Consider the following 576,716-nt stretch of genomic DNA (forward strand, 5'->3'; position numbering starts at 1 on the left):
AACTTAAAATAGAAGTTAAATATTAGCTAACTCTACATTTTCAAAAGTGGCTAGTGATTTGGGGTACTCCAGGTTTTGGGTAGCCATCTTAAGAACACTTTAGAAGGTCTGATTATCAAAGTGCTAAGATCTATCCTATGAATAGCAGATCCCTTTGATGTGTTACACCCAAAGTGAGCACCCCAAAATTGAGGCACCAAAAATCACTTATCACTTCTGAAAATTAATACCTCTATTACTTGCAGGCATAACTGAATCTGTCTGGGAAACATGAAGGACAACTGTGCATATAATATTAGAAATTAATTATATGTGATGGTTAGTATAGTTGCATACTCCAGGCACAAATGACTTTGGGAAAGAGCTAGTTAATTTTGTTTTTAGTGAAGTCAACTTTCCTAGAACCTTGCAGTCAATAAGTAATACAAGTTATTACAAATCTGCTGTATAATAAAGCTCAGGGCCCAGAAAGGATTTTCACCAGGCTTTTCAATATAATTTCAGGATTATTGATCCAATATTTTGTGACATTTTCAATTATATTTTCAGCATCTGGGAACTATTGCATGTAACTGGCTAATACTGCACTCATTCTGAAAAAAGTGCTCTTATTCCTGCAGATCAGAAAGAACAACCTCCATTCTGAACAGTGGTTTCCAAGGTTTAGCTTTAGTCTTTACAAATACAGTAGAAAAGATCATTACACTAGAATCTAACACATCAGAAACACTAGAAACATATATAGAATGAGACAGATCCAAACTAAGAGGCCTGCCTGATGAGTTTTTAGTTGGTTTAATCCAGAGTTGGAGACCTTTGCAAAAAGAAAGAATTTTTGTTGGAGTGGATGCAAGTAAGAGGAGTACTAGATTCCAGTAGGCCAATGAGTGCCTCTCAACTAGCTCCTAGTTAATTTCAGGTACAGTGATGGGCAACAGTAGAAACCCTAATGATAGCAGTAATCTACCAAAGTGCACCTGGAAGCAACAAAGAAGGCATAAGGCTAACAGCATACCCATTGTTTTCAGTCTAATTTCCAAGAGCGTCACTGTATCTATGCACTCCGCATAGATTGATATTTAATTGGAAAACAATGGGTGAGCCTAGGCATAAAAATGTTTGTGTACACTAGAGCTGGGTGATATTTTTCCAGCAGAAGATTTTTTTTTTAGTTTCAAGTATCAAACCCACCATTTTCACTTTTTTAAACCAAAAATATTTAAAACTTTTCAGGCTAGATTCACAAGGGATTTAGGTACCATTCACTAAAGGAAGAGAAGAAAGTGATGATCATGTTCCCTTCCCCCTTATACTTAGTAACCCAGTGTCTTAGGACTGAGAAAGCAAAGTAATTTCTTATTCCATATTCAGAAGGGCACAGAAATCTGGAGTTAGTTTAAGATTGGCAGTTTCAAGTGTGTCCCTGTGGTAACTCCATACAAAGAGACACTCAGCCCTGATTACCTTTATATCTGGAGCTAGAGATAATAGAATTCACCTGCCAACATGAATGAATAGTTATTACCTTGAATTGTAATGCAGCATTTTAACCTAGGATGAACCAAAAGAAGATTCCTATGTTGCTATATGCTGCCATAGTTTGCTTCTCTGTCCATTTTTCAAGTGTAATTAGAATGTTTCTCCACAGAAGAACTCGTCCTTCCTTCTAGGACCAGAAAACAACAATGCAAAATAGACTCAAGATGCCTAAGAATAATCAACAAATATGTTCATAAATAAAACAAAACCAAGCATCAAGAATTTATCTGAATTATTAATGTCACCATTCACCCATAGATACATGACAATTAAAAAAGTGATCATTATGTCTATTGAAGAAAAAGACTGGCAGACTTGATAGTGAGCTAATTAGACCATATGAAGTCTCTTAGCAAACATCTATTTGGCTAAATATTATAGATGTTTAATTGAAATATATCTTTTAATGTGTATTAGCAGCATAATATAAGCCTAAAACATATAGCAGTCAACCCCCAGCTTATTTTTGCAGTTTTGTTTAGAACTTTAAACTGTTTTCTTCTCCTTCCTAATACCCAGTGCATACCATACAGCAAGTAACTGACTAAACTGTATTCAGCAGAATGATGTGCAACACTAATGTCACCTCTGGAAATCTGTCTCCGAAATTTTAAAAAAAGTTTAAAATTACCTGCCAACTGGAAAAGAGGAAAATTGAAGTCCTCTGTCAAGTTTCAAGAGCTAGCCACAAAAAGTTCCTATAAGAGGGGGAAAATCCTATTCACGTGAAGAGTTAATTAACAGTATGTGTTCACTAAACAGTGGATCACTTGATATGAAAATTCAGGGAGTGGATGATGCCAATATGTTTCACCATAAAGCATAAGGGGGGGATGATGATGTTAACTAGTGGAAGTGATTTGAAGAGAATCCACTATATTATTTGTTTCAAATACACTTTAAAATAAAAAGAAAAACAAAATGTTTTTTAAAGGACTGTATAAAGGTTGGCAAGTATTTATCCTTGGAAAATATAAAACTACTTGCTCAAGGTTATGCATCAGCAAATCAGTAATAGAGAGAGAGAGCTTGACTTGGGTTCTAATCCTATCTAATTGCTAGGTTTCCCCAAAATATATTTGCTTAACTTTCATAGCTTTTCAGTGCTTGCATTTGTCATGCTTCCTGATCTCAAATTACTCTGAAAAAAGTAAGTGGACTTAGTGCTTTTGCAAAATAATACATTTGTATTATTTATGCATAGATGATGTGGTATGGGGAGCAGTGTCACCTTCACCACTTGGAAAAAATTTAGTTTGTTTTAATCTTTATTTGAAGGACTATTCCTTAGTTGAAGTACCTTTTATGATTATTTAGCCTATGGTCCCTAGAAACACAATTTACTGGGCAGTCAGTTTTGTGAATCCACTATGACTTAATTATAGAGGGGGTGGGAAGGAATACTTCCTCTGAATCTTGTCTCTCGGGGAGGGAAAACATTGTATTTGGCCCACTACGGAGAGGTATGACAGAAACTGCAAAGAAAATGAAAGAGGGTGGGGGGGTCTGAAGCTTTTTGGGACTCAAATGCCTACAGTGCTTCTCTTGCTGCTGAGTAGCCAAAACAGTTGTCTTAGCGGGTGCAAAGCATTGGGAGTTGTTCTGTCTCCCTACTGGGCAAGCAGAAGGTTGCAGCTAGCTCAGCTTCTATTTCTAGACTCCTTCCTTGGTAGTTCAGACAGATGGCAGTCAGGGGAGGGCCCCTGCAGCAGTCAGCCCAGACTGAGTGACTCCGTGAGCTTTCATACCCTCTGTGCCACGTGGAGCACACACTGCAGCACTGGCCTCCCCCACCTTTTGTGCCTCCCCCACCACCACTGCCAATGGTAGGCCTGGCTGCAGCTAAGAAGCTTGTCTGGGCCATGAAGCAGAAGCAATTCCTCCCCCATCCCCGTTCCTCTTGACAGAAAACTTTGCAGGGGGAGGGAGAGGGGGAGGGGAAGAGTCAGACATGGGTGGGAAGTCACAGAAGAGGCAGAATGGGGGATCCTAGGAGAGGGGGATGCCACTCCTAGGATGGGAATGGCTTTCAGAGTCTGCTCCAATTGGGCCTTATTTGAATGGGTAATAGAAGTGAAAGATTCCATAACATTTGTCAATGTCTAAGCCGTTTTAAAATGTCATTTAGACTTCAGTGTTCTGTACTCAGCATGTGGACAAACATGATCAACTGACAGACTCCAAAGCTAGAAGGGCCAATTGTAAACATCTAGACTGACTTGCCAGTGGTGCTGGAAAAAATTTTAGAGTGAGAATCCTGAGCTCCACTCCCCTTATTATTGTCCACACCCTTTACTGTCCCATAGCTGGAGAACTCTCTGCTCCTATTCAAAATTATCCTGTTTATGCATCCCATGACCAGATTAGCTCTTTTGGCCCTGTTGAGGAGCACGCCCCCTCGACAGTCCCAAAGTCCCCAAAGTGGGTTATTGTCCCCCTTTCCCAGGCAAATATGGCCCAAAGGCCTAGTCCAAAGGCACAAGGTATATCAGGGTATATACGGCTCAATGGCCTAATTCAAAACACAGTAACCCCTATCAGGGTACATACGGCCCAGAGGCTGAGTCACAAAGTACAGTTCCCCCATCCAGGTATATATGGCCCAGCAGCCTAGTCACAAACACAGTCCCCTCTATCAGGGTATATACCGCCCTGGAGTCCTAGTCCCAAAGGACAGTTCCCTCTGTCAGGGTATATACAGGCCTGAGGCATAGGGAGCAGAAATGTGCTGGGGTGGGAAGGAAGGGGGACATGAGCCCTCCAGCTCCACCGGGTCTCAGCCCAGGGCCCTGTTGGCAGTGGAGGATTTCACTGCCTGATTGGAGGGGATTCCTGGCAAAGTGCACTGAGCTCTCGGAGACAATCCTCTGCCCTGGGCTACTTCTACCGTTCTTGGGGCTGTTGTCCAGCTCCAAGGGTGGTGGTTCAGCTCCCAGGGCGGTTGTTCAGCTCCCGAGGCGTTGTCCAGCTCCCAGGGCAGTTGTCCAGCTCCCGGGGCGGTTGTCCAGCTCCCGGGGAGGTGGTTCAGCTCCCGGGGCGGTGGTTCAGCTCCCGGGGCATTGTTCGGTGGGTTGGACCCTCGCAGACGTCCTCCTGGGCTGCGGTGGCAGCTGCTGCTGTGGGGACGGATTAGGAGCTCCAGCCTGAGCTCTTTCCCCTCTGGTGGGCAGCCCAGACTGAGTGACTCTCTGGGCTTTTATACTTGGCCACCCTTGCAAGAATGCCCAGCAGAGTCGTGGGGGTGGGGCCCTGTCTGCCAGCAGGGCGAAGGCAACTCTCTGCCGTTCACACTTGGACCTCATGTTCTGCTGGATGATCCACCACCATCTCCTGATCTTTTTAAGCTACTTAGCTGCCTCCCTACCCATTAAAACTGGAAAGGACTTATCTGTCTCCATAGGTATCAATTCTTGTATAGTAAGTTTGATTAGGATTTTTCTTTAAAAACTTGGTGATGACATAGAAGAAACTGCACTAAAATATATTAGCTTTGCAAAGTCAACCATTAAGAAGAGTCAGGACTTCTGACCTTTTCTGCCACGCAATAATCTTTATTGACTCTACCACATACTCTCCTTTCCACAGGACCCAGCCTCTCTCAGTGTGCAGGCTGGAGGGTGCTTGGAGAATAAGGCAATTTCTCAGTGTTCTTTTTCACCCATCTGCGTGCACACTAGCCTTATTTACTGTACACCATCTAAAACCTAAAATATATGTGACATCATTAATTTTCCTTGTGAGTTTTTCCTGTAGCACTCCTCAAATACTTTGCCTCATGAACACACACACATTCATCTCTTCAAATTACTTTCTGATTCCAGATGGGAAGATAAGTTCCCTATCTTACAGCCAAGGAATGGTGATAAAAGCACAATGCAAAAGATGGTGCACTGATTTTTGGGTGGCTCAGTGAACATGAGACAGCAATGGAATGCTTCAATGATGGGGATTCCACAACCTCCCTTGGAAGCCTATTTCACAAGTTAACTGTGCATATAGTGTGAATGTTTTCTTAATTCTCGACCCAAATATCTTCTGCTGCATATTAACCCAATTACACAACCTTCCATAGACATAAAGGACAACAGATAAATAGAACAACATTGCCCACATTGAAAATACACTTATCTCTTCAAATTATGGGTATGTCTAGACTACAGAGCTTTTCCGGGATATCAGAGGTATCCCAGAAAAGTTCTGCCGCGTCCAAGGAACATGTCTGCTTTTCTGAAAAAAATTCAGAAAAGCAGACCTGTTTTTTCAGCATCCCTGTAAACCTCATTTTATGAGGAAGAAGGGATGTTCTGAAAGAGGTTTTTGTCCCAATATTTGGCCCTGCATAGATTGGCCAAATGTTGGAAAAGCCTCTTTCAGAAGAAAAGTGGGAAAAGATACGCAAATTGCTGTTTGCAATTTGCGTATCTTTTTCCAACTTTTCTTTGTAGCATGGACACAACCTACTTTCCAATTCCAGATGAGAAGATAAGTTCCTATTTTACAGCCAAGGAACAGTGATCAAGGGCAAAATGCACAAGATAATCCATTCATTTTGGATGCCTCAATCATATCATTGAAGTGCAACCACTTTTGAAGTAAAAAGGCCAAGAGTTAAGTGTTGTACAGCAACACTAATCCAGTTTAGGATAGCAAATGAATAATTTAATAACTAATTTAAATAAATCAGAGAGTTTAGATAGAAAACACTGAAAACTTAATAATGCCAAAGTTAATTTCTCAACGGATCACCATTCTTCTTATGAAGTCATAACCAGGGCTGTCAATGAATTACAGTTAACTCATGAGATTAACTAAAGAAATTAACTGTGATTAAAAATTAAACATGATTAATTGTACTGTTAAACAAAAGAATATCAACTGACATTTCTTAATATTTGTGGAGGTATTTCTATATTTTCAATATGGATATCAATTACAACACAGAAAACAAAGTGTGCTGTGCTCACCTTATATTATTTTCATTACAAATATATGCATATATCCCACTTGTACCAATGGTGACCACATGTTTATTCACAAATGCATACAGATACAATTGGCCAGGTGGAATTAATTTCATGAGTGCAATCAGTGTAATTACATGTTCAAATTAGGACCAAATCGCATATTATAAGTACTTTAAATTAAGACCTTGTAACAGGTAAGATGGAAACTAAACATGTAGGCTATGTCTACACTGGCATGATTTTCCAGAAATGCTTTTAACGGAAAAGTTTTCCGTTAAAAGCATTTTCGGAAAAGTGCGTCTAGGTTGGCAGGACGCTTTTCCCGGAAAAGCGCTTTTCCCGGAAAATCACTTTTCCCGGAAAAGCGTCCGTGGCCAATCTAGACGCGCTTTTCCGCAAAAAAGCCCCGATCGTCATTTTCGTGATCGGGGCTTTTTTGCGGAAAACACTACTGTGCTGTCTACACTGGCCCTTTTCCGGAACAGTTTTCCGGAAAAAGACTGTTGCCCGAACGGGAGCAGCATAGTTTTTCCGGAAAAGTACTGATGATTTTACGTAAGATTGTCAGTGCTTTTCCGGAAATTCAAGCGGCCAGTGTAGACAGCTGGCAAGTTTTTCCGGAAAAACGGCTGATTTTCCGGAATAACTTGCCAGTGTGGACACAGCCGTAGGGTATTTCCAGGAGGCCATCACGATTAAAAATGAGATCACTTAACAGAAATGGGGTGAGCAGAAAAACAGAATGAAAAGGGAAAGTATTGATCAATGCAAGACATAAAGGTGATAAAAATCGCACATAATTGTCATCTTGTTTACAGTGTGGTAATGTAACTCTCTCCTACCTTACTATATTTCCACATAAACACCCGTCTGTGTGAAGAAGTTTCCATTGCAGTTTATGTACTCTTTGGCAAGGTGGTCAGGTGCCAAGATAGAGATATGCGTTCCATCGATCACCCCACCACAGTTAGTGAACCCCATCATGGAAAAGCCATCTGTTATATCCTGCACATTTCCCAGAGTCACTATTCTTTATTGCAGAGGGGTGTTGATTGACTTGGCTATTTGGATCACAATGGCCCTCACTGCAGATTTCCCCCTCTCCAAATTAATTCCCAACTGACCGGTAGCTGTCTGGCATTGCAGGCTTCTACGGGGCTATTACCACTCACTTCTCAACTGACAGAGCAGGTCTCATTCTGGTATTCTTGCACTTCAGGATGGGGAAAAGCAATGAAGATTCAATGTCTACACCAGCTCGTTAATTCGAGCTAGGTAGGCAAATCAGGCAACCAGAGTTGCAAACTATCTGCCCGCGGCTACGCGTGGCATGGACTAGGTAGTTCGAATTAAAGCTCCTAATTCGAACTATCGTTATTCCTCCTGCAATGAGGAGTAATGGTAGTTCGAATTAGGAGCTTTAATTAGAACTACCTAGTCCTTGCCGCACGTAGCCGCGGGCAGGTAGTTCAAACTACCGGGCATTTAAAAATGGTGGCGCCTAGGAACATGCAAATAAAGCCCGGGATATTTAAATCCCGGGCTTCATTTGCAAGTTCGAATGCCTACATTAGCCACCCTAGTTCGAACTAGGGTGGCAGTGTAGACATACCCTAACAGAGCCCAGCATGTCCTTCACTTCTCAGTACCAGACAGGAACTGTGGGCCATATCTAACCTTTTGACCTCATGCTGTGAACTATTATGATGTAGGGTCCTTTGTGCAGAATCCAATCACATGCAGTAATTTCATCTCTATAGTGTAAGGTGTGCATTGAGGAACCTTGGCAATCTAGATCTATATTCTCCAGCTGTTGTAAAATTAGGTTACTGTGTCTGAATGTGTCAAACTCTGTTTTTCTTTAATAAACAGGAAAATGCTAAGTCATACTCATTTCAAACTCTCCTTTCTGCAGCTCCTTGCTTAAAATATAGCTGATTGAAAACATGTCTGTGAGCCCCCATCGTGCTGTATGAAAATTGGCTTGTGAGTAGGAGTATGCATAAATTGAATATGCTTTAACCAAAATTCCTCATGAAATCTCCCATTTTAATGTTACAGTCTTCTGGAGCTGTATAGACTATTTTCGTGCATGCATCATTCTTGGATGTGAAGTTAGAAATATGAAGGGTGAATCTGTTTATAGTTTTAAAGGTGCTATTGAATGTTATTACTGGTGCCCTGAAAGCTAAATGGCTTGGTGATCAGCTCAACACACATTAAGACTTCCTGCAATTTGCACATCAGACTCTGCAGGCATTACTGACACCAAAAGCTGAGGCTATATAACTCTGTGCTGGGAGACCAGTAAAAATCTGAGATGTCCATAATGTAATTACCCACATCAGGCTCATATAACTGAGTTGTCTGGTAACCTGTTTGTCCTTGTCTGGTCACAAACTTGAAAAGCATAATGGTATTAAGTATCTATATTGCTTCATTTAATGTTAATACATACACTTCACAGTGTTATTAATCACTAGTGTGTCATTAGCTTTCAGAAGAAACCTCACTCTACATACTTTTCATATACAATCATCAGATGAGTTAATAGTTTATCACTTGAAATTCATCTCCCCCATTTTTATAGGCCAAGAAACCTTTGCAACATATCCTTTGAGAAGTAATATTTCTCTCCTTTCCAATCTCCTCCCCCACTTGTTAGCTTGATGGCTTTCTTTAACTAGTATGTAAAAAATGGACCTTCATTGTCTTTGTCTGAAGCTCAGGCTTGGACGAGAAGCAAATACAGTAAACTTCCGATAAACCGGCACCTTTAGGACCCAGGGGGTGCTGGATTATCAGATATGCCGGACTATCGGAAGGGGGGGGGCTATGAAGGGTCTGGGGTGGGGTGGGGTGGATGCCACCCCAGACCCCTCATAGCCCCTCCTTCCAATAGTTCGGCTCTGTCCCAGGTGTCCCTGATTCAGCCGCTGCTGGTCACTTTCAGCAGCGGCTGAATCGGGGACGCCTGCAGCAGAGAAGCTGGGGTGCTGCTGGTTTGTTCCGGTAATGCCGACCCGTGGCGCTGCGAGACCAACCCGGCAGCACCCCAGCTGCTCTGTCCCAGGTGTCCCCAAGTCAGCTGCTGATGAAACTGACCAGCAGTTGAATCAGGGAAGGCAGTTGAATCAGGGAAGACTGGGGGCAGAGCAGCTCCAATGGTCCGGCTGCCCGGAGCACTTCTGGGTTCCTGATGGTGCCGGACCATCAGGAGTGCCGGACCATCACATGCCGGACCATCGGAGTTTTACTGTACACATTCCTCTGTCTAAGACAGACTGAGTTTATGCATTTTTTGCCAATCACATTTTATGTATAATTCTATTATATATTCATGCCTTTTGTGCACACCCAATGCATACATCATGCAATAATATTAATGATCAGTGAGTTGTTAGTTTTACAATGATATCTTACAAGTCTTTTAAATTATCTTGTTAGATGAAGTTCAATGTGAATAGTTTTGAGGAATATTTTGCATTGTAATAGAAGTGGCATAATTTACATTTCAAGTTGCAAAATTGGATACAGTCAATGTCAAAGCCCTCGTAATAGTCTTGCTCTTCAGAAGACTAGAGACAAGCTAGTGCTAGTCAAATAAAATCAAAGAGGTGAATATGAATTTATTATCATTTATACAATAAACAAGGTTGAAGCATATATAATAAATCATTCTTCTGATAGTTCCTTGTCCAGGCACTCTAACAGGGGAAACTTGCCCAGATGTAAACTTAGTTTCTAGAGAGCAGTAATCTGTGTAGAACATAGGAAGCAAATTTAATGTGAACTACTTGTTGCCTATAATAAATCTGTGCAGGAAGTTATAGATGACACTAGTAATTGCATTAGGTATGAGCTGAAGAACGTGAGCACAAAATTATTACCCATAATTGAATCACTTCTTAATTCAGGAGACCTAGAAGATTTGATTTTTGAGTTTCATGTCAGAAACCCCAACCATATCTTAAAAATGGAGGCAGAACTGTATTCGTAGTGGTCTTGGATAAGTGAAATTTAGCTATTCATCAATTGGTAAAAATATTCAAAAGTGTGGATAGCAATAAGGAATTAATATCAAAACTGAAAGGAATAAATAAGATAATATACAAGTGGGTCCCAAAAATAGGACTCCTTCTCTAAATAAAACCAGAGTAACTCAGATTTTGTAAAATAGTGATAGAGATGAAGCCATGTTAGTCTGGTCTAGCTGAAACAAAAGAATTATGTAGCACTTTAAAGACTAACAAGATGGTTTATTAGGTGATGAGCGTTCATGGGACAGACCCACTTCCTCAGATCAATATGTGGAAGAAAATTGGCACAACCATATATACCAAAGTGATACAATCAAAAAAATGAACGCATGTGAAATTGAATATCAAATTTTAGAACAGAGGGGGGGTGGAGGGGAAGGTTAATGTCTGTGAGATAATGACATAGGGGTGATAATAGGGGAAGTTTCTGAGAGGTAATGACATTAGGGGTGATAATTGGGGAAGCTATCTTTGTAATGGGTGAGATAATTAGAGTCTTTGTTTAGACCCATACATAAAGTGTCAAATTTAAGCATGGATGAGAATTCAGAAGCTTCTTGTTGAAGTCTGGAGTTAAAGTCTCTTTGAAGTAATATGCATGTTTTAAGGTCATCGAGGGAATGGTCAGTCTGGCTGAAATGGCAAGCAACAGCTTTTGTAAGTGCTTCAGACATCTCCCCTGATATTCCCATCCTCAAGAATTCCAGTTGAGCAGTGTATCAGAATACTGTCCCTCTTTCCCAGGTTGCCTCCTTGTTCTAAATTTGTACAACAGACTTTCAATGCAATCCAGTAATATAACTAGCAATTAGGCTGCCTTTCTATAGGGTAGAGCACCTCAAAACTCTTCCCAACAAACAGCCCGGTGAATGACTAATGAGTATTGGCCCATGTGGAGATAAGAACTCATTCACAGAAGAAAGATTTACCTAAAATTAATCCTTGCTAGTGAAATGTTAGAGGAGGGAGGGGCAGCACAATGTCAATGCACTATTTTAGTCCAATTCAAAATAGCAGCTGTGGTATATGGTGTTTGTAGGGTGCTCTGCTCAAGGGTCAGTTTCACTCCTGCAGAGTACCTTACTTCAGGGACAGCTCAACTGACCTTGATTGTATCACTTGTGGAAAGAGATGTGATAGAAACTGGTGCTTAGCCAATTCCAACTCTCTTGGACCAGATGGACTGGATGCCATTGCCGCAAACGGTGTTGACTTTATCCAGATGTGATAGTTGGCAACTTTAGTCAGCGATGTATCCAGGATTAGAAGATCTAAGTACAGAGACGTCTTGGCTCCTTGTGCTTTGATTCACTAGAAATCACACATCACTCTGGTCGCCATTTTAAAATGCCAGTAGCCCAAATTAGTTCATTGCGTGTAGAGACGGTAGTCCGATCCATTGCACAAGGAGTAACAGTTGACTCGAGGGTAGGGTTTTGGTTCAGACTACCGTGTCTACAAGTGGCGAGTTAATTCAGGCGACTGGCCGCGAATATGCTAATCAAGCGTGGGATATTTAAATCCTGCACTTCATTAGCAACTTCGGTATGCTTCATTTGCCTCCTTAGTCCGAACTAGGGGGCAAGTGTAGACATACCCATACAGAGCCAGGGAGATAATCTAGCAGGCGGAGGATAATGCAGTGACTCCATCGGAAGAACCAATCCCCCCCCCCCACACACACACACACACACACCGCGGACCTGCCCTGGGTCTCACCGGAGCTTCTTCCACTGCAGTCATGCACTTTTCCTTCCAGGCGCTGGGGCATGTGCACAGAACAGCTGTTAACATCCAGGTGCGCGGCTCCGAATGTTCAATTTGAGTGACAGGCACGTGTCCTTCGCCCTCCCCAATCCCCTTTGCAGGGCAAAATCCCGGACATTTTTAGCCGTTTTAAAAAGCTGGCTGGATGGAGATTAATAAGTGAAAAGGAGGACGTGTCCAAGAAAAAACAGACATATGGTAACCGTAAGCTTTAAGTCTCATTGTTCTGGTCTCCCGATGTTCCTCCCTAACCAATCCATTTTGGAATTTGGCATACAGACCACAGGACAATACAGGCAGTCCCCGACTTACGCGGATCCGACTTATGTCGGATCCGCACTTACGAACGGGGATTTCTCGCCCCGGAGCTCGCAGGCAGCGGTCCCGCCACCTCGACTTCCGGGGCGAGAAAAGCTGCTCCCGGTGCCCCTGGTCTGCTGGAGATGGTCCCCAGCAGACCAGGGACACCAGGAGCAAAGCTGCAGCCGCGGCGGGGTCCCGCGCCTCTGAGGCTTTGCCAGAGCAAAGCCTCAGAGGCGCGGCACCCTGCTGCTGCTGCGGCTTTGCTCCCCGTGTCCCTGGTCTGCTGGGGGGGGGGGCGCAGCTAGTGTGCCCCCCCCCAGCAGACCAGGCTTTTGTTGTGGACCCTGGGGCAGAGCAGCTGGGGCGCTGACGGTTGGTCCCGCAGCACCGCTCTGGGCACTACTGGACCAACCCGGCAGCACCCCAGCTGCTCTGCCCCAGGCATCCTGATTCAGCCGCTGCTGGTCAGTTTCAGCAGCGGCTGAATCAGGATGCCTGGGGCAGAGCAGCTGGGGTGCTGCTGGGTTGGTCCAGTAGCGCCGAGGAGCGGTGCTACTGGAGCAACCCAGCAGCACCCCAGCTGCTCTGCCCCAGGCGTCCCCAAGTCAGCCGCTGCTGAAACTGACCAGTGCTGACTACAGGAAGCTCTGCCCCGGGCTTCCTGGAATCAGCTGCTGATCAGTTTCAGCAGCAGCTGACTTGGGGACGCCTGGGGTTCTTAAGTTGAATCTGTATGTAAGTCAGAACTGGCGGTCAGTTTCAGCAGCGGCTGAATCTGGACGCCAGTTCCGACTTACATACAGATTCAACTTAAGAACAAACCTACAGTCCCTATTTTGTACGTAACCCGGGGACTTCCTGTAGAGGAAAAGGGGATCCTGATGGAAAAAGTCCATATGTCAGGTTCATGGAAAGCTGCTGTGCATGGTGATAATAAAGGTACATGAAGGGGGAGGGTAATAGTGTCCCACGCTTCAGTGGCAGTAGCCTTCATAGCTCTGTAATTGGATGATCTGTTAAACTCTGACATTTGGGAGAAGCTACGCAGTGTGTGTACAGGCATAGATGTTTGTAGGCACAAATAAAGTCCATTTGATTTCAGTGGGAGCTCTTTGGGCAAAATGAATGCAGCCTGTGGAGCCCAATGGGTAAAAATCTCTAGACATGGGTTAAGCATAATCTTCTGAATTCTTATAGTAGATGTTGTTAATTCCAAGCTGCATCTCGTGCAGAAACAGCATTTACACCAACCTGAGTAGGCTAAAGAAAACAGCATGTCACTCTCTAGACCTCACCATATATTAATGGATTTCTATTGACTGTTTATAGTCTCCAAATTATTAGGGGAAAAACTAGTTGTTTCTATGCAGTTATGAAGCCAGTATAAGTTAGATAGGCCTTTATTGTGTGGTGCTGATGAAAATAAGGCTTACATGGAATGAAAGGATAAATGTAGCCTTTTCACTTTGGCTGTCATGATGATCCAATGACTTATTATTGAACAACTCTCTGCCCAGCATGAAGGAAGCGATTCAGCAGTTAAATGGCAGATATTTTTCAAAGTAATGACTACATTTCAGATGTGGCTTTAGGGCAATTAACTTTATGGCTTTAAATATAAAATGGAGGGAAAGACAGTAAATGAAGTGAATGGAAAAAAAATAAGCTTTTCAGCTTATATCCACTTCGTGTCTTGCATTGCCAAGAGTACTTTACAAAATCTGGTATTCAAATTTAACCTTCTATTCTCCCTTCTATTCTTCCTTCTAGTCAAATATAGCTGTTATGTCAGCGGTGGAATTTGAAATTACAAAAGCAAATGTTCATGGAGACATCACTGTCACAGCAGAAGTGGAGATTGTGTGTCTGTAAAGGAAACTATGAAGCAGATGCTCGTAGGAGAACCCCAACAAAGGGCAACTTCTGAAGAGCTGCAGGAGCAACACCAAAAGAGGAAGCTTAGCTATAAGAAGCATCCCAACAAAGGTGAGCTTCACAGATAAAACGCTGCTGGTTTAAACAGATACAATACTGATTTCAGTGAAATTGTGCCCAGCTATTCAAAAGTGAATGACTTTGACCCTAGTACCCACTGAGGATGATACACCTTCAGCATGGAAAGAGTGATTCAGAAATGAACAAATATGCAGTTTGCTATCATCCATCTCCCAGTTAGGAGAACCACTTCAGTCTTAAAGTTTTAGAGAACTGCAGCTGTAGAAAGCATACAATATGTAACCTAGGTGGGTTTCTTTCACTATATTCATGGCCCAGATTTATTTATTTTATTCATAGTCCACCTTTATTTTGGAACAATACACATACAAGCGATGCTGCTTCTAACCCTCTCACTTTGTGCTTTCCTGCCGTGACTTGATGGTAACCCCACTCTCTGGAAGTGAGCACCTTTCTTTGTACCCCTTTACATGGTCTGAGAAGGATCTACAGGGTTTCAGAAACTTTGCCATTTCCCATAGCCTCTATGAAGAGATGATAATTTCTTCTTGTCATCAGCCTAATAAATGTTTAATGAATCTAACAAACAAACAAAAAAGGAAATAAAGCAGTGGCCAAACATATCGGCTACGTCTACATTAGCATCCCTATTACGGAATAGGGGCCAATGTAGCACTTTGGGATAGGCAAATCCGCGGGAGATTTAAATATCCCCCGCGGGATTTGCATTTTCATGGCTGCCGCTTTTTTCCGGCTTGTAAAGAAGCCGGGAAAAAGCGCCAGTCTGGACACGATCCTCCGGAAAATAAGCTCTTTTCCGGAGGATCTCTTATTCCTACTTGAAAGTAGGAATAAGAGATCCTCCGGAAAAGAGATTATTTTCCGGAGGATCGCGTCCAGACTGGTGCTTTTCTCCAGTTTATCTACAAGCCAGAAAAAAGCGGCAGCCATGAAAATGCAAATCCCGCGGGGGATATTTAAATCTCCCGCGGATTTGCCTATCCCAAAGTGCTACATTAGCATCCCTATTACGGAATAGGGGCCAATGTAGACACAGCTATCTTGTTTTACATTTCTCTAACTAAACTGAAAAAGGCATTAGGAGGTTGGTTAGGTGAGAAAACAGGTTGAATCTATAAAAGGCAGTATCTAAGATATACACATTTAAAAGTTTGTCTTTGACTAACCATCTTGAGTACAACCAATTTCTTATTAAACACCCAAACCAATTGGGACTAAAGTCCACAGATCCCCGAGGTCCTTGCTCTAGGAGTACTTCTACTGACTTCAATAGCACCACTATTAGAAAAAGGTACTACCGGTTGAACCTCTGAAAACTGGTACTCTCCGTTCCAGCAACATCTGTGGTCCAGCAGGCTCATGAATGCTCCTGGACCAGAGAGCCCGGGACTCTAATGGTAGGAGGGCTCAAATTGCATAGCTCAAAATGCATACCTTATTTCGAGCTATGGGTGCAGCGTAGATATATCTCTACTGACTTCTTAAACATAACTCTTCCCAAGGAACAACCATGACATTTTTCATTCACCACAGGCTTTCTTTTCTAAACAGATCTTACCTTTTCCCACTGCCTCAATCTGTCTTCTCCAAAAGCCTTCATCCACCCTCTCTACCCTAAACTGTAACAGGCCCAAGTGCTGCCCAACCCTGTTAATTGGCCAAATAAGGAACACTTGATCTGGCACGGGAGGGCCAGGTCTATAATATGTGGAAAGTAACTAAATTAAAACTTTCACAAGTCTTACAAGCCTCAGAATGTTTGCATTACAAGTATAAAGGATATGAAATTAACTTACTTAAAACTTCCATTCCTTTAATTCGATTGGTAGGAGACTGTGGCCATAAGTAAATTTCATCAGAGGCTGTGAAGCTTTATTTTGCTTTATTTAAAATGACAGAACTGTGTGATACCAGTATACTTAGAATGTAAATAACTTTGGTTAACAATTAAACTTACTGCTAAATGAACAATACGTCCTCTTTCTTCTCCTGTGGATAACATGGTGGAAATATAAAATATTTAATTTGATCGTTAGCAATGATATGGTATTACAGTTTAAATTAGGCAGACCTCAAGCTTGACCTATATACAAACAAGAGTTAGTCAATGGATGGGGTGTATACTCAGGCCACTTTTTAGCTGGGCTTCTCCCCTCTTTAGATCCCTAACTTTAGGTACTGACATTTGAAACTTTGGCCCTGTGGGTGCTATTTGTACAATGCTTAATGTAATTTCATGACACTTTCATAATTAAGGGAACTTTTTAAAAATTTCAAAATAAACTCTGATACAAAGACTTGAGCTTACAGAATTGTTCTAGGTGCCCTTATCCATAGATTTTCCTTCATGACAATTAGCAATAAAGGAAATTATGGCGAATTTCCTAACAAACTTTCATTATCTGATTATACGATATTGTCTCAGTAATTAAGACCTCAGTGAGTTTATTGCATTGGAACAGAGAACGGGCACATTCTGCCCTCAGGTGTAACTCCTGATATCGCTGTGTAGCACACAAATATAAGATGTAAGACCTCAAGTAGGCAAGGCATTCCAGTGGCAATGAAATTTGCGTTTTGAATGACATCATATTGCTTTTCTCTTCTTGCCTTTGACCTGATATGTCTAGTTCAACCATTTAACTTTACCTGTTGATTGGGTTTAACCCCTCTGCCATAACTTGTGAGGCCACAGAAAGGACCAAATTAGTCCTGGGGGAGTGAGTGACTGATTGCCTCCTGCATAGAGAAGGCAGAGCTAAGTCACATAAGCAGACTGAAGAAGCTCATTGGGAGAAACCCTCCAGAGAAGAGTTGGCTCTCTGATATAGGGAAGCCCTGGACTAGGGCTTAATACAGGAGAGGGTAAGAGGTGGCTAGTGGACTGAATCCAGCCCTCCAAGCCATTGGATCCAGCCTGCGGCTGCCTCACTGGGACCCTTAAGTACAGTACAGCTGCAGCAGCTTGAAATGTGGCTGCTCTATGCTCTGGATGCTGGGGAGCAAGGAAGGAGGCTTTGTGCTCACCCATCCCACCACAGCAAAATCTCTCAGCTCCCATTGGCCAATTTCTGGCTAATAGGAGATGAGAAATTTTGCTGGAGGCAGGAGCAGCCAATGAAGCCTCCTTCCCCCTCCACCACTCCCACCCAACCCCCGTCCAGACCAGAGCCACATGGAGCAGCTTGTGACTGCAGCTCAGTTTCCTGCAGGGCTGCTGGCTGGGAGCCACCCAGATAAGCATCTCGTAGCCAGAGTCTGCCTCTGGCACCCACCCCTTTTTGTTTCCCCCAGTTACCTAGCCCATGCCACCACCCAAACCCTGTGTACCCCTTTCTCCCAGGTTACAACTCCCTCCCAGACACTGCACCCCTTCTTACACTCCTCCCCTAGGCAAGAATCCTGTTTGGCACCCATATCCGCTCTTTGACCCTGCACCGCATTCCCCTACCCCAGGTCACCACCCTCCTTCTCCACCAAATTCTTCCAAGTTACAACTCCTTTCCAGACCCTGTACCCCCTCCTAAAGCTCCTCCCCTAGGCCAGAATCTTCTCCTGCACCCATACCTCCACCTGGAACCTGCACTCCCAAGTCCCTGCCTCAGATGACAACCCTCTCCTTCACTCAAACTCCCTCTCAGACTCCACACACCCTCCTGCACCCCAGTGCCCTACCCTAAGCTCCCTTCCGCATCCAACCTCTGTCCCAGACCCTGCTCCCTGTTGGTACAAATGCAGCCCTTGTCCACTTGCAAAAATCTTAAGAGTGGCCTCCCATTAAAAATTATTGCCCACCCCTAACTTAATAGCAGCAAGGCCAACAGCCTTGCTGGGCCTCTTGGCAAGGTGGGGGTGCCCTGCTCCACACCCCCCGAAAGGCGGGACCTCAGGTAGAATAGGCAGGGCTGGGGCTAGGCAGAGGTCAGTGCTGCCCAGAGCATGTTGTTAGCTCTCTCGTTGTAATTCAAAGGACCAGGGGATTATATCACTGGAATCTGGAGCAATTGCCCCCTTAATGCCTTATCAGTGGGCCTGATTAATAGGCATACCACAAGGCCCTAAGTCGGAAAAGGGTGAAAGGGCTGTTAACTTGAAGACATGTTTGAATCTTTATTTTTGGACTTAGTGTTATCCCAGAAGTGCTTGTCTGCACGTAGGCTGAGAAAGACTTTTCAGACTAAGGAAGTAACCAGGTGATGGGAATGCAGTGGCAAAGTAATGTAATGCAGCATTCAGGTGCAACGGGACACCTTAGAGGTGAGGACAAGAACTAGATTAGTAGCAACATTAGCTTGTAGGTCTTTGTTTTCAATGTTCTCAGATGCTGCTGGCTATAGGATGAGTCTTCTATGTTTTCATTTGTATGTTCTCACATATCTTCAGTACTTTTTTCTGATGAGCCATTGGTTTAGTATTGTGACACTAAATAATTTCCTGCAATATTATGGGATTTCTCTGGATCTCCACTCATCCATGTTTTACTTTGTGCTAACAGGATCACATCTTGAGGAGTCTAAACTAACATGTAGGTGACTAATTTATGGAGTCTGTCTATACATTTTATGAATTCTGGCTGCTTAGGGCAGATGTTCTTAGGGTAATTATGTTACAGAATGCTTTTGCAAAGAGACAAGATGGGTGAAATTTTTATTGGACCAATTTCTGTTGATGAGAGAGACAAGACTTTGAGCCAGGCAGAGCTCCTTTTCTCTACTATGTTGGGACCCAGACTACTACAGTTACACTGCATATAGTAATCACAGGCTTTTAAAATTGAGTATGGATGTATACCAAACTCACGAAGACAACACATTTTCTGTCTAGGCAGCAGATGGCAGTGTTCTACCTCATTCAGAGCCTGATCTTTTCTATGAGGCTGGGGTTCTCACCCTTTTTCTTTCTAAGGCCTTTCCCAACAGGTTTTAAAAACTCTGCTGTACCACAGCAATTGTGTTTCTGTGTGTGTGTGTATATATAGATATAGATATAGAGAGACAACATGGGTGGGAAGGGGACCAAGTACGGCAACTGCCCAAACCCCATGCTACAGGCTGCCCTACAAAGCTAAGTTGCTTAGGCTTCAGCTTTAGGCCAGAGTGGTAGGATTCAGGATAGGGATATAAAAGGTTCACCACTTACCCGGTAAACATGCACTTTACTGGAACACTTTCTAGGGTAACCAGTTACCCAATGGGAGGCTGCTCTGCCCAGGCCCAGCATGGATTACACAGCCCTGGATTGCGAGGTGCGGCAGGCTCAGCCTGCCCTGGCCAGAGCAGCCTGTGACACAGGACCATGCTCAAATGTTTAAACATTGCGTTTAACTGGTAAACTTGTTAAACAAGATTTTACTTCCCTAGTTTGGGGTTCTGGGCTTCAGCCCCATGCAGTGTGGCTTTGGCTTTGTGCCCTGAGCCCCAGAAAGTCTAATGCTGGTCCTGCTTGGTAGCCTCCTAAAATGCAGCTCCGGGACACTTTCTCTTTAGGAATCCAGAGGGGAGGGGGGTAGATTCAGATGCTGCTCCCATCCCCAGCATAATCCCATTGGTCAGTTTCTGGATAGAAACTGGCCAATGGGAGCTGCCTGTTTAAAAACAGGCAGCCATGAAGCACAACCTTCCAGCTCAGTTACTCACTCAAGTACATGGCCGAGCAGACAAACATTTTAAGCTCTGCAAGCAGGCTGGTTTGGCTGCTGGCTGGTAAGTGTTCTGTCCAGAATCTGCTGCTGGCATCCCAGCCCCTCCCTTCCCTATCCCTCCATCCTCCACTCCTGCCCTGCTTCTCCACATGCACCCATCCCCCCTCCCAGATCTGGTATCCCAGGCTCCTGTCTTGGATCATAATTCCCTCGTACCCCAGGTCACATCCTAAAACTCTGCATCCTAATTCCCTACCCTAGATCACAACGACCTCCTTTACCCAAAGTCCCTCCCAGACCCCATTCTCCTTCCTGCACCCCAATTCCTTATCCAACACACCCTTCAGCACTCAATTTCCATCCCAGACCCTGTAGCTCCTCCATTAATACCATAGAAGAGTGTGGCCCTCAACCACATTCCGAAATCTTGGAATGGCCCTGACAGGATTGGTATATGCCATTGGTAGGTATTGCCATTATGGAGCAGAGTTTAAATCCTAAATCTTTTCCTTTATTACAAACTTTTAGGACTCAAATTATTCTGTTACATAAATTACTCTGTTGATTTTAAAATCCTATAGTCAATGCTCAGCATTGTCTTCAGTAGGTTTGCATTTGTGATGGAGGGCAGGCATAGAAGACCCCTTGGTGCTGTTTCCCGGTGTGCTGATAAAGCCACTGACACTTGCCTTCTTGCTCTCTGGGGCTTCTCACCACCTTGTCGTTCTGGGCCAGATATTCTAGTCTCCCCCAGACAAGGCACAGAGCAGAGATAATCCCCCTTCCCCAACAGCAGTGAACACCCTGAATCATTTTGGCTATAGGACAATGCAGTTCAAGGCCACAGCATACAGGAAACAAATGGGATCAAAGCCACACAAAAAAAATCTGTTTTTCACTGTATGAGAGTTTCACATATTGAAAATTATTCAGGTAAGGCCCCTTTAACAATGAGAGGAAGATGTGCACTGATTGTTCCTCCCAGGTAACAATTATTTACACTGGGTTTGATAGTAAATAAAAGTATTTTTACTAAATACAAATAGTAGGATTTAAGTGGTTGCAAGTGAAAAAATGGCAGATCAAAGTTACAGAATTAAAAAAAGAAAAACATAGAAAAATACATAGCAAGTACTAATACGCTAAAGGTTACTGCAAACTTACCCTAAAACCATTCTATGACTTGAGTTCCCAGCTATCTTTTTGGGCAGGGCTTCTCAACTTCGGAAGCCCTGCGGGCCACAATGATACTCACGACACATACCAGGGACTGCAATTTAAGTGTGGTTTCCATGTATATGCAAATATATGCAAATAGCTTATTTCACACTGATGGACATGGATACAAAGATAAAGCCTTGAGCCATAGCACCGGACCCAAACATGGCCAGTGTGAGCCAGCGAGCACCTCTCAGGCTCTGCCCAAGTAAGCAGCCAGTACTTCCCAAATCATAAAATCATAGAGCTGAAAGAGACCTCAGGAGGTCATCAAATCCAGCCCCCTGCCCAAAGCAGGACCAATCCCAACTAAATCAACCCAGCCAGAGCTTTGTCAAGCCAAGACTAAAAAACCTCTAGGGATGGAGATTTCATCACTTCCCTAGGTAACCCGTTCCAGTGATTCACCACCCTCCTAGTGAAATAGTTTTTCCTAATATTGAACCTAGACCTCCTCCACTGTAACTTGAGACCACTGCTCCTTTGTCTGCCATCCATCATTACTGTGAACAGGCTCTCTCCATCCTCTTTGGAACCTCCCTTCAGGAAGCTGAAGGCTGCTACCAAATCCCCCTCACTCTTCTGCAGACTAAACAAACCCAAATCCCTCCTCCTCTCCTCATAGGCCATGTGCTCCAGCCCCCTAATCATTTTGGTTGTTCTCCGCTGGACCCTCTCCAATGTGTCCACATCCTTTCTATAGTGGGGGGCCCAGAACTGGACGCAATACTCCAGATGTGGTTTCACCAGAGCCAAATAAAGGGGAATAATCACCTCTATAGATCTGATGGCAATGCTCCTCCTAAAGTAACCTAATATTCCATTTGCCTTCTTGGCTACAAGGGCACACTTTTGACTCATATCTAGCTTCTCATCCACTGTAATCCCCAGGTCCTTTTCCGCTGAACTGCTACTTAGCCGTTTAGTCCCCAGCCTGTAACAATGCTTGGGATTCTTCCGTCCCAAGTGCAGGACTCTACTCTTGTCCAGGTCATTAATAAAGATTTTGAACAAAACCAGCCCTAGAACCGAACCTTGGGGCACTCTGCTAGAAACTGACTGCTGTTAATCACTACCCATTGGGCCTGACAGTCTAGCCAGCTTTCTATCCATCTTACAGTCCATTTATCCAATCCATACTTCCTTAACTTGCTGGCAAGAATATTGTGGAAGACCATATCAAAAGCTTTGCTAAAGTCAAGGTATATCACACTCACCGACTTTCTCATATCCACAGAGCCAGTTACCTCATCATAGAAGCTAATTAGATTGGTCAGGCATGACTTGCCCTTGATAAATACATGTTGACTATTCCTGATCATGTTCCCCTCTTCCAAATGCTTCAAAATGGATTCCTTGAGGATCCCCTCCATGATTTTTCTAGGGGCTGAGGTAAGGCTGATTGGTCTGTAGTTCCCTGGATCGTCCTTCTTCCCTTTTTTAAAGATAGGCACTACATTTGCCTTTTTTCCGTCATCCAGGATCTCTCCCGATCTCCATGACTTTTCAAAGATAATGGCCAAAGGCTCTGCAATGACATTTGCCAACTCCCTCAGTACCTTGGATGCACTAAATCTGTACCCATGGAATTAGAGAACGAGGTGTATCGGTAGTTCGAATTAGAGAGCCTAATTCGAACTACCTACTCCATGCCGCGTGTAGCCGCGGGCACGGAGTCCGCACTCACGGGGATTTAAAAATGGCAGCGCCCAGCAAGATGCAAATGAAGCCCGGGATATTTAAATCCTGGGCTTCATTTGCAACTTCGAATGCCTACATTAGCCACCCTAGTTCGAACTAGGGTGGCAGTGTAGACATACCCTAAGGTTGCCAGAGCACTGGAAACACCCTTGATGGCTTTCATTTGCACATTTAAAGCCATAAATCATTCCATACCCCATATTTCTTACTCTACATGCTAAGGATGTTAGATATCGTTTATTTTATTACTACTTGAACTACAGGACTAGGGTTACTACCTTTCCCGACTGGAAGCCATTGCTGCAACTGTTGTCCGGTCTGTCCAGTAGGGAAAGTTGGTAACCCAAAAGCAATTCCCTGGTGTTCTCAGTGTAGTGCTCCTGCTCCTCTTTTGTAATGTCTTGAGTTTGGTCTGAAAGTATTGAACAATTTTGGCAGGCTGCCAAGGTTTTTCTTAGGCACACAGCTGATAAAATGTAATACTTCATATTTCAGACAAATCTCATTGTCCTTGTCCCATGACATTCCAGATTTCCCTTAAATATCACTGTCTGTGAACAATTATGGTGAGAGAGCTTCATAAACAAAAGGTCACAAGATTCAGGCCCATACACAGGAATTTCTGTGGGAGGGGTGCTTTTTTTGTAAATATGGACTGCAAGGGTGCAACTGCACCCGTCCATAGTCTGTGCCCCAGCTGGGAGAGGAGGGGAAATCAGCCCCAGTCTTTCCACAGCCAGCTGGAGCATGCGGGAGGGAGGCTCAGGCAGCATGCTGCTCCTGCCTTCCCCCGGCCAGAACATGCTTACTTGGGGCTTGTGGGGGTTGCATTTGCACCCTTCACACCCTCTCATATAAAGGCCTGGGAATCCTTTACAACAAAAAGTGTTAAGCAACCTACATGTAAGAGTCATTGCCATTTGCCCTACCATAAATACTCTCATGACTTTTTAGAAACTTTGCAGTTTTGGAATCGTAATTTTCCTGCAGTTTTGGAAATGCCAATTCAGCAATATGGCTAATGTATGAGATCCAGACTAGTGTAGCTTCACTGACTAAACCACATTAAGTACCGTGCTCTGTAGGAGAGAGGATGTTAAGAAAATGGGAGAGAAATTCTCTAGTACCACACAACAGGATCCTTTCACTTTACTATTTTACATTTGTTTTAATAGAAGATACCAGAACTATAAATAGGAATATTATTAATAGAGTACAACAGAAAGAGGAGTAAAACAACACATTGCAAATGCAGTAACACTGTTATAGCTGGTATGTAAAATGTCTATACAACTTGTTCTCTGAACAGTTGTGAGTGCTTGTTCAGCTTTATTGGAATATAGCCTTGTCAGGGGGTATGCCCCTAATGGGGGTTGTAGCCCCCTTCTATGGGCCCGTGTCTCAGTCCAGACCCTTCTCTCAGGGCATTTACAGTACCCCAAAGTCCCGGCCCCTCTCTCAGGGCAAATATGGTATTCCCAGAATTAACAGCACATCCAGGCCCCTCTATCAGGGCATATATGGTACCTGCAGCCTAGCTCTGGAAAAAGCCTCTCCCCGCCAGTGCATTTGCCCCGATTTCAGAAATGGGCCCTAATTGGCCTGGGGGCAGAGGAGTGACAGGGCCTCCACGGGCTGATTCAACCTGCTTGGTGGGCCGGATCCGGCCGGGGAAGCCCTTTTGCCCACCCCTGCTCTAAGCTGTGTGGTAGCACAGCCCTGCAGCTGCCTAATGAGCCCTGCTCAGCCAGGGGCTCAGGCCTCTGTACATGGAGCTACCTGGCTGGGAAAGGGCACTTCTCCTTCAGTTACAGCAGCAGCACCCTGCTGAGGACAGAGTAATGAGTATCTCCTACCTGGCCAGGCTCAATTGCAGGGCTATGCTACCGTGCATCTTAGAGGGAACCTTGGCTGCAGTGTAATAGAGAGCGCACCTTGTTTTTTGACCACAGAAGGCATAAATGAGTTTTCTCCAGGCCTGCTCTGAATATTTTTATTCCAAAAAGCATTGAATTCTGGCTGGTGCTCAGAGTACCCTTTTGTTAATAAACTTAGATAACAAGTTGCATGGGAGGATGTGCAATAGGAGGAAATAGCTGTACATATTCTAACTTTTAAGTGGAAAACATGTTAAACATGATGGCTGTGTCTACACTGCACCCCTTTTCCGGAAAAGGGATGCAGATGAGACAAGTCGGAATTGCAAATGAAGCGGGATTTAAATTTTCCCCGCTTCATTTGTATAAACATGGCTGCCGCTTTTTTCCGGCTTGGGGCTTTGCCGGAAAAAAGCGCCAGTCTAGATGGGGATCTTTCGGAAAATAAAGCCTTTTCCGAAAGGTCCCTTATAAGAGGAATATGGCAAAGCCCCAAGCCGGAAAAAAGCGGCAGCCATGTTTATACAAATGAAGCGGGGAAAATTTAAATCCCCGCTTCATTTGCAATTCCGACTTGTCTCATCTGCATCCCTTTTCCGGAAAAGGGGTGCAGTGTAGACACTGCCGATGTGTAACAACAGCAGCATATATGTGCAGACATTCACAAAGCTCTGTTTGTCAAATTATGGGCGTGTTCTCAATGAAATCAGTAGTTCTGTTTTCTTTAATAGAAAACCACTTTCTGCCTTTTCTGAGAAATCCTCACATTTCCCTCAGCCTGTAGTGAATACAAAACCTAGTGGGGTGACAGCCCTGTAGCTATTAAAAGTCACTCTCTTGCACCAACACCCCCCCCCCCCCCCATCTCGGTGTAGATTGCAATAGGGAGGGGAGATAATTCCTTGGGGAAGGAAGAACGCTGAGCAGGGGCAGCTCGGGAATAATCCTGCAGGGAAGGAAGATAATCCCTGAGGAGCTGTGCGGGGATCAGATGGGGGCCAAAGGAGGCAGCAGTGGGGGACGGGGGACTAACCTCTCTCAGGGAGAAAGAGTCTTCAGGAGATGAGAGGTGGCAGATAACCTGGAGCGGCTGGGAAATCACTGGGATCACGGCAGCAGCGAGTGGTCAGTCTGCTCCAGCACCACCACGCTCCCCCACAGGTATGCAGGTATGTGGCTGGGGCAGACTTGCGTGCGAGTGGCTCACACACAGAGCAGCTCGACCCTCTGCCCCCAGAAGGCAAAGGAGCCTCCTTGCAGGGCCCAGGTCAGCTAGCCCCACTCGTCACAGCCTCCCAATTGGTGGGGGCCGGGACCCGCTCCAGGCAGGGCCGGGGGAGAGACCCTGCTCCATAATGGTGGAGCAGGGCCCCCGGCTCTGAGTATTGCTGCAGCACAGGCACCATGAGCCCATATAACTCACCGCCTATCCCTGTTACTGTTTCCCTGGATTCCTTCCTACTAAGCCTCCCACTTCTCTCTTTCCTGCTTCTGGGTTTATCACTTGAGGTTTCTCTATGTACCCCGCGGCTTCTTCACCCCTCCTAGCCTCTTGGCAGATTTCTTGCTCCAAGACATGCTCTGGAGTGCTCATACTCCCCAAGTATTTCCCCCTTACCCCTGACTACCTTCCTCGTCCAAGGGGTGACTTCAGATTTCTTCCCCTGCAGCCCTCTTCTGCTTTTAGCCTCCTGGCTTTTTAGAGTGCTGGCCCAATCCTTACCCGGATGGGTTTCATTCTCAATTAATCTTGGACCTTGCTCTTTGTCATTGAGGAGCCTTTGGCCATTATCTTTGAAAAGTCGTGGAGGTCGGGGGAAATCCCAGATGATTGGAAAAAGGCAAAAGTAGTGCCCATCTTCAAAAAAGGGAAGAACGATTCAGGGAACTATAGGCCGGTCAGTCTTACCTCGGTTCCTGGAAAAATCATGGAAGGGATCCTTAAGGAATCCATTTTGAGGCACTTGGAAGAGAGGAAAGTGATTAGGAATAGTCAGCATGGATTCAACAAGGGAAAGTCATGCCTGACCAATCTGATTAGCTTCTATGATGAGGTAACTGGCTCTGTGGACGTGGAAGTCAGTGGATGTGATATACCTTTACTTTAGCAAGGCTTTTGATACGGTCTCCCACAATATTCTTGCCAGCAAGTTAAGGGAATGTAGACTGGATAAATGGACGGTAAGATGGATAGAAGGATGGCTAGAAGGCCGGGCCCAGCAGGTAGTGATCAACGGCTCGATGACAGGATGGCGGTCGGTTTCTAGCATAGTGCCCCAAGGTTCAGTTCTAGGACCAGTCTTGTTCAATATCTTTATTAATGACCTGGATGAGGGGATGGATTCCACCCTCAGTAAGTTTGTGGGTGACATTAAGCTAGGGGGAGAGGTACATACACTTGGGGGCAGAGATAGGGTCCAGAGTTATTTAGACAAATTGGAGGATTGGGCCATAAGAAATCTGATGAGGTTCAACAAGGACAAGTGTAGAGTCCTGCAGTTGGGACGGAAGAATCCCAAGCATTGTTACAGGCTGGGGACCAACCAGCTAAGTAGTAGTTCTGCAGAAAAGGACCTGGGGGTTACAGTGGATGAGAAGCTGGATAGGAGACAACAGTGTACCCTTGTAGCCAAGAAGGCTAATGGCATATTAGGTTGCATTAAGAGGAGCATTGCCAGCAGATCCAGAGATGTCATTATTCCCCTTTATTCGGCTCTGGTGAGGCCACATCTGGAGTATTGTTTCCTGTTCTGGGCCCCCCACTACAAAAAGGATGTGGACACATTGGATAGGGTCCAGTGGAGGGCAACCAAAATGATTAGGGGGCTGGAGCATATGACCTATGAGAAGAGGCTGAGGGAGTTGGGTCTGTTTAGTCTGCAGAAGCAAAGAGTGAAGGGGGATTTGATAGCAGCCTTCAACTTCCTGAAAGGAGGTTCCAAAGAGGATGGAGAGAGCCTGTTCTCAGTAGTGACAGATGGGAGAACAAGGAGCAATGGTCTCAAGTTGTGGTGGGAGAGGTCCAGGTTGGATATTAGGAAAAACTATTTCACTAGGAGGGCAGTGAAGCACTGGAATGGGTTACCTAGGGAAGTAGTGGAGTCTCCATCCCTAGAGGTGTTTAAGTCTCGGCTTGACAAAGCCCTGGCCGAGTTGATTTAGCTGGGATTGGCCCTGCCTAGAGCAGGGGGCTGGACTTGAGGACCTTCTGAGGTCTCTTCCAGCTGTATAGTTCTATGATTCTATGATCAAGAATATAACTGAGAGGAACTGTCTTCTATGTGATCATGCATCTGATGTAGGTGCATGTTTTCTGCAATATTTACTGTCCCCACTTAGGAGACACTAGTATAAACTTGTCCCTTGAACTAGCCAGCAGCTGGCTCAAACACCCACATTGATGCATCAAACAAAACAAAAAAATCACTCTTCCTAGTTTTGCTCTCATAGTTTTTTCTCCTTTTTCAGTCATTCAATTTTATAACATTTCACAATTACCTTACTTATACATACGTCTGATCAACCTTCCCTTGAGGTCAGTGCCTAAGTCCCCAGTCTTGTTCCCACTACAAAATGAAATGCTTTTTTATTTTTAACATCTAAGAAGTAGAGAGATATAGCTATTATGAAATAGAGATATGCTTATTAGTAAAGTTTAATAAAACAAGTAGTTTCCATTGCAAGGTGCTAAGGAATTGGGAGTAGACATTTTCTTCTTTAGCTGAGAAAACTGGTTATCTTTAAATTGCTACATGATAAACATACTGTGCAACTTTGTATTAGTATGCCTAATGCTTTTGGGCCTAAATGAGGAGAAATGCAAGCACTGTAAGAAAGTGAGGGAGATGTAGTCTGTGTAGGAGACTAAATTATTGGCCAGTCTATTCTGATTCAGGGCCCAATTTTTGGCTTCTGCTAGTATACTGAGAGTAGAAATTCTGGATGCTGAATTTTCTGATAGAAGCCATCACCTAGCAAAGACATGCTTCCATGATGTAGATCTAAAGGATGTGTAGTGAGAATCACTTTGCTGATGCTCACTGGTATTTCACTTCTGCCTTTAATGGAATCAGGATTTGGCTGGACTGCAGCAGGATATACAATAGTATATTACACGATATTCACTGTGGCCTGAACAAGTGAGGACATTTCCCAAAAAGCAGAGCTCCTATTTAACAGCCAGAATAACATCTGCCTTTAGGAAGAGCTTCTACTAAGGAAACAGAGCAATTGGGCACCTAGGACCTCTATAAGTCTATTTTTTAGGTGACTAAATACAAGCTGAGCTGTTAGTTCCAGATTTCTTAAGTGACTTGAGATGGATATATTTCTGTACCCAGTGCAATAAATTGTACCTGTTTAGGAACTGAATTTAATAAACTGAACATCTGAATGACTGAAACATGACCTAGTGCATATTCCTTATGCTTTGCAGATAGATAAACACTAAGGCTAAGGTTCATGACTGGGGCAGGTTTTTGGGATGTGGGCTCCAGCTGGGAACTGCTTACCTCAGGTGGCTCCTGGGTGGTAGGGCTAAGGCAGGCTCACCCCTATCCTGCCCCTGCACCACTCCTCAAAACAGCCAGCAATCTCTGCCCCAGGTCCTGTTGTGCCCTGACTCTGCTTGGTGGAAATAGAATACAAAGTGGGAGAGAAGGCATCCTGACAGCGCCCCCTCCCCTGCCCTGCACAGAAAGCAGGAGGCTCCAGAGGGGACAGCACCAAGGCAAAGGGAAGGAGATATGCAACAGTCGGGGGGAAGGTGGGAAGAGGGAAAGGGGAAGGGCAGTTGAAGTGCCAGCACTTGATAAGTCTCTTGGCCAAACCAGTTAGGATCAGAGACACCAAGAACTACCAGTAGATCCCAATCTACTGGTTGGCGATCACTGCACTAGGGGAAACCTATACCTTGGAAACTGGGCAATAAAATGTCTGCCTGGAGTGACCACTCATGGTTAGAGAATGAGTGGTTGAGTTGTTCTGCCAAGTCATTGTGAGGAATGAGGCTTGCAGAGCAATGTTGTTGGTGATGCAGAATTCCCAAAGTGCCAAAGCTTCCTGGCACAGGGGAGAGAAGTGAGCCTCACCCTCCTTGTTGACACCTTCCTTTGCTGTGGTGTTGTCCGTGAACATTTCCCTGCACATGCTCCCCTCCATGGCCCCCAAATATCTGGCAAGCCAGGTGAATGGCATTCAATTCCCATACATTTATAATGAAGGCCCAGCTTGGCCTGGGACCACAGGCCTTGATTCTGTGGTCCCCCCATCCTAGATGTGTCTGTCACCAGGGACCATGAGGGGTCTAGCTTACAGAAGGGTACTCCCAAGCACACTACCGAGAGCTGCAGGGTCCTTCGCCAGTTTGTAGACCTGTGCCAGCCATGCTTAGAGGGGCCAGAGAGAAAGGCAGGATATGTGCCCCAGCTATGTGCCCGAGCTATGCAGGCTGCCATGTGCCCCAGCAATGGTAAGCATTCCTGGATGATATCATGGGGAAATGCTGGAGGCTGAGGATGAAGGCGCTCAGGGCCTGGAAGCATGTATCTGGGAGACATGCTCTGTCCATCATGGAGTCCAATAAGCTCCCTATGAATTCTATGCATTAAGTGGGAACCAAAGTGAATCTAAAATCAGGATAAAGCCAAACCTCTGGAGCATGTTGCATGCTAACGTGACCTGTCCCAGAGTCCGTTTGTAGGAACTGGTTTTGATGAGCTAATTGGCCAGATAGGAAAACACCTGGACACCATGCTTGCACAGGAATGCCACCACCACTGCTGTGCATTTTGCAAAGACTCTGGGAGCAGTAAAGAGGCCAAAGGGTAGCATCTAAAACTGGTAATGCTGGTCCCAGACCAAAAACCTTAAGAACCTTCTGTGGGAGGGGATAATGGATATGTGGAAAGATTCATCCTTCATGTCAAGGGCAACTTACCAGTCCCCCAGATCAAGGGATGGAATGATGGTGGCCAGAGATGCCATGCGAAAACATGATTTCCTGATATATATATGTTGAGATTCCATATGTCCAAAATAGGCCTGAGACCTTCCTTGGCCTTTGGGATAAAGGAGGAACAGGAATAGAACTCCTTGCCCCTGAACAGCCACACAACTTCCTCTATCACTCCCAAAGCTAGGAGCCTCCCTCCTGTATGAGAAGCTGCTCATGAGGATGGTCCCTCAGGGGGGAGATAAGTGGTGCTGGTATACTCCTGGGTTGGTAGGGCTTGAGCCCACAACCATGGGGTCCCTAGGCCAATCCCCTAACCCCTTAGGCCACTTGAGAGCCCACCACACCTGCACCTTCAGGGCACCTCTTATCCTGCTTTCCTACTGGGGCAACTGGCAGTGACGCTCCCCAGGCCAAGCATGGCAGAAGTGGGACAGACTATTCCCAAAGGGGAAGAGATATTCAGAGTAGGTGCTAGTGTGAGGTCTCCGGGGGCACCGTCAAAAAGCAGGCTTAGGACCCTGCAGTTGCTTTAGGGGGCAGAGCAGAGGTGGATATTCAGGCTCTTAAGCATAGCCCAGGCATCCTTGAGACTGTACAGGCATGAGTCCGTTGCTTCCGTGAAAAACCCTACACAGTCAAAAGGCAAGGCCTGAATGGTGGTCTGTAGCTCAGGTGGAATGCCTGACACCTGCAACCATGCCGAATGCCTTACGGTGATGGCTGTGGCATCCAAATCAACAGAGTGCAGGATGATTTGCAAAGCCATATGGGAAACCACCCTGCCCTCACTGAGGATAGCAGAGAATTCAGAGCAAGAGTCCTGCAGCCGCAGTTCCTTGAATTTATCTAAGGTGCACCATGAATTATAGGCATATGTACTAAGGACTACCTGCTGGTTAGCCACCCATAACTGCAGACCCCTGGTGGCATAGACTTTTCTCCCAAAGAGGTCCAGTGTTTTTGGGCTCCTCAGCCTTGGTGTTCCTTATGATTGGCTGTATGGATCACAAATGTACCGAGCTGCAGATGTGTAAAGAGGTGCTCATCTCCCTTTTGGGGGTACAAAGTTATCAACCACTTTTCCCATGGGTGGGATGGATGCCAGCATCTGCCACAGCACCTTGGTAGTGGTACTGATGGACTTAATGAGCGACAGCACCATCCTGGAAGGCCCCTATGCCAAGAGGATATCCATCATGGGATCTGACTCCTGCATCACTTTCTCTGCTTGTAATTACAGATTCTGTACCACCCTGCATATTAAGTCCTGGTGGACTCTGAGACCCATGGGAGGGAGGTGAAGGATGTACCAGCCACCACCTCATCAGGACCAGAGCCTCCGTATTGATGCAAATTGATGATGGGGACAAGGAAGGGAGGTGGCTCAGCTGTGGGCTTTGCTGCATCTGTGTCAACACCAGGACAGACAGCACCTGAGGTGTTCTTTCTGTGGGAACTGGTACCATGGTAGCAGAGGGAAGGCCCCTGGGCACTGACACTACCGAAGTCAGCTTTGATGACTCCGGTGGCAGGCCCAATGAGTCCAAAAGGGCCAGTTTATGGGCACCTGCCACTGAGGTGGAAAGGACTGTCCTGCTAGCACTTCCTGGTGCTGTGAACGCGAGTGGAACTAACTGCAAGAAGATGCTGATGACTCCTCCCATCGAATATTTGGTGCCAGTCTGGGGGGAGGGGAGGGGAATGGGGAGAACCTCATGGTGCCAGGGAGACACTAAGTCTCTGGTCAGTGTGATCAGTTTGCAGTGTTGTTGGGGTGGTGCCACTACCTGCGCTGGAACTGTCAGTGCCATGGTCAAGGCCACAAGTGTCAATGCTGGTGGCATCTGTACCATGGGGGCTGGTGTCACTCAGTGGCACCGACTGCACGTGTGGCTAATGGTGCTGTGTCCAACAGTGCCAGGGTAACATGTCTGGCACTAACAGTGCCATTGGCACCTGGAGTGTTGATGAGGATCATGGTGGCAAAAGTACCTGCGCCGAAGACAAGATTCCTACCATCGGTGAAGCTATGTGCAGCATGGGAATGTTCTTTTGGTGATGATGAACAAGCCGTCATCCCAATGAGGTCCTTGGCAGCCTCAAAGTTATTCGGTACAGATGAAAGGTTTATGTCCTCTTCCAGCCAGTCCCTATCAGGGGAGATCACAACCACTGGGCTCCACAGATGGTGGCATTGCCAAAGGCAGAGGGTCTTTATATGGTGCCTTCAGCAGTGACCTGCCCCTGTCTGCCGCTTTCCTGGCTGGCATGGGAAATTGGGAGTGGTGCCAGGTGCATGACCCCCACATGATGGGGAGACTGGTGCCTATGGCTTAAATACTTCTTCAGAGCTGGGTCATGCACCAATGCCACTGCACTATGCACCACCAGTGCCAGGGACGGCTGCAGTGCTGCCTCCATTAAGAGGAGCTTAAGTTGGTGTTCCCTCTCCTTTTTGATCTAGGGACAAAAGCGCTACAAATCGGGCACATTTCTGTTAGGAGACCCTCACCCAGACATTTGAGGCAGTCAGCGTGAGGATCACACTTTGGCATAAGCAATCTGCAGCCCTCACACACTTTAAAGTAAACCCTTGGGAGAGTGGCATGACCCAAAGCTGGGGCTACAGTAGGGGGAAAAACCCCTAATCACACAAACTCTGTACATCAACTAAGGAAGTAACTTCTAAACACTAACTAGAACTATGTCAATAGGAGGGTAATCAAGACGTTTGCAAAGCAAGAGATTGAAGCTGTTCCAGCAACTATCATGACTGGTAAGAAAGAACTGAGATGGGCAGAAGAGATTGGCTGTGCCTTATGTGCACCGTTGCAGCAGACAGGCCGGAGGCTTCACAGCTGGCCTTACAGATACCACTTAAAGGGCTGTGTCTACACTGGCATGAATTTCCGGAAATGCTTAAAACGGAATACTATTCCGTTTTCAGTTTTTCCGGAAAAGGAGCGTCTACATTGGCAGGCTGCTTTTCCGGAAAAGCCCTTTTTCCGGAAAAGCGTCTGTGGCCAATGTAGACGCGCTTTTCCGGAAAAGAGCCCCGATCACCATTTTCGTGATCGGGGCTTTTTTTTCTGGAAAAGACTACTGGGCTGTCTACACTGGCCCTTTTCCGGAACAGTGTTCCGGAATAAGGACTTATGCCCAAGTGGGAGCAGAATAGTTTTGCCGGAATAGTGGCTGATTTTGTATAGTAGAACATCGTTGCTTTTCCGGAAATTCAAGGGCCAGTGTAGACAGCTCACAGCTTATTCCGGAAAAGCGGCTGATTTTCCGGAATAAGTGGCCCAGTGTAGACACAGCCCTTGGGTAAAAGCACCCACTTATCGGAATGAACAGGAGCGATCACTGGAAGAAAAAACATAGTAATAAAACTGGTACAGCTCTAACCCTGCTACGTGTACAGATCAAATTAAACATATTCAACTAATTATTTTCACTACTTAGTGCGCCAATCACGTATCAATTTGATAGAAATGTAGCCGTGTTAGTCTGGGGTAGTTGAAGCAAAATGCAGGACAACGTAGCACTTTAAAGACTAACAAGATGGTTTATTAGATGATGAGCTTTCATGGGCCAGACCCACTTCCTCAGATCAAATAGTGGAAGAATATGGTTGTGACTACTTTCTTCCACTATTTGATCTGAGGAAGTGGGTCTGGCCCACGAAAGCTCATCACCTAATAAACCATCTTGTTAGTCTTTAAAGTGCTACATTGTCCTGCATGTTGTATCAATTTGAAGCATTGGAAGCCTCAATTTTCATTTTCCTCTTGGTTAGTGAGAAGCGCTGCCCGGGACGGAAACTCTGTGGCGAGGGTGTTTCTGCGGAGGGGAGACTCTCCTGACATCCGTTCCTCGACAGCTGCGAGGTGTTTCGGCTCCTGTGCGTGTGGTGGCGTCGCAGAGGCCGCTCCTCGAGGATCCGGGAAAGAAACCCCTCGCCAGACGGAGCTGCAGCCCAGGTGCCCGCAGGAAGAGGGCGCCTCTAGCTCCCTCCTTGAGGAAAAGCGGCGAGCGGCTGTCGTCGGGAGCCCGCGTCCGTCCTCCTGCTCGATGTGGGCTGCTCCAACGTGACCACCCCGGGGAGCCCTGCAGGGGCGAGCTGGGCTGCGGGTGGCTCAAGACAACATCTGCCCCCCCTCCCCCCCCCCAAACACCATCCCTCAGCCACCCAACGGCTTCTGCCGCTGCCGGGCGGGCGGGCGCGAGCGGCTCTCGGGGATGCCTCAGCGGATGGCGCGTGGCGAGGGCCGGGGGCCCGAGGGGCTCCCCTGCACGTAGGCGCCGCACGGAGCAGTAAGTGGCCCGGAGGCGAAGCGCCCGGCTGGGGTGGGCTGGCAGGGGAGGAGGGAGGCGGGCCGGGTGGGGGAGGGAGCGGGCCGGGCGGGAGGCGGAGCGGCGGGAGGAGGCAGCGCTTGGAGCCGGGCACTCGGGAAGCGAAGGCGGATTAAAATGGCCACCGGCAGCTCCGGGGAGCGGCCCCGGCAGCTCCTGTCGCGTCCGCTCGGCCCGGCCCGCTCCTGATGGGGACGAGAGGCCAGCGGAGCCTGGAAGCAGCAGCGGCGGCGGCGGCTGAGCGCGGTGCCCGCCGGGCCGCAGCGGGGGAGCCGGCCAGGGGGGTTCCTGCGGGAGCCGCAGCCCCGGCTATTGAATAATCACTAGCCCGCGCGGGCGGAGCGCGGCCCCCACCCGGTGAGTCCCCCCGCAGCCCGCCCCGCTTTGTCGTCCCTTGTCTCCCCCCGTCGCCAGGCCTCGGCGGCGGTTCCGCTCCCTGTTTCCCAGGGATGCGCCGGGAGCTGCCTCCCTCCATCCGAGCTCTGCCGCCGCCCGGGCTGGGAAAGGGAGCGACGCTGGGGAGCGAGGCCTGGCTCGGGGCGAGCCTGGTATGGCCGGCCCGGGGTGGGCAGGTAATCCCAGCTCTGCTGGCTGGGGGCGAGCCCTGGGAGCGCCGGCAGAGCCGAGGCCCTGCAGCGATGAACCCTCTGCCTGTTGCCCTTTGTTGTTCCAGGCCCAGGAGACGGGCTGGACCGCGGCCCATTCTGCCCCGCGAAGCCTGAGGGCAACACCTTTGTGTTTGGGGTGTGGGGCACCGTGGTGTTTGGCTGCGGGATACTCTCCCACTTGGCCTCTCTGGAAGGAGAGGGAGCCGTATTAAAAGCAAGGAGGAGTTTTCTTCATGTTCCTACAGGGGGTGAGAGAAGATACTTTGGAGGGATCATTTATGGGTGGCTGTTAGAGCTGCAACGCTGGGTATGATAAATTACAGATTTGAGGCACATTCGAGGGAAACTTACATTCTAGGCCACAGTCCTGTAAACTGAAGGTCCAGAATGATCCCTGCACTTGCCTGGAGTATTTGCTTCAGTGCCAGTATTGAATCTTCTTATGTACATAGCCTTGAAAGATCAGGGCTTTAGTTTGGCGTCTTGATGGCTTCACAGAAGTGTTGGGAATGTCTGTGTGAGAAACGTCCTAAAAGGCAGAAATAGGGCCGTGCAAAGAAGGAAAAGATCTTCCTTTTGCTCTTGAAATGTTTCACAGCTAATCTAGGTGAAGAGTTTTCACCAAATAGCATGGTGGTCAAAGACTTGAATGTAGAATTTGCATCATGTCTTTGCGAGTTAGTTCCAAATGGTGTTGTATAATTTTGAGAGAACTTACATGATAGCAAGAAGAAAACTTTTCACTTTTAAGAAAAAAATACAGCTGTATTATATGAAGAGTATCTTTAGTGTCTTCTGTGGCATGCACAGATAGAAAGAAACAGCAGAGCACCACTGACTGGGATTTTGCAGGGTAGTATGTATTGTGTAGGAATTGGACAAGTTCATCTGCACATGCACCTTAACATGCAGTTTTAAATTTTTTTCTTTTGTTGTCCATAGTGGGTTTTTTAATGCATTGAAGCAAATTGGAGGATTGGGCCACAAGAAATGTGATGAGGTTCAACAAGGACAACTGTAGAGTCCTGCACTTGGGACAACAGTGTGCCCTTGTAGCCAAGAAGACTAATGGCATATTAGGTTGCATGAAGAGGAGCATTGCCTGCAGATCTAGAGATGTCATTATTCCCCTTTATTTGGCTCTGGTGAGGCCACATCTGGAGTATTGTGTCCAGTTCGGGGCCCCCCACTACAAAAAGGATGTGGACGCATTGGAGAGGGTCCAGCGGAGGGCAACCAAAATGATTAGGGGGCTGGAGCTTATGACTTATGAGGAGAGGCTGAGGGACTTGGGTCTGTTTAGTCTGCAGAAGCGAAGAGTGAGGAAGGATTTGATAGCAGCCTTCAACTTCCTGAAGGGAGGTTCCAAAGAGGATGGAGAGAGGCTGTTCTCAGTAGTGATAGATGGCAGAACAAGGAGCAATGGTCTCAAGTTGTGGTGGGAGAGGTCCAGGTTGGATATTAGGAAAAACTATTTCACTAGGAGGGTAGTGAAGTACTGGAATGGGTTACCTAGGGAAGTAGTGGAGTCTCCATTCCTAGAGGTGCTTAAGTCTCGGCTTGACAAAGCCCTGGCCAGGTTCATTTAATTGGGATTGGTCCTGCCTAGAGCAGGGGGCTGGACTTGATGACCTTCTGAGGTCTCTTCCAGTTCTGTGGTTCTATGATTCTATGAAATGCAACTTAAACATGTGCTAAGAATGTTGCTGAATCAGGGCCTACATTTTGCCTTGACTTGTTTCAGTTAATGTTTGTAAAATGATGGAGAAAATGATAGAAAGTTCAGGCGTATTTTTCTTCAGGTGTTTGGATGATAAGTTTTAAGCTTTTCAACACCTGAAAGGCCCTGAGAGCTTTTGTAGACATGCTTAGGGTGAATAGTAAAACATTTTGGTGTAGTAACTAGTGATGTGAGTAGTTGAGTGGAGTACTCGACTACTCGCTTTCCACCTCCTGAGCCAGAGGTCAACAGTTTGAGACACCTTCTCTCCCCCTTCCCCTCCCGGAACAGCCACCACCACCTTTGTGATGGATGGATCAGGCACCCTAGGAACAAAGGAAGGATAAGGGACCGAGAATGTAAGGAGGTTGGGGGGCTCCTCCAGTGGTGCAGTGGATAACGTACCTGCCTCCAGAGCCAGAGGTCATCCAGACCTCGCTGTGTCTGTATGAGAGGCAGCAAGGGGCGGTGCTGGGGGGAGCTGGCTTAAAAGGCAGTGGAGTGGGAGAAATGAGGCTGTTCCAGCAAGCAGCCCCTGTCCTTGGCCAGCCCGGACCGCTGTGAATAGGAGCTGCTGAGATGTAGCATTCGTGGCTCGCACCAGTCTGGGACCACTGCACCTCTGCATTTTAGGTGTGGTAAGAGTGCCAGGCTCTTGGTATATTTAAAATGCAGAGGCACAGGGGTACAACTTGTATCGACTCCATGATTAGCCAATGTTAGTAGTAACATTTTCAGTTTTGCTTTTTAGCTGTTTAAAAACATGAGACCCTTGTTAAATGTTCTAGAACAGGCATCATTTATAAACATCTCATTTTATATAAGCTCAATAAACAATGGTAATGCGCACTAAGTGTTAAGTAAAAACATCCAGAATTGTGGCATAAATATTATAAATCTGGGGTGGAGAACCTTTTTTGGATCAGGGGCTACACACAATGAAAAACACCAAATGCTTACTGAAGTGGCCTCCGACTGAGAAGGAGAAAAGACACTCCCTACATTCCCCTCGTGCACCAGAGCCTAGTGGGGCCCAGGCTAGTAGATTTTGTGTGCTCCAACCTGGCAGCCTTGGGAGCTGGAGGCTGCATCTGGCCCTGGGACCTTAGGTTCCTTGCCCCTGCTGTAAATTAACAAGACTTGCTTCTTACAGTGTTTCAAGGATTAGTCTAACTAAATGGTATAGGGCACAGGTGGGGAACCTCCAGCCAGAGGGAGGTTCATCATGGTTAGCTTCTGGCAGGCTGCCAGATGCTTTGTTTACCTGAGTGTCTGCAGGCATGGAGCCCTGCAGCTCCCAGTGGCCATGGTTGATTCCTGGCTGATAGGAGCTGCGGGAAGTGGTGGCCCAGCCTGTGCTGCTTCCCATAGCTCCCATCGGCCAGGAATGGCAAACCGATACTGGGAACTGTGGGCTCCATGCCTGCAGTTGGTTAGGTTAAAAAAAGCATGTGGTAGCCCACCAGTGGTAGTTAACTCTGACAAAATGCTTGCAGCAGGTACGTTAGGGGTTCCTTACCCCTGGTGTAGGAAGAATAGTTTATATAAGTATTTCTGTCTCCTGTGGGTTATAAGCCTTCAAAACATGATCTTGGGGAGCCCTCACATGATTATCCTAGTAAAACCAAGATAGTTAAGTAATAATACAGTTATATGCAGGGCTTGCCGAGCGGCGGCGAGCCCTGCTCGCCAGCTGCATGGTTCTGCTCATGTGCAGATCGCTCTGCGCCGGCTCTTCCACGGGCAAGTAGATTACACTATTTGTCAAGCCCTGGTTATATGTAACTTTCTTAACTTTAAGTGTACTGTGCTATGAAACACATATCCGAAGAGTCTTTTTGTTAAGGAGAACTGAATAATCAAGTCTTATGTTGTAGCAGATGTGGCCATATTGCATCCTCCAGTGCAAATATTCTGCAAGTCTTCCAGTTTATATCCATTACCAGCCAAGAAGAAGTGCTGGTTTCATGTTCTTCTTCAGAATGTGTACACTTAAACAGAGACAAAACAAATGTCTGTTGTTAAAGTTAGATAACAGGAGTATGTAGCAGCAGACAGCAATAATGAGGCACTATTTGTATACACAGCTAAAGCTCACAATGTTTAATTGAGTATATGTAACAGTTAAGATGATTACTACTTTTGAAAATTCCTAGCATAAATCACATCACTTGAGTCATAATTCCAGAGCCTTTGTCTTCTCCGGAGTGTTTTTTACCTATTGAAAATGTGTAGTCTTGTGGCACCTTAGAAACTAACAAAAATATATCTCTAAGGGTATGTCTACACTACCCCTCTAGTTCAAACTAGCGGGGGTAATGTAGTCATCAGCAGTTGCAAATGAAGCCCGGGATTTGAATTTCCCGGGCTTCATTTGCATGAAGCAAGCCGGCGCCATTTTTAAATGCCAGCTAGTTCGGACTCCGTGCCGCGCGGCTACACGCGGCATGGACTAGCTAGTTCAGATTAGGCTTCTAATCCGAACTAGCTGTACGCCTCGTGGAACGAGGTATACAGCTAGTTCGGATTAGAAGCCTAATCCGAACTAGCTAGTCCGTGCCGCGTGTAGCCGTGCGGCACGGGGTTCGAACTAGCCGGCATTTAAAAATGGCGCCGGCCGGCTTCATGCAAATGAAGCCCGGGAAATTCAAAACCCGGGCTTCATTTGCAACTGCGGATGACTACATTACCCCTGCTAGTTCGAACTAGCGGGGTAGTGTAGACATACCCTAAGATGCTGCAGGACTACTCATTGTTTTTAAAGTTACAGACTAACATGGCTACCCCTCTGAGACTTTCTACCCATTAGTGTGCCAAGCATCAGATCTCCGCTGCAGAGAAGATGTAGTGCAGGGGTGGGCAAAAAGGCCACTGCAGGCCGGATCTGGCTCACCAAGCGAGTTGATTTTGGCCTGCAGAGACCCTGCCACTTCCCCCGCCCCCAAGCCAATGAGCCATGCCTCTGGTAGTGGGAGGAGACTTCCCATGCTCCTCCACCCCAGGCCAATCTGGGCCTGGGGGTGAGGGAGTGTGCGGTGCTTCAAAGTGCCGTGTGCTCCTGGCAGGGCGGAGGAAACTTTGTGCTCTTCCCTCTGAACCCTAGACCCTAATCTGCCTGGGGGCAGGGGAGTGGCAAGGCCTCTGTGGGCTGGATCTGGCCTGCAGAGGCCCTTTTCCCATCCCTGACCTAGAAGGAACCTCCAGCTGTTCAGAATAGCTGGTGGTTCTCTCTTGGGGTGGGCAAAGACTTTGTACTCTCCCCCAATCAGGGTCTGTGGGTGGGGAAGCACGGAAGTGTCCTGACCCCGCCTCTTCTGCCTGAGGCCCCACCCCTTCCAGAGGGTTCTGGGGCCACTTAAAAAATTTCTGAAGTGGCCCCAGTCAAAAATTAATTGCCCACCCCTGATGTAGTGAGTGTGTCCACCAGAGAAAATAAACCCTCAGGAAAAAGAATAGCATCTTATCTGCTATTTATTTGTCCCCTGATCCCTTAACTCCGTTTATCTGAAGAAGTGGGTTGTTCCCAGGAAAGTGCATGATACCGTCTACATTTTTTTGTTAGTTTCTAAGGTGATGCAAAACTATTTGCTGTTTAAGTTTATTCAGTTACAGACTAACCTGTCTACCCCTCTGAATCTAATCTAGTATCTTTCAGAGGTAGTTTTTTACGTCTACTAAAAGTTCTTAACATTTGACACATTTATTCCATTTCCCAACAGTTAGTATTTTGATTGTTTCTGAGGCTCATTAATAGTTCACTTCTGAAGATTGAAAAGGGAGCTGCTAATTTACATGCAGGTTCAGACTTCTAAATAGTAGAGAAAGGATGTTCTTCTGGAGTCTAGAATATTATGTTGTTCTTTTTTTAAGAAGAGCTTTAGGATTCGAAGATACTGGTCACACTAATGTTTGATAGCGTTTTAAGCTATGCATTAAGAACAGACTTGTAAATATTTTTATTTTTGAATCGTTGAATTTTATTGAAGAAATATTGAAGCATTGATGTAAGTTAATAATACTACTTTGTAATTTTATTAAATAATTTAATACTAGCTGAGGTAGACTGAAACCTTATGATATAAATAAAAAGATCCTTCAGGATTGCTGATATCTAATATCATTAGTTGATTCATGATGTTTTTCAGTAATTAGTTTTAGTGTTTAGTGTAAGCACTGAGTAGAGAATGGGAAGTCTCCTCCCACTGCCAGAGGCATGGCTCATTGGCTTGGGGGTGGGGGGAGTGGCAGGGTCTCTGCAGGCCAAATCAACTCGCTTGGTGAGCCAGATCTGGCCTGCGGAGGCCTTTTTGCCCACCCCTGCACTACATCGTCTCTGCAGCGGAGATCTGATGCTTGGCACACTAATGGGTAGAAAGTCTCAGAGGGGTAGCCATGTTAGTCTGTAACTTTAAAAACAATGAGTAGTCCTGCAGCATCTTAGAGATATATTTTTGTTAGTTTCTAAGGTGCCCCAAGACTACTCGTTTTCAATAGGTAAAAAACACTCCAGGGAAGACAAAGGCTCTGGAATTATGACTCACGTGATGTGATTTATGCTAGGAATTTTCAAAAGTAGTAATCATCTGAACTGTTCCAAGAATTGAGGAAGAAGGGATCTCTCACAATAGGGGGTTTTTGTGCAAAAAGGCACCATCTACACAGCGCTTTTTTGCGCAAAAACCTCTTCTGCAAAAAGGATCGGAAGAGGATATGCAAATGAGCGCGCCATCTGTATTTCCTCTTCCGGAAAAAGTTCGTAGTGTAGCCATAGCCTTAGGGAAGTGATTATTCCCCTTTTATTTGGCACTGGCGAGGTCACATCTGGAGTATTGTGTCCAGTTTTGGACCCCCATTACAGAAAGGATGTGGATGCATTGGAGAGAGTCGAGCAAAGGGCAACGAAATGGTTAGGGGGTTGGAGCATATGACTTTTAGGAGAGGCTGAGGGATTTGGACTTATTTAGTCTACAGAAGACATGAGTGAGAGGGGATTTGATAGCAGCCTTTAACTACCTGAAGAGGGCTTCCAAAGAGAATAGAGAAAGAGGGTATTCTCAATGGTGACAGATGACAGAATGAGGAGCAACGGTTTCAAGTTGCTGTGGGGGAGGTCTAGGTTGGATATTAGGAAAAACTTCTTCACTAGGAGGGTGGTGAAGCACTGGAATGGGTTGCCTAGGAGGTGTTGGAATCTCCATCCCCAGAGGTTTTTAAGGCCCAGTGTGACAAAGCCCTTACTAGGATGATTTAGTTGGGATTGGTCCTGTTTTTAGCAGTGAGTTGGATTTGGTGACCTCTGAGGTGTGTTCCCTATGATTTTATGATTTGTGGCTATCTTTTTTTAACTTAATCCAAAGATTTGGTCAAAATTCAATTATCTCTAACAAGGAGCCGTTGCTAAGCTAAGTACACAGTCAAATTTGTCTGATTTTTGTTTGATAGCTGGGTTGAAGGTCAACTGGTTGGATAGACAGAAAATATTTAATTTGGTTAAATAGAAGGCAGGTTAAGACCATTTAAGTTTAAATTTAAGTTCATGGAAATACTACTTTATACTTGATCTATATGGGTGGATAAAAAGTTGCAGGAAAATAAGATTTTAATGGTTTTAGTGTATAAGATAAAAATAGTCTAACATATACAATTTCAGTTACTTTAGCATTAGCATTGGCTAAAGCAGAGATGGGGAGATGTTTTGAGAAAAGGCAATATGTACGGGTAATAACTATGCTTTATCTGATTCTCTCCTTCAAGTTAATAGTGGTTTTTCCTGTTGACTTCAGCGGTAGTTGGTTTCTGCTTTTGTTTGGCAAGGCATCTATTTTGAGAAAACCTATGATAAGCTTTTCTTTTCACGTAGTGGTGTTTCAAATTTTTAAAATTTGGTTGCGTGGTCCCTTGTGGCTTAGTTAGCAACATTGGGCTGAGCGCTATATATTCATTCTAAACTTAGTGAACCAGTGTGCCTTGATTTTTGGATTTTCAGTATGCACAGGCTTCTTAACTCCTAAAATGGGCACCCTATTTGTTATACTTGACTACTGCAGTTTTTTTGCATTTTGGAAGACACTTCCTCTTCCTAAATTAACTTTGCTCAGGATTGTAAATATTTGAGGAAATGGACATAGCTCAGTGGTTCTCAACCTTTTGAATTCATCACTCCTTTCAAATACAAAACCGCTTAGTGTTACTCCTTATAAATTAAAAATACTTTAAAATATATTCAATACCTTTGTAAATGCTAGCAGCCAAGTGGTTTTTCGTGTGGAGGTTGACAGCTTGTGTCCCTCCATCATTTAAATAACCTCTTGACCCAATGTTTCTTCTAATTTTTTCCATCCATGTGCAAAATTTATTCTGCATTTTGTTATGCGTACTAAGTCATGTGCAGATGTGCACCGCCAATAGAAACACATGCTGCTGGCTGTGGGAGGTTGTGGGAGCTTTGCTAGTCAGCTGGATGGCATTTGACTTTCTCCTGGGAAATTACCCAAGTGCTCACTTTGCAGTAAATGTTGCTTATGGCATCCTAAGGGGTTCTGACCATGGTTCCCTCTAAGCTGCATGGGACATGTCCCTCCCTACCGGCTGAGAGAGACTCACTGCTCTGCCCTCAGCAGGGAGCTGCTCAGCCAGGCAGCTCCATGCATGAATCCTGAGCCTGTGGCAGGGCGGGGCTCATTAAGCAGCTGGCAGGCTGTGCTGCCATGCAGCTTAGAGGGAACCTTGGTCCTGACTGCTAGCTGAGAACCTGTGATATACCCAGTGCCCTTCAACTGACTATATGCATTATAGTTTCTCTTTGGGTATGTCTAGACTGCATCCTTCTGTCTGCAGAGGGATGCAGATTAGGCAGGTCGACATTGCAAATGAGGCTCCCTTATGCCCCTGCAAGGAGGTTTACAGGATCTGTTGAAAAAGGCTTTCTTTCTCGACAGATCCCCCTCTGGACTGCCACTTTTTGCCAAAAAAGTGCTGAGTTGGCAAAATGCAGTGGCTATTTTTATAGCTAAATTTATAGCTAAATCTCTGCCTCATTTGCAATGTCGACCTGCCTAATCTGCAACCCTCTGCCGACAGAGGGATGCAGTCTAGACATACCCTTTGAGTGTGAGGCATTGATAAGTTGAGACTGGATATGTTGTTAAATAAAAGTCTTATACATACGTATTGGGTACAGAGAAAAAAACCGCCACTTAATTTCTTTCCTCCAGCTCTCCCTGATTTTTTCTTATTTTGTAGCTGTATTAGAAGCTACTTAACCATGGCTGGTGATATTTTTTTTTTTTTTGGTGGGTTGGTCTGAATTTTTATTTCTAGTTTGTATGTATTTTTAAAACTAAGTCATGGAATTCCCTTGAGTTCAACAGCCCAACTAAGCAGTAGGGATGTGATAGTGTAACCATTTACATGGTTAACTGATGAGCCTGGGATCATAGTTTAACATGCACAGTTACATGCATCCCTCCTCCCCCACGCTGCTGCCTCTGATACAGGGGCAGCAGTGTTGGTGCGGGGGGACAGGCAGGAGCTGATATGCATGGGGAACTTATTGCCTCCCCGCTGCTGAAATTTTCAGTATATACACGTTTACATAAATAAATGCTTTTGAACATCCCTACTATGCAGGCAAATGGTACTAAAGGAGGAGGTGGTAGTAGGTTTCTTCTCTAGTGCTACTGACTGCTACTGGAGTGAACTTCCAGGCACTGGGTAGGAATTTTAAAATATTTCTCCATGGTTTTCATTGGTTTCTATTGGGGAAAAAAAATAAAGGACACTTTGTTTAAAACAATGTTGTTGTTGACTCTTGGCACTTCTTGCTATAAGCATGTGACTCTTCCCTCTTTTCCATGACCGAACAGTGATTATTTTCAAATGATTTACTATGACCAATGGGCTATAATATTAATTTAGCAAAATATTTTATAATTGCACTTGCCTTGGAGATAAAGTAGGAAACTCTATTGACAAGTTTGCCATGTGTATAATAGGTTTTTGGCAGCCTCTAAAACTGAGCTATTTTAATCATTTCCAAACTTACAGTTTTAAAAAAATGTGATGAGTTTTTTTACTCCAGTATGGTAAAATACATTACTAGGTAGTATAATTCTTCACAGATTTTTGTTTTCAATATCTTTATTAGGGCTCTCGATTAATCACAGTTAACTCATGCTATGAACTCGAATTGTGATTAAAAATTAATTACGGTTAAACATTAAAATACTAATTGAAACTTTAGATATTTTGAACGCTTTTCTACATATTTGTTATTGATTTCAATCACAATGCAAAATAAAAAGTGTACAGTGTTCACTTTATATATTTGATTGCAAGTATTTTCACTGTAAAAATGTTTTAAAAATAGCATTTTCATGCAAGTGCTGTAGTAGAATATCTTTGCGAAAATGCAATTTACAAATGTCATTTTTTACTACCTAATGGCACTCAATCAAAACAATGTAACATTATAGAGCCTATAAATCCATTCAGTCCTACTTCTTGTTCAAACATTCACTCAGACAAACAAGTGTCTTTACACTTGCAGGAGATAATGTTGCCCACTTCTTAACAATGTCACCTGATAGTGAGAACAGGCATTCACATGGCACTGTTGTAGCCTGCATTGCAAGATATTTACGTGTCAGATGTGCTAAAGATTCACAAGTCTCGTCATGCCTCAGTTACCGTTCCAGAGGACATGTGTCCATGCTTATGACAGGTTCTACTTGATAATAGTCTAAAGTAGTGCAGATCAATTCTTGTTCATTTTCATCATCTCTGCCTGATCCCACCAGCAGAAGGCTTATTTTCTTTTTTGGTAGTTCAGATTCTATAGGTTCTGCATAGGAGTTTTGTTGAGACTTCTGAAAGCATGCTTCCTATCTCATCTCTCCGGTCTTGGAAGGTATTACTTATTCTTAAACCAGCAATTCAGGTCTTTCAAATTCCATATTGAGGCATATATATATTAATGTTGTCTTGGCATAGCTATTTCCATCTGCTCTAAGTGCCATATGCTGAATCATTAATACTATTTACTGCAGCAACTAGCTTTCACTGGGGACTTTGCACCCAGTTCATCCCCTGCTTAGTTTGAGTTAAGATAAAATCGTAAAATATTTTGAATCCATTTAACACTTCATTATGTTAAGCAGTTTGATGCACAAGAATTCTCTGGTAATGTATTTGAACCATTGCACTGTAAAAAGCGCTTTGTTCTGGTTTTCTGTTTAGTGGCTGACTACTAGGGCCTGCTGCGGGCAAAGGACTGCTCCAGACTTGTGCAGAGCCAGAAGGGGCATTGGGGGGAGGACAAGGGGGAAGCCGGCAGCCTCTCCCCATCTGCTGCTTCCAGCCCTGCATGGGGCTACTGACTCTCAGCCTGCAAGCCTATGTGGGCTAGGAGCCGGTTGCTCTTCCCCTGCCCCCTTGCTGCCGCTTCCAGCCCTCTGTGAGGCTGGAAGCAGCTGGGCTGGAACACAGGGCTGCTTCACTCACCTGCCCCCATTTTAACTAACGAAACAGGATTTTACATTCCTAGTGACCTCCTGTTTGGACAGAAATAGGGGAAAACCACACAAAAAATAAGGGGCAGTGCTTTATTTTAGAGAAGCATAATTTCATTTATCATCTTGTGCATTTTTCTCTGACCTGTATAATCTGTTGCCCTCAAGTATATAATCTAATTATTACAAGCTTCAATTTAATATTTAAAGCAATACATATTAGTTTTAATACATGTTAAAATAACAGGTGGGTGATCACACTAAGGGAGAAATCAGTGAAACAAGGACTAAATCCTTAAAATAAAGGATGGGTGAACAGCATAACTATGTAGATTAAGTTCTGATGAAAGGTATGGAAATTGCTTAACCATTGGAAAATACTTTGATGGGTACTAGCAAGAAATCATCTTCACAGGCTATTGATTAAAAAAGTTGAAAAGTTGTATCTGGGAGAGAAATACTGAGTTTGTTGTGAGACTTGGAAAATATATGTGTTGGAGGTGGTTTTTGTATTTTTAACCTGGAGAATATCTGCTTTGCTAGCAACCCATATGTTGTGAGGAATTAACTGTTTTCACATGGTGGGCATCCCTCTTGTTCATCTTCTGTGTTTTAGATAATTGTGGTGTAGGGGTTTGAAAGGTCTTCTCTAGGGAAAAGTTAAGACAACACAGACTCCTAACATCTACAGGTTCATGTAAGAACTGATTAAAAATCTTACTTAAGAGTTTTATTGATACACTGAGTTTCTGGAAGGACATTATAATTAAAAATCAATGTCTACATTGTCAGTTTACTGAGTAATCTTAGTTGTGGAAGGATAGAATTTCATAGAGAAGATTACAAGATGCTTCAATACATGTTGTATCTATTAAATGCAAAAAAAAGCATTACATTACATTAAAGTTTATGTTGCAAGACTACATTTCTTATTCAAAATATATCCAAAAGTTCAGGTGGCTTCAGTAATGTGAACTTGGCCAATTTGAACATGCTGTATGTCTTGCATTATTGATTCATGCTAAGCAGTAAAAAAAGGAACAGATAATGCCATTTAAAAAAATCAACATGTCTGAACAGTGTTGGCTAATCAGTGTTGGAATTTTCTGACTGCTAAATATTTTATTTCTATCCTTTATATTGCTTTGTTGCTGTCTTTCAAAAAAGTCCCCAATCCCTAATCATCCTTCTGTTCTTAAAATTTGTGCAAGCATCTTTCTGGTATCAAGATGCCCAACTAACCCAATATAAGTAACAGAGATGAAATTTTATTTTAAAAAGTACATGTTGGTCCTCTTCTTTTGAATTGCAGCTAATCTGTTGAATCTAGTCTCAGATTTATTTTTGTTTATCCTTCCATTTAATTTCAACTGAATTAGCTCCTGATCACTTGAGCCAAGGTTGTCCCCTACAACCATTTCATCTATGAGGTTCTCGCTACTCACCAAAACCAAATCTAAAATAGCATCCCGCCTTGTTGGTTCAGCAACTCCTTGATGAAGGAATTCATCAGCTATCACATATAGGAAAATCTGAGCCCTATTATTATTACTAGCACTTGTTCTCCAGTCTATATCTGGAAAGTTGAAATCTCCCATGATCACGCAGTTTCCATGAGTATTTACTTAATTAAAAACATTAAAGAGGTCTCTATCCATATCTAAATTGGCTCCTGGTGGTCTATAACACACCCCAAGCACTATCCCAGGGGAGGATCTGATAGTTTTCTTTCCCAATGTGATTTTTGCCCAAACACTCTGTGTATCAGGGAGCTGTGAAGCCTGGGAATTTCCAGAAGGGAGAGCACCAGTTTTTTTCCACCTAATAGAGGTGATGGCTGAATTGCCAGGAGCCTAGAATGGATGCCCTTAGGACCATGGTCACCAACCAGGTGATTGCGATTGACTGGTCGATTGTGGGGGCACTGCCAGTCGATTGAGAGGCATGTTCTCAGCCCCACCTGGCTTCCTCCAACCCCCATGAGGAGCCCATGCTGGCGTTACAACCTCCCCCCCAAAATGGAGCTAGCTCTGGCTAGGTCATATTTTCAAACTTCTCTCCAGAATAGCTAGAAATGTACTTTTATTTTCAAATTAAAGCAGAGATTCTCACATAACAAATGTTGAAGAGCTCTGGGGGTTCAAGAGAAACACCGAATAGATTGAGATATGAACTCTGACAATTTTCATACAACATTGTATCTTACTGATCCAAAACTGCTCAAGGTGTAATTAAGTCCAAAGCAGACTGTGAAAATAGTCTAAAAAAGGACCTCATAAAACTAGGTTACTGGGCAACAAAATAGCAGAAGAAATTCATCGTTGATAAATGCAAATAATGCACAATGTAAAACATAATTCCCACTATTGTGATTGATTGCATTGATGCCAATTTTTCTGTGAGATCAAAATTTGTGATAGGGCCCTGAATAAAAATTAACAACTAGGCTGTGTCATTGACTTCACAATTTTCATCAAGTGCCAGAGCCAAGTATGAAGAATTAGGCTGTGTCTACATTGGCATGATCTTGCGCCAAAGCGGCTGCTTTTGTGCAAAAACATGTGGCCTGTCTACACTGGCGGGGAGTTCTTGCGCAAGAACACTGACATTCTAATGTGTGAAATCAGTGCTTCTTGCGCAAGAACTATGATGTTCCTGCTCAGGAATAAGCGCTCTTGCACAACTGTTCTTGCGCAAGAGGCCAGTGTAGACAGGCAACATGAATTTCTTGTGCAAGAAAGCCCGCTAAAATGGCCATCGGAGCTTTCTTGCGCAAGAGTGTGTCTACACTGGCACGGATGCTCTTGCGCAAAAGCACATGCAGTGTAGACGCTCTCTTGCGCAAATACTTTAACGCAAGAAGTCTTGCGTTAAAGAGTATTTGTGCAAGATCATGCCAATGTAGACGTAGCCTTATTGACCTTGCCTTTCAACAGTTAGTTCAGGTTCTCTGAGATTTCTTCTGTACATCTCACCACAGTTTGCCTTAACAATGAAACACTTTCTTCTTCTCTGGCAGGATATTGCAGCAGAGTCAACCAAACAATGCTTGATAAATTCTCCCTCAGAAAATGATTTGCTGTTTTTGGCAATTTTGTGTGCAAGCATGTAACTTGTTCTTCTAATTCCATTTTGTGCTGTGGATAGTTTTGTGAAAACATTTAGCTCTTTTTGCATTCAAACAACCACTTTTCTAACTTTCTCTTTGATAGACATTTCTTAGATGTGGATGCATGTTTGCTTTCAAACTGCCTTTTCTATTCTTTGAATACTGCCTAACCTTCCTTGATATGTAAGCACACAGCTATCCCTTCCATATTAGTAAAACAAAAATATTTTGAAGTCCACTCTTCATTAAATACTCTGCATTTGGCATCTACTTTCCTCTTCTTTGATTAAACTCATTTTTAAATTCTACCCCTCCACTGCAGTGCCATGTAATAAAATAATTTATGCAAAAACTGAGTGCTGCTATTTGTTCCTTTTGAGTATGATATGATTTCTGAAAGATTCTCACATCATAATAAGTTTGGGGATGGGGAGTGGACGTAGCTGGAAACAAAGGTGAAAATTGAATTACTTATCAACATATAGCAATGGAATAAATAAAATGCCTAATGGCAATTTACTAGCCGACATCATGTCATCTATTCACTATTGCTGACTTTGTGGAAAGAGGGAGTGAGGGAATGTGAGAGAATGCATTTATCTTCTCTTTTTTGGCTTTAAGTCTTCAGTGAGCTCTGTGAGAATGAAGATCTGCTTTTTATTTTGAGTGTTCCCCAGATGATTGTTGCAGGATCACAAGGGCCTTAATTATTATTATTTTCTGGCTACCTAAACCAGAGGTTTTTGTTCATATACAAAATTGGCAAACTTACCAGTTACTATTACTGTGGTCCTCTATTTTCAAAGAGATTAAGTTTAAAATAAATTATTTTAAAACTGTTTACCATTCATGTTAATTGTTTAAGGAGAAAATTGTGGGGCTAATTAAATTGTGTTTGATGCCTAGTTGCTAGTCATATTTCAAGAATCCCGTATGATTAAGATATTATGTATGTGTATTCTTGCATTGTTTTTGTTATTTAGGAAGGTGAGAAAGGAAAGCTGTTTTTGCCAGAAGATCGAACATGTGAAGGTTATTTACACAACTTTATCTTCCCTCTTAAGTACTATTCTTTCAGAAATAGCTGTACCACAGATCGTATTAAGAGCCGTTCCTGACTCATGTTGTGGAAAGGTCCAAAGGATGATGAAAAATTGCAGGTGTCACTAATGTGTTTTCCAGTGAATGACTCTGACCATTTTAGTTGGTCAGCTGCCCTCTCCAAGATAGCCTGGTGTTGGTGTGTCTATTAAAAAGGCTTGTGACGCCAGATGCTGCCAGGATAGCACTGCGACTGGGAGCCGCAAACGGTCTAAATAGGGTGCCTCTGCCTGAGCCACCTCCTGCAAATTCTGAGATACCGGTCTTAGGACATAAATAGTATGTGGCTAGATGCAGTCCGTTGGCCGGATCTATTTGGCGGGCGCACAGTTTGCCTGTAGTTTGGGTGTATGAGTTGACAGGAAGTATCGTGCACGGCTCGAGTGAAATCTACTGCAATCAAAAGTTGTGACACTATAATGAGCCTAATACTAACTTTGAAGAGAGTTGGAGAGAGATTAACAGGGAATGTATATTAAATTAATGTTAGTATTTTGTAAGAGAGAATTAAAGATAAGGCTTTTAAGAAACTGAATTACTGGATTTCAGTACTCAACTCTAAAGTTGAGTAGGAGAAATTCTAATCCTGGGTGAATTCTGTGCCAAAAATTAAAAATTTTGTAAAAATAACATATCACATCAGTTTCAGTTATTTTAGTAATTTATTTCTAAGTATGTCAGCAAGTACATCTCCAGCAATATAGACATCAAAAATATTCTTGGGGGAGCAGAGTTAGAGAAACCCCTATGACAATCCACTTCTTTCTTCTCAGTTATGCTTTTGTTATGCACCTCAGTTTGGGTGTGTAACACATGACAGCTAGGCACATCTTGGAAGAAAATCTGCCCCTATGGTCTCAGGCATCCATACTTCTTTTCCCCTGGGTGTGTCTATACTGCACCATGACTTGAAATAAGATACACAGTTTGAGCTACACAAACTGCGTACCTTATTTCGATGCTATTTTGAAATAGCTTGTTTTGTCATTTGGCGCTATTCCAAAATGTCCCTTACTCGTCGTAGAATGAGGTTTATAGGGACTTCAGAATAGCGAGTCTGAAATAGAGGGCTTGCTGGGATATCTATTTCGGAATACTCCAAACCCATAGAGTCAGAGGGAGAAAGCTTGATGCGGAGTCCTTACCTTGTACAGTTTCTTGCATATTGTCTACTACCTTCAGGACATGTTGGGAACAGCAGCTGCCCAGAACCTTCCAGTTTTTCCTCCCCTTCTCCTCCGTGGTGCCCTCTGTTTGTGAGCTGGAGAGCCTTTTGGTGGCCAGCAGCTCTGCAATATAAGTTTTGTATGGAAAAATGAAATTCTGCATAGATAATCAATTCTGGTCAAATTTTGCATTGTGTCAGGAATTAATGGGCAAGGTTAATTTTGTTGTTCAAATCATGAAGGGTTGTGGTGGTAGAAATTGTGAATGCATATCCTCTCAAAAATGATTTATTTTTCATTTATTTAGTAAGTTTTAGTATTATAGTAGGAAAAGGATAATTTTGTCCAAATCCAAAAAGGAGGCTTGATTTATATTTATCATTTTCCTTTCCTTTCTAAGGAAAGATTTTCAAAAACTATATTGTAGCATTCTTTCTCCCCTCACTGATTATGTTGGCCAACAGGGGTTTAATGTAGGGTGACAGGTAGTCCTGATATTACTGGGACTGTTATGATATACTGGACTTTATATTATATGTGCATTTGTACTGTCTTCCATCCATGGAGGAAAAAAATGTGTCCACATTTTTTACACTTGATTTTGGGTTTACTTCAATTATCAAGGTTACATGTGGTTGTGTGCATTTTGTTTAGGAAGTAGAAACACTAGTAGTGAGAGAAATGTATCTACTCATCAAAAGTAAGATTATACATCTAGGAACAAAGTATGTGGGGGCCGTGATACCGTTAGGGTATCCCCAATAATGATGTTAAATTTAGATTAATCAGCTAATCAAATAGTGGAATTTGCATTGACTGTTAAATTAGTCGATAAGGGCACCTCTACCTTTGAAATATAGTCCCCTGCTGACCCCGTGCTCCCAGCTTTTGAAATGTACAAGGGTGGGGGCTCTTGTACATTTCAAAAGCAGGGAGTGTGGGGCCCACTTGCGCTTTGCTTTTGAAATGTATGAGTGTCCCACTTGGGCTCTTGCACATTTCAAAAGCGTGGAGCATGGGTCCAGCTCAGGTCTGCTTGAGTCCCCCCACTAATCCTGTGCTCCCCTCAGTGCTTCTGCCTTTGAAATGTAGCAAGAGCAAAGCTCTTGCTACATTTCAAAGGCGGAAGCACCACTAGTTCCCGCTGCACCCTTGCCCCCCTCCCCCCAATGGAGATGGTGCTTAAGCTGGCTCCTCCCCCAGCATCGGCTGCTGCTCCCCCCTCCTTGCTGCCTCTCTCTGATAGAGGCAGTAAAAGGGGGGGGGGAGTGACTAGTCGACTCACTAGTTGACTATCTGATAAGCATTTGCGTATCGTATAGTTGACTAGATGATTACATCCCTAATCCCCGAAGTGTCCAGGGTCCCTACCACTGCTTTCAATGTAAGAGAACCCTGTCTGTGCCCAGCAAAGTAATTCCTCTCAGTGGTAATTGGCCACCAGCTCTTCACTCTGGGCTCTGAGAGCCCCACTCATTCCCTTTGCAGGCTAGTAATTAGCACACTGCATCTTGTTATACTTGAATGTTCAGTCTCATATCCTCTGGACATCCATGCTATGAACCTATCTGCTGCCTCTGTGGGGAAAGAGCACCGAAGTTTACTGGCTTCTCTTAAGCTTAACACTCTGCTTACCAAACAGCATTTCAGATATGTAAATCGAGGTTGAAATTTATTTAACAAAGCTTGAGCTAGAGTCAAATAAAAGCAATTAAAAGGATTTGGGAAAACAGGTAAAAGAAAAACATAACTTTCAGTCCGTAGTCTATACTTCTTAACAAGATTATTTTTCTGTCTAATAAGATATTTCTCTTTCAGTGTTCAGTCCTTACAGTGCTTGTCCAGTCCACAGAGTTGAGATCCACTATTAATGAGACACTCATGTGGACTGGTTCTTCTGTAATGGATAACATTTTGTGTTCTTTTTCTTATGATTATACAATTCCAGTTTTTTTGGTCTTTGTCAGCATGTAAGTCTGTATCTGTTTAAGACTTAAACAGCTGGGCTGGGTCAGTGGATGGCAGGTGTTCCCACTGATTGAGTCATCTCTGAGATCCACTGCCTCAAGGGATGTATTTTATGTCTACAGTTCTGGAACCCAACAGTCTACATATTCTATAACTCACAGCTCTGAGGAGCAAAAAGAGTTAATGTGATTTTTAGATGTGGGAGAAATTTAACTGCCAGGAGAGCTCTCCCCCAGCAATAAAGACTGATTGCGCTCTCCACATCACTACAGTGCAGCATTGGCAGAGGAGCAGTGAAGTAATAGCAGTGAAACTGGCACCATTGGCTGTCCACCCAAGCATTTATCTAGGGCAGTGGTCACCAACCAGTAGATCGTCATGCATCTGATGAAGTGGGTCTTTGCCCATAAAAGCTTATGCTCCAATAAATCTATTAGTCTGTAAGGTGCCACAGGACTTCTCGTTGTTTTGGTAGATCTTGGAGCCTGTGAGAGGTGATCCTGACAGGTTTGGCCAGGAAGCTATCAAGCACTGGCACTTCAGTTGCCCCTCCACCCACTGCCATGCTGCTCCTATCCTCTGCCTTGGAGCAGACCCTCTGGGAGCCTCCTACTTGTGTGTGGGAAGGAGTGGAGTGCTGGGAAGGAGAAGAGAGGGCACTGATGTCTGGGTGTCCCTCCTCTCTTCACTCCTGTACCCCACCTCCACACAGAGAAGGGGATGGAGGGAGCTTGGCAATGCAGATTTCTGACACTCACATACTGTGTGTGTCTCGTCAGTTTCACAAACACACACTGCCCTTCCCTCTCATTTCCTGACCCAACACATACGTGAGTGGTTGTCACTCCTTTTGCTGTTTGCAAAGGGGGTTAATTTTGGGTTTTGACTGGTCTGTGCATCTCATCATTTTAATTTCTCTTTTACACTTCAATGTAATTCTTTGAATAGTGAGTTCTAATCTGTCATGCCTAACCTGTTGTGACTAGAGTAATTATCCCCATGTTAATTGCTGCTCCTGGAAGTGGCTGGCATGTCTCTGCAGCTTCTGAGAGATGCAGAGGAGGGGGTCTCCACATGCTGTCCTTGCCTGTAGACACCACTCCTGCAACTCCAATTCATCAATAAGGGGGAACCATGGCCAGTAGAAGTTGTGGGCTCAGTGCCTGTAGGTGAGGGGCAGCACATAGTGCCATGAAGACATTGCTGTATGTGCCAGCTGCTTTCAGGAGTGGTGAAAAGCTAGGGCAGGAGTAAGCCTGCCTTAACCCCACTCCTCCACCACATGGAAGCTGTCTCAGTTAAACAGTGCCCACCCAGAACCTGCTTTCTGAATCCCTGTCCCAGCCCTGAACCTCCTTCTGCACCTAACCTCCTGCCCCAGATGTAAGTCCCCCTTGCACCCAAACTCCTTCCCAGAGCTTGCACCCTGAACCCCTCCTGGACTCCAATCCCCCACCCTGGGCTAAGCCCGGAGCCCCTCTCACACTCCAAACCCCTTGGCACAAGAGCAGAGCCTGCACCCCAACCCCCTATCCCAGCCTGGTGAAAGTGAGGGAGGATGGGAGAGGAAGGGGGATGGCATGAGTAAGGTGAAGTGGTGAAGTAGGAGCAGGGCCTCAAAGAAGGGGTATGAAGGAAGTGAGGCAAGGGTATTTGCATTTGAGGTAGATCTTACATTGCACTTAAATTGAAAAGGTGATCTTGTGGTTAAAAAGGTTAGAGACCACTGATCTAGGCTTCCAGGCAGGAAAGGAATTCCTATAGTGGTCCCAGTATGGAAAAGGTAGATAACCACTGATATTGATGATGCCTGTTTGATTTTTTGTGGTGTACATCTGAAAATTAAAACTTGCTATTTGGGAAAGGATTGCCTTCCTACTTCTGAATAATTGTTCCTTTATTACAAGCTCTTATGGTAGTTAAAGGGTCATTATTAATAACATGTTAACCTTACGCTTTTTTGTATAAAAATGCATCATGCTGGAATGCATCTACTTTCACATGTGATCCAGATCACATTATACCAATGATCTGACTTAGTTACACTCCAAGTAGGGAGCTTAGAGCAATTTTGATTTTTTTGGTTGGCTGGTGTATCTTTAATGTGATGAAAGCAATTTGGTGAGCTTACGGTGTCAGTTTAATGTGATTAAAGACAAATCAGCTTTGGGTATAAATGACTATGTTCATATTAGTTAGGATAACTGAGAACTCAAATCAGTGTATATATTTTAGCAAAAGGAATTGTGAACATAATTCTGGCTGCGTATATGTTTTTATTTTAGCTAAGTTTTCAAAAATTTACTTGTCAGGATGAATTTTATTAGTTTTTGCCAAAAGATGAGCGTTTTTCTGTTGAAAGTTTCATCAAAAACAGGTGGATAAAAATCAATGATTTTAAAAAATCATTTTTTTAAATTACTTTTTATTTTTTATCAACAAAATATTACATTTCTCATTTAAAATGAATTTCAGTTAAATCTCATCACAAACATGCTAAACCTACACTTACAGTCCCATAAAAATGAATTAATGACTCTTGTATGTCTAGCCACAGCTGGCCCAAGGTACAGGCCAACCGGGCTACCACCACCGGTGCACCCCATTGTAGGGAGCGGGGTTGCTGGGCTAGGCAGGGGTGGTGCCACGCATGTGCTGGGCACCGGGGGGCGGAGCCATGAATGTGCCGCACACCCAGGGCAGGGCCGCACATGTGCTGGGTGCCCGGGGGCAGGGAGTACCGCGTGCCTGGGGGTGGCGCTGCGCTCCCAGGGCCCGGGGCGCACAAATGGTTCAGGCCGGCCCTGTGTCTAGACTGTCAGATCTTCTTCTTGAAAGTTCTGGGCTTCCATGTTCTGTTTCTCAGCAGACTAAAGGCACATGTGCAAAGAAAGAAAGAGGCTGGATAGATGTGTTTTGGTTCTGTATTTGTGGTGGTGAGCCTGGGCCACTCATGATAGAGGAGTTAATATATGAAAGAATGGAGGCAGCATAGAAAGGGATAGTGGAGAAGACTGGAAAGAAAAACGGAAGATAGTACTTACTCACTGTCCTTCTGGGTCCTTCAGGGCAGGGTCTTGAAGATGTGGGTAGAGGGTGCAGGAGTCTTGGGGCCAGGGGTGTGTTCTCTCCTCCCACCATTTCTAAGCTCATTGTGGCCTATTTTCTCCACTGCCTCCAGCGCTGTAGCCAAGGATGGAGAGAAGGGTTTGGGGTAGAGGTGCTACTTACTGGTGTACTGGCAGACTAGATGGTGCAGCCACAGCCTTGCTGGCCAATACCTTGGCTGTCCCCTGGGGACATTCTCATAACCTCTAAAAGCAGTCTCTCCCTTCGCATATTACAGAAAACTTTCCCTTTCCTGGAGCTTCTGATTTTCTTGGCACAACCAAAGCATGACCTTGCTTTAAGTTAGGAGAAGAAGCTGCATACTAAATTTGGTGTCTCTAGCTCTTACCATTTAGGAAGAATTCTTGAACAAACCAACTTGCAGACAGACAGATGTACTCTAAGATACATATAATAAATGCCCCTTGTTTTGGAACACAGACCATAATGCTGATGCCATAAGTGTATTCCCTGTTTTACTTAGGAAACCCTATCCCATACTTGTTTTCTCAAAAACCAGTGAGTTCAATGGGGCTTGAACCAAAATTAAGTGCACTCTTACCACAGTGAGTCTTAGCTATTTTGATAAATTGGAATCAAATCTGCATTCTTGCTGTAAAAACATAAATGATTAACTGAAGAATAGTGTGAAGAACTGAGAAAAATGACTATTCAAAATAAGTTTTTGAATTTTGTTTCAGAAGCCCATTTAAGCATAAGCAATGTAGACATCTGTCTGCAACAACTTCAGAGTCATCTGTTTTAACTGCAGTGCTGCAGCTAAACATATTTCAAACTACAAAAAATCAGTAGCAAGCAAAAGATTTCAATCACCCAGTAAAACCACCGCAAGCAATGGGTTTGTAGTAAGGACCAGCAAATTCCAGCAAGACATCATGGATGAAAAGATTGCTTGATTCAGTTATGCAACAAGTTCTCCTTTTTACATTAACAATAAACACCTTAATTGACATGGTTGAGTCCTTATGAGCAGGCTACACTCCACCTGGTAGTATAGATATTGGTGGAAGATTGCTAGATAAAGTGTATAAACAGGAGGCCTGAGAGCCTTGTTGGGCCCCTGGGCAAGGTGTGTGGGGGGTGCAAACTCCATGCTCCCAGAAGGGGCAGGGTTGAGGCCAGCCAGCCCTCAGCACTCCCCGAAGTGCACTGCAGCACTTTCTTCCTCCTTACTTCCCAGGCAGCCCAGAGTGCACTCCCCAGTGGTGATTTAAAGGGCCCTGTACTCTGGCTGCCACTGATGCTGCTAGGGTTGCCAGGTGTCCAGTTTTGAACCAGATAGTCCAATATTTGAGCTTTCTGTTCGGGAAACATTGAAAAAATGTAAATGAGAAAATATAAATGTTCGGTATTTTCTAAATAAGATGTAATGTCAAGCGTGTCCGGTATTTTTGTTAAAACCATCTAGCAACCATAGATGATGCAGTACCAACTGCAGTGTCCAGGAGCCGCAGCCCCTTTGAATCACTAGGACCTGAGGCAATTGCTACTTTTGCCTCCCCTACCAGAAAAAAAATTGTCCAGCTTCTACCCTGCTCCAGAAAAGCTCTGTCATGGGGGGGAAAAAAAAGCTGAAGGTAAACTATTAAAATGTGCCTTGAATTAGTTCTTTCAAGTAGGGATGTAAAAAGGGTTAAAAATAGAATCCTAGCGCTAGAAGAGATCTCAGGAGGTCATCGAGTCCAGTCTCCTTCTCAAAGCAAGACTAATCCCAACTAAATCATCCCAGCCAGGGCTTTGTCAAGCCAAGGACATAAAAACCTCTAGGGATGGAGATTCAACCACTTCCCTCGGTAACCCATTCCAGTGCTTCACCACCCTCATGGTGAAATAGTTTTTCCTAATATCCAACCTAGGCCTCCCCCGTAATGCCAGCCATCTTGTTGAGCAAGGAGGAATGGTCTTTTTGGCTATTGGTAAAGCTACATCAGGTATACTGCTTGGCTGTGTCTAGACTGCATCCCTTTTCCGTAAAAGGGATGCAAATTAGACACATCGCAATTGAAAACGAAGTGGGGGAGTTTAACTGGTAACAAGTCTTACATCTCTACTCTAAAGAGATGTGCCATTGTTGTTAGAAAATAATGTGGCCTATCACCTTGGGAAAATTGCATGCAGTCATGCATATAGGTTTTTGCAATTGATTGTTTTCACATAACTCAGGAAGGGGCAATGCTTGTGTGTGTGTGTGTGTGTGTGTGTGTGTGTGTGTGTGTGTGTGTGTGTGTTTAAAGGTGGAAGGGCTGGTCTTTTCTGTTGCATTCCCTGCTCTCCTTGCTTATTTTTTCAGTTCTTCAGTCATCCCTGGAGTATATACTTCTGCTCTCCTCTTGTCTTTTCACTTATTTTTTTTTCTAATTTCCTTTATTTCCCAGTTACTTTTCATTTTGAACTCATTTTAGCTGGACTCCATGATATTATCTGCATGTTTCACCTGAGTGTCTTATGTACTTCTGCAAAGTCATTTTTGGGTGGCATTCCCACCTATGGTAGAGAAGGAAATGCTTCTGTTTGACTCCATAGTACTGCTTATCTGGATGCTTCAGAGTTGAGGTCAGCTGCATGTTCATAGTTGCACTGTTTTTACCACCTTTTCTCCTCTACACTCCATTGTAATTGCATGAACGGTACTTATCTGCCATTTTTGCTAGGTGTTCTTAGTACCCATACTTTACAAATCTTATGTTCTTATGAAGTATTGCCCTGTATATCACTTTATAATCTTACTATTTGTTGTTTTTTGTCATAGCCTCAAAAATATACATCTTCGATCTACTCTTAGAAAAGGAAAGAAATCTCTCCTCAGAATTGTGTCTTGTTTCATTGACTAGAGGATTGCTGATATAGTCTACTATGGCCTATGCTTAAAATAACTAAATGGATTTTGTGTCAAGAAGAGGTGTGGTGGGTTTTTTTTTTTTTTTTAAAGCAAACCAATCATTCCATTGATTTTACTTTTGTTCTACATATTCCAGAACCATAAGTAAGGGGTTGTTGAACAAGAGTGAGTAAGAATGTGGTTTTTAATATTAATTGAAGGGGAAATATGAAAGTTTCAGCATGCTTCATGGAAACTCAGTTCCTTTTTTTTTTTTTGTTGATGTTTAGAAATAGAATGGTTTCTGATGCACGAATTTGTTTTTAAGTTTTAATGACATTGAAATTCAGAGGACAAATTGGTTTTAAAGTTGAAAATTGTATATTATTCATCTTTTTTATTCATCTGTATTTTAGTAGTCGTATATCAGTGGTTCCCAACCTGGGGTCTGCGGATTCCTGAGGGTCCGTGAGGCTATTGCAGGGGGACCATGAAAAAAATAAAAGATAAACAAAAATGAACATACAACTGTGGTCACCAACCCGTCAATAGCAATTGACGGGTTGATTTTGGGGGCATGACCAGTTGATTGCGAGGCATCCCAGCCTCCCCTCCCCCCGTCATTCCTCCTCACCCCAAGAAGGAGCCTGTGCTGGCGCTACCTCCTGTAAAAATGGAGATAGCGCCGGCTTCCTGCGGCATAAGGGAGAAGTGCTGTAGCTATGCGCCATGTCCAGCATCTCAGGAAGCATGCAAGTGGCTCCTTCCTTCCCCCAAACAGTCGGCACATTTCCTGAAAAGCTGGGGCTGTCGTGCCACCGGGTATTTCCTTCCCCCTGCTTCCTGTCTGCCTTCCTGCTGCTGCTGGTGGTGGTGGTGGGGTGGGGGGGGGGGGGAGGAGTAGGAGTCCCGGGACTGTGTGCCAGCTCCAATTTCTCAGGAAGCGCGCACTCTTCCTCCACTCCCCACGACAGCCGGCACACTTCCTAAGAAGTTGGATTTGGCGTGCAGCAATAGGAGGTCTGCACTAGTGAAAAGGTTGGGAACCACTGTTGTATATAGCTGTCTGATTTGCCTCTCTTTCCACTTTTATAGACTTGAATATACTGTGGTTTCTGTACAATCTTTTGCTTATGACAAAAAGAATCCAGCATGATTTCCTCTGTTGCATTCCCCTTCCTTGATAGAGTCTGGTGAACAGGAAATCAAAGTATTAAGACATTATACAAGTAATTGAAACATTACATTTTTGCTACTTTTTGCTCTGGTTTCTTTCATTAGTTGTAGTGGGGGGATTTCTAGGGCTAAGATCTAATTATTTAGACATTTGCTGTTTGGTGGTGAATGAGTCTCCAGACTTGAAATTATTACATTAAAATGAAATAGGAAGGCGCAGTAGGACTAGTCTTATTGGGTAATCTTGGGTTAATCTTGTGTACTACACGCATTTCCCCCTCCCCTTTGCTGCTGTATCAGAGGCATTAAGGGGATGTGGAGAGGCGGGAACCGCTGTCTGTGAGGAAACAGCTTTTAAGCTGGCTCACCATGAGCACTGGATCCTGTGGAGCCGCCTGCCAGCCCCACTCCCGCGCTGCTGCCTCTGATAGAGAGACAGCAGCATCGAGAGTGAGGGGGAGGCGGGTGCCAGCTTTCAAGCCAGCTGACTGTATATCAGCTCCCTTGGAGCCGCCTGCCTTTCCCCCCCACTCTGCTGCCTCTGGGCAGCAGCATGAGTTGATGGGGCTGCATGCACACTGGCTGCTTGGTCTGCCCCCGAGGACTATTGAATAGTTGTGTAACCGTTAAAATGTGATGAGCGCACACGATTTTCAAATGCACAATATCTAATGTCCCTAAAACACGGCAGCCATATAATCTTACACTCCAGAAATAAAAACAGTAAACTTTCAAATAATGTACCGGTAGTTTTGTAAGTTTGGCATATATATGTATTGGTTGTTTAGAGGAAAAATATTTATTTTTCACGGTTCACTCTGTTGACTAGTAAAGTCATTTCAATTCTCCCTTTAGTGTTTTATTGAATTAAGCAAAATGGATACATATCAGTAGTCAACAGATGTGTGTTTGCAAGAGTCACTAAATAGTTAAACTGGTGTAACTTTAATCTGTACCTAGAGCCATAGCCTTGTGCTTTTTATCTTACTATCTCCTAAGTTGGGAGCAGTATCCCATCCTTATCTGCCTCTCCTTTAAATGCCTCCATAAAACTCATATACTCAAGTTCTCCTGTCTCCATTGTAGCTAATAATGCCTTTACCCTTCCTCTCCTGTTCCAGTGTCTTGTCTCATTTAAGTTGTAAGATTTTTTTCGAGTGAAGAGCTGACTCCAACTATATTTGTAAAGCGTTGTTTTTGACTTGTTTAGATTTTAGAATTAGTTTTCTCTTTTTCAGTTATAACATTGTTGACACTTCTTTAACATTTTAAAGGTATGTCTCACCACAGAAGTTTTTTCTGACAAAACCCGTGTTACGTCCACACTGCAACTGCATTCTTCTGAAATAAAATCAAAAGAACAGAGGGTTTTTTCCGAAAGCAGTACTCCTTTTTCTACTAGGAAGAAGGCTTTTTTGAAAAAAGGCCTGTGTGGACAGAGGGTTTTTTCAAAAGAAGAGGCCTCCAGGAAATAATACAGGTGCCCTGGTGGACACTCTGTCCAAATTAATCAGGACTCTATAGTTCCTGTCTCCTGGCCCCTCTTAAAGCTGCAGGCACCTTGGACAAGCCGCATGGCTCTCCCTGCTACAGGTGTTGCATTTCAAGGGGCTCTTGTGCATTTCAAAGGGTAAGCACCCTCGTGGAGCCTGGAGTCAGCAAGACTTCCTGCTGCAGAAGTGCCTCACTAGGAGGGTGGTGAAGCACTGGAATGGGTTACCTAGGAAAGTAATGGAGTCTCCATCCCTAGAGGTGTTTAAGTGCTGGCTTGACAAAGCTCTGACTGGGTTGATTTAATTGGGATTGGTCCTGCCTTGGGCAGGGGGCTGGACTTGATGGCCTTCTAAGGTCTCTTCCAGCTCTATGAGTCTATGATATGATTCTCGTTGAGTAGTTAATGGAAATTCCATTGACAACTCAACTAGTAAATTACTCGTTTGTTAACATCCTTACTCTAGAATCTATATCCGCAAATAACTTTTCCCCCACCAAATAAGTTTTAGAACAACTTCAACTTCTCTTCGCTGTCCAACTAAAACAAACAATTAGGATCTTTGTTTTTAAAGAGGGGCCAGGATGTTGATGATGATTTACATAAAGAAAAAACAACAGATTTCCCTTCCTTTTTTTTCTAGTCTCTGGCTTTTTCTTTAGCATTGTAAAGTCCAAAGATCTGTCAGCAATGGATCTTGAATCTGTGTTCATATTGTACTGCAAATTTTTCCTCCAGTTACTGGTTAAAAGCTGTATCTCCGCAAGCACAAGCTTCAGCGTGCCCCTCCTCATGCTGCTGCTTCTGATACAAAGGCAGGAGGGGGAAGGGAGGCTGGCGGCACATGTCTCAGCAGTTACATGTTTCTGAAAAAAGCACATTTTAACAACCCTATTCATGACTTCTACTGTATTACTAAAGCTCCAGAGGGAAGTCTAAACACAACTTAATTGTAGCTGTTTAGTTTTTACGAAAGCAAGGGGCTATGTTTCCTCTCAGTGCTTAAATTAAAAAGAATCAAATTATGGAATAAAGATGAATAGAGGTCAAAATGCTCCATTTCAGCTAAAATTGTAGTTAAGATTAGGGAAGTTCAATTGTGGGTAGTTGACTCATTGAGTAGTTAATGCATTTTGCCTTGACTATTCAACTAGTTGATAGGGCGTCTCCGCTTTTGAAATGCAGAAATAGCCCTAGGACTGTTGCTATATGTTAAAAGTGAAAGTGCCACTTGGAGCCCGGGGTCAGCTGGGGACTCTCCAAGCTGACCCTAGGCTCCTTGCCGCTCTGCTGCTTTGAAAGTCTGGAGCCCAGCATCAGGCTCTTCCCAATGTTTCAAAGTGTCAGCTCTGCATGGAGCCCAGGATCAGCTGGGGAGTTCCCACTTGATCCCAGGCTCCATGTGGCGCTGCCGCTTTCAAAAGCTTGGAAGAGCCTGATGCCGGGCTCTCACGGCAACATTTCAAAACAGCAGCACCGCGCGGAGCCCGGGGTCTGGCCCCATGCTCCATGTGGTACTGCTGCTTTTAAGTACTCCCTTCCTCCTCTCCTTGCTGCCTCTTTCTGATAGTGGCAGCAAAGGTGGGAGGAGCGACTAGTTAGTTGACAAGCTTGTCGACTAGTCCTTCATATCCCTAATTAAGATGTACTGTGTTGAGGAAAAACAGAAAGGAATACTGGAACTTAAATTGTTCTCTGTTTTGAACAGCAAGCTCCCTTTCATTTTGATTTGCATTGCCTTGCACCCAATAATTCATGAAGAGGTAGCTGGTACGTTGTTGTTTGTGGCCTTTAAATGAACTAGATTTGTTCCCAGCTGCTTTAGGAAGCTAATGCTGAATTGTGTTACTGTTCACTTTGTTTAGACCTTGATTTTGTATATTTCCCATTCAGAATATTCTCCTGTGGCCTATAAACAATGTATTAGCTCCTCATATTGCTTTGACTGTATAGGCAAACAGAAAACCATTAAACTCTCACTAATAGTGCAACTGCCTTGGATAGTAGATCTTCCTGTCACATGGCTTGATATTTAAAAACAATTTTCTAAATAATATACATGCATGCGCAGATCGCCGGACAGTGCGGCTGGCGAGCAGGGCTCGCCGCGGTCCGGCGAGCCCTGATTATAATGGGTAAGTAGAATTCAGTTGTATATTATCTTTGCACCCAGCATGTCTTAAAATGAAGAACTGGAACCATTTGTATCTTTTTTTTTTTTTTTTTTTAAACTTAATAATATCTGGCTTAGGATGGTCACTTTTGCATCCTTACTAATGGGAATATTCTTATAATTTTAGGGTACCATGTATCCAACCCTTGATGTAGAGAGCTCTGAGTGTAAACAGCAAGTTGTTCTGCTTCAGATGAATTGGACATTGGGATGATGGTCAAAAGGAAGTAGAGGAGAAGGTGGAGCTTGTCAGCTGGCAGATGGGGAGAAGTTTCCAGCATCAGTGAGAGCTGGCTATGGGGTGATGCTAAGGAACACTGTCTTTATGGACAGTGTTTATGTAAATTCCCTACTCTGAAGTGAAACTGGGGAGCAGTAATGTTTTGTGTTCCCAGGGATGAAAGGGAGGGAGGCTGGCATGTTACTTGCTTTGCACATTTCATCTGTTGTACACTGACTATACTATATTAATATAGAATATGTTGGCCACAACTGCTATATTATCTTTTTAAAAAGGGTCATGGGTAGGGATATAAAATTTCAATTAATTAGCTAATCAAATAGTCAATGCAGTTTGCATCGACTATTCAGTTGATTGATAAGTGCGACTCCAACTTTGAAGTGTTGCAACACTTCAGAGAGACTGTTGCTACACTTCAAATGCGAAAGCACTGTGAGGAGCATGGGGCCAGCAGGGGACTCAAGCAGTTCCCCACTGGCCCTGTACTCCCTGCGGCATTTCAAAGCGGCAATGCTGCATGGAGCTTGGGGTCACCTGAGTCCCAAGTGTACCCCGGGCTCCATGCAGCGCTGCTGCTTTGAAATGCTGTGGGGAGACTGGCGTCAGGTTCCATGCAGCATTTCAAAATGGCAGTGCTCCATGGAGTCCAGGGTCTAAACGGCTGCTTGCTCCCCTGCGGTGGCCCTGCAGAGCGGCGCAGAACTCAGCCGAACGCCATGGCATGAGGCAGAGGGGCGGGGCCCAGCTGTGTACATCACCGTCCCGCCCCCTTCCCCTCCTGCTGTGGTGCTCGGCTGAGTTCTGTGTTGCTAAGTTCTCCCCCGCGGCGGCCCAGCTGAGCGGTGCAGAACTCAGCTGAACGCCACGGTGCGAGGCAACAGCGCCCTCCAGAGGTGACTTGTAATGCTATAGCATTACAGAGTCACAGACATTGGGCTATTTTTATTTATTAATGATCTAGAGAAAGGGGTAAACAGTGAGGTGGCAAAATTTGCAGATGATACCAAACTGCTCAAGATAGTTAAGACCAAAGCAGACTGTGAAGAGCTTCAAAAAGATCTCACCAAACTAAGTGATTGGGCAACAAAATGGCAAATGGAATTTTATGTTGACAAATGTAAAGTAATGCACATTGGAAAAAATAATCCCAATTTATATATATAATATGGTGGGGACTAATTTGGCTACAACTACTCGAGAGATCTTGACGTCATTGTGGATAGTTCTCTGAAAACATCCACTCAGTGTGCAGCGGCAGTGAAAAAAGCAAATAGAATGTTAGGAGTCATTAAAAGAAGGATAGAGCGTAAGACAGAAAATATCTTATTGCCTCTGTATAAAACTATGATATACCCACTTCTTGAATACCGCGTACAGATGTGGTCGCCTCATCTCAAAAAAGATATACTGGCATTGGAAGAGATTCAGAAAAGGGCAATAAAATGATTGGGGGCTTGGAAGAGAGATTTAAAAGACTTGGACTTTTCAGATTAGAAAAGAGGAGTCTAGGGAGGAATATGATAGAGGTCTATAAAATCATGACTGATGTGGAAAAAGTAAATGAGGAAAGTTATTTACTTATTTCCACAATATAAGAACTCAGGGTCACCAGATGAAATTAATAGGCAGCAGGTTTAAAACAAACAAAAGGGAGTTTTTCTTTACTCAGAGCACAGTCAACCTGTGGAACTCCTTTCCAGAGGATGCGATGAAGGCTAGAACTTTAACTGGGTTCAAAAAAGAGCTAGATAGATTCATGGAGGTTAGGTCCATCAATGGCTATTAGCCAGGAGCAGTAGGAATGGTATCCCTAGTCTCTGTTTCTCTGCAAGTGGGAGACAGGGGAGGGATCATGTGAGGATTACCTGTTGTGTTCCCTTCCTCTGGGGCATCTGGCATCAGTCACTGTCAGCAGGCAAGATATGGGGCTAGATGGACCTTTGGTCTAACCCAGTATGGCCGTTCTTCTGTTATGTTATGCTCGGAAGCTCTTAAACTGTGGAACTGGTGCTTGGCGCCACTTGCCTCCCAGGAGTGTTAAACGTTACAGCAGATGCTTTCAGTTGCAAATTCTATGATCACCACGAATGGGAGATAAACACAAACCCTCAGCTACATGTTCCGCCAATGCTGGCAACCAGACATAGACCTCTTTGCAACCAGAGCCAATTGCAAATGCCACCTTTACTGCTCCAGAGCAGGCTTAGGAAAGCACTCCCAAGGGGATGCTTTCTCCATCAAATGGGATGCACCATTACTCTATGCATTCCCACCCCTTCCCCTGCTCCACAAGGTCATCAAAATCAGAACAGAACGAGCCCACGTGATTCTCATTGTACCAGCATGGTTGAGACAAACTTGGTTCCCTTACCTGCACAGAATGCCGGTAGCGGATCCATACCTCTTTCCACTTTAACACAGTCTTCTCTCCCAGAGTCATGGCAGAATTCTCCATCTTGAACCATAAGAACTCCACCTCCACACATGGTTCCTTCATGGCTCCAAGATGCCGAAAATACCTGCTCAGAAAGAGTAAAACAAATATTAATCATCATCAGGAGAGAGTCCACTAGGAAAACTTACCTTTACAAATGGACTAGATTCACTGAGTGGCTCAAATGTAATCAGCCTATACCCCCTGAAATCACCCGCGTCCCCCTCTTATTGGACTACCTATTGCACCTAAGGGAGTCTGTCCTGTCTTTAAATACTATCAAGATACATGCAGCAGCTATAGCAGCCTTTCATCGCACTATTGATGGCAACTCTTTGCTGTCTAACCCAATCACCAAGAGATTTCTCACTGGCCTACAAAACACTTTTCCGTCCATTTGCCCACCAGTTCTCATCTGGGATCTGAACCTCGTACTTAGGAGCCTGACGAGGCCACCTTTCAAGCCCATGGCAACTTGCCCTTGGTCATACTTACCTAGAAAGGTCTCTTTTCTAGTTGCAATAAACTCCAGCAGGAGAATAGGGGATTTCGATGCACTAATGGTGGACCCCCCCCTTATAAAATGTTCAGCAAGGACAGAGTGACGCTTTGGCCCCACCCTAAATTCCTCTCGAAGTTCCCATCTCCCTTTCACATCCATGAACCCATACACTTACCTGCTTTCTTCCCCAAGCTGCACTCTGACCTATCCCAAGCTGCATGGCGTACCCTCAGTGTTCACGGCACGCTCGTGTTCTACATTGATTGCACAAGATCCTGGAGGATATCTCCTAGACTCTTCCTATCCTTCATGGAACAATCCAAAGGACAAGCTGCATCTTCTCAGAGGATCTCGAAGTAGATCTCTGTGTGTATTGACACATGCTATACCATCCCCAGCAAAGAACAACCAGGCATCATCATTGCATATTCAACCAGAGCCATGTCCTCAAAAACGTACCTCTCCAGGACGTTTGCAAAACAGCCACTTGGTCATCAAATCACACACTTACACAGAATTATGCTTGCACATCCTCCATTGCATCATCTATGGCTGTCTGGCAGATGGTGCTATCCTCGGTGACAGGGCTCCAAACCTGCCTCCACAATTCAACCACTGCTTTTAAGTCACCCAGAGTGGAGACCCCATGGGGACACTACTTGAAGAAGAAGAGAGAGTTACTCACGTTGTGCAGTAACGGTGTTTCTTCGAGATGTGTCCCCCCATGGCTGCTCTACTACCCTCCTTCCTTCCCCTGCTTTGGAGCCCAATGCTCTACTAGCATGGGTAGAGAAGGAATGGAGGGAGCTGTGCCACACATGTGCCTAACGGATACCACTGGCATGAAGGGGCGCCAAGGTGTGTGTGTTGTGGACACTGCTCAAAAAATCTCTGGTGGCTGGCATGAGGATGCACCAGCACCCAGAGTAGAGCACCTACAGGGACACACATCTCGAAGAACCACTGTTACTGCACAAGGTGAGTAATTCTCTCATACACAACTAACGCTCTCACAGAGGCCGACTCAACACTCAGCCCATGCCGCATGTATCCTGTGGTCCGGTTGTGTGTGGCCAAAACAAAAAAGTAGTCAGTATAATGGTCTTCTGTTGATATACGTTTTAGTACAGCCGGTCCTTGAATTGCAAACGGTCGACTTACGACTGTTCACAGTTCTGACCAAAGCTGTCGTAAACGGCGGACCCCGAGTTACAAACGCGATTCATGCTTACGAACAGCACGGTCGCGTGTAACTCTATGGGGTCCGACTTAAGAACGAACGGAGTTATGACCAATTGCTTGGTCCGTAACTGGTTCGTAAGTCGGGAAGAGGCTGTAGTTAAATTCGTGGACTGTCATTGCTCATTAAAAGTGCTGTCATATGGCTGTAAATGGGGTAAATATTGTATTTTATTAATCTCAGCAGAACTAACTTAAATGGGGCCTGTGTGTTGTGTAGTCTTGCCTTAATATTTGTATTCATGCCTGTCAGCGTGAAAGAAGCAATACAGGCAGTTCCCGGGTTACATGGATCCGACTTACATCGGATCCCTACTTACAAACTGGGTGAGGGAACCCCGCACTAGCTACTTCCCCCCAGCAGACCAGGGAGACGCGAAGCGGCTTTTCTCAGCAGACACCTCAGCTTGAGAATAAAGGACTGAGGGAAGTGAGGTGTGGGAGAATAGAACTGGGCTCTGGAGAAATGTTTGGCTAGAGTTTCCCCTACAATATGTACCAGTTCCGACTTAAATACAAATTCAACTTAAGAACAAACCTACAGTCCCTATCTTGTACATAACCCGGGGACTGCCTGTATATACTTGCTTATATATTTGCAAGTATATGCAGCCACACTTAAGTTGTGGCCCTTGGCATGTGCTATGAGTATCATTGTGGCCCCCGAGGCTTCCAAAGTTGAGTAGCCCTGCTCTAACATGTCATTAGTGTTGCAGTGTAGAATCAACAGCGAGGTCAAGTCCTGTTGTCAGAATGTGAACATAACCTTTCTGACCAACTGGTGAGAGGAGCCAGATTCTCTGTACAAAAGAAAAATGCAATCAAATAAAAATGATTGTGTTAGTAGTTGTAGCTTAGTAATTATGACCCTGTTTTTTGCCCAGCTTCTTGATACTAGCCAGTGTCCTATTTCTTTTAGAGGACTAATTAGGCTAGAATTATCCTTATTGATTCAGCACTTCTACATCAGATGTGCCGTGCCTTCTAATATTCTACATGCGATGTATTTGTGATCTTTCCTGGTTGTTCAAACCATATTTGCCCTATCACTATTATTATACAAGATTTAAATTAGTGCACCATGTACATCCTTTCTGCTGAAAACTGGGCGATCTGAAAACATTCATAAAAAGCCTCTCTTGAATTAATGCTTAATTTGTGTTATGTTGCTTTATTATTTCCAGTTCTGCTTTGTTTCATGAGCATTATTTTTCCAATTGTGTTGTAAATCTCTGTAAACTATCTAAATTTGTCATGAATTACAGTATAGTTACATTTCTGTAAGTTAGAAGATGTACAGTTCTATTTCTGCCCGTCTTCCTTAAAAATAGTAATATGAGCGGAGTTCTGTTGCTGCAGCAAAAGACACACAATGATCCAACCAACCTGGCTGTAGAATCAAGGTGAAGGAAAGTGCTTTATTATTCTAATCTACATCTACAGAACTGGACTTCATTTTTTATGGTTGTATTAGACAAACCTTTTTCCCTTTCTGTTAGCAAATTTTATTTCTAGTAGTGTTCCCTTATTCTCTATTTTCCCGTTCTTGAGGCATGTCTATCTTCTCTTTTTCTCTACTAGGCTTTGTCTTCACACACACAAATGTGCTTCACTCCCCTCTTCCCCTACAACAAGATGACAAACACACAATGCTGTGTTATCACTTCAAAATCCACATTGGAGACAAATCAGTTATAGTGTTTACTGTGAAGTAGCTACTTAAGGTCAGCACTATTTTCCCAGTCTTTAGTTGTCCCTCACCTAGTTTATGTTGTTGTCAACACAAGTGCTTTGTATCCAGCATTTCTACATTGTGATAACTAGTGTGAATTAATAATCCTACAATAATAACAGTTTTTTGTGCCAGTGAAGCCATAGCTTTAGAATCCTTTTGGCTCCTGAGTGACTCAGGTCTGTAGAGTAGCAATTGTCTAGAACCCTGGCAGATACCAAGTTTGTATCCCTATCAGTAAAAATCAGCTGCAGATAACTCATCCAATCTAATGCATCTGAGGATACTGAGAAAGTTGGATGATGTGATTTAGATTTAGTTGAGGTTGGTCCTGCTATGTCCTCCTGAGGTCTCTTGCAATCCTATGATTCTCTGGATGTAAAGTGGATATCAACAGACACCAGTCCCTTAAAGGCTTTCTTCCTCATAATGTTTGAGATTTAATTTTGAAGATAGTGTTGTGGAGATGCATAACATTTTTGGTGGCTTCTGTGCAGTCCAGACAGCATGAGAACTAAGTAATAATGAGTCGCAATGTGCTTTACTACACAGTTAAATGTAGTGCCTTGCATGATGAAAAGTAATACAGAGGTAGCCGTGTTAGTCTGATTTTGGTAAAACAGTAGCACTTTAAAGACTAACAATAGTTATAATTGGTCATGCCACTTTGCTTTAAGAATATGACCTGAAGAAGTGGGTCTACCCCACAAAAACTCATCAGCTAATAAACTAGCTTGTTGGTCTTTAAAGTGCTACATATTTTTTCCCTTTTGTTTTACAAACAGTTGTAATTTCTGGAAACCAAATGAAGGTATAATAGAGTTTGTGCCTCTCTAGTCCGGCAACATCTGGTTTTCAGAGCACAAAGCCCGTGGACAGGGAAGTCTTGTGGTGGTGGGGCTGGCAACTTGGCTGGGAGCCCTGTGGTGGAGGGTGGGGTGAGTGGGCAGCTTGGTGGAGAGCCCCTGTTAGTAGCGCGGTGGGTGATTGCCAAGGATCCCTGGCTTTGGGGAGCCCCACCTGGGCTGGAGGCCTGAGCCTGAACCCAGGAGCAGTGAGGTGGAACATGGGGTAGTGGGACCCAGCATCTGGGAGGGGCAGTGGTCCAGGAGGCCAGTGGCAGGGACCTCCCCTGGTCTAGCAAATCCCCTCATTCAGGACCAGTCAGGTCCCAAGGGTACTGTACTAGGGAGGCCTAATCTGTATTACTTTATGTAAGATGCAACAATTGTAAGTCTAATGCTGTCCTATCTGAATGACCTTATGAATTCCCATCATCCAGATCATTAATGAAGATGTATAACCAAACTGGCTCTAGGACTGGCCCCTGGGGAACTCTGTTTGATACCTGTTGAGGCTGACAATCTAGCCAGCTTTCTATCAACTTTATATTCCATTCATCCAAGCCATACTTCTTTAACGTGCTGGCATGAATATTGTGTGAGGCTGCACATATTTACTGATTATACTCCTGAATGCTCAAGCAATATTTGTTTCCACTTGTAAGCTTCCTTTTTTTGTGTTTAAGCTCATCCAAGAGTTCTCTCTTAAGCAAAACTGGTCATCCGCCATATTTCCTACTCTTTCTGCGCATTGGGATGATTTGTTCCTGCTTCCTCGATAAGGCATCTTATAAAATATAGCTAGCTCTACTGGACTCCTTTCCCCTTCATATTATCATCTGAGGAGACCGTGCCTATCAGTTCCCTGAAGGAATCAAAGTCTGCTTTTCTGAAGTTCAGTGTCTATATTTTGCTGCTCTCCTTTCTTCCTTTTGCCAGCATCCTGAACTCAACCATTTCATGCTCACTGCTACCCAGGTTGCCACCTACTTCTATTTCTACTATTAATTCTTAAATAAAACTTTATTGGTTACGTGGCTAAATATTTGATAGGCTACCTACAATTGTGGGGGCTGCTGCAGCACCCCCTCTTTTAAGCCCATGTTCAGAATTCCAGCTGTCAGCATCAGTGGGATGGCAGAATCCAGATCTCCATCCAACAATGGAGATTATCTGTTCCAATTAGAGGCTAATTATTAAACAGTCTTATTGGTTAGTCAGTTAACTTGTTAAACATTCACATCCCTGGGATGCATTAGGCAAGGTATTTATAATAGAGACAGGGAAGCGTTAGTACTGTTATACAAGGGACTGGTGAGACCTTGTCTGGGTTATTGTGTGCAATCCTGACCTTTCATGTTTAAGAAAGATGAATTCAAAGTAGAACAGTTGCAGAGAAGAGCTGCTAGGATGATGAGAGGAATGGAAAACCTACCTTACGAGTAGACTGGGAATTGGCAGCCTCGTGCGGGGCTGGTTGCGGAGGGTGTGTGGGGAGGTGGATTCCATCCCTCAGTCTGTGCAGGCTTGCGGTCAGGGAGCCAGCAGTCCCCCCACTCTGCTCCCCAGCTGCTGATTTCAGCCCTGTGCAAGGCAGCAGACTGTCTGTACAGGCTGGGTACCGGATGCCCGGTGTGGGGCTGGAAGGAGCTGAGCTGGAGCAGCCCTTGCCGACGGTATAGGGGCCATTCCAGCCTACCCATCCCCCTTTAATCAGTTAACAAATTAAATTTAACTAATTAAATGGGATTTTACATCCCTAATATTAGAGGAGACCCAAGGTGCATCACTTGTTTAGCCTAACCAAAACAAGACTGAGATGTGACAGAATTGTTCTTCTCTGTCTGTACAGGAGGGGAATAAATATCAGGGAGAAGAGTTTCTTAAGTTAACCTCTGATGTAGACAAAAGAATAAATGGATATAAAGTGGCCAGCAACAAACTCAGGTTTGAAATCGGATGGTTGCTACCCATCAGAGGAGTGAATTTCTGGAATGGCCTTCCAAGGGACAAAAAAAGCCTAACTGGCTTCATGCTTATGGAGGAGATGGTCTAATGATACTGCGCACAGTGGCATGTAGTTGATCTGCAACTGCTAGTGGCAAATATCGCCAACAGCCAGTGATGGGACACTAGATGGGGTGGGTTCTGAATTATTTCAGAAAATTCTTTCGTCGGTATATGGTTGGTGGGTCTTGCCCATACTTTCAGGGTCTAATTGATTGCCATATTTGGGAGACAGGAAGGAATTTTTCCTTGGGTCAGGTTGGCAAAGATGCTGGGGGTTCTCACCTTCTGTCACTAATGGGGCACAAGTCACTTGCAGGTTTAGACTAGTGTAAATGGTGAATTTTCTGTTACTTGAAGTCTGGAATCCTCACCCAGTTCTCCTAAATAGTAAAGATGTTTAATGTCGACTAACTGACTAATCGAATAGATGATGCATTTTGCATTGACTATTTGATTAGTCGATGAGGCGCCTCCACCTTTGAAGTGTGGCAACAGCCCTAAGGCTGTTGCCACACTTCAAAGGCGAAAGTGTTGCATAGAGCCCAGGGTCAGCTGATCCTGAGCTCCACACGGTGCCACTGCTTTGACACACCGCGTGTGGCCTGGGGACATCCTAGCTTGTCCCGGGCTGCATGTGGCATTTCGAAGCAGCAGTGCTGTGTGGAGCCTGGGGTCTAGCCCCAGACTTCAAGTGGCACTGCTGCTTTGAAGTATCCCCTTCTCTCTTCCCCTATCAGAAATAGACAGCAAGGGGCGGGGGAAGCGACTAGTCAGCTATCCTGTTGGCTATCCGATAAGCATTTGCTTATCGGATAGTTGACTAGTCCTTCACATCCCTACTAAATAGCAATAGCAAGCAGGAAAATCATACCTTTATTTTCCTAAAAGAGAATTTAGAACAGTGAGAATGTTATATTTAAAGCTTGTTCTATCAGACAGTTAACTTTTTCAAAAGAAAGTCAGCTTTATTTTTTTAACACTGACTAATGTCCAGATGAAGAGGGAGGAAAATATTGCTGTTCAAGTGCAGCAAGACTGACAAGTTGCTGATTTAAAGGCCTTAACTATTCAAAAGCCCTTCTGACAAATAGGAATTAAAATAGAAAAATCTAACAACAGGTTTCCATGTAGAAAGCTATAAATCATCTTTGTAACGTTTTTCTACAACTGAATATAAAATGCCCATACATCAAGAAAATGAACTTACTGCTTTTTTGGGTTATTCTCTGATTTCACAATTCCCTGTGCTGTGTAAAATGCAATTAGCAAATGTAATTATTCTGTGTCCTTACATTTCATATAAATTATAGTGTTTACTTATTTATTCAGAGTGATTCCAAAGATTTCTGTGTATGTTGAAGAATTTTTTCCTCCCTTTATAAACAAAATTGCTTTCCAGTGTCAGTTTAGTCCATTTACAGAGTATATACTAAGACAGATATTAGTGCTTTCACAGAATCTGTAAGCTTTTCTTTTTATTAAACCAAGAGAGTGTGTGTGAGAGAGAGAGGGAGTAGAAGCTAAGGCTTGAATACCTTCTGATTGGACGATTATAACCCTGGCCAACAAGCTTTGTTACTGTTCTTTGTAGAGACAAAAGTTTTATATTGCATATGTGTAGTGTGTCTGTTTAATATGGTGGTAATAATTTGATTAATTTGATTTCTTGTGATATGACTTGTGTGCTTACTGTCTCTGTAGTAACTCAGAGCCATCCCCAGGGCATGATGCTTTACCATGTGATGAGTTATTTGATAATATTAAAGGAAAATATTGCTCATGTGGTATGAAAATGACTGGTCTTGATTGTGGTTCATTCCATTTTCATGCTGATAGTGATGCTGCAAGGCTTTATTAGTTGTAAAGTTACAGAAAGATTAGATAATAAACTCTTCAGTTGCTGGTGCCTTCAATTAAGAACGAGAAGATAACCTCCCTGGAAGACAGGTGATGGTGAGGATGCACAGAGAGAAGAAACACGCGTCAGAAAAATTGGAGGAATTTAGGTGGGAAGGAGAGAGAAAGTAGTATTGGCAACCAGATGCTTGTTTATAGTATTAGAAACTGTCTTCCCCACAATAGTTGCAAATATAATATAACCATGTCTCTATGAAGAGGGAGCTGGAGAATTTACTAGCGAAGTGGGTTAAGATTATGGGGTGGAAGGAGATGTTGTCTAGCAGGCTGGTAAAGTTAATTACATAAGATTGGCTAGCAAGCTGTGCATTGCTGATTGTTGTCCTCCCTGAGTGACTGAGACTGTGTCTACATTGGCAAGATTTTGCGCAAAATCTTGCCGCCTGTCTACACTGGCCGTGAGTATTTGCACAAGAACACTGACTTCGTAATGTACAAAATCAGTGGTTCCTGCACAAATACTCTGATTCTTCCGCTCAGGGATAAGCCCTCACGCACAAGTATTCTTGTGCAAGAGGGCCAGTGTAGACAGCAACGTTAATTTCTTGCTTAAGAAAGCCCAATGGCTAAAATGGCCATTGGAGCTTTCTTGCACAAGAGAGTGTCAACACTGGCATGGATGCTTTTGCGCAAAAGCAAATCTTTTACACAAAAGCACATACCAGTATAGATGCTTTCTTGCGCAAATACTTTTCTGTTAAAAGTATTTGTGCAAAATCATGTCAGTGTAGACGCAGCCTGAGTGAAATCCTTCATCAGTCACAGTGCTGCAGGGATCCTAAATTCAGGGACAGGCAAGCTGCGGCCCATAGGCTGGATCCAGCCTGTCAAGCCACCAGATTCTGCCCACAGGTGCCTTATTGGTACACTTAGGCACAGGGCCGCTAAAACTGCTTTAAATGGCTGGCTGCTCTGTACTTTGGACACTGCACGGGGCTTCATCTACTATCCCTTCCCCTTCCCCCCAGCAAAATCTCCCAGGTCCCATTGGCCAGTTTCCAATAAAATTACTCTCCAGTGTCAGTTTACTATATTTACAATACACATTTACAGTACATTTATTACCTGTAAGACCGATATTAGTGCTTTCATAGAATCTGTAAGGTTGTCCTTTTATTAAACCAAAAGTGTGTGTATGAGATATTCAAACCTTAGCTTTTACTACCTTCCGATTAGATTAAAACATTCCTGTCTCTTTCCTTCTCTTCCCCATGGCTTCTTGTCCCTCCAAAAATCTTCCCAATGTGAGTCCTTATAAAATCTTGGCTTTGTCACATCTGTCTCTTTGGCATGTGTGAAAAAGTATTGTTTATTCTTCACCTTCTTCTGTCATCACTTCTGACTTCTTCACTGAGGCACCTTTCTTAGCATATGCCTTGTTTTTTGCGGAGCATGGTTGTCAAGTTTAATGACTTTCCTTGTCTGTAGTCTTCTAGGTATGTGACCACCCCTGCTCTAGCAATAATTTTCTTGGGGAGGGCACTCCAATAATTTTGGATAGTGATCATGAGCCATCCTTTTTTATTATATTAATGGAGGGTATGTGGGGTCTGGGATGGAGTTTGGATGCAGGTGGCATTTCAAAGAGGATCAACTATGTTGTGCTGCCCTTTGAAGTACTCCCTCCCTCCCCCCCTTTGCTGCCCCTATCTGATAGAGGCAGCAACCGGGGTGGGGAGGGGAGTAGAGTCAATTAGTTGACTGACTATCCAATAAGCAGTCCTTATCTGGGACTGTTCAGTCCTGGTTCGTGCTGCCCTCAGAAGTTAAACCCGCTGCAGCTCTATAGTTTAAATGTAGTAGGAGCTCCCCCCCCCATCACAGTTGAAAATTCCATTGACTACTCCATTAGCTAATTAACCACTACGTAACATCTCCAGCTCACTTTCTGCCATGGAACAGCAATACAATTTGAGACAGAATTAAAAATAATATATTACCTCAGATTCTTACATTGTTCTTATTAATTCTCCATTTTCTACTTTCATTTCCCATATTCATATTATTTTTAATCTCCATATTACTTTTTTGTTGTCATTTTCAGCTCTTCCTCTACAGTTGCTTTCCCTAGTCTTTTTCCATCACTCTTTTCATGTCCCCATACTGCATGTTAATCTGCCTGTGCTTTGGGGCAGATAATGTGTCAGAGTATGAGTTCTTCTAGCCAGCAGTACTGATTGCTTAGAAGTGTGTTCCAAAGCAAAAGGTCTGTTGAAGTCTTGATTTGTGGGACTTCATTACCTTCTCAATGAAGCATCTGCCTTTTAAATCTCTGGGTCAAAAGTATTGTGACAGTGCATACACCTAGAAATCGAAGGGAGGTAACCTAGGAAGAGATTATAATGCTGAGTCTCATTGAAGAGATGTGCCAGAGTACCATGGTTCATACCAGCTTTGTTTGAATTCTGCTTTATAAACTGATTTTTTTTTTTTTTTTTACCCACTGAGCTGCAGAGTAAAATCCACGTTCTATTTTTAAATGAACCTCTGTGTCGGGGGCTCCCATCTTGTTTGGGGCTGCTGCCTCCGTCCAGGACATCATTCTGACCTATCGGGCCTAGTCCCCTTGTGTAACGCCCCTCTATTAGGGGAAATATGGACCACTAGCCTAGTCTCAAGTATACTGCCCCTGTCTTAGGGGGAATCTGGCCTTGTCCTTAGTCCGCAGGCTCAGAAGCCTAGTCCCAAAGTATCCTGCCCCAGTATTGGGGAAAATACTTCTGTAACTGTGATAATGATGTTTTATTGCTGTACACATACTTTTAATTCAGAACTGAATTGTTGAGACAGGATTTTTTGGATGTGTTAGATTCTTAGGCTGCGTCTTGCTGCACCAGAGGTTGATTTTCTGGCATTTGATTTAGCGGATCTAGTTAAAACCAGAGTTCCCTGTAAGCTGCTGAGGCAGCACAGCTTCACAAGCTCACAGAGAATGTTGGTTGAGACCCGCTAAATTGTACTCTGTAAAGGGCAGCTCTGGTTGGCACCAGTACATACTCCTTTGTGTCCTCCCTCTGTGAAGTCAGTGCCAAGCTTGGCTTACGGTAAACTGACTCCACACGTACCTTAACCTAACCTCCCAGGTCTATTGCAGACCTGGCCTTAGTATCTGTAGTAGTAAAGGTTCCTATGTATACACATTGATACTGGGATCTTGTTTAGTACTAATCTCTGCACCATTATTGCTATGAAAGGGTGAAGAACTTGTACTCTTTCAGTTACTGTTTAAATACTTACTTTTCATTGCCCATCTATTTTCTATCTTATCAACTCAATTGCAGATGTTACAGTGCTGAGAAAAAAGATAGCATTTTGGGTAGCATTTCACTTATAATGAAAATTTTGGTGCATGTAAATGTACCAGATGACTGAGCAGAAAGGGATCTAGAGAGAGAGGATGGCAGACTGAAGGATGCTGAACAGAATGGGAGGCAAGAAAGAGAATCTACTCACTTCAGGTTTCCTTCTTTTTGTAAAAGAAGTGGGGAAGTGAGTGAATGCGTGCTGTAATCTTTGGATGGGATTAATTAATACATGTTACCCAGTGCAGGGATCATGAATGGTAATGAAAAAATCCTAAGCAATCAATTGGCCAGTTGCCTGTGGCATCCCAATATAAGTCAACTTTCAGTCCCTGTAAGGAAATTGTAACTTAGTTTTATTTATTTAAACTTAATTACCATTTCAGGGTTGCAGTTGGAGTTAATGGCTGGCTAGCACAGTATATTGATTATATCATTATATGAAAACATAGCAAAGTATGTGTAAACTAAGGGACAAATATTTTACTTATTTTGTGGTAACTTGTATTAAAGTATAAATAAATTAATTAACAAGCCCTTCGATTCAAACATAGTACAATCCTTGCATAGCTCTGCAGCAACAGTGTTCCAGTGCTTGGAAGAACTAGAATACCAGTCAAATCTCAAAGGATTCATCTGACCCTTGGATAACACAGTTTTTGTTTACTGGGGTTCAGATAATCAAGGTTTGACTATGCCCTGTGGCCTAGTACTCATTCATATGGACTGCTAAAGGATGAAAATGAACATGGCATTAGCTTTCTGAAATAAGCAAAAGATCTCCCCCCCCCCCCCCGTTTTTCTTACTTCATTTTTTTTTTATTCAAGTAAAATATTCTATCTGCATTTTTCAGTAAGGTTCATTTTATTAAGCCAGTATCTTCATATTCATAAAAGAAAATATATAAAGTCTGCATTCTTTTAGATTTTTAAATAAGAATAGGTGGGCTGCATATTGTGGACTTAGTATTTGAGCAAGGGCATCTTAATTATCTTATCAATATCTTGCTTTTGGGTACTCATTGTCATATCAGATTTACATGCCTAATTTGAGTATCTGGATTTGGAAAATAGGCACCTGCTTTAAGAAATTATGTCTCCTTGTTTATAATATCCATTGGTGTTTTTTTTGATCTGACAAAAACATGTAAAATAAAACTCTGATTAATTTTAAAAAATCTGATTTTGGAAGTCATAGCTCAAATGCAATACATACAAAATATTCTTGAGAAAACATGTCATAATTAGAACTCATTTGTTCAATTAAAAGATTTTAACATTCATACATTTTTGGAAGATTTATTTTTTAATATTTAATATCATATTGGTTATCAAGAAACCTTATTTTACAAATCTAATTCTTAAATGCAAATTTAAGGTGGGAACTTTAGGAGGTAGATTGTTGTTTTTTAAGTTTTTCCCGTTAAAGATTAATAGTCTAGCAGCACCTTAAAGACTAACAAAACATGTAGATAGTTTCATGATTTTTTGTGGGCACAACACACTTCAAGTCACAAGTGGGTTGTGCCCAGGAAATTTCATGATACCATCCATATGTTTTGTTAGTTTTTAAGGTGCTGCTAGACCATTCGTTGTTTTTAAATTTGGGAAGTAATTAATGAACAGGGTAGTGCTGAGTAAACAGTTGTATTTCCTTGATCCTTTTTCATGCTGATTTTTTTTTTTTAGGGGTTGGGGGGAGAGCTGAGTTTATTTTAGCGACTGCACTGGACTTGTTGGCTGTTAGATTTTCTCCTAGGTATGTCTAGACCAGTGTTTTATTAAACTTTTTAAGACTGAGGAACACCAAACAATTTTTTTTTTTATGGGGAATACCAACACAGTTTGCCCTTTTATCAGGAGATCAGGCATTGCCTTTTTAGGGGCGGCCATTTTTAATTCTGTTCTCCGCAGCACACCTTCAACTGCTTCACGGCACACTGGTGTGCTGCAGAACACTCTTTAAGAAATGCTGGTCTAGTCTACATTTAATTTTCAAAATTAAATTGAAAGAACGCAGGGTTTTTTTTGACATTGGTAAACCTCAAATTATGAGGAAGAATGCCTTTTTAGAAAAAAGAGCTCTTTTGAAAAAGGCATGTTTGGATGCAGAACAGGGACATTTTTCAACAGATGAGGCAATCGAAAAAAGCACAGGTACCCTGGTGGTCATTCTGTGAATAGCAATCAGGGATTTCTTTCGAGAGAGCATCCATGCAGTCTGGACGCTGTCTTTCGAAAGAAGCTTTTTCGAAAGAGTTCTTTCAAAAAGATTCTTTCAAAAGAAGCTTGCAGTCTAGATGTACCCCTAGAGTGTACAAAGGTCAGGCTGATTCTTTTTAGGTTGATCAGAGGTATGATAACATTTTCCACAATATCTTCTCTTACCTGCAGACCTTGACTCCATTAGATGAGATCACTCTTTAGTTCATTCTTTTGCCTTAGTAATATTCCAGTAGTTGTTATTGAGCAGTTTGTTCTTCTGTCTCAAAGTCTAATGTAGGATTCCAATCGATGTGTTTGTCACTGTCTCCCCACTGAGATGTTTCTTCCACTTTGTATCTAAAAGATTTGTAATTTGTAAGTGCTTTTGGCTTCCTGGTTCTCTGAGGGCTCATCTAGACTGCATTCCTCTCTGAAAAGAGGAATGCAGATGAAGCAGATAGAAAATTCAAATAAAGCATGGATTTGCAAACTTCACACTTAATTTGCATGATTGTGTGAGAGTCCATTTTCGAAAAAGGGTTTTTTGGGGAAAAAATAAAATCCCCCCCCCCCCTTTTTTTTTCCCAAAGAACCCATACTCTTGAAAAAAATGATGTATGGGTTTTTTCAAAAAAGTTCCCCCCCCCCCGAAAGAACCCCGTCTAGACTGCTGGGTTTTTTTCCCCCCAAAAAAACCCTTTTTTGAAAAAACACACTCATGCAATTATGCAAATGAAGCGTGAGATTTGAAAATCCACTCTTCATTTGTATTTTCAATCTGCTTCATATGCATTCCTCTTTTGAGAGAGGAATGCAGTCTAGACATAGCCTGATAGTAAACAAGGTGGTTGTTGGTTTTTTTTCTTCAAGTACAGCTAATTTCAGTGGTCATCCATATCTTTTGTGACCAGTTTGAATGGGACTACACTTGGTGACAACTAAAGGACTAGTTCTAAGTTTGGCTTCCTGCCTTCTTTGGAGTTTTTGCTTTTTGGAATTTGTAGCAAGTTCTCTGGAGATGGATTGACTTGACCTTTTAGTTCAGGCATAAGTTGTTTTGCTTTATGCCTATACCTGTCACTTATTCCTAAATTTATATTGCTGGAGATTTTAGGCAGTATATTATCTGTGTGGATTTTTCTGCTCTGGAATATGATTTTATTCATAGCTGGTAATAGAGAATTCTGTTTTGTCATCGGGAACACTGTAAGGTTAATCTGTTCCCCTTGTTTTTTACTAATGTAGTACATGAGTAGTGGTGGTGGTGAGAGAGACAGTGTTATCCGGCCCTCTGTTAACTGGCATTGCCCCCGAGCCACAATACTTCCACATCTTCAGGTGCACTCTAGGGATGTGAAGCACTAGTCAACTATCCGATAAGCAACTGGTTATTGGATAGTCCACAGGCTAGTTGACTAGTCTTCGCGCCCCCCCCCCCCCCACTGCCTGTATCAAAAAGAGGCAGCGGGTGGGGGGAGAGGTAAAAGGGGGGGGGTACTTCAAAGCAGCAAAGATGCTTGGAGCCTGGAGCCAGACTCAGGGCTTCCACGCTGCTTTGAAATACTGTGTGCAGCTCGGGGCCAACTGGGGTGACCCCAGGGTACATGCAGTGTTTCAAAGCAGCAGCGCTGTGTGGAGCCCGGGATCAGCTGGGGATTCCCTTGCTTACCCCAGGCTCTGTGAGACGCTGCTGCTTTGAAATGCTGTGGGGAGCCAGGCATCAGGCTCTTTGTGGCATTTCAAAGTGGACTCCCCTGCTGACCTCTGGGCTCTGTACGGCACTGCCGCTTTGAAATGCCATGGAGAGCCTGGGTTTCACCTAGGGGTGTGTCTAGACTACATGCCTCCTTCGACGGAGGCATGTAGATTAGCCAGATCGGAAGAGGGAAATGAAGCCGCGATTAAAATAATCGCGGCTTCATTTAAATTTAAATGGCTGCCCCGATCTGCCGATCAGCTGTTTGTCGGCAGATCGGGAGAGTCTGGACGCGATGCCCCGACAAAGAAGCCTTTCTTCATCGACACAGGTAAACCTGGTTTCACGAGGCTTACCTGTGTCGATGAAGAAAGGCTTCTTTGTCGGGGCATCGCGTCCAGACTCTCCCGATCTGCCGACAAACAGCTGATCGGCAGATCGGGGCAGCCATTTAAATTTAAATGAAGCCGCGATTATTTTAATCGCGGCTTCATTTCCCTCTTCCGATCTGGCTAATCTACATGCCTCCGTCGAAGGAGGCATGGAGTCTGGACACAGCCTAGGGCTGTTGCTACACTTCAAAGGTGGAAGCGCCCTATTGACTAATCGAATAGTTGATGCAAAATGCATCGACTATTCAATTAGTCAGTAAGTCGATATTTAACGTCCCTAGTGCATGCACTTGACTCCCGCCTGTCCAGCTGGCTGTTGCAGGGCTTCTGACAGCCGGCACCGCCAGCTGACATCATCATCAGGTACTTCCTTCCTTTAGTCAGCCTTGAGCTGCTCGTAAGGGGCAGAGCAATAAGCTTTGTTATCCAGCACATTCAATTAACCAGCAAACCCCAGTCCCCGTATGTGCCAGATAACAAAGCTTTCATTGTATTCTTAGCTTTCTATGTGATGCATTTCTTTTCTAATGCTGTCTGCATTTAAAACTTCTAGTATTCCAGGCTTGTTGTTTTTTAAAGTGTTTTATTATGAAAAGAGAAGTAAAAGTATTGTGTAATGCAAAGGCATATCCTAAATTCAGCCTAAATTGGGTGTTGTCAAAATTTAAACACATATATTTTCAAGTGACAGATTTTGATTATTTTTGCAACTACAAAGTCAATAACCTTCTGCTTACTCAAATATTTTTTCTTTCCAAAAAGTAGGTCTGTTAGATCAAGAAATGGAACTGTATCCTTATAAAGTTGTTCCTTATTCAGCTTTCTTCATTGAAGGGATCACTTCAAATAAGCCCAGATGTGTTAGTGCTGTAGGGCACAGAGAGGTGAAGTTGTTGGAAGAATTTGAGTGAAACGTACGCTAGTAGAAGGACTTACAAGAGAACCACTGCTTCATCTTTCAGTCTGGTAGCAGCAGTAGGAAAGTAGAAGTTTGGTTCATAATGTGGCACAACTTACACTTCCTTTGTAATACAAATACAGGCAAGATTTTCTTTCCTCTTGACATTGGTTATGTTCTGTCATGTTAGTTGCTTTTTTCATTCCCAGAGATGAAGTAATATTTAGATTTGTGTCCTGAAGCCTCATCCAGTTCTAACTGTGATTTGTGCTCTTTTTTAAATTGTAGTACAGAGGGTTGCAAAGTAGTTGACAGCTTTTCCTAAACTTAATATGTAGTTCTGCACTGTAACTTTGACAGAACACTGAGGAGGAGATTTAATGAGAAATCTGAAAGAACACCTGTCAAATGCCCTTTCAGGCAGTGGTGGTCTCTCTATTACAGGGCTACTCAACTTTGGAAGCCTCGGGGGCCACAATGAAACTCATAGCACATGCCGAGGGCCACAACTTAAGTGTGGTTACATATATTTGCAAATATATATATATGCAAATAGCTTCTTTCACACTGATGGGCATGAATACAAAGATTAAGGCAAGACTATACAACACACAGGCCCCATTTAAGTCAGTTCTGTTGATATTAATAAAATGCAATATTTACCCCATTTACAGCCATATGACAGCACTTTTCATGAGCAATGACAGTCCAGGAATTTAACTACTAAAACACATATCAACACATATCATTATACTGACTACTTTTTTGTTTTGGCTCCCACCCGCAGGCCGCACACAAATGGGCTGGCTTCAGGCTGCATGCAGCCCATGGGCCGCGCATTGAGTAGGCCTGCTCTATTAGATACTTGTGCAGTGTGTAGCACAATAAAACTCTGATGCCTAATTGGGAATGTTAATATAATATAAGTAATAGTGGCAACATGTACAGCCTTAAACAAAAATAATCCATCTTCTGAAAAACCACATTGAAAAGTAGTTTGTTTAAAATTACTTCATATTAGAAGAGGGGAAATGCAGATAAGCAGTAGGTCTGTATTACATTATCTTTCTCTTGCTTGCTTTAATTTCTTTCCAATTTCACTGGTCCTGTATACTATATTTAGATCAATACGCTATTTACTGTTTTTTGTTTTTCTAAAAAACACTGACCAGTTCTACTTACAACATGCTACTTGAGATTTGATGTAGCATTTATTGATTATTTCTCTGTACTGAGGGATGTAAGCAATTTTTTTGGTGTTCTGAGGCTTCTTAAACAAAGTGCTGAAGTCCAAGAGGTTTGACCTAATTTATTTTTAAATTATTTTTATTGATAAGGGATCTACAGGAAATAAAGTACAGGGTCCAGAACATGAAACCAATGTATATATTTTAAGTTACAGTATAATTTATGTGGTAGAAATCAGCACAGGAAAAAACAGTGGCGGCAAATAGCAATTATACATTAAATAGTTAATTCTTCTGTCCTCTATACAAAGCACGCCATTTTTGAAAAGTTGGCTTGTGTGAGAAAGTGGGCAAATTTGTAATAGTTTGTGTTTCTGAACAGAAATATGTCTTGAGGCCAAATAATTTATTTCAAGTGTATAAACAGTTGTCAATGTATATTAGGCTATGCCCATCACCAAGATAGGTATGGCGTATTTCCTGAGGCTTAATACTGAATTTGTTTCTGCTTTTGGTTTAAAGGAAGAGTTTTAACACTTTTCCTTTTAAAAAAATGTAATATTACAATGTATTATATGAAAGGGCACTCAATTTGACACAGTTTTGCACGTATCTATCTTTTTCATAAATTTTTCTGGTGTGAAAATACTTCTGTTGAGAAATGAATATATGAACTCTGCAAAGAACTACGGTAGATTAAGACTGTTCCACTGAAGAGGAAAATGCAAGTAGAAGCTGGGTGGAAACTGCAGTGAATTGTCAGATAAATTCACTGTGTTAGAAACTGATATTTTGCTTTGAAAAGATAAAGCTGAAAACTGTGGCATAAGAGGAGCAAAAAGGAGCCTTACTGAAGAGAGGAAAGTTAATTATGTGAGCAATCATTTTTTTCTGATGTTGTTAGTAAGATTTCAGTTAATGTTTTCTGATAAGAATATTTTGTAAAAGTTCTATAACTAGCAATAAAAACAAAATAACAGAGTTGGAGAACAAAAAATGGCTTTTTAATGGCACTGTCAGTCTCTAAAGAGTACTAACTGTTATATCAAATATTGCATGTATGTTGTTGCACATAGGGGATGTAAAATGCCATTTATACGGTTAATTGAAGCTTACTTCATTTTTAACCAGTTAACCAATTAGGGGTAGATGCACCAGCCTACCCTCCATAGCCAGGCTGAAGCAGCCCCTAGCCCCTGCCTGAGGCCCCTAGGCTCACTGTGGGCTGTTTCTGCCTGTGACATGCCCAGGCCCTCTGTGGAGAGTGGCTGCTCTGGATCATCATTGTCTCTGTTCGTTGATCCTCTTAAAATTTCCAATAGACAGGTGAGGCATGATTTCCCTTTGCAAAAGCTGTATTGATGCTTCCCCAAGTGTTCATCTATGTGTGTGATATTTCTGTTATTTACTATAGTTACAATCAAATTGCCAGTATTGAAGCAAGGGTTACTGTCCTGTAATTTCCAGGATCACCTTAGGAGCCCTTTTTAAAAAAATGTTACAGTTCTTATCCTCCAGTCGTCTGGTATAGAAACTAGTTTTAAATAATAGGTTACATACCACACATAATAGTTTGGCAATTTCACGTTTATGTTCCTTGAGAATTCTTGGGTGAATACTAGGGATCTAAAAATGCAGTTAAAAATGTAACTGTATAACTGATAAAAATCACAGTGCTTTCATGTGCTGGGGGCTCTGAAGTATAAAGCTTAAATAAGTTTTATACTGCAGAGCCCACAGTGTAGCCTGCCCGGGAGCAGGCTTTGCTGCCGCAGCAAAGCAACCTTCACAGGAGCAGGGCTGGCAAGGAGGCTTCCTTGTGGCAGTGAAGTTGTCCCCCTGGGAGAGGGACTGGCAGGGGCTGCTGCTGGCACCAGCTGCCACTGCTGGCCCTGCTTCCAGGGAGGCTTTGCTGTGGGCTTTGCCTCCTGGCCCCGCTCCCATGGAGCTAGCAAATTGTAACCTGCAGGAGGGGGGCATCTGGGCACCCCATGGACAGGAGCTACTTCGGCGCGGCTAGCGGGCAGTGAGCTGTTCCAGCCCTCACTGGTTAACCGAAACCAGTTAACCTTTTAACTAGGGATGTAATAACATCTGGTTCTAGTGAGTTCTCTGTTTATCAACAGTCCCTGTCAGTTTGTCCCTGTCAGTGCTCCACCTTACATGTGTGGGTGCTGCTGTGCACTTAGTCAGAGATTTTGGTAGCAGTGCCCTCTGCGCACATGAAGCAGATGACACACACAGTGCCGCTACTATGCATGCGCAGCCAACTGTCCCTTCAGTTCCTTCTCTTCCGCCACTGGCGTCGGTTGGAACCGCAGTACTCTTAACTTTTTTCTTCAAAAGACTCTGTTTGTTTTTGTTAGTGTAGTTTAGTATAATAAGCTGGTCTTCATAGTTCGAATAGTTAAAACAGTGTTACTGTTTTTTTTGTCTTTTTTCTCCTTTTGTTTTTCCTGATAATCTTACCTCTCTGGGATGCCAGGTTCCCTAGGCTTTAAATGCTGCATGTCTTGCAGGCTCTCCATTCCGGTTTCTGTCAGGCACTTGCAATGTGTATGTGCCTGGGGCAGGCCCATGCCACAGCCCACTGCCAGCACTGCAAGCAGTTAACAGCCCAGACGTGGAAAGCCAGAGAGCTACAACTGAAGCACCCTGGAAAACACAGTAGAACCAGCCTCAGACCTGGAGCATTCCACCCCATCTCGACAGCCCTCCCCAGTGCTTAAGTCTGAGAAGGCAGCTCCCTCAGGCTCTGGTGTTAGAGACTGTTCTTCAGACCAGCCCAGGAAGAGATCCCATGCATCAAGTAAGGGTGACTCCTCAAAAAAATGGAGACAAACACCCATTGTATTTTCTGCACCAGCCCCCATTAGGGCACCAGACAGGGAGGTACTTGGACTGTCTGGCTCCAATAGGATTGGGCCACAAGAAATTTGATAAGGTTCAACAAGGACTTCACTTGGATGGAAGAATCCCAAGCATTGTTACAGGCTGGGGCCACCCAGCTAAGTAGTAGTTCTGCAGAAAAGGACCTGGGGGTTACAGTGGATGAGAAGCTGGATATGATCACCCTGATCACTCGGCAGGCGCACAGAAATGGCCCGGTGGGTGCCATGGTGCCTGCGGGCACCGCATTGGGGACCACTGAGTTAAGGACATGTCGTGTGGTGTTTGAAAGCGAAATCATCACAGTTAAATTAGTGTATTTGAATGCTTCATGGAAATGACTAGGTTTGATTAGGAAGGCAAACCCTTCCCCTGAAAATATCTGTGATTACTGAAACTTAGTTTGACTAAAAGTCCTGTATTTTACAGTGCCATAATTGAATGTCATCTCCAAATTTTGCTGAAATAACTCTTTGTAGAACAGTTGAATTTTGTATTTAACTTTTTAGGAAAATACTTAATTGTACAGAGTGAGCATTTATTTTTTTCTCGTTTCTTTCATTTCCTCTGACAGAAGCACAGTGATTCTCAGAGACTTCAGACTGTGTGTGCATATGAACATATATTCTGATAACATCTCTGGCATAGGCTACAAACTTCTATTTACTCCCACAAACAACCACTGTCTCTCTGATTACATCTCAGACATAGGCCACTTCTGAATGAAGTCAAATATTTATTCAAGATCACTTAACTGATTTTCACCAAGAGTATCTGGTGGAACTTTTAAGTTCTGTCAGATACTTCCCTTTTCCAGGATTGTCTTTCTGACTTCCCTGACTTACCCGCTCCACTCCTCTTCATAGTGACCATAGGAAATTATGTTGACTCTGTTTCTTTAGTGTACCCCAGAAGATGGCAGTATAGAGAGATCATTGAAAAGGGAGCAAGGATGTTAGGAATTGGGTGTGTAAAGAGAGCATGGGAGGGAGAAGTGGGCATTGAGCTGTTGGGACTATGAAGTGGAAAATAATATAGTGAAGCTGCAAGTCTAATTAGTTAAGGTAGAACATTTCTTATTATTTAAAAAATATAACTATTTAGTTCTCTAAAATCCACATGCTGACTCAGATTGCCTTTAAATTTGCTGTGCCTTCTGTCTAGTGTGTATGTGCTGGTTTCTGTTGGTCCCAATTTGTCACTTTGACTTGAGCAAGAAGTTCCTGAGATACTTCCCTAAAATAAATCATGTGTTGGGGAAAATCAGATGATTTTGTAATGCTTTTTTGCACACATCAGGGCCTAAGCTATGTCTGTAATCCTCCCTTTGCTGCTTGGAATTTATTTTGGGTAGTGCACTGCACCTACTGCAATTTTGGGTGTACCTGTGTTGTATTGAAAAAGTTATTCATGCCTAATTTAGGTACCACAGATGGGAGCATCAGTAGCTTGAGCCAAAAAGAATGAAAGGCGCATGTGTAGCAAGAGTCAGGTGACATTTACAATGCCCATCACTTAGGATGGCAGGAGTCGTGTGTCTATATATTAAAAAAAATTTTCCTGCAGAACAACAGAAGTAATGTTCTGCATCACTCTGCATCCTGCAGGAAAAGTTTTTGTCCTGACGCCTCCCTGTTGCTGGGTGTGTGTATTGGGGTGGGGGTACCGAGAGCTATGCCACCTCCCTGGTGTGCTGAGGGGAGGAGGGGGCACCTGGACAAGCATCTGCCTATCTCTGGACCCCGACCATAGCCTGCCCAACCCACATGCCTGCTGCGGCTTGGCTCTGGGTAGCCTGTCCTCCCCTCTCTCCACACACACGCACCATGAGGAGCGAGGTGGCGCTGCCTCCTGGCACCTCACTAGTCCCTACATGGCGCTAGCTCCACCCCGTTAGGGAAAGATGGGGGTGTAGGAATGGAGGAAAGAAGGGGGGGTAGGGATAGGCAGTGTGTGGTGGGGAGAGGGAGGGATTAGGGAGAATGGTGAGTGCAAAAATTAAGGCAGGGGGATCAAATTGAAGTACAGGTTGCAGGGGATGGGAGGGGAGAGTCCTGCCTGACAGGAGGACTCGGATGTGGGACGCCTGGGGCTGGCCTGGCCTCAGCCCTGCCCGACGGCCAGGAGAGGAGGGAGGGAGAGCTGGATCTAAGCTGGCCTGACAGCTGGGGTGGAGGGAAAAGTGGGTAGGACAGGGCTGCCATGCCTCGGCCTGGCTCTCCTGGGCGGCTAGTGAAGAGCTGGGGATACCTACCCCCAAGAGAAAGTGGGGTCACTGCCTCCTAGTAGCTCATATACAGATAGTCTTCTTCAAACGGGATTATGTTAATATGAATTTAGGAACCTTTTAAGTTTGTTCCCATATGGGAGAGTTACATTGCAGCAGGTGGGTATGTCTACAGGTACAGGCTCCCCTCAGTTCCTTGTCTACCCTAGTCGGCAGAAGAGACAGTGCTTTTTCTGACTGAAAAAGATAGAGTAGTTAGTTTATACTATCATAAGTAGTTTAGTAAGTTTATAGTTAGCATTAAGTTCTAGTCCCCCCCCCCCCCCCTTGGAAAAAAGTTAACCCTGTGATTTTTTTTCTTTTCTTCTCAACCAAGTTCTGGACCCCAAAGTTTTTTCTTCTTGAAGCCAGGAGAGCCTGGCATAATTAGAAGTGTGATGCTTGCCTTGGACTCAATGTCCATATTAGGGATGTTTAAACATTGATTAATTGAATAGTTGAGTAACCTCATGGATTCTTATTGGTTAGTCGACTATTCTATAGTCCACCGGGGTGGGGCCAGCAGCCAGTGTGCTCCAGCCCCATTCCCAAGGAGCCTCCTGCCACTCTGCACTGCTGCCTCTGTATCAACGCAGGGTGCCAGGCAGGAGCTGGGCCATGAGGGGAGCCAGTTTAAAAACCAGCTCCCCTCATGGACTGGCAGTGCGGGGTGACAGCAGCCCCTGTTTAGGGAGGGTCTGAGCTCCTGGACCTGGCTCGAGCCGGAACTGAGCAAGGCTGCCTGCCTACCCAGCTCCTACTACACTTCAAATGCAGAGCCATAGCGGGAGTAGGTCCTGGACCCGTCACAAGCCAGCACTGAGCCGGGCCGCTGGCCAGCCTGCTAAAAAATGTATTGGCGGAGGGTGGGGGGAATGCGTGTAGTCTATAGCAGTTTTTCCCAACCTTTTTTTATGAAGTACCCCTTTACAAAAATTATGCGTAACCCCAGTACCTACAGTTTTCAGACGCACAAAATTTTTTTCTACCATTGCAACAAGTTTGTTTAAACAACTTAATTGTAGCCGGGTGGGCGATGACATTTTTGGGTGTAAAAAGTACAAAAATAATAAAACACTGTAAAACTTAGAACAAAAATTCAGTTTTCTCCAAATTTCAGTTATGTTGACGTACCCTCCAGACTTCTCTCTAGTATCCCTAAGGCAGGGGTCCCCAACGTGGTGCCCGCGGGTGCCATGGCGCCCGCTGGGGCATTTGTGCATGCCCGCCGACAACCTGGGCCGGCCCCGCCATCAGCGCGGCGCTCGGGAGGCGCTGGCCCCAGGTGCGCGGTACACACCGGCGCCGGGTGCGTGGCGCTTGGGCGGCCCCAGCCCCGGGACACATGTGGATGCGCAGCGCTCAAGTGGCGCCAGTGCCGGCCCCAGGCGCGCGGCTCGGGCGGTGGCGCTGGCCCCGGGCCGGCGACACAAGGCACTTGGGCGGCCTAGGCCCCAGGCGCAAGGTGCTTGGGCGGCCCCAGCCCCGGCCCTGGGGCACGTGCCGGCGCTGGGTGCAAGGGCATCACCGTCCCCTGGTGTGCCCCCGGACGCGCGGCCCCACCCCTGGGCACCCGGCACGTGAGTGGCCCCACCCCCGGGCGTCCGGGAGCCTCTAAAGGTTGGGGACCACTGCCCTAAGGGTACTCGTACGACTGGTTGAGAAACACTGATCTATAGCATTAACCTATAAGCTTTTGCTTATCGGTTAATTGGTTAATCGACTACACTTATTACATCCCTAACCCGTATCTGATGGGCACATCTCCTGCCCAGATATGACTATCCAACAGTCAAGCGCTTCCTTAAGGGCATGCAAAACACTTTCCCACCTGTCAAACCTCTAGTCGAATCTCTGGACCTCAATTTAGTACTTCAGGCCCTCACCAGTAGCCCATTTGAATCCCTGGCGACATGATCCATGCTCCACCTTTCCATGAAGGTGGCCCTATTGTTGGCTGTCACATCAGCCAGGAGAGTGAGTGAAATTGGTGCCCTAATGGCTGATCCACTCTTCATGGTATTCCTTAAAGATAAAGTGGTTCTGTGACCACATCCAAAGTTTTTGCCAAAGGTTTCCACCTCTTTCAACTGCAATGAGCCTGTAATACTGCCCATCTTTTTTCCAGTGCCTCACGCCAATGCACAAGAGGTTACGTGGCACGTGCTTGATGTGCTCAGAGCAATTTCCTTTTATGTGGACAGCACAAAGAGAATCTGCACAACACCTAGACTGTTCGTATCCACTGCAGAGAGATCTCCTTGGGCATGCCAATTTTCAGCCAGAAGATAGTCATATGGATTGTGCAGTACATCTGGTTGGCCTAACTCCTTCTTGAACCAAGACCCTCTATTGCAACTATGCAAGCTACAAGGGCAATGGCGGCTTCTACAGCCTACCTCAATAACATACTTCTTGTGGACATTTACATATCTGTGACGTGGTCCTCCGCCCACACATTCACAAGATGTTAAGCCTTGATACTTACCTATCCTGGGCCATATCTACACTACAAGGTTTTTGTGCAAAAATGTCTGTTTTTGTGCAAAAACCGACAGAGCGTCCACACCTCGAACGCGTTTTTGCATAAGAAAAATGACAGAATAGAGGACTTTTTCCAGTAGAGTTATTCCTTTCCCCTTGAGGAATAACTCCTTTTTGCGCTACAGCTCTTACGCAAAAAGGCAGGTGTGGATGCTCCGGAGGGGTTTTAGCGCAAGAAACCCCTATTGGAAAAAGCTGAGGTGAATGGGCATCAGAGCTTTCTTGTGCAAGACTGTCCATGCAGTGTGGACGCTCTCTTGTGCAAAAGCATATTGCTTTTGCGATGCGCTTTGAGGTCTGGGCGCGCTTTTGCACAAGAAGTTTTTGTGCAAGAATTCTTCTGCAAAAGACTTCTTGCGCAAAAACCCTGCAGTGTAGACTAAGCCCAGGGTACTAAATCTGGGCACGCTGTTCTGACTGTGATCCAGGTTACTGACTAGCCAAAGCATCCACCTTCAATCAATGGGACTTCTCTATAGTCACTTAAGGTGGGGCAACCATAGTGACACTCCTCAAAGAAGAAGAGAGGGTTACTCACCTTGTGCGGTAAGGGAGGTTCTTTGAGATGTTTGTCCTTTTGGGTGCGCCACCACCTGCCGTTCCTCCCCTCTGCTTTGGATATTATTAAATGCTTCTGTGACCGAGAAGGAATGGAGGGGGTGGTTGGCTGCGTGTGTGTAATAGCAGTACTGCGCATGCCATTTGCTCCATGTGCGCAGGCTACCAGAGGGTACTGCTACCTTAAATCTCCAACTAGGCACGCAGTGGTGCTCAGATACTTAAGGTAGAGAACCCATAGCAACATCCACCTCGAAGAACCTCTGTTACTGCACAAGGTGAGTTAACCCCCTCTTTAACCAGACAAGTGACTCTGAGCGTATACAATAATACTTAACTAAGTGCCTTACAAATATTAAGTTTCATAACATCCTTTGAGCTGGTTAAGCTTTATTAATACCAGAGTGCTTTCAAAGCCTTAAAGGTAATGCAGTCATTAAGCTGTACTCTTTTTACTTCCATGCATTCAGTTCTCTGATTGTTTTCCTCTTTCTTTAAGCTATAAATGTGTGTAAAGTAAAAGCAAAACAAATCTTTTTTGAAATGTATTTTTAATTTTTTCCAGCTATTTTAGATTTGGATGACCGTTGCTATGTTTTGGCTTGTTTCTGCCTGTCTCTAAAATCTTAGTCGGGTATCTAATACCCAATTGGCAGATTCGCAGACTGAGATGCAAAAGGTAGTCCAGCATCTTGAATGTCACAAGAAATTGGTGGCAGACCTTGGAAATAGGGCCTGGTTCCCATTTGCCTATTGTAACCAGACTTCTTTTTCTCCCTATATAATACTCTTGCTAGTCACAGTATGCTACTGTATTACTTAAAACAGAAATTTGGGCTTGACAAGTAAGAACACTTTTTGCTGCTTAGGTGTTCCTAGTCAGTTTTATTTTCTTAGTGAGGTCTTGCAGTTCATTTCATGTAGTGATTGTATTCTTCCTTCAAATTCTTGTGTAAAAGACCAAGTAAAAGACCTCTTTAGAGTGTGACCACCCAACTGGTCTTGACAGATTTGTGGTTCCAATAGAGTGCTTACCTTTTTCCATTTTATTTCTGTATTAACTAGTGGGAGCACGGCTTGTTCTTGAAGAAAATCCAGGAAGAGGAATGGACCATGTTTTCATGAAGTTAATACCTGTGACCCAGGAATGCTATAGAGGTCAGTGATTGGGACGGGGAGGGGAAGCTCTCTGTGTTTAAGAGATTTTGCTAGAATTGCTCTGGATTTGTAATTGCCACATGCAGTTGCTTAACTGATTTTTGGATGCAGTTTGGCAGATGCAAGGATTTTATTTGTCTGAGAGAAAAGGAAAGTGTATCAATTTTAAACACAGAAAATCTGAATTGGCTTCCCAATACAGTCAAGTAAGATTACAGTGCTGATTTATTCCTACAAAAGCATTAGAAATACATAGTTACATCTGCAGTTATTCACTTAATATATTATGCTGCATTGAAATGTCTGCACTATCAAAACCAGTGATCCTGGACTATTGTGTTAAACTCTGAAGTTCTTAATTGATAATCAGCAGTGTGAATGTAATACCCTCTATACACATGGTATTCTTTTCTCAGTCTACCAAGTAGTACTAATTCTGAGACGTTTCTTCTGTTCCTGTCTATAATAACCTATAAATAGAAGACAGGAAATGCCCATAATATGGGAATCTTAGTATTACTTTCCTATATTTTCTGTTTGACTTAAGTACGTTTTTTTTTTTTTTTTAATTGAGAAATGTAGGGCTGGTAGAGACCTCAAGGTCATCTAGTCCATTTGTCCCCAACCTTTTTATGCCCAAGATCAGGGGATGTGTGGTGCTGGCTCTGAGAGGGGGTCATAGCTGGAGCCGGTGCTTGGAATACAGCAGGAGTTCTAGGGTGCTGGCTCTGGGAGTGGGCTCAGGGTGGGGATTCAGGGTGCAGGAGGAGGTATGGGGGTGCTGGCGGTAAGTGTGGAGTCAGAGCTAGGGGAGGTGCTTGGTGTACAGGAGGGGATACAGGTGCTGGTTGTGGGACTGAGCTGGTGGTTTGGCATGTAGCCCTCTGCCAAGGAGCACTTATCACTGGTGGCTCCCTGCTGGCCCCGGCCCCATGTTACTCCCAGAAGGGGCTAAGGCACCCCTGTGGCCCTGGGAGTTGAGGGCAGAGGGCATGTGGCTCTGCATGCTGCAGCTGTCTTCCGGAATTACTCCCTCAGCTTGCATTGGCCACAGTTCCCTATTCCCAGCCAACGGAAACTGAGGGGGCAGTGCTTGCAGGCAGGAGTAATGTGCCCTACCTCACATATGGGGCCATGTTGGCTGTCTGCTTCTTTCAGCCTTTCCTCATGGGTCACATATTCTATGTCTACACAGCAGAAAGAAAAACCCGCAGTAGTGTATCCAGGACCCCAGGTCAGTTTACTTGGATATGTGGGGATTGTGCTGCAGGTCTAAATAGGGCAGTGTAGCAGCTTGGGCTGGAGCCTGGGTTCTGAAACCTGGCAAGGTGCAAGAGTGTTGGAGCTTAGCCCAAATGTCTGCATTGCTACTTTCAGTCCTGTGGTGTGAGCCAAAAAATCCATTAAACCCAGGCTCTGAGACTCTTTGCTGTGGATCTTTTCAGTACCCTAAATCTCTTGCCTTTCTTATGCTCTGTTATGGTGACTCTCTAATTTATTCATATCTTTCATAAAGTGCGGTGCCCAAAACTGGACATTAATCATAGAATCAAAGGGCTGGAAGAGATCTCATCAAGTCCAGCCCCATGCCCAAGGCAGGACCAATCCCAACTAAATCAACCCAACGTTGGCTTTGCCAAGCTGAGACTTCAGAACCTCTAGGGATGGCGATTCAACCACATCCCTAAGTAACCCATTCCAGTATTTCACCACCCTCCTTGTAAAATAGTTTTTCCTAATCTCCAATCTACTCCTCCCCCACTGCAACTTGAGACCACTGCTCCTTGTTCTGCCATCCATCACTACTGAGAACAGCCTTTCTCCATCCTCTTCGGAACCTCCCTTAAGGAAGTTGAAGGCTGCTATCAAATACCCCTTCACTCTTCTCTTCTCTTCTGCAAACTAAACAAACTCAAATCCATCAGCCTCTCCTCATAGGTCATGTGTTCCAGGACCCGGGCGGCGGGACCGCGGCGTGTCTGGTCGGACCCGCCGCCCGCGTCCTCCGGGGCGAGAAAAGCCTCGTTTGTAAGTACGGATCCGACATAAGTCAGATCCGCGTAACCCGGGGACTGCTTGTAGTTCCTAACCTGTTCTTTCCCTACCAAGGGCTGTCCACCTCCTTCCCATACTGCGTTGCCTAGTACATTAGTCTGGGAGCTGACCTTGTCTGTGAAGACAGAGGCAAAGCATTGAGTACTTCAGCTTTTCCTACATCATCTGTCACTAGGTTGCCTTCCTCATCTTGGTGAAGTCTTCCCAGTGCTGAGTAAATTGGAACAATAACTTCTTGCGTATTGTGCAGCATTTGTGTTAAGATATGCTAGAATGGTATTGCTTTTTTCTCAGTATCATACTGATTCATAATCAGTTTGTGATCCTCTGACCCTTTTCTTCAGTACTGCTGCATAGCCAATTATTCTTCCTTTTGTGTTTGTATATTTGATTTTCTGTCCTAAATGTTGTTCTTTGAGTTTGTCTTTGTTGAATTTCATCTTCATTTCAGACCATTTTTCCAGTGTGTCTTGGTTATTTTTTAATTTTTAAAGTGCTCGTAGACCCTCCTTGCTTGATATTATCTGCAGATTTTATAAGTATGCTGTCTATTCCAGGATCCAAGTCATTAATGCAAAGGTCCTATTGAGAGTTAAGATCCACTGGAGTTTTGTGTTTAGGTCTGTTTCTTAGGATTCATTGTAATATTGCTACACCTCTAGCATGGACTTTTCTTATGTCCATGTAGTCCTAGTGCAAATAGGTTAGCTCAGCGTTTCCCAAACCATGGGCCGCGGCCCGGTACTGGACTACGGGAAAATACCAGGCCTCAGCGTGGCTGCCAGGGTGTTCTGGGTTCTTGGAGTGTCCGTGTGGTGCCGGGTCCCCAAAGCCCTGGGCTGGGCTGGGCGGAGGATGCAGCCGGATGTTCCGGGCTCCCAACAGAGGCATAGTGAGGAGGGAACGGCGGGACAGTTGCCCCCGGGTGCCACGCTAGGGGGAGCCAGGCTGGGCTACAAGGGGAGGGGAGGTGCGGGGTGCTGGGCTCACCTGGGCTTCAGGAGGAGGGAGGTGCCGGGAACCCGGCGCTGGACTCAAGGGGAGGGGCAGGGGGTCAGTGCTGGGCTCAGCATGTCTGTGCGGTTTGGGGGAAACTGCAGGGAAACGGAGCTCAGCTGGGCTGCGAGGTGCCGGGTGCTGGGCTGAGCTGGGCTGGGCTTCAGGAATGGGGAGAGGTGCGGAGCTCAGTTTGGCTGCAGGAGGAGGGAGGTGCTGGGAACCCGGTTCTAGAATCAAGGGGAGGGAAGAAGGGGCAGGAAATCAGAGCTGGGCTCAGCAGTTCTGTGGGTTTGGAGGGAGGTGCAGGGAAACGGGGCTCAGCTGTGCTGTGGGGGAGCCATGCAGGGAACGAACCAATGCAGGGCTCAACTGGGCTGAGATGGATGGGGAGGGCATAGGGAACAGAAGGGCAGCTCAGCTGGGCTGTGAGGGGCTGCAGGGAACTGGTGCTGCACTCCCTTTGATTGTGGGGATGGTTTGGGGGGAGGTGCAGGGAACCAGCGGGGGTGGGCAGCTCAGTTGGGTTGCCAGGGAGGGAGGTGCAAAGAAGGCTAGTGGGGAGGTAGGGAACCAGGAGCCCTGTAATGACCTCCCCTGGTCCAAAAAATCCCTCATCTGGGACCAGTGAGGTCCAACTCCTACCCAAGTCCCCTCCTTGCATCCTCCCTCCTAGCCAGATACCCTACCCCCAATCTGCTCCTTCTCCCACCTCCCGGAGTGCCCGTGTGGTGTCAGGTCCCCCAAGCCCTGGCCTGGGCTGGGCGGAGGATACAGCTGGATGTTCTGGGCTCCCCGAGTGCCCATGCAGCACCGGGTCCCCCAAGCCCTGGCCCGGGCTGGATGGAGGATGCATCCGGGTGAAACAGTGAAAATGTATTAATTTTTTTTTCTTTTTTCAAATATGCATTTATATTTTTGGGCTGCAAAAAACAGTACTGAAAAAAACTGGGTTCTGACTAAAGTAACAAGTTTGGGAAACCCTGTTCTAGCCAGCTTTCTAGTCATCTTACAGTCCATTTATCCAATCCATATTCCCTTAACTTACTGGCAAGAATATTGTGGGTGATCGTATCAAAAGCTTTGCTAAAGCTGGCACTGGGGGCTTTGGGAAGACCAGAAACAACTTATTTGCATATTCATTATTTGCTTAATAAATATGCAAATGAATGTTACCAGTCCTCCAAAAGTTCGTGAATGGATTTACTGGTCCCCGTGTCAAAAAGTTTGGGAAACCCTGGGTTAGCTTATAGAAGAGCTTATTTTTAAAAGTTGAGTATTTAGCTAGTGTAATTTACATGTTTGAAATATTAAAGGGGATTAAAGGGATATTTCACCAGATGAATTTCTTTGTAACATATGAAGCCAAAAAGAAGCTCAAATAAGCTTAGCTAATCAGTAATGCTTCATTTTTGTTCATGTAAATTAAATATGACAAATCAGATTTGTTGAGAACCTAGTGGGTGTAAGAGTTATGGAATAATAATAAAATGTTCCTGGTCAGATAATTGAATTTTTACAGCTTTTATAAAGGACATGCTGAGAACCGCTAGGGCGGTATTGTTAAAATGTCACCAGTTGGTAACCTTACTCCAGTTAATGGATATTAAATGTTCTCCTTTGAATACTGAAAAAACAACAAATAGTCTGGTAGCACTTTATAGACTAACAAAACATGTAGATGGTATCATGAGATTTCTTATTCATGCCTTTTCTAATCAGGTTTGTGTGCGCCATGTGCATGAACACTGGAAACTTTTCCCTAGCAGCATCCGTAAGGTTAGCTCTGGAGTGGCGCTGGAAGGCATGCTATATATAACCCTGCCAATACAACTATCCCTTGGTTCCTCCTTGCTGTCCATGACGATGTTGGAGCATGGCCCATTTGCTCACAAGTATGCCCTAGCCTATTGTTGGAATTAGTTTGAATTAGGGATGTTAAATTTTGATTAATTAACTAACCGAATAGTCAATGGGATTTCCATCGACTATTCGATTAGTTGATAAGGACTAGTGCAGTGTTCCACCTTTGAAATGTACAAGACCCCCAGCTGGGGGTCTTGTACATTTCAAAGATTGAAACGCTATGTCCCCCTCTGACTCCAGGCTCCACGCGGTGTTTTAATATTTGAAATGCACAAGAGCCCCTGCTAGGGCTCTTGTAAATTTCAAAGTTAGAATACCACCACTGCTCCCCTGTCCCCTCCCATGGAGCTGGGAGGAACCGGCTCCCCCAGCACCGCCTCTACTCCTCCCCCCCCTTGTTGCCTCATTCCGAGTGCTACGGCGGGAGGCGAAGGGGGGCGAGGTGATGATGTACACTGCAAGGCCTCGCCCCCTGGCCGTGTACATCACCGCCCTGCCCCCCTTCCCCTTCTGCCGTGCTGCTCGGCTGACTTCTGCGCCGCTCAGCCGGGCCACCGCGGGGAGCAAGCAGCGCAAGCTGCCTTTTGGGCCCCGCGCTCCCCATGCTACATATAAGATTCAGTTCTGTGGAGATCTGGAAGCCTATTTTCGCCACCTCTGCCTAAAGGAATATTTCCAATACACCAATGTACATCACACTGATCTTGCTGCTCCCCCCCTGCCAGTCGCACAAGAGGAAGGCTTCTATGTGGACCCCTACTAATGGTCGTAACGAGAGTCTTGACTTCTAAATCGGCTGCTTCTGCAAACATGCTCGAGCTGACATAGTCAGCAAACAACAGCATATTACATACGACCTTAGTCATGCAGAATGCAATGCTATACACAGCCTCAAAAACAATTCTAGCATCATAATGAAAGAGGCTGACAAAGGGTGCGCCGTAGTAGTCATGAACAGAACAGATTATGCAGAGGAGGCGACCAGACAACTCACCAACACCAGATTATACAAGCCTCTCTCCTGTGATCCCACTAAAGAATACCAACCCCTTCCCCCCCCCCCCCCCGAAACAATTACTCATGAAGCTCCCTGTTCCTGCGCAGGACCAAATTTACACTAAAACCCGCCTTAATCCTCAACCAGGACTTTTCTATCTGCCACCCAAAATACACAAACCTGGAAATTCCAGATGACCCATCATCTCAAGCATTGGCACACTTAGTTTAGACTGCAGGGTTTTTTTTTTTTTTTTTTTTGAAAAACGTCTGTTTTTCTGCAAAAACTTCACTTGTGTCCACATTGCTATTGTGTTCTTTCAAAAGAATGCAGGTGTTTTTCCGACATTGGTAGACTTCATTCTATGAGGAAGACCGCCTTTTCCGAAAGAGCTCTTTCAGAAAAAGGCGTGTGTGGACACGGAAGAGGGAGTTTATTCGAAAGAATAGGCCTCTAGGAAAAAACACAGGTGCCCTGGTGGCCACTCCATCCATGGTAATCACAGCTTAAATGCAAGATAACATCCATTCAGTGTGGACACACTCTTTCGGAAGAAGTTTTTTTGGAAGGTCTCTTCTGAAAAAGCTTCTTTCGAAAGAAGCTTGCAGTCTAGATGTACCCTTACAGCAGAATTATCTGGCTAAATGGACTCTCTCCTTAGGCCCTATGCTACCAGCATTCCTAATTATCTTTGAGACACCACTGACTTCCGAAGTTACTACAAAACATCAGTAATCTTCCTGAAAACACCATCCTGGCCACCATGGATGTAGAAACTCTTCTCAACAACATTGCACATGAAGACAGATTACAGGCTATCAGGACCACCATCCCTGATGATAGCACTGCACACCTGGTTACAGAGCTCTGCGACTTTGTCCTCACCCATATGTTGTTGGAGTCAGACTGATGAATGGAAACTATACTGTGGCATGGAATTCACACAGTGTAGGTATCATTACTGAGCATGGTGAACTTGCCCCAGAGATCAACTCTTGTAATTTTGAGCTGCATTAGTACCTCTAGTGATGAAAAATGAGGCTAAATAAAAGTTGTTGGTTTTTTTAGTTTGTAGCAGATACATTTTAAATCTTGTCAGGGACAACATCATTTTGGTGGGTAGTAAGGGGGGAGGTCTAGGTTGCATATAAGGAAAAACTATTTCACTAGGAGGGTAGTGAAGCACTGGAATGGGTTATCTAGGGAGGTGGTGGAATCTCCATCCCTGGAGGTTTTTAAGTCTCAGCTTGACAAAGCCCTTGTGCAAAGTCTTTTCCAGCCCTATAATTCTATGATGTTGAAAGTCATGAGCCAGTAGGAAAATGTAGTTGATACAGAACTCTGTAGCATGTCTCCTCTCCTCTACCCCCCACTTTGGCTTCACTTAGAGTAATCAGGTTCAAGACATTTGTCTTTCTCTCCATTTGTAAATAGATAAGTGAAAATATTCTGGACTAAAATGCTAAAATAAAAAGACCCTGCTTCATAGTATATACTTTGTAACTGTTAGTCTGTTCAGAGTAGACATCTACCCAGTTTGTTCAGTTGACTTTTGTGGACATGAGGTTTGTTGCTAGCATACCTTTCCTAACATACACATTGTGTGATTTTGGAAGCTAGGCCCATGATCTAAACATTTGCTACCAACCTGTTTTGCCAAATGCAAGATTGTGAAAACATGAGCAAGAGAAGAAACTTTAAAAAAACATTGTAAAGAGTATAAGAAACAGTAATGGATTTTTACAACTAATAAACTTTAGTGAAAATAAGGTTGGTGAAGGAGTGTGGTCCAGTGTATAGTGCACGAGACAGATTAAAGAGATCTGGATTATTTTAATTTTACCACGAGCTTACTATGTGATCTTTGTAATGCCTGAGAAGGATCAGGCCTTTCTGTTCAGCACTGTACCTAGCAGGGAGCAGGGTCATAGAATCATAAAATCCAAGGGCTGGAAGAGACCAGGACTTAAAAATCTCTAGGGATGGAGATTCCACCACCTCCCTTGGTAACCCATTTCAGTGCTTCATCACCTTCCTAGTGTAACAGTTTTTCCTAATCTACAAGCTAGACCTCTCCTACTGTAACTTGAAACCATTTCTCCTTGTTCTGCCATCCGTCACCACTGAGAACAGTCTCTGTCCATCTACTCTGGAATGTCCCTTCAAGAAGTTGAAGGTTGCAATCAAATTCCCCCTCACTCTTCTTTTCTGTAGACTAAATAAGCCCAAATCCCTCAGCGTCTCCTCATAGGGCATGTGCTCCAACCCCCTAATTATTTTGGTGGCTCTCCACTGGATCCTCTGCAATTCGTCCATAACCTTTCTGTACTGAGGGGCGCGAAGCTGGACACAGTACTCCAGATGTGGCCTCACCAATATTGAATAATCAATAGGGAATAATCACTTCACCAGGTCTGCTGGAAATGCTCTTCTTAATGTACTCAAATATGCCATTAGCCTTCTTGACTACAAGGGCACACTGTTGACTCATATCTGGATTCTTTATCCACTGTAATCCCCAGGTCCTTTTCTGCTGAACTGCTACCTACCCAGTCTGTCCCAGTGCTTAGGATTCTTCCGTCCCAAGTGCAGGATTCTATACTTTTCCTTGTTGAACCTCATCTGATATCTTTTGGCCCAATCTCTGAATTTTTCTAGGTCACTCTGGACCCTATCTCTACCCTCCAGTGTATCTACTTCTTCCCTTAGCCTAGTGTCATCTGCAAACTTGTTGAGGGTGCAATCCATCCACTCATCCAGGTCATTAATAAAGATGTTGAACAAAACCAGCCCTAGAACTGATCCTTGGGGCACTCTGCTTGAAACTGATCGCCAGCCAGCCAGACATCGAGCCATTGATCACTAGCCGTTGAGTCCGATGAGCTAGCCAGCTTTCCAGCCATTTTGCATTTCATTTATCCAATCCATACTTCCTTAACTTGCTGGCAAGAATATTGTTGGAGACTGTCAAAAGTTTGGCTAAAATCAAGGCATATCTCACATCCACTGACTTCTCCATGTCCACAGAGCCAGTTACCTCATCATAAAAGCTAATCAGATTGGTCAGGCATGACTTGCCATTGATAAATCCATGTTGACTATTCCTGATCACTTTCCCCTCTTCCAAGTGCTTCAAAATGGATTCTTTGAGGATCCCCTCCATGACTTTTCCAGGGACCGAGGTAAGGCTGACTGGTCTGTAGCTTCCTAGATTGTCCTTCTTCCCTTTTTTAAAGATGGGCACTACATTTGCCTTTTTCCAATCATCCGGGATCTCTCCTGATCTCCATGACTTTTCAGAGATAATTGCAAAGGCTTGGCAACGACATCTACCAATTCCCTCAGTACCCTCGGATGCATTAAATCCAGACTCATGGATTTGTGTATGTCTAGCTTTTATAAATAATTCTTAACGCGTTCTTTCTCCACCGAGGGCTGCTCACCTCCTTCCCATGCTGTGTTGCCTAATCAGCAGTCTGAGAGGCCGATCTTGTCTGTGAAGACAGAAGCAAAAAAAACATTGACTACTTCAGCTTTTCCTACATCATCTGTCACTAAGGGTATGTCTAGCCTACATGCCTCTGGCGAAAGAGGCATGTAGATTAGGCTACCCGGCATAGGGAAATGAAGTGGCGATTTAAATAATCATCGCTTCATTTAAATTTAAATGGCTGCCGCGCTGTGCCGATCAGCTGTTTGTCGGCTCCGCGCTCGTCTGGACGCGCGGGGGTTGACATCAAAGACATTTGTCGACCTCCCCGGTATGCCTTGTGGGATGAAGTTTATGCTAACATGCCTGTAGAAACCCTTCACCCCTTTTATTACCCTTCTCTTCCCTTGCTAGCTGCAATTCCAATTGTGCTTTCAACTTACTGATTACTCCCCTGAATTCTCTAGCAATATATTTATACTCCTCTCTGGTCATTTGTCCACATTTCCACTTCTTGTAAGCTTTCCTTTTTTGTTTAAATTCACCAAGGATTTCACTGCTAATTCAAGCTGGTTGCCTACCACATTTGCTTTTCTTACTGTGCATCGGGATGGTTTGTTCCTGTGCCTTCAATAAGGCTTCTTTAAAATATTGCCAGTTCTCCTGGACTCCTTTCCTCCTCAAGTTAGCATCCCAGGGGATCCTGCCTATCAGTTCTCTGAGGGAGTCAGTCTGCTTTTCTGAAGTCTAGGTTATGTATTTTGCTTCTTTCCTTTCTTCCTTTGGTCAGGATCCTGAAATCGACCATCTCACGATCACTGCTTCCCAGGTTGCCACCCACATCTACTTCCTCTACTAATTCCTCCCTGTCTGTGAGCAGCAGGTCAAGTTGTGCATGGTCTCTGATGCTAGTGTGTGTATAGGCTGTTAAGAGCAGCGTGTAGACTCCCTGTGGGGTGGGGATCCATGTGCAGTTGGTTGGGGCTTAGTGGGAAGGGGATCTGGGTGCAAGTGGCTTCTTGAGGTGGTCCTAGTGCAGGGGGAATGGAGCTCAAAAGAGGGTGTGCTGAGTGTGGGGGCTGGGTGATGAGACTCGGCTGGAGGGTCTGAGTATGAGGGGTCTTATGTGCAAACTTTGGGAAGATGGGGGAGCAGTGCTGTGCACAGGGATCAGTTTCTCTGTGGCTGAGGAATGATGAATGCAGGAAGTGGGGGTTGAGGAGGTTGCAGATCTTCTACCCTCAGCTTTTTCTCCTCACTGCAGGATCTGATGCATCCAAGGATGTCATTCAGAGAAAGAGGAAGTCTTGTTCTCCTGAGCCCAGCCCAGTCTTCCCTAGTCCCGTCCCCTGCCCCATAGTGATTTACATCTCTGCCAGCTTCCTTGAGCACCTGAAGCATACTGCTCCTGTGGCTTCCCTTTGTTTCCTTTTGAGTCATTTTCTGCATGGAAGCAAAGATCTATGATGGACATAAATTCTGTACGTGGACAGTGGCACAGAATTCCCGCAGGATTATATAATAAACAAGTAATTTCATTGTTAATTATCAGACCTTAGCTAAGGCCTGATGAGGCATTTTTTGTAATACGTTAAACCAGCCAATTATTTACAGTATCTGTTACCTATTTTATTATGTTTTCTTTATTTCTGTTAAGTCAGCCCATGTCTTAATTAAGATAATGCTGGCATTTCAGGAGTCACTACAAGTGTAACACAAACGACCCATCCTTCTCATTTTTATATTTGGTCATATGCTTTGGGCCTACCACTGACGTGTGATCATCCAACCTCAGTGTAAAACATAGTTCACTCAGGTCTAATGTGGCCCTCTGTTCCTAATGTATGTATCACAGAATGATGTGTTTTATGACACAACCCGCTTCTTCAGATGACAGGAGTGTTTCTAGAATATTTGTTGTTTTTTAAGTTTTTCCTGCTACAGACTAACTTGGCTACCCCTCTAAAGATGTTTAATAGAATCATGGAAGTTGGGACAAAGAAATCTAGTCTTCCTGATCTAGCTGTGTAGATGTTTACATGGCTTCCATTACAGTCATATCAGTGTGCCTCAAAACTGAATATATTTGCAGAATATGCCTACGAAGTTGGAAAATTTTATTATTTACATTTTATGAATAAAGTACTGAGGTCCAGAGAGCTTGAGTTACCTAGGGTAACATAGGAATTCTGATAGAACTTGGATTGGAGCCCAGATCTTATGAATCCCTTAAACATAAATACAACTGCAGAAGTGCAGTGTATGATTATTGTTGGCACATCCACGTTCTGATAGTTGTTTGGATTTCTTCACTTCAGTATTTAATCTTAATCAAGATTTCTGATTGACAAGGTTTTTTTCCTCTGTAGGTAAAATATATAGGAAAATGCAAGTCTTACTTTTTTTCATAGCATACTGTTTAGCTAGGTATAGCAAGGCAGTCCAGATACTTTTTAAGCATATCTCAACAGAAAAATTATGTGAAAGGTTCTGCTATCCAGTAAGTCAAAATGCAAAATGCCCAGGGTTGCATCCAAATCTTTCTCTCATGGGTACTAGTTGTCTCTGCTGTTGTTCATCAAGCTTTACTGTCTGAAATTGGTTATTATCTTGTTTAGCATTCTTAATGTTTTCTGATTTCATTTAAAGCAAATAATTTTGGTGCTTTTATTAAAATTAAATAAATGAAATTTTCTGTTCAGTTGTGAACATTTGAGCATTGAAAATTTCCCTTCTCAGTTTGCGGCAGAACACTCTTATTTTGGTGCGTGTTGACTTTGATTTACTATACTAATGACTGTAACATAATTAAGTCCTATTCAAGAGTTCTAGAATAGCTTTGTGGTTTTGACTAGCACCGACTCTATTTCAGTTTGAACAATACTATATATAAATCACTATGATTTAAGCTTTAATGAACTCAATGAATTTATGGACTTTTCATGTCTGTTTTTGTCATACTGTATCTTCACATTCAGAAGCCCGATGAGATGTTCCAACATAGACTAACAATTGCTGACTTGTAGATTTGAAAGAATAGATTGACATTTTAAATTTAATTCCTTGTAAATGTTTTATTTTATATTATCTATAGTTCTTTGTGTCTGCTGAATTGTTTTATATTATCAGCTGTTCTCCATATCTGCTTAAGGAAGGACAAGAAATTACTGGCATAATCAAACAAAAGGGCGATTTAGCTTAGATTTTAGAAAAAACTTTCTAACTATACTGATAATTAAGCGCCAGAATACACGTCCATGGAAGATTGTGGAGTCCCATCATTGGAAATATTTATAGACAGGTTGGATAAAATCCCGTCAAGAATTTGTCCTGCCTCAGTGCAAGAGGGTGCACTAGATGACCTCTCTGATTCCCTTCTAGCCCTACATTTTTAGAATGCTGTGATTGCACAAAATTATTTGCTAACGTCACTTGGTCCATGCCTGATTTTTGGTCTCTTGCAGGTTGGTGGGATGTTGTGTAGGCCTAGCTTGGCTTGTAGTAGAACTATCCCATCTTTAAAATGTCTGACTAGTCTGCAAATCTACATATATAAGAAATATTAAAGGCCTTGCTTATCAAAAGAATATATCAGCTTTCTTTGTTGTACTCTGAAATCTTTTATCATTAATTATCCTGTGTGAAGTGAATTCTAATGGGATGCAGTATTAGTATTTATTTCATATAGTAATTAATGAATTAACATTAGTAATTTGATGTGGATATTTATTTTCTAGACTAAAATCTCAAAATGGACACCTAGCATATGGCATACATGTAGGAAGCAAGTATTGGACTATTCAATAGCATTTTAAAGTTGTAACACAGTTACTTTAAAAGATCTTGTGTTTTAAAACCGACACTACTGAAATGCTATCAACTTGAAACATGAAACATGAAATCCTGTTTTCCCTATCCTGGCACATACAATGCTAATTGTTATAGTACAAAAAATTATAAGCCTTTTTAAAAAAAATCTGGCTATACTATTTGATTATATTGGGAAATTGTATTTTTGAACTTGCTTTATTTTTAGAAAATGTGAAAATATATTTTAATGTTGTTGTTTTATGTGTTTTACTCAACTATTTCACTTTCCTTTCTGAACAGGATAGAAAGATTTCCAAAACTGAGCAAAGATGAATATGGTCAAGAGAATCATGGGCCGGCCCCGGCAGGAGGAGTGTAGCCCTCAGGATAACGCTCTAGGGTTGATGCATCTGCGCCGACTCTTCACAGAACTTTGTCATCCTCCTCGGCATATGACCCAGAAAGAACAGGAAGAAAAACTTTACATGATGCTGCCAGTGTTTAACAGGGTAAGACAGATTATCTGATGAGACTTTTCTGGTGCTGGCTAAGGTCTTATCTGTGTGGGAGAAATGTGCACTAGCCACCCCACACTAACTTATTGCACAGTTGAATTGACACCTTATCTCATGTCATATTAATTTTCCTATGCAGCTGAATACAAAGAGTATATGTGATCTACATTTGGTGGAAATTTTCCTTTAGAATTGAGGACATTGAAAATATACAGTGGACACACCACAGAAATTAGATGCAGATACAGATTTAGTATCTGTTCAGAGCTCTACTAAATTCTGGGTTTTTTTTAAAGCTTTTTTTCCCCCTTATTTCACCATTTTCTATTGATGTCATCATCTGTTCTTTCTCTCAGATATTTTTAATCTGTCCTTTTTGGAATCCTCTCTCCCAGTTAGAAATCTAGGCTATTGCCAAATGTCACCTTTTATTTACATCCTCTCTCAAATCTGAATCTTCTCTGTATGAATGAATAGAACACCTGTCCATGCATTTTGATTTCCAGTTTCTGGAATCATTGATAGCCATTATCAGTCTTCTCCATGCCACCCAGAATGCCACAGCCATAATTTGTTCTTGTAGATCAACCAGACCATGGCACTTCATTTTCATTAATCACTCCATTAATTTTTCACTTGCCTTCAGGATAGGGTTGCCAGGTGTCCGGTATTAAACTGGACAGTCCGGTATTTGCTGGCTCCATCCGGTTTAAAAAAAACCCAGGAAATACTAGACATATGAAATGTCTGGTAATTCCTGTTTCCCTTGGACGGAAGCCTGGCAAGGACAATTTTCCCCTTCCGCGTCTGGCGGGGGAGTGAGGAGCTCAGCAGAGTCATAATGAAGGGGGGCAGGAGGGTGCACTTGCCTGGGCACCACATTAGGGGGGCGCTGGGCTGGGGTGGGAGTGGAGTGCATGCTGCTGTGACCCACGTGACCAGCAGAGACCTGGGAGCTGGCCTCCCTCTACACAGTGTGAGCTAAGGCAGCCAGGCCGGGTGGCAGGAGCAGCCACTTTTAAAGTAAGATTAACTTACCTGGTTGTCCCATTCCTCCGGTGCCTGGCTCTGCGGGGGAGGGGGGATTTGATTGGGGCAGGGTGCTCCCAGTGCTGGGGATGCCTGGTTCAGGGGGAGGGGTGAGTGCATTGGGATGGGGGGGGCGCTAGGGGATCTGGCTCTGAGGCAGGGGTGAGTGCACTGTGATGGGGGGGTGCTAGGGGAGCCTGGCTCAGGGTGAGGGGTGAGTGCATTGGTGGTTAGTGTGTGGGCCCAAACTTGAGGGAGTAGTGCAACTTTTGCTTAACAACTTTGGTCCCCCCTCCCTTTTTTTCCCTCAACAGAATTTTTTCCCAGTGTGGGGGTTTTTTTGGGCAGGGGGGGGAATGTGGGGGAGTGTTCGGTATTTTTTATTAAACTATCTGGCAACCCTACTTCTGGAGTCTGTACAGGTCTAGGCTGGCCTATAGCTCAAATCTGTCTACATTGTGTCTTCTCCCTCACCCCATGACTGCTGTTCTTCCCACTGTCTGCCAAGCCCCATCTTCCCTTCATTTATTTTTAGGGTGACCATATTTCCCTATGCTGAATATAGGGCATCAGGTAAAATTACTCATATTCAGAGTGAGTTCAGTGGCAATCAATCAGAACTATGCAGTACAAATGTTCAAATTAACATCAAGTTGACTGAGCCCCTGTTAAAAATAAATACTGTGTAGCAGGAGTCTATTTACCTTTTTATCTTTAAGGTTTGCATGGGAGAGATGACCGATGCATACTCCTGTACACTATTCTCATATGGGGATTGAAGTGACAAACTGACCTGCCCCAACCCTCCCTGCTCAGTGTTCTCCACTCTCCATGCCTGGCAGCCCCCTCCCCCAGGACAGATCTGCCTCGTCTGGTATTTTGGTACCTGGCACTGTGTCTTCTTGAGGCAACATGTCGGGGGCTAGCAGGCTCACAGGCCTCCCCCACCCTAGTTTTCTGTTAGAGTTCACACCAGAATGTGGCCAGGCACTACACTGGAGTGAAGAATGGGAGCTGCTTTCAGCTGAAGGAGGGATAGAGGTGGGGGTGGAGGGATAAGGATGACCTGACCCATGTTTTTACAGAGGTCCTCTCTTCCCTCCTGCCCCTGGCTCTTCTGTGTCTAGAAGTAACTTGTCCTTTCCTGCCCGCACAGTGTTGAAAGGCAGCTGACAACTCCAACCTGCTGCTAGCCACTGTCATTACTCAGCCATTTCCTGTCCCCTGGCTACCATGCAGGCAGGAAGGGGTTAAGCCCTAAGGATGCCTTGTGCACCAGGGCCCAGAGAACCTGACTGCAGAGACTTTAGCAAACCCAGACAGAGAGGTGGCTCAGCAGGGGAGGGTTCTTAGGGAACAGAGTAGCCCTGCATTGCCTGGGAGCAGGATCTAGGATGGAGGCAGCATGTGAAGAGGAAGCTACGTGCCCCTGCCTGGGGGCAACTGTACAGCCTGCAGGGTTGGGGCTCAAACAGATTGGAAATAGCTTCCTCCCTGCCACTGCAGAGCTTAGCTGAGGGGCAGAGATGCTCCCCAATGCAAGCACAGTGCAGAACAGGGGTGGGCAATAATTTTGGATGGTGGGTCTGGGAGGGAGCTCGGGTGAAGGAAGAAGTTGTGACCTGCAGCACTGGGCTGAGGTACCGGGGTTTGGGTTGTGAGTTAGGGTAGGAGGGGATTGTGATCTGGGGTAGGGGATTTGGGTGCCAGATGAGGGAGGGGATATGGGTGCAGAAGGGGGGCAGAGGGTTTGGGTATGCATGGGGGGGAAGAGGGTTGGGGAAAGGTGGGGCTAGGATGCCAGAGGCAGGGTCTGGCCAGGCTCCTCACAGGCTGCAGCCATGTGCTCTGTGAATAAGTACGAGCTCCGGAGGGGAAGTGACATGGTGCTTCATGGTTGCCTGTTTTTCAAACCCGCCAATGGGACTGTGCTCTCCTCCTCCTCCTCCTCCCCCCGGCTCACAGTTTTTAAAGAAACCGCTCCACAGCTGCTCCCCATAGTGTCTGTGGGCTGGATCTGGTGGCTTGGCGGTCCTGATGCAGAACTTTGACACATGTAAGGCTGGGCTTCTCTTGGCCAGCATTCCAGGCAAGAGGGTGCCAACCCAGCCAGAGGCAGTGAGGAAAGGAAGGAAGGTGCCTGCTATTCAGAGCTGAATGATCTGACCAGGGTATGGTACGCCATAGCGCTAGGAGCGGGAAGAACCCTGCTAGTTGGTATATGGAGGAGCAGAGGGGATAGGATAGGGGAAGGGGCAAAGCAGTGAGAGGGGGTGCATATAAAGGGCCAATTGTGGGCATCAGCGGCTACACATAACCATCCACTACCTGCCTGCACTCAGTCACTGTAATAAGCAGCCAATGAAAAGGAATGAGAGTCTGCTGGCCAAGACCTGGCATGCAGCAGGGACTGTGCTGATGGGCTAGTAGGGGGAGCAGCTGGATTCAGAATCTCCTCACAGGTGTGACTGGGAATTAGCCAGAGCTGGTAGACATGACAATGCTATTTGGGTCCTTCTTTGGCCTGTTCTGAGCAGGACTACTCTCAGCAGCAGAACAATAAATGTCCTACAATGTCATGATGGAACCCAATGCCACAGGAGATAGGTATATGTGGGATCCGCAGTGAGGGCTCTCAGTTTAGATACACATCTGGCCAATGTAATGGCCACCAAGAGGAATACCTTTTAAGACAGGTGTAGTAATGAATACGTCACCAAAGGTTCAAATGGGGGTCCCATAAGCTTAGACAGGGCCAGGTTGAGATCCCACTGTGGGACCAGTTGCCTGATGTGCGGGTAAAGCCTATCCAGGCCCTTCAAGAATCTGTTCACCATTGGGTCCGCAAAAAGGGTCTTGCCCCTGGTGCCCAGATGGAAAGCGGAAATAGCTGCTAGGTGGACCATAATTGAGGAGGACAGCCCTTGCAACTTGAGGTCCGAAAGGTAGTCCAGGACCCGGGGAACTTGGGCACCTATGGACGAAAATCCCCTTTGAGTAGTCCAGATATGGAACCGCTTCCATTTGGCTAAATAGGTAGCCCTGGTGTAAGGCTTCCTGCTACCCAACAGCACCTCCTGCACCTGAGCCGAACAGTGAAGCTCCACTGCTGTCAGCCATGGAGCTTCCATGCCTTGAGGTGCCGGAAGTGCAGGTCCAGGTGCCAAAGCCTGCTGCCGTCCTGTGTAATCAGATCCAGGACCATAGGGAGAGCTATTGGTCTCTTGCATGACAGATTCAGGTGGTTCAAGAACCAATGTTATCTGGGCCATGCTGGGGCCATGAGGATCGGTGACGCCCCGAATTCCTGCACCCACAGGAGCACTCTGTGGACTAGTGGGAATGGCAGGAACACGTAAAGCAGACCCCTGGACCAGGAGACAACCAGCATGTCTCCCTGAGAACCCCTCCTTGTTCCCATGAGGGAGTAGAACTTCTGGCATTTCCTGTTCTATCGTGTGACAAACAGGTCCAGAATGGGAAAACCCCACTTGCAGAAGATCCAAGTGGCCACGTCCCATCTGAGAGACAATTCGTGACAGGTGAAGGATCTGCTCAGCCGATCCGTCAGATCGTTCTGGGATCCCAGGAGATAGGAGGCCATCGAGTGGATATCTGCCCCGATGCAGAGATCCAACAGGTGTAGGGCTTCCTGACATAGGTGACGTGAATGGGCCCCGCCCTGCCTGTTGATATATGAGACCGCCAACGTATTGTCGGATAGGATGAGCACCAACTTGCCCCGAGTTGAGGGAGAGATCGTTCGCGGTCCACATACTTTGTGTCTGTATGTCTCCGAGGTGGGCTCTCTAGCCTGTGTTGGATGCATTAGACACCGGCCGGAGGCTCGGTAGGGGCCTGGAGAATGGTACCCTGTCACAAACCTCCCCCTCCCAGGTCCATCAATCCAGGGATCGAAGGACCTCGGAGGCCATGGTCACCACTTTGTCCCATTGGTGGAGGGACAGGTTGTGAGTGCATGCCAGCCGCATCTGTAGTGGTTGCATGCGGAGCCTGGAGTGTTGGGTGACATATGTGCTCGCGGCCCTTACGCCCAGGAGCTGCATGCAAGTCCTGACCATGGTTATTGGGAACGCTTTCAGATCCCAGATGACCAACTTGATCACCAGGAAGCGGGACCTGGGGAGCGAGGCCCTTGTGGATGTGGAGTCCAGATTGGTGCCCATGAACTCTATCTCTGGAGTGGGTACCAAAGTTGATTTATCCACATTCACAAGTAGGCCCAACTCCTGGAAGAGATCCCGAACCAGGGTGATGTGGGCCCGCTCCTGGTTTGCAGAGCTCTCTTGCAGTAGCCAGTCATCAAGATAGGGGAACACCTGAACTCCTCTTTTTCAAAGGGTGGCAGCCACAACGGGCATACACTTTGTGAAGACCTGGGGAGCCAGGGAAATCCCAAAGGGGAGTCTGACTGGTAGGGGTGTCGGACTGTAAAATGTCAACTGTAGGGTCAAAATCCTCTGACACCCTCTCCTCCTGGAGCCCCAGGCTTTGGGCCAGTCAGCGAAGGAGGTCCTGATGCCCCCTTGGCATGGAGGGGAGAGTGTTGCCCATGGCTTCATCTAGAGAAGAGGACATCCCTCTGAGGGCGCTTGGAAGGTCATCGACGGAGACACTGTGGGTGGCTGGGCCACGAGGCCCTCGGACTCCAAGGGGTGTGGAGACATCTGGCCTGGCAGAAGCGACTGCCCCAACGTAGGTGATTGAGTGAGTGGGATTGCTGAAGGAGGGGCTCTGGACTTAGAGAAGACTGACTCTGGTCGTGGGAGGCCACACCCTGACTCTGGTGGTAAGCCCACGGGGTCCAGAAGGGCCATTGAGATGGAGGTGGTGCCAGTGGGGGCCATGACTGCTGCATCCCCGGCACAGGGGCTGCCTCTGTCCATTGATACTGCCGTTAATGGGCAGAGGTGGTACAGTGCCTTGACCGGAATGAGACCGGTGCTGAGATCGTGATCTTGACCTCCTGGAGGACCACGTGGATTCCGCCTGTGAGTTGGTCTAATACTAAAAAGCCGACCATGTTGTTTCAGAGGCAGACCCAGCCAGCAGCCTAGATGTCGGGGCATACCAGGCCACTGATTCTGGCTTGCCCTGGTGCAGGCAAGGAGGAGGGGGAGGCATGGTCAGTGCCAGGTCCAGTGAGTTTTGGTTGGGCCTGGAATATGCAGTAGCCAGTGCTGTACTCTGTGCCATTCAAGGCCCTTGTCCTGGCACCAGGTCCTGTGCCAAGGCACGGAATGGGGTCGATGTTGCCGCTGGTGCTGGCCCCAACAGAGGTGCTGCTGATGTGCTGGCGCCGGACCAGTGTTTTTTCAACTCCAGTGCTGGGGCATTGGGTGCACTAGCCTCTCATTGGTGCCGACCAGAGTCCTTGTTGTTGGTTGAGGTCGGTGCTGGAGGAGAGGCAGACAACTCGATAAGGTGGCATCAAAGGTCTCCGGTGTTGAAGGCTCTGAGAAATCCCCCATTGGGCCGGGGTCCCAGTGCAGACTGGAACATTTGCCCAACTGAGAAGGTCCAAGCTCGGCACCCGAAGATGTTGTGTGTCCCACTTAAGGGCGCATGGAGGGCACACGCCATGGGGGGTGACCTGCCCCTGCCGGACCTGCTCTTGGTCTGAGGCACCGGGGATTAGTGATGCCTATACAGCGGTGCTGAGGTCTGCGTGGTGCTGGCGGGGCCCGTGAGTGGCTTGATGCCTCCCGCATCAAGGCTGGTGCGCTCTGGGTTGCTAGTGCTGGCCTCAAAGCCGCCTCCATTAGGATGATGTTAAGACACGACTCTCTCTCCCGCTTCATGCATGGCTTGAATACTTTCCAAATTTTACAGGACTCGGACAAATGGGCCTACCCACAGACACTTAAGGCAGGCAGAGTGCGAGTGGCCACAGACCATAGGTCTCTGACACTTCTCACAGGGCTTGAAGCCTTGCAGTCCAGGCATACCCCACCTCTCATACCAGGAGCGTGTGGCAGGAACTAGGGTGGGTCCTTAACTCAGGTAACCACTTAACTACTTAACAAGAACTTAATAAAAATTGTAACTATAACACTAGAACAGTGTTTCCCCATTTTTATTTGGCCATGGATCCCTTGTAAACTCGAGAGAATTTTGCAGAACTCCTAATAACAGTCTTATATATGGAGCTGAAAAAGTAGACCACAAATAAGTGAGGATAATAATAATAATAAACAAAATGCTAAACAAGGTCATGAGATCAACATTTAGTTTAATTGCACATATTTAAAAACAAAAATCACATTTAATGTGTAAAGAAAATAAAGCTCAAACTAATACGCATTATATTGGCAGTTTTCAATGCAGAGAGTGGTTTTTCTTCTTTTTTTGGCAAATTCTTTTTATATTTGGTTTAATATTGGAACGTTGGATTCACATATCTGGTGCGGCATTCAGTTGATTTCTGTAATTTGTTTTTGTTGCTGCGTAATTCGAGAACTCAGTTTCATACAAGTATGTGCTGGTGAAGGGTAACGGCTGACGAATTGCATCTCTTGATAAAGCTGAATATTCTTGACATAAGCCGCCCCAAAATGTAATCAGAGAAACTTATTTCAATTTATGTATTAATTGGCCCTCTGAAGCAAACACATATGAAAATTCATTAATGCTTAAATATTACTTTTTTTTAAAAAATAATAAAATGTTATTGTAATGGAATTTTCTCACAGAACCCTTATTTTCACATTGCGGAACCCCAGGGTTCCGCAGAACACCATTTGGGAAACACTACACTAGAATAAAGAACTGTAACACTAAGTTGCAAAAGGGCGCTTGCTAAGGAAGAGCAGAAGCATGTTCCAACGACCGTCATGGGCTGTAAGAAGGAACTGAGGGGGTGGAGAGTCAGCAGAGGTATATACAGGCCAGTATACCAGCACCACTCCTGGGGGCTCCCGCGCTGGCCCAACAGGAACTATTAGGGGAAAAGTTTCCGATGACACGTGCATGCTGCGTGTGCACACCTACATGAATGAACATGAGCAACACATCTCAAAGAATTACAGTTATGAGGTAAGTAACCGTTCTTTTTCTCCTCCTGGAAGGTAACCAGGTCTCTCTCTTTGAACTACAGGGAGCAACTAACCCTGGTCAGCTCTACTGCTCTTCTTAAATAGTCCTGCCAATTCCTGGTTGGCTGCTACCTGCAGTCCCTGTCCTTTTGGCTGCTTTTTGTGCATCCACTCTAGGGTTCCATTGACCCATTACAGGCCTGTGTGAAGTGGATGCCCTCTCTCAGATCCTCCTCCTTAAGACCAACTGCCCTGCTTCTAATACAGCTGTACTTGCAGGATGTCCCCTCAGATTCTCTACTAGGCTGAATATTCTGGTCTGTGATATACCTGAATTTCCCACTCTGCCTCTGCATAATCTTGCACTATTTGGAAGGCCAGCTCTATGACTTTTAGTTTTTCCTATAACCATTGCCCTTGCTCCATAGGCTCTCCTAGCACTCCTTCTTTGAGAGTCTGAGTTCCCCTGATTGATTTCTGTTGAAGTCCGTACATCATGGGTGGGGGACCTAGGGCCCAGGAGCTGGATGTCTGGATCCGTCTCCCAAGGCTCAGTCCCCCTCTTCCCCCTCCCCCCCCAGCATTGAGGAGGCAGATGCTGGTGCCGCAACCCTCTGCTGCCTTCCCATGGAGCTAGAGCACACAAAATCTACAAGCCCCATGAGGCACTGTGTGCAAGAGTAATATGGGGACTGTCTTTCTCCTTCTCAGTTGGGGGCCATGTTTTTGTTTCTCACTTGTGTGGCCCCCTGACTGATTTTTTTCTGTGGGTCAGCAGCCCTCCCCCCTCCCATGTGAAAAATGCTCCCCGCCCCACATCCTTCAGTTGGGCATCTGAGGGTCTCTTCCTTTTCTATTTTTCTCCCGTTTGCCTTGTTTGACCTTCACTACCACTTTGGTGTACTTGCTGTAGGTATTTGGAACCTACGTCTGGAGTATTGTGTCCAATTCTGGGCCCCCCATTACAGACAGGATGTGGGCATATTGGAGAAGTTCCAGCAGAGGGCAACAAAAATGGTTAGGGGACTAGAACAAATAACTTATGAGGAGATGCAGTGGGATTTGGACATATTTAGTCTGCAGAAGAGAAGAATTGGGGCGGGGGAGGGGGGAGAGACATAGTAGCAGTAGTTAAAACAGGGGTATCCACTTCCATGGCTGATCTTGAGGGAAGGAGGCTAAAAGGCCAGGATTTTCCATGAGTTCACTTGGTGGATTTTCCAGGAAAATTACCCAGTTGGCCACTTTTTGCTGCTGTATTGATCATCTTGAACTTACCCTAATCAAACTTCCATCAGTCCAAGCAGTTGTGGAAATACCTGAATGCAAGCCATAGAGCAAGCTGGTAGCTTCATTGTCTCCATCCCTAACATTTCATTCATCTCATGTCTATATGAATCGCACCTCGGTGTTTTCGTACCTCGGTACCTTCAGTGGTCTGGACTGTCAGTGTCAGCATTGTCTGGTCAGGGTTATCCTGGCACGCTCCTGACAGGACCTCTACTCCATCTGTGGTGATAAACTTTCAGCTGCGTGCGTAACAGTTGGTACTGCCTTTATCTAGAGTGTTCGACCCTGTGCACTTGGGTCAACACAGGAGATCTCTGAGAGGCCCCAGAAACGACAAATGCAGGCAAGGTTTGAAATCAGTTGTGCAGGTTTATTGTCAAATGCGAAGCTCTACCAGTTGGCAACAGAAATTAGTACAATGTTACACCACTGGGCACTATGGCCCGCGTTGACAAGGTACCAACACCGGGCAGGCCTATTGCCATATAACAGATATTAACAGCAGTTAGTCAAAGTTAAGCTACTGTGCATTCTGTAAGTTTAGGCAATGACACCTGCTGTTCAGGCGCCTAATGCGCCCCCCCACCCCCCAAGGTCAGCCGGAGAGCGCACTCTGCGGTGTCCTTTTATAGACAGGTACAAACAACTTACATCATTTCTTTACGTATTAGGTTACCACCCTCTGTTGCCTAGTTACCACCCCTCACTTTACAGAAGGGGGGCTTACTGCCCTTCATGCTGTTAATTTTAACCCAGTCCTGAACCTAGGTCGGTATGTGCATTAGTTTTCAGGAAGTCTTTGTAGCAAGACATTTCTTATTAAGATGTTCCATTACTCCCCTTTGGCTTACAGTTTGTACCCAGTGCCTCACTGTGTCCTTCCATGCTCAACCTAACTTATACAATCACACAATTATTAATAGGGCTTCTTTCTTGGCTCCTGTGTTACTGAACCAAAGTCTTGCTCACTAAATTGCAAGGCCTGTTGCTGTTTTCGTGTTACAGGCCTCTATTTAGGCCTGCTGACTTCATGTTACTAACCCTCAACTTACTACATGTGGATGGCCTAATTCTGGGTAATTCTGGGTACCAAAGAGAGAAGAACAGTACCACAGAAGTGCAATTCTCCATTGTGCTTCTTTATCCAGTGAGAGTTCTGCTCAAGCTGATCTCTTCTACTAAGTTACAGGACAAAGTAGGCCTGAATTTAATATTTTATTTGTAAATTATGTAATTTTGTTAATAAAATTTGTGTAATTCTTGAGGCAAAATTCATCTGCAATTTTTCTCAGTTAAAGATGTAATTATTTAATTAAAGGCTTTAGATTCATCTGAGACTCCTGTATGTGTTGAGGTGTGTCTGAACTTGGGTGCTGAACAATGTTCCCTATTAGCTCTGCACTTGGGCAGCCACCCAGGAGAGATTCAGGTGCCGCCCAGCTGATGAGCAGAACACCCACAGTCTGCAGCATGTGTTTCTATGGGGGGGGGGGGGTATATCTGCATATGCCTCGGTGCATATAACAAAATGTATTCCGCACATGGATGGAAAAAAATAGAAGGAACATTGGTGCAGAATCTCCTTTCTTAGGGCCTGCAAATAAAGAAAGATTAGGAAAGGCTTTGGGGTAGTTCTTCAAGGGATATGTAGTGTTGGCAAAGTATGCCTGCTTATTCACTGGGACAGAAGGATTTTTCATACTCATTTGGCAGAATGAGGTGAATTCAGAAATTTTTGCAATTGTATGCTAAATGCCTATTGGTAAAATAATTTGGTTGCAAGTGGAAAAACTACAATAAATTTTACCCCTTTACCAAAATCTGTTTTCTCATGTTTTTAGGTATTTGGAAATGCTCCTCCAAGTACAATGACAGAAAAATTCTCTGACCTCCTGCAGTTTACTACACAAGTGTCACGATTGATGGTGACTGAAATTCGACGGAGAGCATCAAATAAGTCCACAGGTAGTGCATGGGGTGACAGATTGGGCTTTGTGAAGTGTACGTTATGTATTCTAGGGAAGTCACTGGGTCCTCGTATGCTTATAAAATGAAATGGTTATTGGGAGGGAGCAGCATGTATTTATTTTATTTTTCTCAGATATGTGTAATCTCTAAAGGCAGTTATAAAACTAATTATTAGAACAAGTTAATAGTATGTTCATTCTAAAATAAGACACAAATCTTCATAGTCATGTATTGTCTATTAGGACTCTTGTATTTCAGAAGGTAAGGAGGTAAGTAGCACAGAGTCAAGATCTTGTCCGTTAAATGTTTTAAAGATGACGATCAGTATCTCAGTTTGGATCTAGTGGTTAATGAAGAGACCATTCAGATTGCAAAGGCCAACACTAAATGCTATTATGGTCTATTCCATGTATGAGAGATGGACCAGCTGCAGTTTCTTGGTTTGTTACAGTGGGGGAGGTCTAGGTTGGATATTGGAAAAACTATTTCACTGGAAGGGTGGTGAAGCACTGGAATGGGTTACCTAGGGTGGTGGTGGGATCTTCGTCCTTAGAGGTTTTTAAGTCTCGATTTGACAAAGCCCAAAGTTGATTTAGTTGGGATTGGTCCTGCCTTGGGCAGGATGCTGGACTTGATGACCTCCTGAGGTCTTTTCCAGCTCTATGATTCTATGTGGGAGCTGGACTTTAACTTCCTTCCACTTCTACATTTCTAAGGTTCTATACGTTTTAATGAGTCTGGTACTTCAGTGGATATTGTTTGTTTATCTTAAAAGAGTTTGGTTTGTAAACATGCCTATAAATAGATAAAAAGCTGTTAGTTGTATGTTATTATGTATGTTTTGTGAAAATCTAGATGCTTTGAGTAGAAGAAATTTGAAGAAAAATTTGGTGCCTTAATAGGGAAGTAGAGCGTATTTTGGCAAAGAGTTTTTTAGGTAAAGCTCCATATTAATCTTGCCTTTAGTTAATTGCTTTATCTAACCAAATTTATCCTTTGCACCATGGAATCAAGTATTTGAGTCTGTTTACAAAAGTTCATAATAACTGCCTGTGTACAAAGGGAACCTCACTTATTTGCATACTGCTTGGTTAGTAGATTTGTGTCCAATATTTCAAGTTGATTTTTCATAGGCAATACAGAATACTATGGTACATCAGCAAACTAACACTGATCTACACTAATAACTAAATTTTGCAAATAAGTGAAAAAATACATTACAAGTAGTAGTGAAAGTACCATACTATAATATATACAAATAATGAATTAATAGGAGACCTTACAGTACCAATCTATTTATGTTTATTGTTCAGTGTGGTGACTGCCATTATTTTAGATGGATCATACAGTGCATGGCTCAGTAAAGTGCACTTCTAACATAGTACAGTATGTTTTGGTTTTGGTCAAATGATGACCAACCATGCTAGTCATGGTTTTAGACTCTCAGTTTTGTATTTGGAAGTTATTTACAGAATAGACTTTGATTTGAAATAGGTAACTACATGATAGATTTGACTAAAGACAGAAATGCATCTGACGAAGTGGGTCTTTGCCCACGAAAGCTTATGCTCCTACACTTCAGTTAGTCTATAAGGTGCCACAGGACTCCTCGCCGCTTTTGCAGATTCAGACTAACACAGCTACCCCTCTGATACTTAACTAAAGACAGTACATCTAAGCTCTGTCAGCATTACTACGTTAGTAAAATGCTGTTATTTAATGTTAGTTTAAATCTAGAAGAACTGAGTTGTGGTTAACAGTTTCAGAAGAGCCACTCTACTTCAGACTTCCAATGCATATTTATGATGTTTAAAATTTTATAAAGAGTTAATTTGCAAAGATAGGAATGCCCCTAAACACAGCCAACTATGTATTTTCTCTAAATAGTTTTGATGGACAGTTGCCAGTAAGTTTGGAAAGATTTATTGTCCATGGACATTGGATTACTAGCTCCTTCTTTACAAGTGTTGAAATGAACAGGGAAGTCAGTAGGGGAGACTTAATTAAAAAAATAAAAAGAAATTCGTTAACTAGACTCCATTGTGCAATGCTGCTACACCATTGACATTCACATTCAAAACCTTTCTAGTCACACTGAGATCACATTTACTTTACTCCTTTATTTACTATTATTTTAACATTGCTGCAATTTAGTAGTGAATAGATTCAAAACTGATTTTTTTGAAGGATGGGAGTGACCTTTTTTTCTCCTTTCTTTCAGAGTATGTAGGCTGTAAATGAAATCGAAATTCTTCCAAGATTCAGGAGACCTTGTTTGTTTGTTTGTTTTTTTAATAGTATAAATGAATCTCTCTCTTGGATTCTTGTCACTTACTTTCTTTACTTGACACCACTGCTGGAAGTGTAGAAAAGTACAATAATTTAAGATATTCGCTCTAGAAGTCACATGAAGGACTTGTGTATCGTTCTAAAACTTAGGTGCAGATCCCTAAATGCAGAGCGCAGATGTGAAAATAAATCTGTCAGATAATTATTAAAATGGAAATTTTTCAGTGTTCTTACATGTTTCTCTTTCACCAGTCTTGGATCAGGTAAGGCTTCCCAGTTTGGTTTTGTCCACCAATACCCAGAGACCAAAGATTACTATTTTCCTTCTTTGAGTGATGTCTCTGCGGGTGCTCCACCGTAGGTGTTGGGCTCATCCCGGCACTGAAGATTGGAGATTTTTCCAGCAATATCTGATTGGGGTGCACATGTGTGGTGGGGGTACATGCCATTTGGAGTTCATGTGCTTGCCCTGACTCCCCTCAGTTGTCTATGTACCACCCTCGGTCATAGATGGCATCCAGTCCTCTCCTTGAGTATCTGTAGATAAGAATTCAATTCTCAGTTAGTATAAAGTTCTTGTTACTGTTGTTCCTTACTTCTACTTGTTACTTAAAAAAAGACTTATTCCTCATGTAAATAGTTAGTCTATAAGGTACCACAGGACTCCTCGCCGCTTTTGCAGATTCAGACTAATACGGCTACCCCTCTGATACTTGACCTCATGTAAATAGTTACTGTGTAAACACTGCCACAAAGCAGCACAGTGAAACCAGGCCTGACAATTGCCCTTTCAAAAAGAGATGGAGAGAAAGAAAGGATTGTCTACAAAATAAGCACAAAGATTATGAGAATCTTTTACATATGAGAAACAGGTAGACAGTGCTGAGTCAGGAAGGAGAAAGAACTGGGAAAGAGTCTAACACAGTGGTTCTCAAACTTTTTGGCCCATGGCCTACCTGGCTCAATGTAAACCTTTCTGTGGACCACCAGTTGCCAATGGAAACTTAGCATTAATTACATAATTACACCCAAGCTATTTTTCTAGTGCTGCAGCTAGGGAAAGTGGTTTGATTTAAATTATTAAACAGATGAAGTATTTTAACGTTTTTCATGTTAGTTTATCAAACTTCATTTTAAATAAAATACAAAAATTATGTAGAAGAAAAAAGGCTTCAGTGATTTCTTTATTTATGGCAAAGGGTGGGGAACCTTTTTTGGGTCAAGGGCCACTGACCCGGACCATAATTGCTCCCCCCCCCCCCCCAAAAAAAAACCTCCCCCAAAAACCTCCAACCCTGACTGATATGGCCCCCATTTGAGACACCTCACTCCTCAGGCACTCCAGCCCCACAGGGTGAGGAGAAGGGCTAGGGAGGACTGAGGTTCAGGCCTCCCATAGGCCAGATTTACTTTTCTGGGGTCCTGAAATTAGTAGATTTTGTGGACCCTCTTAGGGTTCAAATAACTGAGTGGCCAACCAGCCGTCCTCCAGGCAGTGTGTTTAAGGTCTTGGTCAAGGGCCTGCGTGACCTCTCCATTTCACTGGTTCCTCATAATCACACGACTTTCCATCATCATCTGCGCCCTTTTTACAACTAATGGGCAACAATAACTACAGATCGTTGGGCCATAGAGATCATAAAATGCGGATATGCCACTTATATCAGTTCCTCCAACCACCCCACCCTCCCTGTCCCTCTTCAGGGACCCCTCTCATGAATAGCTTGTATGTCAAGTTATACGTAGGTGCCATAGAGAGGGTGCCTGAGCAATATTGGGGCAGGGGATTTTATTCAGATTATTTTCTAGGGAGAAGAGCACTAGGGGTTGGAGACCCATTCTTGATCTGAGCCAATGAATACCTCCTCAAACAATGGTTCAAGATGATTACACTCATGTCTATCATTCCGGCACTAGATGAAGGAGACTCGTTTGCAGCCCTTGACCTGCAAGATGCTTATTTCCATGTAGCCGTACATCCAGCTCACAGACACTTCCTCTGTTTTATGGTAGCCTCGGAACACTTTCAGTATCGAGTCCTGGCTTTTGGACTTTCTTCCTTATCACATGGGAGGCTCGCCTTTATTATGCATTCCCTCCAATTCTTTATTGTCAGGAAAATCGAGTTAGGCAACTCCCTAGTCATCCTTATAGCCCCTATCTGGGCCAGACGGTCTTTGTTTCCCTATCTTTACCGGATGTCTCATCAGCCTCCTTACGTGCTTCCGAGTAGTTGAGACCTCCTGTCTCAGAATGCAGGCAAGCTTCTCCACCCCAACCAGAAACGCTACACCTGACAGCGAAGTTTCTCTCTGTTTCTCAGATGCGAAGATGTTCACAGCAAGTGAGAAGCATCCTGATTCAGAGTAGAAGACAGACTACATGCAATAGTGGAACCGCTTTACAGCATGGTGTATTAACATTGGTACTCAACCAGCTGTCACTCCCCTTCATACCATCCTGGATTACATTATGGATCTGAAAGTTCAAGATCTATCACTCTGCTCCCTCAGAGTATATCTTGCTGTGCTGGCAGCTTTCCATCCTCTGAATGACAGGTTTACAATATTTGTGCATCCTATCGCAAAGCGGCTTCTTAGAGGGCTGCATAACCATAACCCTCCATGCAGACCGTTAGCTCCCACATGAGATCTGGACCTGGTGCTCAATACACTAACTAGATCTCCATTTGAGCTCTTGGCCACATGTTTGCTCTCCTTATTAACAGCAAAGATGGTGTTTTTAATAGTAATCACATCGGTGAGATGAGTTAGTGAAATTGTTACTCTCGGCATGACCGCCTTACACTGTGTTTTATAAGGACAGAGTGATCCTCTGTCCCCATCCTTCCTTTCTACCTAAAGTATGCTCAAAATTTCACATTAACGAGCCCGCTGTCCTCTATACTTTCTATCTGAAGCCCCATACTTCTCATGAGGAGGCGGTATTGCATACTCTGGATATCTGGAGGCCATTATCATTCTGTATAGACCAAACACGATCTTTTCTTCGCAAATCACAAACACTGTTTCTCTCCCTTGTGGAATGCTCTTGGGGTATGCCACTATCCTCACTGTGTATTTCCAAATTAAAAACATTATGTATCACCCAGTGTTGCTCACTCCCTACACCCCTGAGAGTGCATTCTACATGGGCTATAACTACTTCACCTGCCTTTCTGAAGGGAGTCCCTCTTAAGGACATCTGTGCGGCAGCTATGTCGTCATCCATCCACACCTTCATGGGACATTACACAATTTCCTCACATTGGAGACAAGTTTCAGTTTCATCTGTGCATACTACGTAATCCAAAGCTCACCTATCGCTATAGAGTCACCAACAGTGGAGCACCCACGGGGACATCACTCGAAGAAGGAAGGGAAGTTACTCGCCCTGTGCAGTAATAACGGTTCTTTGAGACGTCTGTCCCCGTGAGTGCACCACAACCCACCCTTCCTCCTCTCTTCTTCAGAATCCATTCCACGCAATAGGGCATACACACAGAAACTGAGGGGAGTCAGGCCAAGTGCGTTAACACCAAAGGCGTGAACGGTATGCGTCCCCCTGCCGCTCATCGTGGCCTGACCAGATACTGCTGAAAAAATTTCCAATCTGTGGCACCGGGATGAGCCCGACACCAACAGTGGAGCACCACACATCTCGAAGAACCATCGTTACCAAACAGGCTGAGTAACTTCCCTTTCTGACCAGTTTAAAAAATTTGGAATCTCCACCCCCACTCCTACCTGACTCCTAATGCAAACATCATAGATGCAGGTTTCTCTGTATGTATTCTGTGTTCTTTATTCTTATTTGACCTTCATCTTTAATGAAATCTAGAAAAATGTCTTGTCTTTTTTATTTTTCCTTTAAAGTCTGTGTTGACTTCCCTGAAGATGGCTCCACTTTACTATTTTTAGGAGAATTGCACATTCCTCCCAATACCGTAATTTCAGACTAGCTTGATCTTGTTTGTCTTTGAGCTACTAGTCTAGCAGACTACAAATAGTTCTTGTTTTTTACAGGCTCTTTTGTGTCTCAGTTTTATCTTCCCCACCAGAGTTATACCTTTAGCAGAGATACCATTGGGATTTAGGAAATCAGTTGCTTCTTTGATAGAAAGCTATCTTGTTTTTTTTCTTTGACTGGTGAAGTTTTTGTGGTCACTATTCAGCATCATATGTGATTTAAAATAGCCCTGTGTTTCTCATCATCAGAATTTTGCAAATTGTGGAGTATTTTATTTAACTCCTCAGGCCGCCTTTCTGTTTTTTTGACGTTTACAGGCCAGGCTCTTTTTATAGGATTCCCATGGCCTCTCTTGGTTTAGCTAAATAGAATTTTTTCCAGGGGTGTAAGAGAGATTTTAAAAAGGTTACAAGTTTAATGTCGTCTTCTACTCAGCAGCCAAATCTTGACCTAAATCTAAATCTTGGTAAGAAACCCTGCATATGTTGTTTTGTTTTATACTAGTAGGTCTGAATAGTTAGTATACATCTGTATAGGTGTATTGACAAATATAGATTTGTGGAATTTATTGCATTCTTCAATGTCCTGACATCTGTGAGGGTTAGGATGTCTCCTACCATATTCCTCTCCATGGCTTTCTTTCTCTCTCTCTCTTTCTCTCTCTCTCTGGCGACAGAGGCATGTATATTAGACTACCAGGCATAGGAAAATGAAGCTTCATTTGTCCTGGGAGGTTGACAAATACCTTTGATGTCGACCCCCGCGCATCCAGACTACCGCGCTGAGCCGAGAAACAGCTGATCGGCTCAGCGCCGCAGCCATGTAAATTTAAATGAAGCGGCGATTGTTTAAATCGCCGCTTCATTTTCCAATGCCTGGTAGTCTAATCTACATGCCTCTGTCGCCAGAGGCATGTAGTCTAGATGTACCCTCTCTCTCTCCCCCCTCCACTCTGCCCCCAGAGTAATTATCTAATGCCTTCTGCTAATTGTGTTGGTGCATGCAGCAGATTGAATTAAAGAGTTTCACATCTGCTTGCCATATTCTGAATCCTGCTTGCATAACTGATAAGTGAGGTCTGAGTTTCAGCCTCTGCACTTTGGACCAAATTGTGAGCAAGAGCAGATGCACTGGAGCTGTCTAGAGACTTAGAAAGATAGCACTACGGTTGTGCATGTTGAACAATTGAAAGATTTTGAACTTTTTAGAAAGGTTCAGAACCCACTGTCTTTATCCCATTCCTCTTTAATATCCCATATTGCTGTGGAAAGTTCTTCCTGTGCAATGAGTATGTGCAAGTTCATAATCCCATTTAATGCACTTCAGAATCAACATTCTTTCTAGGTTAGCTGCTGAAATGGTCATTTTCCCCTGCAAGGGTTCTCCAAAATATCTCGTACTTCATTTTTCCTATGAAAATCCAGCCATTAATAATAAAAATAATGTATTTTATGGATCTTTTTCATTTGTAGTTCTGAACCAGCTTTTTAAAAAAAGACTAAAATATATCATTATCTTTATTCTTCTGAAGAAGAAACTGATTCACAGCCATATGTGACTTGGCTGAAAGTCACACTGTAGATAATGAACAGAGGAAAATACCTGATGGAAACATGATACCTTACTTTAGTTGTAGTATGCAGTATAATTTTTAGAAGGCTTTTAAATTTTCTTTTGAAAAACTATGAGTTGGAGGATACACTACAGATTTAACATAGTGAAAATTCTCAATTTGCATATTACAAAATTCTTGGCAATACTAAAGCTGGTTTTTGCAAAATAAATTACATAAATGATAAGAAGTTCAATGAAAGCATGACTTTAAAATGAGCACTAAATACCACCTATCAAATCTACATAGTATGTTTTGTAATGTATTATTTTGTTTCTTTACTCACTAATTTGCAGCATTGAGCTTATCACAGTTATTTTGTGAACTACTCAGCATCTACTCAACCAGATTTAACTGAAAATTATGCCCTATGGATACATTTATAGGATATTCTTCAGTTATCTTTTCTTAATATTCCTGTTTTAATTTGTGTACTCCCATGTCTTACATCTCATTTAATATATTACATAGGAGTTCTGTTTTTCCAGAGATAATTTTTAAAGTGCCTATTGTTATGCCCAAATACTTCTGGATTTAACCCAACAAAGCATGAAATTCAGAAAACCATAAACAGGTGGTTTTGACTATATTGAGCCTTTTACATAGCAGTCTACAAGAAGATTATTTGCTGTCTGTTCTGTCTGATAACATTCTCACTACCCTGATGCGATTTAATGTCACGAAACTTGAGTTAACGTAGATATTCTCAGTCACTAGTACAGTACTTAGGCGAAGAGGGGATATAATACAGCAGAATCTGTTGGCATTCATAGAATCATAGAAGACAAGGGTTGGATTCTGCTCCAAGCAGGACCAACACCAACTAAATCATTGTTAATGCAGTGCAAAGAAATCCCCAGTTAGACTGCTGACAACAATGGATACTTTTCTTTTTACAGAAAAATGGTGTGCCCAGCTGGCCTCCAAGGATTTTAAAGGCACAACGCCTTCAGGTAATTCTACTTCCAAGGCGTTATACCACAGCCTGGAAAACACCATTCTTCAGCTGTTAACTGATTTGAGTAGGCGTCTAAAGTTTAAACACACCAATATTTCAAAATCTAGTATTTCCTATGTATTTCATCCCCGTACCCTTTGACAGCTCATATATTTTTGATATGCAACGGGAGCACAGAGAACCTCAGAGACATTTCATAACCTTTCACAACAGAGTGTAAAACCATAATGCAGTCTCTTATTCTGAACTTACCATGGGATCTAGGACTTTTCTCTCTCTAAAAATCATACTTCTGAGACAGAGCTTAGAGAAAAAATATTCTGTCAACAAATAAGTGATGGTATAGCTCTGTGGTTTTCTATACAAGTATTTCTTTGTTTAACATGAAAGATGACAGTGTCATATTACCAAATCTGATACTTATTTGCTAAATTGATGCAGTCTTCATTACCTGTAACTAGCTTTGATTTGGTCCCTTGAAGTCTTTGGAATGTTTCTTCATGCTGTTGCTGATAGAGGACATATGGCAACTGATAAAAAGTAATTAAATCTGTTAGCACGTATTTAGAGGTAGATTTTGGAAGTAGGTACCTAAATACTCCTCTCTTAGTGTTTTAAATTCAAAACAGACTGCTTTTATAAGATTTTTTTTTAATTGCTGTAGGCTGTTAGCATGCAATAAAATTTTACTTTAAATAGTTGAAACATTTCAAGAGCATCCACTTTCTGTCCATTTAGAAATAAATGTTTTCCTTACTTTCTTCTTGGGCGAGTGGAATGATGCAAGCTTTTATCCAGCTAAGGTTATTTTCAAGTCCACATTAAAATGTATCCTATTTTATACTGTATGTTATTGAAGAATTGTGACACTTGGGCTTTGTCTCCACTAGAAATATAAATGCTCATATAACAAGTGTTTGCATTAGTCATTGTTGGTGTGGACAAATCCTAGGCATTTTTAGCAATCTGTAATATTTTCCTCTGAACAGGATTATGGTATTTGTTGAGAGAAAAATCTTGTGGCCTGTGAGCATTGGTCAGTTAGCACCTGTACGGTTAATCTACTGCTATTAGTTGCTGTAACAACTATACTATGGGTTTGTCAAGAAAAACATGCCAACTGATCTAATTTTTTTCTTTGACATGGTAACCAGTCTAGTGGAAGTGGAGTAAGCAATAAACAGATATTGGGATTTTAATAAGGATTTTCATGCAGTCTCACCTGTCATTCTCATAAGCAAACTAGAACAATATGACCTAGATGAAGGTGCACAAACAGTTGAAAAGCCGTATTCAGACTATTTACCAATGACCAGTATCATACTAGAAGGATATACCAAGTCCTCAATTGAGTAATATTCAGTGTTTTCATTAATTACTTGGATAATGGAATAAAGGGTACTCTTATAAAATTTGAGAGGAAAAGTGTGGCGAGAGCTTTGGAGGACAAGGATTAGAATTCAAAATGGCCTTGATAAATTGGAAAATTGGTCTGAAATCAACAAGATGGAATTCAGTAAAGACCAGTGCAAAGTACTGTAGAAAGAAAAATTCAAACACACAGATACAAAATGGATAATAACAAGTAGGCAGCAGCACTGCTGAAAAGGATCTGGGGGTTATAGTGGATCCCAAATTGAATGGGGGGAGTCAGTGTGATCCTGCTGTTAAAAAGGCAAATGTTAATCTGGGCTGTATTAACAGTAGTGTCATATATAAGACACCAGAAGTAATTGTTTCTGTCTTCTTAGCGCTGGTAAGGTCTCAGGTGCAGCACTGTGTCCAGTTTTAGACACCATATTTTAAGATAGATATGGGCAAACTGCAGAGAGTCCAGAGGAAATAGTTTTCTAAAACTCCTTATTTTTGTAAAACAAAAAAAGCAGTCATGTAGCACTTCAAAGACTAACAAGATGATTTATTAGGTGATGAGCGTTCGTGGGGCAGACCTACTTCTTCAGATCATATTCTGAAAGTGAATTGGCATGACAATTATATAACAGAGGGATACAATGAAGAAGTAAACAAATTCTTATTTTTGTATATCTATAAAGAGATGGGCATTTTGAGTCTGGGAGGGAAAATTCTCTTATTAATCAATACACAAGACTCATTTTGTGGAAAATGCTTTCTTATAATGGAACTTGTACAAAAAAAATAAAAAAAGATAGCAGTAACGCTGGAGTGCTTTATTAAAACCTTGCCGTTTTCATAAATTGTGGATCATATAACATTAATTAACTTTCAGAATGAGCATCAATTTTTGCATTTAATTTAAAACTGAAATAAAAAAGGCAAATACAAAAATGTCTTTGCTGTAATTGGTTGCTCTAGCATTGGTTGCTTTGTAGATTTAAGTATTTATAAACCATATATATTTTGAATGATTGGATACAGCATATACTTACTATATATGGATCAAACATATTAAAATAAGAGATTATTGGAATAAGTACTATACAAGAAGAGGTTATTTAGGTGAATCAGTTTTCTACCTCTGTGTATAAGTTTGTCCTTATATCAGTCAGCAGTGGTGTGTACATGTTTGATGCCACAGGTATGTAATAATGTATATACCTATATAATTTATCAGATGTTGTTGACCACATCATATGCCCACTAATTTCTTTCCCTGGATTTTATTTCACTAACTTCAGAGTAGCTTCAGACAGACAGTTCTTAACCAAGTATAACATATCCCTTCAAAAGGCAATGGTCCTGACAAATACCCTGAAGCCTTAAATTCACCATAATTAACCTGAGTTACATCAACTTTGGGAGATAAAAACTCTTGAAGGGAAAGATGACCATAAGAAGATAAGACTGCCCATATTGCATCAGACCAAAGGTCTGTTTAGCTCAGTATCCATGTTCTGACAATGGCCCAGTGCCGGAAGGCTCCAGAGATTATGAAAAAAACCCAGATAATCCATCCTGTGGTGGGGTTACGGGCACGAGCGACTCCCCCTGCTCACTAGGAGGAAGCCTATCCTTCATGAACTTATCTAGCTCTTTTTTGAACTCTGTTGGCCTTCACAACATCCTCTGGCAAGGAGTTTCCCAGGTTGACTGTGTGTTGAAATCCTCCATTATTATTGAGGTTTAAAAAAAATTATAGCTTCTCTAATCTCTGTTAGCATTTGACAGTCACAATCACTAGTCTAGCCAGGCTATCAGTAATACATCCCTTCTGTTATATTTTTTTAATGAAGTATGGAATTACTATCCATAAAGCCGTCCTTCTTCGGGGCGACCCGCACTATTGTGCAGTTTCGTTCATTTAAGTTTTACTTCATTTGAGTCTATGTGCCAGTCCCTCACCGGCATCTTCTGTTCATCTTTATCAGTGCCTTGCATGGAAACAATATTGATGCCTCTGATGAAAACAACTCCAGTGGCACCTTCAAGACTAACAGTTTTATTATAGTGTAAGCTTTATTGAGATGCAAATCACTTCATCAGAGGCATGAAGTGAAAGAAAAAGAAGCAGATAGTAGGGACACAGAAATGGAAATGTTACATCAGAGCCCTTCTTCCATGTACATTGGACAAACCCGACTGTTCCTATATGCAACAGAATAAATGGACACCATTCTTGAGGAAAAAAAATTCAAAACCAGACTGCAACGTGCAACTGCTGAGCTGGAATTCATACACAAATTTGACACCATCAGAATGGAACTGAATAGGGACTGGGAATGGCTCTCCCATTACAATAAGTAAATTTCCACTTTAGATATTCTCTCCTTCTTATCCACACCTATCCTGACATTGTATTTGCAATTCTTTCATGTAGAGAGAGAATATGGATGAGGTAATATCTTTTATTGGACCAACATCTGTTGGTGAGAGAGGCCAGCTTTTGAGTTTACATAGAGCTTGGTTTCAAGATTGTTTTAAATAAAAAAAAATCCTACATAAATTTCTTCATACTCTGGAAATTTCACTTTTTCTGTATAGCTGTGTCATTCTTATCAGTGAACTTTATGCATGGATAAGAGTTGAAGACTTAATTCTGTTGTAAGTGAAAGCGTAGATTCTGGATGAGATTAAAGTGGCCCAGAAAAAATTTCTATTTATCCCAGAGAAGTGGATTTTTAAACTTCTGATTATAACTAACTCTTAGGATACTCTCTTAGGAACATGTTTCCTTCAGCTATTTGGGAAGTCAAGGAATCTGAAACGCTACAGGATTCCCAATGACAGTGGATACTGTCATTATTCCATTTGGTTGAGTTGATCAGATGAATAATTTCTTGGTCACTTGAAAATAAAAGGCTACGTAATGTGCTGGTTGCATACTTTTTATTTCCTCTTTATTGGCTTTTGTTTTGAACATTCTTATGGCTGTCTGTATTTTAACATTTTTCATTTTGTCTTTACCTTGGATGTTTTGTTTCTTAAAGTTGCTCCAGTAACTATAAACACGTAAATCAGTTTGTTTTCTCATAAGCAAAATGTCCATGTTTCCCCTCAGTAGATACAGGTTTTACCAGCCATTTCGTTTATTTTGTTTTCAGTGTAAATAATATTGTTTAATGAATCAGAGTTACTGACATAAGCCCTCAGTTTCAAAGATCTACGCTTTGTTTCTCAGTGTCATTACTAAGAGGAAAGTCTTCAAAAGTATCTAAATCACTTGGGTTCCTTAAATCACTTTTGTAAATGGGTCTTAAAGTCACTTTTGGTACTTCTACAATTTTTCCCTAGTTCTCAAATACTGCTGATGTCACAAATGATGCAACAGTTCAGGGGTTAGATACCGTAACTTTCATAGGTTGCTTTGAAATTTGTATCGTGCCTTTTAGTATTGTTAGTCTAATTATAGGCTTGCATCTGTTCATCTGGCTTTGGATCTACAGTTTTGGGGGACAGGGGAGGGCCTTCATGCTGCTCTAACTGTAGCCTGAGGGTTGAACCTATACAGAGCAGAACTGAAGAGTATAAAGTCAGGTTTTCAATTACTTTACCTTTAACCTATTCTTTAAGCCTTGCTTTGTGCTAATGAATCTCACCCCAGGATTTGGCCCATTGATTCATCCCTCTGTCCATGGAAGCAGTGCTTCCAGTAGTGTCTGTACAGAAACTACAGGAACAAGGCAGTGTGCCAACAGCTTGGATAATAGAGTGCATTAACAGAACAAATGTGAGCACTTAATTTGTCTATTACCTTTTAAACTCACCATGTCTCCTCATTTATTTTAATTGGGGAGGTGGACATTTAGCTGGTCAAACTTTCAGGAAAGATGGCTTCTCTGTGCACTATATGGAAAGAGTTGACAGGAGAGTGTCTGAAGTTGCGGAGAATGTGTTTTATGAGAGTCTAAATAGATATTAGCCAATTCAAAAGTGTTTTGAATCTTTGTTTATAATGACCTATACTACATGCTGGACTTTAACATTTTATTAAGCCAAACATTTTATGTACTGACTTGTTTATTTTATTACTTATTGTTTTGTTGATGTTTATTCTAATGTCTTAGCCTCTTCATTAGAGGTGGGTTGAAACAAAATGACAGATACCAATACTGAGGATGTTAAAGACTAGTCACTATCTGATAAGCATTTGTTTATTGGACAGTAATGTTGACTAGTGAATTCCCCCGTCCCCTTGCTGCCTCTATGGGGGAGGGAAGGGGTACTTTGAAACCCCAAGGTGGCAGGTGCACAGCTGATCCTGGGATCAGCTGTGTGGCAGGCTGCCCCTTTAAAACACTGCCTCTGCAGAGATTCAAAGAGGCAGCCCTGGAGTCCGGGGCCAGCTGAGGATTCCCAGCTGATCCCAGGCTCCCAGCAACACTTCCCTGGAACCTGGGGTCAGTTTGGGAGTCTTGGGGAAATGCCACGGGGAGCCCAGGGTCAGCTGGCCCCAGGCTCCCCTCCTGCCCCTTTGAATCTCTGCACTATTCAAAGGGACAGGGGAGCCCATAGCATGGAGCCTGGGGTCAGCAGGAGACTGCGAGTTCTCCCCCACCCCCGCTCACCCCGGCCTGCATGGCTTTGAAATGCACAAGAACCCCCACTGGGGACTCCTGTGCATTTCAAAACAGGCACACGGCATGGAGCCCGGAGTCAATGGGACTTCCCACTGGCTCTGGGCTGTACACAGAGTTCTGCATTCCTCTGAAATGTACAAGAGCCCCAGGGGCTCTTTCAAAGGAGGAATGTGGAAGTGCCTACCAACTAGTCAATGGAAATTCCATAAACTAGTCAATTAACCGCATTTTAACATCCTTAACAAATATCACTATTTTTGGAAGAGTTGTCATGTTTGAATTTTTTACCTTGAAACCCTTATGTTTTTCAAGAGTTCACTTTTGAAAAACCACAAAACCAAAAACTTAACCACAAAGGAAAACTGTCCATAATAACCAATGAGAGTGGGAGGATAGTAACAAGTTTTAATGATTATAGGAAAAAAATAATAGATTTTCTCCTTTTAAAATAATATAGTCAGGAAAGGGATGGGGGCAAAACTGCTCTGTGTGTGGGGGAGGGGTTGTTAGTGGTTACAGATTGTTGTGTTAAGCCAATAAATCTGGTGTCTCTAAGCCCGTGATTTTTATTATCTAGCAAAAATATGAAGTTAGGCTCTTTGGCTTGTTTTTCGAAGATGCATGTTTCCTCTGAAGATGATGGTCAGATACTGTTTTTGCTTTCTGGAAAGTGTTCACGCACAAGTGATGTGGTGTTTTTCTCTTATCATTTTTATAATCTCTCCAGAGGGTAAAAATGCCATTTGATCCATCTCAAATATAGGATTGATTTTATGGTACATTTGTGGTGTCCCTATTCAGTGCACTCAATGCCCAAGTAGCAGTTTGGGGTGAAATCAGACATTCACTATGTTCTCAAATGAACTCACATGAAGAGTTTAACTTAATTTCTGTGTGGTGTTTGAAAAGAAGATCCACTTTCCATGCTGCATGTGTTTAAATAGTTGGGCTTGTTTTTTGTTTTTGTGTTTTTGTTTTTAAACAGAGGCTGCAAGTCGTGCCATAGTTCAGTTCCTGGAGATCAATCAGAGTGAAGAAGCCAGTAGAGGTTGGATGCTGCTCAATACAATTAATTTATTAGCCTCATCCGGACAGGTTAGTTATTCTTTATTATAGAGAAAACTAAGGCAGGAATACCAAAATAATGTTTTCAGGTGTGCAGCATTCCTTATTAAATAGTACACGTGAAAAGATGCCATGGGAATATCCTACAGTGTCCTAATTTCAAAGTTTACAGTTCATAAAATCTTTTACATCTCCTTCCTATGTTGAGATTTAATTTTATTATACAGTAGTGTCTCTGTAGTAAAGCTGTAGTTATGATTGAAGTTGCTGAAGAGTCCTCTGGGGCTCAAATTTTATCTTTTCCTAGACCACAGTTAAATAATTTTTAGGTAAAGAAGTAATACTTCAAAAGCTGCTTAAGAGAATTTGAGTCTAAAAAGTGCTTTCTACACCTTAGAATTAATTAAAAAACAGCAATAACGAAAAATGCTTTACTTCAGAAACAAAAACCAACCAAACAAACAAACCCTTGTCACCAGGTATTGATGATATTCTCTCTTAGGGACTAAACCCAGTTAAAGATCTAAACAACCACAAAATACAGTTATTTTCTGTTTGTGTATCATTTTTTAATTAATTTAATTTTCTATTAACATTTTCAAATATTCACTGAATAGTTTGTGAACAAATTTTAACCTATAAAGTTGCTTTTGAAGTGTTCGTTTCCCTGCAATTTGCTGTGGTACTATGACTAATTCTGTAAGAGTCTGTTTGAACAGAGTTACTTTGCTGCAAGTGGGGGTGTAAATCTACATCACACTAACTATCCATGTGGACCCTGCTGCTGCATATTAAAAGTTTCTTAGTACACTTCAATCTCTTCCTGTTTTAAATTGAAGTAGGACATGTAACAGGGTTGAGTCTGCGGTACCTCCTGTGGGTCATCTTGAGAATTAGCTCTTCAACCTCAGAGCGCCTTCTGCTGGCAAGTGTCTCGCCCTTACTCGTCTTTTTAGTTACTACTCTGGTTCAGGCACCATGTCCCTCATTGTCCACAGAGCCCTTTCCTCACAGAACTGCCCTGTGGCAGTGCCCCTGCACTCCAGGGTCCTCCCCTCCTAGGGAACCCCTATATCCACCTGTCTCAATGAGCATCTAACTCCTGCCTCAGGGGCAAATTGCAATCTGAAATGGCTACTCATCATTGGCAAGGTGTTACCTGCACAAATTTATCTATCCCTTCCGCACTTTAGGGATACACATCTTTACCCAGTTCCTAGGGCTCAAGATGGAACCCTGTTCCTTTACACACCCATCCTTACTGCTGCTTTTCAGTCTGGCTGCAGAAGAAGGCTTTGGTTCAGGCCTAGCAATATGGTTACAGGCCTTCCAACATAGTTACAGAAAAACCATATTGTTACAAAGGGGTGTGGACTTGCTGTCTTGTGCTGCCCTGGATGTTTCCCTGCAGCCCTAGTCACCTCAGGCCTTGTGAGCAAGGCCTCAGTGTGGGAGTTTGCCTGTCCAGAGCTCTCCGGAGTTTGCTTGTCCTTCCCTAGCCTGCTCAGTCTCAGTACCCTCCTGATGCACAACTGGAGCAAAAATGTGTCCTCCACTCCAGGAGCCTTTATTTACACTACACCAGCTGTAGCCTTAATTTGTTGTTACCTGCCAAAGCTGTGGGCCCCACAATCTCAGCCATTTCCCAGGGCTGGGTTTAACTCATATTAGGCCAGTGCCAGACAGCCACCCTATTACAGGGCACTCGGGAACTTCTAGTGCATATGGACCCTGCTACTGCAGCTAGTAGTGCATGACACACTAATATTATGTGGATTTACACCCCGCCTTGTCATGTACTAACTCACCCCATAGGCAAGCTCCATGAAAAACAGTGGCACGAACGCCTTGTGCTTACTAAGAAAAAATCTAACCACCTATAATGGGAAATGTGTGCTTTGAAAGATAATAGTGAGAAATGGTATAATGATCTTTTCTGCCATACTAAGATCTTACTGTCAGGATGGAAAAAAGTCTGTGTGGACTAGGGATGAAAGCAACTAGTCGACTAGTTGGCTACCCAGTAAGCAAATGCTTATTGGGTAGTTGAGTAGGGACTCGACTAGTTGGTTCCCCTTACCCCCCCTTACTCCTTGCTGCCTCCATGAGAGAAAGGCAGCAAGTGGATAGCACGATCCAGTGCAGGGGGTGAACTGGCTTAAAAGCTGGTTCCCCTCCCCAGCACTGTCTCCGGAGGGGAGGCGGGGAGCAGTGGGGAAATGGCACGAGTGGGGATTGAAACAGTCCCACGAGCGCTGGTCCCACTGCTTCTCCTCTCCCTTTAGAATATACAAGAGCTGCCTGTGACGCTTGTACTTTTCAAAAGAAGAGGCACAGACAGTAACCCATGTCAGCAGGGACTGCTTTGCTCCCTGTTGGCATGGGTTCCCCCTGCCTCTCTCCCTTTAAAATACACATTTCAAAGGGAGAGAAGCAGTGGGCTAGCAAGCGCCCCCCTTATCGACTAATCAAGTAGTTGACGGAAATCCCATCATCTACTTGATTAGCTGATTAATCGAAATTTAACATCCTAGTATGGACATGCATGCAAGAACCCAAGATAATTATGACATATATTAATCTTTGAAATGGTGGCGGCACCTTGATCAGTTGTCCTTGTCAGTTATCCTTATTCTGTGTCCTTCCATACTCCTGAATTATGTATGATCATTAAATGTGTTAATTCTTGTAGGATAATTAAGGGCTATCTATTTTGGATATGCTGTTTCCTGCAGAGCACGTGGAATTTGATTTGGTCCCAAATGGATATCTTTGCAGGCTACAAGACAATAAATTTGGGAATAAATAGTAGTCTCTTTATGGAGGCCACATTATGTAAAGAAATAGCAAAGCCAAGGCAACTATGAGCTCTATTACTGAGGTTCCATTGACTGTCCTTCTGACACATTGGACAATTGCTCCCTGGTTATCTTACCAAATCTTCCCACCTGCTTTATAATGCCAGACTCCACGTCTGAACTTGTCCACTCTTCAGATGTTTTCACATTTTCTTCCATGCCATTCTGTATGAATGAAACACAATAAAGCCAATACTGTCTCTTTGTAATCCAATCACTCTTTTATGATGACTATAATAAATATCCAACTGCGAAGGTCTAGATTAAGGGCTTGAGGGAGTTGCTTATCTTTACATTAATTTGAAAAGCTTATAGTTTGTAATTGCTAAATTGATATAAATGATAATTTCTTCATTTTTTGACCTTCATTCTCTCTTACTGTCCATTATATTATTGTCTTATCTTGTAGAAGGGATTGTGTCTTTCTCTGTGTGTTTATTCTGTGTAGTTCAATTACTCTAATCCTAATGGAGCATTCAGATGCTATTCTAATATGAATAATTAATGCTTTGTTTACTACTAATGGTATATTTACACCTTTCTGAAGGTTGTCTTGTTTTTCTTTGTTTCATGTATATTGTAGAATACATAATTCATCAATACTGCAGCTTTAGCATGTTACATTTATAAGAACGTTATCCATTTTTTGCAAGCTTCTATCTATGTGGCTTCCATTAATGGCAATAGTTTCCATGATTAAATTATTCTGTCAAAGAATACAGAATGTATTGAATGTAAAAGAAAAGATTTTGTGTTTAAAAAAAACAAAACAAAACACTGTTACAATATGGTGAAATGTTGCTGTCTTTTCTGTTTTCAGAAAACAGTGGACTGCATGACTACAATGTCAGTGCCTTCCACGCTTGTAAAATGTCTATATCTGTTTTTTGACCTTCCACATGTGCCTGAGGTAGTTGGAGGAGCGCAGCATGAGCTACCTCTAGCAGAGCGCCGAACGTTACTACAAAAAGTCTTTGTACAGGTAAGAAGACAATGTAGGTGTTGACTATGTAGAACAGAGTTTCTCTCTTAAAAAGGCCAGGGACATTAAAAATGGAAAGGGGAGGTTTTATCAGAAATCTCCAGAAATTGCTGTTGATTTGAGCCAGAGACTTCACACACTGATTTTTTTTTCTTTGTTGTTTTTTTTTAACAGAGACAACTGTTAGCAGCAGAATTGAGATTGAGTGCTATTTTTCCTCACAAATGAGTGTAGCACTTGTAGCAGAATGCTTAAGAGGGATAACATGCAGACCAGCTCCCATTTTTCCCCTTCCCAACTCTGTCTTCTTTTACGTTTTTAGTCATTACAGTCATTGAATAGAGTACAGTAAAAATCTGCAGCACTGCTATTGATCTATTAAATTGTTTAAAAACATGTCATCTTTATTTCTAATAGGGAAATAAATCACCTTCCTGTGGCTGAAAAAGGGAACATCATTTTGATAGCTTCCCTGAATGAGTTAATTTAGGACCTTTTGAGCAGAACAAAATGAATCAGTTAACTTATTGAAGTTACCTTATAAGAAGGTACAGAACCCCTGCTCCCCTTGGATTGCTTCCTTTTATAAAAGGAAAATGCTGGTATTTCAGGAAAATTTGTTCACTAAGTGCGACATCACAACATTTTTCATTACTCAAATTTATCACAAATAAAAATATATTGTACTGATACTTAAATCCATAACAGACTCCATTCTAAATGGTACTATGTTCAAAAAAGAGTTGAGGGAGCACAGCACCTTGCATAAAAGAACATTTGAGCTAATATGAATAGACAGTTATATGAGAGTTGATATATTAGCATCTGATTACAAATTAATACAATCCTTTCTAAGGTAAAAAATATGTTGCCTATTGTCTCCCTTCGATTGAAAAACAAAGTAAAGATAATTGTATAAGATACATAAAATGCAGTGGTAATTTCTTTATTAGGCCTGTCAAGCAATTAAAAATATTAATCGTGATTAATTGCACTGTTAAACAATAATAAGAACACTATCTATTTAAATATTTGTGGATGTTTTCTACATTTTAAATATATTGATTTTAATTACAGTACAGACTATAAAATGTATAGTGTTGATCATGGGCTCCGTGCAGCACTGCCCCTTTGAAACGCCACAGTGGTGTTTCAAAGGGGCAGTGACGCACAGCTGATCCCTGGCTCCCCGTGGCACTGCCCCTTTGAAATGCCACGGCAGTGTTTCAAAGGGGCAGGGCTGCAAAGAGCCCAAGGTCAGCTGGGGACTCCAGCTGACCACAGGCTCTACGTTGTGCTGCCCCTTGGAAACACCGCCGCAGCATTTCCAAAGGGCAGCACGGCAGGGAGCCCGGGGGTCAGCTGTGCAGCACTGCCCCTTTGAAACACCACTGTGGCGTTTCAAAGGGGCAGTACCACACACGCAAAATGCCTGCGATTAACGCGCGTTAATTGACAGCCCTAATCTTTATTCATTCATTTAAAGTGGTCGAGTTTAGAAGGGGGTTTGAGCAGATGATGGAGCAAAGGAATGACATGGCTGAAGGGGAAAGCTTTAGATATACAGATGGAAGCAGGATCAAGGGCCTCAGAGGGGGGACTGCTGGGTGAAGAAAATGGACAGTGGAAGCATGTGACTCAGAGAACTAGGCAGAGGAAAAGATGGGTCAGTGAAGGAAAAATAGAGCTCAATAACAGGTATGTAGAGCTGGAGAATGAAAGAAGGGGTACAGCAGGTAGATAATGAAGATGGAAGGGTAAGGAAGAAGAGAAGAGTGGCTAGTCCCATAGATAAAGGGGAAGAGTTAATGGAGACAACACCAATAATGAGCATTAGGAGGATACAGGATGGGTTAAAGAGGATTACAAGGGAAAACAGGAATGGCAAGGACTTGCAGCCAGAGGAAGCAAGAGATAGACAGAGAATCGCACTGTCACTAGGAAAAGGCAGGTCTACGTGATTGGGGACTCCTTATTGAGAAGAATAGATAGGCCTGTAACCAGAGCTTTGATCCAGAGAATAGAAGGGTGTGCTGTCTGCCAGGTGCTAGGATTCGGGATGTGGAACTGAGGTTGAAGAGGATTATTAAGGGAGTAGGAAGGAATCCATTGATTATCCTTCATGTAGGAACAAATGATACGGCTACATTCTCGCTGGAACGAATTAGGGGGACTATGCTAGGCTGGGGAGGACGCTCAAGGAAATTGAGGCTCAGGTGATCTTTAGTGGGATTCTGCCTGTTCCTAGAGAAGGGCAACTAAGATGTGACAGGATTATGATGATCAATAGATGGCTTAGGCAGTGGTGATATAAGGAGGCTTTGGGATGTATGGTCACTGGGAGGCATTTATGGACAAAGGACTAATCTCTCGGGATGGACTTCACCTAAGTAGGGAGGGAAATAGACTTCTAGGATGGAGGCTGGCTCTACTGATTAAGAGAGCTTTAAACTAGGAATTTGGGGGAGACGGTTGGGAGATGTCCAGGTAATCTCTACGCTGGATTTTAACACTGAGAGGGAGGAAAACGAAGTAAGAAAGGATATAGCTGGGGGTAAGAGAATGTACATGAGGAAGGGTGGATACTAGTCTAATAGGTCATATTGGAGGTACAACGTCCGTGCCAAATTGGGTAAAGAATGTGAGTGAGGCCAAACAGCAAAAATTAAGATGTTTGTACACCAATGCGAGGAGCCTAGGTAACAAAAGGGAGGAACTCGAGCTATTGGTCCAGGAAGTGAAACCAGATATTATAGGAATAACAGAAACATGGTGGAATACTAGGCATGACTGGAGTACAGGTATTGAAGGGTATGTGCTGTTTAGGAAAGACAGAAATAAGGGTAAAGGTGGTGGAGTCGCATTGTATATCAAAGATTAGGTAGATTGTAAAGAAATAAAAAGTGATGGACTGGAGAAGACAGAGTCTGTTTGGGCAAAAATCACATTGGGAAAGAAAACTATCAGATCCTCCCCCGGGATAGTGCTTGGGGTGTGTTACAGACCACCAGGAGCCAATTTGCATATGGATAGAGACCTCTTTAATGTTTTTAATGAAGTAAATACTCATGGAAACTGTGTAATCATGGGAGATTTCAACTTTCCAGATATAGACTGGAGAACAAGTGCTAGTAATAATAATAGGGCTCAAATTTTCCTAGATGTTATAGCTGATGAAATCCTTCATCAAGTAGTTGCTGAACCAACAAGGCGGGATGCTATTTTAGATTTGGTTTTGGTGAGTAGCGAGAACCTCATAGATGAAATGGTTGTAGGGGACAACCTTGGCTCGAGTGATCAGGAGCTAATTCAGTTGAAATTAAATGGAAGGATAAACAAATCTGAGACTAGGGTTTTTTATTTCAAAAGGGCTAACTTTAATAAATTAAGGAAATTAGTTAGGGAAGTTGATTGGACTAAAGAAATTCTGGATCTTGAGGTGGACGAGGCCTGGAATTATTTTAAGTTAAAGTAGCAGAAGCTGTCAGAAGCCTGTATCCCAAGAAAAGGGAAAAAATTTATAGGCAGGTGTGTTAGACCAAGCTGGATGGGCAAGCATCTCAGAGAGGTGATTAAGAAAAATCAGAAAGCATATAAGGAGTGGAAAATGGGAGGGATCAGTAAAGAAAGCTACCTTATTGAAGTTAGAGCATGTAGGGACAAAGTGAGAGAGGCTAAAAGTCAGGTAGAGTTGGACCTTGCAAAGGGAATTAAAACCAATAGTAAAAGGTTTTATAGCCATATAAATAGGAAAAAAACAAAAAAAGAAGTAGTAGGACTGCTAATTACTAAGGATGGAGTGGAGGTTAAGGATAATGTAGGAATGGCCCAATATCTAAACAAATACTTTGCTTCAGTCTTTAATGAGGCTAATGAAGAGTTTAGGGATAATGGTAACATAACAAATGGGACTAAGGATATGGAGGTAGATATTACCATATCTGAGGTAAAAGCCAAACTTGAACAGCTTAATGGGAGTAAATTGAGGGCCCCAGATAATCTTCATCCAAGAATATTAAAGGAACTGGCACATGAAATTGCAAGTCCATTAGCAATTTTTTTAAATAAATCTCTAAACTCAGGGGTTGTACCATTTGACTGGAGAATTGCTAATATAGTTCCTATTTTTAAGAAAGGGAAAAAAAGCGACCCGGGTAACTATAGACCTGTTAGTTTGACATCTGTAGTATGCAAGATCTTGGAAAAAATTTTGAAGGAGAAAGTAGTTAGAGACATTGAGGCTATTGAGGGACAAATTACAACATGGTTTTACAAAAGGTAGATCTTGCCAAACCAACCTGATCTCCTTTTTTGAGAAAGTAACAGATTTTTTAGATAAAGGAAATGCAGTGGATCTAATCTACCTCAACTTTAGTAAGGCATTTGATACAGTACCACATGGGGAATTATTGGTTAAATTGGAAAAGATAGGGATTAATATGAAAGTTGAGAGGTGGATAAGCAACTGGTTAAAGGGGAGACTACAGCGGGTCATATTGAAAGGTGAACTGTCAGGTTTGAGGAAGGTTACTAGCAGAGTTCCTCAGGGATCAGTTTTGGGGCCAATTTTATTTAATCTTTTTATCGCTGACCTTGGCACCAAAAGTGGAAGTGTCCTGATAAAATTTGCGGGTGACACGAAGTTGGGAGGTATTGCCAATTCAGAAAAGGATCGGGATATCATACAGGAAGATCTGGATGACCTTGTAAATTGGAGTAATAGCAATAGGATGAAATTTAATAGTGAAAAGTGCAAGGTTATGCATTTAGGGATTATTAACAAGAATTTTAGTTATAAGCTGGGGACACATCAGTTGGAAGTAACGGAGGAGGAGAAGGACCTCGGAGTCCTGGTTGATTATAGGATGACTATGAGCCGCTATTGTGACATGGCCGTGAAAAAGGCTAATACGGTCTTGGGATGTATTAGGCGAGGTATTTCCAGTAGGGATAAGGAGGTGTTAGTGCCATTATACAGGGCATTGGTGAGACCCCATTTGGAATACTGTGTGCAGTTCTGGTCTGCCATGTTTAAGAAGGATGAATTCAAACTGGAACAGGTACAAAGAAGGGCCACTAAGATGATCCGAGGAATGGAAAACCTGTCCTATGAAAGGAGACTCAAGGAGCTTGGCTTATTTACCTTAACCAAAAGAAGGCTGAAGGGGGACATGATTGCACTCTTTAAATATATTAGAGGGATAAATACCAGGGAGGGAGAGGAATTATTTAAGCTTAATACCAATGTGGACACAAGAACAAATGGATATAAGCTGGCTATTAGGAAGTTTAGACTTGAGATTAGACGAAGGTTTCTAACCATTAGAGGAGTGAGGTTCTGGAACGGCCTTCCAAGGGAAGTAGTGGGGGCAAAAGATCTATCTGGCTTCAAGATTAAATTAGATGGGTTTATGAAGGGGATGGTTTGATGAGATAACATGAACTTGGTAACTAATTGACCATTCATTATCAGTGGTAAATAGGTCAATGGAGGGATGATAGGAGTTACTATAGAGAACTTTCTGGGTGTCTGGCTGATGAGTCTTGCCCACATGTTCAGGGTTTCGCTGATCACCATATTTGGGGTCAGGAAGGAATTTTCCTCCAGGGTAGATTGGCAGAGGCCCTGGAGGTTTTTCGTGTTCCTCTGTAGCATGGGTTACAGATCACAGCTGGAGAATTCTCTGCATCTTGGGGTCTTCAAAGTATTTGAAGGCTTCAATATTTGAGATATAGGTAAGAGGATTATTCTAGGAGGGGTGGGTGAGATTCTGTGGCCTGCACTGTGCAGGGGGTCGGACTGGATGATAATAATGGTCCCTTCTGACCTTGGAGTCTATGGAGTCTATCTTCCTAGTGATTTTTTCAAATCTATTTGAGATAGTTAGCCATTGTGTTGTTACATAGTGTCTCAGAAGTGTTTTATGTGTTGACAGAATAATTTCACTCGCTTTAGAAATATTGTTCTAATTCATTTACTTCGTTTAGCTTTGGTTATTTTAGACTCAGATGTAACATCATTTTGCCAGGGCCCATCTTTGCTTGAGCAATGGACGTAATACCCATGAGTTTAACACCTTGCTCTAATTCAGAGTGTTTATGCTTGACAAAACAAATCTTTTCTCTATTTCATGAAGTCTAAAAACTCAGAGAAATTCCTGGTCTGCTTTTAAGTGATCGTAGTTAGAAACAAGCAAAGGTTCACTAAGTGTGGTACTCTTTACTTACTTACAAGCAATGTATTAGTTGATATTAGGTTTGTTCTGACTCCTAAAAAGGATGTACCTTACATGTCTTAAGATTTCTTGTTTTGAATACATTTTCTTTTGACTTCTTTCTTTTACTCTGACAAGTCCACATGTCTTACATTGATAAGAAAATGTAATAAACTGTTCATTTGCCTAAAATAACCCATATGATTCTAAGCAAAATACACTCTTTGCATATCAGACCTATTTGATTTGTTTCTGTAGTGCCCCTGAGATCTCTTCATCACTCTAAATGTTGAATGATGTGTCTAGGTATCAGCTAATTCAGGGCCTCATTGTACAAGACTCTAAAATGTGGGCATGTTTTCAGAGAAGAGTTAGCCTAGGCTCTTGAGTGCTGGCCAGTCCCCTTTCTGTCCATACTTAAAAACCTCTTTCCTGAATTGAAATATTTCTATCAGACTAGCTGGTATTATTGGATATGAGTTAGAGCCTGAATTCTACTTGTACTGGTGCTGGTAGTCTGCCTATTCTGCAGTGAGGATACAGGTTTAAATCCCTGAAGTGCTGGTAGCTATCCGTTGCCATTCCATAATTCATCTCATGTGCCCCAGGAGAACAGAAAAAGTTCTCTCACCGTTCACTGTGAAAGACGTGTAGAGCAGCTCACTTAGGGTATGGCTACGCTGTTTTTTTTTTTTTTTTTTTCCTGAAGAGGTATGCAAATAGCGCTTGCATACCTTCTTCCATTTTTTCCCCCGGAAGAGACTTTTCTGCCATTTGGCCCCATCTATATGGTGCCAAATGTCGGAAACCCTCCCTCTTTTGAAAGCCCCCTTCTTCCTCGTAAAACGAGGTTTACAGGGGACTTTTGAAAGGGTTTTTTTCCAACATTTGGCCCCGTATAGATGGGGACAAATGGCGGAAAAGCCTCTTCCAGGGGGGAAAAAAAGGAAGAAGGTATGCAAATGTGAGCTCTACTTGCATACCTCTTCCAGGGAAAAAAAGAGTGTAGCCATACTCTCTCTGAAGCACTAATGATCAATGAGATGTGGTTGTAGAAATTCTAGTAACACACAAAAGGCAGCACGATTCACAGATAAGGCACTGCAGCGTGGCTGCTCACCCCTGGGCAAGGCTAGCTCAAGTGCTCAGACCTTGGTGCTGATAATTCAAATTAACTCTGAATTGAACACATACTCATAGTAAATAACCTTACGTTACCCAGTGTTTTGTCTACTCTTCATTTGGTCAAGGAAGTATGGATACTGCTCCCTTCGTAGCCAATCAGTGCTCTTCGTGCATTAGAAAGCATTAGAGTGGTTAGCTTTCCAACACCTCTGTCCCTAATATAAGAGTTGAACATGCTGTCTAGGCAACCATTCTAGTCTCTGGTAGATAGTGAATAAATGTAATATATATATCGACCTAAAATCTGATCCCTAAGTGACAGCATAAAACACTTAAAATAATCTGCTAGTATAGTCTTATTTTAATGGACCTGAGCGGTGGAATAATTATGAACTTTTAAATACCTAATCTTAGTCTTATTTAACATAGTTAAAGTAACAATATGCAAGGACGAGAACTGGACATTACTTTGCTAATAAATATAAGAGTTCTATCGGAATGATCTTTTTTTCTGAGCTATTTGTGTAAAAGTATCAATGAATGGAGTTCTGCTGTTAAATATTTAACTGGCCCTATGCTGTTTTAATAATTTGAATGCCTTATTGTTTCAGATCCTAGTAAAACTGTGCAGTTTTGTGTCCCCGGCAGAAGAACTGGCTCAAAAGGATGATCTCCAGCTTTTATTCAGTGCAATAACCTCATGGTGCCCTCCCTATAATCTGCCTTGGAGAAAAAGTGCAGGGGAAGTGCTAATGACCATATCGCGTCATGGCCTTAGTGTTAATGTAGTTAAATACATTCATGGTACGTATTTTATACAGATAGTGTTTTTTGTTTTTATTCTTCTGTTCCAGTTTCTGTATGACTCTCTTTTCATCATATAGTTTTTGTATATAATATAGCAAAAACTAAAGTACTTAGAGAGATTTAAGAGTATTTGTTCCTAATTTTGTTTTCTCACATTTGACCATTCACAAATTACACAAGACCTTAAAAAAACCAGATAAGTTCCTGATTTTGCTTTCAAACACAAATAATAAGTAAAGGAGTCCAATGGCTTCTTTAAAGGAGCATTTTCAAATATGACTTCAAAGGGGACACATTTGTTCCTAGTTACAACCATAATGTATCTTTTGGTAAATCAACAATGGGTTCTGTGGCACAGATTTATTAGGGCATAAGCAGCATAAGCGTTTGTGGTTAAAACCCTCTTTGTCAGATGAGTTGGAGTGTAAATTTTGGTGAATGAGGCAGAAAAAGAAGGTGACATCTGGGTCTGAGCTTTGATAGCGAGCCCAAGCATCCTCCAGTGCCACAATGTTCACAGTGCTATTTTTTTAATTATATTGTGAGCGTGTCTGCTCAGGTTGGGAGGCTAGTTCTCAGCTGCAGTTTAGTTGTATCCACCTGTCTCCCAGGTGACGATGAGCTAGATCTGGGCTAAATGATGCAATGCACTTGAAATAAAGAATGCACACACAAATCTAGACACAAATATGGGGCAACTGGATTAATAATACCCAGATCTGTGTCACTTCAGGATGGAAAGATGAACTAAGACTTACTGCTTTGGTTGTGTTTAAGGATCAGTCACATTATTTCCCTACTGGAATAGCAATATAAAAGAAGACCCAGGATACTATATCCAAGCATACAAGAGACAATTCTAAGGGCTTTCTCCAGAGACAATCATGTTTTAACAACCTAGAGGAAGATAGATATTTTATAATTCATCTACTGTAATTTGTTAGGACTATTTTCTTTGACATTTTAGTCTAGAATAGTATACATTTAATCTTTGTTTTATTTTCATTACCTTAAAATTTAATGTTCAAATAAATGTATGCTAGGCCTTTCTGGTGCAGCTGCTGGAATTAATTGCATAATGTTTTTTTATCAGCATGCTCAGGATTGGTTGTCTGGACTGTTATATTTTGACTTTATAGAGGAATGCTTCCTTGAGCAGTTTGACTGTTTTGATAAATGCTACATGGAGCTGTTAAACATTTTGAAAAGGCTTTGTTAAAAGTTGTATTATCTAAGATTATTATGATTAAAGGGGTTTTGAGTGAAAAATAAGTTGCTCTACTTTCAGTGTGTTTCCATGGTGTGTTGGACAGTTTAGTTTATAGTCAGTTTTACTTTTTCCTCTTTAGAGCCTGTTAGTTAAGTCTTTCATGCAGCAATAGAAAGGAGGAAAATATGTACCTATTTTTAAAATATAAAAAATATGGTTGTAATGCAAAAGTTACAGGCGGGGGAGAGAGGAAGAGGAGAGTGAATAGGACTACAGTTTAGATATATCCAGAAGTCACTTCTGAAACTGTCTAGATTTCAAGCTCAGTGTCCCTTAAATATTGTGTGATAATAAATGGTTACAGTAACTGTTACTGTATTCCTATGTATATTTTAATAATCCAAAATGATGCTTTTAAATATGTATAATGATGGGGAAAAAACTGTTTCTTATTTGTGTCCTTGCAGAAAAAGAATGTTTATCCACCTGTGTTCAGAACATGCAGCAATCTGATGACCTTTCTCCCCTAGAAATAGTTGAGATGTTTGCTGGGCTTTCTTGCTTTCTCAAAGATTCCAGTGATGTATCACAAACACTGTTGGATGATTTTAGGATATGGCAAGGATATAACTTCCTCTGTGATCTCTTGCTCAGGTATGCAAATAATATATTTCTCAACAGTTTCTCTAACACGTGGAGAGTATATTAATATACATGTATGCATTTTTAGGATCTAACAGAATGCAGCAAGGATATTGGAAATAAGGTTATTCCGTATTGGGATAACAATCCTAACACTATGATGGGTGAATGTCAGAGTGTACTACAGAACTTTTAGTGCTGCAGCAGTGTCTGTATGGGATGTTACTGCACAGCAAGCTACTGTGATACAGAGTTGCACTGGTTTGGCACACACTAACATCCCATGTAGACTAGCTCTCAATTTTAAGATGTTATTCCGGTATCCTGTTCTATATTTTACATTCCACTTACCCCACAATGAATATATGTGATAGTACCTTCCATGAGAGAAAACTTTCATAGCTGAGTGCTGTTGTAACGGTGTTGTTACTGAAACTTCACCCTCTTTTTACCAAATAAACTACAATAAATTTCTAGTACATTAGAACTCAAATTGTCTTCATGGACAAAACACAATCCATTTGCTCAGTAAGAAATTTTAAAAATCTATAATAGCTCAGCCTCCATTGCCAAGGTATTCATAGTTCTGAGGTTCTACAGTATTTTGTGATTATTTTTAGGATAAATTGTAATTTTCATCCTAAAGCTTCTTCTATTCTTAGGCTCCTAATTATGCTGAATTTTTTCCACTTTATAAAGATTATTTTTTACAGTAATTGAATATAATAAAATATATGTGTGTACTAACATTGTTAGTGTTATTTATTATATTCTCAGTATCGTAATACTTTTAAAGAACTACATTTCAGAGCTTTCCTTCTAACTATAATTACAAAGTTTTGCATGTAATGTGGCTGTCTTTGAAGTACTCCTTTTATGTATTTACTCTGTGTCTTAGTCCCTCATTTGTAAAATGATAAAACTTTCTTTCCTTTCTTGCCCCCTCCTCCCCTTGACTTGTCTGGTTAGTATTTTTTTGAGTCAGGGATAATTTTTTACTGTGTATTTAGCATGTTCAGACCCGATCTCAGTCAGATTCTCCAAATATTACCATAATACAAATAATAATGTTTAAGCAATTGAATATTATAACATTTAAAATAAACTTTAAAATATGGAAATGTAGTGTACCCTAGTCTTTGGCTTCAGAATTCTAGGTCACTAATCTGTTCTTCTTAAATTAGCATCTCTCCTTAAGTTTTTTAAAAACGCAAAACTAACTAATTAAAAGGAACCACAGATTAGTTTGAGTAAATGGTTCATGTTAAGTGACTATGTGCTATTGTATGGTATGTTTAGATTAGAACAGGCAAAAGAGGCAGAATCGAAGGATGCTTTGAAGGATTTGGTTAATCTGATAACTTCCCTGACAACATATGGTGTCAATGAATTAAAACCAGCTGGTGTTACCACTGGAGCACCTTTTCTGTTGCCTGGATTTGCGGTCCCACAACCTGCAGGCAAAGGTGAGTTTACTGTTTGTATCACGCAGTGCAGAAGTTTTACTGTGGGGAGAAATTTCTGGTAGAAAACAAGCCATTCACAGTTCATGTGTATCTGCTTTTTCCCCCTTGACATCAGCACTTAAATAGTTAACAATATTGAAGGCATTTTCCTTCATGCCTAGTGTCCAGATGAAAATAAGGGAGACAGTTTTTTCTCTTTTAGTTCAAAATGCTGATTCACTCCTGTGCAAAGTACAAATTAAATAGGTCCTCCATGCATGACTTTTTAGTTATGACTGGCATTCTTCATTATGCTTATGATGTCATTGGGAGGTTGGGGGAGCATATCATTCCAAACTCAGTCTGCTTACAGTATTACAGACGATTGTTACGTGTTACAATTGTTTTCCATTATGGATCAAATATAGGGAATTTACTTATTTGAAAAGCATTTTCTCAACTATGACTTCTTCAGATTCTTAATCACTGAAATTGCATTCTGATCTTTATATTAATTTACCCTTTGATCAATACCCTTAAGTGTATCTACCTCTCCCCCAGCTTAGTGTCATCTGCAAACTTGCTGAGGGTGCAATCCATCTCCTCATCCAGGTCATTAATAAAGATATTGAACAAAACCGGTCCTAGAACCGAACCTTGGGGCACTCCGCTAGAAACCGACCGCCATTCTGACATCGAGCCGTTGATCACTACCTGCTGGGCCCGGCCTTCTAGCCATCTTTCTATCCATCTTACCGTCCATTTATCTAATCCACATTCCCTTAACTTGCTGGCAAGAATATTGTGGGAGAAGAAGAATATCTTCTGCTTTACTCTGTGTTGATTAGGCTTTACCTGTAGTATTGTGTCCAGTTCTAGGCATGACATTTCAAGAATGATGTAGAGAAATTGGAGAAGGTCCAGAGAAGAGCAACAAAAATGATTAATGGTCTAGAAAACATGTCCTGTGAGGGAAGACTTAAAAAATTGGGCTTGTTTAGTTTGGAAAAGAGAAGACTGAGAGGGGACATGATAGCAGCTTTCAAGTACCAAAAAGGGTGTTACGAGGAGGAGGGAGAAAAATAGTTCTGCTTCACTTCAGATGATAGGACAAGAAACAATTGGCTAAAATTGAAGCAAGATACTTTAGGTGGGACATTAGGAAAAACTTCCTAACTGTCATGCTGGTTAAACACTAGAATAAATTGCCTGGAGGGATTGTGGAATCTCCATCATTGGAGATATTTAAGAGCAGGTTAGATAAATATCTTTCAGATATGATGTAGGTGGTGGTTGGCTCTGCCATGAGGGCGGAGGACTGGTTTTGATGACCTCTTGAGGTCCCTTCCAGTTATAATATTCTATGATTTTATGTGTTTGTGCTTTTTGAAATATTCATTTTAATATAATTTGTTTCTACTTATTGTGGGGAGGAGAACAAATTGTTTGCTGAATTCATACTTTTTCTTTAATATGGTCAAGCAAATGAACATAAAGAATTTTGGTTTTCCCCTTTGTTTCCTATTGTAGGTCATAGTGTGAGGAATATTCAAGCTTTCTCCGTCCTTCAAAATGCATTTTTGAAAGCAAAAACTAACTATCTTGCGCAAATTATTCTGGATGCCATTACAAATATTTACATAGCAGACAATGCCAACTACTTCATCCTGGAGTCACAACACACCTTGTCCCAATTTTTAGAGAAAATTTCCAAGCTTCCAGAAGTGCAGACCAAATACTTTGAGATGCTGGAGTTTGTTGTCTTTAGCTTGAATTATATTCCTTGTAAAGAACTGATTAGTGTCAGCATCCTCTTAAAATCCAGCGCCTCTTACCAATGTAGCATCATTGCAATGAAAACACTGCTCAAGTTCACTCGTCATGACTACATCTTTAAGGATGTCTTCAGGGAGGTGGGACTTCTGGAGGTGATGGTAAACCTTTTGCACAAATATGCAGCCCTTTTGAAAGATCCTACTCAGGCTCTGAATGATCAAGGTAGATTGTTTTCTTTGTTTTTTATTTATGATAAAGAAGACTAGATTTGGTTAGTAGGGACTAATTCTGGTTAGGGAAATGGGTAACCAGTTTAACATCACCTTTCTTGGTTAATTCTTACTGGTAACTGGTTAACTTGTGCTCCAGCTCAGCTGAACCCACTGCACCACACTGCTGGGTGAGGGTGGGGGACATACTCCAGTGCCCCCCCCCCCGCCCGCCTGCACTGCAGTGGGTGGTTAACCAGTTAAACATACAGTTTAGCTGGTTAACATTTTTAGTGGGACTTCACATTTCTAGTTCTGGTTAATTGAGCCTTTGGGGTTCTTTTCTCAGCACTGGCAAAAAATCATGTGATTTTTGGAAGCTCACTTAAATTCTCTGTTTCAGTTTTCATATGTAAAATAATGACAATGTTTAATCCACCTTTTAGAAAGTGCTTTGAGGTCCTCTAAGGAATGATGCTGTGTAAATGCAAAATATTTTTAAAAAATATGTAGTAGCTGGAGTTTTCCACTTTCTTTACTTAATGTAACATGTTGTGGTTGTTCTAATAGAGAAAAAATGAGCAACTAGGCGATATCGACTGTATAACTATATATACTGTGTTGATTTTATATTGGCTTTCATCCCAGTTATCACAGTAGTTTACAGTGTGTCCCTAACATAGTAAAGTACTCTTGAAGCACTGACCTTTATTCTTTCATGAAGTCACAATGAGTCTCTTTTTCTCCATGTGAGTAAAAGTTAGTGTTTGAAGAACCCTTTCAAACTTTGTGGGGCTATCTTGCTACAAACACATAAACAAATCACTTTACCTATCTTGGGCACTGAACATCTCTCACCTATACTAAGTAACTGTTTAGAGTAAGTTGATTGTCTTCTGGCATAAACTATATTTTGCTTCTCTCCATTCAAACTATAATATGTCTAATGAATTTTGTGCATCTATTGCTTGTGGCATTTCAGCATAGCTTAATAAATCATTTAAAAATGCGTAAATCATAGTAAGTAACCAGCAAAACAGGCAGTCCCCGGGTTATGTACAAGATAGGGACTGTAGGTTTGTTCTTAAGTTGAATTTGTACGTAAGTCGGAACTGGCGTCCAGATTCAGCCACTGCTGAAACTGACCAGCGACTGACTACAGGAAGCCTGAGGCAGAGTTTCTCTGCCCCGGGCTTCCTGGAATCAGCCGCTGATCAGTTTCAACAGCAGCTGAATCTGGATGCCTGGGACAGAGCAGCTGGGGTGCTGCCGGGTAGGTCAACCCTGAAACTGACTAGCAGCGGCTGAATCAGGACGTCTGAGGCAGAGCAGCTGAGGTGCTGCAGGGTTGGTCCAGTAGCGCCGAGGAGCGGCGCTGCGGGAACAACCGGCAGCGCCCCAGCTACTCTACCACAGGTGTCCGCGAGAAAAGCCTGGTCCGCTGGGGGAGGGGGCGCACTAGCTGCGCTCCCCCCCCCCCCCAGCAGACCAGGGAGACGTGGGCAGCGGGACCGAGACACGCCGCGGTCCCGCTCCTGGGTCCTCTGCGGCTTTGCTCCGCATCTCCCTGGTCTGCTGGGGGCCCCCCCCCAGCAGACCAGGGAGATGCGGAGCAAAGCCGCGGAGGACCCAGGAGCGGCGGGATCGCCCAGACGCGGTCCCGCTGCCCAGACTCCCCACCCCCAGCAGACCAGAGACACACGGAGCAGCTTTTCTCGCCCCGGCGGATGCAGGCAGCGGGACCGCGGCGCGTCTGGGCGGTCCCCGATGCCCGCGTCCTCCGGGGTGAGAAAAACCCTGTTCGTAAGTATGGATCCGACGTAAGTCAGATCCGCGTAACCCGGGGACTGCCTATAGTTCATAATCAAACTCTTGGTGAAAAAATATGCCTTGCAACATGTGGTAGACCTTTGCTAATGTAAATGATGGTTGAAGTCCAAGGTCTGGAGCTCTCACTGAAAAGCATTTCAGTTGTTAGGGGTGCCTATCTAGAGTTTGTCAACAAAATGATCAAATTGGCATTTGGATAGACACTAGAGCAGTATGCCTACTCTTCTGAAAGTACTGTGGGATCTTTAATAACCTCAAAAGCAGATAAGATGTCTCTTTGATCAAGTAAAACAGCACCTAAATACTGTGGTTGGTATTGGTTCAGCTCACATATTTGCTGGGATTTTTCTTGGAAGCTCTATGCAAGAACTGAACAGGACCAATGCTGTACACCTTGAAAAAGATATGGTGTTAACAGCAGGAAGTAGAATTTGAAACAATATAGTAGTGTGTACTGCGCAGTTGTCAACAGTCTTCTTAAATTACTGTTTTCATGTGTTGTTATAATTCACTTATAAAGCAAATTTCTGACAAACTTTATATATCATTTTATAAAAAATGATTAGGGTATTGTTTGTAAGCTAGAGAACAAATGATTTTTTTTAATTTTATTTTGTGCTTCAGATCACTTAGGTTACTGTCTTATTTAAAACATAAGGACTGGGAGAGGGTTTATTTGGTTATTGTAAACTGCTAATTCTTTTCTGTTTTAATAGATTTTTTTCAAGTTGAATAGATTTTTTTTTTTTTTTTTAAGTTCATGCTTGGAAGGAGATTGGAGAGTGCACTCTTTTCCTGCAGTAGAATGAGAGCATGATTCTTTAACATGGTGATAAAACTTTGTTTTGAACATGGTTAATGGTTTGTGTTGACCACAGCAGATTTTCAATGTTAGGGCTTGTCTACACAAACATTTAGTTTGTGGTAAGCTTGAGTGTGAATCTGCTGTACACTAACCTAATGCTCACTGCCTAGGTAACCCCTACTGATGTATACTAACGGTTCATTAGGGCACTTGAATCTAATCTTATTTCATCAGCAGGCTCTATTCAGACAGTGTGCAACACGCTAGTGCAGGATAGATTTACATGCCATCTTGCTGTGAACTAAATATTTGTTTGGACAAGACTTGGGGAAAGTTAAGATGACTTAAGTAAAGTTGTGACATTAAAGCACATTTGAAGTCCTGTGTGGATTAAGCAAACTAAGGTAACTTTACCATGTCTTCAAGATATGTCCCAGTGGGTGCTCCACGTTAGGTTGGTCTGCCGAGCCATACATTGGAAATTTCAGAGCAGTGTTCCTGGGGCTGTGAATGCACGCGTCTGCGGCCACGCGCTTTTAGGTGGCAGACATCGCGCATGCATGATCTGACCCCCACTCCTCAGGTCCTTCTCTACCACCTCCAGCTGCAGACAGATCTTAGCAGTGCTCCCTAGCCTCTTAGCCTCTAGATACTTATTCCCTTCAAAACCAAGTTTTCTTTCCCCAAAAAAATCCCAAAACCTAGATTAGTATAAGTTTTTGTCCCAGGTAACCCCTTCCTGCAGTTACTAGCGTGTTTCAGCGTCATGCCTGGCTCACTGGGTTTTAAACGCTGTTCCCCATGCAAAGAGCCTATCCCCATCTTACGTGGGCACTCACAATGCGTCCGCTGCCTCGGAAAGAAGCATGTCTCTCAGAAATGCCCTCATTATGCAAAGTTGAAATTGCAGATGTGAAAGGACAGAGACCTGTATCCCAAGCTATTTTTACTTGAGAATTCTCTCAGACCAGCTTCCGATCTGGACCGACAGCCCGAGGAACACAAAAAGCACAGAGCCAAAAAGCCCACCAGAAAGTGAGCTTCCTCTTTACCTCAGGGGGCTACAGTACTGAAATGGCCGTCTCCCTCACGGCTGGTGCCTAGAACAGCATCGGCACCACGTCTCAAAAAGTATAATGCTCTGGGCATCAAGGGAAGTGCTAGCACAGCTAACAAAGCCATGTGCGCGAAGCCACGCTCTGAGGCATCAGGCTTTCAAGTTGCCTGCCTCATCATTTGCAGCAGTACCCGGCACCAACACAATTTTGCCAGTGCAGCATAAGAGCGTGGTTCTTACTATATCACCTAGTGCCTCTGCCTCCACCACAGAGGTGCCTGTCACCTCTGCATCGAGGAATGATTTGGTGCCTCAAATAGCATCCAAGCTTCCCACTACGGCACCGTCAACACCAGCTGAGCACTACACTCAGCACAGAGACTTGCTAGTCTCATCTACCTTCAACTCGCCATTTTTAGACCTTGCTATGTTAACATAACATCATTTTCTCAAGATTCTCATCCAAACCTGAAGGTGATTTTTCTAAGGGTTTTTGTCCAGGAAATTCTCCTTACACAGATCAGACTATCTACTCTTCCAGATCTGACTGTAAATTTGGGCACATGCCTCCATATTATGGCAATCCCTGAGTACCCTACCCATTTCAAACCTGCATTGGCAATATTGGGACAGATGGCAATCTTATCAGAAGCACCAACATGGCTGGAAACAATACAAAGTGCAATATTCCCCTCCAGAACAGACATAAGAAGGGTACCCACCCATGTATGATGAGGGTGCCTTTCTGGACCTAGATGAATTCACCCCAGTGGAGGGAGTGTCCGTAACTCCAACTCCCTCATATGATGATGCACGTTTCCAAGAATCAACACAAACTAACTGACCTATTGCGCTCTGTAACGCCATCTAAAATAGCACTGCCGATCAATCCAGCAATAATGGAATCAGCAAAGATGGTGTTGCAAACTCTGGCATCAATCTCTTCTACCACTAAGAGAACAGATAAAAAGTATTACGTTTCACCCAACGGATCTGAATTTCTTTTTACTCACCCAGTACCTAACTCTCTCATGGTGGAGTGTGCACAACAGAAAACCAAGCAGTGACCATTCTGGTCCACACCATCAGACCATGATAGCACTTGACTCATTTGAACGCAAAATATATTCCTCTTCCGCTTTACAATTTCGCATTTCTAACTATGCGGCTTTATTAAGCAAATATGACTAAAGAAATTATACCAAATTTAATGAGTTTATCTTAAATATTCCCGAGGCTAAAAGACAACAGTTCAAAGCATTGGTATCAGAGGGTCACACGATTACCAGAACAGCATTGCAAGCTGCATTAGATGCTGGTGACACGGCTGCACGATCCACAGCAACAGCAGTAGTCATGAGAAGAATTTCGTGGTTTAACTCCACTCTGTTCCCCAGACAGATCCTATCTACAGTAGATCTTCCTTTTAATAGTCACAAGCTGTTTTCAGCCAACACCAACAAAATTCTTCATTCTGTGAAGGATTCCAGAGTAATACTTCGCTCTTTAGGAATCCACAGCCAGGCACCTAGAGGAAGAAAATACAGGTATCAGCCCTATCTGAGACCCAATACCCTCCGAATAAAGGCAGAGGCAGAATTCAACGATGACGACCTTCCTCTACCAATTCTCAACAGTCGTAGCAGTCCAATAAGCAAATTTGAACAGCAGGTTGAGGGTTGTGAGAACCTCTCATCTATTCCAACGCCATCATCACAAGTGAACTTGTTCAATCATTGACTGTTACCCTTTCTTAAAAATTGGCAACATATAACTTCTATAATTGAGAGGGCTCTCTTATTCTCTTCATGTCTCTACACCCTTTTTATTCCCCTTCCCAGTCATTCTTCAGGGATCACTCTCTCGAGATCCTACTATCAACAACAGGAGAACACCTCTTGCACATAAGTGCGATTAAACCAGTCCCTGCACAATTTAGGGGCAAAGGATTTTACTCCCACTTCCTCCTGATGGAAAAAAGATCGGGAGGTTGGAGACTCATCTTGGACCTCTGGGCACTCAACAAATTTGTTCAGAAACAAAAATTTAAGATGGTAACTCTTGCCACTTATATTACCAGCATTGGAATAGGACAATTGGTTCTCGTCCCTCAACTTGCAAAATGCATACTTTTACATTTCCAGCCACCCTGCTCACAGACATTTTCTTCATTATGTTGTAGATCCTCAACACTGTCATTACAAAGTGCTTCCATTCGGACTCTCTACGGCCCTGAGGGTCTTTTCAAAGTTCTGGCAGTTGTCGCAGCATATCTGAGAAAGCAAAGCATCATCATATTTCCTTACCTGAACAACTGCCTCCTCAAAGCTCGCTCACACAATGATTCCTGCCATTCACTGTCAATCGCAAGACACCTATCCAACACCTTGGCCTGCAATTAAACAAAGCCAAATCAACTCTGTCTTCTACACAAAAGATACAATTTATAGGCGCATACCTCGACACTGCATCCCTCCCTATGGACCATTTCAAAAAAATTCTGGCCTCGGTTAGGGAGGTGAACGACTAGCAAATGCTTATCGGATAGTTGGCAGGCTAGTCAACTAGTTGCTTCCTCCCCCCTTGCTGCCTCTATCAGAAAGAGGCAGCAAGAGCGGGGGGTGGGGGGAAGGAGGGAGAAAGAGAAGAGAGGGGCCTGACCCTGGGCTCCATGCGATACTGCCACTTCGAAACGCTGTATGCGGCCTGGGGCCAGCTGGAGTGTCCCCATGCTGCATGCCACATTTTAAAGCAGCAGCGCAGCGTGGAGCCTGGGATCAGCTGGGGACTCCCCTCTGACCCCGGGCTCCACACAGCATTGGCCCTTTGAGCCCTAGGAGGTTGCTACACTTCAAAGGCCGAGGCACCCTATCGACTAATTTAATAGTCTCCAAATTGCATTGACTATTCAATTAGTCAATTACTCAAAATTTAACATCCCTAGCCTTGGTAAACACCTTACACTATAGCCACCACAGAACGGCACTCAAATGCCTTTTGCTGTTGAGGCATATGGCAGCATGCAATTTCATTTTCAACAATGCTTGCCTTCACATGAGATACTTACAGTGCAGGGTGGGACAGTTTTACAGGCCCAGTATCGACCCATTATTCAAATCCCTAGTTCGTCTAACGATAGTAAAGAAATCCCTGCAGTGGTGATTGAGTCCACAGAACCTTTGTCCTAGTTCCATCCATCAGAACCATCCATCTCCATGACGACAGATGTGTGTCTTACAGGATGGGGCACCCACCTACAGCATCACATAGCCCAGTGTCTGTGGTCCAGCAGCGACAAGAACCTGAATCTAAACATCATGGAACTCCATGCAGTAAGGAATGCCTACGTGAAATTCCTCCCATTCATTGTCTACAGTCATGTCAGACTGTACATAGACAATGTTGCAGCACTGTTTTATATAAAGTATCAGGGCGGAGCCTGATGTCGAGCATTTTGCACAGAGGTCATAGCACTTTGGAACTGGTGCCTGAAATACAACATAAATATTACCGCGGTGCATCTTCTAGGCACCCTGAACACAACAGCAGATGCACTCAGCATCAAGATCGAACACGAGTGGCACAGGAATCCACACATATTGGCAAATGTTTTCCGACAGTGGGGGGTCAAGCTACCATATATAATTGCCACAATCCACCAAGAAATGTCACCTTTGCTGTTCCAGGGCGGGCATTGGCAAGGGATCAATGGGAGAGGCTTCCCTCATCAGCTGGTCATCCCACCTAATGTACGCGTTTCCTCTCATACCCCGTTTAACAGGGTAGTCCACAAGACAAGGACAGACAAAGCTTACCTAATACTTAGAGGCCCATCATGGCCATGTCAACCATGGTTCCCCTTTCTAATGGCGAGGTGAGTAACCTCCTTTTTTACAGATGGCTTTATGCATTTTCACTTCACACTTTAGGTTAATTTGTCTTAACTTTCCTGAGTGTTTCTATGTGAATATACTCTTCTTGTGGTTTAAAAGTTTATTAGAGGATAAAAGTTTGCTCGTGGAAGCCAAAGGGGGAGAGGAGAGGGGCAAAACTTTGTTCTTTAAACTTAAAAAAAAATCAGTTTTATTCTTTTCAGTTCAATGAACCTTTGAAATTATTTTCTAGGGGATTCAAGAAACAACAGTTCTTTTGAGGACCAAAAGCAACTAGCTTTATTGGTTATGGAGACCTTGACAGTACTACTACAAGGATCAAATACAAATGCAGGTAATTGGAGAAGTTACATCAATTATGACAATGGTGTACTCTGAAGTGCATACTTTTAAGACATGATTTAAAGGAGTGGTATTGAGTGATTGGGCTAAATGTAAGATTTCATCAAATATAATGCTTTTGACCTTGAAACACAACATATTAATAGCATGGCACTTTATTATTACATTCAGTTTCTATGGTTAAAGACTATTGATGGTCTTATCCCCGAGTCATGTATTAACTGTCATCTACTGCAGAAATTGAAAATATATTTTAATACGTCCTCATGGTTTTTTTTAAATTTAATTTCCTGTTATATTTTTGTATATAATACAGTTAAAACAACATAATCAAAGGACTAACAATTCTGTCCATTTAGTTATAGGCAGGGCTCAACAAACCGCTGAATCTACTCACCCGTGGCGAGTAGATTTCAGCCGGTCGCTCCGTGTACCCCATTCACCGGCGCTTCGCGCATGCTCAGTGCCGGTCTGGTGCATGCGCAGTGCAGGTTGGTCCCGGGCTGCTGCCCCCTCGGGGCTGTGGAACCAACCCTGCAGCACCCCATCTGCTCTGTCCCAGGCGTCCCTAAGAGCAGCTGGGGTGCTGCCGGGTTGCTCCCGTAGCGCCGCCCCTCAGCGCTGAGGGACCAACCCTGCAGCATCCCAGCTGATCTGCCCCAGGCGTCCCCGATTCAGCCGCTGCTGAAACTGACCAGCAGCAGCTGAATCGGGGATCCCTGGGGCAGAGCCGGACTATTGGAAGGGGGGTTATGAGGGGTCTGGGGTGGCATCCCCTCCACCCTACCCCAAACCCCTCAAAGTCCCCCTTCTGATAGTCCGGCATATCTGATAATCCGGCACCCCTTGGGTCCTAAAGGTGCTGGATTATCGGAAGTTTACTGTACTTATTTTTGTGTTACAGTAACATCCAGAAGCCTAATTAGAGTTGGAGCCCTATTGTGTTATGCACTATACATGCATATTTTTATGGCAATCCCTACTATTCACAGTTTATCCTCTCTATGGTTGTGTGTCAGAGGAAAAAATGTGGATCCATCCCACCGCTCTTTGGACTGTAACATGAAAGTCGTGAATAACCAGTATTAAAGCCTTTCTATAAGAGTGACGTGGAAATTCTTAGAACTAGGCTATAAAATTACTCCAATAGTAATTTTTAATATAAAATAATTCAGGGGAGGATATCATTAGAATTCTAGCTTAACTATGATCACCTCATGTTCATATAAAAACTATTGTAAACTTCCATGTGATTGTTGAAAATGGTCACTGAATCTCTGCTGGTGAAGAATGAAGCATTTTATGTTCACTTATACTCTGAAAGTGTGCTTCAAATATTTGAGGTTTTGGCACAGTATTTTAGGAACACCATCTGTTTTTCTTACCCTTTTTCCCCTTTTTTCCCTTTATAGGTATTTTCAGGGAGTTTGGTGGTGCAAGATGTGTACACAATATAGTGAAATATCCGCAATGCCGACAGCATGCACTGATGATTATCCAGCAGTTGGTGTTATCACCTAGTGGAGATGATGACATGGGCACTTTATTAGGGTTGATGCATTCAGCTCCACCTACAGAACTACAACTGAAGACAGATATATTACGGGTAAGTACAATAAAATTTAATACTCTCCTCTCCTAAACTACTTACAAAATTGTCATTTTAAAAATTTAAAATATATAATCTAGAACGACTTTTTTTTATTCATGATGGTATTCAGATACTGAAAGCAGTTTAATGGCATCGGAATTAAAATCATATGCAAATTAGGTCTCCTGTTTTTAAACGAGTTGTTTCACAACTGACAAAAATGAGTCTCCATATGTATTAGCAATGTAAAATCCTGATTAATCAGTTTAACATTTAATTGATTAACAGACTAAGGAGGATCCCTGCCAACTGCAGGAGGAACCCAGGTCTGGGGCTGGCAGGCTTTAGACAGGGGACTGTATGTATTACAGTTATTATTATTACATGTAATAATTACTGGTAGATAGGAAATGAAATTCTAAAAGCCGTGTCTTTCCATCTGGCTTCAAGAAATTATTTAGGTATAATTAAAAAAACAATATACAATACTCCCTCACATACACAAATTGAAGCATATTTTTAACGCCATCACTGAATTTTTTCCTGGAAAAATCAAATTTTTGTAAATGTAGCCAGAATATTAATAAATGAAAAATATATCATGGGATCTGGGCCAAAACCAGATCATGGAGAACAAACCACCACTTTTTAAGCTGGAGCCTCCAATCCATTGTTTATCCAGTGAAAGCTAATGGGCTGCTCCAGTTGGTTTATTTAATGGCTCTGCAGCCACAGAGCCTTGTGACTCCATTGGCTATGGCTCGCTAACGGTGAACTGCAGCCAGTGGGAGACATGAGGCTCCATGGCTGTGGAGCCATTAAGTAAACAAACCGAAGTGGCCCGTTAGCAGCTTTTTCAAAGTGGTCCTGCAGCCCACTTTGAGAAACACTGCTCCAATCTCAGCATGACCTGTGTAGGATTTCAGATTAGAAAGTGAGAATATAGGAAAGCCACGTCTCTTGGCTGTCCATAGGAAGAAGAAAAATCTGCTACTTTTGTAATTGCTTTTTTAAACCTTTAAGTATGTAGTTTTTCACCCTTTGTATCCTTAAATTAATCTTTCAGCCCTCAGGTGGGAGACAAATGTAAGGTCTGGGTGGGCCAACAGTCCCTCAGACCCTTTTTAGCACCTGTTACAATACAGTGGGTAAGGACAATAATATGGTTATATAATTGACAGCATACTGTCATCAACTTTGTACATACATTTTTAGTGGGAGTCACATGGGGAACTCTAAGGTAAAATACTGTTACTATCACTTGTCAAGTCATAGCCTGATCTTTTATTTAAGTATAAAAGCAGTGTTTGGCAACCATTTAGGGTTTTTTTACTTCCAGATATATAAATTACAATTCCTTAATGTGAAAGGTTGTATCTCTACATACCAATGCCTTATACTTTATATACCTGGATCTTACTATTAAAGTCCTGGACTGGTATTCTTGGTCCAATTGCTGACTCGGCCTCAAGGTTTTGGTGTGATCTTGGCTCTTAGTTTCCCATCAATAAAAGGGGATAATGCTTGTTTTTTTCTACTCTTTGTCTATCTTCTCTACTTAGTTGGTAAGCTCATTGATGCAGGAATTTATTTTGTGTTTTCCTGTGTGTAAAATGCCAATTCCTTTGGGGGCCTTTATACAGTACCATAATACAAATAAATCGTTGTACATATCAAACAAAGAATGTTCATAGTTTGCTATAAGGCATTTAATAACTATGCTTTTTTTTCAATATCCATAGGCCTTGCTCTCAGTACTAAGAGAGAGTCATCGCACAAGAACTGTTTTTAGAAAAGTCGGTGGATTTGTGTATGTTACATCTTTACTTGTTGCTATGGAAAGATCCTTGTGCTCGCTACCTAAAAATGGCTGGGAGAAAGTAAATCAGAATCAAGTGTTTGAACTGCTTCACACTGTGTTCTGCACATTGACTGCAGCAATGCGCTATGAGCCAGCCAACTCTCATTTCTTCAAAACAGAGATCCAGTACGAAAAGTTGGCAGATGCTGTTCGATTGCTTGGCTGTTTCTCAGACTCAAGAAAAATAAGTCCCTTCAATGTCTTCCCCTCAAATACACAACCATTTCAAAGACTACTGGAGGATGACCTAATCTCCATGGACTCTGTGGCACCCACACTAAGGCATTGCAGTAAACTTTTTATCTATCTCTACAAAGTAGCCACCGATTCTTTTGATAGGTATGTTGTGTTTTCCCTAACAAATAAGTCGTTTTAGAAATTTGTTACTTACAAGGTTTGATGCTTCCTCCTGTTTTTTTCATCTATAAAGAGGAGCAAGGCATTTTCCTCTACACAGATACAAACTTTTCTTATTGCCAGGGCTCGACAACCCGGAAGAGCCGTGTTCCGGCCATCTGCGGATGCGCAGAATGCCGGACAGCATGGCTGGCGAGCAGGGCTCGCCGTGGCTCGGTGAGCCCTGCTTATTGCCATTTTCAAGAATGGGCAATGTGACCACTAAAGTTGAATATTTTCAGACATGACATCAAGCAAGAGAAAGACATTTAGTTTAAAATCATTTGATGGGTTTAAACTGTCAATAGGGTCATCTCCTTCTCCAGTATTTTTTATTATCTATTTTTGTCGATAGTACCATAAAATTCAAAATATATTACTTTGCTGTACACGCCAACTTCTGACTATCATAAAGATGGGACATGCTAAAACAAGTAATTTGATTGTTATATGACACATTTACTTTGCACAGTGGGGATGTGAACCTTGTAATTGACATTTAGCTATTAAAAATTAATTTAGAATTGGAGATCATGAAGGCCAATAACATCTTGAGATTTTACAGACCTATATAGTATACCTCTTAATGGTCCCTTACAAAGTAACCCTTATTTCTGATGGTAGTTCTTTTCACTTTTTTAAAACTAATAGTGCAGCGATGATTTAAGCGTCATTGCTTAAATCTCCAACATTGCTATCCAAAATTTTCAAAAATAGGTTACTCACAGGTTCCTAGTAATATTTAGACAGCTAGATAAAATTTGATGAAAATGCTAAGCATTTGGCAGCTTCTGATGAAGTCAATAGGAAGCTTCAGAGTGCTCAGATTTTCTTAACTCAGATCTTTGTTTAGGCACCTGAAGTGCTCTAAGTGCATAATTTTAAGCTCTAATTTTTGAAAATTTTGTGTATTACCTTTAATGTTGTAAGAGAACAAATCTGTCTCCCTTTATTTTGAAGTTAGCATAAAAATTACTTAGACTTAAAAACAATTTGAAACATTTTTTATTTAACCAGTTGGTGCTGCATACAATATATACTGTAATACTGGCGTGTCATAGAATCTGATTAATCAAGGATGGATAACTCCATCTCTGATATCATTGTCATTCCTTTCCAATTACCTTTTCTTTTTAATCGACACTTCTTTTTCTTTCTTCCTTAAACCATGTGATGGTCACGTGTTCACAGAATTTATTTTCAGAATATTATTTTAATTCTATGTAACTCAAGTTAATCAAACTTCGTATTTCCTTTTGTCATTTCCTGCTCTACTTCTGCTTTCAGGTTTTTTTAATATTCTTGTTTGACTGTGTACTTCAGCTGAGTAATGAGCAAAATAATTCCCTTCTTATTATAGTGTGGTTCTATAAAATGCTTTGCACGTCTGTTTGTATTACCTCATTCATGCATGTTCCTCAGTGGCCTTTCTTGTTGTCCTTGCTTATTCTGGAGGATGGGTCCAAATGTTTTTATTGGTTGGTGGTATTGTAAAACTAACAAGCTTCTGGCCTCTCCTTTTCTTTTCTAACCTTTCTATCCCGCCCCTGTCTGTTTTGTCTGTAGTCGTGCAGAACAGATCCCTCCTTGCCTGACAAATGAGACTTCTCTCCCCTCTCCTTGGGGTACACCAGCTTTGTCCAGGAAAAGGTACTGATCCTTTAAGAGCAGTTGATCTCTCTTCTGGTTTCTCCTGTCACTTTTCTTATTGTTGTTTTTTTCTCAAACTGCTTTTTGTTGTGGTGTGTGTACTCTCTATCTGTCTTTGTTCTTTGAGGGAAACAATTTGTCTAGTTGTCAAAGAATTAGCTGGCTAGTTGGTGAACAGTTGGCACTCACTTGTGCCTCACATAACATACATTTACAGTTATGTTTAAAAATTGCTTTTAATACATTATTTTAAATTACATGGGATCAGACACAGGAAAGACTTACATACTGAAAGCAGTTAATTTGCACCTCTTCAATACAAATAAAATCTAGGCAGTACAGACACAGATTTCAGAGATCAATTCCAAGAAAAATGCATTAGTAGATAATAAAAAAACCCTAATGAATTTCTCAGGAAATATATTTTTAATTTGTTATCAAGAAACTGAGTACTATGTGACTTTTCTATTACCCACAATTACTGCCTAATGAAAATAATAAACCTTTCTGAACATGTACTACTGACAACTTTGGAGCCCTGTGAAGGTTAAATCTCCTAAATTTCTGTGATTGTCAGTTTCGGAAATCCTTCTCTGTTTTATCCGCTATTTCTTTATCAATACAGTACTTTTATTTGAAGTATTTAGCAATGAAATAATGAGCAATTCTGCATTTTAAACTGTCTTTTGCAATATTTGCCGTAAAGGAGATTACCACAGAAATCCATTTTTATACCTTGCTAAGTGAAATAACATGCTGACTTATTAGTATTCTTCTCTGATGGACTTGGAAAGGACTTTCCATCAAATAACGCAGTAGCTCTGAAAAAGGGGTTTGCTTCTAGATGGTGCTTGGACCTGCCATGAGGGCAGGAGACTGGACATGATGACTTGTCAAGGCCCCCTCCAGTTCTAATATTCCACGATTCTATGATTCTATAAAATAATCTAGTACTGCTCAGACTGTCATTTATTTTCCGATATTAAGGCATTTAAGAGCAAACTCAGCTGTTAATGAAGAGGGAAATGTTTGCTGCCAGATTTGTTTCTCTCTCACAAGTTGAAAGAAAGACCTTTCCTGTGGGACCTTCCAGTTTTTTGCCCTAACATTGATGTATTCTGCTACAGATTGTACTTTTTCCTATTGCATCGTTCTGTTCCTTTAGATGTAAATGGCATTATTTGCCCATATAAACTGAATTTTTAAATACACATTTATGCAAAAAACACAATCTTGTCAGGAGAATGCATTTGATGTCTTCCAAACACAAACCCTTATGGGCAGCTGATGCTAGAGGATAATGACTGTGGCTGGAACAAAGATTTAATTTTTTAAAATATGTTAAACCTTTTAAGTCTTCCCAAAATGAAAATGCAGTAGTCCTTTGGATAGTGCATTGTACAAGACTCCATAATGATCAGTTTATATTTTTTTTAAAAATAGAAGCATCAGGATAGGATGCTCAGTCTATCAGATAGTTTAGTTTGGCAGTTAATATTGAAGATACTTCTTAAGAGGAACTGAACACATTTTCTATAGAAATTGATTTGTACACAAATTTTGCCTTTCTGTTGTTGAATATATTCTGTCTAATGAGTTTAAGAAAAGATTCACAAAGTAGTAATATAATCTTGGATAACAATTTATATAAAAACATAGGTATAAATAATTAAAGGCAAAGTTTTTCAAAGTCTATTTAGGCATCTGCCCAATTTTTCCAAGCATCTCACTCTTGCTGACAAGTAGTAGTTCACTATTTTTTAAATCAAGTTCCTTATTTAGGAACCTAAGTTTAGATGTGTTTTTGTTGAACATTTCCGCCAAAATGATCTCCCAAAAGCTGTATTCTCTCTCCACTTTACATTTTCTTGTTTCCTCCACTGATCTCCCATCTGCCATAGTCTGTAATTCAGCTATCTAATTTAGATAATGTTTTACCTCCTAAATTAACAAAGTAATAAGCACAGAGTATGGTGTTACATGAACAAAAGAAAATGTATTATTTGTAATCTGTGTGCAAAAATATCCAAAAGTTCTGTGTATATACAGGTTTTAAGCTGTCTCATAATTACATACACAAACATTCAGTGCACTTATTTTCAGTCTTTTGTTTACCTAAAAGATGTTGCCACCTAAATATTATTGTTTGTATAAACAGAAAATAGGGTTGCCAGGTGTCCAGTTTTCTATGGGACAGTCCGGTATTTGTGCCCTCTGTCCGGTAGAAAAATTCAGAAAATACCGGACATGTGCAACGTCCGGTATTTTCTGAATTTCTGACTGGGCGCTGGACGGAAGCCTGGCGGGGGCGGGGGAGCGACGGGGAGGCGGGGCCGCGATTGGTGCTGTGAGCCCTGTGGTTGCGTGCAAAAGCCGGGCAGGGCGGGGGCAGTGGCTGGCACTCCCTCTGGTTGTGTGCAGAAGCCGGGCGGGGGGAGTGGCTTCCAGCCACTCCCTCCGCCCCCGCCCGGCTTCTACTAGCAACTAGAGGGAGTGCCTGCCGGGGGCATGGCCTGTTGGACTCCGGCTGTGGCCAGTGGCTGCACCCCCCCCCCGCTCTGCTTCCCGCCCCCCCTTCCTCCTGTCCAGCTCCCCCCAGCTCTGCTTCCTGCCCACCCTTCCTCCCATCCAGCTCCCCCAGCTGCTGATCTCCCACCCAGCTCTGCTTTCCCCCCCCCTTCCTCCCGGCCCCCAACTTCCCCCCCCGCCTCCCACCCCCTTTCCTCCTTGCCAGCCCCTCGGCACCCTCCCGCTTATTCCCCTGCACCAGCCCTGCCTCCCAGCCAGCCCCGCCCCCCTCCTGGCCAGTCCCTCCCACCTGCCCATGATCAAGTGTGTCCAGTATTTTGCGGGGGGGGGGGGGGGGGGGGTCTACCTGGTAATCCTAAATACAGATAACTTGTCTAGTCCAGTGGTTCCCAACCATTTTTATGCTGGGGACCGGAAAACCTATTCACAAACTTTAGGTGGAGCGGTAATGATTTATTTGCATGCTTATTATGCAAATAATGAATATTCCCATATGCAAATAAGTGGTTACCAGTTCACGGTGTAAAAGCACCAGCCCCAAGAACCAGCCCTATCCCCTAGAGCCCCTCACCCCTCCACTACCCCCCAGCTCCAGCCACAGACCCTCGAGTCCCCTGCACTCAACCTCCCTAGTGCCCAGTCCCCCCAGTGCCAGCCTCTTACCCTCAGAGTCCTCTAGTGCCAGGCCCTCTGCCCCAAACACCTCAGTGACAACCTTCTGTTTCTTTACCTTATGTTTTACTATTGTCTTGTTATTTTCTCCTGGAAGACCAGGATAAAAAAATATATCCTAGCCACATCTAGATATAATGTACGCAAGGTTCTGAAGGTGAAATAGAGATTATTAAATGTAGTGAATAAGTTGATAGTATATTTTTCTGAGCTTTATGTATCTTTCCATTCCATTCTTGAACTAGTAATAGTTTTTTGGCTTCTGGAATTATGAATTAATTATAGAGAAAACTGAAAAGAAACATTTACAGATTTTAAGTGGACTCATATCTGGAAATAATCCAATCAGTGATGAGTAGGCTGAGGCATAGACGGGATAGTTCATGTTTTCTTTAGTGCAAAGAAGAAAATTGTATGTTTGATTGCAACCCTTTTCCTATGACTTTGAATGTCTCATTAGATTGTAAGTTCTTTGAGGTAGGGATTGTCATTAAACTAGCATGATGGGCCTGAACCTGACAGGGCCCTCCATACGTTATTGTGTGTCTCTGGGTATGTCTACACTACCCTGCTAGTTCGAACTAGCGGGGTAATGTATGCATACCGCACTTGCTAATGAAGCCCGGGATTTGAATTTCCCGGGCTTCATTAGCATAAGCGGGGAGCCGCCATTTTTAAATCCCCGCTGCTTCGAACCCCGTGTAGCGCGGCTACACGGGGCTCGAACTAGGTAGTTCGGACTAGGGTCCTATTCCGAACTACCGTTACTCCTCGTGAAACGAGGTGTACCGGTAGTTCGGAATAGGCACCCTAGTCCGAACTACCTAGTTTGAGCCCCGTGTAGCCGCGCTACACGGGGTTCGAAGCAGCGGGGATTTAAAAATGGCGGCTCCCCGCTTATGCTAATGAAGCCCGGGAAATTCAAATCCCGGGCTTCATTAGCAAGTGCGGTATGCATACATTACCCTCCTAGTTCGAACTAGGAGGGTAGTGTAGACATACCCTCTCTCTCTCTCTCCCCTCCATACGTTATTCTCTCTCTCTCTCTCTCTCTCTCTCTCTCTCTCTCTGTATATATATAATACAAATTTCTTGCAGGACAACAGAGTGACATCATCACATCACTCTGCATCCCACCTGTCTCCTCCTCCCTCCTCTTCTCTCCCTTCTCCCTGGTGCTCCGGGGCAGAGAGCCAGGGCTGGCATAGTCTCAGCAGTCCTGCTTCTCTCCTTCCCCCAGTAGCCAGGGGTAGAGAACTGGGGCTTATGTGACTCAGCCTGCTCTTTCCCCCCGCCACCAGAAAGAGAGAGTGGGGCTGGTGCACCTTTGCTTGGCCGCCTCCCTCCAGCAACCAGGGGACGAGAGCTGTGGCTGGCACGCTGCAGCCTTGTCCCGGCTCCCCATCCTAGCTTTGGGGAGAGAGCCAGCGTTGCCTACTCCTGGGAGGGAGGGGATGGCCAGCATAGCAAGCAGGAGATGCACCTTTCTAGTCATATAAATTACAAGAACATCAATGACTAAAGAATGGTGTAGGCAGCTACAGAATATGACGGTACTATAAGAAACTATTTCTAAGCAAGTTGAAACTCTGGAATTTTTTTTTTAAATTACTGTGATGGTGAAGTTCAGTTATGGATTCATTCTGAGATACTTGTCAAAGTTTTGATACAGCACAGTTAAATATATGTGGACCTGTAGGCCTTTAGAAATTAAATGTCTATAAATTCTGATACTTGAAACTTATAAGTATTTGCTGTAAAGAAGCAGGACTTTTCCTATTAACCAGAAAAAAGTTGTGTGTTAAGGAATTGCCCGTATTGCTAACCTCAAAAACTCAACCATGCTTTGAGATCTATTATACTGGGGGGAAAGTGCTAGATAAGTAACATTTATGTGGTAAAACTGCCAGCCATTTTCAATTTAGCACTGGTGTACACTGCTGGCTACCTCAGTACAGCTGTCCTGCTATTGTGCATCTGGTGAAGATGCATAATTACTCCACCTCAATGAGAAACAGAAGCTATGTTGACAGGAGAGCACCTCCCACTGTCATGACACAGTATAGATATAGCTTTAAGTCATGGAGAATTGCTTTTTCACACTTCTGAATGAAGTAAGTTATATCAACTTAAGTGCTATTGTAGATTAGTCTAATAAGAAGATACTTGGAAGTATTAATGTGTTTTCAGCCATGACCATACTTGAGAGTCATGGTGTTTTAGAAATGGTGATTGAAGTCAAGATCTGTTAATGAAAATACTTCCAAAAGTGGTTTGGACAGCATTCAAAACTTCTTGGGAGTCTTTGAACTAGTTTCTAACAATACCATAAAATTAGTTTATCACATATAAAGAACTATATCATAGCTTTTATAAATAGGGGTTGAGGAATCCAAGTATTAATAATTTCTTCCTCTTTAAAGGGTCACATTCCAAAACAGAAATGATAAAAAGCTCTTTTTGAAGACTGTTCTGAAGGCAAAATTTAAGTGGAGGCAGCAAAAATATCCTTAACAGTAAGGCTTCTGTTGAAGTATAAAATAGCAGCAAAAAACAACCAATGCTGGATATTGGATTATCCAGTCTACCATCCCCCTCTGACTGTAAGAGTGACCCCCTGCATTGTATTTTTAATGTTGTATATTGCTTTTCTTGTCCCATCCCAATTTTATTTGCTGCTGACTCAATTCTATGCATTTAAAATCAGAATTTTTAGGATAAAATTATTCTTTGCAAAGTTCCTAATATCATCGCCCTTTTTTTCTTTGATGTCGCATTTCTTACAATGAATTTTATAATAGAGAGTGCTTAATAGTATTTTATATAATGTGTAGGCATTTTGAATATGTAAATACATAGCTAGCTAAAGATAAATCTGGAAGATTTGGAGGCAAGGAGGAGAATAGATCATTTCAGATTTTGTGTAGTATTGAAAATATCTAAGAATCCATTTTTCATTGGCTGCTTAGATAGCTATAAAGTAGTAAGAAATACTGTGAGCAGCAAAGAGATTGTTACCTAGTATTTATGCTTTGTGTACACATTGTATTTGACAATGCATGTATACTATAAATATGTTGCCTATTTTTGGTAATGAATATCAGTCTTTTCAAGAAAACAATCCCTACGTGAGCAATATTAGTAGCTAAATTTCAAAGCATCTGTTCTCTGAACTGCCCTAGTATCTAAGCTGCTGAGTCTGCAATTGTCTTGGTGACAGAAACATGGCAACAAACTGATGCTGCTGAGAATCGCTTTGAATTCCAATGAGGTTATGGAACTGTAGACATAAGTGGTTGCTTCTAAATCAATGTCTTCAAAGCATCTGTTCGCTAGTGTCAACATGCTGAACCTGCAGAAGTCTTCTTGGATCACAGAAGCTCCGTGTAATACTAATGTTGCTGAGAGGAACTCATTGGGAGAGTGAGAGCATATGGGCTGCTGGCCTGAGTTTATAGTGAAACAAGCTTCCTAATCTTGGCAGCTAATTGTTTGTTGCCTTCATTTCTGTAATTGTGAGTTTTCAAAGCAGCCATTACATAGGAGAATAACTGGCCAATGAATGATAATTAAATTTGTCCCAAACACTTGTCTAAGCATTATTTATAACAGGGCTGGGGAAACTTTTGGGGGAAAAATCAGTGGAGGTAAATGAGAAGCAACCCCCAACCCACACACACGCACATCCACACTGATGTGGTCCCTGACTGAGAAGCAGAAAGACACTCCCCACATGCCCCTTGCACACCAGAGACTAGTGAGGCCTGAGCTAGTAGATTTTGTGTGCTCCAGCCCTGTGGACGGGCTGGAGGCAAGGGTTCTGGGTTGCCAGCGCGGGTTCCCCAATGCTGGGGGGACCCTGAGCTTTGGAGGCTGAATCCAGGCAAGCCAGGGATAGCATCTGGCCCCAGGGCCTTAGGTTCCCCACCCCGATTGATAGTATTATAGTATAATTTATACTATTGCATGTATTATATTCTACTCTAATATGTTAAAGGAAGTGAACATTTTTATGGGAAGAATGTCTTTTTTTAGGGATTTATTGTCTTTTCTAATGGAAAGTGGTATTAAAGAGCTGGAACATATTATGGAAGTGAAATTCTCACTAGTTCTGGGAGAATATCTACTTGTGATTTTGAGAAGAGGAAAGCATCTGGAATGTTTAATTAGGAATTTTCTGTGTATAAGATAAGTGTTACAATAGTTGTTAGTGAACGGGTATAATAAAATGTCTCTCTCTTATTATAGGCATGCATATCATTCTGTTCCAACTCCTCCTGTGTACCCTCCCAAAACCAGAGCTGATTCCAAGCTGCACACAGGAGCCACGTTGCAGCAAAGCTCTGATGCTGTCATCATTCACCCTGGAGCTATGCTTGCCATGTTGGATCTTCTAGCCTCTGTTGGATCAACTGCACAGCCTGAAGTAAGCAAATAAGCTGGAGTACTTAACATTGAGTCTGACTAGAGGGAGACTTATTAGTATGTTGCTAGTTGAAATCTTGTGTAGGTTTTAGTGAAGTAAATAAAAATGTTGCTAAATCAGAGTTAATATCTGGGAGCGGTTTAGTGCCCATAAGATGTGCTAGATGTAGTCCACATATCGAAGAGTAGGTTAATTTGACCATGTTCATAACTGGCTTGAATTGCCATCTTAATGAAAGAACCAGCAGAGAAGTCAAGGAAATGGGCACAGACTCGACCATCTTTTACTCTCCTCCTCTCCAGCCTAGTACTAGATCTAGTTGCTTCTGGTCAGGGTAAATGGGCACAGCTGCTATCGTTCTGCCCATGTTCCAGTGGTATGTCAGAGGACTTTGGTTTCCAAAACCTGTCAAGCTTGCATTTTTACAATCTCTTTGTTTAAAAAAAAAAAAAAAAGTGAAAAAATAGCTTTTAGTAGAGAGGTTATTTTAGTCGTGCTTTTTGGTTTTGTACAGTTGAGATAATAGGCCAATACACGTGTTCTTTTTCAATATAGCAAAGGCTTGTGGTATTTTAAGAAGTTTTTTTATTTGTCTTTTTTATTATACTTGTGTTTGTGAAATTAATATAATCAATATAGTTATTTTTGGCAGAGTTCAAATCAATGTATTGTTATATTTATCTGTTCTGTTTCAAAGAGAAGGCAAACAATACTTAAGAAACACTGAGTGGACCTGTGGCACCTTAAAGACTAACCAAAATATATAGAATCATGAGCTTTCATAGGCAAAACCCACCTCATCAGATGAACTGGAGTGGAAATAACACACACACCTACCCACACCCACACGCCCCAGAAGTACCTGTCAATTGTAGGGTGGGCTGGGTATGTCCCATACATAGCTTTTGATGTGGAAATGCAGATGTTAATGGTAGGAGAAATTAGATTTGTAATGTGTTAACCAATTAATATCTTTGTTCAAGCCCAGGGTAATAGTATCAAATCTGTAGATGAATTCCAATTCTGCAGACTCTCCTTAATTGGTTGGTGAATTCCTTTGTAGAAGAATGGCTACTTTTAAATCCATGAGTGAGTGATCAGGCAGGTTAAAATGTTCCTCTAAAAGTGTATGTGTGTTACCATTTCTGATGTCTGATTTGTGTCCATCCTTTCTCAGAGAGATTGTCCAGTTTGGCCAATACAGGCAGTCCCCGGGTTACATGGATCCAACTTACATCGGATCCCTACTTACAAACGGGGTGAGGCAACCCCGCACTAGCTGCTTCCCCCCAGCAGACCAGGGAGATGCGAAGCTAGCATTCCCCCCCCCCTCCCTCCCCCAGCAGACCAGGGAGATGCGGAGTGGCTTTTCTCAGCAGACACCTCAGCTTGAGAATAAAGGACTAAGGGAAGTGAGGTGTGGGAGAATAAAACTGAGCTCTGGAGAAATGTTTGGCTAGAATTTCCCCTACAATATGTACCAGTTCCGACTTACATACAAATTCAACTTAAGAACAAACCTACAATCCCTATCTTGTACGTAACCCGGGGACTGCCTGTATATGTGACAGAAGGGCATTGCTGGCACTTGATACCTTATATCACATTAGAAGATGTGCATTTGTATGAGCCCCTGATGTGGCTTATGTGGTTATGTCCTTTGATGGTGTTGCTTCTATAGATGTGTTGAGAGAGTTGGAAATGTGGTTTGTGTAGCCGCTGGCAGTCAGTTCGGACTAAGGGACATGTAAAAATGACGCCCGCCTGGGAACATGCGAATGAAGCCTGGGATATTTAAATCCCAGGCTTCATTTGCAAGTTCGAATGCCTACATTAGCCACCCTAGTTTGAACTAGGGGGCTAGTGTAGACATACCCTAAGGCAGGTGTGGGGAACTTTTTTGAAGTCAGGAGCTGCTGACCCACAGAAAAATCAGTTGGGGGCTGAATGCAAGTGAGAAACAAAAAAACAAACAAACAAAAAAAACCCAACCCTCACTGATGTGGCCCCTGACTGAGAAGCAGAAAAACAACACTCCCCACTTTCCCCTCACAGACCAGAGTTAAGGGGGCCAAGTTAGTAGATTTTGTATGTTCCAGCCCTGCAACGGGGTGGTTGAGAGGCTGGAGCACCAGCACAGCCTTCCCACTGCTGGGGAGGAGAGCCTTGAGTCTCAGGGACCAGATCCAGGCAAGCTGGGGGCCACACCCAGCCCATGGGCCTTAGGTTCCTCACCCCGGTTCCAAGTTGCCACAGAACCACTCATTGTTTTTAAAGTTACAGACTAACACAGCTATCCCTCTGAGAATACTTCAGTAAGATTTTTTTGTCCTCATTTTGAAAACTGCTTTACATGGCATCCCATACTAATGATTTCCTTTCTACTGTGTGGGAATTTTTTATTATATTTTGCAGCATGCACTGGATCTTCAGCTTGCAGTAGCCAATATACTACAGTCTCTGGTGCACACAGAAAGGAATCAGCAAGTCATGTGTGAAGCTGGACTCCATGCACGTCTTCTACAGAGATGCAGTGCAGCTCTTGCTGATGAGGACCATTCATTGCATCCACCACTCCAGAGGATGTTTGAAAGGCTGGCCTCTCAGGCACTGGAGCCAATGGTGTTGAGGTCAGAAAAAGTTTGGTGTATAGACACTAGACCAGTCAGTTTGATTTCATAGATGATTGTGTTTGATGGTAACTGTGTTGGATACAGCTTTATTGTGCAAAACAGTTTTTTTAATAATTTGTCTTGCTGCTGCTAATTAGAATGTTACATTGGGAACTAAGTTCCCCCTAAGCTATATGGCCATGTACGGCCTCAGGGCTCCAGAAGGGGGAGAGATCTCTCCCCAAGCTCTGAAGCTGCCAGGTCCAGCTGGAAGGGGATACCTATCCTTATCCTCCCCTCTCCCCCAATCTCTGAGCTGCTGAAGCCTGGAGGAAGGATCCCCTTCTCATTGTCCTCACTGGGGAGCCACTCAGGTAAATCGGTGCTTCACCCAGAGCACCCCCCCATCCTGCACACCCTCTTACATCCCAAAGGCCTCATCCCTGGCTCCACCCTGGGACCCCTCATCCATGGCCTACACCCTCAGCCCCGAGCTCATACCCTCTCCTGTACCCTAAACTCCTCAACCCCAGCCCCGCCCCAGGGCCTGCATCCCTAGCAAGAACTGTTGCACCCCAACCCTTTGTCCCAGCATTGAGCCTCTCAGCCCCATCCCCACCCCAGAGCCCACACCCCTAGCAGGAGCCTTCACACTTCTGCACTGAAGCCATTTGTCCCAGTCCTGAGAACCACTTAGCCCCACTCTCACCACATGAATTTTGTTATGTGCACCAATATGAAGGTGATATGTCACACATCACTTCCACATTGGTGCACAATTCATTTCATTTGGGAGTGGGAAAAATTAGAGGGAACACTGCTTGGGAAGACAGTGCGTCCTCTGGGGCGAGAAAAGCTGCTCCGGGTGTCCCTGGTCTGCTGGGGGGAGTCCCCAGCAGACCAGGGACACCCCGAGCAAAGCCGCAGAGGCGGCGGGGTCCCGCGCCTCCAAGGTTTTGCTCCGGGTGTCCCTGGTCTGCTCGGGGTGTCCCTGGTCTGCTGGGGACTGTCCCCAGCAGACCAGGGACACCCGGAGCAAAGCCGCAGAGGCGCGGGACCCTGCCGCCTCCGTGGCTTTGCTCCGGGTCTCCCTGGTCTGCTGGGGGGGGAGGGGCACAGCTAGTGCGCCCCCCCCCCCAGCAGACCAGGCTTTTGTTGTGGACGCCTGGGGTAGAGCAGCTGGGGTGCTGCCGGGTTGGTCCTGGGGGGACCTACCCGGAAGCGCCCCAGCTGTTCTGTCCCAGGCTCCAGATTCAGCCGCTGTTGAAACTGATCAGTGGCTGATTCCAGGAAGCTAGGGGCAGAGCAACTCTGCCTCGGGCTTCCTGTAGTCAGCCCCTGGTCAGTTTCAGCAGCAGCGGCTGAATCTGGAGCCAGTTCCGAGTTACGTACAAATTCAACTTAAGAACAAACCTATAGTCCCTATCTTGTACGTAACCCGGGGACTGCCTGTATTGAAAACAGTAAGTTGCATAATTAACTATATGGCTTCTAACAACTGATCAAACCTTCGGATCGCTACCCCTTCCTGCTTCTCCACGTGGGAGCTAACGATACGGCCAAGAATGACCTTGAGTGGGTTACTGCGGATTATGTAGCGCTGGGAAGAAGGATCCAAGAATTCCGAGCTCAAGTGGTGTTCTCATCCATCCTCCCTGTTGAAGGGAAAGGACTGGGCAGGGATCGTCAAATTGAGGAAGTGAATGCGTTGCACAGGTGGTGTCGCAGAGAGGGCTTCGGTTTCTTCGACCATGGGACTTTGTTCCGGGTACAAGGATTGTTAGGAAAAAATGGGATCCACCTAACCAAGAGAGGAAGGAGCATCTTCGTGGGCAGGCTTGCAGACCTGGTGAGGAGGGCTTTAAACTAGGTTAATTGGGGGACGGTGACCAAAACCCTGAGGGGAATGGGAAAGTTGGATACCGGGAAGAAATGCCAAGAGGAACGAGCAAGAAAGGAAGACCCCTGATTCGAATGGAGAAGATAGGATGATCAACTGGTTATCTGAGATGTTTGTACACTAATGAGAGAACCCTGGGCAACAAACAGGGAGAACTGGAGGTCCTGGCCCACTGAAGAAATATGATTTAATTGGGATAACAGAGACTTGGTGGGATGACTCACATGACTGGAGTGCTGTAATGGAAGGGTATAGACTGTTCAGGAAGAACAGGCAGGGGAGAAAAGGAGGAGGAGTTGCACTGTAGGTAAGAGAGCACGATGATTGCTCTGAACTCCAGTATATAGAGGGAGAAAAACCTGTTGAGAGTCTATGGGTTAAGTTTAGAGGTGCAAACAACAGCAGTGATGTGGTTGGTGTCTACTACAGGCCACCGAATCAGGTAGATGAGGCTTTCTTCGGACAACTGAGAGAAGCTTCCAGATTGCAGGCCCTGGTTCTCGTGGGGGACTTTAATCGCCCTGATGTCTGTTGGGAGACCAATACAGCAGTACACAGGCAATCCAGGAAGTTTTTGGAGAATGTTGGGGATAACTTCTTGGTACAAGTGCTGAAGGATCCAACCAGGGGCCGTGCACAGCTTGACCTTCTGCTCACAAACAGGGAGGAACTAATAGGGGAAGCAGAGGTGGGTGACAACCTGGAAAGCAGTGATCGTAAGATGGTAGATTTCAGGATCCTGACCAAAGGAAGAAAAGAGAGTAGTAAAATACACATCTTGGACTTCAGAAAAGCAGATTTTGACTCCCTCAGAGTCCTGATGGGTAGAATTACCTGGGATGCTAACATGAAGGGGAAAGGAGTCCAGGACAGCTGGCAGTATTTTAAAGAAGTCTTACTGAAGGCACAGAAAGATACCATCCCGATGCGTAGCAAGAGAGGCAAACATGGTAGGAGACCGGATTGGCTTACGGGGGGAAATCCATGGTGAACTTAAGCATAAAAAGGAAGCTTACAAAAAGTGGAAACTAGGACAAATGACCAGGGAGGGGTATAAATGTATAGCTCGAGAATGCTGAGGGGTTATCAGGAAGGCGAAAGCGCAATTGGAATTGCGACTGGCAAAGGATATGAAGGATAACAAGAAAGGTTTCTATAGGCATGTTAACAAGAAGGTGATCAGAGAGGGTGTGAGGCCCCTACTGGATGAAGGAAGTAACCTAGTGACAGATAATGTGGGGAAAGCTGAAGTACCCAATGCTTTCTTTGCCTCTGTCTTCACGGACAAGGTCAGCGCGTTAGTCCGGGAGCTAAGTGACGCAAGATGGGATGAAGATGGACAGCCCTTGGTGGGTAAAAAACAGGTTAGGAACTATTTAGAAAAGCTAAATGTACACAAATCCATGGGTCCGGACTTAATACATCCGAGGGTACTGAAGGAGTTGGCAAATATCATTCAGGAGCCTTTGGCCATTATCTTTGAAAAATCATGGAGATCGAAAGAGATCCCGGATGATTGGAAAAAGTCAAATGTAGTGCCCATCTTCAAAAAAGGGAAGAAGGACGATCTAGGGAACTATAGGCCGGTCAGTCTTACCTCGGTTCCTGGAAAAATCATGGAAGGGATCCATAAGGAATCTATTTTGAGGCACTTGGAAGAGAAAAAAGTGATTAGGAATAGTCAGCATGGATTCACAAAGGGCAAGTTGTGCCTGATCAATCTGATTAGCTTCTATGATGAGGTAACTGGCTCTGTGTAGGTGGGAAAGTCAGTGGATGTGATATACCTTGACTTTAGAAAGGCTTTTGTTACGGTCTCCCACAATATTCTTGCCAGCAAGTTAAGGGAATGTGGATTGGATAAATGGACAGTAAGGGTATGTCTTCACTACCACCCTAGTTCGAACTAGGGTGGTTATTGTAGTCATACAGAGTTGCAAATGAAGCCCAGGATTTGAATTTCCCGGGCTTCATTTGCATGATGCCGGGCGGCGCCATTTTTAAATGCCCACTAGTGCGGACTCCGTGCCCGCGGCTACACGTGGCACAAACTAGCTAGTTCGGACTAGGCTTCCTAATCCGAACTAACTGTATACCTCGTGGAAAGAGGTGTACAACTAGTTCCGATTAGGAAGCCTAGTCCGAACTAGCTAGTTCGTGCCGCGTGTAGCCGTGGGCACGGAGTCCGCATTAGCGGACTTTTAAAAATGGCGCTGCCCGGCATCATGCAAATGAAGCCCAGGAAATTCAAATCCCGGGCTTCATTTGCAACTCCGTATGACTACATTAACCACCTTAGTTCGAACTAGGGTGGCTAGTGTAGACATACCCTAAGATGGATAGAAAGATGGCTAGAAGGCCGGGCCCAGCGGGTAGTGATCAACAGCTCGATGTCAGGATGGTGGTCGGTTTCTAGCGGAGTGCCCCAAGGTTCGGTTCTAGGACCGGTTTTGTTCAGTATCTCTATTAATGACATGGATGAGGGGACAGATTGCACCCTCAGCAAGTTTGCGGATGACACTAAGCTAGGGGAAGAGGTAGATATGCTTGAGGGCAGAGATAGGGTCCAGAGTGACTTAGAGAAATTGTAGGATTGGTCCACAAGAAATCTGATGAGGTTCAACAAGGACAAGTGCAGAGTTCTGCATTTGGGACGGAAGAATCCCAAGCATTGTTACAGGCTGGGGACCAACCAGCTAAGTAGTAGTTCTGCAGAAAAGGACCTGGGGTTACAGTGGATGAGAAGCTGGATGAGAGTCAACAGTGTGCCCTTGTAGCCAAGAAGGCTAATGACTTATTAGGTTGCATTAAGAGGAGCCAGCAGATCCAGAGATATCATTATTCCCCTTAATTAGGCTCTGGTGAGGCCTCATCTGGCGCCCCCCCCCCCCCCCACTATAGAAAGGATGTGGATGCATTGGAGAGGGTCCAGCGGAGGGCAACCAAAATGATTAGGGGGCTGGAGCATCTGAGGAGAGGTTGAGGTAGTAGGGTCTGTTTAGTCTGCAGAAACAGAGTGAGAGGGGATTTGATAACAGCCTGCAACTTCCTGAAGGGAGGTTCCAGAGAGGATGGAGAAAGGCTTTTCTCAGTAGTGACAGATGGCAGAACAAGGAGCAGTGGTCTCAAGTTGTCGTGGGAGAGGTCCAGGTTGGATATTAGGAAAAACTATTTCACTAGGAAGGTGGTGAAGCACTGGAATGGGTTACCTAGGGAAGTAGTGGAGTCTCCATCCCTAGAGGTGTTTAAATCTCAGCTTGACAAAGCCCTGGCTGGGTTGATTTAGTTGCGATTTGTCCTGCCTAGAACAGGGGGATGGACTTGACCTTCTGAGGTCTCTTCCAGCTCTATGGTTCTATGATTCTACGATATGGAACTTTTTCCTGTTGAATTGCCCATTTAGATTCAGCTCAGATTAACTGGTTTACAGTTTGATTGTTGATTGGTTGTAACAAGAGGTAATTAGTGTCAGTCCAATTTTTTTTAGTGATGTATATCTGCCTCAGAAACTGTAACTTGAATTGGTATGCTTGTTGGTAATCTCAGCTGAGAGAAATTGTACAGAAAGTCCATTTCAAAGGCTAGAATATATTTGTATTTTAGTAGTGTAGTTATCCAAAAGCATTTAATGGTTTATTTATATTACCAAAAGGTCACATTGTAAATAACTTGAAATCATAACTTTTTGTTTTAATGAGTGAATTTAGCTCTACATTGTATGTGTATGCAAATATGCTGTGCATGCAATAGTTAATTAGAAATAGAAATAGTTTTGAATCAAAATTTTTGGCTGCTGCGAGTATTTGTTTTTGGGATTAATACTTCATTTAAATCAGGGATGGGGGACGTTTTTTGGATTGGGGACCACTGGCCCACAGAAAAATCAGTTGGGATATATACACAAGTGAGAAGCAAAAAACACTCACTGCCGTGGCCTCTGACTGAGAAGCAGAAAGACAGTCCTCACAGTTCCCTTGTACGCCAGAGCCTATGGGGGCCCAGGCTAGTACATCTTGTGTGCTTTAGCCCCACGGGGGGCTGGAGTGCCAATGCGGGCTCTCCAATGCTGGGGGCAGGGGGGCGCGGAGTCCAGATCCTCAAGGCCCTGATCCAGGCAAGCAAGGGCCCACGTCCGGTGCCTAAGGCTGTTTCCCCACTCCAGTTTAAATAGTTTTAATGTTTTCTTCGTGTGTTTGCTTGCAGAATTTAAAAATGAAAACAGTAAGCAACTGGCTTTGTATAATTTTTTTTGTCTGTCTCAACCAGGGAATTTTTACGTTTGGCAAATCCTTTGAATTGTGGTGCTTGGGATAAAAAGCAATTGAAACAGTACCGAGTACACAAACCCAGCTCATTAAGCTATGAACCAGAGATGAGAAGTAAGTGTTCAAAGATCAGAAATCTATTTAGTTGATGTTCCTCTTTGCTTTATATCTAATAAAAATGTATTGGTAAACTTCCAGAGAGACATTAAGACACATAATGAAATAAATGATCCGAATGGTTTGCCAATAATTTAAAAAGTAAGGGGGAAAACTAGCTATCCAATTATAATAAAAAAGCATTGTTTTCATAAGTGTTCTTAGCAACAATAATTTCAAGATAAGATAAATATTATCAATATCACATGCATAATTTGGCTGTTTGTGATAGCCCTTTGTGTGTCATCACCTTTTACTATTTCTGCTGCAATAGTGGCTTTGGCTCCAGCCATGGAAATGATGCACTCACTCAGATCCCCAGGGGGGCTGACAGCTACCACGGGTCCTGGAGCAAGTTGGGGGGGCAGCTCCTTCCTCCGCAAGGGGTGGGGCTTCCGGCAGAAGAGGTGGTGCCGAAGGGCTGGTGCTCAGACCTCGGGGCTGCTTCTTTCTCCCAGCTCTGAGAGACACGTGGGACATTGGAAAAACATTTTTTTCAAAAATGAAGAATGTTATTTGAAAATCCATAGAAATTGGCGGGGTAATTGAAATTAATTGCAATTTAATTTTTAAAAGCTGATTAGTTTTAAAATTGGTGTATCTTCTTAATTGTTAAGAAGCTCAGGAATATAAATTGTTTAGTATTCATTATCCTTAACATAAGAATATGAGACTAAATGGGATATCCTAAGTCATTGAGCCTACTCTGTCCCCCATTTCAGGTCATGGTATCAAGTTCCATTTTAAATATTATTAGGTTTTCTGCTCCCACTACTCATGGGGGACTCTTCCAAAACCTCATTCCTCTGATGGCTGTAGGCCTTCTAATTTCCATCTTAAATATAGTCATGGACAATTTTACCCATTTGTTTTTCTGCCAATATTTTCCTTTATCTGAAATAGTTCTTTACCTCTTTGTTATATTTATAGAAAGCAGTCTTTTCCCCTTCCAGCCTTTATGTTGGTAGGTGAAATAAGCCAAATTCTCTTCTCCTCCTCTCAAACAGGAGGCCGTCTATTCTTTTGATCATTCTAGTTGTCTTCCTCTGCCCTGGTTCCAATTTGAATCCATCTTTCTTGAAGGAGGGTCACATCCTTCCTGTGTTCCAACAGGTGCCAGGTCTATCCCCAACTGTCCTACCTTCAGGGCCCCCTCTTATCCTTCCTGTGTTTCAAGGGTGCCAGTTCCTGTGTAAAATGGCATTAATACTTCCCTATCTCTCTGAAACTTGCTTACCTGATGCATCATAGATGACACATGAAGGATAATAGAGAATGTTACTCTGTATCATTGATTTTCAACTTGTCCAAACCCTTGGCGTACATTAAGAGTCTAAGCAGCTCTAGTACTGGTAAGAATTATAGTAGGTCATCTTGGTGTAATTTGAAAAACTATAGATCTGTAATAATTGTACAATGTGAGAAAATGTGTTTGAGATTTCTTTTAGCAGTATATTATATATTCAGAAGGGACTTCAAGGAGCTTTGAAATTCACTCAGTCTTAAAGTAAAATTATGTTTTGTTTTCAGTACCGAAAATAGTCTGTTAGAACAAGAGCAAGAGAAATTTTGAGAAGAACAAAAGATGTACTTGTGGCTGAGGCATTGGACAGGGACTTGAGATCTGATTTCAGTTCCCATCTCTGCCCCAAACTTTCTGGTGATCTTGGGCAAGATATTTGATCTCTTTGCTTTAGTTTAGCATCTTTAAAATGAGGGCAATCCTACTCACATAAGATTGGGTGAATATTAAGCACTCATAATACAGTTAAAGTGGTATGAAAAGTGTATAAATAAATAAGTGCCTGAAAATATGCTATCTTGTGCTAAGAATTTGTTTTTTCTTGGCTTCTATTATAGGTAGTATGGTCACATCACTGGAGGGTCTTGGCTCTGACAGCGTGTTCAGCTTGCATGATGATAACCACTACCGGATAAGCAGGAGCCTGCTAAAGCCAGCAGAAGGAAGCACAGTACCTCTGACAAGGGTGAAATGTTTGGTTTCCATGACAACCCCACATGATATCAGACTTCACGGATCATCAGTTACTCCAGCATTTATTGAATTTGACACATCTCTTGAAGGATTTGGGTAAGGTCTTGCCCCACTTTCAAACAGTGTATTACAAAGAATAATATCTTACTCCTTTTTTCTTTCGAAAATGTGTGTGCAATTTTTAATGAACAGTTTAAAAAACAAAAACAAATAATCTACAGAAAGAACTACATACTAAAGACCTTCTGGAAAAGGATGCTGAGTTCAGTTAATGAATTGGAAACACTTTTTGTTACCTGTGGAATTGTGGATGCCATTGATAATACCACTCTGTTAGATGATCTTTTCAAATAAAGGAGAAACACAAGCCTATTCTAGCACAAAAAGTCTAGTTGCCAGGATTCAAATGAAGCATGGGTCCCTAAAATTATTCTTACCTATTCTGAATCTTGAGAGGATTTGGCTGAGAGTTATATAATAGAGAATTTTAGGCAAAGTAAAAATAGAACTAAATTTGTTTTGAAGCAACAACTTTCAAAAGGAAGTGAGGTCATTAAGTACAAACAATTTGATCACAGTAATTAGAGGTGTGATCCATGTAAAGGACTTACTTCATCTACAGGGTACAGAAGAAGTTAATTTTTACCCATGAAAGTTTATGCCCAAATAAATCTGTTAGTCTTTAAAGTGCCATAAGATTCTTCACTGATTTTGTACCCTCTAGAATCAATTTCCTTGACATCATTTTCCCATGTGGGACTGTATGTAAGTGCTTAGAAGTTTAAGATCTGGTGTTATAATCTGCATTTTTCTAATAAAAACATTTCTCTTTGGTTGCCTTTTAAAAGATCAAAGACATTTAAAATAATTTTTCATATTTGTCCTGTGGTGATGAATCAGATGTATCCAGAACTACTGTGAATTAATTCAACTAGTTTGTAAAGAAAATGTCGCTTCTGCATTTGTAGTGAACTGCATTTGGCTGGCAGTGAGAGCCATGTCAGCTAACTCAGGCTTAAAAACTCAGACACATGATCTCAAGTCAGATGTTCACTGTTTAGGGTTTCATTCAAAGATAATTATTCAAAGGAAATCAGTTGTTTCAAATTTCTCAGGTGGAATCCTATTTGGAAAAAAGCTTGCCAAGAAGGTTTATAGTTACATGGATAAACAGCTCTCAGAAAGGACTACAGGTTTTCAGGCAAGAGGAGTTGAGAAGAAGGTTAGAAAGAAGAGGATGTGTGTTGGTCATTCTCCTCCACCAAGAGATTGCCAAAGACCAATTGGACCTATTACAGGGTCTTTGTTCACCTTCCCAGCAGGCAGGATCATAGAATCATAGGGCTAGAAGAGACCTCAGGAGGTTGAGTCCAACCCCATGACCAAAGCAGGATGAACTAAATCATCCCAGCCAGGGCTTTGTCACCACCTCCCTAGGTAACCCATTCCAGTGCTTCACCACCCTCGGAAAATAGTTTTTCCTAATATCCAACCTAGACCTCCAACTTGATCTCAGTCCAAGCCTTGCTTCTGCCCTCAGACATAGATTGCCTGAACTGATAAGCTTGGCTACTAGGAATCAAGATCTGAACTAAATTAGATATAGATAGTATCTTTCCTGGTCTCAACATATGCAACTGTTCTGATATAATTTTCTTACCAATATCAAAATAATAGCCACGACAAGAAACCAGGCATTTCAGCTTTTTGGTATTTTTCTCCAGACTATTTAGACCTTATTAAAGACTACTACCCATGTACCAGCATGTTGCTGGTCTTTAAAATACAGCCTCTCCCCGAGTTACGAACAAGTCATGGACTAAATACTTGGCGTAACTCAATCTGTTCGTAACTTGGACCCCATTGAGTTACATAGCGACTGCGCTGTTCCTAAGCGTGGGTTGCGTTTGTAACTTAGGGACTGCCTTTACGACCGCTCCATGGGAGCTTTGGTCGTAAATGCGAACGGTCATAACTCGACCGTTCGCAACTCGGGGACTGGCTGTAAGCTGTGTCTTAAATGCAGACGTCTCTCTCTCTCTCTCTCTCTCTCTCTCTCTCCTTTCTCCCCTGCATGACCTCATATTAAGGGTTCTTAGGTCAGCACTACCATCCCAACCAACAGGTAATTCTTCTCTTCCCTTCCTGGGATCTGCCCACATGTTCTCACATACAGTCCTTTTCAGTCATTGGCTGAAATTCCCTATAATTCCTGCCCATAAAGATGGGCTTCCTGTCAGTAATCACACCTGCAAGAAGGGACACAGCACATTCTAGATATGGGAAAAGCAGTGGACCATCTTGTCAAAACTAGCCAATCCAGAAAAACATTTCATTCCTTTCCTACCATCACAAATATTTGAGCCTGAAGGTGTATAAATCCTTTATAACTCATGAGCCAGATACATCTGTACAGCATTGCTATCTGTAGATAAACTGACTTTTTTAAAGGGTCAGGGACCATTCAACACATTCTGAAAGGTTGTCAGCCACCACAGAGGAAATCTGTAAAGCTATCATTTGTTCATTCATTAACCCTTCTTTTTAAAGCACCCTAGACTTAACTTTCACTTCCCTGCGGAGTATACTTTGGCATAAAGGTGCTCCAGGCATCTGCCATATACTATGTAATTTGTTCAGGTGGGTATAATGGATTTTAACAAAATAAGGATGTTGAAGGTGTTTATATTAAATCCAGTAAGAATTTAGGATGAGACTCTGAATCTTACTGATTCTTTAGCTGACATAGCCCCCAACGCAAATTACACCAGTCCCAAAGGCTGCGGTGAGTTGTCTGATTGCAGTATCTTCCAGGGCCATTGTACAGAGGCCCTAAAGCTTCATGGACAAATGTCAATTGCTCTGGTTTTTACAGTAATGTAAATGATGTACATTGTGGACATATAACAGCATTTTTTTCCAGATTAGGTTTTGTTTACTTATAAAATAACGTTTGGAAAATTGCATTGATATTAGTTAGAGATCTTTTATTTGTTTTAACAGCTGTCTATTCTTGCCAAGTTTGGCTCCCCACAATGCACCTACAAATAATGCCGTCACTACAGGTCTTGTTGATGGTGCTGTAGTCAGTGGAATTGGAACGGGTAAGTATATACAGCTGTTCATAATATTAATGATTCTATACTCTTTAGGACTGCTGTATTGCTCTGTTACGATACTGCTATTGCTTTGTGGCTATGTGCCCCCCTCAAATAGTCTGGAACTCTTCCTATAACTTATGTATATACCTCTCAATTCCTTTCCACTGCACCAGAGAAACAAAAGATTAAAACTAGGAATGTTCTACAGTGAAAGTTTTTTCAGCATAAGTTTGAACTCTAAAAGGAATGTATGAAATGGAAGATACACTTGTCTGTGTCTGTGTCTGTGTCTGTCTGTCTGTCTCTGTCAACATGAACACAATACGGTCAAATTCATTCCTTCAGAAGGCATGGATTGAGAGAACATAAAGATTGCAATGGTAAGCAGCAGCTAAAACTTAGGAAGAACCTTAATTTAGGTCACACAAGCCTAATTGTTTTACACAATTATCACTATTGACGGTCATAATACCATTATTCATGCAAGTTCCCAGCCTCACTCAGTGTATAGACTGGATGGTATGGAAATGAAACAGATGTTAAAACATGTATTATTTTGATGTTCCCTTTTTAGGGAGTAGACTTCAGTCATGTGTGAGCCCTGATCCAGTTTTTATTGAAGTCAGTGGAAAGACTCATATTGACTTCAGTGGCAGCTAGTGCAGGCCTTCATTGTACACTATACATTTGGTACACTTACTGCTTAATTCTGCTGTGCTGCATCATTTAAATTAAGCTAGTTCATTGATTTCGTTTCACTAGATGTACTACAATGTACACTATTGTAATTACAAACAGAATTAGCCCAGAACGGGAGACAAGACCCATAGGATTAGGTACCCCTAACATTCAGTGATGGATTCAACATGGATGAATCAAGAATCCAATGCCGATAACTGTGATGGAGTTCAGAATGCACATCTATAATATAGAACTGTTTAGAAGACACAGATTCTCTTGAACTATGCGATTAAAGGATTTGCTTTAGAGAACTGCCTCATCCCATGTGAAATTTAAGAGATCAAATTAAATGAGGTGAAGCTCATGCAGATGGGCCCTTTGCAGCATGCATCACCAAATTCCAGACACATCCAAGCACACTATAGTCTTTCCTTTTTAGAATGTTGTTTTTTTATACAGCAGTTTAATAATTAAATGTTTCCCATATGTGCGTGAACTGTGAGTTAAAAAAAAAAAAAACTGTAGCCCTGTCGAATCAAAACAAAATTCATTGTGACTCTGAAAGGTGCCCAAGGACTATGATCCTGTCAAATTGTAATTATCTTTTCTGAAGAACTGACAGTGTTGGAGGGGAAAAATTATAAATTGAAAAAAATAGGTTCTCGTCACTTCCTCTATTAAAAAAAAGCTATATTAGTTTTACAAAATGTACATAGAGCGGACTTGTAAAATTTCAGCCAGAGAGCAGACTTGTAAAATTTCAGTCCGGAAAGTGAAAGGAACATAAGAATGGAAATCCTTGTGCAAACTTCACTATTGATGCTAAAACTATAATACTTTTTTTTTAATTTTAGGGGAAAGGTTTTTTCCTCCACCATCTGGTTTAAGCTATTCAACTTGGTTTTGCATTGAGCATTTTAGTTCACCTCCTAATAACCATCCAGTCAGACTATGTACTGTGGTACGACGAGCAAATTCTTCAGAGCAGCACTATGTATGCCTGGCCATTATCCTCTCAGCAAAAGACCGATCACTAATTGTTTCAACTAAAGAAGAACTGCTTCAAAACTATGGTAAGAGGTGTGCTGTAGTCTGAATATTTTGACAGTATTATAGAAGCATGAGAATATTTTCAAAGTTAAGATGATGTCTAGTAGTTGATGGAATTTTCACTGAAATATTTTTGGCTCTGAATGACTCTCAACAAATAAAATGGAAAACGCACTTTTCTGTATCTATGAGTTTTTAGAGGGTATCTTTGTAAAGTTGGAGTGTGCACATAAATACAAAGACCAGGGCTGCAGGTTTCAGGGAGGATACCCTCCCCATTTTTCATAGTCTTTCTGCTTCTAAATTAACATGTTGGCTGTGTCTAGACTGGCAAGTTTTTCCGCAAAATCATCTGCTTTTGCGGAAAAACTTGCCAGCTGTCTACACTGGCCACTTGAATTTCCGGAAAAGCACTGACGATCTGATGTAAGATCGTCAGTGCTTTTCCGGAAATACTATGCTGCTCCCGTTCGAGCAAAAATCTTTTTCCGAAAGACTTTTGTGCAAAAGGGCCAGTGTAGACAGCACAGTACTGTTTTCCACAAAAAAGCCCCAATCGCCATTTTCGCGTCTAGATTGGCCACGGACGCTTTTCCGCAAAAAGTGCTTTTGTGGAAAAGCATCCTGCCAATCTAGATGTGCTTTTCCGAAAATGCTTTTAACGGAAAACTTTTCCGTTAAAAGCATTTTCGGAAAATCATGCAGTGAAGACGTAGCCGTTCACTTCAGACTTCATGCTGAGGGTCAAAAATGCAAACCTTACCACTATTATAAAAAAGCTAACAAGAAATAAAAGATTACATTGTTTACCTTATTATATTTTGGCCATTTGGAAAAAATATAAGAGAGCCGTTTCTCTAGAAGTGACCTTGGCAATTACAGACCAGTAAGTCTAACATCAGTATTGGGCAAATTAGTTGAAACAATAGTAAAGAATAAAATTGTCAGATACGTAGAAGAACGTAATTGGTTGGGCAAAAGTCAACACGGTTTCTGTAAAGGGAAATCATTTTTTACTAATCTATTAGAATTTTTTGATGGGGTTAACAAACATGTGGACAAAGGGGATCCAGTAGATATAGTGTACAGTACTTAGATTTCCAGAAAGCCTTTGACAGTGTCCCTCAGCAAAGGCTTTTATGTAAATTAGGTTGCCATAGAATAAGAGGGAAGATCCTTTCCTGGATTGAGAACTGGTTAAAAGACAGGAAACAAAGGGTGGAAATAAATGGTAAATTTTCAGAATGGAGAGGTATAACTAATGGTGTTCCCTAAGGATCAGTCTTAGTACCAATCCTATAACTTATTCATAAGCAATCTAGAGAAAGGGGTAAGCAGTGAGGTGGTAAAGTTTGTGGACGATACTAAACTGTTCAAGATAGTCAAGACCAAAGCAGACTGTGAAGAAATTAAAAAAGATCTCACCAAACTGAGTGATTGGGCAACGAAATGACAAATGAAATTTAATGTGGATAAGTGTAAAGTGTAATGTACATTGGAAAAAATAACTCCAACTATACATACGATATGATGGGAGCTAATTTAGCTACAACTAATCAGGAAAGAGATCTTGGAGTTATCATGGTTAGTTCTCGGAAAATATCCACACAGTGTGCAGCGGCAGTCAAAAAAGCAAATAAGATGCTAGGTATTATTAAAAAACAGAAAATAAGATGAATATCTTATTGCCCTTATATAAAACTATAGTACGCCCACATCTTGAATACTGCGTACAGATGTGGTCCCCTCACCTCAAAAAAGATATTTTGGCATTAGAAAAGGTTCAGAAAAGAGCAACTAAAATGATTAGGGGTTTGGAACAGGTCCCATATGAGGGGAGGCTAAAGAGACTGGGACTTTTCAGCTTAGAAAAGAGGAGACTGAGGAGGGATATGGATAGAGGTATATAAAATCATAAGTGGTGTGGAGAGGGTGAATAAAGAAAAGTTATTTACTTGTTCCCATAATAGAAGAACTAGAGGACACCAAATGAAATTAATGGGTAGCAGGTTTAAAGCACTAATAAAAGAAAGTTCTTCTTCACACAGCGAACAGTCAACCTGTGGAACTCCTTGCCAGAGGAGGCTGTAAAGGCTAGGACTATAACAGAGTTTAAAAAAGAGCTAAATAAATTCATGTAAGTTAGGTCCATAAAAGGCTGTTAGCCAGGGGGTACCGGCACGTGACAATGCAGACACAAGCAGCAGGCAGGCTGTTTGACTTCCTCCCTCCAGAGAGGCTTCCCCACAGCCATTTTCATCAGGTGTTTCCCCATGCCATGTGATGTCTCCTTTACTCTCTGAGCATGCTGCCTTTTAACCAAGGCAATCATTAAAGTCTTTCTTCATCACAGCACTCGTCCCCTACTACTACTGTCATCTTTACTATTACCACGAGACACCATAATACTCTTCTTGGTACTCGGAGTGGCCAGACCTACCACCCCACTACCCTCCCTGCTGGTCACCATGAGACCACTATGGGCCACGGAAAAGACATTCTACCGCACCTTCTACTCAGAGAAGGAGACTCCCTGCACCCTCCCAGTCTCACACTATATCAACCATCGCAAACTCTGTAGAGGAGAAGGGCCACCTCCCTGATGAACATATTGAGTTATGGCACTCAGAATCTCCTCCCGATAACTCTTCTTCATATCCGGAAGAAGCCGTAATACCTGATGATACTCACCCAATAGATGATCTAAAACAATTCTAATAACTGTTTACAAGAGGATTGCAACAACTCAAGACATCCAGTTGCAGGAAGTCAAGAACAAACAACATCAACTCCTGAAAAACATCCGTCCTCCTTCGCAAGGAAGAATTGTGCTCCCCATCGATGAGGCTATTATGGAGGTCTCCAATGAAGTTTGCAAACCCTGCTTCAGTTCAGCCAACATGCAAAAAGTCTGACAGGAAGTACTTCGTACCACCAAAAGATCTAGATTTCCTTTTCTCACATTCGCAACCAAATTCTCTAATCATGGACAGTGCTAATCAACATGCAAAGGGCTCTCAGGCCAGCCAAGCAACAAAACACAAAAAATTAAACCTATTCAGGAAAAAAGGTGTATTCCTCTGCCATGCTTCAGCTAAGAATTGCTAACTACACAGCATTGCTGGCAAACCACGATTTCTATAACTGTTCTAAATTGGCTGAAACAAAGGAACATCCACCAGACTCCAAAAGGTCCATACTCAAATCAATCATCCACAAAGGGGATTTGGGTTTGTGTAGTCTGCAGAAGAGAAGAGTGAGGGGGGATTTGATAGCAGCCTTCAACTTCCTGAAGGGAGATTCCAAAGAGGATGGAGAAAGGCTGTTCACAGTAGTGACGGATGGCAGAATAAGGAGCAATGGTCTCAAGTTACAGTGGGAGAGGTCTAGCTTGTATATTAGGAAAAACTATTTCACTAGGAGAGTGGTGAAGCACTGGAATGGGTTACCTAGGGAGGTGGTGGAATCTCCATCCCTAGAGACTTTTAAGTCTCGGCTTGACAAAGCCCTGGCTGGGTTGATTTAGTTGGCATTGGTCCTTCTTTGGGCAGGAGGCTGGACTTGATGACCTTCTGAGGTCTCTTCCAGCTGTATGATTCTAAACAAGTCTGGAAAAGATGGTGTGTATTTATAAGTTAGTTTTGCTTTGCTTTTTCTTGAACTCTATAAGGAAATCCCATAAGAGTTTTCCCAGATGCTCTTATTAAGGTGAGGAGTAAGAACCTTTGTCCTAAATAGCTGCAGATGAAAGGAAGTCTGAGAAGTCAGTTTCTATTAAGTTGTTCTCTGGTAGATAAATCTTCAAGGGTCTTTTTTGTTTTTACCCCACGCTCCAGATCTAAAATAGTGGGTGTGGCAGCAAGTCCATAAGTAGCTATTGTAATTGAGTCATGGCAATTGTTCATGTCTTTCAAAATTAAATTAATAATGCTTGTTACATAAAATGAGTGATGTTTCAGTTAAAATAAAACACATGCAATGTTTTGAAAATGAAAGCAGCAGTTGTTTTTTAATAGTTAAGAGCTAGGAAAGAGCACAATAGAGTCCTGGTACTGATAAAACCCTTAATTACAGTGTTAATTTTGAAAATATACTTAGTCATTGACTCCCCAGCTATAAATTGGGGGATAATGAGTCTCATCTATGTTACACAGGTATTTTGACAATTTATTACATAATATTTTATTGATTTTTTTAAAGTCACTATTTAACAGATTTATCTATTTTATTTAAAAATAACTTGTTTTCATATATATTTGGTAAACTTGCTTCGACAGAAGCCTACCATTTTCAGATAATTCTTCTTTGAGTGCTTGCTCATGTCCATTCCAGTTAGGCTTGTTACAACCTTGCGGGTAAGCCTCTGCTAGCAGCTTATTCTACGAGGGTGCAGACTTCATCCACAGCGTTAAGTGCACAGCTGCCCCTTCTGGACATTTGTTGAGCAGCTATGTGGTCCTCTGTGCACATTTTCCAATCACTACATGATCGCTCAACAGGCCAGGGGAGATGCGGCTTTTGGGAGGGCTGTGCTGCAGTCTATTGTGGAGAAGGTGCTGATGAGTTCCAACCCTACCTCCTAGGATACTGCTAGGGAGTTATCTAATTGGAACGGACATGAGCAAGCACTCGAATTAAAAATAGTTACTTACCTCGTAACTGTTGTTTGAGATATGTTGCTTGATTTTCTTGGATTAAAAATAAAGAAACATAAGTGTGGAAACTGTTAAAAAAAATGAATAATTCTATACCAGTTTCTTTCTCTCTCTCTCTTTTTTTTTTTTTTTTTTTTTTTTTTTTTTTTTTTTGCAACTCAGTATAAATTTCCTTACAATCAGATTAAAGATACATGGTCAATAAAGTAAACTGGAGAAATTCTGTGTTCACTCTTTTTTCATTTTAACTGAAAATACAGCAATATTTAATGATTTACTCAAATGTAACTTATTGCATTTTTGGTTGCCTTGAAGTGTATTTGTTTTCTGAACTGTCAATCTTTACATTAAAATATTATAAACAAATAAAGTCTAAGTAAAGCAATAGAGGAGTAGACTACTATGACAGCCACCAATTCCCATTAATATCCTTTTCCTTTTAGTTGATGACTTCAGTGAAGAATCATCCTTCTATGAGATTCTTCCTTGTTGTGCTCGTTTCCGCTGTGGTGACCTCATAGTAGAAGGCCAGTGGCATCATCTCGTATTGGTGATGAGTAAAGGAATGCTGAAAAATAGTACAGCTGCACTTTACATTGATGGACTGCTTGTTAATACTGTGAAGGTGGAGTAAAAACTTTACATGTTAACTTGTGCTGTTATGCTAGGCTTAATATATTTTCTTTCACATCATACTGATGTATTTTGTTTGTACCATGGTGATATGGAGCATCATTGCTTCCAAATAGAGAAGACTTTTTTCTAAATTCCCTGCACACACTGTCTATAACAAATGAAGTGGGGGTTCTACAAATATCCTTAGTCATTTTGTAATGATTCTGTCCCGATACTACTAAAAGGAAACCGGTAAAAAACAAAATGTATTATGTGCTTTGTAACAACAGTGCATCATTCAGTATTGATAAGATTTCAATCCTCAACCTTCCAAACTGCATCTTAGCTTAAATTGTTGAATCAGCTACGTTAGATAACAGACGACTGTTATTCCCAAGAGGAGGAATGAATCTATGTGCTGTTTCATTAGTGTGGAGCTTGGTCCACTAGTTTGCCTTTCCCTGTAGGAGACTTTGCCCTTGTGGTATCTTCAGTGGTAGAAATGGCCCAATGGGGCCATATGTTGGGTTCAGGGTATGGTGTAGTCAGTGTAGATGCCAGGAGCACAGTCTGGCTGTCCTTCCATTTATGGAAAAAACAACAAATGGTCTGGTAACACTTTATAGACTAACAAAACATGCTACCAGACCATTTGTTGTTTTTTTCTGTAACAGACTAACTCGGCTGCCCCCTGAAGTTTCTTCCATTTATGGAAAGCATTAAGCAATGTATATAGAAGGATTGTAATGAGCACTGCTTGTTTTACTGAGGTATGAGGCATGTTTAATTGTACAGGCCAGGAATTTGATATCTAAGTGACTGAACTATGAGGCCTAAGGAAGAGTAGCAAATATCAGTGAGGGTCTGATCATTCAAAATGCACTGAGTTCTTCACCTTGTACTGAAGTCACTGGGAATGGATGGAACTCAGCACTGCAGGATTGGGTGGTAAGGAAACTAGATCTGTGTTGAGAAAAGATGTCATTCCCTCTAATAGACCTAAAACATTACTTGTGAAATGATGTTTTAACTATAAACATATGTCGGGAACTCAGTATTAATCCTGCAAAATGAGGAACATTATAGCCTCAGTATTTCATACTTTTTTTTTTAAATCTGATGACTGGTCTATTGTAGTGTAAAAGTAACCCATGTTTCTCATTTAGGATTTTTTCCAGCTGCATGAATCAAGTTAATTTGTGTAAAATAAAAGATGGCTAGTTTTGTTTTGTTTTAGAAAGGTAGAGCTTAGTTGTATGGCACTAGCACAAACCCTCTGGTTTGGATTCTTCTGTAAAGAAAGAGATCATCATGTCAGCCTCTTTAAGCCTTCCAGATTTGATTTATATGAATGCTATAATGGTGTGAAGCAAAATACTCATGAAATTTGAAATAAGCAGAAATCGGGAAAAGCTCTTATCTACCATGTTATTGAAAAGAGCAAATGTTCCAAAAGCTTTGGAAACACTATGAAAGGGAAGACTTCCAAAAATGTTTTTCTTTCCCAGAGCCTCATAGGAGGCTCAGTGTATAATTATAGACCTATCTTTGTTGTGCTACAGAATCTAGTTTCTATGCTGTTCTGTTTTCCTTAAATGTAAATGCCAGCATTTTGCATGAAGTTACGATGATGAATTTGAGCAGGAAATTGATTGATAGTGGCAATCCTTACTTTAAGAATTTTATGTAAAGATCTCAAGTGTCTTCAACAAATTGCAGCATTACATTTCATTTAGTATACAAGTTTGCAGACCATTGTTTCAGATTTTGTCCCATCTCTCTATATATTAAAGAAAAAAATCCTGCGGGATGACAGAGTGATGTCATCACATTGCTCTGTGTCCTGCCTGCCTCCTCCCTCTCTCTCTCCTTCTTCCTCTTCCAACTTGAGCTCAAACTCGCTACTTCCCCATGCCACTTGGAATTGCTGTTTAAAAGCAAGCCCCTACTCCCTTCCTCCACCCTCACCCCACAGGTCTTTCAACGCTAAGAGACACGGCATCATAGCTGGCAGACCCCACATTGCAGCTGCAACAGGGGTGGGGGAGTAGTGCCAGCAGCGGGTTCTTGGGGGCTCCCCCACCAGGTTCTTGGGGAGCTGGAGCATGGTGCCCGACCACCCAGAGTCCGGCTGCCCCCGCAGAGACTCACCCCTCCACAGAGGCTGCACTTACCGCTGTTGCCAGAGCACCCGTGAGGCGCCTGGGGGAGCCCCCGCACCGACCTGTTGGCTCCTTCCCTTCTTCTCCCAGCAGGAAGGCGGCCCTGGGCTCTGCAGGCTGGGCTGGGACGATGAGCAGTGCAGGTGGGATTGCATGGGGGAGAGGACGGGACTGCAGCTCCTCACGCTGCTGCTTTCCCCACCTCAGCAGGCTGCAGTGCCCTGGATCACAACGTGCACACGGCGGGCAGGCACCCCTGCGCCTCTCTGGCCACTGGGGTTAGAGCCAGGCCTGGCACATACCGCAGCTTGGGAGGGTTGGGGAGAGAGAAAGGGAACCTGGCTCATGCGGGGAAGGCTCTGGGCTGGAGGTGGGGGTGGGGTGTGTTAGAGGGACAAGGGGCCCAGGCTGGTGGCGGGGAGGGGCAGAGGGAAGAAGGGACCCAGGTTGGCAAGTAGGGGGAGGGAGAAGGCACCTGGGCTGGCAGAGGGGATGGAGAAGGGGCCCGGGCTAGCGTGGCTGAGCCTAGTCCTCCCCAGTGGCCGTGGGGGGAGATCCAGGTTGCTAGCCCCCACGAGAGGGGGGTTTGGCTAGTGCTGCGAGCAGGGAGCAAAATGGTTTGCGCTGTATATTGGGAATAAATTATTTAACTCTTGCACTTACTGTATATATGGTAAGATTTATTCCTTGGATCAGAAGGGGAAACTTGGTCCTGTTTCCCTGTCAGTGGAATGAAATAACTTTGCTTAGGCTGTGTGTAGACTACAAAGGTGAGTCGGAAAAAGATACGCAAATTGCAGTAGCTATTTGCGTATCTTTTTCTGCTTTTCTGTCGAAAGAGGCTTTTCTGAAATTTGGCGTGTCTACATGGTGCCAAGTTTTGGAAAAACCTGCTCTTTCGACAAGGGATTCTTCCTAGTAGAATGAGGTTTACAAGGATGGTGAAAGAGCACGTCCGCTTTTCTGAAATGGTTTTGGAAAAGCTGACGTGTTCCTTGGACATGACATTACTTTTCCGGATACCTGTGTTATCCCGGAAAAGCGCTGCAGTCTAGATGTAGCCTTATTTATGCATCAGCAGGGTCAGTGGTGTGAACTACCCTTGCTGTTCTCTTTAATTCAGGGGTGGGAGAACATTTTTGGGTTAGGGGCCACTGACCTACAGAAAAATTAGTCGGGTTGTACACAAGTGAAAAGAAAAAAGAACTAATCTGGGCGGCCAACTGAGAAGCAGAAAGAGACCCCCCCACACATTTCCCTAACACAAGAGAGCCTGGGGGAGGCCTGGCTAGTAGATTTGTGTTTTAGCCCCATCGCTCCCCAATCCTGAGGGGATCCCTGAGCCTTGGGGGTCAGATCTAGGCAAGTCAGGGGCTGCATCTGTCCCCTGGGCCTTAGGTTCTCTACCGCTGCTTTAATTGTTATACAATAAGCAGAGGAATCACTAGCATATAAAATAATTTTGTGAATATTTCAGAAATATTGAACTGCAGATTTACTCTGTTGTGTTTTAGTTTTGTTTCTGTTTTTTAAAATTTAAGTACAAAGAATAGCAATGAGAGCTATAAACAGTAAATGAAACGATGATTCTAGAGTAATTTCTGTACAAATGTGTAAGAACTTCAAAATAAGCCAGATGTTAGGCATTATTTGTGTTCTTAAAAACTCTTTAAGAATTAGTCTGGTTTTGCAAGACAGTGTGGCCACAGGCATGGAAACTATGGGTTCACTGCCTGTTGTAACACTCCCAGGTTTTTAAAGACCAACAACAAACAGTTGTAACACATATCAATTATTAGCCTGTAAGGTGCCACTGGCCTCTTTGTTGCTTTTGCTGAAATAGACTAACATGGCTACCTCTGAAACCAATGTTTTATATATCATTTTGAATGCATAAAACATTTTTTAAATTTCCAAGTTACTTTATTTTTCTGATAGCTTTGTACTTCACTTAACAGCTTTGTCACTCTTTTGTTTTGTTTTGTACAGCTTCACTATGTTCATAGTAGCCCCGGTGGAGCAGGTTCCGCTAACCCACCAGTAGTCAGCACAGTTTATGCCTATATTGGCACACCACCTGCCCAACGCCAGCTTTCCTCATTGGTTTGGCGTCTGGGACCAACACATTTCTTAGAGGAAGTCTTGCCTCTTTCAAGTGTTAGCACCATTTATGAGCTGGGACCAAATTATGTTGGAAGCTTTCAAGCAGTCTACATCCCATGTAAGTACAATTAAATTTGTTGTCAAGTATTTTATTTTATCTTTTTGGAACCTTTTAAATTCTGGATATACCCTGTGAATCATGGAAACTCCGCATTTATTCACTGAGAAAGGTGCGGGCCCAGCAACTTATAGGAAAAGATGTTGCTATGAACCAAACCCTGAAGAGCTCAGAAATACCTCCGAATTATTTTAATTGCATATAGAGCCTAAACATAGCTTAACCGAGAATAAAATTACACTGGACAAAATGTAGTGCATACAAAAATATTAAAGGTTTATTAAACACAAGGGACAGTAATAGATAGTATTGTTCTTTTTGGAAATAGAATGTAATTTCCATGGCTACTTCTGATAGTCACAGAACTCTCAAGCACAAAAGACTAAAGAAACAAAAGAGAAACCAACAAAAAAAATCAAGTATACTGCTGCTTACAATAGCTTTTTCCCACAGGGACCGTAACATTTTTCTGCGGTCACTGAAAAAACTTTCATTATCTTAGAGGAGAGAGGCATTTGGTGAATTAAGCTGTGACAGACAAAACTAATCACAGAGCTTGCTTTAAGAACCAAAGAATTTCTCCCAGGATTCCAAAGACTGTCTCAAAAGGTGCAGCACAGAGACATTGTTTGTAGTGGTTTCTGAAGCTTACACACAAAAAACTGTCACTCACAAAAAGGAAAGAAAATAGAGGCCTTCCAGTAGATTCCCAAGATATTTGAGGAATCCCTGGTATAGACTTGTTCACAACAAAAGTCTGTTTCAAGTGCTCCCTTTTCTGGCAGAAGGTATCCAGACCTAATAACTTTGGCTCTGGACCCATTTGCTAGTCCATTAATCTTTACTCTAGATTACAGTTCTACTCATGTGGTGGGTCCTAAAGAAAACTGCTCAGCAGAAGACTTCTGAAAATGTAACTGTGAAAAGTGACCAAGGCAGGACACAGGAACTTGCTACTGCAAGAAGTAAAAAATCCTTTTGCCCTTAGGCAAAGGCACAGTGGTGATTCAGACCCAGGACTCCTGAGCACTGTTCCCTGTAAGTTGCAAGGCCACCCAGAAGAGAGTCAAATGCTGCCCCACTGATTGGCAGAGCGCCCACAGCCAGCAGCATATGTTTCTACTTGTGGTGCATATCTGCACATGCTTTGGTGCATTCAACAAAATGTATTCCACACATAGATGGAAACAATTAGTGAAACTTTGCTCCTGAGTCTCTTTCTTGACTTACGGATCCTGAGCTTCCTCATCAGGGGTATTGTAGGTTATTCTGTGCCCATGAAAAAGTGACCCGCTTTCACTTTCTTCCTGGATAAGATGATATTTTCCATGTGATAGAAGGCAAAGATTTATTTTCTTTCCAGCTAGGCAGGCTAGAATGCTTTTGTCAAAGGACTAGCCACTTGTTCCTTTTCTCTGTATTGGAATAAGGGGTTTGGTAGATAGTACAACTATGGGGCTTTCTTCCTTGTATCAGATTTCCTGAAGGGTAGCTGTGTTTTTCTGCCCTCAATCTGGTTAACTGTGCCTTTGAGTAGTATGAATCAATATTAAACTGCCTTCTAGCCTCCCTGCTAACAAATTTGCACTTTTTTTTCTACCTGAGGGTGATTGTTGGAGGCCAGTTCCCTTACTAGGAGAATAGGGGAACTCTCTATGCTTTCCTGCAATACTTTATGTTGAGTCTTTCAGAGAGACAAAACAGTCTCTCTCTGTCACTTGACTGTTTTGTCAAAAGTCCTGTCTCTCTTTCATCTAACCAGCATGCCTCCTGTCTTAAGTTTCTGTCCCAATCTAAAGCCATAAAGAGAAAATCCTGGTGCACTCTATTCTATGAAGAGTTCTAATCCAGGTATACCTTCTGGTGTCCAGAGTCTTCTATTCATTGGCTTGGTCAGTTAAAGGAAATACTTCCAGAACTTTCTTGAGAAGCACCCCCTTCGAGGGCAGTGGATAAATAGGTGCTGGATTCTCTTTGCCCTTCTGCCTTTTCCTGATCCTTCAGCTAGCTACCTCTTCTAATTCAGCCTTGGATTTCATTCTCCTTTCCTGTGATGTTTCTCCTAGCAATACTTCTCGTTGAGTAGCCACAAACCAAGCCGCAAATAGGCAAATAATATTGCTGTTTACTGCCTAAATTGCTTTCTGTGGCTTGACACATTAGTGCATACGAGTGTATTGTCTAAGACCAGCCTATGGTAACAGACTCACTTTCTTAGCCAGTTAACTGAGGTGTTCTTAACAGCTCTTTCAGGTCAGAAAGAAACATGGGAGATGAGCTGACTTGGGTGCCCATCTTTGAATGAATGAATGAGGACGACATTTTAGGTGTCCAGTATTTTCTGAATTTTTTTTACTGGACAGGAGGCGAAAATACCAGACTGTCCAGGTCAATACCAGACACCTGGCAACCCTAGCCCTGCCTCTGCTTTGCCATTTCACTGAGGTCCTGCCCTCCTCCCTCTGTGAAGGGATACAGGAGAGGGGGACAGAGTGACATTACCACCTCCTTGCCTCTCTCTCCCCCACCCAGCACAATAAGCAGGAAGCTCCCAGAGGGCAGTTCTGAGATTCTGGGCCAGAGCATCAGGTCAGTGCGGGGAGGGGGAGATGAAGTGCCGGCACTTGCTCTCCTCCCAGCCAAACCAGTTAGGATCACCTGTGAGAGGCTCCAAGATCTACCACTGAGTTGGTGGCCACTGAGTTGGGGCAAGGGGAAGCTGCATAACAAATTTAGTAATTCTAACTCTTCCAGTCAGGAGGAGTTCTTGAGCAAACAGATTCGCAGACAGACAGACACAGGGACTCACAGACAGATGCACAAGTCTCTAAAATATATATATCGATCCTGTACATAGTGCTATTTGTGTTGACTCTCTCTTTAGAGGGGTTATTATTCATAGACACTGAATTTATTTTTACGGCCTTTCTGTAGCATCAAATGTACTACAATTTTACTCTAAAAATATTTACACTTTTAAAGTAGGTTTTTCTTATATTAAAGGTAAAGATTCTAAGTCGGAAGGAGTCAGCCCATCTCCAGTATCTTTGGTACCAGAGGAGAAAGTCTCTTTTGGTTTATATGCACTCTCAGTTTCTTCGCTTACAGTTGCAAGAATAAGGAAAGTTTACAACAAATTGGATAGTAAAGCTATTGCCAAACAGGTATGTTAATAAACACATGGTATTAATTTCAGAAATTCGCTAGGTTAAAAATAGTCTCGGATTTATAATTGTACATATTTTCACTGTTAATTTTTGTTTTGAATTCTGACTGACATTGGCGCTAAGCTGCTGTGATAGTGATCACCTGTGCCCAGATTGACGATGGTATTTAGGCTTCTAATTTCCACTGAAATCAGTGAGTTTAGGTATCTAAATACAGTACCCATTGTGGATTTGGGTCCTACTAACCAAAAATGTACTCTATGTTCATTTTCCACTTAGGAAGGTTTTTTCAACTGCACTGAACCATGTTGTGGGATGATGCTCTTAAATGATTCTCTCCATTAACATTACTAGTAACTATGTTTTATTCCTTTTTTCCCTTCTGATACAGTTTTGGCTCTTTGTTGCAGATGCTTATTTTAACTCCCAAGGAAAATATGTAAGGCCATACTGTAGAACAACAAAGTTGATAGCAATGGAAATAAACATTACTAATGGCCCAATCTTCTGAATGTACGGATGTGTGTTGTTCCACTAACCCTCATGTGCATAATTGTTTCATGGTCTAAGTTAGTGTCGTGGGGTAACTGCAGGCTACACATCACACAAATTCTAGATATACAAGCACCATTAGCAAAACTATCCTATCCTGGAAGATCATCTTGTTTACAAAAAATCTTGTGGCCTACTAAGATAGAGGGCCCACTCACTAGCCTAGATTGCCCATTGCTGACATATGTGTCCCCCAGGTTCCTTTGATAATACCCCATTCTTCCTGCTCCTAAAGAATTTCCATACAACCCCACAATAGTATGCAAACATTAGCATTTTCAATACAATGAACTCATAAAGGTATTAAACATAATTCAAAAAGGTTTAACTTAATTCCATAAAGTTTGTCCAGAATGTTGCACTATAATAGTGGCAAAACATTTTCAACAACAGAAATCTTCTCACTGTATCACTCTTTTTCATGGTATTTTATTCAGCTGGCTGTCTCTTCCCATGAGAATGCCACACCAGTGAAGCTACTGCACAACTCAGCAGGACATCTGAATGGACCTGCACGTACCGTTGGTGCAGCTCTAATAGGATATTTGGGTGAGAAAATTTGCTGTTAACTTATGCATTAAATATTTCTAATTTACAGTATATAAGAACAAAGTTCTAGAATCAACCTTATTTGATTAAGTATCCACCAAATAAAGGTTGTCTATATTATTATGTTATATTAATGCATGGCATTTGTTTTATTAATGTTGATTTTCTTGCTTATTGTTGGCCATTAAAATAAACATCACAGTGACTTTCCACAATACCTATGATTTCATTAAGCAAATTAAATAACTAAAACACAATTCTTCCTCCTCCTTTTTATGAGCTTAATAGAATTCATCAACTTTATTTTTGTTTTAATGAAACTGATAGTAAAATAAGTCTGTTTTTTGTAAGATTTGTTGTTGTTGTTTCTGTATAAAAAGTGAGGTAGGCCTTAATTATTTCATTTGTACCATATTATGTTTAGGAGTAAGAACATTTGTCCCGAAGCCTGTTGCCACTACATTACAATACATTGGTGGAGCTGCTGCTATTCTGGGTCTGGTAGCCATGGCATCAGATGTAGAAGGACTATATGCAGCTGTGAAGGCCTTGGTCTGTGTCGTAAAGAGCAACCCACTAGCCAGCAAAGAAATGGAAAGAATCAAAGGTTATCAGGTATATGAAAACTCAGACATAGCAGACTAGGTAGATTGAATTTCTGTGCAATACAAGACTCTTACATTTTAATACACTTAAAATTGCTTTTTATTTGTTATATTTAGTATCACATCTGGAGTATTACATCCAGTTCTGGGCCTCCCCACTATAGAAAGGATGTGGACACATTGGAGAGGCTCCAGTGGAGGGCAACCAAAATGATTAGGGGGCTGGAGCACATGACCTATGAGGGAGAGGCTGAGGGATTTGGGCTTGCTTATTCTGCAGCAAAGAAGAGTGAGGGGGGATTTGATAGCAGCCTTCAACTTCCTGAAGGGAGGTTCCAAAGAGGATGGAGAGAAGTTGTTCTCAGTAGTGATGGATGGCAGAACAAGGAGCAATGGTCTTAAGTTACAGTTTTTCCTAATATCAACCTAGATATTAGGAAAAACTATTTTACTAGGAGGGTGGTGAAGTACTGGAATGGGTTAGCTAGGGAGATGGTGGAATCTCCCTCCCTTGAGGTTTTTAAGTCCTGGGTTAACAGAGCCCTGGCTGGGATGATTTAGTTGGGGTAGGTTCTCCTTTGGTCAGGGGGTTGGACTTGATCTTCTGAGGTTTCTTCCAACCCTAGGTTTTTATTATTCTATGATCAGTTGCTGTTTTAAACTTGTCTAACTATAAGTTGAGTAATATAAATGAGGTTTTTTGGATGTTATGGTTTGAAAGAGTTCTATATCAGTTATGTTGTTTCCATGCTGAAGCTGAGAATGTAATTTTCTTTGATTGTAGGTACCTCTGTGTATTCCATTGTGGGGTACATATGTGGTTTTTTATTTAGAGCTGGATAATTTTGAAAGCAGTGTCCCTTGGTCTACATTTGTGCCCTGGTTCACCTCAGGACTCAGTGAGCAGAGATAAAGGCAGGGCTGACCTCTCCATATCCTTTCCACCATTACATAATCTCTAATGTCCAGAGTTTCCATTTCTTATTTATGTGTGAAAATATATTTAAGAGATCTGTAAATAGCTTATATTTTAGAATTGTGAAATTTAAGTGAGGGATGTAGTTTAGACATAGCCAAAGAGAAGCCTAAGCCCTCTTAAGAGAAGGGCAAGCTCGTTGTTTCAGCAACCCATAAAGAGGCACTCAGAGGGGGAAAAAGTCAGACCACTCAGATAAGAACCATCTGAGTATGTTTGACCTCCCAGGTACTTTGGGCGAACAGCATAATAAGCCAAGGAGTGCTGCAAACGCTGCCCTCAAGGAGGCAACAGGCCACTCCGTGACTGCCTCAGATACCCCGGTACCGCTAACTGTTATGGCAGCTCCACTGGTACCTCAGCCTCTCCCTATGGCACCCAGAGAAGGGATAGAGCAGCCATTCAGCACTGCCCCTGCCCCTCCCCCTCAATTGCTAGGGGCAGCAGCTCTCCCTCTCAGCTCCGTGGAAACAGCAGGCTCCTCTCAGCTAGCACAGCCTCCTGTACCACACACTCCCTTCATTACCTACAGGGAGGACAAAGATCTAGAGGTTGCTTCAATGCTTCACTCCCCCATTTTGAGTGAAGATAGATACCTTCATTCACTACTCTCCGATGAATCAGATCCACCTTTCCCCCCTCTCAGTAGAAGAGGGAGAGGAATTTGCTGCCTTCTCACCTCAGTTGTCCCTTTACTCAGAAGGGTCAGCAATGTCACACAGTCAGATGCAGCCAGATCTCCTCAGAGTACAAATGGCTCTCTGGGCTCCTTATCTGTGGAAGCCATACCCCACCTCCTCCACATACAGTGGAAATGTGGAATCAACTCCCACAACAACACAAAAAGAGACCGTTTAAAACCAAACGTATCAACAAGCCTCTCTCTCTCTTGATCGAATCTCCTCACAGAAATATTCAGAAGAGTGTGAATGAAAACCAATATTTCCCAATGTCAAAGGCAGAATCTTTGGTCCAAACGAGATCACTATCTGACACTGAAGAGGCAATTCTACCTCTACACTCTAACACCTCAGAGGAGGTCTCCTCGTTTCAAGATCTGTTTAAAAGTGTTGCACAGGACTTAAATATTCCCATGGAGGAAATACAGGATACTCCCCATGAGCTTAGTAACATCCTACAAGCAAGTGCGTCGGCAAAGATCACTCTTTCTATCAACCCAGCCATTTTACAACCCGCAAAAACTTTATGGCAAACACCTGCCTCGATTCCCCCCACGAGTAAAAAGGCAGATTGAAAGTACTATGTGCCTCCCACATCTCTTTACACATCTCCCACCGAACTCCCTGGTGGTGGATACTGCACAACAAAGAAATAAGCAGCAAAATAGCTCGACACCATCAGAAAAGGAGAATAAAAGAATAGACTCATTTGGTAAGGTGTATGTCTCAGCCATGCTCCAGTTGAGGGTAGAAATTATTCAGCGCTGCTCAGTAAATACGATTACAACAATTATATGAGACTGAACACATTTATTGAGGATCTTCCTGAAAGCAAAAAATCATATTTCAAAGCGTTTGTCTCTGAGGGACAGACAATTTCTCGTAAAGCACTACAAGCTGCTCTTGATGCGGCAGACAGCCACAAGAACTACAGCCACAGTGGTCACTATGAGACCAGCCTCATGGTATAACTCCTCTGCTTTTCCTCGACAACTCCAACCAGCAGTAAAAGACTTGCCCTTTGAAGGGGAAAAGCTCTTCTCTACGAAGACTAATGAAGTTCTTCAATCGATCAAAGATTCCAGAAATATTCTCCAGTCTCTAGGAATCCAAACACCTGCAACAAGAGGCAGACAATATAGGTACCAACCATATCACAGACAGAGGTACCTGCAACCTGTGTACCAATATCACAGACAAGAACACCCCTCTTACCAGCAGTGGGGTCGAAATAGGCAACAGAGGTGACGGTCCCAGAGTAACAACTCCAACTGTCCACCTCAATAGAATAAGCAAATTTGAAACTACAGTCAAGAGACCGAAAACCAGGTCACCCACCCCGGAACTTCAGAATCTTCCCAAACTGTTTCATTTTCATCTGCTCCCGTTCCTACACCAATGGAAATTAATTACCTCAGATAAATGAATTTTGCAAACCATCTCATTAGGATACACTAACCCTTTTCTCATCCCACCCTTCTACCCCATCCCTTTTCAGGGACCCATCTCACAAGATCACTTTACAACAGGAGGTAGACCACCTGCTACACTTAGGAGCCATAGAGCCAGTTCCACAACATTTTCATAGAACAGGGTTTTAGTCCCATAAAAAAGTCTCATAGAAAAGAGGACTGGTGTGTGGAGACCTATTCTAGATCTCAGATCCCTGAACAGATACATAAACACCATTATCCCAGCGCTGGCGACTGGTTTTCCTCTCTTGACTTACAGGATGAGTACTTCCACATATCTATTCAACCCTCTCACAGACATTTTCTCCGTTTCACTTTAGGTCCACACCATTTTCAGTATACAGTCTTGCCCTTCAGACTTTCCACAGCCTGGAGAGTATTTTCCAAAATGTTAGCACCTGTCAACTCCCATCTCAGGAGGCCAGGGGTCACCATATACCCTTACCTGGATGACTGTCTAATCAAAGCAAAGTCCAGACACGAGTGCCACCATCACACTCACATGGTCCTAAACTGCTTTCATTCTCTCTGACTTCTGGTAAACCAAGCCAAATCAATGCTTATGCCCTCACAATCCATCCAATTTATTGGGACCCACTTCAACTCTGTCATAGCCAGAGCCTCCTTCCCTGCCGACAGATTCACTCACATCAGTCACTTGGCACAATCTCTTCAAAACATGCCAACAGTCACCGTTCTTGACTGCCTGCAACTTCTGGGACACATAGCTTCTTGCATCCCAGTGGTACCCAATGCACGACTCTTTATCAGGTGTCTTCAGGGTTGACTCTGACTCCAATACAAACCAAATATTCATCCAATGACTAAAAGACTATCTCTTCCACACTCAGTGAAGGCATCTTTAAAATGGTGGACAAAAAAGTCCACTCTATGCATAGGCATACCCTTCCAATCCACAGAACTGACAGTAGTCCTCACCATGGACATGTCACTCATGGGCTGGGTTGCTCACATGGAAGAGAGAACAGCTCAAGGCCTATGGCCTGCTGCAGACCGTGTTCTACATATCAGTATTTTAGAACTCAGAGCTGTCCACCTGGCATGCCAAAAATTGCTCCCTCAAGTCAAAGGGATACACGTCTGAGTTTATACAGACAATACGACATGCATGTTTTATATTAACCGGCAAGGTGGTGCACAGTCGCAGGCTCTGTGCAAAGAAGCCATAGTGCTCTGAAACTGAGCCCTAGTGCGGGACATCTGCATATCTGTACGCCATCTGCCCGGGGCACTCAGTACAACAGCAGATCCCTAAGCAAAGCCCTTCCCCAGGACCACGAATGGGAGCTCGATTATACAATCCTGCTGAAGGTATTTAGTCAATGGGGTTACCCCCATATAGATCTGTTTGCTACCAGGGCCAATAGAAAATGCACAATGTATTGCTCCAGAGCGGGCATAGAGAAACAATCCCTCGGGGATACTTTAATCCGAACATGGAAAGCACTCCTGCTTTATGCATTTCTACGGGGGCGCAGATCACCCAAACCCGGCTCTTCCGGGATGTAATCTACTCGCCCCGGGGAGTAGATTACATTGATTGTTGAGCCCTGTTCATTATGGTAATTAATTTTAAGTGGTCACATGTTGTTTTGCATTGCATCTGTATACACACAATAACCCACCACTTCTCCCATGTTTGCCCACTTTGAGAGTGATTGTCCTTCTTCACCTCCCTTCCACCTCGTTCTTGTCGCCTCAGGAACCCCCCACCCAGCACCTGGACACTGGCCCCTACCTCCAGCACGTCAGCTCTGCCCAGGGCAAGTCCAACCCCGCCTCACTCTTCCCTTGCGATTGGCACCAAGCCTTCATGCCTGTGGGGCATGAAACTCCCCACTCCCTCCATTCCACATGCCCAGGCTGCTTGGGCCTGCACACATACACAGGCCCACACAGACCCCGGAGCATCTGCCTGCTGTGCCACTTACGTGCACTTCTCCAGTGGGTGGGGCCGAGGCAGCAGGGTGTGGCCTGGCAGTGTGTTGCGGCCCGGCAGGCAGCTGTTCATGCCCCGCCATTGGCGTCTGGGAACCACTGTAGTGGCTACTGCTTCAGAACTGGTTGGACACCACAGCCTTATAATAACTGGATGTTCTGAAGCTTATGATGGCAGCTTGTGCTAGAACGTCATAGTACTATGTAGCAGCCCATTTCAAAGCCATCATTGAAGTCTTTGGGTATTGAATTAGAAATAAATAATTCACAGACATTTTAGTAAGGCATTCACCCTATCTTCAAATAATGGTGTCCTGTTTTTCCTGTAGAACCGTGGTGTACATTAGCCACATCTGGCTATTTGGCTGGTTGAGTGTGGCTAGTTGTTTTGAACAATGCTGCTATTTGGCTGGTTTGGATACCACGGCTGTAGAATCTATTTGATCACATAAGACCCTACTAATATTTAGCCTAAATTGCTAAGTTGAGGGCTGAAGGAGAGTTTTCATTCAAGCTGTCTTTGGTTTTGATGGGCTTAATAAAAGACACCCCTTCCTCACAGCCCAGATGAGCTGCGTGCCGGCTCCTGCCACTCCTCCCCCATAGCCCAGATGAGCAGCGTGCTGGCTCCTGCTCCCTCCTCCACCCACAGCTCAGCTGAACTACATGCTGGCTCCCAGGCACCCAACCCTCCGCAGCACGCCCGGACTCTGATCCTTGAACATTATGGACCATGGATGTTGCCAGACCAGAGAATCCCAGACTTTAGAGGTGCATCCTGTATTTAAACTACAGTTCTGAAAAGCCTATCTAACTTTTGCCATGAAATGGCTTTTCACTTGCTATGTTGAATCAGTGTTTTTGGAAACCTTTTGTTTGAGGTGCAGATTCAGTGCAGCACTGCTTGTGTGCCCCACCCAGTGGCAAAGAACATTAGATATTTTAGAAGCAGGGAAATATCATTCTGGTTTACTATGCTTGATCCTAATTCTGTTTTCCTCTTCATCACATCCTTCAAGCTAAAAAGATTAAAGGGAGTTTATGGATCCTGCATTTTATAAAAGCTCCTTTTGTTGAAGTGGATTTACTGTATCCACATTCCTCTGCTAGTTCCATTGTGTATGTTGGGGTTAATATTTTCTTTGTCTGCAAAATGTTTGAAATCCAGACTATTGACAGGAAAAATGTCTTAAAAATAATGTTCATGTGTTGCTAACTTTTTTTTCCCCCAGTTACTGGCAATGTTGCTAAAGAAGAAACGCTCCCTTTTGAACAGCCACATACTACATTTGACTTTTTCCTTGGTGGGAACTGTGGATAGTGGGCATGAAACCTCCATTATTCCAAATTCAACTGCCTTCCAGGATCTGCTATGTGATTTTGAAGTACGTATAGCATCCCTGAAAACTAGAGATGTATTTGGATGGATAATGATATATGTGCTAAAATATAATACTTTGGTATTAAATCACACAGGGAAGATGATTATTGTGAGAACATTATTCATAGTTCAGTACAGTGGTGGTTGTAGTAAGTTGAGGGACAGTAACATGAAGTCATCAGGCCTGAATAATGGCCTGTAACACAAAAACAGCAACAGGTCTGGAATCTAGTGAGCAAGACTCTAGTTCAGTAATATGGCAACCAAGAAAGAGGGCCTTATTGATAATTTTATGATTGTGTAAATTAGGTTGATCATGGAAGGACATAGGGAGGCACCGGGTACAGATTGTAAGCCAGAAGGGAGTAACAGAACATCTCAATAAGAAACATCTTGGTACCAACTGACTCCCCAAAAACTAATGTACATACCGACCTAGGTTCAGGACCGGATTGAGGTTGACAGCATAAAGGATAGTAAGTAAGCCCCCCTTCTGCAAGGTGAGGGGTGGTAAGTAGGTAATAGAGGGTGGCAACCTGGTACATAAAAAGTGATGTAAGTTGTTTGTACATGTTTATAAAAGGGCACCGCAAACGGTGAGTGCCGACCTTCCAGAGGCAGGGGGTGTGTGTGTGCGCAATAGGCACCTGTAACAGCAGGTGTCGTTGCCGAAACTTACAGAATGCACAGTGGTTTAGTGTTGCAATTATTTGCTAACCACTGTTAATATCTGCATTTGACAGCGAGCCTGCTAAGTGCTGATACATTGCCAACACTTGCAGAATGCACAGTGGTTTGGCGCTGAGATTTTCTGCTGACTCCATGTTACCGACCCTCAACTTACTACAGTAGTGCGATTTTCCTGGTAACTCTTCCTGCTGCAATTTCTTCACTGTTAATAAAATTATTATAGGTTAAACCTCCTAAATCCAAAGAAGGACCACAGATGTTGCTGGACCAGAGAGCCCTGGTGCAGGAGAGTGCAAGCCAGCTGGGAGTTTAATGGTGGGGAGCCCCATCAGAGGGGCCAGCAGTGGCTGGAATGGGAATGCCAGGCCCATTCCAGTGATCCTTGGCCAGGCAGGGCAGCAGAGGGACCAGCAAGCCCAATCCCTGGGAAGCCTGGGGCAGCAGCGGGGCTGGGAAGCCCTGGCCCCAGTGAGCGCTGGAGGGCCGAGGCAGTAGTGGGACTGCAGGCAGCCAGCAAGGCTCATCCCTGGGAAGCCTCAACCAGGTGGGGCAGCAGCGGAACTGGTAAAGCCCCGCCCCCGGGGAGCCTTGGTGAATGCAGCAGCAGCAGGGCTGCAGAGGTTGGGGAGCTCTATATCCAGAGAGCTCCAACCAGCCTGCTGCTCCTGAGCCCAGGAGCAGTGGGGCTGGAGTGGAACCAGCCACAGAGGGAGACAGTGGTGGCAGGGGGAGGCTGGTGGCAGGGGACCTCCCTTAATCTGACAAATTTCTGCATTTGGGACAGATCAGGTCCCAAGAGTGCTGGACTAGGGAGGTCCAACCTGTACTGGATACAAAAGGAATACCTTTTCATTTTAGAAGATGTGAGGTTTGCAGTTGAACTGCAGTTTCTGATAACCTGTATGTTTTACTATAGTAAATATAGTGAGACACAAAAGCTATGCTGAAAATAACGGGGGTACAATTCACTATGGCATGTCAGAATCTGTGTCAGATCCACATTAAACTTCCATGTGCATGGCCTACAAAAAGACCCCTAAGTTTGCAGTTTTAAACCTACAAAAGTAAAGAAATTCAGAGTTAAATGCTATTATTCTGCCCTTATGCTCTTATTTCTGTAGTATTTTGCTATTTTTTTTAAATTTGGAAACTCTGTTGTCAAACTTTAACTCCTTAATAAGACGTTCTATTTTTCCCTAATCAGCTTTTAAGTGCCCAGTTTTCATCCTTATGTGTCAATTTAAATGCCTAAATGCACATTTGGGGATATTATATTAAGGAGCCATGTATGAAAATTGATTCTATTTATTCCTGTAGCATTTCATTTTAATTAACTTTCATGGAATTCTTACAGCTCTTTTATTACTGTCAGTGATGTGCTTTGAGAATCCACCAAGGTGAATTATCATGCATAAATACATTAAGGCTATGAATAAGTAGCCAGGAAATGGAAAGTTAATCATTTGACTTGAACCTTACACAAATGATCTACAGAAAAGAAACATGAGTTTGTGACATGTTTTGCTTGTTTAAAATATGCTATTACACACAAGTATTGTATTACCTGTTAATGTTGCTTTTCATATTATATCTAAACTGAATTTGAAAAAAAAAAAAAGATGTGAACAGATTGAACTATCCCTACTACATTCTTCCACTTCTGAATCAGTGTAACAATAGAAACAAAAACAACAAGGAGTCCTTAAAGATTAATAAGTTATTAGGGCATAAGCTTTTGTGGGCTGCAGGTCACTTCATTAGATGCATTGAAATGAAGGTTTCAGTTGGCAGGGATTTATACATACATACATACATACATACATACATACATACATACATACATACATACAGATAAGCGAGTGTTAACATTAGTGCTCCTGAAGTTAATTCAGTCAGGGAGGATGTTGCCTGCTTCCAACAGTTGGTAAGACGATAAGAATATTTTGTTGCAGTTATTTTCTCAAATTTCCTTTATTTTTCAGAAAATGAAAAATTTTGTAAAAGCGGTTAGCTTTTTTCAATAGTGTATTTTTTAAATGTATCACTTTTTTGTGAGGATAAAAAAAATTATTAACAAGCATTGTTCTGCTGATTCAGCAGATTTCTTGAGCTAATTGAACAGATTAACATAGAGTAGGATCTTCAGCATAGCAATGTCTCCTTTCACTCATTAAAATAATGAGTTGAAGATCCTGCTGATCATAAAAATAACATTATCAGTGGTTTCATGGAGATGATATATTCAAGAAAGTAGTAGCTGTGGTGTCAAAGATCTTGTTCTCTAGGAAACTTCTCATTTTGGGTAATCTCTTCTTTGTTTTTCATGAAAGTCTGAGGGCACCTCAAGAACTAGTACATATATGATATTAGATACCAAAAAAAGGAAAATCAAAAAAGAGGGAAGGGAGTGTATTTAGGCTATATATACCTTTGTTTTTGTTTTAAACCCTCTTGTAGGGAGATAATGCCTTTAAGATTCAACTGCCTGACTGCTTAATTTAGGATTAAGAAAACATAGTCTTCTTGGGGTGTGTCTAAAGAGCAGGGCTTAACTCAAAATAAGCTATGCAAATTGAGCTACGTCAATTGCGTAGCTTATTTCGAAATTGGGAGCGTCTGCACAGCACTTACTTCAAAATAGAGCTCACTTCCTCTGACTTCCTTTACTCCTCATAAAATGAGGGTTACACGAGTCGGAGTAAGAAGGTTCTCCAGCTTGACAGTATTTCAACATTATTTCGAAATAACTGCCCGCTGTGTAGACACAGACTAAGTTATTTTGAAATAAGTCTAGTTATTTCAAAATAATGTTGCTGTGTAGATGTACCTTTGGGTTCTCCAAGGGAGACCTCCAGCTAAATAGGGAAAAGAAGACTTTTCTCTTCCTGATACTTCAAAGTTTAAAAAAAAAACCCACAATGGATAAGAAAATCCATTGACTAAAAATGAAAATTACTCTTTCAAATCTCATTTGATAAAATATTATGAGGAAGCTAGAAAGGACACAGATATTCATTGTTTTTGCTTAATGGCAGGCCAGAGATGTGAATGACTAGTCGACTATCTGATAAGCAAATGCTAGTCGCTTCCCCCCCTCCCCTTGCTGCCTCTATCAGAAAGAGGAAGGGATACTTCAAAGTGGCAGCACCGTGTGGAGCCTCAGGCCAGACCCCAGGCTTCACATGGCGCTGCCACTTTGAAACACCGTGTGCAGCCTGGGGCCATCTGGGGTGTCTCAGATGTGGTGTTTCAAAGAGGCAGCACTTTGTGGAAAATGGGATCAGAGCGGGCTCCATGAGGCGCTGACACTTTGAAATGCTGTGAGGAGCCAGACGCTGGGCACCACGTGGCATTTCAAAGCGGCAGCGCTGCATGGAGCCCTGTGTCAGGGGGGGAGTCCCCAGCTGACTCCGGGCTCCACGTGGCGCTGCCACTTTGAAATGCCATGGGGAGCATGGGGCCACTGAGGGACTGCCCCACTGGCCCCGTGTTCCCCACTGCACTTTAACCTTTCAAGTGTAGCAGAGGTGCCCTATCAACTAACCCAAAATTTAAGATCATTATGGCAGGCCAGACTTAAAATTTACAATCTTAATGTTGATATTTTTTTTACTTTTGCCCTATCTTGCTATTTCCATTATTTTAACTATAAATCTGTTGCACATAATAAAATAATTAAAAATGTGGAAAATATAGTATGACACTATGAAGAGTTGTCAGTGAAGATATTGCTTAATCTTCACATAGAAACTAAGCTAATTATTGCCAACATGTAGCGTTGTCAATTGAAAAGTATTTGAGATATGTAGAGCTTGATTCTGATCTCATGTACACAATTGTAAATCCTGAACAATTCCAGTGGAGATACATCAGACATAAAATGGGTGTAAACCGATTTCTGACCCACCTGCTGCTGGCCCCACCTCCTGCCCTGTCACCCCACAGGGCTTCCCAGCCCTCCCGGAAGCTTAGTTGAGCTGCAGGCCAACTCCTTGCTCCCCCCCGTCCCTGCAGCCCCGCTAGGCCAGGGCCCTTTATTCTGGAGAGGCACAGTTTGTAGAGTTACAACCTGTATTTGAAATCAGGATCAGGCCAACAAGCTTTTCACACAACCTAATTTTGCTACTTTTTGATGATATTAAACTTGACTCCCATTTTACTAGAGAGAGAAGTTTTGGTATTCTGTGTCTTCTGTAGACTTTTCTACATCTGTTTGAACTTTATTTGGGACTGATAGCCATGTAATTTGTCTTTGAAATGATCTTTTTAACAGAATGGACAGGATAATAAAAACATACAGAAAAGATTTTAATTTGCTGTTTGCCTTTTTTACGTAGTAAGCTGGGCTTTCCTATCTCTTGATATATTAAGTATAATAACTTTTTGTTTAACTTAAATAAGAAAATAGGTTTGTATACAAAATGTGTATTCTGTCTTTCAGGTCTGGCTTCATGCACCATATGAGCTTCATCTTTCTTTATTTGAGCATTTCATTGAACTTCTCACAGAGTCCAGGTATGATTTGATACTGACTTATAGGTTAACAAATTACACAGCTACACAAAGTTCTTATTGTTTATTCAATCTTTTCTCTCTTTCAGTGAAGCCTCAAAGAATGCTAAATTAATGAGGGAGTTCCAGCTAATCCCCAAATTGTTGCTGACTCTTCGAGATACGTCTTTGTCCCAGCCCACAATTGCTGCAATTAGTAATGTGCTGAGCTTTTTGCTTCAGGGATTCCCCAGCAGCAATGACCTGCTCAGGTAGCACATACATTTACTGACTCATTTTTAAGATACTGGTGCTTTTGCAGTAAACCTGCTGATATTAATTATTCTAGGATTTCTCAAGTAAAGATGTAATCATATATATAGTAGCCCAGTGTCTGAGAGTCTGTAACACCAAAATGCTGGCTGTTCCCTCTGGGGGGCGCTGTTGCCTGAAATGCTGGCTGTTCCCTCTTGGCGGCGCTGTTGCTGAAATGCTAGCTGTTCCCTCTGAGTGGCCTGTGCTGCATGGGGAGTGCGGAGCCCAAATGGCCGCCTGCTTCCCTGTGGCGGCCCGGCTGAGCAGCGCAGAAGTCAGCCGAGTGCCACAGTGGGAGGTGAAGGGGAGTGGGGCGGTGACGTGCGGCGTGACAGTGGCTCCAAGCCCCACCCCCTAGCCGTGAACGTCACAACCCTGCCCCCCTTTGCCTCCCGCCATGGCACTCGGCTGACTTCTGTGCTGCTCAGCCGGGCCATTGCGTGGGAGCAAGTGGCGCAAGCGATTGTTTGGGATCCGCGCCCCCCCCGCACCCCCCAATGCAGCACGGGGAGTGCAGAGCCCAAACGGCCATTTGGGATCCGCAGTCCCCCGAGTGAAAGGCAGGAAGGGGAGGAGAAGTGAAAGAGAGAGACAGAGAGAGAGGCAGGAGGCGGAGGAGAGCTGAGAGAGAGAGAGAGGAGGAGGCAGGAGGAGGAGGAGGGGGGAGAGAGAGAGAGAGAGAGAGACACGGAGCGAGAGACCGGAGGCTCAGGAGAGAAGACCGACGTGGAGGAGAGACCTGAAAATCCGGTCTTCTGACGGGCTAATTGGCTAGTCATATATATAGTAGCCCAGTGTCTGTGAGTCTGTAACGCCGACATGCTGGCTATTCCCTCTGGGAGGCGCTGCTTGTTCCCCCGCGAGAGACCGGAGGCTCAGGAGGGAAGATGGACATGGAGGAGAGACCTGAAAATCCCGTCTGATGACAGGCTAATTGGCTAGTGTATGGAATAATTCCAGTAGAATGGCAGATCCAATCACAGAAAACAGTTTAAAGATAGTACATTGACTTGTATCTTAAGTCTAAATCAAAACAGAACTAAATGATATTCTGAATGTTTTCCAGTATATAGAGCAGCAATGGAGGAACACAATGGTCTAATTCCACAAGTACAAGGACAGATTATGAAACTTTCTTGGATCTGTGTCTCATTTCTACTTAATTTGAGGCATTATTTCAGAACCTATAGAGTGATCATACTGACACCATTAAAATGCAGCATTTGCCAACATATATCACTCTTCTCTGAGAGACTTACTTCTATCTATCAGGTCAAATTATCTTATAAGCTGAAGTTTGCCACTTGTACATTATGATTAGAGCCCTGTGTGGATACAAAATTGGTATGCGCATCTGAATCTGCAGAAATGATCCACAGATGACTGTGTCCCCGTATGTGTATGCAGATTCCCATGGAAAACCAGAAATTTGCATGGTTCAGGATCCAGAATTTGCATCCATATCTGCAAAATGAGCCACGGATATCTGCATCCACATCTGCAGATGTGGTTACCAGTGCATATAAAATCCATGGATTAGTAGGATCAGATACCTTGTCTGGCTCCCTTTTCACTATAAAGGGCAGAATTTATTCAGATTCTATAAGGAATAGCTTTCATTTTATTACTAAATCAACAAGTTGCAAGTTGTAATATTTGGTTCCCTGTTCCTACAACTGTCATGACTGTCAGCTTTCCCTGCACTTCCGACAGCAGCCAGAATCTTGGTGGCATTTCTTAGCATGTTGCCACAATCGAGAGCTCTATGGTAAGTGATAACTTTTATCACAGTGACTAGACATCAGAACAAGAATAGAAAGAGAGGAAGAAAATAAGATTAAATTAAAAGAAATGGTTTTATATTACTCTGCAATATATAGGTAGGTATATCTTGGATTAATTATAGTGATACATGAAGTAGCTTACTTTGACCAATTTCCATATGAATCCTGTGACAGGGATAGTCGCTTTCCTCCAACGAGCTGTCACTTTTCCCCTTTTCTAACATGACATATGTGTTCGACTATTTTTATGCTTATGGAATGAAAAGATTGATTATCAGCTATCGCAGCTATTAAGTTGCAAATGCTTTGGAGGATGGGGTCATTATTCAAAATGATTTGGACAAACTAGAGAAGTGGTCTGAGGTAAATAGGATGAAGTTTAATGAGGACAAATGCAAAGTACTCCGCTTAGGAAGGAACAGTCAGTTTCACACATACAGAATGAGAAGTGATTTCTAGGAAAGAGTACTGCAGAAAGGGATCTAAGGCTCATAGTGGACCACAAGCTAAATAGGACACTATTGCAAAAAAGAAAACATTATGCTGGATGGATTAACAGGAGTGTTCTGAGCAAGACACACGAAGTAATTCTGCTCTATTGTGTGCTGATTAGGCAGCAATTGGAATATTGTGTCTGGTTCTGGGCACCACGTTTCAAGAAAAATATGGAGAAATTGGAGAAGGTCCAGAGAAGAACAACAAAAATGATTAAAGGAGGGAGAAAAATTGTTCTCCTTGGCCTCTGACGATAGAACAAAAAGCAATGGGCTTAAACTACAGCAAGGGGGGTTTCTGTTGGACATTAGGAAAAATTTCCTAACTGTCAGGGTGGTAAGCACTGGAATGAATTGCCCAGGGAGGTTGTGGAATCTCCATCACTGGAGATATTTAAGAGCAGGTTGGATAGACATCTGTCAGGGATGATCTAGATTGTGGTTGGTTCTGCCATGAGGGCAGGGGACTGGACTTGATGATTTCTCAAGGTCCCTTCCAGTTCTTGTGGTCTATGATTCTATGATAACATTCACCGGTACCAGTTAATATTTTATTATAATTTTAAAAGGTGATTTTTATAAGGTACACCATCTTGGGGAATGCATAGTCATTGAACAGTGGTTGTCCCCTATATCTTCTAACATTCCTTTGGTCTGGATCTATACGTATTTTTAAATTTCCTCTCATTTTCAATGTCTTTTACCTAGTATATTTAAAAGATTTGAGGGGTAGCTGTGTTAGTCTGTAAATGAAAAAAATTAAAAAAGAATTAATGGTCCTGCAACAACACAGAGACTAACAAAAAATGTAGATGCTATCATGAGTTTTGTGGGCACGACCCACTTCTTCAGATGAATGCAACAAGGAGTCCAGGGTACAAATAAATAGCAGAGAAAGAGAGGGGATGGGGAGGAAAGGAGAAGAAAAAAAATAGGAAAAGAAAAAAATATCTTGTCAATTAGCATGTCTTTGCTAAATGAGGCTAATCAAGTGGGCTGTAAGTGCCTGGTGCTTAGCTTTTGATGTCATTAGGGTGTGCAATGTAGCAGCCCACCCAGTACAGGGCTTTGTTCAAACCTTGATTACAGGTATCAAATTTGTAAATGAAAGCAAGTTCCGCAATTTCTCTGTCTAGCTTTTTTTTAAAATTGCTTTGCAAGAGTATAATCGCTTTTAGATCCATTAGTTAAAATGTTCCCAAACAGGCTTCTGTGCGTTACCATTTTGAATATCTGATTTGTATCCACTAATCCAGGGATTCTCAAACTTTGTGATCCCGTGATCCCCCCTCTAAGTTGCTCGCGATCCCCCGGGGCATCAGGTCCCACAGTTTGAGACATGTGGCATTAATCCTTTGTCGTAGAGACAGTCCAGTTTGGCCAATATACATGGCAGTGGGACATTGGTGGCACTTCATGGCATAGATCACATTAGTGCAGTGGTCTCCAAACTTTTTAACCACAAGATCACTTTTTCAATTTAACTGCAATGTAAGATGTACCTCAAACCCAAATACCCTTACGCCGCTTCCTTCCCAACCCTTCTTTGGCTACGTCTACATTGCACAGTTATTCCGGAATAGTTATTCCGAAATAGTACCTCTACTGCAGGGAAGGCTCAAAATTAATCTGAGGCAGGCTTCCCTAATGTAGATGTGCTATCTCTATTTTCAACTTATTCATAAATCATCTGGAGAAAGGGGTAAGCAGTGAGGTGGTAAAGTTTGTGGATGATAGCAAACTGTTTAGGATAGTCAAGACAGAAGCAGACTTTGAGGGACTCCAAAAGGTATCACCAAACTGAGTGATTGGGCAACAAAATGGCAAATTAAATTTAATGTGGATAAGTGTAAAGTAATTCACATCAGGAAAAATAACCCCAACTATATGTACAGAATGATGGGGGCTAATTTGGCTACAACAAATCAGGAAAAAGATCTTGGAGTTATCGTGGATAGTTCTCTGAAAACTTTCACACAGTGTGCAGCGGTGGTCAAAAAGGCAAATAGGATGCTAGGAATTATTAAGAAAGGGATAGAAAATAAGACCCAGAATATCTTACTGCCCCTGTATAAAACTATGGTACGCCCACATCTTGAATACTGTGTACAGATGTGGTCTCCTCACCTCAAAAAAGATATTTTGGCCTTGGAAAGGGTTCAGAAAAGGGCAACTAAAATGATTAGGGGTTTGGAACGGGTCCCATATGAAGAGAGGTTAAAGCGACTGGGACTTTTCAGTTTAGAAAAGAGGAGACTGAGGGGGGATATGATAGAGGTCTATAAAATCATGAGTGGTGTGGAGAGGGCGGATAAAGAAAAGTTATTTATTAGTTCCCATAATAGAAGAACTAGAGGACACCAAATGAAATTAATGGGTAGCAGGTTTAAAACTAATAAAAGTTCTTCTCACAGCGTGTAGTCAACCTGTGGAACTCCTTGCCAGAGGAGGCTGTGAAGGCTAGAATTATAACAGTTTAAAGAAAAGCTAGATAATTTCATGGAGATTAGGTCTACAAAACGCTATTAGCCAGGGGATAGAAATGGTGTCCCTGGCCTCTGTTTGTTAGAGGCTGGAGAAGGATGGCAGGAGACAAATCTCTTGATCATTGTCTTCGGTCCACCCTCTCTGGGGCACCTGGTGCTGGCCACTGTTGGCAGACAGGATACTGGGCTGGATGGAACTTTGGTCTGACCTAGTACGGCCGTTCTTATGTTCTTATGTTATGTTCTTATATGTTCTGCTTAGAGCTCCAGGAGGAATAATTTAGAATGGCCCTGGTGAGGGACTATTTCAAAATAGCCGTTTCGGAATAAGCGTTATTCTTTGTAGAATGAGGTTTACAGAAGTCGAAATAAGCTGTTCATTATTTTGAAATAATAACGGAATTGCTGTGTAGACACTCTCATATTATTTTAGAATAATGGCCGTTATTCTGAAATAACTTTGTTGTGTAGAAACACCCTTTGAGGCCCTGCTCCTGCTTCACCACTTCTCCAAGGCCTCACCTTTGGAGCTCTGTACTGGGTGGGCTGCTACATTTCACACCCTAATTACATCAAAAGCTAAGTACCGGGCACTTACAGCCCACTCTGTTAGCCTCATTTAGCACAGACACTCTAATTGACAAAATTTTTTGTCTTTTCCTATTTTTTTTTCCTTCTGTTCATCTCCATCTCCTCTTTCTCTGCTATTTATTTGTACCCTGGACTCCTTGTTGTATTAATCTGAAGAAATGGTCTGTGCCCATGAAATTTCATGATACCATCCACATTTTTTGTTAGCCTCTTAGGTGCTGCAGGACCATTTGGTGTTTAAGTTTTAGCTAGTAAGTAAGTACACTAGCAAGCTGAGAGGGTCAAAGTGACTGCATTCCAGTTTGCATATGACCAACAATCCTAGATTGAGGCAAACTTTGTTTTTACAAGTGATAGGATAAACATTTTTAGTATATTTTCCTTTATCTAGTAGCATTGTTCTGTTCAATATGAATTACTGACAGATTAAACATTTCAGAGGGGTAGCCTAGTTAGTCTGTAACAAGGAAAACTTAAAAAACAACAAATAGTCTTAAAGACTTAATAGTTAAAAGAGGCTGATCAGAACCATTAGTTTGCATTAGGAAAGGAAAAGTACTAACATCAGATTCTACACAGACATCAAGAACTATTGGCACCTTCATTGTTTGGTTGATTGATAATGCCAACTGATGTCAAGATTTAAACCATTAGCATGAGAGTTAAACTTAAGAATGAAGTGAAGTTCCAGTCCTTCTCTGTGTATTTGGCTTGTGGAATTGGTCTGAAACAAAACAGCAACTTGGAAATCCCTTAATGAGTGCCCAAGGAGATGAAAGCGTTCCCCAGCAGGTTTTTGTGTGTTGCCTTTTCGGCAGATTAAAGTCTATCTGTCACAGAAATACACATTGTAATTCTCTATCCATAAAGGTTTGGACAGGTCATCTCTTCTACTTTGCCTACATTTGCAGTCTGTGAGAAGTTTGTAGTCATGGAGATAAACAATGAAGAAAAGCTTGATACTGGTAAGTAGCTTTCAGTGCTTGAGAAAAATCATTGGGAACACAGTCTGTGTGGTTAAATACACTTAAATTGTTGTAAATGATGATCTCTACATTTTAATTCTAGTGTACCTGTCTCCAGCTTATATAGTTTTAAATGTTGTGTGCAAAGCAAGCAGTGCAAAAATAATACCTGTTTGTATCTGCTTTCATTTTGTTTCCTGTCACTTAACATTATGGGCTTTTTTTCTATTTTCTTCCACTTCTTCAAAACAGCTTGGCATCTCAATCTCTTAAGTGAGAGAGGGTTGAGTAATGCTGTGTGTCCTCCAAATGTGGCATTTCATTCACTGAATAAAAGGAAATGAATGCATTAATTACTAGTATGGTCTGATTGTTTTTATGCGGAAAATATCATTGTCTGTCTCCTCTGCAAATAAACACTTCGTTAGATACTTTTAAAAATATTTTTCATTGAAAACCACTGACATAAGAAATTCCATTGAAGCTCCTGTCACAAGGTTAAAACAGGAAAATGAAGCCGCTATATAGTTCTGGCATCTTAAGCTTCCTCCTGTCTGAAAGTTCCAAGATCTTCTCGATACGTCATTAGTAACTATGGGTACGTCTAGACTACAGGCTTTTGTCGACAGAAGTTTTGTCGACAGATACTGTCGACAAAACTTCTGTCGACAAAGAGCGTCTACACTACATTCAGTTCTGTCGACAAAGCAAGCTGCTTTGTCGACATGGTAGTGTAGATGCAAAGGACAGTTTACATGCAATAACACTTTCTGTCGACAGAAACTCTGTCGACAGAAGGCGTTATGCCTCGTAAAATGAGGTTTACCAGCGTCGACAAAACTGCTGAGTTCTGTCGACGTTATGTCGACAGAACTCAGCGGTAGTGTGGACGCAGGTATAGTTTTGTCGACAAAAGTCCACTTTTGTCGACAAAAGTCCACTTTTGTCGACAAAACCCTGTAGGCTAGACACACCCTATAATTGAAAGCTGCTATTACAATAGTAGAATTGAGGTGGTGTTGACCTTTCAGTTGAGGAGGTATTAGGGAATATGTATTGTACTTCTATGTTTGAATTTTGTTTTTCTTTTCCTTTATTTAAAGGAATTTGCCTGTAGTATTTCAGAAGATCCTTTGTTTAGCATTACAGGAATCTTTTGTGTATTATGTGAGATGGTACCAGGGCATGTTTCTCTTCCTTGTTTCTAACTACTGAATTGCAATAAAAGAGAAGTAAATATGTGAATATCTTCCTAGCATTATTTGTAAAGTAGGCGTTTGCAGTAGCTGCCATGGGAATGCTACACAATTTATTGAATATGGAGATAATTTGGGAGATAATCAGTGAGTAAGTGAACAAGCTGAATTCCCTCTAAACTGTGCAGGTTCATGGTCGCACAGCAGGAGCTGCCATGGTCAGGGAGAGGCGCCCCTCCTCCAGTTTGGCCGGGAGTTGCCCCAGCTAGGGAGAGGAATCCCTTCCTCAGCCCATCCTTGCCAGACTTGCCACAGCGGGAGAGAGATGTCTCATCTTGGCCCTGAACTGCTGCAACGAGAGAGGGCTGGGGAGTGTCCTCTTTCCCTGCCATAGCCCTGGGACACCCTGCACCCTAAATCCTCATCCCTGGCCCCAACGCAGAATTTGAACTCTCTTCCAGAACCCACACACACATACCCTAACCCTTTACCCCAACCCTGAGCCCCTCTTACACTCCAAATCTCTCAGCCCCACCCCTGCCACACATCACATCCCTATTTGTGCATAGGAACATAAAACATTATTGAGAACAGTGACCAGAAGGTCCGTTATTAAGGTTTGGTCCATTCACACAAAGTGCTTGAGAAACACCTGATTGGCCGTAGATTACTCCCCCTCTTTCTCCGTCTTTTATCAAATAGATAAGTACAATAGCGAGCTGAGTGGATTCAAGTGACTATTCTGGTTTGCATATCAGTTGGCCAACAATTTTAGATTGAGGCAGATTTTATCCGCATATGCCTATCTGTGGATCTCCATGCACCCAACCTGTTTTTTGTCTGTGTCCAAGTGCACAGATCACGAGCTGGAGTGAAGGAAAAATACAGTCGAAAGAAAGAAACATCCTGCATCTTCCATAGTATCAATATTCCACATTAAAGGTTTCTGTGTTTGGGGGGGTATTTTTTACACTTTAGATTGAAAACTCCTTTGTCTGTATAGCACCATGCATGTTGATGGATCTGTAGGACTAACAGTCCTTTAAGAATTTTAGACAGGTTGAACCTCCCTTGTCTAGAGCTCTTGGGACCTAAGTGGTCCCGAACCACAGAGTTTGCCAAACAAGGGACGGTCAAGGCTCCCTACCCAGGTGTAGGCTCTGCTCCCGGCTGTGGCTGCGCTCCCTATCACCTGCCACTGCCTCCAGCCCCTCACTCTGCCAGTCCTGGCTGGGGCTGTATCCCCCCTCCACAACAGCCCCGTTACCTCCAACCCTGGTCAGGGCTGCACCCCCACCTGGCGCCAGCCCGGACTGTGCGCATAGCTACCGGCCCCACTGATTCCAGCCCCAGCTGGGGCTGTACTCCTCCGCTGCACTAGCCCCAATTGAGGCTGTGTTTCACACTGTGCTAGCCCTGGCTAGAGCTGCGCTCCCCATCTTACCACCCATTTCTGCAGGACTCCTTCCTAAACAGTCGTTTCCCATTTTGTATGCATGCGATTGATTGTTCCTTCCTAAGGAGTACAAGTTGTACCTCTCTAAACCAGGACTCTCTGGTCTGGTAACATCTAAGGTCTGGCAGAACCACAGAGCCCAGATATAGGAAGGTGGCAGGACAGGAGTACAGCAAGGGGGGACGAAGACTTGGCCAGGAGCTACTGCTGGCCTTGCTACTGCCCAATGATTGGGGCCAGAACTCCCTGCTGCGCCACTCACGCCTCTCACATGAGATTCCTGGCCGAGGCTCCAGCCCCCCTTGCTGCACTCCTGCCCTGCAGAAATGGATTGAGGGGTCATAATGGGTCACAAGCTAAATATGAGCCTACAGTGTAACACTCTTGAAAAGAAAGCACGCATCATTTTGGGATGTATTAGCAGCAGTGCTATAAGCAAGACACGGGAAGTAATTTTTCTGTTCCATTCCATGCTGTTTAGGCCTCAAATGGACTATTGTGTCCAGTTCTGGGCAACACATTTCAGGGAAGGTGAACAAATTGGAAAAAGTCTGGGGAAGAGCAACAACAACAATTAAAGGTCTAGAAAACATGACCTATGAGCAGGGCTGGATTAACTCTCTTGAGAGCGCAGGACTTGTACGTTTTGAGAAGCCGACTAGGCTCTGGGATGGAGCCAAAAACAAGGAGGTCTGAGAGTGAGAGGGTTCTGTGGGTTGAGGTAGAAAGAGGGTGATGGCTCCAACTGGGGGGTGTAGACTGTGGTGAGGTTTGGATGAGGCATTTGCGGTGTAGGAGGGGGTTCCAGTCTGGGGCTAAGGGGATTGGAGTGCAGGAGGGGCTCTTGGCTGGAGGAGGTCTGGTATGAGAGGGTGCTCAGGGCCACGGCAGAGGGTTGAAGTGTGAGGTGCTTACCCAGGGCAGCTCCCATTTGGTGTGTGTTTGGGGAAGTAAGTTGCTCAGCTTTGCTCATGGGGACTTGCGCTTGACTGGAGGCACTGCCTTCCCTCCACAGCTCCCAATGGCGGCAATTCCTAGCCAGTGGGGTCTGCAGGGTGCGAAGTTTGTAGGCAAGGGCAGCACAGGAATGGAGTCACCCCGATGCTGGCTGCAATGCGGCTCCAGCCCCGCAGAGAGAATGGCAGCACGTGCAACCACCTGCTCCCCTTCCTGCCAGCCAGGGCTGGACCCAATGCAGGGACTTCACTATATGCAACCAAGAATCCCAGGCTAAGGGGGCATTGCAAAAAGATCTTCACTTTTGGCAGCCAGGAAATATTTTTGTGGGGACCCCCATTACCCAGGTACCCTGGGCTACACCCCGAAAGCCCCTTTCTTAATCGAGCCCTGTCTACGAGGGAAGATTGAAAAAAACTGGGTTGGTGCAGTTCAGGAAAGAGAAGATAAAGTGGGAACATCAAAATGGTTTTCAAGCAACTAAAAGATTATTAAAAGGAGGAGGGAGAAACATTATTGTCCTTGAAATCTGAGGATAAGACAAGAAGCAATGGGGCAAGCATTAACTTGCAGCAAGGGAGATTTAGGTTGGCCATTAGGAAAAACTTCCTAACTGCCAGTTTCTTAGGAAGGTTGTGGAATCTCCCTCACTGTAGATTTTTAAGAGCAGGTTGGACAAACGTTTGTCAGGAATGATCTAGATAATACTTAATCCTTACGTGAGTGAGACTAGACTAGATAAGTTCTCAAGGTCTCTTCCAGTTCTGTGAATCTGTATATCATTAACTGTATTTTGTTCTATTCTGTCATTCAGCCTGTATTTAATTACTGGTTTTATTATTTTAGACTGTACTTGCTTAGAAATCTTAAAAGCTGTATGCTTCATCTTTCACTTAATTGCCGTATTTTATGTTTAGGAACAGAGGATGATTTTGGAGGCCTTGTTTCTGCTAATCTAATTCTTCTGCGGAACAGACTTTTAGATATCCTTCTCAAACTTTTGTACACATCTAAAGAAAAATCAAGTGTTAACTTACAGTAAGTACAAATACTGGAGAGGAAAAAGTGACTAGCGGTAGGTTTCATTTAGCATAACATAAAGCGGAAGAAAGTCTGCTGAACCATACTCTGGTCACTAGTTATACTGGCGCATAGAGTGCTTGATGTATTTTTGTGGATTTCATAACACTTTGCCTTTTATACAATACATATTTGACCTCAAACATAATCTGGGTATTCAACAATTTTGGATGTTCTAGTATATCCCAAATATGTAAAATCTATATATTCTACATTTTTTTCTAAGAATTTCCATCTGACTGTGCATGGCACAAAGATTTGATGCTTTTTGGTTTTTAATAACATCTGTATAACTGGATAACCTGTAAATGATTTGCTTAAGTATTATTATCTAGTTGTAATTTATAGACACTGATTTCCTGTTTAGCCTTCCAACCTTCACATCTCAGTTTTTAGAGTAATCTTAGAGCCAGTTACAATAGTCTCAATGACTATATTTTCGTTCCTTCCTCCCATTGAACCAAATAGTGACAATTCTGTAGTAGTTACTGCGAAAGGAATCTGACGGAGAATTCCTTCTTCAGTAGCAGGTAGCACTTACCAGAGAAACCAGTCTATGCTTAGATTGATTTTAATTTTTTCTGATGTCTCGTCTGAATTTGTAGTTACTGGAAACTTTGGTTCTTGCCAGGTTATGCATAGTAAGGAATCTTTAAATATTTTACTTTTTTTTTTTAATTAGGGCATGTGAAGAACTGGTCAGAACCCTGGGATTTGATTGGATTATGATGTTTATGGAAGAACATCTGCACTCCACCACAGTAACTGCAGCCATGAGAATTCTTGTGGTCCTGCTAAGTAATCAGCCTATACTTCTCAAGTTTAAAGAAGGCCTCAGCGGTGGAGGCTGGCTTGATCAAACAGATTCTGTGTTGACGAATAAGATTGGCACTGTGTTAGGTATGAGCTTTCAATTACAATGATTTAAGGATGTATCTTTCAATATTTTTATCATCTAAAAATTGTATGATGATATTACAACTTTTTTACAACAGAGTGTATATCAAATAGTTTTCAGTAGTAAAAAGCTTATCACCTGTATAGATTCACCCTCAGAGATCCCTTTGTAGGAGTGAGTACTCATTAGTTTTGTAATGGTTCTAATGATTGGGAGCAACTTAATGTTTCACTGCCATTTTCCTTTAATGTTATAATATGATTGTCTGAATTCCATACCCTGAAAATGTTTGTAGGACAATAGTACTTTAAATTATACTTTTAATCAGAAATTGAAAACAGGCAAGTTATAGATAATCTTTTTATTGCAATAACTGAAGGGGCCAAAAAACAACGCAAGTGTTCAAGAATCAGTCTTGTCATCAGGCCATGAGAGACCATAATCATGTGGGATAAAGAAGACACTCAATGGTTTCAGTTCCATAGCTGTCCTGCTGAATAATCAAATTATAAGTGTTGTCTGTTGACTTCAACCTGTGGAATGTATTTTCTTCTTAATTAAAGAGGGGCGGATATTGAATCTTTAACAAAAACAAAAAATTCTTGTTAGACATTGGGTTTAGTAGGAGTTAACAAAAGCAAATAGTTTTTTAAAAAAATCTGATTAAAAAATCCCTTTCCCTCTTATTCATCATTCAGTGTCTTGACTAATGATGCCTTTATTCACTGGTTCTCTAGTCAAAGAATTTTCCAGATTAGACAAGACCTGAATTTCTAATGTAAAAATCAGTATTATATGTGGTTAACAATTTTTTTTAGACCTTCTATAATGAAGCAAAAAGGGCAGAAAGTATTTTTCCCTTATGCTTCTCCTCCCCGGAGAAGGAAAATCAAAAGGTATGTCTCTACCTAGAGTAGGAGTTGCAGTTCACAGCTTCAGGGGAAATACTCATCATATATTTGGTTGAACATTGAAAATGGAATGTAACCATGCCAGCTCAAACAGAGTAGGGGCTTGTTGCCTGAAATACGTACCTAGGATCTTGGACGAATAACAAGATCAGAACAGCTAGACCATCCCACGGCTTGAGGTGCTGCTGCTACCCTTAGTATGTAGCTTGTTAGCTCAATCAGAACTGCTACAAATATTTCACCTCAAGCTGGGAATTATCCCTACAGCCTGAAATAGAGAGAAACTATGTCTCTACCAAAAAATGTACATCTGTTCTGTCTGATGTAATCTGTCATGTCTTCTTGTAATTATGAAGTCTGAATTGGTATCGTTCGTGTGTGTGTGTGTGTGTGTTTGTATGTATGTATTCATTCAGCATGACTCTTCTTTCTCCCAACCTCATAAAGAGTAAGTTTCTCAAACAGTTACTCATTTTAAGGTGTGATTCAGAGAGCATTGAAGTGAAATGGGACTCTTTCCACTAACTTCAGTAGGTTTGGGATCAGGCCCTTACTTTGTCAGTCCTAACAGAATTGTATCATTTCTGTATCCTGCAGTCATTTCACTGTATAATAAAATGTCTTATTTTGCACTAAAGAACTTCTGCTCATAATTTTTTTAATGAAGAAAGATAAAATGTTTATTGAAAAAGTATTTTTAAAACAATTAATTTATAGTGCTTTCTCTTCTAGATAAAAGATGGAATATAAATTTTGTGCTTTTTAGTGAAATATAAAACCCAGGTCATTTCTCTTTGTAAACCCCCACAAACTTTTTCACACTACCTTGCTATTCCTTGAAAAAATAATAGCACTGAGTCTCTATGTTTATAGTTATTTCCATAATATTTCCCTCTGGATAATAAACTAGAAAAACAGTTAAACTTTCAGTTGTTAATAAAAATTAATGAAGTAGGAGAAAATTCTGAAAAATAGTTTGTGAAATTATGTTGTGAGCATTTTTTTAGCATTCATGCTATAATTATAATTTGTTTTATTTCTAAGATATGAATGTTAGACATAATTTGTATTTGCATTTTTTCCCTTAGAGTTTCAGAACTGTTGATGCTTTAGAACAGTGTTTCTCAAACTGTGCTCTGCAGAGCCCCAGGGCTCCGCGAGACTTCTCCAGGGGCTCCGTGAGGTTGACAAGCTGGAAACATCGATAGGTACAACACATACAATCAATGGAGGGGCTCCACATAAATTTTTACTCATGTAAAGGGCTCCAGAGCCCAAAAAGTTTGAGAACCGCTGCTTTAGATCATTGACAATTGTTGTTCATTTAGTATTTATTCTAAATAAGTAGGAAGCCAACTATATAGTAAAAAGTTTTCAATTAGTCAGAAGTTCTGGGAACATTACAAATAGAGACCAAAATTAAAAAGAAGTTGGGGGAGGTGGGATTGTATTTTTTGGTTTTAAGTTGTTTCAAAGTTGTTACCTAGCCACAGTTATAGCAATATTTAAAGTTGTTGCTGTTTCAAAACTTTTAAAAATAGTGGCACGGTAAGTGATGTGTGAAATTATCTTTTCTGAACATCTTCATAATTTTTATTTTAATACAAAAATTCAGATTTCTGATAAAATAGGATATGAAACCATTCACTAAAAGGGTCACATTTGTGCATTTCACATGAGTTAGTAGAGAGCATTTCATTACCATTTGATGACTATTTGATAGACTATCGTAGAATGATTTTGTCTCTAGTGAACAAAAATTTACCTTAGAAACAAATTGTCAAAGCTAGTTTTATACAAATATAATGTCAGCAGAAAGGCCAAGTATCTCAGTAGTCATGGAGGCTGAACTAGCATCTCATTGTTCTTCTTCAAGAGACGTCCGTGGGGGTGCTCCTCAGTAGGTGTAGGAGCGTCCCAGTGCCTCAGAGTGGTTTTTTAATACCAGTGCATTGGGGCCACATGCGTGCAGTGCGGTGTGGTGCGCTGCCGCGTCTTGTCCTCCCGCACTCACAATGTGACTGGCCACACTGCGCCAAACTTAAAGCGCGCACACGGAAAGAAAGAGAACTCCGCTTGGAAATGATTTTGATGGACCAGGCAAACACCCATCCTCAGATTCTGGCTCCAGGCAGACACTCACAGCGAAAGGGGATAAACCCCCTAAGTCCGCAAAGAAATGGGCCACCTTGCTGCTGCAACACCTGCGCTCGCCAAAAAGGCATTCAATTGAGAGACAGTCAGGTAACCCCAACAAGCAATGTCTTAGTACCTATGATTGACCCGGTACCTCAGGTGAGCCGTGTAGCCACTATAAAAGCGCCACAGAGAGCGCACAAATTGAGGCAACAGGCCACACTGTGCCTGCCTCAAATAGCTCGGTACTGAGCATGGCGCCGACCACCACCACGCTGAGTACAGTGGCGCCTCCAGCGCTCACTACGGCACCACAGGAGTTGGTAGGGCAGCCACACGGCACTGCCCCCGTACACTTTTGTTGCCTATAGCAACCCTGTACGCTGCATGCTCTGCTCCTCTGGTTCTGCAGGCGCTATCCTCTACAGCAGCACAGTACTCCGCACCACACACTCCCACTATTACTTACAGGGAGCACATAGACCTGGAGATCTCCTCTACGCTGAACTCGCCATTTTTGAATGGATATAGAAAATGGTGAGTGAGGTTGTCTAATTACTCAGACTCACCCTCTCCCCTATCAACTGACGGGGATGGCAGCTTAGCAGTTTTTTCACCTCTGTTGTCTCTACGCCGTTGCCTGGTCCCAAGTCCAGGATGTGAAAGGAGGAGGGTTGTACGTCAGACTAGCAACCCACTACATGAAAAACTCTTGCTACAGAAATGTCAATGAAAACTTTAAAAAGCCATCAAAGGGGTGATCAGCTGAGGATCGAGGCAGTAATGCCTAGCATGACGAGCAGAGATGAAAGCCGAAAGGAAGTTTCTGCTCCGATACAGTCCCTAGCGAGACCCAAGCAACAAGTGAGAATGGCAGCATGGAACGTAAGAACTATGTACGAGACCGGGAAAACAGCACAGGTGGTGAGAGAAATGTCCAGGTACAAGATCAATATTTTGGGCATTAGTGAAATAAGATGGACTGACTCAGGGATGCTAACACTTGGTTCAGGGGAGACTGTCTGTTACTCTGGAAGGTCAGATGGACAGCATCAAGAAGGGGTTGGCATCATCACGGATATTCAGGGTAAGAAGAGCCTTCTGGGATGGGAACCAGTCAACTCTCGTATCATCAGAGCAAGATTCTTTTCCAGCTACGCCAAAACCACCGTTATTCAATGCTATGCACTCACCGAACAAGCTACAGAGGAGGAGAAGGACTTATTCTATAGCAACCTGCAAGAGCAGATAGACAAGACACCTCACCACGACGTTTTGATCGTAATGAATGCAAAAGTCGGGTTGGATAATGAAGGCTACGAATCCTGCATGGGCCCAGAGGGTGTCGGCGAAAGAAACGATAATTGACAGCGTTTTGTAGATTTGTGCCTGGAGAATGGCCTGGTGATAGGCGGCACTGTCTTTCAACATAAGACAATACATAAGTTGACCTGGATATCTCCAGATAGAAGGACTTGTAACCAAATTGATCACATTGCTATCAACCAGAAGTGGAGAAGATCCATGAGAGATGTCCGAGCGCTGAGAGGAGCAGATGCCAACAGCGATCATCATCATCTTCTTTGCAAGCTGCAGCTCAAGCTGAAACGGCTGAAAAGGACAGACCGAAAGACTGGTGGCCAGCTCTTCGACTCCAGTAGACTAAAACATCCAACAGTGAAGATCCAGTTCACTCTAGAGCTGTCCAACAGATTCAGCCTGCTCGAAGACCTGATAGCAGATGATATTAACATACACTGTGAGGAGATCGAGAAGGTATACCTGGAAATCAGCAAGGTTGTACTGTGGTACAAGAAGAAACAGAGAAAGGAGTGGCTTTCAGATGCTACATGGCAGCTCATTGAGAACAGAAAGGCGGTTAAACAGCGCACACTTGCAGGCAGGGCTGAAGATAAAATAACAGCTGTACAGGTCTTCAGGGACCTAAACATTGCCGTGAAGAGACGTGTACGAAGAGATAAGAGAGCGTATGTGGATAATATTGCCATGGAGTCCCAGTCAGCAATAGACAGAGGTGATATTAGGACAGTGTACAAGATCACCAAGACTCTTATAGGAGACTTTACCAACAAGTCTACTGTAGTAAGAGACAAGAACAGGAAAATGCTGGTAACAGCAAAAGAACAGCTCAGCAGGTGGACGGAACACTTCAGGGAGACTCTCAACAGACCTGGCCCAGAGGAAGAGGCTGACCTTAGAAGTATGAACCTCCAAGTAGACATGGAATGTGGGGACATCAGTGAGCTGGAGATAGCAGATGCTATCAAACAGACGAAGGGCAACAGAGCGCCCGGGGAAGACCAGATCACTGCTGAAATGCTTAAGGCAGACCCCAAGGCAAGTGCACAAGCTCTGAAGGGTCTCTTCAACAGGGTCTGGGAAGAAGAGAGGGTACCAGAGACCTGGAAGAAGGGCATCATTGTGAAGTTACCCAAAAAAGGCGATCTGTCCATCTGCGGGAATTGGAGAGGCATTAATCTTCTGTCTGTGCCGGGAAAGATTTTCTGTAGAGTCCTGCTACAGAGAATGCGAAAGGGCATTGAGAAAATCCTCAGGGAAGAACAGGCTGGCTTCAGAAGTGGAAGGTCGTGCACGGACCAGATCTTCGTGCTACGCGCCATAGTGGAGCAGTCAATAGAATGGAACTCTTTCCTCTACATTAACTTCATCAGTTTTGAGAAGGCGTTTGATAGCATCCACCACCCCTCACTCTGGAGGATTCTACAAGCATACGGGTTCCCTGAGAAGGTCATTAACATCCTGAAGGTCCTGTACGCTGAGAATCAATGCTGTGTGCGACATGAAGGACAGCAGAGTGACTAGTTTCACGTGAAGACGGGTCAGACAGGGCTGTGTAATCTCACCTGTTATCTTTCTTGTGGTCATCGACTGGGTGATGTGCAGAGCCACTGAGGTCAGATCAAGGGGAGTGCTATGGGGACTGACTGCTCGGCTTGAGGACTGTGACTTCGCAGATGACCTGGCGCTTCTCGCACATGATCAGCAGGACATCCAAGAAAAGACCGACATTGTTGACCGGACAGCCAGAAGCGTTGGGCTCAGAATTCACCCTGGCAAGTCCAAAGTGATGAAACTGAGGACAACTAACACCGATAAAATCACCATCATGGGTGAAGAGTTAGAGGAAGTAAATTACTTCAGGTATCTCGGCAGTTACATCTCGGCAGACAGCAACATCGACAAAGAGATCTCCGCTAGAATTGCCCTGGCAGCGCAAGCCTTCCAAAAGCTTAACAACATTTGGAAGTCATCACTGTTGCAGACCAGGACTAAACTGAAGATCTATAGGTTGAATATGCGCTCAGTCCTGCTGTATGCCATAGAGACTTGGAGGACTAAGAAGATTGAGAGCAGACTCAGAGGCTTTGAAGGACGGTGCCTTCATCGTATCCTCAGAGTCAGCTGGGAACAGCATGTTATCAACAAGGAGATAAGCCAATGCACTAGCATCAACAATGTTGTGGACGAGATCAAGCAGAGACACTGGAGATGGCTGGGGCATGTCCTCCGGATGAGCGAAACAAGACTCCCTCATATGGCACTCAGCTGGACTCCACCTGGAAAGCGTAAAAGAGGGAGGCCATTGGGCACCTGGAGGAGCACTGTGGAGGAGGACATGAAAAGGAAGGGCACGACCTGGGAAGAAGTCAGCCGGCTTTCTCAGGACTGTGAAGGCTGGAGAAGATTCGTTGGCACCTTATGCTCCATCAGGAGCGAAGAGGATTAATAATAATGATAATAATAATAACCCTCTCCCCTATCAACTGATGGGGATGACAGCTTAGCAGTTTTTTCACCTCAGTTGTCTCCACACACAGAGGTGTTCAGAATGTCGTTTAATTCCGTCTATCCTGATTTTACCACAGCACCTATGGCCTTCTGGGCTCCATACCCTTGGATGCCACCACCAATGCCTTATCCTCCCCAGTGGCAATTGTGGAGCCAATGGCATCAACAATACAAGAAGAGACCACACAAGACCAAACACATGACAAAAGCTCCCTTTCCCCTCACCCAATCACCTCCAACGGGTATTGGGAAAAATGATACTGAAGGACATCACACCCCAAATTTGGCTTCAGGGGTATTATTAGACATAAATTCACCATCTTGTATGGCTGAGGCGATCATGCCACCATCCTCCATGACTACTGAGGATGTCTTTTCCTTCCAGGATCTTTTCAAAAGAGTCGCAACTGACTCAAACATCCCCATGGAGGAGGTGCAGGATATGCACCGTGAGCTCACAAATTTCCTCCATGTGACACCTTCTGCAAAAATTGCCTTGCCAATCAACCTGGCCATACTCGAACCTGCCAGGACCTTGTGGCAAACACCTGCCTCAATTCCACCTACCTGTAAAAAGGCAGTCTCCCTGCAACCGCACCCCAACTTCATAACCAAGGTGCGCTCTTCCTTCCATTAAACCAAACTATATACTTGTATTTTTCCCAAAGCCTCGCACCAACCCCTTGGACGTGCAGATGCACATCCTTGATGTCTGAAGGGCACTCTCCTTCTACATCCACAGAATGAAACCCATTAGATCAGGATTTCCCAGCCTATGAGTCAGGACCCAAATATGGGTCGCCATTACATTTCAAAAGGGTCGCCAAGTGTCTCCCCAGGTGGCTCTGTCCCGTCCCTTCCCGTGTTTTTGAATTGCCTTGGGTCACCAAGTCTTCCTGAATTGTCAAAATGGGTCCCCATCTGGAAAAGGTTGGGAACCGCTGCTTTAGATCATCTCCACGTCTCTTCGTTTCCATTGCTGATTGCAACGAAGGAAACCAAATATCATCACAAAGATTATTGCATTGGATCTCTGACTGCATGGCCACATGCTTCTCGCTTAACAACTTATTACCACCGACCTCAATTTGGGCACATTTGACCAGAGCGGTCGCCACCTCGGTCGCTTACCTTAGGAAGGTCCCCATCGATGACATATGTGCAGCAGCCACATGGGCATCGGAATAAACTTTTGCAAAACACTATGCACTTTCCTCCCAACCTCTCCACTACACCACAGTAGCAAAAGCCATACTGCAAACAGCGTAGCTACCTGATCCAAAGTACCTGCCTCCATAACACAGATTGCTTTGCAGTCACCTACTGGGAGCACCCCAAGGGACGTCTCTTAAGAAGAGGAGGTTACTCACCTTCCTGTAACTGGTGTTCTTCAAAATGAGAGTCCCTGGGGGTGCTCCACTACCCTCCCTTCCTCCCCTCTACTTCAGGGAAAAAACAAAAAACAAAACATAAATAATAAAAAAGACAATTTGTTCTCCTATACTGGGTTCTGGATAGAGAAGGAACACAAGCGGGGGGGTGGGGGGGGAGGAGGGCACGTGCGTGACCCCTATGCTATCAAAAATCCACTTTGAGGTGCTGGGATGCATCTACACCTACTGTGGAGCACCCCCAGGGATGCTCATCTCAAAGAACATCAGTTACAGGAAGGTGAGTAACCTCTTCTTTACTATACTTGTACCCTTCATCAGAGTACACTATTTACCAGTGCTGTCCAGTCAGCACTTTTCCCAATCCCTGAACATTTATTGGAGCTGGGATAAATTGTCTCTTGTGGCTTCCAGTAGCTTTTGCTTAACTCTGGCTTAATTTTCGGTAGGAAATTAAGAATTTTTTAATCATATTTAATTAGTAAAAATTAAAACCTAGTCATATATGAAGTATCTGGAAAGATGTTCAATTTCATTGATTCACATTCGGCAATCAAGTTTACTCTTCACAACATAAGATGACTAGTTGGGATTATGATGAAACTTTCCTCCCTCTGCATTGTAATATAATTTATATGGTGTCCTTTTTAGGAGTTTTAAATCTTCCTCTGAAGGTTCATTACTAGCTCTTATCAGAGCTTAAGTGGATAACTTATTTGAAGTAGCATTACTCTTTCTGTTTTCACTGAGAAATTCGTACTATAACATGCATCTGATTCTGAGATGATTTTATGACTAAGTTTTTGACATTGCTTTAATGAAAAATTAATAAGTTGATATTAATACGAATGTGATGTAAATGTAGAAATTCATTTTTACTGTTTACTTTTAAAGTGCTCACTTCTGTGCTTAAATAAAACAGGTTATGTTATAAATAGGTAATTTGCATATTAACACTTTTGGCTCTTTTTTTATTTCCCTTTCTCTTAGGGTTCAATGTTGGCAGGAGTGCTGGTGGCAGATCAACTGTCAGGGAAATTAACCGGGATGCTTGTCATTTTCCAGGCTTTCCAATTCTTCAGTCATTTCTCCCAAAGCATACTAATGTACCTGCACTCTATTTCCTCCTCATGGCACTTTTCCTGCAGCAGCCAGTCACTGAGCTGCCTGAAAACCTGCAGGTCAGTGCACCTGTCATCAGCAGCCGATGTAATCAGGGTTGCCAGGTAGGGATTATCTAGAAAGATCTCAATATAATTCTCTGTAACACGGTTAATTGCCCTCAGGATGATTCCATGGACAGTTTATCAGCTTTGTCTTCAGATATTTGGACTCACATTGTGACGAAATCCTCTGTCATGTGACATGTTTTTGCCATAGTTGCTGCTATTATGCGCTGACTGGATTTCTTATAAAAGAAACAAAATTTCTCCCAATATTGTAAGAAATAGTAACTGAGTTCTAGATTTTGTGTTCACATCCAGAGAAACTGGCCCTTGTGTCTGTGTGGAGTCCTGTTGAAGTCAACAGGGCTCTCTGTAGACCCTAAGGCACTGCCTGTAAAAATACAGTTGTAAGAACAAGGTCAAAGTGATGATGTCATTGACTATGGCTTTATTTTTTAGAAAAGTGTTTTTTCTTGTTTTACAATAAATTTTATTGGGTGCACATTACTGGAGGAAGAAGAGGGGCAGTGGTTACATACAGTGCTGAGGGTTTAATAGGAAAACATTAAAAAAAAAACTTTTTTCTAAAATGGCATCTAAGTTTATGTAGGAATCCCAGTTACACTATTGGCCTTCACAACATCCCCTGGCAATGAGTTCCATAGGTTTACTCTGTGGCGTTGCGTGAAGTAGTACTTTTTTGTTTTTAAACTTGCTGCCTATTAATTTAATTGTGTGATCCCTGATTCTTTGGTTACATCATTTACTTTCTCCCCACCATTCATGGTTTTATAGCCCTTTCTTATCCCGCCCTTTAACTGTCTCTTTTCCAAGCTGAAGAGCCCTACTCTTTAATCGCTCCTCAAATGGAAATGATTCCATACCTCTAATCATTTTTGTTGCCTGTGTTTGCACTAGGGATGTGAATGGTTAACTGCTTACCCGGTAAGCATCACCCTTATGCTTAACGTGATACTTACTAGGTAACTGTTAACCAGTGCCCAGAAACAGCCCCTATGATAGAGAGCTGCTCCAGGGCTGCTGTGCTGTGGTCTGGGGTGGCCAGGATGAATCGTCTCCTCTTCCCCTTTTCCCCCATTCCACTTAATCAGTTAAACCTTAGGTTTATCCAGTTAGCTGATTAAATGGCATTTTACATCCTAGTCTGTACTACTTCCTGTGTAAAACATCTGAATTTTGAGATGGGGGAGCCAAAACTGTATGTATTTCCTGTTGTAATACATCTGTTTTTCAGATGAGGAAGCCAGGACTTTATGTGTGGCTGTACCATAGATCATATAGTGGGATTTTGATATTTTCTGTCTTATTTCCTGTCCCATTCTTAGTACTGTAGTTCCTAGTATTTGATTAAATTTTTGGTCCTATGCTACACATTGAGCAGGTTGTTTTTTGGGAAACTATTCATGATGACTCCAAGATCTTTTTTGAGTGGTAACAGCTAATTTCGACCTCATCATTTTATGTATAGTTGGGATTGTATTTTCCAATATGCATTAGTTTTCATTTATCAATGTTGAATTTCATCTGCCATTTTGTTACCCAATCATCCAGTTTTGTGAGATTCCTTTGTGACATTTCACAGTCAGCTTTGGACTTAACTATCTGGAGTGATTTTGTATTGTTGACATACTTTGTCACCTTACTGATCATCCCTCTGCAGATAATTTATGAATATGTCAAACAGCCCTGATCTCAGTACAGATTCTGTACCCCGCTACTTATTATGCTTTCAGCCATTTCGCGTGCTTTTGAAGTTAGGTTTACCAACCTGTATTTGCAAGAATTGCCTCTGAAGCCTACTTTAAAAATTGGCATTGCATTAGCTATCTGGCACAGAGGGTAATTTAAGAGATAGGTTACATGCTATAGTTAATAGTTGCACAGTTTCCCTCACATCCTCTGCAATGAAGACTAATGCAGAGAACTCATTTAGCTTCTCTTTGTCTTCTTGAGAGCTCCTTTAGCACCTTGATTATGCAGTGACCCCGCTGATGGTTTGGCAGGCCCTTCCTGTTTCTGGTGTATTTAGGGAAAAATTGTTACTTTTTGGGTCATCGGCTTGTGGCTCTTCAAATTCTTTGGTGCAGTATATGTGTATCAGAGATTCATATAGTTAAAAGCTAGAATGACTAATGTCTTTGTGGTTCTGAGGGAAAATTCCTACTCTAAATTGATAAACTGCAACTTGGAATAGGCAAGCAACTCACATTGCTTTAGAAGCAGGAAATACAATACAAATATTTGAGTAGTATCTCTTGATAAAGATGTTCTTTTGGTCATCTCAATTTCCATAAATATTAATGCATGATAGCCCTGTTAAGTAAAACTTGTGCCTGTTGGATATTGAGAAAAATTTCTGAAACTCTGGTTTTCCTTTAAATAAATTTGAATTTAGTCAGAGTACAACAGTTTTAAATAAAAAATTGCATAGTTAATATTTTAAAAAAATACCATTTAAAATCAGAGGTTGATCAGTGTTTTTAAACAACCATATCATTTTGGAGAGGGAAGCTGGTCATTTAATTTTTTTTCTTTTTTGTTTTGTTTTGTAATAGCTTTCTCTGAAACTTGATGAAAAAAAGTTTATTTTTTAAATACGCAGCACACATTTGTTCAGAAAACGGATCAAGTAAGTTGAGATGATAGCATTAGTTCAGTATCCTGTTGAGAGATTTTGATTGAGATTTGGAATAGTGTGAAAGAAGATGTTTAGCTCATTGGAGAGAGGAATGTTCAATTAATCCTTTTCACAGCATGATCTTTTCATGCAGTTTTTTGAGGCTGGAGCTTGGAGAAAACATAGTTTAGTTGTATTTATGTAGCTATAGCAAAATAAGAGAGCAAATCACTTAGAAATAGAGAAAAGCAGAAAATGAATCAAGTTGCATAGGAACGAAGGTTAATTTTGGCTTTCTTTTTCCCCTCTCATCTCCAATAGTTTGATCTAGATTCTATCTGGACATTTATATTTGGAGTTCCTGCCTCCAGTGGTACTGTGGTGGCCTCAATCAACAGTGTTTGCACAGAAGCTGCCTTTTTATTATTGGGAATGCTCAGGAGCATGCTGAATTCAGTAAGTATAAAGTCCTGTTGAAGCCCCTCTATACAGACCCCCTCATCTCTATTGTTCTTTATTATAGCAATTGTTCTTTATTATAGTACAGGTTGAGCCTTCCTGGTCTGCCACCATTGGGACCTGACTGGTCGTGAATGAGGGGATTTGCTGGACTGGGGAGGTCCCCTGCCAACTACCCCCACACCCGAAGAACTCTTTTGGCTTCTCTAGCCTGTGCCTGGCCCTGCTGCCCTCAGGCTTGGGCTCTGGCCCTATGCCCCTTGCTGCTGGCCCCAGTGGGGCTCCCAAGGGCTAAGGCTCCCCGGTCGCTGGGGCCAGAGCTCCATGGCCACCGCCCACCCACCCCTGCTGCAGAACTCCCAGCTGTGGCCCACCCTGCCACACTTCCAGCCCCACCGCCAGACCTCCTTGTCCCTGGGGTCTGTGGTCCAGGAACATCCGTGGTCCTGGACCAAAGAGTCTCAGTTTTGGAAGGGAGATACAATCTATACTTTAGAAAGATAATTGTTTTTTAACTATTGCCATTTACAATAATATTTGCAATTTCTTTTCAACATAGCCATGGCAGTCAGAGGAAGAAGGTTCTTGGCTTCGAGAATATCCAGTCACTTTGATGCAGTTCTTTCGATATTTGTATCACAATGTTCCAGACCTGACTTCAATGTGGATGAGCCCAGAGTTCCTGTGTGCATTGGCAGCAACCGTGTTTCCATTCAATATCCGACCTTATTCTGAGATGGTAGGTAACTGACCAATAGAATACACTCCAGCTAGGGTTTTCACTTGCCTGTTACGTCCCGCCAATGTTAGCCAATTGACCGCATACCACGGCGAACAGGCTACAAGTTTCCCCAAAAAAAAAAAAAAGCCTTTATAAGATAAAAGTAGGTTCTTAGTGGTGGTTACAACAAGGTCTCATGATGGTTCTCTGAGGTTCCATTGTAATTTCTTTTCTGAAATCCATTTTTTAAAAGGTTTGTTGCCAGTCTGGACTTGTGTATTCGGATTCTTAGACCAAGAGCATGTTGAAGAAATTTACTCATTTTATTGAATATATTTCTTAGGTGCATTGTGTTTGCATACCTCTTAGGTGTTAATGCATTTCCCTTTTCAGCACCTCTTCAGAATATGGCAGGGCAATTTTACCCCCACTTTACATGTGGGGAAACTGACACAAATAGCTTAATTTACTTATTTACCAAGGTCAGAACTACAAACACAATTTTTCCAAATCCTTCTCCACTGCCTTAACCACATTCCACTCTGTTACTCTCTGAGGGTATGTCTACATTACAGAGTTAATTCGAACTAACAGACGTTAGTTCGAATTAACTTTGATAGGCACTACACATACAAACCGCTAGTTCGAACTTAATTCGAACTAGGTAAACCTCATTCTACGAGGACTAACGCCTAGTTCGAATTAAGTAGTTCGAATTAAGGGCTGTGTAGCCACTTAATTCGAACTAGTGGGAGGCTAGCCCTCCCCAGCTTGCCCTGGTGGCCACTCTGGGCACCACCAGGGAAACTCTTCTGCCCCCCTCCCGGACCTGGAGCCCTTAAAGGGGCACGGCCTGGCTACGGTGCCCGTGCCACGTGCAAGCCTGCCAGCACCCAGCCAGCAGACCCTGCACCTGGCACGGCACGAACCAGCCACCCGCTGCCACTCAGCCCTCCGCCTCTTCCTGGGACCAGGCTGGCGGCTCCCGGGAGCCTGCCCGGGTCTGCAAGAGGCGGGCGCCCACCTGGTCTAGTACGGAGATCGTGGACCTCATCCACGACCTCCGCACTAGGCACAGGAAAGTGGCCGTCTAGGGCAGGATAGCTGCCAGCCTGGCCACCCAGGAGCAGGTTTGCATGAAAATCAAGGTGGTCCAGTGAGACCCCGACCCTGAGCTTAGAATGGCCATACTGGGTCAGGCCAAAGGTCCATCTAGCCCAATAGCCTGTCTGCCGACAGCGGCCAACACTAGGGACCCTGGAGGGGATGGACCAAAGACAATGACCAAGCCATTTGTCTCGTGCCATCCATCTCCAGCCTTCCACAAACAGAGGCCAGGGACACCATTCCTACCCCCTAGCTAATAGCACTCCATGGACCCAACCTCCATGAATTTATCTAACTTCTCTTTAAATTTTGTTATAGTTCTAGCAGCCTCCTGCAGCAAGGAGTTCCGCAGGTTGACTATTTGCTTTGTGAAGAAGAACTTTCTGTTATTAGTTTGAAGCCTGCTACCCATTCATTTCATTTGGTGTCCCCTAGTCCTTCTATTATGGGAACTAATGAAGAACTTTTCTTTATGCACCCTCTCCACACCACTCCTGCTTTTATAGACCTCTATCATATCCCCCCTCAGTCTCCTCTTTTCTAAGCTGAAAAGTCCCAGTCTCTTTAGCCTCTCTTCATATGGGACCTGTTCCAAACCCCTGATCATTTTAGTTGCCCTCCCCTCTCCCACCCTCTCTCTTCCCCTCTCCCACCTCCTTTTCCCAGTCTCCCTGAGTTTTGTTCAATTAAGAGAGTTTCTATTTTTGAACACACGTGTCCTTTATTTTGTACATCAGGAAAGGGGGCTAGGAAGGGGTAAGTGGAAGGAGGTGAGGGAGGAATGGGGTACAAGCTGCCGATGGGGAGGACTGGGGTGGCTCTGCGGGTTCCTCAGGGTGGAAGCTCTCCTGAAGCCCCCTGTTTGACCCTCCCCCCGGATGGCAGCCTGTAGCAAGTGCAGCCGGGCTGATGGCCGAGTGCTGTGATGTGCCGAGTGTGGGCACTCAGGGCACTCCAAGCCAGGACTGCTTTGCAAGTGTGGAATCCCTGAGAACTGTCTGTCTGGGGTGGGGGTCGGGTCCCTTTAAGCACAGCCCTCGGCTAGCCTGAAACAGCAGCTCCGCGCTCTAAGTCCTAATCTGATGCCCTGCCGGCACTGCTTCCGGCCATCCTTAAGCTCGGTTCAGGGTCCACTCAATGTGGACATGCTAGTTCGAATTAGCAAAATGCCAATTCGAACTAGTTTTTAGGTCTAGATGCACTAATTCGAATTAGCTTAGTTCGAATTAACTAATTCGAATTAAGTTAGTTCGAATTAGTGCTGTAGTGTAGACATACCCTGACTGTGTCTACACTGTGTACCACCACTAGATGCAGATGGTAAGGTACATGTAACCACATGACTCTGTGAAAAGCAGGCTGCAGTCCACATTGTGGTACATGACTATACGTGTCTGTGAGAGGCTGTGGAGGGGGAGGCAATAGGAACAGACTCTAGCGCTAGGGAGCTGCCAAAGGCTTTCTTGTAGTGGGGAAAAGACTCTGGTAGTAGGACGCTACATAGCTAAAAATAGCCATGTGGATGAGTAAAGCATTACTTAGATATGTAGAGAGCTATGTGGGGTGCATACCCTAAGGGTTTGAGCCTCTCTAACTGTTCATCTATCTTTCCTGCTGTTTATAAGCTTGTGTGATGGCGTATTGGGGTTCCCCCAAATCCTGCAGCCCCGTAGCAGCAAGAACAGACTCTGCCCGTCGTAGAATAGAGAGGGGTTTATTGTTCCTTCAGGGTACAGCACAGCACATATGTGATGTGGCTACAGGGGCCAGGGGCCCTCAGACCCTAGGGTTAGAGTCCATTGCCCCTAGGCCCCGGCTTAGCCTCTTCTCTCCGTGCTTCCCAGAGAGCAACTGCCTCCCTCCCAGGACCTGCCCCCCCAGCCAGGTATTGGTCTCCATTTTCCTCCCTTTGTGTGTCTCCCTGGGAGGCTGAGCCTAGGTGTCTGGGTTAATACACATTTGAGAGAGTCAGTGAGAATCTCACATCACAGCGCAGGGGGACACCGGGTTACAGAGCAGACAGCCTCCCCCATGCCACATAGCAAGGAAGATTTACGGTTTATAGAGTCTACATGCTGCTGTGAGGAGTGTAAATGGACTCATAGATTTTACAGATGTACTCATCAATGTTACATTCAAACCCGAAGAGGAGGCAGGAGTTATAATTTCTGTATTGCCTCCTTTACATGCAACTTGATAAAAATTCCGTTTTTCTAGCTGCTTCACTCTGAATGTCACACTATAGCTCACACCATCATACTTACAGAACAATAAGGGAAAGGAAAAGAGAGGTTCTCCATGAGTGATGATGTAATACCATTTTATTAATTGAAATGTTGACAAAACTATAATCAGAGATGTGAAGAAGTTTAATAGAGAATAGTATGCTTTCACAAACTACTTCCAGTAGATGCAGCTAATGACATAGTGTATCCACATCATATGTAGGCACAGTGTTGGAAATGTACATAACTGCATGTCTTTGGTACAGATTTTCTTTTTCAATGTAAATTTAATTTGTGTTTGAAATAGGTGCACTCATAATTCATTAACGTTAACTGATTTGTTAACACGAGCTGAAAATATATTCTTCAAGTGCTTACTCTTGTCCATTCCATGTAGGTGTGTGTGAACTACATGCACAGATTGTCGGAGAGTTTTCCCTTACCGGTACCTGTCGGGCCAGCAGGGGAACCCCCTGGAGTGGACCTCCACCCCCTCAGTTTCTTCTTACTGCCTGTGACAGTTGTTGGCACTCTTACCTCATTTGCTTGCATGGTTCCAGAGGCATTCACAGTTAGCTAGAACCTAGATGAGTCCCTTTGTTTCACCAAGTTGCTTTCCCTATCTGTTAATAAGTTGTTAATTTATCTTTATAGTTAGCTAGTGTTAGTGTTGGGTTGGGGTTCGCCTGTTGTGCCCTGTCCTGTCCCCAGGGCATGCCAGCGCCTCATGGCTTTAAGCCCTGTGAGGACTGCGCTAAGCCTATGCCCTGTGGGGACCTGCATGATTCATGCTTGAAGTGTCTGGGTAAAGCTCACGTCCCAGCAAACAGCAAGATTTGCTGTAGTTGCAAGCCCCAGACCAAGCATATGAGAGACTCATGCCTGAAAATACTTCTGATGGATGTAGCGCTGGAGTCCCACAGCGCACTAGCCTCAATGGCATTGAGACACCCTACTACCCAGCACTGTTCTCAATCCCTGGTGCCCCGTAAGAAGAAGAGGATGGAGAGGGGCTGATCGCCACCTCAGCACATGCCCGTTGTGTGCCTCCAGTCAGGGCATCCTAATGTGTCAGCACCAGCCTGTAGACCTGCTGCTCCTGCGCTTGTGCACAGCCAGTTGAATGTGGTCAGGGAGCGTAGCCCAGAGGAGGAGCTGTGGTGTTTGTTGATCGGCCCTCCACACCAGATTCTTTCAAGGTGGCATGAGAGCTGATAGCCCGCCCTCAGTGCACCATGATCAGTCTCATGCCTGCACCAAGACATCAGCACCGGACCCAGGCAAACGGTCATTGAGGTCGGCACTGGCTGCATCTTCACTGAAGACCTCAGGCCCAGCAGCACATATGGTGCTGCACTTGCCGGTGCGCAGGTTGACACCAGCACTGGCTGTGGCCATGGCACTGGAAGCGACACTCTCCCAGGAGTCAAGGAAGAGCTCATCTTCCAGCATCCCTATTCCAGCAGCACAACCTGCGGCACCAGAGCACTTGATGCCACAACTTGCCTATCCATCACCAGGGCAAGCTGGCAGCAATGGTCCATTACTCCACCCAGCACCACTTGCTGGGCCCATCTTTGGCACCACCACAGTCAGAGTCCGTATGCTATTCAGACTCTTACGCGGAATCAGTGCAGTCACAAGCTTCAGCCTCATGCTTCCGGTCCCACCACCAGTCTTGGTCTTGGCACCACTCCAGATCCCGGAACCGTTCAAGGCCACAGCAGCATTCCATCTCCCAGCACCTCTTGCACCACCAAAGTTCCTTCGGCCACCTCAGTGACAACATCCAGACCAGTGGCCTTTCTGGACTCTGCGGGCCTACCACAGGGCACAGGGGAGAGCCCCGTCCATTGCAGGCTCCTCACGCTCGGGGCCAGGCGATGTCAACCCAGAACGTTTTCCCTAGGCCATGGATCAGAGTCCTCCAAATCACCTGGTTCCTTCTCTGGCCTCGGAGTGACCTCAGGAGTATGAGGATTCGAAGGTACTCATCGTCCTTCCCAGACAAGGGCCTGCAGTTGGCTTCTCCATCGATGCCAATGATTGATTCTTGGTCTCACCAGGACCTTCTCAAGACACGGGCACAGCTCGAGTGGGCATCAGAGGATTTTGAGCCAACAGTGGACATCCTCAATTTGGAGGCCCAGTCTCATATGGTCCTATCCTTGTACAAAATGGTGGGCAAAATTACAAAGTCCCTCTGGCAAACGCCGGCTTCTGTACTGCCCGCGGATAAGAGAGCTGAGTGGCAGTAGTTTGTCCCACAGGCAGGTCATGAGCACATGTTTTCTCACCCACCACCAGGCCTGATTGCGATGCAGGCAATCCAACCCAACAATAGGGAGGGCAAGGGGTTGGACCTCTTGGATTGAAAGACCTATGTGTCTGGGGGGTTCCTGCTCAGGATTGCCAACCAACAGGTGCTCCTGAGCAGGTACACTTTCAACACTTGGACAACGATGGACAAGTTTAGGGAGCTGCTGCCCCAGGACTCCAGGCAGGAGTTCAAGGCCCTGTTGGAAGAGGATAAGGTCGTGTCCAGGCACATTGGGTGCCACGGATGCAGCGGCCAGTATGTGACAACCAGCCTTGTCTTGTGGAGGAGTGCCTGGCTTCAAGTGTCTGGCATCCCGCCAGAGGTCCAGAACACTATTCAGAACCTGCCATTTGAGGGAGGCAGGCCTGTTTTCCGAGCACACCGACACCAGCCTCCATGGGCTGAAAGACATTAGGGCAACCCTCAAGTCCCTCTGCATCCACACCTCAGCCCCGCAGAGACAATCTCTCCCTAGGGCCCCCTCCTGTCTGTTCCAGCAGGGAAACAGGCTGGACTTCTTGGGGTGCAGGGGCTGCAGCAATAATAGAAATACCAGGTGGCCGTCCCGCTCTTCATCTGATCGGGGGCATAGGCCCCTCAAACAACCCCCGGACCCCAGGCCAAGCCACTAGCTGCCCCCGCCCCAGCAGACCAGGGACACGGGGAGCAAAGCCACAGCAGCGGCGGGACCCCTCCGCCTCCCCGGCTTTGCTCCAGGTGTCCCTGGTCTGCTGGAGACGGTCCCCAGCAGACCAGGGGCACCCAGAGCAGCTTTTCTCGCCCCGGAGGTCAAGGTGGCGGGACCACTGCGCTCTGGGCGGTCCCACTGCCTGCGAGCTCTGGGGCGAGAGAGCCCCGTTCGTAAGTCCGCGTAACTCGGGGACTGCCTGTAGACCTATTCGCCACCAGAGCAAACAAAAAGTGCCCTCTTGATTTCTCCTGGGCGGGCATCAGAAAAGACTCACTTGGAGATGCTCTTATCCTCAAGTGGGATTATCACCTACTCTATGCATTCCCTCCCTTTCCTCTCCTCGACAGAGTGAGGGTCATTCTCATAGCCCCCTGTTCACCTCGACAACCGTGGTTTTCTTTTCTGAACACAGTGGCCCTACATTGTCCAATCACACTTCCATGGAAACTGAGTATTTTATCCCAACTGGGAACCGAAGTCCCGCATCCACAATTTCCCACGCTTCACCTCAAGGCGTGGTACCTGGGCATAGAATTGCAGTGTTCAGACCAGATACGGGAGGTGCTCCTCCACAACAGGGCCCCCACAATGAGAAAGAAATACAGTAATAAATGGTCTCGTTTCATACCTTGGGCTGCTTCCTATAACATACCGCCAGAAACAGCCCCTCTAACTGTAATCCTTGAATACTTAAGCAATCCCATCTTTCTATCAGCTCAATTAAAGTACACCTCATAGTCCTAACAATGTTCCACATGACCATTGATGTCCCATGATCTTTGCACATCCCATGCATGATCAAATACTTCCTAAAAGGCCTACAGGCATTATATCCTGACATATAATGGGACCTACGTCTGGTATTAACCATGTTTACAAAACCCTCATTCAAGGGGGTTCATATATCTCTCAAAACAGCGTTCCTATTTGCAATAATGTCAGTCCACCAGGTGGGAGAGATGGATGCTCTAATGGCGGACCCGCCATTCACCATCTTTTTTAAAGACAAGGTTTCTCTGCGGACACATCTGAAGTTTCTTCCCAAAGTACACTCTGAATTCCACATTAATCACTTACCTGTATTCTTTCCCAAACCTCACACCAACTCCTTTGAGGCACAAATGCACATGCTCAACATCTGCAGAGCACTCTTCTTCTACCGCCACTGAACGAGACCCTTTAGATTGTTCCCAAGACTTTTTGTCTCCATTGCCGAGCGTAGCAAGGGATATCAGATATCATCTCAAAGACTATCCCATTGGATCTCCAAATACATCAGAATGTGTTACGCCACCTATCTCAGTCCATGTACACTCCATGAGAGCAGTCGCCACTTCGATCGCTTACCAGAGGAAGGTTCCCATTGATGATGTATGTGCTGCTGCTACATGGGCATCAGAACAAACTTTCGCAAAGCGCTATGCACTTTCTACTGGCCCTCTCCACTCCACAGGAATGTCAAAGGCAGTTCTGACAACAGCTTACCTGCCTGATCTGAAGTCCCTACCTCCATAGGACAATTTGCTAAGAAGGTTACTTACCTTTAGTGGTAACTGTTGTTTTTCGAGATGAATGTCCCTGAGGGTGCACCACCCCACTCCCTTCCTCCTCTCTACTTGGACCCAACTTTTCTGCCAGGGTAGGCTCCAGAGAGAGAAAGAACTGAGGGGAAGGTGGCCGTGTATGCACAGTAGTGCTGAGCGGCACCCGCACACCTTGCATACAGCACATGCACAGCCCCCCAGTGCACTGCTTGGAAAAATCTGGTCATTTGGTGCTGGGATGCACCGACACCTGCTGTGGTGCACCCCAATGGATGCTCATCTCTACAACCATCAGTTACCGCTAAAGGTAAGTAACCTCTTTTTATTTACTTGTTCCCATAATGTAAGGACTAGGGTCACCAAATGAAATTAATAGGCAGCAGGTTTAAAACAAACAAAAGGAAGCTTTTCTTCACACAGCGCACAGTCACCCTGTGGAACCCCTTGCCAGAGTATGTTGTGAAGATTAGGACTTTAACACAGTTCAGAAAAGAGCTAGATAAATTAACGGAGATGGGTTCATCAATGGCTCTTAGCCAGAATTGGTAGGAATGGTGTCCTTAGCCTCTGTTTGTTTGGAGATGGATGACAGGAGAGGGATCACGTGATGATTACCTGTTTGCTCCCTCTGGGGCATCTGGCATTGGCCACTGTTGGAAGACAGGATACTGGGCTAAATGGACCTTTGGTCTGAGCCAGTATAGCTGTTCTTTTGTTTTTATGTTTAAATATTAGATTTTGCATATGTCCATGGTACTTAGCTGAGTTTGAAATTTTGCTCCCTTTTGGTAAATCTCAGCGGTTTTTTCAAAAGATGACAGTTTGTACCCATTAATGAATTTGATGGGGAGAAAATCTTGCTAAATGGAACCTTGCTATATTGCTCATGTAATTTTGGTATAATAGTATACAACAAGCATCTTTTTCACTCTTGACATGATATCCGTCATTGGCACAAAAGTGTGCACGTGCATTTGTGTAAATTTTAAAAAGAGAGAGCTGGGGAGTTCATCCTGCTTCACACTAGGGAGCTGGGACCTGGGAATGACCATCCTTCGAAAACGGTATTTTCAGAGAGACAGAATTAAGGGCTAAATAAATAATTGATATACAATCATATAGAAGGAAAATGGTAACTGTTAAATGGAGTTTAAATGTGTTGACTTTTTTTGGATAGGTTACTGATCTTGATGATGAAGTTGGCTCCCCAGCTGAAGAGTTCAGAGCATTTGCAGCTGACACTGGCATGAACAGGAGCCAATCAGAGTACTGCAATGTGGGCTCCAAGACCTACCTAACCAACCATCCGGCCAAGAAGTTTGTGTTTGACTTCATGCGTGTGCTGATAATCGACAACCTCTGCCTCACACCTGCTAGCAAGCAGACTCCACTAATAGACCTCCTGCTAGAGGTAGAACTGTGTTTTTCCTGCTTTTATTACAGAGAAAATTTCATGTGAAACTTTTTTTGTATGTGGCTGCTTTTTGAGGTTGTATAAATATTGAATATCAGTTTTAAATTGTCATTTCAACATCAACTAGTGGACTTTAGAGACACTGTTATGTACCCATATGTGGGGGGTTTTCTCTCCATCATTGAAACTTGAAAATAACATGAGAGATACAATCACAGTCAAGCATGGATAAGTTACTTAAAAGGCCTCAGTATATAGACATTAATTGATTATTTAAGCTGCTGAGTGGACAGTGTGGCATGGGGGGAAAGAGCATTGATGCTGCATTCCTGCAGTATTCCAACAGAGAGAAGGAAGAGGACATTCAGCTAGGTAGGATTAGTAATGTACTATAATAAAACTCATGCCTCTTTTTGGGCTCATCTAAACTACAGGGAACAGTTGACAGAAGATATGCAAATTCCATGGGAATTTGCATATCTTCTTCCGATCACACTTTCGAAAGCGGCAAACCCTCCTCCTGCCCCTTGTCGAAAAGCCTCATAAACCTCCTATTTTGAGGCAGAGCGGCTTTTCGACGCAGGGGGCAGTTTGCCAAAAAAGCCGCGTCTTAATTACTTTTCGCTTTCAAAAGCTCCGCTTTCTAAAGTGCGATCGGAAGAAGATATACAAATTCCCGGGGAATTTGCATATCTTCTTTTGACTGTTCCCTGTAGTCTAGATGAGCCCTAAGAGTGGGTAGAAACAGGCATTGTACGCAGTCTTGCTTTCCATAGCTTTCATGGTTTTTCTAAGTGAGTGTCAGAAGTTTGTGTAGCTACCCCAAAAAGTAATATTGAAATAAAAAGAAAAGCTTTTGGGGTTTATATTTATATTCAAATAGTTAAATGAAGTGTGCTATGCACTAGTGTGTGCTACTGTGAAATAAGGAAATGTCTGTTTTTCCCATTACAAATATCATAACAAATTTGTTAATATTTTAGTAGTTTCTGTTACAGAGAAAACTGATCTTCTTTATGGAAATGAAAATAACAGACTTGATGCAGTATAAAATGATACAGTTCAACTTCTGGATTGAACAGCATTCTTAAATTTAAATTTAAGTCATTGCTGTAAAAGTAAGGCGTGGAGTTGAAATTGAGTAGATGTATTCCAAGAGGCTTAGAAGTCAGAAATGGCAGTGGGGTGGGAGGGAATCATCCAGTCCCTCTCTTGCCAATGCTGGATAGGTACCTGCCATATGTGTTTCAGAAAATTAGATGTTTTTATTTATAATTAAATAAATAATTGATAATGTCCTTAGATTTTGTGCCTAACAAAGTTAAAATTTCCATGGAGTATCCACAGTTGTCACATAAGGTATCGCTTTTTGTTTTATGGCTGTTTCCTAAAAACAGCCTTCTGTCTTGATTATGTGTTTCAGGCTTCCCCTGAAAGATCAACAAGGACACAGCAGAAAGAATTTCAGACTTATATTTTGGACAGTGTGATGGACCACTTACTTGCCGCTGATGTTTTATTGGGTAATTTCTCGTTTCCTCTTGATTTATTGATGCATATGTCATCCTTTCTTCATTACCAAAGCCAACATCAATCTTTGGTAATTTTGTTTTTGTCTTTAATTTCTTCTCTCCTCTCTTCTTAAGATTTGGTTCTCCTTATTTTCTGTATCTTTTTGTTCCTTGGTGTGTAACTGGATACATTACTTTATTTACTCTCGTGACAGCAAATCTCCATCTTGCCCAATCTGTGAACTATTAGGAGTTTGAAGCATGTTTTACAATTATGAACAACAAAAACAACAACAAAAGACTGAAAAAGGAGACAAGACAAAATGGGACTGAATTTTATCACCCCTGCTGTGAATAATCATTCATCCCTCAACAGAGAGCTTGGCCCTTCCTCTTGTTGAAGTGCTGACCAGGGCTAGGATTGCTAAAAGTTGACCTTCTTCCCTACCCAATCTTTTATTATTTTGTTGTTTATGTTATTGCAGCATCCAAGAGAATTCTGTGGGATTAGAGCCTCATTGTGAAGGGTGCTAAGTCAACACAACAGGACACTGTCTTTTTCCCTGCAAAACTTGCAGTCTGTACATGGAAGTCACAGCTCAAGTGCTATGCTCAGTCACAACTTAGTTTGACTTCATGCTCATCAGCTGAAGTCCTAGGAATTATCACTTTGACCTCTTCCCCAACCCTGCACCAGGTCCAAACTAGGCTCTCCAAGGCCTTTATGGGTTTTCTGCTTAACTTTTCTAACTACAATAAACTTCCGATAATCCGGCACCTTTGGGACCGAGGGGGTGCCGAATTATTGGATATGCCGGAGTACTGGAAGAGGGGCTATGAAGGGTCGGGGGGGGGGGGGAGTCAGTAGGGAACTGCGCAGCGTGGGCAGCACTCCAGCTGCTCTGCCCCCAGCTTCCCCAACTCCACCTCTGGTCACTTTCAGCAGCAGCGGACTTGGGGAAACCGGGGCCAAGCAGCTGGAGTGCTGTCGGTTTGGTCCTGCAGCGCCACTCAGGTGAGAGGCGGCGCTGTGGGACCAACCCGGCAGCACCCCATCTACTCTGCCCTGGGCTTCCCCAAGTCCGCCACTACTGAAACTGACCAGCTGTGGACTTGACGAAGATGAGGGCAAAGCAGCTGGAGTGCTCTGCCCCACGGCTTCCCCAAGTCTGCTGCTCATCAGTTTCAGTAGCGGCGGACTTGGGAAAGCTGGGGGGCAGAGCAGTTGGAGTGCTGCCGGGTTGGTCCCGCAGCGCCGCTCAGGTGAGGGGCGGTGCTGCAGGACCAACCCGGCAGCATCCCAGCTGCTCTGCCCCTGGCTTCCCCAAGTCCGCCGCTGGTCAGTTTCAGCAGTGCCGAACTTGGGGGAGCCTGGGGCAGAGCAGCTGGGGTGCTCTGCCCCACGGCTTCCCCAAGTCCGCTGCTGCTGAAACTGACCAGCATCGGATTTGGGGAAGGCAGGGCTGAGCAGCTCCAATTGTCCGGCTGGCCGGAGCACTTCTGGGTTCCAGTTGGTGCCGGACTATCGGGAGTGCCAGACCACTGGATGCCGAACAACTGGAGTTTTACTGTAACATGCTCTTTAGGGTGATACTGAAGTTCTCCCCTGTCCTTCCCTTTCCTTCTAGTCTAGTGTCAGAAGTCACAGAAAGGAACAAATTTGTAACTGTCCCCTGCTCACCAAATGAAGATTTTGTAGCAGGTGTTATGGCTGCAGCCTGTTTTCAGTCAACGGTTGCTTCCCTTCTCCGTGGGTATTGATTATGAAGTCATCTGTAGGGGATACTCCACTAAGCAGCAGCATAAGAGCCAGCTATTAGTTTAGTCATAAGGAAACAAGAAACTGCTAACAGAGCTCATGACAAGGGCTATGCTCAGCATATGAATGTGAGACACAGACTGGAGATTTTGACTGTTGTTGCAAACTAACACTTGCTATTTGTTAGGAGATTGTATTAAACTAGCATTAAACAAAATTAACAGTACCAATATTACATTCTACAGAAGAGATTCTAGTAAATAGCTTACTCCATCTGAAAGTCCCTAGCTACTTGCATGCCTTCATCTCTGAATTTTTATTTCTTCTCAGAAACTATCAGCAGATGTACATCCTGCTGAGAAAGCTAATTCACTCTAGCTTTTGTTGCCAGGGAACTCTGAGATAAAATTGCTATTCCTGTTGAGAGGAAGAAACACACACAAACAATTTGGCTGTAGTTGTTCTTTAGCAGTTAATTCATGTGCAAATGCCGTATAGGTGTGCATGTTAGCAGGTGAATAGACATTAGACAAAATACAGATATACCTTCCTATTATAAAATTGATGGATCAAATTTACTTTGTGGTGTTGAGTATTGCAGTAGCAATTTTGGTTCCCTAGTGCTAGGTGCTTTGTATGTGTGAGAGAGAAATTTAGCAGAGGAATTTAGAGGTGCATCGTTCATGATGATTTAGAGCCTTCCTTTGGGAGACCAATATGCTGGAATCCTCAAATGGCTGATAGAAAGTCTCCATGCTTAAGGAACTAGCTCTTGATGGGAACAGTTTAATTAACTATTCTCGTATCTGAACTTCCTTCTTTGGAAAAATGTTATTGGGGAGGTTGTGGTGAGGCAGCTTTGTGGAGGCCTCTGATTTACTGGACTCCTTTCTCTAGTATTACACATAGGTATGGCAGGGATGTTGTGCTGATCTTGTTAGCCATCATGCTCCAGAAGGTGAACAAAACCCTGTGTCCATGATGCTTCTCTTATGTCTGACCCATAACTTTTTATACAAAAAAATCATATTATTGACTTCATGAACTCGGTAATTAGCACAGGGAGTTGTATTTGTGTGTCTCTGCTGTGTCCTCTTAGAGACACATCACTTTCTGGATTAAAGCCTCTGAAAAGTACAAATATACACAGATCACATTTCCTTGCTTGTATTGTTACCAGCAAGTACTAACATGTTTTAGTATGCACATATGGCAGTGTTTTTCTTCCTTCCTTGTTTTTCTCTGTGCTGCAAAATATGCCTTCCATGTCCACTTCCAGTTGTCTGTGTTATAGTTCAATAAAATAACTTGAATACAACATTTAGCTCCTTTTATTTGACTAGCAATTCCAGGTAGTATTTCACTCAGATGAAAGTAGGACTTTCTCCTTGTTGCAAATAAAGAAGTTAGACTTTAGAAAGCTGTTGAGCATACTGGACACAAGTACACAGTGTAGGAGGGGTTGTTCGTTGTTTAAATCATTTTCTTTTCTTTTGTAATTCAGGTGAAGATGCATCTCTGCCTATTACAAGTGGAGGCAGTTACCAGGTGCTGGTGAACAATGTGTTTTATTTCACACAGCGTGTGGTGGATAAGCTTTGGCAGGGCATGTTCAACAAGGACTCCAAACTTCTTGTAGACTTCATTGTTCAACTAATTGCACAGGTAACAAGTTTTTGCAGTAGTAGTACTACTTATAGTGCCTGGGAGTCTGTGTCATAATCCAGGACCCCATTATGACCAGTGCTGTACAAACACAAAAGTGGGGTCTCCAACCCAAAGAAAGCATATTTGTTTAATCAGTGTAGTTTTGAAAGAGTATCCAGAGCATTGGCTGCATGCTCTTTTATAACTTATAAATATCTAAACACATATTTTACATCTGCACAGCAAAATTTTTACATAATTTCATCTACTTTAAATTTCAAGCTGTGGTGTTTTAATAAGAGATTTTTTAAATATATATTAAAATGGAATGTAGCTTACTATTCTTCTTTGAGTGATTGCTCATGTACATTCCATTTGGAGGTGTGTGTGTGTGTGTGTGCGCGTGCGCTGCGTGCACAATCATTGGAACGTTTTTACCCTTAGTGGTACCCAGCCAACCAGCTGTGGAGCCTCCTGAAATGGCATCTCCATGGTGGTGTTTATAAGACACTGCTGACCCATTGCCTTCTCAGTTCCTACTTTCCGCCTGGGACAGTCATTGAAGTGTCTCTACTCTCTTGCTTTGCAAGTGCCTACTTGGTTACCCTGCCATGTAAATAGTTTAAGTTATAGTTTTAGTTAGAGCAATATTGTTGAATTTGTTCAGAGGGTTCCCCGTATGCACTTAGTGCCCCTGACCAGGGGATGCCACGGACTCAGGGATTTAGCTGCAGGAAGCCTACGCCCAAGGGCAATCCACATACATTGTACCTTAAGTTCCTAGGGCCACCAAACCGATAAGTGCTCCGTTTTCCAGGAGCTTTGACACTAAAATAAAGGAGAGAAACTATTGGCTCGAGCTTCTTTCCATATTTCCATTATGCCAGGCCACAGGCAGTTCCTGCACTTCACCAACTCCAGACACATACAAGCATCAGACCACCTGGGAACACAGAACAAGCTATAACCAACTGACTCAGCCATGAATGGTCCCTCAGGCCAGACATCACCCTCTCAATTTTCCAAAAGTGGGACTTTCCTCACATAGACTTCTTAGTGACACGGAGCAACAGGAAGTGCCGGAGGTTCTGCTCCTTTCTGAACCAGAGCCATCTCAGTCACCTGATGTGGAGGAGCCACATGTTCTTCTCTTTCCTGCCCTTTTCTCTCGTCCGAGCCGTCCCGACCATAGGATGGTTTGAGCCCCATAGCAGCCACCTCAACCAGCCTATCAATGAGACCTGCAGGGCCCAGGGCAGCCTGGGGGATTTCATGGGGGGCCTGGCACAGGATGAGAACAGGGGTTATTCTTCCCTCTTTTCCACATGCTTACTGCAGCGGGGGGGGGGGGGAGGGGGAGGAGCTAGAGCTACCCAGTATCCTGCTCTGCCACCCATCTATCAGACTGCTGAGGTCTGCTTCACCTCGGCAAGGTACCCCACTTCCTGCTGCTACATGACTGTGCAGGGGGGAGAGGAGGACAACCACTGTTGCCACCCTATGTCAGGCCCCCTGGTGATTCCCCAACTCACGTCACTCGGGGACAATAAAGTCAAATTTTTCATTTTATCCCTTTGCAAGCCCTGTGCAATCTTGCCTTGCATCTCATAAACTGGCAGAATTTACCCCTTTAATAGGAAGTGTGAAGATAGAGACACTTGTCCACCTTATCTTTCTCTTTGGCTGTGAGATGATAAAAATGATATAAATGCCTAGATGAATGGAAACAACTTGGAACAAGATTTCCCCCTTTAGCCCAAACATCTTGGACCTTCCGCACATTATCTGACAGACTCTGAAGTTACATAACTAAAAACTACACACTCATAGGATGTCATTTTGCAAGTCTTTAGTGTGTGAAAATTCCAGAGAAATGTATTAGACTTTTACATACCAAAGGATTTGCAGGTTTGCATGCATTGTGTTCATGCCAAACTGGAGCGGTGACTACTAACATGAAATCTTACATTGCTCTTTTACTCTGTCTTTGGAAATTTATGGGCTTTTCCCCTCAGCATTTTATTTTTTCTCCCTTTTTGAGTCTGGACCTTCATAGCATGACCTGTTGGTGTTTGTATGTAGTGGGTTCATGTTCTGATATGATACAATATTTTGACAGTGAAGCAGCTAATATACCTGAGTATTATTCTATACGCATATCTTTAATGTCTGAATGACCGTTGAAGAGAGATTTTTTGTTTGTTCTGCAGTTATTTTTTCCAATAATTCAAATTTAGAACCATTGTTGCAATATAGATAAGGGTCTTATGCTGAGAACCATTTTTTATAACTGGATTAGTTAAACCTGCTTTCAGATTAAAACTATTTTAAAAACTAATATGGATTTATGAGAAGATTTCTGTAGTAAGCTACACACAAAGAATTCTCCTCTTCCACTGAAGCTCACTGAGAAGTTTTGTTGTGGAGATGAGAAAATAGCATTTCAGAAGTTACCAGGGAGTTCAGTTCTCATTTCCAGGAATCTGAAATATTAATACGTATTGTGGTTAAGTGGGGGGAATTAATCCATATAAAGATTTTTTTGTAAAATGTAAGTTTTTTTAAAAAAATCAGTGGATGGTTTGAAGAAAAACATTTATGTGCAGCTAGTTTACTGTCTGACATATTAATTGTTGTGTATTTTCCATCAGTCAAAAAGAAGATCTCAGGGGTTATCACTGGATGCTGTTTATCACTGCCTGAATAGGACCATCTTGTATCAGTTTTCAAGGGCACACAAAACTGTCCCTCAGCAAGTTGCTCTCCTTGATTCCCTAAGGGTCCTTACGGTGAACAGAAATCTAATTCTGGGACCTGGGAACCATGACCAGGACTTCATCTGCTGTCTAGCTCACTGCTTGATTAATTTGCATATGGGAAGGTAAGTGTCTCAACCATCAGTTCATCATACTAAAGTCAGTCTTGTACAGTGCCTCTTCCTCTCTAAATGATGCTGTTTACTGCTGAATCAGAAACAGTTGGCAAAATTGTAGATATGTGATGATAATGTTTGATGACTGGAAAATTCAAGATAACTGAACTGGCTCATCTTGAAACAAAATTTCAATTGGGTAATACAATCTGAAGGAAATAATCCTATCTGGTTTTCCACAGCTATTTTCAGATATTTGTAAAGAAAATATGCCTTATTCATCAGCCTTGTTAAGCTTTAACAGTGTAAAATATCTGTATGGTATTGTGGCAAATGTCAGAAGACATACAAATGCAGTTGTAATAAATGTGGTTGATTGATTAAAGTGGGATGTGAGTTTCTAGGGGGGAAAAAGACTAGAATTATTTTCCAACTACAGATTTATTGTGCTCTCATTGCCTTAGCATTTGTGCATACAACGTTAATTAAATACAATCAGGCATTATATCAACTCTCTAGACCAACAGCATAAATATTCTTTTTAATCTATCCATCCCTCCCCTAGTCATAAATAACTGTTGATCCAGAGTTTGGCAAGTGCTTGACCAAATAATGACCCTTGCACTGTGTTGTAAAGGTTAGGAGCACCAATCTGAATTTTCTGGACTTTCATATTTTTCTAGTGACATTTTTCTGAAGCTTCCCATTTATGGCATTTGTCATTAATTTGAATTGTACAAGTTCCACCTTGTCTTTCCCCAGTGACTTGACTTCTTCATAAAACCGCAGCTCTGAGTGAGCCTGTATGCCACCAGAATGAGAGGTACTAGAAGCATGGTTCCTGTAGCATTATGTGTTAATTCAGTTTGATACCGCAGAACGATTTATCACTCCAATTCTTAACTCCTAACTGCTTCTGTTCATTCTAAATCTATTGTAGCAGTGTTGATGGGTTTGGACTAGAAGCGGAAGCTAGGATGACCACTTGGCATATTATGATCCCCTCTGACATAGAACCAGATGGAGTCTACAATCAAGATATTAGTGAAGGTAATAAAAAAAAACCCTCAGATTTCTGTAAATACCTTTAGATTCTTAAAATGTTCTCATTCTTTTTCCTTTCCTCACCACCAGTCTTTTCCTCATTTTTGGTGAGAGAAAAGGGTGGTGATCTGAGATGGGTAACATATCAAAAATGTAAAACACTTCACAGAAATATTGAGAAATATCTAGTGTCAGCTATCTATTTACCAAAACAGTAAGCACATTTCAGTCCCTTCCTAATACAGGTATAAAGGTCATTAAAAGTGTCAACAGTACTAATTAGAAGCAACTTTTATTTATACATACAGAGGCTAGTCCAGTATGAATGGATGGCGTTGAGTATGTCAATCAGACTGTGGTAAGCAGAGCTAAGAAATAACTGGGGTTAGGCATGATATATATAATTCAGTGAAAAAAGCAAAACCTGTTGCTCACTGGAAATTAGCTACCAATTTGGTCCAGAGAGGGAAACTGAGTCTGTCATTGGTGGGTGTTGAAAAGTAATAGAGTAGGTAGGATGCATGAGAAGCAGGAAGAGAGAAGAATCAAAGAGCCCCAATGATGCATGAAGAAAAGAAACAGGTATAATGTGGAGACATTAAAGCAACAGTTTTAGGAATCAAGAATTTCAATTAAAATTAAGTTCACATAGTCAATCCTTATCCCAGAGAGAGAGAGTGGCACTGCATTCCTATTCCGTACCCTCCTCTGTATTCATCTGGATCAGTTTGTCAGAACCAATCCTTAAAGGAGAAGATTCAGTGAGGTGAGCATTTCTAGTTTATGGCTATATATACACAAGAAACCATGTTAAAAGAAGATTGTTAGGGTTACAAAGTCAAAGACTCAAAAGAAATGCCAGAATTTAAAGATGCACCTGCAACCTTGATTCCACCTTATTTTGCATACACATTGTGATTTGTTTTTGAATACATGATCTCATACTGTGTTTTCCACAGGACCCCTGCCTCATTACATGAACAGAATGGACAGTGCTTAGGGAATGAGCAGCTATTCAGTATTTTGTTTTTCCTCATTGTTCAGCATGTGACCTTAGGGTTTATTTACTGCATATTACTCAAACTTTACTATGAAGACAGAATTATTGTGTCTCATGGTGTTTTTTCCCCCCTAAGGTACTCATTGCCTAGCATCTGAGTCTTTCACAAACATTAATTCTATCAGTGCTGTTCCCTATGGGTATTCACTGTGGGAAGGTGTGTGCCTGCAACCAGAAACTCTTCGAAAGCTGTGTCCATGCCCCTTGTGCTTTCAATCAAGGGCATAAAGGTGGCGCAGACAACCACTTCTGTGGTTCCTTTCCTGTGGTTTACACTCTGGTCGGAACCTCTTGTGTCCATTCTTCTTTGCTTCCTTACACATGCATAGACTCTGTAAATATTTTAAATAATAGTTTAGTTTGGATAGTTAGTTTAGCTTAATTTTAGAGCTATCTCTTCTTCTCTCCTGCTTGTTTCAGGTACCTGTTATGCCCGAAGTACAGGCTTTCAGCCTTTCCTAAGGGGGCTGTTCCAGCTCTGCAGGGGAGGCCTGCCATGGACAGGGGCTGCTCCAGCACAGCCCCTTCCTGAGACGGACCTGGGTGCCCTGAAGGCAGGGGCTGCTCTGACCGGGGCACTTGAAGAGCAAGGCAGGGGCTGTTCCAGGGTCCCTCAGAGCAGCTTCTGTCCTGGGCCACCTGCAGGCAAGGGCTTCTCTGACCAGGATACCATGGCCCCTGCCTGCAGTGGGGCAGGGGTGGAGGCATTCCAGCCCAGTGGTGGAGGGGAGGCACTCCATCCCAGCTGGAGCAGCTCCTCACTTCCCCCTCCTTTAATCAGTTAAGTGGTTAATCAGTTAAACAGTATGGCTATGTCTAGACTACATCCCTCTTCCAAAAGAGGGATGTAAATTAGGCAGATCGAAAGTGCAAATGAAGCAGGGATTTAACTATCCCGCACTTCACATCATTCTTTCAAAAAAGGGTATTTCGAAAATGAAACCACAGTCTAGAGGTGGTTCTTTCAAAAAAAAAAAAAAAAAAAAGAAACCCAGATGTACGGGATCTTTCAAAAAGATTCGAAAGATTATGGTTTCACTTTCAAAATACCCTTTTCCAAAAGAATGCTGTGGCGCGATTATGCAAATGAAGCGTGGGATATTTAAATCCCCGTTTCATTTGCACTTTCGATCTGCGTAATTTACAGCCCTCTTTCGAAAGAGGGATGTAGTCTAGACATGCCCTATGTCTTTACAAATGGACGATGAGTGGGAACAACACCTATTAATGGAATAGTGCATCTTCCAACAATGAATAATCCCATATGGGGATCTCGTTGCATCCCAACACAAGAAAAAGCATCTGGCAAACTGCTCCCAGGAATTCCAAGGCCTAGTTATCAGAAGAGACATCTCCATGGTCAGAACCACTGATGTATGCCTTCCCTCCCCTAGCTTTGCTTCCTTGTATACTCATGATGATCAGCCTCAGTAGTGATCCTAATGTTGCCTTGGTGGCTGAGGCAAATCTTGTTCATCTCCATGGTAGGGATGTAAGCATAAGCTTGTTGGATAGTCAACTAGTCCTTCAACTACTTGCTGACCTCCTCCCCCCACTTACTGCCCCCACTGTAACTTGAGACCATTGCTCCTTGTTCTGCCATCTGTCACCACTGAGAACAGCCGTGCTCCATCTTCTCTGGAATGTCAGGAAGTTGAAGGCTGCTATCAAATCCCCCATCACTCTTCTCTTCTGCAGACTAAATAGACACAACTCCCTCTGCCTCTCCTCGTAGGTCAAGTGCTCCAGACTCCTAATCGTTTTGGTTGCCCTTCACTGGACCCTCTCCAATGAGTCCAGATCCTTTCTGTAGTTGGGGGGGGGGGGCCAGAATTGGACACAATATTTCAGATGTGGCTTCACCAGTGCCAAATAAAGGTAATCACTTCTCTAGATCTGCTGGCAATGCTCCTCGTAATGCAACCTAATATGCCATTCGCCTTCTTGACTACAAGGGCACACTGTTGACTCGTATCCAGCTTCTCATCCACTGTAACCCCCCAGGTCCTTTTCTACAGAACTGCTACTTAGCCAGTCGCTCCCCAGCCTGCAGCAATGATTGGGATTCTTCTGTCCCAAGTGCAGGGCTCTGCTCTTGTCCTTGTTGAATCTCATCGTATTTCTTTTGGCCCAATCATCAAGTCTGTCGGGGTCACTCTGGAGTCTCTCCCTGCCCTGCAACATATCTACCTCTCCCCCTAGCTTAGTGTCATCCGCAAACTTGCTGAGGGTGCAATCCATCCCCTCATCCAGGTCATTAAGAAGAAGTTGAACAGTTCTCCATCCTGACAGATAACTTTCCCACTTACTCTCACATATATTATGGAGCACATATCAGGCTGCTACCACAATGTTTCATTTGCTAACATCTAACCTAGTGAGCAGACAATTGAACCTTCCCTTTTAATGCCACAAAGCACATTCTACCACCATTCTGCACTTCCTCAGCCTATAGTTGAATTGCTCCTTACTGTGGTCGAGGCTGCCTGTGTTTGGCTTCATGAGCCATGGGAGCAAAGGCTGAGCTGGTTCGACAAGAATTGTTATTGGCATGTCAACATTTTCATTGGTAATTTTCCAGTCTGGGAATAAAATTCCAGTTCACAGCTTGCTGAAGAGGCAGAAGTTTCTAAAGATGTACATGTCATGCACCTTTCCCAACCATCCCATGTTGATGTTGTTGAAATGGCCCTGGTGATCCACCAGTCCCAGCTGCTCCATTGAGATGTACCCCTTGCAGTGTATCTACTCCTCGGCACAGCGGTTGGGTGCCAAGATGGGGTTGCATGTTCCATCTATCACCCCACCACATTAGGGAAATCCAGTGCACCAATCCCCTCCACGTTTCCCAGAGTCACTACCCTCTGTAGCAGAAGGCTATTGATTGTCTTGGCTACTTAGATCACAAAGGCCCCCACTGTAGATTTTCCCATTCCATACTGATTCCCGACTGATCAGTAGCTTTCTGGCATTGCAGATTTCCACAGGGAATTACCACATACCTCTCTGCTGTAAGAGCAGATCTCGTTCTGGTATTCTTGTACTTCAGGGTAGGGAAAAGCAATTCACAAACTTCAATTAAAGTTACCTTATGCATATGGAAGTTTTACAGCTATTGCTAATTGTCCCATAGCTGCATGACAATGCAGTTCCACCAGTCTGTGCTTGTCTGACATCACCAGAACCAGCATTCCACTGTGTTCAGAGGATCAAATGCCTGTGGCATTTGCCAGTTGTTCATCTCAAGGGCTTCGCAGAACAGTATGTTCATCCCCTCCCAAGATTGGTTCTCATTCTGGCAGATCCTGGATACACTCTGGACATACTCCAGCATTAGGCATATAGCCATTAACATCATTATCATAGTGCTTTGATGCTCAACGGGATTCACAATGGATTCCATGCTGCTATAGCATCTCTGCAGATAACCAAGGGGAAAAAAGGCTCTCGAGCAGGAGAGAAGGGAGGAAATGAGTACGTTTTGGGATGGTGACAACATGTAACCAGAACCATCTGCTGCACAGTTTTGGTACTAGCATGCACTGGGAGCATAACTCAGAATGCAAAGGGGTGCAGGCACTATGGAATACTACCCATAGTGTGTTGTCTAAAAGTCGACAGTAGCCCCTATTGAGGACATTGAATTCTTGCACACAGAGGGGACATACACCTTTGACTTTACAAAATTAGGTGCTAAAAAGTTGATCTTAAGAAATTTGACTTTATCTCTTAGGGTAGATATGGCCTAAGCCCCAAATTGATTATAAGTAGTTAATGCTCTGAAGAAATACTGTCAGTACTTTTTTAGAGTTGTGGCATCAGTGTTGACTATGGTTATGCCTATTTGTATTTCCTTCTCACAAACATTTATGAGAAAATTTGTGCAAACCAAAATTCTGAAAACACATGAAATTTGTGAAAACCAAATTCTGAACAAGCATTTGCAGTGGGCTTGTTGACTTGCTCATCCAATCTGGAAACAGGAGCAATGCTGTGTGACTTACAAGACCCACAACTAAATCAACACAACTAGAATCATGACTACTCAGAGAGAAGTGTTTGTGATCATCAGTCCATGGTAGGAGGAAAACTTGTTAAAAAATTGTCCAATGCTTTCAAAGAATTTGATGAAAAAGCAGTCTGGTCACAGACATTTTGCATGCGGGGAATACAAAACTTTCTTTGTCAGATACATATTTTTGTATTATTGATTCATTCAGTTCATTAATACTTACTGTAAAACTGCCAAAATATAGTGCAAAATAATCATTTATGATATGTTTACCTGTTTAGGTCGTCAGCTTCTTTTAAAAGCGATAAACAGAGTATGGACAGAGCTGATTCACAGTAAGAAACAAGTTTTAGAAGAAGTATTCAAAGTCACACTACCCATCAATGACCGTGGCCATGTGGATATAGTTGTTGCAAGGCCTTTTATTGAAGAAGCAAGTTTAAAATGCTGGCAAAATCACTTGGGTAAGAATAAATGTGAAGATATAATATTCTAAAATATATCAAATTGGTCTGTTGTCTTCTACACCAAGTACTCAGTCTTACGTGTTTTGTACCCTTAATAACAAATTTAGGATGTTCAGACACGCAGATAAACATAAGTTGTTGGGGAAAAGTCAACATGGTTTCTGAAAAGGGAAATCATGCCTTACTAATCTACTAGAAAAACAACAACAAATGGTCTGGTAACACTTTATAGACTAACAAAACATGTAGATGGTATCATGAGCTTTCGTGGGCACAGCCCACTTCTTCAGGTGACTGGAGTTATGAGTTTTGGATGTGTGCACCTGAAATAAATAGGAGAGAGGTGGGGGGGGGGAGGACACAGAGTGTCAGTAAGTATCTGAAGATTAGATAGTTAAACCGAAGCAGATAAAAATCAGAGTCAATAGAGACTATCTAGTAATGACAAGTAAGTTGTCATTGGATAAGCCTCTTGTGGATTGGTAGCTGGTTAAAAGACAGGAAACAAAGGGTAGGAATAAATGGTCAGTTTTCAGAATGGGGAAAGTCAACTAATGGTGTCGCCCAAGGGTCCATACAGGGGACCAGTTCTATTCAACATATTTATAAATGATCTGGAGATAGATCAACAATAAGGTGGCAAAATGTGCAGATGATACTAAACTGCTCAAGATAGTAAAGACGAAAGCAGATTGTGAAGAAGCTTCAAAAGGATCTCACAAAACTAGGTGATTTGGGCAACAAAATGGGAACTGAATTAATGTTGATAAAATGCAAAGTAATGCACACTGGAAAAAATAATCCCAACTATATGTATGAAATGATAGGACTAATTTAGCTATCATCACTCAAGAGAGAGATTTTGTAGTCATTGTGGATAGTTCTCTGAAAACATCCACTCAATGTGCAGCAGCAGTGAAAAAAGCAAACAGAATGTTAGGAATCATTAAAAAAGGCTAGAGAATAAGACAAGGAATATCTTATTGCCTCTATATAAAACCATGGTATGCCCATATCTTGAATACCTCATACAGATGTGGTCACCTCATCTCAAAAGGGCAACAAAAATGATTAGGGGCTTGGAACAGGTGCCATATGAAGAGAGATTTAAAAGACTGGGACTTTTCAGCTTGAAAAAAGGAGACTAAGGAGGGATATGATAGAGGTCTGTAAAATTATGATAGGTATGGGGAAAGTGAATAAGGAAAAGTTATGTACTTGTTCCCATAACATAAGAACTAGGGATCACCAAATTAAATTAATAGATAGCAGGTTTAAAACAAACAAAAGGAAGTTTTTCTTCATGCCGCTCACAATCAACCTCTGGAACTCCTTGCCAGAGGATGTTGTGACTTTAAGAGGGTTCAACAAAGAACTAGATAAATTCACTGAGGTTATATCCATCGATACTTATTAGCCAAAATGGTGTCCCTAGCCTCTGTTTGTCAGAGGCTGGAAATGGGTGACAAGAGAATGATCACTTGATTACATATTCTGTTCATTTTCTCCCTCTGGGGCAACTGACATTGGCCGCTGTCAGAATACAGGATGCGGGGCTAGATGAAACTTTGTTCTAACCCAGTATGGCTGTTCTTATGTGTTCTGCATAAATACTTTTAGCAATTATTGGTATATATAACTACAGTCACCTCTGCTTATCAAATTGGCATATGTTTCTCAAACCATTGCACAAATTAAGCGAAAATTTTCATTAATATTTTGTGTTGATTAGTCCATGCTATCTTTTTTATTTTTTAAATAGATAAATGGCAGGCATTAAAAACTAATTATGGAGTGGCTTCATAGTTGTTTGTGACGCCATAGATAAAATAGCTTTCTGAAATAAGCTTCAAATTCTTTATTTTCCACATTTGGCTGGATATTCATTATGGAAATTGAGTGTTTACAAAAAATTGTTGGAGAGGTGAATCTTCAGGTAATCTGTCACAATAGGTAGTTTTTGAATAGATAACGGTAGACAGGAGGTTGAATAAGGAAGTCTGAGGGGAAGAATGTGACGTATAAGGAAAAAGCAGGGTACGTTAGGGAGGCAAGCTGCGGGGGGTGGGGATGAAGAGGGATAAAACAGCAGGTCTCCCAGTTTCGGTGTCAGGAGACAGTAAGTGGAGCCCCTTTCAAGAAACTAACAGGCAAGATCACATATTTGTGAGTTTAATGTTGCATATTGAATTGGAAATGATCATGAGCTGCTTCCCATAATGGCTCAAAATCAGACAAAATAGAGTTGTGATTTTAAAGCTGCTGGGTTGTTTTTTGGTTTTGTTTGGTTTTGTCAGTATCATAATTTCACAGGACCTGATAACATTATTTTAAATACCTAGATTTGTCAATATAGTTTCTTTCACCCTTCCTTGTTCCCCTGCCAAAATTTCTGGATTTCTTTTCCACCATTTGCCATCCCCTAAAATCTGCAGTAGTAAGAAGGGAACAGGCAAGCTACCCTGATAATCAGAACTTCATTACCGAGTAGAACAGATTTCTGGCAGTTAAGGTGTGATGCACATAACATCATACAAAACCATAAAAGCAAGAAAATTAAAAAAGCCTGCTTAATAGTATGCATTCTCTATTTCTCCATGCAGGACTCATCACTGTTACAATTACCATACACTACAGATCACACTCCAAAGCATGAACTCAATTTTCATAGCATGACTAAGTTAAGATAAAGACACTATAGGCCTGTGCTTAGGCTCTAGCTCCTGCAGACACATGATTAAATCAGAATGTAGGCTTTCATATATTTAAAATTAAAAGAAATTTCTAGTTTTAGGAAAAGCTTAAAAACACAAGCCAGGCATAACTCATGCAGTGAGGTCTGCCTGAGTCTGCAAATCTGAAAAAATGGTACAGGTTGGACCTCCCTGGTCCAGCACCCTCCGGACCTGACCAGTCCTGGATGAAGGATTGTCGGACCAGGGGATTTCTTGCCCCCCTGCCACCAGCCCTGACTTGGTCTACTGGTCTCCTGGCCACTGCCCCACCTGCTGCTGGCACTGCTGCCCTGCCCTGCTGGGCAGCTACCGTTTCAGGGGCTCCCAACAGCTGAGCAGATGCTGTCTCTTCCAGCCCCGCCTAGCAGCTGTGCTCTGTGGCTCCCGGCCCTACCAGGCTGCCGCTGCTGTGGCTCCCAGCCCTGCCAGGCAGCCATGCATTGGATTCCCCAGTCTTTCTGGACAGCCCTGCCAGCAGCTCACTGCAGGCAGCCGACTGCTCTCCCGGCCCCACAGGGCTTTCTACTGCTGCCCTTCCACTTGGACTCTCTGGTCCTGCCTGCAGCTTTCGTGCTGGACCATAGATGTTGCCAGACCAGAGAGTTTCAACCTGTACTAAGAGGTGTACGTCTCAAAGGGGTCGAAGGGTCCATCTCAAGTGCATTCAGAGCTTGGAGGAATTGTATCAACACCACCTCAACAGAAGACTCCCTGACCCACCCACCACCTATGCAAATATGTCTTGGCTGTCATTCCAGACCAACCTCTTCAGCAATGCCTTCTGTAAACCCCCTCTCCATCATACTACCCCATTGTAACATTACTTGTTATTACTTGGTGTGTGTGAAAGGTAGTTTGGTAAAAGGAGTGTTGGACAGCTGTCACCCTTGGGTGTGTAGATTGTGTTGTATTGTAGTTATAAGGTCCATGCCTGTGGGTAGAGTACACGAAGATGTTTACTATTAAGTGGCTTCACTTCTCATTTCCTTGCTTCCATGGTTTTGTGTCTGGTATATTATGTGTGTAATTATCATTCCTGTTCCACATAGAAAAAGTTAATTGATATAAGTTTCATATCAGAAAAAGCAGCATAAGTATGAGGAAAGTGTTTGAGAACTGCAGTTGAGTTGTCAATTTCTATTTCAGAAAAATAACATCAGCATTCTCTTTGATACTGTAGCTCATGAGAAGAAATGCATTAGCAGAGGGGAATCTTTCATCCCAACCACACAATCAAAGCTTTCACGGGTCAGCAGTGGATTTGGCCTTTCCAAGCTTACTGGATCAAGGAGAAATCGAAAGGAGAGTGGACTCAACAAACATAATCTCTCTACACAGGTAATTTGTATGGCGTTATTAAAGATGGGAGAAAAATCTAACAATTTCACCATTTACTATATGTGGTGAATCCCCCAAGTAGAAAGAAATAGAGGAGTAAAAAAGTATGTTTTATTTCCCCTCTTTTTGAATACCTAGACTTTTTCAGTCCTGTTCCACAAGGCACACTAGTAAGTGCTGCAAGCTTTGCACTATAGTCATGGAACTGCTTATGGGATTTATTATACCTGCATTTGAGGGCTTGGATAGATTGAGTCCTAAACTGGTAATGTTGTGTCACCCCAATTTGCAAAATCCAACTGGAGTAAACTGGAACCAACTGATGGAAGCAAGATAGGAGCTTGAATTTTGAACAGTGTTGTGTGGTTTAGAAATGTTTGACAGTAGATTTGCTTTAAAAAGCCTAATGCTGTACTGCATTATTTTCCCTACTACAGAATGGAACTCAATAAAAGAGTACATCACCCTGTAATACATCACAGTAAAACTGTTTTCATCTGAATCACTTCAACCACAGAATGTATAAAAAAGATAGTAACTTTACAAAGCAGCACAACGTTGTTGTTGCTTTTAATTAATAAATAAATAAATTAAACTCATTCAGCCCCATGCTAACCAGCAGCACCATTGTTGTTCTCTGGCTGTATGCTGTCATCAGTGTAGTGTGTGCAATTATATCTTTTCAATGATCCCAACCAAGTCTGGATGTTCGAGAAGAAGAAAAATGTGGATCTGGACGTTTCAACGGGTTGCTAATAGTTTCTTTCTTCCTCCAGGATACAAGTAACTTCAACTGACTTCTTTAGGAGCTACTCATGTTCTGCAGGGTGTGGAAGAGTAGGTCCCTAGGTTTCCAGTTCATGTTGTGATTTGATAAGTATTCAGTGGCCTGTGGAAATGAATTGGTGGTCTAGTCAATTTCCTGGTGGACAAGGGTCCATACCAGGAAAAAAAGCATAGGTATTCTAACTGGAGCCCTAGATTGCTAGATTAGGAGAGGGGCCAAGAACTGAACGGGGCGAAGTCATGCATTGGCAGGAAGCCACACATCACAGATGTCTTCAATCTCTATAATCTGCAAACCAGGCACCATTCATATGTGTTACCTTTTTTCTAATTTTTTTTATGCCTTTTCTATTTGGCATATTTCTGATATGTTTTCAAAGTATTTGCAGGTCTCTAGTAAATAATACCAACATGAACTGTTATGATCCATTTTCTGAACTAGACAAAAGTAAAAGAATATAGTTGCATTAAGTGGTTCAAAATTAATCTATATTTTTAAGAAGCAGTTGTTTTCTGAGAGAGTTAAGCCATTTTATCCATTTATTTTGCAATAAAAATCTACATTTGTAAATTTCCTTTCTATATGTTCTCTCTTGTTTGATTAGGAAATTTCCCAATGGATGTTCACTCACATTGCAGTGGTTCGGGATTTGGTAGACATGCAGTACAAAGAGTATCAAGAGGTAAAGTCTAAGAAATTAGCTAGAATTAAGATGTGCCTATTAAACTATCTATACTGCCTTCCTATTACACTGTGCAAACACATAGTAAGAGAGTCCCTGTCCTGAAGAGCTTACAGTTGAAACAGGTAAGACAGGCAATGTGAGGGAGAGAGAATGGAGGCTGAGGCAATGTACCTTATGTCACCCATTAGGTCAGTGGCAAAGCTTGTGACTAGACTCCCAGCTTCCTGGTTCCTCTGAATCACTGCCCATTACAAGCATGGTTTTATATATCAAATTAAAAAATAAGGCATGAATCTTTCAGTACATACATTAGCAAAACTTCTTTGGTGTAGCAGTTATTCCCCCTTTTCAATATTTTAATTTAATAAACAGAAGGTATACTTTGAAAAGAGTTTTCTATCCATTGACTTTATTTATATAAATCCATCTTATCCATGCATGGCAATGGTGGTCCTTGTGGAATGTGGTTAGTTGCACAGGGAACCACATCTGTGATTTTAGCGATGGGTATATATTTCTCTCTCATGAACTATGAGTTTATTAATATTGATTATTTTAGTGTTTACAATATTGCAATAATGTTTGGTAATATGTTTGTAATAATATGCAGTGTATCAGACGGGAAGTTGAAATTACAAAATGAAATAATCCATAGCAAGGACGTCTACAGTTCTTAAATGTCTACAAACAAGCCATGCAATTCCTTATCATTAAAAGCAATGTCCCGTCATACTCCAGATGACAGGTTGTTTTTAATTATCTTTTAAAGTAAGTCTTAGGATTTCCAGTGTGGCAGTCCCACAAATAAAGTAATGAAGCTTCAGGGGGTAGCCAAGTTAGTCTGTACAGTAAAAACCAACAAATGGTCTGGTAGTACTTTATAGATTAACAAAACATGTAGATGGTATCATGAGCTTTCGTGGGCATAGCCCACTTCTTCAGATGACCCGAGTTTTTGCGTTTAGGATGTGCAGACCCAAAATAAATGGGTGGGGGGGGAGGAAGAGACAGGGAGCTAGAGGGAATCAGTAAGTATCTGAAGATTGGGTAGTTAAAACGAAGCAGATAAGAATCAAAGTCAATAGATAGCATCCTTCCTGACATAGGAATGTACACAAAGAGCGGTTTGCACCTTCGTTGGCTGTTAAGTTGGTATTGCCCCAACCATCCTTCATCACGAATGAGTCCATTAGTATGTGAATTGAATTTGGGGATGAACTCTGTTTCTCTGTGTATCTGGCTAGTAGAACTGGTTTGTGACAAGACAGCCACTTGAGGGAATCATTTATAATTTAGAGCTGATTTCAGAATATTTTTTTCCAATATTAGAAGTATACTTTATGAGATTTGGGATAAAGTATTTCATCCTAAAATTCCTGAAAACTAGCAGTATTAGAGTGTGTGTGTGTGTGTGTGTGTGTACACGTACAGCTTTCCTTTTGATAAAAGAAACAAGATTTTAGAGCAGTTGTTCCTAATTATGGTATCAATAGAAAGTAGCAGCTCTTTGCCAAATCTGTTCCTCCTGAAATGAAATCTCAGAACCTAACATTTTCTTTCAGGTATCCAGCAAATTACATTTATAGATAGAATCACTTTGCAAAGCCGCATACTATAAATCTAAATAATAAGCTTCCGAGAGGAACAACCACTTGGAACCAACTATTAATATGGCATTTGTAGTTTATTTAGTATCTGTGTTATGTTTTAGTATGTATGGACTGTCAGAAAAGGGATCCAAAATATAATTAATTTCTTCATTCAACAAAGCCCTTTCCAGAATACTTGTATTAATATTATGTATCTTGTATGTTTATCATTTACAAGTAGCTTTAATTTAGAAACAAAGAAAGAAGCCCATTTATCACTGACAAAAAATGAACTACAGGTTGTACCTCCCTTAACGGGGAGTCCCTGGTCCAGCAGCATCTGTGGTACAGCATAGACCATGGATGTACCTGGACAACAGAGCCCAGGAAAAGGGAGTTCTGGTGGGGGGCAGAAGTGTGTTAGGTGGCACCAGCAACCCAGTGTGTGTATGGGGTGGGGGACAGGTGACTCAGCGGGGAGCTCTATCCCCAGCTATGGAACTCCAATCCTGGCCCTCCGCCTTGGCCCTGGCTACGCAGCTCTGGCCCCAGCCACAGAGCCAGATGGCTGTGCAGCTCCAGCCCTGGAACCAGGCGGATGTGGAGCTCCAGCCATGGCACTCCATCCCAGCAGCATCTAGAGAGCCCCGAAGGGGCTGGGGCAGCATCAGAAGTAGTCTGGAGCCCTAGCCCAGTGACAGCACAGGCCAGAAGGGAAGGTACCTTCCCTGGTCCAGTAAATCCCCTCATTCAGGCCCAGTCAGTCCCGAGGGTGCCGGACCAGCGAGGTCCAACTTGTATGAACTTTGGCCATGATAAATTGTTGCTAGAAATGTAATTAGCATTGAGGTGTTACTATAACGTCAAATCAAACACTCTGTTATAGTGTTGTGCTGTTTAACCACAGTCATTCCTTTAAAACCAGAAACTCTTTTGAAATGTAGTTTTGTCTTGGTAGTTAACCTGTCAATCTTGGATTTACAGCGTCAACAGAATGCATTAAAGTATGTGTCCGAAGAATGGTCTCAAATTGAGTATGAACTATTAAGAGAGCGTGGTTTGTGGGGGCCTCCCATTGGTTCCCATCTGGATAAATGTATGTTGGAGATGACAGAGGGGCCTTGTAGAATGAGGAAGAAGATGGTACGAAATGACATGTTTTATATTCAGTACCCGTACATGCCAGAAACTGAACAAGAAACAAATCTGCTGGTAAGTGTATAGTATCTGAGTGTTTTTAAAACTTGTTATTCTGAAATGCAGTAGTGGTGGTTGTTTTAAAAAATGTTCATCACAATGCACAAATTCAGTCTAGTTGGTATTACAGAAATTGGTGGGAAGATTAGCATGATTGGAATGTTAGATATCCTGTCCATAACCTATGAGGGTGGGATGAAGTGGGCAAAAAAGGAGTGAAAGGGTACAATGTGTCAGAAATAATATTACATGCATTTTCTAGTCATTGATAGCTCAGAAGCAAATTATCTTGAATACTTATGGATTGATATTCAAGCAAATAAAGAGCAATAGTGGTACTATGAGAGGTCTGCTGCAGACCACCAGTGACACTAGAGCATGCGTTCCCAAACATGCGTGGTGAAGAAGTTCCGGGGGAGGGCACGAGATGACCCAGCCCCCCACCCCCTTCTCCCCCCTAAGTTTCGCTGCTATTTTTGTTTTTCGGCCTCAGTAAGTTCCTTATTTATTTGCTCAACGAGTTTTGCTGCTATGGGGTATGGAGGACGTGAGGGTTTCTCAAAATTCAAAAAGGGGGCATGATACCAAAAAGTTTGGGAACCACTGCACTTGAGAACTGGATGACAGGTTTCTTGAGCATCTGTCTGTATTGTATAGCAGAGGTGGTGGTTACGTAGGTGCGAGTGATCATGACTTGATTATTCTGTTTACACATGATAAATGTGAAGTTCCAACCAGCAATGTATGTACACATTTGGTGCTTTAAAAGGCCAGTTTCACAAAGCTAAATACAATGTAACCAAATTGGTTGAGACTGTAAAAAAAAAAAAAAGTCAATTATAATTGGAAATTGTTTAGGACCACTTTACTAGATGCTTAAAAAGCCACAATTTCACAATTAAAAAAGGTTACGTTGCTTAAAAATCCAGTCTTAGAAGGCAAATGAAAGAACCAATTGTTATTACTATTAATAATAATAGGAAAAGAGGGAAGTTCAAACAATGAATACAAATTAGAAGCTAAGAATTGGTAACGGATGGAAAGAACATAAGGAGAAAAATCTATGCCATGAAAAATTCAGGATACAGTAAAACTCCATTAGTCCGGCATCCAATGCTCTGGGACTCCTGATGGTCCGGCACCATCAGGAACCCGGAAGTGCTGGGGCAGCCGGACAGGCTTCTCCCATTCAGCTGCTGCTGAAACTGACCAGCAGCTGAATCGTGGAAGCCCGGAGCAGAGCAGCTGGGGTGCTGCTGGGTTGGTCTCGTAGCGCTGTCCCTCGGGGCTGCGGGACCAACCCGGCAGCACCCCAACTGCTCTATTGCAGGCATCCCCGATTCAGCTGCTGCTGAAACTGACCAGCAGCAGCTGAATCGGGGACGCCTGGGGCAGAGCCGGACTATCGTAAGGGGGGGATATGAGGGGTCTGGGGTGGCATCCCCTCCCACCCCTCTCCAGACCCCTCATAGCCCCCCCTTCTGATAGTCCGGCATTTCTGATAATCCAGCACCCCCTGGGTCCTAAAGGTGCCGGATTATCGGAAGTTTACTGTATTAAAAAGGAGTTTAAGTATGTTGTATTAATGTCATATTACCGTCTCAATGCATGAGGAACTAGTTCTTAGTATTTATGCATATTAAATTACCAGTGGCATAGCTTTAAAAAGTGCAGGTAGCGAAGTCATACTGCTATCAAACAAAATGGAGCAGAGCTCCAGCACTTTACCTGTTGCAGGGGGTCTTTGAACTATTCACTCAAATTTGGCCTAGCCATCACTCCTTACAACAGAGGGGCAGCCAGACTAAATGTAAGTAATACTGTAACAGCGTGCACAGGGTTTGTAGCACTATTCAGGTTTGGCCCACCCACTCCTCCATCATGACAGGGACAGATAAGTCACATTTAGAGTGGTTTTGGAACCTGTCCAGATCAAACTTGAGTGGCACTGCAATCCCATATACCAGTTTGATAAGAACTACTAATCACGCAAATTTGACTCTCACCACACGAATGTGGGATGAGTGACAAGAGCAAGCAAAGCTGCTGGGAATGCTCATCTCCTCGCCTAGGATGGGAGCAAAGCACTGAGCTTTAGGGGGCGCAGGTTACTAGGGAGTGGCCGTGATGTTTCCAGGGTAGTGAGTGAGGGTCTAGGGGCTGAGTTATTGGTGTTCAGGGAGGGGGATTGTGGTACAGGTAGAGGATTCTGGGGACTGGGGTGTTGGATGTAATCAGAATTTTAGATTTCAGAGTTGGAAAGGGGACCCCCAATCTATTATTGCACCAGGGACCTCTCAGGCCTTCTTACACTGCTGTAAATTACTGAGCAGTTTTCCTGAGAATTATAATTTATCTGATCCTACATCAATAATTCTGAGCAAAACAGATACCATGTTCCATTACTATGGATCATACTCTAGGCCTACTGACTTAGGTTAATCTACACTGCTGACTTCCATTCACAAAAATACTAATGCACCAGCAGGCCATTTGCAGAAATACACACGCCTTTTTGAAATATTGACAGCTGGTTCTCAAAGGTAGGTGTTTCCCATATTCATTTTGGAAGTCTCTGTTTTCTTGAGAAAATCCCAGAAATGAGTATTCAAGGGTTATTTCTTAAGAATTATTAATGATTTTAAACCAACTAATAATGCAACGTTCTGAACACACTAGGCTAGTTTAGAGAGTGAGTCTATTTCACTCTTAGTTGGAGTTACACATACATGTGAAGAAGAGCATACCATCATGAATTCTTCCCAAAAGAGATTTTTTTTCTGATATGTTTATACTTAATGCCCTGTTTTCAGTCTGACTTCTCAAGTAAGCCTCCTGAGACACCTGATGATACCATGCTTCAAAAGGTAAAGAAACAAAATTATCCACTGAAAGAATGTTAAACAAATACAAATGTTTTCCTGCATGCTAGGCTATCTTAGCAAGGCTTCTACAACTGACTTTCAACATTGTTCTCTCAGTAAATATTTTCAGGATTAAAGGTTTCCAACATTCACATCTAAAAGAATTTGCTGTGTATGCTTCAGTCTTCACTTCTTACAATGTTCTGTATCTCATCTTCTTTACTGCACACTAACAGGCTGTGTTGGGCTGTACTCGCACTGTTCTCACTGTAAATGTGCATTGGTTTAGGATGTAAACTAATGGATTATAGAACATGTTTAGTAATGGGCAACATGGGTAATTTTGTGACACTTTGGAAAATTAACACTACTATTAAAATATTTTATTTGCTCATTGATTTGTTTTTTGACATTTGGAATATGCCTTTCCTAATTGAATTTCATTAGTTTCTTGTGCTACTACAGGATCTACAAAGTATTCCCCATTTTTTAACAAAGAGTATTTTTGGAATGGTGAGACTGTAACTATTTTGTTGTTGTTGGAATCCAAATCAAAATTTTTATTTTTCCTTTTTTTCCCAGATTATCTCCTCTCGTATAGCTTTGTCATTAGAAAATAGAGTGCATAATGTAGTGAACTGGTATCGTGTTTCAAAATATCAAACATATCCCAAAAGAAATTGAAACTTACACATTACTGGCGGCTGTTCTGCATACAAGTGAAAATGTATATGCAATTGTCTAGTCTTGCCCATCACTAAGTATGTTATGTGGGGTTCATTCACTTCTTTTGAATAAGACATGTTATTAAGCTCTAATGTATCAAATGAAAGATGTTAAATGTAATGATTTATACCCAATTATCTATCTGTCATTGTAATTTTTGAATGGAACGGGAGAGGGATTGTTTGTATTTTTTCCTTCTATAGGGTGCTCAATGATTATTTCCACACACGAAAATATGGTAGTTAATACTGTCTTTGTAACCAACATTTCTATTGCTAAAATACCATGACACACAATTTGTCACTATTTTCCTACATGAGTCAGAAACGCTAAACAGATAATTTACATCTTTACATTTGGAGTAGATAGTTATTTGGGAAATCTCCAAATCGGTAGCCTGCATCTTTTAATACTTCATCACATATGTTCATAGCTGTACTGTTATCTGCATGAGTTGTTATATTACCCGGTATCAATAGGCGAATTACAAGAAGACTAACTGAAAACCACATTTTTTTGTGTTTCCAATAATTATTACAGGAGCACATGAAGGATTACCTTCACGCATTAGCTTGGTAAATGGTAGTGTGTGGCCTCCCACAGGGATTATGCAAATAGTTCTAGAATGGACAGGAACAATTATTTGTTTTCATGGAAAAAGTTATCAAAGATTTTTTTAGAGTTCCAAACTTAACTCACATAAGAGCTGGCATTTTTAAAGCAACAGTCAGAGAAGAAAATTTTCACTTCAGATTCCAAATCTAACTGCTCCCCATCCACATGAATTAGTTAATTTTTTCACTTCAGAAAGAGGCACGTTGCTCATTTCATCCTTATATCTCTCTTTATCCCCAACTTTACTTCTGTTGTCACCCTAGTATGTTTACTGTCCTAATTTTGTTGCCTTTGCTTCTCATTAAAAAGTCACTATAATCAGATGTTTAACAAAAGAATTAACCTCCAAAACAAAATGTGTAACATGTAGCCAGAATCTCTGTTTAGGAGCTGATTTACTGTAATAATTTGCAATAATTCTTCCAAAGACACTGGCTGCAATTTAGTTACATGAGTTAAAGATTAACAGTTTAGGCCACACTGCTGGCCCCACAGTTTGGCAGAATATTAGTTAAACCTTAGTTTGATTAGTTAAATGTTTCAGTGTCTTAAAATTATCTTCCTGGCTATTGTGTGATTTGATGCACATCAATATCTACATAACTACTTTTCCTTGTTGTAGAATATTATTTAAACTAATCCCTGAGGAAGAAATAAACTGGTTAATGAATAAGATGCATAGGCTGTAGAGAACAATGAAATAGATAAATTAATCTTAAATCTAAGTTTGTCCTTCGGTAGCAATTCATAACACACATTTAAAAGCTCCTTATTTCAAGTTTTGTCATCGCTGCAATGACTGAATAGCTTCCTTGCAAATCCATTTGGAATTAAGCCTTATGTTTTATACAGAGGTTTTAACTAATTTATGATTGACTACAGATAAATACTTGATATTGTTGAGCCTATACTGTGAGCATAGTAGTGTTGGGGAAAAATCATTTAAATTATTAGAGAGATGACTTACTAAATAGTTCATTCATTTACTTCTAAGAAACCAACTCGTTACCGAAGAGCTATAAGCTATGACAGCAAGGAATACTACATGCGCCTGGCTTCTGGGAATCCTGCTGTTTTCCAAGATACTATAGAAGAGAGTTCAGAAGGTGAAGCCACTCAGCAGGAGCCAGAACACGGCGAAGACACTATTGCACGAGTTAAAGGTAAGTTCATTGTTCTGTGTTTTGAAATAAACTTAACATCAGATAGGTTAACTTTTACAAACTTGCATCTACCAGAGTGAGTTTGAATTTCTTCAGATTGCCAGTGCTGTATAAATTAAACATAGAGGACCTGAAGGTCCCCATTTTAATACCACAGCTTTAGACAGTTAATTTTGAGGTTCACATATTTTAGCAAGGTCACTCAGCTACTACTATGATCAACGAGAAACAAGAGCCTTTAAAAATGTATATATGCACATACTCGTGCAACAGTTGAGTTTAAAATAACTGAAAAAGAATTAGGTAAACAGTTATTCTTGGGGAAAATCCTTTACGTTCATAGAATATCTTGTAGTTGGGGGAGACTTCAGTAAAATCATCGTCATGTCCCTTGATCTAAAAGTCCTGCCTAGTCTGTTTGAAATCAGAAAATTACAGAGATGTTAAGAGAACACCCAACTGCAGCACATTTCACAGAAGAGAAAAAAAGTGAAAAATAGCGTGTCCAGAACAGCAGCTCAGTAGTCTGGATTTTAACAGCTCTTTTCCCATCTGGCATATCTAATCTGGCTATAGGCTCACACATGCACATACAGCTATAGTCCATTTGAGACAACAAGGATGCAATATGCTCAGACTTGAATATGTAATCAATATTGGGGTATGGTGGCAAACCCTGAGGGGATACTAGCACTATATTGAACTAGTACTGCTATTGGTTTATGCCAGTTTGGTTACATTCCCACTTATGGGATACCACATATATGTATTTTCCCCCCCAACCTGAACCCTCCAGTGTTTGTCAGTACATTGCCAGCTTTTGATGACTGTGTAGGTCTGGTAAAGCCCCCTCTGAAGCGATCTCGATCTGCACCTGATGGAGGGGATGAAGAAAACCAGGAGCAACTGCAAGATCAAATAGCAGAGGGTAGTTCTATAGATGAAGAAGAAAAGACAGATAATACAACTTTGCTTCGACTGCTTGAAGAAGGAGAGAAGGTACAGTACTTCAGAAATACTGATTATTTACTTTATCTGGATTCCTGCTTTGTGTCTTTCTCTTATTTCTGCAGGTGTGAATATGTAAAAACACAAACACTGATCATATATGTCAAAAAGAGAATTTTAAAACGTCTTTAAAAGACTTCCCCTAATTCTACCTTTTTATAGAACCATAGAACACTAGGACTGGAAGGAACTTCAAGAGTCCCAGGCCTTCACGGCAGAACCAAGCACCATCTAAACCATCCCTGATGTCTATCTAACCTGCTCTTAGAGGCGTACAGATAGATCGGAATGGCTACATAGTTCGAACTATCTAGCCCGTGCCGTGTGTAGCCGCGCGGCACGGGGTTCGCACTAGCCGGCTTTTAAAAATGGCGGAGCCGGCTTTATGCTAATGAAGCCCGGGAAATTCAAATCCCGGGCTTCATTAGCAAGTTCGGTATGCATACATTACCCCCCTAGTTCGAACTAGCGGGGTAGTGTAGACATACCCTATGATAGGTCACCAAATACAAGTTCTTTTTGGACAGTGGGCAAGTACATTCTTAGCTGAAGATAGGTTGTTCTGCTTCCAGCCCTCCTCTTGTTAAACCAGTGATTTGTTCATAGAATCATACAGTTGGAAGAGACCTCAGAAGTCATTGAGTCCAACCCCCTTCCCAAAGCAGGACCAACCCCAACTAAATCATCCCAGCCTGGGCTTTGTCAAGCCGGGACTTAAAAACCTCTAGGGGATGGAGATTCCACCACCTCCCTAGGGAACCCATTCCAGTGCTTCACCACTCTCCTAGTGAAATAGTTTTTTCCTAATATCCAACCTACACTGCAACTTGAGACCATTGCTCCTTGTTCTGCCATCTGTCACTACTGAGAACAGCCTCTCTCCATCCTCTTTGGAGCCCCCCTCCCCTTCGGGTAGTTGAAGGCTGCTATCAAATACCCCCTCACTCTTCTCTTTTGTAGACTAAATAAGCCCAAATTCCTCGGCCTCTCCTTGTAAGTTTTATGCTCCAGGTCCCTAATCATTATAGTTAACTGTATATACTCATTCGTAAGCCGACTTTTTTGGAAAAAAGTCCCACTGTGAAGAGCAGGGGTCGGCTTAGGAACAGGTTCTTCCCGAACAGCAAGTGCTGAAGGACTTCATAGCTGCTAGCATGGTGTCTCACAACCGAGAGACTCTTAATTGATAACACTTCACACTTTAACCATGAGCTTTTAATGCTTCCTAGCAGCCAGCAAATCCTTCACCCCAAGTTGCTTCCCCTGTCTCAGAAAGCGTTAAAAGCTCAGTGTTAAAGTGTGACATGCTAAAAGCTCAAATGAGAGCCTCTGTGCTGAAAGCTGACCATAAGGAGCTGGGACTGTATGTCCGTATTCTGGATTGGACTTATAAATGGGTCATTGACTTTTTACCATTTTTTCTTTGTAAGTTTGGGCGGGTCGGCTAAATAAATGAAGGGCCTTATGTTCAAGTATATGCGATAGTTGTTGAGCTTTTGTGGGCACAGCCACGAAATATACTATGATACCATCTATATGCTTTGTTAGTCTACAAAGTGCTACCAGACCATTTGTTGTTTTTTTCAGTATATTTATAGTTAGTGTGTTAGATAAATAGTGGGAGGATTGTTTTACCCTTCACGATCCCATTGAGGAAGCTTATTTTTTCCTGGTAGGGCATGCCTGGCTCATTAGATTTCAAATGTTGCCTCTCTTGCTGAGAGTCTAGTCCTGTGAGTGATGGCCACTTTAAGTGTGGCTGTTGCCTGTCTCTTACGAATGCAACTTCTGCCTGGGCCTCAAGTCCAAGGCAAACAAAACCAGGGAAATTAAACTCAGATACCACCTGAGACTCCTCTCCCCCCCTCCCTCCATCTGTCTCCAGCCATATCCAGTTCTCTACCACCTTGGTGCAGAGAAAGGGAAGACTTCAGAAGCTTCAGAGAAAGCTATCAGAAAAAGGAGCATGGACTTTCACCTTAAGGAGCCAGTTCTCGATCCTGGCAAGAACAATGGTCTCTGAAGCTGTCTCCCAAGTCAATACCATTGAGTCAAAAGGCAACTCCTCTAATACTAGCAGAGCTCCTGGAACACAGAGGCAAGACACAGGGCCTGTAGGGCCTTGGTACCTTCTATAGACAAGTAGGGTAAACATAGATGCATACAAGAGGCACCACTGAGTCCCTTTACCTATAAATTCACCCAAAGCCTCAGTACCTGTACATGCAACATCCTCGGCATTGAGCAAGCAATGACATCAGACACCCTTGGTTTCTCCTTTTGGTATTCTACCATTGGTGGTTCTGTCAGCCTCAGTTACTGTATTGGTATTGATCCTCTTGGTACCAGAGGAGTTCAGATGTACAAAGGATCTCTCAGTAACAGAGCAATCAGAGTCCCCACTTCTCATGGGTACTGAGCACCTCTTAGCATTGATACCCTGATCTTCAGACCACTGCTATCTTTATCGTCCAAATTTGTAACCTCATCAAAAAAATGTCAGGCTAGTTGGATAGGATCTGTTTTCTTTAAACCCATGTTGAAAGGCATTATTTATATTTCCCTCCCTTAGTTGTGAAGTAATCCAGTCCTGTATCAGCCACTCCATTATCTTGCCTGGGAGAAATGTCAGGTCTACTTACCTAAGTCATCCCATTTACTCTTTTTACAAATTGGCATGTTATCTTTCAGTCTTCTAGAACTTCTTCCATGCTCCAAGTCTTACTGAAAATGAACATTAACAGTCCAGCAAGCTCCTCAGGCAGTTTTACAAATCTTGGATGCAAGCTAATTGAACCGTCTGATTTTAAAATGTCTAAATGTATTTACAAGCTTCTGGGGGTTAGCCAAGTAGTCTGTAACTGGAAAAACTTAAAAAACAACTTTAAAAAGTCTCTTAGATCTGTACTTTTAATACTCCAGTCATCTGAAGATGTGGGTTGTACCCATGAAAACTCACAATACCATCCACATGTTATGTTAGTCTTGAAGGTGCTACTAGACTATTCCTTCTTTTTAGGTTTAACTTTATTTAGTAGCTGTTGTTTTACATCCTCCAGAGACACTAGTGACTTTTTTCCCCAAATATAGAGCAGAAATATTTATGAACACTTCTACTTTTTGCATTATTATTGATAATTCTCCTTTCCCATCTGCTAATGGACCAAGATTCTTTTTGTTCAATATAATTTTTAAAAACTCTTCTTCAGTGTCAAAGGTTCATTTGTAAAGAAAATTAAAGCAACTGTGAATTAGATTAAATTAAAGAAAATCCTCCGTAAACACAGCTACATCTACACATAATAATTTAGTGCAAAAATAGCTCAGCTGCACAAGCTAGAACTTCCCACGTTGCTTAGTTCTCATCATAATGATGATTTAACATAGTTAAGTTTTTTTAAAAGTTGTAACTGACTGGAGCAGGAGTTTCTGTTAGCACATGATGATTGTATCTAGTCCTTACTGTGTAGTTATGGTAACACTTTGCTCGCTATGTTTCTTCTGATATACTTCAAGATAATTATATTAATAAAAATTTCTCTCTTTTTAGAAAGTTGTTCAGTCACAGTTTACAAGTTTCAATACACTTGCTAGCCGATCTATATTGTTTATCTTAATGTATATGGGAAATGAGCAGAAATTAATTGAAGCTCTTCAACAATCATATGTAACCTACTATTGGGATTATTGTAGCTAGAATACCTGAAAATCGTAATCCAGTATTACAGTACTTGGATTATAGAATTAAAATTAATTTGTATACTTAACTAAACTAGGAAAATTCATCAATTTTTATATTCACTGCCTGAATCTCAGATTAAAACACATTTTTAAAAGGATTGTTGTAATGCCTTACTGTATTTTCATTGATCCTTTGTCAGTGTCTATCTCCCCATTTCCTAGTTCAATTCCATTCCTTCTGGTTCTTTTGAGAGATTACCAAAATTTGGTTTGGTGTTTATTCTGGGGGGTAATAGAGAAAAATAGTCTCCCATGTTAATCTACATTTTTAACATATATTGATGTGTATGTATCATTTGTTCTAAATTGTACACCATTTTATTACAGTCCATTTTTAGTTTTTCTGAGATCTTTATAATGTATTTTTATTTAATAAAAGTAGCACAGAATTGCTGTATTTACAAACAAGAAAATGTCTGGGAGAACAAGCCATAACTTCCAATAAGGCAACAGACTGAATTGAGCTAAATTAAGATGCCTTTGCTAATCCACTGGTTTACATTACAGATTCAGCACATGTACCGCTGTGCTCGAGTTCAAGGTCTAGACACCAGCGAGGGACTCCTTCTGTTTGGTAAAGAACACTTCTATGTGATCGATGGGTTTACGATGACAGCCACCAGAGAAATACGGGATATTGAGACACTGCCTCCAGAGTGAGTAGATTAATACTCAATTCAGTTTATTTAGTAAATAGAAAAAAAATACTTTGTGAAAGGTTGAAGAACAAAACCCTAGAATATCACATTTAGGAATGTCATGGGAACTGCCCCCACTTCCGTAATTGTAAATTCATATGTACAGGATTATGTATAAATCATGGATTATTTAGCTGTGAATTCTACTTTCTTTTTCAGAGCATTGATGTCATGCTTCTAGCTCTATTATTGTTGGTTTTATTATTTATACTAATAAAATGTCATACAAGATTGTAGTTCAGAGTAAATAAGTTAACCTTTGGGGTTATAATAGTATTTCTTCATCTGTGATGACTTTAAAATAATGTGTATAGTTTCAGTCTGCCTTGCTTAACAAACTCCATACAACTGAAAAATTAAAAGCTTCAGGGGGTAGCCGAGTTAGTCTGTAACCGGAAAAACTTAAAAAACAGCAAATAGTCTATAGCACCTTAAAGGCTAACAAAACCTGTAGATAGTGTCATGAGCTTTCGTGGGCACAGCCCACTTCTTCAGATGACAGGAGTATTAGAAGTTCAGATCCAAGAATAAATAAGGGAAGCGGAGGAGGAGGGAGAGAAAGAAAAAAGGAGGGGAGGGAAAAAAAGAAAACATCGTTTTTTATCTAAATTGGTGGTCAATATTTTTATCTTTCCATCTTCTGGTTACCTACAGTATGCATGAGCCAATTATACCTAGAGGAGCAAGACAAGGTCCAAGTCAGCTCAAAAGAACATGCAGTATTTTTGCATATGAAGATATCAAGGAAGTACATAAAAGAAGATACCTATTACAGGTGACTCTTGTTTTGTTTGAGTTTTATGGGGATGGAGAGGATTTAGACAGCACTGTTGTTTATTAAAATTGTAATTTAAAAAAGAAAATTATAACAATAAAACTTCAATTATTGAGATGTTCAGTGACTTGAAAATTAGGCTATTTGGAGTCCTGAAATATGGACTGAATTGACTAAAATTAGGCATTCACCTTTGAAATTTTTGGCATGTATGCTTTTTACTAGTGGACAGGGTGTATTTTATCTTTCTGGGAGTAGACTGACAGCACTGACTTCGGCCGTTTTTATGTTAGGTGGTGTCGTCACTGTCAACCTTTCACTACAGCTAAAGTGAGATCACCAAACTTATTTCACTTGTGAGCTATAACTTATTCTAAGAGGTGATGCACTAATGAATTAGACCTGTTGTTTTCTGCATCAATTGATACCTATATTTTTCCTGTCCTTCCTTTCCAGCCTATTGCTATTGAAGTTTTCTCAGGAGATGGACGGAACTATCTTCTAGCTTTCCAGAAGGGAGTTAGAAATAAAGTCTATCAAAGGTATTCCTGCATATGATTTAAACTGAGCTTGAGTAGTAGTAGCACTGTTTAAAAAAAAAACAAGTCTCAGACATATTTGAAATTATGTTCTCATAAGCTACATTAGTGTAGACATTATGCCCCACACTACAATACAGATTTAAACCGTTTCCTTGCAAGATATCTCAGGCTCTGAAAATACCATACTATAGGCACTGCAGAGAAGCTGTACCAGTTTAATCTAACATACTGCATTGTATATGACCTCCAGATATGACATGGAAGGGCACATTAGAAATCTTTGATGCGTTTCCTGCATTGATTATACGTAATGCACATAGCATAGGTATACTTGAAACACAAACATGCCTTATTGAGTGTTGATTGAATATTGTCTTTTATATATGGAAACCTCAGTTTGAATAATTGGTTGTATAAATTACTTTTTTTAATTTTGAGATGGGAAAAGAGATTTTACTATTGCCCAAAGAGCTCTCCAGGTTCCTTCTTCATACAGAAGGTCAGCTTGCAGACCTCAGTCAGCAAAACCAAGGTTACAAGTACTAACCCATGTCTATAGTAGAGCTCAGGTTTGTGATTTCCTAATATAATCTAATATTACCTCAACCTCTGTTCTAGTATAGACAATAGAGCTGGTTAGAAAATTTTGACAATTGGAATTTGGATGGTGCTTCATCTGTGAGGAAACCCCCTGAGGAGGGGGCCACTTGAGCCATATGGGAGGAATTTGCTTCTTGAAGGGGGCCTTGTAGGCCACTAAGCTGAGGCACCTCATGGCTGTCGCTCATGTAGGGAGCTGTGAGGTGAGAGGGAGCACTGGGGGAGGGAGGGTGAGAGCACCAGCCCCATTAACATGATTCTGGTGAGCTTGGGCAGCCATGGCAACAAGCTGCTCTTTCTCTTCCCTTTCCAATGGGGCCCCAAGCACCCCACCGCCGAGGCCAGTAAGTGACAGCGCGGAGCCACATGCTGGGTGGCTGGGGCAGGGCATCATCCTCCAGGCCTGGTTGCATGCCAGGCAGGCCTGCCGCTGCGTGGGTGGGGCACAAGGACTTGGTGCCAATCGCAGGGGAAGAGAGTTGGTCTCACCCTGGGTAGCACTGAGGGGCTGAAGGTGGGGGTTGGGACAGCTTGGGGGTAGTGTCTAGGTTTGGGGGGGAGGGCATTTCCTGAGGCAAAGGGAATGAGGTGGGATGGAAGCGAAGAACGGCGATGGCCCTCATACAACGGACAAACTTGGAGAAGCAGCGGGTTTGTGTACGTACAGATGCAATGCAAAATAACACGACTGCTTAAAATTAATTACCATAATGAATATGTAAATACATTAATTGCTGCAATGAATATGCAAATGTTTCTATATCAGTCCGCCAGCAGTTTTTGAATCCATTTGCTGGTCCATGGTATAAAAAAGGTTGGGAGCCACTGGCATAGGGGAACACATTCACAAGAAATAGACTGGTGCATTGCAAAGGGTTAGAATCCATCTCAGAATGCTTGAAAACAAGAAGAAAGCCAAAAAAAGCCTCCCCCACCTGGTCATATTTCCTGAGCACTCTGTTTTGGATCATGTTAACCCCAGTCCAAACTAGAGAGACACAATTCTTTTATGTATGTTAAATATGAGCTCTAACTTTGTTTGCAGACAGGAGATTGGGAGAGCGAGAGCAGGTAGATAATTGTTTTATAGTATTTATACATAGCTGCTTGGAATCAAGTTGCCACTTGAACTGATGGTTGAGTTCTCTTAAATGAAAGGTACACATGGAATATAAATATAATGTTTCTTATCCTTTTAATTAATGCAGGTTTTTGGCTGTGGTTCCATCTTTAACCGACAGTTCAGAGTCTGTGTCTGGACAGAGACCTAACACCAGTGTAGAACAAGGGTATGTGGTTCTCTTCCTAAAGATCTGTTGCTCAGACTGTCAGATGCAAAGACTGTGTTTATTCAGTGTTTGTTGTAGGCATGTTGGTCCCCGAGTATTAGATAGGCATGGTGGGTGAACTAATATCTCTGAAAGCTCATCATCAAAAGCAAGCTCCCTACAAATCAGCACCCACCAAGTCAGAGCAACATCAGACTTTGCTGTAAAAACAAATGCAAATCATGCAGACATAGCTCCACTGCTACAATTATCAGATTCTCACACCTCCCATACATCTTTCAATATCCACAGGTCCTACACATGCCTATCACAACATGTGATGTACTTCATCCAGTGCATTAATTGCTCCAGTAACAACTGGGGGTAAAGCCAGACAATTGTCTCGCTCTCAGATGAACTGACCAAAATAAGACAAAAACACTCAATCACTTGTGGGTGAATATTTGTCACAGAAGGATTGCTCTATATCTGACCTTCAGCTCTTGTCCTCACAGGAAATCTGTACAACAGCTTCAAAAGACAAGTCTGGGAATTTACATTCATAATTTTACTAGACTGTAATTTTTAGTGTCTCAGTGAGGACCTGGGACTTATGGGTTATTACAGCCATCTAAACTATTAACCCTCCTTTTTTGTCCTGTGACTGCAGAGGTGTTAACTGGCCATTTCACGTTGAATGGTCTCTTACAACACATTAACTCCTTCTGCTAAAGGATCTGTTCCAGCTTGTATTTAGCAGTGATTCTCAGAGAGCCTTCCCGGTCCTGAAGACTTCTGTGTAGCTCAAAAGTTTGTCTCTCACCAACAGCAGTGGGTCAAATACAGGCAGTCCCCGAGTTACGCAGATCCGACTTATGTCGGATCCACAGTTATGAACGGGGTTGCTTCCCGTCTCCCTGGTCTGCTGGTTTCCAGCAGACCAGGGAGACGGGCAGCAAAGCCTCTGAGGATGCCGGCAGCAGGACAGCGGGAGATGGGGAGCAAAGCGGAGCAAAGCCGCGCAGCACGCGGGCAGCAGGACCAACCCGGCAGCACCCCATCTGCTCTGCCCCAGGCATCCTGATTCAGCCACTGCTGGTCAGTTTCAGCAGCGGCTGAATCAGGACGCCTGGGGCAGAGCAGCTTGGGTGCCCAAGCTGCTCTGCCCCAGGCGTCCCCAAGTCAGCCGCTGCTGAAACTGTCCAGCGCTGACTACAGGAAGCCCGAGGCAGAGTTGCTCTGCCCTAGGCTTCCTGGAATCAGCCACTGATCAGTTTCAGCAGCAGCTGACTTGGGGACGCCTGGGGTTCTTAAGTTGAATCTGTATGTAAGAACTGGCGTCCAGATTCAGCCTGTTGAAACTGATCAGCGGCTGATTCCAGGAAGCCCGGGGCAGAGCAACTCTGCCCGGGCTTCCTGTAGTCAGCCGCTGGTCAGTTTCAGCAGCGGCTGAATCTGGATGCCAGTTCCGACTTACATACAGATTCAACTTAAGAACAAACCTACAGTCCCTATCTTGTACGTAACCCGGGGACTGCCTATAAAAGGTATTACTTCACCTACTGCACTGCACACCTGATTACAGAGCTCTGCTACTTTGTCCTCACCCATAACTACTTCCAATTTAGAGACAACTTGTATCTTCAAGTCAGTGGCATAGCCATAAGCACCTGCCTGGCACCACAGTATGCCAACATTTTTATGGCTGACCTTGAACAACGTTTCATCAGCTCTCGCTTCCTAACACCCTTACTTTACTTACGCTACATCGATGACATCTTCATCATATGGACCCACGGGAAAGAGACCCTTGCAGAATTTCACAAGGATGTCAACAACTTCCACCCCCCTCCCCATCAACCTCAGCCTGGATCAGTCCACTTCTTTGACACTACACTGCAGTACAATTAAATAGTGGACAAATTTCCACCACCCTATACCGGAAACCTACTGACTGCTTCACTTACCTTCATGCCTCCAGCTTCCAACCCAGACACATTTCTCAATCTATTGTATTCAGTCAAGCCCTAAGATACAACCAGATTTGCTCCAATCCTCCAGACAGAGACATACACTTATAGGATCTATAAAGAGCATTCCTAAAACTGAAATACCCACCCAGAGAAGTGAAAAAACAGATTCAGTGCCAAAAAAAGTGCCCAGACATGAACTACTTCAAGACAGACCCAAAAGAGAAAACAACAGAATTCTACTTGTCATTACCTGCAAGCCACAACTTAAACCCCTCCAATGTATTATTCACAGTCTACACCCTATCTTGGAAAATGACCCCTCACTCTGAGGCCTTGCGGGAAAGGCCTATTCTCGCTTACAGACAACCCCATAACCTGAAACAAATTCTTTCCAGTAACCATGCCAAGCAGATACATCATGAGGTTCCAGGAACCCACCACTGCAATCAACCCTGGAGCCAACTCTGCCCACACATCTATACAAGTGATTTCATCACTGGACCCAACCATATCAGCCACCAAATCAGAGGCTCATTTAATTGCACATCTAGTAATGTGATCTATACCATCAAATGCCAGCAGTGCCCCACTGCAATATATAGTGGACAAACTGGACAGTCCCTATGGGAAAGAATTAATGGACACAAATCAGATACCTGAAAAGGCAACACACAAACCTCTTGGAGAACACTTTAGCCTCCCTGGACACTCATTAATAGATCTCCAAGTTGCTGTTGCTGTTTCGTTTCAGGCCAATTCCACAAGCCAAATCCACAGAGAATGATTGAAACACCACTTCATTCACAAGTTTAATTCTCATGCTTATGGTCTAAATCAGATGGCTCACACGTTATCAACCACCCAAACAATGAAGGTGCCAATGGTTCTTGATGTCTTTGTAGAATCTGGTGTTAGTACTTTTCCTTTCCTAATGCATACTAATGGTTCTTATCAGTCTTTTTTATCTATTTGAAACAAAAATACAGGACTAACAAGATGGTTTATTAGATGATGAACTTTCGTGGGCCAGACCCACGAAAGTAGTCTTTAAAGTGCTACGTAGTCCTGTATTTTGTTTCAGCTACACCAGACTAACACGGCTACATTTCTATCACTATTTTATCTATTTAGTCTTTAAAATGCTAATAGACTATTGGTTGTTTTTTAAGTTTTCTTGTTACAGACTGACTGTGCTATCCCTTTGAAACTTATCTACCCACTGTCTCCTCCCCTCCCTCCAATTTTTTTCCTTTTCCCCTCCTCCATCTCCCTTCTTCCCTTTATTTATTCTTAGTTCTGGACTTCCAACACTCTGGTCATCTGAAGAAGTGGGTTGTGCCCACGAAAGCTCATAATACCATCTACATGTTTTGTTTGTCTTTAAAGTGCTACTAAACTATTTGTTGTTTAAGTTTTTCTTGTGTCTCTAAACATTCTTCTGCATCTTCTGGAGAACAATGTATCTTCAGTGCTAAACTGCACTGCCTTGACCCAGACCACTAAGAACAATTAGAGATGAAAGTACTGATCATCAGGAATTTTAGAAAAAGAAAGGAATTCACATAAAACTTTTGATTTTACAAATTGCCTTTAACTGCAAATACCTTTAACTTACAGATCCCGTGGATATCGCTATTTTCCTACAAAAGTTATGTATACTATGTAAATTAACTTGAAAATAATTTATTTACTGTGAAATAGATTGCAGCAGGAAAATAACTTGGTATTAAAGCTGTTCATAATATGGTTCTTAGAACATTAATTTGTCCTTGCACTGAAGTGCAGAGTTAAAAAATTAATTATCTTTGTTGAGAAGTCAGCTAACGCTTGTGCACTGATTTATGTGGATGTCAAGTAGATAGGGATTGTACAATACCGGGCAGGTAGCAAATTAGTGGTTCTCTAATTATTGTAATTCCACAGATTAAAGTGTAGTTACTAAAATTCTAATATGTTAAATTTTATTCCATGATGGAAAGATGAAGTCACAATATTGTTGCTAAACCGAGAAATACTGACACATCGTTCTTCTCTTTAGATCTGGCTTGCTTAGCACTCTAGTGGGAGAGAAATCTGTGACACAAAGGTGGGAGGTAAGTATGCCAATTATACTATGCATATATAGTAGGAGGAGCCAAAATGTATAGTTCTATGCAGTGAAGTTTTTAAATAAAACTTACTCATGTTCAATAGCTTGAAAAATAAACCCTGAAGCACTCCTTTACACAGCAAATTGCTTTTCAGTATTTTGAAAGAAACAAGACTGTTTGCACCATTAGAAGTGTGAGACAAAACAATGCAGTAAATCTCAGTAGTTTGTACCTTGTTGGCAGGTCTTCACTGTGGTCACTCGCTAATTCAAGTGTTTGATTATTCGTAAATGAACTAAAAAGTTAATATTTATCCTTTTTAAGCGAGGAGAAATCAGTAATTTCCAGTACCTGATGCACTTGAACACTCTGGCTGGCAGATCCTATAATGATCTCATGCAGTACCCCGTCTTCCCCTGGATTCTCGCAGACTATGATTCGCCGGTAAATATGAAGATTTATCTATGTCATGCCAATAGTTTACGTGTTTATTTTTAAAGTGTGATAAGATAGTTTAGGTGCTGGGACCTACTGAGTTTTGCAAATCTTTAATTTCAGTTTGCTTTTTGCGTCTGTGACCCTTGTCTCTGTGCAGAGACCCATTGAAGTCAATGCCGCTCTTCACAAACAAGGACTTTGTCTGCACAGAGATCTTTTTTGCATGGAGACCTGGTGATTAACATGGGCACAAAAGCAGTGATGCTTTGTGTCATAAATCTCTGCCATAGTCCTCTAAAACATTTCCCATAGTGCAGCGGTTCTCAGCCTAGGGTTTGCATGGCCCCACAGCTGACGTGCAGATCCAGAGCCCCAACACCCACTGCAGGGCTGAATCCCTGATCCCTGGCATCCGGCACAGGGCTGAAGTCATGGGCAGTTGGTGTAGGGAGGGCTGGGGAAGGCAAGCCTCTAGCCCCACCCTTTCTGTGCCATGTGCATGCTCCCCACTTCCAACCACAGGGAGGGAAGGGGTGGGGGTGTGCGCTCACCACTGCCTCCACAGCCCCGGTGGAAGGCGCACCGCACCGCCCAGCCGAGCCCAGCACATCTTCTCAAGCACCGGGGGAGGGAGAAGGCGGGGTGTGCTGTGCAGCCCAGCCTGGCCTCTCTAGCCCCAGAGCACTGGGGGGGGGTGGGGGGTGCATCACATGGCCAGACCTGGCTTCCCCAGTCCCAGAGCATTGGGAGGGCGGGCTCTGGGGGCAGAGTGTGGGTGGAGCTATTCCTGTTGGCTTGGGAAGGCAGAGCCTCCCCTGCCCTACATACCCAAGGCTGAAGCCAGGAGCCACAGGGCTGAATCCCCAAACACTAGTGCTCCTTCTGTGGCCAAGCTCATGGGGGCAGCTCTATCCCTCTTCCCCCTGCCTTCACTCCCCACCACCAGCCAGGGTGAAGGCAAGAAGCGGGAGCACAGGCAGCTGCTGCTCTGGCTGGTGCCATGGAGCAGGCAGCAGCAGCTTTCTCTTGTCTCCTGCTGCAGCCCAGGATTGAAACTGCTCCTCAGCTCCTAACCCACTTTGCTTAGCCAGCCAGTAAGAGCTGCCTGGGTGGGGGGAACTGGCCCAATAGCTGGCAAAGCCCTCAGGAAACAGTGACTGCAGGGGACTCCTCCCAGCAAATAGCCTCCAGCTACCCTTTCCCAGCACCCTAAACTAATCCCCTGTCTGCACACAGCCCCTCGCTACTCCCTGCCATAGCCTGGCTACCCCATCTGCACACAGCCCCTCGCTACTCCCTGCCATAGCCTGGCTACCCCGTCTGCACACAGCCCCTCACTACCCCCTGCCACAGCCTGGCTACCCCGTCTGCACACAGCCCCTCGCTACCCCCTGCCACAGCCTGAGCCACCCCCTGTCTGCACACAGCCCCTCGCTACCCCCGCCATAGCCTGGCTACCCTCTGTCTGCACACAGTCCCTTGCTACCTCCTGCCACAGCCTGAGCCACCCCCTGTCTGCACACAGCCCCTCGCTACCCCCTGCCACAGTCTGAGCCACCCCTGTCTGCACACAGCCCCTCGCTACCCCCTGCCACAGCCTGGCTACCCCTGTCTGCACACAGCCCCTCGCTACCCCCTGCCACAGCCTGGCTACCCCCTGTCTGCACACAGCCCCTCGCTACCCCCTGCCATAGCCTGAGCCACCCCCTGTCTGCACACAGCCCCTTGCTATCCCCTGCCACACCCTGAGCCACCCCTGTCTGCACACAGCCCCTCGCTACCCCCTGCCACAGCCTGAGCCACCCCTGTCTGCACACAGCCCCTTGCTACCCTTCTCCCTGAATCCTGAGTTACCCACCTACTGCACACAGGCCCTACTTATTCCCTACATGCACACAGCTCCTAGCTACTCACTCCCTTCTCCCTGAACTGTTTTCAAACTTTTTGTACTGTGCCCCTCCCCAGTGCCAAATTATAATTTTTGGTTGTGGCCACTTCACCAGCCCAATCAGACTTGGTGGCCTGTGGAGCTGAGTCAGGACAGAGGTTGCACTCCCTGCACAGACTTCTGCCCCAAATAGAAATCAAACTACACCTTGGAACCCCGAGTCTCCTTCCCCAGTGGGCCCTCGAGATTTTATTATATGTTGGAGGCTGGAGGTGGGGAGGGGCAAGAAATAGATTGAGCACCCCGGCATGGTGGAAGCATTCCTGTTTTGGAGACATTGCAGTTTTGCCCCAACCTTATGAAAGTGATTTCCCCCTTTCTAAAATTAGGTTAAAATGCTATTAATGTTAGTTTGGACAGTACCTCTAGCTTGTCAGATTCGCACCCAAGGGTGGGCATAAAGAACTGGGGTGAAGGCCTGCAGCTGAAAGTAGCTTTTCGGGGAAGGAGGAGAGACAAAAAGATCACCCACTACTAGAATGTAGTAAAAAGAGATCTTGAGGTAGGCTGAACAATACTCTAGAAAATCTCTAAATGAGCTAAATAATTGCTGTGGCTTAGGATATGAGGCTCTAAAGAGAAATACACCGTATAGCTCATTAGGGTATTAACATTGACCAGCCAGTACAGAGTGCTTTTAAAAATCTGTATGTTCTTATTTTAAAAGGAGCTGGATCTTACAAATCCAAAGACATTCAGAAACCTGGCCAAACCAATGGGAGCACAGACAGATGAAAGATTAGCTCAGTACAAAAAGCGATACAAAGATTGGGAAGATCCTAATGGTAAGTAACTGAGCAAATGAAAAACTTGAAGAACAGAAAGGGGTATATTTTAAGGAAGTTGATATGTCTTATTCCTCCAAGAATGCCATAAATTCATTTTCTGTGTGCATACCTCATAGTATGGCAGGACACAAAAGGTTGTGCTATGGCCACTTTATGCCAGTGTTCCTTTTAAATATGGCCACAGAGCACTTCTGAGGCTCCCACTGGGGAATAGACCAGTATAGAGATCTGTTTTTCCTATTTAGGTGTCACTGGTGTAGGAGGCTGCTAAAGACTTGGTTATTTCTTTGCCCATCTTTCCTTGTAGTTACAATGACCAAAGTTAAGCCAGCCCTCAGTGGTGTTCTTAGCGAGGGGAAATGTATGCAACCTTCTTCTTTCGTGGCTAGGACAAGCTCAGCAGCCACGCAGGGATGAATGCCCCACTTGGTTTGTTTAGCATTACTGCTTATGCCAGTATGAAAAAGTAGCACTTCCAAGGAGAGACATGAGTCCATCAAAGGTATGCAGAATACTATATCAAGAAATCCTGATTGCTGCCAAAAAATAGTAAAATAGAGCAGGAGTTTTCAAACTCTTCCATCCTATACACCACATGTTAATAGAGAGAGTATCTCATTGCCCCCAACCTTGCTGTTTGTGATCACATAGCATTTCTGTGGAACCAGTTGTTTACATGAAAAAGTAATATTAGAAAAGTAGTATATTTGAGCAGTTTTAATGTATTCTAATGACTAAAAAATGATAAATAAAACCACTATGATATAACCAGACAGCTCTTCACAGACTACAACTTGGGCCTGTGGTAGAGCAGGTGGGGCACTGCCGGTTGGTCCCGCAGCACCGCTTCTTGGCGCTACTGGACCAACCCGGCAGCACCCCAGCTGCTCTGCCCCAGGCGTCCTGATTCAGCTGCTGATCAGTTTCAGCAGTGGCTGAATCAGGATGCCTGGGGCAGAGCAGCTGGGGTGCTGCTGGGTTGGTCCAGTAGCTCCGAGGAGCAGCCGCGCTACTGGACCAAGCCAGCAGCACCCCAGCTGCTCTGCCCCAGGCGTCCCAAAGTCAGCCGCTGCTGAAACTGACCAGCGGCTGACTACAGGAAGCCCGAGGCAGAGTTGCTCTGCCCTGGGCTTCCTGGAATCAGCTGCTGATCAGTTTCAGCAGCAGCTGACTTGGGGATGCCTGGTGTTCTTATCTTGAATCTGTATGTAAGTGGATCTGGTGTCCAGATTCAGCGGCTGTTGAAACTGATCAGTTTCAGCAGCGGCTGATGCCAGTTCCGACTTACATACAGATTCAACTTAAGAACAAACCTACAGTCCCTATCTTGTACGTAACCCGGGGACTGCCTGTAGTTCCTAACATTTGGTTAATATATTTGGCTGCTGCTGCATGTTGAGCAGGTTTTTTCAGAGAACTCTCTGTGATGACTCCAAGATCTCTTTCTTCAGGTGTGACAACTAATTGAGAATCATAGAACACTAGAATTGAAAGGGACCTCAAGAGGTCATTGAGTTAAGTCCCCTACCCTCACGGCAGGACACAATATCATCTAGACCAGTGGTCTCCAACCTTTTTACACCCAAGATCACTTTTTAAATGACAGACCAAGCCAAGATCTACCGCCCCGCCCCTTCCTTGAAGCCCCGCCCTCTCTATTCTCCTCCTTTCCATCACTTGCTATCCCCAATCCTTATACTGCTACTTTAAAAAAAAAATTCCCACCAGTCCTCGCAGCTACTCACCTGTGCTGTTGCTTGGTGAGTAGCTGCTCCTCAAAGGAGGAAATCTAATGTAAATATACTGCGCAGGTGCACAGTTCAGAGAGGGCTCAAGAGCTACTCTTAGAGCCCCTGAGATCTACCGGTAGATCGCGATCTACTGGTTGGTGACCACGGGTCTAGATCATCCCTGATAGATGTCTATCTAACCTGCTCTTAAATATCTCCAGAGATGGAGCTTCCACAACCTCCCTGGGCAATTTATTCCAGTGTTTAACCACCGTGACAGTTAGGAAGTTTTTCCTAAGTCCAACCTAAAACACCCTTGCTTGCAGTTTAAGCCCATTGCTTCTTGTCCTATCCTCAGACCTATCCTTAGACCCCCATTGTGTTTTGAGCTTTGGATTTAATTGACTAGAGTAATTTTCCATTGTCTTCAAACTTTACCACCTACCTGTTTTATGCCCCTTTATTGAACAGCACTGGTCCCAGAAGAGATCCTTGCTATTTACCTCTTTCCATTGTAAAAACTGACCATTTATTTCTACCCTTGGTTTCCTATATTTTAATCAGTTACTAATCTGTGAGAAGACTTTCCTCGTATTCCATCACTGCTTACTTTGGTTAAGAGCTTTTAATGAGGGACTTTGTCAAAAGCTTTCTGAAAAGCCAAGTAAACTATATCCACTAGATCATCTTTGTTGACATGCTTTTGTTGACTCCCTTTAAAGAATCCTAATTGGTAAGGTATGACTGGTGAAGACATTTTACTCTTCCACAATATATTGTGCTTACCTACGTATCTAATAATTTTCTTCTTTACTATAGTTCCAGCCAATTTGCCTGATACTGAAATTAGGCTTATTGGCCGGCAATTGTAAGGCTCATCCCTAGAGCCTTTTTAAAAATCAGCATTTTCTGCTACAGAGGCCAATGTATGCCAATAGGTTAGTTTGACAATTTCATATGTGAATTCCTTCAGAACTCTTGGGTGAATATCACCCAGCTCTGGAGACTTCTTACTTTTTAATTTCTCAGTTTGTTCCAAACCCTCATCTATTGACACCACAATCCAAGACAGTTCCTCGGATTTGTTGCAAAAAAAAAAATGGATTATGCGTGTGAATCTTCCTTCCATCCCTTGCACTGAAAACTAATGCAGAGAATTCATTTAGTTTCTCCACAAGGGCCTTGTCTTTCGTGAGTGCTCCTTTAGCACCATATTCATCCAGTGGTGACCTCATTGATGATTTGGCAAGTTTCTGGTAGAGTTAAAAAAAAAAAAAGTTTTTTAAATCTTTTGCTATCTGTATTTCAATTTTTTTTTTTTTTTTGGCCTGTCTGATTATACTTTTATACTTGACTTTCCAGAGTTCATGGTCTTTCCTGTTTTCCTCATTTGATTTCCAGTTTTTAAAGTATGCCTTTTTGCCTCTCTCTGCCTTTTGTTTTGTCTTGGTGACATTTCATTGGTCCTCCTATTTTTTTATTTGAGGTATAAATTTAATTTGAGTTTCTATTATGATGTTTTTAAAAAGTTTCTGTGAAGCTTGCAGGCATTTCACTCATAAATTGCTGTTTCACTTGCTTCCTCATTTTTCTGTAAAATTCCTCTTTTTGAAGTTCAGTGCAACTGTGGTGGCTTCTTTCATATCTCCCTCTCCCACTCACCAGGATATTAAATTTAATTACATTATGGTCTCTAATGCCAAGTGTTTCCACTATATTAATTTCTTGGGTCAGATCCAGTGTACCACTATAGGATTAAATCAAGAATTGCTGCTGTTCTTGTGGGTTCCAGGACTAGCTGCTGCAAACTGTCATTATAACGGTGTGTAAAAATTAAAAAAAAAAAATTCTTCCTGAGGTGACATGTATCCAGTCAATAGGGGGATAGTTGGAATTCTTCACTATTATTGAGTTTTCTATTTTTGTAGCCTTTGTAATCTCCTGGAGCACTTCATAGTCACCATCCAGGTCATATGATCAGTCTCATATTCCTCTTGCCATATTTGTAGTGAAGCATGGAATTTCTTGCCATAGAGATTCTGTGGTTCAGCTTGATTTATTTAAAATGTTTACATTTGACTGTTGTCTTATAGTAATTCCTATATGTTTTGTACCCTGGTATTATCTTTCCATTGATTATCATTATTCTACCAAGTTTTTGTGATTCCTATTATATTGGCATTTGCATTTAATACCAGGCTCTCACGTTAGCCCTCATAGTATTCAGATGTCTAGCATTTGTCTACAAGTACTTACAAAATGTGTCAATATTTAGCTATCTGCCTTCCTGTAATGTAACAGAATGAGACTCATCTGACTGTTTCTCTTCAGTTCCTACCTGTACTCAATTAAATTCTATCCTCTCCTCTTTACTAGGATATAGTGAATCCCTGTCAGAGGAGGATTTATTTATCAGATGTCTCTGTCAAAACCTTCACACCTGTGGCCTTTCCCCAGCCTTTTGTTTAACTGCAGCTTGAATAGGTCACTACCTGAAATTTGAGAATTGTTAAACTATTGCGCAGTCTAATATCAGCAAGTGGCAAAGAGTCCTGGTTTTGAACATCTAACAGAATTGTGTGAAGGCATTTGTACAGATGGCTGCTTGTTCCCAGCAAATGAATAAAATAAAAACTTTACCAAATCTGCAGTCATCAGTTCTGAAAAATATTTGAGTGCTAGGCCTTTAATTCTGTATCACAGAAGAGGTGAAAAGCAAAAATTCCCAGAAGTTATTGTAGCTGTCTTGGAATGTTTCAGTTATTCAGAATATAATACTGCTAAATGTGTCGTGTTGCTGGGCAAAAGATTGTTGAATTATGACTAGTGGCTTACTGCCAAAGTTTAAGTAAGTGGTTTCAGTGTCAAATCATAAAGTTTAAATAGTCTTAGTTCCGCAAATATGAAAGTTGCAAATACCAATTTTAATGTGTTCAGGGTCATATTGTTCTCACAGTCTACCACTTCTTAAACCTATTAATTTCTTAATTTACTGCAGATCTTACAATGAACATTTCCTCTTTATTTCCTCTCCACTTGTGACTTTTTAAATTTTTCTTAATCAGGGGAAACTCCAGCTTATCATTATGGTACTCACTATTCATCTGCCATGATAGTGGCCTCGTATCTTGTCCGAATGGAGCCCTTTACCCAGATATTCTTAAGGTTACAGGTAAATTATGTGAGATTTCATTTTTCTATTTCTGTCATGTTTAAATTTGAAAATAGGTAAAAGTTTGTATAATCTTGTAACTTGATTCTCACTGAGCATAGTAGAAGGAGGTGCTTTAGCTGCATTGTTTTCTTTTTGATGGCTGTTAAACTCTTTTTAGACTAGGAAAGATTTTATGGGCTGTTCAGATGGATGTCTAAATATTTAGAAAAATATGCTACACGAAAACTCAGAGAAAAAGCAGCTTTTTATTTTATAAAGTAATATTTCACATTCTACATTACTCATTTATTGTTCAGAAAACTCATGCGTTAGTTTCATTTTGTTAAGTGTTGAAAGAGTAAATTATTAAACTGGTTTGTTAATCTAAAGAGCTAATTTAGTATTAAGCGTCAAATTAACCTAACATTAGCACAACATGGAATTTTTTGACAGCTCGAGAATTAATTGGGTTCACAAATGCTATATTTTAAATATTTTCTTAGCTGGAAACCATCAGGCAAAAACATGTTTTTTTTCATTGGGCCAGCATTTCAACCAAAAAGACTAATATTTGGAATAGAGTTAGATCTTTCTTTCTTTCTTTCTTTCTTTCTTTCTTTCTTTCTTTCTTTCTTTCTTTCTTTCTTTCTTTCTTTCTTTCTTTCTTTCTTTCTTTCTTTCTTTCTTTCTTTCTTTCTTTCTTTCTTTCTTTCTTTCTTTCTTTCTTTCTTTCTTTCTTTCTTTCTTTCTTTCTTTCTTTCTTTCTTTCTTTCTTTCTTTCTTTCTTCAAAACATCCTGTCTATTTATATTTTATGCTTCATATTTAGCATTATCGCAAAGAAAAATTGTAGCAACTGATAGAGAAAAATGTAGTTTTAGTCACTTCTGTTGCCAGAAAAAGATTTTTCCTTTTTCTTTCATGATGTTATTTGACTGTGATAAAATGTTACCAAACTTGTTTTACTTTACAATTTTATAGACCGTGGCTGAGTCTGCTGTGCTGAGAAATGTTCTGGTATAAAGATGCCTCTCATATCTTTCTGCAGGGTGGCCACTTTGACCTGGCTGACAGAATGTTTCACAGCGTGCGTGAAGCCTGGTATTCAGCATCAAAGCACAACATGGCAGATGTAAAGGAACTCATCCCAGAATTCTTTTACCTCCCGGAGTTCCTGCTCAATTCCAATAACTTTGATCTAGGTAGGCAAAAGTTGCTAATCACATCATGTTATGAGTGTGAAAACAGTGCAGGCTGGCCCAGACATAAAACAAGTTCAGTAAAATGTATGTAACAAAGATTTATGTAACAGCATAGGAAAATGGCAGATGGCTTACTGGAACTGGTCCTTAATTATCTTTTCATTATGGGAATATGTATTTCCCAATGGTGTGTGTTTAGGTGTAATTATATAGGGAAATCTGGACAGTTTGTAACTCCTGACTTTCTTGTTTAGATGACAGAAGATATTCTCTCAAACACTGATTATTCATTTTAACAACTCATATAAAACTGCATTTTAGAAATTAAATTGAACAATAAATTTACATTTCAGAGGGAAACATTTTTATTAGACCTCAAGTATTCAGCAAATACTGTTTTGGTAGGAGAATTTTTGATTATTATAATTTTCTGCAATATCTGCCAGTCTTTGTGTAGCGTTCCAATACTCACTCATACTGTGTCTAATGGACGAACATAAGCATTGTAGTTTTATGAGGTTTCAGAGCGTGTTTGTCAGTTTTGATATTTGTACTTCTAGAGGTGAAGTTCTAGAAGGAAAAGTAGCTGAAATGTGCTTGAAGTGAGATTAGATCACTTCCCCGAGTTTTATTTAACCACAGTGAAATTTCGCTGAGCTATTGGCAGATACTACCACTGGAAGATAAAATAACTGATGTGAGAGAAATATTAATGTTGCAGTAGCTTCATATTTTTTTGCTATGAGATTAACTCTTTAGTTTTTCAATGTTCTATGCTGCAAATTCAATAGCACAGATTATTAACCACATCCTTTAAAAATCAAAATCATTGGTGCAAAATACTTTCCAAGAGCTTAGAAACTTGAACCAAGAACACATTCATATACATGAACATAGCAATTACTGTACCTGTTTAGATATAAAAGGGAAAGTTTCCTCTTAACCTTTATCATAAGTTACCTTCTGTTCTGAGATTCACACTTCTGTCCTTTTTCAATTTGTTTTTCAACAAAATTGAAACTCCTGTGAGGAAAAGATTCAGGGCCCTGTTCTGCAGACCTTATTTATATTCAGTTATATTTACAAGCATAATCTCATGAACTCAGAGAGGGACTTTTGTAGTATTTCTCAATGTGACTGAAGGTTGAAAAAAACAGTCCTTCGCGGTTTACAGCAGAAGACACAGCATCTGAATATATCCTGATAGTTTAAAAAGTGTTCCTTATATGGAGAAGCTGAATCATGGTGTGATTCTATCAGTGGGATGCCTTTTTACTGTTTTCTGTTATACCATTTCATCTCAGGATTATTTTCCTCTGTTTTATAGCCTGTTGGCATATAAATTACTGAAAATTCACTGTATTCAGTAATTGGTAATTTTACACCTGCTAGTCCTCCCTTACTTAAAACCTAACAGGTATAAAACTTTCAAAAAGTGACCCTAAAGAAAAAGGTCCACTAAAGTAGACATCCAAAATATCACTCCATCAAAGGAATTTTTCATATTCTGGTATTTCTCATTTTGTATTTTTAAAAACTGTGTGTGTGTGTGTGTGTGTGTGTGTGTGTGTGTGTGTGTGTGTGTGTGTGTGTGTTAAGTATTGAATGGAACTTTCTGAAGTGTGGGGTTTTTTAGTCATTTTGGATATGTCTAGAGTGCACCCCTCTGCCGTCAGAGGAATGCAGATTAGGCTGGGCGAAATTGCTAATGAAGCAGGGATTTAAATATCCCACGCTTCATTAGCATAAAAATGGCCGCCGCTTTTTTCCGGCATGGAGCTTTGTCGGAGAAAAGCGGCAGTCTAGAGGCTGATCTATCGCTAAAGAAAGCCTTTTCCAATAGATCCTGTATACCTCGTTTTACGATCAGCCTCTAGACTGCCACTTTTCTGCGACAAAGCCCCATGCCGGAAAAAAGCGGTGGCCATTTTTATGCTAATGAAGCGTGGGATATTTAAATCCCTGCTTCATTAGCAATTTCGCCCAGCCTAATCTGCGCTCCTCTGCCGACAGAGGGGTGCAGTCTAGACATACCCTTTCATTAGACACTAAGACATGATACTTTACAAAGTATCTACCCTATGACAGAGAATCATTTAAATAGAAAACACAGCTATAGAAAGATAAAATTAAAGTTCTAAAAGCCTCTTTATTAAGAAGGGCAAAGACTTTGTTTGACTTCTCCATAACAAAAGCCATTAAGGTAACCGGACAGTTATTCAAAAATCAGAGGTTAAATAAGCATTAGATAAATTCTCTATAGCTAAAAAAACAATTAAACGTACTTCAAAGGGACATTAAGTCTAGGCAACTGAAAGTGTGTGAGTGTGTATGTGTGTGAGAAACATATAATTTTTTGTCTGTACTATGTTCCCTGAAATAACTTCAAGTATCTTTTTATATTAAAAAAAAATAAAAATAGTTCAGCATTATCACAAGCAACCCTATATAAACAAATATACACAGGATAGACAAAAATGTTTTTATTCTGTAGGAAGACAGCTTTGGAACTTCTGAAATGCTGAGAAATTTCTTGAAGCACTAACCTGATAAATCACGTGTCATTGTAACTGTGCTATTATTTTTGTTGCTTCTTTTATTCAGATGCATCACTTTCTTTTTCTGTTAAAACTTCAATTTATTTTGTAGGTTGCAAACAGAATGGCACTAAGCTTGGAGATGTGATACTTCCCCCATGGGCAAAGGGAGATCCTCGTGAATTTATCAGAGTTCATCGGGAGGTAATAAATATTTTAATAATAAGAAACACAACGTTTATTTGGACATAAAGCTCGATCTGGGAAGTTCAGTGCATTGTTTGTAATCATTTTTCTATTTGATTTGCATCTTCGGGAGGTACACTGTTATGTTGATGGCCTAAAGAACCAATGGTCCTTCATTTGTTCTTGATATCAGTACTGGCAGAGGGAGCTGATAAGGCGTGGTTATACTGCTTTTCCTTTAAATACATCAAATACTGTGTGTAATTTCATCCACCACAGTCAGATAATACATTCAGTGACTGTCTGCTCAGTTTAATGCATACATTTTTAATTACAGGCTTTGGAATGTGATTTTGTGAGCGCACATCTGCATGAATGGATTGACTTAATCTTTGGCTATAAACAGCAAGGCCCTCCTGCAGTAGAAGCTGTAAATGTCTTCCATCATCTCTTTTATGAGGGGCAAGTGGATATATACAACATAAATGACCCATTAAAAGAGACAGCAACCATAGGATTCATTAATAACTTTGGGCAGATACCCAAACAGGTAAAAATGTTCTTTTAACCTATTGTAACCATATGCCAGAATATATTCAAATCCAAATGCTTTCTATAAAAAGGCAATTGCAGTCAATTATAAATATGGTATTTAAGTTTCTAATATACATTTCTGTCCTTTGTTTAGAATGTGAATGCAGGTTTTGTGTAATAAATACATTTGCAGAAATGCAAATTCAGTTATAGATTAATCCATTCTCAACCCATTACATGTGTCTAACTTAAACATTGGGTTTTGTCAATAAGACCAGGGATTTCTCCCTTTTTCATCATTTTCCAAAATTAGAGGCAAGAGCTTATGAAAAAATTTAAAAAAACAGGTTAGGGAGCCAGTGTGTTACTACAAAAAGGTAGTGTTTGTATGTATTCTTCCCTGGCTTTTACCATGTGATGCAACACAATTCATAGGTAGTGCACAGGAGGTTTACTTATACAAGTTGTCTTTTTAGCAAAACTAGAGTTACATTGTTTGACTTTTTTTTCTTTTTAAAGTGGTTGCTTAGTTTTCTTGGACATTTCCTCATTCCCAGAAGGTGTGAATGGGCAACAGGGGGTAGATCAACCTGTTCTGTTCATTCCCTCAGAAGCACCTGCTATTGGCAACTGTCAAAAGTCAGAATACTGAGCTAGATGGACCTTTGGTCTGACCCACTATGGCCATTTTATATTCTCTTTATTTGTACTGTAGGGGTGTGTCTAGAGTAGACTACATGGCTCCGTCATGTTTACTCGACATAGCAAAGTGAAGCGGCGATTTAAATAATCGCTGCTTCATTTACATCAAAATGGCTGCCACGCTGTGCCGATCAGCTGATTGTCAGCACAGTGCAGTAGTCTAGACGGGGATCAGCCTACTCCAGAATCCTTTGTCATCAGATCCTTTATGCCTTATTAACATCAGTTGAGGTATTTCCCATGCTTTAATACCTTCCCAAAGGTGGAAGACTAGCGTAGGTTGTATCTTTCTCTTGTATTTTAAAATCAGAAATGCAACAAACTTGACCATCACTGTAACAAAAATACATAAAAATACAGTGAAGGGGAATTTAGTGTTTGGATAAGCATTCTAAAATATAGGTACTAATGTAGAACATTGGATTGTCCCCATTAGGTCCTGTGTCCATCCTAACATAACTTCACCATCCTAGATAAGTTCCAGTTACCCTACAATTTTTTATTCATGCAAAAAAATCCTAAATCTGCTAAGCCACTCTTCATTCTTGATTTTTCTTGCAGCATCTCTTCTCCATCTAGCTTTTATTATTGATTATATATGTATTATACTGACAGTGGGGTCTTCTGCTGTGATATTTACCATCATAAAACACCATATGCTAGTTCAGTCTGTATGAGGGACTGAAAAGTAAGGTTTAATAGATGTCGTTTGTCTGGTAAGAGAGAGATTATTAAGATCAGCCTTAAAAAATTGTATTGGATTTGAAGCGCTGATATTAAGATGTTTTATAATTAACAATTTATTAAATTTACAAGAAAGCACCCACTCCTGGCAGCCTTGAAAGCCCCCATTTTTCTAGGTAGCTTGTCCTGGAAAGAGTTTCTGAACTAGTGCTTGCTGTGCAGTGACTGAAATGAAGTAAAGTCAGTGTAAAAAGAAATGGTAGCTTGCTCTCAACATTTGAATTTCTCTTCCCTTTTCAGTATTATCTTTAAAGAAATTGTGGCAAAAAGGAGATTACAAGATTCATTGTTTATAAAAAAAAAATGTTCTTTATGTAAAATTGGAAGATTTACCGGGTGTTGCCAGTGTTCTTCAGGCCAAGGGGCTGGCGATATGGGGAGTACAGGAGTCTAGTGGCAAGGGAATGCGGGAAGTGCCACCAGGGGCTCCCTCACTCCCCTGTTCCATTCCAGGTTTGGGGGGCTGTTGGGGGGGCTCTCTCTGTCCTCCTGGCCCATCCCAGGGTGGGGGGCCGGGGAGACTGTCATCCTTCCCTCCCCCCCCCCCCGAGGTGTGGGGGAGTAGCAGGGGCTGTTGTCTTCCCCCATCCCTCCCCTCTCCCGGGGCAGAGGGACAACAAGGGCTGTTTACTTCCCTCCTTTATCCCAGGGGAGAAGGTGGCAAGGGCTGTTTCCTTTCGCTCTCCAGGATGAGAACGGAGCTGGCAGGGACTGTCTCTCAGATAAGGAGGCCCCACTTACCTGGTCTAGTGGCAGGCAAGTTGGTGACCCCCAGCACCAGCTGGCCCACACCCTTGGTGGTAAGGCTGCCTGCAGTGGTCATTGGGCATATAGCTCTCCCTTACGCTTGCTGCCCACAGTGGTGACTGAGAGTGTCGCGTTTCTCCTCTCTCTGCCCCCTTCCTTTCCATGTTTTGGAAAACAGTTCTATTCCCCACACTTCCCGTTTTCCTGGCATAACCAAACCCTGACCTTGCTTTAAGTTAGGAGAAGAGGAAGCTGCATACTAAATTTGGTGGCCCTAGCTCTTAGCTTTGAGGAGTGGTTGAACAAACGGACTCACAGACAGACAGATGCACATTTCTAAAATATATTGATAGATTAGTTACAATACTTAGCATATATAGCATACAAATTTAGCAGTCTGATTGCTTAACATTGCTCAAGACATCAGTGTTGACACAGAAGGTGGTAAACATTGGATAATTACTGACTCATCGTCACATGATGAAAACAATCATGAGGCACAATGTGTCATCTATAACCAACCCCTCCCTGCCCACTCAGGCTTTTTACTACCCTTAGACTGTGTTATTCCAACAGTGTGGCCTGGTGATGATGAAATATATTTATGTAGTTTAACTTTGAAGGAGTACCAGTTTGTAGTTCAGATGATGATAAGTGCAGTAATATTCAAAGATCTAAATTCATTTACCTGTCTTCCCTTCACAAAAAATTTCACACTACTATAAACTAAGATTTTAGAAGTGGTCCTTAATACATTGTTCCTATCGCTTGAAACATGCACTTGTAAACTGGATATACCTTGACACACAAGCTATATAGTAAGGTACAGCTGCCTTACAAGGCATGTGTATTCCAGAACACAGAGTGCACTATAGACGGAGCTGCTTTTAATAATCTCAGCAACGGAGATTTGCTTGTTCATTCTGCATACTGCAAATGTAAAAATCTAACAACAGCAGTAAGTGAAAGTTTGGAGAATAACTTATTTTTGTCCTGGGTTTTTCAGTGGACATCTGAAAATTAGATGCATTCTTCAATATTTGTAACGTGTATATTTATCAGACTGATAGCAGTAATATGATATAATGAGCCTGCTTCACCAGCAGCTTGTTACTCAGTGTGTATGAAATAAGAATGTTAAATCACTTTAAATAGTACCTTTGGCTATTTTAATTGTTTTCTAAAAGGTAAAACCTGATGAAAAATGTAGTGCTTATTGCTTTCTAATTTGGGTTTGAATTTTTCTTGAAAATTTAACAATGTTTATATACTATAAGAGGCACTTCATATATATCTGCCAATTTGTGAAATTTTTAAAGTAAATCTGATACTGGTGGTAAACTTTAAACGCCTTAGATAATGGAAATCTATAATCTTGTCACTAAAAATGTTTGATTTCCTATCTCATATTGCAGCTATTTAAAAAACCACACCCACCAAAGCGAGTTAGAAGCCGAATCAATGGAGAAACAGTTGGAATGTCTGTCCCCCCAGGTTCCACAAGTGACAAGATCTTTTTTCATCATTTAGACAATCTGAGGCCTTCCCTCGCGCCTGTAAAAGGTAAAACATACCACAGCATTTATTCTTGGTCTTTTGTCAGAGAGTTCATTGTTCCTGCTACATAATTTTTTCTGAATTTTCATTCTCTACTAAATCTCCAAGTTTAACATTCCAGCCCTGTAAGATTCTGAGAGCCTTCATTTCCAATTGAATTAGGCCTTGCAGTTTTAGCAAAATTTAATTGTTTCATTGACAAGGCCTGAAGGGGAAATGAGCCTTAATTCACACCCTAAAGCAGCAGCAGGCAAATCTGCCCCACCACGATCCTCTGAGCCATGAGTGTCCCTGCCACAGCCCCACATGCCACTCAAAGTGACTGGGTGCTGTGACCAGCATGTGCATCCCTGCACGAACCTGGCAAGATGCGCTGCCCCTCTCCCCAGCACAACTCTCGAAGCTCCCATTGGCCAGAAACTGTCCAATAGGAACAGCCTGAGCAGTGTTTGTGGGTGCAGACTGCTCACAGAGCCCCCTCCCCTCAATGGGCACATAGTGCAGAGATGCACATGGCCCCAGTAGCTGGCCGCTTTGAAATACGTGTGGCACCATGGCAGGCAGAGAGTCGGACTGCTGGCTGGGAGCCACCTAGTGTAAGAGCCTCCTGGCCAGAGACTGGGCCTGGCAACCCACCCCCTCCCAAACCCATGCCCAAGTCATAACCCTAATCCTTCCCCAAGTCACAACTCAAATCCTCTGTACCTCCTGCACACCTCTTCCAGGTCAGAATCCTCTACTGCAGCCAAACATCCTCCTAGATTCTGCACCCCAATTCCCTGCCCCAGGTTCCAACCCCCTCCTTCACTCAAACTTCCTCCTAGACCCCAAAACCCTTCCTGCACCTTGCCCCACACTCTAGTGCCCTACCCCACACTCCTTTCTGCACCCAACATGCATTCTAGACCCCGCATCTCCTCCATTAATATCATAGAAAAATGCAGCCCTTGACCACTTACCACATTCTTGGAGTGGCCCCCCCCATCAAAAATTATTGCCCACCCTGTCCAAAAGGTTAACAACCTATTTTTAATTCCAACAAACTATGTTGGAAACTATCAAGGGAGACAAACTCGAGAGCTGAGAACTTACTACGAAGGGTACCCTGTCCAGCATAAGATGTTTAAATCTCACTGGGGTGCCCCATGTAACCTCAGTTTTTGTTTTACCGTGGAAGAAAAGTACTTTCTGAAGAATTCCAAGAAACATTTTGGATACTAGAAATAAATGATACTGTCAGTAGCCACACATAAGCAACAGTGTCATGTCTTCCTATGTCTGGCTTCAATTTTTTCAACCATATGTAAGGGGACTGTTACCCCTTACTAAAACTCTGTGGGAGTTTTTGGTTTGCCAGCTCCCAGTATCTGAAGGGGAAGAGTTCATGAGACTGACTGACCCCAGAGACAATGGAAAGCAGCCAACACTCCAGCTCAGCCTGATTGACAGGTTGGACAGGCCAGTGAGGAAGCGGAGAGGCCAGGCCCCGTCCTCCCTGTGAGCTGGGATTGTTCTGGCTCTCTCTCTCTCTCTCTCTGAACAAACAAGCTGTGTGCAGAAGAGGTCCTGCAAAGACAGAGAGCTGAAAAGAGCAGTGCAAGCTGTATGAAGGAGTCCTGCAAAAGGAACAGAGAGCTGAGACACTGCTAAGAGGAGTGCAAGCTGTGCTGAGGGGCAGTTTTTGCAGCAGCAGGGCCAGGCATACACAGCACAGGGAGTGCAGACCCTGTGTTGAGCAGCAGACTGGCAGTGCTCAGAGCCAAAAGGAACAGAGAAGCAACACAAGGAGCTGGAACTGGCCAAGCAGCACAGCCTGCAGCTGGATGTGGTGAGCACCTGGGACCAGCAAAGTGTGGGGAAAGGCTCTGGACTGGGAGAGGGGTCTGGCCACTTCGAGCTTGAGACTGTGTGGTCACTACCAGAGCTAGCGTGTCCAGCCTGTAGCCCCCCCTGCAGCATATCCAGGGCCTCTAAGAAAGAGACTGTGGACTGTCCTTACACCCTGCAGACTGCTGTTTTGATGTCCCTGTGCTACAGAGCAGGGCTGTGTGTTCTCATTTAACCATTCTCATTTTGTCTTATTCTTTTCTCTTTAATCAGTTGTTGTTTAATAAATTGTATTTGCTTTGAACCTTATGAAGTGATCACTGGGCCAAGAAGGCCTGCAGTGTAAAGAGAGCACCTCGGAGTGGGGACACCCTAACTCCTGCCCCTAGTGACTACAAGGTCAGGGATTAAGCCCCAGGAAACCTGGGCCCTGCCTTGTTGGGGTTTCAAGGGCTCTGCTACTCCGGAGAGTGGAGGGGGAGCCCTCAGGATCAGGGAGCCGTGGGGTAAAGGAAGTGGGAGCGGGGACTCAGATCCTTTTGCTGGTTCATTTCACCGGGGTGTATAGAAGCCAGGAAAGTTCCCCACAATAGCGGGATCATTCCCCCGCTTACACATAACAAGACAGTAAAATTATCAAAATAGTTAATAGCTAATTTTAAAACTTAATTGGGTTCCTACTGACAACATATTCTAAAATATTAATAAATTATATTTAGTGTTTATATAATGTTTCCTACCTGAGGATACTAAACATTTTACAGACATTAACTTATGAGCTAGGTATGGGATATTCTAGTTATTACTTGATTCACGATTGTGACCTAGATAGATTAGAGGATTGTGCCAAAAGAAATCTGATGAGATTCAACAAGGACAAGTGTAGAGTCCTGCACTTGGGACTGAAGAATCTCAAGCATTGTTACAGGCTGGGGATTACAGTGGATGAGAAGCTGGATATGAGTCAACAGTGTGCCCTTGTAGCCAAGATGGCTAATGGCATATTAGGTTGCATTAGGAGGAGCATTGCCAGCAGATCGAGAGAAGTGATTATTCCTCTTTATTTGGCTCTGGTGAGGTCACATCTGGAGTACTGTGTCCAGTTCTGGGCCCCCCACTATAGAAAGGATGTGGACACATTGGAGAGGGTCCAGCGGAGGGTGACCAAAATGATTAGGGGGCTGGAGCGCATGACCTATGAGGAGAGACTGAGGGATTTGGGTTTGTTTAATCTGCAGAAGAGAAGAGTGAGGGGGGATTTGATAGCAGCCTTCAACTTCCTGAAGGGAGGTTCCAAAGAGGATGGAGAGAGGCTGTTCACAGTGGTGACAGATGGCAGAACGAGGAGCAATGGTCTCAAGTCACAGTGGGCGAGGTCTAGGTTGGATATTAGGAAAAAATATTTCACTAGGAGGTAGTGAAGCACTGGCATGGGTTCCATAGGGAGGTGGTGGAATCTCCATCCCTAGAGGTTTTTAAGTCTTGGCTTGTCAAAGCCCTGGCTGGGTTGATTTAGTTGGGATTGGTTCTGCTTTGGGCAGAGGGCTGGACTTGATGACCTCCTGAAGTCCCTTCCAGCTCTGTGATTCTACAATTGAAAAAATATCCACCTCTGGGGTAGAAAGGAGCAGCTATTTAACAGCGCACAGCAATACTACATTGTCATCAAAGAGGAAGTGAAGAATAACCATCTCTATTTGAAAATGCAAGGGCAAAGTGGGCAGGCACATTATAATTATCAAATTTGATATGTAGCATATGAAACTGGCTGGCCGGGATTTTAGTAGGGATGTGAAATATTAACTGATTAACCTTTAAGCATTACCCTTAATGGGGTGATGCTTACTAGTTCCAGTTAACCAGTGGAGCTGGAGCAGCTCCATGCTTATCAAGGGCAAGGGGCTGTGCTCGTCTCGCCAACCAGACTAGAGCAGCCCACCAGCAGAGTTGGACTGCTCCAGCCCAACAGCACAGAGGGCAGCCCCCCTTAAATTGGTTATCCTGCTAAACATGAAGTAAGCTTCATGTTTAACGAGTTGACCAATTACACAGGATTTTACATCCCTAGATTTTAGAATCGGTGTTTTTGCTGTATAAAAATTTAATGTTCTCTTCAGTGACCACAGTTATTCAGGCTCTTACTTCTGGGTTTTGTCTGAAAAGCAGCATTTTCAGCAACACGGTTTCCCATAACTGATTCAGAGGGAAGAGTGCCAACTATGGAAGTGCAGGATCTAAGTGTCTCTAAGAGATCTGTCCAGATACTGACAGTCTTTTGCTATGAGAGTTGCAGTACAAGTGACATTGTTACCGTTTACAGTGAGAGTTATATAGTGGTGCATAATGGTATTTGTTCTGTGAAAGCATGGGCTGCCACATAATGAGAAACAATATTATACGGTGTGTGTTACGTAATGATTGTGCATTTGCAGTAACAACGTGTTTTATGTTTATTGTTCAGAACTCAAGGAACCTGTGGGACAGATAGTGTGCACAGATAAAGGCATTCTAGCAGTAGAGCAGAATAAGGTTCTCATTCCACCTACCTGGAATAAAACTTTTGCCTGGGGCTACGCGGACCTCAGCTGTAGACTGGGAACGTACGAGTCGGACAAGGTTTGTGAACAGAATTCTAAGTGTTTTGATGTTCTGATATGTGTTCTCTACTAGAATCTGACTTTGAAAATATATTGTGCATACAAGGAAAAGAATTGTGTCTACGGTGTCTGCTTTATTAGTATTTATGCTGAAGTCTTTACCTGAAGAATAGTAGGAAAATCGAGTTAACCTCTTGAACTTCAGGGTTTCTACAGCAAATCTACAAAAACAACAATAAATCAGTAAATAACAATAAATCTCTAAAATGCCATAGGACTCCTTGTTTTTGCAAATACGGAGTAACCCAGCTACCCTTCTGAATAAATCTGCTGTATCTGGTGTGACTCCATCTTGTGGCAGAGGTTGGCACTGAAGCTAGTAGAGTGAAAGCCCCCAAAGGAGAAACACTTTCTCCTGAGTAAACTAGAGGCCAAAAATTGAAGATCAGACTTGCTTTTCATTGAATTCTTATTCCCATTACCTTCAAACAGAGTAATGTAACACGCTCTGGAGAAAACTTCAACCTGCTAAGGTTAGGCAAGTGGTGAGATGCAACTGATGCTCCTGACTGGCTTAAGAATTGTACACGTCCAATTTTGTTGTTGTTGTTGTTTCGCCTTTTTTTTATACACATATTTTGTGTCATCTTCTAGATTGTTAGCTCTTTGGGGCAAGGACTGTTATATCTTAGTGAGTACCTAGCATAATATGTAAAAATAATACAGATGTAATAATATAGATGCAGAATTTGGTGGTGGCGAGAAACCTGATCTATAAAATCCAGGTGAAGATCCAGATTTCTCAATGTTCAAGTGTGCCTGATACTTGTTCAGGCCTCTTTCTGCCAAAAACAACCCTTTCGTATACTACTGGAGAAGTGGTCAGTATTGCTTGATAATTTCTACTAGCCTAGGAATTGCAGCAGTATCAGAGGGTATTTCAAAGAAGAAAAACCAATTGTTTTAACTGCAAATGCCAGTGGTCATCAGGAACAAAATCTGTAATGTTCTCACTGTATACTTTGGCAGTGTTTTCAATTTAATTGCATGATAAACATTTAGTGTAGATTAATCTCAAATCCTAAACAAACAGTTGTAAATTGCGTTTTTGTTTCTTGACATTCAAAATATGTAAATGTGGGATTTTTTTTACTAAAGTTATTTTTATATATTTTTCTTTTGAGCTCAGTTATTGGTGAAGAACAGATTAGCTTTCTTAAAAAGACTAATGCCAACACCAACAAACTTGCAAAACTTAGATGTATGTCTTCTTCACTTTTTGCCTTCATTTTTTATTTTGTAGGCAGTGATTGTTTATGAATGTTTGTCAGAATGGGGACAGATTCTATGTGCAATCTGTCCAAACCCCAAACTGGTCATCACTGGAGGAATAAGCACGGTGGTTTGTGTGTGGGAGATGGGCACATCCAAAGAAAAAGCTAAAACGCTCACTCTGAAACAGGTAAAAATAAATAAAATTGTGTTCCAATGTCAGAGGAGGAAGGGGGGGATACAGTGGTTGCATAGCACCATAGAATTCTGACTAAACCAGGGATGGACAATAATTTTTGAAGGGGGGGCCACTTCAGAAATTTTTGAAGTCATCATGGGCTGCCCCAGAAGGGGCGGGACCTCAGGCAATAGGGGTGGGGCCTTTAAATTGCAGGATTTAAAAGGGCTTGAGCCTCCCCTGCACTCCCAAGTATCACAATAGTGGGGGCAGGAGCTGTGAGCCCTTTCAACTCTTGCTATTTAAAGGGCTCGCTGCTCCCGGCCTCGCTGCTAGTGCTTTGCCTGGCAGCTGTGGGTAAGGCATGAGCCCCTTTAATAGAAGCAGTTGAGAAGGCTCGCTTGTCCCTGGTTCCCAGGTAATGTGCTAACAATGGGGCCGGGAGCTATGAGCCTTTTCAACTGCTTCTATTTAAGGGGCTCATAGTTGAAAGGGCTCATCCCGGCTCCAAGGCAACACGTTACGGAACTGATGCGTGAGCCGGATCAAAGAGCTAGGCGGACTGAATCTTGCTCACTGACAGGCCCATCCCTGGACTAAACAGATTACCATTCTAAAGGCACTGATTAAAACTGAGGAAGGATTTTGCTTTTGATGGGAACTTAAAATCACTCTGGAGCTGAGACAGTGGCCTGCTGTTAAGAGAGGGAGAAAGAGAAGTATTTTAAGGGTATGTGTGAAAATGTGAAGGGATTTTGTCACTGGAAAGTGTTCCTAGGGGCAGGGAGAGAACAAAATCACACTTCTCTGAGATACTATCCCATTGGCACATATAGCATCCATCCAGCAACTTCCAGCTTCACAGACTCTCCACTCCCATTTGTCAGACCCCTTTTATTGAAATCTTTCACCCCTTCTCTTCAAAAGTTGACACTTTCTGCTTAACTGAAAATAACAATGTTCAGAGCAAAAACCAGCCAGTCCTGTTAGTGTAGTATTCAGGGAATGGGGTATATTTGCTTAGAAAAGTTTTATGTTCCTTCTTGCTTTGCTGCCTCAGCACATCACTTTTTGGATAACATACTAAGACTAGACAACGAGGAGTCCTGTGGCACCTTATAGACCAACAGATTTATTGGAGCATAAACTTTCATGGGCAAAGACCTACTTCGTCTTTGCCCACGAAAGCTTATGCTCCAATAAATCTGTTAATCTATTAGGTGCCACAGGACTCCTCGTTGTTTATGCAGATTCAGACTAACATGGCTACCCCTCTGATACTAAGACGAGGATAACTAAGTTAGTATGAAGTCTCCTTTATCTCTGAATCAACTCCCAAATGTACAAATTACATTTCAGAGTTCTAGGTAACTCACCTTAATAACCAGGAGTATCTCATGAGGAACAGTTTAACTAACTTATGAAAGCAAATACACAAGTTACTTAAACTTTCATTTGCTACTAGATTATATATAGTGTGTAACTAATTTTCCAAAGCCATATCCTGAGCAGACATTGTGCCACTTTTGTGATGACTGCGGTGCACAGCTGTCATCCCCACAGGAAAATATAATCTTTCCTCTGGTTTCTGCTGCTCCAGGATGTATCAAACCAGAGCACTTAGTTAACTGAAAAGGCAGCTTTTCTATTACTTAAAAACCTGATTCAAGAGCTGTTCTCGGGCTCTTGCACCTATAAAATGTAAAGGCTGGATCCCTGCTTCCAATTTGCAAACTTCTTTTTCAGTCACGGTTAATGGCCCAAAGTCTTTTTTTAACTAATTTTTAATATAAAAATTAAATATGGAGCTATCTAATATTTACAATTGAACTGTACTATAGGACATGAATTTTAAATGGCCACTGGAATGCACACTGAAGCTATATAGGCTTGGAGGAAGCAGAAAGGGTCAAACTTTTGTAAAGTAGTAAAACAAAAAGAAAGAAATGTGTTCATAAACTCCCTAGAGTTTTCTTTTGTGTCTCTGTTAGGAACTGTAATTGGTTATGAAAGGTTATTGCACAAGATCTCTACAAACTGAATATGTTGCTGGTGGGTTTTTTTTTTTTTAAGAATGCGCTCACATTGTGTATATGCAATATGTGCAATAAGCTGCTCTCTACTGAGTATTATGCGATACTTTGAGCAGTTCCTAGGTGAACCAAATCATCAAACGGTGTGTGAAAATAGCCTAGTATCATGTGTTGAGCCTGTACTAAAAGCAGTTGTGTAAGAAACTGAATAACATTATCATAATGTTAGGGTTCTTGGCTTACCGTATACTAAAACTTTTTAAATACTTCTTTTAGCTAAAATCCATTTTTATCTTAAACGTGCATCATTTGCTTTTTGAAAGTCCCAGTTTCTCTAAATAAACTGTCTCCTTTCCATTTATATTAATTGATGTAGTATAATGAATTCCTGTATTTGCAATTATACCTGTGCTCCTCCTCATAGATACTAAGATCAGAAGGGTCCAATTAATCTGACCAACATCTAATCTGACCTCCTGTTTAACATAGGCCATAGAAATTTCCCCAAAATAATCCCTAGAACAGATCTTTTAGAAAAAACATCCAATCTTGATTTTAAAATGGTCAGTGATTTTTGTTTGGTTTTGTTCTTAGGCGTTGCTTGGTCATACTGATACTGTCACATGCGCAACAGCATCACTGGCTTATCACATAATTGTGAGTGGATCACGTGATCGTACCTGCATCATATGGGATTTAAACAAATTATCATTTCTAACACAGCTCCGAGGTCACAGGGCTCCAGTTTCAGCACTTTGTATAAATGAGTTAACGGTAAGAACCAATAAACTGTATGATTCATGTTCAAAAATTTAAACATTAAGATTTTCCAAAGGTTTTCCTAAAAAAATTTTCTTACAAAATAACAAAGGCTTTCTCATACATCAATCCAAATTCTTCTTTAATTCATTTTATTTGAATACATGCATACAAGAGTTCCAAAGCATATACATATCTACAGCATTGTTGGTTTAAGTCCTTTTTATACTGTTACATATTTTAAGCAGAACCATATATTGTTCAAACAGAAGTAAGTATCAAACTCTTCAGTGGATTTTGAAATATTTGTACAACTTACACCCAAAAGCCATGTAACTGGATGCTTCCATACGGCCTAATGAGACTAGTACTCCACACTGAAAATGTGAAGTGCTTATGAATCAGTGTAGTCCAAAAGAAGAACACTTGTGTAGTGACGGGAGCATATACAACCATAAAGAAAGGGTAACAAAGTACTGAATGTGTGCTGTTGTGAATAGTCCTGCCATGGAAGATGATGGGCTTGAGAACAAACCAACAACTGCATATTGTAGGTCTGTTAGGTTTGTATTTCTCTGACAAAGGCTTTCAAAAATGGATGCCTAAAGTTAGGCTCCCTAAGCCTGTATTTAAGCATCTAATCAGTGGCCTGCTAGATGTTAAATGAGGTAACCTCCTTCCGATGTCTAAATACAGATTAGCAACCTAAATTTTAAGCATCCATTTTAAAAAAACCTTGTCCTCTGAATTATTTTTGTAAATGCCCAAAATCCAGACTGAAATGTAAAGACTTTGGGTTTTGTTTCCTTTGTCAGGGTGACATTGTGTCATGTGCTGGCACTTACATCCACGTGTGGAGTATTAATGGAAACCCAGTTGTGAGCGTGAACACTTTCACTGGACGGAGCCAGCAAATCCTATGCTGCTGTGTGTCTGAGATGAACGAGTGGGATACCCAGAATGTCATAGTGACAGGACATTCAGATGGAGTGGTCCGAGTAAGTAGCAGGAGTCTCTGCTTTAGGTGCTCGTACTAGGAGTCATCCAGGGATTTAAAATAATATCAGAGTTACAGAGAAAATATAACTATAAATGGCACAGAGAGAGAGCCCTTTCTGGACTCGTGAATTTTTACCTCTTCTGTTTTTTGATGTGTGTGTTATTGATAGCTGATTGTGCATTTAAATTTGCACCCCTTTCCTGTCTGTTTTGGTTACTGAATTACTTTCAGTTCCCTAATTTTATTCTGCAAGCCTTCAGCAGGTCAGTTTTTCTCACAGAAGAAAAGGAGAGATCAAGTAGCATCATTGTATCTCCACTTGCAACAGTGCTGTTCTGTTCCATTCCTGACCCTGCTAATGTCAAATTGACATAGGAGGTGGCTTTTGTAGAATTCTAGGGCTGGAAGAGACCTCAGGAGGTCATCAAGTCCAGCCTCCTGCCCAAAGCAGGACCAATCCCAACTAAATCAACCCAGCCAGGGCTTTGTCAAGCCGAGACTTAAAAACCTCTAGGGATGGAGATTCTACCACCTCCCTAGGTAACCCATTCCAGTGCTACACCACCGTCCTAGTGAAATAGTTTTTCCTAATATTAACCTAGACCTCCCCCACTGCAACTTGAGACCATTGCTCCTTGTTCTACCATGCGTCACTACTGTGAACAGCCTCTCTCCGTCCTCTTTGGAACCTCCCTTCAGGAAGTTGAAGGCTGCTACCAAATCCCCCTCACTCTTCGCTTCTGCAGACTAAATAAGCCCAAATCCCTCCACCTCTCCTCGTAGGTCATGTGCTCCAGCTCTCTAATCATTTTGGTCTCCCTCCACTGAACCCTCTCTAATGCATCACATCCTTTCTATGGTGGGGGCTCCAGAACTGGACGCAATACTCCAGATGTGGCCTCACCAGTGCCAAATAACGGGGAATAATAACTTCTCTAGATATGCTGGCAGTGCTCCTCCTAATGCTGCTTCTAATGCACCCTAATATGCCCATTAGCCTTCTTTGCTACCAGGGCACACTATTGACTCACATCCAGCTTCTCATCCACTGTTATCCCCAGGTCCTTTTCTGCCGAACTCCTGCTTAGCCAGTCTGTCCCTAGCCTGTAACAGTGCTTGGGATTCTTCCATCCCAAGTGCAAGACACTGCACTTGTCCTTGTTGAACCTCATCAGATTTCTTTTGGCCCAGTTCTCCAATTTGTCTAGGTCACTCTTGACTCCATCCCTACTCTCCAACATATCTACCTCTCCCCCTAGCTTAGTGTCATCTGCAAACTTGCTGAGGGTGCAATCCATCCCCTCATCCAGGTAATTAATAAAGATGTTGAACAAAACTAGCCCTAGAACCGATCCTTGGGGCACTCCACTAGAAACCAACTGCCAGCCAGACATTGAGCCATTGATAAGGCTTTATCATGAGGGCTGGGCTGATGCTGCAAAATTTATTTCTGATCTGGGTTTGATTTCCAGAGGTGAGAACCTACTGTTGTAACCTTACCTCCCTAAAAAGGGGATTTCCATTGTAAATGATGATGAGTGGTGTGACTATACAGCTCTGGTAGCCTGGCTTAGTTCATAAAATATTTTATAGGCAGCTGATAAAAATCTAATTGATGTTTATCTTATGCTTCTCTTCCTCTGTCTCCTCCTCCCACCTCAAAGTTCTGGCGGATGGAGTTTTTGCAAGTACCGGAAACACCAGCTCCAGAGCCTGTGGAGATCTTGGAAATGCAAGAGGATTGTCCAGAAGCACAAATAGGTGCTTTGCTTTTGTTTTGTTTAATTTTCTCAGTATCTTTTTAAAATCGGTGTAAGAAGAAGGCAGACGACAGCCCCTAGCCAAACGTCCTCTGACAAGTTTTTTTTAGCACTTATGTTTTATGGAGGAGATACTGTTCTTGTCTCTATGATGAATTCAGTGCTAAATATGGTCATTTTCTATAGAGCTATCTTTTCATTTCCATATTCAAAATAAATATTAAATTTGATCTCACAAGACATCTTATTCTAATTACCCCTTGTATAAAAGTAACTTTGGTGTCTAGCTGTAAGTGCTCCTAAGGGACTACTGAACAAATCTGAATTGAAAGTAATTGTCAGGGGTTGTTTATTAAACTGACAATTTACCTACCAGAATTGTATCATATCCATATATGTTTTCCATTAACTTCTCACCCTAATTATACAACAGTGCATAGCATTTATTGTGATTATTAAAGAATGCTACAAACACAGCCCACCGAAATAAAATGAGGTAGCTGGTATCTCAAATATGGTTTTTTTAATACTGATTTTAAAACTTTACTTCACTTTAGCTCTGTATCATGCCAGCTGCAAACTACAGACATTATCGCCCAGGTTTTTTACATCAATCATTATGAATTTTTTTAGTACAAAATTTAGAACTGTACAGTTAAGGGTTAGAGTGGTGCATGTTCTGCTAAGAAGTGGTTGCTGCTTTCATGCTACAACGATAGAATGGGAAAATACATTTTTCAAGTGATCGCTCACATGCATTCCAATACATGTGCCATGTGCATGATCGTTGGAGAATTTTTCCCTTTGTGGTGCCAGTCAGGTCAGCTGTGGATCCCTCTAGTGTGGCACCTTCCTGGCACTTACTGGACACTGCAACCCCCCACCCTCTTGGTTCCTTCTTACCACCAGTACTGGCTGTTGGAATGTCTTCGTGCTCTTGCTTTGCAAGTGTGTTTGTGGTATCTTCTGTTAGTCAGTCATTCACAGTTAACTTACAGTTTAATTTATAGTTGTGTAGGTAGGTACTTAGCCTGGGAGATTCCTGCTCCCCAGTTTATAGTTTCCGTAACTAGAGCATGCCACAATCTCAGGGGTTCAAATCTTGTGAGAACTGTGGGAATCCTATGCCCAAAAGTGAGCCACACTCTTCATGCCTCGAGTGCCATGGAGAGGGCCATCAAATTGATAAGTGCTGTAATTACAAGCGTTTCAGGCCTCAGACTAAAAAATCAGGACCATCATCAGAAGCTCTTACTTATGCTCTCAACCAGTGCCGGAGTTGGCACTGCTTCTAGTGGTGAACAGCGCACTTGCCTTGGTGCAGGATCGATCCCTTGGTGCCACGTAAAGATGCCTTGAGGGACCACAGCACTGGTCTCAGCTGCAGGAAGGTGCGAGCATAGGGCACTGTTCCTGCTCCCCGGTGCCATGTAAGAAGACAAAAGCCAGTCCCTAGCCAAACGTCCTCTGAAGTTTGCTAGCAGGATGCGTCCTAGGTTGGAGCACCCAAAGACAGGGCAGCAAATTCCAGCACCACCAACTCTGGACCCACCATGGAGTTTGTCAAGTCTACCACTGGTTGTCTCCCATAGTAGGGAGGAGTTGGAGGAGGAATTGGACTTCTCCTCCCCTCCACACCAGACACCTTTTGAGGCTGCCAGGGATCTTATCATCCTTGCCGTGCAATCCCTGACATGGTAGTTGATGACACAGCTGTCGTCTTTAGCATCAGCACAGGTGCTGGCACCATCGCAGTCACTGGCACAGCCGGCCCTGACTGCATCGTCCACAGCAACCTCCTTAGCAACATCTGTGCCCGGGCAGTCCAGCACCAGGGTAAGCCTATGATGATGCAGCAATGCTGCTGCGATTCCGCTCTCCAGCCCTACCACCTTGCGTTCTGAGTATTTGTTGGATTCAGGCAAGGAGTCCTCAGCATCTGGGTGAAGCTGGTCCCACAATTGCTCCCGGGGCTGTAGCCCACGGGATGTGCCGGCACCAATGCCATCCTGTCTGCAGCAGTGACAAGCACCAATTCAATTACTCTTTTGGATCCCATGGGCCTACCACCAAGCCTGTCCACATTCTGCCATCTGCCACCCAGGATCAACACAGTTCCCTGAAGGAACAGGTGCCAACCACCAGTACATATGGCACTGAGACACCCTCTCATAGCACCGAGTGTGGCACCAGAGGTGGCCGCAAACCAGTAAGCAAGACCTGAATCCCCCTCCCAGGAGCAGAAAGGCCATGAGCTCTCCCTCCCATGGGCATCCCCAGATGAGGCAGTAGCTGGCACCTCTGTCATGACGCTCCCTGCTACGGACAACAAGGGTCACTAAACCACCTTCAGCATGTGGCATAAAACCTGCAGTTGCAGGTGGAGATCATAGAGGACTCCGACCCCATGATGGATATCTTGCTCCACAGGGTCCCTCAAGAGTGGTGTAATCACTAATAACTAAAAGACCAATCGTGCACCACTAAGGTGTTGTTTGCAAATCCCAGCATCCACACCACCCACGGCTAAGGGCATTAAGAGGTGCTTTGTGCTACACAAGGGTACAAGTACCTCTTCGTGCACCCCCAGCCAGGCAACCTCCATGGAAACTGCAGGTGAGCTGGGATGCACTTTCGTGCCTGTTGTTCTTTGAGATGTATTTCTCCTATTCATTCCGGATCCCATCTACTTCCCCTTTGTCAGAGGATTTGGATAAGAAGGAACTGAGAGGGCGGGGAATTGCCAGTGTCCTGTATATCACGCTATGAAGGCACCATGCCAGGGGACTCCTCAGCCAACCTGATGGGTACTGCTAAGGGAAAAATGTTCTATCATGTACACAGCACACACACACACCTCTATTGGAATAAACAACAAATGGTCTGGTAGTCTATAAAGTGCTAACAAAACATATAGATGGCATCATTTGTTGTTTATTCTGTACATACTAACTTGGCTACCCCCGAAGCCTCTATTGGAATGTACTTGAGCAGCAAATCACAAAGAACAGTTACAAAAGGCAGGAAACGTTTTTTCCTCTCTCACACAAGAGGCTCACAAAATGATAGTGATACTAAAGAACAATGTCCTCCTTAACACAGCTTGAACCCTGCAGCCTCCCTCTGGAACGGGATGAGAATTAGATTTAGAAGAGTATAACTACATTTTACAACTTGGTGTAGAAATCCAGGGAAAGAAATTAGTAGAATTTTCCAAATCATTTAAGAGATTTAAGACCACACATACCACTGGAAATCAACTAGGCATGTTTGAAAATCCTATGCAATCTCTCCAGAGAATGAGAAGTGGTATTTCCAGGAACACAGCGGAGTGTAGTCTTCAGTGGAACACAGATTAGTAGTGTGATAGCCACTGATACTGGTATGGATCCTACAGCTAACTCCCTGCATTGATTTGATGATATTCCTGTCTATGGTTACAGGAATGACTCCTGTTACACCCACTAGGTTTTTCTGTAGATGGTGAAGCAATGCAGCTTTGTAAAAGGAAAGAAAATGAGGTATCATTATATTTATTGTGCTAACTTTTTCTATTCTCTTCTATGTAAAATAGGGCAGGAAGCCCAAGATGAGGACAGCAGTGATTCTGAAGCAGATGATCAGTGTGTCAGTCAGAACACTAAACCACAGGAGACACAACCAAACAACACCAGCCACAGACCTGTATCAAGCAGAGCAGCAGCAGTTTGGTCAGCAGACAGCGGCTCCGATGACTCAAGACGTTGGTCAGACCAGCTCAGCTTGGATGAGAAAGACGGCTTTATCTTTGTGAACTATTCTGAGGGGCAAAATAAAGTGCATCCCCATGCTCCCGTTAGCCATCCAAACCATGCAGAAGTACGGCACTACAGCAAACTTAAGCCAGGTACTGGAACTGAGAAGCACATTCTCTCTCCCTTAAGTAACTCAGGACAGTAAATATCTGTCTCTACTGCATTAGGCACTGCGTTGTTAAACTCTGAAAGTTTTGCAGACAGAAGTCATTAATTTTGTTTTCTGGTTGGTTAGTCATAATTCCAAAATTGACAGTAAAGGGCGTCACTTGTAGTATATTAAGGTGCATGTTGTTCCAGCTCTTCATGCAAAGCACTGCTTCCCAAATTGTTAAAGGCTGAGTCCATCTTCTAGAAAAAGTGAAATCAGTCAAGGCTAATGTGCTAATGGGGCCCAACTGTGTATCTTAATTCACATCTCCTCTATGTCAGTGTCATTTCTTGGTCTGGACCTTTGCATCTCCTCCTTTCCCTTTGGTGCAAAGCTCTACAGTAGGGCACTTCCGCTCTTTTCTTATGTGCAGTGAAATAGTTTAAAATGTCAACAGTATCAACAGGCTGTATAAGCACAGGCCTGTATGGGAGAGACACTGCTGGGGTGGGGGAGGGTGGCTCCAGAGAGAGATTGTTCCTTCCCCCTAACCACATGGGGAGAGGATACAGTCAGGTGTGTGATGACAACCCAATAGCAAGATAACTTTTTTTTCCTGTCCACTTCTAGGATACAGATGGGAGCGTCAGTTAGTATTTAGAAGCAAACTAACTATGCACACGGCATTTGATCGCAAAGACAATGCACATCCTGCAGAGATCACAGCACTGGGCATTTCAAAGTGAGTATTCAAACACAGTTGCTTACAGTGTTTTTTAAAAAATGGATGAGTTTGGGTGCGTGTATGAGGGGAGAGGCTACATTCCGCTACTTTTTAAGATATGGTGAAAGCCTGGCAGAACATCAGCATTTGGAACTGATTTATTCTAAATAAAAAACATATGGCTGAAAACCTGATTAATTACTACTACAGCTTTTAGTTATGCCCTGTCATAATTGTTTTCTCCAGTAAGACTAGGCTAGTTTGTGTTCACCTCTGGTCTCAGTTTAACATTTGATATGAACAAGTCACGGACATGTACAGCATATATGTGATGGTCTGATCATCCCCAGTTAAGCCAAAAACTAGTTATGATATTGTAATGGTGAACAAACCTGGTGTGTTGTGGCTTGAATGTTCATTCATGTTTCTTTCAGGGATCATAGCAGGATTCTAGTAGGTGATGGTCGAGGAAGAGTGTTCAGCTGGTCTGTGAGTGACCAACCTGGCCGGTCTGCAGCTGACCACTGGGTAAAAGATGAAGGAGGAGACAGCTGTTCAGGCTGTTCAGTCCGATTTTCTCTCACTGAAAGACGTCATCACTGTAGAAACTGTGGACAACTCTTCTGTCAGAAGTAAGCAGTCATTTGTTTTCCTTGGACTTTTCATTGTACAAAGCAGGAGAGTTTTAGAAAAGTGAAAATGTATGTTTCTTAATAATACTGTTAATGAAAACACTAAAAATATCACAATTTAATGGAAATACTTTGAGAACAGTAGGCCCATTCAGCTTCTTAAAGCCAAAAATGCAGCAGTAGCCTCTTGATTAAAAACGGAACTATCAATTTTAAATCCAACCTACATCCAACAGACATGGCGGAATAACTAAGTGATGAGCTTCTAGACTCAGAGCATTGTGGAAACTATTTTTTTCAAATAAAAAAACCAGTAAATTAGTCTAGTAGCATTTTAAAGACTAACAAAACATGTAAATGGTATCATGAGCTTTCGGGGGCACAGCCCACTTCTTCAGATGACTGGTCATCCGAGAAGTGGGCTGTGCCCATGAAAGCTCATGATACCATCTACGTGTTCTCTTAGTCTTTAAAGTGCTACCAGACTATTAGTTTAAGTTTTTCCTGTTACAGACTAACTCGGCTATCCCTCTGAAGCTTTTTTTTTTCAACTAGTTACCCTAGTTAATATAGTTAGTACTATATTAACTCCATATTTGGAGCACTTAAGCCATGTATTGGAATATGATTTAAAATATTTTTCTAAAATAGGCACAAAGTCATGCAGCTCTTGAATATGGACACAGTGTATATCTATACAAAAGCTTTGGACTGGTGCTTATTAAAATTATTCTTAGTGGTTTTGTACCATCACTAAACAGACAGGCAAAAATTCCAGCTATTCTATTCCCAATGCAATCGTGCTAAATTTCTAATCATGGCATTTTTTTAAGATAGGGATTTTTCCTCCTCCCCTCCTTCCCCCTCTCCCGCCACCTGCTCCCTCCAGCTTTTCTTTGAGTCTCTAAAATGGCTAACTGCAAAATATTTGTGGACTATAAATAAGAGAGCGGGTTAGGAGAGGAACACAATTACAATTTTATTTCCCTCTTTTAGGTGCAGTCGATTTCAGTCTGAAATCAAGCGTTTGAAAATATCATCACCTGTGAGAGTCTGTCAGAACTGTTACTACAACCTGCAGCATGAGAGAGGTTTTGAGGAGGGGCCTAAAAATTGATGAGACTGAAGACCAAACCTTGCAGGATCCTCGTTCAGCCCCACAATAACTCCTTGAATTAATTCCAGAATTGTGCAGCAAATTTGGAAGGGATTAGAATATTGTCCGTTTACATTTATCTTTGTACTGTGTTAAGCACTGAAAAAAAAAGGGATCATTGATTTCATTTATGTTGATTGACGTTATAAAGCTAACAAATATTTAAATGAACAGCAAGCACCAGAAAGACAAGATTGGTAGTCACATATACAGTAAAACTTTAAATACCCAAATCTTCCTATTAATATGGCTATCAAAAGAAAATCCTCACTCACTTAATCATCTGTTCTTATCTTGTTTTGTAGAGCTAGACATCATTATTGGGGGGAAGGCTTTTTAGAACATAGTTATAAATCTGCCTTCTTCGCAAGCAACTGTGTATAGTGTAAATAAGTATAATGGCCTTTTTATCAAAATATGAACTTAACTGCCTGTTACATGGGACTTCAGACTAACCACTATACTTTGTGTGACATCTTAATCTCATCTATCAACTTAAATATGAATGTTTAAAAAACTCAAATGGCATTATTTGTATTTTTGTTTAAAATTCAGTCTGTGCATGTTTGTTCTTTCATTTGCCCACAATATCCTAAATTAAACAAGGCTATTTGTAGAAATGACATGGATTTTTTTCAAAGGAAAACTTTTTAGGGGAATAAGACTTGCAATATTTTATTCTAATTGTAAAATAACTAGGAACTAAATTATACACTCTGTAGTTGCTTTTTATATCTAGCTATTTACCACCTCATTGTTCATATTTAATAAGGCCTCTTTTATATGTATGTTACAGCTGCTATTTTGTTCATTATTTATTATAGTTAGCAGCTGATTCATGCAATGCAAGAACCATCTTTTATCTTCTTAAATTAATAGAAATTGGCTTGCATGTAACTCAACATCAACTTCTTGCATACAACTTAGTATGTGGCTCTTTGGCACTATTCTACTGAAAATAATCCTTGCTGAACAACTGGAAATATTAATATCAGAACTGCTTTTAAGTCTTCACCATTCAGTGACGAGATAGTGATTGATAAGATTTCCATTAAGTTTTAATGAGTTTAAATGCAGTATTTTTAGTCAGTAATTTATTTGCACCACATATGGGACAGACACTGGCATCCACCATGACTGGAACAGTTGCAAAAGATAGGCCCGTTGATTATACTTTCTGGTTGTTGTTTTTTAAAGTGTATGTGTGTGTGTATTTTGTAAATGGGTGATGAAGCTGGTCTAGATTTACGTGTATTCACAAACTGGTAATACTTTTAAACAATGGTAAGCATGTGACCCAATTAAAGGGCCAAACTTGCATCAGTGGATATGTGTGGAACAATGGAATTACCTTAATTTATATTGGTGTGACAGCATAATCTGGTCACGATATTTAATAACTAAAGCAAATACAACCCATAATTTGCACCATTGAAACTATTAACCTCTATGATGGTAGGAGATTTCCCAAAAGAGTCAAGTACTAACTGAAGCACCTACCTTTTGTTGATTTGTGTTATTTTACTATTTACCCTGGAATGCACTGACAGTTAAATGGGTATTTTGATATATATTTGTTTAAATATGTGATGGACTGTAACTATTAGATACAATTCCTATTTTGGCCCCAAAAGAACCAAAAGGCTTTTTTTAAGAGCTCTCCCATAATGAGTGAGTAAATGCAGGTTTGTTTAGACCAGTTAAAGCCATTAGCTGCCTCGCATGGCCAGCACGACAAATTTATCTTTAAAAAAATGTGCATACAGAGCCTACCTACTGCTCTCTCTGATGCTTTAGCACTGTAATCCAGATCATGGGTTTATGACCTGCAGAGTGTCATCTTTAAAATCATTAAATGCACTTAAGTCCACTGAAATCTTTTCCCCTTGTTTCCAGTGGGCTAAAACCTCACTATCTGCGCTCCAAATTAATTTTTACAGCCCACACAATAAACCCTTGGAAACAAGAAGCTTCTCATAGAAATGGTGATTGAATCTAATATTGCCACTAAAATAAAAGCTGCATATAGAACTTATGCTGAAGTAGAACTGCAGGACTTCCACTGTGAACATTAACTGTGTTCAATTATAGATGCATTGTACCAGTGTTATTCTACACTTTTTACAGTTGGCACTGCGCTCAAAATCAAGGTCATCTACCTTCCTCTCCTCCTCCCCCCTCACCCCCCCAACTGCGTACTATACCTTTTAATCGTAACTTGGATTTAGTAAACCAATAAAACCCATTCCTCCGGTTGAAATTTCTCTCCTGCACTGTATATAAAACAATTTTCCAAAACAATGTCTTGTGTTGAGGTGGTGGAATACTAACACCATCTCATCCTATTTCCTCTGGCAACTGGTGCTGAGGGCAACTCTTTTATTCAATTGTGGGTAGTCTTTTCTTTTTTAGCTTTTAATGCACAAACCTACTTTGGTTTCTCCAAATGGCTTCATTGGCCATATACAAATTTATTAGAGCAAAAACACAGACGTACACTAACATTAGCAGTTTATATTTTCTGCAAGTACCTCACGTCTTCGCGGGCCTTGTTCTTGTACTCTAACACTTGTATGTGGTGTGCAACTGTCATGTCATACTTATGAAGGTGAATTTGGCTGCCTCCAAACCACATTCAATGGCAAAACACTCTAGATAAGTTATTTTGCACTTTCTTATGTATAAAATTGGTAGAAACTTATTTTTGCTTTGTATCATTTAAAAACTCCTTTTGTTTCAGTAAATGAACTGTGTACAAAATATTTATGCAGTTAAAACTGTTTTTAGAAAGTATTTTTAATTTCAGCAAGTTTGGTTACTTGTTGCATGACTATTAACACAGCTGACTTTTTGTGTCAGTGCAATGTATATTTTTTTTGTCTTGTTAACCTGTAAGCCCTAGTAAATGGCCACTTATTTGTACAGCAACAGGAGTAAATTGAAGATAACTGGCTAGGACTGGAGTGTGGAATTTTGTACTATATTGCAGAATCCAGTATCTGTTTTTGGTGGTTATGTAAAAGGCCTGAAGAATTACTATCTAGTGTGCAATCTGTGATATCTGAATGTTCATTGTATATTTGTCTCCAATGCAAAAAGGTAGAGTAACACAATTACAATACATGATTAAATGCAATAGTTCAGGTACTTAAGTATTTTTTTTTTTCATTTAAAATAAATACCTGCTATTTACCACCAAAAAGCTGTTTTGCATTTCTCTTAAAAGAATTTGAATAAGAAAGCAATGGTTGCAGGTGAATACTTTCTTTACAAAAAAAAGTTAGTACCCTTCATATTTGATTTGTTCTCCAAATGTGAGTACTGTAATTTACAAATGCTAAAAGAACACAAAGGCCATGTATTTTGTTCTACAGCTATCATAGTTCTTGAAATCCCGATGATTGGCTGTGATGGGAATAACAGTATATCGCAATAATGTAGGAAACACTGAGAAGGGAATGACTAAGCCTAGTTCCTTACGGAATATTGGAGGGGGAAAAATTAAATTTTAACTTAACCTCCTCCCACAAGCAAAATTCAATCCTGTCTTAGCTTGTGAGAGGTTCTGCTGAAAGTCTAACCTTTGGAATATCCCTTTTCCCCCAACAATTATATCAGTAACAGTTTGCTGGAAGGTGAGCTCATGTTTCATCAACGAACTTACTCGTAGTTACATGCTATCCCTTAAAACTTGCTCACAGGATTAAGTGTTCCAACTCTGCCTAATAGCTGGCTGCCTCCAACACACGTGCAGTGATGCCAGATCTGGTACTGCATTACTAGCATTTGTCAGGAAATAATGGATCTTGCAGAGAGGAACAGAACATTTCTTACCTATAATGCCTTTCTGCCAATGGGATCTCCCATAGTTCTGCACTTCTGGGATATTCTCCTCTATCTGCACCTTTGGAAATGTATCAGTGGTTTGGTCATGTTTCCTCTGCTCTTCCTTGTTCCCAGAGGAGTTATTCCAAAAGGAGGAGGGGTTCCCAAAGGAATCCATTTTGAAGCACTTGGAAGAGGGGAAAGTGATCAGGAACAGTCAACATGGATTCACCAAGGGTAAGTCATACCTGACCAATCTGATTAACTTCTATGATAAGATAACTGGCTCTGTGGACATGGGGAAATCAGTGGATGTGATATATTTTTATTTTAGCAAAGCTTTTAATGCGGTCTTTCACAATATTCTTGCCAGCAAGTTAAGGAAGTATGGATTGAATAAATGGACTGGAAGATGGATAGAAAGCTGGCTAGATTGTGGGACCCAACAACTTGATGTCTGATTAGTGGTCGGTTTCAAGTGGAGTGCCCCAAGGATTGATTCTAGGGCCGGTTTTGTTCAACAAGGACAAGTGTAGAGTCCTGTGCTTGAGATGGAAGAATCCCAAGCATTGTTACAGGCTGGGGACCAAATGGCTAAGTAGCAGTTCAGCAGAAAAGGACTTGGGGGCTACAGTGGATGAGAAGTTGGATATGAGTCTACAGTGTGCCCTTGTAGACGAGAAGGCTAATGGCATATTGGGGTGCATTAGGAGGAGTAATGCCAGCAGATCTAGAGAAGTTATTCCCGTTTATTTGGCACTGGTGAGGCCATACCTGGAGTATTGTGTCCAGTTCTGGGGCCCCCACTTTAGAAAGGATGTGGATGCATTGAAGAGGGTTCAGCGGAGGGCAACCAAAATGATTAGGGGGCTGGAGCACATGACCTATGAGGAGAGGTGGAGGAATTTGCGCTTCTTTAGTCTGCAGAAGAGAGGAGTGAGGGGGGATTTGATAGCAGCCTTCAACTGCCTGAAGGGAGGTTCCAAAGAGGACGGAGAGAGGCTGTTCTCAGTAGTGACAGATGGCAGAACAAGGAGCAATGGGCTTAGTTACAGTGGGGGAGGTCTAGGTTGGATATTAGAAAAAACTCTTTCACTAGGAAGGTGGTGAAGCACTGGAATGTGTTACCTAGGGAGGTGGTGGAATCTCCACCCCTAGAGGTTTTTAAGTACCAGCTTGACAAAGCCCTGGCTGGGATGATTTAGTTGTTGTTGATCCTGCTTTGGGCAGAGAGCTAGACTCGACCTTCTGGGGTCTTCTCCAGCCCTAGGATTCTGATACAGAACTTGCATATCCCTATTAACAAATATCTTAGAGATAATTATGTACTTTAGACCAGGATAAAAGGGAACAGTCCCACTTTAGTATTTAATCTTTGGGCCATGAGATGTTGCTAACAGAGAGGAAGTTAGAAGTAGCAAATTTCCATTCTGCAGCCCAGCATCACCCAGTGTCTCTGGGAAACAGTAACCAATGAACGGCTGTAGGGCTGATTATGAAGAAAAAAAAATTCTAGGAAGATGATTTCTGTCTCATCTGCCTGCCAAAGGAGGCTTCCAGTGTATTATGAAGGTGTTGTCTATAGCCTCACGGCAGCTTTGCGAATTTATACCAAGAGGATGCTGCAAAACCTGGATACCTGAGCCTATTTAGCTATCTAGTGTCCATTTTACATAGAGAAGACAGTTTTTGTAAAAGCTGGAAATCTGGACAAAAGGGCTGTGTCTAGACTGGCATGATTTTGCACAAATACTTTTAACGGAAAAGTTTTTCCGTTAAAAGTATTTGTGCAAGAAAGCGTCTATACTGGCATGTGCCTTTGCGCAAAAGATTTGCTTTTGCGCAAAAGCATCCGTGCCAGTATCGACGCTCTCTTGCATAAGAAAGCTCCGATGGCCATTTTAGCCATGGGGCTTTCTTGCGCAAAACATTATAACGTTGCTGTCTACACTGGCCCTCTTGCGCAAAACCCCCCAGAGCATCCACACACACCTCAAGCGCGTATTTGCACAAGAAAATCTACAGTCAATCGACAAAACAGAGGGCTTTTTACAGTGCAGGTAAAACTCCTTCTAGCGGCATAACTCCTTTTTGCGCAAGAGTTCTTGTGCAAAAAGTGTGTGTGGACGCTCAACAGGTGTTTCTTGAGCAAAAAGAGCTTATCACAAAAAGCACAGGTGTTCTGATAGAACTTTCTTGTGCAAGAGTATCCATGCAGTGTGAATGCTCTCTTACACAAAAGCACATTGTGATGTGCTTTTGAGGTGTGGATGAGCTTTTGCGCAGGAAGTTTTTGCGAACGATGTCTTCCACAAAAGCCTTCTTGTGCAAAAACCTGCAGTGTAGACAAAGCCCTACAGTAGAGCACCCATAGGGACACTAAGGCTATGTCTAGACTGCAGGCTTTTTTCAGAATAGCTCTTCTGAAAAAACTTCTTCCGAAAGAGAGCGTCCATGCACAAAAGTGCATTGAAAAAGCTGTCTGCTTTTTCGAAAAAGAGCATCCACACTGAATGGAAGCTATGTCGCATTTAAGCTGTGATTACTATGGATGGAGTGGCCACCGGGCCACCTATGCTTTTTCCTCTTTCCTCGTCTTCGAAAAGAACGCCCTCTTCCCCGTCCACACGTGCCTTTTTCCAAAAAAGCTCTTTCGGAAAAAGGCTTCTTCCATGTAGAAAGAGGATTGCCAATGCCGATTTACTTTCGGAAGAACGCAATTGCACTGTGGACATAACTCAGGTTTTGTCAGAAAACGGCCATTTTTCCAACAAAACTCTGTAGTGTAGACACCCTAAAAGAAGAAAGCGGAGCTACTGGCTTTGTTTAGCAACGTTCAGCAGAGAGCATATGCCTCCCTCTCAGTGCAGTGCTGCAGCCACACTTGTTTTTGTCTTATAGCTAAACGGTTCAGAGAGACTTTATGACCAGCTGGCAGAACAGATAGGCTACGTCTACACTGGCATGATTTCTGAAAATGCTTTTAACGGAAAAGTTTTCCGTGAAAAGCACGTCTAGATTGTCAGGATGCTTTTCCGCAAAAGCACTTTTTGAGGAAAAGCGTCCGTGGCCAATCTAGACGCGGTTTTCCGCAAAAAAGCCCCGATCACCATTTTCGCGATCGGGGCTTTTTTGCGGAAAACAGTACTGTGCTGTTTACACTGGCCCTTTTGCACAAAAGTTTTTCGGAAAAAGACTTTTGCCCGAACGGGTGCAGCATAGTATTTCCGGAAAAGCACTGACGATCTTACATGAGATCGTCAGTGCTTTTCCGGAAATTCAAGTGGCCAGTGCAGACCGCTGGCAAGTTTTTCCGCAAAAGCAGATGATTTTGCGGAAAAACTTGCCAGTCTAGACACAGCCATACTGAGAGCAGAGAATGTTAGCAGTACAGAGAATCAGGAATACTGGAAGCAGAGCACAAAGGATGTTATCAAGTTGGCCATTTTGCCACCAGAAACCGCCTCCAAATGTCTCACTGCAATGCTGTAGCAACCCAAAGGAAACTTTTGCTGCAAGGAGTCAAGCAACTGCTGTGCAAATAAGTGCATTATCTATCATTTTTTTATCAGCCATACTATGGCTCATCTGTAAGAATACATCAGAAACACCTTATTTGCAAAAACTAGTGTGCAAGTTATACTGCATTTTACATTCTTATACCACTTTTTCTTAGCGTATAAATTATTGCCCATGATAACAAGACTAACATTTGTAGTAGGTCAGGACAGTGCTGTAGTAAATTTAGGGTTGACTGGTGTGGTGTCCTGACAGATCTCCTACTCTGTGATGATAAACGTTCAGCTCTGTGCCTTTTTGTACGCTTCCTTAGTAGATGATGCCAGCTTTGGGCAGGTAGCTGGCATAATTGACTTCACAAGAGCCCCCAAAGTCTACAGACTTAGATAAGATACGAAGGCACTCAGGGGCCAGGCTTATTGTTGAATGAAGTACATTAATAATCATCAATAGCCAGCTGGTTTCTGAGCCTCTGTGTGTTTGTACCCGTGACAATGGACTCAGCTCAGTCAATACTATGGATTTTACTATTGCCTCCCTAGGCCGGCCAAAGAGGTACCCGAACATTTATAGACCGAGATAAACCATCTATGATGTACACTGTACGTATCATCTTAATATCACATCTGGTACCTCCCCCTGCACTTTCCTCCAAACATTCACTACCCATTGTTATGCTTTCGCTCTTGTTGTTTCAAACTACTTTACCATGTACTAAGTTGGGGTGTCCTTATACTGTCCTAGTGGAATGAATGTATTTACATTATTCGATGTGCTTTTAGCAGTGCTAGCAGTTCTATTGCCGAGAGACACTGACTTTCAGGCAACCGTCTGCTTTTGACACGGCCTGTCCGTTACTCTTAGTATAACTTTTGCTAACTTTGGTTCAAACACCAGGCTCATGCTTCAGGCTCTTTCTTTCTCCTGACCTACACCATTAACAAAGAAATCGTCCCACTCCCAGCATACTTTCTTTCCCTCTAGGGCATGGGAGTGGCTAGAGCCAAGGGAGAGGAAGAATGTGAGGGGCGGGGGAGGATGGTTGGTTTCCAGGGCAAGGAGTCAACTGGGGGCAACAGGGCACAAGAGTGAGAGGCTGGCTGGTCAGACCACAGAGTGAGGAGCTGGACAGGATCCCCTATCTCTCTGCTAGAGCTGGGATAGAAGCCACTTCCTCTTTCCTTTGCTCCTTTCTTCCTTGAGCTCTCCCACTTGAGCTACTGTATCTGGCTGGACATGGTCAGGTCCCACTGATTCCTCCCTCCCCCCCCACAGATACAAAATTAACATGTTAAAAATCAGTGATTGACACCCTACTTCGAACAACAGAAAGATACATTTTTAATAAATGTATTTGCTATAGAGAAAAAAAGGACAAAAGTCAGATTATACAGGATTTCTGTCCCAGCTTTATTTTCCCAATCCTACCTTTAATAAAAGACTGAAACAATTAAAACATACATAATGATACCATTTACAGTATATACATTGTTTCTATATTTGTTTAGTTGAACAAGATAATTACAACAGCATTGCCAAACAGAAAGGCAAAAGGAAGAGAAATCACTGGTGTAAAATTTAGACTAAGCTGTATGCCTATATTACTGGAACTAATAAGAAATGTGAAAGGCATGGAGGGTCACGGGCACACTGAACAATGAGAGGAAACATGTCTGGCATTTCACAAGTTAAAAGTTAAAGACCTAATCCTGAAAAGACCTACATCAGGTCCTACGCTGAAAAGCGATAAACGTACACCGGTAGATTGAGTGGTTAACCATTAATGCTTCTGAAAATGATTTTTTGATGTAACTGTCATTTTTACAGTGCAAATAAAGATCTATGGACTTCAGGTGATTCACTGTATTCAATGCTACAATATATTCTACTTACTTAATATACATCCTAGAAACATTGCAATAAGAGCTCAAACATTTTATTTTTTATAATTTTTAATTTTCTTAACCTAGAGGATACATTTGGACTCAACTCTAGTAAGGCTGTATTTCTTCCTGGAAGAATCTACTAAAATACCATTACCTAACTACTAAAGCCTTATTTAAATGTTCATAGATTATTTTTGTCACCCTGTCCTGCTTCACCAAACACTACTTCCTTTCAATAATTTTTGGAACTAGCATTTATCCATAGCTCATAATTTTGGCTATGCTATCTTTTAACCTTAAGGTTGTGTTGCATTTTACTTTCAAGTTATAGAGCCCTACATATGCTTAGTTTCAGTAGTATTATTTAAAACAAACTAACACGGGAAGCACAGATAATGACTACTGAAAGACAATTTGCTAGTGTTATGATTTTAAAGCTGATTTCTTGCTCTAGAAGATTTTTTAACAGTACTGTAGTTTTATAGTAAAATATAAAAATATAATACTAACTTGTTCCCTCATCTATTTAGTATTGACATTACCACTGAATGGAAACTTTATTTTGAAATTAGAACATCTCTCTTTTATAAGCGTATATAAGACTATTTTACTATGTACAGATAATATACAGATTACCTAGTCCTAAATACAATTGGTATGTAGTCCTGAAACAATATACAGTGGTCTCGGATTCTATTCAAAAGTAAACAAAATCTTTGAATTATAAACAAGCAATATACAGTGTACATTTTGTTTAGTTTTGAATAGAATCTGAGACCACTGTATATTGGACATCTCAGGTATCTGGTATTCTCTGAATTTTTTTACCTGACAGGAGGTGAAAATACCGGACTGTTCGCGTGAATATCGGACACTTGGCAACCCTATTCCTCCCTAGCTTCACAAATCCAGGCAGAGTTCCTCTTGGTGGTATACATTGGCTCCCTGGACAGCTTTGAGGAGCAGTGTACACCACCAAGAGGAACTCTGCCTGGATTTGTGAAGCTAGGGAGGAATAAGGTTGCCAGGTGTCCGGTATTCACGTGGATAGTCTGGTATTCTCTGAATTTTTTTACTGGACAGGAGGCAAAAATACCAAACACCTGAAATGTCCAATATATAGTGGTCTCAGATTCTATTCAAAAGTAAACCAAATCTTTGAATTCTACAAGCATAAGCTTGTTAACATCTCTATTTGCTTTTCTGAAGTAGCACCAAATAATTTTAAAGATTTTCATCTTTAACCTCTCAAAAAATCAATATAGTCAGAGTGCACTAAAAGTGCAGAATCTTATTTACATTAGGATTGAAGAAATGAAACGTTATTCACATTAGAATCACTGCTGCATGAAAAGAAACTTGTTGCCATTCATGTGCATTATGAATATGGGAAAAGAATAGTTTCCAATTGTTCAAAAAAAGGTATTTTTGAACATACATTATGGGAAAAGAATAGTATCCATTTGTTCAAAAAAGGGTGTTTTAATTTCCACTAAGATTTTATTACATGATGAGGATATTAGGGTATGTCTACACTAGCCCCCTAGTTTGAACTAGAGAGGCTAATGTAGGCATTCAAAGTTGCAAATCAAACCCGGGATTTAAATATCCCGCGTTTGATTTGCATCTTCCCAGCTGGTCGCCATTTTTGAAATGTACAAGTCCGGACTAACTGCCCGTGTCTACACGCGGCAGAGACCCGGTAGTTCGAAATAAAGCCCTAGTTTGAATTACCTGTTAAACCTCATTCCAGGCAACTTTGAATGCCTACATTAGCCTCCCTAGTTCAAACTAGGGGGCTAGTGTAGACATACTCTTATGTAAAACAAGATTAGAAAATAGTTAACCATTTTACAGTGTCAACTGTTTTTGCATATACTTAATTAAATCTACTGAAAGAGTAGTTAAAGTATATATTTCTCAACTGAATCCTTACAGTCTTACCAAAACTCATTTAAGCTAGAGTTACTCAGCAGTTGATAACAGATGGCAGAACCACCATATACATCACCTCCATCAGGAATTTTGTGCATCTGGTTAATCAGATAACTGACTAATCAGGGGAATAATAATAATAAAAATATTAATAAGCAAGCACTTACAGCATCCAAGGATCTCAAAGTGCTTTATATAGGAGGGAAACAGGAATATTTTGCAGATGAAAAAAATCAAGGCACAAGGAACAAATCTAGAATGATTTCACTTTAGACAGTGATCAAATCATTGGGATGTGAAATCTAAAAATCTAGGATTGTTGCTATCCCTTTTCTGGACCTGAGAACCCTTTTCTATTGGTTAATCAAGTGGTTCCCAACCTTTTTTTTTTTTTTAATATTGCAGACAGGCAAACCCATTCATAAACTTTTGGCAGACCACTAATACTTTATTGGCATATTTCCATATTCATTATGCAAATAATTGAATATGCAACTGTGCCAATAAAATGTTACCTGTCCGCCAACCCACTCACCCCATCTTGTCACTGCACATCCCTCTACCTCCAACTCCAGAACCCTCTGACCCCATCCAGCCAACCCTGGTCTCTGTATTATTAAATCTGCCAAACCCATCATCTGATATCCCCTGTATCCCACTAACCCCATTATCTCACAAGTCTGTCACCCCAGTGCCCACCGTCTCCCACTTCCCAATACCCCACTGCCGACTTCCTTTTGTCAACCACCTCTGTCTTGCCTGGAGCCTGTCCTGCATCTACTGGCGCTGCCAGCCTTGGCACGCAGTGTCCCAGAGACCCATGACTTAAACTAACAACCTCTCATTTCCCAGATCCTGCCCCACCACTCCTGCCCCACTACCCCCGGTGCCCCTTGCTCCACGACTGCCTGTTGTGCCAAACCCTGCCCCTACCCCACTGACCCTGCAACTGCCTGTTCCACAAGTTCTGAGGTCCCTGATCCTGCTCAGACACCCTCAGATCTGCTGCCCCCTGAGAGAAACACGAGCTGCCCCACACCTGACTCCATAACCAGTGACCCACTGCAACCCATCACCTCTTGCCCTTTGACTTCTAACCCCTGCCCTCCCTCAGCTCCATTCCTCCCCCCTTAACCAAGCCCCGGCCAAGTCCCTTGCTCCCCAGTGCCTAATACCCTTTGACCCCTATAGCCCTACATCCCATGTACTTTGACCCTTTAACCTCTGATACCTACAGCCCATCCCAATACCCTCTTACCCTGAGACCCCACCACTTCCTCAGCCAACACCTCTTTGCCCTTTGACTTCACCCCACCTCCCAAACTCCCCAGGGCGAGCCTGCCCCCTCTAGGGAGCGTGGCCGTTGGGGAAGCAGCCATTGGTGGTGTGCGTGCACCCTCCACCTTGCCCCCTCCCTCCCTAAGCGCTTCTCATGCCTTGATTGGTAGAGGTGGGGAGGAGGGAGGGAGGCACCTCATGCTCCGTCTCCTCCCAATGCCACTTCTCTCCCATGCCACCAGCAGGCAAAATCATGGCCGCTGGAGCTGAAGCCTGGCTGCTGTGCGGTGGCTCAGGGGGCTGGGGTGAGCCCCCACAAACAGTTGGATTCAGCTACGGCAGCCGCCGTGGCCCAGCAGCCAGCAGTTCACGGCCTGGCACTGGCCTGCAGAAAGGTGGTTGGGAACTGCTGGGTTAATCTATACTCTAGTGCTGGATGCAGCTATTTATTTTTGTAAATCAGAAGGATTCTTTCAAAAGAGGATACGTTTGCCCAGGCATCTTAACAATAAAGATGCCTTTATCTTGCAAGGATCTTCTGATTTCATTAGAGTTTTTTTTAAAGCCATTAACTAGAAACTCTGCTAATTTTACTCTTTTTCAGCAAATCAGTAATGGTACAAATTCAGCTGTAACCCTGATATATTAGATTCTAAATTCCAGACTCTGTTTTCTGAGCAACTCTCAAGGCAGACTATTTTCTGGCAAGTGATGTAATCAATTGCACATTAGATAAAACAATCTCTTTACTGCACTTCGGTTATTCTTCAGTAACCATGTGAGCCTAAGTATGACAGAATTATTGCTAAGATATATAGTACTATAAAACTTGCATTAAAAGGAACTGTACTGATAAGTTACATTAAAAGTTGCTTTATAAGTTGCACAGTGCCAGTACAGCCTTAACATTTCCTCTATCTAGTTATTATGATTTATATCAGCTGAAAATGAATAGTTATTTTAAAAGCTATTTAACCTTTAAGACTGGATACCGAAGGAGGACTGACAGCATTAACTTCAGAAACTAAAATACATGTTAAACAAACAGTTATTTTACAAGCAAACAATTTTATATGTCATCTTAAATATTCACAGTAGTTTCAGGAAAGAAACATTAATTTCTTTAAAACTACTATCTATTTCTTGTTCAACCACTATTACTATGCGCAGTCGTAACTTGTTTTCCTTCCAGTACTTTTCAGGCAGGTTTTAATTTTGTTTTGTTTTTGTAGTCCACCATTCAGTTCAACTATCCCCTCAGTGATGGCTGAAGGATACCTTTTTCAAGGAGATGAGATTTCAGAGTTTTGTATACATTTAGTTGCTGTTCTGGCTGAAGCACCAACAGTTGTTTCAATAATTTGCTGGGATTTGGACCCCTGCCAATGCAATTTAAAGGAAATTGTTTTAATTAAATAAAAGCTCTAAACCTATCATACAGAAGTGATTACTTTCCTTTTTCTCCTACTTTATAAATGCAGTATCTCCTTTTTTGGGGGGGGGGGGAGGGAGGGAGGGAGGGAGGGTGAGAGAGAGAGAGAGAGAGAGAGAGGTTTTCTTAGAGTAAAGATCTCTCCAGAACTTGTGTCTGGAGAACATAATTAAAATCTGCTTTCTCCAATCATATTAGTTGTACAAAATGTTGTAGGAAGATGTTTTAACTAGATAAGCCACAAAAGTAATATGCATAATGGCTGATGCTGGTCACTGTGAGAATGTGACTGATACAAAAATTACTTGATTTGACTTCCTACCCTATAAGCTACAGGCCAAAAAATGAGCCAATATGAGTGTCCGAGTGATGCCTGATGCATGTCTTTTGACCACAAGGAAAGGATCTTGAAACAAGAAATGCAAGAACAGATGACGTTTCTGCTGCGACTCTCAGCCTAAACAGGTTAGAAAAACTTCAGATGGTGATTTTGTACATCAGTTATAGGAAAAACACAAATTTCTGATTATGGCCATCCTAGTAGTTTGGTAGAGCATGGTAGTTTGGTAGGGCATGTCTCGTGTGACTTTTCCCTAAACATACAGTTAAATCATGTTTCATTCAGTGGCTTTCAAATAACAAATCACAAAGATGCTTGGCTGTATTTGTTGAGAGCTGACATGATTTAGATGTTCCTTTTTCACAAGGATAGTTCTCAGCAGTGAAAAGCAGGCAGAAAAAAGCATTTCGCATGCTGTAATGCCTGAACCCTTGTAACAATACTTGAAGCCGATTTTGTCATGGCTCACCACTGAGACTAAGTACTTGGTAGGGAGGGGTTACTCACTGCAGACTGCTCTGATAAAGCCATTTTCTGCTGTTTTAAGATAAGTTGTTTCACTACCCAAATAAATGGGCACTGGGCTAGGCATGGTAGAGAACCAATAGGTTCATAAAGTTTCCCTAAGAGATCACTTTTCAATTCTAGAATTTAAAATAGACAATCAATCCCTTATTCTATTTTCAGGAAATCTCAAATGTAATTTAAAATATGTTAAAGGTATGTATGACAAAGGGTGACAGACGTATAAGCCTACACATTTTAACTTATAAACAAACACCCAACATACACATGCATTTTGGATATTGTGAGAATGGCCCTAAATTTGAAAGTCAATTTGCAAGCATCTTTAGAATGCTGTCACATAATACAACTGTTATTCTAAAAGCATCTCCTTCAAAGATGCCGTGGCTTTGGCAATGTTTCTAATAAGTGGGATGTCCTAGTTTCTTCTGTTTACCTAAACCCTATAGATTCTCCCCAAGCTGCATAGACTATAAAGGGAATGACAGCAGAGCTGCCACTGCTCCAATTACCACAATAAAAAACAGAATTTATAAGTGTTATTTCAGATTCATTTTTATATACAGTAGGGTATATTCTTCCTTTTTCCTTAAGTGGTAGTAAAAAAAAATGGATAGGATGATGTAACCTATCGCAAAAACCTCTATAGAAATATCGTGAGATTTAGCAATGGCTCCAATATTCAAGAGATCCCTCTGATTGAACATACCTCCAAAAACCAAGTTTAAAGCTAAGCTTTACTGTATCAACAGAACAGAAATACATGTAATGGAAGAAAGTTTGCTAGATCTCTATATTAACTAGGGCTGTCAATTAATGCATGGTAATGCCTGCAATTGACGCAGAGCACAATTAACGCATTTATTTTTTAAAACACATTAATTACAGGTGTTTTCACGGTGCTGCCCCTGTGAAATGCCACCACAGCATTTCAAAGGGGCAGCGCACGCGATTAATCGCAATTAATTTTTTTAACCAGTTGACAGCCCTAATATTAACTAGATATATTTATATATAAAAATACCTTATGAAACTGGTGATATACACATGTACAAAAGTTGCCATCAAATACTGACAATCAAAACGATCCATTATTCCACCATGGCCAGGAATAGTGTCTGCAAAATCCTGTAAGGAAAAAAAATGCGGTAGTATAAATATTCACATACAGTACCTCACTAACCTATTGTCTGTATTACAGCAGTGCCTAACTGAGACATGGGCTCCATCATGCTGTACCAACTCCGCTGACATGTTTCTAACACTCTCTGTCCTAAAGAATTCACCATCCAAAACAGGAAAAAAAACAATGGCAGGAGGGGAAAAAACAGAATAAAGAGGTGAATGAAAAGACTTGCCCAAGTACACACGTGAGGTCAGTGGCAGACTGGGGAATAAATTAGGCTAGATCAGAACCATCTGCCTCAACACATTGTCCCATTGTGTGATAAGCCTTCTAATCTCTAAGTATCATCTTTTAGAATCTTGCCTCCGGATGAACTGATTTAAATCACCAAAAAAAATCCCAATACCGATTTAAATCAAATTTCCTACTGATACTTCCTCATATACTTCTTCAAACAATAGTGTAAAACTGATCACTAAAACATGTTAATTTACAGCTCGGTACAACATTTTACATAATCTAAGAAGGGATACTTTGTTTATTTTTTTACATTACTATTTCTTAAATTAATAAAAATTAAGTTATCACTCACATACAACAGCACTTATATTTTATTAAATTAAATCTTAAATGTTACATAAATGTTTCACATTTGGAATTACAGCAGTCTCCTGAACTGCTGGCTAGCAGCTGTCCTTCAACTCTTTTTAAATTTTCAAATTTTATTCACTCTAAAAGATAAGCCCTCAGAACACTAGCTGCACGGTGTCCTTAAAACTTCTACAACTAGCTCTCATCTTCCCCACTCCCACTGTCACTTTGATGCAGATCGAATTCCAAGTTACCAAAGAAGCTAAGGGTACGTCTAGACTACAGGGTTTTGTCGACAGAAGTTTTGTCGACAGATATTGTCGACAAAGCTTCTGTCGACAAAGAGCGTCTAGACTACATTCAGTTCTGTCGACAAAGCAAGCTGCTTTGTCGACAAAACCCTGTAGTCTAGACACACCCCTACATGCAATAACAACTTCTGTCGACAGAACTCTGTCGACAGAAGGCATTATGTCTCGTAAAATGAGGTTTACCAGCGTCGACAAAACTGCTGACGTTATGTCAACAGAACTCAGCGGTAGTGTAGATGCAGGTATAGTTTTGTCGACAAAAGTCCACTTTTGTCGACAAAACTCTGTAGTCTAGACACACCCTAAGACTGTCTGTGCTTAGCGTGCACTTAATTTTTGGAGTAAGCCCCATTGAAAACAATTACCATGATGTTCCAAAATGTATTGTTATATAAAATAAGAAAAAAAGACACTCAGTGGCAACTGGCAACTCTAGATTTCTCTTACTCCAGCTTTCTGTACTGTATACTTGTGTGATAGATTCTAAACCTAATTAACTAATTAAACAACACAAACTTTTTTTCTAGCAACATGCAATATAGCAAACAGCTTGGCAATTTACTTGTTAAATCACACTTATACTAAAAGGCATACAGAGAGTCTTGAAGAATGATGCATTGCAAAGTTGATCCACATGGTTCTTCAGACATATGCACATCATTTTCTCCCAATAAGTAATTTTCTTTATGATGTTTCATTCTTGCAGCTAGACCCTGCATCATCATCTTGCACTGCTTACAACTGACACATTTTCCTTTTTTTCTCAGGGAACAAATTTATTCAAAATATTCCCAGATAGGGACTCCTTCACACCCAGAAGCCAGGACAGTTTTTCTGCGGCAAAAGTGTGGGAAAATATCGGAAGCCGTATGTGTGCTGAATGTCTTTCCTTTCCCTTTCCAGTTCACTGTTCCTTTCTATGCTGCCTCTGTCATTTCCTATATATTGTGTCTCCATCTACAGACAACATCTTAACTCCTCCACTGAGCTTCGCCTAGACCCACCACCACAAAAGCATAGAACAAAGGCAATCCCATCCAGCTTATGTCTCTGTCTTTACACGTGTTTCTTAGCAGACTAAAAGAAACTGAAAGCCAAGAAAGCTGGTTGTTAGACTGGACAGACCTGAACATTAATCCATTCTTATGAGATCATATGTGTAAGTGTAGCATGTTTGTGATAAGATTGAATTGTAATCTATTTTTAAATGAAACATTTAGTATTTTATTGTTGATTTAAAAAAAATACAATTTAAATTTTTTAAAAATCTGGTTTTTTATTGTTTTTAAATCATTGATTTTTATCAACCCTGCCTTGTCAGTATAGGTTCAATTATGTCCTACAGTTGAATACATTTTTTCCCTTTTTTCTACTACGGTGGCAGCTGCTGACACATTTACCTTCTTTATTATATATTTTAAAAATATATGTCTGTCTATCCATGAGTTAGTTTGTTCAAGAACTCCTCCTAAACGATAAGACCTAGGACCACCAAATTTGGTATGCAGCTTCCTCTTATCATACATAATTTAAAGCAAGAAGTTTGATTGTTCCAGGACAATGGGATGTGCCTAGAATTTGACTCTCTCATAAAACAGAAAGGGAAGGGTCTGGCAGGAAGGACAGTTATATTGGAGTGGGGCAGGAAGGGGCCAGACATGGGAATCAGGACAGCTATAATCCCACTAAGCCAGGAGAGGGCAGGCATGGAGAAAGGGACAGCATCTACTATATATTTCAAAAATTTTGTCTGTTTGAGTGTCTGCTTGTCCAGTGTGTCTGGCTGTGCACACTGCAGCAGCCATGGACAGGCGCTTCTCACCTGGCTTTACGCTGGTGTGGTGAGAGGGCTGGGATAGTCCTCTCTCCCTAAGGCAGCCTGCATCCTGACCCCCTTATCCCTAGCCCCATCCATAACAATGATTTGAATGAAGAAAAACAAAAACTTATTTAAGTTAAGGACCTGAGCAACGCTGAATGAATCTTCAAGTTTAGCGTTAATGCATAATCACACAGGATTAGTGTTCCTTTTAAGCTGTGTGGCAGCAAAGTCAGTTAGCTCTGTGCAGGGAGCCCTGAGACTCTGACTGGGTGGGGCTGATTAATAACCTGTGAGGCTGTGCTGCCAGGCAGCTTAGAGGGAACACTGCACAGGATGCTTCCTGAATGTTAAAGTGGAAAAGGTATCCTGAGATCCAAGGGTCTACTACTGCTTATTTTACTTCTGCTTTGCAAATTCCCAATATGTTTCATTGATTTCCCAATGTCTTTAATTTAAAAAACTATTTTTCATTTCACAAAAGAAAATCTGAAATGCAAGCAAACTTTATTGGAGATATAATTTGAATGATATATTCTAGCAAATGTACGTCATCCATATAAATATTTGTGTGTAACACAATTTCTTATTTCATTATATAGACAAGTATAAAGAGGTAACTCACAAAAGAGGACTGACAAAGTTACCAACACATGTATATGAGGAAACCAGAAAGTGCTAAGATTTGCCACCATGGAAATCACAATGCATCTTCATAACATACGAAGTTTAAGAACTTTATTTTCCAACATATACTATGCAACAGATTTTTGTTTAAGAAGAATACTGTTTCAGAGGCTAAAGGTGGCTTGTTATCACATCATCCTGGTTTAATAGAACACAAGTGTCGTTAAATCAATATATTCTGAAATATCTAATTAAAATTGTAGGAACTGGCTCTATCAAAGTCTTCATAGTTTTTTTTTAATTCAAAAAATCTGTACGCACCTTGATTTTGAAAGCCCTTTTGAATCCACTAGCAAAAAAGCCTCCAAATGGCCCAATTAAAGATGCAAATGTTGACAATGCAATACTGTGCATCTGGAATGGGTACATATTTACTGTTTTCTGCAAAAGAAAAATTATTAGAAATACTATCCATAGATTTTAATTTTTTTACAATTATTCCAGATACTCAAGGCTAAAGCCAATATAACATTTCATCACGGAGGCCTTCAAATTAATTTACTAACAAAGAAATATATTTTAGTTCTGAGCCAGCATGATTCACACAAAATTTCCAACTTTTCTATTATAAAAAGATACTTACCCTCGTTGCAAAAGAAAAAGACAGTTACCTGTTTTGTAACTGGTATTTCTCAAGAAGTGTTGCTCATGTCCATTCCACATTAGGTGTGTGTGCTTTCCACATGCACTGGTGCCTCAAGTTTTTTCTTCAGCAGAATCAGTAGGGGAGCAGCTCTGATGACCCCTGGAGTAGCACCACCATGGCACAGTATGAGGAGTGCCGCACCCTTCCCCCCCACCTTAGTTCCTAATTGCAGGAAACTCTGACAGTGAGGAAGAAGGGAGGGCTGTGAAATAGACATGAGCAACACATCACAAAGAACACGTTACAAAAAGGTGTTTTCTTCTTTGAGCGACCATTCATGTCCATTCCACATTAGGTGACTCCACACTGTACCAACAGAGGTGAGTAGAAGTTCACAGTCGTGTAAATTGTAGTATGGCCCTGCCAAATCCAGCATCCTCTCTAACGTGCTCCTGCTCTAATAGGCTGTGAATGTGTGAAGAACTATCTAAAGAACTGCCTAGTAGAGGAGATCTACCTACAGTGCGTCAAAGCCAGCAGTTCTGATGCACAGTCACTGTTGCCAAGAAGGAACTCAGGGTGGGAGGAGTGTGTAGAGACCCTTATACTGTGCCATGGTGGTGCCACTCCAGGAGTCACCAGAGCCATACCCCTATGGATGCTGCTAGTGGGAAAATTTCCAGCAACAGTGAATGCGGCGAGCATGCACACCTAATATGGAATGGGCATAAGCAATCACTCAGAAAAGAATAACAAACATGTTATAAAACATATCAATACATATTTTACCTAACAAAGTGGTTCTCAAACTTTTTGGCTCATAGACCACCTGGCTCAATGCAAACCTTTTCGCAGACCACCAGTTGCTAGTAGAAACTCACCATTAATTACATAATTATATGTAAGCCATTTTGCTAGTGTTGCAACTAGGGAGAATGGTTTAATTTAAATTATTAAACAGATTGTTTTAACTTTCTCATGTTAGTTTATCAAACTTCATTTTAAATAAAGTAAAATATTAATTTTAGGGTCTGTCAATTGACCTGTGTTAACGTGTTAAAAGGTGTTAATCACAGGCTTTAATGCTGTGCTGCCCCTTTGAAGTGCCAATCTGGCACTTCAAAGGGGCAGTGCATTAGGAGCCGGGGATTAGCTGGAGTGTCTAGCTGATCCCAGGCTCCTAATGCGCTGCCCCTTTAAAGCGCCAAAACAGCACTTCAAAGGGGCAGCACAAGCGGAGCCAGGGATCAGCTGGTGTCCAAAGCGCCTTTGGAAATGTGCAATGTCATCTGAGGTTGTTAAAAGCTGGAGGCATGAGAGCTTCCTCCGCTGAGGTGTATTCATTTGGATCTCTCTGCTTGAATGGGTGGGTCCTCCTCTTGTGTTTGTTTTGAAGGTGAAGGTGAATATTGCACTTTGTGTAGTTTCTGGCGATGGTGGTGCTTTTGATGAGATTGCCATTTATCCCAATATTGCCAATGCGGGTATGGTATAGGTGCCATAATATGAAGGCATATTCCCAAATTTATGGTAAGATCTGGAAGAATAAATAGTCTAATCTGTGTAAGGAGAATTTTCTGAAGAAAACCCTTTAGAAAGGTCATCTTCAGATACGGATGAAAATCCTTCTTCAGAAAAAGATCTCTGTGATGTTAACATAGCAGGAGAATGATTGGGGTTTAGAAATGGTGAATTGAACATAGAGGAGATTAACAAATCTCGGTGCTTAATGTAGTGTTCAGCTGGTGTTGATGGTGCCGTAGTAGGGAGCACCGATGCTATTTGAGGCATTAGATTGTGCCTCGGTGCCTAGTTAATTAGCATCCCATTAGGCACTTTTCCGGTGGAGGCAAAGCTGCTGGGTAGTGACCTCACCTACCTAGGCGAAGTGCTCTTATGCTACGCAAGATCGTGTCGGTGCCGGATGCTGCTGCAGCTGATGAGGCAGGCAACTTAAAGCCTGACGCCTTAGAGAGGGACTTAGCACATGCTGCTTTGTTAGCTGCGCTGGCAGCTCCTGAGACTCCCGGAGCGTCATATGTGCTAAGACGCAGTGCTGCGGCTGTTTTCGGCACCGCCCGTAAGGCATTTTGGTGCCATAACCTCCTGAGGTAAGGAGGAGGTTCGCCTTTTGGCGGGCTTTTGCCCCCATGCTGTTTCTGCTCCTCAGGCAGTTGACCCAGGATGGAAGCTGGTCTGAGGGAATTTTCAAGTAGAATTAATTTGAGAGGCAAGTCTCTGTCCTTTTGCACACGCGATTTCAGCTTTGCACAACAAGGGCATTTGTGAAATACATGCTCCTCTCTGAGGCAGCAGATGCATTGTGAGTGCCCGTCTGAGACAGGGATAGGATTTGTGCACGAGGAACAGTGCTTAAAACCCGGTGAGCAAGGCATGGTGCTAAAATAAGTCAGTACAGGCAGTCCCCGGGTTACATGGATCCGACTTACATCGGATCCCTACTTACAAACGGGGTGAGGCAACCCCGCACTAGCTGCTTCCCCCCAGCAGACCAGGGAGACGCGAAGCTACCGCCCCCCCCCCCCCCAGCAGACCAGGGAGACGCGGAGCGGCTTTTCTCAGCAGACACCTCAGCTTGAGAATAAAGGACTGAGGGAAGTGAGGTGTGGGAGAATAAAACTGAGCTCTGGAGAAATGTTTGGCTAGAGTTTCCCCTACAGTATGTACCAGTTCCGACTTACATACAAATTCAACTTAAGAACAAACCTACAGTCCCTATCTTGTACGTAACCCGGGGACTGCCTGTAACTGCAAGGGTTAACTGGGAGAAAGAAAACTTATTCTAATCTAATTATTTAAGTAAATTAATGTATTTATTTAAAGAACAAACTAACTAGCTAACTAATTAACTGTGGAGAAAAAGCTTGGTATTGAAGGGAATAGGTATCTAAATGCAAAGAGGCTAGAGAGCACTGCTATGGTCCGTCTGCAGCTGGAGGAGGTAGAGAAGGAACTGAAGGGGGAGGGGCTCACGCATGTGCGATGCCTGCACCTACAAGCGTGTGGCTCCAGGCACACTGATCTGAAATCTCCAATCTAGGGCTCGGTGGCAACACACTAACCAAGTGTGGAAAACCCATGGGGATATCTCTTGAAAAAGAATAATGTATTTTTCCCCTCTCATATTTTGCACTCCAACTTGTTATACTGTGTTCTATTGTATTCTGCATTATATATAGTTAATTGATTTCATGCGCACTTTTTTGTGGACCTTCTGGTCTGTCAGACAGGACATTTTTTTCTATTATTAGCAAGGAGCAGATTCCCCTACTCTACATACTGACATTCAAACCTCAAGACTAGGGTGATGGGGTGCTCTGTAGCAGCATAGTATCCTAGGGTATGTCTACACTACCCCCCTAGTTCGAACTTCCCGGGCTTCATTTGCATAAAACCAGCCGGCGCCATTTTTAAATGCCAGCTAGTTCCACGAGGTGTACAGCTAGTTCAGATTAGGAAGCCTAATCCGAACTAGTTAGTCCGTGCCGCGTGTAGCCGCGTGGCACGGGGTCCAAACTAGCCGGCATTTAAAAATGGCGCCGGCCGGCTTTATGCAAATGAAGCCCGGGAAATTAAAATCCCGGGCTTCATTTGCATCTCCGTATGACTACATTACCCCCCCTAGTTTGAACTAGGGGGGGTAGTGTAGACATACCCCTAGATATGGCTCTCTCCTGAAGTTGCCTAATGATCACTATAAATCATGGCACCAAGTCCTTCAGAGAAGAGATGAGCTATTTAAATACCAGAGAATTCCTGATCTACTAATCTGTGTCTATACAGACTATGGCCTAGAATTCCTAAATTTCATATTCCCTGTTTGCATCATAGCCACCAGTCTCCTCGTCTGGAGGCTCAAGAGGACTGCTTCAAATGCAGAGGTTTTGGTCAAGACAAAACAATATCTAAGCATCAACCTGACAATGACAGGAAGTCCTCTGGATTTTGGCTCTTTTGGAAGTCCATTCTGCTGCAGAAGTGTGCAATTAACAACTGTGATAGTAAAAACAGTCTGGTGGCACCTTAAAGACTAACAATTTTATTAGGGCATAAGCTTTTGTGAGTTGCAATTCACTTTGGCAGATGCATGAAATAAAAGAAGAGATGGTACGGATGCAGCGAAAGGAGTGTTACATCAGAGCTAATCATATAGGGTATGTCTACACTACCCCCCTAGTTCGAACTCGTGGATCGAGGTGTACAGATAGATCGGAATGGCTACATAGTTCGAACTATCTAGCCCGTGCCGCGTGTAGCCGCACGGCACGGGGTTCGAACCAGCCGGCTTTTAAAAATGGCGGAGCCGGCTTTATGCTAATGAAGCCTGGGAAATTCAAATCCCGGGCTTCATTAGCAAGTTCGGTATGCCTACATTACCCCCCTAGTTCGAACAAAGGGGGTAGTGTAGACATACCCATATATAGTAGCCCAATGTCTGAGTCTGTAACACTGAAATGCTGGCTGTTCCCTTTGGGCGGCCCGTACTGCATGGGGACTGCGGGGCCCAAATGGCTGTTTGCGCCCCCGTGGCAGCCCGGCTGAGCAACGCAGAAGTCAGCCGAGAGCCATGGCGGAAGGCGAAGGGGGGCAGGGCAGAGACGTGCAGCGTGACAGCGGCTCCAGGCCCTGCCCCCTGGCCATGAACGTCACCGCCCCACCCCTTTCGCCTCCCGCCGTGGCGCTCGGCCGACTTCTGCTCGGCCGCCGTGTGGGAGCAAGTGGCACAAGCAACCTTTTGGGCTCCACACCCCTCATGCAGCACGGGGAGTGCGGCGCACAAACGGCCATTTGGGCTTTGCGGTCCCCTGAGTGAGAGGCAGGAGGGGGAGGAGAAGAGAAAGAGAGACACAGAGAGAGGCAGGAGGCGGAGGAGAGCTGAGAGAGAGAGGGGGAGGCAGTAGGAGGAGGAGGAGGAGGAGGAGAGAGAGAGGCAGAGCGAGAGACGGGAGGCTCAGGAGAGAAGACCGACGTGGAGGAGAGACCTGAAAATCCCGTCTTATGATGGGCTAATTGGCTAGTTCAGTAAGAGTGAATGTGGTCCACTTCCAACAGTGATAAGAAGATGAGAATACCTAAATGGGAAAATTGCTTATTGTAATGAGACAGCCCATCTCAATCTCTATTCAAACCCATTCTAATGGCATGAAATTTGGATATGAATTTCAGCTCAGCAGTTTCATGTTGCAGTCTTTTTTTTAACTTTTTTTGCTTAAGAATGGCAACTTTCAATCTGTAATTGCATGTCTAGGGGGGTTAAAATGCTCTCCCACTGGTTTTTTGTATGTTATCATTCCTGATAACTGGATGAAAGTCTGGTTTGTCCAGTGTACATGGCAGAGGGGCATTGCTGGCACAAAATGGCATATATCACATTAGTAGATGTGCAGGTGAGCAAACCCCACAACAAAAACACTTTATTGCTTTTGCCAGATCACTAACACCAGGTGGCAAAATCTGCATATGTGCTCAAAACAGTTAAGTCCAAAGCAGACTATAAAGAGCTTCAAAAATGTCTCACAAAATTAGGCGATGGACAACAAAATGGCAGAGGAAATTCAATGTTGATAAATGCAAAGTAATGCATATTGGAAAACATAATCACAACTATAAGTATAAAATGATGGGGACTAAATTAGTCGTTACCATTCACGAGCAAGATATTGGAGTCATTGTGAAAACATCCACTCAATGTGCAGCAGCAGTCAAAAAAGCAAACAAAATGTTGGGAATCATTAAGAAAGAGATAGAGAATAAGACAGGCTATGTCTAGACTGCAGGCTTCTTTCGAAAGAGGCTCTTTCGAAAGCATCTTTCGAAAGAGCCTCTTTCGAAAGATCGCGTCTAGACTGCAGGCGGATCTTTCAATAGAGGAAATCCGCTTTTTCGAAAGAGAGCACCCAGCGAGTCTGGATGCTCTCTTTCGAAGACGGCCTCTTTACATTGAAGAACGCCTTCCTTCGAAAGAGGAACTTTCGAAGGAAGGCGTTCTTCCTCGTGAAACGAGGTTTACCGCCATCGAAAGAAAAGCCGCATTCTTTCGAAATAATTTCGAAAGAATGCGGCTTGAGTCTGGACGCAGGGGAAGTTTTTTCGGGAAAAGGCTACTTTTCCCGAAAAAAACCCTGAGTCTGGACACGGCCACAGAGAATATCTTATTGCCTCCATATAAATCCATGGTATGCCCACATCTTGAATACTGAGTGCATATGAGGTCAACTCATCTCATAAAAAGATCTCTTAGCACTGGAAAAAGTTCAGAAAAGGGCAACAGAATGATTGGGGTAAGGAATGGCTGCCATATGAGGATATATTAATAACACCTGGATTTTTCAGTTTGGAAAAGAGACAACTAAGAGGGGGATTTGACAAAGGTCTATAAAATTGTGACTAGATACATTCATTAAGGATACGTCCATTAATGCTGATCAGGAGTGGTATTCTTAGCCTCTGTTCGTCAGAAAATGGGAATGGGCAAGAGGAGTTGGATCACTTAATGGTTACATGTTCTGTTCACTCACTCTGGGGCACCTGGCATTGAACACTGTCAGAAGCCAGAATACTGGGCTAGATGGACTTTCAGTCTGATCCTGTATGGCCTGTTCTTACGGTCTTAAAACAGCTCACTCCAAAGCTGTAGGGAAGGAGATCACTAAGTCACACAATTACCAGTCAATAATTTTCCTTTATTTTTCCCTTTCCAAGCTCTTTCTCAAACAAAATGTGCCACATTTTTGTGAGTTTTAACTCTATACTTAAGGAAAGATTGACACTACAGCAGTTGCTCTTCCAGCATTTGATTTAGCAGGTCTGGTATGGACCCGCTAAATTGAATGCTGAGGGTGACCCCATCAGCACCAGTACTCCTCACTGTCCCATTTCTCTTGTCGACCTCCCGCTCGCTCTGAGGACGGAGCTGAAGCATGACTTCAGGTATGTCAACTCCAGCTACATTATTTATGTAGCTGAAACTGAATACCTTAAGCTGACCTTCAGTGGTAGCAAAGACCTGTCCTAAGAACCAGGCTTTAACTCTGAGTAAAACTTTGCATACAATCGCAAGACCAAATGGCTGACTGGCAGAAATAAAATGTTTGATATTTTGATTATAAAATCACGGTCTTCTATTTCCATGAGAGGTATAGCATGAAATGCAAGAGTGCAAGATTTCCCACATACGCGTTAATTCCATTCTGAAGTGACACTCTTCACCTTCCCCCCACCCATGGGTGACACAATCTCATCCTGCATATTCATTCAATCACTGCTCTTTGAGACAAACTGTGTCACATTTAGCAATATTTAATGTAGGCAAATAAAAATTCAACTTTAATCAAAGTTTTATTTTTCCTTACCCTTCCCAACACAGCCTGCAGCAATGGTGGTACAGAGTAGTTTTGTATCCTGAAGAGCTCTGATGGTTCACACTCTGTAACAAATCTATTGGTTTCGCTATTGTATTCCACTGGACATACAAAATACTGATGCTGAGCCAAGAGGTAGGCAAACTGAAAAGCAAATCAAGAGTTATGATATATTTATTCCTTTCTGAAGTCATACTTTACAGCACTAGGTTCAGAGTAGTTAACAGGTATAAAATGGTTCCAAGAGTGGACAGAACATCCGCTTTGAGATAGGCAACTCCTCAGTAATCAGGCTAAGGTGAACTTTCAGAACATTACTAATATCAGATTTTTGATCCCCTGAGATCGCACCAGCTGATTGTTTCCTTACAACTACTAATGCACCACGAAACACTAATAATGACTATGTGTTGTTTCTTATATGTTGATCACTTTTAAATAAAACCTTGAATTTTAAGGAAGAAACAAACCATAAAATTACTAAATGATCAACTAACACTAATTAGAGCAAGAGCAAAAAGTACCTGCTGCCGTCACCAAGTGGTAAGAAGGAAATGGGGGGGGGGTTGGTTAGTCAACCAGATTATATATACAGCAGCGTTTCTCAACCTTTTTTTATAAAGTACCCACTTTAAAAAAAAATTATAAGTACCCCCAGTACCTACAGTTTTTAGACACACAAATTTTCTACCATTGCAACATATTTGTTTAAACAACTTAATCGCCGCTAGACGGGCGATGAAATATTTGGGTGTAAAAAGTACAAAAATAATAAAGCGCTGTAAAACTTAAAACAAATTCATCTCATAGAACTGGAAGGGACCTTGAGAGGTCATCAAGTCCAGTCCCCTGCCCTCACAGCAGGACCAAATACCATCCCTGACAGATTTGCCTAAATGGTCCCCTCAAGAATTTAACTCACAACCTTGGGTTTAGCAGGCCAATGCTCAAACCACTGAACTATCCCTCCCTTCAAAAACTCAGTTTTCTACAAATTTCAGTTGTATTGATGTGCCCCCCAGATTTCTCTTGTACCACTTGTTGAGAAACACTGATATAGACCAGTGCCAGCTCCAAGGAGCACTCGATGGTTGTTGCCAGGCAAAATACTTCCAGTATCCATGCATGTGGGTGCATACTCACCTGATCGGAATGCACATGAATAAGCACTCAAAGAAGAAATATGGCATTTTAAAAAATCAAACAAATTTAAATCACTGTCATTATGCTGACTGTGAATAAGGCCATTAATAGATTTGAATTACAAAATAAGTGTATATTTATTCTCACCAGAATTACAACATTCATATGGATATTAACTCTAACAAGAATAGGAAACAACATGTAATCTGACAGATATGGTTAGTAGAAAAGTAAAATCCCATTTAATCAATTAACAAGTTAAACATTATGTTTAACCAGTTAACTGCTTAAATGGGCGCAGATGGGCTCGAGCGACCCCGTGCTCCTCTCCTCTTCCCCTCCCTCCCCCACCGTGGGCTGCTCTGGCTGAGCTAAGGTGCCCTCACCCACTAGAGTCTGCCACAGGTGTGGGCTGGGCCTGCAGCAGGCAGGAGTGCCCCCTGCCCGTGGAGGGCTCCAACCCTCACTGGTTAACCATAACAAGTAAGCATCACACAGTCAGGGGAATGCTTACTGGTTAACTGTTAACCATTCACATCCCTAATGGTTAGTTGAAAAAAGTTTAGCATTTCTCAATTATGTACTGTAGTTATGAAAGGATATATACTTTACAATTACTTGTCACTCGAATGAATTCTCTAAATAAGAGATCACCACTTCTACACAACAAAATAGCAGACTGACAACTGAAACAATGCTGCTGTCAAATTTAAGAATCACAAGTTAAGGGGAAAAATTAGAAGAGGAAAATCCTGAAGCTACTTACAATGAATCCAAATGCAACTGTGGAAAAGAAGCCTCCAATGAACCCTTCCCATGTCTTTTTAGGAGAAAGCTAATCACGAAAAGAGAAGGAGTTGATATAATCAGTGAATATTTTATACAATGAATCTTTTGTTGTATGCATACTTGCCAGAATTATACACTGAGAGCTTGGATTCCAAAGTATATATGCACTACTGAGTGCAAACATTTCTATGCAAATATGTACAAATATGCCCACACAGACAATCAAGTGAACATACACATCACAGAGTGACTCCTACAGTTAAGACTGCCCAACAATGACCCTGTTTTTAATTACTTACAATTTTGAAAAAAATTAAACCATTTGGGCTGAAATTTTCCATGGCAGATCTTTGCCTCAGGCTAATTTCTTTCTTTCCTTCTTTCTCTTTCTTTCTTTCATTTTGGTAAGCTTCACACAAAGTGGTTCAGCCATTTCCGAGAACAAGAGAGAGGGAAAATATATTGTTTTGCCCATCTCAAAATAATGTTTACAAGCTTCTGAGATGCTCTAATACCTTCATGTTTTGGAGCAGGAATTTGAAGTTTGACAAGTCACCTGGTATCAGGGCTGTGTCTTTAGCCATCCCAGTTGAAATCTGCCCAAGTTAAAAATCTCTGCAAAATCTGAGTGTTTACAATCTCAATAGAGATTTAAGAGATCATAGCAGCAAAATTATCTGAACAGTCAGTCTGTTGCCAATAAGCTAGGGATGTTAAATTGCAGGTAACTGACTAATCAAATAGTTGATGCATTTTGCATTGACAATTTGACTAGTCTATGGAGCAGCTCCAACTTTAAAGTGTAGCAACAGCCCTAGGGCTGTTGCTACACTTTAAAGGTGAAAGTGCTACATGGAGGCTGGGATCAGCTGCCGCTTTGAAACACTGCCACAAGAGCCTGGAGTCAGGCTCCTCGCAGCATTTCAAAGCAGCAGCATTTCACAAGCCCTATCTTTACAGGTTTCGTTATAAAAATCCAGGAGGGGGTTAAATGATATATGCAAAATATTATTTTTAAAAAGCAATGATTTCATCTAATTAAATCACCATTTCCCTATAAAAAGGAGTTCCTGCAAATTCAGCTACATTAGAATGTCACCAAGCACAATTTCTGGAACCAGACTATCAACTAAAACAAACAAAACAAAACACTGAAGAATTAAATAAAAATAAAAGCCTTTTTTTTGGCAAATAGTAAAATACCAAAGATTAATTGCCAAGACAAAATGTCTATTTACAGATAAGTAACCTTCGCTTCTTTGAGTGATGGTCCCTATGTGCATTCCACATATGGGAAATTAATAAGCAATAATCAAACAAGAAGTGGGTGCAAGGCTTAAGATGGTATGGACATCTATAACCTTGCTGTTCCCACAGTTGTATCTGAGATCTCGAGCAATGTATAATGTTTTGTAAAGGTATAAAGAAAGCTCCAGGTAGTTACTATATATATACCTAGTAGAAATAAGTTTTGTATAGGTGCTGGGGCAAGGGAGAGGCAGAGATACATGCTAGGTGGTAAGAGATGATGAGCAGAGTGTGCAAATCATGCTTCACCCCTTGATTACTCTCCTAAGGTCATATATAGTTTAATTTTCCTAGCTGCTTTTTTTCTCTGCAAACAGAACACCATCAGACTTTTAAACGAGGGGTGGGAAACCTCAGGCCTGGCTTGCCTGGATCCAGCCCCTGAGGCTCGGGATTCCCCCCAGCATTAGAGAGCCCATGCTGGTGAGGGGTGGTTTTTCGTTTGTTTGTTTCTCACTTGTGTGCAGCCCCCAACTGATTTTTCTGTGGGTCAGCGGCCCTGACCCCAAAAAAGGTTCCCCACTTCTGTTCTAGACAGTGAAGCCTCCTCTCCTAGCCAGAAGCATGATGTTTTTGGTGAAAATAAAGTGGATGATTTATGTGAAACTCAGAAATTATTTATGGGATGAAATTTGGATAGAGGCAAAGAGGGGAAACAAAGTGTATGTGGCAACTCTGTTATGAGTGCTCCCAGCTTGCTCACCCTTTTGGTGGGTGTGATGGTGATTAGAAAGACTACTTTTATTGAGAAGTGGAACATGAAACAGGTGGCTATTCATTCAAAAGGAAGTACAGTAAGGACTATGGATGTTAAGCAGTGGTTAAGAAGCTCATCATGTAGTCGATAGAATTTCCATCTACTACTTGATTAGTCAATAAAAAGGTTAGCTCCCGGGGATGGCATGAGCCAGAACTGAGCAGTCCTGGCTCATGCCAGCTCCAGGACCAAATGCTTATCAGATAACCAACAGGCTAATCAACTAGTTGCTTCTTCCCCCTTGCTGCCTCTATCAGAAAGAGGCAGCAAGGGGAAGGAGAAGCAGGGGGTACTTCAAAGCAGCAGCACCGCGTGGAGCCTGGGGACAGACCCCGGGCTCCACATGGAGCTGCCGCTTTGAAATGCCATGTGCAGCCCAGGGCCAGTTGGGATGTCCCCAGGCTTCACACAGTGTTTCAAAGTGGCAGCACATCATGGAGCCCGGGATCAGCTGGGGACTCCCTCGCTAATCCCGGGCTCAGTGCTGCACCACCGCTTTGAAACGCCACATGGAGCCTGATGCCGGGCTACCCGCAGCATTTCAAAGCAGCAGTGTCGCACAGAGCCTGGAGTCAGCTGGGGTCTCCCCTTCTGACCTCGGACTCTGTGCGGCATTGCCGCTTTGAAACGCCGCATGCAGCCTAACTCTGGGCTCCCCACGGCGTTTCAAAGTTGGAGTATGGAGCCCAGGGTCAGCAAAGTATGGAGCCCAAGGTCAGCAGGTATACCCTAGCTGACTCCGGGCTCTATGCTGCACTTCCACTTTGAAATGCTGTGTGCTGCCTGACACTGGGCTCCATACAGTGTTTCAAAGTGGCAGCGCTGCACGGAGCCCAGGATCAGCAGGTGAGAGCCGAGTTGATCCCGGGCTCCACACGGCGTTTTTGCCTTTGAAGTGTAACAACTTCAAAGGCGGAGATGCCCAATTGACTACAGGCAGTCCCCGGGTTACATGGATCCGACTTACATCGGATCCCTACTTACAAACGGGGTGAGGCAACCCCACACTAGCTGCTTCCCCCCAGCAGACCAGGGAGACGCGAAGCTACCGCCCCCCCCCCCCAGCAGACCAGGGAGACGCGGAGCGGCTTTTCTCAGCAGACACCTCAGCTTGAGAATAAAGGACTGAGGGAAGTGAGGTGTGGGAGAATAAAACTGAGCTCTGGAGAAATGTTTGGCTAGAGTTTCCCCTACAATATGTACCAGTTCCGACTTACATACAAATTCAACTTAAGAACAAACCTACAGTCCCTATCTTGTACGTAACCCAGGGACTGCCTGTATTTGATTAGTCAATACTTGACATTTAACATCCCTAGTACAGACTTCATTTTAAAAAAGCATAACAGCTATACAATAAAATAAGCATTCAGTTTGGCAAAATATAATTGTATTCCATAAATAAGTTTTTGCATGAACTTTACAATGTTTGTGTGCAAACCAAAAAAGATTGTTACAAGTCTACCATACTAGTAATTCTAGGACAGCAGTATCTTATTTACAGTAAATCAAAAGATACTACCAGGAAATAATTGTGCATGTCAATACCTTAATTAATGGAGTTCTCCCAAAGAAGAATCCAAAAATGTAAGCCGTAATATCATTGCAGATGACACTTGAGATTGGAACCAGAAACCTAAGGAATAAAATAGAAAGATTTCAGGGCGGGGGGGGGGGGGGGGGGGGGGAGAAGTTGAGCTAAAACTGAAAGACCCACACTAGAATATTCATTGTTTAAGGCCAAAAATGGTAATTTACTCTTGTTTCATTCAGCAAGCATTGACAACATGCAATAAGTTTCTAGTTAAGCCAAGCTATTTGGTTTTGAAAATTCCAGAAGTTTAGCTACACTTATTTTAGTGTCTATTCAACAATGCAACCAAGACCTACCAGGTATTCAGATATAACACCTTTGATTTGGGTAATGAATTTGCACAACAGCAAGAGGGCTTTTTGTATCATAACAGATTTAAATACTTATACTACAGGTAACAAAAACAGAAATAGTAACAAACATGATCACATCTCAAGCAGACCAGATTTTTTTTCACTTAAAAAAAATCCAGACCACTATAATTTTTGAAAGGTCTGCTTTCCCTCCCCCAATAATACAATACTTGTAGTGGATTATGGCAGATTCTATATAATACATTCTCCAATAAGTTCTCTCCCTACTTTCTCCTGTAGTTCTGTTTTCCTTGTCTCCTTTGGAAAGTTAAAATATATATTGAGACAATAGTGGGCTTTTCTGCAGACAGACATGAAACATTATTATTTCAGTAGTAGCTAGAACTCAACCACAAAAGATTTTAGTGGGGTAGAGAAGGAATCAGGCTGAACTTTGATAGAATAATTTATTTTAAGTAATAGGCTTACTCTGAAAAATTATAAGTGTAGAGCTTGAAGGGACTTTAAGAAGTCGTCTACTCCAACCTCCTGCACTGCAGCAGAACCAAGTATACCTAGACAATTTCTAACAGGTGTCTGTCTAACCTGTTCTTAAAGAGCTCCAATTACAGGGATTTAAAAATGTCCTTTAGAACAGCAGTTCTCAACCACTGGGTACGGACGAGTGCTGGGTTGCAAACTGCTGGCTGCCAGGCCATGGCAGCTCTGGGGGCTGGGCTGGGGTACACTGGCCAGCGCCTCCTCTCCCGCCATGGCTGTTGGGAGAGGCATGTCCTGCCATGCCTTTCAACCAACCACTGCCGGGCAGGGGTGGAGTCTCCACCTGGACATGGAAGAGCAGTTAGCTGCACGGCAGGAGGGCCACATGGTGCCCGGCACAGCAGCACTAAGCTGGCGGCTGCGAGGCAGCGCAGGGTGAGGTGAGGGAGATGGGACAAGCACTCTGAGTTCCAGGGGCAGGGCTAGTGCTGGGAAATCTTTACCTTGGCCTCTAGTAGACATTTCTCTGTGGGCCAAAATTTTTTATAAACTTACACAAGTGTAAATCAAGAGTAAGCATATTAATTTCACCAGGGTTACTCCTGGAATTACAGTGTAATAGAAGCCTTCGGATTTTCAAGAAAAATGTAGCTCCCAAAAGAGTCCATTATTCATTTCTGATCTTTTAACAAGTTATAAAAAGTGGTCCTTACAAGACTTCTGTCACAAAACTGTAAAATGGACTAAATGCTACTAGCAGGTAGTTGAAGATACCTGATAGTGTTTTACAAGACTTAAGGCACATGAACTGAAACATATAGATATGCAATAAAATTACAAGTCTGCTTAGTCCAGTCCCCTTACCAGATCATGCCTTCAAACAGATTTTGGATGACAAGATGAGACTGAGTTACAGTGATCAGCAAAGTGACATGAGTCCATGCGAACTGTTAATAGTGCAACAACAATATTAGTGAAACACAGATCAATACATATAGTTAAAGACTGTATAGCTAAAGGAGCTACACAGGAGCTCAAGGAAAGACCAGGCTGAGTGACAATGCAAGAGATGTATGCGCACAGTGTATAACAATTTAAATTAATTTCTGAAACCCACCTATTACAAACATGAAAAACCTCTTGAAATTTATCTACAACATGCCCCTAACATGTTGTATCCTGTAGTTTAAACACTTGATTTACAGAAACACATTTGAAGGAGAATGAAACAAAGAACATGATACTGTGATATTTTATATATACATATAATAGACAATTAAGGATTACAACATTACAATGGCAATGAAGAGTTAGGGGAAGCACAGATATGGAAATCTCATGACAAAATGTCAGCCCTCGTTATATATTATTGAAACTAAGTTTTTAAGGCTAGGAACAGTAAGAATGAGAAATGTGTTATTTTTAGAGTACTAGGTAGCTGCGCCCCTGCTCACTACGCTCATCAACCCCCTCTCTCTGGAGGTAGGTGTAGGCCCGCGGGTGGAGGATGCAGCAGCAGGGCTCGGGGTGCAGGGTCTCAGTTGGAAGGGGTGTGAAAGTGGGCTGGAGGGCAGGGTCTCAGTAGGTTAGTGAGGGGGCTGGGGTGCAAGGTCTTTGCAGGGTGCTAAGTGAGCAAGCTGGGGCCATGCTGGTGCTCTAGCCTACCCCCACCCACCACCCAAAACCCCACATCCCTCCCACTCAGAACCCTGCTGAGCAGCAGGAAAAGCCTTCTTGGAGCACATCCCTGCACTGCTGTTCACCCAGCTGGGGTAGGGGGAAGGAAAGTGGCAGCACAAGGTGGGGGGGCCCTCCGGGCCTTCTCTCCTCCTGCCCTCACAGGAAGCTGGCACTGGCACCCACCATATGGGCTCTGTCTTGCCTCTTCAGCCCCCCAGCCGCTCCTTACACCCTGCTTGTCTACACAGACTCATGAGGAGGTCGCACAGACAAAGGGGCGTGGCAGGACAGAAGATAGGGTGGGCTCCAAGGGGAAATCCACAGCCCTGTTGCCCCAACCTTGGCAAAAGGAAGTATTGACACGAGCCTGTCCCTCCACTTCCTCCCTGGGACGGTTCCTCTTCTTGGGCTTTTGTTTTGATTTTTCTTTGCACATGTCAAGTCTCCGCTGGGGCTCTTGTACCTTTCAAAGGAGGAATGAGGAACTCCGTCTGCAGCCCGGGGCCAGTGGGAAGTCCCGCTGACTCTGGGCTACACAAGGGCGCTTACCCTTTGAAATACACAAGAACCCCATAGCTCTTGTGCATTTCAAAGCAGAATCATTCGCGAGAAGCCCAGAGTCCGTGGGACTTCCCACTGGTCCCGGGCTGCACATGGCGTGCCAGCTTTCAAATATACAAGAGTTCCCAGGGGTACTCCCCAGCTGACCAAGGACTCCACACGAAATTTCCGCAGAACCCAGGGATGCGTGCTTCAAAATGCCACCTGGAGCCTGGGATCAGCTGGGGAGTCCCCAGCTGACTCCGGGTTCCGCGGAAATGCCGCAGGAGTCCCGGGGGTCAGCTAGGGAGTTCCCAGCTGACCTCGGGCTCCAAGCAGCACTGCCGTTTTAAAATTCCGTGGCGGCATTTCAAAGGGCCAGCGCCGCAGAGAGCCCAGGATCAGCTGTGTGGCACTGCTGCTTTGAAGTACTCTCTCTTTCCCCCCGTTTTAGAGGCAGCAGGGGGGGGGGGGAATCGACTAGACAACTAGTCCTTAATATCCTTACTGTAGGCCCCAGAGGAGCAGTGGCTGCTCTGAATTCCTGGCATTCCTGGGCAGTGACTCTGTGCTTGGCAGCAGCTCCAGCCCCGCGCTGCACACAGGGACTCCCGCAAGCTCTGACTCCACAGCCACTGCCTCTTTTGGGACAACAATCCCCTCTCTTGTTCCTGCCCCCACCCCCATGAGCTGTTGCAGAAAAATCATGGAGGGGATCCTCAAGGAATCCATTTTGAAGCACTTGGAAGAAGGGAAAGTGATCAGGAATAGTCAACATGGATTCACCAAGGGCAAGTCATGCCTGACCAATCTGATTACTTCTGTGACAAGGAAACTGGCTCTGCAGACATGGGGAAGTCAGTGGATGTGATATACACCTTGACTTTAGCAAAGCTTTTAATACGGTCTACCAAAATATTCTTGCCAGCAAGTTAAGGAAGCATGGATTGGATACACAGACTCTGAGATGGATAGAAAGCTGGCTAGATTGTTGGGCCCAAAAGGTAGTGATCAACGGCTCGATTTCTGGTTGATGGTCGGTTTCAAGCAGAGTGCCCCAAGGATCAGTTCTAGGGTTGGTTTTGTTCAACATCTTCATTAATGACCTGAATGAGGGGATGGATTGCACCCTCACCAAGTTTGTGGATGACACTAAGCTAGACTGGCTAAGTAGCAGTTCAGCAGAAAAGGACCTGGGGATTACAGTGGATGAGAAGCTCGATATGAATCAACCGTGTGCCCTTGTAGCCAAGAAAGCTAATGGCATATTAGGATGCATTAGGAGAAGCACTGCCAGAAGATCTAGAAAAGTTATTATTCCCCTTTATTTTGCATTGGTGAGGCCACGTGGAGTATTGTGTCCAGTTCTGAGCCCCCACTATAGAAAGGATGTGGACGCATTGGAGAGGGTCCAGAGGAGGGCAACCAAAATGATTAGGGGGCTGGAGGACATGACCTATGAGGAGAGGCTAAGGGATTTGGGCTTATTTAGTCTACGGAAGAGAAGAGTGAGGGGGGATTTGATAGCAGCCTTCAACTTCCTGAAGGGAGGTTCCAAAGAGGATGGAGGAGGCTGTTCTCAGTAGTGACAGATGTCAGAACAAGGAGCAACGGTCTCAAGTTACAGTGTGGGGAGGTCTAGGTTGGATATTAGGAAAAACTATTTCACTAGGAGGGTGGTGAAGTACTGGAATGGGTTACCTAGGGAATCTCAATCCCTAGAGGTTTTTAAGTCCCTGGCTGGGATGGTTTAGTTGGGGTTGGTCATGCTTTGGGCAGGGGGTTGGACTCAATAACTTCCTGAGGTCTCTTCCAGCCCTAGGATTCTAAGATTCTATGAGTGCTACAGTCCTTTTTTCTTACATGTCCAATTTATTCTATTCAGGTTCTAATACAGCCTTCATCATCAGAGCATCTGAGCATTTTCCAGAAGAGCATAAGCAATAAGACTATCATTTGTAACATGTTTTTCTTCCTGGGGTAAGTAATGTGAAATTGTAAGTATTGTCAAAAGAGTGCATTTTGCAGCTGGAATGAAAAGTGGTGAGGTCTGTGATGGTTCTTTGATCCCTGGGAATGTATTCCACATACTGGGACCATTCCTAGAGAAAGCTCTGTTTCCTGTACTTTACCCTTGCAGCTGATAGTTCTATTGTGCCAGAGAACCAGAGTTGCTGAGGGTACGTCTAGACTACATGCCTCTGACGCCGAGGCATGTAGATTAGGCTACCAGACATAGGAAAATGAAGCAGCGATTTAAATAATCGCCGCTTCATTTAAATTTACATGGCTGCTGCGCTGAGCCGACAAACAGCTGATCAGCTGTTTGTCAGCTCAGCGCAATAGTCTGGACGCGCGGGTGTCGACATCAAAGGTATTTGTCAACCACCCAGGTAAACCTCATCCCAGGAGGCATACCTGGGTGGTCGACAAATACCTTTGATGTCGACACCAGCGCGTCCAGACTATCGCGCTGAGCCGACAAACAGCTGATCAGCTGTTTATCGGCTCAGTGCGGCAGCCATGTAAATTTAAATGAAGCGGCGATTATTTAAATCGCCGCTTCATTTTCCTATGTCTGGTAGCCTAATCTACATGCCTCTGGCGACAGAGGCATGTAGTCTAGACGTACCCTGGCTGTAGTCCTGGAACTTTTTGTAACTGTTTAAGGAGTACCCTGAAGATAAGGCAGGCTTTATAAAGCCTGTTTATAAGCTTCCCTGTCTGACATAGATGAAAAATAGATTATTTTCAAGAATGGTTTAACAGCTCTATGGAGATTGTTTGATTTTGTTTTCAAAATCAGCCTGTTAGACATACATTAAACATTAGAAGTTAGATTAACTTCTAATATTGTTTATTGTATGGCTGCCTTAGATACTCAGTGTAGATGAAAGAACACTGGTTCGTTTTTTTTTTTTTAAGTGAGTGACTACTTAGTCTGGCAGAGCATACGCCCAGCACAATAATCTTCCAGACAGTGACTTAAGCTAAGTTTCCCTCCCTTTGACTAGACCAGATGCACACTGTTAAAGGCTTCTAGAGTTGCAGAAATCTCCTTCTATTATAATCCAAATATCTTGCAGCCTTAAGAACCAAGGATCAACATGTACTACTTCCATGTTTTACTTAGTAACCCATTTTTTATTTTAAAAATCTGTCACTGAAAGGGAATAACTCAAACTTCATATCAACAATGCACCCCCAAATTACAGCCTTGTATTCGCTTTGAGGCCATCTGTTCCAATACATATTAAGTCAGAGAAACAGAAAAATCCTTAATTCAACTCTCCCCCCAATATAGTCGCTCCACGCAATTACTAAGAGTGTACTAGCCAACTTTTTTTTTTAAATCTATCATGCAAGACAAGACATTTTAACATTGCTGATGATTTCTATGACAAAGTGAGTAACTATAAAAAAGTGGTGAATACACACCATGTAAAACTGTAGACGATAATGTCTCTTCACTAAGCTCAGTACAAACATGCAGAAACCTGTAGAAAAAAAAGTGCAGGTTGTACAATCTTATATTCTAAATACACTGAACAAACAGAATGTTGATATATAACAATTAGTTTTCTTTGAAGAGGCTTATTCTTCCATCAGGTTTTAGTTCAAAGTATTTCATATATCTAGTAAATGATATGCTAAGCTTAATTCCACTGGCATAAAAATATTAGTTATTTCACATCCACTTTGTTACTCTCAGTTGTCAGTAAAAAACAGTCTCCATATACATTATTAATACATTATCTTTAAAATCTACTCCTCCAAAACAAGTGACAGGTATCTTATCTGGTGTTCACCTCACTGGAGCTAATTTAGATGAATGCCAAATTTTGGGTCCTTCGACCAAGAGACTTGGTGTTATGAAACACATTTTTTTAATTATTTACAGGATAGCCTCACCACCAACCAATGGCCAAGAAGTCAAGAGAATGGGGATTTGGCTTAATAGTCAGGGGAATGACATCCCTGTGGTCCTATCCGGTATGAGAAGTGGTGGTACCTCTTCCTCTCACTGTGGTAGCCTTGTGCATGAGCTGAGTTCAGGCCAGTGGCTCTCAAACTTTTTGGCCTGTGGCCTATAAGGCTCAATGCAAACATTTCCACAGACCACCAACTACTAATGGAAACTCGCTGTTAATTATATAATTACACCCAAGCCGTTTGCTAGTGCTGCAGCTAGGGAGAATGGTTTAACAAGTAAGAAAGGAAATATTAATCGAAATTATCAATCAAATTCAGCACTTTAACTTTTGCATGTTACTTTACCAAACTTCCTTTTAAATAAAGTAAAATATTAATTTTATCTCCAACACAAAAGGGTTCAACACTGTCTTTATTTAAGATAGGGGTGGGAATCCTTTTTTGTCTTAGGAACAACAGACCCACAAGAAAAAAAATCAGTCAAGAACCACACAAATTATCAGAAAAAAACCTCCAAAACCCCCCAACCCTTACTGATGTGGCCCCCAACTAAGACAACTCACTCCCCTGGCTCTCCAGCCAAATGTTGGGGGTGGCAGGGACAGGAAAGACTGAGATTCAGGGCTTCTCATAGGCCAGATTTACTCTTCTGCGGTTAGTGGATTTTGTGGATCCCTGTAGGCACTGGGGTAAGGCCAAAAATGAAGAGTTAAGTGTGTGGGATAGAGCTGCCAGTAAGTGGGATAGGGGTGGGAGTACAGGATCTGGGTGTAAGGTAGGGTACAGGAAGGGGTGAGGGTGCAAGGTCTGGGTGGGAGGTAGGGTGCAAGAACAGGCTTGGAGTATGGTGTCTGGACACAGGAAGGGGACAGGAGCAAGGGAGGGTGCAGTGTGTGGCCAGGACAGCAAGAGCAAGGGACAGTGCAGGAGCAGACTGGGGGTAAAGTGTCTGGCTGGGGAGTAGGGTGCAGAAGCAGGCTTAGAGTAAAGTGTTTGACCAGAGGGGAGGGTGCAAGAGTGGGCTAGGGATGCGGGGCCTCAGCAGGAGGATCCATGAGGTGGGTGGGGGCATGGGATCTGGGCATGAGTGAAATGGGGGAAACTTACTTGCCTTTGTGCCCCCTCTGCTCCCAGCACTGTGTCCCAGGCACAGCCTCCTGCTGCTCCCATTGTCTGGATTGCAGCCAATGGGAGCAGTGGAAAAAACCTCCAAGCAGCGCGTCCATGTGCTGCTGTTCCCCCAGCTGAGGGAGGGTGAGTGGCAGTGTGCAGAGCCACTTCTGGCTCTGCTTCTTCCCTGTGAAGAAGGTGGGACCCTGCAAGGCTGGAGTGCCAGTGCGGACTTCCCGCTACAGGAGGAGGGGGGGCGTTGAGCTCACCTGCAAGAAGTCCATGGACCCCAGTTTGAGAACCACTGGTGGAAGCAGAGCTCAGAGGCCCTTAGTTCCTCACAAGGGCATTTTAGTGGCCCGTGGGCCTCCATACAGCTCACAGCTTAAGAATACTAAAGAAACAAAGAAGTCACAACTGTCTCTCAAACTACTGAGTAACTAATGAGTGGGTCATAAGAACGGCCATACTGGCTCGGACCAAAGGTCCATTTAGCCCAGTATTCTGTCTGCCAACAGTTGCCAATACCAGATGCCCCAGAGGGAGGGATGGCAACAGGTAATCCTCACATGATCCCTCCCGTCACCCACTTCCAGAGAAACAGAGGCTAGGGATACCATTCCTACCCATCCTGGCTAACAGCCAGATGGACCTAACCTCCAAGAATCTATCTAGCTCTTTTTGAACCCTGTTAAAGTTCTAGCCTTCAACGCATCCTCTGGAAAGGAGTTCCACAGGTTGACTGTACCCTGAGTGAAGAAAAACTTCCTTTTGTTTGTTTTAAACCTGCTGCCTATTAATTTCATTTGGTGACCCCTAGTTCTTATATTGTGGGAACTAGTAAATAACTTTTCCTTATTCACTTTTTCCATACCAGTTATGATTGTGGTACTTAAAGGAAATCTAACAGGCTAATGTGTAACACTATGCCAAATAAAATTTAGTGTTGACAAATGCAAGGTAATACAGAATCACAGGTCTGGAGGAGACCTCGATAGGTCATCTAATCCAGTCCCCTGCATTCATGGCAGGAGTAAGTATTATCTAGGACCAGGGCTACTCAACTTGGAAGCCCCAGGGGCCACAATGACACTCACAGCACATGCCGAGGACTGCAACTTAAGTGTGGTTGCATATACATGCAAATATATACACAAATATATTCAAATATCTTATTTCACACTGAGGGACATGAATACAAAGATTAAGCCTTAAGCCGTGGTGCCAGACCTAAACGTGGCCAGTGTGAGCCAGTCAGCATCTCTTAGGCTCTACCCAAAAGGCTAAGCAGCTAGCACTTCCCACAATGCCTCGACGCTCCTGGCACCTCTCTTCCCTGGTGGCTAGAAACACAGACACCTTGTACCCATCTGTTCCAGCCAGCCTGTCCGCTTGTGTCTTTCAATGCTCATCCTACCTGGGAGACACCTCGCCATTGTGGAGCGCGTTCCCAGTGGAGGCCATGTTCAAAGGATCCCACCCACTGGCCACATGTTGAGCCCTGTATAAACCCAAACCGCATTGCGGGCCGCAGACTAATGGGCTACAGGCTGCATATTGAGTAGCCCTGATCTAGACCATGCCTGAGAGGTGATTGTCTAAACTGCTCTTAAAAATATCCAAGGACAGAGATTCCACAACCTCCCTAGGCAATTAATTCCAGTGGTTAACCACCTGACAGGTAGGAAGATTTTCCTAATGTCCAACCTAAAACTCCTGTTACAACATAAGCCCATTGCTCAGGTGCGGGCAAGATATGGCCCGCAGCCTGGATCCGGCCCGCCACACCATTTGATTTGGTCCACAGCCCACCCTCCCACTCCACCATCCCAGGCCAATCAAGACCCAGATGCAAGGGAGTGCGCAAAGTCATTCGCTGTTCAAAGCAGCTGGTTGCGCTCTCTCTCTGGCAGGGCGCACGGCGCTTGGAGGGAGCCACCAGCTCTTTTGAATAGCAAATGACTTCACACATTCCCCTGTTCCTACTCCTGATTGGCCTGGGGATGGGAGACCATGTGAAGTCTCCTCCATCTGAGAGGGGCGTGTGGTGCCAAGAAGAGACTGCCCCTTCTGCCCCGCTTTTTCCAGGGGAGCCCAGAGCCAGCCCGCAATCACTACCAAAATTTATGAAGTGTCCCCCGCAAAAAAATTATTGCCCACCCCTGCCATTGTTTCTTCTATTACATTGGAAGTAATAATATGAGGGTATGTCTACACTACAAAGTTAGTTCGAACTAACGGACGTTAGTTCGAACTAACTTTAATAGGTGCTACACTAGCGCTCCGCTAGTTCGAATTTGAATCGAACTAGTGGAGCGCTTAGTTCGAACTAGGAAAACCTCATTTTACGAGGACTAACGCCTAGTTCGAACTAGCTAGTTCGAACTAAGGGCTGTGTAGCCCTTTAGTTCGAACTAGTGGGAGGCTAGCCCTCCCCAGGTTTCCCTGGTGGCCACTCTGGCCAACACCAGGGAAACTCTATGCCCCCCTCCCGGCCCCGGACCCCTTAAAGGGGCACGGGCTGGCTACGGTGCCCGTGCCAGGTGCAAGCCTGCCAGCACCCAGCTAGCAGACCCTGCACCTGGCACGGCACAGAGCCACCCACCCGATGCCCCCCAGCCCACCCCCTCTTGCCGGGACCAGGCTGGCGGCTCCCAGGAGCTTGCCCTGGACCGCAAGAGGCGGGCACCTTCCTGGGCTAGTGCGGACATCGTGGACCTCGTCCACGATCTCCGCACTAGGCACAGGAAAGTGGCCGTCTAGGGCAGGAGAGCTGCCAGCCTGGCCACCCAGGACCAGGTGTGCATGAAAATCAGGGGGGTCCACTGAGACCCCCGACACTGAGCCCTGAGCTTACAATGGCCGTCCTGGGTCAGACCAAAGGTCCATCTAGCCCAGTAGCCTGTCTGCCAACAGCGGCCAACCCTAGGGACCCTGGAGGGGATGGACCGAAGACAGTGACCAAGCCATTTGTCTCGTGCCATCCCTCTCCAGCCTTCCACAAACTTTGGGCAGGGACACCACTCCTACCCTCTGGCTAATAGCACTCCATGGACCCAACCTCCATCACTTTATCTCACTTCCCTTTAAACTCTGTTCTAGTTCTAGCCTTCACAGCCTCCTGCAGCAAGGAGTTCCACAGGTTAACTATTTGCTTTGTCAACAACAACAACAACTTTCTCTTACTAGTTTCAAGCCTGCTACCCATTCCTTTCCTTTGGTGTCCTCTAGTCCTTCTTGATGGGAACTCAGGAAGAACTTTTCTGAATGCACCCTCTCCACCCAACCCCTGCTTTTAGAGACCTCTATCCTGTCCCCCTCCGTCTCCTCTTTTCTAAGTTGAACAGTCCCAGTCTCTGTAGCCTCTCTTCATCTGGGACCTGTTCCCAACCCCTGATCATGTTAGTTGCCCTCCCCTCTCCCAGCCTTTCTCTTCCCCTCTCCCACCTCCTTTTCCCAGTCTCCCCCAGTTTTTTTTTCAATAAAGACAGAGTCAATGTTGGAAGAAACGTTATCTTTATTTTGTACATCAATAAGAAGGGGGGCTAGGGAAGGGTAAGTGGAAGGAGGTGAGGGAGGAATGGGGTACGAGCCCCCGATGGGGAGGACTGGGCTGGCTCTGCGGGCTTCTGGGGCTGGAAGCTCTCCTGCAGCCCCCCAATTACTCCCTCTCCCCAGATGGCAGCCTGCGGCAAGTGCAGCTGGGCTGATGGCCGAGTGGTGTGATGTGCCCAGTGTGGGCACTCAGGGCACTCCAAGCCAGAACTTCTTTGCAAGCGGGGCACCCCTTAGAACTGTGTGTCCGGGGTGGGGGTCGGGACCCTTTAAGCGCAGCCCTCGGCTAGCCTGAGACAGCATCTCCATGCTCTAAGTCCTCCTTTTATGCCCTGCCAGCACTGCTTCCGGCCATCCTTAAGCCCTGTTCAGAGTCCACTCAATGTGGACTTGCTAGTTCGAACTAGCAAAACGCTAGTTCGAACTAGTTTTTAGTTCTAGACGCGTTAGTTCGAACTAGCTTAGTTCGAATTAACTAATTCGAACTAAGTTAGTTCGAACTAGCGCTGTAGTGTAGACATACCCTGAGCTACTTGTACGCCCTACTTTGTGTAACTGCTCTGAAAGGGCTCTTCTTGTGGGCAGGTTATTCCATACGTGCCAATCGGGGGGTTTCTTCCATGTTTCTCAGACACATCTAGTACTAGGTCAGGCAGACCACTGGAGTCCATTATTGCAATTTCTATGCTCTTGACAGCAAAATTTGAAGACAATGGCATTCCACAAGGAACTGTGCCACCAGAACTAAGTTAAAAATTCTGGTGATATGTAACAGAACCTTAGCTTCAGACCCAATACTAGGTGTCTCATAAGTGTTCTTTAACCAAACAATTTATGTCCTTAAAGAACCATAACACACATTCCCTTCACACGGTTTCAACTATCACTATGGCTCCACAGTATTTAGCCAAACTAAAAAGTATAAGGCATGCAAATAATATGGATGTATAGTTTTCTTTAAACAAGGGGGAAAGGAAGTAATGGAATGTGAGGAAAGCTAAGAAATCAAATGAATTTTTGAAATGCAAACAAATATGTAAAATATGCACAACATCAGGAATTTTAGTGAGTAATTGACCGGAGTATCAACTACTTACTCCCCCGCCCCTCACACACACACTTTGCTGCCTCTATGAGAGGAAACAAGGGGAGGGCGGTTCCCCCCAGCACCGTCTCGGCAGTGCTGCTCTGCCCCCCTCTGCCGCTGCAACTTGTCAATATGATTAGCCAGATAACCACATTTTAACATCCTTACACAACACCACTGAATAAGAATTAGCAATTGAAATTAGTAATTGTTTATCAAACTCACCTGTCAAGTATAGTGTAAAAGATATAAACCTGTGGTAGCGAATTAGGAACTGAAGTTGCTCTCTTCTCTGAACAAACGTAGCAAAGTAATCTGCCACTGTCTCTCCATAGAAAAAATAGTTCACACACAACAAAAAATACCTATAACATATAAAGTTTTGGTTATTTTTACTGGACTATTAAAATATACCTCTTCTACTGTTAGATTCTTTCAACAAAAGAAAAATTTTCAAAGTGCAAACTGAGGTAAATAAAAACAAAATTTCAATACTTAAAAGCTAAAAGTGGAAAAAAGCATTCAAAAAACAAAACAAACCACCATAGCTTTTTCACCTTTATTTCAGTGTAATTAAACACGTTTTAGCTACAATTTGGAGCAGGACACTAAGCAGTAGAATACAGGCTGTACCTCCCTAAACTGGGATATTTTGCTGTGTCAACATCTGTGGTCCATCAGCACCACGGATGTTACTGGACCACAGGGCCTTGGGACAAGAAGGTCTGGAGGCAAGGCAGGGAGCATGGCAGGGGGCCATGGAGCCGGCCACTCAGCTGGGAGCCCAATAGCAGTGGGCTGGGCGAGGCAGCGGAGAGCTCCAGCCCCAGTGGCAGTGGAGCCAGCAGCATCCATGGAGCTCCAGCCCCAGTGGCCGTGGAGCTTCAGCAGCCTGGGAGCTTAGGTCCTCACAGCAGGAGGGCCAACAGCACCCGTGATGCTTCGGCCCTGGCGGCAGCGGAGCTGGAGACGGCCAGGGAGCTCTAGCATGGAGAAATCCTGGCTGGGCAGTGGCAGGGGGGAGGGGGAGCCTGGTCCGGAGCCCAGCAGCAACAAAGCCAGAGCCCAAGGGCAGAGGAGACAGGCATGGGCCAGAAGCAGCTGGAATGAGGGTGTGGTGGGGTGGGGAGTGGGAGGCCAATGACAAGGGACCTCCCCTGGTCCAGTAAATCCCCTCATTCGGGGCTTGTCAGATCCTGAGGGTGCTAGACCAGGGAGGTCCAACTAGTATTTTCATTTGGAGATCTGAGTGCTTCATTACACACACACAGTCTCATGCACAATTTCTCAAATACTTTATATTTTATGGCCAAGAAATCGCAATATTGATAACTGGCACAGTTTCCTTATCAGTTAAGGCAAAGAAAAAAAATGTCCCAGATGCTGTTTAGCAGATATAGTTTGCTAACATTTTTCACATTGCTTTTCAAAGACAACTTGTCAGCTCAGAAAACAAATGAAAAGGAAGTTACTTGTAAGATTAGTTCTCTAAAACAAACCAGTTTGAACCTATGGAAAAAATTAGCAGGCCTTGATTCTTATAGTATAAACAGATAATTTCTAAGCAGTTGGAGTTTGAGAGTGTCTACATTTTGAGCTGTAGGTGCAATTTCCAGCTCTGATGTAATGGTGGTTCTTTCTGGCTTTAAACTCTACACTTTTGAGCTGAAGGTATAAATTCCAATTTGAGGAAATGCAGTAAACATATATTATGACAGAAAAAAAAAAGTCTTCCCTGTCCATTCCTCTCGTACCTTCTTGCCTAGTTTTCTCAGACACTACCCTACTCAGAAACACATACAGATTCATTTCCAAGAACTAATTAAGATGGTGTACAACTAACATTTTGACTTAACCTTAAAGCCCTAACATATTCACCAGTGGATAGGGTTGCCAAATGATTTCAACAAAAATACTGGACACACTTGACATTACATCACAATCTACATTACATTTTATCATTTATATTTTCTCATTTACATTTTCTCAATTTGTTTCCCGAACATAAAGCTCAAATACTGGACTGTCCAGACACCTGGCAACCCTACCACTGGAATGTTGGTGTATAATGTGTGATTCTGTGAAGATACTAGCTACCATGTCACCAATCTCTTCTGCCCCTACAATTCAACTGTGGGATAGAAAGAGACGAGTTACTCAGCTTTTTGTAACTTATTCTTCAAGAAGTGTTGCTCATAATTCCAGTTAGGTACATGTGTGCTGCATGCATAACTGTTATAAATTTTTCCCTAGCAACTATGGATATGTCTGCACTAGCCCCCTAGTTCGAACTAGGGAGGCTAATGTAGGCATTCGAAGTTGCAAATGAAGCCTGGGATTTAAATTTATTTATTTGCTTTATTTGCATCTTCCCGTCCGGGCGCCATTTTTAAATCCCTTTATTCCGAACTAACTGCCCACGGCTACATGCGGCAGTCAAACGTTAACTCGAACTAAGTCCTTAGTTCAAGTTAACTGTTACACCTCATTCCACGAGGTGTAACAGTTAATTCGAACTAAGGACTTAGTTCGAGTTAACGTTTGACTGCCGCGTGTAGCCGCGGGCAGTTAGTTCGGAATAAGGGGATTTTAAAATGACGCCTGGATGGGAAGATGCAAATAAAGTCTGGGATATTTAAATCCCGGGCTTCATTTGCAACTTTGAATGCCTACATTAGCCTCCCTAGTTCGAACTAGGGTGCTAGTGTAGACATACCGTACCTGTCAGGTCAGTTGTGGAGCCCCCTGGAATGGCACCAGCATGGCACTTCATATATGATTCTGCCAACCTGACTCCCTTCAGTTCCTTCTTATGGCCACTCTGACAGAGGCAAAGATGGGGAGGATGGGGGGGGGAGTAAGGGATGTTAGATATTAACTGAATAATTATGTAACCACATCAAACCTTAGCGATTACACAATTATGTGATAGTCCCTAGAGGCATGGTTGGCAGCCAGTACGGTCCTGGACCCACTCCTGAGGAGCCTGCTATGACCCCATACTGCTGCCTCTGTATCTGATAAAGAGGCAGCAGCACAGAATGGCAGCAGCCTCTGTCTGCAGGGGGCTGAGGCAAAAAATAAATTGCCTGCCCCTTTAAGGGCAGCCATTTTGAACTCTGTTCTCTGCAGCACACCTCTGACTGCCTCACAGCACACCAGTATGCCAGAGAACACAGTTTAAGAAACAATGGGCTAGATAGTAGCACGTACAAGTGGAGATCCAAGAGGAAATGCATCGTAAAGAGACTGGGAGCCCTTTCCAGCATTCCATCACTGCCACAAACAACTGCGTTGATATCCTAAAACGCTTCATGCACTCAATGTAGAAGATGAGTGCTCTTCTGATGTCCAGGAAATGCAGCCTTTGTTCGTGTGGGCTGTTGTGAGACTTGGAGAAAAGACAGGTAGGAAAATGTTCTGACTGGTCTGAAAGTGGGACAGCACCTTCAGCAGGAAGGCCACAACGGGTTTTATTTGAACTTTGTCTTTATGGAAGATGGTGCAAGGCAGCTCTAATGTCAGGGCCTGCAGTTCTGACACATGTCAAACTGAGGTGATAGCCACCAGAAATGCCACTTTCCAAAACAGGTATAGAAATGAGTAAGTCACTAGAGACTCAAAGGGGAGCCCCTGAGGTGGAAGAGGACAGGTTAAGGTCCTACATCCGGACGGGTTGTCTGGGGCAGGGAGTAGCCTTTCCAGGCCTTTAAAGAGGTGCCCAACAATGGGGCTAGCGAACACTCAACACTCTTCTGGGTAGAAAGCCAAAATGGCCACAAAATGGATCTTGAGTAATGATGTCACAGGACCCTGCTGCTTCAAGCACATAAGATACTCCAGGATGCAAGGAATGGAGGCCTGAATAGGGTCCACCTGTTGTTAAGCACACCAGCATGAGAATTTTTTCCATTTTGCCAAGTACATAGCTCTGGTGGATGGTTTATGGTCTGAACAGGTGACCTTCTCTGAATTTAACCACAAAGTCTCCTGGCTGTGACATGGAGGAACTGCAGGTCTAGATAATGGAGACAATCCTGGTCTTGCATGATGAGGTCAGGGAGAAGTGGCAACTATGCTGACTGCTGGACTAATAGGTCTGTGAGGCTGGAGTGCCAGTGCTAAGGGCCAAGCTGTGGCTACCAGTATGATGTCCACTTTGTCCCTGCGGATTTTGAGAAGCACTTTGTATACCAGAGAGAAGAGTGGAAAAGCATACAGGAGGGGCCCACACCACTGGAGCATGAACACATCTGCGATCGAGCATGGGTTATAGTTCCTGAAAGAGTGGAATGCTGGACATTTTCTGTTGGCCCATGTGGTAAACAAGTTGATTTGGGGAAATAACTCACTTCAGGTTGGAGTGACCATTCATGGGTGAAGAATTATCTGCTCAGCCCATCAGCTAGCTCATTCTAAACCCCTGGAAGACAGTAAGCCTCCAGGAGAATGAAGTGGGCTATAAAGAACTCCCACAGCTGGAGAGCTTCTTGAATGAGTGGGGATGAGGGAGCTCCACCTTTTTTGTCGATACAGAACATGGTGGTTGTATTGCCCATCATCACCGCTACACCACGCCTGAGAGGCACAGTAGAAAAGCTTGGCATGCAAATAAAATTGCTCTGAACTCTCTGACGTTGATGTGGAGTGATCTCCCCTCTGTTTCCCATAAGTCCTGAGTTGTCAGATCTCCAAGATGTGCCTCCCCCAACCGAAAGTGGACGCATCTGTGACCAGAGCAGGTTCTGGTGCATGGAAGGTAACTCCTATGTGCACTTGTAAACGGGTCCTTCAGTGTGCCCTGTTAGCGCCTAACCACACACCCCCTTTCCCTGTGTTCCCTTCACCCTTTCGGGTGCCCTCCACCATCCGAGTCTGTCTTGACCAAGGCTCGCAGGGCCTTCCCTTGTGTGCGGATTTCACTGGCCCCCGAGCCAGAGCCGACTTCGCCCCGACTGCAGAGAGAGGTGGGTCCGGGCTTGCCCCCTCTCACAGACCCCAGCCCAGAGCCCTAAGGACACGAACACTTCTACCGTCCGGTCCAGCGGACAGGGTGTCCGCCGTAACTTGCCAGCCCACGGGCTCCCTTTGCCCGCCCTGGGCTACTTCCTCTCTTCACGGTCCAATATCCCATTGCAGTTGTGCTCACCTCCTCACCTTGGGTCTCATCCGTTGCTAGTCCTCGATGAGGAGCCGTGCTCTCCGAACTCCCCGTTTCCCCGGCACCTCCCGGGGTTTAAATCCCCACGCCGGCTCCCAGCCCGCGGGGTCCAGCCCCTTCCGGCGTGGCCACGCTTCCGGGCCGTCAGCGGGGCCATGTGCTGACATCACTCCCCCCACACCGGCGCCCGGACTCCCAGATGTACCTGGGCGTCCTTCCAGGGCAACCACCCGGGAACAGCTGGCACACTGCTGGTAGGTCGGCGCCGGCGCTGCTCGGCCCGCGGCTTGCGGCGCGCCCGCCGTCACTGCTCTGTCCCCCGCCCCAAGAGCCGCCAGAAAAGTGGCCGCCAGCGGGACCGGAGTGCAGGGCACCTCCGCCCCATCACAGCACTACTTGTGGGTCTAGCCACCACTGACACAACTTGAACTGTCCTTGGCCCTTCCCGGATGGAGGACAGAATGGCTTGTGCCTGCTGTATCTATTGCACTGCCAAAAAAAAATCCTTGTCTGGGCCTGGAAGGATACAACCACTACTGAGGGGCCTGAAGCTTAAGGAGTTTCCGCTGGGTAGCTGAAATATGCATACCCAGGGACTTCAAGCTATGGAGTCCAGACTTCATTTGCTCAGCAAAGGGCCCAGTCCCATCAAACGGGAGTCCTGTATAGTTTGCTGAACCTCTGGATTAGGCCAGTTGGAGCCAGGCATTGCAGTGCATAGCTATCCCAGAGGATAGAATACACATTGCAGAGTCCACTGCATTGAGGGAAGTCTGGAGGAATGTTCAGGTGACGATTTTGCTATCCATGACTAAAGATCCAAATTCAGAGTAAAAGTACCTTAAATTTAAGGATTAAGGCCAGATATTATAATTATATCTGCAATTACATAAGAACATAAGAACAGCCGTACTGGGTCAGACCAAAGGTCCTTCTAGCCCAGTATCCTGTCTACCGACAGTGGCCAGCACCAGGTGCCCCAGAGAGGGTGGACCGAAGACAATGATCAAGCGATTTGTCTCTTGCCATCTCTCTCCAGCCTCTGACAAACAGAGGCCAAGGACACCATTTTATCCCCTGGCTAACAGCCTTTTATGGACCTAACCTCCATGAAATTATCTAGCTTCTCTTTAAACTCTATTATAGTCCTAGCCTTCACAGCCTCCTCTGGCAAGGAGTTCCACAGGTTGACTACATGCTGTGTGAAGAACTTTCTTTTATTCGTTTTAAACCTCCTACTCATTAATTTCATTTGGTGACCTCTAGTTCTTCTATTTAGGGAACTAATAAATAACTTTTCTTTATCGGCCCTCTCCACACCACTCATGATTTTATAGACCTCTATCATATCCCCCCTCAGTCTCCTTTTTTATAAACTTAAAAGTCCCAGTCGCTTTAACCTCTCCTCATATGGGACCCGTTCCAAACCCCTAATCATTTTAGTTGCCCTTTTCTGAACCCTTTCCAAAGCCAAAATATCTTTTTTGAGGTGAGGAGACCACATCTGTACACAGTATTCCAGATGTGGGTGTACCATAGTTTTATACAGGGGCAATAAGATATTCTGTGTCTTATTTTCTATCCCTTTCCTAATAATTCCTAGCATCCTATTTGCCTTTTTGACCGCCGCTGCACACTGTGTGGAAGTTTTCAGAGAACTGTCCACGATAACTCCAAGATCCCTTTCCTGATTTGTCGTAGCCAAATTAGCCCCCATCATACTGTACGTATAGTTGGGGTTATTTTTCCCAATGTGCATTACTTTACACTTATCCACATTAAATTTCATTTGCCATTTTGCTGCCCAATCACTGAGTTTGGTGAGATCATCTTGGAGTCCCTCACAGTCTGCTTCTGTCTGGACTATCCTAAACAGTTTTGTATCATCTGCAAACTTTACTACTTCACTGCTTACCCCTTTCTCCAGATCATTTATGAATAAGTTGAAAAGGATTGGTCCCAGGACTGACCCTTGGGGGACACCACTAGTTACCCCTCTCCAATCTGAAAATTTACCATTTATTCCTACCCTTTCTTTCCTGTCTTTTAACCAGTTCTCAATCCAAGAAAGGACCTTTCCTCTTATCCCATGGCCATGTAATTTACACAAGAGCCTTTGGTGAGGGACCTTGTCAAAGGCTTTCTGAAAATCCAAGTATACTATATCTACTGGATCCCCCTTATCCGCATGCTTGTTAACCCCTTCAAAGAACTCTAATGGATTAGTAAGACAGGATTTCCCTTTACAGAAACCATGCTGACTTTTGTCCAACAAATTATGTTCTTCTACATGCTTCACAATTTTATTCTTTACTATTGTTTCGACTAATTTGCCCGGTACTGAAGTTAGACTTACCGGTCTGTAATTGCCAGGATCGCCTCTAGAGCCCTTTTTAAATATTGGTGTCACGTTGGCTACCTTCCAGTCATTAGGTACGGAAGCCGATTTAAAGGGTAGGTTACAAACTACAGATAATAGCTCAGCAATTTCCCATTTGAGTTCTTTTAGAACCCTTGGATGAATGCCATCCGGTCCCGGAGATTTGTTAACATTAAGTTTTTCTATTTGTTCCAAAACCTCTTCTAATGACACTTCAATCCGGGACAGTTCCTCAGATTCACCACCCACAAAGGATGGTGCAGATTCGGGAATCTCCCCAACGTCCTCAGCCGTGAAGACTGAAGCAAAGAAATCATTTAGTTTCTCTGCAATGGCTTTATCGTCCTTGATTGCTCCTTTTATAGCTTGATCATCTAGGGGACCCACAGGTTTTTTAGCAGGCTTCCTGCTTCTAATGTACTTAAAAAACATTTTGTTATTTCTTTTTGAGTTTTTGGCTAGCTGTTCCTCAAAATCTTTTTTTGCTTTTCTTATTACATTTTTACACTTGATTTGACAGTGTTTATGTTCCTTTCTATTTATCTCACTAGGATTGGACTTCCACTTCTTAAAAGATACCTTTTTGTCCCTCACTGCTTCTTTTACATGGTAGTTAAGCCACGGTGACTCTGTTTTAGGTCTCTTGCTATGTTTTTTAATTTAGGGTATACATTTAAGTTGGGCCTCTATTATGGTGTCTTTAAAAAGTTTCCATGCAGCTTTCAGGGATTTGGCTCTAGTCACTGTGCCTTTTAATTTCTGTTTAACTAACCTCCTTATTTTTGTGTAATTCCCCTTTTTGAAATTAAATGCCAGGGTGACCCCCAGCGGAGTAGATTTTTACAACCAAAGAGATCAAGGCATTTAATTGCCCTTGACTTATGCGCTGGGGCCTAGTGACCCTGCCTTTCTCTCTCATTCACCACCTCAACCACCAGTGAGCACAGTTGAGGGTAAGTAAAAAGAAATTTGTATCCCTTTGTGGGTATGAAATATTTGATCGATTCCCTTGACCATCGAGGGGGATAGAGGCAAGTATTTGACAAGGGCGAGAGATTGACAATTTTGGTGTTAGCACGGATGGTATTAATTATTGGCAGCACTAACCTTGGGGACCCTTTTGGTGTCAAATATCCATCGGGTCATCTTGTTCAATGATCTCCTGTATTTGCAGGTTCATATTCTTGGCCACTCAACTGAGAAGGTCCTGCAATGCCTTATAGTCCATAGGTGGTAGTCCCAGCTCTGAGGTACCTGTCACTGCCTCATCAGTGAAGGATGAGGACAAGGCCATAGGTGGGACAAAGTCCTGTAGCTCCTCTTGCAGCTCCTCCAGAGCAGGAAGTTCTTGTGTTTTGGAGCAGCCATAGACATTGGGGCAGGTATTGCTGGCCCTGGATCATTCGTGAATCTAGGAGAGGGGTTTCTAACGGTTGCGTGGCTCCAGCAATGGGGGACCCTTGGGTGGAGCATCCTGATCCTGGTGGAAAGGATAGGGGGTCCAAAAGTGCCAGTTAGGTGGCCATCGGAGCACTGCAGCATCCTGTTCAGCTTTCGCTCTCCTGAACCAAGAACCATCAGAAGCCCCAGAGGCACTGCCAGGCTGCAAAGTGGTTTGTCTCTGATGGTGGGACATTTCTACACTGTCATTTCAACAAGGATTCTGGCAGAAGCATCAGTGGGTGCAGTGCATTGCCACATCCTCTGCCTGTAGCCATGGAGAGTGCGTGAGGATGGGGTACGCTGGGACAGTGCATGGCTCAGTGATCTCATCCCCAAATGCCTTTTGTCTGCACAAGCATGGCAGCAGTCAGTGCCAGTGTTACCCCTTCCTGTGTTTGTTGTGCCTAGAGGGAGAATGGGAGCAGAACTGAAAGTCGGCAACTTGGAGGCCAAAGAGTGGCAGTGCCATTCCATGGGGTGCTTCTGGCAAAGGCATCCAGTGCTGGGTCCTGCCTGTGCTGGGAATGGAGTGTTGACTTCTTCAGGAGCTGCTTTATCCAAAAGTCTCACTCTTTTCCAATACTAGGCTTAAAAGGCCTTGAAGATCCTGCATTTGTCAGATTGATGAGCCTCCCCCAGATGCCTAAGACAGGAGTTATAGAGGTCACCTGTGGGCATAGACTTTGAGCAAGAACTGCAGGGCTCGAATCGCTGAGACTTGAATATGCTCTAAGTCCCAGAGGGAATGCAAGCAGGAAGGGGAAAACCCCTCTTACCTGTTGTAGACAAGCAAACTACAAAAACCTCTATGAGAACAGTAACAGCAGAAAACAATAACTATCCCTGGAGGTAAGAAACTGAAGTGGAGTCAGGTTGCCAGAGTGCTATACAGAGCACCAGGGGGCTATACAGCCCAACTGATAAGTAGTTGTTAGGGAAATCCTTCCAACAGCCATGCATGCAGCATGCACACACACACACCTAATACTGGAATTCATACGAGCAAACACTTGAAGTTACTGTTGGGACTTCAGATGAATGGCATGGCAGCCAAAATCATAAGTATGCTGATATTCTGCTGTAATCTGTTTTACTAATCCAAGAGGGGGCAATTACGTCGATCTCCCTATGTCAAAGTCATAATTGAGACCTGAAGATGCAAATAAAGTGGCATTCAATTAAAATTTATAAAGTTAGGAAATTCAAAACTAATAAAAAGGAAATACTTTTTCACACAATATATAATTGAACTGTGGAACTTGTTGCCACAGAAAGTTATTGAGGCCAAGAACTTAATGTTTACAAATAATTTAATACCTTAAGAAAATCCAGAGATATAATGATGACAAATTGTGGATAGGACATTAAAAACGTCCTTTGGGGCTTATGCCAAATTATAACTATAATCAAGATGTGAGCAAGTGGGGGAAGATTATACCCTATCTTCCAAATGCAGGGTTCTTATATCTTCCTCTGAATCATCAGGTACTGGCCACTGTCACAGACAAGACACTGGATTAGATGGATCTTGGTTCTGATCCAGCATGGCAACTGCTATAAATTAGGGCTAGTTGGCTGAGACTCAAATAGGCAGAAAGATGTGATGCTGATTAAATGGGGGAAACATCCAGATAAAATGATATAATTGATATTTTCCCTTTCAACAGTACCTTGCTGTTGGCAAGGTATATAATTTAGGTCCCCAGTTGCTATCAAGAGTCAAGTAGCAACAACAAAGAGTGCTTTTTTACTCTCAAACACCTCCTTGCCAAACATGAGTGGTGTTTTTTATTTTGGCAGCCAACCTCCACATAGTATACCATATTTTTTGTCACTTACAGATTAGATTACTTCACAGTTTTTTACCCCTGAACTGAAATTACCTGAAGACCATTCAAACTTCAGAAATGTGACTTCCCACTTACTTATTAGCATTTCTCACTCTTTTTGAATGCATCTTGAAAAACTATTGAAAGCTAGTGCAAATGTTGATTAAGACTATTGCTCTTCAACGTTTCAACTGAGGGCCAAACACTGGCCAAAAGGCCACAACAAGTTCTTTGTATTAAGATTCTCTGGCCCGCCCCCCTCCATTTGGACAATTCAGGCAAAAGGAAGCAGAAATCATCTGCACATCCTTTGCTGGGAACCCTGAGTCTGTTTTAACCTTTACTGGGGCACAAAAGTGGGCAGTGATAACTCATTTTTAGTTCTGTTTCTCCTCTTTCCCCTCCGTCCATGGTTTGCTCTGGGTAGCTGTGTGGGAAAAGGGATCACTCCTTTGTTAAGCATTTTCCTACACTCAGGCAGAGCCATTCAAATCCCCATTTTGCTCCCCTAGGAAACCCAAGAGTAGAGAAGCAGGAAATGGAGCAGTCAGAACTACTCTTTCTTCAATGTGATGCATTAGGCAACCTGGGTATGTCTAGACTGCATCCCTCTGTTGGCAGAGGGATGCAGATTAGACAGGCCGACATTGCAAATGAAGCGGGGATTTAAATATCCCACTCTTTAATATGCATCAAAATGGCTGCTGCTTTTGCCGACTCAGCAATTTGTCAGCAAAAAGAGGCGGTCTAGAGGGGGATCTGTCAAGAAAAAAAGCCTTTTTCGACAGATCCCTTATGCCTCCTGCGGGAGCTGGTCTGCAAGGGAGGCCAGTTTTAAAACCAGCTCCCCTCGTGGACTGGCTACCTGTAGCCCTGTGCTGCTGCCTCTGTATCAGAGGCAGCAGCACGGGGTGGCAGCAACCTGGAACTGAGCCAGGCTGTCTGCCCGCCTGGCTCCTAATACACTTTAGATACAGAGCTGCAGCAGACGTAGGTCCCAGACCCATCACAAGCCATGACTGAACTGGGCTGCTGGCCAGCCTGCTAAAAAATGTACTGGCGAGGGGAGGATGCATATAGTCTATAGAAGTGTTTCTTAACTAGTGGTACGAGTACCACGAGTTTCTTAACTAGTGGGACTTAGGAGTACTTGAGAGAAGTCTGGAGGGTACGTCAACACAACTGAAATTTGAAGAAAACTGAATTTTTGTTTTAAGTTTTACAGCACTTTATTATTTTTGTACTTTTTACACGCAAAATTTTCATCGCTCGGCCAGCTACGATTAAGTTGTTTAAACAAATGTGTTGCAATGATAGAAAAAAACTGTGTGTGTCTGAAAACTGTAGGTACTGGGGGTACTTATAATTTTTTTTAAAAGAGTACTTTATAAAAAAAAAAGGTTCAGAACACTGGTCTATAGCACTAACATATAAGCTTTTGCTTATTGGTTAACCTACTACGTTATTACATCCCTATGGGAGACAGCAAGAAAAATAATGCCTCTCATCCACCTTCAGACAGTAAGGAAACTGAATAGTCCCTTCTGTTTAAAAAAGCTGCATAGTGAATGTCAGGAGACATATTTATAAACAAAGATTAACAGCCATTTTCAAGGGCTGCAAATGACCTTGCAGGTCACAAGATGGTCAGCCCAACTTAGACGTATAAAGACGGTTATGATGTAGACGATTTAAAAGCCTGTCTCTCATCCCTCAAAGCTATCAGCTGAGTTAATATCCCCCATTTTACTTCAAAAGGGGAGATAGTAACAGGACATTTTAGTAAGACTCTTGGCTCTGAAATCTGCTAGTTTGCTAAAACAAAAGTTTTCTAGACTTCAAGACTTTTCCTTTTACACTGACCTTAGGCTGAATGGGCAAATGTGATAATTCAAGGGGTTTTTTTGTTCTTTTTTGGGAGGAGGGCAGAGCCGTAAATCCTTTAAGTGATACTCTTTCTATTCAAATACTTGTACTAGGGATGTTAAATGGCATTTAAACAGCTCATCGACTAGTTGATAGAATTGCCATTGACTAGTTGATAAGGGGGAGGGGGAAAACTGCAGAGCTGCAGTGGGGTTAGCTCCCGGCCCCAGGGGCTAATCCTGCTGCAGCTCTCCCTTTTAAATGTTTGGAATCAGCTGTCCTGGCTTACACCTGGTCCTACACTATGCCTTTGCCTCCGCTGCCCCCTTCTCCCCACAGAGATGGTGCTGGGGGGGGAATGGCTTTAAAGCCAGTTCCCCCCAATACTGGCTCTCGTTGCCACCCCTTGCTGCCTCTCTCTAATAGAGGCAGCAAGGGGGAGGAAGTGACTAGTCAAGTCACTAGTTGACTGTCCAATAAGCATATGCTTATTGGATAGTCGACTAGTCATTTACATCCCTAACTTGTACAATGTCCAAAGGACCTGAACTGTGTCAATTGGTTATTTAGCATGCAAGTTTTTAGACTGCTGTACATGTGCTTCATTATGATTTTTTTAAAATATTGAAAAAAGCATGTTACAAAGGAGAGAAACCAAGGCACTGAAAATCCATGGTAGAGTTGTGGACAGAAGTGAGTCACAATCTCATGGTTTAGACATAAAATCATACTTCCCCTTGAAGTATGTGAAAGAAAAGCAAGTGAAAGCTAAACCACAATTTCTATTGTTTGAAATTCTTGCTTGATACTTACCAGCTTAGGGATCTAAACCATGGTAATTCATAGGAATGATAGACTCTGTAGCCTATAGTAATGATTTCATGGAAACACTTTACTTGAATGCTCAAGACCTGAAATTAAGATAGAAAGAAGAATTTTGTAGGTGCACACTTCTCTACAGGCTCTAACAGGTCTAACCTGTATTAAATATGTCTGTTGCACTGTTATTGCATAAGCAGTTTGGATAATTTTGAAAGGGATTGCAGGACAAAACAAACATTGTTTTGAATAAATAAAAAAATATGAGGCATTTTATAATATGAAACACTGGGGACTGATTAAGTTGTTTTACCATGAAAACTATGGAGGCTATACAAAATATTAGGAAAGGGTTTTTTTTAGAAAAAGGTTTGATAAACACACTCATAAATGACAAGTCAGAAGCCTTCCTTGATGAATAGGGTTGTCAACTTTTTTTTAAAACCAAATTTAATGTTGCATTTAAGAGGGAGATTTTCAAAAGCTCGAAGAAGAATTAGTTGCCCATTTCCCACTGAAGATCAATAGGAGTTGGACATTTATGTCTATACTGCACAGTTAGTATGTATTAGCCTCGCTCACATGCTAGCATCTCCACTACAAAGTCCTACCAGAAGTATATTTCTGTTCTCACTGTTTCTGCATCTGCCCATGTGCATCTCGGGACATATCTTTTTTGTGCAGAGGCACCTCAGGTCACTGTTTTTCCCAGTCAATTGCAACAATTGCAGGAGACCTTCTCTGTCCCATTTGAAGACACTGAAGGACTATCAACACCAGTGATTTAGCCTGTGTCCTTGTTGCAGAGTAGGAGAGTTCCAGCTAGAGTTAAAGAGGACCCCAGTTGTAACCCAATCCCCCAGCCAGATAAGCTAGCTTGGTCTTAAAGCACCTCCAAACCTAGGTCAGAATTATTTTTCCATGCAGATAGCAGGGAGGCTAAGGCTGAAACCTGAGAAAGAGCCTAACTTAATTAGGCAATGTAGACATATCCTATGTTTCTAGAATTTCCCAGCTACTAGGAGAACATTACAAGCCAAAGACATGTAGCACTGTCTTCCTAAATGTGTAAACATACACCTCTGTTTACACTTGGCAAAAATATATATTGAGAACACAAAAATGACATTTTAACTAACACAATGTTAAACAATAATGCTTTAGCGTGGACAACACTTGTTTAATGTGTATTAGTTGGTTATGGCTAACAGTTGTGATACTTAACATGTTAGTTACAACGTTGCTTTTTCACAGTATAGACAGGCATATATAATAAACATTAAATCAGTGTTTACTAGGCATATAAAATCCTAGTTAATTAGTTAACTGGTTAAACACTAGGTTTAACAGGTTAACTGATTAAGCCAGGGTTGCAGTGGGAGGTTGCTGCTGCCACCCTTCCCGAGCTGCATGGGGTTTGCCATTTCCAGGCCACTCCCCACAACCACACGAGGGCTACCACTCCCTGCTCCAGCAACCGTCTGGGGCAACCCTGCTGGAGCAACCCTCTGCCTGTGGCCATGGGTAGGGGGCTGCTCCCAGGTACCGATTAACCAGTATCCAGTAAGCATCACTGGTTAACTGGTTATCTGTTCACAGCCATAGTGTGTACCCTCTAAACTTTTCAATATTTAGATATCACTCTTCACAAACCCTCCATGCACTTTAAGGCCTAGTAAGTAGTTAAATTAAATCTTTTATCTCCTGAATTCTGTCAAGATTTAAACATTTCTCCCCTCCCCCCAGTAGAAATAAAATTGTCAGTCTTTACATTGCATGAGCCATTTTCTTTTTAAAACAGGTGCTGGGATATGGAGTCAATCAAATGTGGTAACATTAAATACTTTATAATATTGTGAAAAGATCTGAGCCTTGAAACTTCTGCTGTGTGGTACAACATGGGAATAAGTTCATACTGTTAATTGTCAAGCTTTGAAGCAAAAAGTAAGCCTGTGTAACTGTATGCCTCAAAAGGTAAATACAGGCAGTCCCCAAGTTACGCAGATCCGACTTATGTCGGATCCGCAGTTACGAACAGGGATTTTCTCGCCCCGGAGGACAGGAGCGGCGGGATGCCTGGTCCCGCCGCCCGCCTCCTCCGGGGCGAGAAAAGTTGCTCCCCGTCTCCCTGGTCTGCTGGGTGAGCCCGGCCAGACCCGCGGCGCTTCCAGCTGATCTGGAAGCGCCGCGGGTCCGGCCCGGGTCCTCCGTGGCTTTGCTCAGCGTCTCCCTGGTCTGCTGGGGGGGGACGCAGCTAGTGCCCCCCCCAGCAGACCAGGGAGACGTGGAGCAAAGCCCGGGGCCTGTGGTAGAGCAGGTGGGGCGCTGCCGGTTGGTCCCGCAGCACCGCTCCTTGGCGCTACTGGACCAACCCGGCAGCACCCCAGCTGCTCTGCCCCAGGAGTCCTGATTCAGCCGCTGCTGATCAGTTTCAGCAGTGGCTGAATCAGGACGCCTGGGGCAGAGCAGCTGGGGTGCTGCTGGGGTGGTCCAGTAGCGCCGAGGAGCGGCCGCGCTACTGGATCAACCCAGCAGCACCCGAGCTGCTCTGCCCCAGGCGTCCCCAAGTTAGCCACTGCCGAAACTGACTAGCGGCTGACTACAGGAAGCCCGAGGCAGAGTTGCTCTGCCCCGGGCTTCCTGGAATCAGCCGCTGATCAGTTTCAGCAGCAGCTGACTTGGGGACGCCTGGGGTTCTTAAGCTGAATCTGTATGTAAGTAAGAACTGGTGTCCAGATTCAGCCGCTGTTGAAACTGATCAGTTTCAGCAGCGGCTGAATCTGGATGCCAGTTCCGACTTACATACAGATTCAACTTAAGAACAAACCTACAGTCCCTATCTTGTACATAACCCGGGGACTGCCTGTATACCAAAGAATGTGCCAAAGCAATCAGCTATTTTTCCTTCCTCGTTATAACCCTACCAAAAGACATCATTAACACTCAAAAGAAGACATCAATACATACGCAAACACACTACCATACTCCAAGTAGTTATTACAAGAAAGAAACTCTTCCTTCATTAACTGAATGAATTACAACATCTACAGATTCCCCTTTCTTAGAAACTAGGGGGGAAAGTACCAACAAGATTTAAATATTAGGGCTGTCAATCAATAAAAAAATAATTGTGCTTAACTGCATGATTAATTGCACTGTTAAATAGTAATGGAAAATCATTAAATAATTTCAATGTTTTCTACATTTTCAAATATGTGTATTTGAATTACAATAGAGAATACACAAAGTGTACAGTGCTCATTTTATATTTATTTTTATTACAAAAATCTGCATTATACAAAAGAAAGAGTAATTTTCAATTCACCTAATACAAGGACTGCAGTGCAATCTCTTTATCATGACATTTGAAATTACAAATGTAGACTTATGTGCAAAAAATAACTGCATTCAAAAATAAAATAATATAAAACTTTAGAGCCTAAAAAGTCCAATCAGTACTATTCATACAGACAATCGCTCACACATTTGTTTTCATTTGCAGGAGATAATGCTGCCTGCTTCTTGTTTACAATGTCATCTGAAAGTGAAAACAGGTATTCCTATGGCATTGGTGCAGATGGTGTGTCAGAAGACTTTTGTGCCAGATATGCTAAATATTCATATGTTCCTTCATGCTTCAACCACCATTCCAGAGGACATGCACCCATACTGAGAACTGGTTCTGCTCTTCACCAGCACATGTTCATTTCCATCATCTGAGTCAAATGCCACCAGCAGAAGGTTGGCTTTCCTTTCTGGTGGATCGGATTCCGTAGTTTCCACATCAGAGTGTTGCTCTGCTAAAACTCCTGGAAGCATATGCTCCACACTTCATTACTCTCAGATTTCAGAAGGCACTTCAGATACTTAAACCTTGGGTCAGGTTCTGTAACTGTCTTTAGAAAGTTCACATTGGTACCTTCTTTGCATTTTGTCACATCTGAAGTGAGAGCGATTTTAAAATTAACATGTACTAGCAGACTGCTATATCATGAAATAAAAGGCAGACTGTAAGTAATACAGAGCAGGAAATATACAATTCTCCCCCAAAGAAGTTTAGTCACAAATTTAATAAATGCATTTTTTAACTAGCTTCATTAGCATGGAAGCATGTCCTCTGGAGTGGTGGCCAAAGCATGACAAGGCATATGAATGTTTAAATATCTGATATGTAAATACCTTGCAATGCCAGCTATGAAAGTGCCATGCAAATACCTGATTTCACTTGCAGGTAACACTGTAAATAAGAACTGGGTAGCATTATCTCCCATAAATGAAAACAAACCTGTTTGTCTTAGCAACTGGCTGAACAAGAAATAAGACTGAAAAAAACTGTAGGCTCTAAAAAGTTGTATATTGTTTTGTTTTTTAATTCAGTTATGTAACAAAAAAAATCTACATTTGTGAGTTGCACTTTCATCATTTTTTATTATATTACAGTAGTTGTATGAGGTGAATTGAAAAATACTATTTCTTAGGTTTATCATTTTTACAGTGCAAATATCTGTAATAAAAATAATAAAGTGAGCACTATACACTTTTTATTCTGTATTGTAATAGAAATCATATACAGGCAGTCTCCGATTTGCGACTTTATCGGTTCCTGGGGAAGCATCGCAAGTCAGGGGCGTTGTAACTCGAACTCTCATTTACGATAGGTGTCATGCGCCACTGTAAATGTGGGCCGAGGATTTTTGGCCTCTTCCGCACTTACAAAAATGGTCGCAACTCGGGCGGTCGCATCTTAGGGGTTTTCTGTACTTAAAATTCAGAAAAGACATTCAAAATATTGAATAAATTTCTATTTGAATTCACTTGTTTAACAGTGCTATTAAAACTGAAATTAAGTGTGATTAATTTTTTAATTGCAATTAATTTTTTAACTACTCACGTGAGTTCACTGCAACTAACTGACAACCTTAGTAAATATAAGATATCATAATACTGATAAAACAACATTCATAAGGATAGAAAAATGGCCATACTGGTTCAGATCAAAGGTCCATTTAGCCCAGTATCCTGTTTTCCAACAGTTGCCAGTGCCGGGTGCCCCATAGGGAATGAACAGAATGGGTAATTATCAAAAGATCCATCCCGTCACGCCTTTCAAGATTCTGGAAAACAGAAGCTAAGGACACCATGCCTGCTCATCCTGGCTAATAACCATTAATGGACCTATCCTCCATGAATTTATCTAGTTCTTTTTTGAACCCTGTTATATACTTGGCCTTCACAACATCCTCTGGCAAATAGTTCCACATGTTGACTGCATGTTGTATAAAAAATATTTCCTTTTATTTGTTTTAAACCTGTCTATTAATTTCATTTGGTGTCAAAGGATGTTTAAAAGAAAATGACAGCTTGGGGTGGAGGGATTTTAAAGACATTTTCCAGAGTTTTGTGGCATGATTGCTCATTCTAAATTTAGTATGATAATGTCTCCTGCTTTATTACAAGGTTGTATAGGACACTGATACAACTTTGAGTAAGTCTAGGGATGTTTCAGAGCTAGAGTTAAGGTATTTAAAGTGTGACCACCATAACAAGCACATAGGCTTGCCATGTCTATGTAAAGAACTCTCTAAGGCACACCACCTGATGCTTCAGAAGAAAGTGAAAACCCATAACACACCTAACCAATTGACAATGCTGGACAAGGAGGAAAAAAAATCTTTGGCAGACAACTCTTATGAACTGAATCAATAGGCAATGGGAGAGTGGTTCACTTTTTAGAGGCTAAATGAAAAAATGAGTCCTATAAAAGGTGCAAACTAGGTCAAACTACAAAGGTTACATAAGAACGGACATTCTGGGTCAGACCAAAGGTCCATCTAGCCCAGTATCCTGTCTACTGACAGTGGCCAATGCCAGAGTTTTTTTGGGAAAACTGCTGTTTTTCTGAAAAATCTTCACTTACGTCCACACTGCAATCGTGTTCTTTCGAAAAAAAAAGAACAGAGGGTTTTTTCTGACATTGGTAAACGTCTTTCTATGAAGAAGCAACCTTTTTCTGAAAGAGGTCTTTTGGACAGGGAAGAGAGAGTTCTTCCGAAAGAAGAGGAAAGAGGGAAAAGCACAGGTGCCCTGGTGGCCACTCTGTCCATAGTAATCACAGGTTAAATGCTAGATAGCATCCATTCATTGTGGATGCTATCTTTCAAAAAAGCAGATCGCTTTTTCAATGCACTTTGGCAGTGTGGATGCTCTCTTTCGGAAGAAGTTTTTTCGAAAGATCTCTTCTGAAAGAAGCCTGCAGTCTATACATAGCTTTAGTTTCCTCTTTTCTAAGCTGAAAATTCCAAGTCTTTTTAATCTCTCTTCATATGGGGTCCATTCCAAACCCTTAATCATTTCTGTTGCCCTTTTCTGTACCTTTTCCAATGCCAATATATCTTTTTTGAGATGAATCTAAACAAATAACATAAGTATGCAGGGGCAAAATTAGAAAGGCAAAGGCACAAGCTCAAGCAAGCTAGAGACATAAAGGGTAACAGGAAAACATTCTACACGAAAATATTCAACAAATACATTAGAAGCAAGAGAAAGACCAAGGACAGGGTAGGTCTATCACTCAATGAACAATAACCGAAAACATGAAAATGGCAGAGGTGCTTAACAACTTTGTTTCCCTTTTTACCAAGAAGATTGGTGGTGATTGGATGCCTAACAGTGACTGCTGGTGAGAATGGGATAGGTTCAACAATTAAAACAGGAAAAGAACAAGTTAAAAATTACTTAGAAAAGTTAGATGTCTTCAGGTCATAAGGGCCTAATGAAATACATCCTAGAATATTTAGGGAACTGATTGAGGAAGCATCTAAGCCATCAGACATGATCTTTGAAAAATCATGGAAGACAGGAGAGAATCCAGAAGACTGGAAAGGGGCAAATATAGTGTCCATCTATAAAAGAGAAATAAGGACAACCCAGAAAACCACTGACCAGTGAATTTAACTTCTGTGCCAGGAAAGATAATGGAGCAAATAATTAAGGTGTTCATCTGCAAACATCTGGAAGATAATAAGGTGATAAGTAACAGCATGGATTTGCAAAAAAACAAATCGTGTCAAACCAATTTGATAGGCTAGGATAACAAGCCTTGTGGATAAGGGGGGAAGTGGTAGACATGCTATACCTAGACTTTAGTAAAGCATTTAATACAGTTCGCATGACCTTCTTACCAATAAACTTAGGAAATACAATCTAGATGAGGCTATTATAAAGTGGGTGTGTAATGGTTGCATTACCATTCTCAGAGAGTAATTATAATGATTCACAGTCATGGTGGAAGGGCAAAACAAGTGGTGTTCCACAGCAATCAGTTTTGGGGCTGGTTCTGATCAATAGTAATGGACAGAATGGGCTCCACTGGAGACTCCCCAGCTAATCCTGGGCTCCACGCGACGCTGCCGCTTTGCTGCAGGGAGCCTGACTCCGCGTTCCCGCAGCAGTATTTCATTGCGGTAGCGCTCCACAGAGCCCGGGATCAGTTGGGGAGTCCCCAGCTGATCCCAGGCTCCGTACGGCGCTGCCGCTTTGAAATGCCACCGCGAAAGCCCGGAGTCAGTCTTCTTGGGGCATTTCAAAGCAGCAGCACCGCACAAAGCCCGGGATCAGCAGAGAGTCCCCAGCTGATCCCGGGCTCCATATGGTGCTACCACTTTGAAACATTGCGGGGAGCCTAACTCTGGATTCCCACAGTATGTCAAAGCTGCAGTGCCACACAGAACCCAAGGTCAGTGGGGAATCCCCAGCTGACCCCGGGCGCCACATGGCACTTTCGCCTTTAAAGTGTAGCAACAGCCCTAGGGCTGTTTCTGCACTTCAAAGACAGAGATGCCCTATCGACTAGTCAAATAGTCAATGTAAAATGCATTGACTGTTAGATTAGTCAATTACCCGCAATTTAACATCCCTAGTTTGGTTGTGCTAAGACAATGGGATGTGCCTGGAATGCAATTGCTTCTCATAAAATGGAAAGGGAGGGGTCTGGCAGGAGGGGCAGTTATATTACAGAATGACTACAAGGGTGGCAGCAAGGGGCCAGAGATGGAGACTAGGGAGCTACTGGGCCAGCTGAGGGCAGGGATGGAGAAATGGGCAGCTATCTACTGTATATTTCAAAGAGTTTGTGTGTCTATGTGTCTGTTTGTTCCCCAGTCAGGGGACATGTACCCCTGCCCCAGCTATGCTCTCTTCCAGCAGCCATGGATAGGTGCTTCTCACCTGGCCCCAAGCTGCTCCATACCGAGCCCTTCATCCCCCGCCCAATGAAGAAAAACAAAGCATATTTTAGTCAAGGACCCAAGCAACGCCAAGTAAATCTTCTTGTTTTACATTATAATTAAGAATTCTTGAAATGTATAGTACTAATGCCAGTATTCGCTAAAAGTCATCTGTTAATGTCAATCCAGTACCTTTCATACTAAAAAAAAATACAACTTGCTCACCAATTTGAAAGTTCTGTATAATTTGCCTTCATATTCATTTTATGTATTCTGATGAATGAAAAGGGTGAATAAGTCTAACACAGGAAATGTGTTTAGAAAACTTACAAGAAGCATCAGCATAAATGATCCCAGATATATGATCAGGAAAAATAATGAAATCATAGCTAATGTTAAAATTCCACGAATCCACCAGTTTTTCCATCTACAAAGAAAACAATACAGTTAACACTCTTCATAGTAGTAGATATTTATAATAAATTTCCTTTAGTAACTGAACAATTAACAAGGCTATTTATCAATTATGGCAACATGGTTAGCATGATTACTGCTACCAGCTTTGAAGTATTACAGACATCTTTTGCTGAGTGAAACAGAAGGGGCCCATGGTAATAGCTCTGCCCCTTTTGTGGAGTGGCTAGCACCACACATACAGGCACTAGAACTGCAATATCAGCCCTGACATATATGCATGTGGGGGGAGCTGGAATACGCTATTTGTATCCTTTTCCTACTACATATCAATACTGGATCCAGCAGCAATCTGGTCCATAAGGGGAAAGTTGTTGCTAGCATGTAAACATTTGTTTCCAAACATAAGCGTTCTTTCTTAAAAGGGATTTTAAAAGACTGATTTAAGAAAAGAACAATATTATATTTCATAAAATTGTTTCAGCAACTGGATTAAAAAATAGATAGTTGTAAGACAATTAAGAAAATCACATTCTGTTTAATTGAAAACAGGCTCCAAATTATATTTTAAAAATTATTCTCAACCTAAAATTCAGCTTATTTTTAAAAATGAATTAAGGTTTCCAATACTATACCTACTTCCTAATAACTCTTTAAAATATTGTGGTTTTATAGTGCTATTTTCCAGTGTAGCTTTCTTGTCTTTATGGTATGAAAAACCCACAAGAAAAGAGGAAACTGGTTGTACAGGTTAAACCAAAAAACTGACTATACAGACAGTGTAGGCACATTAAAAAAAATTCTCTTCTGCATAACAATCTTACATGTACCTTGTAGCACATGTAACAAAATTTCTAAACAAACATGACTAAAATTAAAGAGACACTGTCTACTTAGTCAATTTAAAATATTTAATTTGAACTTAAGTTTGTGTTAGTCATGTGTAATTTATTTGTAAAGACATTATTTATTAGCAAGCGAAGAGTACCCACTAACACTGCTTAAAAGTTGTATGGGTACTTCAATAAAAGCAGAACCTCTGCATTGCAACAGACTTCAGTACCCTATACTGCACTAATCACTGCAAAGGACCTCTTTTCTCAAATTAGTGGTATATCCTTATCACCATAAAAAACACAAATATTAAGAAGTTCCCACAAAATGGCTGGGACAAAAGACAAAAACTCAATAAACTAAGCTCTCCCAAACACACACACCATACATACCACCCCCTCACTCTCTGTGGGAAAGCACCTCAGCCAATATATAGCTAGAAAGTCAGTGAAACTAGCCTCTAGTTCTATAACAACTGTGATACCTCATCAACTTTCACTAGAGAGCATAGCATCTAGTGCAGGGGTGGGCAAACATTTTGGTACGAGGGCTACATTAGGGTATAGAAATTGTATGGGGGAGGCCATGAATGCTCATAAAATTAGGGTTGAGTTGCAGGAGGGGGTGCAGGCTCTGGCAGGGGGAAAGAAATAAGAAGTTCAGGATGAGGGAGGGGGCTCCTAGCTGGAGCTGGGGAGGAAGAGTACTGGATGTAGGGCCTGAGGGATTCAGCATGGAGGCCAAGCTCTGGGGTGGGGCTAGGGATGAGGGGTTTGGAGTGTAGGAGAGTGTTCTGTAGTGGGACTGTGGGGTTCTGAGGGTGGGAGGAGGACTGGAGATTAGGGGACAGGTTGGAGCATGACTCCGGAGGTTCAAGTGTGCAGGCTCTGTGATGCACTTACCTCTTCAAGCAGCTCCTAGAAGCAGCAGCATGTCTCCCTTCTGGCTGACACCTACACAGAGGTGGTGGCAGGTGGCTCTGTGTGCTGCATCATTTGCAGAAACACCCTCTGCGCTCTCATTGGCCACAGTTCCCAGAGAGTGCAAAATGTGAGGACAGTGCTTGGAGCAGGTGCAGTGCAAGGAACCCTCTAGCTGTCCCTATGCATAGGAAACAGAGAGGGGACATGCTGCTTCTTCTAGGAGCTGCTCTGCATGGAACCATGGCACATGCAGAGCAGAGAAAGCCCCACAAGAGAGTTCAAGGACTGGATTAAAATGGCTAACGGGCCAGATGCAGCCCACAAACCATAGTTTGCCCACCCCAAACTATAGATAAAATTCTAAAAGTCAGTTTAAAAATAGTATTTTAGGGACTTACATCATAGCTCATATAGATGCTTGTAAAAAAATTAAAATTCTAGTTGCCATACTGGTTCTGACGTGAGATACAAGAAGCAATGCCTCAAGAAATTAAATAATCAAAAGGGATATGATCCCAGTAAATAACATTGAAAACACCATTAATAAAGCACCAGGAACTACATTTTGCCAACAAAGAGTACTAAGGAACATGGCCTTCAGAAAACAGACTTAAAAAAAATCTAGAGTAGAGGATATTTTATATTCATGAGTTCACTAGAAGCCGTAGTGTCCCATTCTCTGAATACTATTTAGGATAAGTCTAATTGAAAGGCTTTTGTTCCTCAATATGTTTACCTAGTTAGCTAAGCAAAATCTAAAAGAGATGGTATTCTGGTCCATCCTGTTCATTCTGTGAGGACAGTAAAATGAAATTTGCAATCTGCTCTAGGAAGTGCTGTTTGGGTCAAGGCTGTGGGTGAAAGTAGGGTTGGAGGAGGCAAGACCCCAGCCCTGTCCCTTCTGTCCAGGTCCTGCCTCCCTCCCCCCACAGGAACCAAGTCACCCCCCTCATAGCACCACTGGGAGGTGGGGGCATGACCCCAGCCTCCTTGGTCCCAGAGCATGGGGCAGGCGGATGGCATGCATCCCTAGTCTCCCCAGCCCTGGAGTACGGGGAGGGAGGAGAGGGCTCTGGGGCAGCAACACTCCATCCCCAGTACACCTACAGCATTCTGGGGGCAGAGTATGGCTGGGGCTAGGCTGGTGGTTTGGGAAGACAATGCCTTCCCACTCCTATAATCCCTGGAGCCCATGGCTTAGGTCTATGTTTCAGAGAGAAGGCTTTCAGTAAACTCTGCTTAATAAGAAGCAGACAAGCCAATAAGATATGAGCAGTAGGCAATGGGTTAATGAAAAATGAAGTTGCAGTTAATTTAGACGGCAAACAAATCTGGTGGAGATTCAATGTTTGAATAAAGAAAGGTGGAATGAAGGCCTCTTTGCACCTCCCTTTCTCTCCCTCCAACTTTCACTAACATTTCTGTCACTAACGTGAGGAAAAGTATTCAGCTCAATAACTGACTTTATAAGGTTAACATTTCTAAGTGCACATGTGTAACATGCTACACTTTAATCTTCCTGTCATGTTTCTCTGTTACTAGTTTGCACAGCAGTGTAGACCTAGATAAATGACAACAGGGTCATTAGTGACAGTTGCAATCACTAGTGGTACAAGGCTCTAGTGTAAAAAAGTATTCTACATGTGAAGGCACTGTAGAAGGAAACAAAACTGGGATTTCTATTTCCATTCCGCAGCTAGCTCCACGTACATACACAACTTTTCTGTGCTTGATGTTACTCTTTGGCTACAGCTACTTGAGGGGGAAAATAAAACAAGAAATAATGGGAAAAGAAAGGTGAAAAAGAGGGACAAACTGGACGCTGCTTCACAATTACACTTAATAAATTTAGTATAATGGCCTAATAAAACCGCAAAACTTGACAGAAAATCAAATGTAAAGATAACATATACACAACATTTAGATTCCTTCTATTTTAAGCAACATGTAGTTCCAGTGAAGCAGGGGTGAGAGAAAGTCAACAAATAAACCAAAAGCTTATTTATCATTTCTCCCCCCCCCCCCCCCCCCCAATAAAAAGGTCCTGTGACATCATTCCCTATAACTACTGACTCTTGTGTAGTGCCAAGATAGGAAATTGTTATGAACAGGAGATAGCTTTTAAATTAGAGTTATCTTAATTATTCAGAAATGGATGAAGCTGGGCAACTTCTGGGTATCATATTTTGAATTTACACTAGCCATATGAAAATTATTACACAAGGGTGAATATAGCTCAGATACCCTAATAAAAATCCATAAATAACTATTATTGTGGCATATGTTCCCTCATTAAATAAAACATGACTTTTCAATTTTGTCTAATTATTTTTTCGTCAGCAACTATCTCAATGGTCTGTCTTACCCCAAATGTGTTAAAAAATGTTTACAAAAATTTTACCATACCTGGACGACAAGCCTGACAGAGCTCTCTTGAGAATTTCTGGAGTGCTGTCTGTTGATAGGGGCACTTCTGGAATATCTGATTCATTTCTGAGCTCTAGATCTCCATATTGTTCACCCAAAACCACATCCTATGATGACAAAGCACAGTAAAGAATATTGTTTAACCTTCCAGAAGATAGTATATGCTTGTATATGCTTAGTTGCAAATATTCATTTGGCTGGTGACACGGAAAAACTAGTTTCTAAGAAAATATGAATGACAGATAAGCAAAACTATAGACTTTAATGCAGAGTGAAGCTTAGCTTACTATGTGATTTCATACAGTTCATAAGATGGTAAATTATTCACTTGCTGTGATGTTACTTGCCACCTTCAAACAGTCTCACTCTCAAGGTTCATTCTCTGTAACCATACATTTCTGACACACCTATATAGAGAACATTTTGCAGTCCAACTCTTCAGCAGTGACCAAAAATCAGCTTCTTATAAGATAGCTGGGTAGCTTTCTATAGACAATATTCTTCCCAAAAGAAATAAGTAATAGCAATGGTTGATTTATTTTGATGTATATACTAAAAAAAACCCCACACATTTTTCCAAGACTCTGAAGATGTAAGTGCCTTGCTTCTCTGGAGCAATTCCCATTTCAATAGCAGAAACATGAGTCTCTAGCTCAGCTTTTCCTCCTATAACACATTCAGAACCTGCTATCTTTTTGTGCTTATCCCTTGTCAGTTACTTACAAGAACTATACATAGTTTTGATTCCATCTTGCCAGTTAGGGTTTGTTCCAATACCATAAACAGAGGGATCAAACACACATAGTTCATCAGGTTAGCAACAATTTTTAACAACTCCATTCTGGTGCCAACCTTCCCATTGCCCCTTTCCATCTCTTCATTTTCATTTCTCTCCTCCACCTTGTATTCCCATCAATCTTATGTACCGTTCTCCCTCCTTTTGTCCCATTGCCCTCCTACCCCTCAATCTGACCTGAAAATATTTCTTAAAGACACTTAAGTTTAAAAACCCTGTGCTGACAATAACAGGTTTTTCAGTGATGTAGAAGAAAGGAAAAGCTGAGAAATGGGAGTTGCAGGGAGGAAGAACAGTTTACACAGATCTTCTATGTCATAAATGGCATCACATTCAGGTTTAAGTCCAGTCTTGGTTAGGAACTTCCCATCCTTTCCCTGTCTCATGCTACAAAAAGGTAGTTATTATTCTTTGCCATTCAGTAGGTGGTTCCCCAGCCTTGCCTCTCACCAGTGATGTTATAGAACGAAGACTGTATTATTTGCCCTGCTAAAAACCTGCACTAAATACATAAACAGACCTCTGTGTAAGCTTGAAAGCCTGTGTCTCTCAACAACAGAAACTGGTCCAATAAAAGCATTACTTCACCTACACTGCCTGAATTAGGTGGTTTCATATATATATATATATATATATATATATATATATATATTGGTAGTGCCTAATAGCTAGTAATCTAAGCAGGCTAGACAAGGGGTGAGAACAAAAGAGTAGAATTGTGATGTGACAAATGTTTGTTTGTGTTTAGGGTTTTTTGCACTTTTCTAATGAATAGTTCCTGAACAAGTTTTAGCTGTTTTACTTCACGTTTGTGAACAAGGTTTATGTTTTTCTATACCCGGAGGCCACCTGACAGAGTAATTCTGATATGGGGAAATTACTAAATTTAATACAGTGAAAAAGTATAATCAAAGCAAGTTTGTATAAAACGTCTCTGGTGGCCATGAAAGAACCCATATGTGTGTAAAGTGGTTACTGTCTCAAAATTATTCAAGGCGCTCTTCACTTTACAGTACTCTATACTGTAACAACAAGCCAATCCTATAACTTACATTGAAGATTAACAGGCTTGTCTATCTCTAGGCAATATTTAAATGCTTGTGTACATTTCATCAAATAGCAATTTAGTTATTTACTTATCCACCTTTGCAGCTTCCAAAAGTTTGGAAGTTCACTTTTAACAAAAGGTAGTATTTAAAAACTAGAAAAGATTTAGTTTCAGGTTAACATTTTCAGAAGTCCCTAAATGACACAGGGCTTCTGACCCCACTTCCACTGCCAAGAGTTCCATGGATACTTGGGGGGACTGGAGGCAGTAGGCAGAGAAGTCAACCCCCAAAATAAAGTGGCAAATGAGGAGAAGATTAAGAGACAAGCGACAAGGTCATCTCATGGCATGGTGAACCAAGGCCTCTTTTTTCTAGAGAGGTCTAGCCAGTCCCAGTACTCTAGCTCTGGCACACTACAAGCAGAAGAGGCAAGCTCCAGCGTGTATTCATTTTGCTTTGATACTGCAGTGACATGAAGTAGAGGTGTTGTTACATGGTGCATGTGAGAGAAGGGACAGAAATTATAAATACTATTTGCATCTGCTTCTCATTCCCCTGTACAGATACACAGCGGGAGTCCTGCACAAAAGTCTGTTAACACGCTCCATCTCCCCGGAATCTTCCAAAGAAGTCTCTAGGAAATCTTCCTAAAGGTATTCTGCAATCCTCTGACAAAGATTTCTTGGCAGAACTCCTTTGCTTCTTCTCCCTTTATAGGAAACTTTGCCATGCCAGTCATTGATTACATCTGCAGGAACCAAAGCGGTACAGCAGTGAGCAGTCTAGAGCAGTGGTGGTGCTCAACCTTATTTCATTCACGACCCCCGGAGCCGGGAAATTTTTTGTTGAGCGGGGGGGGGGGGATTATTTTTGTTGAGGGGGAAAAAAAACACTCTGGGAACATTTTATTGTGGCGCCTTTAATTTCAAGCACCAGTCTGCTCCCCTGCCACTGCCCCTGCTGTGTGTACATAGGGCACCAAGCAGGGAAAACAAAATGCCATGCTATGAAACCCCCCCAGAAAGATGGTTGCGCACCGCTGGTCTAGAGACCTGATCTGAAGCTATATGCATTTAGGAGACTGCACCCTTGCATCCTCAGTGGTGGGATATCAGCTTCAATCACCCCTTGTATAGAAAACAGTGTTAGTACTGAAAACAATGTTCCTAGGCACTTGTAAACTTCTGAAACCACCCCCAGACCCTTTGTTCCATCTTGCACCTTTCCCTGGGGACAAACTCACCATGTTTATGTTCTCACCGTGCTGCACGCTTGCCAACGGAAAAGTGAAAGATGTGTTTGTAACTTTTATGATTCAAGACTTAGAATGAACTCACAATACTGATTTTCATGGGGGTTGTTGTTTGTTTTTTGATTTTTTTTATTTTGTTTGCTTCTGCAGATGTGGCCTGGAAGGCCAACTCCTACATACCAGCAGAGTGCCCCAATCTGATAAGGAGCAAACGAGGAGTGAGGAGGACATATTTTGAGAAATGCTGCACTCAGCTAATCATTCAGATAGTGAGTACAGAGCATGGAAAGACAAACGAAAAATAGACAGCCAGAAGAGGAGATGGGCAAGAGCAGATGATAAAACCCATGAAGGACCAAACAGAGATGCTCAGGTCAGTTTGTGTTAAACTCCCACTGCAGCTCTTACAGAACTGTATTCCATGACCTTGTCAAACTCCCTACACATATTCCTTGCATGTTCCTAGCATGTCACAGTACCCCTTGCACTCCACCCCTAAGAATCAGTTCCATAACAACAGCTGGATTTACACACAGCTGCAAGAGCCTCATTTGAAAGAGTGCTATTTAATGTCATGTCCCTTGTAGGAAAATGAAATATTAGTCACAGAAATGATTGTGTCCTACACATGGTGGGTGAAGCAGAAATTCATACACAGTGACAAATCTGCACATATGTAGATTATAATTATGGTTCAGGCAACAATATGCACAAGGGTCATTCAAATAAACAATGCCTGCCTGAATGCAATACAAAAAAGACATTACTAGGGCTCACTGTCAGAACATTGCTTCAAAGCCTCATGCTGCTCCCCACTGAACCTCTCTGTGTCTGGGTGCTCAAATCAGTCACCAGGTGAGCCACCTCACCATTCCATGCTTTAGTAAACTTCTCCCCCCTTGGCTTCAAAATGTTATGCAGAGCACAGCAGACTGCTATGACCATGGGACTACTGTTCTCAGTGAAGCCTAACCTGCCAAAAGGGTAGCACAAGCAACCCTTTAATCTGTCAAAAGGGCATTTATGGTCATTCTCCACCTGCTGAGTCTAGTTGTTGAAGCGCTCCTTGCTGCTTTCAAGTTTTATGGTGTAAGGAATCATTAGCCACAGGGGTACAGTGTAAGCTGGGTCTCTCAGGATCACTGTAGGCACTTCCACATCCCCTACGGGGATCTTCTGCTCTGGAAATAAAGTCCCTGCATCCAGCTTTCTCTACAGGCCAGTCACGGCCAGCCCTTGACATAGGCGATGAGGGCTGCTACTCAAGGAGATGTGCTGATGGGAGTGCATTTGAATAGTCCCACGTAACCTTACTTAGAGCCAGCTGGCAATGCAGGAGGGGAAACAGCAGCCAGCTCAGCCAGGGTCAGGGAGGACAGAGGCACTCATTTACTTGTCTCAGGTAACTCTTGTGGTCTGGTGGCAGCAGCAGCAGGGTATGGGTGCCCAGGGGTGGGGCTCTCCATTATCCCTAGGACAGAGTGCCCCCTGTAGAAGCCATGTTGGAAGGGGGTGGGGCAGGCTATGCTGGAAGTGACTGTGGGAGAAAAATCAAATAACTCCAATTGTGTCTAAGGGGGGGACTGTGCAGGAAATCAAAACTCTCTAAAAGAAAACTGCTGTAAGGGTTAAAAGTTTTCCAGGCCTCTCTCTCTCTGTAACAGAGAGAAATCATCTTAACTCTAATCAAGACCCTTACAATGCCTCCTATCTCAACTTCATGGAGACCCCTAGTCTGTCACAATTTGTCATGTAAACTCTTATCTTGTCACAGTTTGTCTTGTAGACTCCTCACTCGGGTTATCATGTGCCTTTGTACTGTAAAACTGACTTCTAGCACACCTGGTGTGAACAGAAACAACTCAGAGTACTTCTGCTGAGACTTTGATATGTTAAAGAAAACAATCAACAACTAAACTGTCTGAACATATTGTATAAAGGACCCCTGAAACTGTCTCGCAAGGCAGGCACCACAGATTAATTTCCAGATTTGCAGCTCATGAAATACTGCAGGATCAGCTGCATTGTGTTCATAAACTCATCACAAGACTGGAGAGCACTGCAGGGTCCATGCTTTCAAGCAGAGAGGACATATGCAAAATTTGCAAGGGCAGTTGAGAAAACAGCACAAAATGTAGTCAAAAGCACATGGAATCATGAAATGGAGAAAACTATATTATGGACAGGGAGTCCGCTGCCCTGAAATCCATCCCAGAACTCCAAGTAGCAGATGGTGATGATTTGCACAGTAAGATAGCTACCCACAGTGCACTTATGGCACACAAAAAGCATTATATAAACATGTGCAAGCAACGTAATTAAGCAGTTTATGATTGTTGACAATAAACTGACAACTCTCAGATGTAGACATGACCTAAGTGTCCTCGTGAAGACATGTCATGCACTAAAAGTTCTAGTGTGTGCTTTGATCTATGCTGTTTTGATAAGTTCTTAGTACTTAGAAGCCAAAGTACTAAAGACTTTCACTGAAATGTAGGTTCCTAAGTGTCTGTCGCTTTTGAAAAAGGGACTGATGGCAGTCTACACTACGATCTTGGATAGCTATGCTAATGTCTCTCGGGTACATAAATCCACACCCTTGAGATGTGAATAACTGAACCTAACCCCCTCTGTAAACAGCTCTTGGTCAACAAACAATTCTTCTGACAATCTAGATACTGTCTCTCAGGAAGGCTAATTAGCTACAGCAACTGGAGACCCCTTCCTAGTACTCTAGGGAGTCAAAGCTGCAGCTGTAGCATTTTAAGTGTAGACATACTGTGAAAAATCTAAGTGACTGAGGGATATTTTATATTTTTTTTAATCTTTAGTCTCACTAAATGATCTATAGAGGCATTACTGCTATATTTGTGCTTTAATTTACATGCTCCAGCTATGCCAATATTCAGTAGGCAAGAACAGTAAAAGGATGTTGTGGCAGAGGGACTAGGCCCAAAGCCCCCTGCTGGAGATGTATGGCCATGCCACATCAAGCCTGAGGAAAAACAGCAGAGGAGAAATCTTCCAGGCAAGCTAGAGTGGCTACTTCCACTGTGGCCAATCAGGGCATAGTGAGCCAGTGTAAAGAAGCTGCTGGGCCAGGACCTGGCAGTTCCCCTCTGGAGATCAAGCCAGGCAGACTCAGAGCTTCATTGACAGGGAAGGTAATGGTACCTTGGACAGCTCAGTGTGTATAGGGTGGATTGCAGACCCAAGTCCAGGTCCAGTGGCTGAGAAGACAAGCTGTGAAGGGCTAGGGTGAATTGCAGAATCCTAGAAAGGGCGCTGTGAGGATTTTGAGATAAAGCCCTGAAAGAAGGCCAGGATGGAACAGATTATTGGGGAAATGACATAGGAAGGGAGTAGTAGTGAACAGTAAGGACTGACATTTAGGGTACGTCTAGATTACATGCCTCTACCGACAGAGGCATGTAAAATAGGCTACCCGACATAGCCAATGAAGCGGGGATTAAATATCCCTGGCTTCATTAAAATAAAAATGGCCGCCGCGCTGTGCCAGCTCAGCTAATCGTCAGCACAGCATGCGAGTCAAGACGCGGATCAGTCGACAGGGAACACCTTTGATGACCACTCTCTTATGCCTCGTGAAATGAGGTTTACAAAAGTGGTCATCAAAGGCGTTCCCTGTTGACCAATCCGCGTCTTGACTCGTGCGCTGTGCCAATGATCAGCTGAGCCGGCACAGCGCGGTGGCCATTTTTATTTTAATGAAGCCGGGGATATTTAAATCCCCGCTTCATTGGCTATGTCGGGTAGCCTATTTTACATGCCTCTGTCGGTAGAGGCATGTAATCTAGACGTACCCTAAATGTCAGTCCTTACTGTTCACTACTACTCCCTTCCTATGTCATTTCCCCAATAATCTGTTCTTCTATTTGCAAAGACAGAAGCAGAGCAAATCTTAATTAGCAATCTAGAATTTCAACTGTAAGTCCAGCTCAGATTTTCAGGTCTTGTCAAATCTACTTCCCTTTCCCACAAATACAGCCTTTCTTCACACCCACCAGCACAGGAGTCTGCTGGGTTTGTAAGGAATGGTCAGTGCTCTATGCTGGGAGTGAGGAAAGCTGACACAAGTTGAAGCTCCCAGAGTCTATTCTAACTTAGAATCATAGGATTGGAAGAGGCCTCAGGAGGTCATCAATTCCAGCCTCCTGCCCAAAGAAGGACCAACCCAAACTAAATCATCCCATCCAGGGCTTTCTCAAGCCAAGACATAAAAACCTCTAGGGATGGAGATTCCACCACCTCCCTGGGTAACCCATTCTAGTACTTCTCCACCCCCCTGGTGAAATAATTTTTCCTGATATCCAACTTAGACCTCCCCCTCTGTAACTTGAGACTATTGCTCCTTGTTCTGCCATCCATCACTACTGAGAACAGCCTCTCTGCATCCTCTTTGGAACCTCCCTTCAGGAAGCTGAAGGCTGCTATCAAATCCCCCCTCATTCTCCTCTTCTGCAGACTAAATAAGCCCAAATCCCTCATCTTCTTGTAGGTCAAATGCTCCTGCTCCCTAATCATTTTGGTTGCCCTCTGCTGGACCCTCTCCAATGTATCCATATCCTTTCTGTAGTAGGAACTCATTTCAGGGAATGTTCCACCTCCTCAAAACATAAGGCACATAAAACCTCTTTTCTTCTCCTTCTTCAGGGATGAGTCTCTTTTGTGCCTCCTGTCAGGCACAGCACAGGCCTTGATGCAATACCTTTCTCTCTGCAGCATTTGGAAGCAAGATAGCACTATGCTTCCACTATTCTATTTACTGCACAAAAATTTTAATAATGCACAATGAGGGTCAGTAAGAGTGCACAAAGCAGAATGATGGCACAGCATTGTGATGGGTACAGTGAAATGGCAGATTGTTAAGGTTATGTCCAGTTAGTTTTGGTTGGCTACTGTCAGCATCAAAAGACAGGCAAAGTTAGACAAGGGCATGGGAGACATTAACTCTGAATTGCCTGATTTTCAGATGTACATTTGTCTTATTTTAACTAATTTTCTGAACTCTCAATTTTTCAGAGTATGGAGTTCTCAGTCACCTACTTCTTGGTGTTATGGTCCCATATAGACCCCTGTACATCATCATAATTTCTTTAGGCTCCAATCCCCCAGCATCTCCATCAAGACCATCTTGCTCTTCTGTTTTCTTCCTCACCACCTCATCTTCTCAGTTTCTTCTCATTCACTAGCTAGTTTGGCAAATCTGTTACGCAATTAAGTTTCACCACCACTAGATGATCTCTTCCTCCGCCTTGTCCTCCTAGTCATCCTTCAATGCATCCACCCTCTTTTCTGGCCATCTGCCTCCCAGTGTCTTTTGTTTGGCAGGTATCCACAAATGTTGAGAGATTTGTATAAGCTCTCCTCTATTATTCTTTCAAATCCCCATCTGGATTTCAGCATCATCTCCACTGCATCTTCAATTCTTGGATCTTCTCTTCTGTTCTAGTGACATTTCAGCCATACATAGCTTCCATCAGATATACACTCAAAAATGATAATGCATCCCACAGCTTCTGCATCCAATCATCTTCTGTCTTCTCTTCTCCTGGAGTCACTTCTACAGCTGCTGCAGTAACCACGGTCTTCTCTTCCTACACCTCAATCCTATTTTAAAAAAGGGGGTGGGGGGGAGAGAAAAAACAGAGACCCATAGAAACTCTGATGTTAATTGCTAGCTGCTCCAATGTTCCTGAGAGAGACTGGCTACGTTTAAAAAGCAATCCAGGTTATCAGGGGCAGCATGTTACAGGATATTAAAAAACGCACTTATGCCTCACCTGGAAGAAATCACTGCACCTTCAAAACACAAAATCACCACCATCCTCTCAGATCAAACTCCCACAAAAACACCACTGTCCAAAAAACTCCAGAGACTTTTGTTATTTTATCTGTAGATTTATTTTTGCTAGTGTGGATGGCATTCTGTAGCAGGACTTGCTCTACAATTATTTCAGCAGTTACCTAGAAATCCAAGTTGAGTAAGAGATGCTTGTACAAATTGTAACTATAATAATCTTGATTTTACTCCATATGGTTTAAGTACTTCCGCTTTCATATTATTTAAAACAGCATTTCTCCACTATGGTCCACAGAACACACTGATACACAAAAAGCTACCTGGTGCTGACTATTGTCAATTCCAGTTAATAGATAACATTTTATCTTTTCTTTTAATGTAAAGTACTTTCTTAGTATTAGATTGCTATAGTTGCTGCAGGTATGTTACATGCATAACAACATGGGAGAATTTGATTAGCAATCACAAGTGGGAAAGGAGTCAACTAGATGCTCTACTTACATTTAGATCTGTATTGTGAACATTTGAGAACCCCTGATTTAAACTATTAGTTGTAATATGTCCATGAAGGTGGGAATGGGAAGGAGATCAGGGTCAAATGATCTGCCTTTCCTCCCCTACATTAGGGATGTAAAAATTTAACCATGTAATTCCTAAAATTCTTAGCAGTTACATGTGCTGCAGTCTCTGCAGTATAAATAAGCTTTATATTGCAGAGCTCGCAGTAAAGCTCCTACCCTGGAGCAGGTCTGGCAGCAGCCTTTGCTGGCCTTGCACCTGGGGAAGCAGTTCACTATGGGCTCTGCAGCTAGCTCATTGGAGTGGGTTTGCCAGCATGTAACCTGCAGCTAGGGAAACGGAAGGGGGAGATTGACACGGCTGGGCCTCTCACAGACAGGGGCTACTGTGGTGAGCCCTACAAGGCTGGAGCGGCCCCCTGCCCAGGTTAACTAGAAGCGTGAAGCCTCACCAGTTAAGGGTGAGGTTTACCTGTTAAACTTTTACATCCTTACCTTGCATATGATAATTTAAAAAAATTAAATGTGGCCAAGTGCAAATCTGTGTATATATGGCCAAGTGCAAATCTGTGTGTGTGTGTGTGTGTGTGTGTGTGTGTGTGTGTGTGTGACTCCTAACTCCCAAAGAAGTTAGGAGTCACACGTGCAATATCAACAATGATAGTGTGAAACCCCCCAGACTACTTTATTGTTGATTTTAACATGATTGTGTTAATTTGGGGCTCATTTTATAGGACAACCACACGCATTTGTAGCTTACTCTGGATGTACCCATGGTGATGAAACAACCCCAAATATCCCATATTTTCAAGTTTTTGATTGAAGTATTTTTTTAATTGATTCCCTTTCAATTTTCAATCTTTCCAATTTTCTTTTTTGTTAGGGGTGATCAGAAAGAGAAGTTATGTAGAAATGACATTTCCAGTGGGTCTTCTTAAAACCAACATTAGTAATGGTCTTTAAATCTTGGGTTTTACCTAAGAACATGTTTTGGTTTGTCTGAGTCTCCCAAACCTGGTGGTACCTGTAGTGCACAAATGCATGCCTCCCTTTTTCTCCTGCTTCCTATCCCACTTTGCCATATGTTCATCACTTGAAAGCTGGCTCCCCGTGCATACTGGCTCCAGCCTGTCTCCCTCACCACTGTCTCTATCAGAGCCAGCAGCGCGGGAGGGGAAGGGGAGAGCAGAGCAGATCTGGTGCTAATGGGGAGCCAGCATTTAAGCCTGCTCCTCACAGGCACCAGCTCCCGCTCCCCTATGCCTTGCTGCCTCTGATACACAGGCAGAAAGGGGGAGGGAATGTAGTCACCAAGATTAATTGATAAACCTAGGCTTATCGGTTAATCATGTGGTCATCTATACAATGACATACCTACTTACAACTCATCAGTTGCTAATCAAATCACTAATGCAGTTACTCTGCCTAGTTTGAGTGGTATATAGCAGTGTTCACTCACTTGAGCCAGGGTAGTTAGAGTGGAGTAACTGGAGCTAACTGTGATGTAAAGCAAATCCTTCAAGACCTTACTAGGCTGTCCTAAAGCAAACTGGATGGTTTGTTTGGAGGGGTTTTTTTTGGTAAGATACTAAAACCGTAAACTAAACAAAATTTAGGAGGCTACAATGGTTTGCTAAGCCCAGACCGTATACAACAATGTTCAAAGATCACTTCAGTTTCTTCTCTACAGTACAGACATTAAGGACAGCACTTCCTTATTTAGAGCTGCTCTACTTTAGAAAATTAGATGGACCCAGCCATGTATCAGAGATATGAAAAATCCACAATTCTGAGTGACACAGTTAAGACCCAAATCCCAATGTAGACAGCACTAGGTCAACAGAAATATTCTTCTGTAGACCTGGTTCCTGCCTCTCGGAAAGTTGGATTACCTGTACCAGGGGCTAGCAACCTTCGGCTCTTGACCTGCCAGGGTAATCAGCTGATGGGCCACAAGGTAGTTTGTTTATGTTGAGTGGCTGCAGGGATGCGCCCCCCTCCCCCCCCCCCCAACTCTCAGTGGCCTTGACTGTTGACCCCAGACCTATGACCTGCCATCTACACTGGAAGTGATGCTGTATTGTTTCAAGTGTAGTCAAGCCCACAGATACAACATCAGGTATCCAATGAACGTTTATTAGATCTCAACATCCAAAGTATTTTCCCCATTCCCAACAAATCTTTGGCAGGTAATATCTCAGTAATGTTCAATAGCAGAGTAATAAAACCCAAAACTCCTGCAATCCAACTATTACACCCTACTTCCCACCCTCACCCCACAGACACACACTACGTTAAGCACTTTGCTAACTGAAGCACACACAAGAAATACTCTAGTTGCTGGGGTCTTTGTACAGTCTACTAATTCAGGAATGTTTTGAGAGCACAACAAAATGCTTCTAAACAAATGATTTCATGGAACATGGGTGTGGTCAGGTTTCCTGTGGTACCAGAAAGTTTGTTTAGAACCACAAGTCCTGGTTCTCAGTGTTCTGTGCTGTTATTAGCTCTAATTTACCCCCAAAGAACCTTTAAGCAGTGGAAGTTTTGGTAATACTGCTAAATACTGACCTCCTGTGGCCAGGCAAATTCTTTGGTTTAGCACTGGTCAGGGCCCGAGGGTGCCAGACTAGAGAAGTTCAACCTGTAGCTCAAATATATAGACCAAATCCATAGCATCAAGAAAGGCCTCCTCTATTATGAACAGAAACCTGCAAACCCGTCTTCGTCTGAATTAGCAATACTACGGTAAGCAGTCTCATTACTTCCGACGAGCCAAGATGACTCTGACTGTATGGAAGGGGTTGCATGCACTTTGAAGGATTGGATTAAAATTTAAAACTGATACATTGGAGAACTGGTTTGAAATCAAGGAGATGAAATTCAAAAAAAAAAAAATGCAGATAGTCTGCTATCCCTCTGGGTTGAGGATGATCTCGTCTGCTGGTTTTTACATTGTATGAATCCTTTGGTGACTGAAGAGTCCAATCTTTGCGCAACAAACTCATTGTAGGTGATGCTGTAAAGCAAAGTTAGGCCATGATTGCTACATGATAATAATCTGTTCTTTCTCTTCTGGCATTTTTCTGAAACCAGGGCAAGGCAATTTCCCTCAAAAGTGAGCATCCCTTCTCTAGCTAGTCTTCATCTTTTAGGTTTGGCCTTGGCTGCTGTCTCTGTGCCACTGTCAATGCCGCATCTTTTGAGGTGCATCTAGACTGGCAAGATTTTGCGCAAAAGCGGCTGCTTTCGTGCAAAAACTTGCCAGCCGTCTACATTGGCCGCTTGAATTTGCGCAAGAGCACTGACTTTGTAATGTACAAAATCAGTGCTTCTTGCACAAATGCTTTCACACTCCCGCTCGGGAAAAAGCCCTCTTGTGCAAGAATACTTGTGCAAGAGGGCCAGTGTAGACAGGGAAGAACTGTTTTGCACAAAAAAGCCCCGATGGCTAAAATGGCGATCGGGACTTTCTTGCGCAAAAATCGCGTCTAGACTGGCCATGGATGCTTTTGCGCAAAAGCATCCGTGCCAATCTAGATGCGCTTTTGCAGAAATACTTTTAACGGAAAAACTTTTCCGTTAAAAGTATTTCCGCAAAATCATGCCAGTTTAGATGCAGCCATGGTGTTTGTCTCAAGGCTGTCTTTAAAGCATTTCTTTTGGCCTCCTTTTTCCTTTATGTAAGTTGATCATACAACTGTTTTGATAGACATGTATCAGGAATAAGTCACAGTACCCACTTCCCCATCACAGCTGATACTAGATCAGTGTTGAGAAAGCTGCTAATGGGCCGCTCAGTTTGTTTATTTAATGGCTCCACAGCCCCGGAGCCTCACAGCTCCCATTGGCTGCAATTCACTGTTTGCAGCCAAGGGGAGCTGCAGGAAGCAGCATGGCCTGGGCCCAGTTTGAGAAACACTACTAGACAATCACGCCTCAATCCTGAAGGGGTTGGCCTCTGTGAGGATACTGATGTTAGTGAAACGCCCATTTTATGCTGACGGACAAAGTGCTGTGAATCACACACTGAATGAGTCATAGTGAGGCTGTTGTGAAAGGCAAATCTTTTTCTGGGATGTAACAACAGACATGAGAGGTAACTGTTCCATTCTGCATGGCAATGGTGAGGCCAATTGGAGTTCCGCATCCTGTTCTGTGCACTGCACTGTAAGACACACTGGAGGGAGTCCAGATGAGAGCAAGAAAAGTAAGACGTTTATTTTAAAAATAATCTATAGGCTGAAAGAATTGGGCATGTTCAGAAAAATAGAAAAGTCTTTTGGGCAGATTGCTATAGATTCCCCAATAAGTCATTACGTCATTTAGCTTTCTTCTTGGTCTACACCTTCAGTGGCTACCTGACAGTGACTTTTTTTTCAAATGAGTTCCGGGAGGAGGGTTACAATTTGCTTGTTAATATTGTTCAAGGTGACTAAGTAGAAATGAAAACACAAGTCAGTTTCGCTGTCTAGCTCAAATGCACAAATACTGAAAGTTTAAATACTGTTTTAAATGTCAAAAACATGTATACACCTGCTTTTTAAAGTTAAAGGACATTAATTTTGGTCATAATGATCATCTCTCTTTTTGACTCAATTTCAGAAGTGAACAAAACTCATTGGCAGGAGAGAAAGTCAGGAATATAATGAACACAACCTGCTGTATACTCAGTTATTCTGAAATGTTTTTCCCTCAACAGAAATGGTATGCTGAAAGTCACATTCAAGCCCAGAAGTAAATGTTTATCAGAGCTATAAAGCCATAAAACAAGAGAACTGCCATGGAAGGGCTGACAACCTTTCGCTAGGGCAGGTTGGACAGTACATGTTCTGATTCCTTCCCAAGGCACAAGGTCAACAGAACCGTGAATATGCAGTTTATGTCTCCAGAACTACTTTATGCACAGAAGGAGGAGGAGTGATTAACTGCAGGAAACAACGAAGACTGAAGGGAACCACGGATCAACCAGCTTCTTGCTGCAGAGCTAGTCAGGCGCTGGATACTCCCATAGCTCTCGGGCCTGCGGGGGAAGAGGAAGAGCAGGGGGACCCCTCGCCCGCCGCACCAGCAGCGCACATACTTGAAGGAAAGCAGCAGCTGGTGCATATTAGTGTGAGAGACCCTGTCATGACTGCACAGCGATTTCACAGCGGGGTGGGGAGGAGATGCCCCCCCCCACACACACACACACATGCGCGCGCACCCCCCCCCACACAGGCACCCCACACACAGACACACACACGCACCCCCCCAGACACGCGCACCCCCCCACACATGCGCACCGCCCCCACACACGCACCCCACGCACAGACACACACACGCACCCCCCCACACATGCGCGCGCCCACCCCCACACGCGCGCGCGCATACCCCCCCCCCCCACACGCGCGCGCACGCCCCCCCCCCACACGCGCGCGCACGCCCCAGGGGAGGAGGGAGCGATGAACCAGTCCCTGCACCGCCCAGCCCCAGCACGCGCCCAGCCAGGGGCCGGCGGGAAGGAAGGGGGCGAGGTGGCTGCCAGGGCGGCGGGCCCCGCCGAGAGCCGCCTCGCCCCTGCTCCGGGCCGCGCCCCCAGGCTCACCTTGTCGCCGGCCCCTCGCCGCCTCAGCCCCGCCATGCCGCGCGGCGGGCCAACGGCTGCGGCCCCCGGCACCGCCTCAGCCCCCGCCGCCGCCGCGGGCAGGGGGCGCGGCCACGCAGGTGGGCGAGGGAGGGAGGGAGGCGGGCGCGCGCCAGCAGCAGCAGCGGGAACCGGCCGCCCGTCCCAGCGCCTGCCGCGAGCCAACCCCTTGTGTGATGTCACAGGCCCCGCCCCGCCGCGCGCTCCTCCCCCCGGGGCAACTGGAAAGGCCGGTTGGGGTGGGTCGCTGCAGACGGGCCTTTGCCCCGGACTCGGCTCGCGCCGCACCCTCCCCAGGGCACAGTCCCCTCCTGCCGCCCAGCAGGGGTGGGGGTGCGCACAGCTCCCCCCAGCTCGTGGGGCAGCGCCGAGGCCTCGCGCTGGGGGAGATTGGCCATGCCGCAGGGTGCAGCCACTGAGCGCGCCCCTGACGTGCTGCCTTGCTAATCTAATACAGACCCAACCTGGGACCGTCTCTGAAACATCGGTGCAAGGGAGAGCATCCCTACACTCTTGTTTTCACTGTGCAAAAAAAGTGGGCTCTTGAGTCCCTGGACTGAGGTGTAGTCTTCACATTAAGTAGCAGTAGGCTTTAACTTTTCCAGCCACCTCCTATGAAACTGCAGCATCTTACCTAATCTGCGTTAAAATGCCAGTACCTTATGCTTAACTATCATAGGGAAGATGCCTAAAATCAGTGCTCATAGAAGCTGAAGCCCTAAATGTCTAGTTTGTATAATAGTCCTACTGAGCCCTGAAAAACCTAACAGAGAACACTTCTAATTCAAAGGAATAGATATTGCTATGCTCTTAATACATTAGTACCGTTAATCCAATTGGTACAAGAGTGGCCAATTATTTAAACCTTTTGTAAAGTACTTAAGAGTACTTTTCCGTTAAAGCAAAATGCAGGACAATGTAGCACTTTAAAGACTAACAAGATGGTTTATTAGATGATGAGCTTTTGTGGGCCAGACCCACTTCCTCAGATCAAATAGTGGAAGAAAGTAGTCACAACCATATATACCAAAGGATACAATTTAAAAAAATGAACAAATATGAAAAGGACAAATCACATTGCAGAACAGAAGGGGGATGCGGGGGGGGGGGGGGGTGGGAAGGGGGAGGAAGGAAGGTAAGTGTCTGTGAATTGCTGATATTAAAGGTAGGGAGAGTGGGATGTTTGTGAGTTAATGGTATTACAGGTGATAATTGGGGAAACTGTCTTGGTAATGGGTGAGAAAGTTCAAAGACTTGTTAAGTCCTTGTTGGTAAGTGTCGAATTTTAACATGAATGACAGTTCAGAGGATTCCCTTTCAAGTGCAGATGTAAAAGGTCTTTGTAGCAGAATGCTACAAACATCTCAGACACTTCGCCAAAGGATTAATGCCCACAAAACAGATATCAGACAAGATCACAAAGAGAAAACAGTTTCTTGCCACTTTAACCAGAAAGGACACTCTCTAAATGACTTAGCCACCTGCATTCTGCTACAAAGACCTTTTACATCTGCACTTGAAAGGGAATCCTCTGAACTGTCATTCATGTTAAAATTCGACACTTACCAACAAGGACTTAACAAGTCTTTGAACTTTCTCACCCATTACCAAGACAGTTTCCCCAATTATCACCTGTAATACCATTAACTCACAAACATCCCACTCTCCCTACCTTTAATATCAGCAATTCACAGACACTTACCTTCCTTCCTCCCCCTTCCTACCCCCCCGCATCCCCCTTCTGTTCTGCAATGTGATTTGTCCTTTTCATATTTGTTCATTTTTTTAAATTGTATCCTTTGGTATATATGGTTGTGACTACTTTCTTCCACTATTTGATCTGAGGAAGTGGGTCTGGCCCACGAAAGCTCATCATCTAATAAACCATCTTGTTAGTCTTTAAAGTGCTACATTGTCCTGCATTTTGCTTCAACTACCCCAGACTAACACGGCTACATTTCTATCACTTTTCCGTTAAAAGCATTTGCGGAAAATCATGCCGGTCTAGACGTAGCCTCTCAGTTTTAAGAATTAGATGCTGGATATGTGCATATAAATACAATTCACTCAGGTCTGCTAGATAGTCAACTGTTACAATGATGTTTTGCCCACTGTAACCAATTTGGTTGTTGTGGGGTCATAAATTGTGTTAACACTAATACAGGAATTGTGAGATATGCCCACCAATGCTTGCAGTTATTGTGGGAATGCAGAAAAATCAGAAGGTGTTTAACTCAGTTCAAAAGTAGAGAAACTGTCAGTGTAAAGAACCTCAGATGGACAAGGGCTCCATTGCCAAAGCCCTGTGAAGTGAAATGGGGGAAGGCAGGACTCTGAATCAGCTGGCTACATGCCCTCCAGGTATGAGCTGTAAGAATAGTTCAACCTGTTTCTCCCCTGTCCTAATGATAGAACTAGAAGAGGCTCCATAAAGAGTCTTTTATTATTTACATTTACTCCAGTGGATGCTGGAATTTCTTGTGGCTTGACTAGGGATCACCAAATGAAATTAATAGGTAGCAGGTTTAAAACAAATAAAAGGAAGTTTTTCTTCATGCAGCACCCAGTCAACCTATGGAACTCCTTGCCAGAGGATGTTGTGAAAACCAGGACTTTGACAGAGTTAAAAAAAGAACTAGATAAATTCACGGAGGTTAGGTCCATCAATGACTATTAGCCAGGATGGGTAGGAATGACGTTCCTAGCCTCTGTTCGTCAGAGGGTGGAAATGGATAACAGGAGAGGGACCACTTGATGATGACTTTCTGTTCTGTTCTGTTCTGTTCACTCCCTCTGGGGGCATCTGGCATTTGCCACTGTTGGCAGACAGGATAGTGGGTTAGACCTTTGGTCTAACCCAGTAATCACTGAGAACTGAAATCACTAGGTTAGGTCCAGAGGAAGATGTGACGAGTGGCCAGCAGAGCGGCAGCAACATGATGAGCAGCCAGTTGAGTGGCAATGAGATGTATTGAGCGGCCAGCAGGGCAGTTAGCACAGTGGCGGCAGCAAGGTGAGATGAATGGTCAGCAATGTGGCAGTGGCAAGCAGGTGGATGGCGAGTGATGAGCAGAGTGAGTAAGAAGCCTCTTTACTTCCCCCCACTCAGGATGGGAGGTGAACTCTGCGGATGCATCTCTGAACTCTGGGCCTGCCCTGACCCAAGGGCAGCAACTGTGAGTGGGTGGCAGAGAAGGGTTGAGCATGTGAAAGGGACATTTACGTTGCTGGACTGAAGAACTTGAGAAGAAAAGGACATTGCCCAACCTACTTGAGGTGGGACTATTACTCATGGTTTTGGTATGAACTCTATGGTGCTTTCCCAAATTAATGCCATGTTACTTCCCTCTCCTTTTATTAAAGATTTCTTTTTTGCACTCAGACTCTGTGCTTTCAAATGGGGAAGCATTGTGTCTCAGAGGCGCCCGGGGTGTTGTGTGAATTTCCCACATTACTGGATGGGAGCTTGAGCTAGTTCTGTGTGGGACAGATGGAGAGGAACCCCTAAGATATTGAATCCGGCCCTGGCTGCTGGTGGTGCTATTTGGCAGAAGGGTTACACTGGAAAGAGTACATTTCAATACAAGTTCACCCTTTCAATTTCAGAGTGTTCTCTCGAGATGACTAATACTCAGCACTTACATATTCAAAGGTTTACAAGAAACAAGAGCAATTGCCTTCACTGTAGAAAGCTAAACTACTTTACATCAGAAGTCCGGATATGGTGTTGCAGCTTCACAAGCTTTGCTAAGGATTAGGAGAAAGAAAAAAAAGTTAACTAAGAACTTGAATTTGGTTAGAAACAGACATTGTTTTCCCATCATCTGATCTTTTTCATATGCTACTTATTGGCCAAACAAGATATTGGAGCTCTCTCCTCCTACTTTCTCATTGTGAAGACAGGTCTAAGAAGCATTAATGAGATGACCCTGGGATTACGGCCAAAACCTAATAAAAGCAGTGTCCAAGCATAATGAGAGCAAACTTCTATGAATCAAGCATGCACTCAAGTATGTCACAAATTTGTTTTTTCACCACACAATGACAAGGAAAGACTTAATGTAAAGCTAGAAAAAAAAACATAGCCAAGAGCTAACTTTTTAGGTTATATAATCCTTTTAAAAATAAGAAAAAAGGATGAGGCACCTCAATAGCTAGGGATCCACCTCTGCAGTCTTCGGTGAGAGATATTAACCCTATTGTACATGAGTGGAAGTATTTATAATACTATCATTGCTTATGTGCCCTGAGGAAGCCTATATTTAAAGCAATTTTTTTAAAATTCTTGTATAATGTAAACTAATGGTCTGAATGTTTAAGTTCTGTAATCATCCCTTGTAGTAAATATACAGAATACATGTTCCCAGATAGTGTTAAAACTGGGTTGAATCACAGGGGTCCCTTTGGAGCTATCACCTGGTGTGCTGATCACACCATTGAACCTGTCTACCAGCCTTCTGGGGTGCCCCAACACCCAGTCCAGCTGGACCAGAAGCTCTGGTCTCCCCCAAGACAAGGCACAGAGTTGGGGCAACAGCCCTCCAGGAGAGCAACACAGATGCTGAACCAACTCAACTCTGAGAGGGCTCAGCTATATAGACGTTGACAGCATCCAGGACCACAGCTCTCAAAAAGGACAAAAAGCCCAAATAAGTCTGTCTTACTCTGTATAAAAGTTTATACATAGAAAGCTTACAAGTTCATCCTCTTTATCAAAGATATGCACAGTGGTTGCTCCCCTCAGCTGGCAGCAATTATTTATATGGGGCTTAACGAAAAACATTTGTTTATTATCAAGTAGGATTTAAGTGGTTGCAAGTGAAAAACTGACGGATGATAGTTACTAAGCCAAAACAAAAATACACCAGCTAATCTTAATACTACTAAGAAACTTTTTACATATAAATTCTTACCTTAAGAGTTGTTCTAATAATCTCTTCTACAAGCTAGGGCAGCCTCTTAGCTTGGGCCCAATCCTTCCCCCGTTCAGTCTTAGATGTTTCCAGCAGACATCTTGGGTGGTAAGCGTGTGTGGAGGTCGCCTGGCATCTGGCCATCCCCTCTGTTGTTTGGTCTTCCTCCCCTTTATATTTCTTTTTCCCAAGGTGGGAATGCTCTGTACTCAGTTCAAATTTCTCACCTTGAGTGGAAAAATATCAGATACAAAATTTGTTCCAGCATCAGATGGCCTAGCATGACCAGGCTTACAGGAAAAACAAAACCAAGTCATTTACAGATAGTTACCTTAAGCACCAGGCCATTAAGTTTCTAGAGCATCAGTAATGGCCCTCATTAGCACATTTTAGATAATAATAAGATCCGCACTTCATATTTCTAATTTCACATAATTTGTTAGGCAAAAGTCAGCTTGGTTTCTGTAAAGGGAAATCATGTCTTACTAATCTATTACAGTTCCTTGAAGGGGTCAACAAATGTGTATAAGGGGGATCCAGTAGATATAGTGTACTTAGATTTCCAGAAAGCCTTTGACAAGGCCCCTCACCAAAGGCTCTTACATAAATTAAGTTGTCATAGGATAAGAGGGAAGATCCTGTCATGGATTGAGAACTGGTTAAAAGACAGGAAACAAAGGGTAGGAATAAATGGTAAATTTTCAGAATGGAGAGGGGTAACTAGTGGTGTTACCCCAAGGGTCAGTCCTAGGACCAATCCGATTCAACTTATTCATAAATGATCTGGAGAAAGGGGTAAACAGTGAGGTGGCAAAGTTTGCAGACAATACTAAACTGCTCAAGGTAGTTAAGACCAAAGCAGACTTTGAAGAACTTCAAAAAGATCTCATCAGTCTAAGTGATTCAGCAACAAAATGGCAAATGAAATTTAATGTGGATAAATGTAAAATAATGCACATTGGAAAAATAACCCCAATTATACATACAATATGATGGGGACTATTTTAGTTACAACTAATCAGGAAAGAGATCTTGGAGTCATTGTGGATAGTTCTCTAAAGATGTCCACTCAGTGTGCAGCAGCAGTCAAAAAAGCAAACAGGTTGTTAGGTGTCATTAAAAAAGGGATAGAGAATAAGATGGAGAATATCTTATTGCCCTTATATACATCCATGATATGCCCACATCTTGAATACGAAGTACAGATGTGGTCTCCTCATCTCAAAAAAAATATACTGGCATTAGAAAAAGTTCAGAGAAGGACAACTAAAATGATTAGGGATTTGGAATGGGTCCCATATGAGGAGAGATTAAAGAGACTAGAACTTTTCATCTTGGAAAAGAGGAGATTAAGGGGGGATATGATAGAGGTCTATAAAATCATGAGTGATGTGGAAAAAGTGAATAAGGAAAAGTTATACATACAATACTGGTCTACAATTTTTTAGAAGGCGTCTGCTTCAGAGATAAAATGTGCTATTTATTATGTATTTTGATGTGCTGAATTCAAATATGACAATTAAAACAACTGATTGGCTACTGTTTCCAAGATATTTAAGTTTTTACATTTTACGTCTATGTATATTGTGTAGATAGTAGAGTTTTAATCATAAATTGTAAACCTAGGTCTTTTCATGTGTTTATGGTTGCTTTACATGATAATATTTCACCTTTCCTATTTATGTAACACTTTAAAAATCATCAAAGGGGTTATATAAATAAAATTTATTATGAAACAAAAGGCAAAAAACTATTATGTACATAGTTTAGTCCTATTCAGTGTCTACTCGGCGCTTCTTGGCTTGTCTCTTGTATTCATTAAATGGAGCATCTCTTGTCACTGTCCAGCAATAGTCTGCAAGCATTGATGGGCTCCATTTGCCCTGATAGCGTTTCTCCATTGTTGCAATGTCCTGGTGAAATCGCTCGTCGTGCTCGTCGCTCACTGCTCCGCAGTTTGGTGGAAAAAAATCTAGATGAGAGTGCAAAAAATGTATCTTTAGTGACATGTTACAACCAAGGCTTTTGTATGCCTTGAGGAGGTTTTCCACCAACAACCTGTAGTTGTCTGCCTTGTTGTTTCCGAGAAAATTTATTGCCACTAACTGGAAGGCTTTCCATGCCGTCTTTTCCTTGCCACATAGTGCATGGTCAAATACATCATCTCAAACAAGTTTATGAATCTGAGGACCAAGAAAGACACCTTCCTTTATCTTAGCTTCACTTACCCTTGGAAATTTTCCATGGAGGTACTTGAAAGCTGCTTGTGTTTTGTCCATAGCCTTGACAAAGTTCTTCATCAGACCCAGCTTGATGTGTAAGGGTGGTAACAAAATCTTCCTTGATTCAACAAGTGGTGGATGCTGAACACTTTTCCTCCCAGGCTCCAATGGCTGTCGGAGTGGCCAATCTATCTTGATGTAGTGGGAATCTCTTGCACAACTATCCCATTCGCAGAGAAAACAGCAGTACTTTGTATATCCAGTCTGCAGACCAAGCAAGAGAGCAACAACCTTCAAATCACCACAAAGCTGCCACTGATGTTGGTCATAGTTTATGCACCTCAAAAGTTGTTTCATGTTGTCATAGGTTTCCTTCATATGGACTGCATGACCAACTGGAATTGATGGCAAAACATTGCCATTATGCAGCAAAACATCCATGACTTCTAGGAATAACAGGATGCAATTCATATCATGTATGACGCAATACCAGCTTCAGATTGCAACATTCATTGTTTTGCCTAAAAAGCAAGTACTGTCCAAACCCAGTCATAGATTTATTCATAGATCCAGTCAAAGATGTATTTTAGTCATTTCTGGTTTAAATTGAGACCCCTTCCCTTTATAACTCACTTATCCTCTGCCATTCACAAGTCAAGGGTCATATATACTGACCCAATAGCATATCTTGAAAACTAGAGCCAATCAACAATTATAAGCATCATTTTCGTTGTCAGTGACCCAGAATTAGTAAAGTTTGACTACATTTATTTCAGAAGCATTTTGGCTGTAGAGCAGTGTAATATAAGAACTAGGGGCCACCGAATGAAATTGGCAGGCAGCAGGTTTAAAACAAATAAAAGGAAGTTCTTCTTCACACAGTGCACAGTCAGCCTATGGACCTCCTTGCCTGGGGATGTTGTGAAGGCTAGGATTATAGCAGGGTTTAAGAAAGAACTGGATAGATTCATAGAGTTTAAGTCCATTCATGGCTCTTAGCCAGGATTGGTAGGAATGACGTTCCTAGCCTCTGTTTGTCAGAGGGTGGAAATGGATAACAGGAGAGGGACCACTTGATGATGACTTTCTGTTCTGTTCTGTTCTGTTCACTCCCTCTAGAGCACCTGGCATTGGCCACTGTTGGCAGACAGAATACTGGGCTGGATGGACCTTTGGTCTGACCCAGTATGGCCATTCTTATGTTCTAATGTTCACATACTATATGAGGATCATACTTGCACAAAAATAGAATATCCACATTTAGCAGATCGTAACTTTAAAATATGTTCCATAAAGCATTTTGTCTAAAGTGTCTGAGTTATGCATATTCATAAGTGAATGCTCATAAAACATGGGGACCCATGACAGTACACATATACTTAAAAGACAAAAAGATTAATTAAAATATTGCTTTTAAAAAAACCACTTGAAATTCAAGAACAGTGGCCTTAGTTCCCATACACAATCTTTCCTCTGACCACTCTACCTACATCTACAAGGCAAAATCTTTATTTTAATAATACAGATTTTGCCTTGTAGATGTAGGCAGATTTTAAAATCCAGCTGTCAGTAAATGTTTGATACAGAGAATAAAACAATTTTTTATGCAAAATGAGAGCAAATGAACAAATGAGTGGTGACAGTGGCATCAGAAAGTGAGCTAATTTATAAGTAGGAACAGATCTAGAGAGGTGCTTTGTATACAGTTTTCTTTAGCAGAATAGCAGACATTGGAGAGCCAGACTGGAGTTTACTAAACTTCATCTCATGTATCTGTTGATCAAATTTGAGACATCCACTCCTGCTTCTACTAATGCTCTTGTCTGTCATCCTATTGTGTGAAATGAGATTACATGACCAAAAGCTAGAGTGGCCTTGTCAGGATTCTTTTTTTTAATTTACTCATTAAAATTGCCTATCTAAATAAGCAGGTGAAACAGAGAGAACATTGAGAAATGAAGTATTAGGGAGAGGAGAGCAAGTGAATCAGCAATGTAAGAGGAGGGTATGCTGCTTCTATGCTGTGCTCTGCAAGACATCACTGCTGCCCTTTAAGTCCTAAGAAGTCGTATGTATTTCTTTACCATAGCTTGTAAGGCTGGTCAGACAGGAATCCAAGGTGACACCCTGTGTTACTGCAGGTTATCCATCAGATTAATTAGAATTCTATTAACTGAATGGCATGTGACAAAGGTTCCCTGTCTTTTATATGACCTGAGTCATCTAAGTGCATAACAAAGGTACAAGGATCATCTGTGCAGTAACATTAAGGGCTAGATTGTGCCTTGACTGCACATCCACACAGGCACAGGGAGAGTAAAACTCTCACTTGCATTCATATACAGCCTTCCCGAGCCATGGCCCTGGGTGAACAGAAGTAAGGCAGCATGCACACCACACACCTGCTATTCCTTTTCTGAGGAGAAGGGTGAAAAGCACGTGGGAACAGGGTAGAGCCTTGACTTCACCCTCCACAACATACTGACCAGCACACCTGAACCACACCAGGAGCAGAACATTTGCTGCTGGGAATTGACTCAAAGCCGTGGTTCCTTCCCTGCACCTACCACCCAGAGCTTATGGCAAAGGGTATGTTTACTCTAGGAAACTTTCACAATAAAATCCATTTAATAACTCCCCAAATAACAAAATCAAAATAGCATGTCCACGCTACGGGGAAGCCTTGAAATTAGTCCAAGGCAGGCTTTGTTAATATGGATGTGCTACCTTGACTTTAGGGCCCCAGGAAGCACTGGGGAGTAATTAGTCGGAATTACACTGGGAGTAGTTATTTCAAAATAGCGGCACTGGAGCGTCCACACTAACGCTATTTCAAACTTAGTGTTATTCCCCAAGGAAAGCAGGAGTACAGATTTCCAAATAAGCAGCCTGTTATTTCGAAATAACGGGCTTGGTAGTGTGGACACTCTGCTTATTAGTTTGATCTAAGGGGGGTTATTTCAAAATAAAGCCCTAGTGTAGAATAGGGCAGAGTTACAGTCTAGCTCAGTGGTCACCAACCAGTCGATCGGAATCGACTGGTAGATCTTGGAGCCTCTGACAGGTGATCCTAACTGGTTTGGCCAAGAGGCTATCAAGTGCGAGCACTTCAGTTGTCCCTCCCCCCACTGCTGCTCATCTCCTGCCCTTTGCCTTGGAGCTGCCCCTCTGCCTGGGGAGCTTCCTGCTTTCTGTGCAGGGCAGGGGAGGGACAGGGATGGTGCTGAAGTCAAGGTGCCCCCTCGCACTCTGTGTCCTTTCTCCACAAAGCAGAGAGGGGGCACAATAGGACTTGGGATGGAGTTTGCTGGCTGCTTTAGGGAGTGCTCCAGGACAAAGGTAGGAGTGAGCCTGCCTTAGCCCCACTGCACCACCACCCAGGAGCCACCTGAGGTAAGCAGTGCCCCAGCTGGAGCCCAAATCCCAAACTCCTACCCCACTCATGAACCCCCTCCTAGACCCCAAACCCCTGCATCCGAACACCCTCCTAAAGCCTGCACCTAGAACCCCCTCCGGCATCCCAACTGCCTGTCCCAAGAGCAGCTCAGAGCCCCTCTCACACTCCAGATCCCTTAATCCAAGACCAGAGCCTGCACCCCAGTCCTCTGCCCCAGCCTGGTGAACGTGAGAGAGGATGGGGAAGAAAGGAAGGATGGAGTGAGCAGGGGCAGGGCCTCAGAGAAAGGCCAGGAGGGAGGTGGGGCAAGGGTATTTATATACGAGGTGGATCTTGGATTGCACTTAAATTCAAAAAGTGATCTCATGCTTCAAAAGGTTGGAGACCCCTGGTCTAGCTCTAGATAGGCTGATCATGTCTCTTTTTGACACAGTTTAAGGTCGACATCTCAAACTCTCCGTCACTGCTCACGCCTCTCACTTATCATGCTAAGTCAGTCTTGTCTATTGGACCTTAAAATTACATAATTCTGGTTGCTGTCTTGCCTTTCCCCTCTTTAAAATCCCACAATTTTAGCAACTTCTGTCCTGCAAAACATGCAGGCAATCAAACTGATCCAGGAATGTAGCCTTACCCATAACCCTAATTAAAGGCAGTAGAACAATTGCCCATCTTTCCATTATATTGGCTCTTTGAAGGAAAGATAAAGTACCTCCTTCCCCACAAAAAGTTAAGTGTTTTACCTTCCCTGGAAAACATTGAGAGAGAGGCAAATAGTTTGGGCAGAATGTATATTAGGGGTATGCAGCATACAAACCACATTGAAACAGATTGGCTGTGTCTAGACTGGCCAGTTTTTCCGGAAAATCAGCCGCTTTTCCAGAAAAACTTGCCAGCTGTCTACACTGGCCGCTTGAATTTCCGCAAAAGCACTGACGATCTCATGTAAGATTGTCAGTGTTCTTGCGGAAATACTATACTGCTCCCGTTCGGGCAAAAGTCCTTTTGTGCAAAACTTTTGCGCAAAAGGGCCAGTGTAGACAGCTCAGATTTGTTTTCCGCAAAAAAGCCCCAATCGTGAAAATGGCGATTAAATCCCTCCAACACATTATTAACAATTTATAATCTATCCTGAAAAATGACCCCTCACTCTCACAGACCTTGGGGGGAAGGCCAATCCTTGCTTACAGACAATCCCCTAACCTGAAACAAATTCTTTCCAGAAACCATGCAGCACACCTCCATCATACTCATCCAGGAATCCACCTCTGCAATAAACTCCAGAGCCAATTCTGTCCACATATCTATACAAGAAACAACATCACAGGACCAAACCACATAAGCAACCACATCAGAGGCTCATACAACTGCACATTCACCAATGTGATCTATGGCTTCAAGTTCCAGCAATGCTCCTCTGCCATGTATGTTGGCCAAACTGGACAGTCTCTAGGACACAGGCTGAAAGGACACAAATCAGATATTTGAAATGGTAATACACAGAAACCTGCTGGGGAATATTTTAATTTGCCTGAGACACACTAATAGATCTAAAAGTAACTATATTATTGCATCTGATGAAGTGGGTCTTTGCCTACAAAAGCTTATGCTCCAATAAATCCGTTAGTCTATAAGGTGCCAAAGGACTTCTCATTGTTTTTGCAGATTTAGACTAACACAGCTACCCCTCTGATATATTATTACAAAGCAATTTCAAAACCGACTTGAGAGAGAAGCTGCAGAACTTGCTTTCATTTACAAGTTTGACACATGGAATTGAGGTCTGAACAAAGACCTCAACTGGATGGGCCACTACATTCCACACCCTAATGGCATAAAAAGCTAAGCGCCGGGTACTTAGATCCCACTCTATTAGCCTCATTAAGCATGGACACTCTAAATGACATTTTCCCCCCCTTTTCTTTCCTTCCACATCCTAAATTTAATGGAGATTGCCTATCTCCTAGAACTAGAAGGGACCTTGAAAGGTCATTGAGTCCAGTCCCCTGCATTCACAGCAGGACCAAATACTATCCCTGATGAATTTTTACCCCAAATTGCCTCTGCAAGGATTAAACTCACAACCCTAGGTGTAGCAGGCCAATGCTCAAACCACTGAGCTATCCCTCCCCCTCTCCTCTTGCTTTCCCTGCTATTTATTTGTAGCCTAGACCCCTTAACTCACTGAAGAAATGGGTTGTGCCCACAAAAGCTCGTGATACTATCTGCATTAGGGGTTTGGAACATATGAGAGAGAGATTAAAAAGACTTAGACTTTTCAGCTTAGAAAAGAGGAGACTAAGAGGGGATATGATAGAGGTCTATAAAATCATGACTGGTGTGGAGAAAGTAAATAAGGAAACGTTATTTACTTGTTCCCATAACATAAGAACTAGGATTCATCAAATGAAATTAATAGGCAGCGGGTTTAAAACAAACAAAATTAAGTTTTTCTTCACTCAGCGCACAGTTAACCTGTGGAACTCCTTGCCAGAACTCCTTTTGAACTCCTTTTTTTCATAGGGTTCAAAAAAGAGCTAGATGGATTCATGGAGGTTAGGTCCATCAATAGCTATTAGTCAGGATGGGTGGAATGGTGTCCCTAGCCTCTGTTTGTCTGGAAAAGGGTGACAGGAGAGGGATCATGTGAGGATTACCTGTTGTGTTCCCTCCCTCTGGGGCATCTGGTATTGGACATGGTCAGCAGATGGGATAGTGGGCTGGATGGACTTTTGGTCTGACCCAGTATGGCCGTTCTGATGCCTGTGTAATGCCTCCTGTTCACTAGCCCAGTCTTCAGCCTTGTGACTTCTTACACAATTGTGGGAGACTAGACCTCAGGCTCATTGGTGTGCTCTGCATTGTGGTCTTAGTGTGTGTGCAACTCACACAAGACCCACTCAGACAAACCACCAGGAACAGGCTTTATCCTGTAAGGGTACGTATGCACTGCGGCACTATTTCGGATACGTCTGGTGTCCCAAAATAGCTATTCCACGTCTTGACAGTGCACGCATTATTTCAAAATATCTGTCTATATAATGGGCACATTATTCTGATGTCTTTGTAAACCTTTTTCCACAAGGAGTGAGGGACATTTCAGAATAGCAGTTTATTTCAAAATTTGGATCTGTGTAGACAGCACCAAATTACGAAATAAGCTATTTTGAAATACCCAAGAAATAAGCTACGCAATGTACGTAGCTCAAATTATGTAGCTTATTTTGAGCTAAGGGTGCAGTGTAGATGCACCCTAAAAAACACAAAACAGGATCACAGTTCAGCAGCCCCTCCTCTGCATGCAGCCTACTTGCTGTTTCCAGCTCAGTCCCTGCTGAGGGCAAAGGGTACTGTGACGGGGTGGAGGCACCCCGCACTGGGGAAGCCTCGGAAAGACACCGCGAGGACCAAGCGGTGGCGCCGGAATGCGCCACCGCAGCAGCGTGGACAGCAGAGGGCTGCCCGCGCAGGGGGTGGGGGGGGGGAATGGGGGGGGGGAGGAGGAATGCACGATGAGGGACAGGGGAGAGACGCAGTCGGGGGCGCCGGAGAATGACGTCCCCCAGCACGTCACGAGGACGATGCGGGCGGAAGCGCACGGGGACACGGCGGGAGTCACGTCAGGAGAAGGGACAGCGGGGAGTTTAAAAGAGGAGATGAGGCCAGAGGAAATATATTTTGAAATATAACGGGCTCGCTATTTTGACATCTCTGTAAACCTCATCCCACAAGGAGTAAAGGACATTTTGGAATAGTGGGTTATTTTGAAATGTGGTGCTGTTTAGACAGCGCCAAAGTACAAAATAAGCTTTTTCAAAATAAGATTGAAATAAGATACGTAATTTGCATAGCTCAATTTGCGTAGCTCAAATTGCATATCTTATTTTGAGCTCTGGTGCAGTGTAGACTCACCCCATAAGAGATCCAGTCCTTGCCATTGGTTCAGTTAATAAGACCTTGATCCTCGAAGGAGCTGCATGCAGATAGATCTCTACACCCACAGAAGCAAGTCTATTGAATGAATATGTTTTGGGAAACGGTTAAGGATTTTTTTGCATGTTGTCCTGATGTGTCTTGCTGAATTTTCAGTGTTTTATCAAGGAGTAGGATACATTTGTTTACAAATGTTTTAAAATCAATACATTCAGTAAGATATCAGGGGAGAGCATTGGAATATAAGTATTTAGCAAATGCATACATCACCATTTTATCACATAACAGTCATACATCATTTTTAGCCATATTGTGCTTGACAAGTCCTGTTTGTTAGGCCCTGATCCTGCAACTATTTCATACAGGTGGTTGCATCCATGCAACCTTACTTTGGCTTTGCTATCTTAGGGTATGTCTACACTACCCCGCTAGTTCGAACTAGCGGGGTAATGTATGCATACCGCACTTGCAAATGAAGCCCGGGATTTGAATTTCCCGGGCTTCATTTGCATAAGCCGGCTGGCGCCATTTTTAAATGCCGGCTTGTTCGAACCCCGTGCCGCGCGGCTACACGCGGCACAGGCTAGATAGTTCGAACTAGCAAGCCATTCCGAACTATCTGTACGCCTCGTGGAAGTATTATACTACCTGCTGTGGAAAATCATGGTCGAGGTGTTTGAAGTATTATACTACCTACTGTGGAAAATCATGGTCGAGGTGTTTGAAGTGAAGCAGGAGTGTCCACTTTTGAAAGTTTGACTACATATGAAAAGTTTTATTCAGATGTTGTTTCTTTAGCTATTTATTTCCAGCACAGAAAATATGTATTATCTAATCACCTTTTCTCTCCATATCACAAGCCTCGCCAAGCTATTTCTTTGTTGCTGAAAACATGACTCATAGTGACTGGCATTTGGCAGTCTGCTGTTTTCTCATGTAAGATGTGAAATTAATTCTTAAAATTGCTCATTCTGGCTGCCTGAACATGTAGTGAATACACAATACACTCTTCCAGTAGACTTTGACATGCATTGTATTTGTCATTCAGATTTTTATTTTAATAAAAGCATCTGTTTGATATACTCTCATTTATCATCTTGCAACTCTTCAAGGGGCTCAGTGTCCCTTTCTATGACTTTTAGCCCAATTTAAATAAAGGACACCAAAATTAAATGTAGACTAACTCCAGCAGCATAATTGCTACATGGGAAGCCAAATTAAAAGTGAATGCTGCAAACTTTGCCTCAAGCTCCAGTTGTGTAAGAGAACAGAAAACTCTGTGTCCCAGTGTTTGCACACAGAACCCTCAGTGGAGTCAGTTTTTGCAGAGGTGGTGTGACAAAGGAGAAAGCCAGAGGCAAGTCCATGTTGAAGAGGTTGGGACAGAGCAGACAGTCCATGTTGAAGAGGTTGGGACAGAGCAGACCTGCTGAGACTAGTTCAAAAAAGACTACTACCCCAGCTGCAGGGCACCACCATGCTAGTAAAGCAAGTCACAGCGAGGGAGTATTCTGGTTTCATTAGAACTGCAGTAGAGAAAGGGCAGCTGGCATACTTCTAGAGAAGCCCCATTGAATTCAGTAGGAATAAAACAACAGAGTCCAACAGAATGTAGTCCAAAGTCCTATAGAAAGATGATATTTCTCTAGGGGTTTTGGAAGCATCCTATGAAATAGCATAGAAAAGTTATATGTCTTCATTAAATTCTATAGGATAGGCAAAGAAAAACCTATGGAATAGGCTAAAATAATCATGAACTTTTAGAGATTTTCCAGAAAGAGCCAGCATGGGACCCTCACCGTTTGTGGATCCCCTCGGATCTGCCAGGTCTGGGAAACAGACCTGCAGTTTTGGGTTGTGGGGAATCCTTCTCCCCGCTCCTGATGGGATAATGTTGGAGAAACTTACCAGGTAACCTCAAGAGGTCTCCTCACTTTAATCTTCCACCTTGAGTGATCTCACCCTAGTTAAGGATGACCAGTTTGTAAACAAGAACTTAAACAAAATGCTCTGCTGTAACAATTTATGGTCTGGATCTCTGGTGCTCTCTGCACCTGGCATGTCCCTTTGGCATAACTTCAATGGTACTAGGCCACCCTATTGAAATTGTTCAGTTAAAAGCAATTTTCTAAGTTATACCAGCTACCTTTCTTATAGCAGACTTTCATGGAACAGAATTCTTCTACCTTCTCTTGGTAGAAGTTCTCTCCTCTTGTGATTACAGGTGAGGGTACATCTACACTGCAAGCTTATTTAGAAATAGAGCGTCTACATGCAAAAAGCACAACAAAATAGCGATTTGCTCTTTTGAAAGATAGTGTCCACACTTACTGGAAACTATCTCGCATTTAAGGCCACCTGGAACCAGTTCAGGCAGGGCAGTTGCTTCCTGGAGCTGCTGCCTATGGATATCTGAGGCGCAAGCTTAAAGGGACCCCCCTGGCCAGCCATTTCTCAGGTTCTTCTGCTTGCTTGCCTACCTTTCTGAGGGAAAGCAAAGCATTTCCTCTGTGTGCTCTGATTGTCCTGCTTTTGGACACCACAATACTCCCTGGCATGCAGCCAGAGCTGCCTCTGGACACGCGATGGCCCCACGCTTCCGTGCTGCAGTTTCTGCAGGATGCCTTCATGGTCCTGCAGGAGCTTGACTCTGAGCTCATCATTGAGTATTTCTGCCTGTGTGCGAGAGCGATGCCCTTGCATCACTAGCGATGCCCTGGTGGAGCAACGCTTCTGGCGTCTGGACACCAGTTCCGACTGGTGGGACCAGCTGGTGATGGAGTGGTGGGACAACTGTCAGTGGCTCCAAAACTTCCCTATGAGGAAGGAGACATCCCTGGAGCTGCGTGCCTGGCTCGCCCCTACTCTCAGACAATGGGACACCCAGATGCAACCCGCCATCCCCCTGGAGAAGCGGGTTGCCATCGCCATTTGGAAGCTCTCCACACCCGACAGTTACCGGTCCATGGGCAACCAGTTTGGCACTGTCAGTGCCCTCCTCATGCAGGTATGGTGCTCTCAGGCTGCAGTCCTTGGGGTGGGGGGAAGTACTAGAAAGGGGGACCCTAGGGAAAGGAGGGCTTCAGGGTGCGGGTTGTGGGGTGAGGGTGGCAGGGAGAAGCCCCATCCCTGGGGCGTTCTGCAGTCCTGCTCTCACACAACCCTGCTGGGGGGATGGGACAGGCTTCATAGGGGGTGGCTCCTGGTGTGTTTGTGGGGAGGGAGGGCTCAGAGACCTCCCAAGGGCTCAGACACCCCCTTTGAGTCTCTGTTTTGTTTCTTTGTTTGTCTCCTTCTGCAGGTGGTGAGGGCCATTAACACCGTCCTGCTGCGCAGGGTCATTTGCCTGGGCGACCTGGACCCCATTGTCACTGGATTTGCCACCATGGGCTTCCCCAGCTGTAGGGGGGCTGTTGATGGAACACACACACACCCATCCAGGTCCCCAACCACCGGGCAGCGCAGTACGTCAACAGGATCTTTCCAATGGACCTGCAGGCCCTGGTTGACCATGATGGCCAGTGTACGGATAACTTCGTAGGCTGGTCAGGCCTCTTCCGCAACTCCTGTCTTAAAGGGCCCAGATGTCCCTGGGGACCATGCTTCCCACCCCCCACTCCCCACGTCCCACAGATAAGCAGGCAAGGGAAATGGCTGATCACACTGGGATCCAGTGGCCGGGGGGGGGGAGGGTCTCGAGCTGCCTGGGCCTCTATCGGGGCCACACCTGTGCCTGGCAGCATTGTCCTTGGGAGCGGGTGCTGCCTAGGCTCTGGTGAGCGAGGGGAATGTGGGGAGTGTTTTTCTCCTTTTCAGTGTAGGGCCGCAGCAACGAGGGGTTTTGTTTTTTGATTATTTTTGCTTGTGTTCCCCTCCCTCACCCCCGTGACTGATTTTTCTGTGGGTCAGCAGTCCCTGGCCCCAAAAAGGTCCCCACTCCTGGTGTAGGGGAAGAAGCATGCTACAGACCTGAGTGTAATGCACATCGGGCATGACACTCAACTGCCCCTCCCCCACATGTGTCCTGGCAGCACAGCTGGACAGCCTTGCACTTAGCAGTGTGCAGGAGGAAACAGCAACTTCCCTGTATTTGCTCCTCCTAGCTATGCTGGATACTTGAAGTCCCAAGTCTGAAAAGGGGAAGACAGTCTCCTTCATTCAAGACACTGCTTCCTCCCTGGCCCTGCAGGGGCAGCATTGAGAGCACTGGAGAGATAGGACACTGGTGTCAGATGGCCCCAGATGCAAAATAGGTTAAGCACCCCTTCCTATGCCAAAAGTTGGGAATTTTGCTCACCCTAGTCTCCCTAAAACTCCCCACACAGTCACCACCATGTCACCGCCTAGCTGCTCACCCACTGCTCCTAGGACCCTCCTGTCCATTCAATGGTACCCCCGCCCAAAAGCTCAGCCTTCTGCTCCTCACTTAGGAAGGGTAGTGTCTCCCAATCCTGGCCACCCAGCAGCTCCACTTGCTTCTATCACTCATCCCACATGGCACAGGCCAAATCTGAGTGATGTGTGGCATTGCAACATGCTCATAGCTTCACTCAGGTTCAGCCCAGCCTGCCCTCTGTCATGATGAAAGGACAACCAGGCCAGGTGTGAGTGGCACTGTGACACCATGCATGTGGTTTCAATACCATTCACATTTGGCTCCACTATCTCCTGTCATGATAGGGGCAAATGGGCCACACCTATGTGGCACTGGCACCTCCCCATGCATCCAGTCAATGGGAGTCACATTTAACCTGTTGGTCCCTCTGATGAAGGATTGACAGGGCCAAGTTTGAGTGAGGTGCATTGCAATTCTATGCACCAAACAAAGCGTTGGCATGCGGCTCTGTCTGATTGGACCCTCATAATCTTGTGGGTCCTGGCAGGCATGCTTGCACCACTTTAGCTACAACATTGTGAGAGGAGTTGAAAGAGGAACAGTATTGTGTGTGAAAGCATAAAGAGATTAAAACCAAGACCATGCAATATCAAGATTCTGTTCCTTCCTGTACATGTATTGTCCTCTCTCAGGAAACACCTCTTGGAAGTTCTGAACTCCCTAGATATGCCCTGGGAAGCTAATTGATTTTCCTCAGTGTTATGACAAAATAAGGCTGCCCCAACAACTTCAGCTGAGCTCCTCACCAGCTTCTACAGGTACCCACAAAACCCTAGCAAAGGCTCTAGCAAAGGACAGGCTCCCTGACATTCTCCTCCCCACTGTCCCGTATCAACCCAAGAGAGAAGTCAGTAATTGGAAATGTCACATACAAAGCTGCACAAAACGTGGCAGCTAGTAGCATGATCATGGTGAGTGTGGTGGGGTGCATGGGTTTGAATGAGAAAAACATGACACTTGTGGATTTGAGTGAGGAGGGGGATAATTTAGGATGAGGGGTTTTTGTAAGAGGCAGGAAGGTGGGGAGAGAATTCCACTTTGAGAAAGTCACATGGTGTCATTCAGCTAGCATGGAAGCTTAAGAAAAAACACAAGAATCATAATAAAAGCTACAAGAGTGGGCAAGCTGTAGCAGCTGGTTTGGATTCATGTAGGAGAGAATGACCCACTTTGACTTCAGGTCTGTCCACTACCTCCGTGTCCCATTATCCCCCAGGGAATCAGTAGGCAAGTTCTCAATCTTGAAATCCATCCATTGGGCAGTTGCAGTCCCTTCCAGGCCCTCATGCCCTATAGCTAGACAGCAAACCACCAAAACAGGTAATCGTAGAGGAAGGAACACAAGCAGTGGTGCTGAGGATTCATGTATTCATATGTCTCCTGGGCAATCTCCACCAGCAAGTCCTCTATTGTTCTGACCACAGTTTAAAGCTTCTCTTCCAATGGCACAGCTTGGTGGAGAACAAGGGTTCAAACTACTTCAGGAGTAAGTCCCTCTCTGGAACATAGCAGCCCCTGATGGCACAAGGCAATATCAAGAGTGGAAGTGAACTGGGTTGGTTAAGACACTTTTCCCCTTACCTTTTGTTCTGATGAGCATAAGAGCAGCCCACCTTCAGCTGGGGTAGGATACAGCACAGCACAGCAACACTATCCAGTTAGGACAGAGCGTAAAAGCCATCGATGTCTCCCTTTGACACGGCAGGGGGGATCAGAGTAGAAGGTAATTGCCTCAGCAGGACACTGATGCAAACACGCTCACTATCACTCCTGCCCTTACTGCTAGTTTGTCAAAGGCAGGCGGTTGTGTGGTAAAGGCACTGGAAACTGATTACATAGTGCTGTGTGAGGCCAGGCCAGAAGCAAGCATGAAGTGGGAGAACACCTGTGGGTTGTAGTTAAAGGGTACTTTGTCTCAAATGTGTACTACTGGGTATGTTTACAACAGTTATGTGGTCAGGCCTGGGAAAAATAGGGTTAGTTACAAATACAAGTCAAACTAGTTTAGGTAAATATTGGATGGCAATATGATAGAGATTAATAATTTAAAATTGTTTCCATTTGTTCCACTTCATTTTCTGTGTATTGCCTTTCCCAAGCCCTATTTCTGCAAAGGGATTCCACTGTACATTCTCACTGTAGACAACGCGATACCACAGGAGTACAAGGGTCTGTTCTGGCAGACACCATTGCAGGATGAAAGGCTTAGATTTCCACTCCTGGGGGTCGGGATTCTTGCTAATGAAGCTGGCTCTGTGCATGGCAGATACAGTGGGTTTCAAACTTTTTTCTCATGACCCAGTTTAAGAAAATTGTTGATGCCCACAGCCCAACACAGTATGACTAAAGTATGGGCTTACCATGAGAGCTTTGGCATGTCAGAAGGAGCTCCAGTTTTGTGGGGGATGGGGCAAGTGGGGCTTACCTTGAGCAGCTCCTGGTCAGCAATGCAGCAGGGGTGCTAAGGCAGCTACTGCCTACCACAGTCCAGGCTGTGCGAGAAGCATCCAGCAGCTGGTTCCCAGCCAATGGAAGTGTGGCGCTAGTGTTGGGGACAGGGGCAGCGTGCAGAGCCCTCTGCGCTCTTTCTCCTCACCCCCATAGGAGCCAGGCCTGCTGCCAGCTGCTTCTGGGGTGCAGCACAGTCTGTGGTGTAAGGACAGGCAGGTAGCTGCCTTAGCACCCCACTGGTCACCTCATCCCCCGCGGCAACGAGACCCAGTGCTTGATGATCCATGACCCATTACTGGGTCGCAACCTGTAGTTTGAAAACCACTGGCATATAATACATCTGCACCAGGATATTCTTCTGGCTGTGTTTATGCCTGACCTTGAGTCACTTTACACCAGCCTAGCTAGTGCTAACATGCTAAACTGCAACGATAGATGTGGTCCTAAATGAGAGTTGGATCAGGCCCTTAAGGTGAGTGAATGCAACATAAATTTGGACTTGGCCAGAGTAGCTACACTACTGTTATAAAAAGATCATGGGAATTTGAATGACTATGGGTTTGTTAGGACTTTACTTTTACAACTTATAAAAGCCCCACGTGATTTTATAAATATCAAAGAACTTGATGCATTTAACTTGAAGAAAACAGAACCACATACAATCTATAGAAAGTGACAAAAATTATCACTAGGTGGAGCCATTACAACAAATTCTACAGCATTCCATTTATCTCCTGAATGCTAGAAACATCATAATTCCCAAGTGATACAGTAAAAGTAATTACAAGTGCTTTAAAAGGTATTGTTTTCTCAAACAAATTTTAGCAATTTCTACAGCTGTCAAGAAAATTTATTTCCAAGATCTTAATTTTCGCTGGAGGAGTTTAAGTCTTTAATAAATCATCGTACAAGTTGTACATGCAGTATATTTTACTCCTGCCACATAGGCTATGTCTACACCACAAGTTTTTTTTGCAAAACCAGCCATTTTTGCACAAAAACCCGCGGAGCGTCCAACCTTAAGCGCGTTTTTGTGCAAGAAAATCTACAGTCAATCGACAGAACAGAGGGCTTTTTGCAGTGTAGGTAAACCTCCATCTACGAGGCATAACTCTTTTTTGTGCAACAGCTCTTGCGCAAAAAGGCATGTGTGGATACTCCGCAGGAGTTTCTTGCGCAAAAAGAACCTATCCAAAAAAGCACAAGTGCTCTGATGGCCATTCTGTGAATGTCCATGCAGTGTGGATGCTCTCTTGTACAAAAGCACATCTCAAAAGTGATGTTCTTTGAGGTGTGAACACACTTTTGCACAAGAAGTTTTTGCCGAAGAACTCTTCCGCAAAAGACTTCTTGTGCAAAAACCCTGCAGTGTAGAAGTAACCCTAGACTTTAAGCATTCAAGCTGTGTGGATGGATGTCTGGATCCAGCCCTCAAACTAAGATAAAGGCGGAGTATTCATGTATAGCTCCCATTCCCTCTACAGCTGCTATTCCAGCATATGGCTTAGAATGGTGATCATACCCTTTCTGCTCAAATTTCATGGGCTGTGAGGGCTTTGGGATCTTTGAAAATATGGATCTGAATCCTTCTGTCCCCAGCCTGACCCTGTGTCATCTTATGTAGCAGTCTATGGGTATGTCTACACTAGAGTTTTTTTTCGGAAAAACTAACGTTTTCCAGAAAAACTTGAGTTACATCCACACTGCAATCGCATTCCTTCGAAAGAAAAATCGAAAGAACAGAGGGGTTTTTCCTGACATTGGTAATCCTCATTCTACGAGGAAGAAGCCTTTTGCCGAAAGAGCCCTTTTGGAAAAAGGCATGTGTGGATAGGGAAGAGAGAGTTCTTCTGAAAGAAGAGGAAAGAGGAAAAAGCACAGGTGCCCTACTGGCCACTCCATCCATAGTAATCACAGCTTAAATGCAAGATAGTGTCCATTCAGGCTACATCTACACTACGACTTTTCTCTGCAAAAAAAATGCTAATGAGGGACTCATTTCCATGCGTCATGATCTCATTTGCATATTTTCTGCTGATCCATTTTTGTGCTAGGGGTTTTTGCGCAAAAAGAAGCAGTGTGGAGGTTTTCTTTTTGCGCAAAAACCCCTTTTTCTGCAAGATCGGTATACCTCCTGTTTTGGGGCTTAAAGATCTTGTGGAAAAAGAGGGTTTTGCACAAAAAGAAAACATCCACACCGCTTGTTTTTGTGCATAACCCCCTACCACAAAAACAAATCAGCAGAAAATATGCAAATGAAATGGTGTATCATGCAAATGAGTCCCCATTAGCATATTTTTTGCTGAGAAAACTCGTAGTGTAGATGTAGCCTCAGTGTGAGTGCTATCTTTTGAAAAAGTAGATGGCTTTTTTGATGTGCTTTTGCAGTGTGGACACTCTCTTTTGGAATAAATTTTTCCAGAAGATCTCTTCCAGTAAAGCTTCTTCTGAAAGAGGCTTGTAGTCTAGACATAGCCTATGTGGAGAGACCTTCATGGATGCCCTTTCTGCAGCATGTACTTTTTAGTGGCTGCTTTATCCACAATCCCCAAGTGCATTAGGTGGCAATTGTAAATGGTGCATTACTCTGACACATCACCCTACAAAAAAGCCAATCGTGCTATTTAATGTAGTAAAAAGTTTAAACCGAATTAAAATAGCTCTGCTATGAATTATGTGGCTATTTCTGCAATGAAGAAACAAAGTATTAGAGTTACTTTATTTTCCAATCCATTTTCCTCCCACTTGCCAGGTTATGTTGAGTAAATTAAAAAAAAATTCACATCACAAAAGAAATTGGCCCCAGTCCTGCAACGCATACTTTGTGGACTCCTCACATGACTAAAATTAAGCACAGACACACACATGTATGGACTGAGGTTTCATTAGAGGAATCCCTTCTGAACTGAATTGCCAGCAATTATGTAGATCAGCATCTGTTAGCTTACTGCAACATTTTGGCTGGTGTCTGCTGAGACATAATGAAACTCCAACTAGTTGTATTTTACCATGGAAGAAAATTGAATATTGTTCAAATTTTTTAATAATTCCACAACATTTGAAAATGTCTCACCTGAAGGTTTCAGGCATCATGAACATTGCTCAAAATGCAAATTTTAATGTCAAATCCTTGACTATTTGCTGAATGCAGATTTTTATTTGTATATTATTTGTGATCCAAAATTTGCAGTGTTGGTTTACTTATGGACATTTTGTAAACAAAACTTGAGGAATATTTTGTGATAATTTCACTCAGCAAGCCTCGTGTGCTGAAAAATGAAAAAGTCTATATATCAGTACTCTTTTCAAAACCAGCTCCTGCCCCAAACTCCTACCTCACACAGTCTCTACTAAGGCCATGATCAGGCACATTGTTTTGTCCTTAATACCCACGAAAGCACTTGCAAACTTGCTTACATATAAGCACATGCTTAAGTGCTGTTCTGATCAAGAAAGCCTTTCCTGACTTGGGACCTATGAGCAGGAATAATCCTCAAGGGGTTCAGAGACATGCAACCTCTTATCCTCCTAATCTTAGATTAGCCCTTTCATTATGCCTGCCATTCCTGGTTCTGAGCTGCAATCCTTCCAAGACATTTCAAATAGCGAAACTAACATCTGCCCCATGTCCTAGCTATGGATTTATTGTAAGTGCCAGCCAAAGTGTTGCCCTTAATGTACATGCACCAGTAATTGGATTTAATTTCTCTTATGCCGTAAAATTCTATGATACGGGCCAAATTCTACTTAGTTACACTTAGGCTGTGTCTAGACTGGCCAGTTTTTCCAGAAAATCAGCCGCTTTTCCAGAAAAACTTGCCAGCTGTCTACACTGGCCGTTTGAATTTCCACAAAAGCACTGATTTCCTACTGTAAGAAATCAGTGCTCTTTGCGGCAATACTATGCTGCTCCCGTTCGGGCAAAAGTCCCTTTTGCGCAAAAGGGCCAGTGTAGACAGCTGAGATTTGTTTTTCGCAAAAAAGCCCCAATCGCGAAAATGGCCATCGGGGCTTTTTGTGGAAAAGCGCGTCTAGATTGGCCACGGACGCTTTTCTGTAAAAAGTGCTTTTGCGGAAAAGCGTCCTGCCAATCTAGATGCTCTTTTCCGAAAATGCTTTTAACGGAAATCTTTTCCGTTAAAAGCATTTCCGGAAAATCATGCCAGTCTAGACGTAGCCTTAGGGTGCATCTACACAGCAGGGCTTAACTCAAAATAAGCGACACAAACTGAGCTACATCAACTGCATAGCTTATTTTGAAATTGAAAATTGGGGCCATCTACACAGCACTTATTTCAAAACAGAGCACTCTTCCTCCAACTTCCCTTTCTCCTCATACAATGAGGATTACAGGAGTTGGAGTAAGAAGTCCTCCAGCTTGATAGTATTTTAACACTATTTCAAAATAATTGCCTGCTGTGTAGACACAGACTAAATTATTTCACAACTAACACTAATTATTTTGGAATAATGTTGCCGTGTAGACGTAACCTTGTGTAAATGCAGAGTAAATTTAAAATCTAGCGTCACTATTCAGAGATTTTACAAGTAACATCTAGCTTTTGAGACTGTTCTAAAGCTTCATAGACTTTACATCAACTATCCAACTGACATTCCTTAATATAGTATATAATGTACGACTAAGAAAACAGTCTCTTGAAGGGTTAATCTGTTACAAGGAAAATTTGCCTCTCGGTAATTTTCTGTAAGATTTAGTCTGACTGTTCTAATCAATGCAGCCCTGTCAGAGCCCCTGATGTGATGGAAAATGCTAAAACATATTTAAGTCGTAAAAAAGTGCTCATGATACTGCTCCCTTTACACAAACACACCACTTAGATAATAATTTAATGATTGCTGGTTGCTTGACACTGGACCACACTGCGCCAATGATTTCTAAGCAGAACTCCCCAAAGATTTTGATGTGGCTCAGTTTAAAGATTGATGGCAGACATGGCCTAGTAGATTCCAAAACAAGAGAAAGGAAACTACATAGAGTTCCAGTGAAGTTACAGTCTATTTTTGCCATTAATGTGAAACGAATGTAAACCAATATATTAATTTTGGAATAAAAGAGTATCTAATATTCTTGTTTATAAAATTTTCACATGTAATAAAGCTTGTGTATAGACTCCAGTTCTTAATTACATCCATGCAGACAGACTTCCACATCTATGTAGTGCCTTGGTAAGGGGAATGTGTCGGTGTGAATGCAATTGCAGGGTCTAGGCTCCAGGCAATAACTGGTAGGTTTATGCTTAGTTTAAATTTATGCTTTCTAATTAACGTGTTTCATATTTAACCCCCAAATGTGTGGGAATATATAGGGTAACTGAAAATTTCTGTACAGGAAATTCCAAATAAAAAAAGATTGTAGGAATTAGTCTTGAGAAGACTGGCATTTTCCAGATTCATAGTCAGATGAATCCTTTCAAAGACACACACCAACATGCTCTGCCCCTGTTATGGAGCTATACCTATACCTATCTCCTAGAACTGGAAGGGACCTTGAGAGGTCATCGAGTCCAGTCCCCTGCCCTCACGGCAGGACCAAGTACCATCCCTGACAGATTTGCCCCAGATCCCTAAATGGCCTCCTCAAGGATTGAACTCACAACCCTGGGTTATGGCAAAAGCACACTTGCAAAAACCATGTTTAAGCATAATTGTTACTAGCAGGTTTCTAATATGGCTTCCCTGACCATTATGGAGCACAATATTGTTTTTATAACTTTGCTAGAATGCTGTTGGGTAATTGACTGTATCTACATATAAGAACGCATATAACATGGTTTTATAGCAAAATTATAACCAATATGCTTGTCTAGGCTGACTAGGCTGACTAGGCTAACCAAACTAGATCTTGATTGGGAACCAAGCCTCATTCACATTTATGAAAGGGTTTCTTGCATAAAGGGGCCTTATTATGAAGGAGAATCGGGCCCACTTGTGTTTAAATAGACAGGAGTAGGCTGGAAAAAGTCTCATAATCAAGCTCAACCTCCAAATTTAATATTTCCAGTCTTCAATATTTCCAACCCCAATACTTTAAAAGTCACACGTCACTCCCTAAAACTAATAATGCATGGTTTTAAAATAAACAGAGGGATTTCTGTATTTGCTTCCTGACTTTAAGTTATGATCCATGTTCTTTGCTATCAGGATTAAAAACTCAACTCTTTTTAGAAAGAAGGAAAGCTGAGATTCTCATGTAATTCCAGGGACCAGGATTTTTAGCAAGTACCAAAAGAAAATCATAAGTTGTAAAAGCTGCTGTCACAGGGTCCACTCATTGCACATGGCATCACCTTCTAAGTCATTCTCCCTACCCCATTCTCTTTTGTTCCCCTCTCCCTCCTGGAGCTGCAGCTTCCTGTTCGTGGTTTGGCCCTCTGGCCAGCTCACTAAAATCCTTCTTGACCCATCATCCAGATGATCTCTCCCCTACCCTGTTGTCACTTCCCAATAGCTGGTAGGGGAACCCAGGCCTGCCCTCTACACTGGGTTCCATAGTTGACCCTATAACAAACAGCCAAGGTCTGTACAGACCTACTCCTTGCTGCTATTTTACTTGGCCTTCAGTCTACTTATCTGGCTTCCTCCTTCTTTCTGGGTTTACCAGGAAGTAACTGTACACTATTTCCTTACTATCTCTTACTGCTCGGGACTCCTGGGTTATATACAGATACTCACTCCCTGTTCCTGTCCAGCTGAGCCCATTTCCAATTAGTGGCCAACCCCCTGACTCCTCCTTCAGGTGCAGTCTGGGCAGTTAATTGGCCTGCATAGCCACTTTAACCCCTGCAGGCCCTATGTGTGATAGGCACCCACTATAGTTGACAATGTTCTTTCTTTCAAAAAAGCAAAAACAAAAACTGATACACTTGATCTTAGGCTCTCATTTAAACTTCTTTCCAAAGTTTCTAATGAAACAGAGACATTGTATCATAATTGCTTATTTCTATACCAGCTGCAGGACTAGAAAGATATTTTAATACATATCATGGAAAACTAAAGATAAAAATATTTCTGTGGCAGCACCCAGTACTAGCATGAAGGAACTGATGTGATTATGAACAATTAACATATGCATGTTGTGCAGTCTTTTATACTCTAATTATATGAGATAAACAGCCTCTTGCTAAGCAGTAATACCACAATTACTACTAATATGGTTTTAATTAGTGTGAGCAAGGCCTGAATGTCTGCAGACTTTAAAAGATTAACAATGGTTTTAATGAGCTAACTGTGTTGCACTGGAAACGAGCCAGGATTTCAGCTGATGAATGCATAACTATTTATATTAAGTAGACTTGGAAAATAGTCTAATGTATATTTCCTTCAACAGTCTTGCAATTTCTTATTATTTTTGTTTTAGACTTCTTAGAAGCAGGGCTTAATTTGTGCCAGGGCTTGCTAGAGGTGAAACCTGTGGGCTTCCTGTGTCAGTTATGAATGGAAAAAAATGCATCTCTTTCACTACAAATTAAGCACTGCTTAGAAGCACAACACTGTTTGTAGCTATGGTTCTGATTTCTACATTATAGAATTTTAAATTTGCCTGGCTGCTGAAGCAGTATTTTGCCTTCGGCAGTTATACGGCACTATAACGTGACAGCTCTTGCCTCCCGTAAACTCTCTGCTCTGGCCAAGTGCATGTGCCTGCACTTTCTCTTCTGTTTTAAAAGCCTTTTTGGCAACTCAGCCCTCCAGCCAAGTCACACACCCTGTGTGCAATCACACAAACCCCAACTGGGTACACAGTTGTCAAGGGCCTACCTCAGGGCATGTCTACACTAGGAAATTATTTCAAAATAACTAAACTTGAAATAATAATTCAAGAAATAACAAAATTGAAATAGCATGTCCCGACTATGGAGGAGCCTTGAAATTAGTCCAAGGCAGGCTCCGTTAGTGTGAATGCACTATCGTGACTTAGAGTCCCAGGAATCATAGAATCATAGAATAATAGGACTAGAAGGGACCTCAAGAGGTCATCGAGTCCAGCCCCCCGCCCTCAAGGCAGGACCAAGCTCCACCTACACCATCCCTGACAGATGTCTATCTAACCTGTTCTTAAATATCTCCAGAGAGGGAGATTCCACCACCTCCCTTGGCAATTTATTCCAATATTTGACCACCCTGACAGTTAGGAATTTTTTCCTAATGTCCAATCTAAACCTCCCCTGCTGCACTTTAGCCCATTACTCCTTGTCCTGTCCTCAGAAACCAAGAGGAACAAATTTTCTCCTTCCTCCTTGTGACACCCTTTTAGGAAGCACTGGGGCATAATTACTTCAAATTATTCTGGGGAGTAGTTATTTCAAAATAGCAGCATTGGCACACCCCCACTCAGCGGCGGATTTAGGGCAGGGCGAGTGGGGCGGCTGCCCCGGGCCCCGCGCATGTGCCATGTCAAAGGAGGGGCCCCGCGAATTTCACTGCCCGGGGCCCCACGGCACTCTCATCCACCCCTGCCCCCACTAATGCTATTTCAAAATTAGCATTATTCCCTGAGGAAAGCAGGTGTTCAGATTTCAAAATAACCAGCCCATTATTTCAAAATAGCGGGCTTGGTAATGTGAACGTTCTGCTTGTTATTTTGAAATAAGGGGGGTTAGTTCAAAATAACTCCCTAGTGTAGGCAAGGACTCAGTGTCCTCTGTGTTGTCTGTGAGTCCATTTCCTCAGTCTGCTTCCCACCCTGAAAAGAAGTTGTACCCCCGGGGTTTTCCCTTCTAGAGGCACCATCTTTGCCCTTGCCTCATGGTTTTATCTCAGCGTCCCCTCATGGTTCTTCAGTCTCACTAAGCTCACCCCTCAGGGCTGTTCACAGTGGTGGCGGTGGCTGCTGCTGCTGCCGCCGCCACCGCCGCCGCTGCCTCCTCAACCAGCCAATCACCCAGTCTTCACAGCTTGAGGCACTAAGCTCCCTTTGGACATATAGTGCCTTTTATAGGGCCTTCCTGGCCCCTGATTAGCTGCTTCTCCTGCAGGCCCTCTAGCCTGCATGGAGGATTTCTCTCCAGGCCTTTGCTGGGATGGTGTGTGGCAAGGCTACAAGCCTCCAGCAAGGAGCTTTGGAAGCTAGTCCACTCAATCATAGGCACCTAGTACATGTGGGGCCTGGTTCATAATTTGGAATCCCATGAAAGAAAGAAAAGAAAGAAAGAAAGAAAGAAAGAAAGAAAGAAAGAAAGAAAGAAAGAAAGAAAGAAAGAAAAAGAAAATCTAGCCAGCTGTCTGTCTTCTCCTGGAGAGTTTCTATTTGTTCTTACTTTATTTTCCCTATTATAAAATAAGTTGCCTATCTGAACATAAATGTTTTGTGCTTTGCATATGGAAAACAAAAGAAAATTAAAAAACCATGCAGTTGTAACCACGACCAGGCGGCTTTGGAGCAGGAGCCTCTACCCTCTGAGCTAAAAGCCAGCTGGCTCCTCGCCCGTGCTGTAGAGGTCTCTTGATCTTAACTCTTGCTGTGGTCTAGGTACCACTTGCATTGCTCACTAACCCCGCTAGGTGTGTGGGTTACACAATGCCATAAAACAGACTGAAGGAACCAACCTTACATTCTACTTAGTTACAGCTGCCACTAAAACCAGAAATGGGCCTAGAACACTAGTGCATCCCGCTAAGAGGGTGTAAGGCTGTTCCACTGCTCTAATTTTCCCCACCCATCCTTTTGCTGAGGATCCCCTCCTTTGAAGAGATTATGGATGCCACTATCAATTCTAGAAGCCCTGACAGCATGGTGAGAGCTGCCAAGGAACTGGACATGACCTACTGCAGTCTCAGGCTATGTCTACACTATGGGGGTTTTCCAGGATACCAGTATCCCGAAAAACTCCACCGCATCCACGGAACGCATCTGCTCTTCTGCTTTTTTTTGCGGAAGAGCAGATGCACTCTTTTGGAAGCCCTGTCTTCCTCATTCCACGAGAAAGAGGGGCTCTTCTGAAAGAGAAAGATTTTCTGAAATTTGGCCCAGTGTAGATGGGCAAAACGCAATTTGCGTACATTTTTCCAATAAATCATTGTAATCTAGACATAGCCCCTGAGCCTACTAAGGAAAAGGGCCTCCATTTGGATAGCTCTAGCCTCTTATATATGTCCCATGACCCCAGCAGACCCTGAAGGCTCAACAGAGTGTGTAGCATGCCTTACAATTTATTCTGTGTAAGGGTATGTCTACACTACAGCACTAATTCGAACTAACTTAATTCAAATTAGTTAATTCGAACTAAGATAATTCGAATTAGTGCATCTAGATCTAAAAACTAATTTGAATTAGCGTTTTGCAAGTTCAAAATAGCATGTCCACATTGAGTGGACCCTGAACCGAAATTAAAGCTGGCTGGAACCAGTGCCGGCAGGGCATTAGGTTAGGACTTAGAGCGTGGAGCTGCTGTTTCAGGCTAGCCGAGGGCTGTGCTTAAAGGGACCCGACCCTCACCCCGGACAGACAGTTCTCAGGGTTCCCTGCTTGCTTGTCTACCTTGATGAGGGACAGCAAAGCAGTCCTGACTTGGAGTGCCCTGAGTGCCCACACTCGGCACATCACAGCACTCGGCCATCAGCCCGGATGCACTTGCCACAGGCTGCCATCCAGCGGGTCAATCGGGGGGGCTGTCAGGATCCAGGAGGCCCTGAAGGAGAGCTTCCACCCCGAGGAGCCCACACAGCCACCCTAGTCCTCCCCACTGGGGGCTCGTGCCCCATTCCTCCCTCACCTCCTTCCACTTACCCCTCCGTAGCCCCCCTTCCTGATGTAAAAAATAAAGAAACTCTCTTTTTTGAACAAAACTGGGAGGAGTATTAACCTCGGGGGAGACTGGGAAAAGGAGGTGGGAGAAGGGAAGAAAGAGGGTGGAAGAGGGGAGGGGGAAACCTGGGAGGAGGGAGCTGGAAGAGGGAAGCCAGGAGAAGAAGGAGGAGGGGAAGTATAAAACTATGGTACGCCATATCTTCAGTACTGTGTACAGATGTGGTCTCCTCACCTCAAAAAAGATATTTTGGCCTTGGAAAGGGTTCAGAAAAGGGCAACTACAATGATTAGGGGTTTGGAACAGATCCCATATGAAGAGAGGCTAAAGAGACTGGGACTTTTCAGCTTAGAAGAGAGGAGACTGAGGGGGGATATTATAGAGGTCTATAAAATCATGAGTGGTGTGGAGAGGGTGAATAAAGAAAAGTTCTTCATTAGTTCCCATAATAGAAGGACTAGAGGACACCAAATGAAATTAATGGGCAGCAGGTTTAAAACTAATAAGCAAAAGTTCTTCTTCATACAGCACATAGTCAACCTGTGGAACTCCTTGCCACAGGAGGCTGTGAAGGCTAGAACTATAACAGAGTTTAAAGAGAAGTTAGATAAATTCATGGAGGTTGGGTCCATGGAGTGCTATTAGCCAGGGGGTAGGAACAGTGTCCCTGGCCTCTGTTTGTGGAAGGCTGGAGATGGATGGCACAAGACAAATCGTGTGGTCCTTGTCTTTGGTCCATCCCCTCTGGGGTACCTGGTGCTGGTTGCTGTCGGCAGACAGGCTATTGGGCTAGATGGACCTTTGGTCTGACCCAGTACGGCCATTCTTATGTTCTTATGTTCTAAGCTCAGGGTCGGGGGTCTCACTGGACCAACTTGATTTTCATGCAAATCTGCTCCTGGGTTCGCATGTGGCCTTTGGTGGCCAGGCTGGCAGCTATCATGGCCTTGATGGCCACATTCCTGTGCCTAGTGCGGAGGTCATGGACGTTGGAAGCCTCCTCCCAAACCTCGATGAGGTCCACGATGTCCGCACTAGACCAGGCAGGCGCCCACCTCTTGCAGCCCCAGGCAGGCTCCTGGGAGCTGCCAGCCTGGTCCTGGGAAGAGGCGGAGGGCTGGGTGGCAGCGGGTAGCTTGCTCATGCCGTGCCAGGTGCAGGGTCTGCTGGCTGGGTGCTGGCAGGCTTGCAACTGGCATGGGCACCGTAGCCAGACCGTGCCCCTTTAAGGGCTCCGGGGCTGGGAGGGGGGCAGAAGAGTTTCCCTGGTTTGGCCCAGAGTGGCCACCAGGGCAAGCTGGGGAGGGCTAGCCTCCAACTAGTTCGAATTAAGTGGCTACACAGCCCTTAATTCGAACTACTTAATTCGAACTAGGTGTTACTCCTCGTAGAATGAGGTTTACCTAGTTCGAATTAAGCGCTCCGCCAGTTCAAATTAAATTCGAACTAGCGGTTTGCATGTATAGCCGCTATTAAAGTTAATTCGAACTAACGGCTGTTAGTTCGAATTAACTTTGTAGTGTAGACATACCCAAAGAGACAAACTACATTCCCCTGACAAACTAACTAGAGAGAAACTCTGCAAGGAGAACCTCTGTAATTTCTTCCCTTTTAGTCCTTTACTTCTGGTTTTCCCTCAGGAGGGTGTGAACAGGATCAGTGCTTAAAGAAAATGGAATTTAGTAATTATCTGAAGTTTAAATTTTGTGTATAAAATTATAGATTTGAAATAATAATTTGTCATCCATATGCTTCAGAAGAGCTCTTTAAAAATCCATTTCTGGAAGTAGGTCTGGATTCCTCCTTTGGAAGCCACAGGGATATTTGGATCCCATAAATAATTTTAAAAATTAACAAAAATCTAAACTTAGAAAGTTTTTTTTAAATAAAGGATGATAGTGTGCACAAGCAACACTCAAGGTCTGGGATTTTCAAAGCAATGTAAACTCATCTTCCATTAATGTTAATTAGATTGTTTTGAAAATCCCAACCAAAATGTAAAGAATAGCTCTCTGTCCATACCGGTTAACAGAGCCATGCACGGATACAAAATTTGTATCCACAACCACATCCAAAAATGAGCCACAAATATCTACATCCAGAGCTGCAGATGCGGATACCCCGCTAATATAAAGCAGGTATCTGCAGATTAAGATAGTTCAATTGTTTTTCACTGTTTAAAAAATGAAGCAAAAACACTCTTTACAAAAATGTTATTTGTTCTATTTGGAGTGTTATTTTCTCTGTGCTTATATAACATTTCCTTATTTATTATTTTACTTTTGCTTTTTTTAAATCTGCTCATTATTTAGACATCCTGCATTATTTAGACATCAACTGGCTTGTAAAAAAGAGTAAAAACAATGGTGGGGGAGGAGAGAGCTATGTATTTGGTTTTGTAATTTATATCCAACTAGAAGATTTACCTGGCATTGCTCGAGTCCTTAACTCAATTGGTTTTTGGTTTCTTGAAAAATAAAATTAAAATGGACATGTGTCATTTAAATTGTCACTTTGGTGTGGGGCTGGGGATGAGAGGGTCAGGCTGCCCCAGGGAGAGAGACTACCCCAGACCTCTCTTGCTACAGCAGCTTGGGGCCAGGTGAGAAGTGTCTGTCCTTGACCACTGCAGCTCCAGCAGGCATAGCTGAGGCAGGTCCAGGTTTGTCTGTCCTCTGTACTCCCCAGCCAGAGAGAGGAAAGCAGCAAACTGTACTTTCCCTTTGCTGCTGTGTACAAATTGGGGGGCTTCAGCCCCCACCCTCCATAAACAGTGCCTGTGAGGGGAAGGATTGGGGTTGGGGCAGTCCCAGATGGGGGGGGGCACATCCCCAGCCAGCCCCTTTGACTAGCCTAGTAATTCTGTCTCTTTTGTGTATGGTTGTGTGACAAGCAATCCCATTCCAGGCACATCTCATTTTCCTGGTGCAACAAACCCTTACCTGGCTTTAAGTTATGATAAGAGGAAGCTGTATACCAAGTTGGGTGTTCCTAGTTCTCACCATTTGGGACATGCATGTCAAACTGGCGCTTGGCAGCCCGCCACTGGCCGCTCAGAGCACTTGGCCGAGTGCAGATCACAGCCGGACGGGCCGCTCGGCACTGCAGCGACTGCTCATGGCTGGGACAGCTCTGCGCACAGTACCCAGCATGTGCTCACAGTCGGCTGCTGTGCTCACACTGCCCCAGCATGCCTGAGGAAGAAATGTGTGGCAGTGGCAGCAGTGGCAACGGCGACTCTCGGACCCAGGTATTAGGTTAGGGAGGGCTGGGAGTACCTGGCTATGGGGGAGGGAGAGGCATTAGGTTGGGGGTGCCTGGATGTGAGGGAGGCTGGAAGAGAAGAGTGAGGGGGGATTTGATAGCAGCCTTCAACTTCCTGAAGGGGGGTTCCAAAGAGGATGGAGAGAGGCTGCTCTCAGTAGTGACGGATGGCAGAACAAGGAGCAATGGTCTCAAGTTACAGTGGGGGAGGTCTAGGTTGGATATTAGGAAAAACTATTTCACTAGTGGGGGGGGGGGGGGGTGAAGCACTGAAATGGGTTCCCTAGGGAGGTGGTGGAATCTCCATCCCTAGAGGTTTTTAAGTCCCAGCTTGACAAAGCCCTGGCTGGGTTGATTTATTTGGGATTGGACTTAATGACTTCGTGAGGTCTCTTCCAGCTCTATGATTCTATGATAAGGTTGGGGTGCCTGGTTCTGGGGGAGGAGAGAGGTATAGGTTGGGGGTGCCTGGCTCTGGAGGATATGGAAGCATTAGGTTGGGATGCCTGGCTCTGGGGGAGGGAGGAAGCATTAGGTTGGGGGTGCCTGGCTCTGGGGGAGAGGAAGGGGTTATTTTGTTAATATTTTGTTTTAATGTATTTATTCCCAAATAAAATCACAAAATGTATATTAATTTTATATCAATAAATATGTCAATTTTTTGCAATTTCACTAATAGTTATATGTTCGTGCAAAGTCTCAAACTTACAAAGTATCTGAAATTTTCACAGAAGCATGTTCCATTTGATTAACCACAGTCTATACTTGTTTTTATTTCAACAAAACAAGTTATGTATCATATAAAAAATTAAAAAGTACCTTAATTTACATTTAAATTAAAAATTAGTTTATATGAGCAGATAACAATGTTACACATCAAATTATTGTAGTATATTAAAACAAGACCTGAAAAATATTATAAAATATACCTAAAACATAATGTATAATAATAAATAATTACAGCTTTCTGATAAAGTACATTTTCTTTGGTGGCCCTGAAAGCTATCAGTTTTCGTTTGTGCGGCCGTCAGTAGGCTTTGAGTTTGACATGCCTGATTTAGGAGGAGTTCTTGAACAAATGGACATACACAAATAGACCAAGGGTATGCCATAAAAAATGTGGCAGCCAGCAGCGAAGGAGAGCTGAAATTGCCTGATGCCTACAGAGGTGCAGGTAAACATAGGTGTGAGGGCCAACTGAGGACTAACCCTGGTGGACCGGATCCAACCTGGAGGCCAGTATTTGCCCATCCCTGAGACAGACAAACAGACGGATGGACAGACAGACACACAGACAAATTCTCTCAGATGTATAATAGATATTACATTACAATAAAATAAGTTGCAAAATAAAGTATTTGAAAATTAAAGCATGCCAGCACTAAGCTTTCCTGTGCAACCTTAAGTCAGTTCCCTTGTGCATTCCCTAGTACATATACATTATTATACAGTCTATAATTAAATGATCAGAGTCTTTAATTACATTATCACATACTGATTTTTCTACAGGACTCCTGCCTACTTCAGTGCTCAGGATGGATGATGCTCACTTAGGGCACAGCTAATACTTACTGGAAGAGTGATGCTCTGGAAGTTGGTCTTTTGATGTTCGATTCAGTGGGTCTAATACAGACCTGTAAATCAAACGCTGAGGGCAGCTCCCATCGGTGTCCAATACTCCTCCTTTACGAGGAGTAAGGGAAGCCAACGGGAGCTTGTGGGGGGACTCTCGTCACCTTCTTTGCCTGCAATCCTGCTCATGGCCCCACCCCATTCTGCTCCCCACTGCAGTCCCACAATCCGTTTGCTCTCCCCCTCCCCATGGCCTCAAGACCAAAGAAGCTCTGCCCCCCTGCCTTGGCCGCAGGACCTCAGTGGGGAGTGAGAGCTTCCCCCAGCTGGGAAGCCGTGTCGGGAAGCAAGAGCTCCTCCAGTCTGAGGCTGCAGCCAGAGTCTGGGCTTCCCCTGCTGGTGTTTCTGCCAGGGCCCAGGCTCTCCCCACCTCTCCTGGCCCTCCTGACAGGGAAAGAAAGTCAGGATGCCCCATGCCCCCAGTGCTCCTGCTTAGGAGTGGGGTCAGGACACGAGGGCGTCCATTTCTCCAGAGGCCCCAGCCACAGGCCCCTTTAGCCCAGTGGCTAATCTACCACTGTCTATGACGCTCATCATAACTGTATCTGAGTGCTTCACAAACATTGCTGTATCTTCATGAGCAGCACAGTATTTCCATTTTACAGATGGAGAACTGAGACACAGTTCAACACCTGTGGCTGGCCTGTGACAGTTGATTCAAGTGCAGTGCATATATTTGAACTCGGGTGGGAGCCTGAGACCTGGGACCATCCCCTCCCTTAGTAAAAGAACAGCTCTGTGCTGTCTGTTCTGGTGCCCAACCTCCTCCCACCCTCGCAGACTTTCCATACAATTGGTTTTTGTGCTGTCATCTTAAGCCTTATACATGCTAACTCATGCTAATGGGATGGAACTTACACAGTCTGATACCCATGAGAGTTGTGTAAGGCTGACCCATGCTTACGGTAAACACACTTTAGAGACTGTAGATTCTGAACTCTAAGAAGTCTTGACTGAGTCAACTGAGATTTTGCAAAATCCGATAACTTGGCCAATTTGGAGCAGATTTAGGAACGAAAAAAGGCTCCTGATACAAAGACCATATGCCTGTCAAATCTTAAGTCCCTGCTCCAGAGCCTGCAGGCAGGAGTGCATCTTAAAGAAAAGGCTGATAGATTATTGCTTTTTTAACACTGTGAAACAACACATTTTCCCTAGTCATGTTTTCAGAAATAACTGAACCATTTTGGTTGAAACAAGACACCCAGCATAGAAAATTTCAGCTTTAAAGTTTGGCAAAGTGAAACACCTGAAAACAGGATCTTATTATAATGGGAAGCATCAGGCAACCTTAAAAAAAGGCCCAATCTAGAATAATTTAGATATTTATTCACAATTATTGGACATATAAAATGAAACATTCTTTTTTATCTTTACATAACATAAGAGATTTTTTAAAATAGGCCTAATCTTGAGACTGCTAGGCATCAAATTCCCATGGAAATGAATGGCTGCAGAATCTAGCTCACACTGATTGGAAATGTACAGTTGTTATCATTTGAATTCACTTATGCATTTTCAGAATAAATAAGTAACATAAAAATGATAATTGCATACTCAGGTCGACATCTCCAGTAAACCTCTAGTTGCAAGTGTCAGCAGTATTTCATTCCCATGAGACATATGAAGGAAGGGAATATCACCAAGAGCAATAATACTTGACTTGCAGGGTCAGGTTGTCTGCTGTCCTTGCTTATATGTGCCGGGGCAGAGGGACACACAGGGCTACAACGAGTGACATGGCTCTGCACTACTCTGTTTAAGCTAATGGCTAAATGCCACTAGCTAGGTTTCACCCTGTGAAGTAAGAAATCAACTTTACTCCCCTTCTCTATTTTTCCAATTATTTGCTTATTCATAGTCCTCTGCAGGCTAACCGAACTCTGTATTTTCCCAATACCAAAGGCACATTATTTAGACATTTGGTGATTTCAAAATTGCTGGGTTCACCCAACCACTGATTACTGGCATTCTAAATTACAATCAAGATAAGTGTCTTAGATTTTTTTTTAAAGCCAAGTTGTACTTTTAAAAATTGAAAAAACAGTTGTTGTGTTTTACTGGATAAAATGAGTAAGCCTGGGGCCAGAGCTGAAAATTTGTATGTAGTGAGGGCTTAGCATCTCTTGAATCAGACTGTGGATCTCTTAAGATGGACAAACAAAATCATGGACACTTTTGAATATCTAGGCTGGGGCACGTCACTGGTAAATTGCCCCTTCTTTCATACAAAAAAAGTCACCTATCTTCCTGCACCAGCAAGTGTATTCCAGTTTGGGACAAAATACATATTCAGCCACCTCCGATGTCTAAGCTACGGGTCTTTAACGGAAAAAGGTACGCAAATTGTACTCTGCAATTTGCATATCTTTTTCTGATAGTTTTTTCGGAAGAGGCTTTTCTGAAATTTGGCCCATCTACACAGGCCAAATTTTGGGGGAAAACCCTCTTTCACAAGAGCCCTTCTTCCTCATGGGAGGAGGAGGACAGAGCTTCCAAAAGAGCACTTCTGCTCTTCCTCAAAAAAAAGCAGAAGAGCAGGTGCATTCCCTGGATGTGGCGTAGTCCACATAGTTTAGACATAGCCGCCCTGAGATTGAGTAATCCCTTTGCAGGTGTTGCTGGAGTAGGAATCTGGAGCATAGTGATGCTGAAGAGAAAACTGTTGCAAAGTTTGGGTTTTGCAGTCAAGGGAGCCAAGTCAAGTGGGGGTGTAGCTTTGACTAAACTAGCTCAGGGTCCACAGGCTGTAATGAGTGGGATTTGATTCCAAATGACAGTTGCATTGATTTGTGAGTGAATTTACCAACAAGGAGGTGTTGCTCAGGTTAGCCATTATCAAAACATGGGGGCATATTCTCTGGGCAAAAGTGGCATAAAGCAGACAGAGCATACGGGTAAGAATGGTCCTTTGTTTCTTTATTCTGATGAATTTTCAGCCCACATAAGAATGTTCTATCAAGTTCATCTACATACTGAAAAAGGACACCGAGGATATCAGTTCATGCATGGAATGTTAATGATAACTTTATTATATTTTAGTGTATTATTGGCTTACAATTTTGTAATCTTACAAGAAAATTTCCGTTTCCACATCTCCATTAAATGTCTGATTCATTTTCTTGGCTCATGATAATGCTTTAGAGCTACATCACTAAAGAATCAGTATTCTGTATTAGATAAATATAAGACCAAGTGTGATTAACCTATTAACTATTTTTAATTACCTTTTAGTGTTCTTCAGTGTTCCCTGTTTTTGAGGAAGCAGAGAAAGTATTAGAGTACCATGATATTATAGGGCATTATAGAATTAGCATACAGATCTAGATTATTCATCATAATTGGCAGGAGTTCTTCTGTAGAGAATCTTGCAACAACATCACAATTTTCTTGCTATAGTGACTATCATAATGGACACATTTACAGAATGAATTATGGACAAGAGTGAAACATTTTATACCTTTATAGCATTTTTATATTCTGTCTTCCTTTTTGGTAATCAGATCTTGATTAAGAGTTGGAATTAGCACCCAGAAGAACATTAGGATTTCCTGGCTTGGTTCCTCTTGTGTGGCTCTCTTCTGTATCTAGGGCAGGCAGCAAATGATTCACAGGCTTTACAGTTCTGCTACTACAAAAAGATATCTATCACTTTTAAAAAGCAACCGACTACTTGCTAGCAAGGAAGACCATATGGTGATGGCAAAGCACAGAAGGAAAACATACATATCTGGTTTCCCGGATTAGACCATGAACATTTAATAACATTTGGAAAAATGCTGCTTGACAAACTAATCCTTTAGAGGGAAGGTAAGAAAAATGACATGAAATACAAACCTTTTAGAACTACAGAAATAACACGTTTATTTTGTAAGCAGGAAAGCTAGTAAGTTTCACACTGGAAGGTGATCTAGAAAAATTTAATACAGTCCTGGGACCCTGGAACTCCTGTATTTTAGTCTTAGCTTTAACAATCAAGTATTCTGTGACCTTGGACAAATAAATGACATCAAAGGTGTTCAGGAAATTGTCTCAGTTTCTGCATGCCCACTTTGAGGCACTTTTGGGCTACTCCTCAGAGCACAACTCTGATCCTAGATAAAGAGACTGTGGATGCTCAGCAGTGGCACTTCTGAAAATCAGACCATGGCCACCTGACGTTTGGCACACAAAGTTAGCAGACCGTATTGCAATTGTTGACAAAGTTAAACCTGTCTGTCTCCATTTCAACCTCTGCAACTAGGATGATAGCATTTACCGGTCTACTGCGCAGAAATAGTGTGAGAATTTCATTAATTAATGTTTGTAAACATTTTGAACCTGTAAAAGGCATTCAACACTGTTGTTGCTTCCTAATTGTTTTCCTTTGCTTCTCCACGAGGGGGACTCAGCAGTTCAGGCTTCAGAGAATTCTGATTTCTAGTACAGAGGCTTGTCAGAAATATAACTGTGTGCTCAGTCCTAAGCCAGCTGTCCTCCTCAAACAATACAATATTTGGATGTTAATAGAATGTACCTTGACTACTAAAATTCCACCATGGCAACAACTATATTTAGTTGGGTTCCTCAGATTAGTAAGCCTTCCTCTCTCTCCCCTCTGCCAAAGCAAGGGGGCAATAAAACATTTACATAATACAAATACATAATTGATCTCAATTTACAATTACAATTTTTTACTTGCCTTTCAGGTCAGAGGTACAGAAGCTGGACTATGAGACTGAACTAAAACCCATCCCTTTCTAAGGACCAGCTTCATTCCACCAGGGATTCTGTTTTCCAAACGTAGTTCCTGAAGTGCTTCATTGCAGACTCTTGTGAGCAAGGGTGTATTACTGTATTAGGGAATGCCTGCGCAAGGGGACAACTTCAAGGGAATGATCTGACCATTAAAACAAAGTTTCTTTAACAGAGGTGGGGGAGGAAATGCCTTTTATGGGAGCAGGTACTGTTGGGGAGAGAGACAAGCCTTGGAGTTACACAGAGCTTCTCCTCAGGTAATTTGCTTGATTTGACTTTACAAGGCTGGTTTCCACAGCTTCTTGAGCTCCCACTTGGGTCAAACGCCTCACTTTTTTTGTTCCACGATGTCCCCTCCTCCCCCCTTCTCTAAGGCAATGCCACAGGCTGTGCTGAAGTCAGCTTAATAATGTATGGTTGCCAGACATTTCAGAACGATGGTTAGAAGATATTTGTGACTCCTTTATGAATGTTCCTGCCGACTTTGGTGTTGCAGTCATTCAATAGGGCCGTGTCCAGACTTAGGGGTTTTTTCGGGAAAAGTAGCCTTTTCCCGAAAAAACTTCCCCTGCATCCAGACTCAAGCCGCGTTCTTTCGAAATTATTTCGAAAACGCGGCTTTTCTTTCGATGGCGGTAAACCTCAATTTACGAGGAAGAACGCCTTCTTTCGAAAGTTCCTCTTTCGAAAGAAGGCGTTCTTCAATGTAAAGAGGCCGTCTTCGAAAGAGAGCATCCAGACTTGCTGGGTGCTCTCTTTCGAAAAAGCGGATTTCTCTTTCGAAAGATCCGCCTGCAGTCTAGACGCTCTCTTTCGAAAGAGGCTCTTTCGAAAGATGCTTTCGAAAGAGCCTCTTTCGAAAGAAGCCTGCAGTCTAGACATAGCCTAGGTGACCTGCTTTTGCTCAGCCTCCCGCCCAGATTGCTGGGATCCACAAGGTAAATAAAATCGCCAAGTTGTATCTGGCTGTCACGAAGCCGTTCCGGCTGCAGCGTCTTTGCAGGCTCTTGGTTTACATAGGCTTGCCTGTGTGTGAGGGTGTGACAGTATTTCTCATCGCAACGGCTCCTTCCACGTACCCCTGTTCAGGTCCTTGACACTGTTTACAAACAGCAAGCAACCACCATGGGCAGGAGACAGTGCGGTGTGTCACTGGTAGTCACTAGAAGACCTTCTTGCTCTGTGCCTGGATTTCATGCCTAGGAGCCTTAATAAAATGTACTGTTTTCATACCAAAATAGAAATGTGTATCTGCAACTCTAGTTCTTGAACTCAGGGTATAGCAAAAAGTTTATGCGTGTAACTGCTCTGAAGAAATGCTGTCTGTCACGGTATAAACATCAGATGCAGTTCATTTTCCCAATAGGGAAGCTCAGGGGTAATTCACAATTGGGGGTGTTTCTTTCCCTGTAGTCCCGACTTCTCTATCTTTGTCAGCCTTCATTCACGGACACAAAAGCATTGGATGAAGAGGTGAGGAGGTAGAAAAATGTCCCCAGGTAGGATTTCTAAAACACAAAAATAGTTCGCAAATCCAGCTCCTCTAGGTTCAAAGTAAGATTTACAAGTAACCAGATCTTTTATTCTTTCGGTCACTTAAACAGTCTGTGAAATTCCAGAACTGCTTTAATTACTTTTTCAATTAACATGCAAATCAGTTACTTTAAAATATAAGTGCCCTTTAAAATTGTTGAATCAGACCACCCGTGTCATTCTGAACGCCTTATGCTTTTTATTTGTACTTTTAGATGGTAAATGAGGTGTGCGTATGGAGACATTTATACATAATCTGAATACATGCTTGAACGAAATTGATTTGTTTCTATAATGTTTACTATTGTTAGATGTCCTTATTGGCTACTCTTACGGACTCTGAAAGACACTTTCTAATGTCTGAAAAGTGTTTTATCCCCTTCTAGTGATATAGAGACAAAACCAACGGCTTAAATCTGATCTTTTCAGACTTCAGGTTAGTGTAACTGAATGAAACTGGGTAAAGATGGGAGTTTCATTGATACACCAACGCGGACAATGAAAGGACACATCTTCCTGAGGATACAGAATTATTTGATTTCTCTTTTTTTCCTCTAGTTTGCCAATAAAAAATGATTAATTCCGAACAATAATGGATATTCAGAAACAGAAGGGGAATAGATTCTCACTCCGTGGAACAATCTTCCTCCTCCCCCTCCAAGATCCCTGAAATATTAACTACGGGAACTGCATTTTGTTTTCAAACAGTTTAGGAAGGTCAGGTATGATTGTTCGTCTCTGTATGGGTCTCTGTTCAGAGGCAAAGTTTTCATACGGGGGATGCCTTGCGTCAGGCCCAAATGACTGAGGATAACAAAATATTGACGTTGTTCAGTGAAATTAGAACAATCCGGGATCTGGCGCTGACAAGTTTCTAGTGGTTTATTATTATTTTTTGGAGTTGGGAGGAGGATGTTTAAAAATAAGGCGCTCATCTGAATTCCGGGCAGACAGAAGCAGAGGTCCGGAAAGGAAAAATTGCCGGGAAGGCAGACAGACAGGCAGGCAGGAATTGTCTGATGAGTTTCGAACCAGAAAGTTTCAGAAAGATCCATCCCCGCCGACCTGGTAACTGAAAAGTTGAAATATTTATTCTCTATCAGTCGGTAGAGAGGACAGACACCGGGTACGAAACAACCAGATCCTTTGTTTGACTATATTGCTCAGCTGTAGAAACCCCTATAGAAACCCCTCCCCGCACTCCAGACACACTGGCTATTGTAACTATTACAGCTATCTGTCTTTGGGAGCTCTGTTGTTTCTCCTAACTGGAGTGTAAGGGGGAGGGAATCTTCGGACTTCTACTCATCAAGAGTCCAAATGCAGGATCACCTGAAAAACTGAGCAGGTGTTACAGAATGAGAAGAGATCTAGAGAAAAATAGAACCGAGCTGAAGTACAGAACAAGACACAAAGGTACAGAAACAAACAGAAAAGGCCAACAATGGAGTTCTGGCAAAGCATGATTAATAAAATATCTCCTGAAGTCGAAAGTGTTCTCCAGCAAAAACTACACGTTATTTACGAGGTACAGGGATAACAAGGGCTAACCTCTACAGATTCTTCAGAACGACCCCTCTTTGTGGCTCATAATTTCTTTGTCTATTTGTTTGTTTGTTTATTTATTTGTTTGTTTATCTATTTATTTATTTGTTTGTTTTCACGATGATTTGCTTGGTATTGAATTGACGATAAGACCCTAAGAATGGCCGCTTGAAATAAAACGTCGGTGGGCATTCGATAATTGTTAAACTACAATAATAAAAGTATGATTATTAATAATAACTCATGCATATTAACACTCAACAGAAAGCAACCAGAGCTAAGAGAAACCCTAATAAAAAAGACCAGATCTTCTCCAACAACACATCTGACTTTTCCACTCGTTCATTTATTCCTAAACACGCCTGCTTGGCTCAGATTTAAACAAGGTTTTGCTCTGTATATTGCATTGTTGCTGGGTTTTTTTAAGCATCTCATTCTTGCATTACTCCACTTACTGAAGCATAAACAAATAATCAGAAAAGAAAGTAGAACGTGAAGAGAAGCCAAACTTTTCTGTCGCATACCCACAGGCAGGGTTCCTATCCCGCTAATGTTGGATAAACACATTGATGATGGCTATTAAGGAGAGGAGAGGGTGAACCAGGAGAGGGTGAAAATGCAAGAGGGAACGAAAAGGTGACAGTGAATGAAAGCGACTGAATGAGGGGAGGGGGCGACTCTGGCTTTGCTTAGTTCATTCAGAGACAGCTTCAGGCATCTATAGGTTTGTTTAACGAGCAACAAATTAATTTGCACGATTCTGGGAGACCCCATATGGCACTTAATTAATCCTTTCAGGAGGATCTATACCCTGCGATGAGCCGCCTGCTGCTTGCCATGGGGTCAGTTTTACTTATTCGCCAGTCTGTCACAGAAAGAAAGAAAGAAAGAAAGAAAGAAAGAAAGAAAGAAAGAAAGAAAGAAAGAAAGAAAAATTTTCAAAATGAAATGGCTGCTGGTGGGTTCCCTCCTTTTCTTGTATCCTCCCCTGCCCCCCGATGAGCTGAGCGCACATTGACTCGTCTCGTTTTGTTTGCCGGCTCTTTGAGCCCACGCAGCGGAGTCGGGCTCGCACCCCGCAGCTTTTTCTCCCACTCCTCTCCTCATCCCATGCCCTCTCACTGCTGGGGCGCGCTCAATATGCAGATGAGCAGGCTCGGCCCGCCCCTCCGCTCCGGCCCCTCAGCCACTCAGGCGGGGTTTGGGTTCGGCTCTGGTTCTCCAGGCATCATAATGGGCCGGGTCCTAGAGGAGGCGTCAGTCTCGGCCCCTCCTCTGCTCGCGGCTGCTGCCTGACGCCTCTCCGAGCGCCCGGCTTGCCCTGAGCGAGAGGAGGCAGAGCGAGGAGAATGCTGGGCTGCCCGTGAGCGCCTCGTCTGAGCCGCCAGCGCCGGGCACCGAGAGGGGCCGAGGGAGACTGTAGCCGGGCGGGGAGGACACCAGGAGAGCCACGCCGCGGGGGGAGGGTAACTAGAGGAAGATCCAGCCGGGGAGCAGCCGGCCCGGCCCCACAAGTGATGCTTGGGACAGGGAGGAGAGAAGCCGCCGCCGCGAGCCCAGAGTCTCCTTAGACGCCCCAGGCTTAGCCCGGCGGTGGGGCGGGGAGCGATGCTGAAGCCTTGATGTCTCAGGAGACAGGCGGGGGCCTCTCCTGCCTCCAGGCACCCGAGTGGCGGAGGAGACGAGCCCTTCGGACTTGCTGGTTCGTGCCGAGGGAGGCACCAGCCCCCCGGATCCCCGCGTGAGAGGCGCGCACCGGGGGCTGCAGACCCGAGAGATCCGACCGCGCCCCCTCGCACCGGCGGGCGCCCAGCCGGGATCCGGGCCTGGGCGTCGTTCTCCGCCCGCGGGGGCTTGGCTTTTGCACTGCTCCGTGGGGCTGGGGCGGCCCCTTGCCCCCGCCTGGGCGCGAGGCTGAGAGCAGGCCCGGGGGCTGCCCGGGACTCTCCCCCCCCCCCCCCCCCTCCAGCCGGCGCGTTGCTCCGGAGAGAGGCGCCCAACTTGGAAGAGTTTCGTGCGCTGCTGCCTCGCAGCCTCCGGCTCCACGTTCTCCCCGCTGCGGTCCGGCCGCCCCGCCTCTGCCCCTGCGCCCCCCGCACCTCGGCCAGGGCACCCCCTTCCCCTGCGCCCCGCGAGCGGGACAGCCCCCGCGGAGCCACGCCCGCACACTCCACGCAGCCCCGGCGGCGGGCGGCGCGGCGATGCTGGCGGTGGGGCAGATGGACGGCAGCCCCCGGCAAAGCGCCTTCCTGCTCGGCAGCCCGCCCCTGGCCGCCCTGCACAGCATGGCCGAGATGAAGACCCCTCTGTACCCCGCGTACCCCCTGCCCGCCGGGCCGGCCTCCTCCTCCGCCTCCTCCAGCTCCTCCTCGGCCTCCCCGTCCCCGCCGCTGGGCTCCCCCAAGCCCCAGGCCCTGGCCAGCCCCCCGCAGCAGCTCTCGGCCGCCACCCCGCACGGCATCAACGACATCCTGAGCCGGCCCTCCGTGCCCCTAGCCGGGGCCGCCCTGGCCTCCTCCTCGCCCTCCGGCTCCTCCTCGTCCCCCGCCGGCCTCCTGGCCGGCCTGCCCCGCTTCAGCAGCCTCAGCCCCCCGCCGCCGCCCCCCGGGCTCTACTTCAGCCCCAGCGCCGCCGCCGTGGCCGTGGGCCGCTACCCCAAGCCCCTGGCGGAGCTGCCCGGCAGGACCCCGATCTTCTGGCCGGGCGTGATGCAAAGCCCCCCCTGGAGAGACGCTCGCCTCGCCTGCGCCCCGCGTGAGTACCGCCGCCCCGCTGTCCCGGTGTTCTCCTCCCGCTCGGGGGTCCTGCCCCGGGGGCAGCGCCAGCACCGGCCGGGCACCCCTCCCCTCCCCTCCCAATCTTGGGCTCCCGCGCCCCTCCCCCCAGGCCGGAGCTCTGGGCGGCGAGGGCTGGGAGCGGATTAGCGGGAAGGGCAACTAAGTTATTTAGCTCTCGCTGTACTTCAGCGCGTCCTTTAACCCCCCCCCCCCCGCACTTTTATTTGGGGGAGTGGCGGGGGTGGGCCCCCAGTGATTTTGTGTGGGAAGCAGTGAGATCAGTGGGGAATAGAGGCCAAGGGGGGGCTGTTTTACTCACCCCCAGCATCTTATTAGCTGCCTTTTGGTCCAGTCCTTGGTGCTGCTTTCTCTCCCTTGACTTTTTTTCCTGCTGAAGCTTCATCTCTCGCTTTCTACTTCTGCTACACGCTGCCCCAATTCCCTCGGGCGGATACCAGTTAGCATTGGCTCCCAACTTTAACTGCAGACCTCCTCTGCAACTATTGAGAAGGGTCAGTTGGGAGATGTGATTGGGCAAAAAAAAAGCTGAAGAGTCCCAGAGCTCTCCTGGATAAAAGTTTTCAGGGCCAACCGCTTCTTCCCCCGCTCTTTTCAGAGCGAGACTTCCACTAACTCGGGACGATTACGCCTCCTCTTTTCTCCTCTCTCGTTATTTCGTGGCTGACGAAACTTCCACGTTCCCATAACGGTTTTCTAATGACTGACGACTTTTGTAACACTGAGCACAGTGATGTTCTAAGCTTAGGGTTAGTCAAAGGGACACCTTAAAAGGTCGATTTTACTAAACACCGTTTTGATCAATGGGCATAGAATTCCTGCAATAGCAAACACTTACTGTCTGGCCCCGAAAGACGTATGTTATCTGATGATCATTCTTTATATGCATTATTTACTTGCTGGCAATTTAAGCACTCATGGCTGGCGTGGGTGTGTATGTGTATGTGTATGAAAGCATTTTAAAAGGCAAATGATTGCTTAGGGCAAATGATGGGAAATTTTTATAAAAGCAGATTTCTCGTTTCGTTTTTCCTAGCAGAACATTTAGGCTGAAACATCCCTGATTTCTACTACTCCTTCCCCCACCCTCTTCTACTCCTTCCCCGACCCCCTTTTTTGAGTTTGGCTCTCACACAAACTTTCCCCAAGAAGAACTCTTTATAGTTACCTACTTTTATCAATTACTGTTTTTGTGGGAGAGTAATTTTTGCCTCGCAGAATGCAGACCCTCAAAAGAAATGGGCGTCAAAAGATTTACATCGGTTTGAATCTGGCAACATGTAAATAGTGGATTCGTTCCTCCATGTATAGAAATATCCCCTTTCCCTTGACAGCAAATTGCATAGCTAAGCAGTTTTCCAAATAAACAGCTTAACATATCTGTCTATGCATTCATTCTTTTCCAGATCAAGGTTCAATTTTGCTGGATAAAGACGGAAAGAGAAAACACACAAGACCCACTTTTTCTGGCCAGCAGATTTTCGCACTGGAAAAGACTTTTGAGCAGACCAAATATTTAGCAGGACCAGAGAGAGCTAGGCTAGCCTATTCACTGGGGATGACAGAGAGTCAAGTCAAGGTGAGATGATCATGTCAAACATTAGATAAGAGACTCAAGACCGCACATTGCTGAGGCTGGGCGCAGTGTGAAAAATACACATACAAAGGAGCCCTTGGTATAAGATATTAATGAACAAAAGGAAACAGGCGCATGCCTTTGAAATCGGGTTAATCTGAAATGGATACGTATGCTCGGCACATACACCATTACTGCCAGTATAAAGCCATTGCAAAATATTATTGCTAATTGAATCCTTTGTATAAATGGCTCCTTTTAGTATATTAAAAAACGCACTTCGGTTGGCATTTATTTGCAGCTTATAATTAATTATGTTCTTTATGAGAATATGGTACAATTTTTAAAGTCTCCATTTAAAATAATTTTAAATCAGGCATGCTTGTAAAGTGATCCCAATATTTTAGGTTTAATGTTCTATAATTGTGGGGGCGGTAAGGCGTAATATTGCTCGATACTTATATACAAATAAGTGTAGTTTGTGCTAGAAGATTAATATTTGGGCAATACATTTTCTGACCGGGTAGACATGCAATGTTTGGTCATTAGATCTTTAAGTGATGACGATAGATATTTAAAATGTGTTTTGCTAAGGACAAAACACCAATTTGCTAGTGTTTGGGATCCAAGGTGCTTAATGGTTCAAACTTTAGAGACCTTTTCTTGAACGATAAAGGAATTGAGCTAACAAGCATAAAGTGGATCGGATCGTTTATACCTTCCCTCCCCGAATCTATTTATTTTAAACACTTCTAAATATGTTACTGGGGTGGGGTTTTGAGAAGTTAATATGCAAATACAGGCTACAGTGCGTTCTTTGTACAGAAAACTGTATTTAAAGATCAATTCTCTATGCAGCTTTTTAAAAAAATTAACAGTTTTTGTGTTAAAGGGTCTCTTTATGGATTCTCATTCCCCCAGAGTTATCTGAAGACCCTCATTTGTCACTGTAAATATGTCTAAATGGCTGCGAATAAATTCTTCCAGCCCCTACAATAAAATAACAACCCCCTCCTCTTACCATATCCTTTCTAAGATAAAATATGTAACAGGAAAGGAGGCATTAGAGAACCATACAGTCTAAAATGTTTGTTGTCACGTATGAACAGGAGTAAGTAGGCATTGAGTGTACTAAAAATTTAGGTATGTTTTCCTTTCAAACGAATGATTTAATTTCATGTAGGAATCGTTCTGCAAGACTAAAATTATATTTTGCACAAAAGGATTGGTGACTTGGATTTTAGAGAGGGGGAAAAAACAAACAGCCTGTAAATTGTTCCTTTTTGGAATTTAACAACAAAAAATTGGAATCTATTTTTTCATTTATTGTAAAATATAATTTCATCTTTAAAAGCCATAGTAAGTAAAACTTATTTTAACCTGATGACACAGCACAGAATAAGTTTTTGTGATCAGTTAGTCTTACCTCTAACTGTTTTCGACCATTTGGATACAGCATTAGAACCACACGCTTCTCAATTTGAATTACAAATTTAGGACGACAGATAACACCTAAATAAAGACGCATATATTTACATGGGAAATGGCTGTTCCATTAAGTTTGATACAATGTAGTTGAGTTTTGATTAAACAAACTGGACAGGCAAAAACATTAGTAGGGAAGAGAGGAGGAAAAAAATCACAACAATTGTAGAATGTAATAGAAAATTAAGACGAGTAAAATTATTCCCTCCCTCTATTAGTATGCAAAGGTTCATGTAAAAGTCTCCAAGACTCGCTATGAAACTCCTCCTAAAATAAAATAAAAATAGAATAAAAATGAACCCAAAAAAGCCACAAAATGCTCCTCCATCAGAAGAAAAAGCAATTTAAATATGCTGGACACTGAAAAAACCTTTAACTACCAATAATAACGTTGCAATAGCAAAACAATAGTTTTGTGTCGATAACAATCACAACAATATAGTAATAATTATAATCACTTAGAATAATAACAATGATAATAACCACAATCTGAATACTGATCATTTCACGCGAGCAACAATAAGTATGAACTGCATTCTGTTAACTTAATTTTCATAATTATAGTTCTGATATGAATATTGATTAATCTGTTGTAATCGTAATAATAAAACATAGCACAAATATCAATTATTATATGGTAATGGTAGTGATAGTTGTATAGCAATAATTATAATAATTTTAGGTTAATTATAGGAATATTTAAGTGTTTGTGGTAACCGAATACTTACTTATGAATACCTTATGGTATAATAATAATAATAATAATTGTATAGTATAGTCATAACTATGCCCGGGATACTAATAACACTGTGACAATATTAATAACTATGGTATGGATTTTAATCCCTCTATTGTAGCAATAACATCATACGATTAATAACTTAGACACCTACACTAACGCTACCTCAGCAGTAATTATATGGTATGTTTGATGATCATTCCATTCTAATCATTACAGAGTGAATATAAATAACTACAGTCATAATAATAGGCATGGGGTGGATACTAAATAGCGACTGATCATACCGCTGCGGCGGTAATAAGGCTAAGTGGCGAGGTTAACAATGGCAGAGCTAGGGATCGCTGGTGGTGCATGATCTGGGTAGGAGCAAGCAGAGGGTGGGACTGTGTGGTGGGGGAATGGTGGCAGCAGCGGTGCGATTTGGCTAATGATTTGGCCGCGCTGGCAGCAATAACAAGACCTGTGGCGCGGGCTCTGCGGGCTGCCTGGGGCTCCGGCTCCCGGGGCTGCAGGGCACAGCTGTGGCTGCTGGCACGGCCCTGGCCCGGGTTAGTAACCCTCCTTCCCCCCCGTCTCTCCGGCGGCTGCAGGTTTGGTTCCAGAACCGGCGCACCAAGTGGCGGAAGAAGCACGCGGCCGAGATGGCCACGGCTAAGAAGAAGCAGGACTCGGAGACCGAGCGGCTGAAGGGGGCCTCGGAGAACGAGGAGGAGGACGATGACTACAACAAGCCGCTGGACCCCAACTCGGACGACGAGAAGATCACGCAGCTGCTGAAGAAACACAAGTCGAGCAGCAGCAGCCTGCTCCTGCACACGTCGGAGAACGAGAGCTCCTCTTAAAGGGGCCGGGAGGACTCGTGCTGTGTGCTGAGATGCTGTACATATCTTCTATTTTTCTAGACTCTATCCGCTGACCCGGGAGGAAAGAGGCAGGAAAAGACGGCGAGTAAACAAACATCCAAACCCAGCCCTCTCTTGCGCCTCTGCCTGGCTGCTGGCGCTGTTATTGTAGGGTCGCAGGGGTCTGTCTGAGCGCTCCCTCTTCCCTTGCAGACTCCAGAGCAGCTGAGAGGGGGAAGGTGGGACCTACTTCCACCCACACAGCTCCTGCTGGGCGGACTAAAGCAACCTGTTGAAGGCTCTTTGTAAATAAATCGTGAGTCACACTGACTATAGAAGTTACTTTACTGTGAATATTTAAAATGTAAAATACTTTTTTTTTTAATAGAAAGGGTTGGGTTCGGTCCTGCCCCTCCACCCCCATGTCTGGCTTTTTAAGGATCCGTTCTTTTGGAATTGTTGGAATTTGAACGCTGGGATTTGTTTGTGATCTCTTCTCCCACCTTGGCTGCTTATTCTGAACTTTCTCCTGCAGGCCTTGATCCCCCCTCCTAATTTGAACCGACGCCCCTCATTAAGGGCATCGATTAGGAGATTTGAAACAAACAGCCCACTGATGTTTTGCCAAGTATGAGGAAGTCTTTGCTGGAACACCCCTCCCCCCCTTCTGAAACTGCATCCGCCCTGGGTGCTATTTATTAATGTTTTAAAATGCTTTTTTTGGGGAGGGGGAGGGGTGAGGTGCAATTTTAAATAGTTTGTTTCAATTTAACCAGTTTCCAATAAAATGCGTGTTAAAGTAGCTGGTGGGACTTGTTACAACCACTTTCAGTCAAAACTATAAAAATCCTTTAGATGCTGTAATTGAATTTAAAGTGTGTTTTCTTTTGTATTATAAAGAATACTATAGAATGTACATTGTTTTCTTTTTAAAGCTAATAATGATGATATATTAGCCTCTTAACATTTATTAATTTATATTTAAATAATTCGGTTTGTAAAGAGAAGAGCCCTTTGCAAGACCAGTTAAAATGTAATGCACTTTCTGTTTTAAAAAAAGATAAAAACCAAGTAAAACCAGTTTAAGACGTTTGTTGCTTCCACTAAAGGGTACAGATAATCCGATCTCATCAGAGATTAAATAATAAAACTTATGGTACGAAAAAAAGATAATTTGGGTTCTTTTGTTCAATTTCAGGTGCATTTTTAAAAGCATGTAAAACATCACTTCATCCAGACGGTTCAAGAGTAATACAAATAAAATAAGCGATCGTTTATTTGGAAAAAAAATACAAAGTTGCTACTCCTGGTGTATTTTTTCATGGGAACTCTTTTCCTTTTGTAGAACATTCCTGGAGATTTCAGGAAGTCATGAGTTGCATATATAGCCGAGGTGGGTTAATCTCAGGCCAATATAGAGTGTGTTAACTTTTTAAGTAGCAAGCAACATAAGCCATTATCAGGGGTAATATGTGAACTTTGTTATGTGAAAGAGGCTATTTTCCAGGAACAAAACGATTAATAATCGTCTAGCTGCGGGGGAGGGGGTCTAAAGTAAATAATTAGACCCAGTATAGAAACAAATTGAAAGACATTATTTAGCTATGATCATTTCCCTATCTAAACAGTGGATGACTATTGTTATTTCTTTCGTGGCTGAATTGAAGCAAACAGAAACGCTGGGACCTGAGAAAAGGAATCAGTTAGTTTGCAATTTAGAGAAAAAGTAGTACTATGTCCGTTTGTCTGACATATTTGATTATTAAACAAAACCAGACGAAACAATATTTTGCTGAAGCAACATCTTAACTTAAATAATAGAGGGCCTGACTATTTTGTCTGAGCAAGGCTTTCAGGATCGAGCCCACAGGAATGTCTGTTTCGGTAGGTTTTTGCACGCATAACTGATAGGGTGCTTTTATTTCATTCGGTATTTCCTCAGCCCATCTTTTTTACCAGAGTTTCAGGTACCAAAGTACAACATCTAAATTCCATTCTGCCTTTCCAAAAGGAGGCTGTGGCACGTATATTCCTTGGATAAAGCAGCATATTTCAGAATTGCAGGATCCCTGTCTGCAGCGGAAGCCTGCCATTCTTCCAGATAGCCACTTCTTAAAGCCTTTCTAGCATATACAACGCCTGACTGAGACACTCGGCTGCTTACAGGGCACCAAGTCAAAATACAGTACTTCCAGTTTTGCAGTTGTTCCTAAAACGAGGTGATTTAAAAACAAACCAATTCCAAACCACCTCTCACTTTTTACCTCTATACATGCGACTTTCTTGTAGAACCGGAAAGCAAGCCCACCACTGAGCTAACAGATCTGGAGGAGACACATTTCAAAACTCCCGCTGCCTTTTGAAATCCCTACACAAATGTCTTCAGTGCTGTTTCTTTCAACAAAACAACTTCTTTCTCAGTCCTATGCTTCCGCTTTACAGTGCATGTTCAATCCCAGAACAGGATGCATTTGATTGTATTTTGTAAACATTCGATTCTATTATTCGAGGCATCCCCCCCCCCTTTGCAAATGCTAGCGCAGTTTTAATTCTACATGCCCTGAGCAAAAATTCTGCGTCAGACAAAAGCACCCCTTTTGTACACCTCTCGCTACCGCACTTTGAGCAATGGCTTGTATACAGCGGGCCATGTTGTACTGGTTTCTTTTTTTTTCCAGTTGACTGCAGCTCTGACTTTGGCTTTCCAGTTAATTTACTTCTACACAGAGACCCAGCTGGCCATCAGTTGCAGTTGGCACTATAAAACTAGAATTATAGGGGGAAAAAAAGCCCAACTCTGATCGCTTGGTTAGTTTGGTTTTGTCTAGGGTATTTGAGAAAAGAACAGTTTATTCGTATGATCTCACTTTTTCCTTTGTGGTTAAGGCTTTGGTAACAAAAAAAATGGAGCTTAGAGCGGGATGCGAAGCATCTTTCACATGGAGTGTAGGACTTTTACGAAGAAAGCTAATAAATAACGTCACGAGCATTGTTGCAAACACCCCAGCTAATCACGAGGGATAAAATGTCAGTGGCTTTTATGAGGGTTAAAGTTCACCTGCTGAGAGGTTAGAATCGGCACCGAGTAGATCTCAGTAAATCCGAAGTTGCTCGCAGTGCCTGGCCAGGATAGGGCGACTGAACAGCCAAGTGACAATGTTGCTATTAGTGAAACCCGCGCGGCGAGCCCTGGTGTCAGTTCGCTGTCCAGCAGTGGGGTAAACTCTGCTGGCTGGGCCCACCGGGATAGTCTCAGCTGACGCGGAGGTTAGTTTAAGCGGATGCCGATTGCAGGCTGGAGGAAAGCTTCCCTCTAGACTGACAGGCGTCGCGGTTTGCCTGCTCAGATCCCTTCCTCCCGCTTGCGTGGGGTCTGGAAGTGCCAAGGCGGAGAGCAGGTGACTGTGTGGGTGGCCATATGTTTGTCCACGCTCCGCACTGTCCCTGGGCAGGTGAGCTGGGCGCTAGATGGCCCCGTATTTACTGCATTCAAATCAACCCAAGCGCACCTCGCCTACATAATTCAATGAGGAGCGTGACTGTGGCCGTCTCGCCCAGTGCGCCTGACAAGCAGGGGCTAAGCGCTCATCCGAAAGCGCATGCAGATGAAGTACATTAAAGTAGCATCAGTGCAGGGGAGAGCAGCGTCTTCCTACCCATCGACTTTGTCACCCTCACCAACACTAACGAGTCAAACTCCACTTGGGAACGCCGGCCCGCGGCAGTGTAAAGCGACAGTAACTCTGTTGTTAATCATTGCCAATGGACGCTGTATAATAACCGAGCTAAGTGGCTGATTTCATCTCTACTCCCCTACTTCAAGCTAATCTCAACAGCTTTGTCCACAGCCAACTCTTTTTTTTAACGTGACCTTTGGTGTAAACTCAGCTCCTCTATCTCGTGTGTTTTTCTAGGGGAAGTAAAAATCTGTTATTCCCGTATTTACCCTGCCTAATTCTTTGGCATTTGGAGTCTCCTGAGAGCAGGCGAGTAAAACGCTGCGAGATCAACTTCTCACTGTTGAACGTGACGATGTGGATGGGATCTTTCATGCTTTTTAACTCGACCACTTTATAAACCAGCTAGAGAAGTCGCGGCGGAAAGCCCGTGCCGTCAGCTGCATTTCATCTTTGAGTCAGAGGAAATCAGTATGATTTTGGTCAAATAAACATACTCCCCCCCCCAACAATATGAGCCCCAAAATAACCACAACACAACCCTTCTTTACATACAGTGCTCATTCTTACACAGAAGACACAGCTGTTGCATCGGATGCACGGGTATCCGTCTGCTCTCAGGCCCCTCGCTGTGATAACAAGGCAAACTGCAGTGAAAACTGGTTCAGTGTTAAAATATGAAAATGGATCCGTAATTTGGCCCCCTTTCTCAGCAACGTGAAAGATGCCCCGAGATCCAAACGTAAATAGTATTTAGACAGCATCCCTGGCTAGCGGCAAGAGATTATTTTAGAAATGGATTTGGAGAGCTCATTAGGAAAAGGTTATTTAAGCAAAGTCATTATTTTGGTCATACAATATCTGTCACTAATGAACGAATCTATATCATTCGTCTCTATGACGTAAGTCGCTGTTCCTGTATATGTAAAAGTATCTACATGTAGATGCTTAGACAAAGGTAGAAAGTAGAGTCACATAAATATTCCCATAGAAGGAGCCAATCCTGCGTTCCAGTTTCAGCCGAAGCTCCCGCTGAAGTCAGGGGTACATCTGCCGAAGTCAATGCAAATCAGGCCTCGTCATTCGACCTGCGAGCCAAACTCCGCTTGCTTGACTCGCTGTCATGGGGCACTGGCAGGGATGGCCTTACCAGGAGGGGAACTGAGGCCGATGCTTCAGCTGCTAGACTGTGGGGGGAAGAGGGATGCCATTAGGACCCAGAGTGTAGAAAATTGTGTCTGGAGCAGGTGCATATGTATCCTCTCTGCTCTAGATGCACAGAGGTGGCAGAGCAGGACTATGAGAGGAGTAGAACAGGAAGAAGGCAGAATTGAGACCTTTCAAAGTTTTAGCCCAAGCGACGACGGGGCCTAGGGGCGTCATTTGAGGTCCCAGCCTCAGGTGCCAAAATGTGGGCCGGCCCTTGGTGTTGGCATGAATAGGCGAATAGCTTTTGGCCCTGTCTGCTCCATGTTATGTTAGTGCGAAACTAGCTCATAGACTCATAGACTCATAGGCTACGTCTACACTGGCCCCTTTTCCGGAAGGGGCATGTAAATTTCACCAGTCGTAGTAGGGAAATGCGCGGGGGATTTAAATATCCCCCGCGGCATTTAAATAAAAATGTCCGCCGCTTTTTTCCGGCTTTTAAAAAAGCCAGAAAAGAGCGTCTACACTGGCCCCGATCCTCCGGAAAAAGCGCCCTTTTCCGGAGTCTCTTATTCCTACTTCAAAGGAATAAGAATAAGAGGAATAGGAATAAGAGCCTCCGGAAAAGGGCGCTTTTTCCGGAGGATCGGGGCCAGTGTAGATGCTCTTTTCCGGCTTTTTTAAAAGCCGGAAAAAAGCGGCGGACATTTTTATTTAAATGCCGCGGGGGATATTTAAATCCCCCGCGCATTTCCCTACTACGACTGGTGAAATTTACATGCCCCTTCCGGAAAAGGGGCCAGTGTAGACGTAGCCACCGACTTTAAGGTCAGAAGGGACCATTATGATCATCTAGTCTGACCCCCTGCACAGTGCAGGCCACAAAATCTCACCCACCCCTCCTAAAATAATCCTCTCACCTATATCTCAGATATTGAAGCCTTCAAATACTTTGAAGACCCCAAGATGCAGAGAATCCTCTAGCTGTGAGTAAGTTTTCAGGGGCAAACACCAGCAGCCCGTTCTAGGCACGTTGTTTGTCAACTACAAACATTGTACGATTGCAAGTGAAAGCTCCGAGCAAGCGTCCCAGTGATCTTGTGAAGGCCAGAGGAGAAACCCTGCGCTTTCCCCTCTGGGCGGCTCGCACGCTGTTCCTGTAGGGCCTCGGGCAGAGCTGACCCATCCCATAGACGCGAAGCCACTGCATGGTAAGGAGCTTTACCCCGGCAGCGGCCTCTGCTTTGATCTCTCTCCAGTCAAACCTACTCTGTGAGCTGTGCCAAGCTGGACAGATGCTCCCCATTTTCGTGACCAGGCTGCTTTGGGACTCAGCAGTTGCCACCAGACTTTGAAGACATACATATTTATACAGGGCTAGCGTGCCAAGAGGGAGCTGAGGGAATAGAAATGAAAACGGAAGCTCAGAGACTGAGACATATTTAGCTCCCAGGAGCTATTTGGGATTGACTTCAGCGCAGCACCCATGCAATACTCGAACCGAGGGCCGTAGGCATTCATGGAAGCAGCTCTCAGGGTTCAGAACCCAGCACAACTATTATACTGATTCGCACCCTACTCAATACATGAGATTTCCCATCTTCAGACCAGCCAGCCAAGAGGCCTCAGGATTTGCTCCGGGACTGGCAGATGTCTGAACAGAGTGAGAAGGACACTGGACAGGGCTGCATTATAACACGTCACTTTCCCCACCCCCCTCTGCATTGCTGTACAGATCAGGTCGGTCTAGCTTTGCCCCATAAGCAGAATAATTAGTGTGGGAAAGGCGTTGTCATGCTACGTTGTATGGTCCTTGGGACATAGGATGGATGGATGCTTTGCCAGCGTCATTGTCTGTAAAACGGGTGGCCTGGGGTAGTTCTATTGATCTGACCTGGGGTAGGTACAAAATGGTTTAGAATAGGGATTTGATTGCCACAGTTCACAAGGCAGGAGTCCTTGGCGGCACAGGATGGGAAAAAATTAGCCATCGATTCCCTAAAACACAGTCACAGGGCAAGTTCGAGAGACCTAGCTAGCATTTACACTAGGGATGAAATAAAACTTCAGCCCAGCTCTTGGCTAGGGCTATGGGACTTGGTTGAGAAAAGGGAGCCTAGGAAATCTTAGCTCGGGATTTTTTATTGCATAAGGAGATAGATACAGGAGAGCACTGATCTCAAAGAGCCTGGGGGGGGGGGGGGAGGTAGGGGGAGAGGTCAATGGAAACCCAGGGCAAAATCTGATACCCTTATTCAGCTTGTAGTCTTGGAGTAGTCACATTGATTTCTATAGGCTTACACGGTAATAGTGTTACTCAGTCTGAGTAATGGGTTATCAGAATCTGGACCTACACCTGGACAAGGTAACTGCTCAGATCATGCTCTGTTGGAGTTAATAAAATAGCAGCTACTTGATTACAAGGAAGATGACGTGAATACCAGCCTTTGTCTAATAAATGTCTGGGTGGCCTTGAACATTGCTTTTGGGATGGGATAAAAAGATGCTTTGAAGCGTCCTTAACCTCTGTTTGCCAGAAACTGGGGCTGGATCACTTGATGATTCCCTGTTCTGTTCATACCCCCTGAGGCACCTGTCATTGGCCACTATCAGAAGACCGGGTACTCAGCTATACAAGACCATTGATTTGGCTCAGTAAAGCCGTTCTTACGTTTTGGAGGACGAGATTATGGCTAAAGGAGAAATGAAGTGGTTCATTTCCTTATACTTAAACCTATGGAAAAAAGAGGAAAAAATGATAATGCCTCCCCGATTTGCAAAATAACGATGAAAATTTAGTCGATGAAGACCCAAATAGCACTTACATTCTCTCTCTCTCTCTCTCTCTCTCTCTCTCTGTCCCTCCCCCCTCCTCCTGTGCTAGATGTACTGGGCAACAGGTTATTTTGAATTGGGCAGCCATGAGAATACGCATTGATTACTGAAGTAAGCGCCATAAGAATGTTTTGTTCTTGACAGTTCTCCCTTGTCATCGAAAGAAACTTTACTCTTGGCATGAACAGTGCCCATTTCACTTGATTGCCAATGGGGATGTACAGCCTGCTGAGAGCATGAAAAGACGGGCTGTCTTTTCATAGCAAAACCAGCGGCGCAAATTCACACGAGCCCGTATGGGGTGGCCAGTGAAAGACAAGTTGAAATGTGGGACGCGCAAGGCTCACAGGAATCCCCGGATTAGCTACGGGAGCTGGTGGCCTTTGGCTAGATTCACGGTGGAGCAAGCCGCGGAGTTTCTAGGCAGCAAGGAGTCTATCCCCGAAGTATCAACTTGTGCCCAAGCAGACTGTTGAATCAGAAACGCGGGGATCTACCGCAACGTCAGGCTAGCCAAAGAGTCACAATGTCCCCTGCTTCTTCTGTGCTCAAGCTCCTTTCCTGCAGGAGGGGCTGGAGAGCCCAGGAGGGAGGGCTGGGGATACCAGCAGAGGACTCTGTTATTGACGTAGGAGCGCCTCTAGGAAGACCAGCGACCCACAAGTCAAGACAGCTGGGTATCGATTGCGAGAGCAGGCCCAGGCTGCTTAGCTCCTCCAGGAAGAGCATGTTCATTACATGCTAATTGAGGTCAGCGGGCACTGGGGTCCTCGTATTTCGCTGCTGCTGCTGCTGCTGCGATCAGCAAACTCCATCCGCGTCCTGTCAGAGCCGAGAGGAGAAATTAACATAAAGTTTATTTGGAGATCTAAAGATCGAGGGGATGGGTTTTCCGGGGGGAAACACGGCAGCACCGGCATTTCCCAGCCCGATCTGGAAGTAGAGGGGAATAAAAGCACAAAAAGCTTCCGACTCAATGGTTCCTCCTCCCCCTGCAACTGACTTCAGGCCCCTGGAAGCTAAGTTAAAAGAAGTTCTTTTCCCCTAGCTCTGTCATTCCCTGTTTGGTAAGAGGAAAAGTAAAAGCAGCTCCCGGTGAGAATGCAAAGGCGGTGGTTTTCTCTGGGTGACACGGACGGCGAGATATTTCACAGATGTGTTCAGCCCATAGACTAATCCATTTAAAATACAATCTGCAGCTGCTATTCGCAGGGATGCGCTCCGTTGCCGCTCGCGCACAGCTTTTAATTATGTGTAATGCAATACACAGAGATCATAGCGCGGGGTAAATCCACAGGGGTTTCCCTGCCCCCCCCCCCCATTAAAAGATCCCCACAACTCGAATTCCATATCAGGGCTTCTCGTTTAAAAAATCGAGAAAAATGAGGAATTCACTTTTTTTTAAACAAAATGTATTATTTCTTGGGCTAACTACACAACCATAGAAACCCTGCATTGCTCCTAACGTTAACCCGCCACGTCCTCTTACTTTTAACCAACTGCAGGGACTTTTCAAGGATCGCTTTTTTCACCCCTCCCCAACAAGGAAGATAATCGTGCCTCATCAAAGACATGGGCCAATTAATAGTGGCTCCATTTCCTCTCTCCACTAGCCAGCTGCCAAGCCCGGTTAGCTGAATTCCCGCAGGCTGCTTGACACCGAATGCATTTCTTCCCCGGCAGAAAACCCGAGAGGTGACCAGCCACTCCATTATTATCACATCGAGTCCTGCGGTAGCCACTCCAGATGGAGGGCGCGCAGGCTGGAGCCACGTGTAACGGTGTCATGTCCCCCTCCTAGCAAACGCGCCCCCTCCACACTGTCCTACCTCCCGCGCCAGGCTGCGCTCAGGCCAATGCGACCTGCCACTTGTGATCTTAGCAGCCTCAACTTTCACTGTCTTTGTTGATGCTCGCTCGCTAATCCCGTCCCGCGTCTCCCACGCGGAATTCACTTCCACTCCCACGCTCCGAACTGGTCCCCTGCCAGCCTAGCTCGCCATCCCACCCGCCTTGGGCAACCCGGGACAACTCCCTTTGGGAATCCCCGGCCCACGCGAGGCGAGAGGGGTGCGTGGGGGGAACGTTTCCATTCGGAAGCCAGGAGAGAAAGCGAACAGCCCGGAGGGCTTGATTTCAATCGGAAGAGGCAGAATTTCCCAGGAAAGGCAGATGCTTGAAGGAGGGACTGCTGCAGCCGTGGCTTGGAGTGGTTTCCATCCTACACAGGGTTTACAGTGTGGTTCAAAGGGTCTCAGTCAGCACCCCCTTACCCATTGTACTAATTAGCCCAGCACCTCTAATAGCAGAGGTTGGTTTCTTACATCTAGCAAGGAGGCTGGACAAGGGATGAAAAGGTTAACATGTTTGCCCTTAGGGGAAGGGTAAAGGCCATGCTAATCCAACCCAAGAAGTAGTTCAAATCTTACTTCCCTAAAGCCCAGGAAATAAAACTGGATGCTTGGAAGGTAATTAGCCCTGCATTTTTCTTCTACTGGAAAACCAGGTCCCTTTCACAGCCACAGAAAGAGTGCAGCTACACTGTAGCATTATTTCAAGATAACTAGCGTTATTTCAACATAACAATGTGAGTGTCTACACAGCCATTCCAGTTATTTCAAAATAATTGTGAAATAATGGACAGCTTATTCTGAAATCTGTAAACCTCATTCTATGAAGCATAACGCCTATTCCGCAATAGCTATTTCAAAATAAGGCATGTGTGGATGCTTCACTGCTGCTATTTCAAAATAGCCCCTCACCAGGCCATTTTAAGTTATTCTTTCCCAGTACCTCCTGGAGCTCTAAATGGAGGTAGCATGTATACATTAGGGAAGCCTGCCTTAGCTTATTTTGAAATAGCATGTCTACATCACAGGGAAGCCTCAAAATTAGTCCATTTCAGAATAACTATTCCTGGAATAGCTTCTTTCAAAATAAGGGTGCACTGTAGCCATACCCTCCATGAATGCAAACAGCCGGTACCCAACAGTTTTTAACATCAGCATGGCCAATAGAACTTTTTTAGATCAGTTGCAATGTTTTGTTCAACAGATTTTTTTAATATATTTGAGATGCAAACATTACAAGTGAATCTAGATGACCAAACATTCTCTTCTTCTTGCTGCATCAAAGTAGCCTCACAAGAGATAAACACAAAACTATAATTCCTCCACCATAAATTGTAAGAAATTTTAAATAGACCCCCTGCTGAAAACTGGAATAAACCATCCTGCCAGTCATGGAACTAGAAAGAATCACATAATAGTGAAATAATCAATTCCGATGCAATTGATGGCAGTTACATTTACAGCTGCAATTCAGCACAATATCAAAAATTATTCAATAAACATACTGCAACAATGAATTAGCCATATATCTCGTATAAACTGCATGTCCTGGTATTATCTCGAAGTCTTAAATCAGAACATTCATAATCCCAAGGACAAGGCCTTCACATTCATTTATCCTAATTGCAGCTCTCACAAATAACCTTTAGCATATATAATATATAAAGTTAATGCATATGTAAAGAGTGCTGATATTCAAAGACATGACTAGATTGACAACTAAGGTAGGACAGATCTGACTATTTCACTGAGTGCTGACCTCATTTGCCCTTTCCTTATGCATGTTTGCCTTTTATGAACTACTGAAATCCCATTATCATTTATCACTTTTCTATTATATTAATTTGTATCTCTTACATATTAAGCACACTCCACATTCGTGGCAGGGCTCCCATGTTTGCAACGGTGATGTCATTTCATTAAAGGCATCCCTTACACCTCCTGACAGTCATCTGGTTGCTTGATTTTTAATAGCCATAGCGAGTCAAAAGTTGGCCAGTGCCTCAGAGAAAACTGAGCTTAAAATGCACATTTAGAGCTTTTCATCATACACCCTCCTCCCGTTTTTCATATTTAAGCCAAGGGAGAAAAGAAATTTAGATGCAGAATATTCCAGTGTTAATAGCTAGGGTTGTTTAAAACAAATTAAAAAGTAAGATTAACTGCACTATTCCAATTTCAGTTCAGCATCCTACCTTCTGCACAGATAGGTATTTTCTAGATACATGTTTCTGGCAACATTTACCAGCTGTTTTGAACATCAGTGACAAATCTCTGGGAGGGATACAAACATCTGTTCAGTAGTAGAATCTGAGTGGATGTGCTGCTGGTACAGAACTACTGGGAACCAGCACAATCATAGCCCAAGCGTCAAGGGAGAGGTTCCTCAGTCAATCAAATATTATTTATGAGAACAAGGTTATTTATATCAGAACGATATAGTGAGGCATCATGAAACTCTAAACATAGATTCACAGCTTTCTTTATTTGCCCACCAACATTGGGCAGAAACGAAATTGCACAGAGGCGAACACACAGAGTGGGTTGGGGGTATGGCGCTCATTAAAGTTAAAAAAGAAAGTAAGCAGAAAAAATTCTGCATCCATCACAACAGACAATAAAAAAAGCAGCACGGCATGGTACTATTTCTGGGCCAGATCCGACAGTCCTTAAGCAAGATCAACACTGCCTTCAGTGGGCGAGTCGCCTGCGTAAAGAGCATTTGCGCGTTGCTCTGTAGTGCAAATGAAGAGGAAAATGCACTGCAATACGTGCCTTGTATTGCTTCTTTGCTGATCGTTATTCTCACGAGAGTGTAGCTAACCAAGGAGAGTAGCTCGGGTGTATAAGAGCTGAATAGCAATTTAGAACAAGTGTGTTAATAGTGTATTTAAAAGAAAACAATTTGAAGGTTAAGTTTGATTTTTGAAAGTTCTTCGGTTAAAAGGAAAATATTTTTCATTCATTTGCCTCGTTATTTGTAAGGAAGACAAACCTGCACAAAGGGGTTTTCCCACCAGTGGTTGGCACTTGAAATAACTATGATCTTAACACATGCACCACTTGGGTTATTCATTCACAGCTGAAAAAATTCTTTCCGACTTTTCTCTCTGTTTATCTAGACTTTGTGCAAGTCTTTCCGTGTACATCAGTAGCTATACAGAATCCACCTCTATACATATGTGGTATACATGTATCTGATGTGTGTGTACATATAAGACATGTTTGTGGGTTACATGCATACATACATATAAAACAATTTTATTTGCTTTTTCTCTATTCTACACATAGGTAATGTTCTCAATGGTTAATAAAATGCAGTTTGCGACTGTGATATAGGAGCATAGACATCCCCCATAAATGTCATGAGAGAAGTTTTTTTTAAAAAAAGACCCCAGAGACAGTAAAAGATCTCTATCACCACACTATATTGCTCACAGTTTTGGCACTGTCTGTACTAAAATAACCTGTTAACACACATCATAGTGCATCCCTATAATAACCTCTTCAATCATTTATTAAAAGTCGTGTCAGGCAAGCCCACATAATTCATCTTTATGCAAATACATCAATGTCAAACCATTAGTGTATTGCTCAGGTTTTTATTAAAGTGCATTCTTTTTAATTCAGCACAGTAAAATAGGAGCCCTATTGCTCAAGAATTATAGCAACTATTAGAGTAACATATGGGCAACATGCACTCAGAAAATAAAAAATCAACAGATAAAGTGGCAGGGTCACAACAGGGAGCAAACACTTAACAAAATGGCAGAGGGGTAATAGATTTTCTTTCAGTGCCTTTGGAGTCTGGGTGTCATAGGAATCAAAGCTGCATTATTGGCTACACACCTAAATCGCCTAAATACCAAACTGTGCCAGATCCCGCCAACGATGTATCAATGGGACTTTTCCTTCGGATTCCGCCATATGTCTCTGTATGGTGCAGGAGCGGTGTGAAAGAAAGACCTCAGACTCAGATATCACTAATGCAACGATTAGGATATCATGATGAACCAAAGATATAATCGCCTGGTTTTCGCCAGCGCCATTAGTGCGTTTCATTGTCCACGATCATTATTTCAGCATTCGTAAGGAGTCGTTGGTACATTTTTTAGTAAAAACAGCGTTCGAAACGTCAATTTCAGCTCTTATTGATTGTGGAAGGGAAGCCAAATGCACTTGCGATGAGAACAATGGAATCAATCCATCTATCCATCCTCTGTCTACTGCATGCAATTAACACCACCAAAGAACCTAAACAAACGTTATCTGCTTTTAGACCCACAGTCCTTCTGAGAAAGTCCTGAAGTGAGTTAAAAATGAGGCACGTGCATAGAAAATAATAAACAAACTAAGGAGTGCGATAGCTTTTATTCCTGGGTCCCAAACACCAGAAAAGGAAAGCTACCGCTCTTTGCGCTGTGTTAGGAAGGTCCCAGCAAGCCTGTTATTTCATGCCGCAGGCGAATTGTTTTTTCATTCACATAAACCTCTCCAGTTTATAGGCTTGGAAGAAAGAGAGGTCGGGTATGTTAGTACAGGCGTAAGCAGGGTAAAACCTGCCTTGGGAGGGTCACTGAGAGGCGCAGATGCAAAACCCCCAAAGGGTACAGAAACATTTCCAGGGAAGTTATAATAATTTATGATCGCTCTTCCGAATGTATCCCTCCCCAGATTGTGACATGCTGTTCTTCCCTCATCGTCCCTCCTCACCGACAAGGAAAAATTTCTCCATACCCTCCCCCCAACTCTGAATATACCACATTGTCAAGTCAAGACTGTCAAATTTGGTTTTTTATTTTATTTGCTAGATCAGCAATCAATGTTCCAAGGGTAATAAACAAGAAAAACACACATACACACACACACCACCCCGCCCCTCCCAGAACAATCTCCCAGATTTAATGAGAGAGTTGCCTACATCCTCATCACCCCAGCATGGTAATTGAGCAGATCTATTAACTTGTTACACTAGATTTGTTTAAAGAGACTATTACACAGTCATTTAATCAATTTGTTACACTGGAGGTCCTGACTTATGAGACACTTGCCGTATGATTCCTTAATGACTGAATTAATTTGTTTTAATAAAACCAACATTGTGTACAAGCACATTTCAAGAAATGTAATTTTGGAGACAGAACAGTCCAATGCTTCATCTGATTAGGTCTTTTCTATGGTTTATCAAAGTCTGGAGTTGCCGTCATAAGCTGCATGTAAGGGGTATTTTTCTTTTTTATAGCGTCATTAATTTAATATGGATCATTAGTTCTTTATACACATGCATGTTCTGACAAATGTACCCAATGAATAATGCACCTAATGTGCTTGGGCTCAAATGCATCACATCATAAACAGAAACTGCTGCAAAATAAATAATAGTGAATAATAACAACAATTAATAGAACCACCCTGTTCTTTCACACTTGAGTGCACTAAAGACTTGTTTTACGGATTAGGACTCAGAGCACCTCAGATTACAGCATCATAACAAACTGGGGGCTAACTATGTAGAGCACACAAAGAGATTTATGGTGAATTAAGGTTATCCTGAGAGCAGATGTAGGACAAGAAAATCGGTTTTGCTCATGATGGAAATTGACGTGTGTGGAATAAATGTAAATAAACACGAGGGTCCCCAAGAAAAGGGACTTGACAGTATTGATTATGTAAAATAATTGCTACATCACAAATGTTAATGTACTATGTTATTGTACTAAAAATAGCTGGCATTTGTGTTTGGAGTTTGTGCAGAGAAAAGAAAAGATGAGGGGCATAGTCTAGAAAAAATGGGTTTGGAACTGGAGGCAAAGGAGAGGGATGCCATCAAAACAGAGTGACATTTTCAGTCTTTAAGTAATAACTACTATAATGATCCCAGAATGAAACGAATATAGGTAATTATGTAAACATTTTAGCTAAGATAAGCAGGAAGCTGGAGTGATGGCCTGAGATGATTATTGTAGGCATAAGTGATCCTGCCTAATGTGGGCAAGTACACACAGGCCAAATATTGACTAAATAGCTTAGCAATTATTACAGAAGAGAGGAAGAACCTGGGTATGTTTCCAGTAAGCAGATGCTTTGGGAAAGAGACTGCTTCCACTGCAATCAATGAAAAACTCCCAATGACTTCAGTATGAACAGGATCAAGTCCCTTAACTAAGCATATTATGTAAGCATGAGACTTTAGTTTGTCAAATAATAACTCTTATTAAGACATATTAAGAGCATATGGGGATTTTTTTTCCGGGGGAGCTCATTTCATTGAGGTGTGTGTTTTAAATGAAATGGGTATATAGTCCATGAACAGAATTGGTAAATGCAGGCTAGATCTCGTGGCTCTGGCCAGATGAAAGACTGCAGGTGGCTGGTTAATACATCTTCATATGATTATTACACAAAGTGCCTCTGAACAAAACTCATAGCTCAGCTTGCATGCACACAAGCACATCTTGCTTTGTTGAAGCCAATCAGAGTTTTGCCATTGGCATCAATGGAAGCAGGATTAGGGTCTGCAGAAATCTGGTAAACAGGTTTGAGCAAATGGGCAAGTTTTGCTCAGGCAATGTTCCATTTTGAATGGTCCTTTCAGTTCTAGTGTTCTATGAGTCTATGATTCTATACTTTGCTTGATTTCATGTTCCCACTAAAGAGGGACAGTGACATTACAGGGTTGTAAAATCAGTGTAAGTGACTCAGGACTAGGCCCACTGTGTAGCACCTTACTCAGCTACACAAGCAAAGGACTACTCAGTACAAGGGTAACAGAATCTTGCCCAAAGGCTAATTTGCAGCCCCACAGATGGTACCAGAGGTGGGAGTGCTGGTGCAAAGTATTATCAACAAGGCTCCAGGTATCCACTGGCATTTTCCTGCCATGTCATAGAGAAGTATTTGCGCAGGCTTAGGTGAACTGGGAATTAAAATGCTGGTAGCCACCATTCCACATTGCACCTGCCGGTGCACCTGGACTGTCAGTATCAAGAGTGGGAATCTTTTCTGAGAAAAACCTTGTGTTGGGTGACTTCTTGCAGAAAGGTGGAGTGTTCAGACTGTGTGTATGTGGATTGCAGGAGGCACCATAGCTCCCCAAGGCAGTAATTTCAACTTGCTGCCTGGAACTGCAGCGCGTCCACACTGCCAGCATGGGATGCTGTGGCTGCTGGATCTGCTTGTACATGGCTTGTGACAATTAGAGCCTTCAGCACTGCTTATGTGGGGCTGGTGATGAAATCTCTTCTGCCATGCGTGAGAGGCACCACTGAGAGGCTGTTCTATTCACAGTGCTTCTACAGAGTCCTTATACAGGGTTTAAGTACAGTAGAAGGCCTTGCATCAATGAATTTCACTCTTAGGACTCAAATCCCAAAGGCTCAATCCTGCAATCCTTATTCCTGCAAAAATCCAATTCTCTTTATGTACTACAGGTTGAACCTCTCTAATCCGGCACCCTTGGGACCCGACAGGTGCCAAATCAGAGAATTTGCTGGACCATGGGTGGTCAGTATTGTCTAGTATTACCAACACTTCCACTACTTACTGGGCTCTTAGAAGACATTTGGGGGTAAATCAGAGCTAAATGACAGCACAGAACACTGAGAGCCAGGCCTGGTGGCTGTAAACAAACTTTATGGGAAACTTGGCCACACCCATGATAAATGGCTAACTAAAATCATGTTGGACCGTGGATGTTGCCAAATCAGAGAGTTACTCTGATCAGAGAGATTCAGCCCATAATTGTGTGCTAGAAAATCTCACCTGTCCAGACCTCCTGTATTACACAGGCCATAGAATTTCCCCAAAATAATGCTTAGAGCAGATCTTTTAGGAACCCCTTCTTACCAAATCTTGATTTAAAACTTACCAGTGACAGAGAATCTACTGTGACCCTTGGTAAATAGGTTAATTATTATCTCTGATGGAGTCTCATTCTCACCTTAATATGAAATAAATCTCCATATTTTTATTGACTAAAAAAATATTAAAACATGCAAGTTTGTGGAAGCAACGAGCAGTCCCATGGCACCTTAAAGACTAACAAAAATATATATAATATCATGAGCTTTCATGGACAAAGCCCACTTCTTCAGAAGCTTGTGGAAGGTTATTAGTTCCTACCTATGGCAATATCCCATCATAAATGTGGCTTATGCTTCTCATTAACAGCCTAATATGATCAAACGCAAATGATACTTGGTCATTAAATCTGAACTCTAAAACTGATAGGGGTGAAAAAAAACTGTGTGTATAGTTTTTTTCCAAGTAAGATTTCCCTCGAATAGGTGAGCATTGGTTAAATTCTGCTCACTTTCATCAATACTAATCTACTACATTAAGGCTCCAATTTAGAAAGACACTTCAATATATGCGTACTTTTATGCACACACATAAATCGCATCTATGACAATGGGAGTTAAGCATAAGTAATGCATGTGCATAAAGTTAAAATTTTAAGCATTAAGCACATGTGCTTCTTAAATATGGATCTTTGCCTGAATCAGGGCCTCTTTGGGGCTGTGCTGGTGCAAATGAAAGTAGAATTGGCCCTATGTGTTTCTCTTAAAACAGGCAAAGCATATGCATAGTACATGAACATATTTCTTATAAAGCAGAATTCTAGATTAAAAAGAAAATAGGCTTATTGCTAAGAAGGCAAAAAAAAGACAATACAAGAATTCTAAAGCAATGATTTTTCCTTCTTCATAGTTCACTCATAATTTCTTGAACACTGCCCTCCTGTTGTATTTAAAATGAAACTTCAAATTATATCCCTTTTACAAAACATAAGCAGCATATGCACCCTTGCAATGTAAGTAAACTGAATCAACCTTTTGCCCATTTTAACAGATGCTACTCATGACTGTCCCAAAATGCTTGTTTAAAGTTAACTACATTAAGCATCTGAGGTCACAAGGCTAAATCAAGGTCATTTTTATTCTGGCTAAAGGTTAATTAGATCACTGCATTAAAACAAGAATAGACTATACTCAACTTTAATGAGGATGGACACGTTTGTTTTATATACCTCTTAACTTCCCTTTTTATGATAAGGATGTAGTATAGAAGTTGGGCAAAATCTTGTTCTCAATTAATGAATGAAGGTAACAGAGTTAATCTTGATTTATACTAACATAAGTGAATGCAGGATATGACCCATTTTCTTTTTCTAAAAATGATGCTGTGAAAACTGTTCTTAATTCTTGTTTAACAATACACAGAAGAATGAAGTTAAAAACACATTTTCACAGCAGTTTCCTTTTTGGCTATGTCTACACTGCAAGGTTTTTGTGCAAATATGGCTGTTTTTGTGCAAAAACCTGCGGAGCGTCCACACTTCAAATGCACTTTTGCGCAAGTAAATTGGCAGTAAAACGGCAGAACAGAGGGCTTTTTCTGGTGTAGGTAAACGTCTTTTTATGAGGCATAACTCCTTTTTTGCGCTACAGCGATTGCACAAAAAGGCAAGTGTAGACGCTTCACAGGGGTTTCTTGTGCAAAAGGGGCCTATCTGAAAAAGCACAGGTGTTCTAATGGCCATTCTGTGAATGGACATCAGAGCTTTCTTGCACAAGAGCAGCCATGCAGTGTGGATGCTCTCTTGCGCAAAAGCGCATTGCAAAAGCGATGCACTTTGAAGTGTAGATGTGCTCTTAAGCAAGAAGTTTTTGCACTAAAACTCTTGCGCAAAAGGCTTCTTGCACAAGAAGCCTGCAGTGTAGATGTAGCCTGTGTTTCCTTTCATAATAATTTCTGACACATAATCTGTTCTTTCACATATGCAGTCAGGGTATGTCTAGACTGCATCCCTCTGTCAGCAGATGGATGCAGATTAGGCAGGTTGACATTGCAAATGAAGCGGGGATTTAAATATCCGGTGCTTAATTTGCAGAAAAATGGCCGCCATTTTTGCCAACTCAGCACTTTGTCGGCAAAAAGCAGCAGTCTAGAGGGGGATCTGTGGAGAAAGAAAGCCTTTTTCGACAGATCCCCTATGCCTTCTGCTTCTTTTTGCTGACAAAGTGCTGAGTCGGCAAAATGGGGCCATTTTTATGCAAATTAAGCACGGGATATTTAAATCCCCGCTTCATTTGCAATGTCAACCTGCCTAATCTACATCCCTCTGCCGACAGAGGGATGCAGTCTAGACATAGCCTCATAGAGCATGTCTACACTGCAGAGTTTAACTCAAAATAAACTACACCAATGGAGCTATGTCAATTGCATATCTTATTTTGAAATAGGGAGCTTCTACACAGCACTTATTTCAAAATAGAGCACTCTTCCTCTGACTTCCCTTATTTCTTGTACAATGAGGGTTACAGGAGTCAGAGTAAAAAGTCCTTCAGCTTGATGGTATTTTGACACTATTTCGAAATAGTGCTGCCTGCTGTGTGGACGTGGACTAAGTTATTTTGGAATAGTGCTAGTTATTTTGAAATAATGTTGCAGTGTAGATGTACCCATAGTGAGCTAGGAGGTGTTATGACCAGGTAGGAAAACACAGGTCAACATTTTCAAACTACTGTGTCTGAAGTTTGGCACAGAATTTAGATTGAGGCACCTAAAGTGATATTTAGGAGTGCTAAGCAACTCACTGAAATCAATGCAAGTGGAATGTATTTACATCTCTGAAAATCAGGCCATTTTAATGTAAGTGTTTAAATGTGGACTTAGATGCCAACAGTCAAGTATAGAGAAATGGCCATTTGTTTTCTGTTATGACTGCAGTTTTAGCAGTCACAAATGGAGCATCTGCATCAAATGCATTATTCACACATAGTGATAATGATCTTACATTTACATGATACTTGTCAGCCAGAAGTATTGCAAAGAACTTTCAAAATAATTTAAACATTTTAGGTCCAGTCCTTCTCCTGATGAAGTTAATGAGAGTTGTGAGCAGGACTGGACTAATAAAGTGAATCATCTCTGATCTGAAAGGTGGCAAATTTTTAACATCACGTGGCAATATTGAGGAACCAATTAGGACAGGAACTGAAGTACACATATTATAAAACTTTAGAATTTTAGATCTACTTTAGCAGATAAAACAAGATGTCAGTGCAGGACATAATGATAACTTAAATACTCCATTCTACTATGAGGAATATGAAGTAACCGTTGTGCCATAGAAAAATGACTCTCCGTAGCAACATTCGACTTCTGAGAATGCAGGTTTTTGGGATTTAGTCTCATACTTTCCGTATTGCTATTCAACCTCTCCCTCACTCATCTACATATTTTTAATGCACCAGGTACACATACCTCTGGTTCACGTCCTAGATCTGTTTTCTAGTCCGGAGATGCTTATTGTCTTTTATTACCAATGCATCACAATTTTTTTAATTTAATTTATTCAGATCATTACAAAGATACATATCCATTTTTTCATGTTTCCTTGACTACAGTTTCATTTAATTTCATTGCAATACAATCAGTTTGTATTATACAGTATTCAAGTGTACGGAAAACATTGCTAATACTGTTTCTTCAGTAAGCTTTAAGTAGGGATGTTAACCATAGTGTATCTGTTTAAATGTGTAACCGCTTGAAATTTTAGCAGTTACATGTTTACACACATAGTGGGGAGCAGGCAGGAGCCAGTGTTTGTATGGAGCCAGCTTTTAATCCATCTTCCCTGGAGCGTTGACTTCTGCTTGCCTTCCCCACTGCCTCTGTGGGAGCGGGGGTGGAGGTGACTCTGTGGAAGCTGACACTTGCCAGCTTAAAAGCTGGCTCCCCATGCATGCTGGCTCCTGCCTCCCCCCACTGCCTCTGTGGGAAGCAGTAGAGGGGGAGTGAGATGGTTCCATGTAGCTGGTATGTGCGGAGAGCCGGCTTTTAAATCGGCTCCTTATGTGTGCCACCTCCCACCTGATACAGAGGCAGCAAGTGTGTGTGTGTGTGGGGGGGGGAGAAGTGCATGTAGTCGATAGGATTAACTGATAAGTGTAGTGTTAATGGTTAATCATGTAGTCCACTACGCATTGAAATCTCTATGAGTGAATAATCTTAGTGGGTGGCAGCACTTTTCAATAGGTGACTGAGCATGAATGCCCATTTTGTTGCTCAGTTGTGGAAAGGTGTGCTTTTAGAAGGCTATTTTCCCAGATTTCTTTCTGTTAGTTTTCTGCATTTTTCAAATATCAAGTTCTCTATGATCTCTCTAGCGAGGCATTCAGTGCTGTTGGAAAACTTGAAAGTAAATACCTCAAATAGGCCATTGTAAGTCAATGGAACTATGATGACTTACACCAGCTACAGATTCAGATCTGTGACTTTTTTATCCTCTAGTCGATAAGTGTTACCTTATGTGCGTCTCCCATGCACCCATATAACTTGGTTCCAGTGTTGGCAGAACTGCTTGAAATGATCCCCAGGATAGAGTAAAATGTTTATGTTACTGTTTATAAGGAGAGAGTTCAATTTATATTGCATAACCCTTTACACATCTTTATTTGAATGGTTGTTAATTGTTAAAGTTCTACTGAGTCTACAAGAGTGAATTCCAGGGGCCCTGCTCTTAATAAAGCTGAATACCTGATTTTTTTAAAGGTACTCTAGAGCTGCATGAATCAGGAAGAAAACAATTCCCCCTATGCATTTTATTAGAAGGTAATAAAATCTGGTGGCGTCTCATTAAATTTAATGAGCTTCCATAAAATAACCATTACATTGTGAAGGTAATGAAAAGAATAACTACGATGGTTAGTAAATAAACCACCAAAGATGTTCTGTTAAATGCCCCAGATACTCTCTCAGAAAGGAAAAGGCAAGTAAGTAACCTTTCCCCTTACAAACTGTGTCCAATAACAGCTTAACACAGTACTTCACACTGAATATGTTAATTTTGCATGGCCTATTAAAGATTTATTCAGATTAGAAGTCTGTCAGAGTATGACCTTGGGCCTAATTCAGAAGTGCTGTGTAAGGTGAAGTAAATTACATATTATTAAATAGATCTCATGTATTATTTTAGGCTTTCTTATGGCCTTACACATGTTTATCCCAGTGTAACCACATTGGGTGTTCTATGCCAGTATAAGTGGTAACAGAGTCAGGCCTCTGGGGCATAATTTGCAGCCTCCATGGACATGCAGGTGCTCAGCATGTCTGAAGAGGCTGGCATTCTTCACATGTTGAGAGACCGGAAGTAGATGTAAGTAGAGGGGACTACAGATCTGACCGACAGCTTCTTACATCCTCCTGTTGGTTGCTTTTCCTACTCTCACTTATATCATCTTGCACTTTTGAATATAGCCTATAACTCCTTTCCTCTCTCATTATAAGACAATTGCACATTAGATATTATGCCACATATTCTTATAGTATTATAATGCTAAGTCTTGTGTGTGTGTTTTTGTGTGTGTGTTTAACTCTGAAAAAATTAATATATTAATAACATTAAAATTAGACACATTTTCAAGAGGGAGTACTGATTGTGGGTGCCTTAATTTTGGGAGTGCTTTCAAAATTAGTGATCAGTTTTGAAAATGTTGGTGTAGATGTATTTGTATCAGATCTCATCTGGTATTAATTGCTTTCGCCCCACTGTGCACACACACAATTTGTTGAGCCAAAAAAGTAGGACAGGCTATAAAAATCTGTCTCAGAGGCCCAATTCCTATTTCCCTTGCTCATGGGAATAGCGCCACTATAAAAAAGAGGCTAACGCTAACCACATCATTGGTATAACTCCATTGGGAGTTAACAGCTGCAAATTGAAGGCACAAGAATGGAGGCTAGGAAAAAACTCCCATGCCTTGATGTTCATGATGGTTTTTCTATGGACTTCAGGTAAACCAGACAGTCCCCTGAACTGTCTTGCCACCCAGGCAAGCTTGCCTTTGAGAGAGATTGTCCCTTATACCACAGATCACAGCAATGTTCTGGTTACTTCTAGTCCCAGATTCTTAACTCCAGGTCAATTGCACCTTAGATCTCACACCAAAGAGAACACTTGTAGCCAATCCTATAATAAACTAATGACTTATTATAGTGGAAAAGGAAACAAGAGAGTTATATACAAGGTTAAAGAATGTAAACATACATACACAAATGAGTTCCAATATTAAGGTTATGTCTACACTGCAGAGCGTTTCTGGGATACTGGAGGCATTTGATACAGTACCACATGGGGAATTATTGGTTAAATTGGAAAAGACAGGGATTAATATGAAAGTTGGGAGGTGGATAAGCAACTGGTTAAAGGGGAGACTACAGCAGGTCATACTGAAAGGTGAACTGTCAGGTTGGAGGAAGGTTACTAGCGGAGTTCCTCAGGGATGAGTTTTGGGGCCAATTTTATTTAATCTTTTTATTGCTGACCTTGGCACCAAAAGTGGAAGTGTCCTGATAAAATTTGCAGATGACACAAGGTTGGGAGGTATTGCCAATTCAGAAAAGGATCAGGATATCATACAGGAAGATCTGGATGACCTTGTAAATTGGAGTGATAGCAATAGGATGAAATTTAATAGTGAGAAGTGTAAGGTTATGCATTTAAGGATTAATAACAAGAATTTTAGTTATAAGCTGGGGACACATCAGTTAGAAGTAATGGAGGAGGAGAAGGATCTCGGAGTCCTGGTTGATTATAGGATGACTATGAGTCGCCATTGTGACATGGCTGTGAAAAAGGCTAATTCGGTCTTGGGATGTATTAGGTGAGGTATTTCCAGTAGGAATAAGGAGGTGTTAGTGCCATTATACAAGGCATTGGTGAGACCCCATTTGGAATACTGTGTGCAGTTCTGGTCTCCCATGTTTAGGAAGGATGAATTCAAACTGGAACAGGTACAAAGAAGGGCCACTAGGATGAACCAAGGAATGGAAAACCTGTCTTATGAAAGGAGCTTGGCTTGTTTATCTTAACCAAAAGAAGGCTGAGGGAGGACATGATTGCATTCTTTAAATATATTGGAGGGATAAATACCAGGGAGGGAGAGGAATTATTTAAGCTTAATACCAATGTGGACACAAGAACAAATGGATATAAGCTGGCTAGTAGGAAGTTTAGACTTGAGATTAGACGAAGGTTTCTAACCATTAGAGGAGTGAGGTTCTGGAATGGCCTTCCAAGGGAAGTAGTGGGGGCAAAAGATCTATCTGGCTTCAAGATTAAACTAAATGGCTACGTCAAGACTGGAATGATTTCCCAGAAATGCTTCAAACGGAAAAGTTTTCCGTTAAAAGCATTTTCGGAAAAGAGCGTCTAGATTGGCACAGACGCTTTTCTGCAAAAGTACTTTTTGCGGAAAAGCGTCTGTGCCAATCTAGACGCGCTTTTCTGCAAAAAAGCCAATCGCCATTTTTGCGATTGGGGCTTTTTTGCGGAAAACAAATCTCAGCTGTCTACACTGGCCCTTTTGCGCAAAAGTTTTGCGCAAAAGGACTTTTGCCCGAACGGGAGCAGCATAGTATTTCCGCAAAAACACTGACAATCTTACATGAGATCGTCAGTGCTTTTGCAGAAATTCAAGTGGCCAGTGTAGACAGCTGGCAAGTTTTTCCCGAAAAGCAGCTGATTCTCCGGAAAAACTGGCCAGTCTAGACACAGACGATGGGTTTATGAAGGGGATGGTTTGATGAGATAACATGATCTTGGTAACTAATTGACCATTCATTATCAGTGGGAAATAGGTCAATGGAGGGATGATAGGAGTTACTATAGAGAACTTTCTGGGTGTCTGGCTGGTGAGTCTTGCCCACATGCTCAGGGTTTAGCTGATCGCCATATTTGGGGTCGGGAAGGAATTTTCCTCCAGGGTAGATTGGCAGAGGCCCTGGAGGTTTTTCGCCTTCCTCTGTAGCATGGGGTACAGGTCACAGGTGGAGGATTCTCTGCATCTTGGGGTCTTCAAACTATTTGTAGGCTTCAATATCTGAGATATAGGTGAGAGGATTATCCTAGGAGGGGATGGGTGAGATTCTGTGGTCTGTGTTGTGCAGGGGGTCAGACTAGATGATCACAATGGTCCCTTCTGACCTTAAAGTCTATGAATACCCCGGAAAAGCTCTGCCGCGTCCAAGGAATGCGTCCGCTTTTTCAGAACAGTTTCCAAAAAAGTGGACACATTCTTTCAACATCCCTGTATTCCTCATTGTATGAGGAAGAAGGGATATTCTGAAAGAGGAGGTTTTTACAAAATGTGGCCCTATGCAGATGGGCCAATGTTCAGAAAAGCCTTTTCTGAAAAAAAGCAGAAAAAGATGCAAATTGCGGTTTGCAATTTGCGTATCTTTTTCTGACTTTTCTTTGCAGTCTAGACATAGCCTAAGTTTCAAAAGGTAATGGATGTTTCTATAATAATATGTCCCTTAGGGTTAACTAGGGAGAGGAGGGCTATTGGGTTACAGTGGGGGGAGAAGGGGGAGGGCTGGGAGTGCCTGGCTCTGGGGGAGGGGTGGGGCATTGGATTAGAGTGTGTGTGTGTGGGGGGGGGGGGGATTGAAGCACCTTAAACTCAAAGTCTTCATGGATGCAAATAACAACAATTGTACACATCAAATTATTGTATTATATTCAAACAAGACCTGAAAAAATATTGTAAAATATACCTAAAACGTAATCTATAATAATAAATAATTATGACTTTCCGATAGAAGTACATTTTCTTTGGTGGCCCTGAAATCTATCAGTGTTCATTTGTGCGGCCCTCAGTAAGCTTCGAATTTGACATGCCTGATGTAAGGGAACAGCAGTGAGGAGTTCCTCTTTCACATCTGATCAGAATGATCCTGATGTGGAAGTGGAAGCATGAGGAGGGGAAGAAAGGAAGGAAAGTGAAGGTAGAAGAGAGAAAGAGAGGGAGTGAAAAGAGCAGAAAAGTAATTTTTAAAAATACCAAAAGGATTTTGATTTCAATTTAAAGTTTTTCTAATCTTAAAAGAGACATGAGACGCTGTGGGAGCTGCTGGCAGTTCACAAGAGGCCCTGTTACCTATCCCCTAAAATACGAATTGCATTATTTCCATACATACCAGAAAAGAGGCCAACAGAACACACACTAGTGCAGTTGGTAAAAAGACCACATTAAAGAAGATGAACGGTATTTGGGAGGTAATATTACATCAGGGCCTCTTTGAGCTGCTTGGAGCCCTAAGTAATTGTTTAGGGTACATCTACACTGCACGCTTATTTCAAAATAGCTATTTCGGAATAGGCATTATTCCTTGTAGAATGAGGTTTACAGATTTTGGAATAAGCTGTCTATTTCAAAATTATTTTGAAATAATGGAATGGCTGTGTAGATGTTTTCATTATTATTTTGAAATAACGCTCATTATCTCAAAATAACTGTGCAGTGTAGATGCACCCTCAGTCTACTCAGGCCTAGTGCCACCACTGTTGATGGGTGCTCAGCATTCTGGAAATTCAGGCCACTTCTCTAGGTACCCAATATGGATTTAGAAGCCTGATTTTAATAGCTGATCTTTGAAAATCTTGACTTTTTCAAAGCGGGATTGTTTTAGGTAAAATGTAAGTAGTGAGTGATCTGATTGGGCAAGAGACTGAATGCTAAGCAGAGTGTTTATTAGGTGATGATTTACTTGTGTTGAAAGCCTCTTTAGTCAATACAGTCACAGTTTTCATCCATGACATTTTATAGTTAAGTTATATAATATCTTATTCCTGGTATATAATGATCAGAACCACTCCCAGGATGTCTCCCAGGCTTCCAATGAACCCAGGGAGGGCACTTCAGGTGAGTTCTCTAACTTTCCATATCTACAAGCAGGATCAGTCAATGGGCTGCAAAGGGCTGCACACTCCTCTCTCGGCCTATTCGGCCTGGGGGTTGCACTTCAGCCTTTCACATGTGTGCACATGGAGCGCTAGCCCAGAGCACTCAGCCCCATAGTGTTCTCACACAGGAACCCTTCGGTCTTTCTCACAAGGTTCCTGGAGATGATGCTGTTCACGTTGCTGTCTGCAGCAGCATGTGGTTGATGGCCTTGACTACTTGCACGAGCATAGCTCCAACTGTGGATTTCCTCACCCCGAATTGGTTCTCGACGGAGTGGTAGCTATCTGGCATGGCGAGCTTCCACAGGGTGATGGCTACGCACTTCTACACGGGGATGGTGGGTCTCATGCGGGTGTCCTGTTGCCTGAGGGCAGGGGTGAGCCATTCGCAGAGCTCCAGGAAGGTGGCTTTGTGCAAGTGGAAGTTCTGCAGCCATTGCTGATCGTCTCGTCCCTGTGGTACAATGTAGTTCTACCAGTCCAAACTCGTCTTTCTCCACCAGAAGCAGCATTCAACTGTTTCCAGGGAGTTGAGGGGTGTGCACAACAGCAGGAGCACCAGGACTTGTCTGTGGGCCATGTTGGGGTTTGCCTTTCTCAACCTCATCCTGGTCCCGCTGAAGCAACATGCGGGTAGTCTGGAAGTACTGCATCATGAGGCGCAGCACAAGGCCCATGAGCCTGGCACTGCTTTGCAGCAGCTCTGGCTCCACGATGGCGGAGCTGTGGTGTCCATGCAGGGAACCAGAACATGAGAAGGTGCCTGCCCACTGCATCCCTTTTGTGTCCCGTGAGGGAGGAGGCAGTGGAGGAGAGCCTTGTGGGATGTGGGCGTAGAGAGGAGCCCCTGAAAGCATGTGTTGGGCTTGCCTAACCAAGCAGCCACAGGAAGTATCCGCCCTCCTGGAACCCTCCCCACAGCGCTTCTGCTGGCTCTAGGTCTGAGGCAGGCTCCATGAATGTGGATGTGCTATTTCGGACTAACAGTGAGGACACACTACTTTGAATTTGTTAAATCAGGAGTTCTTAAGTCGAATTTAGTCATTTTGAAATAGTTTCCCAATGGAGACATGGCCTTAGTAACAGGGTTGGAATCAGTGTTATGCTCATTCTCTACCCCTCTTTATCCTTTCTCTATTCATTTACTCCAGAAGGAGTATAAATATCTAAGTAGGTCCACTCAATTCCATGTAGATACCCCTAAAATCCAGGTAGCCAGCACAGAAGTAAAAGAGGAGTCATTCCTGCCTTGGGCAAGTATAGAGCTCAAGTAAGAATCTAGCTGTTTGTATTGATTGTAGCAATGGTATGGAACATGGCTTTAATGTGAGCTCTTTTTTTAACCTGTGGTCAACCCATAAACCAGTCCTTAGGTGTCAAAATTATTATTTTATGGTAGCACCAGTATAATTCTTGTTGAATTATAAATACTGCAGATTAATTTTTTTGCACTGCCACAGCACTTTCTGAAGACATGTAAAGCCATAGTATTATTACTCTCTAATCTAGATGAGGTGATGAAATGGTGCCAAAACTCTCATTGCAATTTCATTAGCATATTCATGAGTCGCACTTTTGCAGTGTTGCAGAAACAACACAAATTGGTTTGTGAATTGTGAACTCCCCCTTGTTCTCCTTTTTTCTGTGGAATCACAAATGGAGGATTAGCAAAGCAAGTGTGCTTGGGCAGCTTCAGGACACTGAATGTGGAAGTTTGTTAGTGTCTGTTTTTCATCGTACATTTTTCTTCCTTGTTGCATGTATGTAGGCGCACTGTGCTCCAGCTGATAAAACAGGAGGCAGGACATCTAGATTGTATTCCAGGGAATTCTTGTCTTGTTCATTCACTTTGAGCATTTTGCTTAGCCCCCACAGCTTAGTATTCTGTAGAGAAAATTGAAACACTGATAATTGCTTACTTAATAGCTATACCAATGTGATTAAACACCACACAGTATTATTTGTTTTTTTAAAAATCTCACCCCACGAGAATAATTGCCTCAAAAACAGGATCTAAGCCTTCCTTCCTGTAGACAATGTCTGTCTCCATCCATCTCTCTTCTCCTGCCTGATCCTGAGTCCCCTGTTAAGCAGGTCCTCCACTGGAGCATACTTTGCAGCAGCTGAGGAGTGGGACCATCTTGGCCCAGAACTGCTGTGTAACTCCCTTAGCTTTAGTGTGAAGACTGTGAACCCCATTGCAAAGGGGTATGCATCAGTGTCAGTATACCAGTGGCTGATCACTGATGGCTGGAATCCTCAGTATGATTAAGGCTTGAAATGAGCTAAAGTGCTTGAAACATACTGAAATTTCACTCCACTTTGTGCTAAGGGCTGGTCTACAACTGGAAAATAACATTGTGTACGAGTGCATTAACTAACATGTACTTTAAACTCTCTAGGTATGTCTAGACTACATACCTCTGCTAACAGAGGCATGTAAATTAGACATACCAACATAGTCAATGAATCCGGGATTTAAATATCCCCTGCTTCATTAGAATAAAAACGGCCTCCGTGTTGTGCTGGATCAGCTGTTTGTTGGCACAAACTGGCAGTCAAGATGGGGATCGTTGACAAGGAAAGCCTATGCCGACCGATCCCTTATGCCTCGTGAAACGAGGTTTATAGGATCAGTTGGCAAAGGCTTTCCTTGTCAACCGATCCCCTTCTTGACAGCCAGTTTGTGCCGACAAACAGCTGAGCTGGCACAACACAGTGGCCATTTTTATTCTAATGAAGTGGGGGATATTTAAATCCCCACTTCATTGACTATGTCGGTATGTCTAATTTACATGCCTCTGTTGGCAGAGGCATGTAGTCTAGACATACCCTCAGTGTAGACAAGGGCTGTAGTGTCACCCTGCAGTTAAACAGTTCTTGTCTATATTGAGTGTTTACAGGACACTCTAACCACTGTGTATTATTACACATCTCCCTCTGTGCCCGATACACAGAGGATAGGACTCTGTTGCAAGTTCTCAGCTTGACTCTCTATCTTAAAGGGTAACAATTCATGCTTTCCAACTCAGAAGGTCTCCCACTTCATCTGTAGTGTATTAGCCAAGATATCAACTGTCACCTAAGTGGGGGGCTCATCTGGGATTCAAACCTGGCGTGATGTTAGTCATATTGGCCAACACGCCAATGACCACCAGAGCTGAACACATGAGTTGCTGTAGTGTGAGGTAAAGAGTTGAACTGTAGCAGGGAGCTGTAACAGACTTGCATCCTCTGTGGATCAGGCACAGAATCCACTGGCTAGTGGATTACATCAAGTCATGTTAAAATAGTTTTAGTCAATGCACATTCTCTTAGTGTGTAGTTCTCCAGTGGCGACTATCCCTAAGCAAAATATCACTATAACTGAGTACTGCTCAAATGGGTTCTGCTGTAATTAAAAGCCAAGAAAAGGCTATTTGGTAATTTAGCAGATGCCTTACTTAAATGTCTTAGAGAACCACTCTCTTTTAGATGAAATGTTATTCTAGTACTATATTGGAGAGATTAAAAAGCTCACAACAGAAATTAAATTCTAGACAGGATGGGATTCTGGAATTCTTTTCCTAGGGATATTTTCGTAGCAAAGATGCTGTTATGTCCAGCACAGAGCTGTTAGGAACACACAGGATATGAAATACATATGAAACAGCAGATTTTCATATAAACCTCGATTTAATTTTTCCATGGAAAGATCATTTTAGACTCACATTGTTCACAGGAAATAATGAAACGTTACTGATTTAATTAGAGCTCAGTTTTTCAGGCTGTGCTTTCTGTACTGTTGAAATTGCTTTTAGCATGGGACAAAACTATCAATAGGTAAAGCAATTTAAAAGATACAGCTATACAATATATTTTCCCTCTCTTTCTCTTTGCCAGTTTCAATTCATTGCTCAATTTAAGGATGGAAATAACGTTTGTCAAAGACTTCTTGACATATGAATTTCACAAAAAAAGATCAGTGCACCTACTGCTTGGATTCCTAACTCATTTATTGTACAATATATAGGTAATCCAATCGACTGCAGAAAGCATGGTTTGTGCAGTTATGCTCTGGTACATCAGAATGCTTCACTTGAAACTTGATAATTTTCTCGTTTTTTGTTCCTCCTTGAACTGAGAAAACGGACCAGGCAGCTCCTCCTGGCTGATGAAAATAACTATGTTGACTCACTAACAACTTTTCTGTGATGGTTCATCTACAGCACTGAGTTAAATTTAAGAAGAAGAGAGGGCTGGATTGTAACGCTACTCTTCGTAGCAGGATGGAAGGACCCCAATTGTAACTCAAACAGGAACTGGACTGGGGCTCTCATACTCTTTCTCCAGGCAAAACTTCCATTGAAAATAAAGCATGAAAACCAAGTAATAACTTCAGCATTTGGCTCATTTTAGAGAAAGCCTGCAATACACTGGATGTGCTCTAATTTTTAGCTATAAAATGTAGGAGAGACATACTACATCAGGGGTGGGCAATAATTTTGTTTGGGGGACCACTCCAAAATTTTGGAATGTGGTCGAGGGCCGCACTCTTCCATGGTATCAATGAAGAAGATGCAGAGTCTGGGATGGAGGTTGGGTGCAGAATGGAGTTTGGGGTAAGGGACTGGGGTGCAGGAAGGAGAATGGAGTCTAGTAAGGAGTTTGGGTGAAGGAGGCAGTTGTGACCTTGGCCAGGGAACTGCGGTGCAGGGTTTTGGGATATGACTTAGGCTAGGAGGGGATTGTGATCTCCAGCAGGAGACTGGGGTGCCAGATCTGGGAGGGGGTATGGGTGCATGTAGCGTAGTGGGGTAGGAGTGGGGGGCAAAGGGTTGGGGAAGGGAGGGACTGAGGTGCCAGAGGCAGGTTTTGGCCAGGAGACTTACCAGACAGCAGCCAAACCAGCCTACCTGCCTACCTACAGAGCTAAAGGCTTGCAGAGCTTAAAATGTTTCTTCAGGAGGGCTGTGCTTTGTGGCTGCCTGTTATTCAAACAGGCAGCTCCCATTGGCCGGCTTCTGGACAGAAACCGGCCAATAGGATTGTGCTAGGGACGGGAGCAGCCTCTGAATCTTCCCCCCTCCCTGCCCTCTGGATTCATAAAGAGAAGGTGCCCCACATCCGTGTTTCTTAGCAGCGTATGGGGTTGCAGGGTAAGCAGGGGAGCCTGCCTAGGGCTCCCCACTGCTTCTGTGGGCCGCATCTGGTGGCTTGGCAGGCCATATCTGACCTATGGGCTGTATTTTCCCAGGCCTGAACTACATAGTAGTACACAACTGATTTTGACCCCCAGGCCTGACCCATGACATGGTACATTAAGTGCTACCGCAATACCAACAACAATCTTATAAAACATATTAAACCATGAGCATGAAATAGTGGCAGAATACATGGACCGCAGTGGGGGCTGGATTCTGATCACACATACACTGATGTAAACCTGGTGTAACTCCATGAACTTTGACGAAACCCATATAATTAAACATCAAAACTCTTGTCTCCTTGCCACAGGGATACAGTCTATTTGGATCACATCATGTGCCTGGTATATGTATATAGCAACAAAGCCAGCGGACTTAGAAAGGCATGTTTGTAGACAATGGATGACACAGTTATTTGCATAAATAACCCTTGCTTTTGTTTTATGGTCACAGTCACATGCGTTTCCTGTTGTAATTTATAAAGACTACAGAAAGCTTTCTCTAGGTTAAAGTTTTTTTCATTCTCTTGTTTTCACCATGTCTGTAGTAAAGAAGCAACGGATGATGCCTAATCCAAGAGATCTGGCAGACACTCTTAAATTACTTCACACTGTAGGGTATCTGTGCTGTATAGTAGAGGGAGACTGCTCATTTCTCACATTGATTTACACAAGACAGTGTAGTGAACATACAATTAATAGTTGACTTCACTATAAGCCAGCTGTTAGCCCCATAATTTACAATGGGAACAGTTTAGCTTAAGAATAAGCAGTATTATATTAGTAGCAACTGTATTTTTGTTATTTTAAAGGTCAAATCCAACTTTTATTAAAGTAGTTAGAGATATTAATTGATTGAAAACGGTGTCAGTTCCTGATGCAGTGTGTATGTGCTAGTGAGCCGTACATGATAAGGTGAGAATGGAGTTATTTAACAAAATAGTGTGAGGGATTCCTACAGTAAGAATGGATATTTCCCCACTCCCCCATGACAAGTCAATCTGAAGTTCTAGGGTGTGAATTTTTGAACCTATGTTTAATTCCAAGATCAATTTAAAAGTTTCTTTGGCTTCAAATCAGGAAAGAGCCCCTCTTAGGCTGTGTCTAGACTGCAGGCTTCTTTCGAAAGAGGCTCTTTCGAAAGCATCTTTCGAAAGAGCCTCTTTCGAAAGATCACGTCTAGACAGCAGGCGGATCTTTCGATAGAGGAAATCCGCTTTTTCGAAAGAGAGCACCCAGCGAGTCTGGATGCTCTCTTTCGAAGACGGCCTCTTTACATTGAAGAACGCCTTCCTTCGAAAGAGGAACTTTCGAAGGAAGGCGTTCTTCCTCGTGAAACGAGGTTTACCGCCATCGAAAGAAAAGCCGCGTTCTTTCGAAATAATTTCGAAAGAACGCGGCTTGAGTCTGGATGCAGGGGAAGTTCTTTCGAAAAAAGGGTACTTTTTTCGAAAGAACCCCTGAGTGTGGACACGGCCTTAAAGAAAACACTTTTCTATAGGTTTAAATCCTATTGAAAATTGTGGGACTTGAACACACGCTCCAAGTTAAGCTCATGCTTAAGTGCTTTCCTCAGCTGGGGTCCTTTGTGAGAACAATGGAAATCTGCTAAGTGGGGACATCCACCAAGCTCCAAAGCTCTATTCCTTTTATAGGTGTAACTGTTCAAAAGGGTATTTTTAAATTAAAAAGCAATTTGTTTCTGACTTTTTACTTGCTCTAGAGTCCAAAGAGAAAAAGGATCTGTAAAAGCTTTCAAGTGACAATAGCAATTTTAAGGCAAAGTTATAGATTTAAATTTTCAGAAGAAAATTAGTGACTTAGGAGCTCAGCCTTATTGTAAGTCTATGTGGTTATGTCTACACTACCACCCTAGTTCGAACTAGGGTGGTTAATGTAGTTATTCGAAGTTGCAAATGAAGCCCGGGATTTAAATATCCCGGGCTTCATTTTCATCTTGCCGGGAGCCGCCATTTTTAAATCCCCGGTAGTTCGGACTCTGTGCCTGCGGCTACACGCGGCACGGAGTAGGTAGTTCAAATTAGGCTTTTTAATTCGAACTACCTTTACTCCATGGTGAGAAAAGCTGCTCCGCGTCTCCCTGGTCTGCTGGGGGAGGTGCGCCTCCCCCCCCCCAGCAGACCAGGCTTTTCTCGCCGCCGGTCAGTTTCAGCAGCAGCTGAATCAGGACGCCTGGGGTAGAGCAGCTGGGGGGCTGCCGGATTGGTCACACAGCGCCGAGGAGCGGGGCTACTGGACCAACCCAGCAGCACCCCAGCTGCTCTGCCCCAGGCATCCCCAAGTCAGGCCGCTGTAGTCAGCCGCTGGTCAGTTTCAGCAGCGGCTGACTTGGGAACACCTGGGGGCAGAGCAGCTGGGGTGCTGCCAGGTTGGTTCCACCGCGCCAAGGGTCGGCGCTACCAGACCAACCCTGCAGTACTCCAGCTGCTCTGCCCCAGGCGAGTCCGATTCAGCCGCTGCCGGTCAGTTTCAACAGCAGCTGAATCTGGACGCCAGTTCTGACTTACATACAAATTCAACTTAAGAACAAACCTACAGTCCCTATCTTGTACGTAACCCGGGGACTGCCTGTAGTGGAAATACCTGGATGAACCACTGATAATGTCATATTGCACTTGTGTAAGGCCTAGTTCACTGTTGAAGCCAGAGAGTTTTTTAGAGTCATTTATACAGATGCAGGATTAGGACAATAATGCTCATATATGAGGTTCTTAATGCACTTTAAAAATATGAATACATCAGTTTTCAAAGTACCTTGTGAAGTGGGTCAATACTATTACCTTTTGTATTTGGATGAACTGAGACTTGAAAAAATTGAGGCTAAAATTTTCGAAGGTGTGCGTTTAAAAGTTAGTCTCTTAAAACCATATGTAGACACGTAAATAACTGGGGTAGAGGGGAGGGAAGGCTTCAAAGACGATGAGCTTTAATAGCTGCCACTGAACTTAGTGGAGTTGCAAGCATTCACCATCTTTGGAAGCCAGGCCACTTCTTCATATGTGCAAAAATGGATTTTTGGTGTCTGACTGCAGGTACCAGTGTCTCAAAAGTCTGGCTTAAGCAATGTGTCCAATATCACAGGGGAAGTGAGTGGCAGAGCTAGGAATAGAATCCAGGAATTCATGCCTCCTGCTGTATAATTACTAGATTACCTTACCTCTCAGTTGTATGGACCACACATAAGTCCAAAGGGACTTTAAATTATTGGACTTTCCTCCATTTTGACAAGGAATTTGCATTAGAAAGCTCTCTTGTAAGCATATATTGTTTTAGTTTAATTACCCAGAAATGAATTTATTTTGTAGACCTATTATTGTATATCTGGTCAATATCTTAAATAGCATTCTATCTTTCAGTATACTTGAAACGTATAAATCAAACCTATCAGCAAATAACTGAAGACCACATCACTTGACATCATGGACCCTGCAATTCTATAATCACAATGAAAACAACTACATGGAATGGACACCCATTCATGCCTCTGATACGCTTTCTTTTATAACCTGAAACTTGTTCTTGATCCATCCATTCTCTGAGGTTCTGGTGCAGCAGGGGATATTTAAAGAATAATGAGAAAAATAGGCACCTTTGAGAAAACTGAAAATGATTGCATTGTTCTTGATATCCATGACTGAATATTGGAAACAAGCAATGGGTTAGCACAGTGGCCCTAAACTTTCCAGACCACAGTAACTGTTTCAGGAATCTGATTTGTCTTGAGTGTCCCCAAATTAAATCTCACTCAAAACCTACTTGCTTATAAAATCAGACAAAAAAAAATCTAAAGTGTCATAAATGACACTGTTGCAAAAAACAAAAACAAAAATCCCCCAGACAAACAAACAAACAAACAAACAAACAAACAAACAAACGTGAGTTTGGGACGCATTAACAGGAGTGTTGTGAGCAAGGCACCAGAAGTCATTCTTCCCCTTTACTCTGTGCTGAGGAGCATTGTGTCCAGTTCTGGGCACCACATTTCAAGAAAGAAGTAGAGAATTTGGAGAAGGTCCAGAGAAGAGCAACAAAAATGATTAAAGGCTTAAATAACATGAGCTATCTAAGCCTGAAAGAATTGGGGTTGTTTAGTTTAGAAAAGAGAAGACTGAGAGGCGGCATGATAGTAGGTTTCAAGTACTTAAAAGGGTGCCACAAGGAAAAGGGAGAAAAATTGTTCTCCTTGGCCTCTGATGACAGAACAAGAAGCAATGGGCTTAAATTGCAGCAAGGGAGGTTTAGGTTGGACATTAGGAAAAACTTCCTGTTAGGGTGGTTAAACACTGGAATAAATTGCTTAGGGAAGTTGTGGAATCTCCATCACTGGAGAGATTTAAGAGCAGGTTAGATAGACATCTATTTGAGATGTTCTATTCCAGATGGTGCTTAATCCTGCCGTGGGAGTAGGGGACTGGATTTGAGGACCTCTCGAGGTCCCTTCTGGGTCTAATATTCCAAGATTCTATGAAATTCACTGGAATATAACTGCTGTAATTACATTTCACTGTATAATCTATAGAGCAGTATAAACAAGTGCCAGAGGTTTGTGCCCAGCATATTTCCACGTCAGGGCATTGTATATAGGAAATAAAATACTTTTCACAGGATGAACTGATACAGAAAAAAAATCAGACTGCTCTTCCCCACCCCTTCCCTATGCCCCACTTAGTGGAACGATCATTTCTAGAAATGAATCAGAACCTCACCTCACCAAAGTATTTCATTATTTTACATTTTCTTGTGCCTTAGTATTTCTGGCCTGTGACCAAACCAGGATTATTATTATTATCAAAAAACACTAAAGAATGCTTTTTGTCTAAAGATTTTCTTCAGACTCCAAAGGTCTGGCAAGTTTGTAAAAGCCTTGGATAAACATTGGCACTTATGTGTTGCTTATCCAAACTGGAACTGAACTCTACAAACACTGTGAAATTTTCCCAACGCTAGGCTACTTTCATGGGCAACATTCACTAGGGCTCTGTCTAGACTGCAAGCCTCTTTCGAAAGACGCTCTTTCGAAGGATACTTTCGAAAGAGCCTCTTTCGAAAGAGAGCGTCTAGACTGCACGCGGAACTTTCGAAAGAGCAAGCCGCTTTTTCGAAAGAAAGCACCCAGTGAGTCTGGATGCTCTCTTTCGAAGAAGCCCTATTTACATTCAAGAACGCCTTCTTTCGAAAGAAGCACTTTCGAAAGAAGGCGTTCTTCCTCGTGAAATGAGGTTTACCGCCATCGAAAGAAAAGCCGCGTTCTTTCGATTTAATTTCGAAAGAACGCGGCTGCAGTCTAGACGCAGGTGAAGTTTTTTCGGAAAAAGGCTACTTTTCCCGAAAAAACCCCTGAGTCTGGACACAGCCTAGTTGTGCATAAATCCACTTACCTTAGTCTACATGGATCATCATTTATTTTCAGTATTAAAACCACTGCAGTCTTTTCAATCATCTCAGATCTGTGGGTATAGCAAAGTGAAGACAAAATTGACAAATCTGCATTGGAAAAATAACCATCTTGAATAGAAAATCCTGTCTTAATGTAATCTATAATGGACATATAATGGGTATAAACAATTAATTTCTATGTGAGCAATACCTCAGGGCCGAGTTTGTGCGCGATCCCTTTGACTTCTATGGGGCCCACATTTATCCAAGGGATATGGCTCTGAATGTGCAAAAATGTTGGAATTCAACCTTTTAAAAGTTGAATGAAGTGCTCATAATAAGGTTGCAGATTAACAGTCCTGAAGTCCTATTCCCCCATGATCTGCTAATATACCTCTCAAATTCTGGAGGGACTAATGGAGTATGTCTACACAGCAGCATTATTTCAGAATAACTGATGTTATTTCGAAATAACATAGTGCGTATCTACACAGCAAGCCATTATTTCTACATAATTTCGAGATAGAGGAGTTCTTGCTCTGACTCCTGTAACCCTCATTTCACGAGGAGTAAGGAAAATCAAAGGAAGAGTGTGTAGACAGCGCCAAAAGCCGAATTAAGCTATTTCGACTTCAGCTACGCAATTGATGTAGCTGAAATTACATATCTTAATTCGAGTTTTGCTCTGCAGTGTAGACATGCCCATGCAGGGCTGAGAGGGCAGCTCAGTCTCCTTGATTTCTTGACTGAAGTTTCTAAGAAGGATGTTAATTAATCCAATATTGGTGGTTCTATGTGGACACTCTTTACAGGGAACCATGAGGTTCATGAGGAGTAACGGTAGTTCGGACTAGGAAGCCTAGTCCGAACTACCTAGTCCGTGCCACGTGTAGCCGCGCGACACGGAGTCCGCACTAGCGGACATTTAAAAATGGTGGCGCCCGGCTTTATGCAAATGAAGCCCGGGAAATTCAAATCCCGGGCTTCATTTGCAACTCCGGTTGCCTACATTACCACCCTAGTTCGAACTAGGGTGGTAGTGTAGACATACCCTCAGATAGTAAATTTTCAGTTGGACCTGATTTGAACCAGCAACCTACAAATCACTGGAAGCTCTATGAGGGTGCTTCTACACTGCACTGTAGCTCGAAATAAGATATGCAAGTTGTGCTACGCAAATTTCGTATCTTATTTTGATCTTATTTCAAAATAGTTTATTTCATATTTTGGCGCTGTCTACACAGCACCAAATTTCAAAATGACCTGCTCTTCTGAAATGTCCCTTATACCTCGTGGAATGAGGTTTACAGAGATGTCTGAATAGCAAGCCTGTTATATTTTAAAATAACAGGCTTGCTGTGAAGATGCAGGATAGCTATTTCAGGATACTCCAGTATCCCAAAATAGCAGTGTAGTGTAGATGTAGCCTGAAAGTCATCTAATCCTTCTCTGAAAGACACTTACATCTATTAGACTACGAAATTCCTCTTTAATCTTTAGCCAATAGCACCTCTCACATGGCAGTGTGAAAGTTAGACTAGACAAAACACTGCAAGATATGTTGCATGGAAAGGTCTTGCATTGGCAGAGGAATGGACTGAATGTTTTACTAGGTCTTTTCCAGCTGTAACCCCTATGATTGCATGATGGATCAACACATTAAACTGAGCCAAATGCAACATTCAGAATAATAAACAGAAATTCCACATGATTAAAAAAAAGTTTCTCATAGTTAATACTAGGATGAACAGTGCTCTGGGTCAGAGACTGAATTAACCCAGACAAGGCGAGGGTATGATTTTAAATAACCATTCCAGAGTCTGATTACAGCTGCATGCTCCTGCTGTTCAGGGGAAAACACATATATTATTGGCACTCCAGCCATTATTTTTGTGTATTTAACAGTGTTACTCATTAAAGAGCTCAAACCTTGATTATTTTGCTGATTGACCTCAAGAGAACTCTCACTGTCTGCATCTAAGGCTACGTCTAAACTACCCCTCTGTCGGCAGAGGGATGTAAATTAGACGTATCAAAAGTGCAAATGAAGCCAGGATTTAAATATCCCGCGCTTCATTTGCATAATGGGGCTTTTCGAAAAAAATGGCAGTTTAGACGGGGGATTTTCGACAGAGTACAGGAGTACAGGATCTTATGAAATGGGGCATTTCTGTCAAAAATGCCCCGTCTAAACTGCTGGGTTTTTTCAAAAAGCCCCATTTTGAAAAAAAGCGGCAGCCTCCATTATGCAAAATGAAACGTGGGATATTTAAATCCTGGCTTCATTTGCACTTTCGATATGTCTAATTTACATCCCTCTGCCGACAGAGGGGGGTAGTTTAGACGTAGCCTAACAGTTGTTCGGACACGAGGATTCAATATTCATCTGAAAACTAATGAAAATCTCATGGAGGCATATCCAAGGTAAGGGAGAAACTTGATTCTCAAGAAATATCCCCATATAAAAATGTGTACAATTAGGCTTCAATAGGCAGCTGTTCAATCTTAAAAGCAGTGGGGCACTTAGACATATATTACTAGACTTTTCATTGGCTTTAATAGGTTTTTGGGTGGGCCCTATTGGCTGTCAGATAGCTTTACCAATCCAGTATCTCCATGCATACACATCTGGCCTAGCAGCCTCAGCTCCAGTAACAGTACTGCAGGATGGACCCTGGTGTGGATGGGGAGAGAACTGTCTGAGCTGCTGCATTTCTCACTTCATGCACAGCCCTCAAAAACATAACCCTTGGCCTTCTCTGAGGCAGTAAGTAGAACATAGAAAAGCCTTTCATGGAAAGTTCATGACTCAAGCCACATACATTCAATTTCATTTTAACAGCCCTACAAAAATATCAGAAGAAGAGAAAAATATTCAAGAAGACTGGTATGTGGATTCCTATATCCCTTTTCCTCATTCTGCTTCTGCTCTTCAGAGAAGTGCTTGGACTACAGAGGTGACTGTAGGCTTAGTCCAAAGTCAGTTGAAGTGAATGGATCAGGGCCCATTAGTCCATCCCCCTCAAAGACTGATTTCTTTGAGCACAAAGGAGGAGGTAGCAGAGATGTTCTATTTACACATGTAGAAAGGAAGTGTGTAAATTTTACTATTTTTATTACTAATGACTTTTTTTAGTGAGGAGCAATGGAAATGAAATTTCTTGCAAGTGAAATGATATCAGCCTACACAAGAATTCCTGATCCCTAGTCCAAAGCCTGTGTTACATTCTTTTAATGTATTCGTCCAGCTAATGTAAAGCGGACTAGAAGTTTGGACCAATAGCCAAATTTTTGCTGTTTATCTTGTTATCCTTTGGATTTAGGACACTTTTGTGGCTGGAATCTTCTCTCTGCTTGATTGTTTTAAGCCCTTTTCTGATCTTTTTTCTATATCTCTTGGGTTTTTGCATGATTTAAAAGACAAATTTGGCACAAGGCAGCTTTCTTATTCAAGCTAAACAATGTCAATATTCCCTCTTCTAACACGGTTTTGTGGGGCACTTCCACATCTGGCATGAACTGTGATATTGGAGCGAGAGTGATTTATACCAGCTGAGACTCTGCCCATGGAAATTTATCAGATCCACAAAGGTTGGTGTAAGGCAAAGGAGATAGAAGAAAGGGGGAATAGCAAGCTACCTCCCCCGTTTCAGTTTTGGTTATCTTGTAAAAAAGTGGATTACACCAGCCTGCAGGATATTTTGATTTCCATGACCGACTCTTAGGCAGCTGAGTGATCACCCCCTGCAATTCCCTGGTCTTGGCAGCATTACAAGAATCATATTTTCACACAGACAAACTGTTCTTAAAACAGTTTTCCCAAATGTATTCGTCACTAGCAGAATGTTCTTCTCTATCAGGCCTGCTACCCTTTTGAAAAACTCCTGTATCATTTTATCTGGATGAAACCAACAGAGCTCTATAGTAACAGGATTCTATAGAAACCTTAACCTAGAGGTCTGAATTTTCAAAAGTGACTAATGATATGTTGAGGGAACAGAATTTCACACAATAATTGTCTATGCACTCTTTCCCCTCTCATCTCCTCTCAAAAATTGGGTTTTTAATAGTAAGATATAGACACGGTCACGTTTCTCAGTGATCAAAGAATGAAAACAAAAACATAACTATGAAAGTGCTCCCTTTTAATGGATTCACTAAAACCAGGGCAAGCTGTTGAAGTCCTATAGTGAAGTACAAAATGATCTGGACAAATTGGAGAAATGGTCTGAGGTAAACAGGATGAAGTTTAATAAAGACAAATGCAAAGTGCTCCACTTAGGAAGGAACAATCAGTTTCACACATACAGAATGAGAAGTGATTGTCAAGGAAGGAGTACGACAGAAAGGTAACGAGGGGTTATAGTGGACCACAAGCTACATATGAGTCAACAGTGTGATGCTGTTGCAAAAAAAGCAAACATGATTCTGGGATGCATTAACAGGTGTGTTGTGAGCAAGACACGAGAAGTCATTCTTCTGCTCTACTCTGCGCTGATTAGGCCTCAGTTGGAGTATTGTGTCTAGTTCTGGGCACTGCATTTCAAGAAAGATGTGGAGAAATTGGAGAAGGTCCAGAGAAGAGCAACAAGAATGATTAAAGGCCTAGAAAACACGAGCTATGAAGGAAGGCTGAAAGAATTGGGTTTGTTTAGTTTGGAAAAGAGAAGATTGTGGGGGGACATGATATCCATTTTAAGGTATCTAAAAAGGTGTCATAAGGAGGAGGGAGAAAACTTGTTCATTTTGGCCTCTGGGGATAGAACAAGAAGCAATGGGCTTAAACTGCAGCAAGGGAGGTTTAGGTTGGACATTAGGAAAAAGTTCATAACTGTCAGGGTAGGTTAGATAAATGTCTATCAGGGATGGTCTAGACAGTATTTGGTCCTGCCATGAGGGCAGGGGACTGGACTCAATGACCTCTTGAGGTCCCTTCGGCTGTGTCTAGACTGCAGGCTTCTTTCGAAAGACGCTCTTTCGAAAGCATCTTTCGAAAGAGCCTCTTTCGAAAGATCGCGTCTAGACTGCAGGCGGATCTTTTGATAGAGGAAATCCGCTTTTTCGAAAGAGAGCACCCGGCGAGTCTGGATGCTCCCTTTCGAAGATGGCCTCTTTACATTGAAGAACGCCTTCCTTCGAAAGAGGAACTTTCGAAGGAAGGTGTTCTTCCTCGTGAAACGAGGTTTACCGCCATCGAAAGAAAAGCCGCGTTCTTTCGAAATAATTTCGAAAGAACGCGGCTTGAGTCTGGATGCAGGGGGAGTTCTTTCGAAAAAAGGGTACTTTTTTCGAAAGAACCCCTGAGTGTGGACACGGCCTTCCAGTCCTAGTATTCTATGATTCTATGTCTCTCTGAGGTCACAGGAAAGCCAAACAGGTGGTTTAGGATATATAGACTACCCTTCAATTAGTTTTGGATCAGGTCTTTCCTGAGCAAGATGCAGCATCAAATCTTGTAACTGAATTGTGAAAAATAGACATCACAAAGGAACTGTACAGAGAGGTGGAGAAATAAAGTCAGGCACACACACGACTTGGACTTTCTCGGTGAGATCTGGGTTACACTGATAGTGAAAGCTCTATCAATTAGTGCAGGGGCGGGGAATCTTTTTTGGGTGGGAAGCTGCTAATCCACAGAAAAATCAGTCAGATGGGGGACAGTCGGGGCTGGAGTGTTAGAGCAGGCTCTCCAATGCTGGGCGGGAGGGGAGCCCTGAGCCCGGGGAGCCAGATCCAAACAAGCCAGGGACTGCATCTGGCCCCGGGGTTCCCCACCCCTGAAATAATATAAAAGATAAAAGGCCAGCTCCTCAGATGGAGTAAATTGGTTTAGCTTCATTGGCTTAATTGGAGATATGCTGGGTTGTGCTAGGGGAAGATCAGGTTCAGACTCAGTACAGAATGGAAGTGAACGCAAGGAAAAGACAGAAGTGGACATAATGTGTTTGGAGTTCCCCAAGGAGGGGCCAGTCCTGCAATTCTTGACATTCAGGGCGATAAGGTGAAAAGGATTTGCCCCGAAGCATGTGATTGCCTTTTCCTTAGCTACATTGAGAGCTAGTGATTTTTTTGAAGTAGATCTGAACTGTTTGCAGGCACACAGACACAGAATCATTATGGTATCATTGAAGAGACGTGAGATTAAGTACAGTCACTGACTGTTGACAAGGACCTGCAAAAAAAAGACACTGATTATCACCATCCTTTCATCTCTCAGATGAAGAGCAGTGCAGAAAAGGTATAGGAATGCCTTGCTAACTAGAGCAATAATAACTGCAGGTAGAGAACTCAGTCGTGGAGCTTCCAGATAGGAGGGATTGTTTTGTTTTGTTTTTCTCTCTCTCTGTTTAGATTGATTTGGTTCTGATCATTCAGTTGCTGTTCATATTACAATAGAAAAGCTTCCACCGCTTATTTAAAATTGATCAGGGCACATGATTCCGCCTAACAGGATAGCCTCTCCCTCCTGTCAAGCAAACATTTAACCATATATATATAATATATTAGAAAAATCTGAAAAATTCATCCAGGTTTTGGTTGTTTGTTTGCTTTTCTCCTTTGCCAACAAAAGAGTTGTCAGAAGCGATGTTTATAATAATTTAATGGATTATTTGCTTATTAGATATTAATCATTCTGCTGTGGCTGAGGTCCATGCTGGTGTTCCTCTACTAGAACAGTGATTCTGATCTCAATTAGATTATGTCTCTCTCCTTTACCTCCTCATAAATCATTCCAGCAAACTGAAATTAACAGCTACTGGAGCGCATTAATAATCTGCCTCACACATTGGAAAATGCATTAGCCGGAACCCTCCCATCGCTCTGACTGTTAAGCACATCATTTTGTTTATGAAATATAAACATTTCATGGAAGAGCTCTCACACATTTCTCTGGGCCTTGTGACAGCTAAAATGATTGCCCACAATTGCCAGTCAGTCAAGCGCCCAAATAAAGTTTGTTTAAAGCCATGCCTGTGTGACTGCCCCATTTTCTCAGGCATTTACAAACCAACATTTAAAATAAAACATGGCTATGCGCACAATCCATGGAAAAGAATAAAGGACTATCTATGTAGCTATTAGAGCTGTGTGGAAGACAGAAGTTTCAGTTCCTGTAGGGTTTTCAAATTTTGAAATTTGGCTTAGTTCCAAACAAAAATAATCCCCTCCCCTCAACATTTTGAAATTCGTCATGAAGGAAAATCCCTCCTGTTTTCTTCCATACTGGGTTGAATTGATTGAAGTGTATTGTTTAGGCAAATTAACATTAAAAGGAGCAAATTAATGTTGCGTTTTAATTTTGTAAAAGTTTCATATAATAGATTTTGATTTTTCATTTTTCTTTTTCCTTTGTATAAACATTCAGAGCAAAAAGTAATATTAGAATGAACAATTCAAATGCTTTGTTCCAAAAATGTCAAAATGGGAGGTTTTGACTTTGCTGGAACTATCTCCCAACCCCTTCCACTCCCATTTCCCTCCCCTGGTTTTCTTCTGAAATGAAGTTCTGGGTGAAGCTAAACTCATTTCACACAGCATTTTGATTTTGACAAAACTGCATATTCTGATGGAATATGGTTTCATGGAAGTTTCTCCTAGCAGACTCCCAGGACAACTCCCTCTCCACTTCAGGTCCCACCCAGACCCCACCTCCTCCTGCCTCTACACCACCCCTTCCCTCAAATCCTGCCCCTGCTCTGTCCCAGCCCACCTCTTCCCACCCCTTTTCCAAGCCCATCCTTCCCAAAAAAGAAAGTGATAGTACTAACACTAGTTCAGTTGTACCGCCAGAGAGCCAGGGCAGGGATAAGGAAATAATGAGGAATGAAGTGTGGAGAATACATAATACCCCTGCTGAACATAGCAGAGTGTGTGTGTGTGTGTGTGTCCCCCTTCCCCAGGGCAAATGTTCAATGCTGTCGGAGTGTGGGGCTATGGCACTCCAGCCAGTTGTGTCCTCCCATTTCGTTGTACAACTGGCAGTACAGGAGGTCCTATCTAATTTCTCCATCCCGAGAGAAAGGGGGTCCTTTCCTCTCTTCACACCAGCAGGCTGGACTGGGCATCATTTGGCATCAAGTTAGTTCTGTTTATAAATCTGTTATATTGCTCTTCCAGGAACATAATTAGTTGCAATGAAACCCAAGGTTCCAGGAGCAGTATTTTAGCTCTATATAGGTCGACATATCTTTTGATTAATTGAACACAGACTTTGCTCTGCAAATTACTATTGGCCTGTTGTGTTCAAGTGAGAACGTTGGTTGTTTTTATCAATCTAAACGCATGTACATATGTTTTTGAAAGTTGGTGTTTGATATCTTGCAATCTGTGCTGTTTATTTGTGTGGAGTAGTTGGACCTGATCCTCTTCTCACTTAGGCTGGATCCAAAGCCCATGGAACCAATGAAAGGATATTCAAAAACTTCAGCATACTCTTGAGAATGCTTATACATTACTGTGGCTTTATCAACATCAGTGGAATTACTCATGATATACACCAGTGTGAGGAAAAGAATCAGGCTCGTTTACTTGTACAGAGCTTAGTGGAAACCCTACCATGTCATGATGGTGTGTCAGACTGCATGCAAAGAACTTTCACTTTTAAAACACCTTGACTTTTAAAAAATAGTTTCTAAAATATGCTACATAGTTTATTGATCTTAATTTCACTGAAGACTCAGAAGGTGGAACACTGCAAAGCATGGATCAAATTTTCAGTTGTTGTGATTTGATGAAGCCCCATTGACATTAGTGGAACTATGCCAGTTTTCACCAACTGAAAAATCTGACCCTGGATAAGAGATTAAGGGCTGAACCGTAAGTTCATAAACAGGAGACACATCATTGCCACAAAGAAGAAAACGGAAGAAACTACTAATGTCTGCTTACAGTGCATCCCCTGTCCTTCTCAGAAGAGGCAATAAATCTTTGATACCCATATAAACAGGCAGGGGGAAATGCTAGCACTACCTAAGACATGTCCAATCGAATGATAGCGAATCATATCTGGGAGGGAAAGAGGTTGTTGGAGGAAAGACAGAGGAGATTTTCACCTCTCCCTTCTACAGTACCAGGAACCGTGTTATCGTTGTCATGTTGCACACCATAAAAGGTATGTTTTCCCTCTGGAGCTGCTGATTACTGTCAAGTGACTTCTTTTTAGGGAATTAGAACTTGGCCCATGGGACATTAATGACGTGGTGTTTCTAGCTTATGTCTGTGTCACTATGTAGTACATCTTTGATTAAGACTTTTCATTAGCTACTTGAAGTTCAACTTCGGTGGAATCAGTAAAAAGAGCAGGCTTGTGACAAGTAAATGGTGTCTATGAACCTCCTCTTTCCACACCCCACCCCAGCTTATGGGGAACGTATTTGCTCAAGGCCAAGAATCTTGATCTACAGCATTAATTGAGACTGGATTTTCTTTCCCTTGCACTGTGGACAGCAAATTTCAGTTTTCCTGATACCAAAAATGTTTTGGCCACATGAGACTTAATAGTGGCCAAAGGGCAATTAGTGGGATTCTCTCACTGCAGCTTGGGGGCGGGGAGGGGCACGTGAAGGTAATGGGGGCTGAATCGCAAGTGCTGTGGTGTCATAACACAACAACGTTGCCAGCCTTTCTAGAGTATGTAGGTTTCCGAATGTTCTAGTTCCCTCAATTTCACCTTTGCTCTTAACTCTGAGTTCCCTGATGTTCAAACTTTTCTAGTCATAAGCATGATTCTTTTGTACATTAGGAGATGTCTACTGGCAACTTTGGGGGAAGACTCAACCCCATTGCTGTGGAAAGGTATGGATAGTCCTATCCTGTGCTCTCTATGGCAGGGGCTAGAGGTGAGATTCATTCCCAGGAGAGAGCAGGTAATGTTTTCCACTGCCACCATCCCTCCGAGTTCTCACCATGACAGGGCATCTTTGCATTCCATGGTATGAGTAGGCTCAGTCAGTGCACTGCGTGGTAGATGGGGGTTTATACTCTGGGGTGAATCTGTCTATTTAACCCTTAGGCTATGTCTAGTCTGCAGAGTTCTCTGCCGCATACAGGGAACGCATCCACTTTTTTGGAACAGTTTCCGAACCCTGCCTCCACCCCCCATAGGGTAGACATAGCCTTAAACTTTAAAAGAAACAACTCCCACTTGAAATTCTGTAGAGGTGAAAGGCCAACCCTGATAAGAGCTATAGATTGTTTATTGTCGAGGATCCTTCAGGTATGCTGAGGAAGCCTGCTTGGAGAAATTCACGGCTGTTTGTATGATTTTAGTTGGAATCCTATGGTGCAGATAGCATAACATAGATAGATATGAGAAAATGTTACATTTCACACCATCACCTAATCCAGAGACACGTGGTCTCTTTCCATAGCATTCGACGCCGTCTAGATTAAAGAAAGCTAGAGACAGGGCGTGGCACTGGCTGCTGCTTCCCCTGCACAGCACTACATACTCCTCCATGAATCATGTGTATATTTTATCGAGCGAGTGGCCATTGATTAGCATTTATTTTTCCTCTCCTGTAGGAAGCTTTTGAGAAATGTTTTACAATTTATGATGCTTATCAATGCTTTTCACTCACTACATAGCAGAAAGTATGAGGACCATATTTCATGATGAAGCGGGCTTCTAGTTAACAGGACAAAATGAAAGTAAAGTCATAGATCAGTGTCATATGTCAAGAGAGAAAAGGGTTCAATTTATTGTAAATAATATCCTAGTTGTAAAAGAACATAACCGTGGAAACTGAGGCCTTGATTCAGGAAAGCATCTCTAATCAGCAAAGATTAAACCATGTACTTAACTTTAAGTAGATGCTTAACTAAATTGGAGCCTGGATTATTGAAAAAAAGAATTACCGGGGATCTTTTATTTTGACACTATTTTGCTGCTGCAATAATCACATTAACTAACATATTCACAGAAATACCTCCTGCCATTATTAGCAAAGTAAAATATCTTGGAAATATCTGGGACAAAATATGTCTTAGAATTGTCAAGCTGTGAGTCACATTTGTCACAACAAATATTTTCTTTGATGCTGGAATGTTGTTGATAATGAGAGACAGGATCTAATGTTGGAATATGTAAAAATTGTGGGGAAGAAAACTCTGCATCCAGCTTGATTTTTGTTTGCTGGTTTGACCCTGAGAGACTGAGAGGAGCTTTGTGACTTCTAAAGTGAGCAAACATAGGGGTCACATAAGAAGCATAGTCATCATGTCCTTTTTTAAAAAAACACAAGGTAAAGTTTTTTTCCCACAGGAAAAACTGCCTGGACATTTCAAGCTTTATCAGCACACAGTGTTGTCTTTGTCAACCTGTGTGTTTATCAGGGGAAGTACAAACCAGTTTGTTTCTTAATGAGTAGCTTTTCCAACTAAATCCTCGCCCTTGTTCTTCCTGATTTCGCAGTTGGCTCTCAGGGCTGGATTCTGATTCCCTTGCTTACGGTGAACAGCAGCTTACTCCACCAATTGCTCCTTTGAATTTCACCAGGGCTCCTTGTGGTGGAGAGACATATGGACGGAGTTGCTGCAACAGGGACACACAACATGTGCGCGACCGTGCAGGCTTTCCTCACCCACCTGGAACCAGCTCCTGCTCCTCTGCTCCTGTTCCTGCTTCTGCTTCAGTCCCAGTTCCCGGTCCTGCGCCCCCCTTCCATGCCTGACCCTGCTCCAGCCCCCTCTCCTGCTTGTCCTCCCCAGTTATTTCTACCCCAAATAAATCACAACACAGTTTTGTTTTTATCAACCAAACAGGTTTTTTTTATTGTGTCTGTAGGGAAAAAGGGTGGAGGGGGGAAGGGAGGGGCTGTTAGAGGAAAGGCATAGGGGTGCAAGGCACAGGCCCGTTTTGGGGAGGCCCTGGGGAGAGTGTCACTGGGGTCCTTGGGAGAAACTCTTCCTCAGAGCCTCCCGGATTTTCATCCACACCTGATAGGCCTGCCAGATGGCAGCTGTGTGCGGCTGCTCAAAGGCCCTTCCCTCCCAGCCGGCCTCTGCCTCCCACCCTGGAAGGAAGGCCTCCCCCTTCTACTGCATTGTGTTGTGGAGCACACAACATGCAGATATCACCTGGGGGATGTTCTGACCCCCCATGTCTAGGAGGGTCAGGAGGCACCTGAACCTCGCCTTCAGACCCTCAAAGGCACTCCGCCTGCATGTGGGCCCTGCCCAGGTGGCCATTGAAGTGGTCCTTGCTGGGGTCAAGGTGTTCAGTATATGGGGTGAGGCAGGCACACAGCTCCAGGAACTTCTCCTTCTCCCTCTGTTGGGAGATCAATACGGCAGTACACAGGCAATCCAGGAAGTTTCTGGAGAATGTTGGGGATAACTTCTTGGTACAAGTGCTGAAGGATCTGACCAGGGGCCATGTGCAGCTTGACCGTCTGCTCACAAACAGGGAAGAACTAATAGGGGAAGTAGAGGTGGGTGACAACCTGGGAAGCAGTGATCACGAGATGGTAGATTTCAGGATCCTGACCAAAGGCAGAAAAGAGAGTAGTAAAATACACACCTTTGACTTTAGAAAAACAGATTTTGACTCCCTCAGAAACCTGATGGGCAGAATCCCACCTGATGGGATGCTAATTTGAAATGGAAAGGCAGCCAGGAGAGCTGGCAGTATTTTAAAGAAGCCTTATTGAAGGCACAGAAAGAATCCAACACGATGCGTAGGAAGAGAGGAAAACATGGTAGGAGACCGGATTGGCTTACAGGGGAAATCCTTGGTGAACTTAAGCACAAAAAGGAAGCTTACAAAAAGTGGAAACTTGGACAAATGACTAGGGAAGGTTATAAATGTATAGCTCGAGACTGCCGGGGGATTATCAGGAAGGCGAAAGCGCAAATGGAATTGTGACTGGCTAAGGATGTGAAGGATAACAAGAAAGGTTTCTACAGGCATGTTAACAAGAAGAAGGTGATCAGAGAGAGTGTGGGGCCCCTACTGGTGAAGGAGGTAACCTAGTGACAGATGATGTGGGGAAAGCTGAAGCACTCAATGCTTTCTTTGCCTCTGTCTTCACGGACAAGGTCAGTTCCCAGACTAATGCGCTAAGTGATGCAAGATGGGATGGACAGCCCTTGGTGTGTAAAGAACAGGTTAGGAACCATTTAGAAAAGCAAAATGTCCACAAATCCATGGGACCAGACTAAATGCATCCGAGGGTACTGAGGGAGTTGGCAAATGTCACTGAGGAGCCTTTGGACATTATCTTTGAAAAGTCATGGCGATCTGTTTAGTCTGTAGAAGCGAAGAGTGAGGGGGGATTTGATAGCAGCCTTCAACTTCCTGAAGGGAGGTTCCAAAGAGGCTGGAGAGAGGCTGTTCTTAGTAGTGACAGATGGCAGAACAAGGAGCAATGGTCTCAAGTTGTGGTGGGAGAGGTCCAGGTTGGATATTAGGAAAAAATATTTCACTAGGAGGGTGGCGAAGCACTGGGATGGGTTACGTAGGGAGGCAGTGGAGTCTCCATCCCTAGAGGTGTTTAAGTCTCGGCTTGACAAAGCCCTGGCTGGGTTGATTTAGTTGGGATTGGTCCTGCCTAGAGCAGGGGGCTGGATCTGCTGACCTTCTGAGGTCTCTTCCAGCTCTATGGTTCTATGATTCTATGAAGCCATTGCTGGTCATCCCACTGCTCCAGGATGAGCTGGTCCCACCAGTCAGAACTCGTGTGCAGCCACCAGAAACGGCACTCCATAGCGGGGTGCAGCTGAAAGAGCTGTGCTCCCAGACACATGTTGAGGGTCTCCTCAAATAGCTCGGGATTGTGTTCTTGCAGGGCCTGGAGGGCAGCCTGCAGAAACTGCTGGAGAAACTGTGGCACAACAGCCAGGGGCCATCGCATGTCCATAGGCAGCTCTGGCTCCGTAGCAGGGTGTGCTGTGGTGTCCAAACACAGGGCAACCAAAGCACACAGTGCAAATGCTTTGCTGACCCTGAGAGAGGTAGGTAAGCAGGAGAAGAACTTGAGAAATGGCTGTCCGGGAGGGAGGAAGGTGTCCCTTTAAGCACACATCTCAGATAGCCTTAGGCAGCAGCTCCAGGAAGTCACTGCTGACCTAATGCCCTGCCTGAACTGGTGGCCTTAAATGCGAGTTAGCATCCAATTAGTGTGGCTGCTCTATTACAAAATAACAAATTGCTATTTCAGTGCACTTTTTGTGAGTAGATGAGCTATTTTGAAATAAGATTTCCCGTAAGATATTTTCCAGAATAGTTTATTCCGAAAGAAGCATGTGGTGTATTCTCTCTGGGTGTGTCTAGACTACATGGCTCCATCGAAGGAGCCATGTAAAGTAGTTTACTCAACATAGTCAATGAAGCGGGGATATAAATAATCCCCGTTTCATTAAAATAAGAATGGCCGCCGTGCTGTGCCAACAATCAGCTGATCCAGCACAGCGCGGCTGTCTAGACGCGGTGCGATTGACAAGGGAAGCCTTTGTCAACCGCTCCTGTAAGCCTCTGAAACGCACCCTGGGTATGTCTACACTACCCTCCTAGTTCAAACTAGGAGGGTAATGTAGGCATACCGCACTTGCAAATGAAGCCCGGGATTTGAATTTCCCGGGCTTCATTTGCATAAGCGGGGAGCCGCCATTTTTAAATCCCCGCTTGTTCGAACCCCGTGTAGCGCGGCTACACGGGGCTCGAACTAGGTAGTTCGGACTAGGTTCCTATTCCGAACTACCGGTACAGCCGCGCTACACGGGGTTCGAACAAGTGGGGATTTAAAAATGGCGGCTCCCCGCTTATGCAAATGAAGCCCGGGAAATTCAAATCCCGGGCTTCATTTGCAAGTGCGGTATGCCTACATTACCCTCCTAGTTCGAACTAGCGGGGTGGTGTAGACATACCCCCTCTGAGTAAGGGGATAAGAATCTAGCTTTGAGCTAATACAAGATAAAGTTCATTTCTAGTCCCTGTTTCTTTTTAGGGAGGCTTGGATGCAATAAATATGAGTGGACATGATCCTGATTCACCCCGCCTACTAGTTTTATCTTGGTAGACCATCTGAGATCAGAGGAATTAGTCCTCATTTCCGGTGGTGTTGGAGAGAAAGAACAAGGCCCAGGGAGTATGGAATTATAAGAATGCTGATTTAAAGTATAGTGCAAGATTTTCAAAAGTGAGTAGGAAATGTGGGTGCCTCAATTTCAGTCACTTTAAACTGACCTGTTTTTCATGTAGTGGGTACTAAGGCCTTTCTGATAAAACAGGCCCCTTTAAAATGTTTCAAGTGGGGAACCAGAAATTAAATGAAAATCTTGGCATGCATCTATATCCATATGCATATATATCAACAACCAAGTAAAAGAAGCAGTGAGAGATAAAAAGATATATTTTAAAAAGTGGAAGTTAAGTCCTAGTGAAGATAATAGAAAGGAGCATAAACTGTCAAATTAAGTGTAAAAATACGAGAAAATCCAAAAAGGAGTTTGAAGAACAGCTAGCCAAAAAACTCAAAAAGTAATAGCAAAATGTTTTTTAAGTACATTAGAAGAAGGAAAAGTGCTAAGCAACCAGTGGGGCCCCATGGACAATTGAGCACTCAAAGATGTTAAAGTAATTGCAGAGAAACTAAATGAATTCTTTGCTTTGGTCTTCACGGCTGAGGCTGTTAGGGAGATTCCCAAAATTGAGCCATTCTTTTTAGGTGACAAATCTGAAAAAATTGTCCCAGATTGAAGTGTTATTAGAGGAGGTTTTGGAACAAATTGATAAACTTATCAGCAACAAGTCACCGGGATCAGAAGGCATTCATCCAAGAGTTCTGAAAGAACTCAAATGTGAAATTGCAGAACTATTAACTGTGGTTTGTAACCTATCCTTTAAATCAGTTTCTGTACCTAATGTCTGGAAGATAGCTAATGTGACGCCAATATTTAAAAAGGGCTTTAGTGGTGATCCTGGCAATTACAGCCCAGTAAGTCTAATATCAGTACTGGGCAAATTTGTTGAAACTATAGTTAAGAATAAAATTGTCAGACACATACATGCACATAATTTGTTGGCAGAAAGTCAACATGGTTTCTGTAAAGGGAAATCATGTCTTACTAATCTACTACACTTCTTTGAGGGAGTCAACAAACATGTAGACAAGGGGGATCCAGTGGATACTTAGATTTCCAGATAGCCTTCGACAAGGTCCCTCATCAAAGGCTCTTAAGTAAAGTAAATTGTCATGAATAAGGGGGAACATCCTTTCATGGATTGATAACTGGTTAAAAGACAGGAAACAAAGGGCTGGAAAAAATAGTAAGTTTTCAGAATCAAAGAGGTAACTAGTGGTATCCCCCAAGGGTATGTACTGGAACCAATCCTATTCAACTTATTTATAAATGATCTGGAGAAAGGTGTAAACAGTGAGGTGGCAAAATTTGCAGATACCAAACTGCTCAGGATAGTTAAGACCAAAGCAGACTGTGAAGCTTAAAAAAGATCTCACCAAACTAAGGGTACATCTAAACTACATCCCTTTTTCGATAAAGGGATGTAAATTAGAGGTATCAAAATTGTAAATAAAGCTGGGATTTGAATTTCCCATGCTTAATTTACATAATGGTGGCCATGGCTTTTTTTTCTCGAAAAGTTGCTTTTCAAAAAAAAACTGCGGTCAAGACGGGGATCGTTCGACAGAAATGCCCCATCTCAAAAGAGCTTGTAACCCTCATTTGTGGAGGCCTCAGCACTGAGGGCTCATCTAGACTACGCTAAAGTGTTGAAAGAAGATATGCAAATTCCACAGGAATTTGCATTTCTTCTTCCGATCTCACTTTTGAAAACAGAGCTTTTGAAAGCGAAAGTAGTCAAGACATGTGTTTTTCAGCAATTCCCGCCCTTTTTCGAAAAGCCGCTTTTCCTCAAAAAATGAGGTTTCGAAAGTGAGGAGTACTGAAAACTGTGCAGAATCTTTTTTGGCAGCTCTCTGCCATTATCCTCCCATAGAAACATCCTCATCTAGCACTTTTCCTTTGATTTCAGTGGAGTTATGCCGATCTACGGGATCTGACCTACTGTCTCCCTACTATATTGGGATATATTCAACCAAAGAATTTGCCAGTCTTTTCTTGGTGTTTCACAATAATGGCTTTGTTTATTGCTTTTCTTCAGGGACATTTAAAAGCTGGGCCCATACTCATAGGAAGTGCAAGGAGTGACCAGTACTGTGGTAATCAGTGTAACAAATGTAGTATATTTGGAAATATCTCAGTACACAGATGTCTGTGGTGTGCATGTAACATAACTTCGGTATCAGATATGAAACCACAGCCACCCACTTTGGGTGGGATACTCTCTGTGGGAGAGTTTTTGCCTGGCCTGTACATGGCTGCAGAGTTGCCTCCTGTGCAGCTTGCATAAGAGCAAGGCAACATTGCAGGCTTTGTATTATCTTGGGCTTGTCTGGCTGCCCTACTCCCATAGGAGCACACAGTGCCTCACAGGGACTGGGAAAGTATGAGTAAGAGATGGAGTCAGTGGGAAGGAAGTTAAGTCCCATGAAGGAGTATAGAGGGTGTGTGTTTCAGTGCTCCCTCTGGAGTAGTGTGCTTCTGCAATGTCCCTTTACTATTGCTATGCTTTATAAACACAATCTGGCCTTCCGTATTCTAATAGCAGTTACCTTGTTCCTCAGGGTGGGGATTGTATTTTTACTTGCTGGTCAGCACCCAGTGAGAGCTAATTGTTCAGTCCATTGTGCGAGAGGTGGCATCAACGTGTTTCGATATTGCAAAATTCTGAATTGCACTCAAATGCCGACAGCTTCCGGTGGGAGTTTATTCAATGTTTAGAACTCCAAATCCCTCTATCCAGGTGTAATTATAAGAGGGATTGCCATAGCTGATCTCTCTAGAGATGGACCTGTGGGATCTGGGAGTGTAAGACTGAATTTGGGATCAATTTATCTTGCATAGGACTATGGAAGTGCCACTGTAACAGCCTATGTTATCATTTTCTCAAATATTCTCACGATGGTGCTATTAATTGATATCGATAAAGTTAATAAATCTGATATTAGCTACTGAAGGACAGGGATTGCCATGAAACAATTAAAAAGAGGGATTAACATCTAAACTGGAAGGGAAGCCGCTTGTGCAGCAAACTCCAATTAGTTTACTTCCAAATGGATATTTCCAGCCAAATTTAATAATGTAGGGAAAAGCTGTTAGCTCTGTTAGATGTAGATGTGTGGCTAATGGCAAACCGGTGTGTGTGTGTGCGTGTGCTCATGCATGAATGCACATATATGCCTGGGTGTTTCTGTAAAGGTATATGTGCATGCACCCATGCGTACCAAGTTGGTTTTTGCGTTGACCCAACTACATTGATTTTAGCTTGTATAAATAAAATCATGAACAGAATAACTCTCTGTCAAAGTATTTACAGAATAACTTTACATTTCCAATGCCTACAGGCTAAGAACTGAATGCTAAAGTTTATGATGTATAATGTCTTCAGCTACCATGGCCCCAATTTGGACAAACCTGTCATTAACACCAGTGTGGCAGTTATTTTACTGGGGGTGACAGATTGTGAGGTAGGGAGAGTAATTCAGACTATTACCCAGGTGAAGGCATGAAAGCTCCGTGATATATGAAGACCACTTAAATTCATTGTATCTTGTACATCACATCTTTGATAGATTATAGCTGTGGCATTAAAATGGAAATGGTTTCTCTGAGGTCTGACAGGGGCTGGGGTGACCTATGACCTCCCTCTGAGGAATGTGACTGACCGAATTATCAGTTAAGAGAAAAATCTATGGGGAATAGACTCTCAGTGATGGAGAACCCACCATGCATATATATTTTTTTTAACTTTGGGTTTGATTGAAAGCTCCAGTGCTCAGACCTTCCCCCCTGCAACCTATCACCTCCCTTCCCCCATTCTACAGCCAATCCCACACTCCTCCGCTCTGATTTCATATCAGCAGGCCCCCCGATATTGATTGAAAAATTGTTATTAGAGATAGTGGGCCCTCCTGCATGCTGCCTACTGATTTAATTTGGAAAACATTTAATTTTATGAAGCGGTAAATGATAGTGGCACGCTCTCTCATGTTAGGGAGCAGCTGGCTCTTTAGCTGTTCACCGTCACTAGTCCCAGGTGTCCTCTTTGCAATCATGTGTTCCCTTCCCCTTTGCTTAACAAGTTATTTCAATTTCTAAACGAATGCTGAACAAGAGAAAGACAACATGCAAATTGAGAGCCAAGCCGCCATTCACACATGAAAAAGTTCCCCTGGAATTCCCTCAACTCTGCCGGTCCCTCCCTCCCTCCTCCCTGCGTCTGTCATGAAAAAAAAGAGAGTCCTTGTTCTCATCAGATTGTTTTTACCAATGACCTGACACCACCATCTATAATTAATTACATCATTTACATTAGACTATTGACTAAACAAACACATAAATCATAGGCAGAGTCAATAGATGCAGACATATTTAATCATGTTCTAAATAATGATTACTGCTCCCATAATGCAATAATTATTTTCAGCAGCTGACTTGAATTAATCTTCTGTCAAAGTGCCATCTGAAAAAAGAAAGTAGACCAAGACAAAGATGAAGAAGGTGGTATTGGTGATGGAGAAGCCTTCTAATTTCACTCTCCTTCTTTCCATCTTCTTCTCACACCTTCTTTCTCAGTGCCTGAGTGCTCATGCTCTCAGCTTCTGGTGACTTCAGCGGGAATGAAGGAGGCTGAGTACCTTTCAGGAACTGCTGAGCTTCTTGTAGGATTGGGCTCTTTGTTTCTCTCTTGATCTTGCCAGGTTCCTTCCATTTTTCTCCCTCTATTGCACCACCTTTTTAATTTTCTCCTTTCTCATCTCTTGGGGCCTGATCCAAAGCTCTTTGAAGTCAATGGCAAGACTCCTATGAACTTTAAAGGGTTTCTTTCTGTCTTTCTCCCTCCCACCTTTCTTTCAAATGCACAAACTGTTTGAATACACCTGCCACAGTCTCCCTTTCATGCACAAATGTCTTGATTTGCAGAGGTGCTCAGCACCTTTGCAAACAAGGCAGGAAATGACTACATGAAGCTCTAAAGAGATAAGGCTTCCCATGGGGCTAATGCAATTAGCATGAACTTAACTCTTATTTCCTTAAAAGCATTTCAAAAGGCCTTTCATTAATTTGCAAAGACACATCTGGTCTATACTGCCACGTATACTCCTGGCATAGTGTAAAAACAGACATCTGTGCAAAACACTCAATGTGGTGTGGTGCTAAACTCTCATTGGTTGTAGCAGTGGTCCAATTCTCCGATTGAAATCAAAGGGAGTTTTGCTATTGACTTTAATGCAAGTAGGATGGAGCCTCAGGTGCCCAGCACGTTTCTGGATTTGGCCCCAAATGATTAGCTGATCTTGTCAGGATAATTGATGTATAGTATTATACCATGGAAAAAGGTAGGAAGTCTAGTTTACAAGGACTGTGTCCTCCTAACATAGACCTTAAAAGAACAATTGTTGAAACTAGAAGCTAAGCATTTTCCATACATGCTAAACAGTGTCAGGCAATGACAACTCTGCTTTGGGTCTGCAAATCCCACGAGAGGGACCAGGACGACAAGCTGCCATGGTTATAGCCTCAACTGACTTGAAAGGGATATAAACCCCCATGCCTCAGGGCATAAGCTGGTCACTAAAGGAGGGAGTTAGGAAGGAACTGTCCCTGGGGACAGGTTATCCCATACGTGCCTACTGCAGGGTTCCTTGTATCTTCTTCAGATATATTTGATACTGAGAAGTGTCAGAGACAGGAGACTGGACTAGATGAACCACTGATCTGAGCCGATATGGCAATTCCTATGTTACTAAGGCTGAAGTTACAGCCAAAATATGTCTGAAACATTGAAATATATGAGACTGTCTAGGAAATCAGAGTCTGCAATGAAAACCTCTATTCTTATTAAAATGAGGAAAAGTACAAAGATGATTTCCGGTCTTCCCCCTCCCCAACAGGATTTTTCTGAGCAAGTGATTAAATCTTAGATTATTTGATACCAACTTGATTATAGACACTTTGATAAATTATTCTGATATATAAAATGTGTGTGAAATGCTTATAATGTAACTTACATGTAAAAAAAGAATGGACGGATATAACAAACCGCATTCAGAGTATGTGACTCAGTATTGTCAGTATTTCATATCATTGTACTTTTGAAAGCTCTTATAAATGGGAGAATTGGGCAGTCCAATCTGAAATATTTATGAGAGGGGTAATGAAAAAAAACCCAGCTATCAGTGTCAATGTTATAGTTTGGTTAATATTGTATGATGAGTGTGTTATACGTATAAATAAACAATAAGTATAAATAATAATAGCAACTATAAATAATTATTAACATAAATATAAATAATCAATAAATAACAAAATATACACTTCAAGATGAAATGGAATAAAATCAGGACAGAAATGTAATACAATGATTTTTGAAACTTATGTCCATGAGGGCAGGGGACCTCTCGAGGTCCCTTCCAGTCCTAGTATTCTATGATTCAGCTCCAACATATAGGACAGTTATTCACTTCTCTAGATATGTGCACAAGAAAAATAATTAAATTCAAATACAAGTATTTCTTTCTTTTTTTTTAGTTGCATACGTTATCATGAAGGACAAAAACTCTTGGCCTTTCAGATGGCACAAGCCTTTAATGATCAATAGGCAAATAGAGAATAAATAAATTAAACTGCAACCAAAAGGTTTGAATCTAACAATGTGATTTTCCTCACTGGCACTATATAAAAGGTAACAACTAATAGCCATCAAGTGTCTGGAGTTTTATGAGAGCAATCTTCAGTCATCAGACTGGTGGGTTTTATTGGTTGAACAGGTAAAGACTATTAATTAGAGAGATTAACATGACAGATCTCCTGAACAGAAAAGGAACACACAGCGTTTAAAGAAAAGATGATCCCGTGGTTAAGGTCTTAGACAGGACTGGGACTCTTGAGATCTAGATTCAGTTCCTGGTTCTGACACAGGCTTCCTGTGTGACCTTGAGTGTGTCATTTAAACTCTCTGTGCCTTAAATTCTTCATCTGTAAAATGGGAATAATCATTCCTTTCTCCCTCTGCCAGCTTTTTCTATTTAGAGTATAAGATCTGTGGAGCAGGGATTGTCTCTTACTATGAATATTTACAGAGTTTTGCACAACGGGTCAGATCTTGATTGGGATTACTAGGTGATACTGTATATTATGAACAATCATGATCACAGAATGCTGTATCAGCAGAAAAGTTAGCTTTGTGCCTGCACAGCTTTTCATCCTGACTAGACGCCCAAAGCGCTGTTACCTTCCCAGAATGCGCAGGAGTCAGTATAAATCTGGAGTGGAGTCTTTTGGGGAAGTCTTAGTTTGTTGCAAAGTTCTAGTCAGGAATCTGGAAAGGAGATTGCCAGGATATTTATGAAAGCAAGTCCATAAGAAATAGGCAGGCTTGTAAGACCGATACGAGTGACTGTATGTATCTGAACATGAAAAGCCAAATCGATGAATTCCCATTTGGCCCATTTGGCTTCTAGTTAAAACAATGAATTTCTGGCCCTTTGAATTTATCTTATCTAAGTGACCTTGCATGTTATCCCCACATGCCAAACTCTAACAACATCATTCAGTCTGGGCCTTTCAGCCCACATATCTTTTTTTCAGTCATCTGCTTGCCCCCACCAACTCAAACACACTATCAGTGGATTCCTATTAAGAGAGGAGAGGCAGCAGTACAGATGCAGGCTTTCTCAGAGGGGAGCCTTGTCCATATGTAGTAGCTGCTTGAAACCCTATTAATCAGAGCTATGTCTTAACTTTCTGCTCAAGAGTTTGGCTTGGTCAGGAGAGAGTTCAATTGCAGAGTCTCATTTCTGCCTTTTTAGCCCACTTTCCCATACTTCTGTGTTAATGCATGTTAACTGTGTGACTGCTATTAGTCACATTGCTTAATACACTACTGGAAGGTGCTCAGATACTACAGTGATGAGAAGAGAAATTAAATTCCAGGGCATGGGGACAGAGTTGACCTTGACTAGCTGTATCAAGGTTAAAAACTAATCTTGTGTCTTGTTTCTGTTGAGATCAAAGTATAAGCAAACATTTTTGCAATGAAGACATAGCTTAATGCAAAAGAGACAGAGGAGAAAGCAGCAAAATGGGTTGGATTTAAAATAGGGAAATGCATGTGCCTGATTTAAAAGAAAAAAAGCTAAACTGTTTATGCCTGTTTAATCGTTCATTGTGCTAACCTAATTAGTTCTTGTTAATTTATTTTGCTTTCCTTATCCAGTTACAGTTCCTGGGCCTGATTTTCCATTAATCTGCACCTTGTCTAGTCATTTACAATAGAGCTGGTTGAAAAATCCAAAAGCAGTTTGGGGAAAAATTCAAATTTTCAAGTTCATTTAAATGCCCAAAATTAAACCACTTTAATTTTTTCCAATTTGCATAATTTTTAAAAGTAATTTAATTGCTTGTGTTATTGAGCATGCTATTGAAATGATTATGCAGAATTTTTCAAAAATATTTCATAACTATTTTGATGTTTTCAATAGAAAAAAAGACAAAAAGTGTTTGTTGAAAAGTGGTACCCTTTTGCTGAAACATATATTTTTTTACAATGTTAACGAGTTGTTGCAAAAAAAAAAAAAAAAGCCATGTTCTGACACAACCCCATTGAACCTGAAACAGTTTTAGTTTCAAAAGCCACCTCAGTAGAGTTTGGTGTTGCAAAACAAAAGCAGTATTGTTTCAAAGCTCAGTGGTGGGAATCGGGCTTGGTGAAGTGCTCTTGCTTTGGTGTATCTCAAATATTAATCCTAGGGTCTGATCCTTAGCTGATGTGAATTGTCATGGCTCCAAAAGATGCTCTCTGAAACTCTACACCCAGATCTTCAATAAAGCAATTAAATTAACTTATTACAGATGGAGGTATGCAATCAAGTATCAGGGTTATTAATAAACTTTTGTTAAATTTTGCATTTTAAACTATATTTAAAAGCAACCTTTTAAAAATGATATTTTAGGAACATAGTTAAGAGCAACATGAGCTGGTCTTTGGATTGATTAGATTTCACTCCCTTTACTTTGATGAAGCAATGACTTATTAGCATTCTAAAATGAGAGGACGATGTAAATGTAAGTGGATTTTAATACAATCACTTTTGAGGAAATGTCAGACTTCATTGGGTACTTTCCTCTGCCCAGCTTCTCTGATGGCAGAGTTCAGCAGAGAATGGTGCCAGATTAATGAATAAGGGATAGAGGGAATTTTGGAATAAATGTAAACGATGTTGGGCTGAATTCTCCTTTTTGCAACACCCATCTAAATCTGGAAACATCCCATTGAAGTCATTGAGGTTACCTCATTTCATACTGGTGTAATAGAGAGTGGAATTTCTCTCAAATGTCTTTCTCCTGGCAATTCAGCTTGTATTTGATGAGGCCACATCCTCAACTATTGTAAATTGGTGTTAATGGAGCACACTGATTTACACCACCTGGGGGATTTGAGCTTTCACATTTATTGTTTGTTGGCCAGCCTAGCATATTAGGGACAAACCAGACAGTCTCTCTCTCTGAAGCCTAGCAGTGATAGGAGCCCCTGAAAATGATCATCCAGAAATCAGGGAAATTTGTACTCTGGAATAAAAACCTCAAGTAAGCAAAGCAAATCTACTTAAATGAAATGAAATTAAATATTAACACCCTTAGCTTTTGTGTTGTGCCATGCATGTAATGTGTGTGTTGTTAATGAACCGCAATTTATTTACACCTCAAACAAAGAGGATCCTTGCTGCCCTAAAGTAGTTAAATTACCCTCTTCCTGGTGAAATTTATTGCCATTTAAACATGCCAAAAGGCCATTCTGCCGGTCATTACAATAATCTATCATTTCTGCAACTGCTGGTATCCTGTTCTGTGGTCAAATTCAATCTGAGAAGGGTCAACAGAATTTTTCCACCAAATGCCTCCCTCTTGACTGTCATCAATTTACTTTTGTCAACAAAAAGGGCATTACTACCGAATGAAATAGAAGATCCCCTTAAGACCTCTGGCAAACAGCATGAGCTTCTCTGACGTACAGCATCTCTTCTGCTTTCAGATGTGTATGTGTGAGATGTGGTGTGCAGCTTTGGCCACAACTGTATTGAATGCATGAGTAGGAAATCTACAAAACGTCAGCCTCCTTGTACAGACCACAGCCACGAATAATTCTCACTTCGAGTACGTCTACATTAGCCCCCTAAATCGATCTAGGGAGGCTAATGAGGGTGACCGGAATTGCAAATCAAGCCCGGGATTTAAATATCCCACGCTTGATTTGCATGTTCCCAGCCGGTTGCCATTTTAGAAATTGACTAGCCCGAAGTAACTGCCCGCATCTACACGCGGCAGTGAGACAGGATTCCGGAATAAAGCCCCTACATTGAATCCACGAGGAATACAACCTAATTTGATTTCAGGGCTTTATTCCGGAATCCCGTCTCACTGCCGTGTGTAGACGCGGGCAGTTACTTCAGTCTAGTCAATTTCTAAAATGGCGACCGGCCGGGAACATGCAAATTAAACGCGGGATATTTAAATCCCGGGCTTGATTTGCAATTCTGGTCGCTCTCATTAGCCTCCCTAGATTGATCTACTGGGCTAATGTAGACGTACCCTAACAGTATTAATAACACAAAACTCTCATTTATCGGCAAGCTCATACTTGGCATTAGGATGTATTTTTCTTTACTGATGTATGCTTGCTTCCTGCCATAATCAACAACTTTGGCTTTTCCCCACTCCCACTCTCCTGCCTTTAATATGTTTGATCATACTGGTGCTAGTTGATTGCATCATGTCATGTCATGTTGATCCAGTAATGATACAGCTCCAGACAGAGACATACGCAATATGATGATGGCTCTGAGACTTAGAAAATCTATCAGAGTCTAAAGGTGCACTCTACTACTCAGTAGAGTGATAGTTTGGCTACCCTTTAAGTCAGAGTCATTGCCATTTCAGTTAGATGTGAAAGAAGCAATAATGCAGAGAGGGTCCTGCATCTTGAACTTGGCTCAGAAACAATTACACAGTGGTAAGGCACATACTTAAGGGTTAGATTCACCCTGGTTCATGAGGAAAAGTCAAATTTTGTCTTGCATTATTGGCATTTATTTAGCTTAAATGTTTGGTATCTCTTCCATAATATCTACACTGAAAATGTACTTAGTTGCAAGGATTGGGTCATTCTAGAGTAAGTTGAAAGTTTATTATACAGATAGAATGGTTTTTCATGGAAGAGATACATTTGGGAGTGTGTGTGTGTTTGTAAATGAAACCTCCCACATCTGTTTTAAGAGAACAAGAACTACTGTTATTGCATATTATTATTAATTTGTATTGTTACTGACATGTGTGTGATGATAGCAGACCAGCTCATGCCAAAGCCCCCGTGCCTTGCTAACACTGACAAATACATAGCTTGAAGCCAGTCTGGCTCACCTGGGTGCTTATCATTAACATTAAAATGATATTAAAATGATAGGAACATCTTTAGAACTTATGAAATTATTGGGATTTACTGCATGCATTAATTTTATTTATAATATCTGTATTCCATTGTATAAGATAATGGGGTTTTGCTCTGTAACTATAAAATGTTTGCTTTGAAACAAAATCACCATAATCAGGAAATAAACCTTCCTAACTGCAATATTAATTTATCAAAAGAGGGGTCATTTCCTGCCCAATAAATGGAGGTCTACTGGTATCAGACAAGGCCATTGTACAAAATCAGTGGACAAAAGGTTGTGCTGATTGCTTCTCCACACATATGAGGAGGAGATGTGCACAAATGCTCACCCATCCATTTGAGCTCTGGGGAAAGGGATTAAAAATCCATGTTGAGAACAATTTATTCTCCTTATGCTGCTTGGCCTTCTGGAATCATAAGCAAAGGACTCCCAGCTATTTTGCATAGGTTAGCCCTAAAGGAGATATAGAGCTTACATATTTCAGCAGGTTCTAATGCTTTTGAAATCTAAGACTGTAACTCATTTGTGTGTTTATCTGCTTTAACCTTGTAAACAACTCTCTTATTTCTTTTTCCTAATTAATAAATCTCTAGTTAGTCTATTTTAGTATTGGCTACAAGGCTTGTCTGTGGTATGAGCTCTGAGGTGCAACTGACCTGTAGTGACTGGTCCTTTGGTACCGGGAGAGACCTAAATATTATTGTGCTTTTTGGTGAAAGAGACCAACTTTTACACACACTGACATGACTAGGTGTCAAGATAGACCGGAGTGTCCAGGGCTCCATGTTGAGGCTGACATAGTGCTTGAGGAGTTCAGATTTAATACTTGGTGAAATCTAATTGCAGAACACAAAACCAGTTTGGGACTTGTGCCCAGGTATCTAACAGTCTGCCTGAGGTGGGCATGCACAACTGTGAGCCTTTCAGCCAGCATGTCAGTTTGTTGACCAGCGGCCACAGTTGGGATTGGTGCTAGGCATCATGGAAACAAAGTGTAATTGTTTGTGTTTGGAACCAATTTATTGTCATGGTATTCTCCAGTCAAGCGCTGCTTATCCACAGGTGATCCATGGATATTTTCAGTTTTCTTACACTGTCTCACTATTTTTCAGCTCTCTTCTGTAGGGATGACTTTCAAGGTATTAGAGGAGAGATCAGTCTCACTGCCTATCATGTCTTTGGCATCTATAGTGAGACTGTCAGTGAGAATTCCTGTTAACATCAATGGAGGTGCATGCACCTCTCCAAACAGGAACTAGAGTGAGAACAGATTGTTTAACATAAGTAGTATACTATGCTAATGACTCACTCACCTGGGCTGGATTCAAACTCAGATCTAGAGCCAGAGAATTCTCCCCTTCTTTCCACTGCAAACCATCCACAGCTGTACAGAATGTAGCTGCTCATTTGCATAACAATGTCTCTTGCAGAAAGAACATGACAACTGTGCTCTGCAATTTGCTTTGGCTTCCAATTCATTTTGCATGGGAATGAAGGAGATGTGTCCGAGCTTCTCTGAGACCACTTCTTCCCGCTGATGTCACCACAGTAGAATTCAGACAGCTAACCCCAGCCTTTACTGATCTTTTACTGATTGCCTGTTTGCTTTTGATCCCATTGCAGGTTTTTAGCTGGAAAGGAGGGTTGAGTGGGGTGGTGCTAGTAGGCAGGTGTCTCAGATGTGGGGAGGGGTTCCAGTGGTGGGTCATTGGTTCCAGTTGGTATGCCTTAGTTTTTTAAATTTCATATATGAACCCAGAACACTAGACTGACACTTTCTAAATGAACTGAAATAAATAAAATAGATATCCTCTCCCTGGAGCCATCCTCTGCCTCCCCACCGCCCCCCACCACTACCTACTCTTCCTTTAACTATAATTACAAAGGCAAAAAGCCCTTTCAGAGCAACATACTCTCAGTCAGCCTCCTGAAGCACTGGCTCAACATTCCCCAAACGCTAACAATTTATTCTGAGAAAATGAAAGCTACTGAGGTGCAACAAGGAGGTGTTAAAACTTAATGAATGTAAAATATATGACCTGGATGAAATAGAACTGAGATTTTGCAAGCTGGCTTCAGAGTCTTCTGAGTTCCCTGTTCTGTTATTTTTAATGACTTAAAAGGTCCATGTAATTTGTGCTGCACTGGAAAAAAAGAATGTCACCCCCTATCCCCCTATCCCTGTTTCAATACGACAGAGCCCTTGCTCATCCTTGTCTTTAACGTTAAGGGCAAAATTATGAGTTGCCATTGAAAACAACACAAGGATACAAGGGGGTGTAACATGCCCATATGTTCCCTCTTGTGTCTTCTCTGAGTTACTAGTCCACGTGTAGATGAAGGAGCCTGCTTCATGAGCTGCTACGCTCCCCTCCACATGCAGGTGGTCAGGGTGTGGGCTCAGAGGGGTGAGATCTGAGCCCAACCTGGCTCCTCTTGCCCAACTCAGTGGCTAGTGAAGTGAAGACTGTGAGGAGGAAAATCTGATTCTGGTCTAGGATGACAGCAGATTATTGTCCCTGGAGTTAAGGGAGAACCAGGAGAGCATCTGAGATGCCCTTTACTCGGGAGTGCATGCACAGTCAGGCTTAGTCTACACTGTGTGCCCCATGTGTGTGTGTGTGTGTGTGTGTGTGTGACAATGTCCCCAGCCTTTTGCTAGAAGTGGTTTGTCGAGGGGGGGCGTCCCACCCAGGGGTCATGAGATGGCAGGCCTGTCCAGACACTCTGTAGCACAAGGATCCTTTGTGGCAGCCTCCTGGGGCTGTGTGGTCAGGAGCGGCGCAACACATACTCCCAAGAGCACAGGCTGCTGCGTGATCCCTGGGCCGCAAGGGCCAAGCGAGAAGCACCCAGCTACCCCTCACCGCCCACCCTGTGTGAAGGGAAAGTGATGGCACTCACATGACGTTCCATCCCTGGCCTCAGATGGTGCCTGGGACATGTCCATAGGAAGGGGTACTGGCTCCAGGGTCAGGAGGGTGCTGGTGCTGGCCTCATCCGGCTCCTCCTCCTCCTTGTCTCTACCCCTGCGAGGTTGACTACTGGCGTCTCAAGCCCGGAGTCTACAATGGGTGGGCAGAGGGGGAGGCACTTCCCCACACTGCAGGATGTAGTCCAGGTTCTTGAATTAAGGGCAGATGTGGGGTTCTGCCCCAGAGCGGGAGCTGCCCGCCCTGGCCCTGGCATGTGCCTGGCAGAGCTCTTTTACCTTCATCCACATCTGCTCCTGTGTGCGGATGTGTCCTTTTGTGGCCATGCTCTTAGCCATCTGGCCATAGACATCCGCATTCCTGCATCTGATGCGGAGATCCTGAAGGCTGGTCTTGTCACTCCAAACCTCAATGAGATAGAATCATAGGACTGGAAGGGACCTCGAGAGGTCATCGAGTCCAGCCCCCCCGCCCTCAAGGCAGGACCAAGCTCCGTCTACACCATCCCTGACAGATGTCTATCTAACCTGTTCTTAAATATCTCCAGAGGGGGAGATTCCACCACCTCCCTTGGCAATTTATTCCAATATTTGACCACCCTGACAGTTAGGAATTTTTTCCTAATGTCCAATCTAAACCTCCCCTGCTGCACTTTAAGCCCATTACTCCTTGTCCTGTCCTCAGAAACCAAGAGGAACAAATTTTCTCCTTCTTCCTTGTGACACCCTTTTAGATATTTGAAAACCGCTATCATGTCCCCCCTTAATCTTCTTTTTTCCAAACTAAACAAGCCCAGTTCATGAAGCCTGGCTTCATAGGTCATGTTCTCTAAACCTTTAATCATTCTTGTCGCTCTTCTCTGTACCCTTTCCAATTTCTCCACATCTTTCTTGAAATGTGGCGCCCAGAACTGGACACAGTACTCCAGCTGAGGCCTAACTAGTGCAGAGTAGAGCGGCAGAATGACTTCACGAGTTTTGCTTACAACACACCTGTTGATACAACCTAGAATCATATTTGCTTTTTTTGCAACAGCATCACACTGTTGACTCATATTCAACTTGTGGTCCACTATGACCCCTAAGGGTCAGGATCTCATCACCACACCAGGAAGGCGCGTGTCTTTTTCAGTCCCTGGCAGGCTCCTGGAAGCTGTCTGACTGTTCTCTGGCAGTAGTGGAGCACTGGGTGGGAGCAGCAGACTGGGCCATTTTTTTGGGAAAAGCGAGGCAAGGGTAGCTGAAGGCTGGCTCAGAACTGTCAGGGTCTCCTGCATGCCACAAGCCCTTTCAGCTGAGGCTGCAGCTTTAAGGGCTCCAGGACAGGAGTGGGGTGGAATAGAGTTTGGCTGAGTGTGGACAGAGCGGCCAGCAGGGCACCCTTGGAAGGTCTGGAGGCTTCTTATTTTGAAACAACTGTTGCCCTGTCTACACAGCCCCTATTCTGAAATAACAGAATAGGTGTTATTCTTCATAGAATGAGGTTTCCAGAAGTCGGAATAAACCGTCTGATATTTCGAAATTGTTTCAAAATAATGGAATTGCTGTGTAGACGCTCGCATAGTTATTTTGGAATAAAGGCTGTTATTCCAAAATAACTTTGCTGTGTAGTCACACCCTCAATGAGCATGATTTCAGTTCTCTTTAGAACTGGAGTGGTGCCTCCTGTCTTTTTCTGTTCTTGTTAGGCTTTGACCACTTTAGACCCAACAATGTACGCTGCCACTCGGACTTTTTCAGTGTTCTTTACTTAGACTGGCTAACTGTCCATTCTTTTTCTCCCACTATAACTACCTCAGAAATCTATTTTCCTCATTTCCACTCAGTTCTAAGAACATTTGTAAGCTAGTTCGCTGCCAAGCTGGTTTATATCATGTCTGTGGGAGTGAGTATTTGAAGGTGGAATTAAAGTTATAGCAGGAAATTTTTAAAAAAATCAATGAATGTTGAGTGTGAGCTTTAAGAATGACCTCTCCAGCAAAAAAAGTGGACTCTTTTATGTGCTTCTCTTTACCTTCAAATAGGCAAAGGCATTAGATGACTTTGACGATGGATGTTTATGAAGTGACATATTTAAAACAATGGTGCATTAAATGCAACAGTTACAGAATTCCAAAAGGACTAAAAGTTTATACAGAAAGTTCTTGACTTTGCCACTAATTTTTTCAGTACTCCCCTTTACTATTGTTGAAGGTGTTTTGCTTGAATACTAGCTCTGTTCCTTACACAAGCAGGGTTTGTCTTTGCTTCTTAAATCTGCAGTGAGCTCATAGCTGTGTGTTTGTTACATCAGTCTTTAAACCATGGAAATGAATGGATCTTAGAACTGGGAATTGCAACTGATTCCAGAGCACCAGGGTGGCAGAGAAAGATGGCCTGAGAGGGGGGAAATGAACAAATATCTATGATAATTGTGGCAACAAGGCAAAAGTGAACCAGACAACCACATGAGAGGAGAAGGCCCGATCCAAAGACCCTTGAAGTCAGTGGAGAGGAGGTGAGGCTCTGGGTCAAGCCTTGAATGGATTTAAATGTGCTGTGTTTGATCATTTTCCTCAGGAGGATCATGTCATCACTTCTTTCAAATTGACCTACCTTAAGGAGGTAGAGCAACACAGACTCTCTGGCATCTGGCTCCTTTATTTGCTGATGTTATAGGACAGGCTTTAGACTGGGATAGTTGTTCTGCCAGAGTGGATGGACCTTCAATTTCTCATGTGTTGAGATAGGAACAGCAAAAATCAGAAGGAAAGGGGACACAAACTCGGTCACAGAGACAGTATCAACTCGGTCAGTTTTAAATCAGAGCAAAATGTGCTGTTCATATGTTCTGTATTGTCTGCAGATAAGGTAGAGATTTGGCTATAAGGAAGTCGGGTTGTTCATGGTCATTGGAAATCAAAAGAAAAGTCGGGTAAACTTGTTTTACAATAAAATACTTTAAAGCATTTAACAGTATAAAATCATTTGAACAACCTTCTCCAGTACACTGGTCACAGAGGGTACGTCTACACTACAGCACTAATTCGAACTAACTTAGTTTGAATTAGTTAATTCGAACTAAGCTAATTCGAATTAGTGCATCTAGACTTAAAAACTAGTTCGAATTAGCGTTTTGCTAATTCGAACTACCATGTCCACACTGAGTGGAGCCTGAACCGAGGTTAAGGATGGCTGGAACCAGTGCCGGCAGGGCATCAGGTTAGGACTTAAGAGTGTGGAGCTGCTGCCTCAGGCTAGCCGAGGGCTGTGCTTAAAGGGACCCGACCCCCACCCCGGACAGACAGTTCTCAAGGGTTCCCCGCTTGCAAAGCAGTCCTGGCTTGGAGTGTCCTGAGTGCCCACACTCGGCACATCACAGCACTCGGCCATCAGCACGGCTGCACTTGCCGCAGGCTGCCATCCGGAGGGGGGGGGGGGTCAATCAAGGGGCTTCAGGAGAGTTTCCACCCCGAGGAGCCTGCAGAGCCAGCCCAGTCCTCCCCATCGGGGGCTCGTACCCCATTCCTCCCTCACCTCTTTCCACTTACTCCTCCCTAGCCCCCCTTCCTGATGTTCAAAATAAAGGACACGTGTGTTCAAAAATAGAAACTCTCTTTATTGAACAAAACTGGGGGAGACTGGGAAAAGGAGGTGGGAGAGGGGAAGAGAGAGGGTGGGAGAGGGGAGGGCAACTAAAATGATCAGGGGTTTGGAACAGGTCCCATATGAAGAGAGGCTAAAGAGACTGGGACTTTTCAGCTTAGAAAAGAGGAGACTGAAGGGGGATATGATAGAGGTCTATAAAAGCAGGAGTGATGTGGAGAGGGTGCATAAAGAAAAGTTCTTCATTAGTTCCCATAATAGAAGGACTAGAGGACACCGAATGAAATGAATGGGTAGCAGGCTTCAAACTAACATCAGAAAGTTCTTCACAAAGCAAATAGTCAACCTGTGGAACTCCTTGCTGCAGGAGGCAGTGAAGGCTAGAACTAGAACAGAGTTTAAAGAGAAGTGAGATAAAGTCATGGAGGTTGGGTCCATGGAGTGGTATTAGCCAGGGAGTAGGAATGGTGTCCCTGGCCTCTGTTTGTGGAAGGCTGGAGATGGATGGCACGAGACAAATGGCTTGGTCATTGTCTTCGGTCCATCCCCTCCAGGGTATCTAGTATTGGCCACTGTCGGCAGACAGGCTACTGGGCTAGATGGACCTTTGGTCTGACCCAGTATGGCCATTCTAAGCTCAGGGCTCAGGGTCGGGGGTCTCAGTGGACCACCCAGATTTTCATGCCAACCCGTTCCTGGGTGGCCAGGCTGGCAGCTATCCTGCCCTAGACGGCCACTTTCCTGTGCCTAGTGCGGAGGTCGTGGATGAGATCCACGATGTCTGCACTAGACCAGGCGGGCGCCCGCCTCTTGCGGACCTGGGCATGCTCCCAGGAGCCGCCAGCCTGGTCCCGGGAAGAGGGGGAGGGCTGGGGGGCATCGGGTGGCCGGCTCGAGCCGTGCCAGTTGCAGGGTCTGCTGGCTGGGTGCTGGCAGGCTTGCACCTGGCACGGGCACCGTAGCCAGCCTGTGCCCCTTTAAGGGCTCCAGGGCCGGGAGGGGGGCAGAAGAGTTTCCCTGGTGGTGCCCAGAGTGGCCACCAGGGAAAGCTGGGGAGGGCTAGCCTCCCACTAGTTCGAATTAAGTGGCTACACAGCCCTTAATTCGAACTAGTTAATTCTAACTAGGCATTAGTCCTTGTAGAATGAGGTTTACCTAGTTCGAATTAAGCGCTCCGCTAGTTCGAATTAAGTTCGAACTAGCGGTTTGCCTGTGTAGCGCCTATCAAAGGTAATTTGAACTAACGTCTGTTAGTTCGAATTAACTTTGTAGTGTAGACATACCCAGAGAGAGCTAAATCTGTGAACACTCGTGCAGCTGTGGGCATGACAAAAACACATACCTTTTTACAAAAAAGCCCTAAAGATCATGTTTTGTGTCATCGATGCCATGGCTGTAACAAACTGACTGCCTCACTCATTAGATAGAAAACACTTCCTGTCAACTCATCTGAGTTTTGCCTAACATCCTTCAATGGAAGGCCCTGGGATGACATCTTCTGGGTGTATAGAATTATTGCCTGTTCTACACGGAATAACATATAACCTAACAAATCAAGCCTCATTCTTCAGGTTTCCTAATAATTCACATTTCCGTGACAGTTCTCCCAAAAGCCTTTCAGGACACTGAAGTGCAGAAGCTGTTGTCAGAGAGAGTAAGGAAGCATGTGGCATGAAAACGTAACTGATGTTAGTTGTACTACATTTTTTTTTCTTGGCTCTGTGGATACACCACACTTGTTATAATCTATTACATTCTGAGGGTATGTCTAGACTGCATCCCTCTGTCGGCAAATGAGGCTCTCTTATTCCTCCTGCAAGGAGGTTTACAGGATCTGTCGAAAAAGGCTTTCTGTCTCAACAGATCCCCCTCTAGTCTGCCACTTTTTGCCGACAAAGCGCCGAGTTGGCAAAACGCGGCTGCCATTTTTATACAAATTAGGCACGGGATATTTAAATGTCGACCTGCCTAATCTGCATCCCTCTGTTGACAGAGGGATGCAGTCTAGACATACCCTCAGTGTCTTGTGATGTTATCGCGAGCAGATCTCATGAGCAAAGGTCATTAAAAAGATCTCCCTTTCAGTTTTAACAAGGTTAAGGTTAGCCTGAGTGATCTGGGCTATATTCCACCTGCTCTTATGTGTCCGTAATCCCCTTGCAGTGTCCATTAGATTATATTCTTAGTTAATTTAGTACAGTGTATTGTGCAAATGTTATATAAGTGCAAAGTATTAATTATGAACTGATTAATTGCATGACATTCTTTCTTGCTGTCTCCGCTTCTTCTCATGCCATGTTGGTGCGAGTTGTTAAAACGGTTGCTGCATTTCATTCCACTTCTGACTGATTCTTCAAGCTTTTCTCTATTTTCTACACAAACACCTGTAAATTCATTGCCAGTGTCTTTCAGAGACCGACATAAACAATACACTTAGGGCTGTTCCATTTCTGGGTGGTATTTCTGCCTCATGGAGGAATGGTGGATAGCCTTGCTAATGGACTATTCATGGATATGTTGTCGTCTTATGATCACAGTGTAAATTTGAAATGGAGGAGGTGTGAGACTTTGCTCTGGACCTGGAGGGAAAGAGTAAAGATGTTTGCCTCTCTTGCCCAAAATGGATGGCTCGAAGAGGGTAAATGGAAGGCAGATGGTGATTTGTAGGGGTAGACGAAATGCGTATGATTCAGTATATAAAAGTGTCAGAGGCTCAATGAATTTCTATACTTTTGAATGCTTAGGTTTTTTTAAAAATGTAATTCATGTTAGCTTTAACGTTAATTTGCAACCTTAAATGAAAATTAACTTTTTTGGTTTGTTGGTGACAGGATTCTTGACTGAATGCTCCCAATATGGCAATTTCTGACTACAGGATAGCTTAATGAAAAGTGCAAAATCAAACTAAGCTGATGCCAGCTGGCTTTTGAGCAGCCAAGAGAAACAAAACTACAGTCACAGACAAAGTAATAACTTATGTTAAGATTAGAATATATTTTACTTTTTAAAAAGCAACGACTTGTTTTCAATATTTTAATATTGAATTTGTCCTTTAAAAAGCAACTTTCACAGGCTGAGCATGATTGCATTCTGATTGGCAGGATAAAAGCATGTGATTTATGATGTGTGAATTCCAAGGTCCATTGGGCTGCTGTTTTCTTTACAGATTTGCTGACATTTTTTGACTAATTATGCCAAAACTCCTCTTTTTCCTCTTGTTTCTTCTTGTCTCTAGATTTTAATAAGGTGGTTAGTGGCTGTTATTCACTCTGTTTCCTCAGTCTAGAAATTCCTGGGATCCTGAATTCTAATCTAACAGCCGTGTGGTATTGCATGACCTCTTTCAGGTAGCTCATAATTGCTAATTTAGGGTGATGCTTTCACAGGGAATGCGCCTATGGCATTGCTCAAGCTGCTGCCACCACATCTCCCCTGCTGACGAAGTTCCTGCAATCCACTGTCCCTATCTGTCTGAACACAGATCTTAAATACATAAATAAATATCTCACAATGGAGTGATGCCAGAGATGCTGAGTTTATGAGGTCAACAAAGCTATTTGAGGGAACTTGATGGAAAATATCAGCCCTTAAGCTAACAAAAATAATGAGCAAGCTGAAGAAGTGAAAACTGAAGATGTGTTTCAGGTTAAATGCAACAGTTTTGAGCAGAGGGCTCTGGAAAGTGAGTGCTTTTTTTAGGGTAATGTTGGACCAGTTCTTTAAGAAAACAATCTTGAAAGTGTTTATTTTACAACTCTGAGATCTTCTAAGGGAATGTGAACAGTAAAGCTCTGAAAAAGAACAGTGGTGAATGGAGCCGATTCTTTGCAGGCAGGACAGCTTCCAAGAGTGGCCCCACCTGACTAAAAATCTAGACATACAAACCGGCTTGGTTCCCCCCTCCCACCAAAAGGGGGGTGGTGCTCGTGGCTAAGTTGCTCTTGGAGTTGGATGCTGCTGCTGTTATTTTTCCTTTCAGCATTACCAGTTACATCTGAGGTTATTTTAAAAGGCGCTTATTTCAGACTGTGAGATATTTAGATGAAGTTACATTTCCCCACCGCTTGGATTTTTGCCTGGGAGGCTCTGAGATATAAAGAAATAGAAGCCTACAATGCTTTTTCCTTCCACTAAATACAGTGGGACAGTAATTGTTAGTGTCCGTTTTTACTTGTCTCCTCATGCTTCCTAGAATGTAGCTATGAGGTAGAATAAATTAGAGAAGTCAGCACCAATCATACTAGCACACTGTAAAATATGTTAGATTAGATTGTAAAATCCTCATGCCAGAGACCTTTCCTTCTCTAGTCAGCTTTACAGGTTTCTATACAATGTTATATTTATGATGAATATTTATGGAGGATCATCAGAGAACAGAGCTAGACTGTAACTTTACATCTGTCCTGAATAAGGGGAAATGCACAGCTATGCTGCCCTAGGAGCAGATCAGACTACAAATTGGTCACAACTCCGTCCCTGCTCCCCTTTTGCACTGCAGAGGGAGTAAATTACTTTACCCCTTTCTGTAGAGCTGTTGTACCCTAGTGTGTGCCTGATCAGCCATTCTGGGTGGCAAGTGGGGCATGAAGTCAATGCAGCTTTCACTTCTTACCCCTCCCTGCCCCCTGGTTAGCACTGGAAGACACTGGTCAAGCACCCTTTCTCTCTGCCCTGTGGCTATCGTCACAATCTAAGCAGGTCCGAGTAAGGGAGGCTTTATTTCTTTTTACTCCTCTACTCTGCCAAGTAACTGCTGAAGCAATTTAGCTCCCCTACAGAATATAAAGTCCCTGCCCCAGGGAGCTTACAGTTTAAGAACACATAGGGTAAAGCAATGGCATGTTTGGAACACACAGAGACACACTGCTCCGGCAGCGGCTGCTCTGTTCTGTTACTCTTCCAATATTGCCCTAATGATCCAGGCTTGTCTACACTTGAAATGCTACAGTTGCACAGCTGTGCTACTGCTGTGTTGACACTACCTGTGCTAACAAGAGTGGTGCTGCTGTCAGCGTTACCTATCCCTCTCCCTGAGAGCGGTAGCTACGTTGACAGAAGGGTGTGGATATTTCACACTCCTGACCAAGGCAGTTAAATCAACCTAATTTTCTAGTGAGGCCAGGCCTTAGTCCCTTGTCATATGTTTATAGACATTCCTTTTATCATCTCCCCAACTGTTAGATTTAGGACAGGTTTACGCTTCAAATGCTGCATTGAAGCAGTTGCATATGAAGACACTCCTACACTAATGGCAGAGCTTCTCCTGGAGGCATGTTACTCCACCTCTGGGAGAGGCAGCAGCTACATCTACAGGAGAAGCTGGGTAGAACTACACCATTCAGAGTAGTCATAGCCATGGGCAACATGGAGGTCAGTATATCAATATAGATCTGTAATGTAGACCTGGCCTTAGATTTTAGTTTAAATTTAGATAAATTATTAGAGCTAGTCAGAAAGTGTTCCCCTCCCATTCTTGCCCTGGGGATAATTTCAATTTTGAATTGAAAAAAATACATTGGTTTTCTGCCAAATAGTTTTCAGTTTTCAATGAACACTCAAAAGTTTTCCATGGAAAGCAGACATTTTCAATGAAAACATTTCATTTAGATGAAAACCCAGTTTTCTGTCAAAAATAGGGAAATGTTTTCGATTAGAAGTAGAAATAACGTTACAAAGGGCACTAGCTGAGGGTGAAATATGAAAGATAACATTCCCGAACTTTCTCATTGGAAGTCTTGAGCCATTTTCTCATTCTTTCATACAAACAGAGCGGGTAAGTGCAGGGAAATAGGTCTCTTGCCAACAGAAAAGTGATACTAATGAGAGATGGGAGTTTTGCCTTTGACTTCAGTGGCGCCATTTCACATAAGAAGAGTTCTTTGTACGGAGGCAAATTTTAGGGCCAAATTCTGCTTCCAATTACAGACATTGAAACCATATTGTAGTTAGAATTTGGTCCTTCGTCTACTTTAGAGCTTGACAAATGATAATGTATTTGTTATTCATAATTATTCTTGAATATCCTGGATGAAATTTACTGTGCTTACCCTATTTTGAGGGCTTAAGTGATGGATAAGCCTAGTTCTGTCCCTCTGTAAATTTAATCTTTTATGAGCGAAAGACTGAAAAACTATAATGATCACATGATGCTGATTATACTACAAGTTCTGTAACTAACATCTGCAGTTTATGTAGCTGTAACTCATTTAATTGTAACTTACATAAGAAACTAACCAGCCCAGTGTGACTTTTATATTGTGTTGCGATATGTGACATTTATGTAGTTTGGATAAGTTTACAGAAACCAGTCAATAAGGAAATAAAACATGTGGTATAATTTCTATGTAACCATAATGATATGTAATCCATATGACAGGAATTGTGATAATCAGGCATGCACTTGCTTCTGTGAAATATTCAAGCTAAAAGACACTTTTTATTAGTATTTACGATGGCTTTATGCAAGTGGCTTACTCCAGCATGACAGTGTTCATCATATTTGGTAAATGTAACTATTGATTAATCATGGTTGGTGACTTTACTTCCTATGCTGTATCCATTTCCTTTCATTCAGTGTTTTCTACAGATTGTCACAGTTTGTAACTCTCAAAATCAATGCTGAAAAAATATATAATACTGTACATATGACAGGTTGCAGCCAGTGTCATGAAGAACAAAGAAGCTGTATAGTTTTCTATCCAGACTCTGCTAAATAGAGGGATAGTTGTGTTAGTCTGTATCTGCAAAAACAATGAGGAGTGGAGGACAAGGAAGTTTGGCATGTAAATATCAGGGTATGTAGAGAACACAACCAATGAAAAGTCTGTTAGTTACATTTTAAAAAGCCTTTGAGGCTATAAGTAGTCAAACTAAGGAGGGAGTTTGAGATTATTAAATGCAGTTGATGCAGACAGGCCCTCTCAGGGTATGTCTACACAGCAGCATTATTTTGGAATAACTGATGTTATTCCTAAATACCATAGTGTGTGTCTACACTGCATGCTTTCATTTTGAAATAGTGTTGAGTTGGAGGACTTCTTACTCCAACTCACGGTAGCCCTTATTTCCTGAGGAGTAAGGGAAGCCGAAGGAAGAATGCTCTTCCTTCGACTTCCTGCTGTATAGAGAGCGTCAAAAGCTGAATTAAGCGATTTCAACTTAAGCTATGCAATTGACGTAGCTGAAGTTGCGTAGCTTAATTCGACTAGCCCTGCTGTGTAGATGTACCCTCAGAGAATGACAGAGTCCCACGCAACTTTGGGTGCATCTACACAGCAGCTTTACCTAGAAATAAGCTATGCAACTTGCACTCTGCAAATTGCATAACTTATTTCAAGGTTATTATGAAATAGCATGTTTCAAAATTTGGCGCTGTCTTCACAGTACCAAATTTCAAAATGAAGTGCTATTCCAACAAACATCTTAACTCTCATGGAACAAGGTTTTCAGGGATGTTGGAATAGTGTGCCCATTATTTTGCAATATATTGTGAAATAATGGGCATGTTTAAAGATGCGGAATTGCTATTTTGGGATACTTCCAGTATCCCGAAATAGCCTCGCTGCCTAGACATAGTCTTTGAGTTTAGAGGCCCCAGCCCTAAGCCCCAGTGTATCTAACTTCTCATCCACAGGGTCATGGATCCAATATATGAAAATGAACACTTGAGACATTTAGGGTGTGTCTAAACTACATGGCTCCGTCAATGGAGCCATGTAGATTAGGCTGATCGGCAGAGGGAAATGAAGCCGTGATTTAAATAATCGCGGCTTCATTTAAATTTAAATGGCTGCCGCGCTGAGCCGACAAACAGCTGATCAGCTGTTTGTCGGCTCAGCACGCTAGTCTGGGCACTCCTGCGCCGACCTGAAAGCCCTTTATCGACCTCCTCGTTATGCCTCGTAGGATGAGGTTTACCGGGGAGGTCGATAAAGGGCTTTCATGTCAACAGGGGGAGCGTCCCGACTGCCCTGATCTGCCGACAAATAGCTGATCGGCAGAGCAGGGCAGCCATTTAAATTTATTGTTATTTATTAACAATAGCATGCATACCAATAGCATGTATATTAAAAATATAACTTTAATTGTGAGTTTCCACTGCTAAGCAAAACTTTTCATTTTAGGAATGCTTTTCTGGATTTGTTGTGTGCAAACTCTTTTATAATTGAAGAAAAAACTAATTTACTTGCAACATGTCTGTTAATGATAAGCATTGCATGCCCATTCAAACACTCTTATCCCATGGTAGATTGATGATAGTTCTTTACTTGTTTTAACATGTTGACTATGTATTCACCTTAAGCCACTGATGCAGGGAGACTGACAAAAATATGTAATGCAATTGTGATATTAGTAAATACAGTCAATAGGCTGAGATCGAATATTTCTCGAAGCAGTTCATTTGGCTTGCAGTCCGATTTAAAGTTGGTGGAATGTATACATTTTAGGAAGATGATCTCGTCACAGAGATCTCTTGAAATTTTGTTATTGTACCTTTGTTGAAACTGTTCAGCCACTGAATATAGATTTTCATCAAAAAAAATTGATGTCTTTCTGCATCAGATTGAGATATTAGGCTGTTATAGGTGGAAAATTCAGCTGAAATGTCAATCCACTGTGCTACTGATTTGGACTCAGAAAAGATTTAGTCCCATTGATCCCGAATCTTTTGAATATCTTTAAGAAGTCATTCGGTGTTATCCTTCTCAACATCTAAGTAGCATTCCATCCTTCAATTACAAAATTAGTTTTGTGGATCATTTTTAGCAGCTTCTTCCACATGGATGACATTAAAATGCATTCAATTTTGGATGTATACTTCTGACTTGACTTAAGATCAGTGTAAGCCTGTGCTATGAGAGTAAGAGATTCAAGCTAACTTAAAGCCTTTGTCATAGAGTGCAAATGCTGTGCAACTGATTTAATGTGATCAATTTGTGCTGACTATCTCACTGTCGACATACCGTGAAGGGAAACAGGCAGATGCTGCTTCAGAATCTCCCATTTTTGAGGACTGCTACTGAAGAGATGGTACAAATTTTTGGATTGTTCCAAAGTATGTGATTATTTCCTTGCATGATTCAGTGCAATCAACTCCAACAAGATTTATTGTGTGGTTGCCACAACTGGAGAAAATACAGTTTGTATTTTGCTCAAGAAGCACTGCTTATATTCCTCTGTACTTCTCAGCCATATTGGAGCCATTGTCATAGGCTTGGTCAATGCAGACTTGAAAATTTAATTTGAAGCCTTCCAGAATTTCTAATAAATGAGCGGCAATTTCTTTTCCAGTTTTTTTTAAACCTTTGAACTTCCTGCAGTTTTCACATATTGAACAACTGAGGTCATCATTCTTTATGAGAACAGTTTGGTGTTACATCAATAATAATTGAAAAGTACTTTGCATGCTGTATCTCTTCAAGAATTGTTGTTTGCACAAATGTCCCACACAGCTCAATATACTTGTTTTGTATTCTGATAAACAAATAATGGACTTGCATGCTGTGACAGACCCAGGGCTGGCCTTACTATGAGGCGAACTGAGACGGCTGCCTCAGGTGCCAGACTGTGTGTGTGTGGGGTGGGAGCCGCCATGAGAACCCAGAGAATTGAGGCCTTTAAAAGTTTTGGCCCAAGCAAGGGGATATGGAGGCATCATTTGAGCTCCCCATCTCAGGTGCCAAAATGTTGTGGGCCGGCCCTCTCCCATGCTTTATGAAATGGACTTATGGACACAAATATGCATAACTCGAAGATGCTTGGGACAAATTGCCTTGTGTAACCTATCAATCTTAAGGTCTTAATCTGCTGGATCTGCATATCTTATTTTGGTGTAAGTATTATTCTTGTGTGTAAAGTTAGGTTTATGGAATATGGAATGGTTTATGGTTTTTAAATGTACAAATGAAAGCCATCAAGGATTCAAGGGTGTTTCCAAGGCTGGGACGCCTCAATGTCTGGGCAGTCGTATGTAAACAGCCCCTTTTGTGCTTTAAGGCCCTTTGTCCTTTTGTCCAGTGGTTGGTCCTAGGAAGTCATGTGACTTCACTAACTGGTGGGGACTGGTCAGGTAACTTCCCATGTAAAAATGGAATCTGTAAAACAATGGGAAGCTTAGTAGTGTCTTTGTCTTTGGCTGGTGTGACAGACCCCAGAAGATGATCCAAAAAACCCCAAGGTGAAGGAACTTCCCTGGTTTGAAGGGTTAGCTGGAATAAAAACAGTTTGAGGGTAGGTTTGTAATAAGTTTGTACTGAGATTTTAGTGTTAGAATTAGCTAAGTGTTGGCTGTTATTTTAAGTTCATAATCTACTTTGCTCTGTCTGTTCTCACTTATAACCACTTAAATCCTACTGCTTGTACTTAATAAAATCACTCTTCTTTACTATCAAGCCCAGGGTAAATAATTGTTACCTGGGGGAGCCATCGTATATACATCCTCCTTTCATTGCTAAAGGGGGCTTACCTAAATAATTCATTTGGGGTTCCGATCTGATTTGGGGAGTGTTATCCTGGGAAGCTGGGCCCAAAACTGCATTTTCCTTGGACCTGAAGCGTTTCAGTGTCCGTACGGCTCCTCGGGCATGCAGTGAGCTCAGCTGTGTGAACTGGCTGGGGAATACTTGGGAGCTGGCCCAGCAGGACAGGGCAGTGAGAAGCCCCAGAGAGCAGGAAGGTGAGTGGCAGTGGCCTTGTTAGCACCCTGGGAAGCACCCCCAAGGGGTCTTCTGTAACCTTACCCCATCACACACGCTTTTTCCAATCTCTTGTGACTCACAAACACACTTAACACGACCTGATAAAAGTAGGTCATACTTGCTAAGAAGCTCAAGTATACCAAGAAAGTTTTTATTTGTAGGGTCACCGATATGTTGACTAGAACCAAACAAAGCCAATCCCCATTCAGAAAGAAAAAGAATGACATTCAATATGCGCCCAAGGAGTTTTTTTCCAATTATCAGCTCCAAAGTTTATTTCACTCAGGAGTAAGTTTTCAATTGAATGGTCAGCTAGTGCTGCTCTACTAGCTGATCTCCATGTAAAATAGTTATCTTTATGCAATACTGAAGTGTCACGTGCAGGTATTCGGTCTTTCAACTTCCTCCAACCTCTACTGATGCTCCAACCAGATGGATCAGACAGTACTGATGCATTTGAAGTATTCCTTTTAAAAATGAAACAGGGTACACAGTACAGAACCTGCTTTTCTATGCCCCAGCAGAACCAGTCTCTTGTGTAGATCTCTCCATTTGGAAGAGTTTTTGTCAGCAGACGAGGGAAAAGCATGATTTTCAGCATCATTCGATATATTACTTGGAATCTGAAAACAACTAACTTTGAGAAACAACTACATTTAAGCAACATTGTTCTTATTAGAGGGGTAGCTGTGTTAGTCTGAATCTGCATAAACAACGAGAAGTCTTGTGGCACCTTATAGCCTAACAGATTTATTGGAGCATAAACTTTTGTGGGCAAAGACCCACTTCATCAGATGCGTTTCTGGAATTTCAATTACATGCATCCAACAAAGTGGGTCTTAGCCCATGAAAGCTTATGCTCCAATAAATCTGTTAGTCTATAAGGCGCCACAGGACTTCTCGTTGTTTATATTATTCTTATCAAGATGTCCAATATCAGGTTCTGATGCCACTGTTGTTACACTGTGTCCTATGCTAGTCATAAGTTCTTGCTCTTGCTGTGCAGCATCTCTAAGGTCCTCATTTTCTGCCTGCACAGTCTCTAAATTGAGTGTAGTTTCTGCATCTATCACTACTGTTGGCATTTCTGTGTCTTGATTAATGACCTCATTTTGAAGCAGTGGCATTGAAATGTCATTTGTGGGTACAAAGTTTTCATCATCAGAACTGGAAGTGTCACTGTCAGCATGGTCACTGTCTAATGTCTGAGGCGTCTTTTTTACGAGAAATGATGTTATTGGCTTTAAACTCTCAACTGCTGCTTCACTCTGTTGTTTTTGCCGTCTCTTACTTGCACCACTTTCAAAAATAAAATCTTCATTTTATTTTTATAAGGGAGTTCTTTTAAAACACAGTAATACACACTAAATTAATTCACTAAAGGCTATTGGTTATACAAAATTTTAATTGTATATACTTTGCAATGAATATTATATAACAACAGGTTGGAGGTTTTATTTACTATGGCCCTTATAGCCTTATTTCAAAGTCTTGAAATTTAATCTGCTATCATGTTCTCATTATTAAATTCCTTTAATAACTGGTGTGTTATTATGAATATGAACCCGTGGTGATTGCCAGATTAGATATAAAGTTTATTAAACAACTAGAATTAAAAGTTTATTATCACACAAAATCCTTTAAAGGTTTATCATCACCCAAAATCCTAAAACTGCATGAAGAGGTAGCTTACAGCTGAGCCTGATATGGTTATTGTATACAAAGACACATATGGAAAAACAGTATTATGAAAATCTCCTATACAGAGATAAACAGGGCTCGACGAACCGCAGCGAGCCCCGCTCGCCAGCCGCGCTGTCCAACGATCTGCGCATGCGCAGATCGCCCGAACCCGGCTCTTCTGGGTTACAAGCTACTTGCCACAGGCGAGTAGATTGTATTATTTGTCGAGCCCTGGAGATAAACATCTAATTTAAAGGTTAAACTCATCGTCAGACCAAGAAAAATCACTTTTTACAGTAACAGAATTAATTTCAACTTTCAAAACCTTTAAAGTATGCAAAGACCGTAAACAGAGTTTCATAATGTAGACTCACTAATCACAGAAGCTACTCCAGTCTCCAGTCATGGAGATAAAAACTCGCCTATGACCAAAACATTACTGAAGGCCCAAGGTCCCACAATGATTTAAATCAATTTTTGAAGGTATATATAGCTTCTTTTGTTGTCTCTGTTATAACTGCAAGGAGTATAATAAATGGAAATAACTTGGTAGAAAAATGTCAAAATTTGAGACCCCTTTGTCTCCTGAGGCCTGGGCCAAATAGCCCTCCTGGCCCGCCCCCCCCCCCCCCCCCCCCCCGGATAGGGCCTGACTGCAAATGAATACTGTTTGGAGTTACATCTAATACCTTCTCAAAGGGCTGAACTAATTGTTCTCGAATGCAAGGAGTGGTTGAGGAAGGATTTTGTGTCTTTTTATAATTTCATTTTGTTCTAAGAAGCCATGCTATCTCCTCAGTATTACATTTTGTTTCCGAGATGTGTTGTAAGAGGAGGGTTAAAAAAAGATGTAATCAGGATATTATCTCATTAATCACATAGCTTTTGGATGAATTCCACTTGAAACAAGGAAAGGTGGGAAAAGAAATACAAAAAAGTGGATTATGTACAGTGTGTTCAGTCTGAACACTGTGAACTTTAAGAGAGAGCCATAAACATACATTGAGTTGCTAATAAATGACATCCAATAAGCTGCAGTGGTTTCAGTATTTTGCTGTGCAAATAAAGGCTTTGCTTTTTGAGCAAAGCAGCATGCTGCCCTCAACAGAAAACCATGTTTATCACTTGGAGCTGCAATAAAAATAACAAATGTCCAGAGTAAACCTAATTCACTGTGCTACTTAGTATTTGAAATACATAAATATGTCAAGCAAAAGACCTCTAATAGACCCTTTTATCCTGGTAATAGTGTACATATAATTTTCCTCTCATTAGTACAAAAACTACCTAGGGAACTATCGGCCCATCCTTCATCCATTTAATCTGCATTAGTTTACTTTTACCTTGTGTTTAATCTGCTTTCCCTCAAGGTATTTTGAATAAATCAATAGGAATACATGATTGTTTAATGATTTTTAGAAGAGCTCCCTTCGACCACAGCTGCATGATTTAGAATGACTAATTCCACTTTTTACAATTGATCCTGCCTTGTGTGGACCATCCATTCTTGCCATGCTAGGTGAAGGGAAACTAGAGTGAGCTGCTTAATAATCACTGAGATCGTAGAAGTCCAATTCAGGCAGCTAATTAATACATTTTTAGACATCATATATTCTTACTTTCATAAAATGTCATCTTTCCACTCAGGCACTGGACATTCAAATTATTATTCACATTCTGGGAGATAATGTTATATGGGGGTGGGTATCAAGGCACAAAATGGGTCTTTTTCCCCATTGTCTGGGCTTGGCACTTTGAAGATCTAATCATGTGCCTGGAGCTCACTGACAACTTTGATGGAGTGATAGAAGTAGAGAGGTGATAAACTATTCAAAATAAATGTAGCTAATTCCTGATAGCAGATTTCAACTCCCTATCCCAACGGCTTGCTCAGGCAGTGCATCAAGTTAGCATGTAGGTTTGCTTGAATTTTGGGGCTGACCTGCTCTCCAGGCTCACAAAAGCTCCATGGAATAGCATGGATTCTCTGGATGGACATTAAGTGGTGGATTGTGATTAGGGATGCTATGTGTGCGCCTTTCAGAAGAATGCCAAAGTTTTCAGGGAGAGAGACTCCGAGGACCAGATACTAGCCTCAGTTACATCCTGTTAAGAAAAAAGATGAAACTGAAAGCCCATTTGATTAACGTGACTATAGAGAAATCCTTTCAGTTCTAATATACTAGGTCCTGGTTGCCTTTGGGGGCAGGGCTTCTTTTAATATCCAGTGGTATGTCTAGACTGCATCTCTCTGTCGGCAGAGGGATGCAGATTAGGCAGATCGACATTGCAAATGAGGCAGGGATTTAAATATCCCGTGCCTAATTTGCATAAAAATGGCTGCCACGTTTTGCCGACTCAGCACTTCGTTGGCAAAAAGCAGCAGTCTAGAGGGGGATCTGTCGAGAAAGAAAGCCTTTTTTGACAGATCCTGTAAACCTCCTGGCAGAAGGCATAAGGGATCTGTCAAAAAGGGCTTTCTGTCTCAACAGATCCCCCTCTAGACTGCTGCTTTTTGCCGACAAAGTGCTGAGTTGGCAAAACATGGCAGCCATTTTTATGCAAATTAGGCACGGGATATTTAAATCCCTGCATCATTTGCAATGTCGACCTGCCTAATCTGCATCCCTCTGCCGACAGAGGGATGCAGTCTAGACATACCCAAAATGACTAGCTAGAAAGTTGTGCAAACAATAACAAAAGTGGGCCAATGAGAATAGGTAAAAAGACACTTAATATGGTAGGGTTGGGAGTGGTAGAAAATCCTAGTTAGACAGTACCATGCTGGTGCATAAAGGTTTCATACTGAGCTGTAAATGCATTCTGCCCCAGTTAACCCAGGAGGTGGTATGGTCTAATAGTGGTTGAGACATTGCACTGGGAATCAAGACACTTGGGTTGTATTCCTGGGTCTGCCATTGATCTGCTGTGTGACATTGGGCAAGTCACCTCTGTTTCCCCCTCTCCATTTGTCTCCCATGTCAAAGTTGGCTGTCTCTGCCTATGTGTTTGTAAAGTGCCTAGCACAGTCGGGCCTCATCTCTGTTGCAACTTCTTGGTGCTATTGTAGTACATATCATGACAACAGGCTTAGTATAATCTCGTAAAACTGTCACCACAGAAGTGATAAATCAGGAATGGATTTTCCTATTCCACTGCCTTATATGGTAGCTGCACTGCCTCTCAGAGGATGTTCATGGACCCAGCATGTCTGTGCATTAGCCCTTATGTTGGTAAACATCCTTGGTTCAGCTACCTTCTACTAGAATCTATAGTCAAAGTCCTGTTATGCCTCAAAACCAGTGGACCAGAAGCAGATTTCATTTCACTGGAGATTAATATGAACTCTCCTGGTCTATACGGATGCTGACAACAACAAGCCATGTAATCCTAGATCCAGTGAGATCCTCATTGAAGAGGGCTCTGCTCAGATCCTTCCGCTAGAGCGCATTCCACCAGCTGAAGTGTCACAGAGCTCTTGAAAGGGTCTGCATATGAATATCTGTAGTGCAACATGGAGTAGAGCAGAGAACAAAAGCAATGCATGGCACTGACAAAACTGAATGTCTCTTTATGGGAGTTTTCCCATTGACTTCAGACAATAGGGAAAGAGACCCATTTTGTGCCTTGACATTCTCCCCCATATCACATTCTCTCTCAGAACGTGAATAATAATAACCAATTTTGAAATGGGCTCTCTATAAATAATGCATAGTATTTGTAAGACTAAATTAAATTCATTTCAATGTAACTGAACTGGATGCTGTAAGAATACTTTGGCAAATATACCATTATGTCTGCACTCAGAAGCGACATTGCATCAGTACTAAAAGAAATATTGACAGCTATCGTCAATAAATTAGAAATATTCTTTGATCAGAATGCTGACAATGGTGGGAGATAGGCCGTGTAAAGCTCCTTAGGAAAGTGACAAGTGACAGAAGTCATCTTACAGCGAGAAATCTATTGCACCATATCTTGTAGGTTGCCTGCATTCATCCAGGAAAGCTTACAGCTTAGAACTGGTCTGGGATTGCATGTAGCTTGCCTTGCCTTTAATGCATTCCTATGCTATGTATTTATTACTTATTTAATCCGTTTGTAAAGCTTCTATTGTAAAACCTTTATGGGAGATGACATGCATCATGGCCTAGTGAAGAGGAAAAGTTCAGAGAGTCAGCACCATCTAGTCATTAGAGCAGGGACTGGGAATCAGGTGACCTGGGCTATAGTCTGCCAGTGTCTCACCTCAGGATCTCAGACCAGTCTCTAAGAAGCAGACTTTTACAGCTACTTAGGTGCCCTTTAGGATGCAGACTGGTGTCTTGTACAGTTTTCCAAAGCACCCATGTACCCGACTCTCGCTGATTTCAAATGTCTTTAAAAATCTGGCCCCAAAATTGTTTCTGTCCCAGTTTGCCTCTTGATGCAACTTTGCAATTGCTCTGTCTCTCTCTCATACGCTATTTAAGTACTTTTGCATGGCTTGTATGCCCCCACATTGTGAATGCTTCAATCGGTATAACTGCTCCCTACCCGGAAGTTTCACTTCCCATGGCTCAACAGAGTGAATTCTGTGAAGAAGCTGGGAGCTCAGGGAATGTCTACTAGCCATCATCTCAGTGGTGGTGGAAAACAGATAGTTCCAATGTTCTTCTGACATATAAAACAAACAAGCATGGAGCATGAAAAAGTCTCACATTCTTTTTTAGAACTGTTTAAGTCCTGTCATCTCCTCCAAGAGCCCAATAGATTATTTGCCTCTGTAACATTTTGAATTTCCTAACAATTTCAATGGGGAAATTCCATGTAATTGGAGTCATTGCATAAGCTTTATGTGCAAGCCTTTTTCTAAGACTTCTGTGAGGTGGGTATAGATGCAATCACTCTATCAGTGCACAGAACTTACCATACAGTAAAAAGTGATCTCCTCTTATTCTCCAGCCTCAGTGTTGGTACCTGAGCACCCTGACATTGACAATAATTACTGAGCCAATTAAAAACAAAAGTCAGAAGTGGCCTGCCACAAAATCTTTTCTCCATCAAGCTCTCTATTTAAAAGTTGGAACTCATACCAAAAATACAATAAAATTAACATCAAGTTCTTCCACCTGACAAAGTCTAGCTGGGTTATATACACCTGAGCGCATGGCTTAATAGTTTCCTTCTATAAATATCCAGAATGTTGCAAACTGCAATGTAAATTGGGCAATTCCATACTCAGCCAGAGGGCTTAGTCTAAGAGCTGTGATTTTGTAGGGAGTGATTCTTGATGGATTCTTGGAAGGAACTTTTGTGGTTCATGATATTGTTATAGTGAATGATGAATGCTGAATGCTTTGGAAGGGACCTCACAAGGAAGAAATCGGAAGGGAACCACTTCTACTAGAAGGCATAGGATACATAGTCCTAGGGATAGGGATTCCACGACCACCATCCCCAAAAGAAGAAGATGAGTGGTGGTGGTCGGGGACTCCCTCCTAAGAGGGACTGAGCCATCCCTCTGCCATTCAGACCTGGAATCTTGAGAGGTGTGCTGCTTACCAGGAGCTCGAATTCAGGATGTGACTGAGAGTCTTACAAAACTGATCAAACCTTTGGATCGCTACCCCTTCCTGCTTCTCCACGTGGGAATTAACGATATGGCCAAGAATGACCTTGAGCGGGTTACTGCGGATTACGTAGAGCTGGGAAGAAGGGTCAAAGAATTCGGAGCTCAAGTAGTGTTCTCGTCTATCCTCCCTGTTGAAGGGAAAGGTCTGGTTAGGGATCGTTGAATTGAGGAAGTAAATGCATGGTTGTGCAGGTAGCGTCGGAGAGAGGGCTTTGGTTTCTTCGACCATGGGACTCTGTTCCGGGCACAAGGATTGTTAAGAACAGATGGGATCCACCTAACAAAGAGAGGAAGGAGCATTTTCGTGGGCAGGCTTGCAAACCTAGTGAGGAGTGCTTTCAATTAGGTTCGTTGGGGGACGGTGACCAAAACCCTGAGGAGAGTGGGGAAGTCGAATACTAGGAAGAAATGCAAAGAGAAATGAGCAACAAAGGAGGACCTCTGATTCAAACAGGGAGGGTAGAGTGAACAACTGGTTATCTAAGATATTTGCACACCAGTGTGAGAACCCTGGGTAACAAACAGGAAGAATTGGAGGCCCTGGCCCAGTCCAAGAACTATGATTTGATTGAGATAACAAAGACTTGGTGGGATGACTCGCATGACTGGAGCACTGTCATGGAAGGGTATAAACTGTTCAGGAAGAACAGGCAGGGGAGAAAAGGAAGAGTTGCACTGTATGTAAGAGAGCACTGAGATTGCTCAGAATTCCAGTATATAGAGGGAGAAAAGCCTGTTGAAAGTCTATGGCTCAAATTTAGAGGTGTAAGCAACAGCAGTGATGTTGTGGTTGGTGTCTTGTATAGGCTGCCGAATCAGGTGGATGAGGTAGATGAGGCTTTCTTCGGACAGCTGAGAGAAGTTTCCAGATCGCAGGCCCTGGTTCTCATGGGGGACTTCAATCACCCTGACATCTGTTGGGAGACCAATACGGCAGTACACAGGCAATCCAGGAAGTTTTTGGAGAATGTTCGGGATAACTTCTTGGTACAAGTGCTGAAGGATCCGACCAGGGACCATGCGCAGCTTGACCTGCTGCTCACAAACAGGGAGGAACTAACAAGGGGAAGTAGAGGTGGGTGACAGCCTGGGAAGCAGTGATCATGAGATGGTAGATTTCAGGATCCTGACCAAAGGCAGAAAAGAGAGTAGTAAAATGCACACCTTGGACTCCAGAAAAGCAGACTTTGACTCCCTCAGAGACCTGATGGGCAGAATCCCCTGGGATGCTAACATGAAGGGGAAAGGAGCCCAGGAGAGTTGGCAGTATTTTAAAGAAGCCTTATTGAAGGCACAGAAAGAAACTATTCCAATGCATAGCAAGAGAAGCAAATATGGTAGGAGACCGGATTGGCTTACAGGGGAAATCCTTGCTGAACTTAAGCATGAAAAGGGAGCTTACAAAAAGTGGAAACTTGGACAGATGACTGGGGAGTATAAATGTATAGCTCAAGAATGCAGGGGAGTTATCAGGAAGGCGAAAGCGCAATTGGAATTGTGACCAGCAAGGGATGTGAAGGATAACAAGAAAGGTTTCTACAGGCATGTTAGCAAGAAGAAGATGATCAGAGACAGTGTGGGGCCCCTACTGGATGAAGGCGGTAACCTAGTGGGGAGAGCTGTGGGGAGAGCTGAAGTACTTAGTGCTTTCTTTGCCTTTGTCTTCACAGACAAGGTCAGCTCCCAGACTAATGTGCTAAGTGACGCAATATGGGACAAAGATGGACAGCCCTTGGTGGGGAAAGAACAGGTTAGGTACTATTTAAAAAAGCTAAATGTACATAAATCCATGGGTCCGGACTTAAGACATCTGAGGGTACTGAGGGAGTTGGCAAATGTCATTGAGGAGCCTTTGGACATTATCTTTGAAAAGTCGTGGAGATTGTGAGAGATCCCGGATGATTGGAAAAAGGCAAATGTAGTGCCCATCTTTAAGAAAGAAAAGGAGGACGATCCAGGGAACTATAGGCCCATCAGTCTTACCTCAGTCCCTGGAAAAATCATGGAGGGGATCCTCAAGGAATCCATTTTGAAGCACTTGGAAGAGGGGAAGGTGATCAGGAATAGTCAGCATGGATTCATGAAGGGCAGGTCGTATCTGACCAATCTGATTAGCTTCTATGATGAGGTAACTGGCTCTGTGGATATGGGAAAGTCATTGGCGGTGATAATCTTGACTTTAGCAAGGCTTTTGATACGGTCTCCCACAATATTATTGCCAGCAAGTTAAGGGAATGTGGATTTGATAAATGGACGGTAAGATGGATAGAAAGCTGGCTGAAAGGTCGGGCCCAGCGGGTAGTGATCAACGGCTCGATATCAGGATGGCAGTTGGTTTCTAGCAGAGTGCCCCAAGGTTTGGTTCTGGGACTGGTTTTGTTCCACATCTTTATTAATGACCTGGATGAGGGCATGGATTGTACCCTCAGCAAGTTTGCGGATGACACTAAGCTAGGGGAAGAGGTAGATACGCTGGAGGGCAGGGATAGAGTCCAGAGTGACTTAGACAAATTGGAGGATTGGGCCACAAGAAATCTTATGAGGTTCAACAAGAACAAGTGTAGAGTACTGCACTTAGGGCAGAAGAATCCCAAGCATTGTTACAGGCTGGGGACCAACTGGCTAAGTAGAAGTTCTACAAAAAAGGCCCTGGGGATTACAGTGGATGAGAAGCTGAATATGAGTCAACAGTGTGCCCTTGTAGCCAAGAAGGCTAATGGAATACTAGGTTGCATTAAGAGGAGTATTGCCAGTCGATCCAGAGATGTGATTATTCCTCTTTATTTGGCTCTGGTGGGGTCACATCTGGAGTATTGTGTCCAGTTCTGGGCTCCCAATTACAGGAAGGATGTGGACGCATTGGAGAGGGTCCAATGGAGGGTGACCAAAATGATTAGAGGGCTGGAGCATATGACCTATGAGGAGAAGCTGAGGGAGTTGGGTCTATTTAGTGTGCAGAAGAGAAGAGTGGGGGGATTTGATAGCAGCCTTCAACTTCCTGAAGGGAGGTTCCAAAGAGGCTGGAGAAAGGCTGTTCACAGTAGTGACAGATGGCAGAACAAGGAGCAATGGGCTCAAGTTACAGTGGGGGAGGTCCAGTTTGGATATTAGGAAAAAGTATTTCACTAGGAGGGTGGTGAAGCACTGGAATGGGTTACCTAGGGAAGTGGTGGAATCTCCATCCCTAGAGGTGTTTAAGTCTCTGCTTGACAAAACCCTGGCTGGCTTGATGTAATTGGGATTGGTCCTGCCTTGGGCAGGGGGCTGGACTTGATGGCCTTCTGAGGTCTCTTCCAGCTCTATGGTTCTATGATTCTATAGTAGCTAGAGGTCCCCAAAAAGTAGGGTCCCATTGTTCTGGGTGTTCTATAGACACCAAGCTAGAGAAACAAGGTAGAAAGAACAGATTATCATCATCATCATCCCCATTTTATAAGCAAGCAACTGAGGGGCAAAGTGACATACACAAAATTGCACATGAAAGATGTGCTAGAGCCAGGAACCGAATCCAGATATTTTAACTTTACAGATTTGTATTAAAGCCTGTATTATTTCATCATACATTCCAGGAGAAAGCAGATCAAGGGTTTTATTTTTATCGCTAATGGTGTGAAGTAAGAAGGGTACTTATATGTATTTTGTTTACAGATGCATATTTTCCTTTTCGCTATTTCAGAAACTTACATCAACCTTCTTAAACGGGCTTTTTTTTCCTGCTCTGGTCCATGAGTAAAAATATTTACATTTTACTGCTTGATCAAATCATAAAGGTATGTTTAAATCAATATACCTGAAGTGGCCAATCTGTGGCTTGAAGGAATTTGTTTAAAGAATGGCACTGAATGTAGCACTTTCAAGCCAAAATGTGAAGAATGGATTTCTGTTTCTTTCCTTACCTTCTTTTATTCTCTGCTTGTTCTCTAAGGACTTGCTGATTTTTCCCCAATTTCATTGGGTTGGTATTGCTTCTGATGCGTGCATTAATTTCTTCTTTTAATTTTAAACCAAAACATCTTCTCCTGTAATATGCCGAAGGGTATGTCTATACTAGGGAAGTGATAGAAATGTAGCCGTGTTAGTCTGGTGTCGCTGAAACAAAATACAGGACTATGTAGCACTTTAAAGACTAACGAGATGGTTTATTAGGTGATGAGCTTTCGTGGGCCAGACCCACTTCCTCAGATTTTTCTTCCACGAAAGCTCATCACCTAATAAACCATCTTGTTAGTCTTTAAAGTGCTACATAGTCCTGTATTTCTATACTAGGGTATGTCTACACTACCCCCCTAGTTCGAACTAGGGGGGGTAATGTAGTCATACGGAGTTGCAAATGAAGCCCGGGATTTGAATTTCCCTGGCTTCATTTGCATGAAGCCAGCTGGCGCCATTTTTAAATGCCGGCTAGTTCGGACTCCGTGCCGCGCGGCTACACGCGGCACGGACTAGCTAGTTCGGATTAGGCTTCCTAATCCGAACTAGCTGTACGCCTCGAGGAAGCCTAATCCGAACTAGTTAGTCCGTGCCGCGTGTAGCCGCGCGGCACGGAGTCCGAATTAGCCGGCATTTAAAAATGGCGCCGGCCGGCTTCATGCAAATGAAGCCCGGGAAATTCAAATCCCGGGCTTCATTTGCAACTCCGTATGACTACATTTACCCCCCCTAGTTCAAACTAGGGGGGTAGTGTAGACATACCCCTAGGGAATTATTTCAGAATAACTTGTCCACACAATAGGGAAGCTTCAAAATTAGTCCAAGACAGGCTCCCTTAATGTAGACATGCTACCTCAACTTAGAGCCCCAGGAAGCACTGGGGAGTAATTACTTTGAATGACTCTTGGGCGTAGTTATTTTGAAATAGCAGCAGTGGAGCATCCATACTACCGCTATTTTGAAATAACTATTGAAAATAAGTGTTATTCCTCGTGGAAAGCAGGAGTTATTATTTTGAAATAACCAGCCCCTGTTTTCACAATAATGGGCTTGATGGGCTATCACTACCAGGATATTTTGAAACAACTTATTTCAAAATAATAACTCCCGAAATAACAATTTTAAAAGAAGCTTATTCCTCTTCACAAGCAGGAGTTGTTAATTTGAAATAGCAAGTACATTATTTCTAAATAACAGGCTTGGTAGTGAACTCTCTGCTTGTTATTTAGAAATAAGGGGAGTTATTTTGAAATAACTCCCTAGTGTAGACCAGGGCTCATAGAATAGCAGCATTTTGGCATAGTTTTCATGCAGTTTGCTTGGCCAGAGATTCCTAAAGGTTCTTAAGTCCCTTGAAACTAAGCCAAATAAAAACACTGCCAGCTAACCAGCATCTAAAAAGTTTATTTTGTTACCTTTGCACCACTCTTCATCATCACCCACCAGGCAATTCTATTTAGAAAACATTGACATTGTTTCTTTTTTGCTTTCTAAAGTAACCCCCCCCCCCCTTTTTTTAAACTGCCTGGCATGTTGTTAAATGACTTTTTTATTTACCTGTATAAGCATAGGCTGAGATTTTCAAAAGTGACCTGTGATTTTGATTGTCCAATTTAAGACATTTTGATAGGCTCGAAATGTTTAAAATAATTGTTGAGGGGGTGCTTTTTGAAAATCAGGCCTCTGAAGTTGGGCACTGAAAAAATCACTAGTCATTTTTGTAAATCGCAGCTGTAGACCTTAAATACAGCAATACCCTCCACAGCTGAGGTGATGGCTATGTCAACCCCTATTCACATGAGCAGTCCCATGGGTTAACAAGACTATCTACCAATGTAAGAATTCATGTGAGTGAGGGTATTCCAGATTCAAATCCAACGAAAAAAAATATACAAAACTTTTTAAAAAGACAGTCTTTCTAAAAGCATACCAAAAGAGTAATAATAAAGTTTTCAGCTGCCAAGTTAGGAGAAAGATTGGATGCCTAAGCATGATTCAAGGTAGTTGCAAACTTTTAGCCATCCAATCTTTCTCCTAACTTCGTAGCCAAAAACTGGATTTGCAGCTACTGCTACCCGTGCTGTGGAGCTGCTGTCACCCAACTCTGGGGTGTCCCCCGGCTCTGGAGCTATTGTCACAATGGCACTGCGGCTGCCCAGCCCGAGCTATTGTCCCTCTGGCTCCAGAGCTGCTGTTCCCTCAGTTTTGGGGCTGCAGGCCCCTACCTCTAGCTCTGGGGCACTGTTTCCCCCACATACTCTGGGACTGCTGTCTCTCTCTCTCCCCCCCCCCCGAGGGCTGCTGCTCCCCCATTCTGTGGCTGCTGCTCCCCAGCTCTGGGCCTGCTCTGTCCCCTCCACACACACTCTGGGATTGCTGACTTCCCCCCACCCCACACACATACTCTGGGGATCCTGCCCTCCCCCCAGCTCTGGGGCTGTTGCCCTCCTGGTTCTGGGGCTAATTCCCTCCCTGGCTCTGGGGCTGCTGCCCTCCCCCCAACTCTGGGGCGGTTGCCCTCCGGGAGCTGGAGCTGGTGGGGGCGACCTGCTGGGGGTCCAGGAGCCGGTCAGCGGCCTGCCGGGGGGCTGGGAGCTGGAGCTGGTGGGGGCAACCTGCCAGGGGTCCAGGAGCCAGTCAGCGGCCTGCCGGGGGGCTGGGAGCTGGAGCTGGTGGGGGCAACCTGCCAGGGGTCCAGGAGCCAGTCAGCGGCCTGCCGGGAGGCTGGGAGCTGGAGCTGGTGGGGGCAACCTGCCAGGGGTCCAGGAGCCAGTCAGCGGCCTGCCGGGGGGCTGGGAGCTGGAGCTGGTGGGGGCAACCTGCCAGGGGTCCAGGAGCCGGTCAGCAGCCTGCCGGGGGGGCTGGGCGCTGGAGCTGCCGGCACGAAGCCAGGTGGAGCCGGAGCTGGCAGGGGTGGCCTGCCACATTGACAGGCAGGTAGCAGAGCTCGCACAGAGCACGCCTGCAGGAGCTGGTGGAGGTGGCTGTGTTGGCGTGTGCGCAGAAGGGGCAAGTTGAAAATTCCATGACAAGCAGACAAGAACAGTGACGGCTCTCTAGACAGATTGTCTAATTAAGAGTGTAAAAAAGCACATGATGCATTAGCCTGGGGGAGAATAGCCACTCAAGCACTCTCCTCCTAGCTATGCCAGCCCAGGCTATGCCTTGCTGGTTAACAAGAGGTATACCCAGTCTCCTTGAAGCATTGCTCAGTGATTTCTAGCCCAAGATTAGCTGCTCTGAGAGATCCCAGGTCTTCTGCTCCGAAAGGAGCAGCATACCCCAGTTAACCAGTTTTACCTTAAAACACTGCTCCTGTATAACACAAGGCATTTGTGAGAGCTTGTAGTAAAACTAAAGGTTTAAGAAAGAATAGAGGTTCCACTAGAAGTAATAAAGTGATGGAAACAAATGGCTTAATACAGAACAATTAAAAGAATTTTTTTCCTTTCCCTTCATATAAAGTAGGTTCTTCCCAGGGCTGATAATAGACTGCTGGGCCATGGGCAATTTGGAGGTGGGGCTCAGCCCTGGAGCCTCTGGAAGAGGCAGGGCTAGAGGCAGCCAGCCCTCACTGCTGCCTGGACTGTGCTCCACCTCCCCCAGCTGTCCCTCCACACTGCCTGGACTGCACCACACAGGGATCTGGTGGTGATTTGAAGGGACTGGCGGAGCTTGTAAAATTGCCAGACCCTGGAGCAGCTGCCCCCTTTTCCCCTGCTCTCCTGTCAGAGGCAACGGTTCCCTCCCACCCCAAAAGATCAGTGTGTTGCAGAGTTGGCTAGTTTTTCAGGGATCAGGATCCAGTGTTTCATGGAACATGATCCTGCTCAACAAGATGTCTCCACAGTGAATGGCTACAGAGAGTTTTTCTCCACTCTGTCACGGAATCTGTCTTTTCCCTTTATGCACAGACATGGCATTACCTTCACTGTCATATCATTCTTTTTCACAACCAAGGGTATGTCTAGACTACAGAGCTTTTCCGGGATACCAGAGGTATCCCGGAAAAGCTCTGCTGCATCCAAGGAACACATGTCTGCTCTTCTGAAAAAAATGTTGGAAAAGTGGACACGTTTTGTCGGCATCCTGTAAACCTTGTTTAACGAGGAAGAAGGGTTGTTCCAAAAGAGGTTTTTTTTCTGATATTTGGCCCCGTGTAGATGGGCCAAATGTTGGAAAAGCCTCTTTTGGAAGAAAAGCGGAAAAAGAGACGCAAACTGGGAACTGCAATTTGTGCATATTTTCTGACTTTTCATTGTAGTGTAGACATAGCCCAAGTGTTTTGATGTTTATAGTTTGTTTTTATGGTTTTCCATTGAGTTTTCTGGGTAGTTGGCTGTGGACAATTGAGAAAGACAGTACATAACTGGCTAGCTATGGAGGAGCGGCAACTCCCTTACACTTGAATGAGTTATTGCCAAGATACACGATTCCCAAGTGACTTGCCTTCACTCCAAAACCATAAGGCTGCGTCTAGACTGGCAGCTGCTTTTGCGGAAAAACTTGCCAGCTGTCTACACTAGCTGCTTGAATTTCCGCAAGAACACTGACAATCTCATGTAAGATTGTCAGTGTTCTTGCGGAAATGCTATGCTGCTCCCATTCGGGCAAAAGCCCTCTTGCGCAAATGCTTTTGCACAAAAGGGCCAGTGTAGACAACGCAGTATTGTTTTGCGCAAAAAAGCCCCGATCGCGAAAATGGCTATGGGGGCTTTCTTGCGCAAAACCGCATCTAGATTGGCACGGATGCGTTTCCACAAAAAGTGCTTTTGCAGAAAAGCATCCATGCCAATCTAGATGCTCTTTTCCGCAAATGCTTTTAACGGAAAAACTTTTCCATTGAAAGCATTTGCAGAAAATCATGCCAGTCTAGACGTAGCCTATAAGAATAATTGTCAATACAATTACATTAGTCCTTAAATATTACCTGTGCACACATCTCACAGTGATTATGACTCTAGATACTTTACACACTTTCAGTAGAGGCCTCACATGCATAAATTCTGGGAAAGTGGAATATTAGAGGCAGGGAGTTTGTCAGCTCTGAGAGAGGAGATGCTTGTATAGAACAGTGATCCCTTTGCACCATTGGGGCCTCTGTGTATCAGAAGATGTCCCCACAGCTAGATAGCCACAGCTGGCCTGTATTAGCTGACATGGGCTTGTGGGGCTGTTTCATTGCTTCATAGACTTCCAGGCTTCTGAGATGGCTAGATCCCAAACCTGACCTCCAGCCCTCATCTGGAAGCGTACATAGCAATGAAACAGCCTGTAAGCCTCATTCCTGTAAGCCTCATTCCTGCAAGCCTGGAGTTGGCTGGCACGGGCCAGCGTGGTTTTCTCTTTGCGAGGCAGGCACTGTGTTAGGCTAACTTCTACTGAACGCTGAGCATATTTGAAAACCTGTCCTTTGAGGTCTGGACCCAGGGCTGGCCTAGAACATTTTGGCACCTAAGGCAGGGAGCTCGAATGATGCCCCCATGCTCTCTCACTGCACCAGCAGCAGACACAATTTTCTGTACTCCGGGTCCTAGTGGCACCCCCTCACACACACAGTCTGGCACCTGAGGCGGCCGCCTCGGTTCGCCTCATGGTAAGGCCAGCCCTGTCCGGGCCCAAATGAAATGGGCAGGTTTCGAAAAGTGCTCAACATTCAACAGCTCCCACTGAACTCAACATAGAAATTCTGGTGCTGAGTTGTTCCAAATGTGACCACTTATTTAGGTACCTAAATCATGTCAGCTATTGGGTACTGAGATCTATTGCAACTCTGGGCCCAAATGTATGCTGATTAAAGATAACAGCTTAACCTGTCAAGTTAATAGTTAAATATGAATGTGCCCAGGGCTGATATTATAGGAGCCCATCAGAGGTCCAGATTGCTGTCTGTCATTTTAAGCTCTTGGATAGTTCACTTTTTCTGACCTTGTGAGCTCCTTGGGGCAGGGTTTGTGTTTTGCTGAGCATGGGCAGGATTTGGTAGATTCTGGGTGCTCTTAGAATACAAGTAAATATTAACTAAGTGGAATATTTTTTCTATTCTTTAGGAACTAAAACATATGTACTTGGATTGAAATGACTGATGGAATAGAAGGGTTTTGTATCAAAGGTAATATCACAGCAAGCTCTATAGAGTGGGTGAGCTGCCATTTCTCTGCCACTGTGCTATAAGACTAGCTGCTTTCGTTTTTCAAGCCCCAAATGATGCCAGTTTAAGTGCTCAAATATCCATCCCATAGTTATTGGGCTTGGAAAGCATGGGCTAGTAACTGGATATTGGATGAGAATCACAACATAGACATAAGTGCACTTTGGCCCAGGTAGTTGGCACTCATGGAAGGTGAAGTGTGTTTTGCTCCCTGCTCCCCAACTGGAGAAAAAGAATCTTAGCTAAAGTTCAAGAATTTGCAGGGAGACTATGCAAGGTCATTTCATTAAGGGAACAAATGTAATAAACCTGGACCTCCCGCAGGGTAATGCTACTGCATTTTTGCTAGTGTTCTCTCTATGGCTTGGCCGTCTAAATCCAGTATAACTCTTCAAGCTATTGGATCTAATCATCTCCTCCAACAGCAACCACTGATGGGTATTGGAGTCATACGACTTTACAGCAACTGGGAAGCTCATGTACCCTATGGTCAAACCTAGGGGTCTGATTCACCACCATTGAATTTAATGGGAGCATAAGAACAGACACACTGGGTCAGACCAAAGGTCCATCTAGCTCAGTATCCTGTCTGCCGACAGAGGCCAATGCCAGGCGCACTGATTTCAGTGCTGGTTAAGACAGGTGAGACAATTCCCTTTTGTCTCTATAACTGACAGTTACCTGCTCCTGTTGGTAAGATTAAAGAAGTGGGACTATTTTTTGTACTGTGCCTATACATCCAGTAGCTTTCTCCAGTGTCTCCTCCCCACAATATAGGCATGGTGAACACCACAAGACTCCTCTGATTGCCATATGCACTGTGGGCATAGTTATGTCTTTTCTGGGGTGATGATGGACGGGGTATGCTTTGTTTTTTATGCACATTTTCAGGCTACCAATGTACATGGACATCACCAAAATTGTCATGATTTATAGTATGATACTTTTAAATAAGATATTTCGGAATCAAAATTTCTTCTCATAAAGATGGTTTGCTAAATCTTTTCTACCCTTTCCCTTCAATTATTCATACTCACCATGGGTGAACTGACTCCTGTGCATAGGGATAGCTCTGGGTACGTCTACACTACAGCGCTAGTTCGAACTAACTTAGTTCGAATTAGTTAATTCGAACTAAGCTAGTTCGAACTAACGCATCTAGAACTAAAAACTAGTTCGAACTAGCGTTTTGCTAGTTCGAACTAGTAAGTCCACATTGAGTGGACTCTGAACAGGGCTTAAGAATGGCCGGAAGCAGTGCCGGCAGGGCATAAAAGGAGGACTTAGAGCATGGAGATGCTGTCTCAGGCTAGCCGAGGGCTGCGCTTAAAGGGTCCCGACCCCCACCCCGGACACACAGTTCTAAGGGGTGCCCCGCTTGCAAAGAAGTTCTGGCTTGGAGTGCCCTGAGTGCCCACACTGGGCACATCACACCACTCGGCCATCAGCCCGGCTGCACTTGCCGCAGGCTGCCATCTGGGGAGAGGGAGTAATTGGGGGGCTGCAGGAGAGCTTCCAGCCCCAGAAGCCCGCAGAGCCAGCCCAGTCCTCCCCATCGGGGGCTCGTACCCCATTCCTCCCTCACCTCCTTCCACTTACCCTTCCCTAGCCCCCCTTCTTATTGATGTACAAAATAAAGATAACGTTTCTTCCAACATTGACTCTGTCTTTATTGAACAAAACTGGGGGAGACTGGGAAAAGGAGGTGGGAGAGGGGAAGAGAAAGGCTGGGAGAGGGGAGGGCAACTAACATGATCAGGGGTTGGGAACCGGTCCCAGATGAAGAAAGGCTACAGAGACTGGGACTGTTCAGCTTAGAAAAGAGGAGACGGAGGGGGGACAGGATAGAGGTCTCTAAAAGCAGGGGTTGGGTGGAGAGGGTGCATTCAGAAAAGTTCTTCATGAGTTCCCATAAAGAAGGACTAGAGGACACCAAAGGAAAGGAATGGGTATCAGGCTTCAAACTAGTAAGAGAAAGTTGTTCTTCTTCCCAAAAAAAAAAAAAAAGAGCAAATAGTTAACCTGTGGAACTCCTTGCTGCAGGAGGCTGTGAAGGCTACAACTAGAACAGAGTTTAAAGGGAAGTGAGATCAAGTCATGGAGGTTGGGTCCATGGAGTCCTATTAGCCAGAGGGTAGGAGTGGTGTCCCTGCCCAAAGTTTGTGGAAGGCTGGAGAGGGATGGCACGAGACAAATGGCTTGGTCACTGTCTTCGGTCCATCCCCTCCAGGGTCCCTCGTGTTGGCCGCTGTCGGCAGACAGGCTACTGGGCTAGATGGACCTTTGGACTGACCCAGGACGGCCATTGTAAGCTCACGGCTCAGAGTCGGGGGTCTCAGTGGACCCCCTTGATTTTCATGCACACCTGCTCCTGGGTGGCCAGGCTGGCAGCTCTCCTGCCCTAGACGGCCACTTTCCTGTGCCTAGTGCGGAGATCGTGGACGAGGTCCACGATGTCCGCACTAGCCCAGGAAGGTGCCCGCCTCTTGCGGTCCAGGGCAAGCTCCCGGGAGCCGCCAGCCTGGTCCCGGCAAGAGGGGGTGGGCTGGGGGGCATCGGGTGGGTGGCTCTGTGCCGTGCCAGGTGCAGGGTCTGCTAGCTGGGTGCTGGCAGGCTTGCACCTGGCACGGGCACCGTAGCCAGACCGTGCCCCTTTAAGGGGTCCGGGGCCGGGAGGGGGGCATAGAGTTTCCCTGGTGTTGGCCAGAGTGGCCACCAGGGAAACCTGGGGAGGGCTAGCCTCCCACTAGTTCGAACTAAAGGGCTACACAACCCTTAGTTCGAACTAGCTAGTTCGAACTAGGCGTTAGTCCTCGTAAAATGAGGTTTACCTAGTTCGAACTAAGCGCTCCGCTAGTTCGATTCAAATTCGAACTAGCGGAGCGCTAGTGTAGCACCTATTAAAGTTAGTTCGAACTAACGTCCGTTAGTTCGAACTAACTTTGTAGTGTAGACATACCCTCAGTGCCTAGCAACCACTTAAGTCCCACTTAAGCCCTTTTTGAAGACTTAAGGGTTCCTAACCCTTGTGTTGGGCAATTCCCATGGGGGGAAACAGAAGAAAAAGAATGCTCCCCTCAAATGATATAATACAGTAATTCCTCATTTAACACTACAGATGCGTTTCTGAAAATGTTCGTGCTAAACGAAAACGTGCTATGCGGGATCAATTTTCCCATTAAAAATAATGGAAAAGGCGGAGGTTGTGTTTCAGGTGGTGATGGCGGCAAAGTCAGTTTTTTGTTGGTGCTGGGTCATCAATGTCAACATCAGATATCTAGCGACACAAGATATCTACCAACACAAGTCCTGCGGTTTGTTAAAGCACAAAGATAAACACGTGAGTGAGCGGAGGAGTGCTGTGGCCACGTGTATTCATCTGCTCGAGCGTATTACCACTGTTTTCACCAACTTATACTGCCACGCGAAGTAGTCCGCCACTTGATTATGTTCGTGTTATTTCGGGGACGGTTGTGTTATTTGAAAAATGTTCCCTAAAAAAAATCATGCTATTGCGAAAACATGTTAAGTAGGCACGTGTTAAACAAGTAATTACTGTATCTCCTTTAATAGCTAATAACAATGAGATACATTTTGTTCTCAGGTACAGCAGAAAGGAACAAATCTGGAGTGACTCCATGGACTTTATGCTGATCCAACAAAGAACAGAATTTGACCAGATCTGCTTGGCCTAATTTAATTTTCCATGACACATTCCCTCTGGTTATGTCGAGTAATGAGGAAAGCAGCATGCTCATCTGCACTGTACTCCAGCAAGATACCTTGAGTGAGGCCAACATGTCTTTGACATGCAAACTAAGGTGCCGTGCTCCTGGACACTGTCTTTCTGGTCTGAGAACCATTAATCCTATTAATTGCATATAAAAAGACTGGTAGCAATTCTACAAATGAGTAAACACAGAGATAAAAGTGTAATCGTACTAGTACAGCAAATTGGATTCAGGTCGTTATTGAACAATCCTGTTTCATTTCAGCAATTTTATTATCACTGTTGCTGGAACAAATCACTTTATTAAACAGAAGGGGCTTCTGTAAAAGAATTTCTTCTTGTGAGCAATATCGTGAAGCTATGTAACACATGACCAGCACTTACACTTGTCAAAGGATTTCTTTAGGCAATTCAGCTAATGGCTTGTGACAAGTAAGACTTGAAATGTTCATTCAGGCCTTCCCTTTGGCTATGTAGATATATTTCCTCAGTTCTAAAAAAACCCTTTTAGTGGAATGAATATTTTTGGCAGGAGCCCTGTGAATAATCTGTAGAAGATAATATGGTCGCTATTAAATTCCCCGCCACCCCACCCCGCAAAAGGTCAACACTACATTCACTGCTATTTTCAGATGGTCATGTTTTTGGTGAACCAAAGAAAGGCGCTGAATTTCACTGAAGTCTGTGCCCATGCTTTAATATTAACTTCAGCTGTATCGAGTATGACCCCAGGATTTCTTGATGCCAAGGGCATGTAGAAGGATTACAGGGATCTTCATGGTCTGGTGTTTACATTCTAGTTCACCTAAAAGTGTCATGTAAGGCTTCTGCTGAAAGCCTTACATCACTTGGATCATGTAAGGCGATATGTACGTGGGCTGGAAATTATGTTCTTAAAGCAGTGATCAACAACCAGTGGATTGGGATCTACTGGTAGATCTTGGAACCTTTGACAGGGGATCCTGACAGGTTTGGCTGGGAGGCTATCAAGTGTTGGCACTTCATCTGCCCCACTCAGCACTGCCGTGCTGCTCTTGCCCTCTGCCTTGGAGGTGCTCCTCACCCCTGGGAGCATCCTGCTTGCTGTGCAGGGCATGAGAAGAAGAGGAAGGGGGGTGCTGATGTCAGAGTGCCCCTCTCCTCCATCCTGTACCCCATCTCCACAGAGCAGAGGGGGGCAGGGATGGAGAGAGTTTGCTGGCTGCTTTGGGGAGTGGTGCAGGGCCAGAGAAGGGGTAAGCCTGCCTTAGCCTCACTGCACCACCTCCTGGAAGCCACCTGTGGTAAGCAGTGCCCAGCTGAAGCCAGCTTTCTGAACCCTGGCCCCAGTCCTGAAACCCTTCTGCACCTCAAACCTCTGCCCCCAGCCTGATGAAAGTGAGTGAGGATGGGGGAAGGAGGATGGAGTGAGCAGGGTTGGGGCCTGAAGAAGGGGTGGAAGGAGGCGGAGCAAGGGTGTTTGGGTTTGAGGTAAATCCTGGATTGCACTTAAATTCAAAACGTGATCTCATGCTTAAAAAGGACGGAGACCACTGTCTTACAGCCTTGTAGTTTAAAGAAGGTCATTCACAGCTAACATACGGTCAGGCAGGTTCTAGCAGAAGGAGATGGAAATCACTGAGCTCCCTGACTGATCGTTGTATCTCTTACAATGAAAGTATTATTTGCATACAGAGTCAAATGCTAATGACAAGACTGCAGGAAGCTCAGGAGAAGTGGCCGGGAAGTGGCTCAGGAGAAGTGGCCCATTTACTGAGGAACAACAAAGGACTGATCTGGTTCATCTCAAAGTGCAGAGAGATGATCTGGCTTTCTTGACCGGGGGAGTCATGCTTCCAGCAGGTCTCATGAAAGGAGCTTCTCAGCCATCCCAGCTGAAAAACGCTGAAAGAAGAAATTGGGGCAAGCAATATTTCAGACAAGAGGGCATCTTGATAGTTACTCTGAATGCATGCTACGATTTTATATGTAACCCGTTATTTCCATTAATCCTACTCTCTCTCATTTGACTCTCTGTTCCTTGTTAAACAAACCGATTTCTTTGCAGAGACAGCAAGTCGAGGTGCTGTGTGTTAAGCTGATTGGTGCCTTGGCCTGCAGTATAACGGGTAAGTTGGTATGCACTGTTCCTTTGCGAACAGAGGAGCTGGAAATTCTGTGGGTGACTAGTTGAAACAAGGGCTCGACACCACAGGCGGGATACTCTGATGGTGCAGGGGTTAGAGCATGCCTGTTGCTAGCCTGCAAGAGGGACTGAGCCTGCATAGGCTACGAGAGGAGTACTTGTACCAGGGAGTGTCACACATGGCAGTAAGGGGACTATCACAGAAACAAATCTCAAGTGTGGCAGGTGCTGCCACGTGCTTCTGGCAGTGAAATGTTTGACAAAATAATTCAGTGCTCCCAAATCTTTTCTCAGAAGGGTTGATGATGATCTTAAGAAAACTCGTTGTAAGTTAGAGGTGGTGAAGACAGTTTTCTAACGTAATTCCCATTGGAGATAATTGCATACACTGTAGTTAGTCTCACTGGAAAGAGCAATTTGTTGCAAAAGTGCACGGATAAATACAATTTTATTCTGAGAAAAATAATTCCTGCAGTTTATGGACTAAGCCAGAACAGAGTAAAATAAGGCAACTGAGCACATGCTTAACTTCAAGCATGTTAATAGTTATATTGTCTGTAGGATGTATGTTCACAGGTACATTTCAGAAGGTCAGGCCCTGCCAAAGTGCAGCTTTGTAAAGTGCTTTGAGATCTAGGGATGCAAAGTGCTATATGACTTCTCGGCTGTAGTTCCAAACTTTAATAATGGAGCCTCTAGGATAGCGGTGGGAAACCTAAGGCCTAGGGGCTGCATGTGGTCCCCGGCTTGCCTGGAACCTGTCTCTGAAACTCAGTGCTGCCCCCCAGCATTGGGGAGCCCATGCTGGCACTCCAGACCCCCTGCTGTACTTCCATGGGGCTGGAGCACACAAAATCTGGGCCCCCGTAGGCCCTGGTGTGCAAGGAGAGTGTGGGGAGTGTCTTTCTCCTCAGTCAGGGGCCACGTCAGTGAGGGTTTGGTTGGTTTTTTCTTTTTGCTTCTCACGTGTGTGCAGCTCCCAACTGATTTTTCTGTGGGTCATTGGCCCCCGACCCAAAAAAGGTTCCCCACCCCTGCTCTTGGAGTTAGACACCTAAATCACACAAAGCCAATAGGAATTAAGGATCTGACTGCCACAGGACATTTGACAATCCAGCAGAAGTGCTTATCAGTTTTGAAATCATGATAGTTAATTTTGGTTAACCAGGAAAGGATATTTTATTTCAAAAGGCTCCCTGGGCAGTTGCATAAGGGACAGCCATGACCCGGCCTATCATCATGCAAAATGATTAAAGAGGGGAAAAAGTCAGGGACTGCAGTCAATGTAAATATGCCCTTAGGGACAACAGAATGAAACCCTCTGTTAAGCAGCCTTGCCTCTTCCACATCATAGTTAACTAAGCAACACATTACTTCTAGATAGCCGGAATGAAAGGCAGTGCATTCTGTGCAGTTTCAAATACCTTGGCTTTTTTGTTATATGTTAGTCTGAGTTTTTCTTTTGTGTATGTCATGAAGTAAAGAAGTCAGGCAAGTTCATATAAATCCTTACATTCTTATTCTCCATGTACGTGGCTGTTTTCACAAAATAGCTGGGTATGGTAAAGACTCATTTGTAGTTCAGATTGAAGATCTACATACAGCTCCATTCAGGGCTGGTGTTTCCAATCCATTCTTAAGTCATTTAATTCCCAAGGCAAACCTTTTTAAAGTCATCTTCCCCCCTCCCACCCACCTATTCTTCAAAAAGGGAGGCCTGGTTTGGCCTTGTTTACTTAGAGTGCAAACATATTCAAGCCAGTGATGTCAGATTAAAGGAAGAAAGGGGAGAGAAATCAAAGCCTCTAAACTGCACATAAAAGGCAATCGCTGGCAACCAATCTGTTCTACTTCCAAACTACTTGCACTTTATGAATAAAGGTCAATCTGGTATTGGCACCCAAATGTTAATGTTCTTATGAGGGTTTAAGCTGCTTTAACAGCTGAATAAGTGAGAGTGATCCACAGGGCCACACCTAATCATCCAGTTATACAAGGGAGAACCTCAGCTCAGCAGAGCAAACCATCCGAGGGTAGCAGGGGAGAGAGTACAACAGCACATTATTTACCACTTGTGTAAAGAACACTTGGGATAAATAGCTTTTATTTTTCCATCTGCTCTGCCTGCTGGTTGTTGTATATGGCTTACGTTCACCTGTTTGGTTTGTCTGTAGCAATGGTTGTCAGCACAGCGAGGGACACAGAAGACAGCACATTCACATTCTTTTCTCATGAGCTGGAGGCTATATGTTTTAAAGTGTTTTGTTTTTTACATCTTGTGCCTCTTTTATAGTGACAGTTTTCACTCTGGGGATGACATGGCACAATTGCCATTGGACAGAACGCCAGTTGCCTCCATTGTTCAAGCTAAATGGAGTACAGACCCCCCCCCCTTCCTGTGTCAACTCTCGTTCCAAGTTCATGATCAGCCACTTTTTTGACTTGGTGTAAACTGACAAAATCATGTAATTCCCACCATCTCGGGGTTTCCCTAGCTGCCCTGAAAGTAGCTGCCCCTAGAAGGCAACCAATAAGTGCCACGTTTTCTGACTTAGTAGTCAGCAGAGATCTGGCAACTCATTGCACATACTTTGATGACAACCGCCACAGGGCTCCCAGGAAAAGGTTTGGAGTGGCTCAGAATGCTTGCTGATTGTGCCAGACAGAAGCTTCATTGTAGACAAAGGATCAAAGCTTAAATAAGGCTTAATAATTGGGATATGTTTTCATAAAGTCAGAACAAGTGCACTGCAGAATTAATTCATGTCTGGCATTTACAAACAGTAACTTGATCTTTTATCTGGTGCCCTTGCCAAGTCAAGCAGTTTTTAAAAATTAAATTTTTAAAAGGTGAATTTAGTGCTAATGAAATTGAAAGACCAATAGCGCTAGCTAGAGTCAGGCACTGTGCAAGTCTCTTCATTCTGCTGACAATGCAGCTCATTCTTGAGCTTCAAAAATACTGCCGTTTTAAATCTAGGCCTTTCCTGAGCTAGGACTACCAGCTGGGAGGTTCTCTTTGATGAGATGGTTACATGTTCTCCTGGGACTAATTAATTTAACAGGAGAACAAAAGTATATCTGAACCTTAGTTAAAAGGTTAGTGCGTTAAAATTACTGTACAAAGGGAGAACTAGTTGTCAGATCTGGCAAGTTGGACACAAGATCTCATTTTTTCTTTTTAAGCTGTGCGCATCTGTTTCAAGATGTTTGGCAGTCAGCTTTCAATTAGTGCTTTGTCTCTTTCAGTGCTACAGCTCTGCAATATTATCTTAAAAGAGATTGAGGTGAGCCCATTAGTAAACGTTTAGTGAATCTGTAAAAAGAAATATATGGATTGGTGAGCAAAACATGAAGACTTTCACAAGGCTGAACATGTATTGGAAGCCACAAAGGAGGGGGTAATATTTACCTACTCTCTCAATGCGTCATTTTACACCTTTCCTCTCATGAAAAGTGCCAAAGTCTTCAGGTAAAGCTGAAGGATCATTGTCAGCATCCAGCAACTCAGGCTTTGTCTACACTGCAGGGTTTTTGCGCAAGAAGCTTTGTGCAGAAAAGATCTTCTGCAAAAACTTCTTGCGCAAAAGCGCGTCCACACCTCAAAAGCGCATTGCAAAAGCTATGTACTTGTGCGCAAGAGAGCGTCCACACTGTATGGACACTCTTGCGCAAGAAAGCTCAGAGCACCTGTGCTTTTTGTGATAGTCTCTTTTTGCACAAGAAACCCCTCAGGAGCATCTACACACACCTTTTTGTGCAAGAGCTGTAGTGCAAAAAGGAGTTATTCCTTGTGGGGAGAGGAATAGCTCTACCAGCAAAAGCCCTCTGTCCTGTCAATTTACTGGGGGATTTTTGTACAAAAATGCGCTTGAGATGTGGATGCTCTGCCGGTTTTTGCGCAAAAACCTTGTAGTGCAGACATAGCCTCAAGGTTTTCAGTCAAGAGTTACAGATAGGAAACAAGTCTTGTGACTAGAATGCGTCATGCTTGCAAACATCCTGAGGAGGGTGATTTCTTTTGTCAAAAGAGGCCAAACTCCAGCAGAGAGCTCAATTTTGTAGGCTAGATCCTATTGACTTCAGTGCAACTAGCCATCTTAATGTACACCAGCCTACTCCGGCACATGCAAATCCTACTGATTTCAATGAGTTATGCATGTTCCTCTAATGGAATATTGGGCTGTGGCTGTTTTCAGACCTTAGGGCTCCAAATGTGTGTTGCATGTACAGTCTATTGGATTCTGGGACATCAGCTTTTCAGAAAAGCACGCTGTAGCATTTTTTAGTGATTGAATGAAGAATAGCAATCAGAATTAAGTCCTCCTCTGGCACTAACATGCTGTGTATCCTTGGAAAAGTCACAGTTTCTATGCCTCAGTTTACCAATCTGGAAAAGAGCCTATGGATATTAAAATCATGCCTAGCACAGCTGGTGTGAATCTTAAGGCCAACTTATTTTCAGATGCTGCACAGAGAGTTATTTAAAGCTAAAGAATTTAAGTAAAATAAAAATAGCAACGAGAGTCTTTTCATTGACTTCAATGGGCCTTGGATCAAGCCCCTCACCGGGTCTAATGCTCAAAGCATTTGTGTTTCATTTCCTCATGCTTTGCAGTGAAAGGAGTTTAGAAGAAACACCCTGCATCAGTACTTCCCAAGCTATGGTCCAAGGAGCCCTTCCTGGTGGTCGGCTAAATAAATCATTTGAGAATTGAGAGGTGCTTGGAGGGGATGCTGGTCCATTAGCAGATCTCTCTCATGGGAGGAGAATGTAAGCGGCGAGGGAAGAGCTGGAGAATTACTGATCCTACCTCCATTTTTATTTTTAATTTTTAAAAAGTCTAATGTACTCAGAAAGCCGTAGTTCTGTTTTAAATCTTTAAGTTTGCAGAAACACTTAAGACTCCCTCCCCCCAAACTTTAAGAAATGCAAATGTAGCCAATCCTATTTTATGTTAAAAGTGAAAAACATTTCAATGTATTCTTGTCTTGTATGACTGGCTAAGAGCCTCTAAATCCCCACCATTTACCAAATTAAACTAATTGAAAGAGCTTCCAAAAGCCACATCTGTAGGCTGACGTTTGTCCCTGCCTTTCACTTTAGGCTCAGGGAAACTGTTCTCCATCCCATTGATCCCTGAATAGTCATGCCTGTCAGGAAGCCACATCAACCATTATCATTCTAATTTTACTGCCTTTCTTGGTCCCTAATCTAATTTGCAATGATGCTTAAGCATTTCACAAGGCCATAGCACTTTCTTCAGAATTTCAACAAGAGCATTAAACCCCCAATTTACATTAATGAAGTGCACATTTAATTAGGGGAGAGGGTAAATGGAGGGCTCTTCAAGAGCAGTTTGTGTGATATGATAGGCACTTGAAAAACTAAGATGCACCTGATAAAAGACTCTAGCCTTCTGGCCAGATTTCATTTCTCTTCCTCCTTGTTCCTTCTTCCCCCAACTAACTTTACTTTCTCCCCCCAAGTCACTGAAATCAAATTAAAAGGAGAAGGGTCTGTCAGGGATGGCAGGCAGCATGACAAAGCCCTGATGTCAGTTGGGGCCCTCAATGCACTACTGTCATAAACCTAAATCAGGCTGAAATATCACCCACAGCTCTCTGTGTAATTGCGGAAGGACAAAATCCTGCCCTCTGCAACTCAGGTGCACGGCGGAGGGAAAGGAACTTACTCTGGTGCTTCTGAAGGAAGCAGGGAATCAACTCTCTCTAAGACTGCAAAGTGCTTTTGGTTCCCTCTTTGCTCCGTGTGCCACAGCTCAGCTGAGGCCTTGACTGTTTGGGTAGCTTGTGAGATGGCAGCATGTGCCAGCCAGAGGTACGGGCTGCTCCTGCAGGGGTGAGGTTAGGTTGAATATCTAGACCTGATTCTCTGGGCCTATTAGCATGAAGTGGGAGAATCAAGGGTGGCCATGGCAACTCAGGGCCAGATCCTCCGCTGGGGTAAGTCAGTGGTACTCCATTGACTTCAATGTGGCAATGTTTATTTACATCAGATGACACGCTGGCACACACTGTCAGCTTCCTGCTGTGTTCACACCTACTCATGACATACACAACGTATTTTTACTCCTTCACTCATGCACGCAAGGGCACTCACTGTGCCTAATTCTCACTCCCATGATCTTTGTGTGTGTGTGTGTGTGTGTGTGTGTGTGTAGACTACAACTAAACCCCGCTTTCCTTCCAGAGGTTGGGTGAAAAATCATTGAAAAAAGTCACTTGTTGAAGAGCAACTGCCATGCTGCCAAAAAGGAACACCTAGAAAAGGTTCATTCCAGTCTGAGTAGGCCCCACCCCTACTAAGAATCCAAGTCATAGACATGTAGTGTATTCCCACACCATAGGGGTCTGTTAAGTCCCAGGCCTAAAGTACTATTCAAATACCAGTGGTAGAAAAGTTAAGTCAGAGTCAGTATTGTGTAGAATTTAAAGAGAAACAAATCAAACCTTTCTACAGTGATGAACTCTTGTAACTATAAACCACCCCCCAAAGCACAGAACCAGAGAACCCCTGAATTCCCTCCTGAGCAAGGATATGAGACACATGGGCCTATGACATATGCAAATGAGGCACAGCAGCTGATGTTAGTGGATTTACATTAGTATAAGCCAGA

General features: G+C 43.1%; 3 protein-coding genes across 12 annotated transcripts; 2 read left to right on the forward strand and 1 right to left on the reverse strand.

Annotated features, from left to right (window-relative positions):
* The first annotated feature begins 14,575 nt into the window (after window positions 1–14,575).
* WDFY3 (WD repeat and FYVE domain containing 3) lies at window positions 14,576–329,307 on the forward strand. 10 transcript variants are annotated; one of them, XM_075929522.2, is made up of 68 exons: window positions 14,576–14,599; window positions 95,225–95,317; window positions 108,772–108,980; window positions 120,202–120,325; window positions 129,098–129,151; window positions 136,138–136,247; window positions 139,896–140,057; window positions 148,009–148,201; window positions 149,882–150,068; window positions 151,356–151,522; window positions 153,032–153,499; window positions 161,304–161,405; window positions 162,826–163,019; window positions 164,747–165,204; window positions 166,828–166,911; window positions 174,361–174,538; window positions 176,954–177,168; window positions 183,317–183,429; window positions 185,332–185,563; window positions 188,471–188,571; window positions 190,104–190,322; window positions 195,398–195,579; window positions 199,721–199,952; window positions 202,956–203,116; window positions 204,109–204,220; window positions 204,645–204,835; window positions 211,145–211,297; window positions 216,425–216,498; window positions 216,585–216,746; window positions 223,015–223,109; window positions 227,636–227,756; window positions 228,481–228,698; window positions 237,956–238,191; window positions 241,091–241,225; window positions 241,788–241,967; window positions 251,014–251,247; window positions 252,674–252,773; window positions 256,025–256,185; window positions 258,819–259,048; window positions 259,980–260,089; window positions 265,437–265,619; window positions 269,538–269,695; window positions 271,087–271,164; window positions 273,741–273,968; window positions 276,767–276,820; window positions 279,153–279,321; window positions 280,157–280,320; window positions 284,578–284,726; window positions 285,423–285,543; window positions 286,000–286,085; window positions 287,894–287,974; window positions 291,965–292,019; window positions 292,341–292,460; window positions 295,070–295,187; window positions 299,986–300,092; window positions 301,122–301,275; window positions 303,925–304,016; window positions 304,336–304,548; window positions 308,141–308,288; window positions 312,571–312,725; window positions 314,010–314,168; window positions 316,784–316,963; window positions 317,764–317,946; window positions 319,613–319,709; window positions 323,283–323,594; window positions 324,224–324,335; window positions 324,752–324,949; window positions 325,946–329,307. In XM_075929522.2, exons 3-68 carry the CDS (start codon window positions 108,801–108,803, stop codon window positions 326,064–326,066), a joined length of 10,623 nt encoding a protein of 3,540 aa, XP_075785637.2. In that variant the 5' UTR covers window positions 14,576–14,599; window positions 95,225–95,317; window positions 108,772–108,800; the 3' UTR covers window positions 326,067–329,307. The 10 variants fall into 10 exon arrangements, with proteins under 10 accessions (XP_075785637.2, XP_075785636.2, XP_075785635.2 ...); XM_075929521.2 differs by lacking the exon at window positions 14,576–14,599 and adding an exon at window positions 34,953–35,297; XM_075929520.2 differs by lacking the exon at window positions 14,576–14,599 and adding an exon at window positions 35,404–35,693.
* A 5,528-nt stretch (window positions 329,308–334,835) lies between these two features.
* Window positions 334,836–413,114, reverse strand: CDS1 (CDP-diacylglycerol synthase 1). The gene is made up of 13 exons (XM_075929530.2): window positions 412,985–413,114; window positions 397,938–398,065; window positions 393,691–393,787; window positions 385,130–385,227; window positions 371,863–372,002; window positions 365,391–365,449; window positions 360,597–360,679; window positions 358,893–358,980; window positions 355,257–355,325; window positions 353,339–353,491; window positions 345,641–345,760; window positions 341,870–341,973; window positions 334,836–339,927 (listed from the first exon to the last, which is right to left on the reverse strand). Exons 1-13 carry the CDS (start codon window positions 413,018–413,020, stop codon window positions 339,798–339,800), a joined length of 1,305 nt encoding a protein of 434 aa, XP_075785645.2. The 5' UTR covers window positions 413,021–413,114; the 3' UTR covers window positions 334,836–339,797.
* A 45,941-nt stretch (window positions 413,115–459,055) lies between these two features.
* On the forward strand, window positions 459,056–466,514 carry NKX6-1 (NK6 homeobox 1). The gene is made up of 3 exons (XM_075929519.2): window positions 459,056–460,566; window positions 462,014–462,186; window positions 465,001–466,514. The coding sequence occupies exons 1-3, from the start codon at window positions 460,014–460,016 to the stop codon at window positions 465,250–465,252; spliced, it is 978 nt and encodes a 325-aa protein (XP_075785634.1). The 5' UTR covers window positions 459,056–460,013; the 3' UTR covers window positions 465,253–466,514.
* Window positions 466,515–576,716: the final 110,202 nt, after the last annotated feature.

The sequence above is a fragment of the Pelodiscus sinensis genome, chromosome 4, assembly GCF_052426305.1.
Source record: "Pelodiscus sinensis isolate ZL-2025 chromosome 4, ASM5242630v1, whole genome shotgun sequence".
Taxonomy (NCBI): domain Eukaryota; kingdom Metazoa; phylum Chordata; order Testudines; family Trionychidae; genus Pelodiscus; species Pelodiscus sinensis.

Coding starts and splice junctions, on each gene's coding strand:
- CDS1 (XM_075929530.2), bottom strand. CDS start 413,020: ATGGCGGGGCTGAGGCGGCGAGGGGCCGGCGACAAG. Junction 360,680..365,390: donor ATCGTCTACAGTTTTACATG/GTGTGTATTCAC, acceptor CACTATTAACAG/TTCGCATGGACTCATGTCAC. Junction 345,761..353,338: donor TGCAGGCTGTGTTGGGAAGG/GTAAGGAAAAAT, acceptor TTTCTTTTGCAG/AAAACAGTAAATATGTACCC.
- NKX6-1 (XM_075929519.2), top strand. CDS start 460,014: ATGCTGGCGGTGGGGCAGATGGACGGCAGCCCCCGGCAAAGCGCCTTC. Junction 460,567..462,013: donor TCGCCTCGCCTGCGCCCCGC/GTGAGTACCGCC, acceptor ATTCTTTTCCAG/ATCAAGGTTCAATTTTGCTG. Junction 462,187..465,000: donor TGACAGAGAGTCAAGTCAAG/GTGAGATGATCA, acceptor CGGCGGCTGCAG/GTTTGGTTCCAGAACCGGCG.
- WDFY3 (XM_075929522.2), top strand. CDS start 108,801: ATGAATATGGTCAAGAGAATCATGGGCCGGCCCCGGCAGGAGGAGTGT. Junction 238,192..241,090: donor GATGTAATCAGGGTTGCCAG/GTAGGGATTATC, acceptor CATCTCCAATAG/TTTGATCTAGATTCTATCTG. Junction 295,188..299,985: donor AGATTGGGAAGATCCTAATG/GTAAGTAACTGA, acceptor TTTCTTAATCAG/GGGAAACTCCAGCTTATCAT.